We start from the raw sequence: 569025 nt of genomic DNA, 5'->3' as shown, positions 1-569025 counted from the left end.
TGACCTAACACATTTGTCACAATATGGTCCATCAGCTGCATCTCGCTGGTGTTATGGTTTTATTGTACGGCAAATGTTATATTGATCCTCCTTCTCACGCAGCAGCTGAACTTGAAGTGACCCGCTTTGCTGCTCGGATGTTTTGAGAGAAATGTCCCTGGCATACAGCTTGGCCTGTGCAAATTTCTTTTGTTAGTTACATCTCATTTCTGTGAGAGTTGATGTAGAGAACAATGCTTTACAAAGGAAAACTGCAAAGCAGATCATTCAGAGACGTACTTTCTGATTGCGATGTTGCAGGAAACACATGACAAGCAGTCTTATTGTATGATATTGATTTTTTTTAGACAGCCACAGTGACTTTTTCTCCTTATGATGCATGACTGTGGCCTTGTGAACATGACAGGCAGTCTCAGGTCAAATACCTCTGTCTCCCATCCTCCGCTGTGTCTCTATTACAGTCTGTTGGCTCTTCGGCTGACTTATTGACCAGCTCTCATGCTCGTTACTCAACAGAGGAGTAGTTTGCTGTGATTGATACCATGACTCCTTTAAGACCGCTTTTAGCCCCCCTTCCTCTCCTCTCCAAATCCTATCTGCTGTTTTAAAGCCATGAGTGGGTTTCATTAATGGTCTCTCCTGTTTATGACGCCATAATTAGAGTTGAGGAAAGGCACCTAACTACCACGGTTCCACCATACTGAGAAAGTCAATAACGCAAGCCCAACAACTTCTCACACAATTGAGCCCCGTGGAAAATCTATATGCTCTGCTGCTCTATGTCTTTATGGTGCTGTGTTAGAAAGAAGCCCTGTGATTTGTTAGTGTTTTGACTTCCACTTTTAACTAATCCCACAGAATTGATTATTAACACCAGCCATATCATTTAGCTCCCTGCAGCCTCCACAGAGCCGTGTGGGATGTATCCTCATGCAGCCGGTTGTGCGACATTGTGTTCAGTACGGCCGAGCCTCGTGGCCATTTAACTGCTTTGTAATTTGTTTTGTGCTTCACCTCATGTACATGCAGCGACTCCTGTAAAAACCCAAACAGGCTGACCGCTACGCCTGGGTTATTTGTGTGGAGCAGGTCATGGGGGATGTTACATTAGATTGCTTTCCCAGAAAATAATTCTGCCAGGTGGTCTATTGGGCTTTTCTCCGTGTATCTGTCAGGCAGGATCGCATGCAGTTACAGAGAAAGAGAACAGTTTGAATACACACAAATACAGCCTGTTTTTTTTTTTACTCACCCATCTGTCTTTTTAATTAAAACAACAAAAAACTGCTCAGGGAGCACTTGTGCTGGCTAAAGAATATGTAGTGTTGTAGGCTGCACCTTGGATGATGAAAGAAATATGTGGCTTTTATTTTACAAGCTCATTCAGCTGAACATTTTATCAGTGTTAACGTAAATTCAATCATTCAGGTACCACACTGATACTTAAAAATAATTTCCCAGTCTGGCACTTGTGTCAAGCTCTTGATGTATGTTCTTTGTTTCCTCTATCACAGGTTAGAGTGAGACAGCTTTTAGGGAAGTGGAGTTAAACAGAATAGTTTGCGTGGTCTTTAAATGCTCAGCAGATGGTGTTCACTTCCACTAAAGGCAAGTCAGGGTTTATTTATTTATAGCCCAATATTGCAAAGCATTGCTCAAAGGGCTCCACATAAAGTAGAGCAAAACGGTGGCTATGTAACCTAAAGTTTCTATTTAAAAGGGAAAATGTCAGAAGAGGTAAATTAAAGTAATATTTTGTTCTTGGCGCATTTGAGCGGGGACGTCAGTATTTGTAACATAGCTCCTTGTTTTCACCGGGGTCACTCCTGTCATCTGATGGCCGCTTTAGAAATCACCATGAATAGTTGATGTAAGAGCGTTCGCTGCAGCCCAGACTTCAATGTAAATAAGACGCAGGTGACTGGGACACCATTTCAAGGGTCAGGCTCACTACAGCTCCAGTTGACATTGTCTTGCTTTTTTGCACAATTCCTGTAGGCATTACAGAAACAAAACAGTAGCCCTGCATGAAGAAACTCTGACTAGGTACTGTGCAGCATTTATTTCCGTCTCAGGAGTGTTTAAACCGTTACTTAAACTGGACTTTTTGGATTTAATTTAAGGTCTGAGAGGAATGTCATTTGTTTTGAAGGTATTTGGTCATAAGCTCAAGGTATTATAGAACAAATTTAACGTTGACCCAAAAATGGGCTAGAGGAAAAGACAGGATGACTGAAATCAGAAGGGCCCTGTGGAGACTATGAATGTCTACACAAAATGTAATTCAAACCCATCCTGGGCAGGGCTTACTAAATCAAAAATAGCTTCTCATTAAAAATGCTAATAGAAAAAGTAACCACACAAGTTTTAGATTATAGGTAGCAGTCTTCACGTTGCAATATGAAAGCGGTGTTAATGAGGCCAGGAGAACATGTTGGGATGACAGCAGTCTAATGACTTCCGTGACAGTATACAGGCACTGCTGTAATCACAACCAAATGTCAGACAACATAAGGCACGGTGCATAATGGCTCCAGATTGATAACTCCTTCTTGCTTTAATTAAGAAATGCAATATTTGCTTAAAAGGTAAGCCTATTGATCGTAGTTTAAAGGAAGCCATCAAACTAAAAAGTGAAGAGAGGGCCCTGGAGTCATAAAAAACTGAACAGTTGTATGGGGAGGGTTGGCTTGGGGAAACAAAAGATCAATTGCTGTATCTTTCAGGAAAAGAAGGCAGGGTTATTTAAGCACTGTAGGCGTCAGGCTTTGGTTTATCAATTATGATAGTTACCATTCAGGTTCAGACACTTGCCATTAGTCAAAATACTCATTCAGGAAACTGTGAAGCATTTTTCGGAGCAACTGAATCCCCCAGAGAGAGGTGCGTCACTCACAGGAGATACCAGAAAGCGGTGCAGGTAGCAGGACAGTGGATAGTTATATATCATGAATAAACTAGGTCTCCGAGAGACCTCTGGCTGGCCTTCCAGGGAGATTAAATGTTATCTGCTTGAGGTCCAACATGTGCTTCTGTAAACATAAACCAAACTTAGCTCATATCAGTTCACCCTTGACTGGAAACCTAACCTCGGTGACTGAATGAACCAGTTTCATAATTAAATCATCAGTGCTTCGCTTTTACTGTGCCTGCAACCCTAACCACAGCAGGAGAGGGGTAAGAGGAGCGGGGCTCTGCCGGCCGATGATGACAGTCCAACCAGGAGCCGAGAGCCTCTGTGAATGGTTCGGCATGGCATGAGCTGGTGAGGCAACATCCACCCACCTAACACCCGCTTAGACCTTATCTGGATATCTGTGCTATCGCTCTCTTAGTTACTCCTATAATACCCTTACTTACCGCGCTCCTTTTAAACATTCTTCATTACCTTTGAGAATGAGGGTGCAAATATAGTTATTAACCAGCAGAAAACCTTTACATTATTAAACCTTTAAAGCCTTATATTGCCTTCAGATAAATCCCCAACCTCAAAAACACAGGGCTGTTCCTACAGCCATGTCTCCTCCATGCTGCTCTGAGGCCCAGTGCTTGTTGCACTGCATGTGTAATGACTGTGGAGCTATCAGAGCTTATCCTGTAGAACAGAGGGTATTAAGGGGGGTTGTTACAAAGGCCAGACTTTAATTTGACCTCTGCCTGCCCTCTTGTCGAGTGAGGTGGCTCGCAGGAGCGTGCCGGTGGTTTGGGCAGTTGGTGATGAATGACTGTATTTGGTGGGCAGATTGTTACAGTTCCACACTAATTGAGGGGTCAACACAAAGAGCAAATGTGGTAATTGAGTCACTTGACTGTGGATATAGAGCTTACTACTGCTCTTTTGACCCTGTAGCCTTCCCTGGACTCGACAGCAGAGTACTCTCTTTCCTCCTGTGTTTATCGTGCTATCCAAAAGACATAAGTATAGTTTTTTATTAGTTCTTCACAGGTCTTAAACCTAAAGCTTTAGATCTACAAGTGCTACATGATTTTTCATGAGAACCACTCTTTAAAATCAGTAATCGTTGTCCTTGAACCATTAACATTACTAGGACATAATGTTGGATATATAATGTATCCATTGCATAGACATACTGCAAGTTGGCCAGACTAGTTTCTGCAATATTTCTGGAAAGTTCTGTTTATACATCTTCTCTTATTTATGTTCTCTTTGGCACTGGGGACTGATCGCCCTGTTTAGTGTCTTGCTAAATAATTTATCAATCCAGTTTTCTTTTTGCTCTCTCACCTTATCTGTGTAAACAATAGATATATACTGTAAGTAGCACAGAAAAAGGGCTGCAACTTCATATTCATTTTATCATCAATGAATCTGACAATATTTTCCTCAAATAATTGATCATTGGTTTAATCTATAAAATGCTTTCAATGATTTCCGAAAACCAAAAGTAACATTTTCAAATCGGGAGAGACTTCCGAGTTCTGGTCCAGAATTTACTGGGGCAAATGGACTTCTGGATACAAACGTTTTTGAAGGACTACTTTTTGAACGCCAGGTGCATCAGAGCAAAAAATAATATAATTTCTTGATCGACAGTTGAAGTATGTTTAATCTATTCATTCTGTCACTTTTTGTGTCACCACAGAAGGGAGGTCTTGCACAAGTTCAGTCATTTTCAAGGTCCATAGAAAGGGAAAAAGTTTGAAGAGGTTGAAACTCTTAAAGTGTTAGATAAAGATGACCTTGAATAAGGTTCACAATATATTTTGAACATTATGTTCTTTGTAATACAAGTATTGCTGGTGGTTGAACTCTTTATGCTTTGTCCAACCAACAGTCTTAAAACCAAAGACATTCCATTTTTCACTAAAATTAAAGAAGACTATCCTTCAGTTTTTCCTGACAACGGTTTATCTAATTGACTTCACACTTTACGGATGTATTGCTGAGGACCGGAGAGAGTGCAGTGCTGAGTGTGACCTCTTGAGATCTGCAGGACTTATCTATGAGTAGTTTTAAATGTACAGACTGTAGTGTATTGAGAGCAGGTCACTATTAACTATTCCACTGCCATGCTGGGTAATGGTCGCTCTCCAGTGTTTCCTGCAACAGGGTTGGAAGTGATCACCTGCCATCTGCCAATATATTTTTTTAAATAGAGAAAATGTTTGTTGATTTAACTTCCTGTCAATCAAATGATATGTTTATTTCTACTCGACAGTGAAATAAATATTCAGTGCTGTAATTAAAGTCTACACACTGAGACTTCTTAAGCTGTCTTCCTCATGCCTTCCTCAGTCTATATGCCTCTTTCTGGTTGGTCAAATACTTCATGATAAAATAATAATAAAATAGTTCATTCAGAGGGTTACCAAACCATTTTACCTTCATCTGTTATATGGTATTTTGGCATAACCTGATGCACATGGTGTTATTCCTCCAAATCAGTTTCCTTTGTGTTGCAGACAGTTCCCTGTGTTATTGGATGGAGTTTAATGGATCTGGTGGCCTTTGCATTTTCTTTGCTCCGGCAACATGTGCTCTGCAGAGACTTGGGCAGAACACCATCCATTTGCACCTAATGGCCACAGCCTTTGAATGTGGTGAGTTGTGAACAACAGTGTATGTGTGAGAGTACTGTGTGTGTGTGAAAAGCTACAAGGACAAATGCATTCTGCATTTAATGAGTGTGGGCAAAAGGGAACCTGGGTAGTTAAAACTGAGAGTTGGCAAGACTATTTTGTCTCTTGTTACCTGACTCTTGTGTTGCACCTTTAAACCGCAACATGCCACTAAACTACTCTGATGGTCTCACAGGACAGATGCAGCCCTGTGTGAATGGGATTGATGGAGCACATTAAACTCTGAGCTTCATCCTGCTTAAATGCTTTTGCACTCTCAATCTTTCCTGCTATATCACTGTGAGAAGACCACACACTGTCGGAGATTTATCCGTGAGATTGTTGGATTGTCATTTCAACTGTATATTAGGTAGTGGGTTAACACTCATCGCCAGCGTGTGTGTGTGTGTTTATTTTTTATTGAATGCATGGGTGGAAACATAGATGAGATTTCTTTGTCTACCTCGGCACATCATCCCTCAGGTCTGTGTGAACGTCCACCATTTTCCTCCAACGATCCTTACCCTGACTAAGGTCTGATTGTTTTAATGCACAAAAATGTGGATGTTGTAATTAACATTTGCGAAAACAAGGCAGCCGCTTCATTGATATGCTGCTGCTGATAAGGCAAGAGCTTGGCCGCGAGACAATGGCTGAGGCCACCAGGGGCTCGCCAGCAACCAGGGACACGGGACCGTCCTGCCTCCTCCGTCAATGCAGGCGACCAACAAAAGCGGCCTGTCATTCACCGCACACTAGCGTTTTTAATTAATTTTCACTCAGCTCTCCTTGGAGTGCTTGTGTGGTGACGTTGACCCCCCAGATCTGCTTCATGAATGTAGCTTTCTCCTCAGCCTTGGCTGTCAGAAGGTCAGCGGTGCAGGAGACCCTTTTCTGTACGACTGGACTCAGGAGGCTGTGGCATTGTCCTGGACAGGAAGTGCATGTGTTTGAGAGAATGCATGTGATAGAGGTCGGTAGGGGAAATGGCAGTTCAGTCGGAGTTGTCTAAGAGCATACTAAACATAAGAATAGTATTGACTGAGAATATCGAAACCTGTTCAGTAGTATGTGACCCTTATTTTGTCAGCGGCCATTGTAATTGTCTTGTACTACTTATTGACCAAACTGTCAAAGCATATAACCTATTAAGCTTTATAAGGATCCTCAAGTTGCATTAAGGCAGTGAGGAGTTTAGTGTCGCTCTTGCCTGCATTACATGAGTCCAAATCCGTGCCTGTGGATAAGCCGGATCAGAGTTGATCAAATTGCTGTTGTCTTAACGCCCTTCTGATTTGGATTAATCCACAGGAGTGGTTACACCCGCTTGGTCTCTAAATCTATAGGTCCTTATGTTTCCACCTGGCACTCCCACCAGGCTTTGTGATCTGCCGGGGCATTTGGAGGATCAAAAGAAGTGGGACTTGTAATTTTTGCTAAATGTGCCTACTGTGTTCAAGGGAGCTTTTTAAATAAGTGCCCTTGACCTATTATTAGGTTTATCCCAGGGTTCTTGTGGCCCCCTCTCTCGTCTCCGTAGGGAGCTACATTTAGTCTGATTAACTAATGTCTACAATGTTTTTAGAAATGAGGATTTTTTTGGGGGGTGGTGACTGAAGAGCTGTTTTCAAAGCCTTGTCATCACCCAGGTTACTTTTCTTTTGGCTTTAAAGGAGGAGATTAGACTGCAGTCAACCTGATCTGCTCACTTAAATCTTGCGTATGACTTCACAAGATGGGGTTTGATCACATCCTTTTTACTTTTATTACTTGTATTGCATGGTATTTCCGCTTTAATAAGCCCTAACTAGATTAGAACAAAGTGTAAAGGAAATCTCCAGTGAAAATGTAATTGGTCTGCAGGTTTTATTCCGTTTTTGGAGAAAAGATGAAACATTGCAGGTCAAATCTAATTTATGGCTAATATAGGTTGGCATTATTTCAGCAAGCTTTTGAATCTGGCCCTTGTGGCTCGGTGTGATGTCCTTTGGTCTCTTAAAGCATTACATCTAATGGTGGACCATTTTGCTCACAATTAATAGAGCTCCCCACGAGACCAGGAGCCCATAGACTTGTGGAAATACTGAAGCAGCCTTCAGGCAGCTGGCTAGATGTGGCTTTCTTCCCCGTCACTCACATTTGTCGTAATGGCACGAGAGCCTCACTGGCTATTCCCTAACGCTGTGTGTATGCATGAGTGTGTGTGAGCCCACTGCCCCAAGCATGTCTCATTTCAAAGTGCTGTCACTCCCTGCTTCCTGGCATCTATTAACACCCACCATTATCATGCTAATCTACATTGTATGATTACATAAAGTAATTTATGCACACTTCTATTCCATGGCTGCACAGGGATGCGTGCTTCCATTGTTGAATGTTTTTAAAAAGAAGATTTTATGATCATCATTTTTCTTTTATTGTCTTTTCCTATTTGAATCTTATCTGTTTAGGCTTCTCGTACTTTTCACACTTCTCTCTTCTTCTTCTTCTTCTTACTTTATCAACAAAATCTGTGAAAGCTCTCAGAAAGATTTGAGGGCCTCTTCCTACTGAGAAAATAATAGCTGGAATCACCGACTGAGCCATGCTGCTTTGTTCATGAAGAGACTGTGAGTTGAGATCACTTTCCTCACAGTCCTCTTAAGCGGCATATCGAAATGGTAAGAATTAGTTTTGTGTTGAAAGCAGAGGGCAAGAGCTCTCTTCCTCATTTATTCACAGCTAGTGGAGTAATTAGGAATGCAGAGGGCTGTTAAATTAAAACTGAATTGCACTTATTAACATTTTAACTACCAACCCCACCCTCTTTAGACACTAAACAAGGACAGTTTCAGCTCTAATATGCCTGAAGAATCCCGCTGAGGGGACTCTTTATGTATCTCTAAAACAAAGACGTTCTTTAAAGTAAGATCTCCCTTTTGTTTAAACAACCAAGCATTTAACATTCAGTGTAATATGCCCAGGCTTCCTCCATGCTGTCAGGAGACTCACCACCAGAGCTTCTCAAACTCTTTGCTTAATGAAACACTATTTGTGGTCAGATTGGATAGCTAATGGTGGTCCCTTTGAGGGTAACTCTCCAAATTAAATAGCATGGATTCACATCTGTCAGACAAAACCAGGAGGCTCTTTGTAATCAATGACCCAAACCAAGAGAGGCTCCACGGGGGGGGGGGGCTCTGCTATGATGGCAGCGAGCGTAAGGAGCCACCAGGGATGCAGGCAGCTCACCTGCACTAACAGCCACTGCGCTGGGCTCGTTGTTCGGGCTAGAACCTGGGAGGGAGCACCAGCAGGGTTAATGTACATTTATAGAGCAGGTCAAACTACTTAAGCCAGGCATTGATTTATAATGCAGGAGAGCAATGTGACTAAACTGTAAAGGGAATTCTTGTTTTTCTGTGCAAACATTGCCGTCGGTGTTGTGTTAAAATGTTGAACCCCATTAATTTTATCACTCCCCCTCTCTTGTTTCTCTACGTCTTTAAATTTTGTTTGGAGGAGAGACTAGCAAGGCCTCCCGCTGTTCTGGAGAATTTCCTCTCGTTGTTAATTTTCCCTGCTCCATATGGCGCCACAGACACTTCACCTGCAGGCTGTAGCAGGCCGCGCGGCAGCCAGCAGACATCCTCGGGCTCAGGCTGTCATTTACACAGGCCTGTGCATCTGTCTGAGCAGAGCAGAACACACCAGAACAGAGACAGTTCTTCCCTTCACCTCACAGCCTGAGTCCGGCATCATCCACCTGACAAAAATCAGATGCCCTTAATGAAATACGGCAAAATGTAAAGGGAGGTTAGGACATTGCTATAATGAAAAAGCCTTACGTCCTCACTGCCAGTTTGGAAAAGTCAAGCTGGAAAATAGCCAGAGAGATCTTGCTGTGTGTGTGTGTGTGTGTGTGTGTGTGTGTGTGTGTGTGTGTGTGTGTGTGTGTGTGTGTGTGTGTGTGTGTGTGTGTGTGTGTGTGTGTGTGTGTGTGTGTGTGTGTGTGTGTGTGTGTGTGTGTGTGTGTGTGTGTGTGTGTTCAGGGGACTTGAAGTTTGCCTATGGCAGAGGCATGGAAGAGAGGGTTTCATCCTGGCTTGTCATTGATTAGAGAAGGGTCTTTAATTCCATCCCACCCCATGTTGTGATTCATTTGCATTCTGTATCAGGAGGTAATGAAGTTTTGCTCTACGGTTTGCTCTGAAAATCTTGAAGATGTGGTCTAATGTGCATGCAGCCGCTAGCAAAGAGCTTTCTGATTTATTATGTCTCTTGTGTTAGCTAATTTCTTTCCCCTCTTCCTTGTCTTGGTGTAGGACTTTGCGCTTTCAGATGGTTTGTAGGAAGGAGAGGTGCTCACACTGCTAAGACTCCAAAAATATTTTTAATGGTTATTATTCCATGGAGCAGATTTACATCCTAAACCACATTTTTCTTTGTGTCCCCTTACATTCCCTCTTTGGTTCAGCTCAACTTATTATTCAGTGTATAGTGTAACACCTGCAGTTTATTTTGAAGAGTATATTAATTTGAACCATATTTCTATTGCAAGATTTAAGATATAGGTATATTTTAGATTTCTAATTCTACCCCTTTTTAGAATGTAGTTATTATTTTATTTCTTTGTGCAACTACAATTAATTTGATGATAACAACCTGATAATTCCTTCTTTTTTTTTATTACTGCTCCACTTAAGGCTGTGAGCACTCGCTGTCCCTTTTCCACCAAGCTCGTGCCCTTGTTTTTCATGAATCTTTAAAGATTTTTGCTCACAGAGGTCTGATTTCCCATTATTTCTGAGATGAGACAGGAGGTTAGGGGATGCTTCTGATGGCTGTGGGTTGGTGCATCAGGGTTGGTTTTTCTGAGCAAAGTTGGGAAAATGTGGTGATAAAATTTGTCAACCTCTGGGGGAGGCCGTGTTCAGGGTCACGGCTAAATCTGTGTGCCGTGGGCAAAAGGCTAGCCCATAATTCCAGCACAGACGAGCAGAGAGCTGACCTCAGTACAGCTGAGGCCAAACCGCACTGATTCCTGCCCACCTGCAGGAGCGACTGTGGGATAACAATGAAGTGGAGACATCTGAATGTCCTTGCACGCTGACCGTCTTCCTGCTTTTCTTCCTTTCTCCCAAGAAAGAATATAGCTGTTCACATAACAGCATGCTGCTTTTGAGGGAGCAAATGGAATTTTCAAGGCGTCCTTTAAAAAACACTTAGCCCATCAAAGAAATAACTCAATAAATAACAAAAATGACAAGAATTGCACTCTTACAGTTGCTATCCATTATCTTCCACATATTGATTTTCCATTATATTAAAGTGTTGCATCAACATGCAATCATGTTAATACATCTTACCTATTGTGAGTCATGGCTCATTCAACTGATAAATATGTAAATTAAAATGTTTTATAGTTGATAGCCAACATTAATCTCATTTGGATGTCTTAAACCAAATTAAATGAGAAAGTGTAACAGTTTAGAAAGTGTGCCGTGAATTCATCTCTGAATTAAAAAGGAAATGAGCGGGGGACAGAACTTGCTCTTTTTTATTACAAATGTTAATGAAAAATGTTATTGACTTGAACAAATGGAGAATACACCTGGAAATGTATATTAAAAACCCCTTTCCAATTTCTCTCTCTGCGTAGTTTGCAATTATAGTTATTTCAGCAATAGAGGGGGAATTAATTTTGCGTGCAGACTGATAATGTTACCAGTGTAAGAAGAATGGATATTGTGTTGGATAGGGGGTCTCTAGGTATTTAAAAGGAGTGGAGAGAGCAAAGCTTTATTTAATTGAAAGAATGAATCAATAACAGCTGTAGCCCTTTGTCAGAGAAGGCCTTGCAAAATGAGCAAGTAATTTACTGTGGACAATCCGTGGCCTAGTGGAGAGCTGATTGAATGAGTGTATTCTGGGTGTTAGACCATCAGGTGTAGCTTAATGCAAGAGGGTGTCTTAAAAATGTGATAACCACTTCCAGGCATGGTAAGCAACAGAGGTAAGTCATTTCACAATAAAGTCCAGACTTTTTCTTTTTCTGTCATGCATCTATAAAATCAGATACCGTAATAAGAACTTTCAACATGTCCTTTTACTTTGCTTTTGGATAAAAGAACATAAAAGCTTTTGATTAATCTGAAGAAGCTTTCAAAAGTTTTTCAAGATAGATTTTTGTTTGTAACTTTGCAAAAACTATTTCCCTCTCCTTAGAGAAGCTCCTCATTTGTGCATCAGTAGAGACAGAATTGGCTTTTCCCTACTAGTTACATCTTACAATCCAGTTCTTCATTGCTGCTGGATGTTGGTAAATGTTTTCTCAGATCTCACTTATGCATCATTGCTCTCACGCCATCACTGAGATCCTTTTTTTTTTTTTTTTAGATCAATCTTTAAGGTAAATTACTCTCCGTGCAAACTGGCAGCCATCCCAGTATGTAAATTCGTGTGCTAATTCACAACATGATTTCATTTCAACTTCCAAGCAAATGAGATTTTAATTGAAAATGAGATCTTCCATAGAGTCTCTCACTGGAGATGTGCGGCAGGGGAATGATACTTTTCACCGATTGTTTTAAGAGACAAGGGGACTTTTTTTCTTCTTCCAAGCCATTTACAAAAAGATTGTATGTTTTCTCAGCCCACCGTTTCCCACCAACCTGCAGGTTAGTGAAAATGCTCTCTGAAATTAACATTATGCTTCAGCTCCTCGTCAGAATGTAGAGGCGGGCTATTAACATTTGTGTATTTTCATTATGTTAATGGTGTTAACACATGCCCACAGATTGCCACCAGCGGTGCAGTAATTTTGTCTTGCTGATCATAAAGTGTCCGAGTGGGTCATTTTGATTATGACACGCTAATTACATATTGCCTTCCCTCTTTGTGTATTCGCCCCCCCCCCCCCCCCCCCGCCCTCCCCCAAACTCAGAGACCTACAGTCTTTAATGGTAAGCTTTTATGAGTTAGAGGAAAGAAAATAAAAGATCTCTGTCTATGTTCCTGACGGCTATGTGGCACGCATGCTTCACTGCTTCCCTTTAAACTTCCTAAATTGTGTTTCACAATAAATAGATGCCCAAGCCTTTAACTGCCAGTATTAGATTAGATACCATTAGATGTAATAGAAAATTCTCTGCCTGTAATATTTTCATAAGAGTTTGAGGCGTTTGATTAATCTGACCACATTTTATTGCATTAATGATTTTTTTTTCCTTTCCACTCTGCTGTAAAGACATTGTATACGGGCTAATGCTGTTTTCTCTCTCCCCTCTCTGCTCGCTCTCATTCATCCTCAGCCGTTATTGCAATGCATTGTTGATGAGGTGAGTCGGCGTCTTATGTGCTTTCACTCCTAAAGTCATTCCTAATGGACTGGAAACCTTATATTTTGTTTCCTAATGAAGCACAGGAGTGGCAGACAGCTCCGCTTGGGCTGTCCTCTGGCTGCCTGCAGGTTGAAGCCACCGGCCCGAGCCGAGCTGCTCTGAGGAGCCAGCAGGGGACGTTGGGCCGGGGCAGCAGACGGCTCACACAGGAACCTATACACAGGCCGCAGCATATCTGTGGACATAGTCTCAATACATGCAGTGATATATTTACAGGAGGTATCTGCTCTGCCTATAGTGATTGTAGCAATGCAACACTTTACGAATACTCAATAACTTAAAAGTCCTGTATAAAAGATTTGACAATATAAGTGCAAATGTCTTATTAGATAAATGTTCATAAAGTATCAAAATGTACCATTTATGCAGACGATGGGCCTCTCATCAAATATTATATTTTGTTGTAGTTAGGTGAATGTTTTTTTTTTTAGCAACATAACTTTGATGTAGTTTGCTCTTAAATAGTAAAGTAAAAAATTGACATTCATGGGAATATGCTTTCTTGTTTGTATGGTACATTTAAAGCAACAGCTATGGGCCAGTATGATTAGCGTAGCTTACCTAACATAAAGTCTTGAAACAATTTGAAAGAGCTCGGCGGGCTATTTGAAAGTCACGGATTAGCATCTATTATCTTTTTCGTTAAATCTTTACAAAAAACTAAGTGAGTTAGTAAAAGTTGTGGTCTTACCTTGGGAGAGTCCTAGGCTGTTTTTAGTGTTAATGCTAAGCTTATGGTCCTGATACGAGTGATCACTCTTAGTGTATTTCTCAAAGATGTTGAATTATTACTTTTAACTGCAAAGTAATCAATAGTAATCCGAAAAATGTAGTGGAGTCAAAAATATAACACGTCAGTTTAGAAGGACACAAATAGGGTCTGTTTAAGCAGAAGATGAAGTAATAGGTCTGTGCATGAGAGTCCATAGAAAACTATCCGAGCTATTCTGAGCTGACGTTTCACAGCAAGGTCACTTTTAAAACAAAATGTCTCCTGCGCTATCTAGGTCAGAGCACATTCTGTTACTTTCTCCGAAACTTCCTGTCTTCCTTCCTTCCTGCTACGGCTTATAATTAAACACACACAATTATCCCAAATTTAATGGGATTTCAGAATCAGTCTTTTATTTAAGAGGTAATGAATAATATTTTAATTGCATATGTAACTGTGAGATCGAAATGTGCTTCTCTCATCACGTGTAATTACTACACCACATTTTTCTACTGTGATACTGTGAGAATGCAATCAATAGCTGATGAGGGCCTTTTTTCTGTGTTTTTTAAGGTCATTGTGTAACGGTTATTAATTGTGAAATCATCCAGCATGGAGGAGAGGAGGCATAAGCACACTTAAAACATATGGACAGTGTCTTATTGTTTATTGATGTCTGTAATTAATGATATAATGCATCCCACTGAAGTAGTTTGACCTCTGAACCGATCATTATTCAGAGTGTAGCAGCATCAATCAAACTGTGCTTTTCTCTGATCTATTTTTGTTCCCCCCCTCAGGGACAGGCGAGGCACCCACTGTATCCTCATTTGTATTCAGCTGACCAAGGCCTTCAAATAAATGATTTTAAAAGTCTTTATCAGAAAAAGACTACACAAGAGGGGGTAACATTAGGTTTTACAAGCTGCTGCTGAAGTTCATAAACACTCAAGGTTCTGCTTTGCTGCCTCAAACTCCGAAAAACAAGTAATTTTCTTTACAGGACTTTGGTGTATTTACTGGTTCTTTTTCTCTCAATCCCACCACAGGATCGACATGTATTTACTCGTCTTTGGGAGATGTAGTTTTCAGAGTCCAGTAATGACAGGCTTTGTGTTATTCTGCCTCTCCGCATCCTAATGACCACATGAATGTCTGCCTTTTGGATGGAGTGCCGGCCAGATTGTTTGGGCTATCTGAAAGACGACATGCCTCGCTGCCCAGCCTGAGGTTTAGAGGTGGTGTTGATGTCCCACTACACCAAGCATCCCAGGCTCTCCTCAGGACCGGCGTATTAGAATAAGTCATTTCATTGTTAATTTAAATGCCTTAATACATCACTCTAAGGTAACAGAGTGATGTGTGAGCAGCAGAGGGGGAGAGTATGAGAAAGAGAGGGAGAGAGATGCCAAGGGGTGTTTCTTAATATCAAATGAAATTGAATCCCGCGTTACCTCACTTGTGCCGTTTCTCAAGCAGCTCCCAGGCTATTAATGGAAAGCTGTAAAAGGATTGGTTCAGTCTTTCAGTTCTTTAATTTCACTGCAGCTCCCAGATGTTAGGTCTTTGTCTCATTGCTGATCCCCGGCTGATCTATGGTGTTGTCTTTATCCCGCCTCCAGTCCATTGTGGCTGTGTTGTGTTATTGGGTCAGGTGAATCTATCAAGGACGGAGAGTTGGGCAGTTCACACACCGGGGGGATAATTACAGGGTGATTGGTTTCCTCACGCTCTCTGCTCTCACTATCTTTGTCTCCTCTCTGTTAGCCTTGTCCTTACATAAACGCACACAGCATGCCCAGCACTGGAAGTCTACCAAAAAAGCTGCTCAGTGCCGGGATCTCGGCCCTCTTACCTGCTCGATCTCCGGGGCCCCGCTTTAAACAGCTGTGTTTGTTTAATAGAAAAACATGTGCACCATTGTTTACAGATGTTTGTGGATTTATTTACACCAGCGGATTGACTGGAGCTCAGGAGACACCAGACTTTCATTCTCCATCAGCACATCCACTGCTATTATTAACCTAACCCTAGATAGCATAGATAATTCATCACAGTTACCTCACACTTTTTCTGTCTCACTCAGCCCTGAATCCTCTCATCTACATGTCCTTTCTGGGTCATGCTGACACCACTTTAATTAATAACTTTGAAAAAACAGTTTCAGTTTTGACCTTTTTAAAGGAAATACTCTGAAATGTTGAGAAATATCCACATTTGATTTCTTGATTTAGCATGTATGTGCTTTAAATATGACATGTTTAGCTTAGCTTATGAAGACTGCAGGGAGACTTTCCCTTTGTTTGCTATGCTTATGGCTTTGCAAACAAGGTGCTGATAGTCTCTTTTCTTGGGTCTTGATAGAGCCATGCTAGCTGCTTTCCTCCACTTCCTGTCGGGATACTTCCATTGGACCTCTACACCTGCAAGGCAAAGCTCACATGACCATGAAGACAGCCAAAGGTAGACTTTTTACTGGGGGCATTGCTATCTTAATGTAGCTAAGTTAATTAATATATATCAACTGAAATGCAAATAAATAATACAAATGTACAGCAAAAAGAAGATGAAACCATTGCTTAATTAACCTGCCACGCTTTTTAGTCATTTGCTTTTATATATTATATATATAAAAATAGTTTTAAATGTAACAACATTTACAATTAATCCTATTGAACAACTTAAGCTTCATGTATCAATTTCTACAAAAGTATATCCTTTGTAACCCTAAAGAAGTATATATTTCCAAGCACAGTCAACACCGAAATGTTGATTTTTTGAAACAATTGGCTACAGCATTACTCCCATACATATTTGGTGTATATTTTTGGGAAGGGTGTGTTTTTTAAACTCTTAGACCTTGAAAGGGCTGATCTATTTTGGAGGGGGGCTTTTACTTGTTTGTGAGGCAAGATTTCCCCCAATCCCTGGTGCTGACAAGCATGTCGCACAGCCTCTCACCTGCATGTGATCTTGATGAAAATCTCTGGTCCACACACACACACACACACACACACACACACACACACACACACACACACACACACACACACACACACACACACACACACACACACACACACACACACACAAACACACACACACAGAAAGCCCTAGCTATTTGCACTTCCTGACTTTGAAAGCTGTCGGCGTTGCTTCAGCACTCTGGACAGTTCCTCCACAGAGACCCGCAGAGTGTTCAAACCGGAGGCTCTCACCTCGCCCCAAAGTCTGACTGGGGACACCAAGACAGAGTCCAACACTGAGATTTGTCACATGCAGACTATGGTGTGTGTGTGTGTGTGTGATGAGTCCACTGAGTTGCCCAGCCCTCCACCCCCCCCCCCCCCACACACACACACACACACATATCATCCACCCAGAGCCATTCTATCTGTATGGAAATTTAGGCTCCACAGCTGGAATCCCACAAAGCACTGTCATCTACTAATAGTTATTATCTCTTTGGCCTGTTCCCTCACAAAAACCCTGCAATACAAGCACATCGCATCTTTATGGTAATGCCCTGCAATATAGCCCCAAGCTATGGCGCATAGACCTTTGTTATCATTACGATAATTCCCATTCTCACTTGACTCCTCATTACACCATTGAAAACTGCTCGGGGTTGGATATAGACAAATTCCTGCATCTTTCTTTATTACACTGTAGCATACAGTGTTGAAACACAAAACTTAAACCCTCCAAATAAACACAGTGAGGCAGTCGGTTTAATGACAATTAAACTTAAGGGTTGTCATAATGAATTAGCAGTAGAGGGGCCTGTTTTTTATACTTCTGCTTATTTGTTGTAGACAGGACTAAATGATAGTTAATATAATTATGTCCTGTACATTTAACAAATCCAGTTTTTTATTTGTAACTATTCATTTCTAGAAATAAAAAACGAACAAAATGAGTTGACTATGGACTTTGTGGCGACATTTTTTGTCAACCACTTTCTCCAAGTTCAGGAATGAACCTAAAAGCTTTTCCACATATACAGTTTTGTCTCATTTAAAACAGTGTGAAACAAAAGTGAAATAATTCAATACAAATTAGATTATTTTCTTTGTCATTTGAAGACATTTGCCATTTTGTAAATGCAGGATATGTTGTCATCAGCAGAATATCATAACTGTAAAATAGATGTTGGCTTTATTGCCAAAACCTACTGTCAAATGGAAGATAATAAACCAGATCTCAGATTAAAACTATACTTTAACAACAGTTGTAATACAATTTTTTAACACAAATAGTTACAGACGAGGTGATCAGAAATATGTTAAAATCCACTTTTTATTTATATTTCAAAGAGAGTTGTCCTATTTTATGTTTTTATATTAACATTATTTTTTCACTTTTCACAAATCGTGCCTACATTTGAAAGATAAACCTTCTGGCTTAAAATGCTGAGTTCTTCTCTAATGGGTGCAGAGTCCACAGTGAAAAGAGGCTGAATGTGCCAGAGGTTTTGTTGTCAGGCTTTCCACAATTAAATCAACAGAAGAGCAGGTGATTTTCCACACAAGTATGCCAGGAGGCTTAGGGTCAGCTCTATGTAAACAGCAGAGCGCAGAGAGACGGACCTGGCCGTGGCTGCTCGTGTCCTTGCGTCTCCTCATGAATGCCCACACAAGGCCTCTGGATTGACACAAAAAAGTAATTGCGGAGTGATTGGCACAGCTTGTCCCGTGCAGCCTGCGTCCCACACTTGAAGGCTCTCCTCGGAGCACCCTCATTGTCACACAGCCTTTTAGCACCTTTGTTCCTGCCTTCCCTTAGGACCTCACAGCTTACTATTGGCAGATGAGTCCCTGCCTGTGACAAAAGGGTCCCTGCGCTCAGCTTCATTTGATGCAGTGATGAACCCCCCCTCCCACACACACACACACACACACATAGTGCACACACACAGTGCACACACATACAAACTGAAACCTCCTCCTGTGAGAAGAAATGTTCCGTTTAGCGGTGGAGGATGTGGGGGTCAGGACCCAGGGGTGGGCTTTTAGGAGACAAATAAACATTCGAGCAGGAGAGGAGTGATGTCTTCTTTACACATTAGCAACCATTTAGGAAGTCTCACTGTTTTCACTGTGTCTCTCTGGTGGCCTTTACAACAGCTGATGTGTGTCTTTTGTTGTCTTTGCAGCTCAGGAAACCTAACAGGATCAACACACTGAATGATGTGAACAGTCTGAGTTGATCCTGATTAGGATCTGTGTTGCTATAACTGACAACAAGCCAGTAAAAATAAGGTGTCTATCACTTCATCTTGCTTATAAAGGATTGTGACTCATCCAGTGTGTTAGAAAGATACGGAATAATAATTAGCCTGCAGCAATTTTGCCTGGGATTGTCATCAAACTGTCTCTCCATATTTTGCTCTTACCCTTCCACTGTTATTTTTTGCGATAGCCAATCAGACACACACACACACACACACACACACACACACACACACACACACACACACACACACACACACACACACACACACACACACACACACACACACCACACACAAGCTGCATCTTTCTAATACCATCTAATGAGGTGATGACCAACCACTTGTTATAATTGCTTCAGTCTCCTTTTAATTTTCAAGCTTATTAATCATATGTAGAGTTATTTAAGAATGCATAAATTAATCTTAGATTAAAAAGCCTATCAAAGCCTCAAAACAATTAAAGAGTAAGGTAAGATTTCCCCCGGGCTGGGACTTTTATTTTAATAGAGTGTTCAGGTGATTATCATACTTTGATGCAGCACTGTGATTAATGCAGACACACTTTTAAATGAGCTCTTCTCTCGTGCACAAAAAGGTAGCATGAGCCTGATTATGACCTTACTGACTTTTTGGGTTACTTTTCTCATTTTCTGCATAGGTAATCAACATCACTTTCTGCAGTGAACGAGTCTGTGAACATGACATTTAGTTCTGAAAATATGGATTTCCTGTTAATCTGTTGTCGTGAATTCTGGGGGTTTATTTGGTGTCCATTTAGTGTAACAGGGATTGTTGGCCATTTCATTCCAGTTGAGTTGTTCACACTGTCAATAAAGCCTTGGATTTATCTGATGGCAACAATGACTTTTACTTAAGATGTTTGTGTTGATGACAGTCGATGTTTAACAGGCCATGCCCATTCAATAATCAATAGATTAGCAGATGGAGGAGATGGCTGCTTAATTTGATTTTTTTTCTTTATGCCTCATGTTGGTTCACCGTCTGTTCACTTCTATGGACTTTAAGAAAATGCATTTTCAAAGAGCTAGGTTTGGATTAAAGATGCATATTTCTTTAAAATGATCCAGTTAAACATGTTTAATCCCAAACACAAATGGGTAGCGATTGTAAAATAATTATGATTTTACAATAGTATAATATATATTTTCGTTTTATTTATTTTTTCTTCTGCAGATATGACAAACAAATGAAAATGTGGGAATTAATTCAGTTGTATGTAAATGTTTCCCATTTCCCATAGGGCCTACAAAATAAATGGTTCATGTTTTACAATCAAATTATTGTTTTAATAGACTAGACCTATTTGTATTATTATTTCAAATACTCGTATTTCAAAACTGCCCGTGTTTTAAATTAAGAAAGCATCTTTCCTCTCTGGAAATTAGAGAATAATTATAGACAAATTGTCATTATTGCCATCCAGCTCTGTCGCACTGAAGTCAATAGGACCAACAGGAACGTGTCCTGTTTCTTCATCAATATTACATCATTGCTTGGCGCAGCGTGTGCCTGATGAAGATGATTCACCCAAAGCTTTATTGACTTTAAAAAGTTAAACGAACGTCGTTTATGGTGAGAGGCTGCGCGCATTGTTCCTCTGTCTGATCTTTTTTCCTTTCAGCTCAAAGGAAAAAAAGGAAAAACAAAGCGCCGATCTCAGAGAGTGACCTTTGGAGCAGCTGGTTATTGTCAAAACGCATGTAGGCGAAGTGTGCCTGGTAAACGATGAATCCGTGGGAACCAGCACATGTTGAGGGCCTGCACCCCGTATTCAGCAGCGGGCCCTCTCTCTTCACACTCAACACAATGTATCCCTGCTGTTTTTAAGCGGAATGCCAAATCCAACTGCAACCTCCTCCCTGCATATTGTGAATAACAAAGCGTTTTTAACATGCAATTGACAAACTATGAATTAAAATGCATTGTTTGACACGATAGCCTACAGTGTAATGAAAGATAATATGGATTTGTGTTATGCATTTACACAAAATAGGCTCTAACATGTTTAATTTGATCATAGTAGACAACATCCACACCATGGCGTAGACCTGTAGGCTGCTTTAAGACCAACACTCCAATCATCTCTATTGGTCATGAATCCATGGTTAATGCAAGCTGTCTGTGAGAGTGGGAGTGCCTCGCCTTAAGTTTTACCGTCACTTGTGTGTCGTAGAGGGGGCTGTACCACACTCTGCCTGCCATGTGCACACTGCTGCTGCTGCTGCTGCTGCAACACAGACTGTATGCACACACCGACCGCGTAGCAGAGAGAGGAGGACAACGAGCTGGAGGGAGGCGGTGCTGCACGGACAACTGCGTCCGAATCCTAAAGCAAGCATCTTTACATCCAACAGAGAGCATACTTCTCATCTCTCTGACCTCCACTTGATCACAGCTTTCTCACTAACGACAGAGGGGAGCTGCACGAACATTTGAGGTGAGTTTTAGAAACTGATTTGGACAGTATGCTTTTGATAGTGTTTGATAAAGTATTTGACTAGTGACTTCAATCCATCTATAAGAATATTTTAAGATTAGCCTGATGGAATTTTAACATGGAATTACTCACTAATTATTCCTAATTTCAGTTAAAAGTGAGAAAATGTTAGAGTTTCGGACCCGTGGGAACTATTTAAGTGGAGTGATACGTGCAATGAATGTATCTTCATGTAATGAATGTGTTTTGGATCGGTCTAAATATTTAATAAAATCCCTTAATGCAAACTTTATTAAATGGGAGGCCTGTAACAGCATGTCCTCTATGTTTCATCTTTAGCTAATTTAATATCTGGCTTTAAAAATAATGAACTAGAAAAAGGTGTTATTATAAAGCTTAACTTGAGACAAAAGCCCATCTTAATTTCAAACCTCGTCTGTGCAGCTGCCAGACCTTCAAGGATGGACTCCATACCTGCGGGACGAGACTCTAGCTCCTCGCCAACCTCAAAGCAAGAACTTTCTTACCCGAGCTCCAAGAACTTGAAGCCCAACCAGGTATCACAGACGGTGCTGTACGGAATACCGATCGTGTCTTTGGTGATAGATGGCCAGGAGAGACTTTGCCTCGCACAGATATCCAACACGCTGTTGAAGACGTACAGCTATAACGAGATACACAACCGGCGTGTAGCACTAGGCATCACCTGCGTGCAGTGCACGCCTGTACAGCTGGAGATCCTGCGCAGAGCCGGGGCCATGCCCATCTCCTCCAGACGCTGCGGGATGATCACAAAACGCGAGGCCGAGAGACTCTGTAAGTCATTCCTAGGAGCTCACGCACCTCCTAAACTTCCAGAAAATTTTGCTTTTGATGTTTCTCACGAGTGCGCGTGGGGGAGTCGAGGCAACTTCATCCCGGCGCGCTACAACAGCTCCAGGGCCAAGTGCATCAAGTGCTCCTACTGCAACATGTATTTCTCTCCAAATAAATTTATATTTCACTCGCATCGCACCCCAGAGTCCAAGTACACGCAGCCGGACGCGGCTAACTTTAATTCTTGGAGGCGACATCTTAAACTGTCAGATAAAGGCAGCCAGACAGATGTGCTGCACGCGTGGGAAGACGTGAAGGCCATGTTCAATGGGGGAAGTCGCAAGAGGACGCTGCCAGGCTGCGGGTCAGACTCCAGTTCTTCCTTAAAATCACACGCACACTCTCGTCCTCGAGAGTCACCCGAGATACCTGCAAAAATCATCAGCCGCGAGGACAACCTGGGCGGAATGTCAAGCACGCGCAGCTACCCGGTCATCCCCGTGCCCAGTAAAGGCTTCGGGATGCTGCCAAAGATCCCTCCGCCGCTCTTCCCTCACCCGTACGGGTTTCAAGCGTTCGGCCTGTGCCAGAAGAAAGACGACAGCCTGATGGGAGAGCAGAGCAAAGCGGGCCTCCCAGGTGTCCTGTGGCCGGGTACAAAGGACAGCTCCTACCCCTCCTTCCCCATGTTCTGGCCCACGGCCGGCGCGCTGCCCATGCCTCCGTATACCCAGACTCAGCACAAACCCCCACCAGAGCTGCTGTGTCCCCCCAGGCAGACTGACATGGATCTCTCCGAGCACAGTGATCGGAGCACCAACACCTCAAAAGACAGCATGGTGGAAAACGACCGGTGCTCCAGCACTCAGTCCACGCGTAATGATGACGATAAGTCAGGGGACGAGGCGAGGCCGCTGGAGGGGATGACCCTCGCATCCCGGAAAATCAGCTACGTGTCTGCCTTCAGGCCCGTAATTAAAGACGCGGACTGCATCGCCAAGCTGTACGGCAACAGGGGCGCTTACAACGGGGGTCGCACTGGCTATTTATCGCCCGATTTTTTAAGTGAGAGCTCAAGCTACCGGTCCATGTCGCCATGCGTGGACAGTGAAGGCGAGCCGGACGTGGATGTAGAGACTAATAAAACCCCAGAGGAAGAGGAGGAGGAGGAAGAGGAGGAGGAGGACTCCCGGCCTCTGTCCTCCGTGTGTCCTCGGACTCCTCCTGGCTTGGCTCACAGTGTCTCCCCATCCGACTCAGACTCCAGGAGCCTGCAGGAGGTGGTGAACTCCCAGAAAGTGAGCCTTCATGTGGCCCAGTCCTCTGACAGAGAACTGCAGAACAAGCAGCTATCAGAGACCCACATAGCTGCGTCTTTTAATGAAGTGAGTGACTTGAGAAACACTGGCAAAAAATACAGGCTGTAATATTTCTCTAAAGTGGGCTTCTTTCCTTTGCTTGTGTGTGTATTTTTAAACAGAAAAAATATTTGTGTTCTTGTATAAAACAATGTGTCTTCTATGATAAAACAGTGTAAAAGCAGCAGCATGTCCACAACATTTAAGAAAAAAAACTTTAAATAAAAAATATATACACTTCAACTTAGAGTATATTTTTAATTATAAGTTTAAGATTTTATTTTAAATGATTATTATTCGTTTGGAAAACCTCTTGTAATTTTAAGAGTCGAAAATAAGTGGTGATTGTGTCTTCTTTAGGTGTACACACCGGAGAGGGCTGAGCTGCAACAAAGGAGCAGTCCGTATCAGTTCAGACCTGCGAATTACAAGATTGGAGTACTTACGACAAATGGTTAGATTTTTTTCTGCTTTTTGTAAAAACATTTCGCTGTTTAAAAAAAAAGAAAGAATTGGCGGTTCATATCAATTTATTTTCTCTTAAGATGAGGGTGCAAGTAAAGAAGAGCCGTCTTCCACAGTGGAGGAGGTCGAAACGAAATCATTTAATGAACAAAGCAGCGAGGAGAACCATCGAGAGCCGGATGAAGGTAAGTTACACCGAGGTCAAAGAATAGGATTTTATTTATTATAAAATCTAAGTTTTAAGAGATACAGGTTAATTTAATTTTTTTGCAAATATCAGGAATTTAATTGATATTCTGTGTGCTCAGGCGAGGCTGCGCAAACCAGAGCTCCTCAAGCACAAAGAGCCGTAGAAAGTCTGGCAAAAGGTAAAACCATGTCTTACTGTTATAAACAGTGATTAACTGTTAACAAGACTATTCAAATTTATCATAATAGTCTTATAATAAAACTAATATAAAAGGCTGATAAAATATATTTGTTACAACACTCCAAGAAAATTGGACCATTTGTTAATTTCTTCTCATATTCATTAATGTCTTGCTTTGTTTTGACATGAGCCAAAATGTTTGGCATTTGACCCAAAACATTTTTTTTTTTTAATGCAGGCCCAGGAAGACATGCCCTGAATAGTCAATGTAAATGATGATGGTGTCCTCATCACTGTCATTAAAAATAGAAACTGTCCTAGAAGGAAGATGATACGAAAGCCTGCTGTACCTTTGCTCCTCCAACGTCCTCTATTTTTGTCTGCTTTTTAGAAGAACTACAGAAGCAGCTGTTAGAGCAAGTTGAGCTGAGGAAAAAGCTGGAACGTGAATTTCAAAACTTGAAAGGTAAGCTAAATTCTGCCACAGTGCTTTCCCCACTTCTGGGGCTTTTATTACCACAGAAGTCACAGATAAAGAGTCAAAGGTCTTTCTGGTGCATGTTGAGTGTTGCTCTCCTGTCATGTTTCTGATTCAGGCCAAAACATGAACCTTTGCCATGCCATGACCATGACCAAATCCACATCAACAGTGGCACACATGGGCTCTGGTTTGTGGAGCCAAAATCTGTTATAGGGCGCCACTTTTCCCAAAAACCTAAGTGGTTCAGGGCCACACTCCCCATGGGAAGAGATTCTTTCAAAGCCACATTTAATAAAGATTTCAGAGGCTTGGGATTTTAACCTTCTGTCCAAAAACATCCCTGCACCCGTAGAAAATACTTCTCTGAAGGGAAGAAGGTGCAGATAGTTAGGTCCTCAATAAAAATGATATAAACATGAATATTGTGAGTACAAATAGCTTGTTTTTAATAAAATTGGACCAATGAAGATATTAAACTAGGATTAACAAGAAAACAAGTTATGCAAATATCAAATTGATTATGAGCTGCTATAAATGACAACACAATAAGTCTTTGACTTATTGGCTTTACTTTAAACTCTATACAGGTAATGTAAATATCCTGATTCTTAATAAAAAATTGTATCTACTCCCAGAATAAGCAACTGGCTCTGATATGCTTCTTTTAAATCTTTGGAGAATTGCAGGACACAATATCACTCTCAACCTCACTGCTGCAGTGTTCAGCGTATCTCCTGAACACCTTCTCTCCAAAATGCTCGAAAACATCTCGTTTACTCTTTTTGTGCTCTGTTTTGATGTGCTAAGAATCCCACAAAACTGGAGATGTAATGCTCTGCAGGGCAAATATCAACATTAGCCTATCTCATAGATGTCCAGATGTAAAATGTATTTTAGCAACATTTCAGATGTGCAAAATGGGGGAATGTTGTACAAAGACATTAAAACGTCTTTATGAAAATGGTTTAATTTCAAGATCAGTGTATATAATCAATATCAGTGTCCATCAGTTGTGGGTGTAAATAACCACTAATCTGCAGTCTTTTATCAGCAAAAATATCTAACCTGTTGTTTATCATTGCTTTTGAATTTATATGTACTCTCACCTTTAGTCAGAGGGATGTCTATAAATCAATGTAAATTTGGGTTTCTGTAGCTTCACCTCATACTCTTTGGGGTATATTTTGGGTTTCTGGATTGTATTGTTCCATGACCTTCCAGCAGATATCACATGAGTTTCCAGTGATGTCATACTTAAAGTTGAACTCAAAACAGTGTGGTAGACTTTACTCAAATCCACAAATGCATTTTTTTGTTTTTTCCTTTATGAATTGTATTGCATTACTGGTTTATTGTAGACATTTGGTGCAAATACCTCTGTTATACATTTATACAACTTTCTTTTCATTTGCACTTAATTGCTTATAATGAGGGCTGTCATTTGATCAAGTCTAGTCTGCAAACCAGGCACAATTAAAATTAGCACTCAATGTTTAAACAGGTCCTTGCATTTCTCATTACATTTTTTTTCTTAGGTAGCAACCTGTTTTTCCATTTACACATAACAGTTTTTAGTTTTTACTATGAAAAGTGATTTAAGTATTTGTACCACAGCATGTGAAGTGTACATTTGGAGCCTTATTGTATATGAGGCCGGGTGTTTGCTTTTTCTTGATGTCAGCGCCCTCTAGAGGCTGTGAGTCTCCGGGCCGGACCACTTTAAGCATTATAATGCTCAGTTATATTTAATGCTAGTGAATATTATCCACTTCCTAAAAGAAAGAAAGTATCACAAAACCATTATCCAACTCATTTATTTTTTACATTTTGTGTTTAATTTTTAGGAATATGAATATATGACACATTTTATAAAAGGATCACACTAGCTAATTGAAGGCTGTTTGTATCTGTGAAATTTGGTTTTAATTGATGGTTTGGGATTCTAGGAAGCTTACTTACCACATCTATTATCTGTGTCTGCCATTTGTTCCTCAGATAATTTTCAGGATCAAATGAAAAGGGAACTCTCGTACAGGGAGGAGATGGTTCAGCAGCTGCACATCGTCAGAGGTGAGAGACATAAAGCAGAGGGAGCGGATACAGCAGCGTGGATTTGCAGATTTACTCTGGCATGTTGCCGAAGTGATTGATGACATATCATAAACTCAGATGCTCTATGTAAACAGGATATCAAGGATTTGCGTGTGTTGACTGCATGCTTTCGTTTACTGTTGTGATGCGCAAAGTGTAGACTGTTAAAATCACAAATTAAGCAAATTACTTTAAGGATAAGGTAGACACTTCTTTATTTTTATCACAATTTATATTGTTAATATTTTATTTTAACATATTAATAAACAAAAAAAGACATAAAGCTATAACCTGTTGTAGAAAAAAAAAATATTTCTTTCTGGGATTTAAAATGATGACTTGGACTTGGTGTGTATCTTAGTCTTGGTTATCTTAGACGTTTTGCGCAGCAAATTTGACCAAGACAAATAAACTACGCTTTTCAGATTAAATGTAATGCTAATTGTTGTAAATTCAGAGGGAATAAATTAAGAAGATATGCAGCCATGAGGCTTAAAGACAGTCAGTACCACTTCTCTGAATATACTGACACCCACACGCTTTTGAAGCATGCCCTTGAATCAACCAATCGTATTTTTGTTAGTTTTTCTCCAAAATACCTGATGCAAATACGTCTATTGTGTGTTATCCTCTACTATAATTCTCAATACATGCGATTTGCCCTCCCATTCTAGTACACTATTGATTTTTCATCTCCTTCTTCTTAGAAGCTCACGACGCTTTACACCATTTCTCCTGTAAGATGTTGACTCCTCGCCACTGCAGCGGATCCTGCTCCTTCAAATCTCCTCTGTTACCACCCTGAACCACTTGACATTTTATGAAGGAAAAAATAAAGGACACAGCTTCTGTCAAACCATGAAAAACCTCTGAGGAATCAAGTCTAGGAAGACTAACTTGTAATTACTTGTAATATTTTGAAATGTGTATCTACACCCTCAGCATTTATGTAACCATCTTAAAGTGTAATTTGTTTTTCTGAAATTATACCATTGATGATATTTATTATTTGTGGCAAAGTGCAATGATAATGTGTGTAAATTGTATTAGCTATAGGTTGTTATTTCCTATTTTCTTTGTCAATAATGGAAGCTTTTAATAGCCAATTCATTGCTCTTTATCCTCTCAGTATTGTGCATAAGCCTAATACAGTTTCTATGTTCTTTGCAGGCCAATAGCTTCATTTGGATGTTATGCACTTTAAAGAAATTATGGTAATTACTATACAAATATTGTGGATTGAGTTTTGGCCTGCAACATAATTATTTGAAGCGTCAAACCATGCCTAACTGTTTCTGTAGACTTTACAGAAGTTAGCAGGCTTAATTTGTACAATGCAACCTTGTAATTATTGCGAAATATTCTATTAAGAGTAGCCTATTTGTTCATGTAATATTTGTTTTCGTCGTTACTGAATAAATAATTTTATCAAAACAAATTTGGCCATTTTTGTTAACTTGAATGAAATTAATTTAAGCCATATAGCCTAACACTTAATTTTACCCATTTATCAGGAGAGGGTTGTTCTGTCTTTTAATTCATGTTCAACTTTCACTTTTGTGTGTTTCCGTTATTGATCTCTATGTTGTAGCCCCTTGTTTGATCAACAAAAGAGGAAAATGTCAATAAGAAACGAGGTAGGCCTACACTTACAATAAATGCAACTTTTATCCTATTTTTATTTGATCATTGTATTGATTTTTCACACTATAAAAAGATATACATTGCTGGAAATAGATCGCTAAATGCAATTTCCCAGAGCTAGAGGTGACATCCTCAAATTTAAACTTTTGGCGGAACAAAAGTCAAAATCAAAATATCCCGTATTAAATATGTATTCAGTGATAGCCTAAACCAGAGAAAAGCACCAGATTTCAACATTTATGGAACAATCAAGTATTTGCCATGTGTGCTTGGAACATGGCTTATCCAAAAATTGATTATCGATATAATGGTTATCGGTTGGCCATTTATTTTCTGTCAATGATAAATGTAATAATCGATTAATCCTTATAGATAAAAAATATGTAGGATAAAGGTTGAATAAAAGAGAAGAAATATACTTAACTACCTAACCGGACCTTATGTGTGTATATGCACTCCTTTACGACCAGAATTGTTCACATTAAAAGAGGTGGGAGAAGTAGCCTACTTGATTTCCATGGTATTGGCATCAAAATATACTTAAAGTCCGAACAGTAAACGCGCTTTAATGCAGATTTGCCCATTTAATATATTATATGTTTTTAATTTCAGCTTGTATGCTGCGGGGTAGCTTGTGAATGTTACTCCAGGTGTTACTAAAGTGTTATATTGGTAGCTATTGTTTTATATTTCAAATCTGCCAAATCGCCTAACTAAAATAATTAAATGTGGAGTAAAAGTACATGATTTACTAATTTAAATTACAGTACTACAAACAAGCAAACTGTACTAACTTACAGTCCTTGAGTAAATCTACTTAGTTACTCTACAACACTGGTTTTCTGTGCTGCAGTAGCGCCACCTGTTGTCCGCAGTCAGGAAGCGACACACAATTTTGAATTTTCGCTGTCCCTTGAGGATGGCCTGTTGCGCAGGCGCAGCTAATGTAACAAGATGGCGGAGAGTGCGGAACTGAAGGTAAAGCGAGCCCCTTCATTAGCTTGACAAAAAAGCGTTTCACACAGTAAGATTTGAATTTCAAATCATAGCACCATTGTTATCTGAAAGTAGAGACCCGATGAATGTTGCTATTAAAGCATTTAATACCAAAACAACAGAGCAGTGGAGACTGGACCAGCTGTTAGCTGTCTGGCTAGCTCGTTAGCATTAGCTTTGTTATTGTTGCCGACGTTCCGTTAGGCTGCCTCCGCTGAGCGGCTCACTTGCAGATGATGCCAGATATCGCTTATAGTAAAATAAAAACAACCACATTCATTTCTACGTGTTCTACCCAACGACATTGTTGTGTTAGCTAACTGACATTATCAGTAGATCGCCGAGTGAACTGCAATGTCTGTTTAAAATTGGGCTCTGTCTATTCCCTGGAAGACAAGCGCCATGTAGCTTCCATTGGCGTTATTTTTTCATTCGATGTGAAGGACCAGTCATCGAAATATGGTCCCTATCCGAAGTCTGGTTGGTTATAATGTAACTGATGTGGCGATTATTGTTCAAACACATGAGATAAACTAAATACTGTGACATTAGGTTTTGTTTCAGTCAGATTACACCGGTACCACACAGGCGCTTTGAGCTAGCCTATGCTAAACGTGTCCCTCAACCTTCTTCTAACCTCTTATTTTCGAAAGTAATTAATATTTGAATGAAAATACTCTTTGGGAAACGGCTTGTTTGCATCTCCTCACTCCTAAACGCATTTCTGCACTGTTGTCTGAATCATTATTCTGTTATTAGCCTTGTTATATGTCTTCTGTATACAAGTAATTTAACATTAATATGTGAATGTATGTAATGTTTCACCTACATCTGGTGTGCGACAACATATTGTGTTAAACAGCCAGATATGAAGCATTATCGATATGTCTACGGTTACTACAATATTCTGCTTTTCCAGTCCAGCATTGACTGCGAATTGGGAATGTCAATTAACATACAGATGACTTTGATTGATAAAGCGGGTTGAAAGTCACATTTGCGCATGCTTTTCATAATAACAGGTTGTCTTTTTAGTGCAAACATTAGATTTCTTAATGGTGTGTAGAGCAAAACACTGTATTTCATGTAAGTTATTAGACCTTACATATGTTGGACATGAAAACAGTACCTTTTACAATATAAAGTTACATCATTCAAAGAAAAACATTGCCTTTTGCTTTTATGGAAATATTTCGTTTTCATTACTTCTGTCTGACAGACTTCATTATTCAACTCATCACAGATTTGTGGTGTTGATTTTTTGGAGTAAATTAGACACTATCTCAGATTTATTTGTTGGGAATATAAATATCCTTAAGCTAAATAATGACCACTGCAAGGTACAGTATAATGCAGGCCAATACATCATTGCAAGCTACTTTTCAAAAATGAAATTGACAACTCACTGATACTGTCTAAAGAAACAGACTCTGTTGTATTATATTCCATTATTTTGTGCAGATACTCATACTGTTGTTTCCTCCCCTGTATATCGCTTCCAGCATGTGTAGTGAGGCTTTATGCATTATAGTGTTGAATAAGTAGTTGAGGTATAAATTACGTTAGTGGCTTGGTTTGTTAAATATACTGTGTCTGCTCTTAATGTGTGGTTTTATTGTACCCAGACAAAGGCCAAAGAAACTCTTTAAATCTTCCTACTCCAAATATGATTCAAAGTAACAAATCAGACATGATTTAATTGTAATGTTTGGCGTGGTAAAGTCTGAACGAGAAAATGAAACTTGTTTGTAATAATAAACCATTTTTCCCATTTGTTTTTCTCTAGCAAATGGTAATGAGCCTTCGAGTTTCGGAGCTCCAGGTGTTGTTGGGGTATGCAGGACGGAATAAGCACGGCCGCAAACACGAACTTTTGACCAAAGCTCTCCACCTACTCAAGGCTGGGTGCAGTCCAGCAGTGCAGATGAAGATCAAAGAGCTCTACAGACGGCGCTTCCCAACCAAAATGGTTGGGCCGGTGGACCTGGCCCTGCCTGGCGTTCATTCTGCCTCCAACCTGCCCGCTGGCCTTGCCCAGCTGGGATTTGACAGCCACGGTTCCCCATCGCCTCTGCTGCCAGTTTCTTTACTCGGGCCTAAGCATGAGCTGAGTCTGTCCCACCTCCCTTCCGCCCTGCACCCTGTACACCCCGATGTCAAGCTCCAGAGACTGCCGTTCTATGACGTTCTGGATGAGCTCATTAAGCCAACCAGTTTGGGTGAGTCCACCACTTCCTGCTCAGCTGTGAGTGAAAGAGCATTGTGACCACAGATACTGTATCTGTACCATGACTTTCCAAAAACCGTGCTCGGTTAAAGTTCAATATGAGTGTCCCTTAGTACCTAATACATTCTGAAGGTTTCCCCTCTGATTGTCATGCTGTGTTGTGGTTTCTTTTTTGTAGCCTCAGACAACAGTCAGCGGTTCCAGGAAGCATGTTATGCCTTTGCATTAACACCGCAGCAAGTTCAACAGATCAGCAGCTCCATGTAAGTGAGAAAGCTCTCTGGTAAGAGACGAGAAGGAAGCGAAAAATACTGAACACAATGGTACTGCCAAACTATTCTTCAATGTTCTGTTTACATGATTAAGGAAGCAGCTGTTGTATCTGACACAGCACTAAACCATAGTAAACTGAGTTGTTATTAAATGTTGTTTTACTTTGGGCCACCCTCGTTTGACTCCTGACCCTTTCTTCTTCTTTAGGGACATATCTGGGACCAAATGTGACTTTGCTGTTCAAGTCCAGCTAAGGTATGTTATACATACATTTCTCTTTTAACCAAGAAGTACATTAGCATTCAGTGAATATTAGGGCTCCTCTGTGTTAAGAGGTTTCCGGAAATAGTGGTCATTGGTACGGTTTTTGTCAATTAAGTCAATCTTCTTTGTCCGATTCAGATGAAAGAATTTAAAACCCTAGTCTGTATTCTCTAGCTCACAGTTTAAGAGATGATAATGGGAAGCTTGATTAGCCTTAGAAACAAATTGTTTTTGACATTTGTCCCTCCACATTAAAGCTTCTGACATTTATTTTCTTCCTTTTCAGATTTTGTTTATCAGAGACCAGCTGTCCCCAGGAGGATCATTTCCCCCCAAATCTGTGTGTGAAGGTGAACGGCAAACCCTGTAATCTCCCGGTGAGTCCAGGCAGTTTGTAGTTAGATTACCTTATCATCCTTTCTGCGTAATGGGACACCAACTTCTGAGAATCGAGGTCACTAAGGTTGGATGTTTTGTCTGCAGGGATATCTTCCTCCAACCAAAAATGGAGTTGAACCAAAAAGGCCGAGTCGCCCCATCAACATTACCTCTCTTGTCCGACTGTCCACCACAGTACCCAACACAATCGTGGTGTCATGGACTTCAGAAATTGGGAGGGTAAGGAGACCCATTCAATCTGCAAAGCCCATTAAAAATGACTTCAGATTCGTCAGTGTAACTCACTCATTACTTGTGTCTTTATTCTGTCAGAGTTTTTCCATGGCGGTGTATCTGGTAAGACAGCAGTCCTCTGCAGTGTTGTTGCAAAGACTACGGGCCAAAGGAATAAGAAACCCTGACCACTCTAGAGCTCTGAGTAAGTTTCCCCGACATCCGTAAGTAAAAGACAGTCATATAATTAGCTTTCATACAGCCACAACTGTTTTAGTGACTACGAAGTCACAATGGCGCAGAGATCTGGGAATTAAAGATGGGGGCCAAAAAAGGAACAACGTTTCTCAGTTCCTCAATGTTTCCTTGTTGTACCACTACAGTTTTTGCACATGTAAAATTTTCTTCCATCGTATTTTTGTATTGTTTATAATGTAGAATAGGAAGTTACTCCAGGTTCTCTTGTTTTATTATCTCTTGTGAATTGATCAAATTGACAAATCCACTTGGATTAAACTCTCATGTTCTGGCATTTAATCGTCGTGTTTGTCTGTTTCTTTCTCACAGTTAAGGAGAAGTTAACAGCTGATCCAGAGAGTGAGATCGCCACCACCAGTCTACGAGTCTCTCTCCTGTGTCCTGTAAATACTTCACTCTACTGCTCCTCTGAAAAAAAACATTTTTGTTTGTTGTGAGGAATATTTTTGTAGCCTGCATAATATACTTGCAGAACCAGTTTGTCAATCAGCCTATTCATAGATCAACGAAAATATAATTAAGAAATCAAAATACAGCGTGACAACTGTGTTGAGTTTGGCTGGGAGACAAAAAGTAAATTGCCACATACTCGATACTCAATGAACATTTTTGCTTTGCTCTATTAACTGTATATTATGTTATGAAGTGACTTTTCATTTCTGTTTTCTCTAATAGCTGGGGAAGATGAGGCTGACAATCCCTTGCAGAGCGCTCACGTGTTCTCACCTTCAGTGCTTCGATGCTACGCTTTACATCCAAATGAACGAGAAGAAGCCGACCTGGGTGTGTCCAGTCTGCGACAAGAAGGCCCCGTACGAGCACCTCATTATCGACGGGTGAGCACAACACGGTTCACGGTCCTGGTAGATTACTGTCTGAAATGATCATACTGCCAAAGAGGATAAAATCATTGCTGCCTTGAAATAATCCTTCTTCGTGGTATTAAAAACAATCCAAGGAGTTTTTTGGAGTCTGTTCAAAATAACGGATCTATTGCTTTACTTGACCATCCTGCTTTATATGTTATTATCTCAGTTGTACCTGAAGCCTGCACCAAAGCAGCCTTCTGTATTTACTTTATAAAGAACTGTGGGAAAACCCAGATTAAACTGTTATACTGTATTTCCAAATGGTACGGGTCAAAGGGGGATGATTTACTGAAGCTGATACTGGTTGCAATCATTCGGTTTTTCACAGGTTGTTCATGGAAATCTTGAATAGCTGTTCTGACTGCGATGAAATCCAGTTCAAAGAAGACGGAAACTGGCATCCCATGAGGTCGAAGAGAGAGGTGCAGGAGGTGTCCGCTTCGTACAACGGCGTAGACAGCGGTACGTAGCATGTGCATTTCAGATTCTTTGTGTGTCCTGGTGCATTGTGGACGGTGAGCACAGTTTGAGTTAACTGTTCCTTCTTTAGACTCGTCTCGGACAGACCCGCAGGAGCACAAACGGGGGTCGTCAAATGACAACAACAAGAAAGTGGATGTGATCGACCTGACGCTCGATAGCTCCTCAGAGGATGAGCTGGACGATGAGCTGCCTCTCAAAAGAGCCTGTCCTTCGCTGTCCCCCGTCTCTCCGCCTCCAAGCAAGGGGTGAGTCTCCAAAGCAAAAACAGGAAGTCAGATCGCTGTAAACTGATGTATTGTTAAGATCTCTGTGTGCAGCTCTGGTGTGTTACTTCCTTTGTGGAGTAATGTGATGTTGCTGTGTTTCCTCTCAGAGTGCTGAACCTACACACCCAGGCCTCACCAGTGAGCAGAGCTCCCAGCATGCCCCCTGTGGAGAACAGCTACATTCCTCCCCCTCCTCCCCTCATCCAGGACTATCGCCACTATTATCACACAACTAGTGACCTGCCAGGTACGCCTGTCGCTTAAATACAAAAATGATCTACATTTTGGTATGTCTGTTATCATACAATAAACACAAGTATGTTGGAACTATTTTTGATCACAGGATTCATTTCTTCAATCCATGCTGTCTTAGAAGGAATATGTCTTCTAAGGTTCATCCAAAGCTAATAAGCAGTTCAGCTGTCTGAGCAGTGTTTACTTGCTGAGATGTGGTGGAGCGATATGAGACGTTCCCTCGATTTGACGGTTAGATTGAGATTAGTTTTCGAATCACGCCAGTGGATAAAGTGCCTCATCTCCTTAAAGGGTGCTCAGACAAAACTGACCAAATTGTGCACCCCTTCCACACTGTAACTGCCATAACTATGATCATTGCTATTATTTTAACTACTAGTAGTCATTTTAATAATTGATTTACTGTAATTGAAGGGATAATCGTGCTGTTACATTTTCTAAAGACAGTTATATTTGTCTTGTGTTTTTATTGCAACTACTTGGTGAGTTAGGTATTGGCTTTTCCTGTTTGCAATTTGCTCAGATTTTGACAGACGACACAATCACTGAATTACTTTGATTATGAAAAAAAGGCCAATTCTGGGATTGTAGAGGCTAGATATATATATATATCCGTGTTTTTTTGCACAATTTCTGTCAATCTAGCGCAGTATCTGTAAAGAGTCTTACCTCAGGTGTTATGGTCGTTGCTGAAACTCCATCTGCTCAAAGTATAACTTCATAGCCACGAGAAAGGACTACAGCAGCCCATTGTTCGTTGTGTCAATGTGTTGAAGCAATGCACGTTACATACATTGAAACAGACTTAAAAAGGCATACTTAAATATAATCAAATGTTTGTTTCATGTTAAAGTAATGTGCCCCTGTAAACACTGGTACTGTATATGGACTGAGTCTTGTATCTTCTCTTACAGATTTAAATTTCTTCTCCTTCCTCCAAGGAGACAATCAGGTATAGTTACTGCGCCACCTGACCTTTAGCAGCATCATACTGCCCATGTTTATGTCTGGTAGTTTAATGTTAATGGTAACTTTTTTCATTAGCATTACAACATGGTGATGGCCGCCGCAGCAGCTGCCTCAGCGTCAGCCTCAGAAGACCACGACTTGCTCCTGAACCGGTTCCTGCCCTACGGCTCCTCTCAGATGTTACGGGAGCAGTCGGGCACCCCGGGGAGCAGCACGCTGGCCGCCACTAACGGAGGCAGCAACAGTGGCAGCACCAGCAGCTTGGTGTCTTCAAGCAGCCTGAGGGACCGCGACAAAGACAGAGAGCGAGACAGGGACAGGGACAGCCACAGCCTCTCAGGACTGTCAAGGTCCTCGGTGGAAGCTGCAGCGGCGGCGGCCATTTATGGCTCCATATCTGACGTTATCTCTCTTGACTAGCTCCACACAGAACTGAAAGACAAGCGAGACCGGGAAGACTTTGTAAATAAGGAAGAGGAAGAAGAAAGAATAGTGCTATGTACAGAGAGGAAAATCTATTTTCAATTTTACTTATCATATGTATATAAACTTAGGACGGTTCATGTCCGGTGAGTTACTTCAGTTGATATTTTTCTGTGAATACTGAAGACTTTTTCACACCTCTTCATGTGGTCCTTTGATTATATTGTACCTTTTGTACCTGGTTTTTACAGTTTTGTTCGATATTCCATGTTGATGGCATTATTTCAGTATAATGTTATGTGCACAGAACCCAATGAGGTCGTACCTTATGTAACATGATATTTAGAACATAAAGAAAATGGGCATTGTTATAGATGTAAAAAAAGGCAAGTCGGAGAAAAACAGGAAAATGTGTAAAACTTTTCTTTATTTTCTAAATGGTATCATTTCTGTCAAAAGTGTTTTGACAGCAGAAAGATCTGGCCATTTTAGCCATCACTGTAGATTTCTCTGTAAGACATTCATGCTGTGGTCATGTTATTTTAAAGAAATTATTTATGATGTAAGTTATGTCGGATGTATGCTGTTTTTAAAGAAGCATTCCTCATGCCTCTGAACTGTTGCCACTAGAATTGCAAAAGCAAATGCTAGATCCTTCTGTTGTCATAACTGCACTCTTCGCCTGTTTCAGTCAATCAAATATGAACAGTAGTGTATAGTTTAGACTGTACCTAAAATACATAGAAATAACAAGTTAGTCAGTATTGTAAAACCAGGCTTTTACAAGGTGTGAATGAATGGCACTAGTCCAGCCAGCAGCCTTTTTAATGTGTACATCTGTTTTATTTAGAAAATCTACACAGAAAACTACAGAAACATGGCAGGTCAACATTTTTCAAGACGGCGCTAGCTTCTGGTCCACTTCATTCTTTATTTAACATTTCATTGTGTTTTTATGTCTGATGATTTTAGCACTTGCTGCTTTACATAAAGCAGTAGTATGGAGCGGTGACACATTCACACCTCAAGAGTAGTGTTCCGCTTTGCATGTCTCTGCAAATTACCTGAAAGCTCGTCCTGAGTGCTGTGCTGTTCTGCAGTGAGGCTACAGGATGCAGAGCCTTCATTCTTTAAGTGTATTTACAGCTGCCTTTAAGAGAACCGTGATAGCCTAGTTTTTGAGTGTATCACAACATTCATTTTGGCCCAGAAGTTAAAACCGTTGAAGTTATTATGGACGCATCCCCTCCTTTCTTGACTTGTGCTTACAATTAGGATTATTTATTATCATTTGTTTGTTTGGTTCGTGGATATGCATTGCTGTCATTGTATGTGATATTTCTTTTGTAATTATATAATTAATGCTATTTAAAAAGGTCATAGTTGCTTGACATGCATTGTAACATTTTCTTTTTGTTTTACTATCAGATGATGTCAATAACTCAATAGAGGCTTTGATCATTTTGAACCGCTACAAGGTCTACTGTGCTGTTTGATATTTGTAAGAATTAAACAGAAGAAAGTGCACATTTGGAGTGGCTCTGATGATCGTCTTGGTTCAGCTGCATGTGTTTTGTTCACAGTATGCTGTGAGATGTCTTCTAGTCCAGTTAGTTGCTTGGCAAACATGCTAAACTTAATCAAACATTTGAAACAATTTAAAACAGCATATCCTTAAAGTAGAGGCCAATTTGGTAACTTTCGAATAACAAAGATTTACTGAAGAAAAATGTCACTATCTTTTCTTGCACTAAAAATAACATGCATTTGAGGCTGGAAGTAACATTCGTTTCTTGGTATTTGGTCAAAAAGAGAAATTGCTCTGTCTGTATGGTGGATATACATAAACTGCCTCAATCCTTAACACTGAATATGAAACTGATGCCTTTATGCTGAGTTCTCGGACATTGCTTTCCTGGTCAATAGATGTATGATTCAGATTTGAGATTGATATACTACTTCGAAGGGCCATGATGTGGTGAGTTGGCCTTTACATACAATTCATTTTTAAATGAAATTATTCATTTTTCACAATAGACCAAACAACGAAGCACAGTAGAAACATATATTTTCAAATGAAATAACCATTTAGTGAATCACTTCGCTTTGCGCTTTTGCGCTTTTGCGCTTCATTCAAATGCAACTTTAATGTATCAGTGGACTTTTATTGAATATATTTGTAATTATGCCAGTGGCCCACCTCTGGCTTCATAACAAAGAAGTGCCTTAGCTCATAATTTGAGCACACATTTTGGTTAGTTGAAAACAATAGCTTTGGTTATTATAATTATATATTAATAGTCTGGGATCAATAAAGTAATTCTTATTCTTCTTATAATAATATAAATAATAATTTTTTTTTAATTATTATTTCCCAAAAAATGAATCAAAATGTAGAGAGAAAAATATAGAAATAAGACATTCATAACCAACTTTTAAAAAAAATAAATCGTTTCACTTTGTATGCATTTGAATTTGGCATTTCATTGTGAGACACAGTTTTGGTCGCGGTATTATTGCGTCGTCGCGCTGATTATGACGTTTTTAGAAAGCGGCACCGTTTCAGAGTGGAATGGAAGCGAGCAATTTTCCCCATATTTTGTTAGTTTAATCCGTGAATGGCGCCGAAACAGGACCCGAAACCTAAATTTCAAGAAGGTAATAAACTGTCTTTTTTGATTTTCCGAGAGGTTTATGGTTTCGGTGAGGGCTGGGACCTTCGGAAATGTCCGATGTGTGTTAGCTAGCTTTAGCGCGAACCGCTATCTCTGTTAGCCTCTATTGTTGTTTCACTAAACAGGTTTGATTCTTTTTATCTTTCTCTTGAGTTATTTATCACTACCTGCTTTTCTTTTCAACATCGTGTAGCATTAGCAAGAGCATTCCTGCAAAGTTGATGGTTTTAATTTGAGCTTTATTGGGATTATTTAACTAAACGCGGTAGCTTCATTCATGCAGCGTTAGCTTCCCATTGATTTCACCGCCCACTTTTCTGTTCTCCCCATAGACTGTGTTATTTGTACATACCGTTTAATGTTACTCTCTCGGAGAACTGTTAGCTGAGGTCTAACTACTGTTGTCATATTGTGTCAGCTCTTGGAGAAATGCTTTGTGTATTGAAAGTAATTTAGGATTATTTGTTGTGTAGCTACTTGCTAATCAAAAACATCAATAATTGGTTAACTATTTCTGCAAATAATTGATTACGTTTTAAGCTTTCCACATCATAGATCAAACCAAGTCTGCTACCAAATCAAACACTTTTACACAGGAAATGTAAGCGTCCCAGTTGTGTAGCCTAAACCCATTTTTTTACGATTTGATGTAATGATTGTTCTCGGGCATCAGACATTTGTTCAAGAATTAAAATGTAAGGTGTAAAAATTGTCCGTGTGTGTCTGTCAGTAGTTTAGTCAGCCTTACATTTTCATCGTGATTCACTCGAACTGATCTCATGCTGATTTTAATTGACCGACACTCTGTTCAGGTGAAAGAGTGCTGTGTTTTCATGGGCCATTGCTCTACGAAGCTAAGGTAGGCTGTCTTAGTTAGCCTGTTTCTCTGATCATGTGGTCCTTCCCTGTGTCTGATTACTTTTTGACAATAACGTGTGTCTTTCTTTGCAGTGTGTTAAGATAAATATCAAGGACAAACACATCAAATACTTTATTCATTACAGTGGTTGGAATAAGAAGTAAGTTTGGTTCAAATAAATCAAGTCTTTCAGAGTTTTACTGTTTAGGGTTTCATTGTGATTCATTTATTTCTTGGGGTTTCATTTTCAGCTGGGACGAATGGGTTCCTGAAAGCAGAGTGCTAAAGTATGTGGACAGTAATCTGCAGAAACAGAAAGAGCTTCAGAGGGCCAATCAGTAAGTCTATCATGTTGTGTTTTTTTTATTTTGAGTTTTAAGATTTAATTATATGTTGAGTTCTTTATGGCCAAAATCCAGAAAAAGAGCCTAAAAAAGCCACTGCTGTCTGTGTCATCTAATCTCCTGAAAATGAATGATGTATTAAGTATTAAACAATATTGTTTTCTTAATTCAGAGACCATTATGTAGAAGGAAGAATGAGGGGTGCTGCGCCGAATAAGAAAATACCTGCTCCCCCGCAGAAAAATGATGTGTAAGTTGAAGTCACTCTTTATTCTATCTGACAGCTGCTTTGATGTTTCCTTCCAAGCTGTTTATAATGTCAAATAAAAATAAAAAAGATTTTTAAACCTTTGCTTTTTCATTTTTTCTGTAGGAAGACCAAAAAGAACAAACAAAAGAGTAAGTACATGATATTTGTGTAAGCGCATGCTCTTTAAAATGTTAATCATTAGGTTTTTGTAATTATGTTTCCATCATCCATTCTTTCTATGGATAAAATAACACATCGTATGTTTCTGAATGTGCAGCTCCTGGTGCCGGTGAAGGAACGAGTTCAGGAGGAGACCCAACCCACCCTCCACGAAAGAAGAGGGCACGTGTCGATCCAACTGTTGAAAGTGTGAGTTAATAAATCTATTGAGTTGCTTTTGAGACCTGTGTAAACATTGTCTTATAAGCTTCTTTTGGTGGCTTTTCTTAAATCGCTTCCTGTCTGCTCAGGAGGAGACCTTCATAAATCGAGTGGAGGTGAAAGTAAAAATCCCAGAGGAACTAAAACCATGGCTTGTTGATGATTGGGACCTGATTACACGACAAAAACAGGTTATTAACCGCACAGCATTTGTATGAATTAAAAACACATGTATTTGCATTAAATCATTTCCAAAGTTATTTATCAGCATTGTTCTTTTTGTCATTTTTGTTTCATGATTTCAGCTTTTCCACCTACCTGCCAAGAAGAATGTTGATGCAGTCCTGGAAGATTATGCAAACTACAAGAAATCAAGAGGAAACTCTGACAGCAAGTAAATACATACATTTTTCTTATCATTTTATTTGTTTATACACTTAATTAGCTGCTGTAGATCACCAGGCAGTGCAAAAACATGAGTTACTTGTTTGCTCTGTGTTTCCTCGATATTTAACTTGTTTTTCCTCCCCTGCTCAGGGAGTTTGCTGTGAACGAGGTGGTTGCTGGTATCAAGGAATATTTCAGTGTCATGCTGGGGACACAACTTCTCTACAAATTTGAACGGCCGCAGTATGCAGACATCCTAGCCAACCATCCGGATACATCTATGTCTCAAATCTATGGCGCCCCTCACTTACTTAGACTGTTCGGTAAAAACCCCTGCACAAACCTCTAGTATTTATTATAGATAAGCAAGTTAATGCAGTGGAATTAGTGCAGCAATCTGAATGTGGAAGTATCCCAGTCAAAGTTTTGTTTTTCACTATGCTTCATCTTATTATTATTATTACATTTTTTAATAGAATAAAAAAAGCTATATTGTTATAAGTCTCAAAGATAATTCTGGCTATAGTAAAAGAAATACAACTCCATCTCTTCAATTAAATACGTCTGTGTCTATGGTTTAAAACAATATTCTTGGCACAAATGGCTGAATGGCTTATCAATCAGATTTTTTGACTTCTTTTAAGGTTTTTTCTACCCATCATAACAGTCCTAACCTGCTAATATGTAATCCTCTTGTACATAAAAATATATATACTAATTTAATCCACATCAACAACAACTATACAAATATATTTTTTTGACACAGGAAATGTGGTTATAATACATCCTTTCTTTGTTTGGTTTTCCAAGTGAGAATTGGAGCTATGCTGGCGTACACTCCCCTGGATGAGAAGAGCCTTGCACTGCTGCTCAGTTATCTACAAGACTTCCTTAAGTAAGTATTCACAATATTGTTATTAACAAGGCTTATATTGATTAATTTGTAAATGAAATAAGTGTAATGTAAAATGTAACTCTATTCCAGGTATCTTGTAAAGAACTCTGCATCGCTCTTCAATGCAAGTGACTATGAAGTTGCCCCTCCAGAGTACCACCGCAAGGCAGTTTAGGATCTGAAGCCTTTGTGTTTTGAAGTTCGGTGACGACATTCTTACCTGTCGAAAAGGATGTGATTTCACAAAAAGCCTTTGGAGAATGGATTGTGCGAGATCTTTTGATTTATTAAGGAAGAATCAGAGCAAGATCACACTAATCCCTGGACAAATTCATTTTCTTTCATGTGGAAAGCTGCTGAGTACGCTCTTCCTGTATTGGTATGTTTTTGAGTACCACTTTTTAGTTTCTATGATACTTGTTTTGTCACCAAGCGCTTTTGAAAAGGAATTTCATCGTGATTATGTTTTTGTTATCTGTCTCGGTTCAGATGCTGGCTAAATTTGTCTTGTAGGCTGTCATCATTTTCTAATAAAAATCTCATTCTCAAATGTTTGGTTCAACTTGTTTTTTAAGCCTTTGTAATGCAGTTCGGTCAAGGTAGGATGTACCGTCCCTCTCTTTATCTACAGGGGGAAATGCGGTGCATGGTAATGTTGTGACTGTACTGATTGAATGTCTTTGTCTTTCTGAATTTGGGACTTTTCAAATCTTAATTGCTCGTAGCTTTTATTTTTTAAAGTACATTATTTTAATCGTCTGAAACTTCACAAACAATAATTATGTCTGTATATATTCAGTGGTCGTTTTATATCACTCAAAGATAAACTTACATCAATTTGAGCAATTGACTAAGTGTTTACTGGTTTTAGCAAGCTTGCTTTGAATAACTTTTCATTTAAAATATACAAGTATGAATGAAAACAGGCCATTAAAGTAAAATAAATGCAATATACATGCTCTTTACATATTTAATACATGATTAAATGGTTAATCTGAGGGAAATAAATAAACAATGATTTAGTCATTTAGTTTTAAACCTTTTGAATATTGGATAAAGGAAAAAAAGATTTAACAAATGCAAATTAAATGGTTTGAACATAATTATATTGGTCAAATGTACAACAAAAATATTTAAATGAATAAATCGTTTTTATAAATAAATTGTGGCCACATTTCAAAGATTTCACCGTTTTCCCACTGTCAGGTTAAAATGTCAAATTCAAAGAAAGTCACAATGAAGTCCGCACCTGGTAATGTTTTATAGTATGGCAACAGTCAATGATTGTTTAGCTTGGGTTTCACATATAAAGGTGTTTTTTAACAGAAGGGACTGGATCTCAGCTCGCCCGACCGACCTTTAATGGCGCTCATAGCTCGTGCTAGGTAAGAACTGGCAGCTCAGATGTGTTTCAGTTTCTGGTGTATATGGCTAATTTTCTTTTCTCAGAATAAACCAGACAGAGATTTCGCTATCTATGTTTGACTCTGAGATAATGAGGAGGGCTTTTTTAACCCAAAATTGGCAATTTGCAGACAAATCTGATCTGTGAGTCTAGTTAGCATATCTTTTTTGTGAATGTTTATGCTAGCTTGTTAGCTAGTAACTGACATCAACTGACAGAGTTAGCGGCTGTGAAACAAACACGATGTTGTCTTGAAGGTTGTTTGGTCAAAGGTTCAGTGTGCATCCAAAAACCTCTACAAATACAATCTATGATTGTACCATCTCTGCTCTGTAAAGTTTCACTATGTTAATGCCACCTGTGGCTCTCTGACAGACGGAAAGTTACCATAGCCTACATTACGCAGTTCAATTAAGCAATGTGAAAACAAAAAAGTTATTATTAGGTTTTAGGTATTTTCGTATTCCCTTTCAAAGCCAGAGAAAGGGTAGCTTAAATAATTACTATTCAAAACTTCCCTGCCCATATTGTAAAAAAAAAGCTGTGTTTTAATCATTTAATGGAATTTATTTTCAGTTTTTTTCAATAGCTTCCATGTCATGTGACCCAGTCACTCCAAATGTTTACCAGATATTATTAGGCTACTACACTGGTCGAATAAGTAGTTTATTTGAATTTTCTTTATGCAGATGCTGCTGTTTCTTTTTTAATAACTTCCAAGTCATTTCACACAGTAACTCCATATAAATGCCGCAGTGTTACTTTACTGGACAAGTTGGAAATGCCTCCTTTTATATGAACACCTTTATTTTATTAACTAGTGCACCTTTTCAATAGCTTTCATATGATGGCGGTGCAGCCATGTTATATTTAATTTCTACTAAAAGACTCCCCTAAATACTACACACTATCCCTTTTTAAAATACAATTTGAAATCACTGATTTAAAAGTTATTTTAGATGAAGCTCTTTCATTTGACTCTCCTGCTGTTGGCTTGTTTATCCAATCTATCTTGGCTCTGCTGGGATTTAAGGTACTTCATCCGTCTCTTGAATTGCTCCGTCTGCTTTGTTTAGTTAACATGGGATGTTTGAGTAACATTTCCACACACACTGCAGCCTGCTTCATCCAAGCTAAGTGAAGCTTTGTGACTGCAGCCAACATTCCATCCTTTTTTAATCCAGGACATAAAACTAATGTTTTACTTACTATGAATTGGAAATGTGGTCTTAATTTAATCACTTAAAAGAAATGTCCTTGTTCCAATGCTGTAGTTCTTACGCAATGGTTTTATTACTCCATTTAAAAGTTAATTTCAAGCAAAGTGTTGAATGTGATAAACATAGACACCTGTGAGCTTTTTCCTCACATATTGTCTGAGATGATTCTTCTGCTCTGACGGTTTGGATTCAGCAAGGGTCTCCTGCTGCTGGCGGTGGAATAACATCCTGGTGATGGAAAGCATGTGGTGCAGTCTGAGTATTTTGTTGAGGAAAAAAATGTAATAGGCTATTGAAACCAAGCCAAACCCCCTTCTCCACTTCACCTCATTCTCTGAAAATGTGTTCAGCAGAATCCCAGCACCCCCTACCCTTCACTCCCCCTTTCCTCCCTTGTGCCTTGCTGGAGAAGCATAATATTAGTTTCAGACTGATTTGTGGGTTTCTCTGTGTCAGCTCTTTGCAGATGTTATGGCAAGAACAATTCAGATTGTTTCAAGAAGAATTTCTTTAATCCAATTTCCCCCTAACTTTAACCAGGACCAGATGGGTTTTCACTGGAGTGTGCTCTCAGATCACAGCGCCCCGATGGCTTTTAACAGCACATCAGAAAGAGTGACACGCACCGGAATCCTCTGCAGATCCGATCAGGGGGACAGCTCAGTGCCTGCTCCTTTGTTGGCTCCATTCACTGCTGCGATTAACACTTGACACTCAGCGTTACAGGCTGGGTCACCAAGAGGCCTTTCTCTGGTGTGAGGGCTTTCATGTGACCCTGGTGACACAGAGCCTCAGTGCTGTCATTACTCCATAGATGAGAGAGACATATGCATGATACAGTTACAACTAATGAGGCTGCTTCAAGTCTGAGTGATGGATTCAGCAGGTTTCTGTCCCCATTTTACTGTAGTGGTTCGCCAACCAAAAGACAGGTCTGCAGGGACTACTTGGATCAGAAATGTCCTGAGTTCAATGCACTCCAGGGAGGATCATGGGATTTTATGGTTCTATTTGATATATGAGAGCAAATAAGCATTTAGTCTTTTATGTTTACAATTATCAAAAGGTAATTCACTCAAGTACTTTGCAAATTGAAGTGATAAATGACGTATGATGTTAACTGGCTGTCAGCTAGGTGCCGAATTAGTTACCTTTTGACTGGGACCAGTAGGCTATCTCTTCGGAGCCTCCGACCCAGACCCCTGAACAGGAAATCTGTTAAAATTAATAAATAAGCATATTTTCCATCCAACCTGCAATAATGTTTTTTTCTTCTTTTGTGGTGGTTTAGTTTTTGTTTTTGCCAGTTGGGGAAAGCGAAGAGAAGTTGTAAACACAGCGCTGACATCACCTTTAAAGCTTATTATGATCTTGTTGATGAACAAATGCTTATTAACACACACGTTACAGAGAAGTTTGAACACTATCCTACATTTGTTTTTATTGCCACATAGAAAATGTTTTTGTTCCCCTTTATCATAACAGTAATAATTATATGGTGGTGGGAATATACAGTATGGCTTCCTAGCTGCTAATCGCTACCTGCTCAATCGAGTAAAATGGGCTTTAAGAGTTGTTCACTGATCCCGCTGTCTGAAGTGGCTAAAAGCAAGACTAGCAGGGGCAGGCTAAACTATTCGTTGAAACTCACTTAAACGAATCATTCAGTTGATTTATTTCCTAGAGATTAATCACAACCTTTATTACAGTGTACTTCTTGGTGTAATATTGTGGAATGCCACCAGATGGCAGGATTGGACAGAACTATAGATCCACACAGCTGAGTCTCTCCAAAATATACAAATGTGAGTACAATGGTGATATTACTTTAAGATGCTGAGATCTGACACTGGTTCCTTTTTTAGATTTTTTACAGAGATTTGTTTCATCTACCAGGAACACATAAGAAATATATACCACAATAAAAAGATTGTCATTCAATCCCTCTTGGCCCAACAGAGTCTTTTAAATCCAAGACAAACTCCTCAAGGGGGTCCGCTGACATCCCCCCCCTCCCATATAGTATCAGTTTAACTGACAGATGAAAGACGTTTGTGCTCTATATGATTCTTCCAGAGCGTATCCATCTGCTTAAGACTCTCTGAGGTGAAAAACCGTCAGTGTTTAAGGTGGTTGTGAATGTTTCCCAAGACTAGGAGTTAGTGGTAGACTAATTACACAGTGGGCACGCAGCCCCGGGAGCACACTGCTGCCAGAGCTGTGTGTGACTGTATGTCATTAGTATTGGAAAAGTGCATTTGCCACAAAGGGCTGCGGTCACTCTTGAGCCATTAAAACATGAAAGAACATACCCCGCTCTTCTGGAGAAGGAATTTGCAAGACATAAACAGCCTGTAAAATGGAAAACTACATCTGTGTCCATTTGTTTTCCTGAAAGACGGCCAGATTTGGTAATTCTTACTGAAATTCTTTCCAATAACAGAGAGAAGTCCAAATAAAGGGGAAGGACTGCATGATCCATCTGTTTTCAATGCAGCGTAGTAGCGGTTTTGTGCACAGGATCTCAACTCAGTGGGAGACTAAGAAATTGTGAAGGCTTCCGAGCATGTAGGGGCTCAATTTACACTCAGACTTTATCATGTATGATCACTGAAACAGACACCACCATGGAACTGGAGTGGAAAGAACATTTGTAATTGCATTGTGCGGTACTTTGTACTTCTACTACACCACATTTAAGGGTTTTAAAGGGGAATTCAACAATCCAATCATACAAGAACATTAATATTTGTATATTTAATGGCAAATGAAGTTTTACTTAAAACCAAAAAGCTCAACCTCATCCTCACATAAGTCAGGATTCGACCTCCAAAGAACACGTATGTCCGAAAAAAAGTCATTGTGCTTCAGTCTGGATCAAAGTGGTCGAATGACTGACCAACATTGCTGCAAACATTTACTACTTTCCCCTTATGTCAATTATCACCAGACCCCTCAAGTTTATCTTATGACCCTTTGTGTGGGCCCCGACCCCATGTTTTGCAACCAGTGTCCTTGATTCACAATACACCCCACTTAATGCAAGTTGAGACCTCACCTCAGCTTGATAGCGCCCGAGAGCAATTGAGCCCTTCAGTGAAATAGTTAAATGGTAATTTAATCTACAGGGACCTCGCTATTATTAGACTTCACCTTGCCAGAAAATTGAGTTTTCTTTTGATGTCGAGAAGGGATGTAAAAGGCTGCAAACTGGCAGCTCTGAATATCTAATAAGATAACCCTCCGTCTCCCTCTCTCATTAGGCTGAATACTGGGCTAAAACACCTTTTCATGTCACCTTAGTAAACAGCGTAATGTGTTCCTCTTTCATCTGCTATTCCCTCGCCGCCCCACAGCTTTGATCCACGTCTGAGTGTCTGGGTATGATTGCACCTCTGAGCTGTAGATTTGTGTCTATGTTAATTTAGATTTCCTGATAAGACGTCTCTGAAAGCCCTCTTCACAAAAATAAAAGCAGGGTAGAGATGTCATTTAAGCTTTTGACACATGAGAGGGTTGGATTCCCAGGATATTGCAGCCTCATGGTCTGGAAAAAGGGCTTGGATCTCAGAAAGCATCGTGCACACACACATTAATCAGAGGGCTGTTTTTAAATATGCTTTTTCAAATCATAATTTAGAAACATGAAATAGAAATAAATGTTTACCTTATCCATTTAAGACATCATTTATAATGTAAACACCAATACTACAAATTGCAATAACTAGCAGGATAAATCATCTTACTGTGAATATATGTATTGTATTATGGTTGCGGTGGAGCAAAAGTTTTTAAAAAATAGCGTTCTGAAGGCAGTATGGATAATTAGGTATTTATTTCTTGGAGCTATACTGTATGTTTCTCCAAATTTGAAGGACCTGTCATTAGGTTAATTTGTAATATATGCCTAATTACATCTCCTTGGCTTTGCTTAGGAAAATTGAAAAGAAAAATGGCTGATGGGGACTTTGATATAAACATGTCTCCCAGCTCCAGTCCAAAGAATATTCAAGTGGAGAATTTCTGATGTTCTCGATCATAACCTTCAACCAGAATTCCTCGGCAATTCAACAAAGTCCTAGGGTGAAGAGCTGATCGTCTCTGTGAGCAGGTGTTGTTGTTCACACCTGTGGTTTACTGTTTCAGTCATATGGTTCGGAATAAGTGGCCTTTGACTGATGTTACAAAGCATTATTTTGGAGTCTGGTTGATTTATTTATTAATGATACAAATGAATCAGTTTCCATAATGAACTTAGGCACAGTTGTCATTGTTAAACCTGCAGAGGGCAGACTCAGCTGAGGAATAAGCAGCAGATCAGAGAGGAGCCAAGCTACACTCAGTTGGTATGTTAACCTAGTTTGAACTCGTATTGTCCAATGCTACCGCCCTGCTATAAATCTTACCCTCTGGAAAATAGAAACGTTCTTCCTTTTAATAACTGAGGATAAACAAAATATTAGAAAAAAATGTCAGTTTAAGATACCAAAAAAGCCCCCAAAACTGTCCTTAAATTTGAATTAGCACACCTCTAAAACAGTTTGAAACAAATGGACACTGTTCATTAGCCTGCGTTCATTTTGACAAGGTGCACTTGCATTGCCAATGTGGAAACAAAATAATGTTTCCACATATTCTGGATACCAAACAATAGAATAAAAATACTGTGGACATCTTTCTAAAAACACTCTGTGTGTTTGCAAATTAATTTGTCCATTGTACGGCAGCAGCATACCTAACATTGGTCGGATTGCAGTGGTGGTATCTCATTAGCAGACCCTGACATCTCCTCCAGCTGTGCTGCTGGTCAGTTCCTGGTTGAGTGATTCCTCCTGACCTCGCGAGCCACAGTGCTGCCCTCAGTGTTCAAACTATCCGTGTTGCTTGTTGACAGCGGCTCCCTTCTGGGGCTGCCGGGGATTGGCCTGCTGCTGACCTCCTGCCAGTATGAGGAGGAGAGGTTTGGACCGGGAGAGAGGGTGAGGACGAGGGGAGTAATGAGGGGAGGAGGGGAGTTTTCTGACATCTCTCTGCCTGCCTTATATATTTGGCAGAGTTAATCTGAGGTTTTGCTCTGCTTCCCTACCACGCATTTCCACTGTGCTGAACTGAGTCAAAGGGCAAAGTGTTCATTTATTAAATTACTACTTTCTTTTTAACTTCCAGGTACTTTTTACAAGTTGTAATTAGTTGTGAGGTGTACAGTGGCAAACATATTGTGACGCTTGTTATTTAATTTGAAAGCTGATATCATGGAGCTGGCTTCATGTGTAACTGTGTTGACTACAGCAACAGAGAGCAGTGTATTATTATGATTTTAGAGGAAAATTATAGGTTCCCTCTAGGCTCATAAATAGTCTAGCTATCATCACTGAGCAGCACATAGTGGAGCTAAATTAGCCCAGAAATGTGTGCTGTAGATCAAACAGAAATGGCAGAGAATCAATTAATGATTAATATGCCATCTGTCGGTGGTGGCGTTTTGAATATCAATACGACTCCCCTCGGATGTTTAATCGCCTGATTCCATTGTGTTGGAACACAACAACAGAGCTTTAGGAAGTGCCGTAGTGTCAGCGAGCTCAAATGTTTTGATCCACCTCTCTGATGCTCATAAGATATTCACCGCTACAGTGGAGAAACATGTCTACAGGGCCCCAACAGTGAGGCGTGCAGTCAGAGATCTGCTCTGTGTCTGGAGCTGCTGTTGGAGATCCCACCCAAGGCAAGGCTCCATTCATGCTGTAGCATGGAGGATGTTATGGATATGGCCTTGACAGCGCTCTAACCCCGAGGCCTGAAGAGGGACAGGAAACAGTTGGCTCTTGGTCGACTGAAGTGGTGCCTGGGACTTTCCCACACGCCTCAGGATCCTCCTCATTCAGCCGGTCTGTGGTTGGAGCGTGTGTCTGCACCACTTCACACCAGCAAGGGGGGGGGTGGGTGGGTTGTAGGCTTACCGTGGAAGTTGGAGAAAACTTTTCAGAGGGGATTCATTGCCTCTTAACTGGGAGAACAGCATAAATTATTTGCGCTGGCAGATGTTCACAGCCCCAAATATGCATGAATTTGTAGAGCTGGCAGGCTTCCCTCAGCCAAACGTACTGGTTTTCACGATGCGTGCAGGAGCAGTTGTTATTCTGGCTGTTTTACAGAGAGCATTAATCTGAGCTGTCAGCACCACCGACCACTTTGGTGGAAATTATTTCACTCCTTAATAAGGGAACTCTGGTGCTGTATTACATATGGCGGTAAGGGCAACATTCTTGGTGGGTCTGTCATCATGTAGCTGTTCTCCAACAGTGGGCCTTCTGTGTTTGGCCTGTAGCACACTCTGTAACCCAGAGATGAAAAGAATACACTAACTAGACATTACATGAAACCACTACCTCTCACATCCTCCCTGCTTGTGGAGATGAAGAGTACCTCCTGCCAGGAAGTGGGAGAAATCCAATATTTTATTGACTTTCTCTCTGAATTTCGGCTGGTTGTTAAACTGAAGCTGGAACTCGTGTCCTGACAACAGGCTGTTTTTCTTCGCTTGTATGTTGATGCAGCCAAGCTGAACTGCTACTGTGTGAGACTTTAAAAAGAGCTCAGGTTACAGCTGAACATCAAACATTAAATTACAAGAGGTGTGTGGACAAAATAACATGAACACCTGATGATATAACGCTTTCCATTCTAGCAAAAACAACCTCATAAATTATAACAGAGTTGGGACATCTCAGAAACTGACTGAACCTGAACTGGAATGCAAGGTTTTTCTATATTTCATTTTTTATTTCAGATTCAGTTCAATCAACAATTCTCTGTTTCAGTGTCAACAGATGAAACATTACAAGCCTGTTTACCGGTGTGCAGTCATGTTGTAGTGTGTTGCATTAAACTGCATATGTTTTTATGACTTAAAGTCTTTATGAGTGTATTGGAAAATGGATTAAGAAAATACCTGTCTTATTGTTCCCTGTGGTCAGTCAAACCAGCAGTGGTCATTATATGGGCTCTAGCGTGCGATTGGTAGCAATTTGCGTTACATTTATAGCCAATGTTTGTGAAACATCGTTTTACTATTTTTTGGTGTGTTGTCACAATTGTGTCACACCTGCATGTGAAGCACATAACATTAGGCATTGTACAATCGAGCTATCATCAGTGCTCCGAGATGCAAATAACAATAATAAAGGTAAAGTGAGACACGCTGTAACTGTCACGCTGTATCTAACTGCTGAGGGAGAAGTGACTTCAAGCCTTTCCTACAGGAGGGCTTTGGCAGACTGCCACTTACTGTGGTCCCCCTGAGGGCTCTTACTCATGAATCAGAGAAAATGGGAATTACACATATTAAAGAGGGTAAACGTCAGTAATCACAGCGCTGGGAGGATGCTTGAGGACTCATCAGGCACGCTGCTGCTTTTTTAGACACTTGTTTCAAGGAGCCACCTTGTTTAGCAGCTGACAGCAACACTGCAATGGGCAAAATGACACGTTACAGGAATGCCTTCACCTATGCGATTCACCGTTGGCACACCTGTATTTACTCTCCGTCTCTTATCCACACACTGAATGTTCTCCAAAGATAACACCATTTGACCTGACGATCTATGAGGAAGCCAGATCATGTTGCAGCCGTCATGTGCGTTATTGTCTTCCATTAATCGATCTGTCCAGCCAGTTTGTACATTGACTGCGTTTTGGTCCCTGACCAAAGGCTGGCTTGGTGGCGCAGACAGTTTGTTTGTGCGTCCGTCTGGTCAGCAGAGGTCACGCAGCAGTGTATTTGTTTTCCGGGTCAATTCAGTCCACTAACAGAGGCGGCCGGTGAGGAGGAGTGATGAAGTGAGCACTCATTAGTGGCCCTTCCTCCCTGTGTGTTCCTCTTCTGGTGGAGATGTCCAGACCACCAGGCCCTCTATGCTGACTCGCAGATAAGATGTCTGGAGTCGCTCCACATGACTTAGTGCTGTTGGTACTTTGACAGAAAACAACCCTCAAGGGAAACTCAGGCAACCATAAATATTTAGGCACCAAAGAGCTTTATGGAGTTTGTTGTAAAAGGATTTATAGCAGCCTCGGAGGCGATGCATCAGTGTCAGAGGGCTTGAAGCAGCCCGTGTTTACAGCATCGCATGTGAACCCTCCCACAACTCTCGGCCAAGCCTGGAGGACTCAACCAAATAAGCACTTCAGCTCAAGGAATGCAAACATCACAACTTTTCCAAACAGGTTTGAGAAAACAGGTGTTAACTCGACATCCTCTTGGTTCCGAAGTTGTAATGGCCTGCAGAGATGATTCACAAACAAGACAAGTCAGTGGCCTTATATGGACCGATTACAAAAAGATGGTTCTGGCCCCTCGTGAGGATTTGACACAATTACACGCTGTACTGAACTGAAACTAACAACCATAGCGACAGCCAATAGCTACATTTTGGTGTAACGAATAGATTCGTGTTAGATATTTCAGCAGTGTTCTTTAAATAAATAGTTTGACATCTGATAAAAGATGTGAGATAAGAAGATTGATACTCTGTTGTTACTCTAGAAACAGATAAAAAGCTAGCCTGGCAATTTGCAAAGGTAAACATCTTTTAGTTAAGTGCCAGTAGCTGCCATGCTAAGCTAAGCTAACCAAATCCATGCTTGAGCTGCATATTTAAAAGACGGACATGATGTGTTTTACTCTCTGCAAGGGAGAAAATGAGTGATATTAAGGGTTGAATATTTTCTTCAGCCTCCTTATGAGCAATGTTTTTGTTTGCTACCAACTTAGTGAAATATAAGACCTCTTTATCTGCTAAATGCTCGACTAAAATAACAAAGCTAGTGGCTAACGCTGTAGGCCTGCAGTCTGGTGCTGGGCAGGTAATGTGCAGAGGAGTGTGTAGAGATTTTCGCTGATCAAAGCAATGAGAGTGAGATGAAGCAGTTAAGTTGTCGGCTGTAAAACAAAAAGCATAAAGACGTTAAACAGTACAGCTGCTTAGAAAAAGGGGAACTGCATATCTCTCTAGGGGTTCATCATTATAAGACCTTAAAATGCAGGTAGAAATGTAATTCATCGTTAATATGCAAAAATGCTAACTAAAGCAGCATTAAACCTTGGAGAGCTGTTTAGTATAGATACTTCCTCAGTATATGCAAAATAAAGCAATTTATGGACATGTGGAACTATGATAGAATTTTTGGGTGCATACAAACAATCCTCCTGCGTAGTTAAGATTCCCATCTACACTCCCTGCTAAACAAAATCACTGGTAGCCCCGGCCGTCTCTGCAGCCTCCACTACTCTTCCTTTACCTTCGGCCTCCTCTTCAATGTTGCATGAGGTGTTATCTGCATCCCTCTCATCTCTGCCTTCCAGCCCAGGTCCTCTCTGTCTCTTTCATCGCTATCCTCCAGGGCAGCCGAACATCTCGGTCCACCATCCGCTGCCACCACTGCCTCTGTTGTCCTCCACGCTCATCTTCCCCTGCTGCCCTACTCCTCTCCCCCCCCCCCCCCCCAGTGGGGTCGCAGGCCTGCTTTGTCCCAGATTGTAGAAGGACCAGGATTCCTCATCATCCTGTTAACTGTACATTTATCTGACAAGACAGAGGAGAGAGAGCGACCCCCGGCATCATTAAGCTTTAATGGACAGCCTAGAAATGAGGGAGAAGCCATAAAAGCAGGAGCCTAACCAGAGTCTCTCTTTAATGTCTCTGATCGCCCTGACAGGATTATTAATCAGGAACTAAAGGAATTTAAAACCTTTGCTCTTGGCTTCCTCACTTAGAGTCTTTAGCTTGCACCATTACATAGCAACCCAGGGTCAGGAGGTCTGCAGCTAATTGGTTCTACAGGGTTTTGAATAACAATGAGCTGAGCCCAATTACTGAACTACAGAGAGGCGGAGATGAGAGGAGAGGGAGGGGGACCCAGTGGAACAGGCACATGGAGGATGGAGGAAGGAGGAGATGGGGGAGGCTGTTTCACGGCTGCTGTCTCTCTCCTCCTCAGAGCGGGGGTATTAATGAGATCAGTAAATGAGTGCTGGCAGAGACGGGGATGTGCTGCCATAGAAAAACAGCCGCCCTGCCCCTACAGGACAGCAGCAGCTCCTCATTCGCTATTCCATTTGACTCCCGGATTCACACGAAATATGTGCGCCTCATTCTTTTTGTCCCAGATTTTCCTTTTACTTTGTATCTCATGTTCATTTATTAGTGATGTCTTTCCTTTTCTTTGCTCCGACACAGGGGATGTGTTTCTGTGGTCCTTTGATAGCTACGCTGTATTCTATTCTGTCTTGTTGAGCCTTTAATGCTGTCTTCAGGGGTTCATATTCAGCTATGGCTAATATAGTTAGGCCCAGCAGTTTAGAGGCAGTTCGGCTGTAAATTAGTGCTAAATCTGAGCCATAACAGCTACTGATTGTTCCTTATTTTTGTGACCCCTGCTGCTTCGGTGGACATCAAGGCTTTTTTCTTCATCCTCTCACTCGTACATCATTAGTCGCTGCTGCCGCATACAGTTGGTAGATTAGTCTGCATAGGATCTCTCCACTCCAGTGTGTCATGTACTGCCCCCCCTTGCCCTGATATTTCTGATGAAACCGGTTTGGATGGAGGCATTATCAGATTTAGAGAGCTAATTTGTTCCAGCGGCAGAAGGGCTCAGCGCTCATGGTCGTGCTCAGTATTTCTTATTTTTTTGCCGCTCTTGAAGCATTGCATCAATGTTGAGCTGTAGGACTTTCAAATTGATCTCTGCTTAAATAATCTCTTTCAAATTCATGAATTCACATGGAGCAATCCCCTCTTTTGAGCATTCATCACTTTCAATAAACCCTGGAGAAGCTGTCATTACGCCTCAACCTCCTCATCCCGCTCTTAACTGCTGTTCAAGGGCTGCAAATTGGAAATGTGATTTAAATATTGCTTGAAATGGATAGCTCATATTCACCTAAGCCCCCTGTGTGAGGCTCTGTCATGCGATGAAAGCGGAGGATGTCGGCTGATGATCGCTGTACTTCCTGCACGATGAGTCAAAGACATTAATTGCCGCTAGCAGAAGGTTTAGCCCTGACCTTTCCAGAGCGCAAGGCAAACAGAATTCTCTGTAGGCCCGCTACTCCGCTCGCTTTTGTCACTTGTTCTTCATGGTTGAATTTCTCAAGAGATGAGAAGGATTCTCTTTGCTTACACTTTTAATCGGCTATAGAGCAGCGAAATACTCCAGCTGGAATAAGGAGGAGATAAATGCCTTGACTCTAGACTGCAAATGAACTACAAATCCTTGAGCTGGATTGCTGTTCATTCTTCAATTATGTAAGCCGCCATCTGTTTTTTACCCTACTCGACGGTGTCAGTGTGTATATACAAATACACTCTCCGCTGACATGGTTTATAATCTCTTCCAACTTTCACATACAAGCATTAATAAAGAGTATCAGTCCATTTAGCACAGGCTTTCAAAGCAATACAAACATTAAGTAGGCTTTGCATTCTACGTTGATGATCTCCTGGGAAAGGCGTTGAATATTCATCAGCATTGATTTGATTGACTTCCCATAGATATGTGTAAGGCTGTCTTGCAAATACACTTTTGAAATTCCTCCTCCATCCTGTTGGGATGTGGATTATGTGTTGAATCTCATCATTTTTAAAACTGGTTGCAAATGCCATTCATTTGAAACAATCCTCTGAGCCTGTAATGTATTCTGAACTCTTGAATCTGCATATTTGCATACTGTAACAGAGTTGCAGCTGTGGTCTCAGAAGAGTTTATCATTATTTCACATTTATTTTGTCTCCCTAATTACCTAATTAATTCTGTTGTTTTGATTGTGGTGTTTACCGTTTGCTTTGTGGAGGCGTAATCCTGTTCTATTTGTCTGTTTGAAGAAGGAGCAGTCTCACTGAATTATTCATGCTGCGCTCCAGCGACAGCACAGCCGTTTAAATGATGAAGGCATTCGTGAAATCCTCGCTCTCTTTCACACACACACACACACACACACACACACACACACACACACACACACACACACACACACACACTCTCTCTTTCTCTTTCGCACTCGCGCCTCTCTTTTCTCTGTGAGTGCCTGAGGCGGTGGAAGTGGGATGTAAGGAGGGGAGAGGATTTCACGAGGCTCACAAGCGCACCTCAAATGAGGCGATGGGAAAACATGTCCCTCTAATGTGCCTGCCCAAGACTCCGAGGGCCGGACTCAAAGCCATGTCTAATCTGACACCATAATGCGACCTTTCATCTCCACTTCTCACAGGAAACACCGCTTCACCCTGTGCATTGTATATGCCTGTGTGTGTGTGTGCGCGTGTGTGTGTGGTGTGTGTTCCTGGCCAGGCCGAGCGCCCACTGAGCAGGAATGTGGACACTTGAGTCGACACAGGCCCTCTGGAGGGCTGCTGATGTGTCAAAACGTTGTCCACTGATTGGATATCGCTGTGTCATGTGGTGGCTTGGTGTCCACTTCACACCTTCAGCTGTGACTTTTTCCAGTGTTGAGGATACTTGAGAGAGCACCCGTCAGCAGAAGAAGTGGATCTATTCAAGGGTTGGCATATGGTTTGACTTTTTTTTTTTAGGAATGGCTGTGTCTTTACTCTGTGTGGTGTTAATAGCGTTCCCTCATCTTCCTCAGGGAGGAGGAGGAGGGAAGTGATAGGCCTCTCTGGGGATTGTCTGTTTGTAGTGTTTACTGCCAAACCCTTTAGGGATTCAGGCACTTTCATCAGCACTAAGTAGTACATTCCCAGCCTGTGTTCCTTAGCTTTGTTTCACTTCACTCTCAAACTCACACTGCCTTGCGACTATATATCACACTTTTGAGGTATCACTTATTTGTGACTGTAAAGACTCATTATATGCTCATTTACATCAAGAGCATCCCTTCTTTCATTCCACTCTTCAGGAAGGCATTGTCCTTAAAATGCACAAATCCCAGCCAGTAGCGCCGGATTCGAGGATGCCTGTTTCTTTTGATGATCGCAGGCTTGATGGACGTTATCAGCCGCCTCGACTCCAGGCTCAGACAAAGCGTCTAGCATACAGTATGCACGGCTTTTTATTTTCAAATCATTTTTAATGTGCTGTTTTCTCTCTGTGGGCCTGTGGATTCTGCATTCTATTTGATCTGCCCTAAACATACATCTTTAATCTGTGCTGCGGGCTGTGTGAGAGGGAGTGTGTCACTGCCTCTCCAATGAGGCTGTAGGCCTGCCTTTTCTCAGCGGTGCAGCCCCTCTGGGGGGCCTGCAGAGGGCAGCATACGAAACACAGCAGCTCCTTTACACCTGCAACACAACCACCAGTTGTCTTTATTAACAGACATCTTCATTAACTCACTAGAGCAACACAGGGTAAAGAAGAAAAAACAGGCTGAGAATAAAACCATCATGGGCCCGCGGGGTGTTCTACTGTTTGTACTGACACAGAGGACGAGTTATGCTAATTGAGAGTTCTTTGCATAATTAGGGAGAAAAAACTTTATCATTATTATTAGTGGAGAATAGCCAGACAGAGGGTAATTTCAAGTTTCCCAGCAGGGTGCTGCCAGAGAATAGAAGAGAAAAGGACACACTCTCAATGTTATTCCTGCTGTCTTTTGATGCAGGGAGCATAATTCATCTAAGATACTTAGCCTGAGTATGCTTTAATGATGATGACTTTTCCCAAAGTGATTTTTCAAAGTGTTTTAATGTATTGTCTTCATAGCGGATGCGTTTGCCGTGGTAAATTCGAGGACTGCATATTAAGTTATCCACCTAAATGAGGTTTTTTTTGTCATCCTTAGTGAGCCTTCTCTTTTTTACCACAGCTCGAGCAGACGTATTCATGCTGCTCCAAGTGCATTGTGGTCATGGCTCTTGTACAGCCATTGTCCAGAGCAGGGAGTGTTGGTGTTGTGGGTGTAGTGAGATCATGTGTGATACCACTGAGAGATGGCTGAAGGGTGATGTGGCCGGCTTGCCGCTCAGCCTCACGGAGCTGTGAGTAAGTAGGCCGTGGTTATAACGGGCACACGGGGCAGTCACAACACAGTGCTGAATCCATTAGTCCCTCAGTGGGGTTTCAGCAGGTCATTAAGGTTCAATAAGATCCTGTTATACACTTTTCCTCTCCACCTAAATCGGATGATGCTACAGCCGGTGGATGCAGGATGTTGTCTTCCCCTCAGAGCACACAGCGTCACGCTCTTGCTTTGAGACTGTGAACGATAGTTTATGCCGCAGTAAGTATTCCTTTCAAAGGTTTTACAAGGCACTGGGGATTAAGATACTGTACCACACTCATTTCATTTGTGTCAGGGCTGGGGAAAGAGGAGCACTCTAAATACACACTGCACCAATAAGCCGTACGGTGCGGAGTGGAGGCGAGGGCTCTCGGATGTGAGGGGGAAACATTGCACCTGCCCCAGTTGTACTCCACCAACATGGCCGCTTCATGAATGCAGAGAACATTCCCTCGCTTCAAAGGTTCCCCTGCCTTTTTTCATCTCGGTGCTCCAGCCCACGGCCAGAACCACGGATTAATATTTCAAAACATGTTTCTTTCTTGCACCCCCCGCTCCTCTTGCCATACCTCCCCTCCCTCCTTTTTCCTCAATGATTCCCCCAACATCATCTCTCACACACACACAGCCCATTCCCTGTTCACCACTTATTCCCCTCCACACACACCCACCCCCCACCCCCGGCCCCAAACCTGCCTGCTTGCTCGCTGAAATGTGTGATATTTTTCCATATCTCATGTTTTGCTGCTCCACTGCTCCCTTCAATCCAATCACCAGCGCGGTATGTTTTATGGATTAATAAGAAATGATCCTGGAAGGTCCATTCAGGCAGTTGAGGAGCCAAAAGCAGAAGGATGAAGCAATGAAACAGAGGGGGAGAGGGGGAAAAGGGGCAGGGTGCCGTCTGCAGTTGAATTTTAATGAGTACCAAGGGGAATATCCTTTTTTTTTTTTCTTGGGGTATCCTTCTGGTGCATTGCTCTAAATCACTGTCACACAAACAAGGTATTTCCCATCATGCCTCTGGTTTGGCTTGGTAACTGTGTCATCCTGTGGCACTGGCGCACCTGCTCTGGTATCCTAATTGAACAGATGATCTGCCAATTTGTCATGTTTATCTTCAGAGGCGTTCTGGCGTCAATGCCCTGCTCTGCTCAGCCCCCTCAGAACACAGTGCAGATGTTAGCAGAGCTTTTTTATGACAGATCTTGTAGTCATTACTGAATAATTCATCGCTGCATTCATGTCTTTAGATAGCATCTCCAGCATCTTGCTCTGCTTTTGGCTCCCTCTCTTTTCTTCCTTCTCCGGCTCCTCACAAGGGAAAACTTTATTATTCTCTCCACTGACAAAAAAGTATACGGATAAAAGATAATTGCCTGGCCTGACTCAGCCATTGATATGAAAATAGGATTGAAATTATTCACCACGGTTTAAAGGTTAGTTGAAGGTTATTATTCCAGGAAAGGCGTTGAGGAGAGGAGTGTCTACGTACAGCCTGCTGGCAGGCCTGACAAGACGTTTCTGAAAGGCTAATATGCTGCGCGTGCTGCAAAGGCCATTCAATGAATAAACGGAAAGGCTCTCCTGAGATCTTAACACCGGAGAAGTCAATTATTTAGCTGCAAATTACGGCTTGCTCTGTGCATAAACATGACATGCTCCAAATAAGATTGTGAGCTTGATTTTCAACACACTCCAGTATCTTTTATTCAGATTATTGTTTGTCCTTTCATTCAGCCTTTCATGCATGGTGGAATGTAATATGAACACTATAATGAAGGGGGAGAGGGTTCTCTCCAGCAGCGTAATGTATTCGATCCGTTGAATGCTTATAGGCTTGTTATGGTTCGGATGGACTTTGAACACGGGCTTAATAAATCACCTCCGCCAGGAGTCGTGTGATGTTTCTGCCTAAGAGCCGCTCTGATATCTGTGGTTGGCCCGTCACTACTTATGCCATTCTCTATTACCATGGCAACTGGGGGGGATGTATGCAGGTAGCGTGCTGTAAGCTGGAAGGAGTCATGGTGTGTGTTTGATAGCAGCCATACAGCAGCAGACTGTGTGTCTGGCTCCAGGCGGAGAGTCTTCTGCATCTGTTCTACACAAGATGTTGAGGATGCAGAGAAAATACTCACTCAGATTCATTATTTAAATGTTTCTTTACTGAGATGTTGAAGCTTATTTTTGGCAACCCAATATGGTAGGACTTAAATTCTTACTCTTTGAAATGTACATATTTTTGACTTGGTGTAAAATCTTTGTGAACAGATTTCTTGTTTGAAATGCTGCAATTTATTTGACAGCATAAAAACAATAAAGTGCAAAAAATCCCAAACAGATTTCAGACATTTAAACCTTTATGAGATTCTGAGTCTGCGTTGGCGATACTTTCATGTGAATACATCAAAGAGAAGTGAGATTGGAGGCAGAAATGATCACACTTCTCCTGGGAGAATGTTATAAGTTCACACCTCCTCTTCACCTGTTTCCTCATTCTCTCACTCCTCGTTCCTTTTTCTGTCCGTTGAGGTTCAGTGTCTTCATCCAAAGATGCAGGTGTGATCATTCAACCATTCGTTGTTAGTCAAAACCGCCTCTTCTGCTCCTAAAATAGACAATTATTCAAATTTCCATCATCGTGTCTTTCGTTTACTTACAAATATTCACATTTCTTTCAAAGTCATTCAGCTACACTGATCATTTGTTAATAGAACTGCATGAGTGCACATTCAGAAAGCATGCTCTCTCTTTGAAAACAGGAGAGGGAGAATTTCAGGAATGTGGCATCTCATTCCTGACTTGGTTCTTGCTTATCAAAGATCTGCCGCCTCTCCGATGCTCCTTTTTGAAAATACTAATCGAACCAAGCTCATCTGTTGGCAGCTAAGTAAGGGTTGGTTATTGGATGCTGTCGATATCGTTCTCCTCTTTGGGGCGGCAGTGGCTCAGTAAGTAGGGACTTGGTCTTGGGACCGAAGGGTCGCCGGTTCACATCCCGATCGCACCAAAAAAAATATGGAGTGAGCTGGTAGCTGGAGAGGTGCCAGTTCTCCTCCTAGGCCACTGCCGAGGTGCCCTTGAGCAAGACACCTGACCTCTATCTGCTCCCTTGGTGCTGGGTACCTGGCTGCCTCTCTGCTCTGCCACCTCTCCTCTGCATGTGGTTGTGTGTGCATGTATTTCCTCTGTGTGTCAACACAACAGAGTAGGGAAAGCAATTTCCCTGTAAGGGATTAATAAAAGTATGTCTTCTTCTGTCTTCTTCTTCTTCTGTTTCTGGCCTGGAGTAAAGATCACTGACACTGTATCTCCCCCTCCTTCCTTCAGTCGCTCCTGCTCTGTGCAGGGACATTGGATCCTAAACACTTGAGGATGAAGTTTTTCTGAATCCCAACCTGCTGATGTGATTACAGACGGATCGATTCCTTGTGGTATCCCTGGCCAGCTCACCCTGCTGGCACAGGAAATGATGCGATCCATCCGGCTCTGACATTGACAGGCCCCAGAGAGGCGACAGCTTCACTTACTAGAAAAATACTCTCCATTAGCTTGTCCGGATGGCTGTGCCCTATCATTGTTATGCCAGCGAGGCTGTGACATTTATGTTACGTGGATGGCAAAGGCCTTTCTAATCATCTGCTTGCAGCCCAATTAGAATTTTCATCAACTTTGATGGACAGCTACTGAAGAATTATCATCAAGAAAATGAAATCTTCCCTGACCCTAAATGCCACGGTGGCTGCCACTCCCTGACGGTGTCCCACAGTGCTGGTGACAAAAGCTGTAGACGGTCCCCCTCGGGGCCGCTGCCCTTTAACTGCTGTGCTGCAGTTTAGAGGTTAAACCTCAGGTCTTTTCTCATGGCTGTCTAGAGGCATGGCTATAATCATCTCTCAGACCCTCTGCAGGATGTGCTGCTTGTATCCATGTCGGGGAACAGCAACACTTTACGGCACATGTTTTTTATACATTTTTTATGGCTGAGCCAGCCTCTCCTAAACCAAAGCACTTGTATTGACCCACCTCCCTTCTCCCTCCTCTCCCTCTCTGATCCCCCCTGTTTCCTTGTTTGAAACAATATAGCCTGCCTGTTGTTATTGATTCCAGAAAATTGGGCCCCGGTAAGTGCTCCTTTGAGTCTGGTGTTATATTAAGCAATTGTTCCAACATCAGATGACAGGGCTGGGAAGGTTTTGGCTGCCTCTAATAGGCCTGGTTTTACCCATGTGTTAATTGATTGGGCAGCAGAAGGAGGGAGGATGTGGCTGCACAAAGAACTCAAGGCTAAGCAGCTGATAAATAAACACTAACTCAGAACATTCACTTGCATAACATAAAATATAGAGGTGTCCCAAATAGCAAACTGTAGTCCTTTCATACTAGTAATATGCCTCATTGCTTTGTAATGAGGAAAAGACAAGATGACAACAAGCATGACTGTGGATAAGTAATGCCAATGTTAGCTAGTCCTGTTCATAAGATCCATCTGAACAGTGTTGCCATTAGTGAAGCCTTTCTTTCTCCGCTTGGCCCTGCAGAGTGTATTTGCCTGAGTGTCTGAGCTGCACAGTCAGTAGCCAGACATTGTCAGCAGTATCAGGGCAGTATTGATTGCAGGGCTGTTTTATAAAAACCACCCGAAGTAAATGCTCCATTCATCCTGTCTGTCTGCATTGGCCTCCATCTCCTCTTCTGTCACACGCATGATTAACAACAGCTTGAAGCATTTATCACAAGGCCAGAACATTGTGGGGGTTGGGTGGAGTTCAAGCAAAAGGAAACAGAGCCCACCTCACTTTTTGTTCATCTAACATCCAAACATATCTCACTTCTGTGTAGTCAGTAAAACGTCAGCAGTGAAACCCCTCAGTCCTGCTGTCAGAGCTGCACGCTGCTTCAGCTCCATGTCTGTGGAGGTGATGACAATATTCTGACAGTCATAATGCATTATGCATCTAATCCCATTAGCAGCGAGTGGTCATCAGCTGTTTTCAATGAGTTCATTGTGTGTGTGTGTGTGTGTGTGTGTGTGTGTGTGTGTGTGTGTGTGTGTGTGTGTGTGTGTTTATATTTTGGTCAAGTGAATCCCATTAGATTCCATTTTCAATAACAGCATGTTCTGCTGGAGTTGCATTTCAGTAGAGAGGTAATTTGCTAATGGCATAGCCCTTATTAGAAAGCAATTATTATTAATTACCAGTGGGTGATACAAGAGCTGATTTATTTCTTAAGGCCCACAGTTTTTCCGCCAGTGTGGCCAGTGTGTGTGCATATTTGTGTGTGTGTCTATGCTGTCTTTCTCAGAGATGATTGCCAGCCCCACACCATCGCCCTCACCTCCCACTGGCCTGCTGCCAAGCAGCGACATTGTCATTATCAGCGTGCCAGAGGGCTGGGTAAATGTCATTATTGTAGCTGTGGATTCCTCCGGGGAATCCGCAGCTACCCGATTAATTTCTCTAACAGCCTGGGAAATATTTGTTGCATCACCAGCCCGGTTCACGGCAAACATCTATCGCTGCTATGCAATTAACGACATAGATCATTTACATAGTCACAGAGCTAATTTTCATAATGTTCCCTTTATTATCAGAGGAAGAAATTAACCCAGGAATTTATTTACACACCCACTGCAAATGGTAACAGTGTGCTAATTGGCTGTTAGATGATTAATAAGCTTATAGCACATGCTAATGAATGGTGCACTCACTGTTTCAGAGGTGCTCCAGCACTGTGCTTGTGTTTTGGCAGCTTAATTAGACGGATAATTATGTACTTGTTGCTTTCGCTTCCAAGCAAATACCATCAAACATTAAAAAAGATTAAACTGGCTCGCATTGCTATGAGCTTTTGTTGGTTCTCTAAGTCCTGTTCGGTTTTAAATGGCCATGTAACATAAAGGTTCAGATTTTTAAGCACCCTATGGTCTCTAAAGTAAAAGCGATCCACAAACTGGGGCCTTTTTAATACATATTCAATAGTCAATAAGGAGGAAGTAACCGTTGAATGCAATTGTTGTTTTTTGCATCATTTTTTACATCAAAAAAGCTAATTCACGAAAAGACATTTGAGCCTAAATCAGCTTTAGTATTTTGCTAACAGCATTTGAAAGACCAGCAAGAGACATCTACCGCTCTAAAAGCTAACACTTTTTTTACTGTTTCACTTTGTTAAATCATTGATCATGCATTATTCATTGTGTGGTTGCGTTTAAAAGACCAGTCCTAAATAATGCCTCAGTTCTTCAGGGGGAATCATGCAGACCCAACACTAGTCTCAGGAGACTGCTCTCATCGACAGCAAAATCCTGTTGTGTAACCGTGGTGAACGTGTTGTAGGCACGCTGGTTTCAGGTAGAGGACGGTAAGAAAGCACAGGTTGTCTTTCTGTTTAAAGTTCTGTTTGCTAAAAGCAACACTTTGTAGATAATTACCACACTTTGCAACTTTCGTTACATAACACACAATTAGGAGCAGCTCGGTGCTCACAGAGAATTCACTTTGTGCTTTTTTTCCCTATCTGCTATGTAAAGAATGAAAGTCAGTGCTTGTCTGTGGTGGTGAGTCCTCTGGGAAAGCCGGCTATGAATATTTGATGTAAATCCTCCTTTTTTATCACTGACACGGCTCTGAGTAGCAATCCTCATTGATCTGGTGTTATAATCACAGATTAAAAGAACCCTCCCCAAACAATTCCCTGATTAAAGCCCTGTTTATACGCTCCGCTCATGTCCAAGTGAGATTCACACAGGGGCATTAAAGAAAGCCCCCGTAGGACAAGCAGAGCCGCGAACACACACTCTTTAATGTGGCTCCCATTGGCTATTGTGAACACCAAGTCTCTGGATCTGATTCAACTCATTAGCTCCAAAACTTGGCCTGACTCTCACATGTCATGCTTTTGAATGAATCCACAGACAGATGAAAAGATACAACAGAAATAAAAAAGTGTTTTCCAGGATATTCAACAGATTTGTTTAGTATGGATCTTTGTGTTCAACAGATGATTAGAGATGGAATCTGCAGATTAGCGCCTCATGCAGAAAGAGAAGCTTAAATGAATTTACATCGGCACAAAAGGGTTCATTTATGATATATTTTCCTCAAGCTCATTTCGAGTGTACATGTGTTCTGCTCTCTCTGATATTTTACCTTTAGTCAAAACTTCACTGGATGCTGATTGAAGAAACTTAAAGACTGGCTCCTTCAATCTGCAGGGATAGATAAATACTTAAACTGCAATTCAATGGGTTCTTGGCCTCCTGTCAAACCTCCATTTGTGAGCTTAAATGATTGGTGAATTTCATCTTAATTACAACCAAGACGAGCCAAGCCCAGAGTTCATTCTCATCTTGTTCGGTTTGCCAATTATGGATGTGTCTGACTACGCAGTGGCTTCCACCTCTCATTTCTCAAACCCATATTGTCCCCAGAGCAGAGGAGATTGGTGCGTGCCCGGCGTCCTACTGCTGTGCTCAAAATGAAGCAGATGGGATTACTCTGTGTGCATGGAGCCGGTCTCACCTAATATTAACTCCGGGCCTGCACCGTGCATACTAATCATATGGATATGTTCTCTCATACGAACCAGCTCTCACCTTCATTAGTGTCTAAAAGTAAACATCGTTTTTTTTCATGCCATTGATATTCAAGAGAAGTTTACCAAGAGGTTTCTGAGACTGATAACTGTAAAAAAGCTAGACTCACTAACTTTACAGGCCTGTCTGAAGCACAAGCACGCTTTAGAGCACATAATGCAAGAGAAATCTGGGGAGACTTTTACCTTGCTAGTGTTGCAGTAAGACTTCAAGTTAACTGGTGTTTCCCATAGCTGATTAAATGTGCTTTCTTCATGCATGTGCTAAAGAGTTATGATTATCCTGGTGGCAAGGACAGAAAGATAGAGAGGCTATAGCAGCCCCAAGTAATTAAATTAGCTCTGAATGGCTAATTGGATCAATTTGGAAGGCAGACACTGTCAAGGATAAGAGTAATCATCTATGCAGTAGCAATCTTTTATTGCCTAGACACGTCTTGTAAAAAGACAAGGTGTGATCCCGAAGGTTAATGTAATTAATGTCCAATCCTCTCACTCACTGTGCACAATAATGCTAATTAATCTAAGATCTCTCGACTATAATGAAGCGCGACAAGCCAGGTAATTCTGATTATAGCATTTAGGACACGACTGAATATTCTCTGTTATTTCCTCGTTCCAGGTTCAGCGATGCCGCTGCAATTAGCCCACTCATTTCTCACACTTTTTAAAAGACAATTGGCTTCAAAGTGTTCGATCTACTGCAAAGTGAGTATATTCTGTTCCCATCTGCATGGCATTTTAGTATGATAGTCATGCATTTTACCCCAATAAAGCAGTGATTTACATTTCATCCAAGGCGAGCTCTCTGAGCTCAGCGAGGTGTAAAGCAATGTAATGAGAGGGAGACTTGGCTTATGAACAGAGCATTCATATTCATTAGCAGCAGGCATTAACATATGATGCCCGTGACAGATCTGTGATGCATGTTTTATGAATGCAGTTAATGGCACGCTGACAGCACGGCAGGCCATAAAGGACCAGAGCAATCCACCAAATGAAAGCCATAGAGTAGTGGGACGATTATTGATTCTCCCCTGTGTCCTATTGATCTCTGACGTTTTCATCTGGCACAGAGCTGCTAATCTGCTGTGTATCAGAGAGACACCCACAGTGCACAGCCCATTGACTCTGCTATCAATAGCCACAAAGCTGGATATCATTAAATCCTCATCACTTTGTTTCCCCCGGCCAGCCGCCACAGACGCCTGAGCACTCTGCGTGACCTCCGAATAACCACTGTCCACCGGGTAGTTTATGGCCCCGGCTTCTGCTGTGTGACATTTACTGCCTCGTTTTTTAATAGGCCAGTGTAACAGCTCAGCTGTACACAGAGCTCATATTGACTACTGCCTCAAAATGTGTGACTGAACATGGTTTTATCCCATCAAGTAAGCACATATAGCAGGTCACCCGACATAAATCGAATGGAAAACACTCAGGCTTCGTCAGCAAACATGGGCTGCGTGTTTCTATCTGTTATAAGGACAATTTATAAAAACACATTACAAGCTTTTTGAAAATGCACCAGTGTGTTCTTCCCCTCAGTTTGAGAGTCATGATAAAATCTGTTTTCCACTAGCACTCTAACTTCCTGATAAGCACATACAACATTTCTTGAGTTGCCCCTTTCAAAGTGGAGCAACCTTTAAAAGGACAGTTGTGACTAAAATCTAAATTTCACATTTTTACTCTTAACTTTAGGGCCATCTTGGTTGTTTTGGAGTGATTTTGCATGTGGAGGGAAATCTTTTGTAGAGATGTCTGCCTTTTCTCTCTATTATAATAAAAGCAGATTGCACTCGACTTGTAGTGCTCGAAGTGCCAAGGAAATGCATTTGAAAGATTCAATGTCTCTTTTCAGAAATCATGAGCTGGTTTCTCACCATAACTCACAGAACTTGTTGTGAGCAGTTTTGTATAGAAACTATTTTTCATTTTGCCAACAAATCCCCCAACAAGTCACCGCGCAGTAAGAAGTGTGCGTCTACTCATGGAGGAGAGGCTGGTGACAACGCAAGGCGTAAACATCTGTCCTCTTCGGCTGATCTGTAACATGAGCTAGCACAGTGTTAGCTTCCCTCTGCCCAGTGATACAGTTGGAGGGTGTAGTTCTGTAGGAAGACAACAGTTCTTTCATGAAAATGCTCACAGCAAGGTCAGTGGATTGTCTTCAGCATCGGGGTTAGAATCTCTGAAAAAAGTACCATCTACTTTCATTATTTCTCGAAGAGAATGCAGAAATTTCTACAGCAGATATCTGAAACACTCGCACTGAAACAATGTAGATTGATTAAAAGAACTACCGGTGCTTTCTCTGTCCCTATTTACAAAGAAACATGATGACTCTTCCTTGCTGCATTACTTGAGTATGATGAGCATGAATATGTCAGAGGTCAGAGCATGATGATACGCTCATCATTGTTTCTGAACCGCAGGGACCGAGGTGAGGTTCCTTTGTAAGAGGACTGAGTCTCATCAGCAGGGTGAAACCAATGAGCAACATATTTCAGTGCTGACAGTGCAGGAGGAGCCACCCTCCCCCAGAGAGTGCGACACCGGGGGGCAAGGACGGGTGATGTGGGGATCGATGGTGCTTAAGGTGTGGGGGTGACAAGGACAGGTGCAGGGGAGTGCCGCTCCATGCTCCATTAGAGACGGAGACTCCCTACTGAGCGCAGACAGCATGATAAACAGCTTCAGCTCTGATAATAGTGCGTCTGATCAATAGCCTGTCCGTCCCTCTGTCCCTAAGGGAGGCAACCGAGCAGCAGCCATGACAGCTGACCCCCAAGTCGTGTGTGTGTGTGTGTGTGTGTGTGTGTGTGTGTGTGTGTGTGTGTGTGTGTGTGTGTGTGTGTGTGTGTGTGTGTGTGTGTGTGTGTGTGTGGGAGTAAGGGTGGGGGGAGGGTGCTTTGCTGGAAAACTATCACTGAGTCGGACGGAGCATCACTTTGCCCTTTTGACCTTTCTGCCTAACCTTATCTTCCTAGTGTAATAGAATCAGCCACGCATATCCAATTAGTATCTGCATGTCCTTCACTTAAGCTCTAATGGTTTATTCATAGTAGTACATAGCAGATATTTTCACATCCTCCCCTGTCATCCTCACTGTGAGCACTTTCTCCAAACCTGTCCTGCACTCCTCTTCCCTGTGGAGAGTCCACCCCTGGGCCCAGAGTTTACGAATGGCTGATTTTTACATTACAGCTGAAACTATAAGTCGATCAATGATTCTGCAATTATTCTAATATGTCATTAATTGTGTTTTAAGCAACAATGACCAAAACTAATTCTAGCAACTCAAATGTGTCGTTTTGTTACTATATTCTGAGGTAGGGAAGTATTGACATTTCTAGATGCCCATTGTGTTCTGGGAAATTCAAATGTGGAATTTCCTAGTCAATAAAGGAAATTGTATCTGAATAATTGACAATGGAAATGATTAGTAGCTGCAATTAGCCCTCACTAGAAGTGGTACTTGTTAGTATAAAACATGACGTGTAGAGAAACTGATATCTAAATGCTAATTTACTTACTTACTTCAATTCAAAGGGTCTTTATTGGCATGAAAGTTATGAAACAATGTTGCCAAAGAATCAACATGTGAAAATAATTACACAACATTAACAAACATTTCAAATTGTTACATATTAATTATATATATACAGTAATACAACATTTACATTTCTCACAGCATGTAAACTAATGTTGATTTCCATTACGTTATACTTTTGTATACGGGACATTGCACTACTCCATAAAGAGATTTAATAACCCAGTAGTTTATGAAAGTGGACTCTCTGCTCATGCTACTCCTATACTACAGTATAATTTAAATCAGTATTAGTTTTAATCCTCGATGTGACTGTGAGGGATCAGTACCAAAGTGCAACAATGGGGGATTACAGAAAAAATATCAGAGACTGAAGCAGTGGGTACACTGTCTGTCTGACCTGTAGTGGTTGAAATATAACTTAAATCACTGAAACAATGATTTTTAGGCATTATTTCATTTATGAAATCAAAGGAGCCTTGTGGCTTAGTGGCCTTTTAGTGGAATATTTGAATATGTATTTCTGTTGCCCAAACATCACTTCTTAATACATCTATTTTGCTAGTTTGTCACAATGAAACAGAGGATAACAACGTTTGCGTGTGAGAACCTGGCAAGTGAATAAACGTGTGAAATATTGCACGTCTTTGGATAAAAGTAGAAAGAAAAGGAAGCAATAGTGTGTCAGCAAGTGGTTGCAGCACTGTAACAGTAGGTGGATGTGGAAAAACAACATGAGCCCCACACACACACACACACACACACTGCAGTGTTGTCACTCACTGAGTCAAGACCACATGTGTGCTCTGAAGTCCTTTCCTCTCAACGTGCCTGCGTTATCTCACAGCTACAGTTGTGGCTTCAATGGCGGTGAGACATCCTGACTTGGAAAGTGAGACTCCATATCTTGAGCAACCCCACAAGCCATAAACCACAGGCAGCAGCTTCTGCAGCCCAGCTTGCTGTGACTTCAAACACTAACAAGCTGGAATAACATTTTGCTTGGGGTGGCTTCCCTTGACGGCTTCCAGCTGCTGGCAGGCTGATGGAAGGAAGACAAGATTTATTACAGGCCTTGTCGCATTTGGATAAAACCCAACCACATCGTACAGAAACTGTGGGATCACAGAATGTGTCATTACTGTTCCTTCTCTCTTTAGATCAGCGCAAGATCCGTGGTGGAATCAATCCCTCGGAAAATCAATTTCCATGTCTGAGCTTGCGACCTGCTGTCGGTGGTTCTTGAAAGCTGGGTGTGGAATTAAATTGACATTTGAGGTTGATGGTGAATTGCTTTAAAACCTGCTTCAATTGAAATAATACTATAAAGCCAGAATGAACTTCTTTACGACCAGCATAAAAGATTGAAGGAGAAAATTGAATCTCCACACTGTTAGATAAACTTCCATCCCACGTAGTTTCCACTCCATGATTTGTTAAGATCTGTTTTACACTGTGTCGGATGTCATGCTATTTCATAACAGGAAATATGAGGTGATGACGAACCGACCCCAGAAACACCCTTTCTGCGGGACTACAGGATTACAGATGGGAGGACAAAGTGCAGATATGTGGGAGTCTGGATTTGAAAAATGTATACACACTGGCTCAAGGACATCGGTGAATTGTCTCTGCTGAATCACCCTCTTAGGAATGAATGTTAAATACACAAAAAGGATACTTACCCTAACTGAACAGGTATGAACAGAGCGCGTTGTCACAGTTCACAGTGTTACTTCATACCTGTCAGACAAGGAAGTGAAGACACAAGTGAGCAATGCTGCTTCACCACAGAGCAACAAGTAGTGGGTTGAAAGTATATGAGGAGCTTTTCAGTTACAAGAGGAGCTCCTGAGCTGTCATCACTGCTATTGAAAGGTCAAGTAGTGTGTGTGTACTGTGTCTACTGTGTCTACTGTGTCTACTGTGTCTACTGTGTCTACTGTGTCTACTGTGTGCATGTGGTTGGACATCAGTTCTGTTCAGCTGCAAACACTCAAAGCAATCTATCACAGATACATCAACAGAAAGAGCTGTGAGATAATGACACCCTGCCTCCATACTGCCATATCTTTTTCTACACAATCTGGTTTACCTTCTTTCACCCTGACCTCAGAGTGTAACTCAATACCCTGGATCAAATTACATTAAAGGTCGTAGCTGCACATGTCTGGTTTAAACAGGCCTGTTTCGATTTTTAATGAAACTATAATTGGACGGTTTGTTTAAAACAAATAACAGGAGTTGATCGTTGCAGGACGCGGGCTGTTTATCCTCCTGAGAGATGAAGATGAGAAGACGCTAGGACCACCCAGCTCGACTCGAATATGAAGCAAGCAGACTGCGGCCGCAAAGCAACAAGCTCCTCTCTAACCAGATAAATCTCTGCTTTCATGAACCACATGAGAAGGGTTTACATCTGCAGAACATTTCTGAAGACGTTTGGACTCAGTGCAACTTACAATTTAAACATCAGAGAGCTGTGAAGTGGTGGAAATTAGGGATTTGGGTCTGTGTGATGGAAAGTTGTGCGGTTTCACAAAACAGGATGAGTGAAGGACGGTTATTCATCTGAGCAGGATGGAAAAAACAGGACACCTGTCTGTCTGGCTGTCTATCTGGCTGTCTGTCTGAAATTGTTGCTAACTATCTCAGACAGAGCTATGCAGTATGTGCTGTGGTGACTCGTCACCCGTTCTTCTGCCCTCAGCTATGTGTGGTGCTACACAGCCTAGACAGCGAGTTAAACAAACTGATCCAAGGAATCTGAAGAGGCTTTCAGAGCGTTTACTTGACACAGTATTCTTGTGAAACTGCAAAAAATACAAAAATACAAAATAAAGATCTGTTTTCAATCTACTTGCATTGTTAACCTACTCTAGCATTACGCTATCTAATTTATGCTACAACAAAGGACCAGTTCAATGCTAAGCTCCACCGAATTGCTAGCTAGCACAACATGTTGTTTCATAAATGCACAATTACTCTTTACACATTACAAACATGAATATATATGCTAAAATTAACCCAAGCACATATAGTTGACCTAGTTACAAAATGACTACTTACAGATTGTCCTGTATCGAGTGCATTGCGAGCAACAGAAACAGCACGTCTTTCTCCCTCGTTTACCGTTCGCACACTAACCACACTGAACGTAACTTACTGACTAAATTAAAACAGATATCTAACTTGGCCACTAGATGGCAGTATTTGACCACATAATAGGCGATTTTAGCAACAAACCTAGAGACAGAATACTCCCCGCTTGACATCTTAAGGATGTCACCCAAACAAACTTATGTAGAATATTTGAAAAGGATATAAAAGTAGTTCAAAGTCTCTTAAGCAGTGTCCTTAGAAACCAGAAGGACGACTTCACATATAGGCCGTAGGAAGAGTCTCTGTTCGCCCTTCCGCATGACTTTGACCACTATTTTCCTGACTCTGCCATCCTCACTGAAAAAGGTTTTGTTGACGAGTCCGATGGGCCAGTCATTCCTCTTCTCCTGACCATCCTTCAGCAGGACCACGTCTCCTTCTTGTAGGTTCGGTCTCGGTGTCCGCCATATCCGTCGGTCTTGGAGCCCGCTGATGTATTCTTTTCGCCATCGTGCCCAGAAGACCTCAGCCATGTACTGCACGCGCCGCCACTGCCCTCTGAAGAGGTCACGGCTTTCAAACTGGCCTGGTGGTGCTGGTGACGTGCCATACTTTTGTGTGAGTAGCATGGCAGGGGTGAGAATCACAGGGTGCTCTGGATCTGTGGAAACTGTTGTAAGGGGCCTTGCGTTCACTATTGCTGTTACTTCAGCCATGAATGTTACTAACACCTCATGAGTTAGCTTTGCATGCCCATGTTGCAGTAGCATCGCATCCAGGATTCGGCGAGCAACTCCAATCATGCGTTCCCAGGATCCGGCCATGTGTGACGCATGAGGAGGATTAAACAGCCACTGGCAACCGTTGTCTTCAAGGTAAGTTTCGATGTTTTTGTTGTGGCATCCGTTCTTGTCAATCTGCAGCTCTTTGCAGGCGCTCACAAAGTTGGTCCCACAATCAGATCTGAGCAGCTTCGCAACACCTCTGATCGCTAAGAACCGGCGCAGAGCATTTATGAATGATGATGTGTCCATTGATTCTATGATTTCAATATGTATGGCACGTATACTCATACATGCGAAGATGACCGCCCATCTTTTGGCCTTGGCTTTGTGGAATTCTCTGTTCATGATATCCAGAAATGTCTGGTCTTCTACAGAAAGTGCCAGCTTGTCATCATCGGCTGTTTGCTTGAATATGAGTTTGCCTACACCCTCCTTAGTCTGCGTCTTTTCACCCAGGGGGCAGGTGTCTGTGTACCTCTCCCTGACGTGAATTCTGCTCTCACAGGGGGTGAGGAAACTGGGTCGCCCATTTTCAAGTATGCTGGTCTTGAAAGAACTCACAGTGGGTTTGTGAGCTCCTCTGAGGCAAACGTCCCCTATGATCACCCACCCTAGATCAAGACATTGAGCGTAAGGTGCATCATGTGGGCCGTTCACCTGACTGCGTACCTTGTGTGCCCTGATGATATCCCTGCCTAGGAGGAGAAGGATCTCTGCAGAGGGATCCAGTGGAGGTATCAGAGACGCGATGGGCTTCAGATGAGGGTGATGAGCTGCAGCCTCAGGCGTAGGTATTTCTCTCCTATTATCCGGAATCTGGTTACATTCAGTGAGTGTCGGTAATGGCATAGGTGCTTTCCCATCCATCCCCTCAATGATGAAGCCGTTGACTCTTCTTCCGCTGGTGTTCGTTATGCCAGAGCATGTCTTCATTGTATATGGTAGAGCTTCACTTGTACGTCAAACATATCAAAAAAGGAAGACCTTGCCAGTGATACATTGCTCTGGTCATCTAACATTGCATACATTTTCTTCTTCTTTTCAGGGAACTTGGTTGGATAAACATAGACCAGGCAAATCTTCGAGCATGACTTTCCCTGTAGCCCCTTTCCACATACCTCTGTGCAACTGGAGGAGGTTTCAATGTAGTGTGGGTTGTCTGGCTCCCCGCCTTGACCCTCTGTAGGTGTCTTTGGATCTTTGACTGACCAGGGCAGTGGGCCAGCATGCAGTGCTGACACGTGACTGTTGCTGTTGCACTCTGAACAGTGAATCACTGCTTTGCAGTCTTTTGCCCTGTGCCTTGTAGATATGCAACATTTGTAGCAGATGGAATGCTCTTTGAGTAAACCTTTTCTCTCGTCCAATGTCTTCATTCTAAAGCCCCGACATTTAGCAAGAGAATGTGGCTTCTTGTGAATGGGACATTGTTTATCTGGATCAAGAGGTGGTGTATAAGCATTTGCATCAGGCGTGTCGATTTCTGTTTTGTTTGCTGTGATGGGTGTTCTAATCTTTGTCTGCTTCTCTTGTGCTTTTTCTGCGTTGGGATGTGGCGTGTTGTAGCCTTGAAGCATAAAGCTGGGGTCTGTTTTCATTTCAGCATGACTGTTCAGAAACTCGACAAAATAAGAAAAGGGTGGATATAAAGCATTATGTTCTTTCTTATATCTTGATCCTTGCTTGATCCAAGCCTCTTGGAGATTATTCGGTAGCTTTTCAACTATGGGGTTTATTCCTCTCGACGTATCAAGAAAACTGAGGCCTGGTAGATAGCCTTCGTTCTTCGCTGCTTGTAGCTCAAGAAGGAGGTCAGCGAGTTCTTGCAGCAGGTGGTTGTCTTTGTAGAAGATCCGGGGGAAACTTTCCAGACGCTTAAACAGGGACGCCTCAATGGCTTCTGATGAACCGTAATTCTTGTCCAGCCGCTGCCACAGACGCCAGAGGCCTGTCTCTGGATTGTTCACATGAACTGCTCTAATCCTCAGGGCATGTTGAAGCGACTCCCCGTCCAGCCATTTTGTGAGTAGATTGAGCTCCTCGCTGGCTTTGAGGTTTAGTCCTTCGATGCCATTGCAAAACATAGACTTCCAGGACAAATAAGTCTCTGGTTTGTTGTCAAAGACCTTGAACCCAGTGGTTAGAAGATCACGGCGTGCAAGGTAAGTGGCGAGATCTGAGAATTCTGTTGTTCTGGACATTGATCTGCTTTGTGAATTTGTGTTGTCTGTTCTGGTACCTATGTTAAAGACAGGTGGGGCTCGATGAGGATGCCATCCAGCTGGGGTCCCTGTAGCCCACCCAGGTGTGTACTGAGTGACTGGTGGTGGCACACTGTACCTAGGCTGAGATTCTTGCTGAGGCCTTTCTTCCATCTCAGGTTCAGGCTCATCTTTAAAGTGAGTTTTGATGTATTCTGCAACGCGTTTGACTGGATCATGCGTTGTTACTGGGATAGCTGGAGTGGTCAACTCACGGTCATCTGGGCCTTCAGCTGCCGCCTCAAGGACTCTTGCTGCAGCGAGGGCTGCTTCAGCCTCACCCTCCTGCTTTAGAGCATTCAGCCTTGCTTCAATCCGTGCCTTCTCGACCTCCATATCGATTTGGCGTTTGGCAAACTCGGCTTTGACGCGGGCAGCTTCAGCTACAGCCCGTGCTCGGACTGCAGCCATGCTAGCACTTGACTTGCTTGACCGGTGTGAAGCTGACGTTTTTGCTGATCCACACTTTGATCTAACTTCCATTTGGGAGACGGGAGGGGTGTTATGTGCATCTGACATCTTGACTGGTTAGAGATGTAGCTCTTGGTGAATAACTTGATGTGTTGACTAATCTTTTCACTCTTCTGCCCTCAGCTATGTGTGGTGCTACACAGCCTAGACAGCGAGTTAAACAAACTGATCCAAGGAATCTGAAGAGGCTTTCAGAGCGTTTACTTGACACAGTATTCTTGTGAAACTGCAAAAAATACAAAAATACAAAATAAAGATCTGTTTTCAATCTACTTGCATTGTTAACCTACTCTAGCATTACGCTATCTAATTTATGCTACAACAAAGGACCAGTTCAATGCTAAGCTCCACCGAATTGCTAGCTAGCACAACATGTTGTTTCATAAATGCACAATTACTCTTTACACATTACAAACATGAATATATATGCTAAAATTAACCCAAGCACATATAGTTGACCTAGTTACAAAATGACTACTTACAGATTGTCCTGTATCGAGTGCATTGCGAGCAACAGAAACAGCACGTCTTTCTCCCTCGTTTACCGTTCGCACACTAACCACACTGAACGTAACTTACTGACTAAATTAAAACAGATATCTAACTTGGCCACTAGATGGCAGTATTTGACCACATAATAGGCGATTTTAGCAACAAACCTAGAGACAGAATACCCGTTGTCACTCAGACAGGAAATGGCACCCCCAAAAATGTTTTCAAAGGTCTGGCCAGGCCAGATGAAGCCACTGGAAAACTTGAGGTTAGTGAAAACCAAACTAGCCATTACTGAATCTGGAAATCTAGTTTATTGAAAACCTTGTCAATATAAGGGGTTAAGTAATCGTGTGATATACTTTAAGGGAGGGGGTCAGTGATTGTGTCAGAGGGGCCACGACCCCCCTTCCCCGGCCACCTCTTGGCGGCGCCACTGCAGAAAGGCTAAATTAAGTTAAGAAATAGAAGTTGGTGATGGTGGGGTTTTTTTTTCTTCCCACATTATTTTGATTCATAACTGCAAGTCAGACTGCATTGCACTAAAAATAACAAAGGAGCAGGAGCAGCGCTCGCGGTTCTGTGATTGTATTGATTTTGATAGCCGGCCCCAGTGTTTGTGTGGCTTGGGGCGTATTTTATCGAGAGCAGTAAAAGGAGATGGGCTGGAAGTTCTCTATGTATACCAATCAGAATTTATAAATTGCTCCATTACCTTTATTTCCCTTGGTTACTCTGGGAACATTAGCAATTATTCTCTCATGGGCTTGGCTCATAAAACTAATAATCTGGTGATTTAGTGCCTTGTGGCATGGTGCACCCAGTCTAGCCCACTGTAATCCATTCATCTTGCCACCTATTAGTTTTATTTTGGAGGGACAAATTGCTTTCTAAGAGAAAATGGGTCAATAGGTGTCCTCTATTAGAAATAGCTAACAATGTAACAGTTTTTTTGCTTCTGTGTATATGTGTTTGGTAGAGGGGCGCAGGCTGATTATCATTCTATTTGCATACTGGGAGGTTGCCTCAATTATCTTTCTTGGGCTGCATGACAAATTGCAAATAGCCAAGGTTATATATGCACTAACTAATTTATTCTGTATTTTCCTCTCTGCATGTGTGTGTATTGGTCTGTGTGAGAACATCTGCATGTGCTGCACAATGAAGTCAACATTGTTCTATTTCTTCTTTTTTTATTCCGGTGTGTGATCATGGAGATGGATGTCAGGTCTGCTGAGGCGAGAGGACTTCTGCTTCATGGTGGCTCCATCCCACTGTTCCATTAGCGGCTCCTCTGGGAGAGAGAGACCTGGGATCTGGAGAGACAGACCCAGATTAGCTCATAAATCACCACCCTGGGGACCGAGGCAATACAGTGACATCATCACTGTGAGACTTTGTGTCCTGCGATCCAGCTGACGGTGCAGTCCAGCAACAGCCTCTGATATGAGCTGGCAGCAGACTGTGTTGCAACCCATTCCTCCGATAACTGCCAGCGTAAGTTAACATCTGGATCACTTTACCCAAGTTTGTCATTTCAGTGACTTAATCTGTTTTGTGTATGGAGCAGCAACGGTTTATTTTCATGTTTCCTTGTAGAAACGAGCCAGCTATACATTCAAGTTTGCTGTAAAAACATTAAATGCTGTTGGTGTTGTTTGATAGTATCAAACAAGCATGCATTCTGGTGCTGTCGCAGTACAAATCCTGCAGTGTTCCTGCTGCTGCTCGTGGATGCTGCTGGCTGTAAAGTAGCTGTTTGTGAGGCCCAGTGTGTAGTCGGGTCTGTAATAAGGCCTGTGGATCCCTCCCTCCCTCCCACATACACACACTCAGAGGTCTGTGGTCACACAGCTGGCCCCGTCTGGCCAACCACTCCAACCTCACCACTTCCCCTCTCTGGGTGGGATGACAGGCGGGGAGCAGGGAGAGAAGAAGGGAAGGGGTATGGCCTCCCATTGGTCGCTCCCCAGATGTGGCCTGCCTGTCTGTCTTTCTGGAATGTGCTGTACATACAGTAGACGGATAGAGAGGCATTTAGACAAACAGGGAGGGTGTGTTTATGTATCCTAAAATGAACCTCTCACGTCACATGGCACCTTTGTGGCCCCTGGACTACAGAGGTCCTCACACGTCAGCTGGTCGGTTCTCCTCCCATCATCTGTAATACAGATGTTTATCCAAAGTGAGGCATGCTGTCCACTAATATCACTATCCCTGCAAACAGTGTGCAGCCGACGGAAAACAAATGCTATGGGGTGAACGTTTTGGACTAAATGGAAGTTGACAGATTTAATTCCAGTTCCTTTGGGGACTCACTTTAACTGGCTGAGAGGAGCCGCCTCCCACAGTACACTCGGTCCTGCATTGTTAGGCCATGAAGGGTGGAGGGGATGCATTTGTCGCATGAGGGGAGTCATCACGGTCCCCCGGCGGCCGGCCTCTGTCCCCAACAGGCTCTGCTGATGTAATCTGCCAGACTAAAACTTACAGTTACACAGGATCCACAGATGAGATAAGAGGCCCCAAGGCCGGCTTATCTGCTGCTATCAGAGGAGAGGAGCCGAGCCAACTTTCCTTCTCCTTCTCCCCCTGCCTCCTACAGCCCTGTTGCTCTGTCAGACTGCAGCAGATTTGTGTAATGACATCAGAGGGAGACTGAGGCCTGGCGACAGTGGCCCAAAGGCGCCCGAATCGTAAACCTAATTGGTGGCTGTAGCAAGTTAACTACATAGCAAATTTCCACATTCTCCCTGCGCTGTTTTAGTATTTAAACGGCTCTAAACTGAGAATAGTGATTTTAAACAGCTTGTGTCATTTGTAAGCAGCTTCTGTATGTGTATTGGGGGTTGCCTGTCGTGCAGAGGTATTTGTACAAATTAAGTATTTTAGTACATGTTGCTAGACCTTAATTTGTTTTCAGTACAATCAGCGCTTTCTCAGCTTGCCTCGTAGTGAGGATTGGGCAACATGAGGCAAGATAGCTAGGACATAATGAGGGATATGATGTGCCCATTTATGAAAGATCTTTGGCTTATTTGCCTGAGGAGCCATTATAATGATGTGAAGGCTGCCTTGGTTACACAGCCATAGTCATTGCACGCAACCACAGTACCTCTCCCGGAGGCACCCACAACGCCACCACATTCAAAAATACTGTGTTTGGCCCAGCCAATCGGCTGGCTCCACAGCCCAGGGTTAAGCGGCTTCCCGACCTCAAAGCAAGGGGTCAGTGTGGAGGAAAAACATCACACAAGAGCCACAATTGCAGCCCTCAAACATGAAAAGTCTCTTTTTATTTTTGACAGGCTTCCCACTTTTAATGGCCGGGTCTATGTGCTGCATAAACAAACAGTGAGGCTTGGTCTGTGCAGGCAGCCAGCAGCGGTGGCTTTGGTGGTGAGCTGGATTACAGGCTACGATGGAGCTGTGGTTTCAATGGCACACACATAGCTCCACTCAGACTCTGTGACAGTCAATCGAGCTCTTTCCCACTTTCTAACAGCTCAGTGGTGACTGCAACATTTCCAGATGTCAGAGCTGTGGCTTCTACAGGAGCCAATCCACAGTTTATGCTCAGTTAGGTGTAAAATATTTCCTGCCTCCGCTGTTTAATAGTAACTCAGTTGACTTTATTTCTATAGGCACTTGATAGACTGTTTGTATATGTGTTTTGAATTCTTAACCTCATATCACAGCTTTTTCCCAGAGTAGGAGTAGATATATCATTAATGTTAAAAGAAAAAAAGCCTCGGTTTTTGAGTAGGTCAGCTTTTAAGAGGATTTGTATGTGTATAAAGTAATGCAAAGTCAGGCGTTCTTTGTATACAATAATGGTAAATCCAACCCCACTCTTCACATAAAGCTCCTGTGTGTGTTTATGTTAGTGTGCCGCTGCTCTGATAACTCTGCCTGTTTTCTCCTCCCTTACCTGCTCAAGCGCCTCCTCTCTCTAACACTGCTAATGACAGTAAGTTTAATTAGTGCCAGCAAACCCCCCCACTAGTTGTAACTTCATTAACCGCTGTCAACAGACCAAGCAACGTTACACATAAACAAAGCTCATTATGACTCTGCCCTATGTTTTGTCTCCTCCCTGTTCCAGAAGCCCACACCATTTATCTCTATCTCTCTACACATACATATATAAATCTCACACCATAATGAGGGTCCTCCAGTTGGGATGGATTAGAAACTGTAAGGTCATTTTTCACTCCCTGGAAAGGCTGTGAAGCAGTAAAAGCATGCAAAACCCAGGCTTTTGTTTTAGTATCCCATTAAGAGGTGGAAACAGCTGTGATCGGGGTGTATGTTTTGTATGGAAAAAACAGCATTTGGCACTTGTTATCCAAACAGTGAATGTGATGGTTCATATCAAATGAGTCTTAATCATGAGACAGTGAACTGGAGTCAATCAAGCTATTGAATACACAGACGAACCCATGTGAAATCAATCCCATATTGATTTATTCTCTGACCCATAAATCTAAAACATATCACTGTTAACTTTAAAGCTCACATCAAAATGTATTGATCGACCCTTGCGCAATCTTTAGCAACGAGATCAATTTTCCCTAATAAGCATGTGAGATGTTCAGTATGCATCCCTAATATTGGTTCTGGCAATGTGCTAGCAACAGTATGCCAGTAATTCTGATCCGATCCCTCAGAGGAGTGATTTATAGACTGCAGAGGGTAAGCTTTTCATGACTTCATTTTATTTCCTGGAGAGCCGTGTATGTGACATGTAAATGTGATCATTTGTCTGGTCAATTATGTTTCATCCTTCCTCTATTTGGCTGCCATTGTGCAGTGTATCACCGCTGTTTGGCTGCGGATTGAGAGATAACCCTAAGCCTTGTTAGATTCCTGACAGGCGCGGCTTGTCAGTCTGTGGTTCTGAAACCTCCCTAATCAAAAAATCTCTTGGAGCGAGCCGGTGGATTCTGCAGGGCGAGCGTCATCAAAGGCTTTCATGTTCCCCCGCTAAAGGGAGAGAGAGAGGGAAGGGGAGAAAGCTTTAACAGGTACACTGTGCTCTTTGTTTACCCTTTCTCTTACCAATCTGGTGCACAGATGGCCAACAATTATTTCTCTGTGTGCGCATTGCCGCTGGCGAGCCACCAGCTTTTGCGAGATTGGTGTAATCCTTTATTATTTATGATTGTCTGGGATTTTTGGATCAAGATTGAACACAATCTGTTGAATAACTGAGAGGAGCGGGAGGCAGCAGAGTGGAATGAAATGCAAACAAACAGAGTGGAAATGGAGAAGTCAGGGCATCCATAATGAAGATGTGATGCTCACTGTTAGTAGAACTGCTCCTGAATCCAGCACACTTTAATCCCATTAACACTGACTAAATATACCATTTGTTTTAAGCTTGCCAGTGGTGGTGTTTATGCTAATCGCCCGGTCGCTCAAGGCAGTTTCAGAAGACTTTTGGAGGGCACTGGCTAATAATTAGATTTAATAAGGAAGTCAATTTATATCCTCATTTGAAATGAAAATAAGAGGCTTAGCCTCACATAGGACAGACATTACTTTGTTGATGTGCTCTCACTTCCTCTCTCAGGGCTGCTGTCTTCATAAGTCTTTAACCCCTCTGGGTCCTTGTATAGGCAACAAGAACAGGCAGATGGACTATACTGCAGTTTTTAAGGAGGTTATGTTTTAGGTCCTGTTTGGTTTTCTGATTGTCAGCAGGATTGATTGACGAACGATTCGCTCAATTCTCATGAAACTGGGGGAAAGATGTAGCATGGGCCAAGGAAGCACACATTTTTATTTTCAAGTGGATTCTGGGGCGGATAAATGCTTTATTTTAAATGCTTAAAACGGCCTTGCCGGAGGTCTCCGCTCATAGTGTGCCTTCCTAGTTATATTATTATAATATGAATACTGAAGAATAAATATAATAGAAGTATTTCACTGTTGCTGGCCAAGGTGAAGTTGATTTAAACTACTTATTATAAACATTTTGGTTGTTTTCAGTGGTTTCCTTCTCAGGGTCAGGCACCTTCAAAGAACACAAATGTTGAAGGCCATTAGACAATTAATGGTAAAATGGTAAAATAAAAAAAGAAAATTGTATTGAATAGATGTTGTTATACCAACTGACACAACTTTTTGGGGCCTCAAACTTTTTAACCACTAATAGATTTTATACTCGTCCAATGTTTTTTCATATTAACTGATGTACAATATTTCGATCTGAAAGGGAGTGGAGTCCAAGTATAAATGCATATTGTAAAGTAGGTAACTGGAAACTGTGTTGTATGTGTACTAAGTTTCCCTTCCCCACTGCTTGTGTGAAAGATTTGAATTATTTCTCCAGCCCTGACGGTGATGTGTTGTGGAGCTGATGTACTCTTCAGTAGGTGCCTCTGACCTCTCCTGTACAGCAGAGCTCATCATCCCGGCCGACCGCGGCTCATGAGCCGGGGTTCCAGTTGGAGAGCTCTCTGATCTGCTGTCAGACTCTCCGCTGCCCTGATAACTTCCTCGGCTTTCTATTATTCTTCTCTACCCACTCAACCCTTTTTTCCCTCCCCATCCCCAACCCCTCGCTTTGTCTCTCCTTTTCAACTTAATAATGGAATCAAGTACTCCTCCAGAGCAGGCAGCAATGCTGGCTGCTGGTGGAGGAGTCATTTTGGGCGAGCATGTGTCAGTCAGCAGGTATAGGAGCACTTGTGGAGTCAATTTGGCATGGAGGAGTGGAGCTATATTACTGTGTGCCAGGGAATATGAAATGCTCCTCAGTGAGACAGGAGTGGTGAAATGCAGTCTGTAGGAGCATGTGGTCTCAGGAGGAGATTTCTCGAGATACTACACACGATGTCATTATGAAGCTTTAAAGAACTCTGCTTAATATTCATAGCACTCGGGATAAATTGATCCTAGCATTGACCTCTATAAAGTTGCTACTTCACACTCCTCACAGTGTTTCCCCCCCACGCGGTCACATCCCTGATTTAAGTGAATATAGTGTCCCCCCCCTCATCCCCATGAGACACCAGCCAAACAATTCACAGACTCTGACCTCAATAGCAAATTGCACTTTTCTTGCATGGGCTGTTACCTTGACAACACACTTTCTTTCGAGACAGTCATGTGAAGTCATTCCCATGCCATGTGAATGTAATCACGGACCATAACCGAATTTAGGCCTTAAGAATCTTTTTAATCACGTTAGCCATTTAGCAAACTGGATTATAGTAACACAATTTTTGTTCGGCAGCTCAAGGTCTTCTCAATCAACTGGTCGGCCTACTGCTTGATCCTGTGATCAGTTTACGGCTGAATCTTTTCATAGCCAGAGACTGTCGCCAGGGAATAATGAAATGCACATTCTATCTGTGAGCCTGTAACTAGCTGTAATCTGCAACTTGTTGTCAAAATAGAAAGGATGTGGCTAGGGCTGGGAATATATTGGTAGTATATTGATGGTGTGATGTGAGACTAGATTTAATTATAGTGTTTGGATATTGTATTATCAAAGTGTTGTCCTTTCCTAGTTTTAAAGGCTGCATTACCGTCAAGAGATTTTAGTTTTCTGTTAACAGTTATTTTATTTGCCTTTACCGGATTAGTCATTAAATTCGCACTACTGTTGATTATTTATCAAAATCCTCATTGGTTGAGTATAAATAGTCAACCCCTACAATATAGCCACACTATCAATGTCAAGCTAGTCCATTATATTGTTGATGTTTGCCTTGTTTCGTGGCTGCAAAACTATGATTTAAAAAGTACAAATTCCATTTTCTCCATAGAAATCCATGCAGCCTTTAACAGTTATAGCCCCACAGTAATTATGTGGAAGTAAAAGGTAATGGCTCACTACTTAAAGTATCAATAGTCAACCTTACAATATCGATATTGAGGTCATTTTGTCAAAAATATTATGATTTTCTTCTGATTTCCTGTTGAACCAGCTCTCTCACTGCAGGTATTCTGATGCTTCATTATGCAGGGTGAAGGTATGTGAGTAAAAAATGAATTTTGGGAGGGCTCCTGTTCGCCCTCTCTTACCTCTGAGTATACGCTGCTGAATTTAAGTGGATAAAAATAAAACTGGCCGGCCTCCAGTTCTGCTGTGTGTTGGAGACAGAACAGTGACAACATATAGACAATACTCTTTGTGAGGACGAGGCGATATGAGGAGGATGAGGCGTTTATATCAGCAGCTGCTTCAGGGCAGAGCTTCTGAGGCTTTCTGTGGATTTGTTTCACTGTTTACGCGTTTATTTTTACTAGTGTGGACTCAGTTTGCTGAATGAACCCACTTTGGTGTATATGATTAATAGCCATGAACATGTTGTAACATGGATAGTGTAACAAACACAATTTAAAGGCTCAAGAAAGTTTTATTGTCACCCTGAGCTTGTTTGTAATTGTCATGTCAACTTTCTGGAAGTTAGCATTTTACATCATCACTTTGGTATGTTTAGTATGTATGTTAGCATGTTAAAGCACTGACTGGTGTGCTTTTTCATATATAGCCACAAGGCAGAAGAGTCTTTGTAAATATTTACACATAATAATCTCAGACAAGGAACTTAGAATACATGACGTTCTGAGTAATAATTGTTGAGACTTTAAACAATGTTTTTCATTTGAGTGTATAATCTGATTGGCAGAATGCAATTTACTTTGAAATTGTAGCAGTAGCTTGCAATAGAAACATGGTATTTTTTTTGGAAAGAAAAAACGCTCCAAAATAGTTTTGGCACAGTTTGAGACACAGGTCTATTTTCCGTTTTGGCTAGAGTTTGGCGTAGAGCTGATTGTCCAGAAAAGAGGTAAAGGAAAATTTCAAAAAGGGTTATCATATACATAATATACAATGCTAAAAGGGTACTTTAACTCCTTTGTTAAGAGAAATAAAAACTAAAGTAGCCTATAATAAATTACGTTGGAAAGTAACTTTGGAAAACTGCCTGTTGCAAGCGTTTTACCTCTCAACCTACTCGACCTCAGTTGATAGCAGATAATATTTATTTCAGAGAACCGACTGGCTCTGTGTCCTCGTTAGCCGAGGGCTAAATACAGCTCTGAATTCCTGCCAAAGACCTCATCTTTTTGTTTTGAGACGCTCTTCTTGTCTGCATTTTTCTACTTTGATAAGGACTTTCATCCTGTTTTCATTGATTACAGTCAGATGAGTCATCGTGATAATACAGAAGCGGCAATTCATCACCACCACACACTGTAGGCCCTTTGTTCATGGAATGTGTGTGTGAGTGTGTGTTTGGGAAATTCTGCCTCCTGCCTGTGAATGACGTGTCTGCGATACACAGCATGTGTGTGTTTGTTTGTGAATGTGCAGTATGTCTGTGTGCATCTCCATGTAAACAGCATGCCAGTACCCTGAAGTGTAAGTCACTGCAATACAAACCCAGGCTCCTCAGTAACAGGGCCCTCATTTTCTGCTTCATGAGCAGGAAAGTGAGCCTGCATGAGAGAGAGAAATTGCCAAGTGGTTTATTAACTGCAACTCACATTAATGAGCCAACACTGTGTAATCTCCAAAACGATCCAATATAGGTTTATGATAAATAGTTCCATTATATCATTGATCTTTGCCATGTTTTGATGCTGCAAAAATGTGATTATATTTGTACCTATCCCATCTTCTCCACAGAAATCCATGCAGCCTTTTACCGTTATAGCACCACAGTAATTGTTGTGTGGAAGACGCAAGATATTTGCTCACTAGCTGAATTTGAGCTATCTGAAAAGTGAGTGGCTCCTCAGCTCAAAGTGGCAGAAGTGAGGACAATCCCTGGTCTGTCAAGAATTAGAGCCACCTCTGCAAATAGGCCAGTGTGTAATGCCTGAGGGTGGGAGTTTCACTGAGGCTGGGGTTTCCGTGTAAATAAACAGTGTGGGGGTCTCAGTGGGCGGAGGGCCCCCTCTCCCTGGGGTTTGGCCCAGGCTTTTGTTGCCTTTAATCCAAGCACTCTCTATTGAAAAGCATGAGGGGGTGCCTGACTGAGATTAGCCCACCAGCTCTTGTGTTTGCTTGAGTTTCTCACAGACTGCCTCCATACTTTTGGAAATAACACAGTTATCCCACATCCTCAAGGTGGCTGACAAGAATGACAAGTAAGACCACTGCTGGGCAATCTCAGGCCCTAACATGACAAAATGACCTTAGCATTCCCAAAAGATACTGCTCTGCTCAGTGTGAATCATTGCTAGTTGTTTTGAGATTTAGTCACTTTATACAGGCCTATAAGATGGCACTTATTTCAAAAAATCTCAATTTTCTTCATCACGATTACATTTAAATGTGGTTTTGTATGGGGTTTAAATGTGTAAAGACTCCACATATATTGCTTTGAATGTTTGTTAAGCATTAAAAGACTCTAGAAAATATAATTAGGCTGCTATTTTTAAGCATCTAGCTGATATATTTCATCATTTAAAATGGCTTGTTACTAGAATCGAGAAATGGCATAATACTGAATTAAGTAGATCCCTTAAAAAGACAAGTGTCCTATTTTCAGTATTTAATTGTGCAAGCACTTCATAGGCATACAGCAATTCATTATTAAAACACTGCAGGTTTAATGTTAAAACAGGTTGGATAGGTCTTTGTGATAAAAGGTAAACAAGAAACCTTTTGTCTGCGCCTTACATATAGTCTCATATGTAAAGGAAAACTACAGGTTGTAATGTTACAACTGTTTGCATGCTTCCTTTCTTCCTTTGTTTAATGTAGGCTCTCATTACTACGTGGTGGTAACAGATTGTTTGAACTGGAGAGAAAAGCCATTGGAAGCTAATTAAGCAGCCATTGCAGGCTCTATTCACAGGCAGAGCACCGAGGAGCACAGGCATTTGTCAGCGCTTGACCCCGCGTGGTATTGATTGACAACGCTGCTCCGTGAATGACAGGCTCGACGCTGCTCAGCCAATGGGAAGCCAGCGAGTAAGTGCACCGTGCTGCGATTGGTCGAGAGGCCTTAAAGCCGCAGAGGAGTCCCACGTGGGGGCAGGGTTGAACCTTCAAAACAAGGCGTACGGGCTGCGCTCAGACATGGCTGATGTTCATATCAGACAAAGGCAATCATCTCTGCTCTCCCCGCAGTGCAACTATTACACAAATGCTGATAGGTTGTGCAAGAGTTACGAGATATATTTAAGGCTAAATATGTATGTCGAGTGACTTTAATATGGTGGACAGCTCGATCGATTGGTCATTAGTGTGTCCTTCACGGTGTTTGTGTGTTAGGGGGGAGTTTAACCCGCACATTTCTGATTTTAGGTGCTACTTTGGCAGTTCCACAGTAACATCGCTTCATATTTTTAAAAACCATGTTTTACAAACAAGATCACATCTGCTCATTTTTCCTTGTATTGGGATAACAATTCAAGAAGGCTTGTTGCACCGCACACATCCCTCCCCCGTCCCGCTGGTGGTGGTCTCACCCAAATATTCATCAACTTTATTTGGGCGGTAAAAAAAAAACACTCTAATGAAGCGCGGATGTGGAATTTGTGCGCTCTCTGTCAAATGTGGATATCATCGTCGGCACATCAATGCCTGCTGTTGTTGTTGTACATGGTGGGACGGACGGATGATGCCTTGTGGATCCGCGGGATGATGTCATGTATCGCTGCACCCCACGTGGGGGCCGTCGCTCTCCGATAGGCAGATGTGGCCGTATTCCTTCCGAGTAATCCGATTGGACAGATAGGCGCTTTCACGGCAGTTCAGCCTTGCTGCCTGTGTGTGGCAACCGGGGTAAACTGGACAACTGGGGGAAATGCGAGATTGTGGAGAGTACCATGTTACGCTTTTAAAGAATCTCCAACCTCTTCGAGTCGGAAGACAGATTTTGGAAGCGTATATTTTTTCTTTCTTTTTGGGATTAACCAGCCACAAAAGGCGAACATTCCTCGGAGGTTTCGCGGCTGAGAATAAAGTAGTTTTAATCGAGCCCGACCGCACCACATTTTCTCCCAAACTGCTCCCCCAGTCCGGCTGGGTGCGCTCCGGAGAGAGGATGCTTGTCGAGATCCGCGTTCACCACGCGTACATTAGGAGGGATTAAGCGCATGAATTATAGCCTCTGGTTTTTCTTCGGGAACAAAAGTCGGACGGACGGTAAAGACGCACACACGGGTATGTATTTACCAGCGCTGTTGATTTATTTTTCAGTTTTTTGGGGCGTTTGCATCGCTTTCTGCGGAGTCACACAGTAGGTGGGAGCCGGCTGCTGCCGGTGGTGGCCGACCTGGAGACGTCCTACAGCGGGGTTTGTTCATTTGGCGAACATCACTCGAAATTAGAATCTGAAATAAACGAATTTGATGCAACTATTTAAATTCAACACGGGAAAAAGTAGCGTATTTTCTCACCTACGACGTGTTTGCACGAGTTTAAAATGTTAAATTGAGATTTTATTTTCTTAGTATATCGAGTGTATCGCTGACCACTGACCGAATAAGGTCACGAAGAACACCGAAGCGCAGGAATAGTGCTGCTTTTTTCACTTGCCTCTGCAATAACTGGAACTACTTTAGTGTTTTTGATTACTTATTAGCAAACAACATGCACTGTATTGTGTTTTGTCACCCGTCTAAAGATTAAACCGCGTCATTTTTCAACACAGGATTTTCTCGACCTCCCCTGCCCCCCACCCCTGCCTGCTGAGACCGGTGTGGCTGTGAGCACATTTCAACCATTTTGCCAAAGGACCTGCACACTGGAGAGATAAACAAAGGATACATTTCAAGATGTATCCACAAGGCCGACATCCGGTAAGAAGCGCTTCCTCTGTACTTACTACAGCTTACATATTTATCTGACAACACTGATGTTGACAAGGTTCCTGGCTGTGCCGCTGGTCCCCTTTTGAAATGTGCCCTGCAAAACGTTTTCCACCCTTAATGCAGCTCATCAATTCTATATGGTTGTATCACAAAGCATTTATGCTACATCAGAATATGCACTTAGTGGTAAATGGATGCAGATGGTTTGCCTGCCTGGAGATATTTACTCAGCCATACACTAACATATGACTGCTGATTATGGGGACAGGTGGTGGCTTTAATCCTTTCTTTTTACATCATTATTTTTTAGATCAGATTTCATTTTCAGTGTGACAACCACATATTCATGCTGTGTTATTAGCTTCTGAAGGTGTGAAGTAGTTTCTTACTAAAGAGGAGATATTATCATGAAAGTAGTCTAAAGGGAGAACTATTCTTCTCCTTTCACAATGAAAGAAAATGATGATTAAAACTTCCTCCTGTGACTCTACTGATTTTAACATCCTTTCTTTCAGGCTCCACATCAGCCCGGTCAGCCTGGCTTCAAATTCACAGTAGCAGAGTCTTGTGACAGGATTAAAGATGAATTTCAGTTTCTGCAAGCCCAGTATCACAGGTAACAAATACAAAGTATATCACCAAAGTATGACAGTGTAAACGTTTCCTTTTCCATTCATAATAAAGGTCAAGGCTAATATTTGGTTGTGAAATTAAATCTGAATGAATGAAAAAAATAGCAGATTTTTTCTTTTACTTTGCTGTCAAGTGGTTAAGTGTGTGTGTGAGTTATTGAAGTGTTACAGGTGCAAGAAATTGACACCTTGTCCTCTATTTTAGTCTTAAGGTGGAGTATGACAAGCTGGCCAATGAGAAGACAGAGATGCAGCGCCACTATGTCATGGTAAGATTATGTTACAAAAGGGAGCAATTATGGTTCCAAATTGCAAGGCTTGTTGAAGATCTAGTTGGGGTGGAGCGAGACAGGCTATTGTGATCACCGACGTGGTGGTTAGGGCGGGCTGAGTGTCAGGTACAGGCCTGTGAAAGGCCCCAGGGGGGTTTGATGTAGCTGGTTGTTACAGAGGAGCTCTTCCTGACAGGCAGTGGGCTGAGGCTCCATTATAGTGCTCCCCTGATCTCCAAGGGTCGGCTGCAGCGCTGCCCTCTGTGTGTACTGATCTGATTATTCTCCTAGGAGACTCCACGCTCAGACATATGCATGGCCATAAATTAGGTGTGAGCTGATGGTGTAGGACCAGAGCAGTGTGTGAGAAAATGCACCACAGCAAACAAAATGGAGGACGTGGAACCTGCTGCAATTTACTTTGCACTGACTGAGTCAACCTTAGTTTCTCTGTAAGCCTCAATTATAAGCTTTCATTTTAGCAGCCCTTTAGAAAAACACAGGCATGCCTATGACGCAGGAATTTAGCTCAGACATGACGCAGCCAGGAGTTCTTCCGTGGCGGTGTACTCTGTTGTTCCAGGTAAACAGACTGAGGATGACTTAAACCAATACATGCAGGCTTAAGTTAAACATTCTTTTCACAGGAAAACAACATGTCAGCCTGACAGGGAGGAGGTTAGGTAAACATGTAGGGAAGTATCCCACAGCCAGCACTGGGTGTCCGGTTACGCTACGGCTGTGGGGCTCTGATCTCAGACAGAATGGCTCTCTTGTTTGAGAGTAATTTTCGAAGAAGCTAATGGACTGAATAATGCATTGGCCTCATCAAATAGACGCTGACTGGAAAGCCATTTCTGCCCTGGCTGCCACTTGTGGGCTCCATGGATTACATTTCAGCCAGACAGACTGACCTGGCTTGAAATATCAAGAGTGTTGAGCAATCGCGTTACGCTAAGTAAATAGACATCCTGGAGATCTGAGGGCTTAGGATGGCGATCAATAAATCTAACCCTTTCTTCTCTTTGCCCGCAATATAAACAACAAAATATCGATTTATTGTCTATTCGCTGTTTGCTGCTCTAAGAACTCCCTTTTTGTCTGATCTTAGTTTATCACGCTGGCCAGCAGAAGTTGGATTGTATTTTGGTTTCAATCATGTTTAAAACCATTTGATGGTGTAGTTAGTGGTGTGATTAATGAAACTATTGATTTGTGGCTATACACACTATGTTAGTCACATTGAAATAAAACTAAAGCTACATCTAAGATTATAAAGTAATTGCATAAATAAATGAAATGTTGCCACAGCAGGATTCTAAATGTGAGTTGTTTGACTTGAATAATCACAACTCAATCTTTGCTTCCCTTCCAGTATTACGAGATGTCCTACGGGCTGAACATAGAAATGCACAAACAGGTATGTACCGTCATGTTCCTCATATATTTTTCTGCTGAGTGGTTTTCCACAATGTCAGGGGATGTGGGACCCAGGAGGAGCCGCTGTTAACAGAGCTGACTGAGCATCACTAATAGGCTGTAAACACACTGATCTACTGCACGCAAGCAAGGCAATGCAATTGGAAACTTGTACCTCCACTTTTAGAATTATTGTAGGCCTTTCAAACATTGTGCGACTGGTTTAAAGCCTTGATTTGTCTTGCATTTTGATAAGATTAAAGGTAGACTTTAGCAGGCTCGGCCTTTGACTTAATGATTAAAGAGAGAGAGAATTGCTGATGAGTCAATATATATCCTTTTTAAATGAACAGTAATTACAAGAGTGGGGCAAAAGTCCTTTAGCCTCTTATTGTGCCCTTATCTTCATCAAAAGATCCTATCTTGTATTGCTCCACAGATCAGTCACTCTGATGCTTGCAGAGATAAAGATTGTTTGAATGAGTAATCCTGAGATTCCCATGCATGCTGCTCTTGAACCACTGAGACTGTCCCCCTCTGCTGCGACAGCTCTGGTTAGTGATGGCGTTGGGGGGCATGGTGGATTGGTGAGGTAGGGTGATCTATCAGTGTCTCGGCCGTGTGTCACACTGCCACATGTCTGTCAGGGCTCGGGTCGCTCGGATAGCTTCTGTCAGGCACTTATCGCCAACCAGAGAGAAGAGGGGGGGGATGGGAGCCGGAGACGAGCTGGAGTATGGAGCTGGGGGAGGGGCACGAGCCCAGCTCTGTGTAAACAGGTTAATCGACTGATCCATTTTAGCGCCTGACTTTTATCAGGAACCTCAACAGAGCTGATGGAAGCGCTTGAATAATTCATCAGTGGGGCCCTAACCTGCTGAACGGCGTGTTTGTGAGCAAACAGTGTGGGCCCCGGCCATGCAGCTCCCCGGCTTACAGCCCAGGAGGGGAGGAGGAGAAGATGGGGAGTGGTTAACAGGCAGGGCTGAGATGGATTATTGGATGCACATAGGCATATTATTTTCCTGCCAGGAGATTTATTCCATAGTGAGGAAATCCATTCCTCTTACTGTGCCTTTTTTCATTACCGCACAGGGACATAATTCAGATTTTAAAATGCACACACCGGCGTGGCTCAGATGGACTGATGTGGCAGTGTTATCTGATCCCTCTCTATCAGCCCTGACGATGTAGAGGCAGAACAGCTAATTTCTGCTGGGTGATGTCAGCCAGTAAATACCATCATCTGGCGCTTTCTTATAAGCGTTGCACGGCGTTTGGGGCTTAGGTGTTTGTAAGGCTCAATCAGATTTGGTACCTGGAGTCGTTTTACAGACATGAGGACACATGGCAATGGGAATCATTTGCTAGGTAGCAAACTATCTGCCATACTTAAGGCCACAACATACTTTAGCCAATAGTGTCTGCAGTGTTCGTACAAAAGAGGCGTGCAGAGTGAAGTGGTGGGAGTAAATGTTCTCCAAGCCATCAATGCGCCCATATCCCCAATCTGTCATTTGGGACAGGACTGGAGTGTAATAATTACAGGGTGTGAACTGTTGGCTGTCAGGTCCACTTATGTCTACAGCAAGTTATCGTATTTCAAGATATGGCATATTAAATAAGGTTATGGTTTTATGCTGTTTTTGTTAGAATGAGTTTATTGTTTGTAGATCACAGCTGTCACCTGACTGCTGCGGCTGACAAGGTTAATCATAGTAATGACTCATGCATCTATTTGGCCTCGCTCAGATCAATACAAATAACTTCAAATGCCAATTGGAAATTTATTCTGGAATCGCTTCACATTAACAAAGGCTCCAAGGCTTTGTGTAACATCTCAGTTTAGTGGAAACATGTGTCATTTTCTGGCTTAGATCAGCCACCAGTGAAGTGCGGGTCTAATTTTCTCCCTACTAGAAAAATCAGGAAACGGGCAATGCTGTCATCTTGGACAAATTGGAGGCTCTCTAAATCTGACTTGTCAAGTATTGTTTATGGATGGATCATGTGACCAGAGCCACCAGTAGTTTTCCCTCTGTATTTAATACTCATCATTGCCTCGACTCCATTTTCCCATTGCTGATAGCAACAGGCGAATACCTTTCTGCACACCATTGACAAACCAGCCTGAGAGTGCTCTTAAAGTGGTGCTACACAGGTCCGAGTACCTGTAATTGTGTAGCAGCAGTGCAAAGCTGGCCTCTCAAGGGCCAAGCTGTCATCTACTTAAAGTGACAACAGCCCCATTTTTATCTGCTGGCAGACTAAAAAAAAGGCCTCCCGGCACTACACTGTATCTATTCTGACAGCAGTGGCGAGCAGAGTTGGTGCCTTTTCCTTGTATTTGCATGTTGTGTTGTGAGAGTGCAGAGGCTGCCAGTTGTTTAGGGCATGATGGATCAGCCACCTCCTGACCTCTCTCAGCCAGCTGTCACCATGACACTAAGCTACAAAGGAATGGACTGTGCGCTCAAGGCCTTTTCACAAATCCTGTCAAATGTTCGACTGCTATTGACATGGCTTATCTCAACAAACATGGATTATACAGGCTCTGTAGCTTTTCAACCATTTCTGAGGGCGTTCTTGAGCTCTTGCTCGAGCACTTACGACATAGCGTTAATACTAATGCAGATAAAGCCCTTATCTACCCCCTCTCATTGCTTTATTGGTTGTAGGTCACATTAATTGTGTTTCAGAGGAGGCGGGGGGGTTCAGTGTTTTTCTTGTATGCACACAGTAATCAAGTTCTAATCAGGGTTTCTCTCATGGACTATTGTACCTTCTGTAGCTCATGCTACCATACATTTGTTTCACATTATTGCCTGTGAGCCCAGGCTTGCCTCTGTCTCATCTGATATTTCATCTTCGGCTCGTTGTTTGTCCTGCTGGCTTGCCCGGCTAAGTGGCTATCCATGTTGCAGCTTGGGTCAGCAGGTCTCGTTCTGTTGGACATTACTCTCCAATCTCTCTGGCTCTGCTCAGAGGTAATACGTCTGGCTGCCAAAACTGCCTGGCATTTCTGCCATATGTAATAAATAAGCTGGCGGTCTGCAAAGTACATTGTGTGTGCCGCTCCAAATGAAAAATCAGGAGAAAATCCCTGTGATGTGTTTGTGTTCCGCAGTGGCCTTGGGTTGAACTGCAGCTCATAAATTCCATAGATGATGTAGCTTTGGCACTGTTATTTTTCTGCTCCCAGTGCAGAGCTCCGACCTGAGCATTTCATCTCCCATCTCTGGGAGAAGAAGGATGCAGAACAAACTGGCTGTGCAGTGTTTTTACAGGGGAGGGGGCTGTATCACACCCACTCTGCACACCTCCTCCCCGTTGCTCTTTTTTATCCACCATTCATTTGCTACGTTCATGTGATCGACAGGCTGAAAATTCAATTTAATGACCTGCCTCCAAGCACGTAATATGATTTTAAAGCCTGTTACGGTCAAGCAGAGTTGCCATTTGCATAATGATCCCAGCAAGATAGGTCTGCAGCCGTTGCCATGGCAGTTGGTAGACAAGCAGGAGAATGGAGGCAGGGCGGCGGGGGCAGACGGGAGGTGGGGAGGGTGGTGGGCTGGCCCGCTGATTGCACTGAGAAATGGCCCATGCTCCAGTCATAGAAAGGCAGCATTCTAGTACGTTGCTCTGTAGCTGTCTTCTAATGGTATTACTTATAGATTTGAGGTGTTTTACCCTCGAGGTCATATGGTTTGTAATCTTTGCTCAAGCTGCACATTATGACCCTTTAATGTTAATTGCCTACACTGTCACATTTAAGTAAACAGTGCAGTGTGCTTCCTGGGCCTCACATCCTGGGGTGTGGTTGTGTGGTTTAACTCTGAGGTTAACTGCAGGACAGCAGCGTTGCAGATGAGGGGAAGGAGGGCAGAGTGAGTGAGGATCCTCTCAACACAGCAGCACTCTGCCGGCTCATATCCGTTTAGCATGGAGTGCACTCTCAGCACAGCTGTGCTCCGTCCCCGTGGGCTCTCCTAATGTTTTAAATATTTCAAATGTCAATATCATGCTGTTTAGAGGATGTTGAGTCAAGCAGTTCTGATTGCCGCAGTAATTGACTTAATCGGTGTAAACATTAAAGGCGGGGTTATGTGAAGTTGCTGTCTGTTTCATACTTTACCGTCTCATTTTGCTCCTCTTTTGTTTTCCAGACGGAGATTGCCAAACGGCTCAATGCAATTTTAGCTCAAATTATGCCTTTCCTGTCACAAGAGGTGAGTTTTGAATGTCTCTCTCCAACTGTGTCTCAGTTAAGTACTAAAATAAAGTCACTTGTTGTTGCCTGCATTCTACAGATGCTACTTGAAAAGAAGATATAGGCAATTTGGTGTGTGGTGTTTGCCCTGACTTTTAGAATCGCAGCAGTACTAAGTGTGAAATTCTGTGATAAGTGAGTGTGGGTGTGTGATGGATGTTGGCATGCCCCCTAATCATCTTTTGTAAATGTCCTCCCACAGCACCAACAGCAGGTTGCTCAGGCAGTGGAGCGGGCTAAGCAGGTGACTATGACCGAGCTGAATGCTATCATCGGGGTACGTGGACTTCCCAATCTGCCTCTGACCGTGTGTATACCCCCTTTTTTATTCTTTTATTGATTCTGCACATTTGACTGACTCTTTTTAATGTCTTGTTAATGCACAAACCGTTCAAAACTGTTAAGAGAATAGAAGGAGAAACAGCCTGAATCAAATGTGTTCATGTATTTTGTCCTAATTAGTTCTATATTCTTCAACAATATATTCAAACAAGTTCAGCTCTCAAGAGAGCTGTTCTGTTGCTCCAGCCTGGGTCTCGGCGGCATCTTCGCTGCCTTGTTGTGTGTTTATAAATGCGAGCCTGAGAGCTCTTGAGATCCCCTTCGCAGCCTGTATTGCTTTAATTGGCTAAGGTTTTAACGAGGAGGCTCATCCCTCATGCTGACCTGGCTAGCTGAGGGAATTAAAAGGCTGAGGGTGAACAGGCAGAACACAGCCAGTGCTGCACACTAGCTGAGGCTGTGTAGACAGCAGTCAGCCATATAACAGCGCGGCGATGCAGGTCTGTTTGCACACCGCAGCACTGAGCTGTAATGTACAATGTTCATCACCAGCTTCAAAACACCATCTGCCCCTCATTGATCAGCCGCACTCACCCTGGCCTCCCAAAGCAGAGGTGATTGGTGTCACCCTCAATACAAAGCTCAAGCTATCAGTGGTCTTATTACTACGGTTGAATCTTGCAGAGTCTTTAGCATGCGCTAGGATCGCCCAAAAGGCTGACTTGATGACTGGAGGCACATATTGGAATTCAATTAATGCCCCCCTGGTGACCTTTTGTTCCACGATAATTGCTCCCTAGAATTTGTCCAACTAGGTGTCTTGAGGTGATGGATAGCTGCTTGTTTTTTATCTGCTGGGTTGAAGCAGATGCTTTATCACACTTTCACCAAAGCAGAGCAGCTGCAAGCTGCAGTTGTTCCTAAGAAAAGCTAATTTGATTTGTGGCTCCTCCCTGTGTATGTGATTTTCACATTTGGAACACTATAATGCTGGAATATTTATTTACTTTTAGATGTGTGCCTGAGTCTTTTACTTTGGACTTAACTTAAGATTAATATAATTAAAAGTCAACATTTTATAAGATATTGGCACATATGGTGGCTCCAGCCTGTTTTATGAAACTGTAAGACCTTGACCCAAGTCATTGCCGCTTGCTCCTGTCAGAGGAGGTAGAAATGTAGCTACTGTATGTTTTACGAATACCTTTCCATTAGTTATTCATTGAGGAGAAGCTCTGTAGGCATGCCAAAATCCTCATGCATATTGTAAAGCAAGGTGGGGTGAAGGAGCGTGCCAGGCAGACAGGCAGAATCCAGGAGCCAGCTGCATGCCTTATTGATGGAGCTGAGGGCCATTAATAGGATGCAACTAGGGCAGCAGCTTGTGTTGAGATGAACCTGACTGGTGGCGGCTCCTGTTTGATTAGAAAACTCTGAAAATATTGAAGTCAGCTAAGAAACAGCTCAGATAAACCCACCTGTCTCCCAGCGAGTGGTCACCTGGATAAACACACAGAATGGCTTTGTAATAAAAGGATGTTGAATTTATTTTGTCTGTAACACTATTTATTGCAGTATATAATTATGCAGAGAGGGCGTCTGGTGCAGCTGTTGCCCTGACCGTTTTCTGTCCTCCTTTTCAGCAGCAGCAAGCTGCCTACCCCGCTCTAATGGTCAGTGGCATTCACACATATCTGTATGTGCCATGATGTTGTTAATTGACTTAGGTGTATGCACACATCTGGGCTTGTGCATGTTGCATGGCACTTTTCTGTCCAAGTGCTATGCGTTTCACCATAGTGAGTGTAGTCTCTACACTAGAGACTTCTAAAATACATTTGCTCAATTTTGCCTGTGTTTTTTTTTCCTTTAGCTCTACTCTGAGAAAAAAGGGGCAAAGAGTAGCTCTTTATCTTGGAATATTAAATTAGAGGAAATAGGCCAGACTCCTTTCTTTATTTATTATTGTCTTCATTTATGGCCCTCTAATGAGGGCTCTTGCTGATCAACCATGCATATTACCCATCAGTGCCTCATTAAACACAATGAGCGAGGATGGCTCTCCCCTGCCAATGAACTGGCTCCTTAATTTCCCTCATGGATGCAATATTCTAACACACTCCCGCGCTCTCTCTCTCTAGCTCTTTGTGTCCTGGGTACATTTTGTAATTGGATTGACATCTGCCCTTTCAAGAAAAGGATGAGGTTGTAAGTTAAAAACCTCACTATTTTTTCCAATCCAATTGTCTATACCTTCAGGACAGATAATATTGAAGCAATTAAAAAGGCCCTCCAGATAGTATTTTAAAGACGTGCTTTAGGAGTAGGTGACCTACAGTTACATATCTGTTATAAAAAGTATATTTGAAAGCAAGTTCTTTCTGAGTGTATGTATTTTTAAATATGTGTTTGGCAGGTCTATCTCATTGTAGCATGTGTTGTACCAACTCTCATGCCATTACAAAGTGCATAATATTCCTGAAATGGCCATAAATGGCCACTGATTGAAGTCCGTCTTGTAAAACAGAGGAGGTGCGCGCTGTAACAGCAGCTAAATTATTCAGCTGGCTCGTAGACGGGTAATAAATTGCTGATGTTTTTATTGGTGTCTCAGCTAAGTATTATTTAACCTTGCTTTAAACTGCTTACTTCCATGCTGAGTGCCTTTTAACTCCCATCCATTTCCCCGTGCCTTTCAAATATTGATGGTGAATATTGGAGGGTTGACTGAGTGCCAGCATGGGACCCCTGGTCCTGGCTCCCACAGCAGCCTTCCAGACACACACAAACACACACTCAAATACTTAGAGTGAGAGGGAAGGAGTGCCAGCTTCTGGCACTCAGTGTTCCCTCAGTCTCTTAAAGCATGGGTGTGCAAATGATTCATGTTCTGTTAACCCAGGAACGTGAATATGAGAGGAGTAAATAGACGCTGCTTGTGTTTTTGAAGTGTTTAAAAAGCAGGTAGTTGTTTAGCCCCCAGGCTGACAGATTCCTACACAGCTTCCTGTTCCTTAAGAGGATTTCTCAACTCACCGATGGTATAGGAGTGCTGCAGTGTGAAATGCACCAGTTTACCTGATGTGAAATGATTCATCTGTGCTAGCAGTAGATAAATCGAACATTGCTTTGCAGTTTGTTTTAAATGTGGAATGAAATATATATATATTTTTTTTCTCCTCATCATGCACTACTAACCCAGTGTAATTGTATCTTGAGCCCTGCTCATGCAATGGACGTGTTGAGCAGTTGATTGTTAGTCATAACTTCTACTCTCCTCAGCACAGATCTAGGGCTTATGCCACCCTGGCCTGGTATGGAAATAGCACTGAGGGGGATTGCTTTTGGATCCTGACAGTAATAGATGTGTGAATGCGCTAATATCATCCAGGGTTTAGCTGATCAGCTTCATGTTTAGTTAGTGTGGTTTCTCCTTGGCTTTTCCCTCTGACCCACTCTTTCTTTCTATCTCCCTGTCTACTTACAGCAGCAGCAGCTCCAGGCACAGCACCTCTCCCATGCTGCCCACGGGCCTCCAGTACAGCTGCCTCCTCACCCCTCAGGCCTGCAGCCGCCTGGCATCCCCCCTGTGACAGGCGCAGGATCAGGCCTGCTGGCACTGGGCGCCCTGGGCAGCCAAGCCCACCTCCCAGTGAAGGATGAGAAAAACCACAATGATCTGGAACACAGAGGTGATGAGTTACACCAAACTGCTCATTATTGAGAAGAATTGAAAAGTGTATTAATCTCAATATTATTGCATAGATGTTAAACTTGGAAAAAATCATTTAAAAGTGTGGAGTGCTTCTCAGTCTCTAGAGCGGAATGGTAGGGCCCTTAGGTGAGCAGCACATCCTGTCTGTTCACATTCTGTCTGGGTAATGAGCTGGTACATTCCCAACCCATGACTGCATAAGCTATTCAACAGCTCCAACACACGTTGATAAGGGCCTTGTGCCCTGCAGCTGATTCTTACACGTTCAGCCAGAAGCATCTGTTATGATATGCTAACTGACGTGTTTTTCTCTCTTTGCTCCCCGGGGTTTCTTCATCTCCTCGCCCACCATTGCGATGTCTGCGAAACAGAGAATGCGGTGAGTGTCCAAACCTGCAACTATATCCTGTTGCAGGGCTTGTTTGTTTTATTATTATTATTATTCATAATCACACTTCCATCTCCACTGCAAATGTCAAGTTAAAAAATCCTGTCAACAGCATGATACTGCGGATTTCATGCACTGTTGTAATCTGCTTTCAATAAAATGATTAATTGGAAATGAGGCTTGGTGTATAAGTCCCGTGTGTTAATCCAGAAGGGAAATGACTGGTATCATGCTGGAGAGATTAGAAGCCTTGTAATTTCATCACAATTAAAGCAAGACTTTGACTTCCCCTTCTTAAAGGATTTATTTGATCCCTCCTACTGTCTCCCTTGTTTACCAGCTCACTCTCATCCTTGGCATGTGATGAATATTTATGAACACAAATGGAGAATTGTTTTGTTTAGTTTTTTCCCAACCGCGTCTGGCTGGACCTGCTAAAGCGTTTTATTTGAATGGCTGCGATCTCTGATGGCTGCTGATGTGCCTGTGAGATTGTGTTTCTGTAGGCTGGGCCCGCTGAATGAGTGCAGTCATGTCTGAAGAAATGGAACTCCTGGGGCGATTAGCCGGCCTGTTTTGTTTCTGTGCTCTTGTCCCAGGTCATCTGATAGCAGAGTGGTGACTTTGGTTAATGAGTCACGCTAAGCATCTCTTTAAAGGTCAGCCATTATGCAGACAGTGGCCCTCTGCCCAGACTGCCAGTCCATCGGCCATTGTTCACTTCTCTGGGCTGCCACTGACCTAGTCCATGTTGATGCTCAGGACTTCAAAAGAAGGGACAGAGGGAATCAGGAGACCTGGCAGTTTGCAGGCAAATGGCAAACTCCAGTGAAAGCTGCTGGACACCTGCCGAGTTCCTCCCATTATGTTGGCGTTTGGAGTGAGTTGTCCCAGCTTGTGTGGGCAGGCAGGCTCCATGAAAAAGCTCCAGTCAGTCCCACGCTGCCGTGCCCACTGGCAGGATATAGATTCTCTTTCTTTATCAGAGCTCAAAGCTTGAGCTGACATGGTGCCCAAGCTGCGGCAATCAATGCCCACAACATACAGTTTCTGTCTCTCCTTGTCTCTCCACCCCTCTCACTCTCACGCTTAGCCTGACTGACTCTGGAGAAAAGGCCCTCTGTTCGGCCACAACACACTGCTCATGTCCCTGTGAGGCTGTTTGTTGTCCAGTTATGAGGAGGAGGGAGCCCGGCTCAGAAAACAAGCCCTCATCCTTTCAGTCCAGATAACAGCCCATTCTGTCGTTTGGCCACGGACAGGCTTGTGTGAGAGATTGGGCCTGGCTGGTGTCAGGGCACTGCTTGGAGCGGGCCCACAGCTGCATTTTAAGAGTCTGCAGCATCCCTTGTTGTGTGAATGGGGCCATTTTTAGTGTTTGGATTGGCACAGTGTGTTCTTTGTGAATTTGTAACGGATGAATGACTCACAACTCTCTTTTACAATGAAAGACAAAATGGTAATAAAGTGTGTTTGGTTTTCTCTTTGCAGAATAATTCCGTATCCCCATCTGAAAGCTTACGCACAGCCAGTGAGAAGCACCGCAGCTCTTCTGACTACAGTCTGGACTCTAAGAAACGCAAAGTGGAGGAGAAGGACAGTATGAGCAGATATGTAAGTCAAAATAGTATCTGTTCTACGTTTTGGAAAATACGCCTACACGCTTTTCTTTTGTCAAGGTCAATCCAACTGTCTGTCTGTTACATGTGAAGCTACAACCAAGAGTCGTCTACAGCCTTAGCTTAGCAAGTACATTTATACTTTCTGGCGCGTTTCATAAAAAAGGCATTTTAAAGAGCATACATATAAAAAAAAAATACACATTAAAAACTCACAAATTAAACAACAAAGACATTTGGGAATATCAAATAAAAATAAGCTAAAATGGAACAAGACTGGTATAAAATACAACAATAAGTTGCCGTGTAGGAAATTAAAAGATTATATTTTAATTAATGAAAGGCAGCGGCAAATGGAAAGCCCTGATGCAAACAAATTAATAAAATAAGACTAGCTCTCTTTAGAACACTGTCAAAACAAAGTGATAAAACCTATTGTGGTTTTAGTGGGGGTTATGTTTGGGACAATTTTTGGCCGGCAACAGTGGCTTCCTGGAGTCTCCGCTGGTTGCCTGGCAACCTCACCATGACTCCAGGATTTTACTGCTCTAGGCTCATCCAACTGTTGGCGAGAAGGCAAAACAATGCATTTCCAAAAATGTCAGAGTACTCCGTCGACCTTCCTGTGGCCAGAGACGTATTTCAAAGGTTTCATTGAGAAAAAAAAGTGACTAATATGCTAATTGTCTTTACAGGACAGTGATGGAGAGAAGAGTGACGACCTGGTGGTAGATGTTTCTAACGAGGTGAGCGGAGCAGCATGTAATAGTAAATGGCATATTGACATGTACCAAGATATAGCTGTTGCATAAACGTCAACATCTATTGCTTTCTTTCAGGACCCTGCCACTCCACGTGCAAGTCCCGCCCACTCCCCACCTGAAAATGGCATTGATAAGCCCCGCCCTCAGAAGAAAGACACCCCCAACAGCCCGGCATCAGTGGCCTCTTCTGGAAGCACCCCGTCATCTAAGGCCAAGGAGCTCAGTCATGTAAGACACCAAGAGTTTCAACAAACTAGGACAGTAAGGGTTTAAAACAAATATTGCAGGGAGAGCAAAGGGATATGTGCAAATAAATCTGGGACGTTTTCTGTAGGGGATTAGGAATGGCTGTCGGTGCTTTAAGTGCATGACTAAACGTCAGGGATAATATTGTCCCGCATCAGGATCAGTCAGGTCTTCTCTGTTAATAGCTCAATGTATTTAACTCCTCCAGGATTTTTTCTTCCTCTCTGCCTCCCTAAAAGATTAAAGCCAAAGCAGTAAGGGGATAAAAACGGGCCCCATCTCCATTGTGGCCATAATAGGTTTTTAGAATAAATAGCAGTTTATGGCTCTGCAGGACTATGAGGGTTGTCAGAATTAGATTGGATTAAGTGCAGTTTGCTTTCAAATTGTCAGTCCGCACAGTGCCTGGTTTCGGGATTGTGAATGTGGTTGCTCTTTCGTTCCCTCGACAGAATGACAAATCCTCCACGCCTGGCCTCAAGTCCAACACCCCCACCCCCCGAAATGATGCCCCTACCCCTGGCACCAGCTCCACTCCCGGGCTCAGACCCATCCTGGGCAAACCACCAGGCATGGAGGCTCTTGGTTGGTACCACTCTTTTTTTCCTCACTAGCAATTGAGATAAAACATTTGTCCATCCCCTCCCAATGTACTGTTATGTCACATACCAATATCCTTCTCCTGTCTTTCTCTGTAGCAGCCCCAGCTTTGCGCACCCCTCTATCCATCGCAGGCTCTTACCCTACCCCCTTTGCGATGATGGGCCATCATGAAATGAATGGAGGCCTGACCAGTCCTGGTGTGTATGCTGGTCTGCACATTTCCCCTCAGATGAGCGTTGCAGCAGCTGCAGCCTATGGACGCTCGCAAATGGTAGCACCCCTTCCTGTCCTTTTATTTACCTGTATAACCTAAAAGCAAATAGTTAAAAGGCTAGTTTGACATTATTGTCTTTCTTGTTCGGAGCCAAAGATCAATATTTTTCTTTATCTGTCTCTTAAAGGGTCCCTGAGGAGTTTTAGACCTTATGTAGCACTATTGAGCTTTTTCTTTGAGGATGACCCTGACAAGAATTGTATTTCCTATTATTTTATTTTTTAAAGACAAACAAGCTAGCTGTTTCCCACTGCTTCCAGTTTTTCTTTTTATATAGTTTGCTTATTTATGCTAAGCTAAGCTTCCTGTAGGTTTAATTTAACAAAGTAACAAATCTGTTTTAAAAGGTTTCCATCTTGTTCTTTTTCAGGGGTTTGATCCTCACAGCCACATGAGACCCGGCCTTCCAGCCAGCCTCACATCCATTTCTGGTGGCAAACCGTAAGTGTCCCACCAATTGTGTTAAAGTCATACAGTGATATTTAGTGTACAATGTACATTCATGTTTATATAAGTCGCTTTGGCTGAAGGCATCAGCTAAATAACATGTAATGTATCATAATAAATGACTAACATTTGTCTTTTCTATCAGGGCTTACTCCTTCCACGTCAGTGCAGACGGTCAGATGCAACCCGTGCCCTTCCCGCCCGACGCCCTGATTGGTCCTGGTATTCCACGGCACGCCCGACAGATCAACACACTAAGTCATGGCGAAGTTGTGTGCGCTGTTACCATAAGCAACCCCACACGTCATGTCTATACCGGTGGCAAAGGCTGTGTCAAAATCTGGGACATCAGCCAACCTGGCAGCAAGAGCCCGGTGTCCCAACTGGACTGTCTGGTGAGCACCATCGCTGATTCACGTTTCACTCAACAGCTACTTTTTTACTCTATGGACCACAGTATGAATAGCACCCCCTGACAGTTTGACAGCAAATGCACTGGTACATAAATGCAGATTGAGCTTTCGCTTAATGTGAGAATTGCAAGTACGAGTGCTTTTGGAAACAACCAAAGGAGAAAACATCAGATGACATGTTCAGTTAAATTATAATTGGCTTGAAATGGTAACATCACCAAATAAATAACAAAACTAGCTGAAGACTCAAAATGTAGGAGCGTATGTTTGAAAATGCCCTTTGGCTGGTTATTATGACAGAAGGCTCTTCATCCTCTTTCTCACAGACTTGTTCCTAAACCTCTCTCTAGCTCCACTGACCTGAACACGTATTGATTTGCTTTGTCCTCTGTACAACAGAACAGGGATAACTACATCCGCTCCTGTAAGCTGCTGCCTGATGGCCGCACATTGATTGTTGGAGGCGAGGCCAGCACATTGACCATCTGGGATCTGGCCTCTCCGACACCCCGCATCAAGGCTGAGCTCACCTCCTCAGCTCCGGCATGCTACGCCCTGGCCATCAGCCCCGATGCCAAAGTCTGCTTCTCCTGCTGCAGTGACGGAAACATTGCCGTTTGGGACCTGCACAACCAGACTCTCGTTAGGTCAGAAGAAAACACTTTTTCACACTGTGTGGGCTTTGGTCCCACAACAGGATTGCTATTGCGTTAGCAATTTCAAGAGCGGATGTCAATAAATGTTTGTGTGCTGTTTGACTTTGATTGCAGGCAGTTCCAGGGTCACACGGATGGTGCTAGCTGTATTGACATATCCCATGATGGCACTAAGCTGTGGACAGGCGGTCTTGACAACACTGTTCGCTCCTGGGATCTGAGGGAGGGGCGACAGCTGCAGCAGCATGACTTCACTTCACAGGTACAGCCGTGCAACAGAGGAGAGATGGATAACACAAAGCCAAAGTCTTACTGTGAGGGAAAATTTCCTTTTGAGCCCAAGAACCATCAGTAATTACTGTTCTGTCTCGTTTCCAGATCTTCTCTTTGGGCTACTGTCCAACCGGAGAGTGGCTTGCTGTGGGCATGGAGAGCAGCAATGTGGAGGTGCTCCACCACTCAAAGCCTGACAAGTACCAGCTCCACCTGCACGAGAGCTGTGTCCTCTCCCTCAAGTTCGCCTACTGTGGTATGAACACACACAAACTGATGGAGACATAACGCAGACTGTCCCGAACTGTGAAGGGGCCTTAGACTGCCCTAGTTAATTCAGCACTAAAGCTGCAGTGCCCCTTTAACGGTCTTTATGCCTATTGTATTTTGAAGGCTACCTGACAACTCTTGAGTTTTATTTATTTTTATACCACTTCTTCCAAGTAACCTGATGTCCCTGTTGTTTTCTTTGCAGGTAAATGGTTCGTAAGCACTGGGAAGGACAATCTGTTGAATGCTTGGAGGACTCCTTATGGCGCCAGCATATTCCAGGTATGCAGATCAATACACTCTGTCTGCAGCCAGTCCAAAAGTATGCACAGTTGTCTCTGAGAGGAAGGGCACAGCGACCGCTGTCTGACAGGACTCTCCTATCAGTGAAAACTGAACCTGGATTATTGACCTGACAAAGAAGTCTTTTTGAGGGGCATCAGGCCAGAACTTAATATCATTGCAATCTAATCTTGCCCTGTAGTCAGCTAATCTTTTCCACTTAACTTCTAATGAAGATGAGAATGTTAACTGCCTCAAGACTAACTTGTTTTTATCTTCTTCAGTCCAAGGAATCCTCATCTGTGCTGAGCTGTGACATCTCGACAGATGACAAGTACATTGTGACAGGCTCTGGTGACAAGAAGGCCACTGTATATGAAGTGATCTACTAGGACAGACTGCTTTGGATGAACAGTAGACTCTTCCTCCATCTACCTTTCCTCACACAGACAGCATGGATGTTGCCTGCAGCCCCGGGGTGGATGGGCAGGAGGTTTGGCAGTGCCAGACTGAAGTGAACGTTGGTGGCCGTTGATGCTGTGACCTTCGGCTCTGCCCTTCCTTACCCATGCAACTAACACTTGTACAGCAAGTGCAGTTCCCCAAGGCACTAAGAAGAAAATAATGTCTTGCTGTTTTTCTGTTTGTTGGATATTTCTTTTTTTATTCGTCCTTTTTAATGTGGAGATAAAGTTCCATGACACAACTAGAAGCGGCGCTTCGCTCTGGAGCTTATCCTTGGAGGTCCTGTGAAAAGTGTACATAATGGAGTAATAAAAGGCCTTTTATAGATTTATATTTTGGTGTCCAGTTACGCTTGTGATGGTTCTTTCTTGTTCTCTCTGTGATTTTCTGTCCCCTCTGGGGATGGAAATTAGATTAGGACTTTGTAAGAGGATATTCTATTTCAGTTTTTTCCCTCCTCTGCTTTTTTCATGTTCGTTGTCCAGAATGACCTTTTCGGAAATCTAATTTGGATTTTTTTTCTCCCTGACAACGGCATTTTTCTTCGCTATTTGCTGTAACAAAGACGTTTGTCCCATGGATTTTAGCAGTGGAGAATTCTGGAAAGGACCTATTTTTCAGACTGGAAGGAGAAAATCATGGGTTTCCAGTTACGGCTACCCTTAGGCCCTGGTCAGCAGAAATTCAACTTTATAATAATGAAGACCTATCAATGAAAACACTGGCTGCTTTAAAGGACATCAAAACGGATAACTATCAACCGGAAGATTCGTGGGTTTAAGGAGAAGCAGCTGTGACTTGAGTTCAGTCTGTTGTCAAGACTTTCTCCTCAGAAAAGTTTATTCATCAGTCTAAGAGTGAATTATTGCCTCTCTCGTCGGACTCTGTGACTGATTTGCTAGACTTACATGGTTACTTATAAAAGGTGGCAGGCAAAGCCATTACCACATTTGACATTTTGGGTATGCTCTGTTTGCTTTCTAAAGTATTTCATAATGTTCGACTACAATCTTCATATAGACAGGAATGGTCTCTTCAAAACACACATTAGACTGTGTAGCATACACGTGTCATCATCCCTAAGGATTGTACAGTTGGCAGTTGTTGATAAATCAATAAACTGTTTTTATATAAAAGAAATATATCTTGGCTGTATTTCTATAGTGCTGATGCCTTGTTACTGATTCATGCTTGAAAGAAATAATTTGGTATTTTGTGGAAAAAAAACACACGCAGTTCTACATTTATCCCCATCTTGTGTCTGTAAATGTGAAGCTACAGACAGTTAGCTTAGCATAAATATTGCAAAAGGGGACAAAACAGCTAGCTTTGCCTTGACACAAAGAAACAACTTAACATAACACCTCAACATGTTGCTACACTTCAACATATTTTTTTTAATTAAAAAATGTATTATGTGCTAATTAATGACTTTTAAGGTAGCAGATGGGTGAGCCCGCAGATAGGTCTGTCACCTTAAGAAAGCACCTTGCTAGTTGTTTCCCTCCATTTCCACTCTTAATGCTAAGCTAACTGGCTAATAGCTGCAGCTTTATTTTTACCGTTAATGAGCCTCAGGATTAGTATCAATCTTCTCAACTCACTCTGGGCATGAAGATGACAAAGCTTGTCTCTCAAAATGTAAAACTATCCCTTTTAAAGTAAAGCCATTTTAGATTTATAGACGCATATTTGCTGCAGTGGGAAAGGGAGTGCAAACCAGGTAATGTAGCGACTGAACGCAGCAGGAACTGAGGAAAATACACTGCATACACTGAAGGTCTCCTTGCTTGACTGTAAACCACGTGTCCTTAAAAGAGTACATGGCCCGTTGCTTTGCTAGTGAGGGCTCTCCCTTGCTTTCTGCATCTTATATAGATACAGGCTCTCCTTGACAGTGAATGGAAGTGCATGAGTAAGTGGCTGTAAATGCATCCCAATAGGACTTGACAACAGTCTCAGGAGAACCGCAGACAACAGAGGAAGACATTCTTGGGGCTGTTAAGAGAGGCTGATGGGGACCTCTGGCAGGGCTTTAACTAGAAAAAGTATGGTCACTGTCAGCCATCATCTTTTTCTCGGGCTGTACGGTATTCATGTATGGTGACAGCACTGAAACCTGCAGCCGTCTCAGGGTGATACAATGAGGACTTTATGCAGTGCCACTTCAGAAATATGACGCAAACACTACTCTTGAGTTCTCTTGAGTGGTCTTTTGGTAGTTGAGTACTTTTGGACAGGATGAGGTGAATGGCCCAGTCCTTCCACTCCAGAACAAGGCTCTTCTAGGACTCTGTGCGTGAAGCTGTGAGCCCTTCATATGGCTGCCTCTTCAGAGATGTTGTTGTTAGATTATAAAAGCCGGGCCGGATGCTTTCAGCATGGAGCCAGCCGCCGCGCTCGGCTCTCACGGGCTCATTTGTTAAAAGCTATAGTCTTTCTTTTCCCACATTGCTGAAGTGTGTACTTCCTGTGTGCATTTGTAGCTTAAGCTCCCTGCTCAAGTAGAATTTTCTTCCTCACTTAATCAAACAGTCGAATATCTGCAGATGAAAAGTTGTACCTCTGAGTGGCTATTGCTGGACACTGAGGGGGTCATTGTCTCCCCTTCCGCTGATCCACCTCTCAATGGAGGGCTTTCATCAGGTTCTGTCCCATGCTGCCTTGTTTTATTTAGAACAGGGCTTCACTGCAGACTAAAGAAACTCGAGTGGCTTAAGTGTTTTACTGCAGCTCTAAACGTAAGAACATGTTCAAACTTCTGCTAGGATTGTTAGACTCAAAGACCCTACTGCAAATCAAAGGGGGTCTGTCATACCAATATGTGGGCTTGCACATGCAAACCACTGAGTGAATGCTATTTTTTTGTTGTTGCCAGGCATTGATCACAGTCCATCAGGATTCTGGCTGGTTCTTTTGGCTTGCTTTCTGTTTTATGCCCTCCCCCATCCATCACACAGAGTATCAGGCTTTTTTATTTTTTTCCCAGCAGCGAGTGACTGGCATTGTGCTGAAATGCAGAATAATAATCCCCTAATCACCTGAGCATTGCCAGTCCTAGGTTTTATCTGCAATGGATGTGAAAGCCCCCAGTGCCTAGTGATTACAGCATTTGATCTGGGTAATAATGTCTTCACTGTTGCCCTGCCTAGGGCCCGAAGGCAGTGCAACTCTAATCCACAGTGCATTCTAGTGGAATCGCATTACACAAAGACCACCAGGGCTCTCCTCTAGAGGGGAGGGGTGGGGGGTGGGGGGTTAAAGGAGGAGGTTGCCATGGAAACAAGCTCTTCTCTCTCTCTGTGCATCTCTCTCTCTTTCTCTCCCACACACACAAACTCGCTCTCTCTCTCTTGGGACAGATAAGCAAAGGGCAGGTTCTATGTTTACTTTTCATGGGCCCTCCAATCCCCGTGCAGGCTGAGCCCTGATAACACAGTACAGCCGCCGACCACTGACAGCAGATAAGCCCCCCAGCAGAGTGGAGCAGTCATCACCCTCCAACCAGGATGAACAAACCTGGGAGACCCGGATTCATTTGGATTAGGCTGGATTGCTGCTGCTTTTGCTGCGGCTGCTGTGTTCAGACTACTGATGTTCACTTTCTACATGAGAACTAGATGTTGCACTTCACCCCCGTGGAGTCTCAGAGCTTAGTCAGAGGACAAGGGCACAGTAATGGACTGGATGCTATTTTAGATATTGAGGTCAAGGGACTGTCTGCACTAGGCAGGTTTGTGTCACCGCAGCTGGAGGGCTTTAAAGCAGGAAAAACTAAATTCCTCCTGATGTGACCCGAGTAGCAGATGACCACACATTGTGATGTTGAGTCACCATCTTCTCATTCCTGTCTTTCTGTAATGGACATGATCCACTATAAGGCCAGTTAGGGTAATCCCTTTGTGTTGGTTCCAAGTATCCACTATAACCCAGTAATTTAATACCCAGTAATTACATTTGTATCAGACTAATGCCATCAGAAGGAACCAACATGCTCTTTGATGTTGAGATCAAGACAACTACAAGTACTTCTTTATTATGTGCATTATGCTAACATGGTAATTATATTTCCACACACATTCTTTGATTAAGGCACAGCTGGAGGTGTATAAGAAACTAGACTAATTATAGAAGAAAAAGTGATGTTGAGCTAAAGTGGTGGGAGCTAGATTTCCCTTTGGCCTGTTCTTCTGCCTGTGTTTACTTGCACAATTTTTTATTTATTTTTTATAAATCTGATTAACAGCCTGAGCACATACTGTGAATTAAAAATGGAGGATTGTCCACTTAATATCGCTTTAAATAGGTTTGTAGGCCTGTATTTCCTAAGTAGTTAATATGGATTTATCAAAGGGATTTTTCTGTGTGGCAATGATTGAGTTGACTCTACACCATAAAATAAATACACTATAGGAATGAATTATTTCGTACTGCACATTTCCCAAACAGCACAGGGCGTTCTTTCTGGGATTGATGAATAAGATTTGATATTTGATGTACACCATCAGTGAATTTGAAGCATTACAAGGAATACTATATTTATGTTAAGGCAGAACATATTTATGAAATATTTATAACATTTGAAAAGACAAATACACTTTTTCTTTTTACATTTCTCTAGATTATCAATTTTGAAATCGTCCTATATTTTAATGAAGATGTTGTGCAAAGGCTATGATGTTAATGTGACAGGAATACTGTTGGCCTCATACAGTATTGCAGCTACATGCACATCATCAGCATTACACATTATAAATCAATCTAGACACATTATTTTCTGATGACAATTTTAGAAGGTATAAGATATTAACGGTCATTTGGATGTTTTGTCCTATCCAGATGCAGTTAAATTAGTGCACCAGTATGACCTAAAATCTTCCTACCAGTTTACTTTGAGCAACTATTCTGCTAGTTTAACACAAAGAGCCTAATAGTTAATCTTAAATAACATTTTTAATAAAATAAATCTGCTTAAAAAAAGAGTCTGATGTTTGGAGGATATCTGACCTTTTTTGTTTTTTAGAGAAAATGTGAAAAAAATGTAAGCTTTTGAGAAAAATCTGAAAATATATTTTTTTTAAAATCCAAATCTGGGGAAAAAAATATGATGTTTCACTAAAATCTGAAATTTGGAGAAAAAATGTTTTAAAATATTTATAAGTTGGGAGAAAATGTGATCTATTCAACTTAATCACTGCTTAATTATAAACACTGGAATTTGAGTTAAAAATAATTCCGGTTAAATGTAAAGTTTGTTTTACCTGAGTTGCTGAAGTGTATTTTTATAATAAACAACAATTCAGTAAATTTAGTTGTTTTTGTTGGTCAACAATTTCAGTTTTAGCAACGTTAGTTTTGCCTACTCTTTTCAAATGTTATTAAACTGTCGCTGGTTGCTGAGATTTCATCATGCTACACAATTATGTAATTGACTCCTTCTTGTAAATAGGCCCTGGAAAGACACGCAAAGCTAACCGTTAAATAGGAACGGATCTCTCCGTCGTGACGTTATGAATCGAGGACGGAAGTGGTGAATTTAGCCTTATTCAGCTAAAAAACAATCATCTTTAGCAACACATGTATTGTATAGATGACCAGCAAGGAAGATGTGAAGGTGAGATTGAGTATTTTTAAGGACGTTTGGATGCCTTTTACGCCATGAAGAGGTGTTCCTTTTGGGATCCATTGCAGCCGATCAAGCTAATCTCAGGAAGCCTTCAATCGGTGAGTTTCTGATATTAGATGTGACATCAACTCCAGACCAGATTCATTTTATCCAACCTTAAAGAGTTGAAAACACTCAGGCTCATGACAAATCAACAATTAAATCAAGCTAACCATGTTAGCTAACTCAGCTAGGTTAGCCTAAGTCTGAAGAACAAGGCTCTCAAGGAAAAGGGAGTTTATTTTCTATTATATGAGCATAGCAGAGCAGATTGGCCTATTTCAGTAATATACAATTCATGTTTGATTATAATTATTGATATTAACAGTATCAGCCTTTCTTTATGAAATAGCTAAGTTAAATAAATCAGGTGATCACAAAGTTTAAAAGTGATCTTGTGTTGCAAAATCACGAGGTTGAACTTTCTTTTCATCTTTACTTTCTCAAAAAAAACAACGACCTGAATTAGTTTCAACTGACTTTCACTTCAATCCTTAGACTTATGGTAATCTCATTATTATGATTTGGTTTGTTTTTCTAAAGCCAAAGTGCACTGTTAACTCCTGTAAATGGGGTCCTTTCCCGATTTAAAGGACCCTTATCTATAGTATTGATTGTAAGGTCACATTCACCACACCGATAGAGCCTGCACTGTAACAGCAAAGAAGAATAACCAGTGTGGAGGAAAGGTCATATATTTACCCATTATGTGAGCAACGTAACTGTCTCATACTTAGCACCTCACACTGTGTTTGGTAACACTGGACCTTTGGCTTTCCTCACAGCAAAGGCTCTCATTTCAGTATTGCTTTAGTGCACTGTAGTCATCACTGGAGAGGTGGAGAGTGCAGCCTACACTCCAAAAGGCGTATACTTTCATCACAAGATTGTCCACCCTTGTCTCTTGGCTTTTTGGAAAGCTCTTTCACATATAAGTAGTGAAGTGGCTGCATGATCTCTGTGTTGGAGAGCTCAGTCCTGTCCAAATACTCTGTAGCCCATACTTGAAGCTCAAGTGTTATTCTCAGCCACGCAGTGATACACCTACTGGGCCTCAGGAACTAAACATTGTGTTAAACAAAGTTAAAATCTCTACTACCATTTTGGAAAATTCCCTTGGTCAGTTATATTTTTCCGGCTTCAACCATCAATCATTTTCATTGTCAATGAATCAACTAAATAATTTTGCATTAATGGATTACGTCATAATTTGCCAAAGACCAAGGAAATGCATTCAAATGTTGTATTTTAATCAACTAACAGTAAGGTAAAAAAAAAATGTTGTTAAATTGCCTGTCAATATATGAATCCATTTATAATATAAAACACTTATTCTAACTGCTCTGAAATGTACGTTTTCCTGAGTTATGCTGACAGTTTTGCGATATAAGTAAAACCATAGCAAGGAATTATGAACAAGACAGCTCTGCAGGGTATGTACGCTATAGAAATACATTAAAGTAAACCCAGGAAAATCCTGACACCAGACTAATGAGATTTATTTGATGAAATTGTTAGCGAAACTGGATTTCTTGCCCCTGCTTCCGGTCTCTGGTGATTTTTTTCCTCTTCCTGGTAAACACTTTATTTCTATTCCTGTTGGGTTCATTGAAGCATCTGTCATTCCCAGTGCTCCCACTGCGCCTGACAAAAGCAGAGCCATGTTAGATTGAAAAGACAGAGGGGCTATCTTTCAAATGGATCTCTTTTTGAAAATATATTATGACATAATCATGTTTTCTCCCTAAAAGCCCAGGGGAGGCCTGTCTGTCAGATTGCCGTCCTCTCTTGGCTGCCTGGCCTGAACAGAAACAGCAGTTGTGTGTTAATAGAACCCAGAGGCAGTCTGAAACCTTACCCATTCTGCTTTATGCTCTCAGCCAGGAGATTAAAGTCAGGGAAACATTACAGGAGGCTGGATAATTGCCCCTGTGTCTCCAGCAGACAAAAGGCAACGCTCTGGCAATTCCCTCGGTAAATTGTCAAGAGAGGCTCAAGGATCCTTCAAGGCTGCAGCAAATTGTACAGTGCTGTCTAACAAACTACCAATCTCTGGATATTATGAGGCTTCCATATATCCTTGGCCATAATGACAGCTTGCACTGCTATAATGGAGTGCAGGCACAAGATAGCTTTTGTGAACACACTTTCAATAGAAAAATTACTACCTTAGTTCTCACTCTGCGCTTTTCATTTTTTCTTTTGTTCCCATTTGTATTTTGATTTATTCTGCTATCATTTTTATTTTCCTTTTTTATACAGAGCTGAGTGTTGGCTGCTGCCACCAACAGATGATTGCAACCTTTACTCCTGAGGGCCACTTGATCCCCTGACAGGAAAAAAAAAAGCAGTTAATGAGTTGCCATCCATGCCTTGTGTTAAGGGCGTCTACAAATTAACAGAGGCCTTTGTCGGGGCTCTCTTTCGCTCCCTCGCTCTTTCCTGCTCTTGCCACCACTTTCTCTCTCACCTCCCCCCTCTCCTCCAGCATCTCGCCCTCCCTTGCTCTTCAATTTTCTCCCTCTACCTGCCTGCTTCACGCTTCAGTAGCTCCGTGGCGGGAGCAGCGCTGTCTGGCGTTTGGCTCTGAGCGCTACTCATTGTCAATGCGGTTCATGTTTAGAATTAGCCATTTAATGAGAACAAAAGAAATTAATTGGTGGTTTAAGCCTAATGAGACGTCTGTGAAATTAACGGGCCTCGTCAATAGAAACAAATAAAATCCTCCAGCTTGTTGTTGTGGAGCATTATTCTGACAAAGCTTTTGACACAATGATGAATAGCAGGTCAGGAGAGACCATCTGTGCTTTCTTAAACCCCTGCAGGAGGGGGATGGAATGTGGGCTGGCTCGAAGAGAGGGTGATAAAAGAGAGAGAGGGGGAAAGGGGGGAGGAATGGGAGAAAAGAGAGGAAAAAAAAAGCTGAGAAAAAAACAAATTCACCGGCTTTATTCATCGCCCTTTAGCATGATACCGCTGTCTAACCATGGTTACAAAGGAAATAAAAAACACCGGCATTAGCATGTGAAAGGCGCTGGGTCTCTGGCTATGCGTCCAGAAAGCCAAAGAGCTCTGATTTCGAGGGATATTTAACCTCCATTCAGACGGCAACAAAGGCTTGGCTGTCGCGCTGAGAGCAGTGGTTCAGCCTGATTGGGGCTCAGGAGGGAAGGAGGGGGAGACGAGGGGACAGGCAGGATCACAGACCTCATTTGTTCCCCCTCTTTACTTTAGCCTGTCTCTATTCCCACTGAAGAGCAGCATTTCCTCTCTATAACCCAACCCCCCCCCCACCCCCCCGCCTCTGCCGCCTCCTCTTCTCAAAGTTGTAAATGTATGACCTGAGGAATAAATTGGATGGGAAGGAGGCAGCGCCAGAGAGGAGTAATACATCTCTATCATGTTTCCGTGACCTTTATTTACTGCGCATTGAGCAACATCTTTGTCCATTATATGTGTCTGCCTCGCTTCCTTTGCCTTTTAATACCCCGGTATGGAAGTTGTGGACGTGATGGAGGTGGTTATCTGCCCGTCTTCGGCCCCGCCAAGCGACCCAGCCCTCCCCTCGCTCTGCGGCCACCCAGCAGGCCCGGCCCTGCCCTGCCTGTTTGTGTATCATGGAGAAACTGTTTGCTTTCCTGTGCTGATCAAATAAACAGGCCATGTCTTTGGGGGCGGGACGTTGGAGGAGTGGTGTCTGTGTGTTGTTTAGCTCTCTGGGTGTAGATAAGGAATTGTTTGATGGGGTAGAGAGAAACGAGAGCGATTTAGGTCAGCTAATCTGATTTACACAGAGATGGTCTGGCCATTGCAGGGAGCAGTAATTACATAGAGGGATTAGAAGCCCCCCCAAAGCTCGCAACCTGCAGAGAGGAGAGAGCGGTGGAGGCTTAAAGGCCGCAGAACTGCTGGAGTATGTTGCTGCAACAACAACAGCTTGAGCAATTCTTGGTGCAGATTAAAAATGGCGGATATGGCGCTCAAACAAAGGGGGAATTTGGCTAAAGTAGTATTACTTAGCTTGTTTACAGGCATTTACATCTGCTTTGTTCCCACAATTATCAGAATTTGTTTTCCGTGGCCAAATATCACAGTTGTGTCTGCCAGGGCTGTACCAGCTGATGTCATCCATTTAGTCGTCATCACATCGTTTTGTTTTCCTCTCCAGGAACTTGTTTACAAAGTACACAGCATAATATCATGTGTTATGTCTGACATACTCTAGATCAGCCTCTATCGCTGTAGCTGCTCAGTGTTCGAGTGCGCTTTGTGATACATCATTTGCAGATTGATCACTTTAAGCCTTGACTTTCTGTTCACGATTAGCAATTTTTCCATCTTTCTTTGAGGTACATCGAGCAAATATTCTTCACTCGTTGCCAGTTGTCTGTGTATTTAAAATGCACAGCTGAATAATTGCACTGCCAGAGCCATTACTTCATCCACAGGAATGACTTGCACGCTTGGCTGCTGTTTCTAGAGTGTGCTTGGCTAATCCACTCATTGCTTTGTGCATTCAGTGCTGTGAACCATAGGGCACCCGCTTGGATGCCCGTGCATAAATTACTGCCATGGAACATAAAGTGCTGGGAGGATTTTCCTTAACGATCGCCAACGCTTTAAACGCTTCTGCTTCAACAGTCGATACTGCTCAGCCCATTCAATTATTCAGCGGCCCGTCCCTCATTAACAAAATCCTGACCTTGACATGTCTGTCCTATTTCTCTCCCCTGACAGACTCGGCTCTCCAAACGACTCTGTTTGCTCTGATATTGGCTCGGAAATCCATGCATATTGATAAGTTGTTTGCAGTGTAATTGAAAATGTCAGTTATGAGGCCCCTGCACACAAAGGTCGGCCCCAAGAACAAAAGCTGACAGGCTGTTATATATGGAGCACATATAGTATAGGGGTGAAGGAGTGGGGGATCACAGTAGAATGAATTATGATTATTCTATTACTTTTATATCCACTATACCAAAAGGACTAGGTAAAACATAGAGAGATAAGGTGTTATCCTGAGGTAATTATATGACATTTCCATAAAGTTTTATAGATTGGTTTTGGTCACCTGATTGAAATTCTAATCTTCCTCCAAAGGTCAAATTGTTCATCATTCATATCTCATGTTCTGGGTAAACATCCATGGCTCAATTGTTCGATGACACTTATGAATATGCTCATCAAATTGGTAAACCGCCATCTCTGGAGGAGTCACAGGTGTCCTGTGGGTGCTGCGTTATCTCCGGGAAGTGTTGTACCTTGTGCATCAGTGATGTGATGTGTCAATCAAAAGCAGTCGCACTCTGCACCCCTGAGGCACAACCCCCGCTCACAATCTGTCTTAATCTGCTCCACAGGAGAGGGATCTGAGGGTTAAAGTGCTCGCCACTATTTCTACATAAACAATGATTTGAACCTCAATCCCCAGGAACCTCAGCTGGCCGACAAGCCCCCACCCCCGCCATACCCCGTCCTGCCTGCGGGCAGAGTGGTGACTGCCTGCTGGTTCTTTAATCGATTGCTAATGGGTTCAATTCCATCGTTGAGGAGCTGCTTGGAACCTGGCCCTGAGACTGAATGAAGTGGAAATACCATTTGCGGCTTTATGAGCCGTTATACTGCAGCGAGAGACCTCTATTCGGCATGCTTGGTAGCGCTGCCGAGAGTTTTGCACCACCGCCTGATGGTTTTTCTTATGCCGGCTCCGACTGCTTTCGTCTCAGTGCTCTCCATTTACACTGTGCCCTAAAGCATTTACATCCATTCAATCTACAACAAAATTGCTTTGCTTTGCTGCATTCTTCACAAGGGTTGATGTTTAGGGTGATTACCATAGTATATCTCCCTTGTACACATGATGCCCAACAGATTCCCCCCATCTTTAAAGCTGTGATATTATTCATCAGTTTTTTACCAGTATGTTCCTGTGTCCCTCAGGCTTCTGGGATCACTGTGTCTTATTACCCACAGCAACGAGCATGCAGTTCAGACAATATGAAATATGTAAATAGTGGATTAGTTATGAAAGTGCAGATGTCGGTTTTATATTGCAGTAGCATGTTTCCAGCTTCTGTAGATGTTGCAGAGGGAGAGGTTGTGCATCGTACTCTGCTCCCTGGTTTACAGATCTGCCCAGATTTCTGCAGTGCTCTTATGAGCTTGCTCTGGCTGAAATGCAAAGCTAAGCAGCCAACACTGCTCCACATTTCACATCCAGTCCCAGCAGACATGTGCTCTTTGAAGCATTTCTGGGCCAGGGATACAAGTCTTGTTTGTTCAGTACTTCTGGAAAGAGAAAAAAAAAGAGGGAGAAAAATGTAAGCTATTTTTTTCTTTCACTATTGCAGAGAGTAACATTCTTTGACGTCTCAACAGAAAGCCTTGTATTACAGCACTAGCTGCCAGATGCCTTGATAGAATCACCCATGTCAAACAGGAAGAGAAATAAATGCTTCATTGAACTAGAGCTTAGCTTAGTGATGGTGGGAGGGAGGAATGGTGAGAAAGAGAAAGGGAGGGGCGAGCAGGCTGCTATGTGGGTGTCAGTACACTAGCGAAGGGTTATTCTCAACCCTCAGTATAAGCACTTTCTTAGATGTGCTGTGAATAATTAGAGCTCCTGGCCTAGATAGTCTCATCAATGAACATCTCATCTTAAAAAAAATGGGTAAGAATAAAGCTGTAATCAAGGAAAAAGACGTTCTTGGTAGCCACCCCGGTGCCAGCAGTTGCAGCGGGGTACAAAGCACATGTTTGTGTTTGTTCTCTCAGGCTCATCTTCCAGAGCCAAGTAGAGTATGACAGGATTTACATGCAGGTTTCTAATCTCTGTAAGCGAACCTGTTTCGGGATGTAATTCACATGGTATGTCTTTTGATTCGGATTAGTCTGGGCAATCCTCTTACCCGTGGCTCAGTATAACTTATCACTGACAAGGCCGTCTCGTGGAGCAGTGCAAATCCTCATATCCACCCCTCCCAGACTTCCAACTCTTAATTCTAATCTGTCCAAATCTGATCAGAGACTTTAACTTCCAAATACCTCTTGAAAGCCAGGGCTCAAACTGAAGTTCATGCAAGGGCTTTGGATTACATAAATTGAGGTTAGGGATTTCCAATATGGCCTTATGTTTGAGAATAGAGCAGGATTTGGATGTAGGTTGTCGAGGCAAATCTCATGCAATTTATCATCTTTTCCCTTCAATGTTGAATCTTAAATAAAGGAATCCTTATTCATGTTCTGCCCCATATCCTCTGGTAATTGATATTGTACCTTTTTTTTGTATGAAAAACTACACAAGTAATTCAACACCCTTAAATACTCATTATTTTGTTAATGCATTTATTCTATATTTTGAAGTATTAAATTGTGGGACAGAAAAAGTGATCTTAACATCGCATACTTTAGTTGCCTTGACGTGAAAATACCATCAAATATTTATATGTATGAGTCACATTCCTGATCCTTTAAGGTTCTTTATAATTCAATAAACAGGATTTAAAGTAGAGCAGGCATGCTCCACTTTTTCTGCCTCAGCCAGAAGGCCACAAACGGGCTCTTATTAAACGTTGTAAGATTATGCCTTAATCTCACCGAACACATGTTGGGTGGAATAAAAGCAATTTTATTTCTGAAACAGTGCTCCACGCAGCTCTCCCTCTCTATAATCTTATCCCAGCTTCTGCTACAGAATGAAAAGTGTTGTTGGCGTGCCAAAGCTGCTGTGTGTTTTTAAGGAGGCTGGGAGATCAAGGTCCTAATAGAGAGTTATAACATTAATGTACCTCTGCCAGTTTCTGACTGTACCTACTGCCCCAAGAGTCAAACTTGGTTTCCCAGTCGGAAAGGATTTGGGTGCCATGTTCCCTGCTCTTGGTGAGACAGTGGTGTGAAGATGAGGATAAGCCAAAGCTCTAAATCCCGGACTCAGCTGTCTTATCTGGAGCTGCTGGGCCGTGTGGCATGCTTTAATGGAGGCGGCTCACTGTCTGAGCTTTAGCTACAATCGCATTAAGATTCCCCTTCACCTCAACTAGGCTTGTTTGTTGTCAGTTTTTGATTGAATCTTGTGAATTAAGGTTTCATCTCGGTTAAAGTCACCCTGCGCTTTAATTCTCCTGACTACTGGGTTCCCAGGAAGGAACAGTCTAATTTAATCTCTTATCATGTGAGAGAATACTAATAATACGCTGTGTAAAACGGATTTGCCTTTTTTGCACTCTTTGTTATCTGCACAGGAGAAAACCTTAAGTACAAAGAGTGAACACATATTTTATGCACATGAAATAAATTCCAATTTTGCTTCAAACAAAACAACACTTCTTTTAGCATGTAATGGCAAAAACACTTCTAGTTAACAAAGCCCTTTAAAAACACTGCTGTGCAGTCTTTTAATAAAACTCATTTGCTTCTTCCCTCACATTTTTTCTCGTCACCTGCAAATGAGACATTTTATGAGAAAGAAAAATAAGCTTTACACAAATTAAACAAATTGTTTACACAGTCAGCTATAACTCAAATGCTGTGACATACATCTTCTATTTGAAGTTATTGATAATGTGATCTGAATAAAGTTTTAAAGGATAAGATACAGGAATACATATGAGAAACATACCTGAAATGTACACATAGAAGATTGTTTTTAATAAGGAGCGCCCTTTATTGTCAGAAGTGTTTTTTTCTTTACAGACTATGAAACATGAAACAGATATTCCACACGTGTGTGTCATGAGTAACCGTCTGTTTATCAGCCGTTTCTCATAGTCATGATATTTGACTGTTGTTGGCGGTCCGTACCTAGAGGAATAGATTGTGCATGAACTTTCAGGGATAAGCTAGAAAAAGTCAAATATCCTCCACAGTAAAATCCTTCAATAGTAATCGTCAATGAAAAGAATGAGGGGAGTAGAGCTGAAATGACATGCTTAGTATGCTTACTCAATCAGCTAATTGATGATAGACCAAGGTTGACAAAAATGTTGATAATCTATTAGCTGGTTTAAAACTCCTGGGATTAGTAAAATCATTTGATTCTTAAAATGCAGGTAGAATATCTTAGTTTATTGTACGTGTTTTCAGAGAAAAGAAGACATACAAGATATGACATTAGGCTATGAAATGATGATGGACATTTATAGCTTCAGGATCTCGATGCTGTGTTTGGGGTCAGCTGTCTGGCCCTCACAGCCGAGGGGTCACGCTGAGGCAGGTTGGATTGACCTTGTTTCAAAGTGATAGCCAGGCCTGGCAGAACCGCTGGCATTGTTGTGCTTTTGCTATTATCCTCCCTCTGTTTACACCCCACCCCCCCCCACCCCACTACAAACCCACCCACCCACCAACCCACATGTGTACGCAGCACACCCATACCCCCAGTGAATCCCAGTCTGTTTACTCAGGTGCACTCGGTGCAGCGATGAACTCCTGTGCAGACTTTAACACTCCGCTGCCTCTCAGGCAAATGCCAAAACAAATCTTGTCATAATTAGCAGTAATCCTGCTCATTACCGTCTGCTTAATTATCCTATTAATAGCACTTCCTGGGAGAGCTTGTTTGCTACGCAGGCAAATGTTTGTTCCTAAATTAGCAGACAAGAAGACAGCTCCATTGTTCAAACAGTGGCTTTGACAAAGCAGAACAGGCAGGATTAACAGCAGACAGAACGGGCCACAAGCTCATCTCCGCTTGGCGCTGACAGGCAGGGAGGAGGCAGCCTGGGCCAACAACAGCACTCTTATCCTGCAAGCTGCTGTATAATCTACATAGTCAAGTACACACAATCAGCACAAGCAAGTTGTCATAACAGAGCTGCAGTGTACTATGAAATAAGCATGAGTGACAAGAATAGAACAAGCCACAGGTGCACTAGGATTAATGGTAGCTGTGCAGTTACTATATGCAGCCTTTTTAAACGTGTGTTTAATGCTTTTTATTGCTGTTATGGAGATAAAGCTGCTGTGTTTTTCTTAATAGGATCCAGGCAGATTCCTGAGACCTGAGAGCCAAGAGCATCACCGGAGCACCCTGCAGACACCCACCCGACTAACCTCATTACACTGCAGGTAACAAGACACTAATGTGGACTTACAAGGCTGTGTGACTTTCAAAGGGAGAGTTGTGCCCACTCCCAATCTTGTAAGGTGACAGGCTCATCATTGTAAAAACAGAGGTATTAGTGAATTACATCTGTCTCATCCATCCTGCCTCCCAGGTTCCCAAACAAGGCTCAGGAGGAAAGCTTTTAAAGTAAATAAGGCAAGTGCTCAGAGGGAGGTGAAGAGCAGCCACACAGAGCTATGCACACTAACCTAAGCAGACCCAACACCTCACGCTCCAGCAGGCCTATACATTATAAATGACCCTCTCTCTTTCCCCCATGCACCAACCCCCCTATACTGTACATACACAGCGTGCCTTAGCTGGAAAAAGCAGAGCCCGCTCTGTGGAGCCTGCAGCACTGTCAGCCCATTGATGTACAACACTCTGCCCTTTGTTCCTTGTACACAAACACACTTTCCACATTAATATTTCACAGGAAATGTACTCCGTGCTTGTGATTTAAAGCCTTTTCTTGTTAACAATGCTGTTTTCTCTATTCTGTTGCGCTGAATTATGAAGGCAACTTGTCAGAAAGAAGACATGCCCATTAGATTATAATACTACTGGAGATAAATGATTACTGGCAAGGCACATGTTACTTACTCCACTGTGCAGCACTGCGTTCTAGTTCAAACATTTTCCCTGAGGTAGCACTTGCAGCTATTAGTTAAGAGCATGGAGATGTGTTTAATGTGGTGTATGTACAGTGTGTGTGTGAGCGAGCATTTGTAATGTGTGTACACATTATGCACATATGCATATAATACATTGCTTTATTGCCCATGCATCTTTTTTTCTCAGATCTGTTTGTCGGAGTGTGAGAAAATGTACAGCCATGTGATGTCGCTTGTTTGTTCTTGTTGTCAGAGAAAAGGCAAGGATCAATGGATTTTTCTTGCTAGAGTGAAACATGACAGACATAACGAAAGCCTTTCATGAGAAATGAATGAATAATTCATGGAGCGCTCTCTTGCTGTGCTTTGTTGTGTCTCATACAGATGGGATTACAGAAGGCTAGATCTTGGAAACATATGAAAGATTAATTTGTGATCTGGGACACTGCTTGCTTACAAAAGGACTAAATAATGATTTTACTGAGAGTGGCAGGGATCTGGGGATGGGTGTGATGTGCACATGGGGCTGGACACAAAAGCCTGCAGAGGAACACAGCATGCAGAGTAATGTGACCTGACATACTCAAAAACTTTGTGTGGAAATTGAACTTCATCTTTCAAATATTCCTGTCATCACTGATGGATTTATGTTTTGATGCCTCTCAATAAAAAACAGAAAGACAAGTTAGTGTTGGACGGCGTTGTGAATCAGATTTTTACCTGATACCTTCAGAGCAGAGCCAATTTGCTTCACCTTACTTTCGACAGGCTGTCAGACACATCTACAAGGGATTTGCTGTCTTGCTCAAGGACACTTCTTCAGCCTGTTGAGGGACTGACTTCAAATTAGCAAATTTAACAACTACTAGTAAGATTATTAGTAGAACTAGTTTAGGTGTGTCTGTCTTATATTTTCTGGGTGTAGCATGTTGGGGTTGCCTGAAAAGAAGTCATATATTTTCAAAAGAGCCCTCCAATAATTCACCATGGGGCACGAGAAGCTGTTGTCTGCTCTCTCCCAGATGGCACAGACTCCAGGGTGGCACTGCTTGTTGTTTTTGATGAGCTGTGCATATACAAAAGCAAAACATCTGGAGCCGCCATGTGGCCTCTCCATTTGGCCAACCCCATACCTCCCCGAGCCAGATGCACCCAAACAACTGTGAGCTAAACAGCATGAATGATTCATAGAAGAGTGAGAGGCACGGCTCACACCAGAGACCTGCCAGCTACTTTGATTGGAAATCCAAAAAACGCTATGAATATGCACGAGACATTAAGACTGCTAGGCTGGGATGATTTGTCAAATGATCTGTGTTTGACCAATATGGGGAGAGCTCCTGTGGTTATTCTGATTAAAAAATAAAAAATGTAATGTCCAATTGCCGGAATCATTAAATTATTAAGAGGTGCTATGCAAATGTGACTGTAGCGTGGAGCTGGATGGCTTCCCGTGTCAATGATTAGCAAACAGTGTTGAAAGAGCGGGATTCACAACTGCCTCATGACTCCATCAAACTTAATTAGATTCTAAATTGGAAAGACTTTGCATCCGATATCAGACCATTTATGCATGAATCTTCCGTGGAAATGGAAAAAGGTTAGAATAAACAGACGGTTGGTGGGAAAATACATGCAGTCATAAGATTAGGAAGTGAATATTAAACATGCTGCAGGTTATCTTTTATACATCGCCTGAAAACACCGTTTTTTTCTTCATATGAAATGAAAAGTGACTTGTTTTTCGTAAAGTACCAAGAATTGTAACATCTGAATGATTGATTTCATCTTTGTTTTTTAGGGATTAAGGTATAAATATTGTCTTTGTAAGGGTGTGTTATTGTATTAAGATTTTGAATTAATTTTTGCTTCCCTTCAGTACACCTTCAAATATCCCATGAGATCAGACTAGTAAATGTATCTTGATGTGTTATAGTGTGAAAAGGCAGAATGCTATCTTGGAGGACCACCTATAAGTGTGTGACCATAACAAACATGAAGAGTGGCGAAGAAACGTCACGATTGCTTTAAAATGTGTTTTAAATGTGCAGCAAGATTTAGTTTTACACGTAATTAAATAGTGAGAGCCAAACATTATACTGAAGCTTTTCACAGGAGATTTCAGCGATGCCTTCCATTCACGGAAAACATATTAAAAGCGTCGACTATTTTGTCCTTGCATAGGTATGATGTGCCATGGATGTCTTTTTATGTCTTGCCACTGAGTCATTACTTGTAAATATTGTGCACTTTTCGTTACTGCTTTTCTTTTCTGGAAGCAAAATAATCAGTTCATTATTCTGTTTTCAACAATCCTACCTTCTGAGGGTAAGATTTACACATCTGAAAGAGTTTTGGGTAGTCCATAATTTGCCCATTATGTTTTTTCAATATATAGGGCTGTTAACTTACTAAGTTATTAAATGTTGTACTTTATTTGCAGGGAAATTTAATGACGTCAGTTATTTTTATTTTTATTTAACCTTTATTTAACGTGGTAAAAGACCCATTGAGATCGTGATCTCATTTTCAAGGGTGACCTGGCCAAGAAGGCAGCAGCACACGTCATCAACATACAAGATACAAATACATTACAATAAATAGGGCCACAAGTGAATAACATAACAACAAAGTGCAAGAGCAAAGGAATCGATCATAGGAAATAATTAGGAGCAGAGGCACCGTCCAAATATTTTTTGTTGTCGGTCCTTTAGGAACCGGCGGAAGACATTAAAAGATACAAGTTCAGACATTTTTAGTTCGGCCTGAAAATTGTTCTAAGTTGATGGGGCAGCAAAACTGAACGCTTTTTTCCCCAATTCCGTCCAAGCTCGAGGGATATGCAAACAGTAACTATCGCTGGACCGTAAGGCATACCGGGTTTCTGCTCCTCGTAGGAGGGAACCAAGCCAAGCAGAGCCTTATAGATCATAAGCAACCAGTGAGTTTCTCTGCGAGTGCTCAATGATGGCCAACCAGACTCGGCATAAAGCTTACAGTGATGAGTGAGGCGGCCACAGCCAGTAAAAAACCTCAGTGCACTGTGATAAACAGTGTCCAAAGCTGATAGGCTTTTAGACGAAGCATACATGTACAGCACATCTCCATAGTCAACTAAAGAAGGTTGACGACACAAGCAATTTCGCAAAGAAAAACACAGGCGATTTCTGTAATAGAATCCAAGCTTTAGCCTGAGTTTTTTTACCAGGTTTTCAATATGTGATTTAAAGGAGAGCTCCTGATCTAAAAGGAAACCCAAATATTTGTAATTGGTGACAACCTTGATTGGATTACCTTGAGCAGTTATTACAGACGTACTTTCATTTGAGTAAGGAGCTTTTGAGAAAACCATGATTTTCGATTTGTTGGCATTTAGAACCAGTTTGAGACTTTGCAGGCGGGCCTGTACAACATTAAAAGCAGACTGTAACATCTCAAATGCATGCACAACAGAAGACGCACAACAATAAATAACAGTGTCATCAGCATAAAAATGATAGGCAGCAGTTGACAAATTGACACAAAGATCATTTATATAAATAGAAAATAGTCAGGGTCCTAGGACCGAGCCCTGTGGCACACCTTTAGTGATCTCTAGTGAGGATGATGTGGCATTGGCCATCTGAACACACTGAGTCCTGTACCAGGTAGATGCCTGGTTAGAAGTGCCAATTTTCTTCAGGATACTGATCAATATCTCGTGGTCGACCGTGTCAAAAGCCTTAGAGAGATCAATAAAAAGGGCCACACATACTTTTTTTAAATCAAGCGCTTCAATTAGATCGTTTAAAACTTTCAGGGCAGCAGTAACTGTACTATGTTGCTTCCTAAAGCCAGATTGAAAGTTATTTTAAATACTATTTGATTCTAAGAAATCTTTTAATTGTTCACTGGACAATGGGTTATGGATTTGTTACTGCTTGCATCTCTTTTTTTTCCTTATTTTTTAACCTTTTTTACATGAGTTTTTGTTCTTTCTCTATACGAGTTATTCATACATCATTATTATCTGTGGAAAGTATGCGATATATCTGCAGTTTAGGCAGAGACATATTAGCTAGAATCCTGCTGAGGTAGTTACTCAGCATAATCAGTGTGGAAGTAAATTCATAAAAGGTTAAGAATATATGAATATTCATTATCACAAATTAAATATCCAGTTATTTTCTGAGTTAAGAATAGTATAGTGTAGTTGAGAGATTTGGGTCTTCTGTGTTAAAATATCCCAAAGATGTAATTGTGTGTGTGAAAATGTGTCCGTCATACACTCTGTTTCCCTGCTGTCTCTCTCCCTGCCGCTGAGCTGCAGCACTCACTCGCTCATTAGGGGAAGTCCTATAAATTAGCAAAAGAAAATGACAAAAATTAGGCGATATCCGATACATCAATTAGATCGCCCTACCCTATAGTCAGGGATGTGCTGATGTGTCTCTGCGATGAAGTGGTCACGTCTATAAACGCACACATGAACAGGCAGAGTGGCCGCAGCAGGTCTGTGGAGGAATGTGTCATCAGAGCTCTGACAGCGTGTCACACTCAGCCCCGATGCCATTCACTGTCTAATGAGATGAGCTCTTACTGCTAATTAACCCATCCATATCTCCCAGCGCTGCATTCATCACCACACAAAGCTGAGTGAAAACCGTCAGACGGATAAGAAAAACAAAATGTTCAGACCTACTTAACGTCCCTGCAGAGATTCAGCGCACATTTCGAATTAGTTACATTAAGATGAGGTAGTAGGAAGAAAGGTGGTTTTGCTGGTTTGTAAAAGATGCGTCATTACTTTGTTTTTAATGTTAGATCATACTGGGCACAACAGGTAGTTGAGGCTGTGGAGGTCGTTGTACAAAAAATAACCAGCAGAGTAGATTATATTACACAATTTTACAGCTAAGAAACATCATGTATAATATAACATTTGTGACGAGAGATGACTGTCAATGTATATAAGTTGGCGCAGCTGAAGCAGCTGTTTTGGGTCTGCAACAAAATTACAAACAAATAACGGAGCGATCCATAATATGGATATTTAACTTGTGCTGTAAAGTGAAATAACCACAGTGAAGGAAGGCAACGATGGCCACAGATTAAATATTATACTTTCAGAAAGTCATTTTATTCTCAAAGTTACTTTGGGTCATCTACATTTTTAAGGACTGTAAATCTTTTAAGGCGTGTCTCACTGTGGATGAGAAGCAATGACCGGTCAGACCTTGTGCTGACTCAGCCTAATCCATCTGATGGCTTTGACTTTCCCTCATAATCCAGTTAGTAAAAACCAACACCTCTGTTGAAAGACGTTTATATGTCCTCCTGTGTTTTGCCTCTCTGTGACTTTATGCAGTTTACTGAGCCAATTACCAAAATATTACCACAAAATACCAAACCTGCCTTTTCCTGATCCTGAGCAACTGATAATATACCGTCTGCAGGTCAGAAAAAATATTAGCAATAATAATAATTATATTGTATGTATGGCTTGTTAGCTTTAGAATAGCTAATGATTATGCAGGCAACACTCATGTTGATTGAAAGTACATGCACACAAATATTAGTCTTGTAAAAAAACTGTTAAAACTCTTTCAATAAACTTATTTAAAGGTCACCTTTTATGCAAAATCCAGTTTTTCATGTCTTTTATACATATATGTGTCCCCAGTGTCTTAAGAGATTCAGAAAGTTTCAGGAGAAAAGCATGTCTCCCTTTTACTCCTGATCCATCTATATAAAAACCTGTCTGAAAATAAGATGATCAGATTTTGGCCACTTTGTGAACTATTTTTTGGGTTGTGTAACCATTAGCCACTAACCAACCAAGCTAACACCCGCCAACCTTATCACATGAATCTCCTCCTAGAGCGCCGTTGTGTTTTTTTAAACCAAACATCTCACAGAGGGGCGTGGCCAGCAGCAGCTCATTAGCATTTAAAGCTACAGACACACAATCGGCACTTGGAACAGGGCTGAAACAAGGGGGTATATGATATGCTATAATGCACAATCTGTTTGGCATTTCGAGCCAAACACTTCAGAGACATGATGTGTGTGTATATCTGAGACCTATTCTTGAAAAAGAGTGTAATAAGGGACCTTTTAAAGTAACAATCTAAAGTACATGTTAACTAACTACGGGGTAATGTCTCTATGGGCCAAACTTAACAGCACAGTGAACTCAATGAAGTGAAGGGAGTCTGAGGAAAAGGCAAAGTAAGTGAAAGTGAGAACATAATGACCCCCCCTGGAAACGTTTTATGCTTTGTGTATGTTGGATTCGTACATTATTCACAACTCTTCCGAATCTTGTTTTCCAATGTAGAAGTTCCTACATTACAATAGGTTGCTTTGCAGTGAGGGACACAGATGAACAGCATTAGTGCCCTTGTATGAGAATTAGTTTGTGCCCTTCTGCTTGTATTTGATTCTGGTTTATTGCATTGATGGCAGCTTTCAATTTCCCCCGGTTCCCTTTGGTTTCAAAACTAAGCTGCGTAAAAAAGGATTAAGATTATGCTTTGAACGAGTCATCACTTTAAACTACAGATGGAGTTTACAGTTCAAAAGGGATTATAAATATTAAAGAGGGCATTTTTTTTCTTCTCAAATGATTGGGTTTTGCTCCAGTGCATTGCTGAATCACACAGCATACACAAATTCAAAGGATTAAGCAAACATAAATCTTCAAGGTCTCTCTTATGACTAGGTCTGCATTTGAATTACCTTTGAATAATATCCAATTAAATAATTCATTGTTTCGAAGACAAACAGGCCTGTCACAGAGGCTGAGTGAAAACACAGGAGTCGAAGTCTACAGATAATCGCTCTGCTTTGATTTGCAGGTGACTTCAAAAGGATCAGGAGCTTTTTGCTCTTTGAATTTTGAAGAACGTCACAATTGCTGAACAAAAGCCTTGTTTCCTCACAAAGTACACTTCCGTTTCTGATCACCCGTCACTGTTGGAAATCTTTTATTTCATTGATTACTCTAGATATCAACATGCTATTGCAATACTTGACAATACAGAAGATCATTAATATGCTAAGTTAGACGTTTTTCTGCAATGTCAACATCCTAAAAGATAAGACATTGGTCGTAGCTTGGTATTAACATTTAATTTGAAACTGTAAATGTGACTTGTAATTTCACAATTCTTCTATACACAATTTCCATGGCATACAATTTGCAGCTATGATCAATAACTGCTCTTAACAACCATTAGCTTTGAAGAAAACGTCATATGAAGGTAGTTAGTGAGTTTAAGAGGTGCTGCTAGATTTTCTTTAAAGCTTCAAACTGAGCCAGGCTAGCAGTTTCCCTGTTCCCAGTCTTTATGTTAAGCTAAGCTAGTCACCTACTGACTTTGGTCACATAAAATAAAAATGTGGCCTCCATTGCCTTCATGATTGGATGTGGGATCATGGCCTCAGATGTGTTTAAACTTGTCACAGATCACTGAGAGCTTCTAGGTGAGGAAGCCCGAGCTCTATGGTGAGTGTAACAGAGATGCAAGCCATCATGGAATAGAAACCTCATATCTCAAATCTGTTTGGGAGCAAATTACTGGCCGGGTCGATGACCAGTAAGCACATGGATGGATCAATATCTTCACTCTTAGGGAACAATCTTCACTTATAATGACAATGTATTGACTTTTTAATAACCGCTCATGTTTCAGCAGTGCTAATCATTTTGCTTCCCCTGAAAATGGATCCTTAACTGTGTTGGTGCGTGTGTGTGTGTGTAATGCATACATAACTGGCTACATCTAGTATTTGTGTGTCGCATCTGTCTGAGGCTGAATGGATAAGTATATGTGTGTCAACATGTGTATGGGTCCCATTTATAGCATTAAGTCTAACATGAGACGACTAATTGCCAAAGTCTTGCTGTCAAACATCTCACCGGCTGCTCAGATTAAAACAGTTATTTTTTGCTGTTGTAATACGAGATGCTAATGGTAATTGATAGCCACCTGACGGGTCACTTTGACCATCGAGGTATTATGATCCTTGAATCGCCTGCCAGACTGAGAGCTGGTGCTGAGCTGCAGGTTTGGAGGTAGAGTGGCCAACATAAGCCATCGTGTTCTGACAGACTGCCCCCTATGAATAAATGATGGACTGTGTGTGTGCAACGGTCATTGACTGAAATAGCAGCGCTGCTGACGTGCTACTGCTTTCAGCTCTCCCTTGATTCAACAGCTGGGAGGTACGGCCTGCTTACACTTAAATGAGTTTTTACTTAAAAAATCAATACACCAGAGGTTACTTTATGTGAGTAGGAAGATGTTAGCTGTTAGTTATGAAATCAAAGTGATTCTGCTTTGATGCACTAGTGAATTTTCCACATTTACAAGCAGGCGGAGAAAATACTTTATAATTGTGTTGAAGTACAGGTAATTAACTACCTAAAACTTCAACTGACATGTCACAATATTATTTCTAATACATTTCTAACATTGTATTTCTCATTTCTCATTGCCATTCTGGGCATTTTCAGAGAAGAGCTTGTGTCTTATGCAGTATTGGTGTTCTTGCATGAAAATCAATCGTTTAATTTTTGAAAGAGGTACATTGGTAAAGCTTCTCTGTTAGCTAGCTGTAAAAGCTGTCCATGTGTCTCTTACAATATTTGTTTCAGCCTCAAATATTGGCTCTATGAAATCAAAAGCAAAATTCACATTTAGCCAGCAGTGAGTCTTCAGATTTGAATGTGACAACAACGAAGCAGGCATTTGGCTGAGAAACTCTGGATCTTTCAGACATTTAAACAACATGTTGGCATCATTTCCTGCGTAGGATTGAAAATAACTGCCTAATCTTACTTGCAAATTTGCAGAGTGCACTGAAAACCTAAAATCATTCACTCCGTGTTATCATACAGAAAGCATACAACCTTGTTATAATATGGAAAACGTTATGCCACTCTGCATATTATCTCCCAAATGTAACCCAAGTGACAGATGGATTTGAACATATAGGTGAAAAGCAAATATAACCCAGAGTGCAATTTTCCTTCCCACTTGTATCTACCTCATTGCAGCATTGAGAGGAGAGGAGCGAGAGGCCCCGTGTTAAGTGTCTTATTAGTGGGAAATGACTGCAGTGTCAGACGAGCCCAAGCTGTCACAGTGCAGCCGTCATTAGAATAAGCACGAGAAGCTCTTGTCGTGGATGGAATCACATTTTAATCCACACCGCATTATTACTATGGTGAGGAAGGTCAGCACTCAGGCACATTTAAGCAGGAATAAACCCCCTCGAGAGCTTATGATAATGTCTTCCCTCAATGGGAAATATTGGTCATATTTTAGTTTCAAGCTTTTTGTAGAATACGGCACGACTAATGAAGAGCCTAATGTAATGCAGCTGTGCGGGCCGCCATGGTAACCATGAATAATTCAGCCTACTTGTTCTTTGGTTTCCTGGTCTCAGGAGGGTTCTGCCTATATTGTCCATTATGACAGGCCATTATCCAGCCTTCAGCCTGCTAGCTCTCAGATGGTGCGCAGAGCCCATTTGTTACCCCTCTTGCCCCTGGTAACCTTCAACCAGCTGGAGGGAATGATTGAGACTATACTGTTATATAAACATGAGAGCAAGAGGTGCAAGAGGCAAGAAAACCAAGAGACCCCTCAACACCAGGGAATTCAAGGAGGCCCTTCCATTTCATTACAAGTGCATATTACATCTGCATCCTACGCCATCAGCTCCTCTTTGAATACAGATTGTACTGTCACTGTCATATGTTAACCTGCATTGTGCATGTCCTGCTTTGAGCCGTGATGGACGATGTATTCAGATGCTTTACATGAGTAAAAGTAGCAGTAAAGGTCCTGTATTTAAAAACTAAGTATTTAGATATTGTCAGCAACATGATCTTAAAGTGTAAAAAAATAAGTGTTCATGTTAAGAATGGCTTCTGTCAGTGTCAAAATCAATATGTATTATTGATTTATTAAAAGCAGCTCTTGAAAGGTAATGATTTTACATATGACAGTCTGTTTACTGGAAGTACTCCTGCATATTATGTGAACAAAGTATTTTGTTCTCCATTGATCCATTTTGTTCTCTGGATGTGGAGTTACAAAAGAGAGTCTACCAGACCTCTGCTACATTGTGGGTAATATTGCCACTCGGTTTTGACAAGGAAAGAGAATGCATTGAATAAAAAATTCAAGATGTCTTAGGTTATATTGCATCAATTTTGACAATGAAAATTCTCAAATCTACAAGAGAACGATCCGTTAAGGTAAATACTACAAGAAAATAATGAAGTAGAAGAACTTTAGAATTGTTTTAAAGTACAGTATTTATCTAATGTTTTTTTGTTAGTGGTTCTGAGCTTTTTGTCTCCTGGCAGTCTCTCTGACATTCCTTTCTTGATGGATATCAATAATCACATCACTTCCTATGGATTAAAGTAAGGAAGGAGCCGAGAATAAATTCAGGACTCTAAAAGGGAATTAGTTGTGTGATTGTATTTGGTCTGGAATCTAGTCGGTATTGGAGCGGACGGTTGAGGAGGTGTGATGCATTTGATCTGATCATTAAGGCGGGCAGGGTGCTCTGCTCCCTGGTACCTCAGCCATTTCAAATCAATGCCTGTGGCGGGTCTTAAATCAATGAGCGTGTTGCATCTCAGACACTCATCAGTGGGCAGTCCCCAGAGAGCGTGGATAGCGAGGAGGAAGGAGAGGGAGATAGACATTGGGATCGAGGAGGAGGGAGGCAGCGGGTACACTCTTAGCTGCTGACCTCTGTAATTACCCTGTGCTACTGCCTGAATCCAAATGTGATCCGATTGAGATAATTGCCTATTGGAAATCCCATTGAACCTTACTCCACTCACACAATCCGGCTGGACAATCCTGAGCCTGTGTCACGCTGTGGCCGAGCTGCTGCTGTGCTACGTCTTGATATTTAGCAGAGGACTAAATTGAGACTGATGTTTGTGTTCTTGTGATTCCACCCCAGCCATTGTCCCAAGGGCAGGGCAGTGTAATCAGGGCCGTGATAGCATCTCTTGGGGGGGTGGGAGGCGGAGGAAGTAGGGCCTGTGGGCTGATCCAGAGGGCAGATATATTTATCTAGGTAATGAGAGCCCAAACACTGTGGCTCTGTGGGGAGGGCCAGGGACATGGCCTAGTGCGCTGAGAGACCCACCAATGCCATGGCGGCACAGTCCCCGTGCTGCTCATTAAACTTCCATCAGCGTGTGGTCACCATGTTCCTGCCAGGCCTCCAAAGTGCCCGTTATTAATTCATGAAAGCACACTGCACATGTGATTGAGTCTGGCGAGCAGTGAAGCATTGAGGCACGAGAGATGGGGGAAATATTGTCTGTGTCTGAACACCCAACCCTCCTCCAAACCCCTCCCACGCTTTCCCTCTGGCAGTGTGCCCTTGAAAAAAAAAAACAACCTCAGAGACACAGATACACTATGTTGTGAAACATTAATAGCCGCTGCTGCAGTTTGCCTACAGCTGGAAAGAGAGCAATGCAGGTCGTGTGTGTGTGTGTGTGTGTGTGTGTGTGTGTGTGTGTGTGAGCACATTTGTGAATGTATATGCATCGGGGTCTGCATGCATGTTTTGAGCCCTTTTGCTTTAGTGTTTTATAAATGTGGAGGAGGTGGCTGTGTATTGTCGAGACATTCTGTGTGAATATATTACCGACAAACGCAGTGTTGTTTTGGGATGGGATGCTTGTATATATGGTGAGCCAGCCGCTTTTATCTCCGCACCACAGACGTGCTCTCTAAAGCTTGTGTTGGGAGGGCCGCCTTTTAAAAAGGAGACAGTAAATTGGCCTGGATATGGATTGTTGCAATTGAATTTAAAACATTAGCTCCAGGATAATAAGGGTTGCTATAGAGAAAATCTAGGAAATGCATTTGGTCGTTAGAGCATGGAGGGATGGGACTAATGGCGCACGGGGGTGGGCCGGGGGTGGAGGCAAAAAAAACCGATGAAAACCATTTTTAGGATGAATAGGTTATTTCAGGGAGAGAGCGAGAAAGAGAGGAAGTGGAATAGAAAAGGGGAGACGAGGGAGACGGCGAGAGAGAGGGGTGCTACATGATTTCAAATTAACCATCATTGTAGGCTGTGACATGTATTATGTCTCCTGAGGCTCCGAATCTTGAGCTCATTTTCACGGAGAAGAGGGGAATAGGAGTCCACTGTCACAGTTTGAGCGTGTACAGCTGGCTTGAGCTCCTCATCTTACGGCCAATTATAACTTCTCTTTTTCCAAATCCTCACTCGGGCTCTCCAAGGCAAATCTCACCAAGCATAGCTCATTGTTAGTCTCACTCGATGTCCAATTAACAGAATGTTCCTCTCACTTCCTCCCCTCCCCTTGCAGTGAAAAATAAGACAGCGACCAGCAAAACTGTGTTAAGCAGCAGCACTCTTTATCAATATAATGATAACATAATAGCAGTGGGAATATTTAGCTGTTATTACCTCTATGCAAGGAAGAAAACACTAACTGTATAATCACTTCCTAAAATAGACATTTTTCTATAATAACAAGTCGGGGGTTATTAGCACTGTTCTTGTTTTTTTGCATCCTAATTAAAATATCAGCTCAGGGACTCTGTAATATATCTGTACCTTGGCAGTATGTGAATGAAAATAGTATCTTAATCACTTTTGTATGACTTCTCATAAATCATCAGTTCATATTTGCTTTATTCTGACAGTAATTGAGCTGTTCTCTGTGGTATAAGCCTCAAGTTGTATCTGCTCAAGCTCCTCTCATAATTAGTGTTGCGAGGGACCAAAGATTAGACAGAAAATGAAATTGACCTTGTTCTTGCCTCTGAGGAAGCGAAAAATACCTGTGTCAGCCCACGTTACATGGCTAGTCATGTCGAAAAAAGACAAAATGGCAACTGTCGAGAGAGAGAGGAAGTCTCACTGCGTTATATTACTCGTGTTTACCTGTGAAAAGCAATGTGCTGCCCAGGAGCATCTCTGTCAGATTCAATCAGAGTGCAACTAATGAGAGAAGCAGAAAAAGCTCTTCTTGTATAAACTGGTGCACTAAACTGCAGTGTTTATGATATCATTTAGCCAGTATGTGGTGTTATTATCAGATGGGTGGAAAATGTAACACAAAAATACAGAGAGGTTGAAGCCTAGTGAGAAACAAGCTGTAAATACTAGATGAATTTCATCACAGACCTAATCAGCTATTCTTGGTTATTTATCTGCAAAATATGAATTACTTTTGGATGTTGTTTCCTGGCTTATGCAAGTACAGCAGCGCCAAGGACCTTGCCCCGTTGTTGTGCACTCTGGTTAGCCAGTTATAGATACAAGACATGGATATATTGAAGCCTAAACAGTGTGAGTAAAGTGATAAGAAGTCCATATCTCCTAGTATATGGCTCTCGTGACCTTCAAATGTGGGACAAATGACAGTGCAGATCCTTTTAGAGGAATAAGGTTCATAGTTCTATGAATTAATACCTGGGTTTTTCTACTAGTAATTATACATTTTGCATTTAAAATCACCTTATAGGTTTCCCATTATATATCTAAAGGCTCAGGTCCACACAGAGCCATGATACCAGCAGGGTGTATTCACCTACAAATCCTGAGAAACAGAAGACTTTGTGACTCAGTACTGTGCAATAGACTTTCTGACACAAAATTGGCAAACTGATCTCCCCTACACTTTGGAGAGTTGGTAAATCATTGCCAACATTTCCCAAGGGAACATTAATAAGTGTTTAATGTCTTGGTTAATGTGGGTGTTAAAAGCTTGTTCCAGGATCCAAAGATCCCAATATCTCAGAGTCTTTCAACATATAAAGTATAAATAGAAAAAGGTCTTGCTACTGTGTCAGGCATTTTTCACTCTATTTACAGAGAAGTATACACATTAACTGTCTATCTGCAATTATTGACAATATACAGGACTGTTTGGAAGCTTAGTCAAATGTGACAGAACATCAGGATGTTGCTGTTGTGGCTACTTTACATCCCTTTAGCTTTAGACAATGAGCATATCGCTTTTCCACTTCACATAGACATAAAAAGTGAGGTTACACGCTTCTTTTTTTCATTTGCTTCATAAATCTGCACAATTCTTGAAATCACTGGTCTAGAAAAATAGTAGAAACTAAAAAAGATAAGGCTTTTATTAGACTGCTCACAACCAGAGGTGAATGGAAGAATATTAGTCAAGTACTGTTCTTAAGTAAACATTTGAGGGACTTGTACTTCACTTGGGTATTTCATTTTGATGTAACTTTGTATTTTTACTCCACTACATTTCAGAGGGATGTATATTGTGTTTTTTATTCACCAAATGCCCTTTCTCTCCAGTGAAAAATATATGCTGGATTTTATTGTTTGTGCTGAATGATTACCATTTCCTTTATGGGTTGAGAAAATCTTCCTACTTTTTCGGGAAATCTAAATATCTGAACAACTGCTTACAACTCATACACATGCAACCTAAGACAAAGGGTTAAAAGGTTTATTTGGAAGTCAACTAAAGATCAAGAGCCATGACTGCTGGGTGAAACAACAGGGGTCAGCTTACCAGGGCCAACTGACCAAAGGTCCAGCCTTCATACCAGGAGACTGTAAGCCGAGATCTCTGACCGTATCAGACCGGGTCTGAATCTTTGGCTATGGTTTCTGAAATGTGCATACAGTTAACAATAATACATTCACTTATATGTTCATACAGACACAAAGCAGATGTGAAGTCTCTTTGAAGGAAGCCCTCTCTGGAGTGATGTCTCGTCTCACCTTCAGAGTGAAAAGTGGGCAGCATTGGTTCAAATGAAAAGCAGCTTGGAGAGAAACATGATCTCTGTGCCTGTGCAGGAGATCAAGTGCTTTTCCTTTTTAGGTTAAAACTAATTCTAGTCAAAGGACAGAACAATTATTTGGGAGTATTTGATTAATGATGAAAGGTTTAAGTAATTTTTCATGCAAAAATGGCATAAATGGTTGCTTGCAGATTCTGAAATATGGAGATTTCCTAAAGCTCACCTGTGGTTTTGCACTAGCTACAAAATATTTTTAAAGACATGCCCTCGGACTTTGCGATTCTGGGATGGAGATGTTCACTATTTTCTGACATTTCATAGAATAAATGATTAAACTTTAAAATGATTTGCAGGTATTTAAAATCATGTTGATGATGTAAGAAAATAAAACTGCCATCAAGAGTTATTATGTAGTTATTTTTAACTCTTGTATTGCTCCTCCAAACAGTCTGCTAAGTCTCTAAGATGCTGGACTTCCTGCATCAGAAGGACATCTGTGTTATATGTGTCGGAAAAAAGTGTTTCGTAATGTAGTTGTCGCAAGGGTTGCTGTGGAGGAACAAGTCCCACTGGGAGACAGATGGCAGTGGCCGCAGAAGTACGAGGCGTGTGCTGGCTCTGCAGATTCACTTTAGGGCCAGATCTCAACACCTCACCTCTTTCGATTAATCAAGCCTGCCTTGGTTATTTAAGGCCCCCAATTAATCATGCAGGATAACTGAGGTGATAGATTAGGGTTAAAGGAAAATTTGAGGATAAAAGGGTTTGTTCAGGGTTACTGCAGCCAATGATCACCTGACCAAGAGACTGCGATCAGGAACTTTTAATGCAGTGCGTTTATGTATCCATCACTGAGACAAATTCTCCACAGTCATCGTTTGTAAGGGGATATTGGGACATAGTGATCTGTGTCAGCGATGTCTGTCCATAAACAGACTGATCACAGACCACAGCACGCACTTGAGTTACCGCTCTTTCTTAGTAAGACGGTAATGATACTGCAGGTGGTAATGCAGAGGTGTTAATACGAGGAGTGCCCTTACCGAATTCATTATGAAGAAATGACGCTAACTTTCCTTAAATGATCCCTTTTTAAATCAGAGGTGACGTGTGTGTTAATTCATTCAGATGGGGAAGTGCGGTAGCGAGAGCCTGAGAGCAGTGCTCTTCAGGCCTCTTCACTGGTAATTTAACTGCAGTATGTGAGAGGATATGCATACATCAACACTCAACACCTCAACACTTGCGATTGGCGGGGACTGGGGGAATGTGTGAGTGTGTGTGTATGTGTCTTTCTGCAGCTCAGCAGAACATTGGCAACTAAGGAGCCACCAAAATAACATTTCAGTACCTTACTATGTTAACGATAGCTGATGTAAATAGTTGAGAAATCCCGACTGCAACTACTTGTGTTTTTAGAGACGTGTTTTATGCCTTCTTTAAAGCAGCAGGCCTGTCAGTGTTATCACAGCATTAGGTTGTAATGAATAATGTCTTCACTAGCAGGCATTCCCTCCGCACTGCAATAACAAGTCCTTGCTTTGCTAATGAGCGTCTAAAGTGAGACAGTCTGGTGTGCTGTTAAATGGCAGGCAGAGCTGTGAGGATCTTATTCTAACACTTAAAGCTGACTTGATCTTCTGTCTTTACTCCTGCCAGCTGCTCTCAGCTCTGACAGACATGAGCACATTCCTTGGAAAGAAGATTCTGGTTAAGCCATTTACCTGCCAATCAAAACCAAAAGGGTCAACCCCCCCGGGGATGGAAGGGGGCCTGGGAGGGGGTGGGGGGTGTCTCGTCATGCACTGTGGGTCTCCAGATGAACCCTGCCGCATGTGTGTTGATGTAGGATCATTTGAGCATGTCAGCCACAGCGAGTGCGCTCCACGTCTATAGGGGCCCACAGTTAAGTTTACACTAATTAATAGGGCTGAACTTTTCAAGGCAATGCAACGCCTTTGAAAGCAGCAGGACCACATTTCTATATTTAAATCTTACATGCAGCAGGATTATTTACAGCTGGGAACATTATCCAACACCTCATTTTGCTGAATCCAAATGAAAACTGCCACCTGAGTGCATAGATTAGGAGACTGGAGGGACACTGGTTTCCTAACTGTATGTTATATATAAACCCAAATACAATGTTTTACCATCAGCAGAATATACTTAAAACAGTCCCTTTTAGTCATATCATCATAATGGTATTTTAACTGCTTGATTTACCAATGGATACTTTAATAATTAACAACGCTTTATGTTTTTATGTACATTTTTGAAGTTAATCACAAACCTGACCAACAAACTGTCCGGCTGCTATCATCAGCTGATATTACGTTATCAAAGATGTATTAATACTAGCACCTACTGTATGTTGGCTGATAAAGAACGAGTCAATTACTTTGGCCAGCTCATTGAGGTTGGATCTATATTTAGTTTGTATATTAGACACTTTATTTATGGATTTGTAATAACATTTCTGTTTAATTCTCCTTTGGCAGATCTTGTGTTGTCTGCAGCTTTAGCTCATTGTTATTGCTGCTATCTTGGCAAGGACACTCTTTAAAAAGATATTTTTCATCTTAGTGAGGCTTTCCTGGTTTATGAAAGAACAGTCCTTGTAAATGCACTTTAGTTTTTTTCCACCACTGTAAATAAACTGTGTGTAGATACCTATGAAAAGAAGGGACACAAATATGGAAGGATACTGTGAAATTTCACAATAGCAGTCTAATCTGAGCTAACGCTCTCAAACAATGTAGCACCTGATTGTGGGCTTATCCCGGGACCTGTGGTCAGTGGGGCCTGTCGTCCCGCCGGAGCCTGCTCTCCAGGGCTTTACTGAAGCATTACTGCTAGGAGGGGGAAAGGGGATTCGCCTGATGAGAGGGTTGGAGGGCACAGAAATGTGGGGGTGCCGAAATGCGTCCTCTAGTAAGACTTTCTCCCTCTCCTCTTCTCAGCAGGGCCCTGTTGCCACCTCCCTCTCAGCCTGTAACCCCCCTCTGCTTCTCCCACATGACAGAGGAGCCGCCGGAGCAGCTGGGGTTAGGGATACTTGTCAGCAGGGCGATCGTGTGTCCTCTGAGTCTGTCCCCTGTCTGTCCAATAGCCACGTCCACTGACAGCCAGCATCAGCTGATTATCGCCACTGTGGCAGTAAAAGGAACCCACTTTGGCAGTGACAGGCTTATGACCTGCAAGACATGCTCATATTGAGTAACCAGCACTTCATCCAGAGGCCTGGGCCATGTTACCCTAGCCTTGAAAACACACTACTGGGCAGATAGTCTGACACATTAGCAATATCTTTAAGGTTAAGGGATCAAATCATTGCCATGGTCATAAATTGGATCTGTTACACGTACAAGTTGTTTATATGTTTGTACACTGTAATTGCACTTTATTACTTCTTTGATAGACAGCGGGGAGATTGCACAAGGCCAAATGTGTTTATTATCATTTCCACAAAGTCATGACAAAGTTGGTTAACCCAAAAGGTTTTCATTTCAAGAATGTTCTTATTAAACTAGTGCTCTGCTATGTTTGAAGAACTTATATTGCTGATCAGAGACAAGTGTGGAAACGACAGTATATGAGCATGGCATTCAGAAAAGTTATTTTAATCCCTCCTGGCCAGTCGTGCTTGGTGTTTGTATATTTTGAGAATCTCTGAGAGGTTAACACCCCATGTGCTCAGAGGCTCAGACAGACTACTGGTGTCTGGTATCAAGCTGAATTAAAGCTATGTCAACACATTCAGTCAGCATGGCTTACATGACAGAGGCCCCCATTTGCCTCTTATCTGAGGCACAGACATACAGTCAGCTACATTACACACACGCACGCACGCACGCACACACACACACACACACACACACACACACACACACACACACACACAATAGATATACCTCTCTTCTCTTCCCTGTTTTTATTCTCTAAATATATTTCGGTGTTGATGTTCAAATGAGTTTGGAAGTCTGTCTATCATCTGCTGTGAGGACGTGGTTTCCTTGTTTACAATGCACAGAGATTAGTAAGCACCGGGAGATGTTATTTATTTATTTATGGAATCAAATGAAAGTCTCGTACTTGTACCCAAAAGCATCAGCGTTGGAATTTATTTATTGAGAAAATGTGTTAGGGGCTGGAGTATTGTTGTGCAGACATTGTAACCTTCCCTTCCTGAGTGTGTTATTGTGTCACTAGCCGCGGGCCCTCATGCTGCAGACTAACAGTAACTGACTAGCTCTGGCTTATGCTGTTATGTAAAGAAGCCCAGTCCAATAGGAGAGGCTGGCTGCTGCTAAAGTCAGCGTGAATGAGGCGACGGTGATGTTGTCCTCAGACTCCTGTTGTTCTGTTGATCGCCTGTGTGTGGCTTGTTAGGCTGAGAAAGCATTGTGTTTAGCCCCAGAGATGGTGGCTTGAAGGTGACATCTGTCTGGGAGGTAGAGGGGAGAGGGGAGTGCTGCGCCATGCTGCTATAAATACGTAGCAGCCGTGACAGCTCACAGAGGAAGCAGCTGAGAAGAGGAGCTTTGCTATGCTGCATACCTCCTAGTGACCCTGTCACTTCCACAGAGGTCTTAATTATTCTACACTGGCAGCTCCCCTCTGCTCACTGCTGAAGCTGTGACACACAGGGGCCTGTCAGAGGAAAGGGCCACACTGTTCTCTGTAAAATACTGCACCCACAGAACATGTAAACAGCAATTTGGCTCAGTGTGTCAACACCATAGTGCCAATACACAAATCTGTCATTTAGGTTTTAAATGAGTTTGCCCTTGTGCACTCCCACACACTTTTTTGCAGCCTGATGCCATTTATTCTGCTATTATTTTGTATTAACTCTCAATTCATGTTCACATTATACTCAGTGGCTTTGATACTTCAAATGTACTGATATTGCAATTTTTTATCTTCTGTTCACTTTCTATTTATGTGTTTATGTTCAATACTTATGACTACACCCGTTTATTTAAACTATTTCTTTTCACTTCGCTGTCACCACAGAAATGAATCAGTTTGATGTTCAGTTTCTAATCTTAAACTCAGGGTTGCAGTCCATAAAACAAGTCATATTTTTGCATAGTGTGAATGACCTCTGTTACCCTGCGAATGACGATGTTGGCCTCAGCGTCTGGTGCTGGTATGGAGGTACATCTTTATCACCTTTGCAGGCCTAATGGCTACTTATAAATGGGGCTAGTGTTTCCACACTCAGGTTTCAGTGTGGTCAAGGTCACAAAGTTCCTGTTACACTTCCAAGAATTCACACTGACAAACACATCCAGTATACACATTTCATACTGGGGTGTGAGTTTTATTTAGCTGAAATCTGAATAAAGGCCTCTCATTATCACACAATTCATATCACACCACACAGTATCTGTGCTGCGTTTTGCTTCACATGTTAGCCAGATAAATGCACACTACTCCATTTGTAACTTATTCTCATGCAGTTTGCAGAGCTATAACCAGCACTCTGCCCTGACAATGACTGATACTGTGTGTGTGTGTGTGTGTGTGTGTGTGTGTGTGTGTGTGTGTGTGTGTGTGTGTGTGTGTGTGTGTGTGTGTGTGTGTGTGTGTGTGTGTGTGTGTGTGTGTGTGTGTGTGTGTGTGTGTGTGTGTGTGTGTGTGTGTGTGTGTGTGTGTGTGTGTGTGTGTGTGTGTGAGATACTAACTGGCATCAGTGGATAGATTACCTAATACAGTCCAAGCACGTTATTAGACCCCAGGGCGCTGGCTAAGTCACTCTGAGTTCTGTTTCTGGCCTTTTAATTATTCATCAAGGTATTGCCTGGGATGTAACCTCAATTACTGTGGGCTGCGGGGCCAGGTCACGTGTTGTTAACACTGTGCTGTGATCAGAGCCACCACAGGGAAGGCTGCCAACGGGAAGAAGTGCTCTGTGGCTTGGCTCTCCACCCACCACCACTGATTGGCTCACATTTAGCAGGATGCTAGTTTCACTGGGGGCAGGAGAAGGGGAAGGGCATTTCTCAGATTCCCTGTTGCCACAATGGGGACAGGAGGATGGTGTAAATACTGTAAATCAAAGCTTGATTGGTGTGATCAGCATGGTGTGAGCAGCCGTATGAGGCTGAAGGAGGGAGGAGAGGGAGGGGGAGGGAGAGGGAGAGGAACAGCTGAAGGTTTTAATGAGCCAAGAGGAGGGTGAGATGTGAGCTCTCTCTCTCGGGCCCACCTGTAGTGGGCAGACAAGCTGTGCACCTGCAGTCCTGGAGCAGAGGAGGAGTGAGGAACTGGCAAACCCAGCAACACTTGACAGAAGGACTCTGAGATTAGAGGATGTTCTGATTTGAGTGGCTCGAGGTACCAAATCTAAGGACATTGTCCATCACATGCCCCTGTATTTAGTGTTGTCATGTTGAATTATCTCACCTAACTTCTACGTGTTTCAAAGAGAAACAGGGAAATAAACCCAAATTGAACGTTTCTGTCTCTCAATTTGCACCTTAATAAGGCATCTGCTTTTCCATTTTTTAAAATCCATAAAGTGGAGCAGCCAGAGCTAGATTTCTGTATTTGTATCAGATTTGGTGAAAGTGATCAGACATCCCATTTCTCGGCTGATTTGTGCCGATCATGTGTGGCAGTCCCCTGTGCCTGCGTCGCTCTGACAACCATGCCATGCATATCCAGGTAGTGATAATGAGAGGTACTGTCGATGGCGATCTATGACTAACAGCAGTTTCACGCCTTGTTAGACTCGACTCCCCCAGGCCACACCTACCTTTACCATCTGATAATGATGCCTCCAGATCCCATGATTTAGGATATAAAAAGATGGCTATCATAAAGTGACAAATGTACGGTTATTTTTACTCAGGGTGTTATCTGCACAAACCCTCACAATAGAACCAATAATCCTTTGTCCCCTGATGTTTCACTGCAGTGATCCTGCACGACACCTGCCAGTTCTGCGGTGGGTGAGTCCTGTGCACTGGTTAAATGTACCATCTATTCATTCATTCGTCGATTACGGATTGGACATTTTTAATGGTTGATACATCTTTGGTCATTGCAAAAATGCAAACCATTCTCTGCTCCTAGCTTTTAAGAAATGGCTGTTTGCTTATTTTTGAATAAAAAGTAGTTCAATTCTAAAAATTATTGTGGCAGTACAAGGACGCACAAAGATGGATGCTGGATTTCCAGTAACCAACAGGGGGTGATAATGTGACAAAATCCGAGAAGAGGGAAGAAGAAGAAGATTTCAGACTTGTAATTGAAAAGCCGAAACCTAGGAAGGTTTATTAATATTCAACCAACGAATCAGTTATCGAAATGGTTTTATATTATTTTTGGGTTTATCCTGTAATTTACTTATCGACCATTTATTGATCATATTCCAGCTCTAGATTAAATGATAATAATATAGGTCGCCTTGAATTTCATATTAACATGTCTGGGGACAAACTGTTTTGTCTGTCTCGCTTTTGTGAGTGGCTGTATTGCCTTACACCCAGAGGAGAGGAGCAGATGTCCCAGTGAAGTACTGGAGCTCCAGGCAGGGGGGGGCAGCAGACAGGAAGCAGCTCCAGATGGGACATCCTGTGTCATAAATATTGTGTGAATTGTACTTGCTATAGTGGCACATGCCTACTTCTGCTCTGCTTCCGAGTAACCTTGACCGCGGATTTACACGTACGGACATAAATTGCGGTGAATGATTTAGAGGCTGCGGGGGGGGGGTTCAGTGAAACACGTGGATCATGTTATGAGTTATGCCCTGTGACTTACATATTATTTTTAATTCCTTTTGTTCTATACAAGTTTTCCTTCATGACTAAATAATATATAGAAGTCGATGCAAGTTTTTCTCTTACAGAATAACTGTGTCTACAAGAAAGAGAAAATGCACATTAATTTACATCTGACACATTTAGGTTTTTATCCAGAGGTTTAATTATGTCTTCTCTGTAAAGGTCTTGTTTAGATAATGTAGTAGCTGCTAATTAACCAGCCTGCTCTCCCACTTGTTGCTAAGGTCACGATATTGCTTTGTTCATGTTGATCCAGCAGCTAAGCCTAGCTCTTGGCTTTCCATTATGCTTAAAACCAAAGAACGCTGAAGTAAACCTACAAAATGAATTCTGGGGCAAGAAATGCTAACGCTATGCGATCCGCGTGAGCTGAGTGGATTATCTATAGCCGCAGTCCTGCTGCTTCTCTGGGATAGTGCCTTTTATTATGGAGTGTTTTATTGCTGCCAGGAGTAAAGCTGACAAGGAAGAGGCAGCTATAAAATGAAGCCTCCCATTCTTGGTCGTCTGCCACCTCCTGTGAAAGCTTTGCAGTGTGTATGCATGCATGTTCCTGTGTACTGTATGAGCATGCAGGGATTGATATGCATTGTGAGCTTGTTTGTTTGCTCAGTTGGTATAAGATGAGTCTCTAGAATAAATAAGGCTTCAGAGATTACCCATGTGTCGCTGTAATCTATGTGGCTCTGATACCTAATCTGCCCTGTACTCCAAGTGCATACAGTAGTTTATGTGTAGAACAGCATCAGTAGGAAGTGATTCATTTTTAATGTGCAGCCACATCTGTTTTTGGGCTGACAGAGTTTTTTCAAAATGCTCCAAATATTTCTTTCCAGAACACACATGAGGTAATGGCCCTGTCCATAACAAATCATTTCTGTATCAGTGTTGTGTTTATCTCGATTTATCCACAACACCAGGATCAGTACAGCTTCCCGGGTGGACGGTTGGACACACCCAGGGACATTTTTAAAAGCTGTGTGCATGTGTGACAGCGTGCGGATGACCATGTCTGTTTGCAGCGGGGGGCAGAAGGGATCAGTGGAAGCACAGCGCTGACAGGTTGACCCGTACCAAAGCCCTCTGTCATTACAGGGATCAAACTGTTCAAGGCCAAAGACTCTCACTTTTATTCCTCCCACTCAAAAAATGCTGCCCTCCTCAACCAGTTACATGATCATGCAGTTCAAAGGCCCCATCGGTGTAATTTTGGCCTCTCCACATTATAACCATCCCTGTCTTTACCAAATTGTGTGTGCATAAGTGTACATGATGCATGCTTTAGTAGATCTCAGCCTGACTGCCATTCATGATGAAAACACTCTGTGAGGAAGTTGTCAGTTGCACAGCATCAATATTTTTACCCTTGTGGAAAATGATACTGAATTTGATTATACCGTGGGACCACCTTTTTAAAGTTTTGAACACAGATTAAATCTGTACTTCTTTTATGCTGCCAAGGAATGAAGTTTCAACATGCTTTTGGCCAAAACACCTCTGTCCTGCTTTCAATTGGTGTTCAAAGACTGCAAAGACTTTATATCAATTTCATACTCCATGTCAAATAAATGATATAATAGACTACATATTTGTTTTGGGAAATATGTTTAGAAGGAACATAATTGCTGGCTGGTTTACTGACATTGAGATGTGGTTTTTTTTTCCAGTAAATTAAGTGCTCAGTTCTTATACTGCACACAACATGTCATAGGGAGGTGGTCGCTTGACATGGGAGACCGAGGTTCACATCCTGTCCTGTGGGTTGTTTAGGACACCACAGGACAGGCCCTTTGGTTAAGGATAGTGAAAGATGGCGGTTTTTGTTGAAAACTGTAACATTTCAAGTCGTACATGTCAACTTTGATTATTTTCTATATTTAACCTCACACCACAAGCTTTTCCTAACCTTAACCAAGTGCTTTGAGTGCCTCAACGTAACCATAAACAAAAGTCTGCAGCCATGCTAGCAGCACTGTGAGGCTATAGTGAGGCACAGTGGCCCTTTCAGTTCAATGCTATCATCTGTGTGCTAACACGCTCACAATGATCTCACCACATCTACAATGATAATGCTTACATTCTGAACTTAGCAGATACTGTTCATCGGTTTTAGAGGTATTTGTCTGCGGTAGTGGTGAGGTCCGTTGAGGCTTGGTTTGGGAACCTGAAGGTCACCGGTTCAAGTCCTCATAAAACCAAGTACTACCGAGGTGTCCCTGAGCCAGGCACCGGTCCCTACACTGCTCCCTGGGGGCTGTACATAATGGCATAATGCATGCCGCTTAAGGGGTGCTTTTTCTTCTTATTCATAAACAAAAATATAGGACAAATTTAAATTTGGACAAATTGGACTTAGATAAAATATTAGAGATCACCAAGTCAGTAGGGTTCTTCCTATGAGGAACCTGAATGTGTGGACTAAAGTGTTTATGCATCCATCCAGTAGTAAACACTTTAATCATGCTGTAGAATCGCTAGGAGCAGATGTGGTAAGAATAGAATTAAAATGCTTGTTGGTCCCAGTTGTTTGGATAGTAGATTTAGCCTCAGCCTTTGTGACTTTGCAGAAACATCGAATACATTTTTTCCTAATGTTAAAAAAACTGTTAGTAGGGGAACAACACTTTCCTCATACCATTTTTGCTGTTGCTAACTAATAGGATACACAAATCATCTCGAAGACAAGATTGCCATTTCATATCTTTATAAGTATGGCTGAAAACTTCTACTGCACTCAATGGTATTTAGCTGACGGACAATTACCTATAAAAGGCAAGACGTCAAATTACACCAGTGTGCTCCTTTTTTGATAATGGCTTCTAGAAACAGATGAACAGATGTTGGGCAGCATATCTGGTGCCAGTTACATGTGTGCGTATGTGTTTGTGTGTTTATGTTTTCTAACTGTAGAGGGAAAAGGAAGGTGTCTGTTGCGAGAAAGCGTGTTATCTTTCCTCTCTCCTCTGATTACTGCTGTTTTGGCAGCTGACGCCCAGTAATGGAGACCTGGCTGTCCGGGAAATTTGTAGCTGTCTGCCGTAGCGCAGCTCTTCATTCCAATCAGCAGCTGTCAACCCAGCCGAGGCCGTTATTAATGACGGCCACTAACTGCCTCACAAATTCTCGGCACTATTTCAGAGCCAGCGTGAAATAGGGTTACACTCTCCCAGCGTGCTTCTGGGGGTTAATGGAGGGGTCTCAAATATCAAACAACAGTAGAAACTACTTCTGGGCCTTCTCTCATTTAGGGAGTGTGAGCAGGATATATATTTAAAAAAAGGATCTGTAATGGCTTTATGTAAACAATAATACAACTTTTGTCCGTGGGAACAGTTCAGCTGTCAGTTACCTTATGTTATTGTTATCACGCTGATGTGTGTCTCGACATGTCAGGGTGTGCATGCTGAAGTAGTCACAGTGCTTGATTGACTGAGATAACTGCCATCATAAAAAACTACTTTATATCCTTGTATGGTAGAGGTTGCACTAATAGAATTGTGTGTGAGGCCATAAATGCGACCGTGACAGAAAAAGCATGTGTTTGTCAGCTGTTGAACATGGGCCACGGGCTTTCACAACAGCACACTGGGGAACAGCTGCCATATAAATCACTCACCTTTTTTAAATGCTGCGATGAGCTCGCCCGCCCTCACGTCACTCTACGGGTGAACAGAGGAGCGATTCAGTGCAGAGGAGCGGCTGACACCGGGGACTAGACACTCCAATCTGCCTGGCAGGCAAGGCTGCACAGAACATCAGCAGACACCTTTCTTCAGATTCCTCTCTGCTTCAGCTTGCTGCTCCCCTGACACTTTTTGCGCTCGGGGCAAAGCGGTGCGGTGTGGCAACGCCTTGAAAAACACAAAGAATTTGACCACAAGCGACTTCTCTACGTGGTTGATTGACTCACATGGTTTCCCTCTTATCATTCATCTGCAAGGTTACTTATCCACCCTTTTAGGTTGATGAGTTACACCACAAAGAGGATTGACACTCTTGGCTATTATAGGCCTTGTAAAAGATGGAAGATTCCTATCCTTTGACAGGTGGCAATTAAGTCTTTAAGAGGTGTAACAAGGTCTCGGATTATCCTTGTCAGAGGTCATATCAAAGAACAGCATGTCTGCTATTTGTGAGTTGCTATGAAGTCGATAGAGTAGAGATTGTTTTGGTCTGACCTTTGCTTCACAGGTAATCCTTATCTCAGGCATCTTGAGCCTCAAAGGTGCGGCTGTTTCCTACCCTCATTCACGGGACAATCTTTCCATCCCACCACAGCCTGCCCAGGAATGCTCACACCTGTGGCACTTCACCCAAAGGTGAAGCCTGTTGTGAGAATCCAGCGGTGGTAAACCTTCCTTTGCTAGCACATGCTGATCACTCCTCAGATAACAAGCTGTTGTTTTGGCAACAGCCAGGCTATCTGAGAAATGATAGAGCAAAAGGAAGGAATGATAGTTATAATAATAATAATAATAATAGTCAGTGTTATATGAGGTTCTGGCGCCCCAGAGTCCTGCGGCTGTTTGTGGTTCATTAAGACCTGTTCTCCCTCTGCTTTAGTGTTGAGCCACATTCCTCAGTGTGTTAAGTTGTTTGTTAGTGGCTGTGTGGGTGCAGTGGAGGGCGGAGAAAGGGATATGTGTGTGAGTCACCAGCTCTACTGATCTGGGATTGAGGAAAGAGCTGTATGATTTACAGCTAACTGCTCAACCACCTGTCAATCTGCACACACTGTTACCACCCTGCCCTGTAGGCACATCATTGTAAAACCGCTGACAATTACAGGATGCCGTGGATACTGTTTCTCTAGGAGGAGGAGCAAACACCACTTCAAGTATTCTGTGGTATTTGACCCCGCAGTGGAGGGTTTATGACTTAAGTGCTGTTGCATCATGATGCTGTGGGTGTATCAGCTGCAGAATGACAGTACAATAAGAGGTTGAGGTGGAATCTTTCCAGAAAATGTTGCAAAAGTTTTGGGTTATTAACATCACTCATGGCAGGAACTGTCAAACAAAAGAATACAGGAATCTGAAAGCACACTCATTTTCAAGGATTACCTCTAGTTTCAACCTGTGCATTCATTGTCAATCAGTATGACTAATTGTTCATATGTAACAAATATAGGTTTGAGAAGTTTGCTGGTCTCTTTTTCCCTCTTGTTTGGGGTGTAATCACAGTCAAATGTGTAACACGATCAGACATCTGAAGAGATGAAAGCAGAGAGTGATGAGGACGTCCCACTGAATGAGGTCGCAGTTCACACCCGTACACCGCAGAACCAGTTCCATTAATGTTGTCTTTGTTTGTCTTCTTGACTTCAGTTTTCCTCTGGCCTGTGTGGGCACCAGATAGATTGATGGGGAAAATCACTGCCTTATTCCATTGGTAGTTTAAAATTGGCATGTTGAAGAGAACCTTATAAGATCAAGTCGAAAGATACATGCATTCCTCTACTGAAATTCCTATCAGTCAATAATTGTCAAGATGTTTCACGAAAGGCCAAAATGTCAATGTGGGAAAGAGGGAAAGTCAGGGAATTAAAGAAGCTATTAGCATTTATCCACAAGTGCAAAAAACATCACCCTACCAGACGGCAATATATCCACCAGATGTTGAAATATTTGAACTAAAATAACCAAAAAGCATTTCCATTTCTGTAAACACAATGACAGTGTGGCTGAAAAAAAAAATATATATACATCATGTTCTAAAGTGATTGCCAGGTTAAGAAGCTGTCTGTAATTGTAATACTTTAATTCAAAAACAATTTCATTTGTCTCCCTCAGAAAAGATTAAAGTAAAAATGTAAATTGTAAAACATCAACTAAACTGATTTGCTCTAAACATATGTGAAGCTGGCAGCAAAGCATTTATTTCCTATAAAAAAGCAGCAAAACAGTCATGGGATATTAATCAATCCCGACCCTACATACATTATGTAAATTCAATAAATTAAAACTGAATAATTTTTATGTTGCTCTGCAATTACATCTAGTTTCTCTTCTCCCCTGATAAGTTATTAAAGGATGACTCATAATTATAGTTAAACGATGAGTTGATTATAACATTGCTTGATCAACATACTGTATCTTGCCTCCTTTTTAAATAATCCATAACTCTTTTCAATCAAAGTTACAATTAAAGGCAAAACATTATAATTTGAAGACCCATTTAGGCTTTAAGAAATTCAGATAAATGTGTTGAATGAGTTTTCAAATGTTTGGGACATATTGTCATTAAAATGATCTATTTTTTCTAACTATGACTGAAATTAGCTTCTGTATTGTCCCATAAAATATACCATAAATATCTTTCATGCGTAATGTAGAAAGTGGATGTATTTAATTATTAATTGACTCAAAGCATGCTCTCCAGAGCCAATATAAGCGACGCTGGGGTCTGCTAAATCCATCAGCCTTTGTGAGTGTAACAGCAGACTGCCAGGGGAAATAGTAAACCTCACTTTTGTACATGTCAGACATAACATGATGAACAGCCATAAAGTCGCACGGTATTAGAAGTTCACTTTTCCCATGTCGCTCTGCCACAGAGCCGGGCACGTCTGCACAACCACAAGACCATAACTCATGCACGCTCTATAAACTAATCACTTCCTGGGTTTCTTCACACTGAGGCGAGACCGTTTCATCTCTGTGAAGATGAAAAATCTAGGGTTGTGAAATTTACACTCACTCATGTATCAGCTTATTCTTGAATACTCGGTGGACAAAAAAAATCTCCAAAAGTATTTCAGAAGGGAGCTATTACATTCGCAGAGTCACAGTTCGTCTGTGCACTTTTATGTATCTAGTTTCAGATCCATGAAATAAGATGCCTCTGTCTGGGTAAGACCTAGACATGGCTGTCTGTAGGTGTCGAAATTGAACATCTGTGTGGCTGGGAAGTTGTTTTAGCTCAGATCTCTGGAGGAAAAGCAGCAGATGAAGAGCGGCTTCGTAAAAACGACCGGTCTGACTAACAATTACTTCAGTGGATTTTACACTTCCATACACCCACATTTAAATCTACGTTTTTGGATCCCTTTGGATGAGTACCTCACAAATTGCCCCTAGGCCTCAAATGGTTGTTTCCACTTAGGACTTTATTGAAGTGGATGTTTCTGACCCAACAGACCAGTTCCTAGAAACAATACAAGGTGTCACTTTAGAATGAGCGTCACAGTTATTTTGAAAAGTGTCTCACTCTTCATCCACCAGAGCAAAATGTAGGTCATCGATTTATTCAATGACACACCCAATTGTTCACACTCTTCACATGATGGGAATAGTGGAGCATCATGTGGGTCACGACAAGTTTATCAGAAGACTCATGCTGAATAATAGGCGTGTAAATGAACCGTGTAAATAGTTTGAACAAATCTTTGGCCAAATCTTACCTCAAGTTCCATGGAGGAGCTTTTCTGGAGCTTTTAACTGAATGGAAATATAAATAATAACATCCAAAAAAACATGAAAACTTACCAAATCATGCCTGCTGATGAAAAATGTCTGATACGATTGAAATTTCCAGAGCATGTGAGATTGCCTTTTAAAATTAACTGAGCTTTTCAGAAATAATTAAGAAAAAGTAATTTAATGAGGCAGAAATTAGGTATGCAACATAACATTCTAAAACAAGATTATAGCGTTATATTTTACATTTACATATTTGTAATTAGATAATGCCAAACGAAAACTGAGTAAAGCAAAACAACAAATGAAAATAAAAATGATGTTATCATTGTAGAGCTGAATCTGGATGTCTGCATATTGTAAGGCTCACAAGGGGTTAAAAAGAGAAGTCACCTCCTCGCTTGACTGGGTTTCCGTTTTAAAACGGTAGTTACTACAAATATTAAACATTTGCAATGCTAACGCCGACACACACAAGACGGTGTTTTTTTCCTCCTCTCCAAATCAACTTTTACTCAACTCTCACTTCACATCCCCAGTGGCCTATGTAGCCTAAATTGGCCAATGGATGTCTGCCAGATCTTTAAAATAGTTGTAAAATTAACAGGTATCTGGAATAAGGATAATATGGCAGATTATATGTCTCCTAATCCTCATTAAAGTGTGGTTGTGATTAACTGTATTGTAGCGAGGTTGTTTCATGGATTAGATCACATTATTACAGCACACATTTCAGAATTGGGTTCCTACTAAAACACACTGCTGTATTAGTTTTAAGAGCCACAGACACATTTATCACGGAGGGAGCTATATGTGTATGGCCTGTAGGCTTAATGGCAGTGTCCATGACTGAGTGTCATGCTGAAACGGGTTTTGTACAGAGGCACCCACAAATATAGCAGCCTGTTTCCCTGACGGAGCGTTTTGGGGTGACAGGGTTGTAAAATGTGGGTAAGGAAATGGATCATGTGAAACAAACCAGGCTGACAGGGTGACACTGAATATCTGTCCATTTTACACACTGCCATAGAACACTCAAAACAAGGAAAGGAAACCATGGAAATTAACAATTTTGTGGCTAAGCTATTAGTGGCTTTTTGGCTGGCAATGCTAAAGATGGATAGCTTATCTGACTTTAATAGCTGGCACAGCAGCATTAGTGCTGAGCTGGAGCGAGGAGAGGAACAATACGGCACATTAGAGGAGCAGCCAGCACACGCTAGAAACTGCTCCAGACTTCTAATTAGCATTCATTAACAGTAGGGGAAAGAGCGATTATGGTCTTTAAGTAGTGCATTAGCTAATGTTGCTTTTTCTCATGTCAGCAGATTTAGATAGGGAGCCGGGTGCTGCCACTGCTTTGTGCTGACTGGAAGGTTTTGGGTGATGTTTGTGATGACCTTAAAATACACTGCTGCTGTTTGTTTACACTAGATATTACTGCTAACAAGGCCACAGGCTCAGTCAAACATGACGGACTGCCTGCCATCACAGCTGCTGCAGAGGCTTAGCTGTATAAGTAACAATGTAATGTAATATATGTGACAGCCATCACACTGTGTTTATGTTGCTACTTTAGTAAAAAGCTACTTAAGACTCAGGGAAAACGCAGCCATCTGTGTGATCTATTACCCTGATTCTACACCTGTAAATCACCGCTCACATCCACAGTGAATAATGAAGTGAATTGACAGGACAATTACGTTTAATTATCTGGCTTGTGTTCGACAGTTTAAAAGTCAGAAATAGATCTTCCTTGCTAAAAATCACTTTTTAGTAAGTCCATTTTTGCTGTGGATATCATATGTTATGTAACATCATCAATCTATCTTGAGAAGAGATGGAGGTCACTATTCAATTCTTAGTTTGCTTTTGTCTTTTTTATCTGAGTGCAATTTATATGGTATGTTTAAAAGAAGAAGAAGCCCGAAACATGATTTTTTGTTGCAGCAATATATTTATTTTTTAATTTTTCTTATCATGTTGATCTCATCGCCACCCCGTCAGATTTATTTTGCGTGCCTTGTGGGTCAATAGCTACAGGTTGGAAACTATTGACTTGGGTTTCAGCGCCTTAAGACCATCCTTATATCAGAGTATGAAGGTTATAATCAAAACACCAGCGTGATGATCAATAACTCCTCTATTCTTGTTTTTTTACAGAGATTGGCAGAGGCATAAGCTCAATAATGATATGTTTGTTTTCCAGCATCTCCTGTAGATTAAACTGTGCTGGTGGGTGATTCCTGAACAAACAGAGAGAGCTGCTATCTGATGGGGTTGTAATTTCCTCTTACTTTATAATTGCATGCGAGTCAGAACTCAAACATTATCCAGCTACCCTCTGTAATTAAAGCCTTATTCGGCCACAAATATGCTTTATGCCACTGCGTGTTTTATGTGGAAATCACAGTTAAGTACTGACTTTGCTTTGAGTTTATTCATCCACAGCATTTATTGAATGGAAGATTTCATCTAGTAGTTGAGCAATCTGGTAGGGACAATAAAATAATCAGGCTGTTGATACTGGCAGCGGTTTGACCTTGAATAAACTCAACAAATAAATCTCTCCTTCAAGAGTGAAACCATCTGAAGTGTTGAGCTGTTCATGTAGGACTGTCATCAAGTCCAAGCTCTGCGGCACAGAGCGCCCTCGGCCAGCAGAGTGAGGGACGCTGACGTCTAACAACAACAACACACACATAAAAAGACGGGCCATAAAAGAAATTTCTCTCCTGTCAAACACGGAAGTCACTGAGGCAAAAGCAAACAGGCGTGTATTCCTTTCTTCCTTTTTCTTATTATCTTTATTATTTTTACTGCACAGTGAGGTCAAGGTTCACTAACGGAGCACACTTAACCATGTATCCTGACACACACACACACACACACACACACACACACACACACACACACACACACACACACACACACACACACACAAACTCTCGTCTCCCTCCTAACACCAGTCCTGCTCTGTGTGCTCTGCTAATATTGACTCTCCTGACTAACACTGCCTCTATTGAGTCAAACACAGAACTGTTTGACTAGAATTAGATCATCATTGAGATAACAACCCTGGACCTGTCCATGCTGGAGCTGTGCTGCTAATGTAAAGCAGAGCAGCAGCAGATGATTGTCAGAGAGAGAGAGAGCTCTGAAGGTGCAGAGGTGGGGTTTGCAATCTGCTCTCTACACAAATGTTTTCTCACACCGCTACTTTTATCAGCGACACACAATAACAGCCACTTGTGAAATGTCTTCTTGTTAAATGACACACACAGTGTTCTTGTTACGTGTGGGAAAAGTTGTGTTTATGTGCGTCTGGTTATTCTGTCATTAAGCTCGTTTAACCCTCATGGTTGTAAAAGGGGTTTGTCACCGGGGCCATTGTGTCGTTCTGAAAATTCCGATAAAAACAAAGGGCCGTCAAACTTGATGGCAGCAGAAATAAAAGCTTGTGTTGTCTGCCAAAGCACGTTTCTATCTGAATGCAGGTATTAAATTCTTATCTTGGGTTACACATTGCAGCTATGATGATAACAGCTTTACCCAACCATAAAACACGCATACAGACGATACACAGATAATCAAACCTACTCGATTACTCACCAATCGCAGGCCTACTCACTTTATCGCTCTTTCATACGCATTTCTCAGACTCAGGCTGTGTCCGAAATCACTTTCTATTTACTATATCGTCCAATGTATTTATCCTGGCCATTTTATTCAAGTGAGTAATTAATGTGGGGCTCTGAAAAATGTCCAAAAATATTATGATAAAAATTAGCATCCATGTTTATGTCACTTCTTTCTGCAAACAATACCGTTAATACTTTCACCCAGCTGCTATCTCAAAACTGTACTAGTACTGGATGTGAATTTTGATATTTTTGATGCATGCGTCTTAATTAAATTAAGCTATCTTTGACTCTTTACTCGCTGTACCAATGTAAATTCCCCATCTGTGGGACGAGTAAAGGTATTTTGATTCTGATACCTCAATTCAAAATGTTGACCTTGATAGATGGAAAAATGTAAATATTTCTTGAACCAGCATCTATCGGTGATGACGCGACATAATTTACTGATAACTTACCGATGGATTCGCTGCTCACTAAAAGTAAACTACTGAGAGTCTATTTACGACGAAGCAATTCTAGAAAAGTGACAGTTCGCTAGTCTCAGTACCCCTTTAGTAACCTCTACGCATGTGAAGAAATTTGTTCTGATATGCAAAATAATCATGTTTTTATTTTTTGGAAACAAATGTCATTTAATTTAACACTGAAAGAGTATCTAGCTGCTGACCATACATTTAGCTTTTTTTATTTTCTCACTAGCTTATTAAGCCAATATTAAGCGAATGCCTCTTATGAGTTGGTCGTAACACTGTCTCAGATTGACAGTTCAATATAATCCCATTTTTACATGGTAAATACTTTACTATGCACTTGATGGCTTTCAAAACATCACATGTTCATAGATAGCACTCTGTCTATTTAATAGTCAATATTCAAATAGCATTTTTCTTGTTATGCAGTGAAGGGCTAGTTAGTCTGAGCATTATGTGTGTGTAAAATTCAGCTTTATTTAACCCTGTTTAACTCCTAAGCTTGCATCCATGTTACAGAGTTTATAAACTCTTGAGAGCTTCAATGACATTATGTCGTTGTTATCCTTTAAACTTTTTAAAAACCACGTATATATATATCTTTTTAATGCCCCATGCACACTGCTTGTGGAGAAATCCAAATCTGGCTGGTAAACTAATGCTGTGCGGGAGAGTGGATTCAGTAAATGAATGTTTCTGTACATGATCACTCAGTGTTTTTTAACTGATGCACCTTGTTAGCAAACACATCCGGTCGACGGCTGGCCACGTTTGTCATCTACATGAAAGGGAAGAGCTGAATGAAAGCTGCTGCAGAATCTGGCAGTGCAGCAATCTTTTCTGCTTATGTGGTTTCATTTTATCCCTCCAGGCCCTTGTGATATTTTGAATTGCCCTGGGTTATGTATTCACTCGGTCATGTAAGCTAAATGAACCATCCCTAATGTAAATGAGAGAGAAAGAGAGATTGAGAGGGAGACAGGGATGCTAATGCAGTGGTGCCCCTGGTGTTGGGAGGCAAGAGAAAGAGTCGTCAGCGCTTTCACATATTTCACTTTCAAATGAGCCACAGCGGACTGGGGAGTCAAACCTTTTGCACTGCATACACCAAATAGTGCAATTACATACCAAAAGACTCATCAGTATGTGAATTTTAAAAGTAAAAAGCATCAAATATGTGTTTTGTAGTGTTGTTTATAGGAAGGGCTTCTCATGCTTGTGTTGGATTTGCATGCAGAGAGCTGATTCAACAGCTCTGTCACTTCCAGAGTTGCTGACTCTCAAATGGCTTATAGGGGTTGTGTGGTTTTTTATTTATTGTGGTTAAACCTCCACCCCCATTTCTGCTTCACCTACTTAGCACATAAAGTCCCTCATGCCCTGTTTTCCCATTTAGGAGAAAGAAAAACTCATTTTTAAATAGTTAATAGCTTTCCAGGTTGTGATTAATCACTGTGGGATTTTGTTTCTGCCTGTTTGAGTCACAACACAAGGGAACCACATAACACCGCTGCTCTCTGCACTCCATCGTATTTCAATCAGTATTTTCCCCGCATTTTTGCAGTTGGCACGGCCAACTCTGATGCAAGTTATTTTGTGTCCTCGATGAGAAAGATTTTCTGGCATTTCACTGCATCCAAAGTGATACAGCCAATTTGATATTAGATAAATATTTGAGCTGGCATGAAATGAAGCGTATGTCATTTGAGCAAAAAGCACTGGCACTATGGATGCATTTAGCTGCTCAAAGGGAGGAAAAAGACAAGGGAGAGGCCTTGTCTGTTCTCCATTAGATTCCATTCAGTTCCTCTACAAACAGGGAGGATGCTAGCCAAACAAGCTTATTCAAGGGGGTTCTGTGTGGACCGTGTTAGCTCAGCAAATCCAGCTCCACAAACATGCTTCAAAGAATCCTGCTATCTGCCCAGAGCCTTTGATGTCGGTATTGATCATGCAGCGGTCTGTGAGAAAGAGGGATGCAGTGGAGGTGTAATATTGTGCTCTGGCTCAGATAGAATAGATAATAGCAAAAACATGCACTCGCATCACGCCATGCTGTGCCTCGGTTTTGACAGCTGCACAACCATTTTCTGGCTCTGAGATAGATGCGATTAGGAGTAAAAGACAAGGGAAGAGCAAATCAGATCATTTGCCCTGAGGACATTCTGCAGTGTATTATGTTTACCACAGCACAGGAATACACATAAAGTCAATACATGAGTTGACAGACACACCTCCGGGTGACAGTACAAACAGTCTTAGATTTGTCCACAGACGACTAAAAGCATGAATACATTTCCATTTCATAAGGTCACTTCGTCCTCAGGAGGGAAACATGGACAACACATTTCAATAGTTCCTGGTGTCGCACTACAGTGGCAGGAAAAGCAAACATAAACAAAGCTAACACTTCCAGAATCACACTGTCACGCTGTATGCTATAGAAAGACAAACAAAGTCTGTTCTTCTTAGCGTGGTAAAACAACCACCCACAGCCGTGCTCCTGTCTCACACTGAGACCATTAGTCACGATGATTCCTCTGCCAGCTGTCCTGGTGTTTGCTTTAGCTCGCCTCGCAGGCAGGTTGAGCCTCATTTGAATTCTCACTCCAGTTTATTAGGCATGTGCTGGATCATTAGTATAAGTATAAAACCCATTCAGATGTTTTCCTCAGGTAACGTTTGGATGCTAAACTTAGTGGCTGTTAATCATGCAGATAAACACACCATGTTTATATATATGTAAACTGTATTACACATTTCCAATTTTTACACACACATGTTTACATATTTATTGTTTGTAATTGTTGAATTTAATTTAATTTAATTCATTTATGGTATTTTATTTTATTATTATTATTCTTTTTGAAATAGAGCAAGCATAGAATAACATATTCTGATTTTGATGACCCTAGAATGCTCTGTAAATTCTTTGAACCTACAGTATGGAGTGAAATTTGCATTATACTCAATGTAGTGTACACAACCAACTGGTGCTTAAAGGGAATTTCATTCCTGAGTTTACAATGAAGGCAGGAGACATCAGTTTCAGTGGCAAAAGCAGCGTTTTTGATTTTTGGAACAAGTATCCCGTTCACCTTGTCAACAGCAATGCAGCCGGCGCTCTAATCTTATTTGTGCACATGCTGTAATCTCAGCCTTTAAACTCATACCTGGCCATACAGGATTAACTGTGCTGCTTTCTGAATGAACCTTGAAACGTCTCCATATCTAATGAATTAAGTAACAACCACTTCTTAATGCGCTATGTGTAATTGTGTAATTGTGTAATTGCCTACCATTTACAAAGTGCAATGTGCAAGGTACTGGATAAGAGACTATTTTAAGATAAACAGCTGATATGAGTGTTAAAAGAGGTTTTTGTGTTGCGTGGGATTGTGTGTGTGGAGACCTGACTGAGCTTTATGCAGATATGAAAATCATGCACAGCTATTTCACCCTCTACCAAATGCCACCTTTGATTGTTCACAGATAAGCCAGTTCCAGTGTGAGTAATTTGCATGAAAGCATTGGCAGGACAAAGGGTTTTGAAACACCATTCTCCCTCTCACTGTAGCAAACAGACTCACAGATATCATTCAGCGTGTCAATATGAGTTGTTTTTAACGCTCATTTCATTTTTTGTACAGTAATTGCAAAATTGAGGATTCATGTGATTTGAGAAAGTCAAGCCTCCACCACATCCCAAATACCATTTAGTCATACATCATCCCGCATTGTGCTATTGTCAGTCCAATCATTTTTGGCATATCCTCCCATCTCATTTCATCAGCACACTGCTTGGAGCGCTGCTTAAATAATCAGCCAACTGCACGCAAAGCCCGGTTACGCCGCAGCGTTAACTAGATGAGATCAACTACTTGTAAAAAAGCAGTCTGATTTTTCTGTGAGGGACACATTGCGGTTACAATGAAAGTGAGTCAACGGAAATCAGTCATGGCATACTGTCACCACAGCAGGGATTCAGCCAGATAAAAGTGCAGCCAAGCCACATATACTGGGCAAGCAGAATACACTCTACTGACAGCTGCAAGCACTTAGTCTGCTGCCAAGAACAAAGACAGGGAGGAAAAAACACTATTCAGCCCAATTTGGCTATAATGAGCCTACACAACACTGGCTTCCAATATTTTCAATAAGAAATCAGTCATGTCTTGAATTACATTTGTCAGAGGTCAACTCCCTCAGTGCTGATCTGTAACCACAACAATAAGCACGAGGACAAATGGATTCTTCATCAGCTGAATGACAACACCAGAAAATAATATGGACAGTGACATCTGTTTAAGTCATCTTTGGGGGGAACAAAGTCATCAAAAGCATAAAGTAAGAAATCAGATCAGTGAGGTAGACTGTCTCAAAGAGTCTGAGCGGAGCGGCTAAGTGACATATCTCACTGAAACGCATGGGGAGCAGGAGAAGGAGGAAGCAGATGGAATGAGGTGTTCTGAACCACTAACCACATGCGCTTAAGGGTCAGAGCACTTCTCGTCCAATGTGCTTTCTAAACAGCTGAAAAACCAAACTTTACCTCCGGGAGTCTCTGTGAGGTTTGTGACTCTTTGACCCATCTGCTCGTCACAGCCGCACCAGCAGAAAGAGAGCGTGGGAGCTTTTACTGCTTAACACGGCGCCTCATGCCTCCACTGTGAACTGATTTAGTATGCATTAGGCAGAGGAGCGTGAGGTGAGCAGGCAGTGAAGAGGAGCCCGGCGAGGAGGAAAAAAAACCCAGATGAGTCTCGAGAGGCTGGGAGATGGGCTGAATGACAATTGAATGGCTGTCAACACTCATCTGCATTCGCATATCTCCCTGGCCCGACACATTTATCTGGCAGGCAGCCGCGGCCTCGACATATGAAGACGTAGTGTTCAGGTCCCCCTCTGAGCTCTGGTTTGCAAAGCTCGGCTCTCATGCAGTATTTACTTGTGTTTCCCACTAATTGGCTTTCATTGTCAGGGAATTGTTATCCTGGCCACAGAGGGAAGGCAGGAAACCTCGTAATGGGTTTTGGTTTAAAGGACAGCTGTGGCTGTGATTTAGGTACTTGCTGCGACATGCCCTTCAAATCAGCAACCATTCAGTGTTATGATACAGCTTTGGAAGCAACTGAAGCCGCCATCATACCTCAGACGCTCCGTGCAGCCAAGTTTAGAGTGCTACTGGATAGAGTTACACTTTCATCACACCTATTTAAACTCATGCCTACTTTTCACTGAGGCATTCAGTACAGCGTGTTAATCATGTGAACGGAAAAAGGTCATGAACCTGCTGCTCAAGTCAAAATATCTAATTTAAGCTACTATAATAAATATTTTATATAAATAATAGATCAAATGACTGTGTAGCCTTATATGTGTCAGATTGAGTGACATACCTAAAGAGAAAGTGTTTTTGTTGTTGGGCTTACAACTTTACTATTTCCCTTCTTATTTCTGTAGCTGAAGCATGCAGTTGCTGTCAATAATAACTCTCTGTGCACTTCCTGTTCAACTCCAAACAGCAGCAATACAATGTTAGCAACTAACTGATGAACATAGTGGAGCATTAGATTGACAAAGTGTTGATTTTGGACACAAACTCGACTCTGAATGAATGTTAATAGGTTTTTCAGTGTCCGCTGAACGTTTGCCAAATTAATTTGAAAGGTGAAACTTTGTCATAATATGCTAAAAATAGTTATTACAGGTTAGAATGATTTTAAAAAGCTAGCTGTTAGTAAAATAACATATAACGTTTAAATCAATTTTTATGGCTGGAGGAATTGTTGAATGATTTTGAAACTCCGAATCATGAACGACCCTCATCAGCATCACAGATGTGAAAATGATTCCATCTAAAAGGCAGCTTAAGACCTCTTTATCAGAGTCATTCGAGCAGAGCGTCAATAAAAACATTGTAATTAGCTTGCTCTTCTTAAATCTGATGGTCTAATTGACTGTGTGTATTCAAGTAGAACATCAGAATTCCCTCTAGCAGTTTAATACCATTGATAATCACAATGCGTAATCCTAAATCTGAAGCTCTGGAATGCAGAAAGATGTATTCTCACCATGTGAACGGTGATGTCTCTAAGACTCGGGTTATGCTTATTGGAGGCCTTTGTGTGCAGTTTTCATTTATTTTCCTCAAGTGTCTCTTTGAAACTGGTGATGTTGATCAGGCTCTCCACAGGAGTTTCATAATAACATCTTTATAATGCTGGCGCCACTTGGTAGTGGAGGGCTTGCAGTGAGCAGCTGGGGATAATAGTGTGGCGCTGCACACCAAACAGAGCCCGGTCAAAAAGCAAAGCACTCGATATCTCATAGGAGTGAATTTAATGGCCACTGGTTGCTCCGGGCTCTTGACCCTCTCCAAGAGGCTCCATGTTAGTCACTCTCCAGTGCTTTCCAATTGAAACCCAGCCAGACTGGTGGTAGATGAGTTTTCAACTGTCTACTCAAAGCCTGGATGACTGTACCTCCAGCTTCAGATGGTCATTACACCACTGATGCTCAGCTGATAAGAGCTGGTGAAACTGGACATTTCATGTTGGACTCTTTCTGCCAAAATACCAGTGCTGGAAAGTAGAGTACATTTTGCTCCAGTACTGTTAATCACTTCGACTAATTTCATTCAATGCTACTTTACATTTTTACTTTACTTCATTGCAGAGATGCATTCTGCTTTACTTTGTTAGTTAATTTGATGATTGTAGTTATTGGCTAAAAGATCACTATTTTACATACAAAAACAAAAAAAGAAACTAGAAAATGAAAATGTGGGAGATGTAATATAACAGGTAGTTTAAAAATGTTTTTTTAAAAACACCATTTCCCCTTGTGTCTCTGTATCAATACAAACTAAGAACCGTTAGAAGCTTTTAATACCTGGGATCCAGCTGACTTTACCTTAAGGCATCCAACCAGACTAATTTAATGCAGATTTATATACATTGTCTTGTTTAACATAATGAATATGTAATCAAGCATGAGCACAGGAAAGCAATTTCTGCCAACTAATTGAAAGCAGACTTTGTTTATGACAGAATATTGCTACTCCTTGCACAGAGTCCCCCAGAGCTCTAACAGGACGTTAAATCTCTTTTCAAGCATCATTTTAGAATAAACTGGTAGTCTTTCGTTATTAAGTTCTGCTGACTGTTAATGAGTTGTAATGAAGCAGCGCCCTTACAACTGCGAATGTGCTATGTTTGCATTTCTTGTCATGAAGTTAATAAAGGACAGTGTTGTATAAAGGATGCCTCATCACAGCAGGCAGACCTCCTGTGCCTTGCAGTGTGTAGTGTACTGCTGACCTTTGCTGCCATCTAGTGTTCACATATGATCATAGCTCCACTTACATGGAACATCACACCCGTCACATTAGCTTTATGCTCAAGTTAGTGGACACAAACAACTGGTGCTTAAAAAGGAATTTTATTCCTGAGTTTACAGTGAAGGCAGGAGACATCAGTTTCAGTGGCAGATTAATGAAAGACATGCAAGAAGAACTGGATAACAAACTCTACTATAAGCTCTGTATAATTCACCACAGAAACAGTATGGGTAGCAGGAAAATCATCGTTGTCGCAGCATCACGACTCATGTGCCAAGTAACACCATGTTACACACAATGTGCAAACAGACTCTTTTCAGCAGCAGTTACTAAATACCTGCCACGACTGAATCACAGCACTTTTTTTGTTATTGGTTCCAACACAGCATATAAAATATTTATACAAAACAGCTTTGGTGACCCATATATACACTTTTGCATATAAAAAAAAGTGTGGAAAATGTTTAAATATCATCACTAGAGCTAAATACAAAAAGGTTCAGACTATTGCACAACAGCCAGGTGAGGGGAGTGATCGCTGGAGGAGCTGACGGCTGCTCTAGGGTTTTCTGCGCCTGTGGAAGAAGAAGAAGTTAATCAAAAACTACTAAAAATGAAATGCTTTAAAAAAAACAGTGATTTAGATGACAGCTTACTTGGTGATTCCGTGATGTGTATAGCCGGGACCCATGTTTGATCCAGCCCTCATCTCCACAGCCACAGAACACTGCAGACAAAAGACAAATTAGGACCCAGATCTCCTCTGTTGTGTTTTCATTCATCTAAAAGATGTATTCGCAACAACACAATGAATATAAATCGCGTTGTTCCTCGGTTAAACGTCAGCAGTGGTTGTGTAATGTTGATATTGCTAAATGAAGTTACCCACAAATACAACACTGTGACTAAAGCAAAGATAAATGCAAACCGAGTTACACATTTTTTTTATGGGCTAGGTAAAAGTTAATCAGCAACTTCTTTTGATAATTTGTTGGAAGATTTATTAGGATTGTATTAGTTTTTCTATTGGATTGTTGTTGAGCAGATACAAGTTATTTCAAAAACGATTTGACTTAATGTACAGTGTTCATTTAATAATGGAGAACAGGATCATGCATAAACCATAATGATAATTTGTAGCGCCTAAGTGGGTTGATTATGATAAAATTATCCTAACATCTTCTAACAGAGAACATCTGCCTCTTTGCAAAGTTAAGTTAATCCCATCATCCATCTGCTTCCTAAACCAAGACACACATGCGATGGAGGTTTATTTGATTTATTATTAAGATGAATAAATATAATCATCCTACCCTCTTCTCCACATCGGTCCACGTTCCATCCGTTCGCTCTCCGTTGGCGGGGGCCCCCTCTGAAGACTTTCTCTTGAGCCTTCAGACACAAACGTAAAGTGACATTAAGGAGACATCCTCTCTAACAGCTGGCTGACCTGCAGCTCCTAAGCGGCGCTCGGCTGATACCTGGGCACAGTTGTGAGCTCCTGTCTCAGCGTCTCGATGTCGGTGAATTGGACCGACTGTCCTCCTCCTCGGGTCTTAATAACCTCCCCCTGAAACATGAGAGAAAAGCATGAGGTAATAGCCCATTTTGAGACGTGGTTCATCTAACGTTGTGTGACTTAGCAAATCCAGCAGATGGTAGTATGTCTAAAAACTCTTAATTGAAAACTGCTTTGCTTCATTCAAACAACTCTGAGTTTCACGGGTGAAAAGGTGGCTTCTTTGGATATTTACAGATCAGAAACCTTTCCTTTTTGAGAAATTAAGTTAAAGCAAAGGGTAAAGGGTAACTATTAAAACATCTGAATGTAATTCTTGCCATGTAATAATGCCCACCACGTTACTGTACCAGTCCAATGCCTAATCAATGTCGTTTTGGTTTCCTGCCTGCTTTTGTATTGCAGTGTGCTTACCTTAATAAGTTTGGTCTGTATCTCGCCGTCAGAAGCGACCTCTTGGTGTGTTAACACGTATCTGTCACACTTAGACAGGGCCTTCTCACTCGGGGTCGACACCTGGATGGCGTTGGGGATGACGGGCTGCAGAACTGTTCCCAAGTCGAGGCTGGAGGAGGGCTTATGGTCCACCCACTTCTCCCCGCCAGCTGAACGGGAGCGGCGGTGCAGCGGCCGCACCGGGGTGGTCGTCTACAGCGAGAGCCAGTAGAAAAACATTAAAAACAAACAGCAAATGATCCATCATGACTTGGTTAATTGTTTGAGATGATGTAAGAACCCATATTTGGGGATTATGAGTAAGCTGTGCCGCTGCAGTCACCTCACTTTACTGGTGACTTTTTTTTGGGTCCCCTATTCTAATCTGTTCCAACTTGGATGCATTCATTTAATCTGGCACCTGATAGCTTTAACTTCAAATAGGTTGATGCAAAGAAACTGAAAAAAATTCTACATTTTGTGTAGACATTTTTTCAGATTTAACTGAAAAACCTGAAGCTGCTTCCTGTAGCTGACTCACTGACCCTGTAGCTTCTCTCAATAATGTCTAGATCATATGTAGGGGAGTGGGCCTCCTCCTCCTCCTCCTCTCTCCTCCTCTCTAAGAAGAAACAGAGCTCTCCTCCGGGCCCGGCTGGCTGAGGGGCCCATGGGGGACTGGGCTCTGGTGGGCGTACTAGGAGAATGATAACCCTGCCTGCTGAGCTGGGAGACCCGCTGCTCCCAGGTAGAGACGCAGTTAGCCACAGACAGCGAGGAGCTGCTGCTGCTGGGGACGGGGCAGGCGGGCCGGGGGTTCATCTCAACTTCCTCAACTGTAGTGGCACTGACTGGCTCTGGCTCTGTCCTGACATAGGGAGACTCTACAGGGCTCTGGGAGGCAAAAGACTGCAATTGCATACATGGTTAGACACAGTTAGAACGAATAAAGCACAGGAGGAATAAATGTTACAGTAGCGGGAAGATAAAGTAACAAAGAACAACAGCCTAGGAATACTTTCTAACCCTCTAGTAGAATTTATTTGGATTTGGTGGAGATTTTTACAACCGTGACAATAAGCTGATCAATTGAATCTACACCAGCAGTTTAATTATGATAATCCATTTATTAATTTGATTATTATTATTTGCGCAAAAATGACAAATACAACATATTTATTTTATATCTATTCAGGTTTCCTTTCTTTTTATATAAATCAATTTATTATCATTATTATTATTTTTGCTGTAAATTGAATTTTGATTTTGAAATCATTTAAAGATGGCAAGTTTCCATCATTTTCTGAGATGAAGGATTTGGTTGAAATACTTCATCGGTTGACAAACGAACACTGAAAATAATCTTTAGTTTTACCCCATCTCCAACTCAACATTGCTTTGTACTGCGCTCACATTGGGATCAGTTAGTGACGTTAATCTAGTACAGGATTAGTTTCAGGGGAAAGCTGAAATCAACAGCTATGCAGACGCTCTAGATGTGCATCGCCAACACGACCTACAGGGACAGGTGAGGGCGAGGCCGATCTCTTGGCGGGGAGGCAGTCCTCTCTCGACGGCCTCTGAGGGCGTTCCTCTCTGGAAGGTCTCTGAGGCTGCGTCTGACGCGGAGGAGGATCTGGGCGACCTGAAGTCTTGCTATCCGTCACGATGGCTTTGAGCTGCTTCAGCTTCTCGTCCTTCACCCAGAGCTTGTTCTGCATCTCCAGCTGCATCGCGTTGACGCGTCGGTCCTGCACAGCGAGAAGGATCAGGTAACAGTTAAACACTGAATGTATAAAAAGGAACATTGGGAAAGTTGAGAGAAACTAAACTGTATCTTCTACTTGTAGAACAATGTCTAATAGTCAATGTGATTGTATCTTATTTGAACTTTGTGATGCACATTTAAACATGTGCCCTTACTGAGACAATGCTAAGCTGAGCCTTTCTCTTGTCCACTACATGTGATTGCATCATTGACCCTGTGAGCCCTCATGACTCAGTGGGTAAACGATAAGAGGAGTAACTCACGCATTCTTTCTCCCACTTGTACTGGGTATCGGTCACAACGCCGTTGAGGCGCTGCTCCATGCGTCTCTTCTCCGACAGCTCCCTATGCAGCCTCTGCTCTCGGGTCTCCAGTTCACTCTGCAGAGAGCGCTTGTCGCCCTCATAGATTTTAGTGGTTTTCTGCAGGATGTCAATCTGGAAAGAAACCATATTGAACGTTCAAGACACTGAGCAAATATCGACCAGAAAAAACAGATATCTCCGGGAGGTTTCTGTGTGTTCTGTGACCTTGTGTTCTTGCATCTTGTTTTTCTTTTCCAAGCGCTCGATCTCCGCCTTGTTGTCCTGGATGATTCTGTCCTTCTCCACCAGTTTGCCGTTTTGTTCGTGAATGAAATTGTCTTTGGAAATTTGGCTGTTGTCCTGATCCTGAAGCATAGACTTCATCTTGTTGGCTAAAACAAAACAAAAGAAAAATGAGAGGCGAGACAAGAAATCAAACTTTTAAAACAGTTAAGGACATTAGGGGGGGGGGGGTTTAGCTAGTTTGTGAGCAGGCACCTGCGTCGTTGTACTCGTCAATCATCATCTGCCTGACCCGGTATCTGTTCTGCAGGGCTTCGATCAGCCGGGGCAGCGTGATGTCATCGTGAGGGTCGGTCAGCTCGCAGGAGGGAAGTGGGGGGAGGCTGTGCGCCAGGTGGTTTATAACAGAGGTCAAGTCTGAGGGAAAGACACACAATTAACTTCTGTTTCCTGTGTTCATAAAGTCACAAATAATAGGGTAAAAAAACCTAGCTAAGACCCGAGTTGACTTCTTTGAGCCATTTCTCTTTCAGGCATTGCAATAAAGGAAAAGTGGGAGAAAGTTTGCCAAGATTCATTTAAATAACTCAATGTACTATATATAGTCCGTTCTGTGTGGATTCCTGTTAATTAAAACATGATTTGGGAAAATATAGTGATTTCTCCTATGATGTGGCTTGTCTTACATCTGGTCAACATTATTCCCATAATGAACCGCAGTTTTAGTTTACAGATTCGCCTTAACCAGTGCATAACTCACCCCCTCCGACCGGACCGCCACGCTCGTCCAGCTTGCGAGACAGTTCCTCCTTGAAGGCCTGGTTTCTATGGCGACGTCCTGGGGTGAAGCCACAGATGGGACGGTCCACTGGCCGAGCCACCTCCACCTCCTGGGTCATCTCTGCAAAGCGCATCACCAGCTGGACAAACAGAGCGTGTCTTCTGAGTGCCGGCCTTCATTTAGAGTAATGTACGGGACATAGAAGCTGCAGGATGAACTCACCAAGGTTTCCTCGTAGTCGTCAGCTTTGGGGTTGACACAGACGACCATTCTGACTTTGCCCTCTCCGTCAAAGTAGTTCTTGAACAGGTGGGTCACTTTAGAGTCTCTGTAGGGGACCATCTGTAGAGAAACAGACATTACCTCTACGATTCCTCAGGAAATATGAGGACAGCATTCAGCTTTAATCCCATGGTTCTTACCCTGTTTGTGCCGTACAGCTGGTTCTCTCGCAGGACCTCCATGCACGTCCGCAGGTTCAGCAGAGACTGATTGATGTTTCCTGTGAGGTGATAATGTTGTTAAATCTCACAGGTAATCCACCTACCAGCAACAGATATAGTTTCTGTGTGCGTTAACAAACCTGCTTCACGTATACGAGTGCCTTCTGCCCCCGTCCTGCCGGTGCGCTCACTTCCTGCCAGATCCACCAGGCACAGCTGGCTAACAGTCACCTGGTTTTTATCCTGAAGAAATGCAAAATGGCTTAGAATCAGCTTTGGGGAGTGAGTTGTGTGTTAGAAATATATTGCATTACAAAATAAAATACAGGAAGTTATAGAATTCAAGTTGTAAGAGTAACCTCTAAATAAATAATTATTTTTGTAAAAACCGTACATGTAGGAAACAACATTCATTGATTTGCTCTCTACCAATCTTAATTTCAGAACTTTCTACAAGTTTTGACAGCAATAAGTTGAGTACAGTTAAAGTATCTGGTTCAAAATTTGTTTTAAGGACTTTTCAGCTTTCTTGTCCAGCACATTTGTTATACAGAGTATAAGGTTACAATTAAACATGTGTTTTCAGAATCAGCTGACCTGGAGAATGTTGTCGCCGTCTGCATCGAGAGGAGCCTGAGCCAGTTTAACGATGAGCACGCTGTGGGAGCGGCTGGACTCTCTGTTCAGGCGAGTGTTCGCCACTTTCCTCTTCTTCTGACCTGGAACAACAAAGTGTAGGCACATTTTCAACCAGTTTCAGCTACTGTTAACTTTTCTCAAGCACCAAATTCTTACATGGGCTGCTCAGAGAGAAGATTAATTATGATCACTTCCTGGCCAGAGCCGACCCGGAGGCCGGCAATGCCAGGTCAGTAAAATCCAAATCATCAGTGCAATGTTTTCCTAAGTTCTCCTTTTCTTTATCCCTTAACTGCAACTTTAATATCTGATGGCTTACCTCTCCAGAACACTTGAAACGCCTCCTCAGCAGACTTGACTTCCACCTCCATGCATCCAGCCACGTACATGTTGTGATTCTGATCCTCTCGGAGGATTTTAGACTGAGGTGGTCTACATTGAGAGCATAAAAAAGTTACTTACTGACAAAATGCAATTTCAGTTTCATGCAACAGATCATCGAACATGGAGGGGGGGGGGTATATGTTGCTTGATTTCAGCCAGGAGGAAACAATCAGTGACAATCACTAAGCGACATACAAAGCAGCAGACAGCAGGTTTAGGGACATTCAGGAGTTTTGCCATAACTGAGACTACAAGCAGCAGCCGGGGGGGGGGGGAGGGGACTAAATTAGTTCATAGGACTAAATAACACTCATCCACACTGGAGACGTTAGCTGGTGCAGCTGCAGCTCTGTCAGTGCACTTCCTGGGTAGGCCGAGTAACAAAGCTTCATTTAATGATCATTGACAAAAAGTGTCTGTGGCCGAATTTGACAATTCTCAGATTTAATCATTAACTTTATTTATACTTATTTAAAATCAGACAATTGTATTTAAATTCAAGTTGAATTATTGAATCGTAGCAAAGCACTTTGTTGGGCTGTTTGTGTTCTTTCTAAATCATTTCAGGACGTTTGCGTTGAATTTTTCATTGAATTCTCAATTAACATTTGATTAGTAAATGTTGAAAATCATTGAAAAAAATGGAATGAAAATGTATTGTTTGTAAATCTCAAATCCAGTGCTACTCCGGGTTAACTTTATAACACATTTAGAGATGTGTTAAGTATAAGAAGTTTCCATGACAAGGTTAAACAATGTCTCCGGTGTTGACGAGGTTCTAATAACAAACTAAACTACACAGATTTTTGTGTGAGAGTTCATCTTGATCAGGCTACTATCTGATGGTGTGCGAGTATTCACTGGTCACATACATGAACTCAGTGTTCTGGCGCACAGGTGTGCCTCCACCATTCCACCTAGTAAAAAGAAAATACAGTAATTGTCTTCCAGCTACTTTGAAGAAAGCTCTAACCTGTAACATTTGAATGTCTCAGACTCTGGTGAATGGTGAATTAGCATCAAGTTTAAACAGTTCCGGCTTTCAATGCATGTTTATATATCTGAATTATGTTGCTTTTAATTTAAATGTCCTTGACTCACTTTGGTTTGATAGCATCCTCCTGGTTTTCCTCCAGAAGGTCATAGATGTAGTTGTTGTAGATTTCTATGTAGGAGACGAACACGGTGTAGCTGCTGTCCTCATCCACGGCATCAGCTTTATAAGCCTCCTCTGACTTGATCATGTCAGCAATTTCAGGATCTTTTTGTCTGAAATCAGGGAAGTGACTCACATGTTAAACATCAGTTACTGTAGCAGAACGCTGGTGTTTAACGGGACTCAGACTTACCTGGAGGAGGAAGATGAAGATTTAGGAACAGGCAAGCTGTTATCCCGCCTCTGGCGCTCCAACAAAGCATCGACTTCATTCTGGACCTCCAAGCCATTTTTTTCATCTGTCTTGAAAACCTAGAGACGAAACACCGGAGAAATCACATTAGGTAAATACGGAGCTGAAATGACTAACAATTTACTGATTGTGAATTGTGAAAGGCAGCTTACTATAAATTAAAGCAATTGTTTATTTAAAATATATGATCAACACTGTTCTTTAATGTGTACTTACATATCTTTTGGCTTGGTAGGGTCCTATACTGTTGAAGATCATGTCAAGTGAGCGAGGGAGAAGTCCACCCTGGCCTGGAGAGCCAGTCATAGTGAACGTCTTCCCACTTCCTGTGACCCCGTACGTGAAGAGCAGACCTGCAACAACAAAGCAAAAATGCACTTATTTGGTATTCAGATGAGGCGGCTGGCAATAATTAAACTGTTGTGATTTAGGAAACAATTGTTTTCTTCTGAAGCTGGCAAGTATTCTTACCATTCCTTCCATGGATGAGGTCATCCACAAGAGGTTTGGCCACATGCTCAAACAGCTCAATCTGAGTGGTTGACAAGCCAAATACTTTTTTGAAGGAATACTGTGTCTGAGAAGCAAAAGACAAAGGAAAATATTAGGGGAAATGTATTACATTAAAGAATATGGCTGACTTTATCATATTGTTCTTAACATATTGCATTAGAAAACTTGTTTCTCAAAGGTTTCTGAATACCTCACATTTCACAAACCATTTATTTGTTTTTTTCTAATAGAGCTTGACCAACAATGGCTATGACATATCAGACTATGGCAACATACACCATACTCATCCATTATCAATAATTATTGTTTTTGCCATAACAAAAAGTAGGCTAGACCATGACCAACTGAATGCTTTAAAACTATTAGCCCTGTTTAAATGTACATTGTTGTGTAAAGGACAAGAAATTCCTCAGCTTAATAGCAGGAAAACCCCTAATGAAAACAATGGGTAGAAAAACAACTATTCTGGGTTCACAATGTCCGTTACCTCTTTGTATTCTCCATTGCGGTTTGTTTTGAAGCCTTCCGGGGCGTGCAGCTGGATGGTGCTGCTGCTTATAACCTCGATACAGCACTGCTCATCCTCCAAACCCAGGGGCCGTACACGACAGTACACCTGAGCAGAAGTACAGGAGGAGAATTACCGTGGCGAAGCAGCATTCGGATGTGATGCACCCAATTATTAGGCTTTATTGGCATCAGTGCAACAAAGCATCAAGTAATGATGAGATTGAAAGAAAAAACAGGAAATACCAACTTAGAATCGGAGGATGAAACCCTCTTTATTAGTCACATACATGCACACAGCAAAGCACTAGTCAGCAGGGCCTAGGAGGTGAACTGGGACTTCTCCAAGTAGCAGTCCACTTTCCATATTTCAAGTCTGTTTGGGGACTTGAACCGGCAACCCTACGATTCCCAGTCCAAGCCCCTACTGACTGAGCCACTGCTGGACCAAAAATCATGCAGGTCCTCTAAAACAGGCTGATGTGTTGATGCTTCTGATGTTTCATGTAAAGCACTATGATTGGCCTTGTTACTGAAATGTGCTCTGTAAATAAATGTGCCTTGCTTCATTTCTCTTAGTTCACGTTGTCTTTTGACAAAACAATTACCTAGTTAGTAGTCTTATGATATTGGACAAAGCAGGTCTGGAAATTGTATTTGTATGAAGGTACGTTTTTCAGTTGTAGATGTTATGAAGGAATAATAATAGAAAGACTATAACAACCATAATGCCCTAATTATTTCGTCTCAAAGTTGTGTCCCCCTTTGTGTAAACACCAGACATTATATAAAAGGTAATACAATCATGCAACATTGGTGGCTTATAACTGCCCAACATTCAGATGTCCCATCCCATAAGTAAAGAATGCAACATTGTGTGTTGTTTGCTAATCCTTGAACAAAAACACTCACCCCAACCGGGTCTTTCTGGTTGCTGGAAGGCTTTTTAGAGGGAGGCTTGCGGGGGGTTTTAGCCTTCCTGGAAAATAATCACATTTAATTAGCAGAGTGTATTGTTAGCATTAGCTTCCCATTAGAGTAAGCGATAACGTGAGAGCTAAGGCTCTGGCTAGACGGCTTATTAGCCCCCAGCTAACGTTACGGCTAAGCTAACTAGCTAAGTCATTATTTGATTATAAACCGTTGACAGGCCTGTAAACTGCAACACATTCGGCATGAGCATAAAATGCAACGGTTATGTGATCTGTAAGCAATTTTTTTTAATGAATAAACATGTAAAATACTAAAGTTAACTTACGCTAGTCGGTTCATTGTGGCTCGCTACTCCGTGATGTTTTTACCGTTGCCGTCGCTACAATTTTTTGAACTTTCCCTCCGCCTCAAATCAGATGACTTTTTCAAAACGAGCTAGCCACAGCCAATCAGATCTCGCAAAAAGCTGACACGTGTTTCCGCCTTCTGTTCCGAGCCTTTTAGGGAAACTACAGAAATGTGAAATATGCAGCCGTCATCTGATAAACCGATACTAGCGCACAACCCGCAACACGAAAAGGCTTATAAATCATGCAAAAAAAATAAACAGCAACAAGGAGAAATTGAATACTCACCATTTTTTTTAAATTTGTCTGTATTTGATCATTTTGAGCAAATAAAACATGGGTATGTTATTCGACAAAAAAAAGGCAAACTATACTGATATGAAATTATAACAAGAATATCCTTTACAGATTTCTATTATATTTTCATATTCTGCAGTCCATGTAATGGTTCAATATAGGGTCTGCTTTCTATTTGGAGTTGTTTTGCATATACCTTTTCATATTATCAGAAGGTTCAAATTAACAATCTTTTATAACTAATATAGGCCTTATAATTTTCAACAAATAAACATTTCAAATAAATAAATAGTCTATGTGTAACCTAAAATATACAATGACAGTATTTATTGTTTAAAATGATGAATGTAATAAATAATACATTATTTTGTACGTGTATTATGATTATAATTATTATAATTCTCATTATAAAACATTAGTTCAACATATGGAATATTGTAGAGGCCTTAGGTTTTAAGTAATATTGCCAGCACATAATAAAAGAAAAGTATACACTCTTTTTATATAGCTTGTTGCTGGTCGGTTGTTATATATATACTGTGTCGTAGTAGTAACAAATAATAAAGTATCAAGCTTTATTTTTTTGATTAACACTCCATTGTAATTATGTATCCTAACTTACCGTACTATATATATATAAAAGTAATTAGTTTTATGTTTCACCCTGACAAACATAATAAAGTATTTTTCATGGAAAAAAGCTCCTCATCTGAAGAAAACAGAATGAAAAGCTTGTGTTTTGTAAGTTTTGTAGTCCTACCTGAACACCAAACATGGCGTCCAATAGGTGTTGCTGGTAAAGAAAACAAGAACCCCTAGCGTCCAACAGCTGTAACATACACAGTTACAAAACAGAGGAGCAGCCATTAAAGCTCACGTGTGACATGCTGCAATGTTATGCAAACACTCGAGTTCCTGCCCTGCAACATTAAACACTGAATCTTACAGGTAAGCTATCTGTTTTTACCCTCATTGTGGTAGCTAGATGAGTAAATGTCCAACCAGTTCCTCTGTGTTGTGTTGTACAGGCGTGTTTTCTTTAGGAGGAAAACATGAAAACAAGAGAGACGAAGTCAGCAGATGAATCTGAATCAAAGAGTAGAGTGAAGAAAAGAGCCGGGGAGAACTCTGGAGCAACTCTCTCGAAAAAGCTACGAGAAAGAAAAGATGGAGAAACATCCAAACAAGGTGTGCAGCCCCTGACAGTGCCGATTAATACATTGCACACACAATCATGTTTTTGTCATGACATAGTTTTTTGTTGCAGTGCCTCCTGTCAAGTCTACAGGAGTCCAGAAGAGAGCAGGGTATGGGAGCATCCTGCACTACATTTACAAGAGTACTCTGGGACAAAGTCTTCACTCACAGATGAAACAGGTGAGACTTTTAATGCGGTGCAGATAGAGAAACTAACTTAGAAATGTAATGTTGAAATTTTCAACATGCATTAATTATCATTCTGTGTATAGTGCTTGGTATTTCTGCATCATTTCTGCCATGTAGACATATATTTATTGGCAGATAAGCTCGCAGGTACAGTTGATCATTAAACGTTGTTGTTTTTTGCAGTGTCTTCAGGAACCTTTTGTTCGCTCGCTGTCTTTATATCAATTCCACTGTGCAACAAGCCCCTTCGACCGCAGAATCACCTGTCTGGAGTGGCATCCCACTCACCTAACCACTATGGCTGTGGGCTCCAAAGGCGGAGACATTTATCTGTGGGACTTTGAGGTGCCTGAGAAGAAAGCTTTTGTCCAAGGGGTGAGTGAGTTCATTTTCCAGGGTTAATTCAAGTTGTTCAAAAAGTATTCCTTTCTTTCTTCTTTTTCTGCTATTGAAATATGCAGCAATTTATTGGACAATTACATTTTGAAGCAATGATTAATTAACAAACTGTGCAAATTAGATGAACTTGACTACACACCTGTATTGGTTCTTTGCCTAGATGGGGCCTGGAGACTCAGTCACTGACATGAAGTTTAACCAGTTAAATCCCAGTCAGCTGTTCACCTCGTCTATGCGGGGTATGACAGCACTTCGAGATTTGAATGGGACGATTCTATCAGTGTTTGCCAGCACAGACATAAGAAAGTAAGAGTTGTCCTTAAGCTGCAATCCAAAAAGTGGATTGCAGGCCTGAGCATCAGTCTTCTTATCAGGATCTCTTGGTTTATTGCTCTACATTTGTGTGGTGTAGATAACTCGAACTGACACTAACCATTATTTTCAGTATCTATAAATCTGACAACTTTTTTAAAATTAATCAATTATTATCACAAACTTTTGGCCCATTAAATGTCCATCCAAGTTTCTCAGAGTCCAAAAGGATGTTTTATATGTCTTGTTTTGTCAGTCCATAACCCAAAGACCTCCGTTTATTATTAGATAAAACAAAGAGTAAACAGGAAAACTCCCTATTTGAAAACAATTTAAGTAATTAGAACAGTTTTACTGATAACTGCCCTGCGTTTCTGTTTCTGTGCACAGAACGGAGCAGGAGACTTTATTGGTGGGATGAAATTTTGCCCGACAGACCCCTCCAGAGTATACGTGGCTTCTGGTGAGGGCACACTGACCATGCAGAGCTTTGAGGGTCGCACACCCACCGTACTGTCCCGAACTCAAGACTGTGGACACGATCACCACAGTGTTTGGTGAGGAAACTGAGAAGAAGACTAATGCTCAGAAAGATCAAGAGTGATCATATTAATGTTAGAATAAAAACATTATTATAGATTTTCTCTGTTATATCATAAATATGCACACTATGGATTCTTTAGCTCTGCAACTCGCTGTTCTGTTTTTGCAGTTACTGGTACTGCTGCGTGGATGTGTCTGTAAGTCGACAGATGCTTGTCACAGGAGACAATGTGGGACAGCTCGCACTCCTGGGTTTGGACGGCAAAAAGGTACGAGTCAGTTCCTGAAAAAGAAAGTTTAATTTAGTCATTCCACTTTATTTAAAATCTGTATTTCTTCCACAAGCATTATGTAATGAATGTATGTTTGTATTTTGATTGTCATGCCTTTTGTTCTGTTTTCTGTTTTAATTTAGATTTTCAGTGAGAAGTTGCACAAAGCCAAAGTGACCCATGCAGAGTTTAACTCCCGCTGTGATTGGTTGTTGGCGACGGCATCAGTCGACCACACGGTGAAACTTTGGGACCTGAGAAACATCAAAGACAAGAAAAGCTTCCTCCACGAGATGCCCCATGAAAAAGCTGTCAACTCAGGTGAAACCCTCACTCGGAAAACTCTTTCTTACTTAATGACGTTGAATAATAAATGTATTTGTGAAGTAGTAGATGAGGAGTCATTGTTGGGGTAAGATGCACGTTGTTTTGTCTTCTGTACTTTTGACATTTTAGTTCCGTTTCCCTAATTTATCTGATAAAAATGTAGACAATACCTTAAAGATATTTACATCCTTGATTGGAGCAGTTGTAACGAAAATCTTTTTGATTTTGTAAATCTGTTATTGTCATCTCTTACAGCATATTTCAACCCTCTGGACTGCTCCAAGTTGCTCACCACAGATCAGTACGACCAGATCCGGATCTACTCCTCTCCTGATTGGTCGAAGCCTCAACATATCATCCAACATCCACACAGACAGTTTCAGCATCTCACACCCATCAAGGTTTTTTTCTCCTCTAGATGTGTATTTTTCCTTTGCTAACTGATCCTGAGAGTTTATGACTTCATTAAAAGATTCATAAGTTATAAAAATAGTATGGTTGCACAAATGATCAGCACAAATAAACACAGACATCAAAACATTTGTAGATGATAAAGGCAAAGGTACTACATAAGGAGACCAATGGGAAGTTTATTCAAGTGTCTGAATATATATTATATATCTCTTCTATCAAATGCTAGAGTGCAACCCTGTCGTTAGGAGGGCTTTTATTGGGCTTTTACATGTTAAGAGATTAGAACAGTGAGGTAAAAAGAAGGTTAACAGGTACAGGAGCTACCATCAAACACATTAAAAAAAAATTCCATTTGCATGTGGTCAGGTAGCGAGCTTTATGACTTTGTACCTTTCACAGAAAAATCTGTCAGGGTGTTCTGCAGTATGAGTATGTTACAATTGCCGCTTGTAGCTGCTCTGGTGGATCTGCTAAAGTAATACTAGGCTAATATTTTATTTCTCTCAGGCCACATGGCACCCTGTCTATGACCTCATCATGGCAGGCCGCTACCCGGACAGCCGGGTTTGCCCCGGAGACCAGAGGACCATCGACATCTTTGACGCCAACACAGCAGAGCTTGTGTGTCAGCTGCAGGATCCCGCCGTCTCAGGGATCAAATCTGTGAGTATGACTTTCAAAAACACTGGATGGGGGGAAATGGAGACAAGAAAGCTGTGGTCTTTTACTCCGATAATTATTCATTTACAGGTAAACAAATTCAGTCCAATGGGTGATGTGATTGGATCTGGAATGGGTGAGTTATCCAAAGGCAACATAATTTAAAGTGATTTAATGTCTGATCATACCACTAAAGATGCTTAATGCTCACTGCAGGTGTGTCGGTGCTGATCTGGAATAGAAACAGTTCGTTGATGAGTGATGAGTCCGCAGCACAGGAGGAAACTTCTACCTCAGCGGAAAATTCAGGAAGCCAGCGGAGGAATCGGCAGCGCCCCAGCAGGGACAGAAGAGGGCCGGCTCTGGATTCAAAGCTCAAGAAGAAACTGGCTTCTCTGGAAGAAACGGAAACCAAGACCAAGACTAAGAGTGCTAAAGAAAAACTAGCAGAAATGAGGAAGAAGTAAACTGTAGATCTTATCCCCCTACTGCAGCTGTTCTCAACCATTGGGCAGCCTATTGGTGAACCTCCGAGCGGCATACGTAGTGTATGTGTCCTGACTCAAAACGACAATTCTTGGAGCTTTAACAATATAAAAATCTTTATATCTCTGTGTGAATAAATACATATTTTTATAAGAGTACTTGAATGCCACCATTTAAAAGGATTTTTTTCCGAGGAACCCAAATTATTGTTCAATATATAATAAAAGTGTTTTTTGTTTTAAAAAATGTTTTGCAAAATGGCAAATACTTCAGTAAGTGATCTGTGTGCCTTCAACCTATTGGACCTGAATTGACCAACACTGTAATGGGCTATTATAAGACCCTTCGATTACATTTAAAAGGGAAACAATATTTATTTCCATTTTGTACTTTCAGACATGTTGTCACCGTACAGTTTATCTGGAAAAAAAGAAAAAAGGCAAGAATTGATCTTTAAACATGTTGTGTTATTCATGCAATAGAGGGTTAAATATCCATGTCTATACATTCCTTTGTATTGCTACTGTTGTGTCTCAAGTTCAGAGATTGTTTAAATGCAAACATGTTCTTTTGTATTGTACAGTCTTTTTAATGCTTAACTACAATAAAAATTATAACATTTCATACATGATTTTTTCTTACAAATCCTTCATCACATGTGTTATGAATACACATTAAAGGAAGATGTAGGCCAAGACATTTATTACTGACACCTTTATCTTATACAGATTGGTGGTTTTTGTATCATGCATAACTGAAAAGATTACTTCCACGTAGTTCATTGACCGTAACGTTTGCCAGCTGAAGGAGCACATCACTCCAAGCCTTCCGTTGCTCTTCTCTCTCATGATGCCAGGCCTGTTGGGCAGAGTACACCATGCTCAGAACAAGACCATCAAACTGATCTGGAGTCAGTGGCCTGATCTGATTCTTATAAGCTGTCACCATCTGGTCCATGGAGCTGGGACTTCTGGGAATGTTGTCATTGATCTGAGACAGGAAGGCCCGCCCCATCCTCATCGATGCCATCTCCTTGTCGAGCAGAACAATGTTGTTGTCATGGTCAATCTCCACCCCACCCAGCAAAAACTGTACAAAGGATTGAAAAATCTAAATGCATCATGTTCTATGCAAGTTAAATATGGCACGGTGTGTGATTAAGATGCATGTACACAGCTCTGAAATGAATAAAGTACCTCAAACATCAGTTCTGCATCAAAAACAGATGAGCCAGTTTTTGGAGATGTTGAACTTCTGACTGCAGCCACATCTAATGCAGAAAATACTGCAGTTTAACTGTAACATAATGGAGATGCAGGAACACTATCGGTGCATTGACACATTATAATGCTGTAGAATGCACATTGATCTGGGCATGCTTAATCATTATATGACCTACAAATCTGTCACATGTCAGAATATTTTCTGTTTTCACTTACCTTGCAGCACTTGCTCCAAGGAAAGCCATAAAATGATCTGAAAGCAGAATTTGAGATGTTTTTTCATATTCTTTCTTTGATTTTTGCAGTCAGACTAAACGCTGCATCCTTCTCTGCTCTCCCTTACACACTTCTGTGACTCAGGGCAGAAGCAGATCAACCTGAATACCATTCATTTTTCCACCTTGGAAAAATAGTAGCAAAAGCCAGATGGCTGTGATGCAGAGCAGAGATACATTTTACAATCCCATTACCCACATGCAGGACTCTGAGCTACACTTACATGCCTTAAAGCTCACAAAGGCACATTTCTTAAACCCAAGAAAAACAAGTCATATGTTATATATGTTGAACAATTTTGGTTTATTCTTTGTTTGTTTATCCAAGGCTTAACCTCTCCTAAGTATTGCCGATATGAAGCATCATATTCACTATCAGTGTAAAACCATCTTTAAAAAATAGAACCAAAATTCCTGCACTAATGCTTATTGGAAGAAAATGTGATTTACAGATTTCATATGTATTATAATCCCAATAATAATAATCATAATAATAATAATAACAATATATTGCATGTATTAAATATAAAAATAATCAGAAACATGTGAACTTATGAACTGATGGTTAATTAATGATTTACCACATAAATATATTAGGTATATAATATATAGTTAAGTAAGATGTAGATAAGAAAAATACATCCACATGAAGCCACATATAGACAGACACCACTAGATATAGAGTTGTTCTCATAAAATGTAGATTGGTGAAGATTATGGTATACAGAATCAGAATCAGAATACCTTTAATCGTTCCAAAGGGGGGGACATTTTCATTATTACAGCAGAAAGAGCCAAAGACAGCTTAATATTACACCCAAGAAAATATGTATACAAGAATCCCACAATTTACAAAATACACAAAAATAAAAGTATAGCAGTCAGATATGTATTGCACAGGGGGTGTTATGGTCAGTGTTGTTATATGTGTGGGGGTCTACATTTATGCTGTGATAAAGGCTTAACTTTATCATGCCCTGGAGTCACTACATATGTAAATTATTAGGGGTCCCACTTCATAGCTCATTCCCTTCATATGATTTATTTTGTAAAATAAAGTATGTGTGAGCTGAGATTCTTCCCAGCATTATTGACATCAGGAAGTATTTCCAAAGTGTTTTTGTGAACACATTTTTATTAAGCAATTGCACATCAAAATACAAAAATACAATACAATATTGAGTGGGCATGAAAAGTGTAAGGTCGGCCATTTGTCACAAAAATATGCATCAAAGTTTCAATAAAATAGCATATTTCCAATGTGTTGTAGTAGCGCAGCTCTACCACTTGGCTGCAGCAGCACCGGTAGACACGAGCTGCTCTTTTTCTGACAGATGAGAAAGTGTATTTACTTCCGGTGAAGAGTTCAGTTGCTCCTGGATGATAAATTACTGATATAAAGGTAAATGCGACTGTTTACTAGTCATTCTTAAAATGCATTTTGACATTTTTGTTCCTCATTTTCAGTGCTGGTTATAACCCTACCTCCATGATATCACGGACCAATTGTGACTCGCCTGTGTAGCAAGCTACTCCTGACCGTAAACACAACACAGGGTTAGCTTGTGTTAGCTTCTCATGCTCTACCGTTACACCCACACCTGTGCATTACCGCTGACATTAACTTAAATAAACATCACTAATCTCATTATTTAACAAACATTATAACCAAGATGCTTCTGTGGTTTGATAGTATGAAGATATGCAGTATTTTATTAAATACGTATTGCTAAAAATAATGCAGTCTAATTAAACAGTCCTGCATCATAACTCAATGAAGGTTACAATGTGTTTTTTAAATCAGTATCAGTGAGTTTTTAAAATCAGTATCAGTGAGTTTTTTAAATCAGTATCAGTGAGTTTTTTAAGTTTTTTAAATGTTTGGCAATTTTGGAGTCTGTAGTTGTATACTGTTTTACTGATACGTGTATAATATTAGGCTATATGAAATATGCATGGGGTGGTCAAAAGGTTAGAAACGATTTTTACTAATTACTATTTAACACCACAAAATACATACATAAAGTTGAAGCAAAATCAAAACTAGAGGGATAAACCAAGAGAAACGATATCAGCCTACTCCAACATTGTTTTGTATACGAAAGATACGAAAGAGCTATCTGTGCAGAAAATGTGTCACCATTCAATAATTTGACGACTAAAAACTATAAACAAATGTTGTCATACTGTAGGTAAATTGTGATCAAAAGTATTCACAAAAGGGGAATCCTTATTTAAGAAATAGTGTGTTTTGTTAATATAATTGTTATTTATTAATTCTAGTTAATAAAAGTGTTATTATTGATCAATATATTGATATCTGCTGCTGGTGATTTTTATTTTTTAGGTGAGCAGTAAAGATGGAGTCCAGCGAGGAGGGGGGCCTCAGTGTCGGCGGCTGTGTGGGAGAGGAGAACTACTTCCTTGGATACACTTTCACCGACCGGTCCCACTCCAGCCGGGTGGTGAAGAGCATCATGGACCTGTGTGTGGAGGAAAGCTTGTTCGCTGATGTCACCATCAATGTGGACAGCAAAGAGTTTCACCTGCACCGGCTCGTGCTGTCGGCGCAGAGCAGTTTCTTCCGCTCTATGTTCACCTCCAACCTCAAAGAGTCCCACAACCGCTCCATTGAGCTGAAGGATGTCAGCGCCACTGTGTTTCAGCTGCTGATCGACTACATCTACCACGGCACGATTAAACTTAGGGTGGAGGAGCTCCAGGACACGTATGAGATGGCAGACATGTACCAGCTGACTGCACTGTTTGAGGAGTGCTCACGCTTCCTCTCACGGACAGTAGAGGTCAACAACTGCCTGCAGGTGAGTCACTGTTTTAACAGGTCTCTGCCACTTAGTCGTATTTGTGTCAGTTGTATCAGTTAAGTGATGACATATTTTTTCCCAGGTGATGTGGCTTGCAGACAGACACAGTGACCAGGAGTTGTACACCGCAGCTAAGCATTGTGCCAAAATCCACCTGGCCCAGCTGCACCAGACCGAAGAATTCCTCAACATGCCTCTCTGTTTGCTCTTGGACATCATCAAAGGTATCCCCCATTGCTGTCCTATCACTACGTGGCCTGATGTCCCAAACTGTGTTATCACATTAACTCAAAGTCATGTGTTGTATTAGTGACATCACGGCTAGCCAAATCATAATGGCAAGTCGTTATGATCCCTGTGTTTGTTTTTCCACTCAACTATTAACCATCGGGATTTGGCAAAAATAAAAACAAAATAAAAACCTCATGGATGTGACTCACTAGGCTTTGTGTTCGTTTTTTTCAGATGGAGTTCCGAGTTCCCAGAATCCAACAGTGGCCATTGAGTCATGGATAAACAACAACAAGGTGGAGAGAGAGGAGTTTCGATGTATCCTCCAAGAAAATCTCAAGGTAGCTCACTTTCAATTACAGCTCCAATACTTGTCTTTTTTTGTTTGTTTATATTCAAATGTTTTTATTGTTTAAAAAAAAAACATTTACACATTTTACTTTATACAGTATGCCAACATCTGCATCCCAGTGGGACATTGGCCAACACACCAAGAGTAAAAAAAAAAAGAACATCATCAACAATTTAAATAACAACTAACCGTAATAAAGATTCTTCAGTGATTATGAAGAATCTTAGTTATATACACAGATTGAGATCTAAATGAGCAAAACTGCCTTGGGACCCATGGCTTTGTGCCTGTGGCTTTATTACAAAGAACAAGACTGTTTGAAATGTAGGTACGATGTATGTTACTATTTGTATATTTAATGTCAGATGTGTTCGACTTTATCCACAGGAAATCGGGGAGAATGTCCACATTTACCTGATTGGTAAGGAGGAGGCGCGGACTCACTCGCTGGCTGTGTCGCTTCACTGTGATGAGGACGATGCGATCAGCGTGAGCGACCAGATCAGTTTATGCCATCAGATCACTGCCGCCTGTAAACACGGAGGTGACCTGTATGTGGTGGGGGGGTCCATCCCTCGCCGCATGTGGAAGTGCAACATGCACACCATGGACTGGGAGCGCTGTGCCCCGCTGCCCAGAGACCGCCTGCACCACACCATGGTGTCCGTCTCTACGGAGGACGCTATCTACTCACTGGGAGGAAAGACGCTGCAGGACACACTCTCTAATGCCGTCATCTACTACACAGTGAAGGACAACATGTGGACAGAGAGCAGCCAGCTGGACACTGCGGTGTCCGGTGCCGCTGGTGTTAACCTGGGAGGAACCATCTACCTGCTTGGGGGGGAGGAGAACGACATGGACTTTTTTACTAAGCCATCTCGACTGATTCAGTGCTTTGACACGGCCACACAGAAGTGCCAGATCAAACGTTACATGCTGCCATTCGCGGGCTGCATGCACGCTGCGGTGCACATGGACGTGATCTTCATCGTGGCAGAGGGAGACTCCCTGGTCTGCTACAACCCGTTGCTGGAGAGCTTCACCCGCCTGCGCTTCCCTGAGGTGTGGAGCTGCGTTCCTTCACTGTGGAAGGTGGCCAGCTGTAACGGCTGCATATACGTATTCAGGGACAAATGTAAGAAAGGTGATGCAAACACGTTAAAGTTTAACCCGGCAACATCCGTCGTCTCAGTTATCAGAAGTTTAAAAATCCTCCTCACAAACTGGCAGTTTGTTTTGGCCTAAACTCCCCTCTGGAAGTCATACTGCGGTCCACTCACTCACCACAGACAATCAGGGATAACTAACCATGACTTCACTCTTCAGACATCCACTGTTTATGTATTTACTCAGCTGGTTTTTTTGTCACTCGTTCCATCAGGACTTCACCACCAGACCAGTAGAAATGAACAGCGGTGTGTGTCACTCGCTTGTGTTATTCCATTTTGTCTCATTGTGAAGTCAAAAGAATGTGTAGTGATGCTGTAACAGTGAAATAATAGACATTGTGTCCTGCTCGTTTATTGACACGCATGAACAACTCCATTGTAAAAACGTGACTGAACATAAAACATTCTTCGGTATATTGTGTGTGGATAATGTGTCATGATGTAGGGTAAATATCCTCAGATGTCATATTTGAAGTGAAATGTGCATAAACATAAGGAGGTGTTTCCTAACTTTACATTTTTCACAGTTTCTTGTCTTGCGATTGTATTTTTTGATGTTAAACTGTTAACAGAAATGTCAAATATATGGATGTAATTGCAATCTGTCACTGTTTGTTCTGATATTTATGGCTCTTAACCCTTTATGCATTAACTATCTCTCACTATTAATACTTTGTTTATACCAGGGATTTAGTATCTTTCATTCTTGCAATTATACAGCGATGCATATAGAATGGATGTGCTTTGTTGCTGTGCTTTGGTGCTTTGCCTCAACAAAGACATAACTCCTTACTGTATTTATCTTTGGATTGGCAATGCATCTTGTGAATGGTGAGGCGGTTAAGGTGCCTGTTTTGTCCTTGGGGGAGGAAAAGAGGAGTTGAAGGAGAGAAAGCCACTACAGAGAGGCCACAACTCTCCCCATTGATGTGTTGCAGGAGGCTGTGCAGCTGAAACCCAAGCCCAGTAACATGTCAGACTTTGGGAACTATTCTAAGCATCAGTTGCTGACGCCAAGATGAAGGGTGGGGGTTTCTGGGGGGGACATATGCGCCTCCATAAGAACTCCCAATAGGAACTGACTGCCTCTACAAGCACCATCTGACATGCAGTCCCTTTAATATTGAGCAATAACGCTGTTTATAGCCCCTGTACCACAGCACACAGCCCCACAATTGAGTGTGGGTGTTTTTTTGATGCTCCGGAAGGTTGTGATGAAGAATTGTGAAGTCCAGTGCAGAGTGAGGTTAAGTGTGAAGGTAGATCGCTAGGAGCTGAAGTGACCTTGGGACCGCTTGCTGAGGGCAGGACAGAATTCCTGAACGGACACATGGTCTAGAGTGACAAGGCCATCTGCTCCAGCAGCAGGAGCAAGGTGGAGGGGGTCGGACACGGGGGGGTGCTGAGAATTCCTTTTGCTTGGGTGTGGAGGGAGCAGATATTCTGGGATATCACTGCTAGCACTCCGCCGGGGAAACGTGTTTCTTTGGCATTTTTCAAGCGGAAATCTGAGGGAGAATTTTTGAACACTTGATGGTGAGAGGGGATCATTGCAGGGTTAAATGGGGAAGGTATTTTTCTGGCCCTCTTGCTCTCCACGAAGCGACTGGCGATAATGGTCTTGGTGTGTTACTGTTTTACTTCGGTGGATCCAGTTTCCTCTCCATCTCGGCACAGCCGGAGCTGAGAGAGTGGGATCTGGTAGGCCTTCTGGCAGCGACCTCTCGGAGGATCATCTTCAAGGGATCTTCTTTGGAGTCGTACTTCGCATGGCAAGGATCTACTTTCTTGCTGCCTCACTGAAGTTGCATGGCCTAAACAAATTAATATTTTTATGAGGCGCCTTGACCAGAGATGGGCCAGGACCAAACCAAGCTGCAGATAGAGAAGGGCCTGAGGTTGTATCAGTCCAACCAGACGGACAAAGCCCTGCATGTCTGGACAAACGTGCTGTGGAAGACCTCCGATCCTGGTGGGAAGTTTCGGGTGTTGGGGTGCCTGATCACAGCCCACTCGGAAATGGGAAAATATAAAGATATGCTAAAGGTAAGACTCCCAAAGAACTTTATGCTGCAAACAAAAACATTTAAACCAAATCAGTGTCCTTTCAATATCTGTTTTGTCATTCATGAGTTGACATTTCTCACATTTTTACTTCTGTATGATCATACTTGTGTTATGCAACCAGCAGTGTGAGTGTTTGCCATTGAATAGCCCATTAACTTTATATGTGATCATGTCGGGGTTTAACAGTTCGTGCTGTAGTAGCATTTTAACATTTCTACTATGTCCAAGTGACTACTGAAGGAGAAGGGGTCACAGGTCGGCGTCTTGGTTCCATTTACAGTGATCTTGAGAAGCATGAGTTAATGTGTGGCTTCCACACGGTGCAGAGTAAATAAGTGCCCTGCAACCCGAGTATCAGTGTGGGGTGTCTTGTTGACACAACCATCTATACTCATGCAGCAGTCACTCTGTTAAATGAAGACTTAACAAAGAAGGGGCCTCATGTCTTTGAATAAATGTATAATTTATCTTTTAATTCAGTATCTTTTTGAATGTTATCACAAATATCCTGCTTGTTCTCATGGCTTCTCTCTTTGCAGTACGCTCTAACTCAGATCGACACCGCCAGGGAAATGGAGGACCCAGACTACCTGACAGAGGGCTACCTGAACTTGGCGCGTAGCAACGAGAAGCTGTGCGACTTTCAGAAAACGGTGTCCTACTGTAAGACCTGCTTAAACATGCAGGGTACCACCGTCAGCCTGCAGCTCAACGGCCAGGTTTGTCTCAGCATGGGCAACGCCTACCTCGGCCTCAGTGTCTTCCAGAAAGCTCTGGAGAGCTACGAGAAGGCCCTGCGCTACGCCCACAACAATGACGACAAGATGCTGGAGTGCAGAGTCTGCTGCAGTCTGGGAAACATCTACATCAACCTGAAGGTAACATTTTTGTGGGATTGTAATGTTCTGAACAGTTGACAAAGAACTGAGGTCTTTCACTTAAGTAAAGTAGAAATACTATTGTCTAAAAATACTCCTTTATAAGTCAAAGTCCTGCATTCAAAAATTGACGTGAGTAAAAGTTAGCAAAATGTACTTCAGTATCAAAAGTAAAAGAACCCAGTATGCAAAAGGATCTTTCAAATTATTATTATTAGAATATGAAATAGTTCTGTTTCACTAAGAAACATATAATCTGTATTTTAATGTTGTAGTTTGGGTACTTGATAGTATATTACTGCATGACATTTTATAAGTCCATGTGTTTTTGTTTCGTGAAAAGTAACTAAATGTCAAACAAATGCAGTGAAGTAAAAAGTGCAAAGTAGTAGCTGAAACTGTATTTAAGTCCTGTAACTGTAGTAAGTTCAATTCCATCACACTTTATGAGGTGTACTACCCTATTCTCTGCTTTGACTATACGTCTTTAAAAGTGGTTGTATGAAAGACAAGGTGTAAGGATCTATATAATATTCTAACCGTTCTCAGGTTTGTTATTAACATAAAACAATAGCTGGGTTGCACGTGTGACTTGATTATGCAACCAATATTGAAATTGCCAACATATTTGTGGAGTATGAAAACACCGCAGAGCATCCAAGCAAACATCATTAATGGTTAGCTCATGTGGTTCGAGGCATTGTGAAACAAGGGCGGAGTGAGCGGGCTGGCGGAGGCTTATGTAGTACCCTTGACATCCGAGATTTGTAAGCGTAATCCCTCGGCTTCCTAGGGAGGATTGGTTTCAATGGGATTGTTATGAAGTGGCGTTGGAGGAATGCACACATTTGTCACGTTATTTCATTATACTGGAGACACAGGAAAACTAGTTTTCTAAAAGGTTCTTTGTTTGTCAGAGGTAGAATTTTCATTAAGCAATTAGAAAGCAAAATGTCTTTGGTTTCTAAATAAGATGTTTTGCAGCCATTTGCAGGGGTGGAAACTAAGTACATTTACTCAAGTACTGGACTTAGGTACACATGTTAGTAACTTGTACGAGCTGGATATTTTCATTTCTTTCTACTTGTTCTTATTATGGACGCCACTGTTGCACTTTTACTTCACTACATTAATATGACAGGCTTCAGTTGCTTTACACATTGTGAATAGCTAATACAAAATGTAAATCAACTAACGAATAAACATTGACATGTAATTAGACATTAAGGTATCCTGCAGCCGTGTACAAAGGTATTTAAATTAGCTGCACATTTACCATCTGTACTGTGCCTTTATGCAAAATGAGGACTCTTAACTTTGGGTACTTTAAGTATATTTTTATACCAATACCTTTACTTAAGTAAGATTTTAAAGCAGGACTTTTTCATGCGACAAAGTCTTTTACAATTTAGTATTGCTGTCTTACTCATCGGTAACCTCCGCCCACAGGACTATGAGAAAGCACTGTTCTTTCCCTGCAAAGCAGCTGAGCTCGTCAATGACTACGGCAAGGGTTGGAGCCTCAAGTATCGAGCCATGAGCCAGTACCACATGTCTGTCGCCTACAGGAAACTGGAGCGCCTGCCGGACGCCATGGAGTGCTGTGAGGTATTGTTTTACTGTCCCAACACACAAAAACTGTTCTCAGCGGCAGGACTCACCCCCTCAAACACAAACCTACATACCTTGTGGAGAATGTCACAGTTTTGGTTTCCTCACAAAGTCCCCTGATGTCCCTGGTTGTTTTGATGTCGGAGAGGCAGATACAGTAGATGTTGCTGACAGGTGCGAGCGCCAGTTGTTCTGTTGTACCAGAAATATGCTCACAGAGGCGCTGGTTTGAAGTGTTAATGAAGAGGGTGGCTTTAGTCTTCACTCTGTTCTAATTATGTACGCAGGGTGAAAAATAACTTGATGTCATTGCCTTGGAGCGCACAAGTAAAGTAACAAGACAGCGGGATGCTTTTCAGATTTATTACATTTGCCGAACACTTTTAGACAAACAATTTACACATGTTGTCATATTTGGAATACCAGAGTACAAGAAGAATCCTTAAGGTGAAATAACAACAGCTCAGGTTTACATTTCAGTCTGATTTATTTGTGAAAACACACTGAGCTGATAAATGAAATAACTGCATACTATTTGTAGAAGTAATTTGATCAAATGCAGCTGCCAATTTCTGGATTCCCACTCATTCTCATCCGAAAAAAGATTATCTAGTAACATTTTCATCTATACTGAGGCTTAATGTTAGGGTGCCTGTTGGAAATTAGCGTACTGTAATGTGCTGCTGATATCAAACTAACTTGAAAGTCCTGTTTCCAAAAGATACAAAAGGACTTTCCACAAATTCCCATTATTAGATTTCAGCAGGGGCGTCGGTATGACGGCTGAGGGTATAAAATGAATGAATCTCTCCTCTAAAACCTCTGTTTTTCACTTCAACAGGAATCTATGAAGATTGCTCTGCAGCATGGCGACCGTCCTCTGCAGGCTCTGTGCTTACTAAACTTTGCAGACATACACCGCTGCAGGAGTGACGTTGATGTAAGGAACCGTTCGTAGATATTTGTTTGCCCTGATAGAGTTTATGTCGTGTTTCATACACTTTCGTCATTTTTATACAGAGTTGTGACACACAGGTTTTTTTGTTTAATTATGGTGTTGCTCTATTGTGTTTATGGTGATGCTTATCATAGAAATTCTCTTCATCGCTTTAGAAAGCATTCCCTCGCTACGAGTCTGCACTGGGTATCATGACTGAGATCGGAAACCGTCTCGGACAATCACACGTCTACCTGGGAGTTGCAAAGTGCTGGCTTCTGCAGAAAGAGTTAGAGAAGGTACCCATCATTTTTTATCAATCTCACTTCAAATATCACAGTCTAAGAGACACAAGTGTTTCTCATAATAAATACCTGCTTCAATGTTTATTTTCCAGGCTCTTGAATCTTTGCAGCGAGCCCAGGAATTGGCAGATGGGATGGGAAACAAGGTAACTGATGTGTTTATAGTACAAGTAAAGTAGAGCTCCAATTATTAATTGATAAATCGAAAAAGTTGTTGGAAATAGTGATGATTTATGCAAACATGGCAAACTTGGTCATATACAGTATGAATGTAAACTGATTATCTTTTTGTTTTTGACTACTGGTTGGACAAAACATGACTCAGTCACCTTTGAGGGAAATCATATGAGACAAAAAAGAGTACCTTAGGTTCCAGACTAACACACACATGACATTGACATGTGACATTGACAGTGTTTTTCTCATCGGCCTGTGTAGCTGTGCGCTTTGAAGGTGCACAGCCTGAGTGAAGGGATTTATCGCACCCGGGGGCAGCAGGAGGAGCTCAGGGAGCAGGTGGTGAAGTTCCTGCAGTGTGTGGAGGAGCTGGAGCTGTACTGCGGCATGTGTGGAGAGTCCATCGGGGACAGGGACCAAAAACTGCAGGCATTACCCTGTTCCCACATCTTCCATCTCAAGTAGGTGTTCTTACACAAGTTATTATTTTAAATATGCATTTCAAAGATAACAAAGGTGTAGTGTGAGTTTTATAATGATGTTCCTCAACGCTTTCACTCCAAACAAATATCTAAGGTCATACAGTATTTACTAAGTAATAAGTACAGACTTATTTGAATGTGTGTCTTCATCTTTATGTTTATAGGCCAACAGATAAACTAACAGCTGTTTTTTTCCCCTTCAGGTGTCTGCAGACGAACGGGACGAAGGGTTGTCCCAAGTGTTTCAAGTCCTCCATGAAACCTGGATTTGTGTGATTGTGAGACTGTGTTTGTGCGTTGGATCTGCAGACACAGCGTGGAGCCTCGCAGGCTCCTGACTGATCTGAGAGGAGCGGGGAGCCTCGGTCTATCCTGAAGATGTCCGAGGAGAAATAATTCACTGCTCTGTGAAGAGGATCCTGAACTGAACCCAGTGTCACAGAGTACCGCTCGAGGACACATTCAAGGCATCCATCTTATCATCGGTCTGTGAGTTACATCCGACTGAGAGGCACGACTGACATTTCGATGTAAGCTGAAGAAGAATGAACCTACTTTGTCTCTGACGAATGGCCTTTTAGGTACAGATTTTAAACTCTAGAGGGATATGGACCGTCAAAAGAGCATTTATAACTTGTATTTGCTATTTTATGCATAAGCATGGTTTAGTAACATCAAGATGAAATGATCTTCGGTCAAAGAGTTTGTTGTTCAAATTGTGATTCAACCTTTTACACTACATCCACTTTTCTTTCATCAACAGTTTTCTGATTTATTTTTTATGTTTTCCAGAAAACAGCCGTTTCTGAATTGAATTCATACATGGTATATTTATTATTGTATTCATGTACATACTATTTTCATGTTGATTTGTTTTACATTTTGTGAGGTGTTTGTTAAACCCCAAAATGATCGAAAACCTCTTAACCATTCAAAAACTAGTAAGTCTTTACAGAAAAGGCATGCTGCTGTTTTTTTTTTTCTTTATTCAGAGAAAGAGGAGCCGGATCAACACACATCATGTTCATGGAAATGACTTTCCTGTCCATATTTCACTTTTAAATCTGACATCAACATAAAACTGTTGCAATTTAAGGACAGATATCAGAAAACCTATTGGGAAAGGATCTTCTTTGACCAATCACATACCTGTCAGATTGCTATTCAGAAAAGATACACGCAGTATGTATTAATGTGGTGTTTTAATATTTGTAGTGTAAATATTACTTGATAAAATGTCAATAGTCGGATTGAGATTATTAACTTGGAGAGGCTTTGTCATTTTAAGGTGGTTTTGAGGGAGAAAGCCCAAAAGAAGCTGTGCTATCAATAAATTATTATTGCATGTTTGATTTACAGTGCCCAAAGAATTACATCAAATTATAAATCCATGTAACTGTATTTAACTATTTCGGACTTGTTTAATATAGTTTTTCTTAATATTCAGTGGCTTTTATCATTCATATTCCTTATATATTTGTTAAATATATTTTAGACATATTTACTTTAAAGCCATGTCAATCCAAACATTGTGGCTGAAACCATACATTAGGTTTCCTACCAAAACTGTAACTCATACTAACTACATATTTTTCTAGTAAGACTGTAGTTGTGGTTTTCAAAAGTACTAAAATGGCCTGTAAATAAATGTATGTGTGATCAAAACACAGGATAAATACTTATCACAAATACTGTTCACCCTTTTTGAAACATTCATAACTTAAACATATAGTAGTACTTTGATTTCTCTCTCATGTGAGCAGGTGAACAGCCTTAAGAGAGAGACTAAGGCATTTACTTGTACTGCACAAGCACTTAATTTTCTCACACCTAACCTCACTTCTGAGCAGCACCAGGAACTTGAGTTCCCTGCATCCAAAGTAATGTTTATTCACTGTCTGTTTACATTGAGCACAGTCATAAAACCTGTAAAGAGTCAATACGCTTTTTTGTTCTTGGTTATAAATACAATTTCACTGACCGCACAGCCACTTATCTTTAAGAGTTTAAACTACCTCTGTTTCTGCCTCCAAGCTTTGCCCTCCTTTGAGGATTGATGCAGTTAAATACATGTAGAATGTTTTTCTAGTCATTATGCTGATATAACCATGGTTTAAATGATTTAAAGTCGGACTGGAATGCATTGTTAATATATTTATGCCTTGAGTCAAACCATGTTACTGTCAAATATAGAAACATGTCATTATTGAAAATAAAGTGTACCAGAAGTTTATTGTTTAATCTTATTGTGTGTATTTATGTTGCCTTCTGTCAATGTCAGTCCGCTTCCAACGCTCATCAGCAGTTCTGTTATAGTATGTGAAATATTCAACGAGCATTTAACCAGTCATACTAGTTTGCCCACATTTACAGCGTTTTCCTCCAAGCGATCAGCATTGTACCACCTTCTGTCACGACACCTGAAACACAACAGGTTTGCTTTCCTGTAACCTCACTTTGCAGGAAATCTTCCTCTTGATGGCTGCGCTTTCGTTCTCTGAAGGGGACTTATTTTGTCCGCAATGCTCTGAGATTTACTACCTTCCCGTGCTTCTAAATTGTGGCCACAATATTTGCAGATTTTGTTTAAAGAAATTCTGGGAATGGAGAGGATGTCGAGAATGTCCTGTGTGTCAGGTTGTGTCTGTCCTTGGGAGGCCTCCTATCAACCTGGAACTAAAGATAGCTGCGGAGGAATTTCAGGTGTTAAAGACCAGAAACAGTCAGGACATTTGTCGTGTTCACAACGAGAAGCTGAATATTTTCTGCCACAATGACCTAGAGCCCATCTGCCTCGTGTGCCAAATGTCAAAACAGCATAAAGTTCACGAGTGCAGCCCAGTGGAGGAGGCCGCCACACAGAAAAAGGTAGAGTAAAAATAGAAACTGGGAAAATAACTAGGGGATTTACTGCACATACACTCCAACAACTGTAGTGAAGATGTGTTGCAACTCTGGTTGTCATTTTTCTTCTAGTGTAAAGGGGGATTTGGCTGCAATGAAAACTTACTTTCATAATGAACTCATTGTTTTCTGAAATCATTGATTCATGATTTAGTCCATAAAAAACCTCCATCACAATTTAAAAGAGAGAATAGTCTAATACTCAAAAGAAAATGTGTTTTGAATTATGGAAAACTGTGAAAAGCTGCAAGGTGATTATGAAAATGGTTGCAAATAAATGTTTTGTCTGCCATGTTATAGATTCATAATTTCAGCTCCTGATTTTAAATCTTAATTATTCATCTTTAAATTTGTTCAGAAAGAAATCTCAGACCTGTTGGAGTCCTTAAGGAAACATTTCAGATTATTGAAAATGACAAAGGTGCAATGGGAGGACACCAAAAGATATATACAGGTAAGGACAATAATGAGTGGGTTTTGATTTGGTTGTGACTCTTGTCAGTGTCACTCATTAAATTCAGATAGAAAGTTGCTTCCCGGACGACACACAAAGATTCTTTTATGTGACTGCCAAAATCCACATTGCAGAGCCAAGTGCATCAAAGTGAGGCAGCGATAAAGGAGGAGTTTGAGAAACTGCACCTGTTCCTCAGGGAGGAGGAGAACCGCAGACTGAAGGTGCTCAAACAGGAGGAGCAGATCAAGATGCAGGTGATGTGTGAGAAGCTGGGAAACATCCAGGAGCAAATTAAGACCCTCAACTCAACCATCAGTGATATCGAGGTGGCCCTCCGAGCCAAGGAATTAACATTTCTACAGGTACATCTACTGCCATTGTTGACATGGCAATGAGGCTTTGGCTCTTAAAGGGGGGACATATGAGGTATCATCTATAGTCAGTGTATAAACCCCCCATTAATGGTAGATGGCAAACCCCGAGCAACAGACAGCAATCAGGGAACAGCAGCAAAATCTATTATAGACAACTGAAAAGTTCACATCAATTTAAGTTTACAATATATTAAAAATAATACCTGAGCCGAATTGTGTGAGTCTGATACAACCGAAGTCACACAATAACGAAAGCAGTAGTAGAAGTACAATTTCTGGCTCTACCTTTGAGGCTATAACTGGTGGCTTTAAAGAGACTAACTGAAAGTGCCGTCTTAAAAGCGGTGGAAATATTCCTTTTATAATGTACACTTTAACTGATATAGATATTTGTAATGGTGTTTAAATTATGTTTTGCAGCTGCCACCATTCACAGCAGCAAACTGTGTACATTATGTGTGATATACTGATAATATGAAAGAGAACCTCATACAAATCCACTTCAAAAAATCCCAAAGGTGCCTTTAATCTACAAAATGCTAAGAATAAACACTGTGCACTGAATAAAGACCACCAATGTATTTAAATGGACATTTATATCCTTCTTTAGGACAACATATCAGACTGATCCTTTTAATATATTTAACAACAGGCTCTGATAAGGTATGATTTACTGTCAAACACGCCCAGGCTGTTCAACATTTCGAAGCTATGGCAAAATGACAACTTCATGGCCTTAGAAGCCTGATGTCTAACTTTTTGAGTGTAGATTTCCTTTTGTCATGTACTGTGTCAGTGTTTCCTTTCATGCATACAATACAAAGAGTTGGATGTATTGATATTTTTGAATAGTTTTGTTTTTTCATAGTCAGGTGTTTTTTCTTTATCAATGCTTACTGATGTGCATATCACTACATACCAAATATCTAATAATAAGATGCATTTATTCCCTTTCTTTCTGGATCTTAAGGACTACAAGCAGACAAAGAAAAGGTATGTGTTACCCACCATCTGCCAAACTTAGCCCTAACTGTCTCCAGAAGTCAATGCTGTAATTATTTCAACATGTTTCAGGGTCAAATGCACCATTCAAGAGCCACAGTGTATCAGAGATATCCTGATCAACTCCGCAAAGCATCTGGGATCACTTAGGTTTGAAGTTTGGAAGAAGATGGCCAGCGTCGTCACATGTGGTGGGTGAACAGAAAAGACTCAATGATCAATTTTACTTTAGTTTTTTTAAATGTACTGAATGTTTTTGATACTTTCAGTTCCCGTTACTCTGGATCCAAACACAGCCCAGTCCAACCTCAAGCTGACTGAAGAGTTGACCTGTGTGCAGTTCAGCAGTAAGCAGCTCCTACCTGATAACCCTGAACGCTTCACCAGCCGTGTGTGTGTGCTGGGGGCCACTGGCTTCACGTCTGGGAAGCACAGCTGGATCGTGGAGGTGGGCCAGGGTAAAGATTGGCACATCGGAGTGGCTAGGGAATCCATCAAGCGAAAGACTACGGTCTTTCTCAACCCCAGCGAGGGTTTCTGGGTGATCGGTGTGAGCAACGGAGACTCATTCTGGGCTGAGACCTCGCCTCGCACCAAGCTGGTGTTGAACCAGAAACCTGGGAAGATCACTGTACAGCTGGACTATGATAAAGGAAAGGTTGTTTTCATCAATGATGCAGATTCGACATCAATATACACATTCAAAGAAACATTCGCAGAGAAGATTTTTCCCTTCTTCTCCCCTGGATTGAATGTACAGGGGAAACTCTGCAGCCAGCTGATCATCTGTCCTCAGACAGTATCAGTGAATGTCAAGTAGACCCACATACACTAGACCCATGGTGCTAGAGTGGACACTTTGCAAGAAGTTGCACTGTTTCAATATGAAGTTCGGCAACAAATGACATGACACTGTCCTGTATCCAGTGGTCAGGAAGGCCTCATACTCTATAGGGGATGAGATAAGACATGGTGCTAGAGTTGAGGAAGATTTCGCAATAGTTAGCTTAGTTTCTCTCAGAAATTCCGCAGCAAATTGTATGACACTGTACTGTGTATTGATGAAATAACACATGACACTTTCAAACATTTGAATTGTTTAATGTTGTTCAGAAGAAAGTCTCAGGTCATATAAATATGTAGAGTTGAGTTGATGTTATTGACTTTCATTTTCTTTCTGTTTTGGCTTCCTCTGTGATGACATATCTTTCAGTTTAGAGTCCAGTTTCCTCTGCAGGTAGGCTTTCTTATTGGGGTCCATGGATTTATCTTTCTTCCCGCTCCCAGCGTAAAGAACGCCCTCTTTGCTTATTCTCATCCGAGCATGAGACTTGGCTTTATCTCCGCAGCCGTGAACCTAAAAAGGGTGCAGCACATGTCAATCAGATCAGAAAACAACACCTTTCTAATACTTAGGCTGTCACTTGGTGAATTATCAATACCCAGGCTGATAAAATACCTTCCTACCTCGATGGATTTTAACAACAATAAAGAGCCTAATAAAATCCAAACCATCGACTCTTTGTTTGGGGTCTGTTCCGGTCTTACCTCTGGTATATGATGACTGAGACAGTACTGCCTATTGCAGAACAGGCAAAGCTGTCCGAGCATCAGCACAGAAGCTTTACACTTCACAAAACTGCACACACGCTCAGCCTTTATGACGGCGTTGATGAGTGTGTCAAAGTCGTCATCTGGAGCGGCGGCAGCAGCGATGCCGCAGGCGCCGGCCTTCGTTTTACTCTTTGCTATAGGAGACAAATGGAAAGGTTCAGGTGAAAACATATCGAAGCAGACATTAAAATAACAGCTGTTGTTGGCTACGGGGTTTGTGCATGGGTCGTCATTGTCAGTATGTTGTCTGTGTATACAGAGGACAATGAAGTGTATCATATCGAATCAATTTAAAATAAAGCTGCAACAAATAATCAATGGATTGCAAAAATAGTTGCCAACTGTTTTAGGTTTTGGACGGACAAAATATGACTTTTACAGACAACAAATTGGACTATGACAAACTGAAATGAACATTTTTCACAATTTTCCGGTATGAAAATCAAAATCTTGAAAACTAAGTAATCAATAATACAAACTCTGGTTCCTGCTACCCACCTTTAGCAGACTTTGGTTTCTTGGATGGCTGGACCTGAGCTGGCAGGACGTTGTTCTGTTGCTTTTTTTGTTGGGCATTTTCTTCCCTCTTCTGCTGCTCCCTCTTCATTCGCTCCAAATGTAAACTTTTCAGGTCTAATGTAGTTTCAGACAGCTGCTCTTCCTGGGGATTCTGGGCTTTTTCTTCTTCCTTCTCTTCTTCTAGTGTTGGCACCTCGGCTGGTGTTGACCCCAGGGGTCTGGCGACAGTGATGCACCTGTCTTTCCCCTCGCCTTTACTCTCATGCACGAGGCCCAGCTCCTCAGCGATCTGGTGAACCAGCAGGCGGTCATGAGAGTTAAAGGATGATGGGAACTGTAGTTCACTCTGATTGGAGGCCTTTAGAAAGCTCTCCACCTGCGCTGTGATCTCAGCAGTTCTGTTCTTCTTCTGCTCTTCCTCGGTCAGTGCTGTTATGCTGGACTTCGCGTGCTTCTCTTTTCCTGCAGTGTTTTCATGACCGCTGCTCCCTGTTGACTTCTTTTGCTGAGGCTTCGTCCTGCTGGAAGGCTGATCTTTAACCTTGTGTTTGGTGGACGTGGAGTCGCTGGAAGACTTTGTGTTAGCCTTTGTGTCTTTGGGGTCACGGGTGTAGTTTTGTGGCACGATGTCTTGGATGTACTCAAAGGCTGTTCTGACCTCGCCGCATTTGGTCATGTGATTGATCAGGGACTTCAGGAAAGCGTGATTCTGGACAGTCTGCGTGTCGCACACAACAGCAACGTGACGTCTCGCACGCGTTATAGCGACGTTAATCCTTCGGTCCTCAGACAGAAATCCAACTTCCCCTGGAATTAAAAGAGTTAACACATACAGTGGGGCAAAAAAGTATTTAGTCAGCGACCAATTGTGCAAGTTCTCCCATTTAAAAAGATGAGAGAGGCCTGTAATGTTTATCATAGGTATACTTCAACTATGAGAGACAGAATGAGAAAAAAAAATCCAGGAAATCACATTGTAGGATTTTTAAAGAATTTATTTTCAAATTGTTGTGGAAAATAAGTATTTGGTCAATAACAAAAGTTCATCTCAATACTTTGTTATATCCCCTTTGTTGGCAATGACAGAGGTCAAATGTTTTCTGTAAGTCTTCACAAGGTTTTCACACACTGTTGCTGGTATTTTGGCCCATTCCTCCATGCAGATCTCCTCTAAAGCAGTGATGTTTTGGGGCTGTCGCTGGGCAACACGGACTTTCAACTCCCTCCAAAGATTTTCTATGGGGTTGAGATCTGGAGACTGGCTAGGCCACTCCAGGACCTTGAAATGCTTCTTACGAAGCCACTCCTTCGTTGCCCTGGCGGTGTGTTTGGGATCATTGTCATGCTGAAAGACCCAGCCACGCTTCATCTTCAGTGCCCTTGCTGATGGAAGGAGGTTTTCACTCAAAATCTCACGATACATGGCCCCATTCATTCTTTCCTTTACATGGATCAGTCGTCCTGGTCCCTTTGCAGAAAAACAGCCCCAAAGCTTGATGTTTCCACCCCCATGCTTCACAGTAGGTATGGTGTTCTTTGGATGCAACTCTGCATTCTTTCTCCTCCAAACACGACGAGTTGAGTTTTTACCAAAAAGTTCTATTTTGGTTTCATCTGACCATATGACATTCTCCCAATCCTCTTCTGGATCATCCAAATGCCCTCTAGCAAACTTCAGACGGGCCTGGACATGTACTGGCTTAAGCAGGGGGACGCGTCTGGAACTGCAGGATTTAAGTCCCTGGCGGCGTAGTGTGTTACTGATGGTAGCCTCTGTTACTTTGGTCCCAGCTCTCTGCAGGTCATTCACTAGGTCCCCCCGTGTGGTTCTGGATTTTTGCTCACCGTTCTTGTGATCATTTTGACCCCACAGGGTGAGATCTTGCGTGGAGCCCCAGATGGAGGGAGATTAGCAGTGGTCTTGTATGTCTTCCATTTTCTAATAATTGCTCCCACAGTTGATTTCTTCACACCAAGCTGCTTACCTATTGCAGATTCACTTTTCCCAGCCTGGTGCAGGTCTACAATTTTGTCTCTGGTCTCCTTTGACAGCTCTTTGGTCTTGGCCATAGTGGAGTTTGGAGTATGACTGTTTGAGGTTGTGGACAGGTGTCTTTTATACTGATAACGAGTTCAAAAAGGTGCCATTAATACAGGTAACGAGTGGAGGACAGAGGAGCCTCTTAAAGAAGAAGTTACAGGTCTGTGAGAGCCAGAAATCTTGCTTGTTTGTAGGTGACCAAATACTTATTTTACCGAGGAATTTACCAATTAATTCATTAAAAATCCTACAATGTGATTTCCTGGATTTTTTTTCTCATTCTGTCTCTCATAGTTGAGGTATACCTATGATAAAAATTACAGGCCTCTCTCATCTTTTTAAATGGGAGAACTTGCACAATTGGTGGCTGACTAAATACTTTTTTGCCCCACTGTACATAAATAAGTGCTGCTATCATTCACAGAATCAGACACGAACTTTTAGCAAAAATAAACAACCTTTTCTGTTGGACCGAACTAACGACAACACCACGGCCTCTTTCTCTCTGCCCTGAAACCCATCCACTGACTTTATCTCCAGCTCAGGGTACCTCGCAGAAAGCTTTTGACGCAGAAGATCCACCTTTACAGAGACAAGAAGATCAATGTGTTATTTGGATAAAAATAATTGATCAGTTGAATGAAAGAAGAACAATAATCAAAAATCAATAAGCCGCAAACTGCTGAAACATTTTTTCAAGGAAAAGAGGCAGAAAATTCACTTTGCAGCCTCTCAAATATGGAGATAGTTTTCTGTGATCATATCATTTTAAAAGGCAATATCTTTCAAGACATTGAAAGGCATGACCTTAGACTATGAGAAACTGGAAACAATTTGTTTGACCTTTTATACACAAACAATTAAATCGAGAAAAGAATCAGCAGATATATTGATAATGAAGTCAAATGTTGAATGCTTTTTTAATTTTGAGACATCACTTTTGAGTTTTGAGTTCTAGTTCAGCATTACATTTTCTATTGGGGGGATTTCCATGTAATTCCTGTGAAAGTGTACATATTTTATTCATAAAATCTGCACAAAAAGTTATGCAATTATAGCTTTGACACCGTACAGTAGTAGAGGTTAAGTTAACATGTATTTTACAGTACAGCTCCTCCAATCAGTGACTTACTTGTAGATTGTACGGAGCGATAACAGCGATGTCTTTAGCTTTAACCCCAGCGTCAGTCAAGGCTTTTATGTGAAGTTCAACAATGTCGACCTCACCTGAGGATAAAGTTCACCCACGGTTAGATCCCACAAAACACTATCTGTAGTAAAACGTTGTGTTTTTAACAATAAAATGACTAACCTTGATTGCCTTTGGACTGCTCATCGGTGACCTCCATCTCGCTCAGACCGCAGCCTGCAGTGTCGATAAGCAGTAGCGGCGTGCTGGTCTCCTCAACACAAGCAACTCCTGCTAGATCTCTTCAGCATCAAAGACAACATTTTATCATTTCCGATTCAAAGAAATACAAACGTTAGCCACTCTCCATCATCAAGCTGACTCTCACTTTAACAGGTGATTCTCTACAGAGCTGTGAGCGGTAAGTCGTCCCTGGTACATCTCTTTGGAGGCCCAGTCCATGATGGCACTGTTCATGCGGTACTGGACTGTTAGCATACGGACCACCGAGTTCCCGTACATCTGGATGAGTCTCTCCATGAGACTGAGGGACAAGCCCTTTGATGCAGCTCTATGGAAAAACACAAAACAAAGTGAAACAATGATCATATAAAACATCCCGATTGCATTTCTCAATCACCATCTTACTATGACTGATGGGGTGCTAAAGAGAAAACACATCTTTTAGTAAGAACAGTTTCCCTTATTTTATATATGACTTTTGTGTTTATATCTGTGATCTTCTTACTGGTTTGATGAGGGCAGGGCTCATTAAGAAAAAGAGGATTGTTGCATGTTTCCATGACCAAATGCAAATTTAGCATTTTAATTAAAATGATTTGATTTATTTTATTATAATTTTGCTTATGTTGCCAGCACTGTCAATAAACTCTGATCAAACCACACCATCAAAGTCCTGGTGAAGCATATTAGCTTCGTTTTAGAGTATTAGGCTCTTACAGCTTGGTGTTTTTTATAAAAGCTCCCTTGTTTTTTATTTATATGTGTGTTTGGCCCTTTTAAGGAAAATGTTTCAATGATAGTAGCAGGACGAATATAAAATTCATGAATGCTTTAAAACATATGAATGCACAAAAATAGGAAATCCTATTCCTGTGTCTTTACTTTTGTGATTTGATGGTTGGTGGTAACTGCTTGTAGTCTCCAGCCAGGATGCACTTGCGCGCTCGGAGCAGGGCGATCCAGCAGCTGCTCTCCAGCGCCTGAGCGCACTCGTCTATCACCACCCAATCAAAGTGCTCTGCTGGCAGGTACTTCAGCGGACCAGTGTCACAAGCACCTGCAGACACAAACAAGTGCTCTCTGATTGCCTTTCACCGTCACTGAAATACATTTTCTTCACTTGGAGCTGTGAATGACCTGTGTTGGTTGATAACACAACATCGGCACTTTTGAGGATCTGGGCGATGGCTGTTGCCTCTCTGGTCTTCAGCTCTTTTCTCAGCTCCCCTATTTCCCTTTTGAAGTTCACTCGGTCCCCTTTTTCACGCATCTTCTTCATTCCCACCTTGAAAAAAAAAATATTGGAAATCATTCTAAATGTCGGATTTTTGTAGGAGGACCACACACTGAAATACATACAAAGGCTTTGTCCATGTCTTTACGGATGTCTGCAATGATGTCTGCATTGTCACTCTGAGCGAGGATGGCATCCAGTGAGTGTTTCTGTATGGACTCCAGCAGTCTGGCAGGGTGACCCAGCCTGAGGACTTTAGCCTTGCATTGGGCTAACCTCTCCACTAAATTATCCACTGCCACGTTAGAGGGCGCACAGCACAAGACCTGCACGAATACATAATCAAATTACAAAAATGTCAACTTCAGATAAATGCTAATGAAATAATCAGAACGAGGAACATCATTAACAAATGCACTAACAAATGTAATCCTTCTGCACCTTTTGGCCTTGTTTCACTGCTTGCAGGATGATCTCAACCACAGTGGTGGTTTTCCCAGTGCCTGGTGGTCCATGAATCACAGCTAATTCTCTCTGAGACAGAGTAAAGGACACAGCTTCTCTCTGGGAATCATCCAGGTTGGAGTTAAAGAATTTAAACTCGTCTGATGAAAAATAATAGGACACCAAGAGTTAATCCTTTGTATTGTATTATTTTTCGCTGATTTGAAAAGTTTAAATGCAATACCAGTAAGCACAATATCCGTGTCACTTACTTGGCTGTGTTTGTGAAGAAGGTTTTGAGTTTCCAAAGAGAACGTCTATCAGATTGGCCGCTGGTCCATTTCTGTATCCATTTAATGTATTCAAGGCACTGCAAGCACAGAAAAAGTAAAAATATGTTTCATTGGCTAAATAACTCTCTTCTTTTTGTCTTAAATTATAGAGGTCACTCACTTTTTCATTCGTTTGTAGGTAACATCATTTGCCAATTTCAAGAGGTTGTGAAGACCATCTGTATCAAAGCTCAGGCCATCGTTAGAATCGTCAAAGGCCACACTTATCGCAGTCTGGCTGACCCTTGTCACTATCCCCGTGCCAATCTGTGAGGCGGCGGTGCATCCACCAGTGTCATACAAGCCAACTATGTCCCCTGTTACAAAAATATTCATGTTTATTTAAGCATAACTCATTAAACTACAGTCACACAGAAACACACAGATCTGAAGAATAAATATTCCCTCTCACCAGGTCCAAAGTTGTTGCTTGGCAGAGATGAAAAACCCAAATGTTTTCTTGGCTCGAAGATGACGACTGTGCGACCGTACAGGCCTGTGGACTGACTGCTTACCTGCAATTTCAGCAGGCATACTCCTTTACTTTGAAGATCCTTCAGAGAGATGTTCTCCTGCCATATCCTGTAGGCACAAAACAAGACACTATAATTTTATAGTCACAGCTTTAAGATAAGGCAGAGTGAGAGTTTACCAAGCGTAATTATTACGAGTGTAGGATCTGTTTCCAAATGCCCGAACTTCAGGGAAGTGCAGAGCAAAATTGCCAAATGATCCAGATATTAAGTAAAGTATTACAGTCTGGATGTTATTTTTACTAACCTGTTCTCCTCTATTTCAGCCTCCCTTTCCTCCTGTAGTAGCTCGAGGGTTTTTGACACAAACTGTTCCACCGCCATTGCCAACTAAAAAGACAAAAAAGATGATAAATGTTACAGCACAGATCAGAAACATCATGTTAGTTACACTTCCCTCATGCTACAGACAACAGAAAAACTGAAAAGGTCACACTAAAAACTGTTTATGCAAATGATCGTTCTCTCATTAACAAGGGTGATCCCCATCATCAGCGGGGGAATGTAGCTAACTGGATTTATTCAAGTACTTTACTTAAGAACAGTTACAGTGAGGTATTTGTACTGTAATATATATCCATATTATGCTACTTTAAACAGGCATATTCACTGCAGCTCAGTGACAAACACGTTCAACTCCACTTTTATACAAGGATTAACAATGTAAGGTAATACACGAGGGAAAACAAGCAGGGTACAGCTTAATCAATAGACATGTTAAAAGCTTATTGAATGCTAGCTTGCTAACCACAGAGCACTCAAACTGATTACTTTAGCTACAGCTAGCAGGATATAATGACACTCACCTGTTTACGTTACTTTTAGTTACCTGAATATATCTTAGACGAGCAGAGGGTACAAACACTAACGTTATTCATGCGGGACAACTTGGAAATATCTTGCTTATATCTTCACTACACCAGTGGGTTTGTTTAACTCATACCGTCTTCTTTTGTGGCGCTCGCTTGTCAACTTGCCAGCTACACTGCCACCTATCGGCTCAGATGACTTGGCACACTCACTGACATTTATTTTGAAAAGCAAGCAGCCGGAAGTCACCCAGCTTCGTTGACGCTCCAGAAAGAAACACGTTGAGCTAAGTTGTCAATCAACCCGTCATATAGTCAGATTGTTTGTCATTGTCATTAACTGTACATTTTAGCAGTGTGAACGGGGCCTTTTTTGGCTCGTTGCTCTGTAACACTTCAAACCGCTAGAGGATATGCTGGGTGTTTTTTTCTAACAGATCTCATTCAGGAAGGAAGCACTTGCACAGCAAACCTGCAGACTTTGAGCTGCTAACACATTTTATATTTAACAGCTTCACTGCTCCCTTTCACTGCGTTTGTTTGGAAATGAGAACGACATTATTCCTGCTGCACGCCATCTCATGCTTCTGTGTGGTCAATGCCACTCTTTCAAAAACTGACGCAAAGAAGTCGCACAAAGCAGCTGATGCTGAGGTGAGTATAACTTCAGTTATTTACCTTGAAAGTGAGCTGTGTGCTGTCCGGGCAAATAAGCACTCTGTCTGCCTGACATGTCACTGGACTTACCTGAAAGCCCAGAATCAGGAATAGGTCACTCATCCTCACCTGTCATGAATATGATTGCTATCTGTCACTGAAATGTTGTGTTCATTTTGATCTCACTGTTTAGACATCGCCAGCTGAGCTGTCTGTTTTGGAGAGAGGCCTGGTTGTCTCAGACCCGCTCTGGAAAGACATAGTGAAGGAGGAAAAGAGACACTGGGCTCAGATTAAACGAACATTTCAAGGACCAGTGCTCGGATATGTCACACCTGTAAGTCACCAACATGTCTACATCCTCCCTTGCTACTGTTCAACCACTGACTGCATTACAACATAGCAATGAAAGGATAATGAAGGTTTGATTAGAGAGGAGTAGGTATTGCAGGGTCAATTTTACCATTATAAATGTAGACATGTAGCTGTTGTACTAAGATAGCCTGTAACAGTCCTTTACTGTGAACTTATCCTTCCTGTGTAGGATGTTTTGACTAAAAATGTTTTAATTACATGTGCTTTTTTCCCCCATCCTCCAGTGGAACGCCCACGGCTACGACATTGCCAAGAGGTTTGGTGCTAAACTAACTTCATTGTGTCCAGTTTGGCTTCAGGTCCGCCGACGAGGACCTGAAACCTTTGACGTTACCGGACTGCATGATCATGACCCAGGTAGAGAACTCACATCATTGACAGTCAAATAGGAAGGTTTTTTTAAATAATTTATGTTAATAAAGGGTTCATTCTGTCTCTCCAGGCTGGGTCAAAGCTGTACGGAAGTCTAACAAAAAAGTCAGGATAGGTAAGGAGATGTCCTACCCACAATTCTGAGTCTGATCTATGTGTGCGAGTAGTGTCGTAGTGAGAATCTATTGTTGGTTTTATTTGCTTGAATTTGTTAACCCTCAGTGCCTCGGATGTTATTTGATGGCTGGTCTTACCAGGACTTCATGAATGTGCTGGGGAGTGAGGATGAAATTGAAGAGCTGGGAAGTGAGCTGGTGGATGTTGCAAAGGTAAACAATTGGTGTGTTTTGCTTTATCTCCCTTGCAAAAGTGTTTTCAGTCCTGTGTTTGTCTAATGAAACTGTGTTTCTGCAGACTGAAGGTTTCGATGGTTTCACCTTGGAGGTGTGGAGCCAGCTGGGCGGAAACAAAAGAAAGTGAGTTTTACTGATGACAGTTCTTTATTATTACTCTGATTTATTCTTCTGATGCTTCAAGAAGGAAATACAAATAATCAACAATGTTAAATAATCTTCATACAGGGAGCTTGTACATATGGTTAAGCACATATGTGAGACTCTGAGGACTAAACGGTTAGACTGCATTCTTGTCATCCCTCCTGCTGTGACTAGGTGAGTGAAATTGTTTCCTCTCAGTGACTATGAATGCTAATAAATAAATAAATTGGTGCTGACTCCGCTTTGCTTCTTTTCTTTTCAATCGTTATCAGTACGGGGCAGCCAGGTATGTTTGGCAGGGAGGAGTTTGAGCAGTTGGCCCCTGTCGTAGATGGATTCAGCCTCATGACGTACGACTACTCCAGCGGTGCCAGGTGAGATAGTTGGTAGATGCAGAAGGAGATGCACAGTATTAATGTAGACAATGTTTTTAGTTGCTATGGGTTGTTTTTTGTTCAATAGAACGGGCCCGAGCTCCCCCCTGCCCTGGGTGAGAGACTGTGTTCTCCAGCTTGCTCCCAACACTCAGTGGAGGCAAAAGATCCTGCTTGGACTAAATATGTATGGCCTTGATTTTGCAAGCCAGGAAACAGAGCCAATCCTGGGAGGAAGGTAAGATAATATACTGTGAATGCTACTGGAATACATGGTTATATTTTAGCAATAAAGTTGCATATGTTTCAAGAGGAGTTATTTGGCATTTTGTTGCAATGGCTGTTTGTAAAAAATATACAACTTGATGCAGCATAAACAAAGACATTGTCTATTTTCCTACATAATGCATTTCTTTTCCCAATCCTTGGTTTTAGAGTTTTGTGTCTCCCAAAATGTCTGTGAAAAAAAGTTAGGGCATTCAACAGTGTCCTAAACTTGTCTCTGGTTTCCTGCAGGTACATCGAGATTTTGCGAGAAAATAGGCCAAAACTTCTGTGGGACGAACAGTCAGCTGAGCACTACTTCAGTTATAAGAGGTACTGATTTAATTTCTCCTGAAGTAACCAATGAATGGCTTAAATCTCCAGACACAATCTTTTAACACAATCTGTGACATTAATTTCAGGAACAATGCAGTTAAGCATGTGGTGTACTATCCCTCATTGAAGGTAAGTCTTTTGCACATCTTAAGGTGATTTAAAAACGTTTACTCTTTACTTTATTTACCAACATTTTCTAATTAAAACCTAATTAGAAAATGTTGGTAAATAAAGTAAAGAGTAAACGTGCTATATCAGGAGATTAACATCATTAAACATCTTTTGCAGTCACTTTACCTGAGGATCTCTTTAGCTACTGAACTGGGAACAGGAGTTTCCTTATGGGAATTAGGACAAGGACTGGACTATTTCTATGATCTCCTTTGAGAGTTGGCTCTAGAGGTGAAGACTGTGGACTTTGGAGCATCAGCACGTGGAATTGTTTCTTTTTCCTTGGACAGGGAAGTATCAAAACATCAAGCTCTGTATGCAGGAATGATACTTCCTTGTGTTTTCATTCTGAGTTAGTAAACTGAAAGAATGTATTTAAATAATATTCAACTTATTGGTCATGTTGAAATGTTCTCTACATGAGAAAGTCAGTAATCTGTTAATTCCAGCAGACAATAGGTACTTCAGTATGTTTTATTCCTTTTCATTTGTGGAATTGTGGTACATTTGTTTAGACTTGTACAGTTCAGTCAGAGTGCAGTGACACATCTCCATCCAACAACAGACTGCATGATCATCAATAGGTATAACATTTAAATCAAAGGTTACAATCTTCTTTTGTTTGCGAGCAGCAGACATCTGGAGCCTCTCTTCAGTCCAGATCGAGAAATCTTCTGCTGTTATGCTCCGTTGCCTGCTCACATTTCTGCTTTCAGTTGCAGCTGTGCTTGCTGTGAAGAGTCTTCTTTTTCCTGCTTTAAATATCCTCAAAACTGCTTCTGCTTTCTCTCATTTAAAAAAAAAATTATGAATCAAGACATTTTTGTGTGGCTTTTATCAGTTTAGGATTACAGCGTTGGAAAGTCAGGAGGTTGTATTTACAGTGGTGCCAAACATCTGTTCTGAACCAGTATCTTCCAATATTTGTCTGAGATGAATGTTTGTTTATTTACATGAATACAAATGTGAAACAACTGAGTTTATGGATTTGAGTGCTCCTGATCTTTCTTTCATTTGGCGTTTGAGAGCAGGATTAGATTATTTACAGAAAGTGATGTTGACTGCATATTCTGACCAGTTATTAGGTGTCTGTCTATGACTACATGCAGAGCATCTTCTTGACTTGCTGTTAAATAAAGATACAAACAGGAGAGAGTTTTAGAAATGCTTATTATTTACCAAATGAGTGTCCATGCTCTGCAGGTCAGCTCACCTGTGTATGATCCACCACTGTCTTTCACAAAGTCTTCCACGACCAAGGGCAGGTTGGCAAAGTCAGGCCTCCGCACCAGTTCAAACACTGAGGGCTTTCAGCAGAAATAGATACTATTATTAAATACACTACCAATAAAACTAAAGCGCAAGACCATTTAGTTCAGTGGGAAAAACATTTAGCATCATCACAATATTCAACATTTTCTAAAATCATTGCATTATTTTTTATTTTGCAGCACAAAAACATGCAATCATTTTCAGGTGATGACGAGGCACCTGTTTTGAACAAGGTGCTAGGCTTTACTTTCATGATATGTTTACGTTAATTTACGATATGTGCATGTCTTTTTTGAATTTCGCACATTTGCATCTTGCAATGTCTATTCTGAAAGGATATGGTACAGCTCTAGCATACTGCCTTCATGTGTTATTGAGGAAGACTTACCCCTGTTAAGCTGTATCCACTGAAGATCCACCTCTGTCCCTCTGTGGCACAACACAGTGCTGACACTCCTTGTCCCACTGCACAAACAGGCTCTGCTTACAGAGAAAAAAACAAGTCTCTACACAAGATTTATACTTTAAATTCTGACTCTCTTTTAAGGTTAGCCTCGGACTCACTTTGTTGAGAGATGAAATGTGTGAGGATACGGTGCAGAGAGCCGCTGTGTGCCAGGTCATTCAGTGCCCCGGGGCAGTCCGGAATGAGCAGCGCCTGGTATCGAGCACCTGGAGAGGGTCATCGTGACATAACTGAGCAAAGTCCAAACACCAGAGCACATGAAAACCGCCAAATTATCATGAAATGATCATCCTCACCATCTATAGATTCAAGTTTGGCTGGTGTTGCGTAGGGTTTCACGTTGAAGTCCTGCACCCATCTAGCAGTGCTTTCATCCACTCCAACAAAGTCTATTGGCTTGCCCTGCAATAAAAAAGAAATGGCTGTTTTGTCTAATCAACCAGAAACATCTCTACAAACCTTTTCTTTTGGTTTAAAGCAGCATATCCACCTACAATTCTGAGATATGTTACTTGTTTACGTAAATACAGTTAGCCAATGATACTTTTGTACTTTTAAATAAGTATTTTGAATTCAGGTCTTTTAATCGTAATTAAGTACTTTTAGACAAGGATATTTGTACTTTAATATGGGTAAAGCAACATGTCAAAGTAACTTGTCAGGCTTTGACTGTTATTTGATATTTTGGGGTTAGTCTATCATTACTGACTCATTAACTTATAAGTTGCACTTTTACAGCTGTAGCTGTTTAAAGTTTTGCCAATGTTCACTACCCCTTCTTAGATAAACACTACCGTCCTTTATGAGAAACATACCAATGAAAACAAATATATACATTTGGAAATACATGGTTTACACTGCACAGGGAGGAGGTAAAACAAAAATTGCGGTCTGTAAACAAAAGCTCTGACAAATTCAGTCCAGTAAAAAGTAAAATATTTGACTCTGAAGATGTAACGGAATAAAATGAAGTAGCAGAAAATTAACATTTGGGTTTGAAATACAAAAACCTCAAGTGAATACTTAACATCACATCACGTACTTGAGTAAATGCACTGAGTTACTATCCACCACTGCGCGAGGGATGCTAAGATAACAGATAAGAGTAGAAATGTTAACTTTGATGGATATGTCAGGTATAAACAGTATTACCCCAGGTGTGGCTGTCTGGAGGTTGAACACGGAGGAACACAGGCTGAAGGACTGATGGAAAGAAGCTGCCGACACTCCTGAAGGATCAAAGCACAACATCAGAGCTCATAACAGAAAATATAGCTTTACTGCTATGCAAAAACATAGAGAGCAAAATGTGTTTTATCTGAGTAAACATTTTATCTGAATGAATGAATAACGCTAGCTGAGCTCTTATCGATACAAAACTGCAGTAAACTCACTGCTTTGTGTTATTATTATCAACCGGTCCCAGCTGACTGACTCACCTTGAGGAGACGCACTCGCCACAATCAGACAAGTTGGTTTTGCAGACATTTCATTTATTTTGTGTTAACTCGACATGAAATCTTATTTAGGGAAATTAATAACAATGTAATTGTGAACAAATTCAAGCAAGAAAAAATCCGCGAGGAGGAGGAAGTACTGTCAGCTGACAACAACATCCGCTGCAGGATTTCAGAATAAAAGTTCAGTCAAAAAAGGACAACGTTCAAATCATTTTTTGGATTATTAAATGGCAAGCATTTTATTAGCATTTTGACACACAGAAAATCAATTTTATTTATATATTATTTATTACAATTTTGGTAACCACTATGTGATAAAAAAAACAACATAACCAACAAGACTGATTGTTAAATGAAACCACACACTGCATATATTTGTCCGCTCTTTAAAATGTGTGTTTTTTTGTACATGTTTGTCCACACAATATATTTTCTGATAAAAAATAAAAGGTATTTAAAGCAAGCAATGGCATTTTGCATAAAAAGGGCATTGCTGCACAGCAGCATTACAGCATCTCTAGTGTTTGTGGCTATTTTGTAAATCACAATGTTATATTTCGAATTGGCCACTCAGTTGATAAAGGGGCAATAAAATACCTAACCAAATATTTTACAATTTATGATTTTACACAATCTGTGCCACTAAACAAAATCAAAAATCAGTACGGATCTTCTTTCAAATTTTGATATAGGCAGCAAGTAAACATCATCCCCACAAGCTGAAAGAGAAAAGACAAAAGGAAATATTTAATCCTTCACTGCACAAAGTACACCACTGTTCACTGTTCAACAGCTGGCATAACGCGCACCATTAAAAAAGATGTTCATGTTAATTTGTATTTTGCTCTTTACCTGTAGAAATGCAATCCCAATGCCCACTGCACCAAGAATATACAACTGACTCAGGATGAACTCCTCTAGCTTCATAATACAGCCTCCCTGGAAGCATGAGAGAGGAAATAAATTAGGATCTAGTTTTAACTTAACATTAATTCAAAGCCACACAGACAGCTCTCCGTACCTCCACCTTGTAGATATTAGAGGGATGGTCCCTGAGGCCGCAGAGGTCACCAGGACTCTTACAGCAGCTATCAGGAACGAGACGCTTGTTGTCTGGTTTCTTGATCCACGCACAGTCTCTCCAGTCTGAGGAGTTGTAACTTCCACAACACTTAAACTGAGAGGGAGCCGGTGCAAAGAGGGACAGAAAAAAAGGAAAAAAGGTGACAATATAACCTCACAAACCAAATAAACATAAGCCATCTTCATGGTCATGTCTTCAAATGCTCTTATAGCATATACATAGTTTTGCATAAAATAAAATAATTAGGAGACAGTGTTGAAAAACATTGAAGCATATTCACATGCATGCCATGTCGTTTCAAATTGAAATTGTTCATGTGGTCTTACTTTTTCTGGCACTTAAATTATCAGCTAATTAAACAACAATTGTAATTTCCACACCTCCTGCTGAAGTTTATCCACAGCCAGCGTGACGCTCTCCTCCCCCGGCTGCTGGTATTTCTGCTGCATGGTCACCTTCAGGTTCTGTCTGAGCTCATCATCCAGCTGAGAGTAAAAAATCACAACTTTAGTGGTGACACTAATATATATATATATGTATATATAAAATATCTGCTATCTGAAAATCTCGTCCCATTAATTAAAATAACCCCAGTTTCTTTCCTCCCCTGAAACATTACTCTCAATGTGTACAATGGACTCACATTACCAAAAATATGTGAGCATATCTCCTCTGACACCGCTCTTCAGGAACATTTAACAAATGAATTTGCAAAATAATGCACATTTGCAAATAAGTTGTGTGTTGATAGACTGAATAAGTGAAAACAATCCATTTTATATCAACTTGTCAGAGAAGCAGTTTGATGTAAAATAGAAACCGGATGGGAGCAGATTACCTGGTAGCAGAAAGGGAAACACTGGAGCAAGAAAAGGGAGGAAGAAAGAGATGTGAGAAGGATGGAGAAACAGTGCAAATGAAAAGCATGCACAAAGAGGCATGCAGAGAAGATTTCTCAACAGAGTGCAGACATGCAGGTGTTTTTCCAGTACTAAAACTATTTGAATAGAAATGATAGAGAAAAAGGAATATCATTAAGGGATTATGGAACGACCACAAAATAACACAGTACACATAGAAAGAAAAAGGAAATGGAAATGTTGTTTGAAATTGCTGCAGTGAATTATAAAATAAATGGTGTCTAGTAAACAACAATACAATCATCTGTACACACTGTACAAGACCTTATGAAGCAATGTTTAGGTTGAAAAGGATTTTATGTTGGACTATTGGTCATTATACTATGTAAAACACTTTACCTCTTGGTAGGTAATGTAAGCCAGCACGCCAGCAATGATTTCAAGCAGGAAAATACAGATCAACAACACCAAATACTGTATGGGATGGACGAGAAATAAACAACAACAACACAGCTATTAATAAACTGAAGTTTAAACATATCAATTCAAGCATTACAAAACTGTTTCAGTGCATTTATGTTCTAACATATGGCATTTCATATTATTTTAGACATGGCAATTGGTTTTAAAGTACCTGTTCATGACTAAGAAACAAGATAACAGTTTTACTCCAGTGAATTATTGAATCAATTTGGGGAAGGAAGTTACTCATTATTAAGTTGTGTTAAATATGGAACTAGTCATAGTGTCACAGAGCTTGTGCAGTTTCACTTCTGTATAATATCCTCTCACTAGTGTCTGTCTGCCTGTCTGTCTGTCTGTCTCTCTCACACACTCTTGAGTCCTGCGATGCCGTTCATTCCTCTGGCATGAGCCGCACTCTAAATCTAAACTCTTAAAGACACACTCTGCGTGACTTGTCTGTTATATCTGACAGCCCTGCCTGTCTGAGACAGAAGGTCACCAGGGATTCATTTTCAACACACGTCGACTCGGACAGGTTGTGTGTATAAACAAGAAGTTTAAAGGGGCTATCCTTGCTTTTTCATTCAACATAATTAAAGGAACACTACACCCCAAAAATGATCATGTGCAAATCAATTCCTCACCCTGTACTTCCTCAGATTCTTATATAAATCTTTATATTTGTCGCATGCATCCACTGTGAACGATGAAACAAAAACAGAGGAATTTCAGATGAGTTTAAGTAAATGCTGCATTTTACGAAAAGGAAAACTATATCAAAACATCTGTTTACAACTTGTGCAAAATAATCCAAGTCTCATTTATCCAGTTGTATGCTCAATACTTCCCACCACATGTATTTTGGCTAAAACTCTGTTCTAATGCCTCAACAGACAGTGTTTTAAATAATAGAGTTTCAGCAAACATGCATGTGTTTGGAAATGATTGAGAACACCTGGAGTAATAGAGTGATATTCTACCGCACAACTTGAAAGAGTGCTTATAAAAGGATTTGCTTTTGATATGGTTTTTCAGTTTTCAAGCATGGCCTCATATTTACATTCATCAATCATTTTCTACAATTTTTTAATATTCCTCATTGACCATGGAGGGATTGATATACAAACACTTATTTTGGGGGTGACATATTCTTTTAAAAAGAGGTTATTCCTTCATGGGACTGAAGATAAAAATAAAATAAAAATCTAATTATTAAGTATAATTAATTTCTTGGTCCTTGGGCACTGCTTTGTGTCTAATTCATCTTACCACAATCAAAAGAGCCCTCATCTCATTCAGAGTGGCACAGCATCCGATGATCCCGGTCGCTATCACAATAACCCCGGAAACTATCAGGATGTAAGCTGAGGCCGAGTAGAAGCTGGAGTTCAGTAGACTGATGTAGTCGCTCTTTTCCATCAGAGTCCACACTCCCACTCCCAGCACAGCCCCTCCTGCCAGCTGAAGGAACGTACCGTTATCAGAACAACTCAAACCAGATGCTCTTATGAAGAATGCTCCACATAACGCTTTTTAAGAGCTCCTAAAATGTGACAGTGATGCAAAAGGACAACGCCTTCTTCTTGCCCTGCCAGCTTGAAGAGACTTTCACTCAATTTCAGAGACGTTCATTCAATTCATCTGATGCATAAAAAGCAGTGTTTCATATCTGAGCACATACTTTGTTAAAAAAAAAGAGAGGTTTGAACAAAAATTGGTTCAATCTGGCCTCACTACCTAAAGATAAGGGAGTTCAAACTGAATTTAAAAGTTATATTTTATAGAGGAACTAAAGTGTTTGCTCGAAAAGTATTTATTGTAACTTTTAAGTGCATTGTCTTTTAATGAAACTACTGTATGTGGGGCATGATATCACACATTTTCATGAAATATACATCAGGAGGAAGTTGTTTTTCCAACAATAGAAATTTAAGCAAGCTGTCAACTACAGTGTTGGAAAATGAACCTACTTTTTAATTTCTGATGCATATGGCATTTGTTGTATGCTATTAATAAAAGTAATACTGTTTATCTCAGTATCCAATGGAGCTCGAAATATAGAGTTTTGTTGTCTTGAAACACTTGCTTGTTGACTTACCCAAAACAGACTGTTAAAGAGAAAAAGTAAATACTTCAGACAAATTGTCCCACAGCTGGGTCTGTTTCCACCTTGAGCTTCCATTCTGAAATAAAAAACGTACAAGTTAGTACACTTGAGGTTGATGTGCACACACGGAAACCACCAAATCATCACCAAATGAGAAACTTTCTGGAGAAGATTAAAACGCATAAACAGAATTAACACAAGATGCTCAGAGAGCCAGTGGACGCTGCTTTAATACTATAGCAAAGATCATTATCACACAATTCATTATCTTTGTACTTGTGTGACAGCAAGCTAAATCCTATTAGTGCCATATCTGATTGAGACTAGTCAGCGTAAACATTTAAGAATTTCTCTTTCAGTCTGATTTACATGCTTCACTACAACACACGTCAAATTCTGACTAATAATTAACGTTTTATATGTGTTAGTTTTGAGTATAATTGTTGACCAAAAATGTAATGTGGTGCATTTTGAAAGTTGGTCAAACAGAGTCATGGTAGGAAGATGAAATCAAATGTGTTGTTGGGAAAACATACTTAACTTGTGTCACATGTCATCAAGCACACAGATATATACATTATGTGCCCATCCCAGCAATTAAACTTGATATATATTGTAGGTCGCTTTGAATATAAGCGTCAGCCAAGTGAAATGTAATATTCTCACACTTCAGTGATACAGTGTTGACTTTTAACTCTTTATGAGTCAGTCTGTCTCTATCCTAACCTCTATCCTGAAATGAACTTTTCTCTACTTCTATTTTAAGTTGTGACTTTGAGCATCATGCTAGAGTGTGAGCATAAACACACTCTTTATAAAAAAACTAAATAAGAGAATCTCCAGAGAGAGTAAAGGAACAATAACTATTAAACATTACCAATGTGTAACAGCTGAAAAATGCTGTCATTCTGTGCACAAGACAAAGTATTCCATGTGAAAATGTGACTATCTGGCAGCTCCTAATGGTCATAACATAAAAAGTTATTTTTAACTCATTGTGTCATGGAAAAACTGCTCTCCCTTTCCGTTGGGACTAAAATACTCCTACCTGATTTTAGATGGAGGGCCCTGAGAGTGTAGATTATCGAGGCAACGTCTTCCCAGATCCCACCAGCCCCAGTGTCGATGTGCTGTTGTCTTTGAAGGTTAACGGCAACAGCGTCAGTTCTCCGTTGACACTCAGACCAGAGCCTCCTACTCATGCGTCCGAGTCCTCTTTTGGCTCAACAGGCAGCTCACCCCTCCACTAGCTTTATGGAGAACATGGCTGCCCCCAGCTGGATTCTCACGCATATGAGCTCTAATACAATTGTGTAGTTTGAAAGATGTTCTTAAAAAACGACTGACACAACAAAGGAGTTATCAAAAATGTGTTTTATTGGATGGATTATAAATACGGATACTGTAATGTAAACTTGTTCACAGATAATGTCGCTGTTTGTGTCTTAAAAGGATTCAAGTGACCACAGAATCTTTTTAAATCACCTTTTGTCATCCGTTTATGAACAGCAGCCTTTTGTAGTCGTTTCTTGAGTCAGTAAAACCGCATCTTCACATTTTCGATCAAGCTGGGAGACCAACGTCCTAAAATGAAGAAAGTTAGGGGGTCATTGTGCAGCAGAAACCGCAACATTTGAGAATAAAAATGGGTTTATAGTTCACACTGATCCTGTTGCATTGCTCCATGTCAGGTCTATGATTATAATAAGGAGTTATACTACACTCAGATCCCAGTTTTATCAGCTACATCCCCTTTATATCCATTATAGTCAAATATATTTTTTAAAAAGTGCTAAAACAGTAACTGAAAAGATTAATCAGCAACAAATATATTTCTCATTCCAGTTGATCAATTATAAGGATTTGTTACGCTTAAGTGTACCAACAAAATGCAAACACAGCAGCAAGGAACATTTTGCAGGCTCTAGATGTGGATGTCCCACAGCAAAGAAACAAGATGCCATACCTAGCCAGATGAGTCATCAGCTCCTCCATGTTACATCCACTTTTAGCACTGCACTCGTAAAACAGAGCCTGGTGCTGCTGTATAATCCAGGAAGTAAAAAAAACAAAAAACAAGTCAGGTTTATTTCCAGGATAATGTTCAGGGATTAGCGGTGTCATTGTGAATAAATCACTGCAGAAAGTAGTTTGAATATTCAAATGTGCCTTACCTCAGCTAGTCTCTGCCCCTCGGCTGTCGTCACTCTTCTGCTCTGACTGTCCGCCAGGTCCAGCTTGTTCCCCAGCAGCATCAGAACAGCGCCTTCACACATCTTCTCCTGAGAGAGACACACAACAAACTTTAAACTTAAGCATAAATACATCAATGGTTAATATCTACACAAACATAACATTTAAATAACCCAGAATACTCCAATAAAATGGAGACACATGTTTCTCTGGAGATGTTTGTATTGCCTATCACCTGCATGTGTATGCAAATGTATCCAAAACTGTTTTTGCATGTTTTTCTCCACCTGCTCACCTTCACAGAGTCCATCCACCCTCTCACAGCGGTGAAGGAGGCGGGTTGAGACACATCATACATTGCAAGGATACCGTCAGCTTTACGGTAGTACTGCTCAGTGATGCTGCTAAACCTGAACACACATTGTTGAAAGGAAAAAGGAAATAAAACACAAGGCAAGACAAGGCCACAAAAAAGCAGATGAAAACACACTCTGACCTCTCCTGTCCTGCAGTGTCCCACAGCTGCAGGGTGACGGTGGTGGAGCCCAGAGACAAAGTCTTCATCTGGAAATCTATACCTGGAAGCAACAATGACCCAGGGTGTCATAAGCTTCACAGATACAGTATATACTCTGGAGCACATTAGCCATTGTGAAAGAGAGAAAATAAAATAAAAGCTTACCTACAGTAGCGCTCATTTGACTATAGAAGTGTCCTGTGCAGTAGTGCTGGATGAGGGAGCTTTTACCCACCCCTGAGTTACCAAGGAATACCACCTTGAACGCTCGCTGAGGACTGACAATTGTGCTCTAAAATTCAGGTAAAAAAGGCCAGACTATCTTTTTTTCTTTGCATTTAAGAGAATGCATATTTTTTTATATAGCGCAATACCACATTGACCCAGGGGGCTTTAGGACACCCTTTGTCCAGCAGCCAAAGAAAAATATCCCAAAGAAACCCCACAATTAACTGGGAAAAAAATGGAAGAAACCTCGGCGAGAGGAACAGAGGAGGGATCCCTCTCCCAGGCCGGACAGACATGCAATAGAAATAAAAAAAGATTTAATATTTAATGTAAGCTCCATCAATGCTGTGCAGATTATAAAAAGCCTCTGGCTATCATTTTTTATCAATAAAAGGCTCTCTCCGAGCTATAAATGTGTTATAAATTGATGCATTATTGATGAATGTATGTGTATTTTTAATGTTCCCTACCTGAGTTTGCACCTGCTCAACATTTTCACACCTGACTCTACATGACGGTTGGTGTCTCTTGGATGAATTTGTCACTTCCGTCTCTTTTTCCTGCTCCAGCTCATCGGATGAGCTCAGCTGTCTTCAGAATCAATGAATACACATACAATTAGTTGCTGCCTAGCATTAATGCAAATATGATAAATGTGATGTCGGTGCGGTTGGTCATACAAACCTTTTCAATGGCTTGTCTTGCAGTAAGTAGTTACCTATGACTGACCCTCGCTTCTGCAAAGGCTTTGTGACATTTGGACTCTAAAGGTATTTCGTGAAAAGTAAGGCAGAAGAAATGAGAAGCATTAAGGTTTGTGTAATTTTAAAGATTTGTTTCCATGAATATTAAGTAACGCTGTTTTCTGTGAAGGAATACTTATTGTTTCACAAAGGCAGTTGTTTAGAAAGCAAGAGTTCAGTCCAACAGTGACGTTTATTCTGCTGCACAGAAGTTTAACATCATCATCATCAACCACGAATACACTTGTTGGATTATAAACTATTTGACAAGACAAAAATACAAGATATAAACAGCAGGTGTTTGTTGTGTAATGGTTATATGGTTTCTTGAGTTAATATTTTGTATTATCTGTAAATGATCTCGCTGTCATCCATCCCAATCATTTAGAGATGGACATTGCAAGTTAGCTTAGGCTATAAATGGCATTGGTTTATGATACAGTACATACCGGTCTATACACAGTCAAACAACATATGAATAATTTGTTCAGAAACTTTGATCAAAATAGATTATTTGAAGTTAAAATCTACCCCCCCCAAAAAAATAGTTTACAAATAACAGGTTTGGCAACAATGTAATTTGTAAAGGGAACCTTTATAATGATCACTCTTTGAATGTGATAAGGCTTGGTAGTTTGGTAAATACTGACCCATATTTGTTCACCTCATAAATAGTACTACGTAAGGCGTCAATAATAAACATTCAAAGGACTTTTTCTTTAAATTGGCACAGATAGCATAAATGTCTTTTCAAAATAACCCTGCACTCCATTGACTACCTTCGCAAAAAAAAAGTGCTGACATCCCAAAATCCCAAACAGGCTCACTGAACAAACGTTCAATGAATAACCAACAATAACAGCTGCCCATAAAAATATTCATTGTCCAGAGGATGAAATAAAGCATGAAGCCATTCACAGACTTAGCTTATGTTGGATAAATCTGCTGTGTCCACGGGGTACAAAGGTCTTCATTGAGGTAATACGTTAGAGGCAGAGGAGGAAGGACAGAGCGCCTGTGACTAACCCTCTTCTGAGTCTGCTGGGCGTCTTTCTCATCTCGCAGCCTTTTGTTCATGTCCCTGACACAAAGAGAGTAAATCAATTCAAACAAAGATCAAACCTGTTACTGTTTAAAAGTGGGTTAACTAATCACAAGCTGCTTTACAGACTAAATTCACTGAGACACTGAGTGGAGAAATGTAATTTACCTTCACCACATAGTAACTTGATTCAAGCAGTGGTTATTTAGACTTACCTCAGCAGCTCCAGCTGTTTGAAAAGACTATCCTTCTCTGTCTGCATGTTCCTCGACACTTTCAATACGTTTCTACGTTGGAGAAATCGAGAGATTGTTAAAAATGTATTGTCGACAAATCCCGTTAAACACTAAACTGTTCCTTTTCAGTAATGCCTATTTTGACCAAACCTGATATACTTGAACATTTTAATGTAGTTTAATCCATGTTGATCCCATAAACACGTCTTACTACCAGTAAATACCAATGTCTGTTAATATACAACATAACATAGTCCCCAACTAAAAGACTTCTTTCTAAAGAACAATGAGCAACATTTTTCTACCAATGACTATGTTCAGCAGCTACGTTTATTTCTTTTTCAACCAAAACAAAAGAAGAAACTACTTTATTAGATGAAAAAAATAGGAACAGTTTTTGTTTTATTTTGACATCCCTCACCTCTGTTTGGCCACTTGTTCCTGTGCAGTGCTGAGCTGCAGCACGTTGAGCTGACCCAGGGCCAGCTGCAGCTGCTCCTTGCTGCTCTCCACCTGCTCCTGCAGCTGCACGTTGAGGCTCCGCAGCTGCTGGTTCTGCTCCTTGATGTTTACCTGTTCACAGTTCAGCTGCCGGATTCTGGTCTCCAGCTTAGGACAAACACAGGTCCTGGTGATTAACTCATTAAAATAAAACTCTTTAGGAAAACTTTAGTACTGTTTTGACACTTACCTCTTTCTGTTTGGTCAGTGTATTCTCCAACTCCTGCTCCCGCATCTTCAGCTCCTCCTTAAGTTCTTGCCCTCTCTGCTTCTTTCCAATACTGTCCTTTATTTCACAAGAAATTCCTTTAATGCCTTTATGGTGAACACATATGTAATTGGCACAAAGGGTGAACTATATAGCACATGTACCTGAGCCAGGTGTTTCTCTCTCTCCTCCTTGATCTGGTTTTCCATTTCTTCATATATGGACTGAACAACCTGGTCATGTTCAATCTCCCGTCTTACACAGAAACAGATGAATGATTTTTACCCACAGTTGGATGGGGCATAATGAGTTGTTTATTCAGAGGGAGGAAGTGTGTACCTGCGTAGAGCTTGTTCAAGACTGTCTCTCTCTCTGATGGAGTCCTGCAGGTAGGACACTGCGTAGATCAGGACGCCCTCCAGGACGCTCAGCAGCTCCGGTCGTTCTCTCTGAAGTTCACACCACACAAACGAGAGCTCCTGCTGACTGACACACAAGACACAACTGCTAGAGCGGCTAAGGACTTAACAGCACAACACCAATCACTAACAGCGTAAAAGGAGCAGGGTCTGAATAGTACGGTTCAGTATTTAAATGAACTCTGTGGTTATTTTGAAGGCTATAGTTTACATTATTCATCTAAATTGAGTTTAAATGGTGCTCCTCTGTAGGTAGTTTACAACTCATGCAAGTGTAAAGTCTAAAAGAAACTAAACAGAATTGACTTTATGACAATGATCTTACTCTTTAAAGACTTTGTCAGCGCCCAACTCCGTCAGTATGTTAACCAGTCTGACTGCAGAGGGGTCCTGGGACCAGTCCACCTGCTCTGTGTCTGCTTCTGTTTCGTCTTGACTCAGCTCAGTCGTATCATCCAGCCCCACAAACTCACCTGCAGCAGACAGAGAAGGGCAAAGAGGATTTGTGAATAAATATTGGCTTATCCCATGGACGTCATGGAGTACAAAGTTCTCAAATCCCTCACTCATCTATGAAAGTGACTCTTTTTCTGCTGATTGACTAAGTTAGAAAGTAAACTTATGGTTGCAGATCTACTCACCAAATCCTGTGTTAAACTCAACAGGAGTAAGGAATCCATTGCTCTCTCTGTCCAGACTCTCAAAAACGGTCTCCAGCTGTTCGGGGGACAGAGGCAACTCCCCTTGTAGCCTCTGAATACAGACAAAGAAAGTTCAGGACTCTCCAATCAACCTACATTTTGATCTTCCACCACATCAGCTGCTCACCTGCATATCCCGCTGTGTGATGAACCCTTTCCCCTCCTTGTCACACAGCACAAACAGCTCCTTGGCCTTGCACCTGGTCTCTGCCAGCGGGCTTAATGGCACCGCCTCTCTGGATCTTGGGGAAGTCAGCGGACTGCGTGCACCCCGGCCCGGTCTGGTGCTCCCAGGTGGTAGGCCTCGGGGTCTGGGGCTAACGGCTACTGCCTCCCCACTGCCTTGACCCACCAGTACCTCCCCATCATTCAGCCATTTAGACATTCTGCACCGAGGCCGACAAGTGAAGGTGGGGAGTTGGAGTGCGTTGGAGTGTTATGTTGACTTTTTAGTGTATCATTTGGGGAATTCCTCTGTTGGTTTTCCTTGGAGTCATGAGGAGTAGAGCTTTATTGTGAAACATGACAAACAATCAATTAAAACAACAATTTGTCCTCAGAAATACTGAAGAAATACGATCCATTATCTGGTGAAATGAGAGGATTGCATACTTTTCTTGGATAGTGAAATATAAACTTTGGTTTAACAAAAAGAACATAAGCCCTAATGAGATTAATTAAATCTATTTATTTATAAATATTAACAGTCTGAGGCCTAATCAGAGACCTTCACTTATTAACCAGAGGGAACAAAAAGACACTCTGTATCTTCTCTCTCTGTGCTGCAAGATATTGTGGGAAGCTTACCTACAGGTCCTCCCTTGTCAAACACAAGGTGCAAAACAACGCTGTGACTGTACACATATTTTACAGCTGCTGTGATGAGGTGTCAGGCATGTCTACACTTTAGACAACCTTTCAACTGTTTGAAGGACATGAAGGAAAGTTAGTTTACAATTCTATACAAATTGTTAATATTCTAGGCAAGGTAAAACTTAAATCCCTAGCTTTACGCAGCACAAGCAGTGTCCCAGACTTTTTATTAAGAGGAGGCATGTTTAAAAAAATGTTTGATGGTGATGCCACTGCTAAAAGTGCCGATGTGTACCAGGATGTGTGATGGTAAAAAAAACAGGATGGTGTCATGTGAGGAGGGTTTCTGTGTACTCGAAGGGGAGGGATGATTACCAGGGGAGAGGAGATGCAAATAAAACATTTGCAGTTTGTTTGCATTGTCTGAAATACCACAATTGTATACAAATGTTACTCTTGAGAACTACACTGAAAATGTGCCTAAGTATCTCCACTAACACTCAAAACACAGTAATTTATGATGGACACAAGATTGCACATAATCTGTCTTCCGTTTAGATGACATTGCTACAACACAGGAAGCATAAATCATACATGGTTTATTTAGAAGAGAGTTGAAAACAATTAGTGTTAAGTTAATGTTAAATGGTCAGTTCCTCTCCTTCCAATATCTAAGAATATGCACGGGCTACTCTTAAAGCATTTTGCTGATGATCTAGACAGATCAAAACTTCTTTCTGACATAAAGATATGCTAGGATCCCAGATAAGACACTTGTGCAAACATTATGCTGTGGATGTTGTATGTCAGTAAACCAACAGCCACGCCAAAGGTCAGATAAATGCACAAACTTAACACACTACGTTGGTAAATCAAGCACCGTGTAGCTTTCACCACTTCTGGGGGAAAGTGAATTTACAAAGTTTACAACATGTCATCGGCTACAAAACTGTCAGTCAAAGGTGTACCATTTTCTGTGATAGATGTCAACACAAGACGACACTCGGTTTAACTTTTTAGAACATATGTTTGAAAATACTGACAGCTCTGATAGAACACAACGTCCATATTCACTAGCCAATATTTGGTAAATGCTTAGATTAGCGACTGTACCAAAAAGTTTGTGTAAAATTCAGCTTGGCAACTTACAGTAAAATAAACCGCTTACACGCGCCTTTTAGCTAGCTAAGGTAACTAAACCCAAGATAGTGTAGTAATGCACATTTATAATTAAAGAAGAAAAGAACCCCACACAACTGTTAGTCGGTTGTTAACACACCATAGGGAAAAGTGACCACAGACGCATTAATATTTCTAAATAACATTATCATTATTATACATTTAGGAGAAGTTCTAGAAACTTAGTGGTTACTCACCTGTAGTGAACTAGACGCTGATGGCCACTACCTTTGATCAGTTTAGTGTTGCAGTCACTTTACGTACTGACGTTAGCCGCTGGGTGGCAGTGAGCACCGTTTGTGATGAGAGTTTACCGTACTGTGTGGAGTAGCACGCGGATTGAATGCCCACACTTTTCTGGTGAATGTTAATTCATTGTTTAATCTTTCAGACAGCAGCTTCTTTTAAAATCTTTAGGAAAAACAAGTAAGTAAAAGTAACTCAAAACATACTGTAATCTCTATTACTGTACCGTCGTCTGAAAAAGTCTTGAACCTATATCTTTGTTATTACGGTAAGAAGGAGCGTTACCATGGAAGTTACGGAAATACATACGTTGCCGCTGAAAAGCAGCAGTTGAGGCTCAGAGTGGGTACCATTGTCTGCAAACAAGTAGAATATGAGCGTTTTAATGTTTCTTCTTAGCTTCATGTGACTTCCTTTATTCTTCATACGTTATTCCGGTAAGTGGGCGTCTTGTTGTACACAGAAGCTGGTCTATAAAACAATGAGCAGACCTAGTGTTGTGATGGTAACGAAGCAAAACGTGTCTGGAGGGAGTTACTCGAAGTTAAAACCCGAGGTGTGCTAAAATACAGTGATTTGTTTTGGTTGTGAAACAGTTAAGTATCTATATTATGCGTCTCCAGGATTATCTACAGCTGGCACTATAAGTAACCTTAGGCTACCGTCGTTGGTAGAGTAGATGAAGAGAAAGGGAGGGTGTCAACAACTAAAAAAGAGTGGTGTCCGCGTAGGAAACATTGATCTGTAATCCTATGGCTGGCCTTTCCATGCTTGTTTGTGTAACAGTCTGTGTGTGTTTACCATTCACGGTCAGATTTACTGCTAATTTAGCTGTCTGGACTGCACTGGAGATGGCCACGGCACAATGCTTCTTCTTCCATACCATACAAAGAAATCTCTTTTGTCTCTAAATTTCAATGTTCTTCTCTTCAGGAAATGCATCAGTTGAGGACACTTTCCAGATCAAGGATGTCAACATGCATCATATGAAAATATCTAATCTGGTATCGTGGACTGCATTCAATCATCACCAAGACAGTTTCCCCCTGAGGACAACAAACAGCATGTTTAGGAATGGAAGGAAAAACTGGAGTGGAGATTATCTAAAACAATAGAAAATATAAGTATTTTGACTATGTGAATGGACGTGTTGTCCTGTGAGTACTTTCTGCCTGCTGTAGTCTAGACCTCTGCAGTTTTTCTGAACTCAAGTATGTAGAGGATGGATCTGAATAGACTTGTGTCACCATCAAGAACCTCAGTTTTGCAAGCCTAAAGAAATCAAGGAGGTGAATAGACTGTGAGGCTTGGTGCTTTGCAAGACCAGTCCCTGAGGATGCTGCAGACTGGTAACTTCTCACTGGTGCTGCTGATCCAGTTGACACTGTTGGCCTATGACCTCTTCGTCAACTCCTTCAGCGAACTCCTGAGGGGGGCACCAGTCATCCAACTTGTGCTTTTCATGTAAGTCACTGAACTAATTTTTGATTTATCCGTCTTTAAGTCACAAACATGAATTCCAGCTAATTGATTTTCTTTTTAGTAACAGTATGTCTAAGTCATATAACTATCAATCATTAAGTATCTTTTAAGTCTAATATTTTAAATTGGAATGTTTCCATAAAGTTGGTTGTGGTTTTTATTTGGGGTAGATGGACTAAAACATAATATGTTTAAGGCTGAAAATAGAATATATTTGAGATGTATCCCCCAAAGTGAGTAAAATATCAGTTAGCCAGAGATTTATATTATTGAGATGCTCACACGTTTTGTTGCTTTACTTATAGAAAATCTTGTCACTTTTTGTGGTTCATCATTGAGGTTGTAAAAAGAAAAGACTCATCTTTTATTCTTGCAGTAACTTCTAGACTAACCATTACTGTGTCGTAACAAAACATCCTGGCCAGTGATTGAAGCTTTGTCAAGACCTTTGTTTAGAAACCTGATAACATAAGTCTAGCATATTATACTTCTCTGGGATACAACTGTAGTTTGTTTACACATGGCTCACTATCAGAAACCATGAATACAAATTAAGCAGTAACATCTGTGTCTACAGCATGCAGGACATCGCCATCTTGTTCAACGTGATCATCATTCTGCTGATGCTGTTCAACACCTACGTGTTCCAGGTGGGCCTGGTTTCCCTGCTGCTGGAAAGGTTCAGAGGGCTGCTGATACTCTCTGCTCTTTACCTGACGCTCAGCATCTGCTTCCACTGCTGGGTGCTGGTAAGCTTTGTTACACCAACCCAAAACCTACATTTCAACTTACTCAAGCAAACTCAAAATCATAACAAAAAATTTAAGTAACCAATCTTTTATCAGAGTAACGTTGGATACTTTTGAAACGGCTCCTTATAATATTTTCTTGTTTTAGAACCTCAGATGGTTTCAGTCAAACCGATTTATTTGGACTGATGGTCTTCAGGCTCTTTTTGTGTTCCAGAGAACAGGTAAGGGATGTCTTCATTCAAAGGATAATTTTCCATTGCAACTAATCGTTTTTTTGCATTAGTTGAGTAACTGTACCTTTTTTCTGTCAACAGCGGCAGTGTTGTATTACTACTTATACAAACGCACAGCAGAGTATATGGGTGACCCGAGGTTGTATGAGGACTCTCTGTGGCTGCGAAACATCTTCGCTAGAACTCGTCAGTGAAGAAGAGACAGTTTTGAGAAAGACTTTAAGGAAAACTTTTTAAGGAAAATCTTTTTGTGTTATTTGTATATCTATGAATCAATCCATATTACTTGGATTTAACATTTCTGAAAGTTGAACTGATACACAAGAAAATAGGGCCAAATTTAACAGCTGTTGACAAATCTACATGCTGGGTTGTCCATCTTTAGACTTTTTTCAGAATTTGGTTAAAGGACTCCCCATTTATTTCCCCTTAGAGGCCCCAGAGAAAAGTTTTCTTCGATAATTTAAGGTTATCATATTGGGGGTGAGGTATTCCTTTAAAAGGACCTCAGATGGACGGCCCTTATGACATTATAACACCAAGCATCATCATCAGCCATTCCAAATTTTGGACTATTTTTACAGCGAAGTCTCAAGCCGTTTGTTTACTGGCACTTCAAAGCCTGGTAAGCAGTTGGTCAAAAAGCTTACAGTGGCAGGTAAGCCAACTGTAGTGGTATTGTATTAACCAGGATTGTGTCTGTTAATCTATGTGGCCTTTGTAAATCAATACAGTTGTAGACAGCATGAAACGCATTGAAAGAACATTGTTCAGATTTCAGTGTTTGCAAATGGCAAGTTTGTTTTGATTTGTACTAATGTAACAATAAAACATTAACATCATAGTTTTGTTATTCCCTCTGCAAAGAAAGAAAATTGTTGTTTTTTTTGGCCTTATCTAAGGTTAATATGTGCCGTTTACATGGTTAATGTCATTTGAATAAGCCAATGTTAAAGTGAACTCATTCTTCTGTGGGTGGGAATGTTTGAACCGTGCCCCGCTGTTTTTAATAAATAATCCTTCTCTAATCCTGGTGTAATCCTTTCTTCACTAGAGTCAGTGTTGACCTGTAGACAAGGTGAAGACTGACCTATTTTTAACACAAAGATTAATCAGGGATTGAGGGTTTTATACACCATAGTGAAACACCATAAATAGTCTTCAAGGTGTCAAAATAACCGTCTAATCGCTTGAAAACAACAGTTCCATTGAACTTCAGGTCTCATCTAAATAAGAATTGATAACATGCATTATACATTTGTTAAAATCTATATGATCCATTTTAGCAATTCATGCTGAACAAAGAAGGACACCAAAGTTGTACAAATCCCCTTTACTAGTGACAAGAAAACCAGAGTCCATATGATCCTATTATGTTGTCAGTGCAGTCCAATTTAATCCAGCTTGTGTGATGAGTGATGTCCTTCGTTCCAATGGAATGTGTCATTTTCTTTCAGGTCGTTCACACAAAACTGGAGGAAATGAGAGGAAAAAAAGTTAACTTGTACAAATCTGTTTCAGTGATTTATAGAAATAATAAAACTACTAGACTTTAATAAGATTTGAAATGTACCTTTATACATAGATGCCAACCCAGAGTAGTAAGAACAGCACTCCAAAGCCCATAAAAAGTGAAGCCACTAGGGAGATCAGCAGCTCTTTGTAGACGTCCCTGGTGTATTTTGTTGACGTTACCTCGTAACTGATGAGAAGTTAAGGGCCAGCTCATAAAAAAAGAACAACCAACAGCAAAGTTCTGATTTCTTTGCCAAGGCTAACACCTCCTGCGGCTTAGCTTAATATGCAATGTCTTATGTTGCATTATTGTTTACTATGGTTACTGTTCTCAATGCTTTAGTGACCTTTACATAAAATCACTGTTAAAAAAAATTAAAGCAATGAAAAATGTGCAAAAGCTGAATACAATTCAGACAAGGTCCTGTTTTAACATTAAAGATGTAAACAAACTATAATAACACCAGTTGACTTTCAATTTCCTTAGTTCCAATTGTGGATTTTTTTTGGTCTCTTAGGTTTGAAAATTACTTTACTGCATCATGATGTAAAAGCTAAGTCTCAATCTCCTATCAAGAAATTGGACTCTGAATGCAATGACATTTTTGTGTTAATTAAGACAACAATTTCTTTATAAACTGGAGGACAGTGAAGGTATTTTCTCTACCAAATAATTACAGCTACATTGGGAGTTTTTGTTTAAAGTATATGTGAGCATCTGACTGCTTGGGTTTGTTGTTTTATCATAGTCTATTATTATTATTTGATTGAATCAAATGTATGCTGAAAGAGTTTAAAGAAAAAAATACATGTATGATGAGCTTTTTGTGCTCCATAGGAATGGCAAACCAGAGCCAGTGATTCAGCTTGAAGTAATATGGTCTACAACAGGCACTGATATGTTCCTAAACTTGTACAGTGTTACTGCAGGTAGATTCTCCAGTAGCCCATTCACAGTGTTTTGTAGAATTAGTAGTGGAAGGATACACGAAGAACCAGGCGGTGAAGAACATCCCGATGGCCAGCAGGACCACGGTGAGGTGGGGAAACACAGCCGGGTTCACCGGGCTGGTGTATCTGGTCATAGCCTCGAGTTCCTGCAGCCACAGAGAAAAGGTTAGATACAAGCAGGTTACACAAACAACATATCCCGCAAACACAAACCTTTAATGCCTATCATAATGCACCACGTCAATAGTGTTTAAACAGTTTTGAAAAACGTATTCATGCATGATTTGACATGAGAAGCTAATGTTGCTACTTTGCCTATGTGTGACGTTAGCTACGCAAAGCATACAATCACACAGAACACGAATTATTTACCGGTAAATTATGAAAGTCGTATAAAGACAAACCGCTTACCATTGCATAATACATACAGTAAGTCAATAAACTGGATATTTTAAAGTTATTTTACCATTTTGCTTTGCAGAGGAGCTCCTGTTTCTATGGTCCAAGATGATAAGGCCACGTACTGACTATCACTTCCTGGTTTTTGCGTGACGTATAGTTGACGTTAGCTTAAAGGGGTTTCTTTTACCCCTCAGTTGAGCTTCTCAGGCTGGCTGGAGCCTGCAGATGCATTTCCCCCATATGTAGTGATTAAGCTTTATTTGAGACACTGCATAGAAGTTATACAAATTAAATCATTAATTTATGAAAAACATTTGGATCAAAAAGAAAAACCCCCGCTATGTAATCAATTGTGTTCTACGTAGTTACACATTTTGGTATTACATATCATTGGGAAACATAATCCTATATGACACTATCAAGAAAACAGGCGTAAATATAGCTATCAAATGTAAGAAACTACTTTGAGACAACTCGGCCACATATAGGTGGCTTATCAGCAGTCCGTCGTCTGAAAGGCAAATGTAGTTGTAATGTAATTAAAATGTCATTCGTTGTCATAAATAATCTACTGCCACCTAAAGGACAAAATGAACATTTTATTTTGAACTCATGAAGCAGTTTAGTAATCAAACAAAGCAGACAATTCAATCACAAATGTATTTACTACATGCATTTACATAGTATTACAGCATTTTTAAACAAAAGGCTTTGAAAATGTAATGATAAAATGGGCAACAAAGATAAAGTAGTGAGTATAAAGTAGTACTCTAACTAGTAAGAGTCTCAGTGTTATGGTATTTTTCTTAAAGAATAGAGCTACAATTGGAAATGTATTGGTTTGAATGTGTGTGTGTTTGAGTGTTTACTTGCTTGTCAATCATTTATGGGCTCCATTAGCTAAATGTTAATATATTATTGATAATACAACAACCAACAAAAACACATCAACTATAAAAACAAAATGATAAAACACATCTGATAAAAACAAGCATTGGTAGTAACACAATGAAGCTATACAGTTACATGTAATGCAGTTCTACCAGAGTATATAGAAACAGTCTGGTGCACTGGATAGAGCAAAAGCAGTTCATATATATACAGTGCAAAAAGTGCTACAGTGGTTTCAATATGCTAGCTGGTGCATTATAAATAAGCTAAAATAGTACACTATACCCACTGAAATCATAGTAATTATACTGGAAGCATTGTATAGAAATGTCATGATAAATTCCATAAACTTTTGTGTGATGGCTGTCTTTCCTATTGAGCATTGATTTTACATTTGACATACATTATTCAGTTTCTTTTTCTTTCTGAATACAGACACATACTATTTGGGATATGAATTCTATGACATAATAAAACATAAGTAGGGTGGTAAAAGTACACGGAGAATGGATTTAAAACAAGAAAGCATAATAGAAAAGAAAACATCATACAATTCAGTTATACTCAAAGTGTTATCACTGCATACTCTTAATTGCATAGGCACAGAAAGGTACTCAAAATATGAATAAGGAAATACACAAAATACTCCAGTGTATATTATCCAATTCTTATCTCTGCAGTGTACAAAAAGATATGCAACTCCTTCTCAGCTTCATGATCGAGTCATTAAAATGGAGTTTCTTTAGCTGAAGCAGGATTTGAGTTGCCTCTGAGCTGAGATGTATCATTTTAGAGAAATGATTGGACATGCACCTGAAATGATATTTGCCGTTTATTGCCCTGCCAGCATTTTATCCAGTTAGCAAAATACAGTGTAAGCTATTCCAGTGTCTCTTGAAATATATTGTCAGTGTTTGACTTGTTTCGTTTCCGTTATCAGATGCCAGGAGCAGGAGTGTTTCTACATTTCCATTTCCAGTGACATTTTTTTACAAATCCAGTTTTATAACATGTCTTCCAGTGAATCTGCTAATAAAGTATGACTTATAAACCGTGATTTCAGGAACGATACTAAGTACTTGTGTGATAGAGTATCCATATAGACATTTAAAGGGCACATATCATGCTTGTTTTCAGGTTCAAACTTCTTTTGTGTTTTTTTACATGATTTAAGGCTCAAAAACCAGATTATTCTCATCGTACTGTCGGTATGAATATACCTGAAATAAACCTCTTCTGAAATGGTTCTTTTTGGTGTCTGTCTCTTTAAGCAACCCAACCAAAAAAGCCCAATCTGCTATGATTGGATTGCAAGAGAAATATGGCACACCTTTTCATATGCAGTGCCCCAGCTGTTTGTGTAACCAGTCAGATGGGGGGTGATATTTTGTAATGAGCCTGCATGTCACATAGGAAGGGGAGTGGATTTTTTCCTGATCCAGGCGGCCCGCATAAAACTGATTGGGTTGTCTTATTTCACAGTTTATGAATTGCTAGGAACTTATATACCCAAATGTCTGTATACAAGCACTGAAACTGTGTGTTTCTTTATAATATGTACCCTTAGATGTAAGAATTCATGTTTCATGTAATGTCAGAGTTTAGATAGACATACGGCACAGAATTTCCTTTTCTGTGCAGTGTTTAGTCAGATGCTGCATGAGCAGACAGCAGACAGTGTAGTCGACTGCAGCAGCCTCAAACACAATGCTCCACTGTACTATCCCAGGATTTGCCAGTGTGCCCTACTGAGGTATATTTTCAGTGTGAGCTGCAACCATTCACTGAGGCATTCAGCAGAAGCCAATGATCTCCTCTCCAGTGTATCAAACTATTGAAACATGTTTTTGTTTTCAGTTGACACTGGTTTCAGTGTACATTCTATACAAAAAGAATCATAAATGTGTGCAGTGTCATCTACAGTTCCTTCAGTCTGGTCTTCATTTAAAAACTTCTGCTAAAAAGTCATTATGGGTTCTATAAAGTATGGACTGGGTGATAATTAATAAAATGAGCAATAAACGTATGGACTCAGTTAACAGTGACACAACACAGTCGTCCATTACAGTGATCTAAACCATTTTCAGTGACCTGTTTCACACTTGAGTGATCACAGCAGAAAGAGATGTACATATGGGGGCAATTACAGTGGGGACAGTGGTATATAGTTTCTGTATGAAGATCTTTAAAAAAGAATGTACAATAATAAGACAGAAACCTATCCTATCATATCAACAGTGTGCAAATGGAACCACAAAGGGAAACTGTGGTGTATTGTAAAGACACTGGGACACATCGTCTTCCTTCTCATACACAGCTGCTCTGGATGAGGAAATGGTAGTCAGAGTATGGTGATGTTTCTCCTTCAGAGGCACAGCTCACTTCACTCTGTCAATGAAAAGCATGTGGAGACAAAAAGCAATAATCAGTCATTGACTTCATTCAAACTAACTACTACAGGAAATGGCTCACAAGTACTACTGGGCAAAATTGTGAAAATGTTACATGTATTATTATATTACCAAATACCTCAATCTCAATACTGTCGTGACATTGTAGATCACTTGTGCTTTCTCAAAAACAACTAACCCAATGAAATAATACAAAATAATCAATCATCAGCGGATATAATAATTAAGTGCCTTAAGGTAAAACATAGAACAGCTAGAACAGTGTGGTAGGATCAGAAAAGGACATTACCTACCGTAAAACAGCCTTTAAAACCCATTAAAGGCATTGATATATTGCTCAGCCCTTTGATCAAACAACACATGTTAAAAATGCAGTGCCTGAAAGCTTTTAAGTTTACTCACAGACAGGGAGACACGGAAGTGATAGGTGATGTCCTGGAAGGACAGCACGGGCACTGACCACATGTGATGAGTCCCCTTAGAGGAAAGTATAAAGAATATAAAGAGTCAGCAAGATAGTCATTTGCAATATGTTGCCTGCTTTGCGATCTTTACATACATTAAAACTCCCTTATTGATCTGAGTATAACACTTAACACACCAAAAGATGGAGCAAAAAAACTTCAAAACAAGACAGCAAGTCCATACAATAAAATCAACATTTGAAAAGCAGGCAGCAGGGTTACTGTTGCATTTGTTTCATGGTACTTTGAAACCTTTTCTTTAGGGCTGCTTTACAAATACTCAGTTTCAGATATGTGGCCATTTTGTTCCACTGCACTACTTCACTGTAGATAAATACGTATGGCCAAGTAGGCTATTGATTTGAAGAGGCATGACCTCTGTAAAGCTATCTCTTGTTTTACTTATTAAGACTCTTATATAAAAATGACAAATTAGAAAATACGTTTTTATTATATGATGGATAATGTTCATCACTGTGTACCTTTATAGATGTACTCTTTCCACCATAGAGCTCTGTTTCTGTGTGGTTGGGGCACAAACGGCCCTTGGTGGCTCCACATTGTTTTACCCACACACTGTTCGTAGACCTGCAATGAAATAATTATGCTTAATGTCTCTGTGGCCTACAGTTGACATGTTTTAAATGTGGCATTTGTTTTAAGGAAAAGGTCAAATGTATTCATCTAGTATAAAATGTGTGAAATGTAGATTAGCTAGTGTAGCCACTAATTGATTAGTGAAGCAAAAGCCTTGTCTCAATCAGAATAATATGTGCCCAATAACATAGGTCTTACAGCAAACCTCCTAGGAAATTATTAGAAATGTAGAGACCCATAAAATAAAGCACTACCAGTGCATGCGTGCAGTTATGTGCATAGAGTGATGTTTGTATACTCACGTCATGTGCAAAGTGATTTGTGAGATGGAGGAATTTCTGTTTCCGAGGAGTGATACTGTGTAACTGGAGTCAACATAGAGAAACATAACATACAATCAGCATTAAGCATCAAGACCTGTATTCAAACTGTAATTGTGGAAAAGGCAAACTAACAGAGAATGGACAAATCAAAGGAAAATGTTAATAAATAATTGCAAAACATAACGTGATATGTCCTTAAAAATGACCAGATCTTAACTCTACTTAACCTGTTTTGAGACACTTTCAAAGTTTCGAGACACTTTCAAGGAGCTATTATTAAAACAATCATTTAGTGAATGTCTTTTGGAAAAATTGTGTTCAACTCTCTATTAGAGTTCAGAGACTTGGCTATCTATGGCAAAGAGCATTGAAACTGTTTGGGCTGTTTGTAGGGATCACCAGGTCGGATTTGTCACCCATCTGTACAATGTCAACTCAAAACTTTTAGATAAATGTACCTGCAGCTTTCAGGAGTTGCACAACTTCGTGCTTTGATCTCTTGGTTTGTCTCCAAGATATGTAGAGTAGTCAGCGAAGGAGCTGACCTTCCCCCTGCAAAAGTAAGAAAAGCCATCAGCACCGTACCCATACTGTAGCATTCTTCTTTGCTGTATGCAGATAAGCTTTGTTTGCGCTTGTCAAACACATGGCTTAACTGTGTTTGCATACTACATATTATATGTGTGAAGAAAGTGGCTTGTCTGCACTGAGTTTGTGGGTTCACCCTTTGTGTGTAGGCTGCGTTGTCTGCGTTGCAGAGGCGGCTGACCCGGGGGAAGACGGTTGGCTGTACCCGTCCCGCCCAGGTCTGTAGGTGCCGGCCTTTTGGACTTGGCAAAGTACAAAGGTGCCGAGGTGTGACTCAGGCGGTTTCTATTGCGGCCGTCCTTGTCCAATTGTCTGGATTTTGCCTTCTTAATGATGGTGCCTGGCGTTGAAACGAGGCTCCCTAAATCTAGAGAAGAAGGATAATTAAGTTGCATCAAAGACAATGTAAACTACAGGAAAACATCTCAAATGTGACATTTGAACGCGCCTGACTAAAAAAAAAGCAACTTCCTTTTACTTTTTTTACGTTTTGCAAGTCTTGTTTTACTCTTTATTTTATTTACCAAATTCTCCATCCACATTACAAAAATTCTAGGGATTTTCACATAGGCACTTTATTTTACATCTTCAATATCCAAATGTATCCATCAAATAATTTTCCCAAATCAATCTTTTTTTAATGGCTTTTAGTATTTTTATAATTGTATTTCCTCCTCTGTAAATCACCTTGTTGTTGTTTTGTTTTCCCAATTCATTGTAAATGACTGTCATGCTTCAATAATCTCATATGTTTGAATGTGTTGAATATATATTACTAGCTTACTTACCAGGCACGGATTGGTTGTTACTCAACGTCGGACCTGCAGCTGATTGGTTGCCTATGGATGAAGAGGATTAGAGGATGAGAGAATCAGATCTGAGTAGAATTAGCTTATATTTATTTACTATGCCCGGAAAGAGCTGGTTGACTGCTTTACTCTTCAAACTACCAAACTCATTGCGATGGTCAGTTACTTCACTTACGTGGTGCAGTGGTGGTGGACAGTGGAGTATATGGACTTTTGCGTGAGGATCCCAGTGCCGCTCTGGACCTGGACCAATCAGATGGCAGTACAGGAGTTCAAGAGCCAGTTAAACATTGATATACTTGAAACCAAATTAATTTGTTTAATGTTTGGATACGTGACTCATGATCTCCTTTCAGACAGGAAAAAAGAAACACCCAACTACGCAAGACTAAAGGAGCAGATCAGAAAATGAAACAATGAAGGAACAACAAAAGCAGGTGTTGAAAGCGTACCAGGGGCAGACAGGTGGACAGAAAGTAACAGTGGCAGTGAAGAGAGGCATCCAAGAGACGTAGAGTACACAGGAAGGAACAAAGCTACAGAAGCAGGAACAGATATGATAGAAAATATGTTAATGGAGAGGTGGAAAATGTATTTATTTTACTACAAAGCATAACGGTGTTTCTCTCACAAACACACTTACCCATCTTTCTCTGTGGCATCTCCTCTATGGTGAAGAGTCAGCACATAAAGGACCGACATGGAAATGACACTGTTGGGGAACAAATAAAGATCATATCACTGCACACAGATTAAGTGGATTTTTATGTTAACCCGCCAAACTCTCCCTAAACACATTTAGCTCAGTCTAACCTGAAGGCCATGACGATGACCAGAGCCAGGATGGTCCCCTGCATGAACCTCTGGCTGATGCAGCCTTGATCCTGAGTCGGAGTCTGCAATAAAAACACACAGATTACATGTTGTAAATCCTGCTGTTTAACATAACATCATTTAAACACATCACTATCATGACAGACCTTGCTGCCAGGTTTGACCGTCTTCTTTCTGAGCGGGCCACTTCCTGTTCTGCTGAAATAACTGCTTGATTGGCTAGATGGACAAAAAGACCAAAAGATATCCAATATTATTTTGTTATCATACAAGATTTTCAATGTGTCACACCCACCCTGACAACTTTATTGGAAGGGATTTCAGCTCATTGCTCTCACCTGATAGTGCCTCCACTCACGGTGCTCTTCATGCTGTCGAGGCGGCGCAGCTTGGCCAGTTTGCGGCTCCAGCGCTCCAGTTCGTCTATACGAGTCTCCAGGTTATCTGTCAGCTTACACAGCTCCTTCACCGCTCCCACGTTCTCCATGAAGATACGATCCTTTGAAATAAGATGCAGAGCTGTTAGTATGGAAGTGTTGTCCGATGGCTGTCAGCTCTATGCATGTTTTATGTTTTCCTTACCTTGTTGACCACTAACAGTTTTGGGATAGTTTCTCCGTTGGTACACACCACATCACCACCCTCCTTCACTGCTTCAGGCAAGATTTGCTGAACTTCTTGAGCGATCACTCCTGCAGGAGGAAATAAATGCAAAAGTGAAAAAAAGGGTGATGTCATTCATTCATGGAGAATCAGACATCAAATATTAAAACATAGTGTCCTGCATGACAGAGTCCGAAACCTGTTTGCAGTTTTGCACTCCTTGTTCTCTCAGCTCTACAGTAAATTTTGTGGTTAACACAAGATTTAAAGATCTTCATATTTTGTTTTACGACATAAAATATGGCAATAATACCCCACTGTTGAATATGAACAATTTTGCCCGTCTGAAAAGGCTGGCTATATGAGACTAAAGAGGTTGTTTGGTACATTTAACATAATCACACGGCTCAAAGGTTAACCCATCTGCTCAGTGGTGGTGTGGTTGAAGTCATACAACCTTAGTGTAGTTTTCTGTTTATAGCAGAATAAAACGTTAGCTTTTATTTCTGGCAATTGCGTTTATCTTTGCGTTATCTTTCTGAACGAAGTTTTCAAGTGAGATAAACATTTGGTTCAAATCATTTTTTCTACAATAACCCAAAATCAAGGAAAAAATACCTTTGGCCATTGATAAAGGGAACCAGTGCAACGATAACTCCAGGCTGGCATACAAAATGCCTTAGTGCTTTATTAATGATGACACGAGGAACAGTGTGTAAAGAAATAAGGTGATGGAGACAAACATTTGAATCTGTTATTTATGAGGTTGTTACCAGTATCTGAAGTGTTCTCTATGCCCACGGAGGCAGCAAACTCAGGCTTGAACTGATAATGGACGAGCCTCATCTGAGAAATCCGTTTCAAATTGTCTGTGGTGTCCACCTACACACAGACAGAATGACAATGATGTCCATGCAGATGGTATGAAAACACAATGTTCATGTTGCAGATGAAAGTGCTTGCATCAAGAACAATGACTAGACAAAAATAACTTAAACTGCACAGTCAGCGGTGCTGAGCAATGGGCACTTGGATGACATGAATCATGATGACAAGCACACGAGGCAAACAATGACACACTGAATGTTTGGAAAACACACACACGCGCATACACATGCAAATACACACACCCATATACATACACACTGAATTTCATCCTGACCTCCTGGACATTTTCTTTTGCCCTGATGTCAGAAGGGTGCACCAGGGAGCCCATGACCTTCAGGTTGCCGTGGATAACAAGGGCCTCATCTGGCCGGTCGGTGTTGATGCCAACTCTCCCGTGATGGTAGACTGAATCTGGCAGCTGGCCGCGCTGCCACAGCACCTCGTTGTCACTCTCAAACTGACCAGGGTTGGATGCCTGTAGCAGAGACATAAAGAAGAAGGTGCACATTGACAATAGGTCAGAGGTTTCTAAAAATGATGCCAAAGAAAATATCAAGATAATTAAAACAGAGGCGTGATTCTCGTCTGAATCTGTTCTGAGCCCCCCTGGGAGGCCGGACTTTGAAATCTAACACATAAGCCTCTGTACAAATACTACAACTTGTTGTTTTTTACAATTTTACTTGTGAGTTTTAGAGGTGCTGGTAAGCAGATTTTGTTAAGTCTCGCTGTTTCCTGCTGTTCCGAGCTAAGCTAACAACCTGCTAGTTCCATCCACATATCTAATGAAGCTACAGATATGAGGCAAGAAATCAAATAGGCATTTTACCAGAACTGAGGAACTATATCCTTTACACAAACCAAGATGTAAGGGGTTGACTTTACATTAGACCTCATGCAACCCATTGAATAAAAGTAAATTATTGTTTCAAAAAGCCTTAATGCTTTTTTAGCTCATGCAATACATTTCCCTGTTTCACAAATCTGGAATTAAAACAATGCCATTTGTTTTCCAGTGAAAATCATGTATCTCTGTTTTTATTTTACATTTTTAAATCAACTAGAGTCAAATGCTCCTTTATGGGTTAAGACAATTATCTTAATTTGACATGGATATTTTTTAAGCTCTGGAAAGGTTAACGTTTTAAGGATACATGGTTTTCACAGCAGACAGTACTGCATACATTTGAATGTACAATAAGTGTGCTGGGGATCACAGCCACGCAGATTAAAGATATGGAAAGACAGAAGATGGAGATGGTGTAGTAATTTTGAAGAGCAGAAAGATATGTAAAGGAGACCAAGGTGTCACATTCGCAAGGGATATGATTGTTGTAGGAGGCAGACAGACATGGCCAGACGTTACCCTGACGATGATCCTCTCCGATGCTTGGGCAGCCACAGTGTAGCTTTGACTGTGGGACTGAGCATGCAGCGCCACCACCAGCATAAAATACCTGCATGACAAATACATCAGGAGTGTTACTACTGGAGCCCTGATGTGAAAATAGAGAATCATATGTTCACATGTGATGCATGTCTTTCACCTCTGGTCAGGGTTTGGTTTGCCCTTCTTCCTCATGTTATTTGCTGTGGTCTCGCTGAAGTGAAGCCGCCCCACTGTGACCTTTGTGACCTGCTCTGAGGGCAGGGTGACCCTGGGATAAACAAGATTACTAACAAATAGTAAAAACATTCATCTTCTACAATTGTTTACAAGTTTTTAAACACATCCTTTAAGGGGTTCACACTCACATCACTGGCTTAAACGGTCTCTTGCTGCGGTCAGACTGAGACTGCTCCACACTGATGGATTGATTCACAGCCTCCACCTGGCAATAAAAAGAAGAAAATAAATAAATCAAATACTTTATTATCTCTCATCTAAATGTAATGATCACTATTTCGCCTCTGTGCACCTTTACTCCGTTAAGTTTGAGATAGAAGCAGTCAATCGGCTGCAGGCCGTCACTTGTCTTGATGTACTTGGGATCTCCAAGCATGCCTACATATACCGTGACCTGGAAATGATTCTTCTTCTGGCAAACAAAAGCATCATCAGACAAGGAGAAATTGAAGCCCTTATCAGCGTCAACGCGGTAGGTTGGCATCGGACTAAAGAAAGGAAGAGAAATTGTGAAATATGAAGTGTGATAAAGAAAACCACATTTGTTGTAAGAACACTGCAGAGTCAACCGTTTTCACCAGGGGGAGACTCGACTCTATTACAGGGGGCTTTATTTTATTTGTTTTAAGGTCGATGCCTCAGTGACGTACACACATGGACTTTGTGGATTCAGTTTTCTTATTTTAGCTCTGCTAGGATCACCAAATAAATACTGGCTCATTCAATTCATTGAAATTGGTGAAGGGTGGGAAATGGGCCAAAAATAACCCATTACGTATTAAAAAAACAGTACGGATTTGGGCAAAATAAAAGAGCAAAAACACAACGAGCACTACAGTCTCGTGACATATGAGTTAAAGTCATTGAATACATCTGTTGAGAAAATCAAAAATGTTTTTTTTGGAAAATGATCAACAATGATAACATGTAAGAAACAAGAAAGAGATTTGGCTAATATAGCAGTAGAGCCTGTTGTCAATTCATTGGCTGCGTAAAATAAATAAAAGATAAAGTTATCTAAAGCCAACTGGTGGAAAACTAAAATTACAGACAGCTTAACGGTGATTCTTAAGTAAGAAGAGAGTTACGATTCTTCTGTAAAACACTTCACCTTTTTTAAGTTAGGATTAGGCTGAGAAACTGCTTATCTTTTTTCTGGATCCGATACTAATCCTAATTACCATGGCTTCCTATTAAGGACAGGATCTGCAAGCTAATAAGTGTCTGCATTACTGTCTACATTTTTTCCATTTGTTTGACCATTACTGTGATCATCTGAAATGTAATTTAGAACCAGTGAAAACCTTCTGTGCTTCTACGTATGTGGAGTGTACTAAAAATTCAGATGTGCAACCAGGTGGTTTTGATAACGCATTTGAAAGGTCTTGTGAGTTCATTTTAACCTTACTCCCTATCTATATATATTTTTTTCTATTTTGGCATTCAAGAGCACAAGAAGGTGTACACTAATTTCTCCCTTAACCCCCTCCTCACGGTGTCTTTCTAAGCCGAAACCCTGCACACACTCACTCCCCCGCACAGCTCACCTCTGAGGAATTTGTAGAACTCTGCAACACAGCTATTCCTTTGCCACTCCCGCTTTATGCTTTGCTGAATTATTTATTTTACCAATTATAGCTTCTTTCATTTTTTGCTCTCTGAAGTGGGCTTTCAGCTCTTCTCCCCCCGCAAAAAAAATAAAGACTTCAAGATGTAGCCTACAGATATGCCAAAATAAAATCCACTCACAGCTCTTTGCAGTTGACGTCATACAGCGGTGTCCACTTGTTCTGCTGGTGCGGCTGCCATTTAATGCACTGATAGTTTGGGTCCAGGTAGGAGTTGTCTGAATCTTGCATTAAACCTGTGAGAAACAGAACAGCAGTTAAAGAAAGATAGAAATAGCCAACGAATGTCTGCAACTGTTCTAAAGTCTGAGCAAAAGTCAAAGGGTAGGTAAGAGCAGGTGACGTCAGGTAAAGAAGATGAAAGATACCTGGTTCTTGTTTGATGATACCTGTGAGGATTTGGGAATTGAGGGTGCTGTTGGGAGAGTCGGAGTGCTTCCTCTTCTTGGCCGGGTGAACAGGGACGCTTCTGTGGGACAAAATTGATACACATTTAAAAGCTGTACATTTTCTACTCTTCGCCATTATTTACCCTTCAAAACTGCATAACACAACGCCGTATCTTCAGGACTCACTCCTGCCCCTGAGGATGCTGCAGCAGCTGATGGAGCATCTGAGTCTGCTGAATGTCTCCACTTCCGCTTGTGGCTGGACCAATGGGATACTGTGATATCATGGACTCAGGCTTCAGGTACATGTCCCGATGCATGCTGGGATAGTGCCCGTGCGGTGGAAGGGGTGGCGTTGGGGTCATGTGACACATGTTTTCTGGCGTCATGGTCCTGATCATGTGAGGATCTAAAAGACACAATGGGGATGGAGCTTCAGTTGTACATAATTACACACGCTGAAACGCTTCAACACACAGAATGCAGCTCTTTCCCCTAAGATCTGTCCGTTCTTGATTTTGAACTGCAGGTTATTCTACTTCCCTCTTACCTTAGCTAAAGGTATTTTCCATTGTTTCAGACTGGAGGGATGCCCATCAGATAACACTCTTACACACCTTATTACTAATGGGCAAGACCAACACAGGGGGGGAACGCGGCAAGAAGAACATCATGACTTTGAGTGACATTTTTGTTCCACTTGTATATTGAAACAAACCGAAAATACACTTAAAGTGAAAGCTTATAAAGTTCAGTCCAGGAAATTGAAATAAGTTGAAAAATCAATTTTTTATAGACTTTTGATTAATAAATGACAGAAACGCTGCATTCAATAAATTGATTGGTTTGCACATTCTCTTTGTCTTTATGCTCTGCTTAAATACAATAGTGATGATAAGCAGCAGATATTGATTTGACTGTGACCCACACACATCTTGAGCACGCCAGTGTCTTTCTCTCGGTGTCTGAATGCAGTTTGCAGATCCTAGCACCATGTCTGCTTGTTGTATTCTTACATTTGAGTGTGCCCCATGTCACATTGTTTCTGCATGTTTTTACAGGGAGAGGGCAAAGGTGTGTTACTTACCATTCACCTGCTGAGGAGAGTAGGGCTCTGAGCTGGAGTCAGGGGGGGACTCAGGTAGTGTCCTAAAGAAACAGAAGGCAGTTGATGTAATGGTCACAAGAAAAATCAATATTCAATCTTTACAAATGATAAAAATCCCATACCATGCTTGAAATTTGGACTCCTTCCTCATATATACTTCTTGTTTTCTAAAGTGCCATTACATTTAGGGGAGAAACTGTGTGTGTGTGTGTGTGTGTGATCTTTACACAAGATTGTATGCGTCAGGATTTATTTTTTTGCAGGATGTAATTTGACACTCTCTCTGTCTGTTATCAGTCTCCCTCCCCCTCTTGACCAGCTAAAGTTTTATTTGTACAAATAAAGCTTAATCAAGTATTGATTGCATAATATACCTGTAGTAGGGTGTGTGTGTGTGTGTGTGTCTGGTTCATTGTATGCTTTAAAATAATATACTGCGTCATCTACTGCCCTCGTGTTCAAAAGTGAGTTTTGGGAACATCTAGAACATATCTTGAACATTCCTAAGTATAAGCTCATTCTATACTTTCTCCTCATTGTACCTCTAGCTATCTAAATCTGTGGTATTTTGCTCACCCGGAGCGTAGTGGCCCCTGTGCTCAGGCTTGATGTGAGCCTGCTGCTGCTGTTGTTGCTGCTGCTGCTGCTGGTGGTGGTGCTGCTGCTGCGGCTGCTGCTGCTGCTGCTGCTGCTGTCCCAGGCAGTGGTAGTTGTGTCGGAGTCCCAGAGATGGACCTGGTGGATAGGCGTTCTGACAGTTAGGAGGCCCAGGCGGAGGGGCTCCTTGGCGCAGAGGAATAGGGGGGCTCAAACCACACACCAATCCCCCAGAGGAGGACACTCCTGCCTGGGGGGATGAGTAATTTGGTCCTGGGGTGCTATGGACCTCTGAGAAACAGCTGGGAAGAAAGAGGGGGAAAAAATAGAGATTAGCCTTCACAGAAAAAACAAATTCCTCTGTAACGACATGATCTGATTCGGTTGGTGCGTGTTGTTTTGACGTTGCTGGGTAGGTTTGGAGTCCCTACTGACATGTCAGTGCTATCGTCCTCCTTGCTGATGTACTCTTCCAGGATACTGGTGTCGATGTTGGCTGGCTCCAGAGAGCTGATAATATCATGACCTGTTGTGAAGGGAGGGTCGGGAACACAGAGGGGAGATGGAGAGCATCTGGGAATTAGCAATGGGAAACTTTCAGCAGTTCAACACACTGCCACAAATTCTCTAGTTTCAACACACGCTTATGTTGTAACAATCCCTTTAAAACTATATCGAATCACATTTTGCTTACGCAGTTTGTGTATCATTTTCAAGCTTTTCCTGCAAACTCCTGATTACTTTGTATGAATGCATTTATATCAGAAAAACCCACAAAATCACAATCATGAGAAAAAGAAGAGCTGAGAATTTAAAGATTAATGTAACAAGAGTGACCAACAGTTTAGATATGTGTTAGTAGTCAACATTACAGATCACAAACTGAGGATTCATTGTCATAATTGCTTACATAGACAGGAATTCTGTACCTAAGCTTTTTTTCCAAATAAATAATGACATATATCATTGATAATAATTACTTTCAAAATGACTAACCAACTAACTTCACTGCATTGTGTTGTCTCGCTTTCTTTGTTCATTAAAATGATCTTCTATCATAAAGATGAACTAAATCTAAAATGTAGCTTCTTGTTGTTGTGTGTAGCGTGATTTGTAATACTTTCTATATAATGACATAGTATATAAATTAGTAATTTCATAATTCCCTAATTATCCCCTCACCTCAGGGTCATTTTCACTCTTTGATAGCCAAATCCTCACCAATCCCAAACACATGACCCCACTTAATCTCTAAAACACCAACATGCAGAACAAGCACTCGCTGTGCATATATTGAGAAAAGAGTAAATCACTTTATATAAAGTGCCCTTCCTAAAAGCATTCAACTCAAATGTTACAAGAGACCAAATGTATTTTTAAAGCAGGCACTCATCACAGACTGCAGATTTGTAGAAACCCAGTGAGTGTGAGAGAGGTGGGGGGAGGGGGGGGGGGTGGAGCAGAGGATAAGAACCTGGTATATAGTGGGTGGGCAGGCTACCCCAGTCTCTCTCTCTTTCTACACACACACACACACACACACACACACACACACACACACACACACACACACACACACACACACACACACACACACACACACACACACACACACACACTCTGATAGATTAAGCAGCTACTCAGTTGGGAATTCAAGGAATTTTGTGTTAGCATTTGAAAAAGTCTCCTTTCCCCCTTTTTTTGTCTTCCTTAACGCTTCACTTTAAATCAGAAACGCAACTGAAATTAAACTATTATTTTTCATAGTACCTTTTCCTATCTCCACACATTGCTACTGTTCACCACAAATGATTGAGTAGACCATTGTATCTATGTCACATCCAACAGAGAGTTGACAGCATAAACATTAACATCTTACAACCTTCAATCAATAAAACCGCCAAACCAAATCTCTTCGTTTCCAACCCGATCAAACCAATTCAACACTCGAAATGATATTCTTCAACATTATAAGTTGTCACGCTTCCATGTTTGTGGAGAAAACTAGCAGGTTTACACTGACTTGCTTTTCCCGATGCAAAGTAACAGATGGTTAATGTCTCCTAATACGTGCCAGTACAAGGGTAGGAAAGCAGGATGGTTCCCCTTAAATAAGATCCAGATGTGCACCCCACCCAAATAGGCAGTAAATTTACGCTGGCAGGCCTGATAACGAAAAATAGAGAGATGGAGAGAGAAGGGAGGGTAGATAGATGGAGGTTGAGGAGAGTGGGGGCAAGAATGACAGTATACAAGTTTGAGGTCCAAGGATGGAGTTAAAAACCTACAATATTGACTCTAGAAAGAATATGAAACAGAGCTGTAGAGAAAAGTCCAAAACAAGTCCAGGACCAAGAGTTCAAAAGCGGCAGAAGACCTTGATTGAAATCAAGTACACTTTGACTTTTAAATGAACCGCTTTATACCCTTTTCACAAAAACTAAGACATATATATACTTTGAAAATAAGTTGAGCAGCTCCAAATACAGATGAAATATCATGCGTATGATATGTAACCAGTTAACAAATAGTTTCTTAAAGTATTTGATTTTGAAGTAGTTTTAAAGATAAAGTGTTTTTTAAGTAGTAAAGTCAGTGGTATATTATATTTTATCACCTGATGAAAGAAACATTTTGGCTGTCTTTTGTCTCTATCAACCCCTGATTGAAATATCGAGTTCTTTAGCTGCTTCATGCATTAATAACGAATAAACAATATAATCACAGGTGTGCTGGAAAGAGGTGTTCATTAAACATCTAAGACCTAACAAACTCACAAAGCCAAAGCATATTCCCAATTCTGAAGCCAATGAACATGACCAATCAGAACTGATTCAGTGTGTTTGTCTTTCGAATAATGTTTTAAACAAAAAAAAACGTTTTGCCTTTAAAGTGTGACATATCATATTTGTGATGGTTAAAGGAAAGCTATTTATAATGCTCTTATTTAATGCTATTCTTGTGCATGTAAAGAATAATAAGGACATAAATGATATTACTGTAACCTCCATATCAGTGAATCAGTTTAGTTAAACTAGCTGTGAACTGGATGTGTAATTTCCCCGCCCTCTATATTTGTCTCTGTCCAGCTGTGTTCAACAACGAACAGTGAAATGATTGTCAGTCCAACCTCAATACAGACTGGCCTTTTAAAAGATTAGGGGCTGAGAGGGGAGTGTGTGAGTGCGTGTTTATATGTGTGTATGTAAGTGTACGCGTGCATGTGTGTGTTTGTTTGTTTGTGTGTGTGTGTGTATGTGTTATGCCACCATTTCAATGCCTTGGTTGTCAGCAGAGTTATAATCTAAAATGAACACAAACAAAGGACCAAGTGTGAGTACCCCTTAAACATGATTTGACTTATATCAGTCAATGAAATGCACATTACCAACTTTCTTCAGTAAAAGAGTAGAGTTTGGGAAACTACACTCAAGGCTGCCGACAGGCTTGAAAACTAATTTGAAGGAACATAAAAGTATAAATAAATCTACATTTTACACTAATGTTTTTACTCCAAATGAGATTTGTATGCACTCACATGTGTGTGTTAATAATTAAACACTTTCAAAGGAGGACAAAGTCCATCTGATAATCAAATAGTTAGACCAGAATGAACTTGGCTTCACACCCACAACACATATACACAAATATTGTACAGAGAGTGAATATGCTTATACAGATTAAGCATCAAATTACATCCTGAACCAATAAATAAAGCATTGCAGCAAAGATTCCACTCCAAATTTGAATTCACAAAAATCAACAAAGTATAATCTGATGGATTTTAGTAATGTCAAATTAATCAATGTACAGAAACTAACAATCTTTCAGTTATACAATTTGCATAGTCAAGAAATGATTGTGCCTTCAATGTACATGTTACCACACACAAACAAATAGAAACTGATACAAAAAAGATTCATTGTAAAATCTACACAAGAAAGTGTTAGACAGCTTTGACGTAGAGCCTGAGAGATTTAGACCTTCTCAATTTGTTTAAAAGACAGGGTTATGGTTAAAAGATTGAAGACCATCACTATGACACAACTATTAATTTAGAAGTGACTACAAACAGAAAGTCCCTCACTAGGTAGGGACTGATAAATCACATTTAAAGAAAAGCAGAGTGGACAGACCGGCAGAGTACCTGCGCGTAGCCAAAGCATGTTGATGTCCTTGAGATGAAAGCACCTGAAAGAGAAGATGAGAAGAACAATTCCTCTCTAATTTTTCACATGTTTCCCCACTCGGGCTGAGAGACTTTCTTCTGTAAACCTGAGAGTCGCAGATCAGGGTAACAAATGTGTGTGTGTGTGTGTGTGTGTGTGTGTGTGTGTGTGTGTGTGTGTGTGTGTGTCTGTCTACGCGTGCATGCCTATACGTAAAAGTATGTGCGTGAGTGTGTGTGAGAACGGCTCGGAGAGTGTTATAATAAGGATTATTCCCCAGTCATGAGAAAGGGCTGTACCAGGCTACCACACACAGCCCTTGTCGCACACAAGCACTGGTCGCACCGGTGGACCTGGCTCAGGAGATTACAGCAGTGACAAGGCTGGGACTGAGACATGGAGCAAGGCTTGAAAAAACCCTGAAAATGTAAGGTTGAGTTTGAGGGCCAGCACAAGAACATGAAGAAGACATGGAGAAGGAAAATTAAGATGAGGGTATGAAGACCCAAGTGGCCAGATGAAAGAATTGGAAAAAATATGTAGAAGAAGAGGTGGAAAAATTGATAACACTCAGAATTCTGAATGGAGATAAAGAGGCTCATTTAAATTAATAAACACTGCGTGTTTTAGTTTTTAACTATTTAATTTTAGACGGAGCAACTCTGATAAACACCTGCAGTCACCATCTCTGAGCCTGCGTTAGACAATGACTAACAATCTCTTTATAAAACATTTTATATTAAGTCCAATTCCACCGCAAAAAACATGCAGCAGCTGAAGATTACTGAGTTGGCAGTCAGCACCAACAGGAGTGAGGCACAGCACTAAAAAAATCAAAACCTACTTGTAAGCAGTGGAGGCCTGGCTGCTCAAAAACAATACATTCCTCAAACAGTAATTCACTGTTAAACCTATAAATCAGGGAAGTTCAAACTTCATCTCACACAGGTTTTCCAAGATGGACGACGGCCTCCCTGTCCATGATTCACAACTACTGTGGGAGTACAGCGGGACTTAATTGGAACTTTGATATATTATCATGTGTGATGACGAGTTGTTTAACTTTGAGGGCAATATAGAGTACGAAACAGATTAAGTCCCTTTTGACTCAGAGGGCCTGAACTACTTCTTTTGTTAATTGAAGGGTTTTAGACCACACTTTTCACCATCAGTCCAGGCTGAGATATCTTAATTAATAAATAGTTGAAACAGTTCTCTGATCCATTTGCTAAAAAGGTTAAGATCCCCCTCATCTAATAATCCGATGACATTTGTACTCCTTTGTTGAACTTGTATGCGTTTGTCTGTGTCCATTTGAACTCTGATAAAGTCACAGTATAGTTCAAACATCTGTAAGCATTATTAAAGGCTTCAAATCATTCAGTGTGCTCCAGCCCGTTGTTAACCTCTACAAGATCGACATTAATGGATTCATGAAATGTGGTACAAACTTTCAGGATCACCTGTGGATGAATCCTACTGACTTTGGCACTTCCTTGAAGATTTCGTCTAGCGAAACATGAGCTTAAAAATGTTTTGGAGGCTACAGAATGGATTGTCATAAAATGTGTCACATTGATGCCAACCTCAGGACAAATGCTAACAGCTTAGTTGTGACTCCGACATCTAGAGCTATTATCAGGCCCAAAAAGCTGTATGTAAATTAAATGACTTTTCTTTTATGCTAAATTAGCAAATGTTATTAGGTTTCTTTAGTGAAACATGATGGTGAATATGGATGGATTGCAGCATTGTCATTGTGAGCATGTTGGCGTTCTGATAACACAACTAATTTATCAATCAATAGTGTTGTTTGCATATGTTAGCTCCTACACAAGTTCATTAATGTTCTTATTCCAATGCGTTGTGCCTTCAGGACAATCTGAAAATGTAGCGCAGGCAGAGTGGGTCGCGGTTTAATCGAGTTCTTGGTTGACTTAAGATGGGGCATTACTTGGAGTAACACAACAGCAATAAATGTCATGATCCTTTAATGTGCAAACACTTCACTGAGAGTGTGTGAGCGACTGTTTGTTGGCTGAGTGAGTCAGAGAGTAGAAGGTCAAGTTTTGGGGGAGGATGGTGGTTTAACTGGGTTTCTCTCAACAGGCCAGTCCCTCTCCACCCTGAGTCTGCACTATCTCACCTCCTCACCCTGTCTGCTCACTGTCACTCTAATGGAGTCAGAAAGAGCAAGCGCCAAAAACCCGAGGAGAAACACCAGTCTCACCTCATTGTGTTTTAACAGCCACCAGGGTTATGCCAGGAATGTACCCTGTGCATTAGAGTGAATGTATACATATTTCTCTAATCCCATTAAAACAGTTTACCAGTGCCGAAATCCATTATAGTGCTGTGTGTGTGCTTCTGTATGAGCGTGTGTCTCCTACAGATAAAAGGCAAGAAGAACATAGACACTAGTTATCCAATACATCAAAATGATGGCTCTCTGATGTTACTTTTTTGGAACCAATTTAAATTAAAAGTTAAAAGCCCTGAATCCATTCCACTTCAATTACACTAGTAGTAAAGTAAATAGAAAAATAAGCAAGGCAGCACCTACTGTATACTTCCACTGGACAAGTTGACATTTTAGTCCAAGCAAAAGTGGCTGAAATAAAGCCAAAGTAAGAACATCTCTCTTACTCCCAAAGCAAGAATGTAAACACACTAAATTCCTGTCAGAGTGGCAAGGAACATCTGACAGTCATGAATGGCTGTGTATATTTAAGTCAACACTTTGTGTATACTATAATCAAGTGTTAAGTCTCTCCACAGATAAGTTATTATACATAAAGCACGGTATGTGTTTTATGTGCACTTGACTTCTGAAACATTTGACATTAAGTGTCTTTAAAAAAAGCGAATTAATAAGATGTGAATTTTGTGTAGTTGTAAATCACAGAGCACATAACTATGTAAAGTAATGAGACAAAATCGAATTGTCTTGCCTGCGATGTCTGAAAATACTGAACAATAATCAGTATACAAGGTTATTTTTTAAACACAAGTCAGCCAATATATTTAAGTCTGCAAGTAAACAAACCCAACTAAGATGTAAACAAGATGGTTGGTAAAGTAGGGATGAAATACAGGAGAAACCAACAAACTAGTGTTGTAAATGTTGAAAAAAGATCCCTTACTCAACTTTCTATGATTTAAAGTCATAGAATACACAACATTATATATTTATAAAGGCTGTTATTATTGGGATAAATATAAATTGGTACCACTTTTTTCCGGGTGTTTGCCTTATGATGAGCAACACATCATCACTGGTTAAACTCCCATTGCTCAACACACACATTGTGCCACAGCACCCCTTGGAAAACACACCATTTATCTTGACTTGAATTCCTCCACCCTTCACCCTCCTCCACCTTGTTTTTTCTTAGGATTCCCCGTTTAACTTGATCTGTTACCCATCACCAGCACTTTAGCTTCCAGCACGAGTTAAACCTCCTGCCTTCTTGTATTTATGTTTTTAAGATGAAGATTTGAGATGAGACTTTAAGTGAACAACACAGGGTAGTGTAAATTATGTTTGGAAACTTTCCCATATGTCCCATAAGATCACTTACATCAAACATTATAGTTATTTTTATTATGATGTTTACCACCTGCCATGTGTTCTGTGAATTAGAATAGTATAAAGCAGGCTTTTTGACTGTGTAGTTAATCTACAGTATAATAAAAGTACAACACACCAGGTAAAACTGGATTTGACAAGAGCTGACACATTTATCATTTTTCGTTCTCTAAAACAAATAATGGTAACACAAATCACACATTTTATGTTTGACTATCACTGTTCTGTTTTTTACGTTTTAAAGCTGAACTGTATTGTTAAATATCAAGGTCTAAAATAAATCAAACATTTCTTACCTTCAAAAAATCTCTGTAACGCTTCTGATTCATCTACCACGTCCATCCTAGCGGGTCCCACATAAAAAATCCATCCATTAAAGTATCCCCTTGTCCGAACGAAATCAATTCGGATCGGGGAAACTTTCACATACACATAACGGAATCCAAATTATACTCTTAGCGTCTTCGTCTTGTTTTAGTTCACATAAATCCAGCGGTTCATGCGGAGGACTTCTCCTGTTCAGAAACTTGGCTCTGGATTGACGTCCCTTGGCCAAATGCCTCCGGTGACGCTGCGCAACAGGCTATAACTTTAAAACTAAAGTATTAGCTGTTTATTAAAAATTAAGGTGCCAGCAAAAAAACATATAAGAAGAACGTTAGAAAAGTCGCCTTCAGGCGCACCTTGATTTCAGCTCCTATAAGCTTCATAATAAACTTTGGCAAAGAAATATCATCATTCCTTGGAGAAATTGAGAAATCGTCAAGAAATAATTTGTTCGAAAAAACGTTAGCGTAGAAAGTTGGCTAACTTGAGTCAGAAGTCCCTTGTGTTGCTTCTCTTTCTCTTTCGCCTCTCCCTCTCTGATGGGATGTGTGCAGCAGGAGGAGAGGAGGCAGGTGAGGGATGTCCGCCAGGCTGCTGAAAACAAAAGTAAAAGTTTGTTAGGAGCGTGTGTCCATGTCTGTACCTCAAAGTTGGTTTACAGTTAAAGTTTACTTTTTTTTTTAAATCAACGTTTTTTTTTCTTTTTTTCCCCTCATATGAAGACTTAACACCATTAACCGTGAAAAGGGATGTGATTGACTGGTCATGAAAAGAAAATGAATCAACTATTTACTATTTTAATAATCAAAGTGGAATTGCAGTCTTTTCCTTGTCATACATTTTAGAAAATGGAATTGAAAACATCACTTTGGGCTCTGCAATCTATAATATTATTTGTATTTAAATTATTGTTTGAATAATTGTTTTTGATTTGATGATTTTGGAAATAAACATGTTGTGTAAATATTTAACGAATATAACATTTAAATATTTATTTTAAGGGAAAATGTTCTTAAACAAAATGACATTATTTCCCAAATAAACTTTTGGGGCACAAAACGTAACTCCATTGCCTTTTGTAATTTTATGACAGTTATATTCTATGTGACACTTTCTGCATTTTTTAGGTACTCCTCCTGTTTTTTCTTCATTCTTTCTTAGGTTTTGTATAGTGAGTTTATGTTTGTATTCTAGAGGATATAGACAGTGTTTAAACGCATTGTACACTCTTCAGAAATACATTTAGGGCTTTATATTTAAATGGATCCGACTTCAAACTTTCAAAAACACTCAAACTTAATTAAAAGAGCATAAACTTATAGGTCAGATGTGAGGATACCTTGAGAAAACACTTCCAACACTTTATGTGATAGCTGTCAATTTCAGTTTTAACAGTTCCCGATTCATGTTGCTAAAGCTACATATTTTTGCTCTACCTGAACTAGCGGTGTAAAGTCATTTGGTATTTAACGTGTTGTAAAGAACACAGCCTTTAATTTCTCCAGTTTAAACATCCATACAGTAACAGGCATGTTTTATGTCAAGGCTTCCCAAGGGCTGGATTTAAGGGAATGATCCATTTCTCTCAACCTTATCAGCTGCATCCCACCCCCCTTATAACAATGCCACTGTGTGCAGCCCCCACGGCCTTGACGCCCACCCCCCCCTTCGCCCACATGTGAGATGCTGTTGTGTTGTCTTGTTCCCCCACAGCTGGAGCATCTCCCTCTACACCCCCTCCACCCCTCTGCTTTTCCTCCATTCAACCCAAACAACGCCACCGTTCTTTCAGCCACACTATGCAGATTGTTTTCAGAGGACAAGCAAGAAAGAGAAACAGAGAGGCTGCAGGGGACAATGAAACAGCTGGCTATGCTAAAGCAGTTCATTTCAGTATTCTATATTTCTTATCTCATATACATGTAGCTCTCTCACTGCATGTGTTGGTGTGCTTGTGTAGCACATATCTATTAATCTTGTGTGTTGTGTCAATATAACCCTTTTTAACAAAGTCACATTAAGGGTCTCACCTGTTACCTCTGACAAAAGCAGCTGCCTACAAAATGACATATCATGATCAAGGTTAGGGTAAGGTTTAATTTAAGGTAAAGTTAGAGAGTCTTGGGGGAATTGTATGTATTAAATCAAGCAATTTGCAATAAGGGGCAACAACAAGTTGTGTCCAGATATGAAAATGATGAACTCAGAAGAGGGGTTTTAGCCTACAATGCTTCTTTTTTTTTTTTCCTGTACAGTGTATTGCTTCCATTTCTTCATCTACACATGGGCATCGCTTTATTGATTTTCGGTAACTTGGGGGTAGCTGAACAAGCTGAAAAGAAAAACATCTCAACTTTTCAACACATTTTTATAGGCCTAATAAATATCTTAGCCAGATTTTTTAAATCCAGAAGACATAATTAGCAATAATTTAAATTCTCCTGTCCAAAGAAATAAAGTAACTTACTTTTTGTTTTGGTCTCAAATTTTGAAAACATGCTGCTTCTTTAGCTGCGATGAGGGATTTGTGTTCCCAAGCTCATTATCATTTTAAAATGTTTTATTTTTTCCGCAAAGTTTCTCCCCTGAATGTCTTATGTTATGCTATGTTCCCTGTTGCTATGTTTGTTTACCTTGGTCAATATGTTGAGCACTTAAAAGGGTATGCTTTCACATTATTTGACACACTCTCATGTTGTAGTTCATCTTTCAGCCAGTAGGTAGAGATGTTTATCTTTTTGATTGGAAGAGAACAACCTGAGGAAAGAAATCAAAATGAGGATGCATGAACCAGGTAAGTGGTATGCATTGGTTGCTATAGATGCTTTGAACCAAACATCACATAGTCGTTCATGCTCTTTACAGCCACTTAAAAGATAATGGGTTACAATTCTCCTGTTCTACGGTGTTGAATAAATAAAAAAGAAAGTGAGCTTACTGTTAACTGCTTTTTTGTCCATTTTACCTCAGCCAGTGGAAGACCAGAAAGGGTCTCCTCCTCTGAAAGACAGGCGCCTTTCTGTCACAGCCCAACTGATGATGAATGATAACACATATTACCTCTGCAACCAGCTGTCATTTTTCACTTTTCAAGGGATGGCTGAAGCAAACTGTTCACTTACAGTTTGATGATTAGACCAAGTGAGTATTATACATAGTAGCACTATGTATCACACGTTGCCTCCCCCCCCCCCACTAAGTGTTTTGATTTACTTGTAGAGTACAGAGAACGTGTCTGTTGTGGTCAGGCTCGGATCAGTGTTGTCCTGTTGATGCCATGGTTCATTGTCTGTCTGCTGATCTCGATTTCAATTCCTAACATGGGATTTAACATGGGAATCTCCACACACATGGGATCTGTTTTTACCTTTCCCTTCACACAACTAATGGCATTAATATCATTTAACCGACTCTGTGTATTTAATGCCAATGTCTATCACATACTTGACCCCAGACATATATGTTATTACTGTAACGGAAGTGATCGGAGTCTCCAATACTTTTGTGCAAAGCTTCATTATTGACAGAGCATTTTTGCTATATATCAAGTTGTGCACATTTAGTCATTGTGACACGTTTTACACAGGAACATAAGGGATAATCACTAAAGTAATGACACAAGCAAGTGTTGTGTTTCAAAAAATGTATTGAATGCCGTTATGTCGGTAATCGGAACGCATGTTGTTTATGCTTGGTACAACATAGGTCTAATTACACTGTGTGATTAGCAGAGCGATCTTTCCGTTGTTCAATCAATCAATCAATCAATCAATCAATCAATCAATCAATCAATCAATCAATCAATCAATCAATCAATCGTGGCTTCAATGCAGTTTTGTTGACTTAAAAAAAAAAAGATAGCCTATATATATATATATATTGCACGTCTCTCATGTAGCCTACTTAACTCTTACCTTTTCTCTTCAGTCTCTAATCTCAGAGTGCACGATTAAAAAATTCCCCAGGGATTCAACACCTGTTCATGGTTCCGGGAGGGCTACACCAAGTAGGAGTGAGTAGGGGGGTGGTAAATACATGTCAAATTTATGTTTGGTAGCTTTGTTTTGTTTTGCATGTATCAATTTTCAGGTTAATACATTGATGTTTTTACTTTATGTTGAATCTTTGAAATGTGTTTCAGTATTTCAGGTAAAACAGCTCTGACTATATCACCCCTGTCTTTGGTTGCACCTAATGCTGGGGAATATGAAAGACTGCTTTTTATTTTTTTACTTTATAAAGTGCTAATGCAGGGTGGTAGTGTGGGCATGGGAACAGTTCATGCTCCAGAGTGTGTGATGCAATGTTCAAAGTGTAAATAATTGAAAATTGATGCCCACATTTTGGGTTTGCTGTATCTCCTGGCTCTGCATCTTTTTTCTTCCGATGTGTTCAAAGGTCAACCTAACAATGACACAGGCAGGCATAATCTCCAGCATTATTTAACTTGTTGTCTTTGTCATAAATGGAGACTTGGCTTTTATAATTTTAGCCCGCCTGGCAAGGTTGGATCCCCTATCTTTACTTTCCATCAAACATTTTATATTAAACTTCACCAGCCCTGGTCAATGGCTTTTTCCTATTATGTGACATCTGAGATCACAAACTCATTTCTTCGACAGTTGCATGTCAACATAAATGACAGACAGGTCGGTAAATTACAATATCTAGTGTCATACATAGATAACAACATTATCACAAGAAGAGACTGGCCTACATTTAAGTCTCCATTTATTTTGATTGAAAAGATATGCTTTCGTAATTAGCATCTCATATGTACGTTTTGAAATGGCTGACGGCACTAAGCTTTCCTTTTGTTCACGCTTTTGTCCATGAATGAAATAAGCCCTGGTTCTATTTAGGACTTGTTTGAATTATTGATATGGATGGTATTCATTCAACTGAAACTGTATACCTTGTACGATATGGTCTCATTAAAATGTTCCTCCCAAGTTAGTTTCACAAACAATAATGCCTTGTTTTGAAAAGTTGGACATTGTTTATTAAGGTGGCTGATTGTCGGAATACATCCATAAATCAATGAGGATGAAGAGTTGTGAAAAACTGTATTTACAAGATTGATTATGGACTTATAAACATTGTTTTACAAAGTTTGTTTTACAGTAGCAGTACATGTACATTAATTAGTAAGTAAAACAGAGTGGTATACAGATGCTTTTCATGGTGTCTTTAAGTTTCTTTTAATGAAGTCACCTTCCTTCCATATGAGTGTAATATTGAATGTAGGCCAAATCTGAGATGACAGCAGTCTATATAACAACACATATGTTTTAGCCTACTATGTAAATGTGTGTTTCTACTGATAACTTTTATTAAACATAAAACATTTAATAAGTTTAATATTTTTTCCTCTTTTCTCCAGTAGAGGGCAGAATTGTTTTGATTAATGCTTAAGGAGGGACTACACTGATTTAAATACAAAAGAAGTAACATTTTCTTATGTCTTTCATTTTTAGGAATACATTCAGTCAATAACTCGGTCAACTGCGTTGCATGTATATAACATATAGTACATACACATACAAAAAAGCATCCAGTGTTCCTATTGATCAATAAAGTGCTTTTAGTTCTCTTAGACATTGACATTAAGTAAAAACATTCTATGTTAAAAAAAAAATGTTTTAAGTTTAATTAGGATTCTTAATAGCATGTAAGGTCAGACCACCATTGGTCCTCTGCTCTTTCAGGTGAACCTCTCAGATTTTTATTGTTTAGCTTTTAGTAATTTCCTAGTCCCACATTCTTTCAATAGATGATTTCTCAGCACGGACAGCTAAAGTTAATATTCAAACCTAATGGCAAGTTCTCCAAAGTAACGAGTTTCAAAACAATTCACTTTTCAGAGTGCCTGCGCTTGAATGAAGGCCGAGCACACAGACAAACACTTGTGCATGTCACGGATTGTAGGTAAGGCCAGTGTGTGTGCAATTGCAAGCATTTATATATTTTCCTTTTAATCGTCGCTTTACTCACTGTTTGTTTCATGAGGAGTTGCATTTTTGTGTTAACACTCAGGGGATGATCACATAAAGTAATAAGAGGACAACTCCATTATCTTAATGTTTTTTTTGCAGGGTCAGCTGGCTACGACTGGACAAAGAGTGGTCAGTCAGTGACATTGAAACCTGGGCAGTGTTCCCCTCTGTTGCTCTTCTTTCATTCACCCTGTTGAGTCCAAGTTGTTTAAACCAGCCACTGCTTTCAGCAAAAAGTAAAATCTGTCAAACCATCCCACAACTGAAAAGATTCAAATATACCATCTGTAGGCCTATGTAATTGTTATTTCATATGTAAAGCTGAACTGATTTAAAACTGATTTCCATTGCTACAGTATTTACATGTTGGTATGTCACTTAGGGCACCTACAAAGGTCTTCTTGGGTCAAGCTTTAGAGCAAAAGTCCACAAGATGAATCAGACATTCACAAATGAATAGAGAATTAACAAAAGTAATTTCTGTTTCATGGAATAAGGTGTATTTATTTTCACTCTTATGTTGCGTTTTCTTATTTTTCTTCTTGTAATTACAAGTTGTTAGACGTAACATACAACTTAAAAATTGTGGCAAAATCTGGCCAAAGTTGCTAAGATAAAGCACGTATGAAGCTGCTCAGTTTGTTTTGTTGCTTCTTTATATAATGTGGGTTTATAAAACATGTGCATCACCAGCATGCATCCAAACCAAAGCGTTCAGATTTAAGACACTGGAAATTGAGAGAGAAAGGCTCACACCGACCCGCCCACCCCTCAGTCAAGTGTCTGTGTAGCTCCTCCCCGACAGGGTAGAGTTACCTGCAAAGTGTCCTGTCACTCTTCAGCGACTGTGTCCCTGCTTACCGGCAACAAACACCTGCGCTTTGACTCACAAACACCGGACGACATTTAGTTTACAGTACAAGAATTCATTGGTTTTACTTCTAAACAAGCGGCTGCAAATATCTACAGTTTCCTGCGGAGTTTCCTGTCCGGTCGGCATGTGATGGCAGGCTGATGCTTCCGGCGCTGTCTCAACCACTGCTGTCATCCTGAGCATCCCGTCCCGAAAACACCACTGTGAGTTTATACGAGGGGTAAAATATATACTTTCTCTTCCTTTCTATTTTCTTTCCTTCGTTTTTTTCTTTGTTGTTATGTACATAAACACGATTCCATCTTGACAAATCTGAAAACAAGTTCCACTCACTGACAGAAGTTTCATCATCCAGGAGCAGGAGTTGCCTAAAAGCTGTTAACGTTTCAGATTATGTTTTTGAGAGCTTTAATGACTTTATTGTTGTTTACAATTGGTTGCATTGGTTGTTTGTATTGCTTATCTTTTAATAATGATTTGTTTGTGTTGTGATCTCTCCTAATATATATTAAATATCAGCAATAAAACGTAATGTTTTGTGATCAATGCTGCAGATTTGAAGTGATTTGCTGCAGGAGAGCAGAAAACTACATGTGGCTGTACCATACATTTAATTCTGATGTCCCCCGCCTTAATGACATAATTTTGCTCTGTAATGAGAGCTGTGCTTTCATTTCATCTCAAAACAGTGTACTTTGATTTGACACCTCGTAAAATAAAATACAATCTGATAACTATCATAATCTTACAAAGTGCTTACTCAAAAGCATAAAGCAAAGTTCTGATTGCTCATATCAAAGCAATGTCATGTTATTTAGGCACTTAATAAGCTATCAGAGTCAATATTTCTTTGTAGTATAACAATGCAAGAGACCTTTCTGACCTCATATTCTCCTGTTTGGATAACATTTTATTGACACAATAATGTAAACACTGTTTATTTCAACATGTATGTGCATGTCAGCAACAATTCTTGTTAGTCTTTCTTAATGTTCTCTGCAATCCTCAGTTTAAGCTTTAAGTCTGTAGATGTATCAGAGCACTGGTTGTTGGGGGACTAAATGTTTAGTGCTCCTTTGCTCTTACAGAGTTATTATGTTGCGGCATTACACTTATTTTAGACTTGCTGCTCAGAGTGTTTATCATGTTGACACTTGAAGCCAGATTGTTGTCATGCAAAACAGCGATCATGAGATCCTGTGACCATAAACTCTGACTGCACCATGCCATGTCCGGTAAGAATGATGTTGTCATTTATTGGTCAGGGTTGCCAAACTAGAAGGTTAAAGGTTGCAGTTCATCACCAGCGATGATATGCCATTTATATGCCAGGTGTGTCACATTGATTTATGATATTGTTGTTGATTTATGTTCAAAGACTGATATTTTGCTCTTGTTTTGATTATGATGTGTGTAATTCAAAATTAGACTCAACTTTTAAAAAAGAAACTCAGGTAGGGCTGAACCATGACTCAGAATTAATCACTTTGACTGTCCACACTCTCAAATGATTTGTTGTCACAGGAGGCAGCATAAATATGTCAACCTGTCTCACCTCATTCTATTCAAATATGGAGATCAAATTAAATATAGTAATTTACGAGTATACATCTAAAATAAGCCTTTTGCACACTCTCCTTCAATCTTATGTAATTATTGTTCCTCTACCGTGTGATTATATCGGAATAAAAGGTTGACAGTATTGAACAACAAGCACCTTAAGCTGATTGGAGAAGAGGTGTGTGCAGGGCCTCTCGCCATGAGGGTGACAACATATGACACCCAGCCTGTTCTGCTTCGGCTTTACCTCCCTCCTAAAACCTGGCTGCGGGCCAGAGCTGGGAACAATAGCACGGAGGGATGATGGCTAGAGAGATAAGGACAGAAAGAGGAAGTCTATCTTTTGTGCAGGCAAACATGCATGGTAAAAGGATTGGTTTTATTTGCCTTATTTGCATATATCAGTAAGCTACATTTGTGGATCTGAAAACAGAATCGTGCTTTGTTTGCATTTACTTTGGTTACTATCTGAGAAAGCTGTTGTTGTGATTTGGCCTCTCTTTGCTGCAGGAGATATGAGCAGGTTATCTTTAAAGGGCGATTATGTTTATGATCTGCTGGGAGATAAGCTTGAGTGACCGCACCTCACCTGTAACCTATATCTTTTCATGCATCATATACGCAACCTCATTTACTTACCTGCTGCTTTTTATGCAAAAACACTTTGCGGGAAAGTGGCTGTCTCATAACGCTGTGATGTGCAAGTAGTAAGAATCTGGTTGGAAGACAGTATTGTGTGAGGCATTCCCAGTGTCATAAGGTCACTTTCCTGCTGGTTGTTTTAGCAGGACACTTAAATCCTTACAGGTGACATAGGATCCAAACTTCTCACCTCCAATTAATAATACAAACCAAACAGGTTGTCTAAAGGGATACATGGCCCTTTGGAGTCCAAAACTCACCCAAGGTAAAAGGTGATTATTATCTCCAGTGTAAGCACAATTCACTTTAAAGTAGGAACACTTATTATGTGTTGTATAATATAAATAATCGTGAATGAAACCAAGCAGAGCCCAACCTGTTGTGTAACTGCTCCTTAGGGTCCACTGTGGGTTTTAAGCCACGGTGTGCTGTAGACCTGATATATATTACATAACCTTGTCACTACATGTCTTGACAGACAAGACTGAAGCTCCAGGCCCAGAGGGAAGGTGTGGGAGCTTTTAGTTCTTTCATTTCCTGCTCCCGTTAGCAGATTTAAATGTAGCACGCAATGCTAATTATCAAATAGTGAGCGTTGCTGAGTCTAAAACCGACCAAATTATTAATTGCAGCTATGCAGATATAGTCATCAACAGAGTGGATCTAATTACACAGTGTATATCAACCTGCTGTCTGCCTTTGTCCCAGAGGAGTCCCCCGACTACCAGCAGTCCAGGCCCAACACCTGGCTCCACACAGTGGAAGAGCAAGCTGTTTAGTAGGCTACGCCTCAACATTGCATATCTACAACCTTGATGAGGTCCATTTAGCTTTATAAACTTCAATCAACAAACTGCAATGAGAGAGAGATGGAGAAAAGATAAGATAGCTGATTCAACAGGCTTTTAAAGGTCTTAAAGGATAAATAATAAATGTTTGTTTTGGTGGAAATTAGCCACCTCCCTCTCTCCGTCACTCATTTACACCCACTCTCTTTCTTTATCTGATTTTAATCCTCTCTGTTTCTGTCCTCAGGTGGATGTCTTAAATCATGAGTGCCCAGGGACCTCTGCCGAGGCAGGCCAAGTGAGTGTTGCACACATTTTTGCTTCCCAGACATGTTTACCTTTCTGTGTTACTGTCACACAGGCGAGGAAAAATCACTAACCTAGTATGTAGAAGGTGGTGTGGGTCAGGGACCTCGGGCACAGAGCGGCTCTGTTGAGAATTGTTTGCTTTGCCTGGGCTCATGGCTCTCCCTCCATGCCCCGCACACATCCTCTCTCCCTCCCTCCTCTCTCCCTTTTCCACTCTCCCTCTCTGGCTCCCTGGCTGGTCCATATGCTCATAATCTCAGGCTAATCTCACCCAGTGCTGGACAGTCTGCTCTCTCCGTATATCACTCTTATTTTGTGGGCTAAGGTTCATGAGAGTGTGGGAGTTTCGGAGGGTTTGATGAAGAGCATGCGACGTAACCCTGTCTCCTCTTCTTGTCATTGCAGTGGAGTGGCCAGATCGGACAGCAAGATCAGTGCCAAGGCCCTCTACGGTAAGTGACTGCATGGAGCTGTGAAGTTGTTTCTTTGTCAGAGGGAGTATTTTATGTTGGCTTGTTTTCAAGACTTTGCCTCTACATGCCCTTCACCTGCAGTTACACCTGTCCTTCTTTTTGTGGCATGAGTCAACACAGACTGTTTACGGTTGATGGAGGAGTTTGTAAACTCTTATTGTCAAGCAATAGTTTTAGGAACACTTGCACTCTGTTGTTTGGTTTGTTGTTATTCTGTCCTTTATTAAGGACAAACAATGCTCTTAAATGTTGTTATTATCAAAAATCCTGTGAAATATATTTAACAATTATTTTAATCTACTAATGAATGGCAGAGACAGAACTACAGTGTCCAAACACTAAAAAAGTTTAGTTAATTATTTATTTTGACTCAATCCCATCCTCCTGCTTCCGTCAATACTCTATTGGGCCCCAATTGTGTACTGATCCCTATTTGAAAATATTCTCCAACAAATACCCTGTTTGAGTTTTCACATCTTTTTCAATTAGGCATATCTAAGACTCATTTAAAAATATATATATATATATATATATACATCTTTGTCAAATATAAAGCCAGCTCTATCTGGTGACGTCTTATCAAACTGTCAACAGTCAAGCTGTGTGGATCAGCACTTATTGATTTACATCACAGCTACAGTATATTTCACTTATGAGGATAACTTATCAGGAAATCCAGCACGGTCACCCTGCAGCTTGTTGCTGCAGCCCTACGACCTCGCAGGACTATCAAAGTCCCTTCCCCAGAACACACACACTGATAACAGGGGGCCAAGGTCCCACTGAGGGGCTGCGTCCTGCTGACACCTCTGTCAGACAGCGACGTGGGAGGGGGGGCCGGGCTCCTGAAGGGAAAATCAGTTTCCAGCTTTCCTCCTGTGCTAAACCTCCAGAGCATGCTGGGATTTGTAGCATCAGACTTTTGGTTGTGTGTTCGCATTTCACAGTCACATTAGCTGTAGATGTATATTATGCTGTCGGGCTTTCAGTCTTTTGTGGATATTTTGTGTCAAAAAAGGATTGTTTGTGTTATTATAGGGCTTTGCCAGGCTGCCCCACTGATCTGCCATCCATGTGAGGCATACTTTTGCTAGGGTGTGTGCGTGTGTTTTAGACTAAAATGTGCTATGTTGTATTAAGAGGGAGTGCAGGGTGTGCCTATATTTAATGTGTGGTTGGAACAGGGTGGGGATGCCCATGCTTTGCAGGTGAATAAAAGACGCATTGAAAAGTGAACAGGAAGAGGTGGACTCCCTTCTGGTCCTCCCTGCGCTGCCTCAGACATTAGCTCACTGGTTCCTGCCAGCACCTCCTTCCACTCTGCCGACATAGAGGAACATTGTACGGCATATGATAGGTCCAGATAGAAACCTGAAGTATGAAGGGACAATCTGCTCCCGTGCATGGCTGCACTGTTCCAAATATAGACTGGCTTCAAAGGACACGTTATGGTATTGTAGGAATGCAAGATGTTCCCAAAGTATCTGACTGTGCATCTTGTTGTCTATAAAATATGTTTGTGCCACAACTCATCCAAATAGCCACAGGACACACCCACTCAAATAACCTGCTGTATGTGTGACCAGACTCCGCTGTTTTTCATTGGCTGGCCTAATCTGGTGTGGCAGATGGTCCCCACCACCTTCTCACTGCATAGTGAGAGCAGCAGGCCTGTCCCAAACCAGAGAGGAAGGAGTGGGGACATTATTGGGCACCACCCATAACAGTGGGAGATATTTGGATAGATAAAGGTGTGCAGCTGAATAAACAGGTAGAGGAACAACAGCTAAAGTACCAGTCCAATCTCCCTTATGCAAAACCCTTCATCCTTCCCTCAGTGCAGCCTAGCACACAACTGATGCAAACGATGCACTGGTCCTCCCACCTGACCTGTTATCAGCAGGTTCAGAGTAGAGCAGATATGTGCCACATCAGATTCATCATCCCTGGACTTCAGACCCTCCATCAGCTTTATTTATTACGTAAGCATGTCTCTGTCAGGTAAAATGTGTTTGGGCTGAATGACTGAATCATCAGGTGGAAAATCTCACTTTGACCTAATCCTACCTTTTGAAGTCTGTGTATGTATGTCCGTGTATATATCCATTACCTAGTGTCATGTTTTTTTTTTTTAACAACATAATAGTACGTGCATCGGATTTTACTTTCCTTGATGAACCTCTTTGGATTTGCTTTACATATATTTGAGAGGACATCTCTATTGGCTGCGAGGTGTGTTGAGGTCATACTTTCTGGCGATATGTGGCCAAATCTTTGTGTACACAGCAGCACATTGTTTGAGTTGTCGGGGTTGCTCATTCAGCCTTTTGATGATGCGGTACAATATTTTATTATTTTTATTAATCAAACATAATTTGCAAACACTTCAGTTTCGGGACATTGTATCTACTGTCTTTGATTTGGGTGTAGTCAAGTTAGATACCAGATCTCAGTTTGTTTAAAGGGCAGTTAAAGCTGAGGTTATATGGATGGATTGAATTTGGCGATGTATTGGTTTGATAGTCCGCCAAGCAGCCATGTTTATCTCTGGTCAATGAGCTCTGAGGATCTGACTATCTGCAGCTAAGTGGCTTTTCTTGCAAGCTGTGAATTGATTGGCATTAATGACAGGCCATCAATAAGTGATAGGGCGAGCTCGACTTTCAGTACGACACATGACGCCTGTGTTTCACCTGTGGAAATCCAAGCAGGAAGGAATCAGCCGAGAGGAAATGACAGGAACGTACTGGCGTCATTTAGACGCCGCATGGATGAAGGTGCTGAGAACATAAAAGATTCTGAGCCCTGTACAGGATACTTGAACCTCGCTGAATCATCAATAAATGGAAAATATCAACAAAGGATTAACACATATTTTTTCAAATGCCAAACAAACAGCAGAGCTTTTGTGTCACCATAAAGCACATTAAGTGAAATGTGGCTGAACGTCTGTATGGAGAAATAAACCTGTGTGGTACATGTTGACTTTATTGGGTGGGGGACAGAAAGAGATCTGATATTAGATCTGGCAGATAGGAACATGCTCTCATTAAACAGTAAGTGTTACCTGCGGACTATTCATCTGGTAAATAGGTCAATGAGCATATTGGCACACTCATTAGCATTGGCCTGTTGAAAGACAATAGTTCTAGCCAACAGTTCCTTCAGTGCAGTGAACATCTTAAAGGTGATAAATTATTTGAACTTTGCATGGGTCACCAGGTAGTTCAAAATCTATAGACATTTTTAAAGCAGCTATAATTGATTTATTTATAATAATAGTGGCAATTTGTATTGATTATCCTACTAAGAATTATCGCAAAGCTTTAAACACCCATGTACACAAAAAAAGCCGACAAAATCAGCAACTCACTTGTGAACATAGTGAAACATTAAGCTGCCTTTAATGGATATTTCCCAAGGGAGTTGGTTAAAAACAAAACGTGCCCCACGTAAATGTTGCCCCAACATTCATAAGGTGGACAGAGACGTGACTGATGATAATGTTGCTCCGAAACTGCTGGTTGTGTAAATAAGCAATTGTTTGCTAACAGCTCAACTATATCAACTAGCTTCGTACTGTAGGTGATTATATCAATGTTTTTGATTATTGAAATGGACCAGATGTGCTTTTTATGATGTGCAGGCACTTTATTGTTGTTTGTTACCAGACACCATATATTAGGATATACAGTATATATATATATATATATATATATTCCTTTTTAAAACCAGTTAGTAATGGATCTTCATTTTGTGGATTTGTAGTGGCCTTTTAGTAATCTCTATTAAAAACACTGGTTTACAACATCATTTACAACATGCTGCTTTCCATGATAATCTCACCTGCAATGAACAGGGTTGTTCTATAAATGCTTTTCAGGCTAACTTATCTATTATGTATTTTTGTAACAGCTTGAAGGTTATGAATGTCAATTTATATTACTGTGCCCCAGACAAGGAAGTGCCCTGAGGAAGCATGGTGCTTTCGAGAAGTTGCATCACTGGTCTTTGACCCTGCAGTAAATCACTGCCTCTAATTGGTGCCCAGATAAAGCATGTTTTTATACCAGCCTGGCCAATACATTATCTTGTTAGTGGGGCAAATCAAGTCATATAACCTTTTTGATATGAGATCTATTAAAACCTTGGAAAGGCGTTTTTCTTTTTACTTTGGACATAAAATGTATCACAGGGAGTTTTCATATTTTTAGTATATAGGTATCAATTTATGAAGAGAAAAGATGCTGTTGTTATCACTGCACTTTTGTAAAATACGCTATAAAATCACCTTATTATACATACCGTACTTGCGTGAATATCAGTGTCGTTCAATGGGAGTCTCAAGTTGAACCATGAAAACAAATGCATTACGTGTTCTTATCACTTCCTTATTGCCCTGCTGGTTCTCTGCAGTGTGTTTGACACTATTGCTTCGTTTCATTTGTTGAGTCTGCTGAAACGTTCAACATGTGGAGTTTTGGTCAGTGTCACTGCTGCCTGTTTACATAGTTATATTTACAGTAAGATTGCTGGTGGACTTGTTGGATTTTCACTTTTCCTGTCTTTTTTTCTTATCAACAGAACAGAGGAAAAAATACTCCAACTCCAATTATATCATGCAAGAGACGTCGCAGTATCATGTCGAGGTAAGATCAGCTCCCTTTGTGTTATATTTTTGAATGAGTCTTTATTTTTTTTTAAGTTTTTGAAAAAGCACAACATAAGATTTCAAACTAATGCACATGTTTTCCATGGGACTATAACTGAGGCTGGAAGTAAATGGCACTTTATCTTTATTAGCTTTGTTTCTATAGGAAATCTCACAATGGGTGATCCAACCTTTCAGTGCGTACTATCATTCTGTATAGTTTACATTTTGTATGTGCTATTTCAAATAATCGACTGTATTATTGTGAATTTTAACGTATGTATTTAAAAGAGCAACTTAGATAGAAAACATAATTCTCTTTCAGATATTCCAGTAGTCTTAAAGGTCCCCTATTTTGCAAAATGCACTTTTTGCTGTCTTTTATGCATAAATATGTTTCCCGGTGCGTAAGTAGACTCACAAAGTGTCCGAAAATACAACCCTCTCTCTTTTCCTCCTTACCCACATCTCTAAAAATGGGGGTACAAACCAGTTGATCCAGATTTGCTACCGATATGACGTCATAACCGAAATCTGGGCTGACTTTACATTGAACTCCTGGCAACGTCCCCCCCCCACGTGACAGGTCCCAACATATCGTCCCCCACATACAGTCTTGAGCTGAATCCCCTCCGCAGTACCTCTGTTTGTGTGTGTATTCAGCAGGATGTCAGCAGGAGGGACTTAGAGTTGTTGTGTCTATAATACATATAATGTCACTGTTCTAGTGGTAAACACTGAGAAGTGTTTCAGAAATAATGCTTGGTGTGGTTTGGAACCTAATATGGGGTTTAATCACGGCAGCGTTTAGTTGAGTATTTTCTCCTGGTAGAAAACTTTCACAGAGGAGAGAGAGCTGCATGACGCTCCAAAGGGGCGTGGCCAGCTTCAGGTCAGCTCAAATTTAAAGCGACAGAAACAGAATCAGCACTTCAGGAACAGGGCTGAAATAGAGGGGTATGAGGCATGGCTACAGTGGGTGATCTATTTGGTATTTTGAGCAAAACACTTTTGTATAGATAATGCTCTACAATATATTGTTCAAATATTGCGTAATAGGAGACCTTTAAACCCATACGCATTATGTCTCTAAACTAACTTCCAGCCAAAGATGTTAGTTTCATTCGTCTCTTGACATTTCGTTTCATACTGTACACTGCCCAAAAATGACAACAAACAAAAACAGGACAGAAGATCTTTTACCTTGGGTCTAAAACTGTACAGATTTATGATTTAAAAAAGATAATCGAATTTCAAGTAAAAAAAAAAGTAAGACATAAAGCACTTAACTCTAAGTGTTGGTTTATTGTTCTTTTGGCAAGAGACAAAAGCTGACGCAGTTGTTCATGTCCTGATTGCATCTCATGATATAAATGCTACTATTGCCGTTTTAATATAAGATGAAACAACAAATTCACCCAGCTAAGTAAGCTGAAGGCATCGTGAGATGAATCAAATAATTTTAAAAGTAGCTGGTCTCAATGAGATTTTTATGAAATAGTTTGGCCTTTTGGGAATATATTATCCTTATTTGCTTTCTTGCTGAGATTTAGTAGGGAAGATAATATGTGTTGCTTAAAAAAAACCAGCTAATTTTTCAGCTATCTGTGTCCCATAGTTTTCAGTCTTTATGGTACGCTAAGCTAGCAAGTTGTGCTCATTTATTCAATCTTACTCTATGCCAGAAAGGCAATATGTATCCCAAAATATCAAGCTATAACTTACCCTAGCGTTATTTAAATGTGCATTTGTCTATAACATTTTCTAAAGCACACATTTCCTACTTTCCATAGAGCCATTGTTTTTTAATTCATTTCACAACCAATCGTCTTCATTTACAAACTCTCTGTTTCCTCATCAGCATCTTTCCACATTCATTATGGACACGACAGAGTCCATCGTCACAGTGGACGATGCCATCAAGAAACTGGTCTTTCTGGACTCAAAAGACAAAATCTGGACCCAGGAGATGCTCCTGCAGGTCACTGACAAGGCGGTCAGGCTGCTGGACTGTGACACACAGGTACTGCTACACATCTGTCCACACACAAAGTACATCATCGCAATGTGCTAACATGGAATCAGTTTCACATTTACAGGCAATGGCTTGTGCTTGTGATTGTTATAGCATCACACACTGAAAAGCTCTATTCGAGAGTGTGGGCATGAAGTTTGAAAGATTGATTTTATTCGGCTTCCGATTAGCTCATGCAGACCAACATATACTCTTCCTTGGGTCCACACAAAAACTAAAAACCTGAAATGACACAAACAAAACAACCAATAATATTGATCATAAAAGCAACTAAACTAATGTTATCTTGCTTTCTCTCTGCCTCCACCTCTTCCTCTCTAAACCATTCCTCTGTTGTGATGCAGGAAGAGTTGGAGAACTTCCCCCTCTCCACCATCCACATGAGTCAAGCGGTCCTGAATCAAACACGTTACCCCTCTGTGCTGCTGCTGGTGTGTCAGGACAAGGAGCAGCACAAACCCGACATCCACTTCTTCCACTGTGACGAGGTGGAGGTGAGTCTGAGTTTATGCTGCAGCCTCAGCTCAGTTTGCCTCCTTTATCGTTTCTGCATGATCAACTGGCTTTGTGTTTGATGTCGCGGTAAATCCAAGCTGCTGTTGTTGGAGCGCCAGGTCAGATTTCAGTGCACTGTGTGGCAGTGTGCTAGTGTGTATCCTTTTACATTTCTACAAGACTTGTTTAACTATATTTGCTGAAGGAAAGATCCATCCAAGGATTTAATACTATAACTTCCTGCATTGCCTTTTTATGCCAAACACTACTGGCAAGTTGAAACAAATGGTTTACAAGAAACTGTTGATCATTATATCAGGCTCATAAACGCTGACTACACTGAAAAAAAGCAACATTGACTTTAATTAAATGTATTTTGTCCACACATTTCACATAACTGTATTAGGTTAGTTGAAAGCATTAATATTAAGTTGAACCTAATATTTGTGGACAAAATACGTTTAATTAAAAGTCAAGGTTACACTTTTTTCAGTGTAGAGTTAATATAGCAACCTTTGGTTTATTATATTCAGTGAATTATATCAAAATGTTTCTTATCTATATTATCCTTTACCAGGTGAAAGTCACATCAGCATTCATACCTCTTTTGTAAGAGTGACCAGGCCAAACCATAGACCATACACATTGTTACAACGATAAATTCAAACAATAAATACAAACAAATACAAAAGTCATACAAAAGAGTGAGTAAAAAACCCATCATATATGCAATAAAACATTGTATTTATTTTGGTTTTGGCTGTATGTGAATACATTACAGGAAGTTACATTTTATTATTTATTATTACCTAACACTTTTTATGAGCAAGCAATATTGATTGCATCACAAGTCATATCAACAAACAAATGGACTAATTAAGCTCATAAATATATTAATGCAAGTGCTGGTCTGTATGTTTTTAACTACAACAAAAAAACAATTCACACGGCTGACCTCTGAATGTCTGTAGGCAGGGCGTCACACAAAGTTTGTACAGCTTAGTATCTAAATGATGATTGTGTCATGTTTTGAATAATGTTGAATTAATCATAAGGCAGATTTCATTGATAGTTTGCATTGAGATATTAAACTGTAAAAGTTTAGCATTTAATGTGATATGGCAATATTGATTATGGCCTAGATGTGTTAGATGCGTCAGTGAATTTGCTTTGGCCTTAAGGCTACAAACGTTCGTAAAATTTGACTATGTCTCTCCTCACTTCCTTCAGGCTGAGATGGTTCATGCTGATATAGACAGTGCCATTGGAGACAACAAGCATGGAAAGAAAATGAGGCTTCAGACTCTCAAGTGAGAACCATGCTACACACACACACACACACACACACACACACACACACACACACACACACACACACACACACACACACACACACACACACACACACACACACACACACACTGACCTCTAATTAGTAGTTAGCTAACTTAATCTCGCGATGCCTCCTCCTCTCCCTCTAGGGTGAACCAGGAGAAAATGAAGCGTCACAGAGAAACCATCCTCCCCCCCTCTGCCCCTAAGGGCTCCTCACCCGCTGCAAAGGGGCGTGTGGCAGCCTCAAACACACGGGGTAAGAATAGACATAGTGCACAGGTTCTTAAAAGAAATATCCTTTCACATGAAATGCCTGCCCTTTATTCAATGGTTGAATTCACAAAAGCTTTTTTGTGTTTGAATGTAGTTCAACGAGCACCCGGACAAAATGACATGGAGTCACATGAAAAGCTGGCTCAGCGGATTGAGAAGGATGTGGTGAGTGTTTTTATCCACACTGACACCTGTCAGTACATTGCACAGCCTCATAATGCTATGTTACTCATACTTAATCCCAGGGTTTGTCTCCCTCAGCAAATCCTCAACTGTTCCCTGGATGACATAGAGATCTTTGTGGCGCGGTTGCAAAAGGCAAAAGATGCCTTTTCTCAGCTCAACCAGCGCAACAAGAGTAAGAAGAATAAGAAGAAAGGACCAGCAGGTCTGTCGCCCTTTCTTCTTTCATGCTGTGGCAGGAATGCAGTGACAATATGTTCATATTGCTCACGTCACCATGGTTGTGCCCTCCTGTGTCCTGCGGCCTAGGACCAACATCTAGTGATGTGTGTGTTTGGTAGCAGCGACCAGTTTGGAGTTATTTTCTGGAGAACAATACTCATCATAACTGAGGTTAAAATATCGCCAATTCCAAAAGATTTAAACCCCATGTGTCATCTTATTTATGAAGTGAAATTGTATCATCAACTGTTCTCCAAATTATAACTGTGCAAAGTATTAATACAACATATTGCTGAGTAATGTTTGACCACTGGCAGTGCTGTGATGCTGTGTCTTTATTTCAACTCACCTAAATACATACATGTGATGCTGAAAATGGATGTATTGTTCTGTATCTGTATGGTCAGGTGCTCACCCAAATACAGAATGCGTTGTGTTTCTACGCATCATTTGGTAATTGGCAGCACAGGTTTTAGTTGTCCATGCCCACAGAGACATATGTGCATTAAATACATTTTTTAGAGAATCATTATTTACGTAAAACTTAACTTGCATGCCCCTAAAATTACCATTTAAAATAACTATTTATATTTGAGGTATATGTCTCTGGTTCGTGTGAGTCAATGTGAATTTTGGGTCCTTTTGGGTCATACGTCATGAGAAACCCTGATGTAGCACATTTTCTCTTTGACTCTCTGGTCAAGGTCAACCTTTCATGGGTAAAGCTGTTTATATCTAACCATAAGTGTAGCACTAACATTAAGAAAAAAGTTGCAAGCTTCAAAAGAGATGAAACAATAGCATTTCTTTCAACCTTGTCCAGAAAGTGAAACCTGCATCCGGTCTGTAATAAGTCTGCATCGAGGTCTGGTAACTCTGGAGTCTGTGTGTGGTCATTGTTGCTCTTCTTGTTTACAGAGGGCATGTTGACCCTGCGAGCCAAGCCCCCCTCTGAAGCTGAGGTTATTGATAGCCTGCAGAAACTGAAGCTGGCCCTCAACCTCTTGGTGAGATATCACAGCTCTTAACCTCTCCACGTTTGTTCATCAGTTTTTCTCTGTTTTCGACACTTTCTCACTGTGTATCTGTCATTGTGCCCCCTGCAGGCCAAACTGAAGAAGCACATACAGAATCCAAGTGCGTCTGAGCTAGTTCATTTCCTCTTCGGCCCTCTGGAGCTGGTAAGAGCTGAAAATCTGTACGGAAAGTTTCTAATGTCAATTGGGTTTAAACACAGGCTCTTTCTACTGAATGTCAACGATTTTAGTACTCTCTAAATAAGTTAGTCATTTCATTAGACGACCTCTTTGTAAACTGGGCCCAAAAGCACATCTGACGAAGCTTTATTAAATACACAGAATGAAAGCCGTCTAGTGTTTCATCAGACATTCCTCCTATTGTTTTCATTTTTTCTGGAACCACACCCACTGTCGCTCTGCTAAACTCACACCAGACCTAGCAACCTAGATTTCAGCTCTGATTTAGGTGCAGCCACACTTACATAAAGCCGGTTTCCCAAGCCTCAGTGTACGGCCACACCTTCGATACTGCTGGATAGAAACACAGAGCTGTCATAAGGCTCTGCCAGCTGATATGATGCAGTAACCTCTGGACAGGATGGGTTGCTTGATAAGACCAAGATAAAGTTGTAGCCGTATAATTCAAAGTCGATCTCTACCAGTCCTCAACAATAGATCCCAACAAGCAGAAGATATGTGTGTATTCTGTTCTAAATTGTTTTGCAATGCAAATAAGATGCAGATATTTGTGATGCAGTTAACACTCACTATGTAATGTGCTGCTGATGTTTACACCAAACCGCTGAAAAACACTTAGTGTAATCGTTCTATAATCTTCTGAATGCATCCACAGGTGCTGCAGAGCTATGGAAGTCCTGAAATGGCGCGTTCAGTAATCTCCCCGCACCTTTCCAAAGACACTGTCAACTTCCTACGGGGACACCTCACGCCCAAAGAGATGACGATTTTTGAGCTAATGGGAGATGGATGGACCAAACCAAGGTACACATACTGTATGACTATATTTAAATAACAATTTTATTCAAAGTGCTTCACAATTTGCCTCTCGTGCACACATAAAGTCACACACTGACATCTGGGAGCAAGGATCCCCTACCAGTGACTCTGTGGTATTGATATCTAGCTTAAAGTTCACCTCACGACCCTCCTGTCCTTCTCCCTGCAGAGCGGAGTGGCCCAGGGATCAGTGCGCTCCTCATTATCACCCAAAGTTTCGTAACGGCTGGGAGCCACCAGCGGACTACTTCAGGATGGCCCCGTGGGAGACAGAAGTACTTGGTGGGCCACTGGGGTCTCCATCCACCCCCGATTACAAAAAACACTCAGCTGAGGATGTAAGGGTTTTGTTTGTTAGCCATATCTGTGGCTTTGGCTACAATTGCTGGTCCTAACCCATGAAAAATGTGACACATTTCTCTGCTTTCACAGTATTATGGAACTCATTCCTCAAACTCGTCAAATGGGTAAGTTATTATGTCCTTCACACATTTAGCTGTCTCTTTCTCACATTAAAAAATCAGTTCAAACTTTTAATAAGAGGATACAATTTGTCTTATCAGATCATACAACGGGAAGCCCCCCACCCGCAAACATGCCAAAATTCACTACCACTTTGTAGCAAGGAATGCAAACGAGCTGTCGGTGCTGCAGGACGAAATCCTCGAGGTAAAAACCAAGTTATATCTTAAATGTAAACAACTGTGAACAAATTGTTATGTCTGTTCCTGAAGCATGAAAATGTCTCAATACTTGCCTTCGAGTTTTTAATGCAGTGGATTGAGATGTGAAATGTGTCTTGCAGGTTATAGAGGATGACAAACAATGGTGGAAACTACGAAATCGCAGCGGTCAGGCAGGATATGTCCCGGCAAACATCCTGGAAGTTGTGAAGTTTGAGGAGTTAGAAGCTTCGTATAACCAGGTGACCTGCTGTATGATAACTTTGTTAAAATTCACACTTGGCATTTCTAAGTGGATTTTGTAGCTGTGTGGTACTTTTTTAAGCATTGCAAGAGGCAATGTTTCCTGCAGCTACACATAAACAGATTTATATAACAGAATGAGATGCAGCAACAGGACATGATCCCTGTCACTCACTTTGCCTACAGTAATCATCCTTATCTCAGCTGCACAACTTCAGGCTGTGTTGTCAAGATTAGATAAAATGAGCTAAGATTAGATCAGATTAGATCATCCTTTACTGTGTCTGAGAGTGGGGACATTTTCAGTGCAACAGCAGGATATAGGATGGTGCAATAACAGTAAGCATCAGTAAAAAGTGAATAAATAATCAAAACTAAATACAGACAAAATAAGTAGATGGACCGAACAGTTGAGTTCACATTAATATACTTTATGTATTGATATTGCACACAAGTGAATTATCAGTTTTCATCTGAGCAGGAGAGGTCATGGTTTCTTATCACCGCTTGTAATTCATTTGTTACGCAGCTAGGAAGCATTACATCTGGGATAAAAGTACAGAGGATGATAAGGAAACAAACAGCAAACAAAATAACAGAGATTTTAAAAAAAGAATCAGTTAGTAAAAATAGCACAAGCAATGGGTGGTGATTTCAGGAGAACAATCACGCTGCATGCGGGTTTAGCAACGCCCTTCAAATACTGCATATAGCTACTTTTCCTGGTGTCAAATACTTTCACACACATATTTTCTGGTTTGGCCTCAGGGCAAAAATGTATGAAACACCAGTGAGTGAGAGAAGAACCTGTTTTTTTCAGCTTTGGTGGCTTTCTCATGAACTGTGTATTTCCATGTGTGTGTTCATTAGGGCTACGGGCCGTCATCTCCTGGTTCTCTGAGCCCTGGAAGCAGCTTTAAACATGGTAAACCCTTTGATCAAAGTGAGTGAATACAAAAATATCACAAGATCCAAGAATTACAGATGAGTGTAATGGTTGCTTGATTCTAACATCTGCTACCATGTTTTTTCTGTGGTGCAGAAGAGATGCAAAAGGTCCAAAGTGAGTTACTGGAGAAGATTCATAACAAAACCCAGCCGGCCGTCAAAAAGTACCGTGGGGTCGGATCAACCGGCAGCCATGTACCGCTCAACTTTGATTCCACTCAGGAGCAGGTGACCGCATGGCTCAGGGCAAAAGGTTTCTCGAAACCGTAAGTCACCCTCGATGCTCAACTATCCAGGAAATCTAAAAACCTTTCCACTAAAATGCCGTCATGTTTTGGGGAAAATGAATCCTGCTGACTTTGCTCTAACACCACCATCACGTTATTTTGACTAAAATGTCTGAACAAACATTGGATAGATTGTCATAAAATGCGATATGGCGTACTCACTATTGGAAACTATGTATACATTTAGAAATACAACACATTCATATATAATGAGTTTCCTGACTGTCCACAGGACCGTTGAATGTTTGGGGATCCTGACCGGAGCACAACTGTTTTCCCTCAACAAAGAGGAGCTCAAGGCGGTGTGTGGAGACGAAGGAAATCGTGTCAACTCTCAGATCACAGTGCAGAAAGAAATGCTGGAGGTTTGTCACACACATGCCCAACTGCTAACACTCCTGTTACAATAAAGCTGTTTCTTTTTTGTTTAGACCAAAAGTAAATATCAACTGACTTAAACATTATTTTTTTTTTAAGTGTTTGTTAGATCTGAGTAATACCCTCCTGTCCCAGCTTTCATTGTCTTTCAGGCCATGTTGAGACGAGTTAGTTTCTTAAAAGCGTGTCAGCTGAGAGTCGCCCTTGTATTATAATTAACACTACAGTCAGGACCTTCCCACATGGAGGATAACATAACAACCATCAGTGATGCAGATTCATAAATTCATGCAATTACAACAAATTGGCATATTCATTATACAGTTAATAGTTCTCACAAGTATTAAATATACACTTTGTGACACATGAATGGGACAACTTCAGATCGTAAACTGTAAAAAAAAAAAAAAGAATACTTACCTGTGATTTTATTTATCAAATATACTTTGACTTTTTCTTGGTTTTATGTGAAGAGGATGAGAAGCAAACAAGAACAGAATAAATACAGAGAAAAAGAGCAACCCAGGGTGAAGCAATAAGTCCTGACTCAGTCAAAACAGACTGGTTTAGAGTTACATCGAGTGGACAAAAAAAAGGCTGCAAAGAAAAACATTTGGTATTTTTAAGTCAAACATTATTAAAAGTGTTGGATAAGAAGTTAGAGCCTGTCTCGTATGTATACAAATATTAGTTTAGGATTATGCTGATTTTCTTTCTAACCTTTACCGTTTCAATTAACTTACCTACTTTTGTTTTTTTATTTTGTATATATTATTTTTAAATCAATCTCTTATCCATGTAATGACTTGTTGTCCAAGTATATTTCTGTTAATTATCCAGTGTGATCTGTCAATTTCCTCAAAAGAAGATGGGATCCTTCACTGTGTGTATTTCCTAGTTTTAAAATGTTCTAATAAAGACTAGGACATTTTAGATTCATGTCTAAACAGCGCATTTATTTGAAGGCAAAATACTAAAGAAGACATTTTCCCAAACGATCATTAAAAATAAGTTTTGTTGTGCTTCCTTCACAGAAGAGCAAAGGAGACACGGAGCTGCAGGAGGTCATGAAGCGGCAGAAGGAGAGAATCAACTCTAGCAGCAAAGACTGAACAGATGCTTTCCCCTCCTAAGAAGCTTCTGTAAATTATCACCTACAGTGGAACATACTGACGTGTTGTATACATTTTTAATTGTATATTTATTTTGTATCACCAATATGTATGTATTCCAGTGTTGTCTAATCTAATTATGTTGCTTCTGTTTCCATTGTCTTTGTTGTTGTATGAAGAGGGTGAATGTGAATCCATGTACAGTTGTGAGAGGGTGGTGTGGGAGCATGCGTAATCACAACATGTATTGTACATACTGTATTCGTACAAGCAGTGTGGTCAATGTTTATGCTCATTGTCATTATTGCAGCTGCTTACTGAATTACTTCAATAAGTAGATCTTATCTATAACATAACTAAACCTGTGCCAGAATGTTTGACACCTTTTCTGATCTATAGCCATTTATTTTCATATTACTGTTTACAACTATAAGAAATAATACATCGCAAAATATATGTCAGAAGTATTCTCATCAATTCTGCTTAGTAACTGCAGTTCACCTGTAGGTATTAATAGAAATAACGTTTAAATCAGAATTCAGATATTCTGGCAAGAGAAACTAATTTGTGACGTTATTGTCAATACCAGTGAGATGCTGTCATTAAAGTTGTGTTTATGCAGCATGATAATTGCAGTGTATACTAAACACACACAGGAAAAATAAGGACAAAAAGCTCTGATAATAACACTCAAATGAAGATTCAGGCCATGCGTTCAAAGGGTTGTAAATATAAAGGGACACCGTTTCAAAAAACAATACAATAAAAAAAACACTTGTTAAATATTCAATGTCTCATCTTTTTTGGAAGTACTGTATTGATTGTGTTTGTCACTGGATTAATAATACCAGAAGTGGAGAAACAGTCAATAGTTATTTTATTGTATAATTTAAGATTGGAACAAAAGTTGCAAGTCAAGAAGGAAGTTCAATTAAGTACAATGATAACCTATCCTCAATTACACAGGATTTGTCATTTTTTTATTGTGAAAACATGATTGTTCGCATGATAGATAATGAAAAAAACATCACTTTAAATACCTCACAATCAATTTTCACAACTGTATCTATAACACCATATCACTGTTGCTCAAGACACTGTAAGGCAATTCAGAGAAATCTTGTGAGCACAAAAATTGCACACAGAATCTGAAGAGACTAAAACGACACTAAAAGGATCATTCCTGTACTATCTACTGGAGTAAAAAACCAAACAGATACAATCAATTTATGATGCAGTAGAAGAGAAAGACTTCTGTTGGTACAGTGTAGAGAAAAAAGATCTCATTTATGGAGATACGCGTCAAGCCAGAGGTCACCTGAGTTCTTCAGTGACCTGAAAAAAAAACCACACACAACATCTTGAACCGTTCTCTTTAGTTTGTTGACAACCTCAACATGTCTTAACCCAGCAGTAGATGATAAACTACTTTTAGTATTGGACTTACTTGAAAACATCAGCAAGGCCTTGCCACATTGTTTTGACATTGTAAGGAATCCCATGTTTCTCACACAGAGCACGGACCAGCGGTGCCACCCGGTGGTAGTTATGGCGCGGCATCGTGGGAAACAAACTTGAGAGGCACAAAAGGAACAAAACAGCGTCCATCAGAAATGTCAAAAATGGTGTTATAATTTTTAATTTGAAACCAAGGTTTCACAATTTCATATATTAGAATATAAATAAATATACAATAGTATATTCTTCAGCTTGTTCCAACTCTTCAATGAAGCCATACTGTTTAATGTTTATGCTGAATATAATATCCAAATATTTTCATACTAATTCCTTCAGAAATATGACAGATAGCATTTTCTCTGGAATTTAAAAAGGTATGGCTTCATAACTCCCAATGATGATTATGCTGTAGTAGGAGCTTTCAGATATGATGTTTTGATGGACTTGATTTTGTTGGAATGATTTTGTATACATAAAATGATTATTTCTCCTATATTTCAAGATCTCTGTGATTGTTTTCCTACAAGCGTTTGAGCTGCTGAACACATGCTCTCCTCAGACTAGATCATTGACTCACTGATGTTCGATTTGAAAGTTGAGGTGCCCGCTGAACCAGTCGTTGAAGAGGGACTGCTTGATATTACAGGTGGCCTTTAACTAAAGCAGAGAGCGAGAAAAAAGACAAGTTAATATATCAGTAGCACATACAGATGACTGTGTATTGTCCCCTAAAAACCTGCAGGTACCTGCATTGAGAGCCAGTCCCTGTGCTTATCGTGGTCGATGTCCATCGGCAGATGATTCATCTGAGTCACCCACACGAACCAGTGACTCTCCAAAAACCTGCCATTCATAACAACACCAGTCAGAAATAACCATGTGATCCAGGCAGATAATTAGGTGTGGGTTTCTATTTCATAATAAAGGGTTTGTTAGTTGAAAATACTGTTATTTTTTCTGTTTAAGTAAAGGAAGAACTTTATAAATAATTTATAGATTATTAATAAACATTTGCAAAGATCAATTTTTGGGTATCATTGGAATCCTATTCTAGCATAAACATTTTTCAGCTTGCTATTATAAGTTTAAGTGTCAATAAATGTGTATTTTTGTTTTTTAAATTGTTTATTGATTTGTTTAGAGTATTCGTTGCCGCATAGGTACAAACAAGAGGCATGTATGAGAGGTTAGATGTTAGAATATGATTGTGGTAGGTGTTTGTGTTTGGGTTGAGTTGGTTACCTGACAAAGATGATGAGCACCACTGAGCCGAACAGGCCGAACATGGGTATAGAACAGCACAGGTAGCGAAAGTAGTACGACAAAGACCAAGCCAGATCCTTCACAATAGAGGAAGTTCAATTAGATCAATATAATAGCTACTATCTATATCTACTTTTCTTAAATCATAAACACATAAGAGAAAATAATAAGATCTGACTTAGGAAATGGATCATCAGAATGTTTTTCTCACATTTACCTCTCAGGGTTTCCTTGCATACATATTTAGTTAACAGTCAGCATATGCAGCTTACGTAAATTGCACTGTAACACAATAAGACAGCATCTTACCACCCAGTCGTGGCGTGAAATCATGGCATGTATGATCTGCAGGTGGAAGTAAACTGGAATGAGTAGCGGGGGTCCAACTATAGGGGAGGAAAAAAAAAAAACTTATACCGGTGAAGTTTTACAGTCTTTCAAAGGACTCCGGGAAACATACCAAGAAAGAAGTACTGGTGTTGGTAGTGATAGGGCATATACTTGATCTTTTTTATGCCGTACTGTAACAGGAAGGAAAACAGAGTTAGAATGAGGGGCTGGTAAAATATAAAATACTAATCAGAAGACTTTATTTTTTTACTGTACTTGCCTCCACAGGTTGAGTGGCTCCAACCACGAAGACGTGCAACATGTTGACATCAGGATCCTTACTGAAGATGTTGGGTTTAGCATGATGCTGGAAATGTCGGTGATTCCACCAGTTCGCAGACGCACCCTAAGAAAGAACAATCTCTTAACCCCTGTGTAAACATTGTAAGTAAACATATGTAGTTAAGAATACCAATTACCTTCAAATGGCCAATGGAAAACTTGTGCAACACGTGATTCCAGCTGGACTTCTTAAAGACAGACAGGTGGCCAAAGTCGTGCTGCAGCCAGCCAGCCTGCAACTGCAGAAGAAGAAAACAAGCATTGATTTATACTTGGGCAGCAACATGCGAAAGGCCCAACCACCAATCCTATAGTAGGAGCAGGACACCAAACTTATAGTTGATGTTTAACCTCTTTGCGTTCTTTACCTCTCTCTGTGGGCTTTGTCTGTGCGCTAATTTTGTGTCTCTTTGTAGTTTTTATGAGTCAACTTGTACTGTATGTGTGTCTTTTTGTACTAATTTTGAGTGTCTTTGTGGTCAATTCTGTGTCTATTTGGAGCCATTTTCCGTGTCTTTGAAGCTGCTTTGTCTCCCTTTTCATAGTAATTATACGTTTAATTTGGAATTTATTTAGCATATTTTCTATTTTTTGTTGTTGGTTTATGTGTCTTTGTTATCAGTTTGAGTCTTTTCCATTTTGTGAGAAAATGTATGATGTTTGACTCACCTGAGCGGTTGCCAGTATGAAGGAGCTCAGAAATGTCAGGGTCCAGCTTGTTCCCCAGACCCAGATGATGAGCCATGCGAGGGCCTCCAGCAGCAGGATGTGACCCAGGTGGAGGCAGAAGAACAAAGGCCGGGCTTGAAACAGACCCTCACTCTCTGCCTTTGCACGTAAAGTGTGGAAATCTTTTATGATTGTCGCCTGTAAGTAGAGAAGAAGAAAGAGACACCTCAAGCAAAGTTTAAAAGATGATGCAAGCACCATCTATTCACCATGTTGTACAAATAAGACATGACTATTGAGATGTTGCTTTATTTGAAGAATCTGAAACACATCTCACGTTTTTGTCGTGGTCCTGGCTGGGCTCTGTTGCAGCCAGCTCTCCAATCAGCAGGGGCTTCAGAAACTTTTGTACATATTTTACGTTGGGATGAAAAGCAGTGAATGCCTCCTGGAAAACCAAAATCAGCAATCTTGTCAGAGAAGAACTTAATAACAGGTGTACATTTTTTGGTGGGGGAACAATCACTTAGACAATTTACTTGAGTGGAAGTAGAAGTATTAATACAAGTAAAAGTACTGGTTCTGCATAAATATGAACCCTGTGTTATATTATAAATATATTTTTAGATTGTTAATACTGATGCAAAAATGTGTAATCCGCATATTGCTGATGTAGCTCAATTTAAGGGGCAGGTACACTTCAAAGGGACACACGATAAATCAGAGAGGTCGTAAGATAAAGGCTGGAAACCACTAGTTACATTTTCAAAGATCGTTGGATTTTAAGAGCAAAGCATGTGAATTTCGCCAGGACAAAGTCACTATAACTGTCGGATGAATGTACTAAAGTAGAAATAACTATAGAACATGTCCCTCTGAAATGCAATTTATAATCTCAGGTAATATATTATAACCATATCATATATAATAAGTAATTAAAGCAACATATTACAGAGGCATCCTCTCCTGCGTAGTGGCTGATGACCCGGCTGCCTCCTGGGTGCCTTTTTGCCCACTGTGTGATGTTGTAAACCTTTCGATCGATCACGAGCCACTGGTCATTCCTGTTGCAGTGGCTCTGCACTTCCTCCCAGGTGTAGACTCCACCAGCTCGCCCGCTGCCTGACTCTCCTGCCTCCGTCAGATGGCCTCCACCGCCCATCCTCACTGCTTTTTCTCTGACCTGGGTCCACCTGCACACTAAAGGACCAGTCACCCACCGACTTTGACAGCTGGATGTAAAAAGAGAGGTGTGTTAATCGTCCCTTGGACAGTATGCAGTGCGCAGAGGGAGCAGCTTTAGGAAGAAGATGATTTTAACCTGTTGCTCTCCTTAGTTTAACCTCCCAGCCTGTGTTACACAAGTGAAGTCAGACAAAGAGCACAGCAACATCTTCACTAATAATTGATGATGAAACTCGACAACAAGCAGGCTGCCTGTGAAAAAGGGCGGATTCAAATTTTGGAGTTGGCATCGTTCGTCTGTATCGACTTTTACCTCAAATGTGCATGCCAAGTGCACATTCTCACATTATAAAATGCGCAAATGATCTATAATTAGCCTGAAATGCGTTTGTGTGCGACTATTCATCTTCAAAGCAACGCATGAAAGCAATAAGTCGCAGTTCATTATAAAACGCGGCTGTAAAACATAGACCAATCAAACCACTAACAGTCAATTCCTTACCGCTAATCGGCTGTGCATTGATTGGGTTTACATCAATCACAGACAGCGTGCGGCAGGCTGTACAGGCCCGCTACATGTACATGAAAAAGACAAATATGTCACACTTACAGGATCCAGATTTTGGCTACTGTCCCCGGGATTCAGTCACATTCGCACACCGGCTCACTTTATATGATCCCGTTCGTTCAGACCCATTTTGATGATTACCAACATCCTACCATACATCCTCGTGTCTTGCCTAATATTTTCATGGACTCATTCACCCACTCATTTAGAACAACTTCCGAGCCGATCATTCGAGGGTTTTTGGGCCAATGAGCGTACAGTATATCGTGAACCACTGGCTTATGTGAAATGGGCTCAACAAGCAGCTCGTCTGAATATCACACAAACTCGTCGTCTGTGCCCTCACACGGAAAGAGTGACTGTTACAGCATCCATCATTATGTCAGATTTATTTTATAGTGTACAATGTTAATGCACATTATCACTGCATAGAATAGGCTACGAAACATGTTCGTGGTGAAGTCTTTATTTTCTGATATTAACTCCATTGTAGTTGGTGGTTATTCAGAACGTATTGTTAAATAAAATAAAGCTTACTTGGGAATAAAAAAGGGGTTCTGTCTTTGAAACAGAGTATGTCATGTGTACCAATACTGATTTAACTATCCTGGGTCATAGAGATAACATATTGATTTTGTGATCTTGTTTTGTTTTGTTTTTTTCACATCTATATTGATTTAATCTTCTAAGAAAATACAACATGAAATAGTTGTTGCTGAATGAAGTAATATTACATAATATAGTCTGTTGTCCTGAGATAATGTATTACAAATGGAACTGCTAAATATTTTCATAAACTTTTCATAAAAAGAGCAAATTTTGGCACATTTTAGCATATTTGTGAGGACAGCCTACCTTCAAATATTAGTACACGAAACTTTAATGTATTTTCTGTGTGTCAAAGTAATAATCCTCTTCTTAAGATGTTGTTTGAATCAGACAGGTCTATACATGTAGCCACACCTATATTTTAGGCTCTCTTGCAATCAAACACATGCTAACAGTCGAAACAAGTCTGGTTTGACATTATTATTTTTTATGATTTTGTAGCAACATTTGAGATATTTATTGTGTGTTATGAAATATGTGTGTTGCAGATCCCTCCTCCACCACCAGATAGTGCAGATGTGCTCCTTTCATCAGACACCTCTTTGTCCTAATTTAACCCCTATGATGCAACAGCAGGTATGATTACAGTCTTGTGTTGCATGTGTGATCACCAATCATGTAATTGAACCCAATGTGATGTTTGATTATTAATGATTTGTTCTTGAATGATAGAAAGTAACATTTAAAGTGTACATTTGTTTGTGTGTTTTTATCGTTTTAATTGTTTTTCCATATGTTTTTCATGCCAGCTGGGTCATGCAGTTCTTAATCTGCATTCAACACATTCACCTCAGCAGTCACAGCCATTCACCGCCCGCAGTCTCTGTCTGTCTGCTGCTTACAGTCCTTTGTGTCATTTCAGGGTCGTTTGAATGCGAAGCAGAAATTTGCAAATCAGCTCTTTTGCTCTTCAGCATATCAGACAGGATTATCCTCAAGCAGCGTGCGGACTGTCTCCCTGTTTGTCCGCTTCTTCTGCCACAGCTCATTAGGCTGACAGTAGCGCAGCACATCTGACCCCAGCAGCTTTTCCAGGCTTTTCTTTGGTTTCACAACCAACAAAACAGGCTGTCAATCTGAAAACATGCCTACTATTGTCAGGAATTCAATAAAGTTAGTGTTAAAGTTAAAGTTTGAGTTTTTAGTTGTCTGTTCAAAACATGTACTAAATATGAAGCATTGACCTACAATAAAGCATATAAAGTTATTTCAGTCTATGCGCAATCTGCACCTGAAGAAATAATACTATAACTTTGCTTTCATAACTTTCAAATGCATGCTTATTTAAGATGAGTAGTTTGCAAGAATTATATACAGCAGTGTCAGAAATTGCATTGTAAAAATATTGCATTCAGAAGCAATATGGAAGAAGATTTACTACAGTTTTAGTTAATACTACATGTAGTTTAATTTACTGTTGCTTGATGCAAACATACACAAAGCTGAATGGACTCTCTCAGTGTTACAGTATCATTGAAGTATTCATTTATTAGAATTACTGCTTTATTGTATACTGATGCATTACTTTTAAGTACTGTTTGTACCATACTCTAATACTCTACTATTTCACACAGTTTGAACCAGTAGAGGATGTAAATATTCATCCATGATAAAGCTAACTTGTGCTGTAACTGCTGTCGCCCTTTTATTTAAAACTTGCTTTAGGCTCATGAAAATGTTGGATCTATTTTGAGCCACTGTGTATGAATATTAGTCTTGTCACTTTCATGATAATCTGAACTGCATTTGAATAGATTTTGTTATGTACATTTCATTTGTGTGGTCCTATAATGAAAACCTTTACTTTATCATTGGTATTTGGTGACACTTTTACTCTTTCATACTGCCAAATGAATTAATAATACTTGCAAAGTTCTGAGGTTGAACACTGTGAGGGTTAGCAGCAGTTTACAGGTAATTTTCGTGTCTGCTCTGTGTCAAAGCAGAAGGTCACATGACGGCTGTGTAACAGCTTTTTAATTGGTCTGTAAAAACCAGCTGAAGCTAATGTCTGTAGTGTTTGATAGAAACCAGTCCTAAAGTTACCATCTTTAGAGGTCCGGGAGACTTTGTGAAGATTACTGGTCTTGTACTCATGTGTTAGGTATCATTAAGTTCTGGCAGAAGAGGTTAAGAAGTTCAATAAAAGTAAAGCACATGAGGAAAAAACTCTAAATTCCTGCATTCAAAAAGTTTCTTCAGTACTAGTATACAGTGTCACTACTCCTGTCAGTGTTATTTAACAGAATATTGTATTGATACGTTTAAGCAGTATTGTCTTGATGTGGCTGGTTGAGGTGAACATTTCTGTACTGTTTTTAGATTCAGATACATACTTTAGTCTTTCATTTTTTTTTTTATATAAGTTCCATTGATCAAAGGTTGACTGGGACAGAGAATAACAATAGAACAAAAGGTCTACCCATTACATGAACAGAACAAAAACAACACAAAATGTATCTACATGTAAAAATATTTTTTGAGATTATATTATATCAATAATATAATAATAACAATAATGTTAGGTTTGGTAAAATAATCATGTTTTTAGCATAAAAGTTGTTGCAGTTTTCTTATAAAATCCTTTTAATACATGTGCAATAAAATGAGAATGATAGGAGTGAACGTATTTTCACACACGAACACAGCCACACACACGAAGAAAATGAAGCTTCAGACTTTCAAGTGAGAACCGTGCTACACACACACACACACACACACACACACACACACACACACACACACACACACACACACACACACACACACACACACACACTGACCATGTGATGTGAATGCCCCCTGCTCCGGTTACAGTGGGTGGGAGGAGGGAGGCAGCAATTCAATGTAAACCTTCACACTGATGGAGAGACGCGGCCAGCATCGGGAGGGCAGAGGCAGGCAGTCTGCGCTGCAATTTCCCGAAATGTGCAATTTCTTTCTACGGCACGGATTAAAACTCCGGGAGTCACCGTGGCCTCTAATGGGGAGCAGCTGCATTAACTAGTGGGCCGACTTCCATTAACTCCTTTTCTTTGCCGCTGGCCAGGTCACAGAGCTGCGCACGCACTGTGGTTTTATCCACCAACACCCGGCAGGACGAGGGACATTAAACTGACTATTAAAGTGGCACTTTTTTTTTTCTGTTCTGATAGAGTGACCGGATCACGTGGACAGGTGCGCGCTATCTCTCTTAAAACCCTGGAGGAAATTAAAGAGGAGAGGAAAGGGTAAGGACTGCAAGAATTCAATTCAAACTCCAAATGCTGCTGTTCTTTTTTGAGCTCAACTACCAGAAGCACTATTATAATAGCCATTAAAACTATGACGTTTGATAAATGCTACTGGTGTTTTCTGATCAAACCGTACTAGTTGAAGGGATGAATATTCTCCTGAAAAACTGCACTAATATGGCTGCAAGAATGTTAAATGTCTCAGGGGTGGATGGTGTTTGCAGCCATTGGGCTCATCAACAAGTCAACAGCAGCTCCCAGGCGGAGGGTTAACTTGTCACAGACACTACCTCATCAAATGACTCTGTCCTGAGTCACATAGGAGTCAGGGGCTGCAGGCCGCGCCATGGGCAACTCCTCCACAAAGGAAGAGGGGGCAGTAGAAGAAGAGGAGGGGGCAAAGGATGGCGAAGAAGCCGAAATCATAGAGAAGAAGAAAGAAGAGGTGGAGGAAGAGCTTCCACTGGGGGTAGAGGAGTTGTTCGAGAGTGGAGATCCCGTGCTGGACTTGAGCTACCGTAAATTCAAACGCTTGCCATCACGAGTTATTGAATTGTTGCATCTGGAGAAGCTGTATGTTTGTGGGAACAGCCTGCGCACTCTGCCCGACAGCATCTCCAAGCTGCAGGGTCTTCGAGTCCTCGCCCTCGACTTCAACAAGATGGAGGATGTTCCCCCTGCTGTGTGTGAGCTTACTAAACTGACTCGCCTATACCTGGGCAGTAACCGACTAATGTGCCTCCCGCCCGAGCTGAAGAATCTCCAGAGTCTGCGCTGCCTGTGGGTCGAGAGCAACTACTTTCAAACATTTCCCCGAGAGCTCTACGACCTCCCCAACCTCAAGTCTCTTCAGATTGGGGACAACCGTATGAAGACACTGCCTTCTGACCTCATTCGTATGGAAGCTTTGAGGGGATTATGGTTGTACGGGAACCGCTTTGAGACCTTCCCCAGAGTCCTGCTGCGCATGGAGCATTTGGAGATTTTAGATATTGACCGCAACAAGATATCAGAATTCCCCAGCCTGAAGCGCCTCCACAACCTGCACCACTTCTCCTATGACCACAACCCAGTGGACAGCCCTCCTAGAGTTGGCGGGGAGGTGATCGTCGTTGGGGAAGGCGCTGCAGAGTTCTTGGAGGCTCGAGAAGCCAGGAAAGAGAGACTACGAAAGGCCGCAGAGGAAGAGGCCGAAGAGTTGGCTCTGGCAGAAGAGGAGCCAGTGATTCATGGCATCCTGAAGAATAGCAGCTCCAACTCAAAACAAATCACTTTAGGGGACGCAGACTTTAATGAGGAAGAGCCCGTGACAATTGATGAGGAGGAAGGGGAGATTCCTGTCACTGAGTATGATGCAGGGGATCTTGAATACAACGAGGAAGGGGTTGAGTATGAGACGGAGGAGCTGATATGTGAAGGGGAGGGATTTGAATATGAGGGAGACCAGCTGGAGTATGAGAGGGCTCAGATGGACTATGAGTACGAGGAGCTGGAGGACACAGGGAGGCAAGATGAAGGGGCATGAAAAATCCCTCAACCATCCAGACTATGACGATCTGCAGGCAGGCGGAGGTGGATGAAAGAAGCTGACACAAATGAGCCGTGCTGCTTATTTCTAATCTACTGTTAACTGTGAAAATGAATGAGGCATTATTTAACTGTAAACTGACAGCACCGTGACATTTCAATCAGCTGCTAACGACCAAATCAGAGCAGGACTCAGGTGGTGTGTGTGTGTGTGTCTGTTTTGCATTATGATGTTTTCTGAGTGTGCACAGGAGACCAAGTCTTCCCTTATTAAATATTAATTTCGCTAATGAAGTCAGTGTCAGTTATTCTTGGGAAAATTTCTTAATTGGAGCCAGTGAAGGCACCAGCAAACGTTTACTTCAATGACACTCTGTAGTATTTCCACCCATCATGGTCAGTGTCTGTTTAATGTGCCGGTACACCTCTCCCCGACTCACTGCTATTTTTATAAACTCAGACTGTGTGTGCAAATGTAGTTGTGTGTATTGAATTTAGATTTACAAAATATTTATGACATGCTTAACAAAACCCCCCAACCCTTGTCAGTGTTGTGTAAGCAGTCCTGAGAGCGTCAGTGCCAAGAAAGAGAGGGAGACAAGCAGGATTATTAGAGGGATGAATAGCTGGGGTGCCTCACCATAAAAGGTAAGTCCATAGGGAGGCTCCAAACATGAAATTGACTTACAAAATATCAAGTAAGAGATTTGTTTTTCAAATAAAACAACCTGATGCCCTTTGCAGGTCAGAGACTCAGGTCCGCCATGACCTTTGTATACTCCCTTTTTGTCTGCGACTGCACCTTTTCTACCTCTGTCTCTCTCATGAAGCAGGCCTGGCCCTTGTTCTCCTCTCATCTCTGCACTCATTATTCATGTGGGGCTGGTATGTAATCCAATCCTCTTTCCCTCCACGTATCTTTTTTCTCACATCTCATTTAGTAAAATATTTATCCTAATGCTAAAATATTTAAGCTCATTCTCGTGTGGCAGCTTGTCTCGACAGTGCTCAGGGAAACATTTGGAAAACTGACTCAAACTGATGATTGCATGTCTTCAATTTCATAATATTAAGTGTAGGACTGCTCTCTTTTAGACCCAAGATTTTGCATTTCGACAGTGAGAACCAGAGGGGCTTAAGTGACATCTGACATTTAAAGGAGAGCAAAAAAATGACATTTCTGTCCTGACTTTGTTTAAGGGTATTTGCGTTTTAAGCCTAGGCCTTCAACTGATCATTTAAATAACCTATCAGTGTTGTAATCATTCTTAATTAATTAAGTGATTGTTCAATTTAATATCCGAAAACTGTAAAAAATGTACCCTTCACAGTTTCATTTAGAGCAAATGTGTTACTTTAAAGTCACACAGGCACAGCAGAGCAACGCCTGCATAGTGACACTGCTGCCATGCTGATATTTAGCCAGTGTATTGCTAACCATGCTAAATGAGCTTATAGCACCAAACAGTAATACTGAGGTGGATGGGACTGTAATTAGTTTAGAAGTTATTTGGTCATAAAGAGTTGGACAAAATGAAATGTGGACCTAATAATGGCACTATATAGCAGGCAAAAACCTACTACAATTCATCCATAGGCTGTGCCAAAAGTCATTGAAATCCATCCAGTAGTTGTTGAGATATTTCACTCTTGACCAAGTTTCTAGCTGACCAACATTTCTATCCATAGAGCTGCCAGCATTGTTTACATTTCCATAAAGCATATTATTTCCCTGTTCACCTCAAACATGATCTTCTGTCTACACTTTGCTGATAACACAACTCTTGTTTTGACACTGTAATCCTGTGTTTATTTGACTTGCATCGACAATGTTAAACCGCTAATGTTTCCCACAGTAGGTGTATAGTATGGAGCTACAGTATACAACCCATAATGTGACACTTTTAGAAACTCGATCCTCCTCCTCGGCCTGTGCTCTGCTGCTCGCTCCGCAGCAGTGGGTGGCAAAACAGTTTGACACACAGCAGACGTGGATGGGAGACTGTGCCATATACTCCGAGTCTGAGTATAATTATTTTGCTCATTAGTTTACACTTTCATTCTCTGTAGGTCAGTGACAGCCAGGCAGTCAAAGACAATGCATCATCGCCTTCACTCCCTCTTTGACGTTCACACTACTCACTACTTCACACATTTGTCTGATTGGCAGCTCACACAAAAAGGACTTCACAAAGAGATGAGAATTTGTCGCTTCTTGACAGGACTATTATAAAACAAAACAGAGAAGGGATAAAGGATTTCAGGACTCAATCATAAGGATATGTAATACTGCCACGGTTCTTCCTCACACTTAAAACAGCACAAATCACCAGGAGTTATGTGTTAACGAGAGAGTCCACATTTTATTGAAAGTGTTGCAGGTACCATCTAAGTTGTTTGAAGATCTAACCCCTTAAGATGAACCTGTCAAATAAAAGTAGGTCATTTGAGTAAAAGGGAACATGTGCATTATGGGACGTCATGTGTTCAGCTTGTTTATGTACCTGTCCATGTCCCGCCGATTGTAGCCGTTGTCCATTTTGGCAGTGATGATTCCTGCACTAGTGTGGCCATGTTTTAGCTTTTCAAGACAGAACCTGGAATATAATGTGGAAATGTCAACAAATCAAATCTGAATCTTTAACATTGGAATTATCTGAACATTTTAAACACACTTACATGCTTTTATAATGCGTGTTATAGTGTGAACCATCAAAAGGTGTCTTAGGGAAAGACTGTTGTTTGAAGCATTGAGAAGACCCCCTGTTGGCTCCTAGAAAACACAACAACATGGTAAAACAACAGATAACAGCTCCAAACACGGAGGTTATATCGAGTAAAGGTAAACAATATAATATATACAAATATTTAACCTTTTTTCCAATGGTCTTAGCAGTTGGTGCATTGCTTTTAGTCTGTGGCGAGGGCAAGTGGGAGGCCTAGAAGAGCAGATTGAGGGAGGTTAAAGATAAAGTGATACATTTAAAATCTACAGCTGACTGGAAGCAGATCAAAACTGACTGGGCAGGCCAAAGGAGCCATGGCAACTCGATTGAATCCTGTTTCTCGAGAGAAACGGCTGTTGCACACGCTCGGTCTCGCCTCATTGCCCTCAAACACAAGCACAGAAAGACACTGTTAAACATCACGGCTTCTGGAAAATGATACTACAAACGGCATTCTTGCTAAAGATTGCATCAGAGGGGATACGTTCTGTGGGTCAACCTGCAGAAATGACGGCCGGACGAAGTCCTTTTTCATCACCGAGGTGTGAGTCTGGAGAGGTTCAACCTGAACAAGAAAAATGTTCACATTCAGTAAAGATGGACCACACATTGGAACAAAATTGTGAACCCCTAGTAGGATTACATTTAAAGAAAAGTAATAATTTATAATAATAATTAACACTTTTGAAAATGTACCAAACTTACCATGCAGCTTTTTTCCTGAAATGTGTTGAGTTGAAGTTTTGTTCCCTCTGTGAAACCACTTTCTCCTCTTGGACTCAGCGTCATATGGTTCTGGGAAACTAGAGGAAGTGCTTCTTTGTAAATGCCCCATTTACAAACAAACTCCAACTGTACTCAAGTAAAAGCTTTTCAATGTTATTGGCACAGAAATTACATTAAAGAAGACCTTGGTAAATACATTCCCTCTAAAAATACAACAAATATGTAAAATAAAGGTTATGCAAGTAAAAATCTGGACTAGAGTAGTCCAGAGGTTCATGATAAAATTCCTCTTCTTTCCCCCATCATCTTGTCCTATTTGTCATGTCTCTAAATATGTAATTAAATGATATTATCATTTTACCTTTTGGTGTTTGACAGTGTGGCACAAACAATCTTTGGTATTCTGTCTTAGGGAAAATATTCAAAGCAGCAATTAAAAATAACATTCTCAATATTTTTAAATGTTTGACAATTCTCAACATCTCAGGTGTTGTTATCTTTCTGTGTTTCACCTTTTCCTCCACAGTCTCTGCCTTTGGGTGAATCCTCAACTGATAGTAGCCGCTGTCTCTGGGTTTGTTAATGAGGTTTGGTAAGGACCCCCAACAGTCAGACCGGATGTGAGGCTGATAGTGCTGCTTAGTTTGAGACGTGAAACTGTCAGATAACAGGAGTCTGCGGACAAAAACAACACACCTGTGTTTGAGGAGACAAGCTTTTTGTAGCTGGACAGGAACAGTTGTTTTATACATCACAGCAGGGATATCACAGTCAATTGAATCACTTCAGGAAGTTGGTTTACAAGAATGCAAACACAGAACAACTAGTGCTATTGAAATGTTTTGTGGATTTTTAATTGTCATGACTACAAGATGCTCACATTACAAAAATATACATGTTTTCTTGTCTACAACTGTTTCTATGCGGAGAGCTTCAAAGATATCTCTTTCAGAGTTTTTCTGCCTTAATGAAAATTACCTTTAAAGAAGAAGTACGAACACTCTACTGTATATAAAAATGGACTATTCATTTGTTGAAAAGTATTCACAGTAAAATCTAATATCATAAGATAAGATGTTTTGTGCCTCCACTGTACATTCAGACATTTTAATAACTCTGATTGATTAAACCTCTTCCTAAGATTGTTAGGGTGTACGGACATTGCTTGATTAACAATAATTGACATTATTTTAAACTCTGCTGATAGCTTTGTCAGACCTTATAAAGCTATTAAACATAACCTTTAGCAATTTAAAGATATGTGTACTTTAGTGTTTTAATATGATCTTCTACTCCATGTAATTTAAGAGGTAAATATTGGAATTTTTACGGCTCAAGTTACTTGTTATGTTGCAGATTGAATAATTTAAAAAAGCTATAAGTACATGTACTGTATATAGAACTCATGGTAACGATTAAACTAAATCACCCACAGTAAACACAACGCTACAGCATTAGGTCCTCACACAGACATAGTTTACAGACACAGGTGTTATCACTTATAATCATATTGCTTTCTATACAGAGACTTTTTGAATGCATGTAGCTATAACCAGCTTCCACCTGACTAGATATCTAATCAGGCAGGATGATTGAAAACAATTTTAAGGGGCTTTTAACAATGTCTGAAAGTGAGTTAGTTTTAATTGTCTTCACCTGCCCTGGCACTTACCCATATCGAGGGTTATCAATGAGGTCCAAACTGGGCCTGTAGAATATGGCTGGTCTCTGGTTTGATGTGAAGCCCGTCCCACTGGGATGTCCGATGTAAGAAGTGAAGTTTGCTCGGCCTGGCTCTGAAACAGTGGTGCAAATATTGGCCTTGAGATCAGTTGAATACAGGTTCCTTACAGTGGTGAAAAGTAGCCTATTTTCACTCAAGTACTGTACAATTTAGAGGTAGTTGCACTTTACTTGAGTATTTCCACTTTCTGCGCCTTTATACTTGTAGTACATTACAGTTTGTAGGTAAATATTGAAGAAAAAACTACATTTAATTGACAACAAAAGTTACTGGTTACTTTGCAGGTTCATATCACTACAAAATATATAAAGCGAACATTAGTACTTTAAGATTTGGTACTTTAGGTATATTTTGAGTATACAAATACTTTAATACTTTAAGGACTTGTAACAGGGTATTTCTACTACTTTTATTTAGGTATAAGATCTGAGTACAGTAATTCTTCCACCACTGGTTATTTATGTTTGTGACTAAGTCATTTAATGTATAATAAAAGCATCCCTCATCATCATTGACTCTCTCACCAAAAGAAGTATTTTGTAGTTTGTTGCCGGTCGGTCGTCCCCTGCTGACTGTTGCTCCAACAGTCGGCATGACCATCCTCCCCTGCGCAGCCATCTGTGACTGCTGTAATGGAAACCCTCACTGACAAAAAATTGATGGATGACAAAATTCCTCTGGGCATGTGCTCAGCACTGTAACCATAAACACAAGCAGCAAACAACGTGTAACTCCTTTGTCTTTGGGTTTGATAGAAACACAAGCTCTCTCAAGAAGTGATTATTGAGTTTGTAGCAAATAATGCAATAAGTGCTCCCTCTATCACAACCTGTTGGACAGAGGAGAAAAAATCAGCAGCACAGCAGTACAGCTACAGATATACACCAAATATAAATTACGCTAGATGAAAAAGAAAGCTCCTGAGACATACCTGCATCTCCAGGTTGTTGTACACCTCTCTGTCTTCTGGTAGTTTGAACGTAAACATGTTTCTGTTACTAGGAGATCCAGCACAAGGGGCAGCAACATTACGGCTCAACAGTGACTCCAGAGCGAGAGGTCTGCTGATTATAGGTATATACATCCCGGGTAATAATAACATAAGATAATAATGTTTCAGGTCCATGCTTTATTGCGTTAACACCCATCCTATACAAGGTAAAGCTGCATTACAGTGTGTTAAATGTTTATATAATATATATGCTAAAAAGGGGTTAAAGTCAAGTTGTTCGACCAATGTAATGTTGTGTATTAGGAACTTTATCGCAGATACATAAAAACAATATACCTTAAAATACGTACAAGGTCTTTCTTATTCAAATTCATACTTTTTAAAAATGATTTACAGTTCAGATACTATAAATGTCTTACTGGTTTTAATCTGACAAGTGTCTGTAGTTTATAACAATAAGAATTATTGCACTGCATTATTATTTAATTCAGAATAAATAGTTCCTTGACTGTTTTAAAGAGAACTATTATTGTATGATTTAAAGGTTAAAAAGCCTTTAAGTGGCACATATTGATGTATAAATAATACAGATTTGCATTTAATTTGAGCCCTACAGCTCTCCTATCAGACATCCTTAGTAGACTGCACAGATTCGCCATGCGTCCATTGGATGGCAGTGTGATGCCACAGTGGCTCTGACTTCAGGCTAGCCCAGAAAAGATGTGAGGTTATGTAAAAACTGATGGATGGATAAATTTGCATGACATCTTGATAAAAATGTCCATCCGAGAAAGGAAGTTATCCTCTACCGCTGTTAGCAGGAGAATGTTTCTGTACCCCACACATCTGTACAAGCATCTCAATTTGGTCTGGAGGATATGAACTTGTGGTGTATATAGGACACCAGGAAAAACTGTCACTTTTCCAGAAGCTATATACATATTCTAACTAACTATCCCACCAACAGGAGGGTTTTTATATTAAATTGAAGGGGCAAAAGAGGGATACTTGTACGTAATTTCATCAGAGATCCCACATGATCTTCAAACACACAGAGTGAACACTTGAAACAGGGCGATTTTCTTCAGTGATTCATTATTACAGGGATTTAAAGTATAACATCTATCTGGGGTTTTGCCATGACATGCTCACCCTATGGATCATTAAATCTGACAAAGCATCGTTGCCACATCATCTCCACATAAATTCTCACTTCCTGTTCCTTCTCTTTCCATCTCATTTACTTAGACTCGCTCTGCATCTTCACCTCTGTCACATCATTTCTTGCTCTCTCCATCTGCCCAATGCTGGCAGTCGCAGGAGCCTATCTTTACCAAGCTGTTGCCTGTGTTGCCGTTCCACAGTCTTTCTTTCTTGACGTGCTGTCGTGCCAAGTCTGGGACTGTTCATTATCTTTCTCAAAAAATAACTGCAGGGAGACGCCTGCATCATTGAAACTGACAGTCTCATTTCCTGCTTCTTTTCTTTAAACACAATGTGCACATTATTGGCATTTCTAATTATAAACTCACAGGGATCCATACACCAGCCGCCTATTTTCATTCCAGTTAAAGATTACAGCAGATGATTTCACTTATTGGACCAACTTCAGATAGGAAGAGCCGATCAGTGCAAGCACCTGCTGTACTGTTTGAAATGAGAACCTGCAGGCTCTGCATGTGATCTCTTCAGTACAGAAATCTATGTTTGTTCTGCATTTGCATAATTCACATACAATATGAATGTGCTATTGCCAGGCCCAGGTATATAATAGGTTTACGATCAAATGGAGAATAAAAGTGAAGGAGGGAGGGTGTTCACACTTGAGATACCACTTAGAATCCAGAGGGAGCTTAAAAGACAAAAAAAGGTGGGTGCAGTGTTTCTAAAAATAGATGGAGGTGATGCAAGCATGGGTCTCCCGTCGAGTTGATGCGCTTGGCTCGCCTGCAGCCGTCTGTTGTAATTCAGGGAGGGACCAAACCTCGGCCCCTGTCTGCAGGAGCTCGGTTGTGTTTCCTGCCCAAATCTGAGGCTGTGCTGAACCAGCCAGGATGAGAGTCTCGACAGCTTCTCTGTCGGTTCAATAACCTGTTTCTATGTCTGCCATAGAATAGCATGGAATTAATATTTAGAGAGACATAAAGAGACAGCTCAGGCGCTAAGACCCCCTCTTTGTGTGTCAGGTCTCGGAGGTGCTTTCTCTGCTTCACTGCCTCTCTGTTCTGGGTCTTATCTCCTTCTTGCTTCCTTTTTGACTTCTCTACTTAATAGGCAAATCTGGCAGGGACGGTTTGGAGTAAATTGTATTGTCATCTTTTTCCATTTCGAGTTTCAGTCATCTTTGGTGCGTGCAATGCTAAAGAGGCAGGCTGTGATGAGCAGAGGGAGATTCAGGCATGAAATAAGATATTTTAAGTCAAAACATGTACATTACCTAACATGTACAAGATTGAGTATTCTTTAACTCGATGAGAGGAAGATTCAATTCAAACAAAACTTTTTCATCATGTTGATGTTACAATATTGAATGTTAATAATGTCTAATGGATTGAAGAGGAAACACCCACAGCTGCCGGACTGAAATGTCAGAACGGAAACAAACTGCAATGCAAGAGCTAAGTAATGAGAGTCTGTCATCATCCTTGAAAATGGGATGAAAGATTTCCTGAGTGTAGCATGTAGCTCTGCAATTCATTTACCTTCATGATGACTAATGTTATGCTCAGAAGCTTTCCACTGTACATTTTGAATTGCACTCAAAGGCAAAAACAACCGTAGCCGTAACTGTCATCTTTAGCAGCAAATGTTAGAACAATTTGAATGGTGTCATTGCAGTCAAATTATTTACATTGCACTTTAATAGCACTGTACATTATGTGATACAAAAAAGGGCCAAAAGTATTTAGAGACCCCTGTTCACATATTTTGGGCAGTTTTTTTCATTTCTGGTCTTGAAACCTTACTTCGAAATTAAGGTAAAAGTTAATTAAACAAAATAAGTATGTTTCCAGGTTGACCTAGTTAACCCTTTAATTGTCATCAATATCAAATTGGTAAAAAAAAAAGAGATATTTTCTCATCAAAGAAAAAAGTGTTTTATGACAAAGGGGCATATGGTCACAAAAAGAAGCTTGAAAGTCTACAGTCAGGCTAGAAGCTCGGTTTTCTATAGTTAGTATACTTATGATATCACAATGAATGTATCTCTGCTTCAGTTTAGCATGTAAGCCTGCTAACACATGCTAGTTTGTACTTAAGTGCAGCCTACTGTAACCTTGTCATTAGTTCGCAGGTAAAAATGGTTGGAGTTAACAAAGTTTGACCTGATGTTGGCACTAAATAGATTTAGAGGATCACCCAAGTTGTATGACTCTATCCCCTATAGACCTTGGATATCTTGAATCACAGTTTTTGGGGCAATTCATCCGGTTGTTGTCAAGACGTATTACTATGAAAACAAAAATGCCAACCTCATGGTGGTACTGAAGAAAAATTCAGGGTATCATTTAAGTCAGGAAGATTTCTGATGAGCATGAAAGGCAGTCTACTCTGTCAAATGTAGAGAACCTACAGATGGGCGTTTATGTGCATTCCCGCCCCTAAATTCACTCTGCCACTTTAACATGAAAAAGGCTTGAGTCCCTCTCTAGAACTATAGTTTGGGTTTTGACTTCTGTAGAAACATACAACGATGGAGCAGGAAAAGGACTTGCTCCTTTGTAGATGCAAAGCTTTCATTCTAAGTCAAAGAAAACAAAACAATTGATAGTCCTATGTGAGTATACACAAATAAAAATATAATAATTATATTCCTTATCTGCCAGTAAATCCCCCTCAATACCGAACTTTTAAAAATACTATTTTTTTTTTCAAAGAAAGACCATTGAATCGCTGTACAGTTTTTTGTAAAAATGATTCTTTAATATGGAACAAAATCAGAGCTCAGCTCCATGGCTCCGTCCACCCAACACACTCTGTAACACTGATGGGTGGAGGAGAACGAGAAAATCAACCAGTAAGATCACAGTCCGCTCGGCCCAAAAACAGGAGAGGCTAAAAAAACATGGAACGCAAAACCAAAGTGCTACTGGGTTTGACCTCGAGACGCCCTTGCTCCCTTCCCTCCTGACCCAGGATGTGACCACAGGGACAGGCCTCTCTGCCACCTCCCAGGGCTCTGCCACCTCCTCACCCCACTCTTCCCCCCTGAGGTTGGTGTGAAGGCGGGTTACGGAGGAGCAGAGAGGCGAGTGTGATGGTCTTTATGCTGAGCGTGCCATCAGCTCTCAGAGGGACGTGAACACAGACAAGACGTCTTGGTTATTATCATGGCTCCAGCGGAAATGTCTGCAGCTCAGTCCCTCTGCTGTTTTTATTCCCTCAGCTTACGTGGTAATCTAATCGTCTTTAAAATGTTGCTCACTTGAGATTTAGATGGAATGTTTGAAGTTTTTGAGGAAATGAGACGAGGTAGGAGGGAGAGGACGTCTGCAGAGGCCGCCCAGTAAGAACCCGTTACTATCCTAACACAGGGACATCAACAGAAGTACTACACAGATATGTACAGAGCAACCAAGCAACACATCGGAATACTTAGTAATAAATCTGGTGTGGGAAAGGGAAGGTAATAATAATCCACTACAAATGCACATATCCCACTACTTTTTTTGTGTGTACTTGGTCCAATCTTTAAGGCTATTCACTTTCTCTTGCTACAAACGGGGCGGCAGTGAAGCCACCACAACATAGATTTGAGCATCAGGGCTGTGCTTGACATCTGATTATGGCTGCTTTGTGTTTCTGCGTGCTGAGCTGGCAGCTGCCCTTCTCCTCAGGGATTGTAAAGAGAGGTGGCTGAAAGTGCAACTCCGTAAAGAGAAGCAGAAACATTAACAGGGATGAGGATGCTCTTTTTTTGTGCTAAATCATTCTCTGGTCCACACAGCGCTGTAGGAAAAACTACATAATGTTCAGGGTGACGGATGAAAGATGCTAATGGACAAAGAATCACAAATAGATGAGGAAGCATGGATTACTGGGAAATTAGACTCTGGTGCTGTTTGCATTACAAGCTGAATGGGAGAGTAAATGAGAAATTGAGCAGAGGAAGTGGAAATCTATAAGTGTTGGAGGCAGAAGCGTAATGAAGAAGATGACTGGAAATGAAGAAACATGGAGAGAGGAGAGAGGGCATCTGCCAGCTTCAGCCTACAGTCATCCTGCACCTTAACACACACTGCGTCACATGACAAACTACATCAGAGAGAGGGGTGGGGAGGCACTGCACAGAGAGCACTAGTACTACCATGGACGGACACACACCCGCACACACACACATACACACACACTACTGCACAGGGTCCCAGTCTGCGTTCCACTGCACTCTCCTGGCTGCCAGAACCTTGCTGTGTCTTGTTAAGAAAAAACAACAAACAAACCGATTAACAAACAAACGGACGAAAAGAAGAAACAACACACACTTTGGATCCCACTGGTAATAATAAAAAAATAAACCAGAAACGAAACCTAGGATATAAAAAGAGCCAGTGGCACCGGGTTTTACAGAAAGCATTTTCTCAATGACTGGCTTTTGAACAGCTCTACGCTTTTTCTTTTAGTCTACCAAGTATATACTATTAACCTTACCAGGCAGCTAAAATCTATACAGTACTGTCATTTTTCATATATTTATAGATATTTATACACTATACAAAGTTGGCAAAAATACATAAATAAATACATTAAATTAGATTGTACACATCATAATTGTGTGTTTTAAGTCAGAGCACTCTTTGTTGAAGAGGTGGGCCATGGCAAGTGGAGAAAGAAGTTGAAGAAACAGGAGTGTTACCCTTGACATCCCTCAAAATTCAAAAGAGTGACCATCAGACTCGGTAAGTAATATTTCAGTGTATGGCATTAGGACTCGTTAAGTGTATTGCTTATTACCTACCTGATTAAAATGTCCACATTATGGCAGGAGTTAGAGTATGCTCTAACTGAATAACAATTATATTTACAATCAGCGAGGAAAGAAAAAAACAAACGGCTTCAGAAGGATCTGGATTCAGGGAAAATATTCAGAATTCATTATCAGTGGATCGATAAGTGACAGATTGTGTGTGTGTGTGTGTGTGTGTGTGTGTGTGTGTGTGTGTGTGTGTGTGTGTGTGTGTGTGTGTGTGTGTGTGTGTGTTTTCTGACTCCTTGTGGGACTCCCTCTAAAGGATGGTATTACAAATGGAGGCAGGACTGTATTCAATGTCCTTCCTGCTGGCAGCTGCTGGGAGTATCTGCTGTATCATATCATGTCTGTGGCGGAGACAGTCCTAAAAGTAACACCAAACTGATAAGCTCTGTCCCTGCACTGTACATAAACCCAGCCAGATACATAAGGCTGTGGCATATGGAAAATAGGGGAGTAGGCGTACAGACACCTGCAGGGACTGTTATTAAAAATAACTGGACTACAGCCCTGTGCATTTTCATTTTTGGATGCAGCAGCGGGCCGGACATATGTCTGTTGAGAAGGCACAGGGCAAATTTTTTGAGAAATCAATCTTACTCTCCCTCACAAAACCCCTTATTTTAATACGTCTGCTATATGGGGTTCATAGCACTAGTCCTGGATTTCTCTTGCAGGAGTTTGAACGTTCATACAAATATCTGACAAAGGAGGAGATGAGGATATAATGTGGCAAGTTCATGGCAGTGCTTAATCATGAGTCTATCCCCAGAATAGGAGGCTGAATCACAAGCAAATAGTCTTTGCAGGGTCGGAGTATGATGAACAACCTCCCACCTCCATACATGCCCATCCCTATGTACGGCCTCTAGCAGAGCAATAATGACTGCAAATTCAATGAGGAAGGCATCATCAGTGTCAGTGCAGGGCCAATCCTCTCCAACACAATGGCATTACAGTAAATCCCCAAGCCTATAAGCAGACGGGGTGAGATGTGATGCCAAGCGACCGGGCAGACTGTCTCCACAGGGAGGTGTCTTCTTACACAGCCAACGACCGTTTGAATCCTGGAGTAGAAGTACAACATGCTTTGTTTCATGCCGCGAGTAAGACAGGCTACAATTTGCGCCACATATCTCTCAGTCCGCTTCCTGATAATGTGTCGGGATGTTAAAGGTATGTGGCAGTGTTGCTACAGCGGGATGTTTTGGGTATCACTCCTTCCCTTTGTTTCTCTTGCCTCAACCTCACGACACCTCCAACAAAAATACAGCGGACATCAAAAGCCCTTATTCAAGAAGGGCAGGTATAATCAGCTTCAGCATCATCAACATCACCACCACTGTTATTCATCAACATCATTGTTTTCTTCATCATTTGAAGTGACAAATGAAAACTCGGCGTACAATAAATGTTAATTTTCACCAACGATATTTACATAAAGGTTCCAAAAACAGAAGGATTTTCTTATCACATTTTTATAAAGAAATAAACCCAACACAAGAACACCAAGCACACACATACATACACACTGACCGACAGTCAAATGTGAACAGAAAGAAAAAAGATATTATTACTCGTTACTGTTTTTAATATTCATTTTGTTACCATTCAAATAATGCTTACTTGAACCCTGATTGGGAGAAGTCACATTGGTTTTCACCAGATGCTTAAAACAATTGAAAGGGTGAGTTAGGGGAGGCGAGGTCCGTCTGCGCAGGGTGAGACTTGAACACGGACTGACCGGACAATGACAAATGTGACCCAGAAGACTTTTGGGATGACTCAGCTGTCATAATATGATTCAGCAGAATAAAACATCAGCTGCAGTCCCTCCAATATGAGATAAGTACAGCCTGATTTTAATGCAGACACACACACAAAGTTCTCTAAGACATAAAGCAAAGTATCCTTTAAATTAATATTGCACAAACTGCAGCAAAGCAGGCACCTCTCCAATTGAATGAGTCATTGACACTCATCTTATGAAAGCCATATCCGTCAAAGGAAAAATGTTGCGGCAGAATCTAGAGGCTGAGAGTATTACAAGGACAAACAGTATCAGGAACTGAAAATATCTTTCAAATCCTTTGGCAAACAGGTGTGACCCCTTCAGCCAATAAAGATTTCAGTTGTTCAGAAAGTAAATGAAAAGGCAAAACTGCATGTGACAATGATGCAGTTGGGGTGGACAAACCCTTCTCCAACATTAAGACCAGTTCGAAGATCTTATATTTTGAGCGAAATGCTAGTTAGCACAAATACAAAAATACTTTAAGAAAGTACAGCATCAAAATATATTTAAAGTACACAAAGTGGTCATTATGCAGAAAAAATATATTTTGTATTATATCTATATTATAACTGTTAATACATGTATCCATGTAATGTTGCAACTGAGATGAAGCTAATTCTAGCTACTTTATATACTGATGGTTATCTTAATCTATAATAATATGTCAATAAGTATAAATCCTACTTTGTATTTATTGTCTTTATCTGCGAGGTAGCTAACTTAAGTTAATCAAATATATGTAGTAAAGTACAAGTCTTTGACTGCTTTCACAGTAATGGGTAAATGTACTTAGTTACTACCCACGACTGCACAATGGCAACGCTAACATGCTAATTATAACTAATATAATGTTGACTATGGCTGTGACAAATTTATTTTTCCTAAAGCAAAAACAACCGAGCTGATTGACCACATAATAAAGAGAAATCAAAGCACCTGTGATAAAATGTAATTGAACTCAGGAGTCAGTTTCATGAGCCTTAATTCTGTGGCAGAGTGGTGGACAGTGTCAGTCTTCTTGAATGAAACCTCAGTAATCACACGGTAATTATCCACACCTACACTGACCTCGCCAGAGGATGAATCACTGATGAAAGACAGAGCGGAGGCCGAACACAAGGAGAGCAGGTACACAAAGTGGAGCTAGCCTGAAAAAAGACACCAGCATATGCAGCACTGCCATGCTGTATTCATGAGCCCAAGATTGTTGAAGGTCGTTGCTGGCAGTGCTGGTGCCAAAAAAATGCAGCTTCTTTAGAGTTGTTGAGACAGGTGGCAGTATAATAAAACTGGGATCTTGAAATTACTTTCCTTCCTGTACTGTTTGGCTCTGAGCTTACCATCCATTTTAATGGTGCTGCTTTTTGACTGCTGGCGCTGAGAGAATAAAAGGTTTGGGACTCCTGGTTATTTTAAGGAAAAGTGCAACTTTCTGGATACCCTGTGATGAATCATATGCCACTGTGTTCCTCTTCTTATAAAAGTAGAGGCGAGTAAAGCACACACACATATTTGAGAGTTTTTTCTGTCAGTTTCAGATTCAAAAGTTAACTTTATGACCACAAGCATTAATTGTCAGTTGAAATCTCTTTTTATATTTAAATTAGATTAAATGCTGGGTTAGTATTACCATAGGTGGAGCTTAGTTTATTCTACAACAGCTCAAAAAACATACTTAACAATGTTTTACCAGCCCAATACTTCCTGACTTTTCCCGACATGTTTTAGAGGTCAGCTGCGTAAACGGGAATTCAATTGTTATGTTTTGTTACCTTCAAAAAATATGCAGTTAATGTAGAAGTGAGGGGGTTAATCCTCAGCTAAATAATGGATTTCATTATGGCTAGAAGAAATCATAAATTGAAATAGCTAAACAATAATTACTATATTGCCATAAAATCGATCTTTCCATTAATATTACTGTCACATTTACTTACAGCAGCGGGTTCTTTGGAACCCTAAGAAATGATTTAGGTCAATGACTTTCTGCCTTTGACAAACTGTCACTGCTACTTACTTAATGGCCGTCCGATTAACATTTTAAAATGAAAAATGACCATGGATTGAATTTGCATTAAAGAAGTCTGTAATGCAAAAGCACTCAGTACTTATTTAAAAGCTTCCAGTCCACCTTTGAGGATCAGTAACAGCAAACTATGCCTCATGTTACTAAAAATAAAAGCCATATCCCCCAGTTTACAGGGTCACTGATGACTAAGCATTGCAAACCCTCGTAGCATAGCAATTTATCTCTCCTTGAGCTACATGTAGTCATGGTGAAAGGAAATGGCAGCAGTATTGTGTTGACTCATCACCTGCACACCTGCGCATTCAAACCACGTTCGGTTCTCACAGCTTTACACAGCGATTGCTTCCTGATTATTTTCTTCATTTAGAGTGACACATCTTCATCCCCATCCATCATCTTTGTGCCTACTAATGGGAGTGCTCCATAGTTTGTTTTTATTCTTAGTGAGTATAACCTCAGCAAATAGTGAGTCCCTAATGTCCAAGAAAGCAGATATTACTTCTTTCAGACCAACTAATAGGAAGGTAATGTGCTGTGACACTGCAGGCAGAGGCTGTCAAAACACTGGGCCCTGCTCCACGGCTAGCCAATTGTTCTGAAGGGTGCTGGACTGGATCAGTGCATCACAGCAGCAGCGAGGCTCACACGAAACACACTGCCCAGAACACACTCGCAGCAAACTGTGCGCTGCCCAGACCGGCCTATAGACACACAGGACAAGGACTAACCTGGTACAGATTAGACTACGATAAACATCTCTGTGGTTGTGATCAGGTTATCAGAATCATAAATCAAAACAAGCAAAAAAGCTTTACATGCTATCAAATGATTGCATGAAAGGAGAGAATAAAACGTACTGCAGGGCCCAAAGTATCTTAGGCATAGTTGTAATGGGGCCAGTTGAAAGTAACTTCAAACGCTGCACTAACAGAAGCACTGATGCTTCATCTAAAAACAAACAACTGATTTATTTGCTCGGTAAGTCAGTCAAACATGACAGATGTTTGAAAGGTGGATGCTCATTTAGACATAAAAAACAAGGCTGTGACAGAAAAACAAAAATCCTGACAGGATTATGCTTCCCAAGTCTTTATGAATGTAAACACTGTCACAGTACAGAGAGTACACTAAGAAAGAGTAGACGTCTGTGGGAGCAGCTCTTAATGGCTGACGGTATTCATGTTGCTGCTCTGACTGTTTTATTTACGTTACAGAAATATATCGAGCAGAGCTGAATGTTCGTGACAAACAGAGCAGCTACCAATACACTCTGTGGTGCTTTCAAGCACTCAGGGAAAAGATCATGTCTAATCTGCTTCTACAGTATCTTGCGGCAGCAGATCAGACCATCATCTAATATCACACAAACTGTCTGGGTCATTCGTAGTGTCTGTGAATGGCAACAAAACATTTGATAAAGGCATGGCATCTTTTTTATCTTTGCGCAATAAAGCATGAAACCACATCTGTCTTGCTGTTTCCAGACATGCACCAGTTGTTCAGCATCATGGACTCACGTAGGAGCATCCAGACTCTTCACTAGAGCTCTGACAGCGCTCGCTGTTGATCAACACTTTGTGTAATAGCACTGTTGTGGTCGCCAGCCTGCATGTGACAAGCAGACAGGCGTGATCTCTCTATCCTCGCCTGACAATCAGACACGAGCAGCCCGAGACCAGGAGTCTGGCAGCTGACGTACACAAACACACACTTGCACATATATTTGGGGGTTGAGGAAAACAGGGAACAAAAGAGGAGAATGAGAGCCCTACATCCCTCCTCTGTGTCCTTCACTCCATCTCCAAACCCTGAAATTACACAGAAGACGTCTCCTCTCCCCAACTGCTGCTCACCCTTTCAGATACTCCTCCCTTAATTTTCACCAGAACTATAGTCATCATCAAAACTGTCGTTATCATTATTATTGTTATTACATTTTCAAAAAGTGCAGATAGAACTTCCCTGTGCCCTCGTTCTGAAGGCTGGGCAGTAAAGTAGGATGGGGGAAACAATGGCAGTAAGAAGATCAAGAAGAGCGCAAGATGAGAAAGAGAAAAGAGAAGAAGATTTCTGCCAAGTCTGAATTGTGTTGTTCCTGTGAACACACACACACGTACATAAACATAGCAAGAGGCACACATTAACCCAGCACACCATCAGTCATGGAGATAGACCTCCATCAACACATGACCACAGCACAGCGCAGGACAAAGATCATAGCATCAATAAACAGACGGAAGTGTGCACAAAACCAAATGAATGTGCACAAACAGCGCAAACTTTTTGCTTCTGTTTTCATCTTAAAATTGGAAGAAGATTTTAAATTGGTTTCCTCGGTTGGTGATGCTCTGAAAAATGACATCATGGTATCATGTGGGATTAGTTTTGGTTGGGTCTTTTTCATCTTCTTTTTTCTCTCTCCGTCTCAGGGCTTTTTGTCTGGAAAAATCAGGAGCGATCCATTTCACAAGTTTATTGTGTTCCCGCTTTCCCAGTTTTGGAAAGTTCAGTTATTTTTTTTTTCTTTTTAATCTCTATTTTTGTTGGAGCTACAGCACAGCACCCACAGCACACAGACGACAAGGAGGGGTGGGGGTCCAGAAAGCCTGGATACACTAATATTGTGCCGGAGGAAGAGAAAGAGGGAACCATAAGGGTAAAAAGAGATAAAGATGAGCATAGGGAGGAAAAAAGAGGGAGAGAAAAGAAAGCAGTATCAACCATTTCATCTCGAGTTTAGCAGGTTTCATCACAAACCGAGTATTGATTGCTTTCCACGACTTCAGCTGAACATTAAACCACTTTTGAGTAAAAGGAGAGAGGCTGAAATGGGGAGAGGATATAGTACACTTGAGACAGATGACAAAGCGACAAATGGTGAGAAAGGAGGGATGGGAAACAGCAGACAGGCTATGGATAGAATACCGTACATTAATCATTGGTATAGTGGGAGTTCTGCCAATCTATTCCTAATATATTAATATGTACATGTACATAATGTACATACTGTATAGTATTGTTTACCTGGAATAGTCATACAATAGGATTATATGAGATTAGATCGTTACTTAAGATTCTCTGTGATCCCACGGGACTGGCACCTTAATGGGTCGAGGGTAGCAGTGCAGTTCAGAACCAAGGGGTCGACAAAGAAACTGAATATCATATCAGACCTCCACAGGCAAAGTGCATAAGGACAGACAGACATACAGACAGTCAGAAACAGGGGGACCATTGGCAAAGTCGTGAGACACAGAAACTAAGACACAGCTGTATGGAGAGGAGGGAATAGAAGAAGTTAGAAGAGGCGGAGAGGAATAGAGATTTTGAAAGAAAAAGAGTTTAAAGGTTTAAGAGAGCAGATGGCTAATTGTACCCGTGTTTCGCAGCCTGGCAGCAAGTCAGTCTTGTGCATAAGGACAGGTGGGAGGAGGGGAGGGAGGAGGGGGAGTGGGAGACGGAGAGGGGCCATGGAGGAAGCTGGGCGGTGCGATCAGGCCTTGAGAGCGTGCCACTGGGCGACGTTAGTACGCGGCCGAGCGAGCATGTCTTTCCAGTGCTTCACCTCCCCGGGTCCACTCTTCCACGATAGGTAAATCTGAGAGAGGGGGAGAAGAGAAGGGTGATGAAGCAAACTGGTGAATATAACCAATTTCAGATATGAAGTGGGTATTAAATATGGGCATATTAACATTGGAGTGCACATGACTCCTGAAACAAAATACCGGACCTCCTTAAACCAAATTCACTGGATATCTTATTTGATCTTAAACCTCTAATTGTAACAGTTTTGCATAACTTTATTTTACATTATTAATCTGCAAATATTCTTGCCCAATCAGAACGTTTTAGTTGTTATAATTATTTTTATAATTGTTTTGCCCCATTTTAATTATGTATAGGTTTTTGCTTTGTTTTTCCCTTTTCTTTGTTTTTGTAATTGACAATTGTCAATTTGAACATTGCCCCTCTAAGAACTTGATGATAAAAATAGGTTAAATTAATAAACATCTCTTCTTTTTAGGGAATGTCATTTTGTCATTTAGACATTTACATCATTCGGCCCTCAGTCAGACATGACAGCACCTTAACGGAAAGAGCCACAATGATTGTGGAATACTTGGCATCAGGTATTAGAGAGGGAGTTGTGCTGTGAGCAGTGATGAGGTGAGATGAAAGAAGAAGGAGCGTGGACTTAGTTTTCTCAAGCTGCCTTACATTATGGATTTTGAAACATATTTTCGACGTTGAAACCTTAATCAATGAATCCTTTCTCTTGGCTGTGAGTCCCTGGAGTCTCCACTGGTTGCCTGGCAACTGCTAGAGCGAGACCAGAGCCATGCTAGCCGTTTCCATCTGCTTTCAGCCTTTATGCTAAGCTAACCTGAGTCTCCTGACTGTAGCTTTAAAACATAATTGCAAGACTTTGAGTGTCTTCTCATGTTACTCTTTGCTAGAAAGCAAACAGTGTGTTTCCTAACATAAAATAATGACTGTGTGAAGCACAATGACAACTTTAAAAAGAAAAATGTTGTTGTGTAGTCCTTTTGGTTGGCATCAGGAATTTTAAACTTAGCTCCAGGAACATTTCTATTCATTGATCACTTCGGTCAACGCTGGTGAAAAATGTATGTGTGTAAATAATTATGTTATTAATTAGTGGACTGTTAATCTCATCACAAATCGACTGACGTCAGTGCTTACTTTTATTGACATGAGACCAACATTTGGCATCCCATTTATGTAATAGGAGGGGCACTCTGCCAAGGCCATGCCCTGTCATACTGAGATTGAAAAATAATGTGAGTATCCCTCGTGATTGGGATCCTCTCCAAAATGTAATGGGTTCTTCCTTGGCTCATGCTACAGCCTTTCATGAAACACACAGTCTTTCCTTAATTCCTGCAGAACAACAGACAAACACACAAACAAAACAGAAACTCCTTGGCAAAGTTTAAGAGGAGCTGAAGGAGCATACAGTATAAGTTGTAACCAAAGGCCACAACACAAAGTGTAATGTGAAGCGTTACCTTTCCGATAACGTCGTTGCGGCTGAGTCTGTCCTTGTCCATGACGGTGATAATGATGGTGGTCTCCCTCAGTACGTGGGCGGGCACTTCGAAGGGAAAGGACTCGTTGAAGATGGGATTCAGACAGCGCTTCATGGTCACCGTCTTCTTCTTCTCTACACGCTTGTCCTTGTGCATCAGCCACACCTTGACGTATGGATCTGCAATGTAGACGCAACGGACCGCAGTTTACATGACAGCGGGGGCGAAAATGGCCGTAAAAGTTGCATTTTAGTGTCAGGTTTGCAATTAACCTCTTAATTGTTAAAGTCATGGAAGACAGCAGGGAAACAGAGAGCTAGTTTGAGCTCAAGGTCAACTTATCCCCTGAGCTAGGAAACATACAATCAGGAAGTATTTATGGAAATAGGGCCTGGGATTTGTACTAGGATTCTGGAGCATTATGATATTCTGTAATACTAACAGACATTACTGCAGGAAGCAGTCATTTTACAAAGAAATATGCCACAGAAAGCACGGGGTAAGACTTGATACTTTAAGAACTACAAGCAGACTGAGCTGACACAGATTTGGCTTGGAGGCTGAAGATCCTCTTAGATATACAGAAAGAGAGCGAGAGCAGGAAAGATAGAGAGCAAGGGAGAGATGCTTGATTTAATGTCACCTTGCTGCCACAGCTATCTACGGTGCAACCCGGTTTAGGAGCCAGACGGCAACAGTCTTTTGCACGGACGGGTCAGCAAATGTTTGAACACAGAGATGGAGCTTCCAATGTCATGACAAGGGCTTCAGACGGGTGAGCAAGTGTGAGAAAGAGACAAGATAAAACAAACATACCTGAGGTGCCCCCGATATCCATGGCTTTGAGATTGCGCGCTTTGATGATGTTCACAGTGATGGTGTTGGCAGAGGGATTATAGCAGAGAGACAAAAGCAGGTCTCCCCGTCTTCCCTGAGGAACACACACACATTGGAGTATGAATCACCCAGTCTAATATCAGATTTCATCAGGGAAAATCAAACTCCAGATTACTCACGAGCTTGTTATGTAATCTTACGTCACTGCTCTAACCACTCATGCCAAACACAGATGGTCCAGTGACCAGGCTTGCTTGGCTGAGCCTGTTGCTCACCCTGACATAACGTCAACTGAGCCCACAGGCTGAGAGCAGTCGACAAATGATATCAAACTTTTAATAAAAACGGCAATTAATGAAAACACTGGATTCGTCATCAATTGAGGCTGGTGGCCATCCCTCCCTCTCTTACGCTGCCATCACTGCAGGGCTTGAGCTCCTTCCAGAAGGTTTTTATCTGGCCCAGCTCCACCTTGTTGAGGGGGATCGACACCTCTCCAATGGGGTCATTCCTGCTGAAGCGGTCATAGTCCAGCACCTGAAGGTACAGAGTGCGCTCTCTCACTTTCTCGTAAGGGAAGCCTAAAACAGAGAGAGAAACAGGGTGAGAGCTGAGTTGCAGAGAGTGAAATAAATATTCTTGACAGTACAGAGAGGGTAATCTGCACTGTGCTAACGGGGAGGAATTTGGCAAAGGCCAAAGTGGATTTTGAAAACTGCAAGACCAGCCAGCACGCTCTCAAAAGACTGAGCGGGATCATTATACTCGAGTAACAAGAACTATTTCATTCATGTTTTAAGAGCACAGGCTTCTGTTCTCATCTTGGAGCCTTTTGAACATCATGTTGGCTTCTTTCCCCTTCGGCATTGTCATCCAAGCAGGATAGTCGTAATGAAACAACTTCAGATTATGCAGAGTTGAGATACTTCACTGGGTGTCTATTTTACATCTGCAGTTGCTTGCTCAACGTAATAAAATAAATCACACATTGTTTGTGAATTCTCACACCTCTCCCACAATGCTCTTTGTGGGTTCGGAAATGACTCGTTGTCATTGCGATTGCAATTTAATGAAAACTGTGAAACAAACGTTTGTGAGTGAGTTCAGAATGGAGTTGCGCAACACTTGGCTGTCATAGAAACAATATAATACGTTTTATTCATGTGACTATTGCTAAAGGAGAGGATCGATGACACACATATTTTTTCATTAATGAAAGATATTATAGAGCCAGAGGTTAGCTAAGTCAACATCAACTGTAAGCAGGGGGAAACACACATTTTTACACCTTTTTCTTTTAACAGATTAAAGAACCTTAATCAGTGAGTTTTGGTTGATGTTTTGCAAGTAGTTTTCGAAGGGTTGTTCCTAAGAGTAATAAATGTGAATAGCATATTTGGAAATGGAAAACATTTTAATAACAATTACAGAATTTCTGGTACAAGTAGCTGAATGGAAACAACACAGACCCTCAAACAAGAAGGTCTCGTTCCAGTGTGGGTTGAGGTTCTTCCTCTTGACCTTGGTCTCCAGCTTGTGCTTTTTGTCGGGCAACAGGTAGATTTTGACGAAGGGATCGGAGGTGCCAGAGAAGTCCTTGGCGGGGAGCTCTTGGCCCCGGAGAACTTTGACGGTGAGGGTAGTGTTCTGGAAACTGTAGCCTATGCTGAACTGGATCCGGCCCAGCTTCTCACTGATGGGTCCTTCACCGTCATCATCCTCTGAACCTGGAGACAGCTGCGGGGCAACAAATGTAGAAAATAAATTTCAAACCCATGTAGCAGCAACAGCAGCAGCTCACAAGAGAAGTTCAGACCAAGGGCACACACACTTTCTCCCACACAGAACGTGACAGAGAGACGCTGTGAGGGGAGGAGATGTTAGAGCTGCATTTCTATCAAAGCATACTCAAGCAGCTGCTCTAAGGCAGAGATTGGTCTGACATAAAGACTGAGAGAGTTTAATTTCCTTTCTAATGTTCTTAAGAGGCAGGAGGTGCTCAGATTGTAGATAGGCGAGCTTTAGATCACCCATTCTCCCTTACAGCCACTCTGACTGCTTTATCACTGCTGTGCACTAAAAGGCCACTATCTGATAGACAGCAGCGGACAGAGAGGGGAAAAGAGAGAGCGAGAGACAAACAGAAAGAGTGGGAAAGAGAGAGAGAGACTTTCATGAGTGGCTCAGAGACAACGAGAGCACAGCTCAAGGTTGGTGGTGTGCACTCGCAGCTGTAGGCTTTGTGGGCAACTCTTTGCTATCCATGCCTCCTCCTTCTGTCTCTCCTTTCATTTCTTTGCAACAATAGCATTGATTAGAAAGAAGCGTTAGAGGTCTTTGGGGAATATAATACAATCAGTAGCTCACTTTGTGCAAGTTCCTCCATTGATACTTTGAAAAATACCAGCTTGGTTGTCTGGTTTGCATTTCACCTCTCAATCAGAGCATCTACTGAGATTGTTGTTTTCAGTGTTTTAGGTCAGAGCTTTAATTTCAAAGAGGAAAAGACTCAGTCACTCAGCTTTTGACAATATAGGTGACAGGCATGATAAAACTGACAGGCAGCGCAAGTGTGAAATATTCCAGGTCTAATTTATCAAACAGTGTGAGTCACCTTGGATGGCTTGTCTCACTTGATTGCTGCTGTAGGAACTGCCTGTGTTTTCTCTATTATGCCTCTCTTATTACCACATGCAGCTTTAAAATCAACCTGCATGGCTCTAGCAGGGAGGATGACTCTGCAACATTAGTCGTTCCTGCTGCAGACTTAGAGTCACCACTTGTAGTAGGCTACCAAAAATATGTGAATAGTTGCAAATCACACACATATGTGATTACTGAAGATTTAATTTGAGGATTTTAGCCTTTTCCCGGCCATTAAAATGCACAAAAAACTATATAACCCACTACAGGAAAGGGAAAACCCACAAAAGTCTAAAAGGGCCTCTTTAAAGCTGTTGTTTGAATTGATTGGCAAATACAAGCATTTAGAATAGGATGTACAATAGTTTTTTTGAGAATTGAAACATCAAAAACTGGCTTTTTCACTTGTGTTCGTATTTACCCATTTTTTTTAAGTGCCCTTTTAAAGGTCTCCTATTATGCTCTTTTGTGGCATATATTATAGATCTCAAATATATATAAAAAAAACATGTCTCTGAGGTGTTTTGCTAAAAATACCAAACAGATCATTGATTTTAGCATGTGCGCTATCCCTCTGTTTCATCCCAGTTTTCGAAAGTGCTGATTCTGTTTCTGTGGCTTTAAATTTGAGCTGAGCTGAAGCTGGCCACGCCGCTTTGGAGCGTTGTGTTCTCTCTCTGAAGAGAGATGTTTCTAACGGAGAAACTCAGCTAAACGCTGCTGTGATTAAACGCCATATTATGTTCCGAACCACATCAAGCATTATTTCTGAAACACTCCTCAGTGTTTACCACTATAACAGTGACATTATATGTATTGTTTATACACAACAACTCTAAGTCCCTCCTACTGACACCCTGCTCAACACACAGGTGCTGCGGAGGGGATTCAGCTCGCGACTGTATATTGCAGACGATAGGTTGGGACGTGTCACGTGAGTGGGACGTTGCCAGGAGTTCAATGAAAAGCCAGCCCACATTTCCGATATGATGTCATATCCTATTTATCCAGCCCCAACCCTTCATTCCCCAATAGAGAGTGTGCAGGGGCAGAAGGGATGTTTATTTAAATGTGTCCAGACTGCCTGAATCATTGATCATTTATCTGAATAATGTGAGTTCAGCTCAGAATCTATTGCCCTGATCACGTCTCTGAAATATCAGCAGCATAACTGTATTGGTACATCCATGGCGCAGCTTGTGGTGCTTAAGTAGCAGTAGACAGATTTGTAATTACAATTGGGGAATTACAAAACGCCTACTGCTCATATTGCTTATTCCCCTGTACTATAGGCCTACTGTAATCTAAAATCTATTAAATCATGGAGGCACAATGTTGCACTGGGTGGCATGTTCAGTAGATCATTGCGCAGCTGTTTTGGAAAAAACATTTTTCAAAGGGAACGTATTATAGTCATTTTCAGTTTCATACTTATTTTCTGGGTTTCTACGAGTTTGTAGTATGTCTGCTAAATGTTTACATGCTTATTAATTAAAAAAAAACACTATTTAATTTGTGCTATCTGTCTGAATATACCTATTATTTAAAAGCACTGCATTACGTCTCTTTAACCCCACTCTTCTAAAAATCCTTGTAGTGTTCTCCAGCTGTTGGTGGATATACCCAGATGGGGGGAAATACATTATAATACGCCTGAATGTGACATGGTAAGGGGTGCAAAATCTGAACTGTTGAATTCCATCTTTTCTTATCTATGAATAAAAAAGGGTTTTCATAATAGGTCCACTTTAAAGGCTCACATGTTCAGTACATGTAGGTACCAATGTGTATGGCTTGGTGTCACAGAAGTAGAAAAAGGTGTCATGTATATGTGTGGTGGGAAGGTCTTACCATCACCATGTCTCCAGTGAGTGAGTTGGCCAGGTCGGTGACGGAGGAGTGGCCGTCAGCATCGGGGGGTCGGCCCTTGGGACTGTTAACTGGCTTATTGCCCCTGAAAGCACAAACATTGGTTGATCCAGAGGAAACAAAGCGAGGACATGTGCTGAGAAGCTAACTCATCTCGGGAAAGAGAGAATGTCTGAGCACACAGGGAGTCCCACCTCCACCTGTTTGGCACTTGAAAACCGCCTATCTGAAACGACCAATTGAGTCCAAGTTTGCTTTGGATAGATGTAACTTCAAAGTAGATTGTGCTTTCTCTAGCTATCATGAGCGGAGCCAAATAAATCTGCCAAAGATTTCACAGATTAATGGCGGGCGCTGCAACTGAGGACATTTGATGCAGTGAATTGTGTTTGATGAAACTTGGAATCTGAGATGACTGTACATATGTCCAGTGTGGCAAACATCCATATCTCTAACAAGAAAGTTACCTCTGACAAGTAAACAAACACAGTTTCACACAGAAAACAAAACAGAACCACTAAATATAATAATTATGATCTCCAATTCCCAAAGAGTTTATGATCAACCCTTACTCCCTCGACAGATGTTAAGGAGACAAACATGTATAAGGACATTTATAGCAACATGACATCACTTTATGTACAAAAGACAGACATGTATAGCAACGTGTGGAGGATCAGACGTTTCACGGGACAGATGAAGTAGTGTTGATGTGTTTATATCTCTCAGTTATTAAGAATATGCATCAAAAACACAAAATATTAAAAACTCAAAAAGAGAAAACAGAGATCTCCCATGGCAAAGCTGGTACTTAGGAGAAAAACCTCTCGGTGCATACATCATGAACACAATCACAAAGTGTACAGAAAATAAAAGAGAAGAAATATTATGAGATTAAAGAAAGAATGAAAGAAAGATAGAACAAGAAAGAGCCAAATGCAAAAGTCTTGGCCAATGTAATGTGACACATTGGACACACAGCACTCCATAGATGACTGGTCAAGGCACATGGAGAGGCTGAACATTGAAACACTGTAAGGCAATAAAGGAACAGTAAATAGAGAAGAAATACAAGAACAGACACAGAAAAATAGAAATGAGAAGACTCAAAGAGGTTGCAGACACACAACAGCAGACAGAAATCATAAAGACTTTAGATAAGATAAAATGCTCAATAAGAAATAGAACAAAGCAAGCGGAAAATTATTAATCTGTATCAGAAGAGATAGAAAGCATTAATAGCATGAACAGTGAGGTCACGGAAACCAAAACCAAACAGAGTGAGATTGTTACAAACACCAGCACATTAGAGAGAAACAGAGCTGCAAGAAAAGATAGGAAATGAAGGAAGGAAAGCCTGGAAACACAAGAGAGGCTTAGTTTGGTCAGTCTGATAAGTAGTCTGACAGAGGCAAAGGAGTGAACATGCTAGAGGGAGAAAAGAGCACAGAGAAGAAATGAAAAAGACAATAAATACAAATGATCACCAGGTAAAAGATAGCAAGAAACATCTGTTTTTAATGTGGAGAACTCAAAATAAACACAAGATGAGATATCGTATGATATAAAAATAAGACCGTACAAAAATATCATTGAAAACACAGGAACGGACAAATAGTAAAAACATAGGAGATGCACATTTAGAGTGTCACAAAAGAGGGCGTTGATAGAAATAAAGTAACATAGCTACTAATTATTGAAGTTAACTTTACATCTAACCTGATTTTACAACCATTAAGCAACACTCTAAAAGTTTGGACTGGGAACACAGGGGCCAAAGCACAAACTGGCATTGGCTACATGTGCATATATAATATATGCAAGTAGTTGTCACTCCGAGAGTGAAGGCAATGCCTCGGACAGGCCGAAAAACAAGGAGCCCATAGAAAGTCTGTCCGTCTGGCCAGCAATCTCTGACGAGCGTTTCACTGAGAGAATGTACTTTTTTTGTTGGGTGCTCTGAGCTGCGAATTTGGATGACAATTGATGTTGAATGTAATAATGTGTACATTTTTGCTGAAGACAAGGACAGAACTGGGGGGTAATATACAGACAAATAGACAGACAGAAAAGCAAGCAAGCAAACAAGACAAGCAAACAGACAATCACTGCAACCAGCAAAGGAACCAGAGCGAGACGGGGGGAAGGAGGGATGTTAACCGTTTCAGGAAGGGAAGGGAATATTCATCAATTGGTGTTAGTTGTATTAGTTGCCAAGGGAGGTAATTACATTTTCAGGGGGCCTGTTAATCTCTTGCACAGACTCTAAACTGCAGGCGAGTTTGAGAGGCGAGGAAAAGGCTGGGTATAACACTAAACCAAGATCTGAGGATCAGCTCAAAAGAGCTCTAAAGCACGGAGAGAGACTTTGGGATTGAAGTAAAGCAAGGCACCTCCCTCCTCCTCCACCTCCCAACTATCGATGGGGTAGTGAACGTCTTCAATTATTCATTCTCCTTCATGCTTCATTCAAGGGTTCAGTGCATTCTCAGGTAAGATCTAGTGCAGAAAAGGGATGGCCTTCCTACCAGCCCTGCTCCACAGCACCTGAGCATCCTCCGGCGCTGCCTCCAGGCTGTTTAAACAAAGCGGCTGGGGTTGCAGATTTGTTGCAGGAAATAAAATACTACCTCCAGATAATACAAAATATCATGAATTAGAAAAAGGAGGATTGGTTTCAGAAAAAGCTGAATTAATTGTGGCAGATGGAAATACTACAACTGCTATATTTCAGTGCCAATGCTTTTTCTGTCCGACCCTTTGGGGGTTGTTATGGAAATTGACGCTCTAAAGCTTGCAGTTGTCTACAGTATCCAGTGGGAGGCAGAGTGGACTCAAGTTCAGATTCTCAATCAGCTAAGGCACAGAAAGTGGGCTGTTGGCATAGCAACGGCTCTAGAAACACAGACCATACATTTGGGGGTTTGGGGTGTGTGTGACGAGAGGTTGTTGGGTGTCGGGGAAGGGTGTGTTTGGAGGGGGTGCAGCAAACAGGCGAACACACAGAGAACATTAAGGTTTAGGATATATGACAGGTACGGGTGAGAACCTCGCAGACACACACATGAACAGACACATGGAGGCAGGCGGGGCCACTTTGGGTTTCACCGTCCTGTGATACTATCCTGTTTTTGTTACCTGACCGAGGGCCAGCAGCTCGTAGAGAGAGGGAGGGGGGAAAGACACTCCACTTCTAGGCTGGAGAGAGACGCGAGAAAGAAAGCCCAACCCAGACCCTCTTTTTTTTTCCCACCCCTCTGCAAACATGTCACACCCAAACAAACACGCTCGCCTGAAACCCTGAAGTAATGTATTTTCAATGTCTATGCTCGATTTCAAAGATGCCCACTAGATCTATCATTCTTCAGGGGCCACAGCATACTTCCCAGGATCATACACAGTCAAAGCCACAGTGAAGCGTAGCGCTGCTTACATAATCCACATGAAACGCATGTACATTCACACTGGAGTCATTCCTGCTGCTTCACTTCTCAGCCTACGACCAAAAATTCTGCTGCAACATATAAATATGGATGCTTTCACTGTTAACTAATTACTTCCTGCATGTTGGAACTGGAAATGAGTCTAAAATAGCATCGCTTACTGAAATCCCACTTCACCCAGAAGCAACAAGGGAGGTGCTAAATGCTGCCTTCTGTGTTTCGGCTCTTTCAAATGGAAATAGAAAAAACACAAGACAATTCAGTGGGTGCCAAACGTTGATCTTTATAAGCGCCATTATAAGTCTGTTTTCATTTTATTAGAGGCGGTATTTCAGATGCAATGCTTTCTACTTCGGTAGCCGGCAATTGCCCTTTTCACTTTGAAACAGTCCAGCATTGCAAACATGATTACTTTATAATCCAAAAATGAGCTTAGTGTCTACCCTATCTATACTGTGACAGTTGAGCCCTGACTCTCTTTATGGTCCCCCTATAAGCTCTGCAGTTAAGCATTAAAGATGTTTCAGAGCTCAATTAAAACAAATAACCCAATTGCTCCAGGGATTTTCACAACATGAAACCATCAAAACAGTTTTTTAAAGTCCATTAAAATAAACAAATCCTGAGTCTAACAAATGTTTTGAATACTGATTAGATCCTCAGATTGCCTGTCATGTGGAGGCTGCTGCCTGCTACCTGTTCTGAGGCAACACACGAGGGGCCTGGGTTAATGCTCCAAACAGCTCCCCAACCACAATCCATCTATCTGTATGTATGAGAGGAGCATGTGTACCAGCATATACCTTCTGCTGGCTAGAGTGCTACATTCAGCCCCGCATAACACATGGATGTGCAGAGTACAATAAGTATTCCCTCGTCTTGCTACTCTCTTGGATGGTGGATGGATCTGAACCCTGAATATTCCCTCTTCGGCCCCGACATATGAACCGATGGATGTTCGAATGCACTGACCTCCCCCCTTATCTTTGAGACTCCTTTTTTTCCGCCTTAGTGCCATCTACTTTCCACTTCTGTAAGCACATAAGCAAATGCATCAACATTCCCAGTGTGATGCTAGGATGAGCGTGGTGGCCGCGGGGAGCCAGAGCCTCGGGGGCCGTCTTAAGCACATCCCCTGAAGACTCTGCTGATTAGCTGGGCCGTAAAGCCCCTTTCAAAGGAGGGGCAGACTAGCAGAGCATAGCATAATCAATTTACATGTTTATGTACAAACAGATTATATCATCTGCAAGCATTGTAACAGTAGTCTTTTTTGAGAAAACAAAGCTTGAAATTAGCACTTTAAACTGTTACACTGCACATGTGTGACCTCAGAATGACTTCACTAGCATACACACACATCTGCAACATGAAGATTAAACTCCTCCTACTTAGACTAATGCGGTGAGAGCACAAACACATTCATGACGTTAAATAAACACATTTATATTGATTAATTCAGGTTAAAGGTCACAACCGCTATACGTTATGTTCATCTTTGCCTTTCATGTCAAGTTAAGCAACATAATAAGCTCATAAATTATGAAGCGATATTGTATAGCTCACTTGGCAATTAACAGACACTCAGAAAACCTCTCTGAGTGCATCATGTCTTTGAAGCCGTGATCTATATTTATCGATATCAGAAAGATGCATTCTGGAGCAGGAAGAAAACTCCATTGGCTTACACAAAATGATGTAACATGCATGGATGAATAATTGAAAGACCACAGGCAAGTGGATTGAATGTTAATGTAGCACGAAGAAATGTCCCGCCTCCCTTGTCCTGAACCTCCATCCTCATTGGCCTGTTGGCTGTCTGCTCAGAGAGAGATCTAGATTCAAAGCTCTCGGGGATTGTGGCTTCTCTTTATAGCAACACTGGAGGAGAACCTACAGTATAGGTTCACTGAATCGCAACAGAATTGTATGAGTGAAGACCAATGAGGCATCACAGAGGCACTCGAACATCCTGATACGCTTACTAAGACGCACAACCTATGGATGATGCCTGGGAAATAAAATTCTCAGCATGTGTGGCCCCAGGATCTAAGCAACAATCTTTTGTAATCTAACCTCTACTTTTTTTATCATGCGACATTCACTTCCTCAATCTCCCTTGTAAATGTGAACCATGGTTTGAAAGTCTCAATTACTACCCCTGACTGAGGTTGAAACTGTAAGTCAGCTCCTGCCTCACTTCATAAACAAAAGACCACGCAGAACACTTTCATCCAGCCAGCGCACACACAAGGTCAGAGAAGGAGCGTCATGAATATCACGCACTGTAGCACCTTCTCATGGCCAGTGGGGAGAACGGTGTGTTTGAATGGCTTGCCTTCAACTATGACCATGAAACAGTGAAGCATTAACATGTGGCTGAAGGGCAAAAGAAAGGCCCCCCTGTTGTTATTGTGCCTGAAGGACTAATACATGATCCTATTAACAAGATTGTTTGGCTGGCTGTCGTTAAAGGCCAAGAGTATGACTAAGATGGAGGAAGCACTCAGATCTTTTACGTGGATTTGATGTTAAAAAACTACATTAAAAGTCCTTCATTCAAACTCCTAAGTTAAAATATAAAGGTATTCAGCAAAATATACATCAAGTATCAAATATCAGTAATCAGTCTGCAGGGAAATATTATATTATACTTCACAATTTTAGATTTAATGAAGCATCGATTTACTGTTACTGAAGTCTGGTGTTTACAATCTATACTAATAGGCCTTTCTGTTCATTATTTCCCAACCTACTGTAGTGGTCACACAATAAATTGAGGGGTTGTCAGATTATAAAGAATAAAATACACAATGTTCTGATTTGTGTCAAACAATCTAAAATGCAACTACTTTAGCCACAAGACAAAAAGGTTGGAAGTTACTGGTTTATTTTTTTTACTATGCATTATATTTTAAAGGTGAACCATGTTTTATTATGGGACATCTAAATCTGTTCTGTGACTATTAACTTTATCTGTTAAATAATGTAGTTGTAGTTGTAACTTTCACTAATGTAGGGCATCACAGAGCAGCTCTTTGATATTCACAAGCAGTGGAGAGATTTCCCTTTTATGTCAGAGTGGTGATGCTAACGTTTGAGAGTCACATCAACTTTCAACATTAACTTCAGAGGCTTTTTGTTTGCCTGAAATAATTAGCAAGGCACAAGCTGTGCAGATGATGCATTTGGTTGAATAAATTCACAAAGTATTACATGTGTGATGCAGGTATGCAGATGACTGGCAGGCACATAAAGGACATGTTTGATGTGAATTCACGGACTGCGATGATATGGCTGTACACAGGGTGAGAGAGTGGGAGACGAATGAAGGCACAGCTTTGTCTCCAGCTCGAGAGCCCTGTTTGGAATGAGCAATATGCCAAGACCATGATTGATTAAATCATGGTCAGACATCTGTGAAGTCAGCACTAACACCAAGGGGAATGATATACTCCCAGCAAGCTTACACCTTGCATTTTTAATATACTGTGCACTTATTATAATTATTTGAGCCTCTGTATTTGGTATCCAATTAAAGTGTGCCTAAATCATTTATAATACATTTGAATTTGTAATCAATCATGAAACAAACACAATAATGAGTGGCTCCGGTGGAATTAGTTTACACCTCAGGAGAATTTGCTAAAGGGACGAGACATTTGAAGCTTTCATTATATGCAAATCTTTTTTTTTAGACCCTAGTTCTTCTTTGTTCACATAGTGTAAGCTGCCAGTCATTCTGTTTTTACTGAAAGAAATTAAATGAACCTCAGGTTAATCTACAAAATGCCACAATGCACTCAATCACCGTTAAATCGAGGTGAGTCCTGTGGGCCACGAGCTGGACCGAGCGGTTCCTTCGTGCTGTTTAGTCTATTAGTGGATTTCACAACCCATTGAAGGAGGTTTCCAGCTAAACACAAGACAGATGTAATGTGCACAGCAAATTACACAGAAAATTGCATACCTTTGTGGCTCGGAAGGTTTCACACTAATCCTTAACAATAGAGATAGTTTTGATGTTTTACAAAGGCGACATTGTTGCTGAAAGAATATTTGAATGCTTGTTTGCAACTCAGTGCAGTGTTGACTCCCAGGAAAGGCCACAGAAAGCTTCAGGGCAGGAGACAACAATGAGGCAGGCAAACCAAGAGCCAAATATCTTTCACAAGTTGTCGTCATAGCCTTACTCTAAAGGCTAACATTTTATCATAAATAAAACGTGCTTGTTAGTTCAGGGCAGACAGTTACTGTTATGTGGAGTTTCATACTGCAGCTGTGCAGTCCAGATAAGAAAACAGTTACCATCTGTTTTATAATAGAGCCCTAGTTTCAAATCATGTGTCAAATTGATGAAACACTTGTGAATGAGGAATAATTGGTGTGACGAGTAAATCAGAATTTGTTCGCTCTCCCCTGCCATTTTGTTTTAAGGTGTGTGTCATATTATGTATCTCCAAATTGTCTCCAATTTGTCACAGAATCAAAGTGGGGGTTAAAACGGCCTAATTGGACTGCAGAGGAAATCAAGTGTGTCGCATTTGCCTAAGGCTGGACCAAACAGCGGATTTCACTCTGGCTCTTTGGTGTTACATGCTGAGGCAAATAATCAAAAACCACCATCCATTGCTGAAAAATGAACAACACTAGCAAAGTGCAGTAAAATCTGTTTGTCTCACCGGACACGCCCACTGTACTTTTATTCTTAAACTGTTCCACAAAAACGTTGTTCCTATTCCTAAAAAGAATGCAAAACTAATTATTTTAGGAGATGTGAGTGACAGTGGTGCATCCTTATAGATGAGTGGAAATATGTTGGCTTCTAGTGTGTAAGGTGGCTGGCAAGGAAAAGGTTTATTTCTAGCGGCGTGTTTATGTAAGTGACTAACATGTTGTGGAATAATGAGGAGGCTCTCTGGGCCCCTCGATGGAGCTACAGAGACGGGACTCTCGGCGCAGCAGAGGGTGATTGAAGGAAGCTAATGAGCAGGAGGGAAAAAACGAACACAGGAGTAGAAAGGACTTGGATAAAAAAAGCATGAAATACAAAGGAAATACGACAATTACCAATGGGAGGTCTCTGTAAGGCAGGAGTGAAAAGACACACAAATAGAGATGAAATGGTGACGGAAAATGTCATTGCGATGGGGGAGATAATTATCATGGTCAGTGAAAAAAGACTGCTGGCATGAGCAAACATTGTTTTATTTGATTCGAAGACTTTTTTTATCCCTAAAAGCAGAGAAAAGTATTGGAGTCGCATTAAGCATCTCACTGCTGTGATTTATGAGCTCATTACTGCTTTACAGCTTGCATCCCAATTGCTTCATCTCTTTTCTCATCCCAGCATTACAGGATTTTTCGTACATTTGGATTCATAGTCAGCTTTTATTTTTATTTCTGTAACAGAGTGTCGATCTCTGGTGCTATTTTAGTAGCAGTTCCGTGGCACAGAGCACTTAAGTGCTGTGACTCACCGAAAACACTACAAAACAAATCTACTCTCCTCTACTTAGATTCTGATATCATCTACCGTTTTTCCTCGATATCATATCCTTCACGTGCTTTCATTTGTACACCATCATTCCCTCACACATACACAACAGGCACTCTCATACTTTATCTGGTACCTCTTCTCAGGAGGGGGCTCCTGATTGGTTGGTTGTTGTGCCTGCGCTGTGTCCTGCAGGTCAGGGATATTGGCAAAGTCATCTTGCTCAGCCACACCAATTGCCAAAGCCAGGACCACCAGCTTCCCTTCACTGGCTCCCCATAAAAAAAATACGATAAAGAGATAGAACGAGAGGCCGGAAAAGATACAAAGGAGAGGGAAATCGGACATAAAGAAGGTTTGGTGCAGGGGGGAGAGAAGAAAGGAGATGTTATTTCAGGTTACAGCAAGAACAAAAAGCAGAGGGGCGGCGGGTAAGTAGTCCATATGAGAGTCAACAGAAGGAAAAGTTACAGAAAAACAGTCACAAAGGTAAATCTGCAACACCAGCGGTAAGCATTTTGTCCAGGGAAGGATATTAGTAAGAAACCATAAACTTAAAGGCCAGATTAATAATAACGTAATGGTTTTAATGAAGTGGTGCTGACAACAGGTGCAGGCTGTGTTCACATCATACACACAACAAATAATTAAAGGGAACTGTTGGTGATTAGTTAATGATTGTTAATGGCTGTGATATTCAGCAGCGTGCACAGATATAAAAAGGTATGTATTTACAGGCCCACACACACACCACTCTCAAAGTAATGATTCCAGTTATTTAACCTGCCTTCTGCTTTCACTACGCACTCACCTTTCACATCGAACATGCCTGTCGCCTTTCTCCAGAATTAATATTTAATTAAGCCTCATTAAGAAGATCTGGACTAATTGTTTCTATTTGAGTGACATAGTATCTTGAGGTGCCCTGTGTGTCACCGTTTTCTGGGTCAGTGCACTCTCACTCTCCGTGTTGCACTCTTCTCATTTCATCTTTTCTATTACGTTACACTTGCTCTCCAAATCCCCTTTCCCCCCTCATCGCTATCCTCTCCTAGTCTTAATTCTCTGCCTCCTTCCCTTCTTCCCGTCACCCACACCCACCGTTCTATAGCTTAAGCCTCTCACTGCGTTACAATACCTCGGCTAAGAGCATACAGGGCTGCCAAGCTGTGGAAAGATATCAGCCCAAACTTCACAATTTCATCTTTCTTACGCGACGTCAAAAGCTTTTCCGGCTGCACCATGAAGCCTTGTTTAATAATCTCCCTGTTATACGGCTATACGGAAACTTTTATGTCTTAACGACAGCTGCTTTCAGATTCATTTAAAAACCCTTCACGACATCCCTTAACACCACCCAGCACAAATTGTTCATTTAGAGATTTTATTAGTTATCTATTTTTTTTAAGCTTAATTTATGAACTGTTTATCCATAACCTCAAACTAATTATTTAAACGGTTCGTTCGTTTTATTTCATTTTTTTATTTGGTTGGTATATCTATTATAAGTACTTTTTATTGAGCCAAAGGAAATCATTTTTATTCATGGAAATAATTATTAAAATGATATTTTTTACGCATAGAAAAGATTATCTAAAAGATATAGGGTTCATTTTTGAAAGGTATCAAAATAAGCCAATTATTTAGAAAAAGGAATATACAAAAACAACAAAAAAACTGACAGATTAAATAAACGTGTATTTACTTAACAAAAGAGACAAAATAAATCAAAATGAAAGAATAGGAAGATAACTCAGATAAGGAAGTCTAGGAGCATTAATTAAAACCTTATCTTCCTCCTTAGTCTACCTTATCTTCAAAAACTTCTGTAGCTAATTTTCTGAAATCGAATCCGTTCATTTTAACTTTTTTTGTTATACTATTTTTTTTTCCTGTTTAACTTCTCTGCTTTATTGCTGACTAGTTTATGAAGTCAGCAACAGCGACATGTGTTACAGCTGACTCATAAATAAGGTATGGGTTTATTGATTAATGGCTATTGGATTGCTCTTCTCCAATCACATTTTTCTAAGTATGAGCATTTGCACTAATGAAAATTCGTAAAACACTTACACAAATGTGTCAAAAGGTAACGGTGCAGGGGAGAGAGAAGGAATAGACATTAGTGACACTAGGTAATTGATTTTAAGCGTCAAAGCTTGAAGACCGATCACCCATGAGATCCATGTGGTCAAATATCTCGAAAGGTTGGATATCTGTGTCAATCACATCAACACACCCACTGAGCAGTGATACACCCAGATAGGGAATCAGGCCAACATTGAAATTAACTGGCTTGAACAATGGGTCATGTCTATTACTGGACCGCTATGTCATCAATCATAGGAGGTGTTGCACAGAAGCAAATAATCATAAAGTATGACCTCAACCTCACATTTACGATGATGAGAGACTAGTTTAGTCGCGTGTGATGGGCAATATTCTCAATGACCTTGGTGGTGGCATGTGCTACGTTACTAATGCTCAGTTAGCCAGTGACATTAGCCCAGCTGCGTCATACTGAAATGCCCGGAGAAGCCTTAACCTCAATAGAAATTTTAAAAAAGAGAATGGTAAAAAGCTACTGTAAATGTATTCTGCGCAAAGGGACATGAAACACATGTTGTACCTTGGCAGTGTCCTTCCTCACCCGCCTCCCTCCCTCATGTGCCCTCCCTCTACTGCTTGCCTGGAGTAACAATATGTTGTAGGAGTAATGGTGCTGGTGACATAAGATCAATGCTCCAGGGTTAACACAAACCTACACACAGCTGCTTAACCATTGTTTTTCCGCTGATGCACTGTGACACGTGGACGGTGTAATACACACACACTGACACACATGTCATCAGGCTTACAGCAGACGCAGCATTACCATAAGCGTAAACGTTTCGGTGTCACAGGAGAAAAAAGATGTCATTTTAGGAGAAATTACTCATGAAATATGGATTAGGCGTCCCTCCTTTATGCAGGATATTCAACAGTCATTCCAAAGGATGGCCATGAAATGGGACGTTTTATGACACCCTCTCATGAATATAGTGAGATGGCACCACCAGCTCTGTCCTGCAAGGCAACTGCAGCAGACAGGCCGATGCCATCCAAACAGATGTTGCTGTTTAACAGAGCATGCAGTGTAAACATTTAACAACTTTTCACAGGATAGAAACCGCCCTCTATATGTCACAACTTCCTTGTCATTTTTGAATGCACCTGAAAAATGTGTTTTAGATTGCTCTAGAAGAAGCTTTGTAATTCATCTCAGCTGATCATTACTACAGCACTGTAGATTGTTATGAACAAATGATGAAAACTATTACCGCTCACAATTTATTTATTCATTCATTGAACGCTTTCAGTTTCAGTCGAGATTTGAAAGGATCATAAAGCATATCAAGTAACCATATATACCCCCCCATGACAATAACATCTAATAAATAGGATTTATAATGGTTAATATCTCTGTGTGATCTATGACATCGTTATAAATTAGATGTTGATCCATCTCTAATACAACTGAAGGCTTAGAGCTAAAAGACAACAGCTTATTTAGATTCATAATTCCATCGTTATTAAGATTTATAATAGATTTTTCAAATAAGCAACCCATGGCCTTCTCATTTGCGTAACGTCATCATTCTGCATTAAAATGATTAGCTACATGGACTACTAACTGTATTCGGAATATCTCCTTGCCAGTCTGACAGTGAAAGCAATGACTTTATTTTGAGGCACACACACACACACACACACACACACACACACACACACACACACACACACACAATCTCAAACAGCCATACCATATATAGAGTTTATATTTTGAGATAGCGAAGTAATATCCTTCCCTGGTTATCAGATACAAATAAAAAATGGGAATAAAATACGGAAAAGATAAGAAACAGAACACACAGGTAAAAGGTAAATGCAGATTGGTTAGTTAGGACTTATCAAAGACACATATTTAACTACTTGATTCTCAGATATTAAGCTTTACAATAACCTTAAACAAACACATATAATATCTCCACGAAGCAAAGAATAGCATAGCAAGTACTTAAGACACAGAGGCCTAAGCAGGGGACACCACAAAGACTCCATGAAGACACGAAGGAAGAGCTGAAGAGACTCACAGGAAGGATTTGACGTCCAGGCCACGATTTTTCATCTGGTCCATCGTGTAATCCCAGCTGCCAGGATTTGCATGTGAGCGCCCTCCTGCTCCACCTCCCCTACAGCGAGAGGCCCCTGCTCCTGCTGGGCTGCCCCGTGCACCTCTGGGGCCGCCTCTTGTACCTGCACCCCCACCCTCACCACCGCCGCCACCTCCATCTCCTCGCCCAGCACCCCCGCCTCCCCCAGGCTGTCCAGGTGCTGTGTGTAACTGTCCCAAACTCTGGGATGTTGTGGGGGGGTTGCCGAGGAGAGGACCCGGCGGGTGGATGAGAGGCTGCTGTAGACTCTGCTGGCGGAGCAGTGTCCGAGGCCGGGTGGGGATGTGCTCCAAAGTGGACGCGTACGACAAGACCGGATCCCCAAAGCTGGGAGGGCAGAGGAGCAGGGAGGAAAGAGAGCGCGAAGAAGGCCACGGCCGGCAGAGGATGGGATGATGAAGAGGGAGAGAGGAGTCAGAGGGCACGGAAGAGGAAGAAGAGGATGTAGTAGAGGAGCCGTGGCAACACGAGGTGAGGTGGTCAGGAGATGAGACGAAGAAGAGAGGGAGAGAATCATCAGATATAAGACATGGTGGCACAGGGCAGAAGGGAGACATGGGAGAAGAGGTCAGGTTGATGTCAGGATAGAAACAGGAAAGTTCATCAAAACAGGAAGTTGAGGGGGAGGAGGAAGCAGGAAGAGTGATGTTGGATGACAAAGTAGGAGGAGCGTGGGGAGATGGAGACAGGAGGAGGAGGAGAGACAAAGAGAGCACCGTGAGGCAGCAGCAGTAACAGCAGTAGCAGAAATAGCAGTAGAAGGTGCAGCCTGAGTGGTCGCTGTGTGCCGAGTGCTGCTCATGGGGCCGAGCTGGGCAGCAGTGCGCAGAGTGTGAGCTTGCCCTGTGCGTCTGTGCCAGGTGTGTGTGCGCCCTGCGTGTCTGAGCGTGCTGTTTGCGTGAGGGTGTGTTTCGCGTGGGGAGAGGGCGGATGTGCACTGTCCGCACAGGGCCGCGTCGAGGTGTGTGTGTCGTGGGTTTGCAGGTTCCCAGCCTTCTCGTCAAGGGTTTTTTGGTCTGATGAGCGATCCCCATGTCCTCTACTCGTCACTCACTTTTTCATCTCTGATAGCCTCTCTTCCTGTCTCTAAGTCTTTTTCGTCTTTTAAATACATGCTGCATCTCTAGAGACATCCCAACAGCCAACCAAGTCCTACAGTACGACTCCCTCCCTCTGTCTGCCTCTCCTTTTCCACTCCTCCCTTCTACAGATGCTGTTTAATTGCCTTTATTACAAATGTTATTGCTTACATGTTGTTTGGATGTCATCACACTGTACTTACAAAAACATAATTCCTGCTTTGTTGGCTCTACAGTATCATGTATCATCTTTGATATATTTATTTCCTACTACCCTAATATATCCTCCTCTCTCACATCGCTGTGTAACCCAGACTACCAGAATTAGGTCATGAGAGAACCACTCACATCAGTTAGGTGCAGTTTACTCCGCTCTGCATTGCTTCACCTCAGATAATTTAGCATTAGGCTTTTAGTGTCCATCATACTTAACCGTCACAACTGAAAGGATAAAAAGGGTAATGGAAGGTTTTGCAAAAAGAAAAACAGTTTGTTAGAGAAAACGGAACAAAAACAGAACAAGAGAGTGGCTTTTTACACAGCGACAGAAAGATGGAGGGAGCGATAAGAGCAGAGGGTGACGATGGAGGAGAGACAGAAAAATGGGGTGCGAGACACAAACACAAGAGACACAGACACTTATAGCAGCCTGAAAATAGAATCCAATTATAGACGGGGGGCAAAAAGAAAGATGAGAAGAGGAGAGAAGGAGGAATGAGGAGTGAGGTAGTGATGAGCGTAAATGTGTTGAGGAGGAAGGAATCACAAGCACGAGGTGCTAAAGGAAGGTGCAAAAGCATCACGAAGAACTGAAAATTAACTGGCTCATTCACAACACACTGTTTATAGACCCTAACTCGTGTCATATGTCACGGCAGTGGAAAAGATGCAGTCAGTGACTGAAATGCGGTTCACATTTCAGTCTAAATCTTAATTAAAAGAGCGAGTTCGCACGAGATGAGGCATAACTTCAGTCAGTGTGAGAATAAGACTATTTCTGTATCTCGTTTCTGAGGGTACACTTGCAGGCATTGCAGTTCCTCACATAAATAAATCATATTCTCCTGCAGATTCATACATGAGGCTTTATTGTGCAGCAGCTCGCCCACTGTGTCTGCTGAAGGGTTTGAGCCTGTGTGATACGGCTCGAGCAACTATTGTTATCGTCTCATGATGACGAGGGTTCACATTTCCCCAGTGCTCACACTCTGATCTGTAGCCAAAATCTAACCTTGACACCTGAGCTGCTCTTTCCTCCCTGCTGAACGTGACCTGACCCTCCCACTCAGAACTAATCATAGCTGTGGCACAAACCTGTAAGCATATGTATAATGTAATAATTGAATGGATAAATCTAACACTTTTATCTTCCTGATACTAATTCCGTTACCTGAACTTGCGTACTGGGTGATACCAGCACGTTAAAAACATATTTTCAGACTTATTATCTGGTGTGAAATATTGCAAAATTACTGACATTTTTCTAGCCAACATGTCAGCTGTTTCAGTTCCATCCCTTATCTGTCGATGGTTGCACATTCACAGTTCCAGATCAGATATGTGGTATAGATTAGGTAGCGAGTATGTATTGTCAGTTTTTGTGTAGAATAATTGAGCAGAAAAATTATATGATAATGAGATATTGGTTCAGTGCAAACGCTCACAGACTTGCTGACACATGATCTTGCATTTTAGACTATATTGGAGGCATTTCAAACAGTGGTGTTGGAGAAACTCTAATAGGAATGTGTTTTTATTCTGCTGCACAGTCACTGACATGTTTTTCTTTTCTACCCGGGTTTGAACTCACTCGCTGGGTCTCAATCCTCCAGACTGCATGTGGCCCTGGACGGTCTGCCACCTCCCGGCCTTCACTCCCTCTGACACCATGCTCTTCACGCTGTCACTGCGATAAGGACCCCCCCCATCATCCCCATGCCCAGTTGCTGCCCCCTTCTGACCCCCTGACACTGCCCCACTAAGAGAGAGACAAGGTGCGGAGGTCCCACAGCAGACAGAAGGTATAGAAGAGGGACAATAACGACAGGCAGAGGAGAGAAAGACCAAAGAGCGTGAGAATAACAGACAGAAATACTCACACAACCACACATAGGAAAATAGATTGAGCAACCACATGGCTAAGGAGGTGAGACAGATCAGTAGAGTGTGTGAATGGGCAGGTCTAGTTTTCCGCGCCAAGAGAGAGGCAGGAGGATGAAAAGGTCTGTGTGGAGTCCAGTGGGGAGAAAGAGAGGGATCGGGGAAAGGAGAGCAGGGAGGAAAAGGAGGAGGAGATTTACAGGCAGCCTGTGGAGGATGGAAACCAACAAGAAGTCACTCCTTTGGGCCTGGAAGACCAATACTACAGCTGCCAGCATTCACTAGTGGCAACAGTGTGTGGATGCCAGTGATTTAAGTATCATTCTCTCATTCATTTAGGCATTTGGGCCTTGAGATGTGCTAGTATACAAGGAAATTGAATAGGAGCAACTTAGAGCAACTGGAGGACGGCTTGTGCTGAAGTGCCTCACAAGAAAATAATCAACTCATTTTGGAAGTCATCCAAAGGGCCATTTGGTTAAATACAAGTGCATTTGCCCGAAAACCATCAATTACATTCTATTTTTAGATCCTAATGTCCAATATTTCATTGTTAAAGATCTGCTTGTCATCTGATCCCCACTTAGCATCAACAACAGTAAACAGGAAGTAGTGAAATACCTACACCACACAGTAGAAAGGATCATAAGGGCAATCTAATGTTATCGACCTTGCACGAAGGTTCAGAAATTAATCAGTGTTTGTACTTAGAGTAAGAGCACTTGTCAACTCAAATTTCTTCTAAAAACTGGTTTTAGGTTTAAAATGTCAAATCTAGTCTGAAAGCAGTGATGATCAAAAATAAAGCACAGTAGTGCCCTCTGGTGACATGACTATATTTCAATAAAATGCATGGTGCTCCTGCTCGGGGAGACATAAAATATGAGGCACGGAGGACACTGTCGTCTGGTGTGTAAGCGAGGGGGTCGGGGGGGAGGGAGGGGACTACACTTGCATCATGTTGCTCAGAAGGTCACCTTTCACATTTAATTCTGACCAACTGACCTGACATGGATAAGTCATCAATCACAACAGCATGAATGACACTGCTGAAGCCACGGTCAACACAAGACACACAGGCCTCATTTATCGAGCACAAGGTGAACGTCTTTCCCCTTAAAAAGATGGGAAGACATAAATAAATGGGACCATGAATCACTAAGAGTATTTACAGGAATATAGCTTTCAGATATCAATCCTGCTCCTGACTGAACTTCTGACAGTAGAAGTGATTTGTAAAAGAAATATAGCCACAGAGTCTTGACATTTTTTCATCACGAAGCTGTCGGATTGATCAACTCAAGTATAATATACTTGATGCGTAAATTTGAAAAGTGGTTTATGTCAATTTGACATTTTTAAGATTATGTGTCTTGCTGATATAAGGTTTTTAAAGAGCTCAATATTGAAAAATTATAGTATTGAACGTCCAATCCAATAAATCCTTAAATATGCAGATTGATAGTTTCCTGTTTGATAAATGAGGCCCAATGTCATTAGAGAGATTGAAAGCTGCTGATCTCGAGAGAATTTTAAGCAGGAAATAATTCCAAGCTGTGTGTTTGCTGTATCGGTATGTTATTGGTTGGAGTAGAGAGGTCGTCCCATGTCTCTCCTACTTATGAAATATCTTCATAATGTTTCCATTTTTAATTGAATTTCAGAAAGTTTGCTGGCTCAAACACTACCGATAGAAACAGCTTCTTTTAACATTACTGCAGTGCAGAGTTCATTTTTTTTACCGCTGCAAAGACAGGACCGGCTGAAAAACAGCTCTATGGACAATAAATGACATCCTTGAGGGTTTTAAAAAAAAATGGAACTTCTCAAACACAAGCACCAGGGTATACAGCAGGTTTCCTGAGATCAGCAGCCATCATCTGCAGGCAGAGATTCCAGACAGCAATCCATATATCCACCGCCTTCATAAGCACTGCTGCCTTCCTTCTTCAGGCAATTTAACACACAGTCCTCCACAGCTAGGTCTATTAAAGATGACCAGTTATTAGACAGTGAATCAGACACATGCCTGGTAGCAGGATGTCTGGGCTTAAAGCCTTCTTGCGCCCGGGGGGAGATAGGTATGACCTTGCTACTGCTTTATTGGATTCAATGGCCTAGTGAGTGAAAAAATGACTTTTATTGCATCAAGTAAAAAACACTGTTACCTTATCTTCGGATAGACAGTAGACACAGTTCAAGTGCTCCAGCGTAAGTGCAGTACACATTATATTTTTAGGTTGGGATGGATGTAAACCACAGGTGAACACTGGCAACACACTGCAACCTGGTTTAACGGTCAACCCTCCACAACAACAACATCAGATCACACACGCAAAAGACGGGGAGATACACAGATTACAAAGAAGGTGGGTTAAAGTATACACCTGTCTTTTCAAAAGGAAAGCTACGAGGGTTGTCCGTCTCCATGGTTACAGCCCCATGGGAGAGAGGTGAGGTTAGAGGTCGGGAGTTAGTGGGACCGGCAGGGCTGTAGGGAGTGGGGGGGCATCTGAACATGCGCCTCTGTTTATGAGGAGGTGACGGGGATGTGAGGAGTAGCGACAGAAATTAGCCCGGGGAGGTTACAGGGCTGTGCTGTTTGACGCTGCAGTAATGGCCGAATGGCTGTTGTGGGGATGCTGTAATGTGCGTGTATGACATTTCCTACACTCACATTTCCCAAGCAGACTATGAGTAATCATTAGTAACCATTTGTGCCCTCCAGTGTTCTGACATTGGGTGGGTTGTTATTGTTGCCGTTATTACTATTGTTGATGGAAATCGCATTAAACAACAATTTCAAGTCTAGAAATGTGTGGTTTGTGTATATTGCAACACTGACATTTATAGCAAGGGCTTTTTCTTCCAAAACGCCCTTGGCCTAACATCCCCGGTTACTCATGAGAAAATGTTAACCCCAGGAAAATAGAAATAATCGAGATTATCAAACTTGGCTGATTTAATTAGCTGTCAGACATTATAACATCCAAATCTAATAGTTCAATTTGATGCGTGGTTTGTGGTGGTGCACAACTGGAAAACATGGTGTTGGGGGTGGAGAGGAACAGTAAGGACGCGACTAAAGGAAAGGAATTAAGGATGGACACTTGCCCCTGCCTCGTTACAGCCCTGCTCAGGGGAAAACTCTTACCAACCTTGGACCAAGACTCACTTGAGTGTGAGGCGTGGATCTCCATATGGGGCATAGGGAGAAATGTTTAGTACGAACTCCTTGGGCGGATAGGAGCTCCACCTCTGCTGCACTGTGCTGCTGTCATTGTTATTCCAAAAGTCTCTGTCTAGATCACTGCGGCCAAAGAGAGAGACAGGTCAGAGCAACACAACTGTGGACGGCCTCGGCTCCAACCAGCCCATCGCAGCAGGCGCTCCTGCTTTGATGCCATGGCTTGGTTTGAGGCAGATGGTTACAGCTACAGATACAGCTGCACTGAATGGGAGTTTGAAACAGGCCCAGATTAATGTCTATTTTTCCACCCGCACTTGACAAATGTGTGGTTAGATTTAAAAATAAAAAAAGGGGCAGCCTGGGGGAAAAAGGCATTCACAACAGCTTTTTCGTAAAGCAATGTGCTGTAGCAAAGACACAGAGATAGAGGAGGAGAAGCAAGAAAAGAGGAAGTTATAATCTGATGGATACACACAGCATGTGATTACATTCTGTTTATCTAGCACGGCACCACTGATGAAACACATTAGAGTTAACATTAAGAAGTCAGGCCCCCATCCTCGGCGTGAGCAGTGAGAACACAAACGCATGAGACACAAGGCAGAGATATAAATCGCAGACAGTTAAGTAGAGGAGGAAAAGGTGAGCAGAATCACTGATGTCATAGAAGTCACACAGCAGAGGTCAGAGCTGCAGCACAGGGACAGAGCCGGAGAGAAAGCCAGTGCACACACAGAAGAAGTTTCAAGCTGAAATGACAAACTGAACACACCAATGCTGCTGGAGCCAGTGAGAAAGAAAATGCTAAATTAAGATTCAGACCAAGGGAGCTCAAGTCAGAATACATTCACACAGTTCATCTTTAATGCTTTAAACCGTCCGTACAGAAAATGAAAAGTAAACAAAAGACATTCAGAAATAGCTGAGACAGCGGCAGGCTACAGAAGAGAAGGAGTGATGAGCAGGTTAATAGGAGGCATTTTGTAGAATAAAGTTTTGTACTTCGCATTACAAAGCTGACATTTTCTGGTGCTGACCTATAGCCTTCCTCTCCCAAGGACAGAAAATACCTTGTTCTTAGTTTGAGTCCTGAAAGAAATGTTTAATCAAAAATATTCCCCGACATTTATTCTCTGACGATGGCACAAACCTGCATTTTAAGCAATACAGAGGCGCGGCTAAAGGCCTGCACTTAAGGGAGACCTATCTCACAGCCCATAAGATAAGTGGGGCCGGCTCATTCAGCCAAAAGCTTCACAGGTAAGATAATGCAAATTTAATCTATACTGATTAAATCACTAACCTTACGGTTAATGTCTACCCGAACATGCTCTTGTAGAGGTTGTGCTCTTCAAGATAAAACTAAAGGCCTCCTTTTCCGCCTTGCTTGTGGGTGATGTACATCATGGTAGTCGAAGTCGAACCAAAAAGGAGTTCATTATCACCAAATTATTCTACCCCAACCCGTTACCAGGCACTTACTTGATGGCTTTCTTCTCCCCTCGCCCACGTGCCGAGTCTGGAGTGTCTGCTGTCTCCACTCCTGGCTTATTCCTCTTGCCCTGGAGCCGAGTGGAGGGAGGAGATGAGAGAGAAAGCAGAGAAAGAAAAGGTTAACTTAGATTTGTCCTTTGAAGCTGTGTTTTTGCTTTACTAATTTCAAGTGGAAATGCCTGTCCCATTATCTCAGGAACACTGTGCCATCAGTCCTTTGCCCGACGGTCTCCTGATTACACTCATCAAAGTCAAATCAAATCTGTTTTTGAGAGCCATTTCTGACTACGATTATCATTCGCACCACCCTGAAATTTACATGGCAATTGCCTCTTTAAGGTAATCCGCCAGGTACTGAAGAGAAGCATCTAGAAAGTCCTGCAGCAACCTGATTTCAAACAGCTAGAGAATGACCTGCTGTAACCATGGAAATAATGGCAATTTAAAGGCTTCGAAAAGTGAGGTCTGTTGGACTCATTCTGGTGGAAAAGCTCATTACAGTGAAAGGTGTTTCACATGTGTCACAATGCAAGTAATCTGTATTGGCACTTGAAGTGGGACAGGGAGGGGATCAGTCTAAAGCGGCCCAGCTCCACCCCAAATTCCACGCATGATTCCCTGAAAATAATGCTCTGATACACATCAAAAATGGGCAAAGATTCTCCGGCCCAGGAAATGACTGGGAGGAGAACACACCGAGCTGCCACGTTGGCTGGGCGTGGACAATTGGATCTTAAGTTGGATGGCAATTTGCTGTGGTAGGCTTGGTGTTGGGTGAAAGCTTAAAACCAGTCATCCTGGATAGGCAACCTCCCCGCTTCCACTTTGCTTTTGTAATGTGCCTTCGTAATAAGCCTCAGCAGACCTGGGTAGAGTTCTGCTACATGTCCTTAATCCTAAAGACAGCGTTATCAGGTTAGTGTGTGTTGTTATAGAAGAAATATGTTCAATCAAAAGTTGTTTTCGCTGTGCTACACTTTGCTTTTCCATACCCTTGTGCTGTTTATGAGCATTGCTTGCATCCTACATAGATGAGTCAATTCACTCTCTGCTACATAACCTCGAGCTGATTACCTCAGAGTTTTTTTCCCCCGCCTTTACTACTTGGTTCAACCGGTTTGTGTTTCTGAAGATAGGTTGAATACGGGCAGTTGTAAATGCTGTGCATGTGCCGCAGTAAACAAGTGGTCAGAAAAATATTTGCTGACCACTCTTTGTCTCTGTGCCACTTGAGGGGAAGACTTCTTCTACCGACCGCCTGTTGTTCGTTGAGCCTATTGGTGGCTGTTCCAGGAAAGGAAAACAAAAGGACAATCAGAGTTAAGTCTGCAGAATTGAGAATGGTAAAATCCTCTTCCTATATAGCCACCAAGCTACGTTTATAATTAAAAGACTATAACAAAAAATTGGCGAAATATGTTGAACCGATCGTTGTTTCTTGTTATTTTTGTTTAAAATAATTACTTTGGGGCGCTGTTATACACAGATGACAGCATAGAGGCAGACTGGAAACTAGGCGAGAGAAAGGGGTCTGACATGCAACACATGTCCCAGAGTCTGACCCGGGGTGTTGCAGTTTAATGGCATGCGCTGGAACAATTTTGCTATTGGCGCTCCACGATTTTACATTTCATTTAATAGACTTGTACTGCTGCATCAGTCTCATCCTCTCTTGTTGCCATGTTATGTCACCATTCATTAAGAATGTAGCTAGATGGTTATGTTGGAAGAGGATGTCCCCATTCTTAACTCTGTGGACACAGCTCTGGTTGCTCAACATTGGTTTTTCCTTGTCTGGAACAGCAACCAATGGGCAACAAAAACAACAGGCAGTCTGTGGAGGATTTCTCCCCCTTAGGAGTGGCTTGCAAACATCTTTCTGCCACATATCCACTGCAACATTTGCACAGCATTTACAACTGCCCGTATTCAACCTGTCTTCATAAACACAAACCCATCGAGCCAAGCAGTAAACATGAAGAGAACCTCAGAGAGGCAATCAGCTAGAGGTTATGTACCAGGGACTGAATTTACTTAGATTTATGTAGGATGCTTACAATGCTCATAAATATCACAGGAGTATAACAAAGCAAACAGTGCTACGGCTTTGATTTCTTTCTAATATTTGCAGTTCTTCATTTCTTTTCGAAAACGTATCATACTGGTAATCTGAGTTGAATGTAGTGGTAAATTATAACCATTTTGACATAGCTCTATAAATTACAGTTATCTTCAAAGCTTACATTCTGAGCAGGCCGAGTTGACTTCATTAGGTCCAGATAACACGGATATCATTTCCGACTACTGTCCACACATTGTGGCTTTTGATATTGTTGAACCTGATACAAAGCCAGAGTTGACAATAGCCCTGCTGAACAAAAACGATAAAGCCCAAAATGGCACTACTGAGCTAAAAATGATATCCATCATACACAAGAAAACAAAACCACTCACATGTTGTATAATCACCACCAACCTCAAATAGAAAAGTCAACAAATGAATAAACATAGCTCTGATAGGAGCGACTAGTCAAACAGCTGCACAAAAGAGATGTGCGTGGTAATCAAACGCATAGTTGTAATGAACAGTGTCTTTATTAACCATCACTGAACAATTTCAACACAATTTAGGATCTTTTTAGTCCTTTTTTTGGCTATAATAGCTGTATCATTTGACTGAAATAATGGATGAATTCATTAAATTGTTTATGCCATTTTGAGTACACAAAGATGCATACAATGCACCACTAAAGCCTCAAAGCATCCACAGGAGGTAGACGTTTCCTCCTACAAAAAACATTTTACATAAGCACAGCACAATAAATACTGCACTCTTGTACCTAAATTTCAGGGGATTAAAAAACGGTCTGAATCTCTGTCATTCGAGGACAAGCTATCAAAGGAAACTCATGTATCATTCAATGCTATCGTAAAAATTTCACGATGGTGGGAAGACACAGTGGATGAGCGAGCGTCCAGAAGAGTGAGAGCTGAAAATAGAAATCAAATTTAATGGAAAAAAGAAAAAACTGACGGTCAGAAGGAGTGAAAAACAAGGACAGTGCAGGATGGTGTGAGAGACAAAGAGATGATGGGGAGAGGCAGGTGTGAAAAGTGAACTGAGGGAAACAATGAGTGACAGGAAGTCCCTGGTGCATTGGATGTGGAAACAAGAAATGGATGGGCATTGAGTCCCATGATCCTCATTTCCATGCACACACCAAGAATTACACAGCTTCAAACCATCTTCTTCACCTTTCCATCAGCTCATTCACAAGAGTAGATAAACACTCTGTTTTGTATCCTCAAGGGAGGTGGAGGCTGCACGGATCCATAGTGACGAACATAACAAAGCTCTTCATCTCTAAAGACAAGAACATGCAATAGAGAAGCTCAATACCCCAAATGAGGGTTAAAGCACACCAATGGAGAAGTGAGCAATTTCCCCCTCATCCTCTACTCAAATACACTTGAAAATACTTACGTTTAATTTATACCAGACGTCTTTTTGTTAGGCGTCCAATGGCTTCACATGATTACAGTATTCAGTGCTGTCTGGCTCTGATCCACGAGTTCAAAATAGCTCCAACTGATACAGTGAACTAATTATGAGACAAAGTGCTGCAACTTAGAAGGAAAAAACAACAACCAACTAACACTTTTTCTCAATCAAACCCCAACAGACAGAGTAATAAATGGCATTAAGTCTGAGCAGCAGATGAGCAGGTGTGTCGAAGCGAGGGCTTCGACATAGGGAGGGGGCTCAAAAACGCTGGAATTGAGATTGTTTTATCTTCAATTTAGAAATAAGGCTTTATAAAGCTTTTAGCATCAAAAGTAGACTATTGCTGCTGGACAAATAAATATGGATAAAGCCTCTATTAAAGCCGTTCAGCCTTCAGTTGTACTTTTGTGTTTACTAACCTTACTGATGGAAGGGAATCTTTAGCAGCATCAGAGATGTTTGATCGTTTACGCTCAGTAGTTATTTAAAAAACACTTCCTGTATTAGCAGTCCAAGTTTGAATCGTGTTGTAAGTTGAACACTGAGGCATTTTTTCTTTTTCAAAGTTGCTACTGTTTGCAGACTTTATTGTGTTTATTGACAATTTTAAAAATCGGTCAAATAGCCATTTTTGCCCATTAATCTAGACTCAATAACCCATAACGACAAAGTAAAGACAAGTTTTGGAATGTTATGCAAATGTATTAAAAATCTAAAACTTTAATCTATTAATAACATTTAAGTATTCAGGTCCTTTGCTGTGGCACTCAACATTTTGGTCAGGTGCATCCTGTTTTAATTATCCTTAAGATCTATTCAACTTGATTAGAGTCCAGATGTAGCAATTAATTAAACTGATCAGGATAAAAACCAAGCCATGAAGTCCAAGGACCTCCTTGTGGACCTCTGCGATACAAGTGTGACGAAGCCTTGATCAAAGCAAGGGTATAAAACCAAAAGCTTTGAGTGTTTCCAGGAGCAGGGGGAAAGATGAAATATGGTGTTGACAATATCATGCTTTGGGTTAGCTTATCAGAGGCAGGGAGACTGGTCAGAATTCAGGGAAGGCTGAATGCAGCCAAATAGAGAGGTCTTTGAAGAAAACCTGCCTTAGAGCTCACGTGACCTAAGACTGGGGCAACAGTTCACCTTTTATCACGACAATGACTGAAAGCAACTAGCCACAAAGTCACACGGGTCGTTGCGGGAGTCTGACTGTCCTTAAATAGCCCGGCCCAGAATTGAACATTAAAAAACATCTGTGGAGAGACCCAAAGATTGCATTTCAGAGGCTTCCCATCCAATCTGACCAAACTTGAGAGGATCTGCCAGGAAGAATGGGATAAACTTCCCAAATCCAGGTATGCAAAGCTCGTAGAGACTTAGCCGAGAACCTGAAGCTGTCATTGCTGCCAAAGGGGCTTGGAACTAAGTACTGAAAGAGTCTGAATACTTATGTAAATTAGATATTTTAGTTTTTGATTTTAATAAATTAGCAGAAATGTCTAAAAATAAATGTTCACTTAGTTTTAATGGGTTATTTAAGTGTAAATTAATTGGGAAATTACAATAATTACATCTACTGCAAGAGAATCAAGAGTGCAAAAGTAAATGGATCCGAATATTTCCTTAATCAATTACATTTAGATGTTTTTTTCTGAAGTTTTAATTGGCTACGTCTATGTTGCAAGAAACTGGGCTAGCACTTGAAAATGAAATTGCCTTAATTATGCAAATAAATACAGGACTCTAGTGAAAACAGTAATTCAGTTATCCTTTTTAAGTAGGCTCCAGATTATTATTTGTATCATTATTACAGGCGCAAAGACAAAGTCAAATGACAATGTTTTATTGCAACAGAGTCGGTTTTTGTGCCTATACCAAATGAAACACCAGTTATCAGAAAATGCCATGGTGTAATTCAAGAGAGCATGGACAAAAAAAAAACATGCTTTTGTCGTGAACACCTTTTTCTTATGAACAAGGCTTGATGATTTTGATTATCATATAGTTGTTGTTTTTTTGCTAAATGAAAGCTCCACAGGGTAATTACAGTATGTTGACAAACAGGGCTGAAATATGCTGAGACTTCAGATTGAGCAGACTATCTTTAATGAGTTATAAATACATACGGATTGCCCTAATAACCACCACAGATTGATGTGTGTAGTTGCTGATTCAGTGATTTGTAAAGAAATCCCAGTGGATGTATTATGAGGGGAAGGGGGGCCTGCTGAGGCTCCATTTGAACGGGGCCCAGATTCTTTGCTAAGGGACTGCAGATAAGAGAGAAAAGACTTGGACTGCCCAGGGTGATGCTGAGGGTTTTTCTTGAAGAATCCAGACATGAGAGGAGACAGAGTGAAACTACCACTCTCTCTGTCTCAGTTGGCAGTGCGCTGCCTTCCAACACCCAGCTGTGTTTGTTTGCTGTGAATTAGCAGGCAGCGAGAGTCTACATGCTCGCTCAATATTACCCACATCACACCATAATTAGAGAGGAGTGCACTATTAAAATGGTCGTCCGCTGCTAAATCATCAGGCGATCATTCGCTTTCAGCATCTGTCACAACAGCTTTTTTTTATACCTGTGTTCACGTGCATTATTTGCTGACATTGAGAAGCATGTAATCCCAGAGACATAAAATTAACATATCACCAGGAAGACATCACTTAATGTGACAGGTCGAGGTTTAAGACCCACATTATGTGCTATTACTATAATATTCCCATGGTTGTGACAATTCTGTAATTATTGATTTGCACATCTTCTCTCCCCTCTGATAACCATGATCCTCTGAACATCTGTGAACTATTAACTCCCAGTAAACACAACCAAATACTGAAGGTTGTTGATACAAGCCCAACAGGGAATCAAATCAGGCTGGGAATCTGGTCAGGTCCAATATCAACTCTGCTCACAACTATGTCACGGATCAAACGGCACTGGGCTCACAGGAGCAGGCAGAAGGTTTCTGAATGCCAAACAGCCACTGCTGCTCAAACAGATGTTAGCTGCACCACCTCTGATATCTGAAAATCCTACTCGCCACACAACTTGAGCCCCTGCTGACAATCATCAGCTCCACGACACAGCAGCTTACCACGACGTCACCATTTGTTTTTTTTCGCTGTCGCTGCTGTTACATCCTTTGTTTTGAAAAACCATAATAAGGAGGACATGAGACCAAACTAAATAAATCAATACAGAAGAATACTAGCTGTGAAACCTGAGTAAGAATGATATTGTCTCAGTGCATAATTTCTAAAAATCTCCCGCTGATGCATCAATAAGCAAAGTTAGCAGGCAGAAGAAGGGGACAATAGAATTGAATGCATTGTTTTTCCAAAGGGCTTGGATAACAGAAAGGCAAACAGGAGGGAGGCTTCAGGATGACTGCACATGACGACTTTTAAAATAAAATCCATCGCACTGGTTTCCAAAGTTAAAACACCGAAAGCAACACTCACCCAAAATGTCTTGTCTATTAACCTATGAATCATAACCAAAACTGGCATGGGCCCACTAGCAACTGACACGTGAAGCTTGAGGCAAACATTTGTTCTTATGAAAGCTGACACTGTCAAAGAGTACACTCTGAAACATAAAAAAAAAGGTACGCTTTAGACATGGCCTTGCTTATGTGAAATGAGCATTAGCCACTGTGCATGTTGTTACCTTTTAGAAGATTTCTGTGCATAAAAAGAACGGCCTGCATACATTTAACGCATGCTACATAAAGTATGCATCTATAGGCATCCTATTTGAACATTACCGTGTTTATGCAAATGATTCCGTATACATTCTAATTAAGTGTTCGGGGAATATAGAGCTACCATGGAAAATAACATAAAGAGATCAAGGGAAGTGAGAGAGCGGAGACAGTTTCTGCAACACGAACAGATTGTATAGCTGCCGCGCCTTCATGGTTGTTAGTTATATATAGAATACATCACACAAATTGTTTTAAACAAGATTAACAATATTTATGCATTGTCTAATTGACGTGCATCATTAATAACACGTTTATCATCTTATAAATGACTCCCGTTTATCTCTGTCACACTTTATTATTTTGTACATTAGGCAGCTGTGTTTAATGTGGTTTCACATCAGTGGGCGGCTGACATTTCCCCCCAAAGTAAGTCGTCCAAAGAGACTACAAAGAGGCTTAATTAACATCTTAATGCAACTCTGTGTTAACCCCCCCCCCCCACCCCACCACCACCACACACCATGAAGTAACCAGGGTAAGATGCACTGATAAGAAATAAGACATGCACAAACAGCCTCTCCACTGCAACAGAAGTAGTCCAGTCAAAAACATATAGATTTTTCGCGACATATCCAATCTGAATATCTGAAAAGTTTTCAATACTAATTTTCCGCACTATTGTCTCGCTGACAGCGAGCTAACACTCTCGCTGCAGTGCCCCGCCTCCTCTCACTCAAACAGTCTGGCTGCTGTCATTCGTCTAATTCACCCGGGTGGATATTATATATTTATAACAGTATTTATTTTTACCAGCACTTTATTACCTAACCAATATGTGACAATCTAAGAGGCTTTTGGAGATCTTAACTACATCAAGAAGAATATTGTTGTGATAAATGCATACAAGTTTTAGAAATTGATAATGTTGATTAAATTCTGCTGTTCTGTTTCACCAGCACGGCACTCTGTCGTGTTATTAAATATCTCTTTTAATTAATGCCCTTAATTTTGTGTTTATCGTTTTGTGTGCTATTGAAAGAAATGTTGAATATATAATTTGTATTAAAATGGAGGATTCAAATAAAGGCAGCGTTTAATTGCCACACAGTAGCACACAGTGAAATGAAGCCTCTGGATTTAACCCACCCTAGTATTTGGTTCAAGGACACCTGCACATTGCCCAGGAGGTGAACTGGCACAGTGTGTCAACTCCCAAAGTACCACTCCACACTTCATACGTGGTCTGATCCAATCTTGCTCAGGCAACCCTCCTGTTCCCAAGCAAAGTCCCTGCAGACTGAGCTAAGACAACATGATATTGTATACAATCAAGGAGTCCACTATTGGGACAACATCAGTGCAAGGAAGTGGTTCACAGAGGCCTTCACAGGCTCATAAGGCCGATATATTGTCATCCTATCCCAGGCCGCTCCTGCTCTGAGTCTAAAGCGCGACACTGTCACAGGATGGAAATAAGATCCATTTACAGAAGTGCTCCAGAGAAGACGCGGGGCACTTTCCAAAGTGCTGGCTGCAGAACTACCTTCATCCACAGCTGGAACCCAGGAGTCATTCACTGGTCCATTTACTTCAAAGTGGAATATCAAAAATAACAAAAAGACGGTGCTGTAACACCATCCCATTTCAGCACAGATCATTTCCAGCCCTGGTTCGTATATGTTATAACAACATCCAAGAGTAACCCAGGTACAGTCACCTTCTGGGGATTCAAGCAATGCATATTACATAAAGTAAACAGGCATGTGGTGTGAGGAGCCCGCTGCAATGCCAAGTCCTGCCATCTGTGGACCAATAAGTTTCACAGCAGTGTAATGGTGAGCTGAAACAAGTTTCGAGCCAACGTCCCACTTAAAATAGGTGACCTGTGTTCTTGGGTTATACAAGCACAGGATGATTCAGAAATCAATTAAGTTTAAAAGCATGCAAATCTAAAAGAAATCAGTCAAGTGAAGTGGCACTGGGCCGTACAGCTCTGTCAGACTAATGAGTGGTTGCCTCTCTTTAATCAATCACATTTCATACCATATAATCACAATGACATGCCCTCTATTAGAGGTCAGTGTGCTTCATTTGTGTTCTGTTTCTGCTCAATGAATGGACTGGTACTGGCCTCGCATCAGTTTACTAATGTTGAAGCTGTGTCTCTCTGAGCTATGCATTACTTTGAGACTGAACTGTAGTGCTCATTCATGACATTCAGACATTCATGCAACTGTTGATTGTTAGTTGTGAAAATGTAATAGGTACCGCACTTGAGTAGAACGTTGAATTATCTGTACTTAACAGAGGGTAAAACCAGAGTTTAAAATACTACGTTAGTAAAGTCCACATTCAAAATCTTAGTTAAGTGAGAAACAGATACAGAATGTACTCTTTTACAACAATGTGTGTTATGTTACTTAATCAGAATTCCTTTATTTGTCCCGCAACTGGGAAATGTACGGCATTACAGCCAAAAGTTAAGTACCGATTAAAGTTAAAAAAATTGACTTACATATTGAATAAAAAGGAAGGCACTTGTTATTATTAATAAAAACACAAAAAGTAAAAACTAATAAGAGATAAGTACACCATGGTAGAAAAACAAAGTCGTAGTATGTTTAAGGGCCAATATGAAAATAAAGAGGTAGCGGGTATTGTTTTCAGGTTGTAAATACATTGAAAGAGAGACAAATAAAGCGTATAATATTTATAATATTTACAGGCAGCGTTATTGCACATCAGAGATATTAAAGTCATTGTCTGTGAGGTGGTCTACCAGGGGCCATGGTGGTTTTACAGTCTGACTGCTGCAGGGCTAATAATAATAATAATAATAATAATAATAATAAGTGATGCATTATTGTGCAACTATCACTATTGTTGGTTGGCCTAAATTCAACTACTACATTTTCTGCCCAGTAGCTTAAAAAAGCACATCATAATGTCTAAGCTGATTTATCTGTGTGTAAATCATCTGAACAACAGACACTGTACTACATTTTGCTGCTTTATACTATAATAACTTTTACTTGAAGAGCATATTGAATGCAGGATTTTTAATTCCTACAGTGGTTTTATGTCTGCATGAATAAATGGATTTTAAGGGGAAATTCTCAGTTTAATAATACCGCACATAATATTTGCACAGCTATTCATAATATTTGAACACATTGTTGATTCTCCAATGCACAAAAGTGTCTTTCTAAAGGGTAGTCACAGCAGACAATGTTTATTAAGGTTCTCTGATTATTAAAGCATGCTCAGATGACAGCTTATGTGTGTTAATGTGTGTTCGAGTGTGTGTGTAAACTCACCAGCTTGCGTTGACACCAACCACAGACGCCACAAAGAGCCACCAGCCAAACAGCACACACTGTCACTGCGAGGGAGACCAGGAACACACTGAGGGACAATGAGCCTGCACACACAAGCACATGAGTAAAAAGTGTTATGTTTTTTTTTTGCTACAGAGTTATTTTTCTTCATCGTGTGTGAAATAAGAAACATGGGATTTTTTGCTACTGAGCTGATTGCACGGCATAGTAAATCATGTTGTCAGAGGAACAACCTAAAACAAGGTGCTCCCTCCTCAACATCTAATTGAATAGCAAAGCTGAGCTTCCATTTTTACATTTGGGATAAGAAGCTGCAAAATACAATCTCATCACAGGTCCCTGCAAGTCGCAGCATTTCAATACCTTTCCAATAAGGGTTGCAGCGAGCCATCACTCAGTTGCACACACATCACTGTCATGGTGTCACAGCTTGTTAACTGACAGGCTGGAAGAGAAGGGAGGGGGAGGGAGGAGAGGGAGAGGAGAGGAGGCTGGGCTGACAATACCATAGAGCTCATGATTAATGGCTATCAGTAGATGCCGATTGAGAGAGGTGGCTCTGGAAGACAGTCATAAAAAAACATCATCTAGCGCTGAGAAAGTGTGTGTGAGACAATTCACACCTGTGCGCCTGTGTTTGTTTACATGCTGGTTAGGATGCTGATACAATAAGTGGGTCCATACTTTGCGATTCACGTTGCACACGTAACAATTCAATGGCCTTCACTTTAGACGACAAGGATTTAAAGCCTCATTGAGCTTTGATATTTGAGAAGCGGGGATGATGCAAATGTATTCAAATTTGTGATTTCCTTCTAACAATTCAGATTCCTTAACATACAGTGATAAACGGGTGTCAGGATGCATTCACAAACACCGACAAACACCCATGCCTTCCTTTCAATAACTGGGTTCATCTTCTCCCCAATTGCTGTCTCCTTCCCTTCCTTTGCTTGTCACAAATGGCCTTTTCATCTCACTCCTCCATCAGATCTTTGCTTTATTCTCCAACTCGGCATGCCCTCTGGGAACAGAGGAGCTCAAAAAAAGGGAGGAACAGTGGTGGGTAAAGTTGTTTTGATATGGAAAATAAGAATATGATCAGCACTGTATTGCAGTGTTCGAAAGTCCACACACGAGGCCACTTGCAGTCCGGAAGGAGGAATACACACAGAAAAATGAATGAGTTGAAGATAATGATCAGCCTTCTACTGTTAGATAGTCCTTAAAATCCCATGAGAACACATATCTGGAGTGTGACTGTCAAAAATGAACCATTAGTTCGGGAATTTGCAGAGAAATGTGTATGAAGTGGCAAGTGTGGCTACTGTAAAACCAAGATACATTTGCCTTGGTATTTTACTGTAATGCACAATATAAACTGAACACTTGTTTATGGTCCCATTTTATAAAATGTACTTTAGTTTAAATAAAATATTCAAGACCTTTTCTGTGGACAAAAAGGTTGTATTAATAGGCGTACAAACAAATAAAGAGTGGCTCTTTAAAAGTCACAAGCCCAGGATGCACCTGTGAAATTATCATAAATGAAAGTATAGAATATTATTTTGTGGGTGTTAATGGTCCCTTTAAAACCCGCCTTTATGTCACTTACACTGTTTTCTAAAACCTGCTTTACATGCATGTTTAATTGCACGCATCCTCTTCCCTAACTCTCTTACATTGTTGTGGGTGAGTGGGTATTGCACCACCTGCATGCAGACAAAACAGGGACCTGCTCATAAAATCATGGCTCCATAGCACTACTAGTGCTCAAAAACCCCACAGGGTACCTTTAACTGCACTTAAGGGTATATTGTTGAGGATGTACGTAATTGCATATGATAAGAAACAAAAGTCATCTACATTTTCACTCTTAGGTGCTTCAAACCACTAGCAGAAGTCTCTGTTCTGCCTTAGCGATAACAATCCTTAACGTCCTAACCATCACCGCCTACATGAGTTTATCTGCTGACAACAGCCACTGCTCCAGTCTGGGAAACACTCGAGCCGACACGACTGATCGTGAAGGTTTAGATATAATCGGCGTAATGCTCATTACAAGTGACCCCCCCAGTTATTTATCTAAAGACAAAGAGACTGCTAATGGTTAAAAGGAAATGCCCTCCTGGACATGAGGGTTAGGGAAAAACAGCGATCTCCTGAATGATGAATATAACTATTCATAGATGTTCAGAAATAGATAGAGGCTATATGGCCTGGTACTGTATATTCATAAAGAGGTCAATAGAGTTGAGTCCATTAGATACCAGGACATCAGCTGCAGTAGCAATGGGTCTTAAGTAAGGAAGGCTGACTGTGCTACAGCTAACGGGCATCTATAGAAGCATCAGTGTTAAGTGTCCCAGTGATGGATGTTGAGTTCTCTGAGGGGCTTGAGAGGCAGGTGGAGCCGCCAGCAGCTGACGTAAAGACTCACGACCTGTTTCTGAAGGTCATGGGGGTGGGTTGAAGGGTGGTATGGTTTATGATGTGTGTCAGTCATGACACGGAGTAAAATGCCTCCAAATAAAACCCCAGCAACCGTGTTACCGCACTCAGTAAATGGACAGCTGGATTCCCACTTCATGGAAATATAACTTCCTTTTTAGAAGCTATACAAAAAAGGCAGTGTGTGCAGGCAGTGCCGAGGAATAAAAGGAAGGAAATCAATGCGTTGAGGTATTAGAAAGATATGCAAATCTTCAGCACTGAGGCTGTGGAGAAAAAGAGGCATCATTAAAGTAAGAGACGCTGGCAATACACGTAGCTATCACAGCACTCAGGAAATTCAATTTATCTTTCCCCTTGAACATAACAAAACTTTCTGCTTGAAATACTCAAGCAGGTGATGTTTTGGTAAGGTGATATATGAAACAGTGTTTGGATGCCGGAAATGGAATAAGGTTAAAAAAATCACTTGATGTTAAATAAGAACTGCTGTCTATCTATGTGGTCATATTTACCATACTTTTCTAGGTAAGGGATGAAAATACTTCCAATGGAGTTTGATAAACATAGTCTTGTTGTAAAGAAATTGGACATAGGCAACATGAAGTCACCAAATTGTAGTTTTTTAATGAGTTTGGCATTAAATGCTCTCAACCTTTTTTAAACTAGAATTGAAACAAGATGGTGGAGCCTCGCACAACTTTATACTGAAAAATACTGTTTTATGCAACCAAAATGTTACAGTTGACTTTCATGAGCTGAAAACACACTGTGAAAGGGTTTAAGTAGTAAGAAAATATAAAAACACTTGTATAACATTAACATAACATATGTAAACATGAAGAATTAGTTGTAGGTCAGTCTGCTGGCTCCCACAATTTGTGTTGCTAAAACAGCTGAATCATCTTTTAGGAGGATCTGGGAGGATCTCATGTATAGACTTAAAGAAGGGTACATCAGCCCTTCATAATGGACCATGATAGTTCCAGTTTGAAAAAATTAACAAGCTCTCTTATCCAAAGGGTATTCAAAGGTGGTATTGGAGATTTCCACTTGAGCAATGGGCCGGTGAATCACATCTAAAATGGCACCATCCAGTAAAACTGACATGTGAAACCCACTGAACCCTTTGATCAGCCGCCTTTAGAAGTCACACCACTCTTGAACTTGAAAGTCACTTGTTTAAATTTCAGTGGCTCTCTTTTATATGCACATAAAAGAGAAATAAAAGGCACCATGATCTGGGGTGAGTGGCAATGATGACGGTCTAAATGAACTTGCAATAAACCCTCTTACTGAAAAGGACAACAGCACATGTATGCACTGTTTAAAGACGGACGTTTAGGGGTAAAAGAGGGGCAGGATTGCAGAAAAGTAGTCTTTAGCATGGTGTGCTTTTTGTGCATTTAGTCTAACAGGCAGTGCTGTGGTGACACAGAGTGGGACTGCACATGTAGGTGATATGGCCCACATGCAGCGAGCTAAGCCAAGCAGAAAGGGACCAGTCCTCAGGGGTAAGAAGAAATTGCTAATTGGACAGGCGGAACTGGAGCAGTGTCCAGTCAGCAAAGCTGCCACAGCACATCTTTATGCTCCGACTGAGGTGGAGAGGGCAGAGCCTCAGAAGCTCTGGGTGCAAAGCTCACAGCCTTATCGCCACTTCAAAGTGCCCCCTCCATGTACTGGGGCTCAGGCTCGGCCCTCTTTGTAACCACTGAGCTGCTGTTGGGGTAATCCTCAGATGTCACTTAGATGTCTTTACAGTCTGTCCCCCTCTGAGGCCAAATCTGTGTGCAACAACTAAATGTTTTCTTACTTCCAGTTATATTAGTGTTTTCAATCTACCTTCTGGCTCCGCACTGTGCTGGAGTTTATTCATTTAGTTTTGGAGTCATTTCTCCAGACAAAAGGTTGTGTGTCTGTAAACAACACATACATTTGAAGGTATCCAATTTAAATATTTCCCCCGTGCTCAGTCGCACAAAAATAATTTCAGTGGAAACAGTGTTAAATTGATTCAAGACGGGGAAGTGGATAAAATGAATAATCACAGAGGTTCCAGGTAGTCAAATAAACTGATGAGGTGACATTTCACACAGTGAGCTCAAAGGAGGAGCTTTGGTTTAACATGTTTTAACTCTCACTTTTTGTTGCAAAGCCAGACAGGGCATTTGCTTAAGACTGCACGTCATTCTTAGTAAGACGCATGATTGACAGTCCTCGCCGTTATGCAGACATCATTGTGAAATCTCACAGCTATTTAAACAAATGTGCCATTGGGCTTTGGTATTTGTTTATGATTTACAGCTCCCTAAAAACATTGCAGCTCTCTGAAGATGTCAAAAATACTCCTAACTATTCTACAGTTGTTACAGTTACAGAATTGTGCTTCATTTTCTGTTATATATACAGTTTTATTGGTTTGGGATGTGGGAAAATGTAGATACTGTATTTCTCATCGACTTGTATAGTTTGCTGGTTGGTCAGCATGTTGTTAGGCTCAATAGATTCTTAGTGGAAAGCTACAAACATGACCCTTTTTAAAGCATAATACACAATACAATTAAGTGTAGTATAACAATTAACCACATCTGGGTACGTTCAGTCGTCTTTAATCCATGTTAAACTCACTGAAAATATATATTTATACATATGTATTTTTTGCAATAAAAGCTGTTTCAGGTTGGTGCGCTTGGAGTTTGGCAAGAAACGCTCCATACTGCTTGGTTTTCAGTGCTCGTCACCCTCCTTTAATGCTACATTACTATGAAACAACAAAGACAGCTTAATGTTCTATGTGATGCATTAACTTTCTCAAGCTAGATGGCAGTCAAGGTCAAAAGCAAATGTATCGAGAAGATGGCAAACCAACCAATTTATCGAAAAAGCTCCAGCATGCTTTGAGAAACTGATGGTATTAATGTCGAGTTTATGTAATCTGCAAAATTGGAAGTACATTGGAAAATGACAGACTCAATTTCAGTATGGTTCTTTAACCACTTTAACAAACCCAGGCCACAATGGACAGTAGAGCCCCGTGTGCTGCAAATAACAGAGATGTGTGGAGCAACTTGTGAAATGCCGACAGGTGGAGAGCACCTGTGGTGAGTGCATCCCCGGTAGGCTGCAGGCAGTTTTGCCGGGGCTCTGTCCCTGCATGCTCCCCGCGGCTCAGCTGCAGCACTGCTGTGCCGTCACAGAGGCAGTTTCACAGCGAGTGTAAGAGCACCGCCACCCACGTTCTGTCTGCTCTCAGAAGAGGGATAAGGTCCATCTCAGCACAGTGACAGGCCGGGCTGGAGTGGGACCAGCAAGACATCATGTGACACATGCCTGGTGTCACCTATAATGGCACCATCATCTTATTAACACAACTGAAAGTGTGAATCACCCATAAAAGCCAACAAGATTTGAACTCTGGGGTGCAAGTGAACTGAAGCTGTGAAAATGTTTTAATATAATACAAAATCAAGGGTGGTATTTTTCCAACTGCCATACAACAGATAAATAAATGTACTTTGTTAAAAGTAACCTGAATACAACAGATGCTATTTTTTCCAGCACACACATTCCTATGTGACTTGGGCATACACTACATTTCATGATGTATATTTATGAGCCTTAATATAGCTTAGATATCCTTTGGTGTCAACACATATAATGCCCACATAAATAAAACATACTGAAATACTATTATCAACTGTAAGCAAATGGTAAATACTGAGGAGTGTCTGCGAAAAACAAACAGCCTACTGCTCGCTGTGAGACACTCAATGAAAAGTCTGGATAGCTTAACTTCTGTGTTGTAATTCCTGCTGTATAATACTGTCAAAATGACTGCAATGGAAATAATAAGAGTGTTATAACTGAATATCTTTCTCTTTAACACATTAAAGAGGGGAATACAGAATCAGCTCAGTTTGCTGACATGTGCACTTCTTTAAAACACCTATTGTTATTCAGATTATCTTTTTCTAACAGCAACTTATTTCTTCCTTCCTCCTCAAAAAGTGTGATAGTATTTTTCTGTAAAAAAAAAGGTGGAAAACAAATCGGCATATTGATTTTCAACTGATTTTCTTTACTGTGGTGATTTCAGTGGAAGATATATCAATATCATCTCCTTTTATTCAATTATCGATGATAAAGATAACATTTTGGTTAAACCTTATTCTCCTGATCTATGAGATCAGGACTTCATACAGTATGCACGTTCCTGATCTATCACATAATCCGTCAGTGTTTCTGCTATAGTTTTCTCCCCGAGCTATGCCTCAGAAAGACTGAATTAAGTAGCCAGATTGAAATGGATGACTTTCATATGTAAGCCACAAGGACCCAACACATTACCAAGGATACTCGCCCTCTCCCTCCTCACAGACAGTTGTTTCCGAATATTTATTTAAGTGCTCCTGCCTCGAATCAAACACACATTAATAATGGATTACAGTCATATATCACTACATGAGTATATATTCTCCAACCAGGTCTTAAACAATAATTCAAAACTCTGCATTCTTGGATATTATTTTTAGTATACAAGTGCCGCTTACCAGCTTCTAGGTAACTTGTGCCAGATCTCCCATGATTAATAAAGAGATTCAGAAATATAGTCACTGATTATTGTGTCTTGGAGTTGTAGCTCCTGGCTTCACCTTTCTCTTCCTTAACTCAAGTATTTGTCTTCTCACTTTAACCTGCGATCCTCTTGGGTGTCACACTGGACAAATGACTGTTATATATTTCAGAAACCTGGTCAAGCTAAATGAGCTCCTCCTGTTTAGTGGCCCCAGAGCTTCAAGACGTTATGGCTTCCTCTCACAGTTAAAAACAACCCATTACTCACCGGTCCCACCGATGCCCTTGACTTTATTGACTTAAGTCCACATGGTGGCTGTTGATACTCCTGAGGTAGACTAGTGTTTATCTCAGTAATGAGCTCCAGCGCTGTAAACCAAGTCAACCATGACTAACATTATTCCAGGTTCAGGGGCATTAAATTGCCCATGTAGTCTTTTTTCATTTGTTGTGGGCAAGGTTAGGGTATGAAATAAAACAGCTCCTCACTCAGTTGAGTAAACACACTGTTTCCCTGGAGTCTATTTTCCCACCTTTTCAGTACATTATTGGTCGTCAACTGAGCCCTGTCCCCCTTAACTACTGTTGTTGTGTCAAGATTGTAAGATAAAATTGTGGACATTTTCAAATTCCTTTTATTTTTTAACATAAGAAGAAATATAATTTAAATAGTGTTCATTTATTTAAAACCAGCGTAACTTAGTGTAATATTTCATCAGGATTATATCCGACGGCCAGTAAAGGTGAAGTGTCTTTGCGGGTCTCTAAAGAATGACGAGAGAATGATGCAAAAACGAGATGAAGTCTTAGCCAATCGGAGCATTTTAAACTGGAAGAAATGCTAACAGTCTCGTAGCCTAAATTCTAGCACAAAAACACACCATCAAATCCATTCTTTATACTGTTTTAACTTTTCAAATTTAATTTTCAGACCTTCAAAGTTCCCAATTCTTTCACTTTGTTTGTCAGCCAGACCCCCGCAACCCTCAAGCGGATGAAAAGCTACAGCTAAAAGATGGTTATCTCTATCGAAGTCCGAAATTATGATGTGAGCTGTGCCAAAAATATATTGCCTGGCTCCTCTGACATCCTTACACCCCCTCGACGCTCACTTTCCATCACTTTTTTCTCCTCTGTGCACCAACGTACGGATTCATTGTTGCATCACGTTTACCATCTGCATTGTAAGTTATCTTTTAGCCTTTCCAAAAAGGAAAATGGTACAATCCCATATGCTCAAAATGACCAACTCTAATACACACATACTCTTCCACTTGACACAGCTTAAGTGCAGTGACATGAGTGGGAACACATGTGCTTTTAGGATGTTAAGAAACCAAGAATGTGGAGAGAGAGCGGTGCAGAAAAAAAGGCAGAGTGGGAGTGAGGGAAGAGGGACTCAACTGTAATGCTATTGAGGAGCAATTTGTGAAGCTTGTGCATATGCATGCAGGCCTACAGTTCCCGTCTGCCCACCACATCAGCTCACTGCTGGTGACATCAACTAAGACAAAGAGGTCTCCGATGCTCCAGATGTATTATGTGGGTGGCATTATAAAATCTAATCCAAGCCAAAGTCAATTGTATTTGCCTAAGGATACAGGGCTGTGTCGCATGCATTCATGGTATGGGTGTTTGTGTATGTGTGTGGAGACTGGTGCACTTTGTATCCATGTCCAATTTCCAGTGCCCGTCATCACATAAAGATATCAGCCTCAATATTCTCGCTCCACCAAAAATGGGAAAACAATTATTAAGGGTGTAATTAAAGTATTGGTAGGACAAGTGCAACTTTAATTGAATGACAGCTAAATGACAGTGAAGCAACCTACTCCCATCTCTGTTATGGCTTAATACAGTCTCATTAAACACCATGCAACTACACAATGGGTTTAGCTTAAGGGGGGTAATGCGATTATTCACAACCAAAATACATGCACATCTGTCGAGCAAAGTTCATGTGCCAGACCAAATCATTTTGTCATGAATGAATAATTCAGATTTATGGCTATACCTGGAGGCCTTTTCATTCAATTAAAGACTGCTTGTAAAAAGCAGTTTATTACCTGTCAGACCAGCAGGCAGTAAAAACCCAGGACATGGCAATCCCTCCCCTCCAGCTAGAGGTTACGGTATGGACTTGGCCATGAACCCAGTCAAAGTCGTGTCCCTTAAGACTCCATGAAACTAAAAGCCACTAAAAGACCAACCCTACATGACCTGATGCTAACTGTCTCTGCGTCTGTACGTCTATTCCTTTGTCTTTCTGCAAGTGGCACTCACTCTCCCTGGAGTCAAAACCTCACACTGACTAATTTGTACCCTCGGCTGGAGTGATGACTGATCACTCCTCCGACCTCAACCTTCTCACAACTGGTGTCAGGAGTGTTGACGACGGGAGGATGTACAAGTGCGTGACGGCTAAGTGAGGGACGGCGAAAGGTTGTTTTGGAAGAAAATAATGGGTCCGCTGACGTTTGTGTACGTGCAACAGGCTGCCAGACTGTTATTTAAACTGTCATGGGAGTACCTCCTCGACAGTGTGCGTTATATTTGTTCAGTGGCTGCGGCTCTCATCAGATGGAGGAGAGAATCCCATCACTCCAGCGACCACCTTCCTCCCCAGGTGACCTTTCTCATCAGCTTCCGTGCATTAACAGAAAAGCTCCACTGTAGTCGGTGAGATCCTGTCCTCTTCACTTGTGTAGATAGAGCAGAGGCCTCAGGGGAGACACTACATTGGCTCAGTGTCAGGAAGAGATTTAAATACCCCTCTGCTTTTAGACTCCAGCTGGACAGACACCACAGAAAATAACTCTTATTAGCACCAGCCAATGTCAATGGAAGGACAAATTAAAGTAATGAAACACTAACATCTACTGTAGGTTTTAATGCATCTTCTTCCTCTGACTCATAAGTGGGTTTCTTCCAAAAACCCATTTAATAATTGATAAGAAAATTTGATCTGCGTGGAGTTTGCCAGAATGAAGTTTACTTTTAGCAGACAGCCAGCTCTGTACCAACATAATTTCTCTCTTATTAAGAACAGGATCCTTAAGCTGCTGTCTGCTGCCTCACTACCCATTGATGTGTTTGCTTGTATAACTGTCAACAATTTACAGCTGTGTAGCACCCAGCATCCTGAGACATATTGACAATGCCATGCAGCTGCTTGCTCACGGCATGATACAGCCTCCGAGGCTCATGGGAAATACAGTTTTCCACAACTACCGGTCCTTTTGGCCTTCACTTCTGCTGGGAGTAGCCTGTAATTTTCCTTCCACATTAACTCAATTACACAGCACCTGAGGACATTTTAGCCTCGCTCCATACTGTAATAGCTTGTCTTAATTTTTACTCACGAGCATATTAATGGTAGCTGTTGGGGAGATATGAGCTGCAGTCGATATCACCTCAGTGTTCAGGAGTGGCGTATCACCTGCAGCACCGTACAGGATGTCACGGTTTGTCACGTCCACCAAAACGGCGATGCATTCATCTGGCTGGCAGGGCAACAGAGAATAAATGGCAGACTTGGCTGCTGCCATTAAGCAGAGTGACACACACACACAGCTCTCAACACCTACTTGACATTATCACCCTTACATCATGAGAAGAATGTCATTTGGCTAACTATGGCAGGCGTAGCTGAGGGGGGAAATAATAGAGGCAGAGTGAGTTCAGGCTGGAGAGCGAGACAGAAGACTTTTGAGTTATTACGGGAAATCACCGTAAGTGTCTCTTTGGCAGGGTAATAATAAGCACAAGAGTATTTCTACTACAAATATATGACTAATTGTGGAAAGCGTGTTGCGGCGTTGTTTTCCATCACTATCTCAATTTACTCGGTGGCCTCTTGAGAGTTTAGATTGCTGTTTTCACCGAGCCCCGTCTGACCCGGGCACTTGGAAACTAAGTTGTCACAAACAATCTAAATGGCATTACGAGCATTATTTATTATGATTAGGACGAAAAACAAAGAGGCAGAGCTAACCTGATCCATGGCTGATTTATTAACATTCTTCAAGAGAGCTATAACTCTCTTCATGTGTAATGGGGTTGGCGGAGATCACGGACGCTGCTGAGGCAGCCTCTCCGCCCGTGTCTCTACGAGGTTTGTTAAAGGACTCAAAGGACAAACGGGGTGGTTGTGTGATTTGTATGCAGCCTGACCTTTAAGCCGATTGAGGGGCTCTTGAGAACACAAAGCTGTCCAGGAACAAACAACAGCTCCTTTTTAGATTGTGGCAAGAGATGTGGTTGTTTTGAACAGATCATCTTTCCTTGCTCTTTTTTCATCCCTTCATAGGTTTGGTTAGGTTTAGTTCAGTTTGGTTAAAGTTCCAACACTTTATTTTTAACACTATTTCAGTCAATTCAGATCAAACTGATAAATCAATTTCATTGCCATGACATTTGGTAAATGAATGTTCCTCAGGATACATTTTAGGTGGTTTCACCATTCAAACGTTACCTTGTTTCATGGTTCTGCAAAAATAATTGAACTCTTCATCCACCTAAACTAAGTGCCCGTGGTGAGACATGGTAAATATATCCATGATGTCCCCCATTGGTTTGTGGACTGCCGTTTTAAAGCCTCAAGTTTTGAATTTTGGTCATCATCATCTTAGTTTAGGAGCCTAGAATAGAATCGTCAAGTTACTTTTATGGTCTGGAAACACGCTGTGAAAGGGTTAAAACTATAAGACAAAAACAAGGACAACACCGTGGTAACAATCTGTCAATCAGATGGTAGCAGAGCCCTAAAGCCCACCCTGCTTTATCATTTGTTTTACTTGAAATGGCTCCATTTACAAAACATACTGTATATAATTTTCTATTGAAAAAGACTTTAAACTAGAAATTGAGACCATAAACATGTCAGGAAAATAATAACTGGGGTAATAATTCAACTGGCAAGTATGGACATTTTCTTATAAACTTCAAAAGTAATCTTACTACTTTTTACAACCAGTGGAGTCCCCACATAGCGGCCACTGGAAAGAATGCAAGTTCTGCATCTGCTTCACTGTTCAGACCCAAAGATTGCTGCTTGGTACTGAAATATAAAGGCACCTTTGCTTACATGGCTGTGGAGTCAGATTCACAGAAAAAAAAACATTGCATTATTTCACATTATATCACAAATATTGCATCAAGTGCTATGTGGACATTAGGTGACTAAACACACCATTTCTATTTGAAAATCAGTGGCTATTCACCCGTTAATGGAAAGGTTTTAAACAAATCACTGACAGTTATCTGATAGGTATGTGTAAAGTGGCTCGCACTATACCATTTCAAGACGCTAATTGATGCATAGATGTAATGTTCAAGGGGGAGAATGTGTGTGTGGGCATGTGTCCATGCCTATTTGTGTAATTGTCAGAACGTGTGCTGCGCTTAGCCTGCGGATGCAGGGTGATTCACCAGGCTGTTCTGGAGGATTCCTGCGTGGGCTAACAGACCTGGAGAACAGGTCCTGAGACGAGGGAGAGTAAGGGGAAGAGGAACAGGAGGAGAATGGCACAAAGTGCAAAGATTTGTGCAATGACTCTTCGACCCCTCATCTCAAGTGCCACTCACAGCATCGATGCATGATGTATGGCTCAGTGGTCATAAATGGATGATATAATAATATGCAGGGGGGGAGGGGACTGAAGTTTCACTCCATCCTGCATCTGGCCTGGAGAGATTGTGCAAATCTTTGCTCAAAAAGTACCCAAAATAGGATCAGTCCAGAGCATTTTAGGACTGCCAGCATGCCCTACCTCCAGGCTGTGCTAGTTGGGGGCTGGCAGGCTCAGGAGGGGGGGGGGGAGACCAACCGTAAGGCTGGCTGTGACCGTGCAGCCTAGCCAGAAGAAGACAGTGAGCAAGCATGGGCACGCAGGCTTACCGATGCTTTTCATTAGCCTGCTTTCCACTGCAAAGCCAAAAATAAAACGAGGGCTTACTCATTACTCAAATAAGCAATTTCCCCTCTAAAACAACTATAAATCTTCTCTCACTGTGTTGCTGACAGCAATGTTTGCCAAGTGGGTTATGAATTGATAATAACTAATCATGTTTTTAAAATTATATATTATTTCTACCTTTTCCAGCTGGCCATGATGCTGACAGATTCTCTATGGCCTTATTGTTGTGGGTAGTGGCTCATAATCCCGTCAGAGAACAGCCTTCATTCCCTCTTCAGAACAACTGTATCCACAAAGTGTCTCGATTGAGCTGCAAATCACACTTGGCATCTGAATGTGTCATAAAGTGACTACTTTGCTTTCTGGCTCACATTTGATTTTGTCTGTGGTAAACTGCAACCGCTGCTGAACAGAAAAAGACATTTGTGCTGCTCAGCCACAGAGAAAAGACGTGCAGTTTGATACTTTCTCTCATGAAACCACTTCAAAACACTGTCCATGCTCTTTGCGACAAACAAACCGCTCGTCGTGCTGTATGCATGTCATACATAGTTGGAAATGAAGCCCTGACCCTTGCTTTTACGTTACATTGAATATGCAGTCACATGCATCACTGATCCCCTCTGAATACTGTTTGAGCGATTAAATCCCACGAGAGCCATAAAGCTGTTTGGATGCAATTACACCTGTGTTTAGAGCTGCTCACTGGTGATCAGATAAGAGGTATTTTGGTTCTAAATGCAAACAGAGCCTCAGTGAGGAAGGTCAGTCACACACATAGCCCTGAGGTGTCAGCATTCCCCCGAGCCAAAACCTATTCGCTTTTACCAGAATCAGTGCCTCCAGAAATCTGTGATTTTTGAAAGATGATTCACACTATCATGCAACGAGGGATAACACTATAGATGATGTAATTGCAGATTGTGAATGAAGTTACTTTATCTGGAAATCGCGAACATCCTCACAAGTTGGAAAAACTACAACTACTTGACCGTGAAACTGCCTATCATGGTAAAGAAATAAAAACAGAGCCCCATTTAAACCAATACAGAAATATTTGTTCAATTTTTATTTATTCCTGCTTATTCATGCAAGGTTGCGCTATTTATGATAACCTTGTTTAGGATGGTTTGATTGATTTTTACTAAGAAATTATGTTCACTAAAAATAGTTGCGTCCTATCTGCACTTCATTAAATGCAACACAAATATTTGTTTTTACAGTAATTACAGAATGTTTTAGTGCAATTTTAAGAGTTTTGAGCCTACTTTGACCATTATCAATCATGATTAGACAGTTCAGCCAGATTCATTATGACATGAAATGTTCCCATTTCCCATGCCTACATGAAACTGTTACAGGCAAACAGTGTACAACTTTAAAATGAACCTTATTGCAGTAGCTTACAGTCTAGTTGCCAGGCTTAATATGTTGTGGATTAAAATAACAAAGCATAATGCAACATCTGTAAATGAAAACTAGCCAGTTGGCTCAACATGTGGCTCAATCCGATAAGCAGGTCACGGCGTTCAACAGGTGGAGCATCAAGTGCACAAACAGGCCAAATATTACAACTTAACGTCCAGCAGCACCGCCTCAACCAATAAAACAGCACGACAATGGCTGCATGCAGCGGATGTTCCTTCCCCATCAGCGCACACAGTAATAACCTCAGGTCAGCACTATAGAGATGATCATACGCTCCAATATAACCACCACACAAGACACATTAACGCTCATAAGAGGCTATTCTGAAAACCCAAGCATCAAACGAGCAACAAACATGTTTGACAAGCATGTTTGGATTTGTGTTCTTCATACCTTTCAGGATAAATTGTTTCTCTACTGGAATATTACCAATTTAAGTTCAAATGAAAACCATGTAATTAAATATGAATCTTGATTATATACCTGTCATGATAACGGATTTTCAACACACAATCGTCGTGAACATGTTATCTGATTACTTTTGAAAAATAAATATAATATCAGTCAAATACTTATTTAAAGTTGTTTGTTGCGTGTTTTATTTATTGTTGGGATAATTACTACACTAGACACACAACTTTGTGTCTGGGACCCTTCAGAGAGAGCGACAAAGCAAAAAAAGAACAAAATTGAAACCATTTAGGAGTTGCTAGATTATTTACACAATATTAACGAATGTGTATTATTTACATGATATTGACAGAAGATTCTTCACGTCACAGTTACCATCAATGTCGGTATGTTGCCACAACCCTACTTTGTAATTGCAAATACATGTGGTGTCATGAACCAGGCTCTTCCTTGCACTCTCTAAATTTCTATTGTTTCCTCATCTTCCTAAAAATAGTACCTGGACGTGTGATCTCTGAGATACAGTTTTACTCTAAAGGAGGTATTTTATCATCCACATCCAGCCTGTCAAATCTGTCTGATGCACATTACATAAAGTGCCGCAAACAGTGGGTAGTAAACAGAGGGAGAACAAGCTCAAAGCACTGCGTTTAGTTCAAGAAGAAGAGAAAATTGGAGCAGCTAATAGGAGAAAAGATGCTTTTTACAGTGAACTTCCCAAAGCGATTCTACTGCACACCCCCCTCCTCTCCCAACCACCCTCGTTCTCACACAGTCCTGCAAATATTTTTAAATGTCAAAGGTAATTGTGAGTGCTACAGACTGGCCATTTATGAGATGCAGATATGACAGACGCAGAATTATATATTTAACATAAATAGCCTATTACGTTTTATTAATATTTCAGACGAGCGCAGGAGAGGGTGTGAACGTGGCTCTGGGAGATCGACTGAAACAGAAGCGAGAGAAAAATCTGTCTGCACTGAATGATAATATTCCCACTGTTATTAAAAAAAAGGGCACATCATTTTTTACCCGTCACACACATATATGTTACACAACACGAGGGACTGGCAGTATACAACACACATGATCACGTGTTTGCAGTTTAGGTTAAAGCTTATAAAGCACACAGCGCTATGGATCCATGTATAGGCTGGACTATATAACCTTGGGCGACTCATGCTTTATACATGATGGTATGTCTCATGTCAATAGAGCCTGCGTGAACCTTACTTAATGAGGTTTGTCAGGCGCTTTAAGATGGAGGAAGACTGTCGGAAGAAGCTGTGAGCCACATGCCTGTCAATCCTCAGCCATGTCTGATGTGCAGTCATTCTGAGTTTGCGTCAGAGACAGAAGCTGTTCAGTGGGGCAGCTCAGTGCAGCCATCATCAAATATTACTGGTAAGCAATGCTAAAACAATCCTAATTATGAACATTCTCTCTAATCAGCATCAGTTTCTCACAGCTGTTCTCGTGCAAACATTTTACCTCATCTAGCTACGAGCTCAACGCCTCCTCCTGCGTATTTGTGGCTTTTGCTCATTTCTCCCACTTTGCCCTCACCTCCTCCCTCTGTTGCTCTGTAATTAAGCAGTGTGTTTTAGAGGGCAATGGACTCACAGACAAGGGAGGAACTGAGGTTCCCGAGGGAAAGATGGTGTGAAAGCAGATACTATGACGTCCTATGCAAGCATTAGCCCTCTCTATGATAGCTCAATTAACAAGTGAAGACCTCCATCATCTCGTTAAGAGAGTGCTGACCGTCACCGGTGGGCAAACAATACATTGTCATCATCAAGTGGATAATCGCATATAAGAAAACATCATTTAGCACAATCAGTCTCATATAGCGGCTCACAAACATTACCATCCAGAATGAGCATCGCCACAGGCAGGATGCGGTGTAGAGTCAGCACTCTGCATGATAGCATGACAATTATTTGATAGTGTGTGTGGCATTCAGGCTTCTTGTTTCGATTATGTAATCAACATGCTTATTTTAGTGGTGAGTGAGCTGAGCTGAATCAGTGCATTCTGGGAGCTCTGTGTTTGAGCCGCATGTTTGTTTTCCCGGGCTTTGCAGCAGGACGCTCCCTATACCCAAATATCCTGGAACACCATGGGACTGGAAAGTCAAGATTTGTGTGTTTACTTGTGCAAAAGCGTGTCTGTGAGCATTTGAGCGTGTACCAACTCAGCAGGCAAATAGACTCGAAAAGTGTGTGACAAATATTGAAATTATCACCCAATGTCAAGACTATTGGAGTGCATAATTTTGCCCCTTTTATGATTCATTAAGGCTATCAATGGCCCCACCCAAGCATGAGAGCCATAATGACGGAGAAAAGGTCTCAGGGCGCAAAGAATTAATCAATGAATGTTGCCTACATGAAAAATGATCTGTGAATGTTGAAAAGCCCTGCTGTGGGAAAAACAGGGAGCAATATTTCTACATCATATCAGATTGCGGACCAGTGGCACAATAGGCACATTTCAGCTTTGAGGCCCAGACCAATCAGAAATGTACTGCTTGGCCGAGCCAGCCCAATCTGGTGTGTCTCAGCTCTCTGGGTCTGGGGCTGATCTCTCGGCTCACTCCCATGCATGCACAATTGCTTGCATCCAATTCATTGTGCTCTCCAGCTGCATCAATTCACACCGCTGCCAAGGCAAACATGGGATGATAAGCCTGCATCCGCAAAAAGTTAGATGACTGGTAGGGAATCCAGAGGAGCGACCAAAACAGTAATCCAGATCATTTTGGGAGATGGAGTAGTTGGAGAGAGAACAATAACAACAATCTCCCAGCTGCTGGTATCACTAAATTCATCTTTTTCTGTTCAAAACAGGTACCAAGTTACACTTTTATTGGGGTAGGTAATTGCTTTTCTTACCTAAACTAAAGCTGATGAATCCCCACTAAAAAAAACTCCTCCCTCCTATAGTTTCCCATTTCTCCAATCAGTCACATGAACTCATATTCGAGTTGGGACTGTATATTTGTTTTGTCATTGTCAGTTTTTCCCACATCATCTGTCCCTCCTGCCAGGGCTCATTACTCCCAGTACTCCCTGTTCTGCCTGCTCCTCCTCCTGCTCCTCCTCCTCCCTCTCATACTATCTCCATCCGGTTCTCTACTAAACGCTCTAGAGGGACACCAAAAGCACAAAAGACACTTAAAAGGCCTTATCTTCCCAAATTATTAGAAACAATTAAAGCAGATGTGAAGCAAACAAATGTGTAATTTTGTCAATTTCAATATTAAGAGTACCAAATTTAAAAAAGATCAAAATTAAGACTTACTGAGTGCTACAAATCTTTCCATATTAATCACTGCAGGTTTAAGTAGAGGCATGGCTTCAAAAAGAGTTTCTGTGGACTCTCACCACACACACAAACACATTAAGCCCTGTGTTGAAATCTTTTCATGAACCAGCCCTTACGGAACAACCGCTCCCTTTTTCTTCATCTACTGGCTGGTATCTGTAAGTTTTTACCAACCATTCCTGATGCAGCCACAAAGTGAGAACAGCTCTAATGAAGGGGAGTGATGCAGGGACACGGCAAGTGCTCGCTGGCACTTTAACCTCACCCCGTAACAAGCTCTCTCCCTGGCTCAAGCGCAGGGAGACAGACGGCTGATCCATCAGGTACTGTAGCCACAGTTATGGAACAGTGAGTGGGCTTAATCCAGGGAGAGGGCCTACCTACAGCTAGCTAGATAAGTCAAATGAAGGAAAAATATGCCTTGCCCTGCTGGTCACCACTGAAGCAGGGCAATAGGGAGATGAGGAAGGAAGGAGGAACGAGGAACGAGGGAGAAACGCTCAGGCAGCCAAGCTGAGGAGATGGCACTCATACAGCCCAATCTGTCAGTCTGACTACCTTGCCAGATACAGGGTGGCTCATACAAAATCACACACTTTTTTGCTAAATACCAAGAGACAGTGCTGCTGAACACACATACACAAACTCAAGGAACATGATGTACTCAAGCAAACAGTGTGGTGCATCTCCTTAAAAAACATGAAGTAAAAATAATCACTTGTTTAGCTTTTCACCTAACTACGCATACTCCTATCTAAATCTACTTCTGCAACACCTTGCTTAAAGCCCTCCCTTATCTTCTGAGACCTTGTGACACATTCTCATAAGGTTTCCCTTTATTTCTACAAGATTTAATGTCAGTCACTACTTGAGTTTGGATATCGTGCTAGCTATTTATAATGCCTGTTTTGAGTCACTGATCTCCTTTAATAGTACTAGCTGGACAACTCCAAAATATATCGTTCAGAATACAGAAGATCTTTGGTGACCAAATTATTGGTGTTATTTCTAAAAACCTCCATTTAAAACTGAAAACAAAGATATTTTGATAGTATTCAAATAATAACTTTTTTGCTAAAGGTTTCTAAATTGGGTTGTCTTTATGACTTCAATGAGAGGATTATTTATCTTTTACTGTTTGGAGTGGCATGTATTTCCATCAGTATAATGTTTGCATCATGGATAGGTCAACAGCCCTATACTTAAAAAAAAGAATATCTATATTTATAGATATATACTGTATATAAATAACATAAAAGGGAACATTGTAAGGGAGTGGGGTGATCAGAAGCTATACGTCAGTTCTGATAGAGCATTCTGGCACCTAAAGCGCATCACGTTAATGACTTGGGGCAGTTTTGTTTCAATACAAGCAAAGGGTCGTGATGCCCTTGTGGATGGATGATGGATATCAAGATACTGTACAATATATCAGTAACGCCCCTGGTATGCTTCCAGCTGGGGACTTTTGCTGCACATCATACCCCTGCACGTCTTTCTCCCCTGGTTTTCTATCCGTCTCTATTCAATCAGCTGTCCGATATAATAAAACATTTGCACAGACGCATACACTTCAGGTCCGCAGGGTCTGTTTGAGATGAGTATAATTTCATTCTATAGCTGTCAAAATGCTTTGAACCAATTATTACAGAAGCTATTACTCTTCATCTATGTAAACTCATGGTGTGAAAATTGTAATTACTTCTTGGAAAATAGTAATGATGCCCGTAAACAAGATAATTCTCCAAGAATTTGCTGGGAGTCTTCAACTGAATGTGATTAGGTGACCACTGGGGGTTTAATGTGAGGATTAGTGGTGGTGAATGCATTTTTCAGAGGAAAATTTACATTTAAAAAGAACGTTAAATGAAATAAAGTTAAATATATATGTTAGTTAAATTAAATATGGAGCACGAACACAACAAAGGGAAAGTTCGGGTTCCTTTTTTGCTGGGGTTGTACAAGGTACTTATCCATAGTCAGAGTATTACCTACAGTTTGAAGACAGGAGACAGACAGGAGTTACCACCCAGTATCACACACAGTGTTTTCATTGCTTTACCTTCATGTCAGACAGCTCCTTCCAATGAGCAACTGCAGCAGTTATCTATGCTCTCTTCAAAGCCACTAGACTCCATTCTAAAAATAACAGAAATATTACCCTGGTCCAGAAGTTGCTGGCCGACCACTGCTTCAAAAGGTATGTTAGAGTTTTGAATGGTTATTTTGGTAGGTCAAAATCCCACAATAAAACAAGCTATCAAAATATTCTTAATATAAATTACACTTTAACATTATGCAATCTACAGCTTTACCCCTGTGCCAGTACTTCTGTCTGTTTCTCAAAATGTTTGGGGTACCCAACAGTATTTACAAGGTACTCATGCAACCCACTTCAAACTATCCACACGATCCCTCTAAGACAGAGACTATGAGAAACAATGACCGTAAGAGCTGAGTGTGACCTCAAGAGACCACCCGCAGGGTGAACTCTTGACCTGCAAGAAAAGCCCTCATGTGTTATCATGACTCCACACATTGCTCCGGAGAGATTATGTCACAGAGCCCCCATGCCAGATGAGATCTTTCACATCAGCACCTTGGTGCTCCAAAACACTATGGCAACTGCTCACACACATAATCTCTCCTGGGTGTGAGATGCAAACAGGGCTAATATGTTTGAAGAGACAGCAGTGATCATGTTTCCAAGTGACTCCATGCATCCTGCTAGGATAACCGAATAAAGAATGTTCTCAGCAAACCACAATCCCGTTTTAAAACACTTGATCCTAAGATGACAAGCACCGGGCTATCCATTATGCAATAGCCTCCCTTTCTCCAACACTACCCAAAACTAGAGCAAGTTCTCTGGAAAGGATTAACGGTTTACTCCTCTTGCTGTTGCTTTCAGAGGACAGGAAGGTGGTAAGGTGTACCTGCAGAGCTATTGCACTCAACAAAATGCATTGTGGCGTCTTTTAAAAGTGGTAACTGCAACAAGACAGCAAGGGTCATCAAGTGGTGAGTGGGGGAGGGGGGCAACAGAGAGGATAAGAGAAAAAAACAACATTGACCAACAAAACAGAATGCATACATAGAAATGTTCAGGCACATATTCATACATTTGACACTACAACTGCCTCTGGTTCAACTATGTTAAAATGTATTAAGCCATTCCTGACATAAATAGAGGGTTGAAGAGACTTTTAAGTATTAAAAGAGTGTTATGACGACTTATTACAAGCATTTTTCATGTTTCTCTTTCCCTCCTCTGCTTCCTCTCTTCTTCTCTCCCCCATAAATCCCGATCCCAGACTAAACCAATCCGCTGTCATCAACCCTTCATTCTTTACTATGTAGGCCTCCCATCCCCACTGTTTTCCCCTCAACACACACACACACATGCAGGCCCTCCTCTCCTCTGTGTGACCTTGACTGGCTAGCACTCCGGGGCCTGTTCTCTGCTTCTCTCTCCCTCTGTCTCCCTTTCTCTCTCCCATCTTTTCACACTCGCCTCCACTCTATTGTCTGCCTCTCTACCTCTTGCTTTCCATCACTCTTCCCTCGAACGGCTGATGTTAACCAGTGCTGTCCTTTTCAGAGGAGAAAGGGACAGAACATGGCAGAGAAAGGAGAAGTAAAAGAACTCCCCCTCCTCCTCCGCAATCCGGTCAGCTGAGCGAGAGTCCAGCATAACAATAACTATCAACAAGTCACTCATATGCATCCTGTCTTTTTTCTGATACTGTATTTTTCAAAAGTGTTCCATCATTCATTTATTTATGAGGTCAAATAAGTGTTATCGAATAAAAACTGGTATCCAGCATTACATAACACTAACTTCCAGCTATCCACGCTGCATTTAAGCTATTCTGCAGGGTAATCAATAAAACAAAAACTAAATTTCCCTCTTCTATGCTTTACAACTGTCATTTCTCTGCAGCGCATATTGCATGATCATTCAAAGTGTGATTAGGCTTTGCTCTAATCAACGGATATATCTTCCTGTTTCATCAGGAGGATGATGAGCTCTCAGTGGAACAACAGGTCCAAATCCGTGTTTCATTGCAGGTGCTCCTACAAAAGCATCTAATTGCCTCCATCGCTGCATTGTAGCCTGTTCCTCTGACTCCAGTGATCCTTGAGATTTTCCCAAAGGCTTAGCTCACAACATACATCTGTATAATAAATTGGAGCTATTAACTATTTGACTATCCATTCAGAAGCTAAATAACTTAAGTTCAAGTGACGGAGTCATCTATTAAATGTCAAACAGGCTGTTTAAGCAAGCGCTACAATTACGCTGTAATGTAGCCTACCTTACATATCTAAAGGTCTCGCTGTGATTTTGTTCACCATTCTGATGCTAACAGATTGAATCCAACGCATTTGATTAAGATTTGCTGTAAAATATGACATTAAAAATAACTCTACATTGATATAAATATAGCAGCTATGAGGATCAGAGAATAGCTTGCAGCATTATGCTTTACAAAAAATAAAGGGCATTATAAAAAATCTCCGTAAAATCTTCCCTTTTAGTTTGATCATAGAAATATTGATTTGCTGTATGCAGCACAAAGCAACACCCTTTCCCCCCCAGTATCAGCCACTTCTTTGTTATTTTCTTTATTCATTTTTACTCAAAGAGGCATTGACATTACAAGACGGCCCCAGCATTACCCACAAATAATTTCCAATCCTGCATTAGTAAAACAGCCATGAGAGTAGACGGACATCATCAATTTCTACAGGGCAATAATAACAAAGAGACTGCGAACTCCCAGTCTACTGCTGACACTTATACTTCACACTATGTTAGAGACTCACTTCCACATTTCATTTCCTTGGCAGTTAAAATGCTTTGATGCTTACAGGGAATTGTCATTCACCCCCAAACTAGTATCCAAAGAACTGCCAAACCACGGGCATAATGTAGGCATTTTCATTAAGCTGTAAGTGGTAAATCAAACCTATACAAAGGCACCAACCACACCTTTAAAAATTGTATGCAAGAGGTTACTGCTGCCTGCCATTTAAGGAGGACTAATAAAATCCAAATTGTATGGTGTATTTTCAACTAGAGTCAATAGCCATGCTAGAAACTCTGTGAGGCTGCACAGTGGAGCCTCATCAGCATGCTGACATGCTCCCACTGCCAATGCTAACATGCTAATGTTGAGCATGTACAATGTTTTCCATGTTCACAACTTCAGTTCAGCATATAAGCATGCTAACATGTGCCAATATGCAGTAAACAAATCCATAAATGTAATTAGTTTTGAGTGTATTTTGTCATAAATATAAGTATTACATACTACATTACCTGTGAAGGCTGTAAACTACAGGCCATATAATCAACCAGGTGCTTTAAAGTTATGTTTAACATTTAAACCCATACACTTTTTAATACACCTAATTTTTACAACGCAGAATTCACCCACCCTATTTCATTTTGTAAATTGCTAAATGTAAAGTGCTAACCTGCTCAGTGTCTCGAAGCTCACCTCCTCCTGGCAAAAGGCTGAACTGCTAAATTACACCTGTTAAAAGGAGATAGGCCTAGGTGATTGGACTGTGCCATTCTACTAAAACCAGAGGGGTGTTCGCAGGAGCCACTTCATCCATACCACCTATTTTTAAGAAGAGCAATGTCTTCTCTTGCCTGAATTTAACTATAGGCTGACCAGCATGGTTATATAATCCTGCAGTTGGGAGGAGAAGGCAGAGTCTCTTCGACAGAGTTGCACTCACCATGTTTCTGAAAGTTTTATGTTAAATGCTCTGAGGCAGTTCTATTAAGGTCTATTGTTTTTTTGCTACCCATCCTAGAATCTGTAAAACAATTCAACCTATAGGGACTATGACTTTCTGTACAAAATGTCATGGCATTGCCTCCAATAGTTACGGAGATAATTAATTCTGGACCAAAGTAGTGGAGTGACCAATATTGCCATCTCTAGAGCCACTAGCATGCCTTTAAAAAAGAGCAATTAGGTCAGTCAGTCCTGGAACAAAGGAAAATGTCCATAACATCTTTTTTAATTAATTAGGGTTGCATAGCTAAAGAAAATGCCAAAACAAAGTCCACCTAAGGATGCTTCTTTTTGAAGTTGCATGCCAAAATTGTGTCAGTAAGATTGTTTACCCCTGGCAGGAAATTTAGACTCAGGACCAAATGCAAGGCCAGCAGCTAGCCAATCAATAGGGAACCTGGCGTATGACAATAAATCATATTCAAGTGGTAGGTAGTGTGGGGTGCCAGACAGAGTACAGGACCACACATCAAATAAATTGAGGGCAATTTGTCCCTGATGCACTAACTCTGTCTCATGACTTAGCACTACAAAAAGGAGGGGGAAACAAAATGTCCACACAGAGAAAGAAAATACTTTTTGCTTCAAGGCAAACAAGTGAAGCTCTACACAGATCTCTTAATTTCTATTTTGACTGGACTATTCAGCACTGTACTGGACAGATCTGGACTTTGCATACACAGCAGGGTAAAATGTTCTTAGGTGATATTGCTCCACCATGAGAGGTCATAAAGCTGAACTACTGATCCAGCTCTTGTTGTCAGTTATAAAGATCAGGGTGATTACATGCATAATACATGAAGACAGTCCACCACACATCTACCCACCCTAACCTGTACCTGCACCATTCGTCCTAGAATCTAATCGATCGGCATCAGCTCCTGTCCAACAAATCTACTACAGTCAGTTCATCAAAACAGTCATCAATAGATGGAGTTGGAAAGCTCTTCATTTACTTGTCCCCTGCCGTTTGACAAGATCAAACTGCACTGCATTTCAGTTTGAGATAAACCCTTCAGGTTCTGGCTTAAATACATTTATACAGTCTTTGGGACCCATCAAAGCCTGGCATTCACCAATTAACACACATAGAGGCAGAGTCCACCATACATTGGTTCAATCAGTTTTCAAGCGAAAACTGCCAACTATTTGCTGTTTATCAAATATGAGGATTTGCTGCGTTTCATTGTCCAATATGACTGTGGATTTGGGCTTTTGAAGGTTGGTCAGAAGAAAAAAATATTCACCTTGGACTCAAGGAATTTAAATGGGAATGTTTAACAGTTTTCTAGCATTTTAGATAAATAACTATTCTATATTTTACTCAAAGGTTATAGTAGTTTGTTGGATTAATTAATAATAAAAATAACCATTACTGTACCTTCAGCCAACAAAGATGTTTACCAAACCTAAGCTCATTTACTGTACACACATCAATAAATATCTGTAAACTGTTGAATGGGCTTTTAATTTCTTTGTCTTTAAATAGTCATTGGTTCTACAGAATATCTTTAGCAGTTTCATACTACTGTTGATTTGCCTTTTTCCTGAAACGATTAGTTCCAAAAGGAAATTCCACTTTTTCTCAAAAGCAACAGTAAAGTGATGACTGCTTCGCCAATCTCATTCAGAAATTTGCTCTCTGTCATTTTTGTTTCTGTACTGTTATAATACGTGACCCTCCTTTAAAACAATCAAATACGTTTTTTAAATATTATTCTCACGGTGTTAAAAAAAAAGTTGCCTCTATGTGGGCTGTTAGGTTTGCACATCCCCAGGTTGTCTGTTAATGACCTACAATCAAACCCTTAAGGAGCCCACATGCTGCATTTTGAACATCAGCAAGTAGTCTAAATAACCAATGAATGTTTTCCAGTGGGTATAAATAAAGAGCCATTTAACTGTCAGCCTAAGAGAGAATAGTAAGCCCAGCATTCACTATGTATTTTCCACAATTTACTTTATTTTTAAGTTAAGTATTGATTGGAGCACATATCCAGTCGTGGTTCCGATGTTCAGTTGACAGTAGCCGGCAGTTGTGTGATTGTCAGGCTCACACATGATCAACCTGTTTGTCCTCAACCCCCTTTAATCCTCTGAGACCATAATCGATATATCCCTCATAGACCTTTTCTCCCTCTCCCTGCCACTCCACCTTGAGATGCGGTCTGAATTTAAAGGCCACATCCGTGTGGTGAGGGAAACACCCGGCGGAAAGGAACACCCACTCACATAAATCAATTAAAAGCGTGCCAATGAGGTATTGAGCTCCCTTCTAAAAAGAAAACCCCCAACACATTAATAGTCAGTCAACTCATAACTTTACTGCTCTATTTGCAGTCCATTAATCCATGGAAACAGCCGTTTGTCCCAGCTTGGGCCAAATAACCAAGTCTAACAACAGGTTTAAAGGTGCCATAGAATGGAAAACTGTATTTACCTTGACATATTTGAATAAGGAGAGTTGGGTACATTCAACTGACATACCCTGAACCTCAAACACCATTGTTTCCTCCTTCACGTGCAAATCATGAATATGCATATCACAGCGGTAAAACGGGCGAATTACAACAATCCCTGTGTGTTACGTCACACATGGTAGTCCAGCCCCAACATTTGCATACATCAGCTACTGGAAACACTAATGCTAACACTTACCACTCCGTAATGTTGCTCTCCAATCTCCGACCAACAAGCTGTTCTTCAAATTCCTCGGTTTCCTCCTCCGATAAAGGCTCAAACATGTAAGGATGGATGCCAATAGCCTCCATGGTTCTCAGTCAGCCATGGATTGCTCCTTGTAAACCAGCTAATCAGAGCAGAGCTTGTCATAATTATTTAAATGAGCCCCCAAATAAGGCAATTCAGCTTTTTTCATTCTAGGACCAAATCATAGGGTTTTAAATGGGCCAGTAAAACCGCATCTAGACATTTTTTGGATCAACCAAAGTTATACCTTCTTTGTAGACATCAGAGAACAATTTAAAATACCAGCTAGATGCATTCTATGGCCACTTTAAGCTACATTAACTCTCAACATCTCAATGCTTACTCGTACCTCACCTAACACCTACTTCTACCCAACATGACCTTCTGGATTGTGAAGTCCCGTACATCATACAGTCTGTTACGCTCCAAACATTTTCCTTTGCAATCCCTCTTTGACCTTCAACAAGAAAAAAAAGCTAGCCACGCTAGCAGCTCTATAAAGATTCTGTTCTCAAAGGCTCAATGGTGCTTTGAGCAAAACGTTATGTTGGCATGCACACAATGAAAATGCTAGCCTGCTTGTGTTCAGAATGTAAGGTTTTAGTGTGTTGTAAACATAATGGACATCTAAGACTGATGGTTATGTCATTAGTTTTGTAAAGCATTGCAGTTTAAATGTTGACCAGATGACACAAAATAAAGAGTCAGAGGCTAATGAAATGTTAAGGTCCAAAATGTCAACCTGTTCTACCATGTCAGGAGATCAACAGATATTAGGACTCGTTGTCTGGGATCATATATTTGTCTTGATTGGGGTTGCAGCTGTCAGGGATTGTATCCGAAGTGTTCGACCAGATTTTTGAAAAGATGAAAGTAGATATCTGGAATATGTTGGTAGTGCATTGGTGAGGAGCACAGCTCAAGTTTTTAAAGAGTTCACAAATTACACTTGAGCGTGGATTTGCAAGCACCTAGCTGACACTGATTTGGCTCTGGCCTCAAGATTTTTTCTTTATCCGGAAAATCAGGGGTGAAGTAGTGTAGTGTGAACTATGCATAAGATTAAGCCCCTCAATAGGGAATGGATCTTCTTTCATGTTGCATACTCAGAACAGACAAACTAAATTCTGCTGTGTTTTACCTGAAGGCCAACGTAGGTTAAACTTAAACACGCTTGGAAAGGGAGTGGTGAGTGGAGGGGTATTCGGTAGGTTGCAATCTACAACCTTTTTGCCCCTAAATCATAAGTGCTGGAGCTTTATTTCTTTCGTGAAGGGACTTATGTGGAGGTCAGTTTAAAGTGACCTTCCTTAGCTTTTTTTTACTGAATAAGACAAAAATCTATTTAAATAACTTTTTCTGGACGTTAGTGCCACAACGTATTGTATCCTTTAAATTAAATATTGATTGGAGCCTCTTTTTCTAAAGGACTAGGTACATTTGTATTTCTGGTAACACACACAGGAGCTGCTCTCATTGAAAGCCACTATCCTCTCCCTACCTACGGATGCTGCTGCTCACACACATCACCCCGTACAGTATCATGATGTTGTCCGTGTGTGGTGAGATCACATTATCTCACATCACAGGGAAATGACAAAAATGGCTCCTCCCACTCCGCCTTTTGCTCCTTACACTCCCCTCCTCCCCTTCCTCTCCCCCGGTCCTCCGTAGCAGCAGGTGTTATTCCTTCATAACCTGAAGATTTAGCTGGTAATTAGCATTACCTCTGAGCCCCAGAGAGTTATTCATGCTTCATGGTAACAGCATGAGACACGACTCGAATGTGTTTCTGGGCACCCGATGAGAGAAGAAATCACGCCTCAAAAACACGTGGGAGAGATTACTCAAATATGCCTCCTTTGTACCCTCTTTACCCCTCTCGCTGCTGCACGGTTATCGCTCCCCGTTAAGCAATAACATCCATTACGGTACACATTTTTGGGGAGGATGTCGGAGGCTGTACAGCACCACAAATAACCTTTATACTCTTGGGTTTCATTGTAGCTAGAAGCTTTGACCTTGTGTTATGTTGCCCTTAAGTAGGTATTGTAATTGTCTGAAACAATGACAACACAAGGCAATGCAAACCAGGAGAAATGTGCATATGATAAAGTGGCTCTTTCCACAACAGGTTCACAATGAATCGTTCACGGTGCATTGTTATAAATGCAGGATTTGGGCTAAATGATAAGCATCCTCCTAGGAGGCAATTAACTGCACTGATGTTACATAATGACAGCCCACACTTTACACTAACACAACCGGTGCATGTCAAAGGAAAAGGCTGTTTTTTTAGTAATACATGGTGTAACTGTACATCCCCACCTTTTCATGCCAGGCAGCTCAAAGAGAAACAGCGGGTCAGAAATTAAACACCTTGAAACTGTCAGGGTGCTCTCCGCAAAGAGTGGCATTTCTTGACAGGATCTTACCTTTGCTGTTGTGCTCTTCCCTGTTCAGATACATGGCTGTCACTTCACTCCGAGGCGTTGTCTGAATTATTTGTTGGTACTCCTCTGTATCGTGAACTCCGCTGATGTGGTTTGTAGTAGTAGCTGTTTATTGTTTTGTTGCTCCTCAACAGCCTCTCCTCTCCTCCTAGCGGATAGGTGGGCTCGTATGAGACTCTCTCTCCCTCTATCTCTCCCTCTCTCTCGCACTCTCCCTTTTTCTCTCTTGCAACCACCGGTTCACTGTGGCACAGAGGACAAAATGGAAAAAGTGACTTTTTGCGGCTGCTGTTAAGAAGTAGCCTATCTTTGCTCTGCTTCCACGTGTGATTATTGATTTTGGTACGTTCATGTGTCAGTTTTTATAGCTTTGCGTGTAATAAGGAGCTCAGTTGGAGCTACCCATGGGATTTATACAAAGCTTGCACCCGAGTTGCATGGCTTAATTGGGAATCTCATTAGCGCTGGAAGAAGTAATCTGATTTTTTAATGAAGCAAAAGTGGAAAAGTACTCAATTACTAGCAAAAGTCCTGCACTCAATGCCAGACTTTACTTACATCCAACATTAGTATTCATCATGCAGAAATGTTATATATTATATATTCAATATGCATGATAGTAACAAAGACTATGTAGCCAAAGGGTCAAATAATGATGAGATAAATAACAATAAAACTAAAGTGAGATTTTTTTTTGTTAATAAGGAAAAAAAAGTAACAATTCATTAAATCAAACAATTTTTTTTTTATTCTTATGTCTTTGTTTATTTATTCTTAATATTTCCCAAACAATCCCAGTTAAAATGCAATGTAGTCCTTGTTCATTATCACTGATTAGCATTTCATTGTTGTACCTGCCCTATACTGTAATTGCAAATAAGTGCCAGATATTTTAATAATTGATTGGTGATTTATCAGGCAAAATTGACAAAAGCTAACTAGTTCCAGCTTCTCCAATGGGAGTATTTGTTGTGTTGCTTTGATATATTTAATTATAAAACATGTGTGCTGGATAAAACATATTAGAAAATATTATTCTTATGATTGTATGCTATTTGTGCTTGTCAATTTGTTTCAAAATGCAAGTACCTCACACTTGTGCAAAGTATTAAAGTAAATGTATTGAGATATTATGCACTTTACCTCATAAACTACAATGACAAATTAGACAAATAAGCAACAACATCCTGTGACAGTAAACGCTGATATAGGGAGAGACAAACCCACCTGGCCCTGTCACTTCAACCCTGCTCCACCTGCTGTATGTCCATATCCTGATCCCTTCACAAATGGTGGTCAGATGTTCCTGCATTCATGAAGCTGTGTGTGAGTTTGCTGACCACATTATTAGGCCACAGCCAGAGATTAAGAGCTCTTGAGGAGTAATTGTATGCGTCCTCTGCCAGTTTTTGATGCAAGGTGATGTGGCTGCTATGCAAATGCTGCCTAAATGAGATACAGAAATGAGATGTAGATTATTCTAACACTCAGTATTCAGGCTGTCTTACATCACACATAGGCAGTAAGTGGTGAGGGAACAATTTGTCTGTGACCTTGACTTAGTCCTGGAAGAAATCCTGCAAGGAGGCAATTTAAAACAATTTCTTCAATTATTTTTCCTTCTTGTTCTTGTAGCAAATTTCCAATTTGCAATGGAACTTCTTATTACATGAAGCTGGCAGATGAAAGCATGGGACATTATAAAATAAATGGGATAAGTCATGCCAGTTATTAAAGCTACTGCATTACTACTGCCATTTGGTTGAAATGTTTTAAACAGAAGTTGTGTAATCATTCTGTTAAAAAAAATGGAAAAACGTACAGTGCATGCACATCAACCAATAACCTCTGACCCGAAATCTCTGCAACGGGGTCTGTGATGTTTTTATCGTACTTCACAGCCTTTCAGTGTCACTCACTGCGCCTGAATAATGAGTATGCAGGTTCTCCATACAAGCCTGCAAAATAGAAAGCTAATATTCTATTCAATCTTGTGGCTCTCTGATATCACAGATTACAATTCAAAAGGATATGAATTGAGCCCTACTGTGGATGCAAATGCTGTGTGAGCAATATCGCAAATAACAGTTTGCCTGCATTTTGTCAATAAAGCCGGGAAGGTCATTTGCTCAAAGCATCACGCAGTGATTTCCATTTGATTATATTTTGTTTTGAGCTGCACTCAGTGCTATTTGTTCACTGTGGAGAATCTTTTGCCATTTGTGAGGAGAATTGTCTGCAGGCTAATTTGACCACAGTCTTTTCCCAGATATCCCCCTCCTGTGCTCCCAGCAGCATTGTGCCTGTCACTGATGCATCTGTCTCCACTGGTATCTATAAATACCGCCTTCTCTACCCTTCAAAAACCTGATTCCCATTGATTTAGTGACCTATATACACATCAACACCATCCCCTCCCTTCCTCCGGCTCTCTGCTCCTTCTATCGATGGCCCTTCACTGTCTCCACTTCAGATTTTCCCTCCATCATTCTCACCCTTTAAGCTCAATTTAAGACTACCTTTTCCTCCACCTTCTCTCCTCCTCTGGCTAAAAAGCATGGAAGACTAATAATAGTTCATGGTGGAAGCTCAAGTCATGACACATGAAAGGGATGAGCAAAAGAACAGTGGCTGGTGCTCATTTCTATACTTCAAAGTCTTGTCATTGTGGTAAACTCAGCCTTTTGCTAATCTCTCGAGTGTGTAAACACTGGCGTACATAGTATGATGAAAGGAGTCTCAGAGCCACACAATTCAATATGAAATCTGACTATGTCTGAAATAGGACATGGATACAAAGAAAGAGAGAGATAAAATGACAGCAGTGTGTGTGTGTGTGTGTGTGTGTGTGTGTGTGTGTGTGTGTGTGTGTGTGTGTGTGTGTGTGTGTGTGTGTTTGCAGGGTTATATCTGAAGTCACTGAGATTTAATTATGCTTTAAAACAGCATTCTGGGTAACTAACGTGATAAACACTCATTTTAAATACATGCAAACAGCGAGGGATTAACAATGAGTAACCCCTGTCATAGCATCACTTCTGCTGTAATGCGCAGTAAATATGGGGGGTTTATAAATTTCATCCACCAGTGAAATCCACAAGAAATCACATTTCCATATCCTTATCGCCCCCTTTTGAACACTGTTAATCGAGTGAAACCCTACAGACTACAAATGCACATCTGTGAACATCTAAGCTGCAAGAGATAGAAAGTAGCATGACTGAGTGACATTGGTGCACGTGATTTACTGCCACACCACCCAAGTTTAGCATACACCTGTAGTGCACGCAGCACTGCTTACACTCCCACCACAGCAGGTCTAACAGCTCTCCCGCGACCCCACACTGACACCTGGTGGCTCTACAAGGCAGATAATCAGAAAACAGTTTCAGCTGCTCCTAAACCCCGAGGAACCATAGCGTCATTCTCACTCTCTTCACAACTTTCACACTGCTGTTTGGTTTTCACACTATTGCAGATTAAAACGGCAGACTGTTGTATTCTGGTACGTGCTGCACCCTGAAAGCAGATGTGATAAGAGGAACAAATAAAAACGGTAAACCATAGCAGAGACTACATCAGGCAATTTTAGGACAGTCAGTTTATTGAACAGCAAATTGTGACAGGGAACACAATATTTATTTATTTTCAATTGCATTGTCAACAATGCCTTGGACAAATGTGTCATTCACCAAACATTTCATAAACACCCTCTTTGCCACAGAGAGAGACATAGTAGATGGAGAATACGGTGAAGGTCCTTCATATTTTAAAGTGCAATAATGCACAATTCCTCTTGGAGGAAGACAACAGAGGCTGAGAGGAGACCCCAGAAGGCCTTCTGGGTCGCCACTTGCATCATACATTGTGTTTTACTTTGTGTATATATATTTTTTTCAAGTGTGTGTTTGTGTGTTGACTCTACTTATTGCATATCAGTGAGCTGGTTCGTGATTTTTTTATCAGTGAATATGTAAAGCACAAGTCTTTCAATTAAAATGTAATAAACTCTTCACTATAATTATAATACATCTCATAATATCTAAGATACATTCTTATATCTGATTCATTTAGAATATGTAGGCGATATACATTTTGTGAGTAACTGCTGATGGCTGACATAGTGGACACCATCACATGGGTCTAATATAATGACCGTTGTCTCAGCCCTATAGATCAAGTTTTACAGACATAGATAAACTTTCTTACAAGACTACAAAGTTAATCTCAATCGACATCGCCACTGAAATAAATCAGACTTTAATCCAGGTCTGCAAAGGCAGCACATTGTTTTCCAAGGACTTTGTCTGATTATCTCTAAAGAGGGCCATGTGGTTTCTTGTGCCTAATATTTCTGTGTGCTTTCCTTTGATTGTTTACACTCTTAGTCATACATTTGGTGTATTAGAGCTCCTCTGCCTATACCTGCAGCTGTGGATACTGCTGAGAGTAGATGGCAGAGGAGTGTGAAAGATAGAAGGAAAGAGGAGCGAAAGCATGGGACTTACAATCAAAGAGAAAAATACCGCGGTGTCACACTAACAACTACACATCGACTACAGCACTACACAGTCAGACACACACACGCACATACAAAACCAAATGCACAAGGTCAGTGAAAACTCACATCTGAGTAAAAGAAAATAACTTGTACATTAACATTTTCAAGATTTAACCAAAAAACAAACAAACAGGGCAGTTAGAAAGGATTGAGGGAGGTTCAAAAACCATAACAATAATCTCAAAAACACAAAAAATAGGCATTCTGATCACAATATCAGCATTTATGAGATGAACTGGCAATAGGAATGTTGAAAATCTACAACAGTAATTTATAAAGACGAGCTCACATGAGCTGCAGATCTTTTTGCCGTTTTCCTGTGGCTCAGCTGTCATCTGTAAACACGGCTGGAGGCACCAGTCCATGTCTAGCAGTTCTGATGTCCCTCCCTGACCTATGGCTTTCAGTAAAGACATTGGTAACGCTAGCTAGCATGTGACAGCCTTGGTCGTTGGTGCCATCAATGTCCTATTGCAGCTACCACGTGAAAAAAGCACCATTCACAGATGTTAAATTTACAGTCCTATGTCAGCAGGTCCCTATTTCCCTTTCAGAACTGTTTGAGTAGTGCTAGAGGTCATTCACTTCAAACTAAATAAATTCCTATCATCCTTAAATGATGCTCCGTTTGGTCCTAGTTGATAAAACTGTAGGAAACAAGACAATAGGCTGACCCTCCTAAAAACCATCCTTGATCTACCCAGTGTTCCCCTTTTCTTCCAGTAAAAAACATTTATCAATGTGCTGCATTAAAGTTGAAATTACGCTTGTTGCATTAAAACATTTTTCTTCATTTGATATGTCCACACCATCGTAAAATAAAATCACCACAATATGGATTTAGGGGGGATTTGGAGAGGTAGGTGTGCAAATAAGCCATCATGTACAAAACAAACAATAAATCCTAAAACATAGAGTTCATATCATCTGGATATGTACAATAAAGTTAAGGTGGACACTTTGACACAGAAAAAACAACACATACAAATATATAGTGCTATACTGCCTATCGAAAGGGATATTGATAAACAGATCTCACTCCCACAAATGATAATACATTAGAGTTGCATCCCGTTTCTACAGTGCAACAGCACAGTTGACGAGCTGCTTAAACAGTGGGAGTGAGGAAGGAATGTGATTGGATAATTCACATCAAAGTCACCTTGATCTCCGGAGGGATAAACCAATGGCAGGGCTTCAGTGTTGTGATGCATAAACAAGATAGGACATGGCTGCTTCCCATGGCAGCTTAAAGCAAACAAAACCTCTAAAGCAAACAAGTTGAAATGTTTGGTCAAAATCATAAAACACTGAAAACACATTGGTTTAATTTTCTGATAAATGAAAGTTCATCATTAGCTCTTTGGGTCCTGCCACTGAATTCAAAGAATGTAAATGTAATGTAATGATTTGTAAACAATATTAATTATGTCTGGCTCTAGGGGTTTGAACTGCTCTTACTGTAGTAACTGGCTCCACAATGGATGACTGTACTCGGCATGTGATGTCTGACCGTTTGTCAGCATAATTACTAAATGGCCACTAATAATCTGGATATTATTCTACTGAAATTACTCTCAACCCATTTAGTGTTCACTGCTTTCATTCATGCCCACCAAGAATCACACAGGCATAAAACAGCGGTCGTTCAGCTCTCTGTGGACTGAAATTTTAAAAGCGCACAGCATTTTGGCCACAATCCAATCAGTGATGTCACAGCAGGTGATTTTTCATCACCCCTCGAAGGCATAGACCCCGCTGTGTCATCACTGGTTGAGGTGTGGCAACAAATACAACACACAATAGAAATAACCTTATAGGCAGTTTTTTTAACAATGTGTACGTGCAGGTTAGTAGTGCATAAGGTCCAAACGCTGTACACTGAGACTTCAGTCTAGGGTTGGACTACAAAACAGGAGATATCTTTTTCACAGAGGCAAAACAGTCAAACCATTGTGGTAGCACTAAATATCAGATGGAACCTGATCTACTTAAAAAGCCAAGGCTATCAAAGCCTGCTCGGAGCTGAAAGGCTGAGTTCATTATAACCACTTACAGGAAGGGATGTGGTTCTTCAGGAAAGATCATAGGGGGTGTGCTGGCATCACATCAACACATTCCCTAGGTCTTTGCCTGAAACAGAGGCCTATATTTTCTAATTCTATATATATATACTATTTTTTGGGGGAATTTTTGTTAAATTTTCTATTATTCTGATGTTTTCAAATATATTTCTAAGTAAAGTACGTGCACTTAAATTACCGTAGCTAGTTATGTTGTATCATTTTCAATGTTTCCCTATTGTTTTCTCTACAGACTAATGCTGTTTTAAATGAGTTAGTGTTGGGCTTGCAGAGCTGCAGCAACCTAGGGCAGTACATTTACTTTGAAAATTCGACAATCATATTCAAAAATGCAATAAAATGCAGTAATTAAAGCAATATTCCATTAAAACCTTAACTGATATGTGGCTTCATTTCCAGAGTGCTAGCTTAGCATGCCTACTGGATTTGTGTGTGCCACCACAGGCAGCTTGGCAAACAAAGGCTCCCTCCTTAAACTACTTAGACATTCAACACAACAAATTCAAAACAACATGTATTGATTGGTCATACTGAGACCAATTGAAGATTTCTTTCAGAATGAGATGAACCCACACAAAGTGGTGTGATGCATTGTGGGAGGGAAAGGCAGAAAGGAGGTGCTTCTTATTTGTCTCTTTTAGGCAAATAGCTGAGGATCATTTCACCCACACCCAGGAAGTAGATCACCTGGGCGATGCCAAACAGCGGTGCGATGACCAAGGCTCGACAATAGGCCCCCTTCAGGAAGGCAGACGGACCCTCATTTTTCAGTATTTTCCTAGAGATCAAATAAAAGCTCATTAATGTGGAACTAGAATTGGGCCATGCATCAAATGTAATGTGGAATTAAACCCCAAACAATATTGTTGATCAAATAGCTCAGTATCGATATTGCAACAATCATTTATTACAGTAATGAATAACTTTGGTTTCCTCTACAAAATATTTACACAATAAGGGTTTGGATAAACAAGTGGGTAAGAAGAAATAAAACAAAAGCTACAAAAGTCTGGTAAAATCACTTTAATGAATCTAAGCTAATTTTATGATTTCTAAATTGTATTGACCGATTGCCCAACACCACGCAAAACATAAATCCAGCACATGTATGATGCTGATGGTGTTTTATTTCTGTTTTAATTTGTGTTTCCTAATAACCAGAATACTGTTTGTTTGTTCTGCTGTTGTTTTTAAAGATTCTCTGTAAAGTGTGTTGAGAGTGAGACACCCTTACAAATACACACAGCACCGCAACAGAAGAGACATAATGAGGTCACCTGATACAGTCAGTCACTCCACTGTACGTGTCTTCTGTGCTCCCTCGGTTCAGCGACTGCAGTCTAGTCTTTATCACTGCAACACACAGAGCGCAGGTGAATATATAACATCAGCTGACAGAGCACACACTGCTTAGCATCGTTCACAGTCCCACGGCTCACCATCGACAGGGTTGACAGCAACAGCCGCTGTGCTTCCTGCAAGGCAGCCTGATATAAAGGAAACGTAGAAAGGAGCAGGTCCTTCTGCGCCTCGTTTTCCCAGGTTGTTCAGGTTTGCGAAAAGCGGGAAATAGATGATGGAGAAGGGAACATCCCTAGAAAACGAGAGAAAAAGACAGATGATCAGAGAGCAAGTCATGTGAAGTTCATTGCAGTCAGTTGGTAAAGCTAGAAGACACATTTTACCTGAGCAGTGTGGCACCAAGGCCCTTATACAGACCAGCGATGCCCTTTTCCCTAAATAGTTCTCTGGTGAGCTGAATGGCTGTTGGGGACTTGGTCGCCACAGTACCTGCTGCCACCGTCTCAGGCATCAGCTTCCTCTGAGCCTCTGTGGAGCATGAAAACATTAATAACAGCAAAAGCTACTAGAATCATTCAATGCTAAGAATAGGTTTATGGGCAGACATTTTGAATTCATAGCAGCAAGAAGAAATCAGAATTGGGCTATTGTAATATATGACATGACCACAAGAGGCCCCTATGTTCCAGTTTATTCCCTACACGTCATTGATGCTTAAATCTCCATCTGGATTTAATTTATTTTTACCAATTCGTCCAGCATCTTGGAGTTGGATTTTCAGCATCTCCATAGGAGTTGTGACAATAACCTGCAACAAAATAAAGGTACAGTGTCAAAATATGTACACTCACACTAACCGATGAACAAGGATTGGTTAGCATTGGTGTGTCAGGCAAAATATGTGTCCATTGTCAATCTAATGGCATCCTATCACTATGTGTCCACTCTTGTTTTCCTCTGTAATCCTCACAGTAGTAACTATTTAACTGGATTAAGGGTGAGATGGCCGTGCTCTCAGTGCAATCTTAATCCAAGGTCTGCTGCACTTAATCTAATCACGTTCCTATGGCTTGAAGCCTTTGCCCTCATTGACAAGAGGCATTTCCCTCTGACTCACTCACTCCAAGCACTCTCACAACGCCTTATCTGATCACTCAAATCCAGCAGCAAGTGAATCGCCTGCTAACAGGACAGCATTTCAGTGATTAAAAATCATTCATGAAAAACCAAACGTTCAGATCACAGACAACCATCATATCTACAGAGACAAACTGCGAGCTAGTTCCAGCGACTAACTCCTCTCATCCAAATGTGGTCTGGGTTAATTGGAGCTGCAGCCAGTGATAAATGAGGCGATGATTAAGGCCCAGTGATGTATTTATGGTGGACATTGGCAGCGGTTCCAGACGGAGAACAGGAGGATGCAATTAAAGCAGCACCTCACTCACTCACTCACCTGGCATGTACCCGCCCCGCACCCAGCCAGCATCTCCTTGACCAGAGTGAGTTTTCTGAAAGAAAGACGATAAATAGAAAGATCAGATTAAAGCAAGACTGAACGTGTGAGAGCCAGACAACTTTATTTCCCTGAAAAAGAAGTTGTCCCCACCTGCGCCAGTGATGCTAATCTTAGTCTTCTATATCAACATGTCAGGCACAAGGGCCGATTAATAATTCACAAGGAGAGCCGCTGGGTCAGACAAGTCAATCATTCATCAGCTTGCATGTTAGTCGCCATAGAGATGGAGATATAGGCCCGGGAAACCTTCAGCTTTATCTTTGCAGACAGGGCTCACGGGGAACAATGGGTGGGTGATGGATTTCAGCAACACCTGAAGATGGTGGCTAATGTTTGACATGTGATACCATTATATGCTACTTGTACTTAGTAACATGATTTCAAACAGGGCTTCTGCTGACACACGCACAAATGATTCTATCATTTGAAACCAGACAGTTAACTAACCATTGTAAAACGCTGGGTGTTCGGAGGAGACTGACAGAACATTAGAGGATTAACCAGAGCCTCGGTGAGAAAATTGACAGCTAATGTGTCAGATTACATGTTGGTAAACAAGCCAGTTAATCACAGTGTGAATGAGGGGAGTGGGTGAGTGTCAGTCCGCCTGTCAGAACTTTCATGCCTCACCCATCCTTGGAGAGGTGTTGCCTGAAGAAGTCGTTGGCAGCCAATTTGATGGCTTTCTCTGGCGTGACTAGTGTTAAATTCACCGCCGCTCCTGGGAAAGACAAAAAAGGGCCAGAGGGCAAGAAAGAGAGAAGCACGTAGAAGAAAAAGAGAAGTGAGAGAGAGAATGTGAGAGAATTGCTAGTAGCTTATGTGAGACAGAGATCCATGTGTTTGATTTCTGTGGCCTCACGGTGAAGCTGAGAACAATTGAAACCATATTCTACCTCACATGCTAGCCTTTTACACTCCAGTCTACACATAAATCACAAGAATCTAAAAATACCTACAAAAGTGCACTCAGTAAAGTGCAGACCTCCGCCCAATGTGTCTCCCTCATCCCTCCTCGCTCCCTCATAGTGAAGGTGATTCATCTCACATATGGCCTAAATTTAGTGGATCATTTAATATTGGGTATGGAATTAATCTGCAGATGCTTCAGTTTAATGTTGTCAGTTTTTGAGCAATGACTAAGGCCTAACCAACTATCTTCAATATAGAGGTATAAAACCTCCAAAATATAGGTTTTTCTAAAATGTTGAATCACTTTTAACACAAGAAGTCTGTGAGCATCTCACATATTCGGCTGTTGGATCTAGTAGTATTCCAGGTTAACGTCGGACAGATATTTTGCCTTTTAAGATCTGGTTTGCCTTTTAAGATCTGGCTAGGGACAACAGGTGGAAATTAGCATAGCAGCTAACTCTGGCTTATTTACAGCAATTCGTCTGTTAATCAATGAGCACGGTCCCTACCAACTAAATAAATAAATACATATACAGACAGACAGCTACACAAACAAATGAAGATCATCCAGACACCGAAAACATACCTCGGTACATCCCAAAATACCCATCTGATCGGATGGTCTTAATAAGGCAATCTGACCTGAAATACAAACACATGTGGTGTGTTAGTTACCAAGAAATCTGATGACAGGTTTGGTGATACTGCTAATTAAAAATCTGACTCTAGATTAACAACTCTTTTTTAAGAAAGAGTCATATACAAAAATCTCATACATGCTGGTGTAAAGGCGAGATCCATTTTGCTGGTTTTGCAAGCGAGTCTTGGCCAGGTCAATGGGAAACACACAGGTCACTCCAATTAGGCCAGCGATCCCCCCATTGATCAATTTGGCAGGCAAACTGGACAGGAGACAAAGATATGAGATCTGAAAGGTTAATAGATGAAAACAAGGCAACAGGGCTGCTGTATTTCTATTAGCCCCACATTTCACCTCACCTGATCTGCTTGTCAGCCATTTATCTGAAGCCCTGGCTGGTCAAAGTGTCAATCTGTCTGTTGGCTGGTCCCACGGTGGTCCGATTGTCACAGTAGTGTGTTGCCGTCCAAGTGGGATTAGGTAGTCTGTTTGTGCTTGGTCCACTTGTCTTGCTTGTAGTTGGAGATAGTTCAAGTTAGGGGATACCTGTAAAGTAAATAGCAGTTATATCAAACATCCTTGAATAGAAGCTGTTGCAACCAAAAAGAGGATCAATACATTACAAAAGCTATAATCACGTAATGCTTCACAAACATTGCAACATAAATTTGCCTTAGTAACAGGCTTTTTCACCACCTGAAATACTCTGCAAAAACTGGTTTTACTGCAAATTACTCAAAACCCATTGGTTATAGCTGCCACTGGTGATTGTTTTCATTATCAGTCCTTTTTTCAAAGGAATTAAACCCCAATTTCTTGGTGTCTAGAGGTCTGATATTGTCTGAGGTTTAAGTGTATTCAAAGCAATGAGAGCTAGAGGTCATCAATAGTTGGACGTTTTTCAGAGAGCGACATCAAGTGTTTATTTTGCTTTAAGAGGTTAGACGTTAGATGGAAGGTGAAGGGTGGAGTGTCTTGAGACATGGGTTCTAAAATGTTAGAAGTCGCTCAGTAACCCACTGTTAAACACACAAATAGGAAGAAAATGTCTGAAGAAAATCTGAGCGTGTCGACAGATCAACCTGGTTAGATGTTTACTCTCCATTTCAGCCCTTTGTACACATAGAAAAGCCTGGCTTGGTATTTATTGTGTACGTGTAAAACAGGGATTGGAAAACATTAAAATAGAGTAAGCCTCCCCAGTGTGGTTCTGGGGCTGTACAGCATTAAGTAAAATGTTCTGACTCTACTTCCAGATGTGCTGTATAACAAATCGAAAACAGTACTCAGTACTGGGTGAAAAGCCAACAACATCAAACCCAAGCAGCAAGCATCAAACAGTTACAACTAAGAAGATTGATTAGATGCTATTGATATCTTGTCATTTGGCTAATTAAATCATCCATACAAGTGATGATCAAATACCCTGTTCGCCACTTTTTAATCGTTGAACGGCGAGTATAGCACAAAATATATTTCTACAGTTAAGCACTGTGCGGCATAGTGAGGCACCGTTGTTGACTACTTCAAAATGAAGCTTTAGACATCAGTGCAGAGGGATTACTTTCTGTTCAAACAGATCTCTCATCACTGTAGCATCTGTGCGTCATGTGTGTCCTTGAACACTTGTGTTTTATGCATGAATTCTGACATTGTGGTGCTGGAGTTCTACTGTATAGTGATCGCTCTGTGCTCTGTATGCTCAAACATTCATTTCTGAGCAAACAGATGAAATATGTGTGATGTGGCCAGGATGCTCCATATTTTAGGTACAGAATGCCCTCAATGTGAAAAGATGTTTCCTATTTCCCCTTTCATTCTCTCCACCCCCTTCATCCACCAATCACAACCGGCCTCTGCGTGTACAACCCGCCTCCTCCTCTCTCCTCCTCACCAGCCCTCCCCCATCATTTCCCAGTCACGAGTCACGACTCACAGAGCTTTTCCGTCTCAGATTTTTGCTGACTTGTGTTTTTTTTTTGTGAAGTGCATGTGCACTATTATGACTCTAATATCACTAGTTCCTCAGACTGAGTTTCAGAAGGATTGCACAGCAGCATGCATAGTTGTTAAGGTTTCAGATAACTGTGGCTGTGCATGAATGCAGATGTGCTCTGGTGGTGTGTTTGGTTTGGATGGGAACTTGATGCCCCCACTGGCTTCTCCAGAGGTGTAGGAGGGAGGGAGGAGGAGAGGGGGTTTTAGAGCAGGCCAGCGCTGCCTCTCCACTCCCTGCAGCTCCACACAGCCACTTCACAACCCTCCTTTCTAGCTCATCCACACCATTTTCTCATCCAGCTGTGATACAGTGACCACCTTTTAATTGGAAGCTCACTTCCATTGTTTCTCTGTTTTCGCTGTCACTCTCCTGACCTTTACTCTACAGTCAGCACACTGCTTTCTTTAAGCAATAATTCACAGGGGACTATATGTTCTGTTAATATATAGGATGGATAAACTACAAAGAGCACTGCAGTCTAACATGAGTCACCCATCAAACCGACATTTCCCTCCTTCCCTATCATGCTTGCGGCTTTACTCGCCAACTTTAGTTCGTCTTCACCACACAACTGTCTGCACCAGGACATTTAATTGACCCACAGCCACAGCCTGGCGTTTCTGCCTTGTCATGACAATTGGGGTCTGTATGGAAGCAGCTAGCCTCAGTGTGCACAGACAACAGCACAGTGTCATCACTCACCAACAAAATCTCCAAGGAATTCATTTAATGCTCACAGCAGGGGGAAGAAATAACAAACAGACAGGAAACTGCAGTAGAACTGGTATGTCTTCTCTCCAGACCGAACATCACTGCATCACTTTAAAGACTGCGCAGGTTTGCAAGGTCATGTTTCAATTCACAGACAAAAAGATTTAGAGTGACTGAAAACTTCTCCATCGACCACAAGAGCCTGAATCTTCTCACAGATTCACACAGCGGTCATATGAGTTGTTTTCACCTCTAAAGGCAGATAAGCACTGATGAGTAAACAATACACAAGGTGATTGTGAAACGTACCTGCCATGCGAAACTTTGAACTTAATAACTTAACTCAGCCAGCCTTTGGATGCTCTTCATTAAAGATCAAACGGAGAGTCCAGGCCAAGACTGAGATAACAGATCCGTTTTTGACCCTTGTTCATCATTACAGCTTGAACAATGAGGCGATAAATACAGTTTTACTGACAAGGACACTGAGAACTTATGTTAAACCTTGTCACTAAAGCTGTAAACTTAGGCTTTCAAATTAAACTTTTACAGACTTTTAAGTTCACAAACCAATGCTTTTAACTGGTTAAATACTCATAGGTTGTGTAGAGTATGTAATGATTCAAGAAATGTTAACCCACAATTGAGGAGCAGAGGTTTTGTCAGCACACATCTTTACATACTATTTGTGAATGCCAGCAAAGTGGAATAACGCAACATAATAATTACACACAAGGACAAAGATCGTAAGTCAGATGCTTGAATGATTAAGTATTTTGATTAATCTGCGTAACACATGCTTAAACGTCTCTGGAATAATTGTCGATACAACTTAAAAAGATCAAGCACTTACGGAGTATTTTGGGATGCCAAAGACATAAGACGTATACTGAGATGATAGCTGGTAACAATAACATTTCATGTAAGCTTTCTCCACTTTTTTAAATAAGGCTAATACCTTTTTAACAATCATAAGCATGGTTCAATAGAAGTGACAGATAAATGTATCTACTCTGTTAATTATAAAAGATAAGAAGCTTATCTTTCTAAAAATACAATCAGTATTTGTATTGAAAGTATACAAACACTAAGTATACTGAATCAGTGCCAGTATAAGAAATGATGTGGGTGCTAACTATGCATGTAGCTAAAGCTGCTAAGACTAATCTGCTCTAAGGCATGTCTCAATCACAGAAAATTGACAAAAATATAAATAGCTATAACAACTGCAGATACTGAAAATCTGGAGACAAACTTGCACCAGTTAATTTCCAATGCAAAACTCAAAGCAAATTATTTTTTCCCCATTCAAATCAACCAGAAAGCAAATTACTTTATCCATCAACTCCCTGGCCTCCTCCCTGTCTTTGAGTGCCAAACAGCCTAAAGGTCCTGCTGACTTAATGACAATCAGGAGGAAGTGACACAGCACAGTGGTCATCAGCACTCCTGTCATGTGACTGTGGCTGGTCCAAAAGACAGTAAAAGAAAGAGACATCACATGGACCCTTGATCATCCTCATGTTAGAACAGGCTGCTACCAGTCCATCTGTGTCACATGTAGTGGTTTGATTAACACTCTGTGAGCTTTAAGCCATACACAGAGGAGCTGCTGCACTAAAGATATGTTTCACACATAAATGTGTTGCTGCCATCCACTATCAGATGACAAGAACTTCTCTGAGCTGAGTGCACAAAGGCCGGATATAATACATAACCCAATCTGTCCACTTAAACAACCCTCATGGCAACATTTTCTTCTAATTGCGCATTAAATAGAGGTTATTATACAAGTCTACTGCAAAGCTCACATGTGCTGGTGTAATATGATTTACATCCAGCTTTATATTGTCCTTAAATGTTAAATGGGTCTATTCTTTCTAAAGGGATTGGGTTTTAGACAGTTTTCGGCAGATATCTGCTGTCATGCTCTAACTATGCTTTTTTTGCATAACTGTTTATGAGATGTGCTCTATTTTTGGACATCTAGCACTGCGGAAATAAGGGATGAAATGTGTAGTGTCACAGATAAACCTGATTACTATTGCCTCCTCCCCACAGCATCAGGATTATAAACGTAATTCCTATTTATGAAAGCTTTCTCGAAATGTCCCTTTACGACCAGCGGGGTGACGGTTGTGATGCATTTACACCACAGGTGCTCTACATATTGCAGCCGTTAAACCTGCACATTTATGCATTGTTGTTATCACCTGCTTTAGATCAGATATGACAAGCTGGGTTTACATTTCAAGCTGAACAAATGCCCCTTCTCTGGCACCACAGGTATCTCTGATGTCCCACTTATTGAAGTCACATGGGGCATCTCAAATGTTGTGCGTGCCTCTCAGATTTCCTACAGTTTGGATAGGAAAATAATGACACCACTGTGAGTGAACTTTCCCGAGAAAAAGAGCTCAATGCAGCACTGAATCATCTGATTACAGTTTGCAGATTACAGGAAGGCATTGAATAGCCTGAAGGATTGTAACTTTCACCAAAGACCTCAGCATCTTCCCACACACAGCTGAATGTCATTTCTATTCAATGCACAAAAATCAGTGACATTTAGTCTTCCTTGCAACTGGATTTTTTCTTTGCATTATTTCCAGAAATGCTATGAGTTTAGTCCGGCATGCAGATGTATCAAGGTTTCCACACAATGTTGATGAATGAAAGAACATCTATTATTTCAGCACAAACAGGTACAGTTCCATTGGAAAACACAGGATGTCACACTACACCAAAGCATGCCTTCATTAATTATTTCAAAGCTGCAGGAGTGCTTTATTACACTGCTCGGCCTCATCATAACCTAACAAATAACGTTATACTTGCTTATTTTTTAAAGCATGCCCAAATTATTGAAATTTGGCACAGCAGTTAAATATTCCCTTATGTGAATTTCAGCAAAAATAGGGGAGGGGGGGGGATTGAAAATCGATCGTCTGTGGGCGAGATATTCAGCATTAATTAAAAACGTTATGTATGTATTCCTTTAATCATGTCTTCCACTCTTCAATAAGTCACAGTATGTTAATGTGTAGCTACAGTCTCAGAGGTGAGTAGCTTCACTTTTCTCTACCAATGAGAAAGAAGGTGGGTACAGTGTAAGTGGGTTTACCCTCCACTACCACAGCCCAGCACACACACACACACGATACTGACACTGTCAATAGTGAGCGGAAGCCGGCAGAAAGCAATCGCCGCGGCCCCCTTAGGATCCGGGTGATATTCTGTAATCGGTTCGGTTTCTCAAGACGTCTTTAACCAATGAATCCATGCAAACTGATAACGATAATACAACACCGTTACACCTGTCATTAACGCTTCGGCGCGTTTATGCGTAAGATATATAACCGGCATATCAGAGACCCGAGTAACCATAGGCAATAACCGTAATTCATGATAACCGTTGTAGCTTGTGATTTAACGGCATATAACAGGCCTGCCGTTACAGTTGCATATTTAAACCCACCATATGTAACGTCAGAAAATATGCTAGGCTTGCCACATAACGGGAAATTGAGCTGTCTCTCACAATAGAGCATGTATCGCGAAAATCACATTGCAAGCTGGCTTTCCTTTCACATTTAAACATAATAGGACTTTTAAATGAATATATCGCCAACACATTATTCACAGGTGAGATTTTACCAAGGTTTCTGAACACGCCACGATTCACAACATCTGCATTCCGTTATCTACATACCACATATAGAGCCGTTTCCGTTATCTCTCCCGGTGTGTTGAGTGTGAAATCAAAGCCTTTACTGTGTGTGTCTTTGGCTGGCAGACCGACAATAGCTAACCTTACCGGTGTTACTAGCGTTTGACTTCGGAGGAGGGAGGTAGAGGAGGTGGGAGTGATAGCAGGGAGGGCTGGCGATGGAGTAGGATAAAAAAAAGGGAAAAGGGATTTATAAACGGGGTCCTCTAGTGGTATGTAGTAGAACTACAGACACAATTTGTATTTGCAGCAAAGGTGTAGAGAGGATGGGGGATGGTGGCCAGCGTCATCGTGATGAATCATCTCACCCCAATGACCTTGAATACTAAAAATAGAGAAAAAGGCTACAGCTGAAATATTGGGGATGAAGTGCAGCATGCAGCTATAATAAGAGGGTCTGAATCAGCCAAACACTCCCTGCAGAGCACTGCATGAAGTTTTAAAAACAGCTGACACATTTATTTACATAACATTTTACTATAGATGAAAATTCAAAGATACATCAAAACTTGTTTTATTATAAATTCCTGATAATTCACTGATATGTACCACAGCTATCTGGTTTCTAGATGACAAAAAGCACACAAGGAAGAGATGTAATGACCGTAAGAATTGCCACCTCTTGCATTTTCACTAAGTGATTCAGGCCTCCATAGTAAAACCGGTTTCCAGTGTCTGCTCTGCCTCTTAACTCTGTCCTGGACAGGTAATGTTGACTTTCCTGCCAATAAATAACAATAACATGTTCCAAAATCAGACTTACTTTTTAAACTCATGAGGCAGCATTTTGAGATACTAAGTCACAATTATGAGATACTGAGTCAAAATGATGATGATGATGATGATGATGATGATCACAATTATGATGCAAGTCAGTTCAAGAATTGTCACTTAGTATCTCTTAACTTTGACTTACCATGAATATACTTTTTTCTTTTCATATTAGTTTTATATTCGCTTTGCAGAAATCATAAATAGCGTTGTCTTGTATACCAAGACAGTTTTATAAAAGTGGTAAAACCAGCCTCGGGTCATCATCTCAATGCAGTCCATCCATTTCCTCTGTCTTCTGCAGGTCTTTTAAAGGTGCCGCCAGCTCTTAACTGGCTATCGTGATTGTGTTAAGATAGATTTTTTAACTCCAGGACAGTTGTTTAGACAGCAGGATGAGATGAAGGGGGCACGTTGTAAACAAACAGGTTACTCAAGTGTAAGTCAGCCATCTGCACCCAGCGAGGGGGCATCTACTGCTGTGCTTCAGCGAGGGAGGAGCTCTCTCCCTCTAGGCCCACTCTCCTCAGTGACTCTGAGTACTTTCTCCTTCCTATACTGACAATGTCCTCAATCTCTCGGCCAGGTCTGTCCTGCCGCTCTCCATCATGGCGGCCACCAGCCTGGACGCTGCTCCCGGTCCTGCTTTGCTCTGTCCGCGGGCCCAGTGGAACAGCATCTCCAGCACCATGGCTCCCAGGTTGTCCCTGGTGAGGAGATCAAACACACACAAACCATTTAGCATCAGATACAGTCGCCTAGCAACCATTGAAAGATAACTGATGTAAAACTATTTTTCTATTAAAATATGAGTGGTTCTGCAAAATTATTAAGGGTTGTTTTAAATGTATGAATGGATATGCAAGAGCTGTCAAAGGAGACCAGAGACAAAATTGTAGACCTGCACCAGGCTGGGAAAACTGAATCTGCAATAGGTAAGCAGCTTGGTGTGAAGAAATCAACTGTGGGAGCAATTATTAGAAAATGGAAGACATACAAGACCACTGCTAATCTCCCTCGATCTGGGGCTCCACGCAAGATCTCACCCCGTGGGATTCAAAATGATCACAAGAACGGTGAGCAAAAATCCCAGAACCACACGGGGGGACCTAGTGAATGACCTGCAGAGAGCTGGGACCAAAGTAACAGAGGCTACCATCAGTAACACACTACGCCGCCAGGGACTTAAATCCTGCAGTTCCAGACGTGTCCCCCTGCTTAAGCCAGTACATGTCCAGGCCCGTCTGAAGTTTGCTAGAGGGCATTTGGATGATCCAGAAGAGGATTGGGAGAATGTCATATGGTCAGGTGAAACCAAAATAGAACTTTTTGGTAAAAACTCAACTCGTCGTGTTTGGAGGAGAAAGAATGCAGAGTTGCATCCAAAGAACACCATACCTACTGTGAAGCATGGGGGTGGAAACATCATGCTTTGGGGCTGTTTTTCTGCAAAGGGACCAGGACGACTGATCCGTGTAAAGGAAAGAATGAATGGGGCCATGTATCGTGAGATTTTGAGTGAAAACCTCCTTCCATCAGCAAGGGCACTGAAGATGAAGCGTGGCTGGGTCTTTCAGCATGACAATGATCCCAAACACACCGCCAGGGCAACGAAGGAGTGGCTTCGTAAGAAGCATTTCAAGGTCCTGGAGTGGCCTAGCCAGTCTCCAGATCTCAACCCCATAGAAAATCTTTGGAGGGAGTTGAAAGTCCGTGTTGCCCAGCAACAGCCCCAAAACATCACTGCTTTAGAGGAGATCTGCACGGAGGAATGGGCCAAAATACCAGCAACAGTGTGTGAAAACCTTGTGAAGATTGAGATGAACTTTTGTTATTGACCAAATACTTATTTTCCACAATAATTTGAAAATAAATTCTTTAAAAATCAGACAATGTGATTTTCTGGATTTTCTTTTCTCATTTTGTCTCTCATAGTTGAGGTATACCTATGATAAAAATTACAGGCCTCTCTCATCTTTTTAAATGGGAGAACTTGCACAATTGGTGGCTGACTCAATTCTTTTTTGCCCCACTGTATTGTATAGCAGTTATGGCCAGGAGCCGTACAGTTTAAGATATTGTAACTTGATAAACATACTACAGAAAATGTACTTAGATGGGAAATTTATATTAATATGCACTAACACAGCCCGTTCACATGTGGTATTAAATGCTTCATGTAGTTTAAAGATAAACCATAAACTACAGGCTTTTTAGCAACTTCCATCAAAAACAAATTCATTCCAATGACATGTTAATACATTTCGATAAAATAACTGCAGATAGAAAACCGTATACACAACATGAATGTATGATTTTACATAATGCATTTTTCCTTCATCTCCATGATGCGTCACAAGAGGTTTTCTGAGTATGAGGAGTCGTGGGCGGGACAGATGAGCGCCAGTCTGTGTGTAATCTCCTGCAGCGTCCCAGATGGCTTAGTGATGGCTGACAGTGCAGATTAAAACAATCAAAATTCTCTATCATTTCTCTTCCACTGCAGTTTTCCTTCACTCACATTACATCTCTCCAATCCCGTCCTGTTCCCTCAGTGGCTTTGGCTGTGCTAACACGACTGTGCACGCACTGCTTATGTCATTCACTCATGTGGAGATGGTTTAAAGAGAAAATGTACAATTTTATCTCAATCTCTCTTGTGGGTTCTTCTAGACAAAAATCTAGATGAAACGGCACAAGGTGAAATAATGTTGGGATTCAATCATTGAGTGCTGCTTTCATTTAACCTTTAAAAGTTCAAAAGAATTGTTGAAACATCATCTTTATTTACAGCTCTCCTAGTTCCCTAAGAAACCAAATGTGTCTGAATGCATAGTGTGACATGTAAACAGTGTTGTGTATGAGAGGCTTTGCACTAAAATGAACACACAACTGAACTGAATTTGGAAACACAGATTTCAGTATTTAATATATTGTAAAACAAGATGCTGATGCGGTTTGTAATTCCTACCTGTACTTGAACTGGATGCGGTCCAATTCCTGGTAGCTTAAGCCAAGATTGATACCGATACCACGCCAGTCCTGTCCTATCTGAAGAGAGATGGACAGCAGGTTGGCCTCCGTCAAGTAGCCGCTCTCAGGGTCACCCAGGTTCAGAGGAGGATACTGGTGCTCTTCCATGATGAAATTATTTTCTGAGTTTAGAGCCTACAACAAAAACAGAGAAGAAATAATACTTGCAGTGAAGAAAAAATAGCTAATGTGCCTTTAGGACAGGGTAAGCAATGGAGTAGCAATACAACAATGACAGTTCAGCTTACTTTTAAGGGGTTCCATAAAATTGGTTTATAATCTTATAAGCATCCGAGTGCCTTTATGATTAATAATTGCATTTATGGGTTTTTTTCTACATAGAGTTTCATAAGGAACACTGTGATGTTGTTGTGATGTTTCTTGAGGATGTTTAATTTGAACACCGGCCCTCATTGCACAAGAGGAAGAGTTGTTGGGTCCAAATACGTATTTTAGCCATGATAAAGGATTTTTTACTTATTTGTGCAACATTTCCTTCAGGTTTTGACAATAGCGTCCATATTTAGTTGCTTTATTTAAAATAAATAGATCTAGTTAAGATTCTAAATAATAGTGTGTATTGATGCAACATTTCAAATATTATGTACATCTAACCAATATGTGCATTTTAATTATCACTCATTTAAAATCCAATATTTTAAGACAAAAGGCAGTAGAAAAATGTTGTTAATAAACCATATACGTTCCAGAAATATTGAAATATCTACATTATGATATAAAATACGTAAAAAATACTGTCTGTCAACTAACAGGAAGTCTTAGTGGTAAAGTCGAAAGCCACTGGCTGTCTGGTCCTTTCCTCTTCCTCGCCACTTCTTCTGGTAGATTACTGGGAATCTCCCCTCTATAAAAAGACACCTGTAGGGAAATACAAAACATCTTTTAAACATAGTGGGTTTTGATCGTATTACGGCGTACAGAGGTTTCTACTGTCTGGTGACGTTCCATTCAGACTGGATTTATTTCCCTAGGGGTAACACTACAGCAATAATTACAGCTGCAATTCCCTACTGTAATTGATATCTCGTACAGAGCAAATCCTTGTAAGTGTAGCTCTGAGTTTTTTCTGCAGGAGGAGCTGCTGCCTTTTTATCATCTTTTAAATCAGCTCTGACTGCTTTGACTTTTGTAGAAAAGTGAAAAAAAAGTGAAAAGATTGTGACAAATACACAAGATATCGGTCTACTTGGGTAAAGTGCCATTATAACAATAGAATTTAAAGCCATCAGGAGGTCCAGGGCTTGTAGATGGATAGTGGTCATGTCAGCTACAGGAATTATTATATTTTCTTATGAGTTTTTGGGCCTTTATTTGTTTAAAGTATGGAAATTTGTATCGCCAAAATAAGCTGGGAAAGCTGACAGCTGTTTCTTTATAGAAATCTATAGCTGGGTCAATTTGAAGCTAAAGAAAACCAACATGTTTCTATTGCTCTCAGGCAAGTTATGAAGCATCTTTTTCCTAATTTCTTATCTGACTATTATCTGACTGATGACAACTTTGTAATGCAATGTCCATATATATTACAGGTCATATGATATAATTTCCCTGTGAGTAAAATGCCACCTTTAACAATGAGGATCACAATGACCTTTTGAATCCCTTACTCCCATGTAATATTAATCCTATTCAAAGAGTGCTTAAGTGTATCATGTACTTTATTGAACATGAGAGATGTGTACAATCTGTTAATGTTATTATTGTTTCTTATAAACAAACACAAAAGAGCTTTCTTGTCTGTTGAACATGATGTCTGTCTTACTTGTCCCCTCACTGGCCCCTTCTGACCCTGAGCCGGACAGATGTACACTTCCTTCAGATTCTTCATGCTGGAGTAAAACTCAAAACGCAGTCTACCCGCCACACAGTCTGGACTCTCTGGTGAAAACAACAGGAAAACATTGTATCAAGACGACTTTATCACAATCATTACACAACAACACATCATAAGACCTTGGACGGAAAGGGAGAAAAAATGTTTATTTAAGATAGATCATCAAAGAGGACTTCAGACCTGTGCTGATATCCAAGCCCTTCTCAAAGCCGGCGAAGAACTGCTCTCCTTCCAGCAGGTCACACAGGTCCGAAGGCTGAGGTCCGTCATATTGCTCCGACAGAGACTGAACTCTGCTGTCCACCTGGGCAGGAAGCATCAAAATGAGTGCTTAACATTTACACATTAATGTTATGCATATTTAGAGGGGTGTAAATCAAGTTTCATAACAATACAATACCATATCAGTCCTTTGGACAATAATGTGATATTTGCTTAAAGTCAAACACCCATAACATGATTTCTATTTAATTCAGGGGCCCGTGATCAATATTGTGGTGGAAACTTCTGAAGCAATGGAGAGGAAGCAGAGAGACGCTGGAGAGCAGGAACTTGATGGCAAAACACTGTTGGGTTTATTCGGTGTTACGGCCGGAGAATTGACAAGACATTTACTGTAGACACGAGTTGCCAAAGCGGTTGCTTAACCAATTCTGAAGATCTCGACAATAGGAAGAGGTTTTAACTAGTTCGAAATGGATAATCAACATTCTTCAAACGCCAGACTAAACAAGCTCGGACAATACGTATAACCTAAACTGTCATCTAGGTCACAAATAAGGTGTTTACCGGAGCATAGTGGGCCAGATAAACTGGAGCTAGCTGTCGCTAAACAATAAAGCCAATCTTAGGTCAGCATGAGCTTGTACCCACAGTGGGAACAACAAGGCTTCGAAAGCCCACGCTGCCCCTCCTTAATGAAGATAACAGCACCTGCAAGGCTGTAGAGCCAGTTCAAAGGAGGACAGAGAGAAGAGATGCAAATGAGCTAAAGATTTACAAGCTTACACAAAATATTCCCTAACAAATATGACAACATCATATGCTCGTCTTACACAATAAATTACATTTATCTACTCAAAGAAACCAACTAAAAGGACGTAGATTGAACATGATGTTATGTATCAATGTTTTTAATTTGCAATGATTTATTGAATAGTTGATCACTTTAGATTTTGTTTCACATCGATTGATCATCACACACCTAATTCACACCCATGATAAAAGATGTTTGACTCACACAGTGCCGAAGGCTTGGTGCGAGTTGGTCTATCAAACCACAGTGAAAGCACAGAGAGAAGAAAGACAAACCTTGTTGGAAGGTAAACACTGCAGCATAACTTGAGAAGGATCAGTCTTCCTCTGCAAGACGAGGAACTGGACTTTAAACTGTTTCAGCTTCTGATAGACCTTCCTGACCACGCCACCAACACAGCGCTGAGTGGTGTACCAAAGCCAGTACCTGTGGTGGCGCACACAAAGCTGTGTTAACACATAGTAAATATTTCTAATCAAGCATAAATGATGAAAATACACAAGAAAAACTTACCAGGAGAAATGTGTGATGTAGAAAATTGCATACATATGTGTGACGTCAAGAGACACTTCAGATGTAATGTCAGTCCAGGTTTGGGCAGTGGGGTCTCCGTGTAGCAGATGCAAACAAGAGGTATCGACTGTATGACCTGCAGAAGCTCCAGACATGTTAAAGGAATACTCAGCCCATGTTACCTATAGTTCCTAAAGAATACTTAGTTTTTCTCACATGCCTCAATTGTGAAAGTAGAATAAAATTTAGAAATTAATAGATTAGAGCAAACTAATGTATATCAAACATCCCTTTAAAACACATTCATATTCACTAAAAACGTACTGTTTAAAACCCTTCTGCAGTAACAGCCTTGCACAAGCGCTACTTAGGTGTAAGAGTCTGTGGTGTTTGAAATGCTAGGGTTTTAGTGAAAATGCATGCGTTTGGGAAAGATGTTTTATTTTATTGTTTAAAAACAGGTGGAGGTATGCAGGTATTCTTTAAGATGTATATTTAATAGGGGTAGCACAGTAATTGATATAACATTATCATTGGTATGTTCCCTTAAGTTTAAAGTGCATGCTGTTCAACATGCTAAACAGAATGAAGGCGTATTGTACCTGTGACTCCAGGTGGCAGAGGGATCTGAACTTTGATAGGCTGCAGGAACAGTATGCTGGGAGTCTGTGAGAGGCAGAGGAGAGGGCTTACTGTGGCCTGAGGGTCTCCACACAGTGCCTGCACCTCTGACACAGACACCTGCAACACCTGCAGAAAGTGAGACAAACTAAAGCCTTGCCAACTGTATGTGTATTGATTCTGTTGAGTACTGTTTGCACACCAAATTGCCCCTGTGGGACATTAATAAACAGACTTCCATATAATGCAGTGTTACCTGTAGGGTTATATCGCGCGTCTGCACGGTGGAGTCGGGAGGGAACTGGAGCTTAACTCCAGGGTCAGCGCTGGATACCAGCAGGGCTCCAGCTGGTGTAACAGAGCAACTGTCCTTAACTGGACGGGACACTGCCATAAACCAGGAGAACTGGCTCACTGAGCAGCAGGCCAGCTACAGGTACACCAGCACTAATGTTACTATTTGTACAACAAAGGAAACTGTAATAAAATCATTTTGTAAAAGCTAAGTTTTATACATTACCCTGGCCGGTCGCCCACCAGGGTGGCTGCTATGTCCTTCGCTTCCTCTTCGCAGGACTGTGGGAAGAATGCTCCATGACTCTCCGTCAAACTTCTGCACCACCACTTCCCTTCTTTTTGCCCGATGATATGGCACACACACCTCTACAGGCTGTAAGAGTTGAACTGAAGTTGAATTTATGAAATGCAAGTTCAGGAAGGAACACAGACTGACAAGTTAGAACAATAAACAGAAAAGAAAAACATGTTTTGATAATACAGATTCAAATAAGTAACCAAGCGATTATGTAATATGCTATCATAAAACTGAATACACTCTGAGAGACTTCTAGATTAATTGAGTGGTTTTAGGTGGTCATCATTTTTAACCTCAACAGCTTCAGTATTCAATGCAGACTTTGTGTTATAGCTGTGTCTACAAGCCCAAAATGGGATAGCCCTAATGACTTCGCAATGTATTCCTCAATCTTGTTTTCAGGGCTGTAAACTGTTACCATTTCATCTGTATAAACGTTCCTGTGTCAGAGTAATACCAAAAATGACCATAAACTGATCTTCATGTTTAAAGTCAGTGGAGTGTCCCTTTAACAGATTAAGTTGTATACCTTTAGAAACGTAATTCCATGAGGACTCAGTTCCAGTGGACGACTCAGCAAGATGTCATGCTCCTCCAGCCTCACCATCTTCCTTTCTGGCCTTTTCTCAACCCACTTCAGCTTTGTGGTTGTCACCAGGCACCCCGGGGGGAACAGGAGCTCAGCCCCCCCTGGGAGAAACACATGAGACCCAGCAGACGAAACACAGAAACTAAGAAGCAAAAAGAGCATGACATAATTACTATTGATGTAAGAAGAAACGCCCTAATTGACACATTTACATAAAACACATTGAGAAAAAATATTCAGTGGCCCTGTACCTGTGCTCATTAAATCCGAGGTGCAACTCTTGGATTTTTGGTTCTGCTTGATCTGGAGAGAAGAGAAGACTGATGTATGCTGACAGGAAATGGAAGTGCTGTATCTAATTAATCAAAAGACTTGAAACACAAATCAATTAGAAGCCACTTTTCTGTGCTTACCAGGTGCAGGAGGGAGAGGGGGAGGTGTTAGGGGTCGTCCCAAAGGATTGTCACGCACATCGATTTTCAGCAGAGGCAGTTTGTTAAGACAATGTGGGATCAGACGGATTGCATTGCTGTAGATGACAAGCTCCCTGAGAGCATGAAGGGAGCCTGGGCGACAAGGAAAGACAATGTTTACACATTTTTTTATTGCTGCATTCATGAATTCAACTTACATCAAATAAAATCAGAATTCCATTTTATTACCCATGCTATCTGGCAGCTGCTTCAGCTTGTTGTGAGACAATTCCAGCTTAACAAGCCCCTCCAGAGAACCAATTTCATCAGGTAACTGCTGAAGGAGGTTATGTGAAATATCTAGTGTCTCTAGTGCTTGCAGCTGACCCAGACTCGGGGGAAGAGAGACCAGCTCGTTTCCCAGGAGGGAGAGGTAGATGAGGGAGGATAGCTGGCCTATATCAGGAGGCAAAGCTGAGAGGTGGTTGTTACAGAGGAGCAAAGAGGACAACACAGGCAGGATCAGAAGGCAGGATGGCAGACAGGAGAGCTGGTTGAAGGAGAGATCCAGGTGCACCAGAAGAGAGAGGGATGAAACAGATGCTGGCAAGATGGTGAGGAGGCCAGGCAGCGGGTCACCATGCGAGTCAAAAAAACAGTGTCCTTGAAATAAGAGAATAGTGTAATTAGAAGAGAAGGATTGGTGAAGAGGAAATAAAAAACACAGAATAACACCCACATTATAAGAGTACAGAAAGGGTAGTTTTGATAACTTGAAGTGATGTAGTATAAGGTACTTATTAACAGTCAATGTATGACCTACAGTAGATGGTGGTCAGCAGGCCTTTAGTTTAGAGAAACAGAGAGGAGTACCACTCAGGAAGCATGGCAATGGACAGACACACAAGAGTATGTTATTCCTAGGCCTGTCTAAAATCAAGGTAAAGAGTTGAAGCTTTTCTAAATAAAAGGGTACAAATGAACTGATATTCAACATTTTTGTGGCCCTTTCCTTCAGGTGTCTTTAATGTGTTTTGCTGCCATCTACATCTGTATATGGGTTTGTTACAATGCTGTTATTTCACCCGGCTTCTCAAGACTGAGGGGGGGATGAGAGCCATCTTCTTATATACTGGATATGTACAGTATTAGTACCTCCTATCAGCCAAATTCAAAATGTCTAAAATATCCTGTAACACTGTATCAGTGTATCTAACAAGCAAAAACACAACAAAACAAGCTGAATTATGCAATTTAACCATCAATGCTGAAAAGCAGCTGATACCACATGAACTGAATCAGAAAAGTACCCCGAACAGCCAATGATCGCAGCTCTGTCAGATGGGGAAGGACATCCAGTGCAGTATCCAGAGCTGGTTTGTCCTCAGAGCCCAGTCTCAGGTACTGGAGGCCCCTCAGCTGCTCCGGGATAGACCCCCAGAGCAAAGGAAGCATAGCCGCTCCTCCCTTGTACACATCTAGGGTCAGCCTTGTGTCAGTCAACAGCGCTTGGAAGGGAGGCAGGGGTGGAGTCAGAGACACCACAGAGGAAGAGGAAGATGAGGATGAAGAGAGATCTAGAGGGGGATGTTTTGAGGAGAAGTAAGAGGAAGAGAGGCTTGATAAAAAGGGACCACAGGTCTCCAGCAGGCTTGAGGGAGACACAGAAGGAGCATCCCTCTCGTGCTCAACTACTTCTGTCTGACTCTCAGACATCACACCACTTGTGGGTCCAGTCTCTGATTTCTCTGGATCCTGGTGCAAGAGTTCTTTACAGAGCCTTAAAGACAACATGTCCATAGAAGGGTCTGGTACTCCACCTGTGAATGGCTTACAGGCTGGTGTCACTTCAACCTCTCCATCCTCTGACCTGCCTGGTTTCCTAATCCAACAGGCAGTCTGGTCTCCATCCTCTTCATCAGTAGGGGCCTCTTCCTCGCTGCTTCTCTCCATTAAAGGCACAGTTAAAAAAAACTATCTAGCTAACAGTTTCCTGCTAAGTTAGTCCAATACTGATCCGAGGATTGTCCTGCATGATGTCTCTGTAACGTTACTCATTACATTGTTGCTTCCTTTCTTTAAAGTCAGATAAAGCTAAATGACTGCCATGAAAAAAGACGAGGAACATTTTATATGACATGTTTGCTAAGTTGAGTTACACCAACAGCAACGTTAGCAACTAGCTAGCCACTATTTTAGGTAAAAAGTACATATATGATGCCCTCGACTTAAGTGATCTTAATGTTTCTTTTCTAATGTTACCCATAAACGAATCCGAAGCTATTAACTAAATGCTGTGTTATACCTGCCTCAACGTTAATCTGTTTCTCCCTCGATCCCTCATTGTTTTCTTATGCCTACTTTCTCTGACTACTTCCTTATATCCGACAATGTTTTTGAAGTAAAAGCTGTGAGTCACTGTGGTTTGTTTGTTTTACTGTACACCGTTTCCCGACGGGCGACGAGTGGAGTCTAACCATTTGTATCGTTCTTAACGTTGAGGAGCCCCGCCTCTCCGGCTGTTGTTGTGTATGTAATCGAGCGCCTTGATGCTAGCACCGCCAAAGTTTCAATTCTGGGCGGGACGCTTGTTTCATTCACGGTGTCAACGTGTGTGCTGGCGACCTGCTCTGCCAGCAGGCGGCGCTGTTTAGTCTGCTCTGCTGCAGTACTTAGATACAGTCTATCCATGGTTTGGTAGTGTGGTGGGCTTTGCTCATAAATTGTATTTAAAACATACACTAATTTCTCAAAAATCACGCTGAAAACTATTCTAATTATATTTAATTTAAATGTTTAAAGCATCAGCGCTGGTAATATTGTTGGCATATAAGATCAAATAAGGTACCTTTATTAATCCCCGTGGGGAAATTCAGGAGTTAAAGCAGCAACACATTGAGAACGAAAAACAGGACAGTATGATTTCACACAGGATAATTAAATTAAACAAAAATGATGTACAGGTAAGAAACTGTTCAAACAAAAACGGAATTTAAGGAATTCAATGAACATACATTTTGTGTCTGGATTTTAAAATATATTTACGTAATGTATACAGATACTGATACATCAATGTAACTATATTTAACAATCCGGACACAAAATATGCGTTATTTGCTAATGATGATTAAATGTTACATTGTATAACAGAGAAATATGTCTCTTTGAAATTATTTTTTAGATTTGGTAGCAGAAACATTAGTGAATGTCTTATCAATAATATAATAATAATAATAATAATAATAATAATAGTATGAAATCTTTTTTCAAATTCTTTTGCAATTCCTTTTGAACAATGAATAAATAAATCATAATTAAAGGAGTTATACTTATTTTGGTTTCAGTATTTATAATGCCAATTAAATCATGTTAGACTGAAATGTATAGGCTACATGTATCTATTATAGATTTAATATATTTGTACAAATGATCAACCTTCTTCAAAAAAGGTTCAATCTTGTTTTGATGATCTCATTACCTACATGTGGCCCATTGTTACTAACTGCATTGCATATTGACAAAGAAATAAGGTCGAAGGTTTGGAACTGTTGTGGAAACCATTTACTTATGAAAGAATGTGTTTAATCCAGAGACACTGTGCCAAAGGGACTCATTTGGGTAAAATAACAAGGAAACCACCCAGTGCAGCTGTCATCATCTGGTAAACAAATAAATCATTTTTTGAATCACTTTTCTTGGAGATTAGCCAGAATTCATTTATTTGGTACATCAAAGGGAATGTTTATATGTTTTTATTATAATACAAACGTGTTAACTTTTACATTAACTTTCAAACTGGTCAACATGTTGATTGTTGGCTGTAGGCCTTTATTGATCTCACTGCCCACCCTACCTCCCCTGTGAACCTGAGAATGTTGGGTCCATTGGAAACTAGGCAATGCAGCTTTGACTGTCATTCACCACACTTGAGATCATACTTTTTTTAAACAGTGACCTCTACAGTGGTTTCAAAACACCATATTTTCTCTCAGGAATTGTGTACGAAACCGAACCTGGATCAGTGCCACCAGAAGTGAACTATTTGCAGCTTGACTATGCCAATAGTTTATTCTAGGAAGTGTTCCAGAAAAACATTTCATTGTTATTGTTTGTTGTACTTTAAATGCAAGAGATATGATATTTCATTACTACTTCTTGTGAAACCCTATTACATTTTACTATTTTGTAAAGATTTGTGTTACCACTACCACAACAAAAACAGGAAACCATTTGTTCACACTGTTGAATGGCTGCTTTTTTAGATTACTTGATAACAATAGGTTTGTTTAGCCAATATTGCACAGTGGGAAATCAATTAACATTCACCTGACCAAGACTCACCAAAGAAGGTTTCAATAAAACTTAATCAGTCTATTTCGACCGATACAAAAAAAACAAGGACAAACATTTAGAAAAAAAAACCCAAAACGTGTTGTTCTGCCACGACACATGTGACAGCTGTCAAGATTGCCCGCTCATTGACTTCACTGTCACAGCGGTGTGGATTGTGATTGGTTGTCTGATCAACTATTTTAATTGCGATTGGTCACTTGGCTTTGCTGTATCGATTGTGATTGGACAAACTGGCTTTGTCCGCGCCCTGCTCCCTAAACACCAACAATGTGAGACACAAACAACTCCCCTTTTCACCTCTCGATGTAGTATCTATTTAACTAGCATAGGGTTGTTAATGACATTAACTTACGGGGTTTGGCTGTATCATAAGGGAGTGTTTCTTTTGTTAAGTTAATTCAATTTAGCAACGTTCCCTGCAACGACAAGTGTATACTGTTGTTAGCTTGAAAGCTAAAAACATTTAGCAGACAAAGTCCATTAGCCTAAAGTCAGCATGTAAAGAGGCACCACTATTAATGACTTAAGAACTCCGGTCGGCCCGAACAGCAGACTTTTACATATTTTGTAGTTGTTCGTATTTGAGTTATTACCCATATAACAGCAACGACATTTGCCCTACTCCGACCCAGCTGCTGACGGTCACCGGCGGCATGTTTCCTCTAGACTCGCCGTGGAACCTCTCGTTTGCAGGCTGCGGCTTCCTCGGTATCTACCACGTCGGTGTGGCCAGCTGTCTGCTGGAGCAGGCTCCTTTTCTGGTTCAAAACGCCAGGCACATATATGGGGCATCAGCCGGAGCTCTCACTGCCACCACGCTGGTCACTGGAGTGTGTCTTGGTGAGTATTTTGTTGTTTAACATTGAAGGAGGGGGAAAGGTACTGTTAAAAAAAACTAACAAACAACCAAGATGCTACTCTATGTGTAAGTTTGAAATGCTAGTGCTGTCAACGGCAAAGAACAAATAGCTTTTTGAACATATGTAAAATACTAATGTTTGTATATACTTACTATTTATTTCATACTGTATACTATAGTTGTGTTGTTATTACTTTTATTATACATTATATTAAATTGTATTTAATTATCATTTATAATGTATTTATTATAACATACATGCTATACTACACTGTACCATATATTAAATTACATTTGATATTCTGCTGCTGTACTACGCTCAATGATGTTATTACATTTAAAGGTAGAGCAAGAAGAGGAAAAACATTTCAAAGTAATAATCAATAACGTTTTTTCTTAACCTAAAAATATATGATACAATATTTGTTGATCACATTTTGTATTCTGTATTGTATTTGAGTCTTAAAGAAACTATATTAGTATTACTTATATTTCTACTATATGGTACCTTTTACTATTAAGTTCAACATACTGTATCGTACCTTTAAACTTGCTGCAGCTGTCAGGAAAAAGTAGTAAAAGATTAAGATGTTCTTCAGATTTTTTGGCAGGATGAAATATTAAGTGGTACAAAATAGAAGTATTCAAGTAAGAACCTCAAAACATAATTTTTGCCTTTCTAAATAATGTTGGGTACAATATCTAACCAAACATCTACTTGATTGAAGCTGGATTTCCTGATGTATAATGTAGACAAAGTACAGTTGCATAAAGAACTTCATCCATCCCCAAACAGGAGAGGCTGGAGCAGGTATCATCGATGTTGCCAAAGAGGCGAGGAAGCGTTTCCTCGGACCTTTGCATCCTTCCTTTAACCTGGTGAAGATCATGCGCCAGATGATGCAGCGCAACCTGCCTGCTGGTTGCCACCATGTGGCAAACGGGCGGTTAGGAATCTCTCTGACCCGAGTGACCGATGGAGAAAATGTCCTGGTGTCGCATTTCAACAACAAGGAGGAGTTGGTCCAGGTGGGACTTCAGTCTGACTTTATTTCGATCCATAGTTTATATTATTTTGTTTATTTTTCATGATAATACCGGTAAACAATAGAAGATTTTTAAAGTAATTTACATAGAAAAATGATTTGAGATCTGAACTGAACATCTTTGTGTGTTGGTTGGACAAAGAAATAATGATATGATATTCAGTGACTGTTTATTTGATTCTACTACAGTATTGTAATAAAATAATAACTTTAAATCATTGTTGAAGAAACAAAAAGGACAGCATTTAAGTTACATTGTGATAGTGTGATAACTAGTAATATATTTAACTGTGATACCAGTATAATCGCTTCCAACAAACAAATGATGTCTTATATTGTCTCTTTTGTTCACTAGGCATGTGTCTGCAGTGCTTACATCCCAGTGTATTCTGGCCTCATTCCTCCCACACTGCAAGGAGTGGTGAGTGGACTCAATATTTTTCAGCATGTATGCACCATCTTTATATTGTCAATATTTGGTCTAATGAAAAGAAATGACCTTAATAACATTCATTGATTTTACATTAAGGACTTCACTTAAGGTATTGCTGTGGGAAAGGTGTAATGGCCAGTCTACCTTGCTGCGTGTGTTTCCTCTCATTGTGTTTTGTCGTTGTTACTGTTGGCACTTATCCTTATCTATAACTGCTCCCATCAGAGGCTTCCCTTCCCCAGGATTGTGTTTGTGTTGAATGACATTTGTATGGAAACAATGATTATAAAATTCCTTCCGGACATGTTTTTAGTGCAAAGGTTTTCTGAGCAATATCATTGAGCAACAGCAGCGCGCCCAGCCTCCCTCTGTAGCCTTTGTGACGGGTTTTAAGTGCGTGTATATCAGAGCCAGATGAGACAATGTTGGCTCAGGCTTTAAGATTGTTTTGTCCTCTCTAACTCTCAAACTTTAGAAATGTATGTCACACTGGCCTTATCTATTGACAGACACGTCATACCTCTCATACTGTAGTTTAAAAGTTCTATAATCTATAATCTATTTATGTTCTGTGAAAACAGGAACGTTATGTTTTAAAGTGTTGTTTTTGTAATGAAGTACACCATTATTCTTAAATCATTTTGAAGAACAGGGAGTATTGGTGGACTGTAGTCTCTCAATAATAACAACAACCAACACTTATCCTTAGAAATAAATGAAAACAAAGTTAAGTTTTCATCTCGTAAAACTTTTTTCGTACCTGTTAAACAAATGTCAAAAAGTAGTACTTGGAAAACCTTTTTTATGTACTTTTTCTTCAGTCAGAAACACAGGATAAAGGTTTTGTTCAGATCATATTTAGATCATTGAATACCAGAATATTTTCCTCCCTTGCATCTCAAGGTATTATATATTTCTGTTGGTTCTCAGTATTTCTCTTTTATCATCCAGCGATACGTAGACGGAGGAATCTCAGACAACCTGCCTCTGTATGAGCTGAAAAATACCATCACTGTGTCTCCATTCTCTGGAGAGAGCGACATCTGCCCCCGAGACACTTCCACCAACATACACGAGCTGAGATTCACCAACACAAGCATCCAGTTCACTCTCACAAACCTCTACAGAGTCTCCAGAGCACTCTTCCCTCCAGACCCAATGGTATGTCACCTTCCTGATCCACAAACACACAGATCAATGGGTTGAACCGGAGTAAACTCAGTGGACTTCTTGTTTGTGTTTGTTTTGCTTGCAGGTTATGAAGGCCATGTGTAAGCAGGGATATAAAGATGGAATGCACTTTTTAAAGAGAAATGGTAAGAAACCGTGTTACTTAATTTTGTTTTCTAACCATCTCAAAATCCTGTTATGATCTGTTAAAAGAAATTAAGTCACTGTTGCTCAGAGAGCGTATAAGAAGAATATAACTAACTTGAATTAAGACATCGAAGTAGTGTTAGATCACTTGCAAACACATACTATATTTAATGTTGGTTAATTGAAGGCTTTAGTCAGATTTATAACATGGGGTAGTGGTGCACTTCAGCCTGTTGTGGCCAAAATGTTTATTACAACAATGAAACATAAAAGTAACAGAGAAAGATTAGCTTGATGAAAAATGTGTTTTTTAAACCATTGTTGGGTCAAAAACATATAAAGTAATACATTTAAATTCAGACTAAATACATTTCACTTTTTTTTTTCTCACTCACTTCTCAGTAATAACATGCCTGATGATGTTTTTGTGCTCTGGCTAGAAGATACTTGTATGTAGATAAAGTGTTATCCTGACATGCTATCAGAATGTGTGCTTACTGTGATCACATGTCACAAAATCAATACACTTGCTTCTGATTGGATTATCTGTTTAGCGTTATTCCATTTTTTTGTTAATTTGTTTATGTTTGACTTAATCAAATTATATGACAAAAATCAATGTTTATAAACAGGTAGATTACTATGAACCAGTTTAATAGTTGAACTAATTACCTGACCATTGATCACAGATAAGAGAAAATCATGTAATCCTTTTTTTGCAGGATTGCTTAATTTCAACGGGCCTCTCAGAGACAGACCCCTGCTGGCTAATGGTGAAGAAAATGAGGAGTATAATGATGATGAGGGGGAAGAGCAAGAGGAAAATAAAAGTGATAAAGAGGAGGAAAAGCCTGATGTGGAACAGGGAGCCGTTATTGTTTATTGCGGGACCACAGAAGAAGAGCAGTTTGTCGAACACCTTCCGCACACCCTGCACAAAGGTAAAATAAGAAGAACAAATGAAGTGCAAAAAATATTTTTCAGCTATTTTTGTATGAACCAAACTTCGACAACTGATTGATTATCAAAATATGCCATTTATTACCAATGATATTGTTGTAGCTTTGATTTCCATGAGGAAAACATATATCTTTCAATCATAGATAGAACAAGAGCACTCTGAAATGTTAAAAGAAAAACTGTTTGGTTCACTGTTTGTATTTTTCTCCTGTTTAGCTCTTAAGTGTCAGGGTGTAATTCCATGAGTAGTTTGAGTTGACCGTTGTGGTCCTCTTTGCCTCCCTCTGCAGCTCTCATCAAGGCCTGCATGGAGAGAAGGGGCCTGACTCAGTCGCTAAGCAACCTACTTCCTGTCAGGATGGCCTCCACCATGATGCTGCCCTACACACTGCCTCTGGAGTCTGCTGTCTCCATGAGTCTCAGGTACTGTAGGACTTAAATATGTCTGGTCCTATTCCCTCCTTATTGCATGTGCACTGAGAGTAGTAGTACAGTACAGTACAGTATATTACCAGTGCTCTATATCTACCTGGGTCTCTTATCAGAATCAGAAATACTGTGTTGGCTCCCGAGGGGAAAAAAGATGATATACAGTTGCTTGAATTCTGCAATAGAAATATATAGAAAGTGAAATTCTAAGAAGAAAATAAACAAGAAATGAGTATGTAAAAATAGATTCATTACACTACAATATATAAACAAGACACTGTTGACCATTGTGACGTCAAAATACTGGACTGGGCTTCTGTGCCATTGGACTAACTTCAACGTATCCTGTGTGTAGACTTCTGGAGTGGCTGCCAGATATACAAGACGATGTGGGATGGATGCAAGAGCAGATATTGAAAATCCTACAGCATGTTCTTGGCCAGGCCTCTAAAAGCATTTCCGAGCATGTTTCGGCCAGGTAGGTGACTGAAAAGACATCTATGTAGATTCATCATAACAAGCTCACCTTTCACATTGATTCATTTACATTGACTTTAGGTTCTCCTGGCAGCTGGAGCTCAACCACTACGAGTCCCTCCCATCCCAGTTCAGCTCCACCAGCCTGTTTCCCAGCTGGGTGAATGGGAGCAGTTCTTCAGTCCAGGATGTGTTCATGCGTCTCAACCAGTACAAGAAGCAGCTGATGTCTGGAGTGCTGTGTATCAACATGGACCTGCAAGGCACAATAAAAGCTGGAGCAATGTCACCAGATAACAGTCCTTCCTCCACCCTCTCTGATGAAGGCCTCACAATGGACAGATTTTGAAATCTTGAAATTTTACCTGCTGCTGACTGGAGAAACCATCAGCAGCTCCTAAGATCTTCTGCTGTAGCACTGAGCTTTACACTTACTTATTCTTGATCAGGAAACATTTCAAAATAATTTATACCCAACTTCAGATATTTTACTGTGAAGAAATGTGTGATCTCGTCTGCCACTTTGTATAGTGGTTGAAAATGGCAAGCACTCACCATATATAAACCATTAAATATTTTTTTTAATTATGCATGACAATGAAATAAGTCTTTAACTACAGTGTCTGTAACTCAGCAGCCTTTATTTAACCTTAGCACATGTGCTTAAACATGTACAGACTTAAATTACAGGGCGTTACAAACTAAAATGCACACTTGAAGTAGCATTGTTAAAATAAGCAAGTGTTTATGTTTAGTGGAATGTACTCAGACCAACAGTGTTCCTCACATGGATGTAAAAACCACTGTGTTCTATCTATGGTTCCTCCTGCATCTGCATCAGGCTCTGAAAAACTACTGACCAAGAATGGAAGCAAAAATCTGTTGTTACAAATACTAATTCTAAATATTGATGCATTAGTGTCAATGCAGTTTAAAAAAAAAAAGACATTGTCTTTAGTTTTTTACTTTTGTTCTTTAAATGTATTTATAAAAAACTGTTCTGCTCTGTTTTCCAAATCATAGAAATGTGATTTATTATCTTTTCTACTTGCATGTAAGTAATAACTCTTTTAGATTTGATTTGTAGATCTATATTGTGTTGACTTTTAGATTAAGAATCACACATTTTGCACTTTAATGCAAACAGTAAATAACAAATTGATTATATTTTCATAACCAAAGAATCAGTTTAATCTGAAATGCACTTTCTGAGGTAATAACCTACCTGTTGAACACTTTGTTCTTGTTCTGTGTACTATAAGAAATTATAACTGCTGTGCCTTATACTGCATTGAAATAATTGCCAAGTAAATTTGCCATATTGCCTTAATGTTGCAGGGAGTAATATTTATGTGATCATTAAATAAACTGGAATTATTTAACACTGAAGGCAGCTTATGAGTGTTTTGTGGTGGCTGTGAACTGAGTTAAACAATGATCCTCATGTTACCTAGAAAAGGCTGTGATTTACGGTGAAAAGTGTGCACAGAGCAGGGAACATCTGCAACAGTGAACAAACAGTGAATCAGGGACCTGAAAGAGTTTTGGGAGGTTTCCAGATGATGCCAGCAAAATAATAAATAATCAAATGTGATACTACTTGTGACTGTAAAGCACAGGAATACTGTAGAAATGTAATCCACTGCAGGACACAGTTTAACAATAACTACAGTATAGGGTCATCGTAAGGACAATGACAACAGAAAATTGTTTAGAAAAAAAGATTACATTAGTTTCAAATAATTACATTTATATTGTGTTATTTGAATCATAAAATAAAATAGAAGCTGTGATGAAAAAATAAGCCAATAGTCCCAGACATTATTTTTGGATTTGTGAATACAGAAATTCATATTGAAAATATGTATAAAATGAGATAAGCCTTTATGGAAATGCACATGCACACAATTAGGTACAGATAAATAGAGAGAAAACAAATAAAATAAAAAGCAAAAAACTAACATAAGAATACAAATAAAACTAGAAAAGTATACAAGAGCAAATAAGGACAAGGTAAAAGTGGTAGTGGTTTGGTCAAAATCAACAGAGCTAAAAGTATAATGTAATGTGACTACTTATTTCTGTTTTCAAACACATGTTTTTTATTTTATTTGTAATCAGCATTATGTGCCATTATAAAGAAGGATTTACAAGACAGACAAAGTACCGCAGTGTAAAACTAGAGGCGCATATCGGGAATCCCCTAGTGTAGTCACTCTGCTCATAAACCATAACAACTCTCATCACACTGGTTTGTTGCAAGGCTTTTTGTCCTTGATAAAGACAAAATATTTGTTTAAGTGGATTTTCAGGAACATTGACTTTTTATGTTCGTCATGATCCATCGTTGTTACGTAGATACGTCACAGTGCCTTCAAGTGATGTCGGGAAAAGGGACTCTCCAACCTGTTTCCTAGTTGTACTGTATGTGAGACAGCTTCTGACGTTTTAAGGTGGAGGACATATCGTAAAATCTGTGTTAAATTGGCCTCACTGATATAAAATGTTCCCATTTTATGTTTGACTAATATAATGACTCAAAAAGTAACAGAGACTATATTGCTATCCATCTTTAATACTGTAGGCTACAGTACATAGAAACAAGTGTAAATAAATGTCTCCTTGAGGACTTTTAGAGAGAACTACTAGTATAGAAAAGTGTGTGTAATCAATTACTTGAACAAACACGATCTGTCTAACTGTTATGCAGCACTATTAGAAACAAAATATAATCATGCATAACACAAAACACGCTGAATCAAATAGCATACACACCTTACATTCGTATTATGTTGTTCCATTATGAGTAAAATCTTACAGCTTAAAATATCTAGAATACGGTTCCTGCAATTGTATAATAATACAACAAACCCCACCAATGTAAACATTTTTTAAAAATCTATCAGGGTTATTTGTCTGCATTATATTTTGTTCCAAAGCTTTATTATGTTTTGTAAAAATCTATCTTTATTATGGTTATATATCTTTATTGAACAAGGACCATGTCTCAAAAGGAGAAGGAGAAGAAATGCTATGTGCCAGATTATAGGCAAATCTTATTTCCATTTGCAGTCCCTGGGCTAATACACAATTAACAATCAATACATGTTGAAACATTTCACATAACACTTATAAACCCAGATCAAAATCCAGATGTATAAAATATAAATACAAAATATTTGTGTCAATATAAATACAATTGTACAATTCTCCTAAAAAAGTCATTAATAAAAAATGAGAATTTCTCGACATTGTATTATATAATCGTTTGTAATCCTTACTACATAAATAAAATCATAACGTAGTCCATGAGAAAAACAAATGTTGAAAATAAATAAAAAGGCACTGCAGTTTATTCAGCACAGTCAGAGCACAGTCTTTAAGAGATAAAACACTGTCCCTCCCATTGAATTAGGACTTCCCGAGTTGCCCTTGAAGGCAGCATAAGACTGCCACTCTGTCAGAAGTTCGCAGTGAAGTTCCCGGTTCCCCTATGTGTCCACCAGGGGGCACAGCCCGGGGCAGGCAAGCTCTCTCTCCAAACACTCCGCTCCTTCTCCTCGTACCATGAGCTGAATCTGTCCGGGACAGACCAGGGAAGATGGCGGCCACTGACCATTCCCGGTCCGAAGCTGCCAAACAACGACGGCAGGATCAGCTGCAGCGATGGCTGGGCTCGGAGACGGATCGGACGGGATCGGAGAACCGGGAAACTTCGAGCGGTTCCGGGACGCGGCGGCCGAAAGTCCGGTTCGCCCAGGGAGCCGTGTTTATGGCCGCCTGCTCCGCCGGAGACCGGGAGGAGGTTGCGGCGCTACTCCGGCAGGGAGCTGACATCAACCACGCCAACATAGACGGGCTGACAGCGCTTCATCAGGTAGGAGCTTTAACGTTACTATATAAAAGTTAAAAACCGTTTAGATGTAGCTTCTTGTCTTAGAGTTATCCGTTGACGATCGTTTAGATTCATCTGTTTAAGAGTTTACCGTTGAGTTTGAGCTAACTGTTGCTCGCAGAGCAACAACGTTTATCCGTTAATGATCCTCACAGCGAAGAAGCATTAACTTATCTTTAACTGAACTTATCGTGGAGTTAAGTTAGTATGAGGTCAGGACGAACAGTTAATCTCAGATATATCTGTTCATTTTAACAGCTGTTATAGTGGCTTGAACTGAGCCCATCACTTTACCATCTCTAGACTTGCTTTTAAAGTCCCAGCAGCAGCAGCAGCAGCAGCACTTCTGGCCTGTGTGTTAGTGTATGAGCCCGTTGGTAGGCTGGGCCATACACACTGTTGTATGTAGTTAGTTATTGGCTTCTTTTTCAAGCATACATGGTATGGTAGAGAGATGTAAGGATATATGTGAGCAGCAGTAAACTGAAGAAGAGCCTGTATGATCTTTCTTAGAAATTAAGGGAACTGGTGGAGTCTCATTTAAAATAGTAGGTCATATCCATCATCTGATCAACAGCTTTTTAGTGTTTTTCTAAAGGAAAAGGGCAAAATGGAAGACTCCCAATATGAAAGGAGAATCTAAGGCAGGATCAAAGAGGGAATGTAAACTCTCAATTTTTTAATCTTGAGTGTGAGGATTGTTGCATGTCCCAAATTGGCTGCACTTCTCCTGAGCGTGTTCTAGTCTTAAAGCAGCTCAGCCTTTATTGTCCCTCCCTCCCCTTCACTTCTGTAATAACACAGAGGAGCAGTCTGGACAACATCACTGTCACACAAGCCTTCGTTGATGCAGTATTTCCTCTGCTTTTATGATGCCGCGTGTCATAAACTCGATGGTTGTCTCTTCACATTGATTTCACAGTCACATGGGTTTTACGATTGATATCCAAGCAACATGAAAGATGTTGTGCTTTTAATTTTCCTGCCCACTGGAGCTGAATTGTGATTCAGCTGTGTGCTCGCGTTACATCATTCTTACAGATGATTGGTGTTTTCCCCCTGTTTTAAGCCAACTATGTGTGTTAGATGAAGTAACCTTCCCATGACCGGTTCAGATGAGTAAGTGAGCATGTTTCTGACTGAATGTTGGGTGAACATGCCCACTTTTGGTCGATCCACGTGTCTCCCAGTGTGGTCCCTCCATCCCTTTCTCCCCTGTTGCTCATCGGTTGCCTGGCAATCAGAATTAAATATAGTCCCTCACTCTCCAAACTTTCCATCCTCTCCATCCAAAGCCTTTCTGTCTTCTCCACTATGCTTTCACTCTCCTTTGCCCCCACTCCTCCTCCTCTTTCTCCTCTCTCTCTGTTTGTCCTTCCCCTTGCCAATTCCCCTTGGTGGGGACTTTAGGGATTTCGGATGAAGAAATGGAAAACATTCCTCAAACTGCTGTTGTCAAAGGCGATTTTCACAATGAGTCACTTGATGACCCAGTGAAGGAGTCTGCTGGGAGGCAGTGTGTGCACCCTCCGAGGGCGCGAGAAGTGCCCTCTGTTCATTCATTCAGCCTGGAGCACCCACTTGTTCAGAGGGACCCCCCCCTGCTGCCACTGAACACTGCTTTTTGGCTCGTGAGCTTCTGGCTTTGCTTTGTACTATGAGCCCCATCTGGAGCTCTTAAAATTACCACTTTGTTTTTTTTAACAATCCAACCCATCTACCTGAGTAATTATCTTATATTATGAAGGAGGCTGGAGACTTGTAGCAGCTTTGTGATAAGTTGATTTAGCCAAAAAGCAAAGGCTCTTAGGTGGCTTAAGACGGCCTGATGGACACGGTCCTGTGTGACCACAGACACTTGCTGCTGTGAGGTCCTGCAGAGTAAAAATTTCTTCAAACGCTGTCAGGTTAGCGAGTGCAGTCTTGTTCTAAGCAGATATCATCTCATCAGCTGTTAATGATATCTGACACAAAAGCACAGTACTTCTTTAGGTAGTATCACAAAAAGTTTGGTTTGATTAATAAAATAACAGTATGTTTTTACACAAGTCCAGATTAATCGTAGCATCTCTTTTTTCTATTGTAAGACACTCAATTCATGCTGATTTATATCTGTTTTAGAGTGAGTGGTTTTCACTGTAAAATCTTCTTAGGTATTTTTAGCCTTGTTGGCAGCATGACTCTAGGGAGGGTTATGTTGGTGTTTCGGTGCACAAGTTTGGTCAAGACTGAAATATCTCAACCAACATTTATTGGACTGTCATGAAATGTTGTACGGACGTTTATGGTTCTTAGATGACCCTATTGGTCTTGGTGAACCCAGGATGTTTCCACTAGTGCCAACGTGTGGTTGAAATGTGTGGTACTGAGTGAAATATCTGTTGTTATATAACAACTATTGGATGAATTGCAATGAAATTTGGAGCAGATATTCAAGGTTCCCCTCTGGGTTATTGAAATGAATGCTGATCCAAACTTTTCATTTTGTTTGTCCAATACTTTGGTTTATGAACAAATACCTGCACAAATAAAAACATTCCATTAATCTTAGCTGCACTTTGTGTTAAGTGATAATTAGTAAATGTTAGCATGATAAACTAAAATGGCGGACATTGTTAACATCATAGCTGCTTAACATCAGCATTGTCTCTGGAAACATGTTGGCATGTAAGCATTTAGCTCAGAGGGAAAATATTTACCACTGCTGGAAGGTTTGTTGCAATGATTTTTGCTTTCGATTCTGAGGCAGAGATGTACCTTGCTTCTTGTTTCAAGGTTCTCTCTTAGTTTTGGGAAATCTGTTTGCATTTAAAAAGTGAATTAATCTTACCCTGCTGGCAAGTTTTATGACTTTTTGTAAAGAATGAGTTTAATAACCAGAGCTTTGCAGTATAAAACCGGTTAACTGGAAAAAGAGGCATACACAGATTCTACCCTCAGATTGTTTCTTATTTTCTTTAAAAAAATATATATATCATATCATAATACCATGAGGTCCTCATGAGATTCATCTTGGGACCTTTGTCACATTGGGATCTGAGCTCAACTTTGCTTCAGGAGAAGCAGCTAAATAGATTCGCTGTTTCACTCAGGCCACAACATGACTGTTTTGGCAGGTACTTCAGGGCTTTTAGCAGCCCACTTAACAATAAGTCAATACAAGTAGACACAGTAGGCATTGTTTCAGCCCCAGTGCTTAAGATGAATTTAAAATATTTTTAGAAGTGTCTGAAGTTTTGACTTTCTCAACTAACCAAAGTTAAGAGTGCTGAACCTGAACTCTGACTGAGGTTCTGTTTAACATGTGTGTAGCGGGGATTGTCATAATAAACAACCAACAATAAACACTATGTTAGCAATTCATCATGTGGTTTTGTGTCTTCTGGCAGGCCTGCATTGATGAAAATGCTGAGATGGTGCAGTTTCTGGTGGAGAGCGGGAGTGATGTCAACAGAGGGGACAATGAGGGCTGGACTCCTCTGCACGCTGCCGCCTCCTGCGGATTCATCCAGATCACCAAGTGAGTGTTGATGCATCACCATTCATCTTAAATCAGGGGGTTAAATTGTTATAGTTTTCATGATTATTTAAAATATTGGAGGACATTGTATAAACAATCCTGATGAATGAATTGGAATGTAAAAGTAAAATAATATGAAACATGTGTTTAATTTATAGTGCATAGTTAAACCTATTTCATCCTCATCTTGAAAATGACTTTCTTTCTGTTTTCAAGATACCTAATAGAGCACGGTGCTCAAGTCGGGGCGGTTAACAGTGAAGGAGAGCTTCCTCTGGACGTGGCCACGGAAGACGCCATGGAGAGACTTCTCAAAGGGGAAATCAAAAAACAAGGTAAAGCATTGCTCACATGTTAACACTTCCACTACAGCTTTGCCGAGCTCTGCCTTTTTATATATTCTGGCATTTTATACTAACATTTACATGACTTCAGAAACATTTCCTATTAAACATGTCTGGATGTTTTCATTATGCCAATACATAGAGCCGTTTAATTTTGGAACCAAGAATTCAGTATCTTGAGTAATTATACCAATGAAACTGATACGTTTCTGTAAAGTTAGTAGTACTGATGGGTAGATGCTTTCTTTACTGTACTGTAAGTCTGTACACGAATTATCAGATCATAATTTACAAATGTCAGCTTGAGGGAAGCCGCCTTGCGGATGATACGGTGCTTATTTGGCATTTTAGTATTGCTGTGACAGAGGACAGTGTAGAAATAGAGGAGAGAAAGAGCAACATGCAAAAATGAAATGCAAAAAAGCTCCCGAGGCCAGAATTGAACTTGTGGGTTTATGGCATGTGCTGTAATCACTCAGCTACCAAGGCACTACAATGCCGATGAGGTGCGTGTAGGTACTTAACCGTTTAGTCCATGTGTCTTGGGTGGTTCTCAATAGCTTTGGCATTTGGCGGAATAAATTAGGAACTCGAAAGAGGCTCAGTCTACTTGAAGTGAAAACTCTACACATAAATGGCCAAACCAAGCCCTGCTTTATATTTTTGTCCTGTTATCCTAGCTGTCCCGGTCAAAAAATAGACATATAAATGAGGACAGAGTCAGTGTGTACTGAGTAAATGTTCTGTGACCTTCATAGTACAGAAGTTAACTGAGGCTCCAGGCTTATACCTTCATTACTGTAAAAAACACACATAGCTGAGATCAATTGTGCAGCTGAAGTTTGGATCTAAAATTGAATATTTTATTGTTTTTCTGTAGCTTTGAGTATAGGCTATGATTTTTCAGTTTTAAAAGGTCTAAATATGATTTCTGTTTGTGTAAGGGCTGTACCAAATCTTCATGAATCTTTTCTTAGATTAGTATAATCTTATTGAGGTTTGAGTGTCGATTGTTATTTTATTACCTAATCAGCCTAAAAAATAAAAATAATAACATGGCTTATTGGATTAAAGTGTCTTCTTTAAATTAAATAAACTTTGGTTCATCAATAACACTCATCAGTGGAACCTTATTTTACTTGAGACAAACAGAGCAAACCAACTTTTGTTTATTTCCAACTACATTTCCTCGTTCTGGAGTAATGGGAAATGTTTGGATCACATGAGGCAGAATCAATTATACGCAGCTCCCACTGATTTCTAATTCTACAAATAGTACAATTTACTACTAATATGAGTGTAGCCTAATCTTTATCTGCAAATAAGCAGAAATACTGAGTTCTAACAGAATGAAAATGCATGCAAATGAATGTTGATTCAGACTCTGAACGTAATGAATGAAGCTTTTGAGCTATTTGGTGGAGTAATAGTCTGTGTTTTCAAGTGCCACTGTTTTTGATGTGCTTATCACAGCAATAGACGTGGACAAAGCAAGAAAGGAGGAGGAGAGGGTCATGCTTCAGGATGCCATGGCCGTGCTGGCAAAAAGCGGGACCCTCACACCTCACCCCAACACCAAAGCGACAGCTCTGCACGTTGCTGCTGCCAAAGGCTACATCGAAGTCCTGAAGTAAGAATAAGTCTACTTAGTGCAATGCTCTATCCTCCTAGATATACCTCATCTCCTCCCCTCTTGTCTGTTTCCTACCTTCCTCAGGGTGCTGTTACAGTGTGATGTGGACGTGGACAGCAGGGACATCGACGGGTGGACGCCCCTGCATGCAGGATCTCACTGGGGGCAAGAGGAGGTGTGCTCCTTGCTAGCTGACAACATGTGCGATATGGGTGCTGTCAACAATGTGGTAAGACAAACAACTTTTCTTCTGTTCTTTGAAATGAAGCTTTTATTAGCACCATGACTGATGATGCTCTGGGAATGTCCTTGTAGGGCCAGACACCTCTAGATGTTGCGCATGAGAAGCTCGTGGACACTCTGGAGGAGCTGCAGAAGAAGCAGAATGCCGTGAGTCTGCCTTCACAACTATCTCACTCAGTTAGATAAACCTGATATGATTGATAGTCTTACAGCGGTGGATGTTCTCTGTGTTTATGTGTGTTTATATTCCTCTTCAGTTACGCAGCGAGAAAGAGAAACAGACTCCTGTTATTGAGACCAGCCAGCCAATCTCCATGGTACCACTCCGCACACGCAGGTCAGTGCCTGTTGGTGTGTGGGCATGTGTGTGTGTGTGTGTGTGTGGTGTGTGTGGTGTGTGTGTGTGTGTGGTGTGTGTGTGTGTGTGTGTGTGTGTGTGTTGTGTGTGTGTTGTGTGTGTGTGTGTGTGTGTGTGTGTGTGTGTGTGGGCACACGCTACGCTGTTCCTCAGCTGAATCCCAGTCATCCCAGTCCCAGTAGTTTGCATGCAAGTTTTGATGTTAACAGTCCCGGCATTCCTCTGATACGTGTTACTTCTATCCACTGACATTAACACTGGATAAAAGTAGCAGGCAGCGACTTTCTGTGTCCCACTTCCATACTGACTACTAAATGTTACTGTTCTTCAGATAGTGTGTTCTCTTTCACAAGAGTGGTTTTAATGGGTACTTTAGTCCCTACAATGCAACACAGAGGGAGAGCAGGAATCAACTCTATGTGATTAAAACAAACAATTAAATTAAAGAATACAAATAAAATACTGCATAGTTGTAAAAAAAGATTGAAAATCAGAGGATAAAACATGTGTCATTTAAAGAAGCATTTATAACTAGGTTTATCATAATATATAATCGATCATTATATAGTTATATCTGTCAAATATAGAAAGCTGAATGTTAAAATTATAAGACAATCTCTTTTCTGGCTAATTATGCTAATTGAATCACGCACAAATGAAGATGCATATTAACATTGCTCAGTAACATTGTAGTTTTGGAAATTGTATACCGGCAGCAGTTTAGAACTTAAGTCTTAATATGACGGATTTTCTCATGTACTGAAAGCCAAAATCCCACACTTCTACGCAAGTATAAAACAAGTACTTTAGTATAAAGTATGTGGTTGGGACACACATTTGTGTAGATGCTGTAGCTTGCCGTCTTACATATTATAAAAAGTGATTAAGTAAAACGGTGTAGTTTGAAGTAACGTCCTGCTAAATTGTGATCAAGCAATAACACGGCATAGCTACTCATAGCCTCACAGAAAGTGACCCACTATTCCACCCACCGATGTGTTGATCGGCGCATGCTCGCTCTAATTGGCTGCACGTGGAATGACTGCCCTCACTGATCAGCTCCCTGCATGCCACCTGTTGTTCCACCCCACCTTGGCCCCGCCCCTGCAGGACTTCTATCTCTCGTATGAGCAGTAAGGAGAAGATCTATCTCCACGAGCGGGAGAAGCACCCACCTCCGGCCCTGCAGAGCAGCCCAGCTGAGGACGAGGAGGAGGAAGGGCAGACGGGACAGAGCCAGCCTCAGAGCCAGGGGAAGGCCTCGAGCAGCTCCAGCTCGGAGGAGGAGAGCGAGTCGGAGAGCGACGCGGAGTCGGGTAGGAGAAGCTGCCGGTGTTCGTTTTGCTATTACTCATTATATTTAAGTTGTCTTTCAGACCTGTGTCTTTTAACCGGTTGGGTTTTTTGGTTCTATTAGTGAGTTAATTATTTCCAACCTTTGCACGGTTGCAGAGAAAGCGAAGAACCGAGAAATCATAAACAACTTGAACAACAAACGCAATGCCACCAGCCTGCTTCCTACCTCCGTACCAACAAGTACTGCTCCAAGCCAAGTGAAAAAGGTAATATGCAGAGTCATTACATGGTGAACATCAAAGGATATGTTTTAGCTCCATGGCAACAATACAGATGATGGCTTCTGCTGGCTCTTTAGCAGGACCCAGGCAAGCCCCCAGCCCCCGAGGCCCCGGGCTCCTGGAGAACGTCTCTGAGGAAAGCAGGCAGCTCGGTGACTCTGGGCTCAGCTGGACTGTCTGACACCAGCCAGGACCCCATCAGACCTGCAGAGACCGTGCTGGGCATGACCCGCTCTGCCTCCAGCCCCCGACTCAGCTCTGAGGCCGACACCAAGGTACGCACCACAGCCGGCACTCACATGATTCAGAGATTTATACCCTAATGAAACCAGTTATTGTTCTACAAATCTTACGTGACTCCAAATAAAGGCTTCTTTTACAGCTTCCATTTTCTGAGTCCCATTATATAAAACTGATGAACCAATATCTCCCCCTCGTTCTCAGGAGCCGAGGCTCGCTCGGGTGCCGCCCATCCCGACACGGAGACTGTTCAGTATCCCAGACACCAGCCCTGACAACTCCAACAGGTGAGCCACAGCTCTCAAATGCCCCTCCTGCTCTTGTGAAACCAGATTCTGTTTTTCTGAGTCACTGCATATGTGCCCCTGTCACCCCATCTCTCTCTCAGCTGGCTAAGTCGTAGCTCCTCTTACACCCGACGCCTTCATAGTCAATCAGGGAATGACCTCACTAGTTCCACCCCCTCTTTGCTTCACAGGTCAGTCATGCTGCTCACTGCTCTGTATTTTTTTTGTCCTGTGTGTGTGTGTGTGTGTGTGTGTGTGGGACTTTGTTAATGCTATGTCACCGCTTATATCATTCCCCCAGCAGTGACTGCACATGCACTGTGTGTGTGGCTGAGAAAGACGGCTTTCTGTTTTTAAGCGGCCTTGTTTTGCTTCTAGCTCATCTTATGGAAAGAGACTGGATGACCCCACCATGACCTCAGCTAGCACAGGAACGAGCTCTGCTGGACTCTGCCGCCTCAATAGTGTCTTGACCCAGAGGTATTTCTTTTGCTTTTTCTATTTTCCTATTCAGTTTTCTTACTCTTGTTAGAGATCTAATAGTCAACATCTTTCTCCGGAAGACTTCCTCAGGAACAGACAGAAAAGAAGGATCAGTCTGCCATCACCACCTTCAATTCTCGGAGCACGACCACGGGTGAACAGGAGGCCAAGCAGAGGCGCAAGTGAGTCAAGGGGATGCGTGTGTATGTGTGTGTGTATGGTAAAGCACAGATTATATCTTTTTTGCCTCCACCCTTAATTTAGCAGTGGACAGATATTTCGTGTTTTCGGGTTGTCCGTCCCTCAGTGGTATTCTCGGAATTATGATATCTAAGGAACACATTTTAGCAGATTTCGTCACATTTGGCACTCATGTCCACATGGACTCAAGAATTCGAATTTGGTGGTAAAAGGTTGAGGTCAGTGAGACATTTGCCCATAACTCAATAACTAATAAGCTGACTATGAGAATTTTACATACTTGTCTAATACAGAGCTGCAGAAATTAGCCCTAAAACCAGGGTATGAGTTAGCCCTTTTGTTAGCATTTTAGCTATTCTGATTCTCTTGACACAAAGTCAATGGGTCTTTTGAATGCATTTTTGTTTAGAAACCTGAAGGTAAACATAAACTAAAGAGATCATAGTTGTCACCTATAACCCCACTTGTATATTTTTGGAAAGATGTCATTGGGATTAGTGTGATTGTAACTTCCGGGGTCTGCCTACAAAGATTTCTAATCCCTGCAGCACCATTTGGGATAAAATAATTAGGTGATTTTGGATAGACGGGATGTTAAATGTCAATTCAGTGTTTGGCGGAAACCACAACCACCAGGCCATATTTGCAGTTAAAAACTCTGTGTCTGATGGTGCTGGGTTTAATCTAAAAGTGCTATACCTGTGTAGATCATATCTGACGCCAGTGCGGGATGAGGAGGCTGAGGCCCAGAGGAAGGCTCGCTCCAGACACGCCCGGCAGTCCCGTCGCTCCACTCAGGTACAAACAGTGTTCTCTTCTTCACTGCATGTTCACAAAGTACTGTATGTCAGTCTGGTATGTAAGACAGTGATTCCTCTTTTTTGACATCTAGGGGGTGACGCTAACAGACCTGCAGGAGGCAGAGAAGACGATGAAGACAGACAACAAAGGGAGAGAAAAGAAGGAGGAGGAAGAGAAGGAGAAAGAGAAGGACGCGAAGGCAAAGAAGGCGGAGGAGGGGGTGAGAGCCATATATCAGAGTTATGGGTCTGTGTTGGTTGCTCTTATATAATGTAATGTGACATCATATAGCGGGGGATGCTGTGTTTACAGGAAGTGAGCTGGAGGTCTCGTATTGCCAGTCTGCAGAAGTCTGACCTGCTGGGCCTCACACAGCCTGCCGGCGCTCCACGGCCTCAGGCGTCCGACAGGAGAGGTACACATCACCACTTGGCTCTACTCACAAATCAAAGAGCTTGAAAATGTGGATTGTTTGTTAGAACATTTAATTTGCTCTTCAACAACTGCTGTTTGGCTCTGTTCCAGATGTTGAGGCCAGCACAGGGGAGAGCGAGACAGAGCGATGGGCCAGGGAGCGCAGGGAGAGGAGGCAAGCTCGGGCCAGGAGGAAGGCGCAGAGGACCGGGGAGGTAAACACCGCTGGAAGCTTTTTATCTGGAATATTCATGCAGGAATGAAAAAACAACACTAGCAATGTTGTTACTAGATGTAAGTGTTTATGAAAACACAATGCGTTATCTGTTTCATCTGCAGAGTGATGACAATGATCCCAGTGGGGAGGAAGAGTTCTCAGGCAGTGGGCTGGATCCACAGGTGTGTGTGTGTCTGTGTTTGTTTTTTGGTTTCAGTGTAATGTAAACCTATTACACCGGCCACAGCCTGTTTGTTTTTCTTCCAGTGATATTTCACTAACGCATGACTGAATATGTTCGTCAATTACTTTTTTTTTCCATGACTAAGACGAGACAAACAGGACGGCAAGTGATATACAACGTTAAGACAACGTAGCGATTGGTCGATTGACATAAAAACAAGGCCAAATATTTTGATACACAAATACCTGTTAAGTCAATTTTCATGCAAACATGGCAAAACCTGCTCTCAAATATGGAGTTTTATTGATACTGAAATGATTTGTAATTTGCAGCCCTAGATTAAATGTTGTTTAAAGAATCTTTTCTTAAATCTCTCTTTATTTTACTTGTCTAAAGACGGGATTACACATTATAGACTGTTTACCAGTGAGAGCCCAAAATAAGCACATTCAGAAGGATTCAGAGAAGATGTCTTAATACAACAGCAACAGTGGCTGAGAGAAAATAACAATGGGATATTTTGACTAGAAATGGTTGACTAAAATGTTCAATTAAATTTGACATATAATTAAACTTAAATAGGTAAAGATTTTTGGACCAATTTCAGAGTGAGGTTGATTCAACATGAAAAAAAGAACTAGTGTAATGAGGACCTTTCACAAGACTACTAAAAATGATGAAACTAACACTGTCTTCTCTGTTTACAGACAGATCAACACTTGAGTTCCAGGTATGAATGTAGCCTTTGACCTGTTTGATTTTTCCTCTATCTTCATTCTGTCAGCACAGTCTCAGTGACAGCAGTGTCTCTGTCCTCTGACCTCTGCCCGTCTCCCCAGGTTTAATGACTGCATCCATGGAGGAAGCTCTGACGCCAAGGATTTCAAGAAGGTCAGCAGACAGAACTGATATCGAGGTCAGGAAAGTTAGTTTTTCACCTTTTGAAACTGTTATTTACTTAGTGTGTGTGTGTGTGTGTGTGTGTGTGTGTGTGTGTGTGTGTGTGTGTGTGTGTGTGTGTGTGTGTGTGTGTGTGTGTGTGTGTGTGTGTGTGTGTGTGTGTGTGTGTGTGTGTGTGTGTGTGTGTGTGTGTGTGTGTGTGTGTGTGTGTGTGTGTGTGTGTGTGTGTGTGTGTGTGTGTGTGTGTGTCAGCTGTTTGAGGAGGTCTCCAGAGAAAACAGTCAGCTCCAGTCTCAGCTGCAGGACACCCAGAGGACCATCAGTCAGACCCGGTTGGACCTGGATAAAGCCACACAGGTGACCAACCCCCCCAACAAGCACATACATAAACACACACATTCAGTTCAGGTGGCTGTCACTTACAATGCTGTCTTTTAGTCCCAAATACAGCTTGGAGGATGGAAAAAGAACAAAACATCTATTTTTTGGATCTTGGTTTATTCTGAATTGTGTGACTTTGAAAAGGAACTGCGGAACCTTTAAGAAACAATACATAAAATAAAGATTTTTAAAAGTTTCCCATCTCCAAGTCAGATTTTTGCTGGCTTCATTAAGTGAAAGTCATGCTATAACATCCTTTGAATGCGCATAGTGCTATGTGAAGTAATGCTATGTATAAAGATAAATGTGTTTATGAAAGCTTTCCAAAATATACAGAAAAGGCAATAAGAATAATCAAGAGATTGTTGCAGGCTTTTAGGTGATCTTGTTCTGTTGTGGTGGTGGTGTTAACGTGATTGATTTGTTGTATCCCACAGAGACAGGAGCGTCTCAGCGACTGTTCAGCCATGCTGGACCTGGAGAGAAAGGTAACGCATCCCTGCTGATGGTGTTCCTGTTGTTTTAGCTTCATCTGCCTCACTATAGCCACCACTGCTGTCTGTTGACGCTCTCTCCTCTCTCCTCTTCACTTCTTCACCTCTTTTCACCCACCTTCTTCCTCTCTAAATCACTTCCTCTCTGGGCTCCACCACTCTCCGTCTCGTTTCCCTGGCATCAGGATCGGAGGATTTTGGAGCGGCGAATGGCAGAGCTGGAGGAGGAGCTAAAGGTGAGCAGACGGGTGTTATCATGGCCGAAACCACTTTGCATGCTTCTGCTTGTTGAGCCTGGCTGTAGTCTGTTCAGGCAGCAGTGATGTGGAGCCACACTGCACAGTTGTTGTATACACTCCTCCCTGTCTCCACCGGTGTTCAGGCAGGAGGGGAACTGTTTTCTGTTACATGTGATACATTTGGTTGATTTTCACATTAATGGTTGTTTCTGTTTGTCTACCAAACTACCTCAAACCCATCTGATCTCTGCGCTCTCATAATTTCATCTCATAATTGTCTGATGTCTTCAGTAATAAAGAATGAATAGGTAAAGTCCTTCTATTTGAGGAACATTTGGGGAAATATGCTTATTTGTTGTCTTGACGAGAGTTAGATAAGAAGACATGAGATTGATGTTGATCTTCTCATCTAACTCCCAGCAATGAACCAAATAATAGTATTTCACAAAATGTTAAACTGTTTCTCTATCTGTTATTTCACTTCCTCTCATTCTAGGAGGAGAAAAAATGCATAAATACAGATTTGTTTTTAAATGTGACTGAAATGATTACTGTGATGTTATTTCTAGTTCTCCAGGCTTCACACATGACTTGTTTGCATTACAGCAAACAGAAAAAGATCACTGCCTTTAGACCCCAGTCACACCGAGATGCGTCACTGGAAAAGTGTCAACAGCGAAACCAGTGTTTTTCTAATGGTACCCCGCGGGCCCTGTTTTTTTGGGAGTTTTGGCAAATTAGAGTTTAAATATTCTCTTTTTTAGCGTGAAGCTGCCTTCACATGATATGAAATGTTCTCTTCACTCATCACCATGTATGGCAAAGAGCATTAGATGCTAGGCAATTGTGTTTCTATGGCTACGTACCTTGCTTTCCTATGTCGCAGCCAATCAAATTAAGCAAGAAATAAGCTTTAAGGTAAGCTAAATGAACAGGAAGGAACAGTGGGACAAAAGGTTGATATTAGACATTTTTGACACGTTATTTTTCCTCATCTGATTTCACAGTAACGACAACAAGTCTTCTTTCGTCCATTTTTTCCCTCATAAATCACTCCCGGTTGCGTACACAGTCCTGCTCCACATGTGCAACACGCTGGTTTTTGCCAAGGCGCTTTTAAAGCCGACGCGCTCGTAGCAACGCATCTCGTGTCATTGGAGCCTTATTGTTTAGCGTTTCATGTCCTGTTATCTTTTAAGTGCTGTAACAACAGCTCAGTTAGAAACGTGTACTGCTTCGATATGAATAAACAGTTTGCTGTAAGAACGCCCTATGATATTTCATCTTGAAATCCAATGTCTCAAAAATAGTGTATTAACAAGCAGAGCATTTCTCAAACTGTTTTATTGTTTTACCACCAGGTTCTGGTCGACTTGAGAGCAGACAACCAGCGTCTTAAAGATGAAAACGGAGCACTGATCCGTGTCATCAGCAAACTCTCCAAATAGACGAAGAGAGATACACGAAGAACAGGGAACACCCCCCCCTCCCCTCCTCTCCATCCATCCATCCCTCCCTCCCTCCCTCCCTGCTTCCACACATTCCTCCCAGTGCCAAAGAGTGAGAGAAAGAGAGAGGGGGAGAGAAGCAGCAGAATGTCCTACGTACACGAACACCACAGCTTGACTTGGATTGCGAACAGCTGGAGTGGCTTTTGTGTGCCTTACTGCCCGTTTGTCACAGGAAGACCCTTTGGCATGAAGGCCTGTGGCTGAGCTCCCACAGCAGCAACATGAGCCCCACGGCTGGTGCAACACACAGAACATCTACCACGACTGTGCATCAGGGGAACATTAACGTGCACACACATTCCTATGCGTGCATCACATACTTCCTCCATGCACATTCCACGAGCGCGAAAGGCGGCTTGGTCCTTAAAGCTCCCACTGAGTATTTATTTTTTTGTGAACACACTCACGTCACACATTCACAAATTTACCCCAATCACAGTTCAAATCTAACGTGTTGTCAAGCAATGAAGGTTTCAAAGTTCTTTAAAAAAAAAAATTTAAAAAAAACTTGGCTCTGTCTTTGCATTCGGCACCGTCCTGACGACAAGGGGAAGTCCACAAAGCTCTGTTGGGTTGTTTTGTTTCCACATGCAAGTGTTTGAACCCACCTACCTCTCCACCTATGCACTTCCCCACATAGTTTTTTTTATTTTTGTGACCACCGACACACTCCATGCTCTTAAAAAATGACCAGGTCAGTTGACCACGGCACTTTACACCCTGCGAAGCAATACAAGATATGCCATGCTTTGCCCGTCCTCCAGACAGACAAACGTATGTCAGAGTAGCACCCTCCCAATCAGTAAGTGGAGGGAGAAGTTACTGATAGCTGAAGGTCAAAGGTCATTGCACAATTATAAAGAATTGCTGTTCTGTCAAAGCCTATTATGCTATGAATGGTTTTAATTATTACCATTGATAAAGATATTATTTTCATAGTTTTTCATTGTCAATTCCTCTCTTGCCAGGGAGCATGATTATGTATATTGTATGTGTATAAATATTAGTCTTGAATAATACCCCCCTTTGAAGTAAAATTCCATGTAGCCTTTCTTCACATGTTGGTTTTCTAATATATTGAATGGATGTCCGCACCCCAATAAAAAACAAGTGTTTGTAGCTATTGTCTGGTTATTATGCACATCATGAGAATATATATCCACAAAAGTATGAAGCGTGAATGCTAGTTGGATTCCACACTGTGACATGTTGTGAATGATGGAGACGTCAAATGTCTCTTTGAGATTTGATTTCACCTGTTTTTTGTTTTGTTTTGCTTCTACCGCTTTGTATCACAGTTCTGTTTTCTAGTAGGCAGATGTTTTTCGTCATTGGATACAAAAAAAGGAACAGTACAGCTGCAACACAGTGAGCATAACAGAGGAAACAGGGCAGCACAATGTATATACAGCATGTTTGGACTTCCATTAATCTTTTGCTGCTCCCAGGTGGATACTACATCAGGAGTTGCTTGACCGACATGATAGATATGAAAGTGATTAGATGTGCTGCAATAGGCGTCTGGGTAGGAGCTATGAGAGACCAGTTGTCGAATTTGGACTGCAGTGTAGTTAAGATCCATCTGTTTGTCTCATCTGAGAGCCGGGAGATGGACCACTGTCCTGCAGGGTGGAAGAAATACTGACAACAGGCTGCGCTCCTAATAAGGAAGGGCAGGCTGGCCGAGGCTCTCTCTGTAAATATCCCTCAGGTCTGAGAAAGACAGAGGAAGGGAGCTGGGGAGGAAGAGGGAAGCGGATGGATTGCAGCCTTATATGGACAAAGCTCTGCTTTTCCCAGGGTTTGTGGCTCTGACTCCCGGCATGATGCCAGATGCCACACAAACGGCTCCTCAGCGCCACCAAGTGGTGCATCTCATGCAGTACTGAGGGCGAGCTAAGGCTGACATTTGTTTTTATATCGTTTCTTAGTTTCTCTAAAACTTTGATACAAAAACAGGATTAAAAAATGCAGGAATACAGGTTAAGTATTTCTTTTTACTACACTTTATACAACAAACTTTAAACAATATTTGGTTTGCATTCAATTTCAGAAAACTTCAAAACAAAAAAGTCTTAATTTAAGTAATAATTGTGATGCGTATGAGTCAGTTTTAATCTTTTTACCTTATTCACTCCCAATTTTACAAAACACAGGCTATGAAGGACAATTTCACACATTTACCTCTGACTAATCTTCTCTCTGCAAACCTGTAGAAGTAGCTTTTTCAGCTAGAAATACCGGTTGCTTTTGAGGCTCTCTTAAAAATGGATGTGTCTGTTAGGGGTCTTGGCAGGTTAATCTGGGCCCCACATACCATATTAAAGTGTTACCTTGGCTGTTATCCTGTTTTTTAAAGTATTGCTTTGACATGTTTTGCCTTTATTTGATATTTTAAGCAGAGAAATGACAGGAAATGAGGGGAAAGAGAGAAATAACATGCAGAAAAGGCCCCCAGCTGGATGAAAACAGAGGATGTTGCATTCTGTGGTCGGCAATTTGACCTCTAAATGAACTATGTTTGAAAAAAAACACTGTTGTTATGGTGGTCGTGGGGCTGTACACATAACTCACCAAATGCCCCCATATGGACAGGCAGCCCTTCCTGCTACCCCAATTATAGCGATAAAAATAAATCATTAATAATATTTATTTTTACAGCATTTAAGAAAAACCAAGTTAAAGGCAAAAGCAGATTTAAGTCATTTAAACTCAGAACAAGGTTCACATTGTCACAGATTATCATGTAAAGTTATAGGGACTGGATTAAAATAAGAGATAACAGCATAAAGGTAAAAAGGGAGTTTATAGTGCCGGGTAAGCAGAGTGGATGTGACATGATTTAGTTTGGAGAGAGTGACGTGTTCTTCTTGGAAGAGATAGGATAGAAATGTAAACACACTCACTGTGACCTGCAGAGTATTTTTACAGCCTCAGCCAAGCGGCCCTGCATGGTGTTTTAATTGTGAATATGTACGAATAAGGTGGCAGCCATTACAGCCTTCTTCAAGACTAACAGTACACCTGTAACTAAAGTGTATTATTTACATTGTTTAGACCTTTTTCGTAAAATACACAGGGTAATCTGCACTTGAGGTTTCGCTTAAATACTATGAGGATTTTATTAAATGGAGATTACCAGTGGTGAAAAGTAACTACATTTACTCAAATATTGTACTTAAGTACTATTTTGACATATTTGTACTTTACTTGAGTATTTCGATTGAATGCTACTTTATACTCATATCATACTTTTTACTTCATCAGATTAATTTTAACACTCACAGCTACTAGTTATTTTGTACATAAAAAGCACATAGTGTATGCTGTTATTGTATAATGCAATACTTTAATAGTTATCTACAGTCTTCAAGTAAACTTCTCCACATTGAGTCACTACAATAGTCAAATAAAATATTACAAACCTTACACGATAATACTGTCAGTATTGATTCTGCAACATGTACTTTTACTTTAGTTAATTGAAGTGGGAAATTGTGCAGACTGAGTACTATTTCTCTTTGTGCTTTAAGTATATTTTAATGCTTATATTACTGTTATTTTTCATGTTTCATGTTATCATTTTGAAAACAGGACTTTTACTATTATAAGAGTATTTAACTATTTAAGACCATAGTATTTGTACTTTTATTTAAGTAAAGGATCTGAGTACTTCCTCCACCACTGGTGATTTCTTCAAATTTTCCAGTGTAAACTGCACAACTGGATTAACACACAGCTGGATTAACACACACTCTGCCTCATCCTCCACATTAGACACATGCCGTGTTTTCCAGCAGATCCAGAATACAGTCCAGGTTTTCTTTGCAGCACAGAGAGCTTCTTGGCCTCTTCATGATACCCGACACTACAAACTTGGACCATCTTTCTCAAAATCATTTGAGTGTTTCGGTTTTTATAAGGCGTGAGTCCTAGTTTGAATTACAGCACATACGCTGTTTTCTGTAGGTTTAACTGCACAGAACAATCGCTTTGGATCTCCGGCAGGTTTTTTCTTCAATTTGCCTTTTTCAAAGCATTCCGTTTTTGTTGCAGAAACAGACGTCTGCTGTTCATGTGAGAATAACACACTGTTGAAGCCAGGTAGAAGTGCGCAGGATTTTATGCAGGCTGTTAACTCCAACTTTGCTAACTTTTAAAGATTGGCTAAGCTTGATTTCTGAGAATGGATGTTTAATTATTAATACTTTTAGATATGTTCAATAACTTGAGACGTTTTGTGTCTTTTTATCATTTTTCAACTTTCTGATCTCCTAATAGTTTTATGATGTTGATGGATGACACATGCCTTGTGACACAAAAGTGCCAAAGTACACAATCTACAAATAGTTTTTACTGGCAGGAACCTGAAAACTGTGTGTTTGGTTCCACTAAAAGTTTCCAGCAATGGTTTAATGTCTCATCATCATTCAACTGGAGATATTTTAGTGTAGTCCAGAAATATTGCGTAAAGAAATAAAGCATTTAACCATTATAATCACATTTAGTGAGTATAATTTTTCAAACAGAGAACTGATGTAAACATATTAATGTTTTCTACTCATGCCAACATGTAATAGGTGAAATAACAGTTCATTGTTGAAGAGCTGTGACCCCCTCAACTAACCCTGACCGGAAACCACACTACAAAGTAAGGACTATCTCGTCACCATGTCCTTTGAGGAAGACCCCTACATCTTCTCCACCGACACTCTACCCAGCGACCGCCGCTTTCTCCCTCCTCTGGCCAATGGGCTTCTGGGATGGAGGGTGTATAACAACATTATGCACATGGGTGGCGTGTATAACGGGGAGGGGGGACGTTGTCACAGAGCAGACGTCCCCTGTCCCCTCGCCGTGAAGGTTGAGACAGAAGAACCAGGCCAGAACGCATACAGCATGAACACACACACAGGTAGAGTCTGCAGAGGGTGGGCTCACAGGGACAAATGATTTCGTGTCACAATACTTGAAATTTAGTCACATGACTTGGACTCAATTACCCAACTTCAAATGAAGTCAAAAGACTTGGACTCTAGTCAAATGATTCAGACTCAAATCACATTTGATTACTTTAGACTCAACTCGACAAAATAAAATAAAAAAGCAGCTCCACTTGGACTTCAGCACCAATCACATGGCTTGAGCCGTTTAATTTGAACCTTTTTTAGCTTCTCCCAAGCTAACAGATCAAAACAGTATGTCATTAAAAAGAAGTGTGTCACAAACCAATTTGTTTTCTGAATTAACCAACGGTAACGCTATTATCAGATTAAGCGGAAACATAATTCCCCAGATCCACTTTATTTAAACCAAATCATGGAATGAAGTTACAGGAGAGAAACATGAAGAGCTGAAGTTACATTAATGAGAGTCATTGGGGGAATACAATACCAAATGTTATTTTGTTTGCATACAAAGACTATGAAGAAAACACTGTTAGAGTATTATGACTGCTAAGACTTAAAACTCAGCATTTAGAACTTGATCTGGGATTTAATTGCCAAGACTTGTTACTTGTAAGACAATGACTTTGTCCCAACTGTGTGTCTACAGTGTTTGACTGTCTGTTTGCAGGAATTTGTAAAAAACGATCGTTGATCATTTTCTCGTCTTCTCCTGCAGGCGTTTTTACCCACACTCTGAGCTTGGCAAGTGTATCGGTGACCCAGTCTCTGTATTCCCACCGATATTACCCCAACATGATGGTGATGGAGGTCCTGCTGGTGCGCCAGGTGACTTCCGAGGAGCCGATCAGTGTCAATCTGGTCGGTTCATTCACACCTCAGAGCAAAGACATTGTTTTCGAGTCTGGTCCTGATTACAAAGGAGGAAGGTTGGTTTAAAGACGTGTACAATGTTGGCTAATAGTTAGTGTGATATCTTGCAATTTACAAGGTCTACACCCCTTTGTCCCTCAGTCACATCCATGGAAAGGTGACCACAGCTGAGTACCCAGGAGGTTCCTGTCCAGCAGTGCACCTTATCTGGACACCAATCCCCCCCACCCTGACGCTGAATGCAGACCAGAGCCAGGGCCGCTGGGGCTTTGTCCTGGTTGTGGCCAACAGTTTAGAGTCCGCTGAGAACACATTTGACGAGAGCCTGGATCTGATGGCGACTGGTAAACTGCGTCCGTCTCACGAGAAGGCCTGGAAAGAACTGTGGCTGCAGAGCACGGTGGAGGTGAAGGGGTCAGACAGCCTCTGCAAGGCTCTGATTGGCTGCATGTTTTACCTCCTCAGTGCTTTCCCCTCCATCAACAACACCTCCAGCTCTTTTGGGGGAGTCAGTCCCGGCGGGCTGTCTAATGGCGGGGATGGTCAGGACTACTGGGGACACATTTTCTGGGACCAGGTAAGGCTAGTGGCAGTTTATGACTAGTTTTGTTATTTTGCATGTTGTTTGTAATACACATAAACCCTTACTTTCTGTGACAGGACATTTGGATGTATCCTGGCATAGCCCTCTTCTACCCCAAGCTAGCTCGATCTGTGCTGGAGTACAGGGTGGGGACTGTAGAAGGTGCAAAAGACAACGCACAAAAGCAGGGCTTCAAGGTACAAGAGCAATTTTTGGCTCCCTTATTGTTTTCGAATGCATCTGGGTCAGCGCTCGAAAATCTCTGAACCCACGGATATCTTTTGTCATTTTGAGATTACATTGTGCTATGTTTTTTTTACACAAACACATTTTTCTATTAACAAGGGTTGATATTAAAGAAGAAAATATAAGACTTAAAAAAACAACTAAATGTGATGTCAGTCATTGTTCGTAAAAATAAAAATATATATTTAAAAATATTTAGGCATATAAAAAAATCCTCAAAATATATAGGCTAGCTTATTCCATGTCAAACCAAAAAGTGACAAAAATAATGCTTATGTAATTAATAAAGTTATAGTCTAAGTTCAATGCGTCATAGGCAGCAGCAGGAAACCAAAACCAAATGCTGGTGGCAGAATAACAGCGTGTTAGGTTTATTTTAAGGTATATATTAGTTTGATGACTTTGTGTTTGTAGTCCCTGTTTTAACAATAACCATGAAACCATATCTGAGTCTTCTGAGTGAAAGATTTTATCTCTGCAGGGACTGAAGTTCCCATGGGAGAGTGCAGTGTCAGGCCGGGAGGTGTGTCCCGAGGACATTTATGGACAACAAGAGATTCACATAAATGGAGACGTCACCCTGGCCTTCCAACACTATCTCTACCTCACTGAGGTTCGCTCTTTTATCCCTACTCATTGTCATAGTGTCTCTCCCTCTTTCTTTGCATAAACACCCTGTGTGATGATCTCTTTGTGGCAGGATGTGTCCATGTTCAAAGAGGGCCAGGGCAAGGAGGTGATATACGGTGTGGCCGATTACTGGGTTTCTAGAGTATCATGGAACCCCGAGGACAAGAAGTATCATCTCTTAGGTACAAATCATTTTAAGAAATATGTTCCATTTAACCTCACATAATTATTAGGCTTATCATTTCATAAAAGCTCCATTTCGAATGTCTGACTTATCTATCTACAGAAAAACTCATTATTATAGGATTTGTAATAATTTGTCCCTCAGTGTCATAATATTTTATATAGGTTTTCTTAGCCATTACAAGACACAGAACATTTATTATACCAGCTAAAAGCCACTTTTCATTTTTAGTCCCCTATTTACTTGTTTAATGTATTGCTTTTGTAATGTCAGATTTGACGACGGCCACAGAAAAAATAATATAAATATTAAATGTTTATATTTATCCATGTTAGATACCTAAAAATATGATATTAATGAAAGCACATTGTTTGTTTTTCAAGTATTAGTCATTGAATAACAGCCTAGATATTTCTGTTAAAATGTCAATCTAGCTCCACATTATTATCAGGATATATATTTTTTTATATATATAAACTAAATTAAAAACATGTGACTTATCTACACTGGAAAAAATTCACTACGTTTTCTATTGTTAAGACTTTTTAAATGTATTTTCAATATTTTACATTTAACTTAAAGACTAAGCTGCGAGTGAATTGGAGAAATTGCTGCATGTAATTGTTATTTCCATTACATGCATGTTTTTAATTGAAATATTATGAAGCATTTCCCCTTTGTGCTATTCAGGTGTCATGCCACCTGATGAGTATTATTACAATGTCAACAACTCAGTGTACACAAACACAGTGGCCAAATTCAGGTACGAGTATTAAAATATTTCCCTGCAGTGCACATTGACTCATCATTACAAATAATAGAAAAAGTGTATCCTTTTTCAGTCTCCAGTTCGCTGTAGAGTTGGCTGAACTCCTCCAAGATCCTGCACCGAAGGAATGGCAAGAAGTGGCCGATCAACTCAAAATACCTTTTGATGAAGAATCCCAGTACCACCCCGAGTTCGATGGCTACATCAAAGGTTTATTTTTTGTCCATTTTGACACAAATGAGAAAGAAGGAATTTCCATAACATGATGAGAATGTCTTGTGTTTGTCTTACAGGTCATCCAGGTGAAACAGGCAGACACAGTGATGCTGGGATACCCTCTTGGTTTGCAAATGTCCCCAGAGATCAGGAGAAATGACCTGGAGGCGTACGAGCCAGTGACAGACCCTGATGGTCCGGCCATGACATGGGTGAGACCTAGCATGCTGTACCGGAGTGTGTATGAGATTTGAGTGCCCTTTTCTAAGTCACTTTAAAGACTTATAAAGTAAGTGGCAAAGGGACTATTCAAACATAAATCAAATCATCAATTGAGGTTTCAAGGTTTCAAGGTTTTATTGGTCATATGCACAGCATATACAACGTATATGTTGGCAATGAAAATCTGATGTCCCATGCTCCTCCAACAACTCAACATACGTGGTGCAAATAAGATAAATAAAATAGTGCAAAAAGAGAGAAGAATATTTACAATAACAACAATAAAGATTTAAGGCTGTAAAATATATACATATGTGGAATACATTGAAATTATTTAAATACTTTACACTGTGGAATGAGGAGGTATGGACAGATGCATATATTACGTATAAACAGATGTATATGGCAGATATGTATAATATATAGATATGTGTACTATAAACAGATGTGAGTAGACATTCACAGAGCTCAGGAGTTCAGCAGTCTTATAGCCTGTGGTATAAAACTGTCCCTGAGTCTGGTGGTCTTGGTCCGGATGCTGCGGTACCGTCTGCCAGACGGCAGCAGATAGAAAAGATTGTTGCTGGGGTCATGGGGGTCCTTTAATATCCTACTGGCCTTCTTCCTACACCGCTGGGTGTAGAGGTCCTCCATGGAAGCAGAAGTAGCATTTCCAACATTTAAGAAATACTTAAATGAGTAAAAAGTAAAAAAAGTGGAAAGTCTTCAAAATGTTTCTTAAAGCTGCTGTAATCAACACAGAAAAACACCAAGGATTGACAGATTTTAACCCAACAGTTTAACGCTTATTTATTTGCATATTTATTGTTTTGGTTAACATAAGTTCTTTATCGAGTGTGTGTTTGTACCAATGGTTTTGCTTTCCATTCCAAGGGTATGTTTGCGATCGGCTGGCTGGAGCTGGGGGAGGCTGAGAAAGCTCAACATTTACTGGAGAAGTGCTTCAAAAACATCCAGCCACCGTTCCAGGTGTCTTTCTGAGTCAAACAGCCACACAATGCTCATAAATGCCTCTGCTGGATATATAGTGAATGTGTGGTTACCTCTACTCTCAGGTATGGAGTGAATCATCCGATGGCTCTGGTGCGGTTAACTTCCTCACAGGGATGGGGGGATTCCTGCAAGCTGTGCTGTTTGGTTATACTGGCTTCAGGTCAGTTAATGAAAACAACTTCAGTATGTAGACAGCAGGACATCAGTGATACAAAGATTCAAATGCTGTTTTCCCCCTAGAGTTCAGAAGGAATGCCTGGCCTTTTCCCCGCATCTTCCCAATGACATTTCTGAGCTCTGTGTACGCGGTGTGAACTACCTGGGCAGTCAGATGGACTGGCTGCTGAGGAAAGACGAAGTCTGTATCATACTGAGGGAACAGGAAAAAACAGCTGGCAGCACTAAGCCCTGTGATCTGCAGGTGGTCCTGAAGACATCAGGAACTAAAATCCCTCTCACACCAGGTAACATTTTTTGTCTTAAGAACAAGGCTTTTTTACACTTAAAGTGGAAATGGACAACTTTTTAACCCCTGCCCCACCTCACTCGTGATTCCTGTTGGTTTTGTTGATGCCATTGTCACAAAGAAAACAGGATCCCTTCAATAACACATGAGACATTGTATGGTCATGGTAGCCATACAACTAAATGACAACCAAGACAATAAGATTTAAAAAAGCAGATTGGATAGTAAAAATGATAAAAATAGAAAAAAGCTTGTTGTCTGTCTGCCAGTGTTAGTAACTCAAAATTACATATATAATTCGTACACATATAGAGGCAGACAGAAATGCATAATGAAAATTGTTCTTAGGGCAACACGACAATGGTGTATTTATACTATAGCCATAACATCTCACAATACACATTTACTTACAGTGATAAGTGAGGCAAAAAACGGCTCCGGATGTTTTTAGGGACCTATAGGAGTAGCCTCTTGTCAGAATATTAGGGGTGATATACCATTTTTCAAAATACATAGGAGTAAATCTGAGCAATACAAAGTTGCAATCATTTGAATAAAGGATACCAAGATGCTACTAATAAGACGAAACTAATAAACAAAGAATCATGTGTATCTATTTTTCTGTAAATTGTCCTGATGCACCAAGTTTGATATGATTTAATTCAGTACTCAGTATCGTACTATTCTTACTTTGCAACTGAATTTCACTTTTCATATTTATTTGTTTGCACTGACATAGTAAGAGATTATTTATTGTATGCCTCTATATTTTCAGGGAAGCCAGTAACCTTTCCTCTGGAGCCCGGGTGTGTTTGTAAACTGGTTTCGATGTCTTTGTGTTGGCCTCTCTGAAACATCAACCATGACCCATCATCATCATTTCATCTACACATAATAAAACATATCTTTAGATCTTTAGATCAATGCTAGTGATAAGCAGTAGTATCATAATAGTATGCCATGTTACAAAGTCATGTACTATCAATAATATTGTATTGTAAATTAAATACATTCAAATAAAACTCCTTACATTCGGTGCAAAGCTTATTCTTCACATTTGATTTCTTTGTGGATTTGTTATTACTTAAAGCATATTAAGCAATGCAGTCAAGCCTTGGTTGTGTGACTTTAAATATCCTCCAGCTCTGTCTCCTGGAGGGTGGCCGCAAACAACTGCTGGAGAGGAAGTGACAAAGGATGAAGGGCAATGACGTTTATTCCCTGATATTATTAAAAACAGTGCCTCGGAAATTGTCCCTTATTTATCGTGATGATTTCTTAAAAACATGTATAGGTTTTATGACGATATAACATAATTACCAGAGCCGTATCTCTATACGACTCTGATAATTACAAGTACAGCAGACATTAAAGCCACTGTCCAACTTGTGTATGATTGCAGTGGGCGGGGCGGAGAATATCCTGTCAAGGATCTATTGGTTGATTCAAATCTGCACTGCGCTGTAAACAACGCCCTAAATTTACTTCGGTTTGCTCGATGTGTTCACCCGTAGAATTCCTCGCTATTGTTCTGAAGGCACGGTCCGCCCTCCCGAACAAATTGAGACAAATCAAACAACCCTTATTGTACGTCACTGAGCTTCGCCTTGGGATTGGCTGATGGAGTTTTGAACATGTTAAACGGTTCCAGCGGGTTTGCGCAGAGAAGCACAGTTACCGTCCTGCTGAGAGTTCACACATGATGCTTAAAAGAATGGGACGATTTTATCAATTTTAAGTTCACGTCAATATGCGATTGATTTAGCTTTTAAAGCGGAATAACGAGTATCTGATTTACATTTTTAAGAGACTTGGAAATCTAAGGTAAGGCTCTGTATATTTGACATCAAAGAAAATACCTTTAGCACGTTAGCTCAACCGCCTTACATCGTAAGGTTAGCATTTTAAACTATTAAAGAGCAATTATATGAACAATAAGGGGATCAACTTAATTAAATAATGTCGCACTGTAAGTGTTGCCACAGTTAGCTTTTAACATCATTTAACTTTAGTGTTATATCCTCGATGGTCGCTCAACAGTGTTTCGTGCTAGCTAAGCTAACGTGTTACCTGGGAAACGTTACCTTTGTTCACAACTTCAAACGTTTGCGTTTATATCATGCGTATGTTACAGACTTGCTAATTTCCCTAACCTGCAAGCCTTATGCTGTCGTCGACCACCTTCTTAACTAATAACAGTTTGCTACAACCTGTGCTAATGAGTCCGCTAAAAAAGGAAGACATTGCGCATGCTCTGATTACATACAACGACAAAATGGATCTAAAAAATGACAACTACAAATACGTAGATGAAGCGAACAATTTTATGAAATTAGTAGTCAATTCGTTTGTGATTATAAACGTTATTACTTTATGATATTAAACTTTGTAAAGTCAACGTATCATTAGACTTTTCATGTGACATTCCCCGTACAACGGGCTGTAAAAAAACCAACTCTTTAACTCTGAAACTTTGAAATTGAGCTTTATTTTTGTATTCGAGGATAATTGACCAAACAGATAATGTTGTTTTACATGTTTTTATAATGGAGGATACACTATTTAATTCATATAAAGCATCATCAGTAACTATTATGTTTTGGTCAATTCACATTCAAAGAAAATGGAAGGGGTTTATTACAAGTGCCTTCAAATAGTCACACTAAAAGGAAACAATAAACCACATAAACAACCAGTGTCGTCGCTCTCATGTTGTTTCTTGTATCCGTTTATACTTGCCTTCTAAGGTGTGTTCCAAAGGTGTGTTCCAACTTGTGCTTAGTTAACGGTGCAATCTTTCCCTCAGGCCGTCAACATGAGCTCCGTACTACAATCAGTACGATCCGTCTTGGAAATGTTTGATGGCAAAGCAAAACAATTCACCAGTGATATAGAAAATATCCATATGGTTTGGCTTGAGGAGATCCAACAAGAAGCCAACCGCATGTTCCTCAGGTGAACTAAATATACATTTTCAGAACCTTATTTATCCCTAGAATTGCTTTTTATGGGTTTACAAGTAAATTATTCTTTTTATTTCAGGGATTTTAATTTAGAACCAGAATTGATGCCAAAAACACCATCACAGAAAAAGAATCGCAGCAGGAAGCGTCTATCATCGCGGCATCTGGAAGAGAATCCTGCGAGGCGACGGTTTGTTGCTTTCAATTCTGTCTGAGCAGTAGGTAAAACATTCACATTTAAAGGTGACTTAGTTTTTTAAACATGCACATCTACTTTCCTTTTCAGATTTTCAAAGGGACGGCGCAGTAACCTTCGTGGCTCCTCTGTCAAATCACTGAACTTCATTGCTGAAGAGAGCATTCCCGAGGCTTCCACCTCTCAGGCCGACACCACCAGGCAGCCTAAACGCACCACTCGCAAGAACAAACAAACAAAGTCTGAGGTGGAAGAGGATGTGAGCTCTAAACCTGAGGATGTTCAGAACAAGAAGCCAGAGCTGATTGTGGTGGAAGAAAATAACAAAGTTGACAATGCAGAAGACAAACCTGACTACATTTGTGGTACCGCCAAGTCTCCGACTACAGTACCCTCACCTGAAGTTGTTGTCAGCATCGCTGCCTCGGAGCGATTGTCTGCCGAAAATAATCTCAGGCCCTCTCCTGGTCGTTCAGCTGCCAAGATTCCAATAGCTAGCACAGTTCGAAGCTCCGGGCGCTGCACCCTCAAACTACGTCACTCTCTGGCCGGTCTGCGACACAGTATGACACAAGAGTCTCTTCGCCGCACCTCACGCCGTTCCATGCTGAAGAGGAAGGTGTCTCGTATGGGCAATTCCACATGCAGCAGCAACGTTGAAGGTGAGAAATGAGTTTAATTTGCTTTATAGTTACGTAAAACACAACCAAAATATAAACTCTGTGGACTGTGATTAATTTGTTTACTATGTTTCTGTGATTTTAGAGGACTCTTCTGTGGAGTCTGCTGAGGAAATAGAGGCGTAAGTAATGACAGCCGTTTTTCTTTGTATGGGTGAATTAATAGGCTTCTTAATAGAAATAAGAGTCTGTTTTTTAAAGCGTTTCTGACCCGTAGCTTTGTTTTCACTGCTATAGAATCTCCGAAGCAGTAAGTGCAAACTCGGACGAAAATGCTGCTGCTGAAGAATGTGTGGAAACTCTGGAGGTGTGAATATGTGCTGCTCTTTTAAAATGTCAAATTGAAATGTAATTTTTGCTTTGGTTATTGATCAGCTAATTTCTTTTGTCAAACAATTGAAGACCCAGATCCCGGAACTGTTTGTCAGACGCATGACTCGATCTGTGGCTGCAAACTCTGACACTCGGGCGACCTCATCACTGTTTACCTCTGAACTCTCAGTGAGTACTCCAAACAAGAAAACAGGTATGATAAATCCCCACTTTTTAAAATTTATGATACGATCAGTTCGATTTCAGTTACATTTTTGATCTGGTTGGGTGTAAACCTACATTTTTATATTATGGTTTTCTAACAAAATGCAACTTGTACGTGGTAAAGCTGTGTATGTGTTTGTGTTTCAGCTGCAGAGAAACAACAGACGCCAGTTCTTGAGTGAGTGTGTGTGTGGCACAAAATGACTGCACTGTTAGTTGTGTATAATAACATTAAAGGTAATATGTTGTTGGTACTGTTAAATAGATTTTCGTGTTTTATGTAAAGAATCTATTTGTGTCTCCAGGTCGCGTCTAACTAACAAACGCAAAGCACCAGATTTTGTAGAGGAAAGTCCCACAAAGAAGAACCCTCCTCAAAAGAGAAGCCAAAGTGTAAGAAAGTGTTATGCTTGAGAAATGAAAATGATTAGGTCATGTGCATCAAATGGTAATATTTTTAAAACGTCTTCTCTTTTGTTATTAATCATAGGCAATGAAACCCAACATGAGGTCTTTTCTCCACACTGTGCAGAAGAATCAGTTTCTCATGATGACTCCAAATTCCCTTGGCCGCACTGCTGTTATCAAATCCTTCATTAAAAAAAACACTCCTCTGCAAAATGATTCAAGGGTAAGTTGAATGCACTCAAGTCCTCACACTTTGGAGCACATCTGTAAAACCATTGACAAAACACGGTAGAGTTCATTACAGTGAGGACCAGATTTTTCTGTACTTATTTCCCGATGACGGTCAAGACGGCTTAACTCACTAGGTCCATCTAACGTCCCTCCTCTCTCCGCGATGACTTGACCCTGAAATTGAGAATATCCGAGTGCAGGATGCAAGATTGTTGATCTAACTTAATTTACATTTTATACCTGGAAAAACAAATACAGGATGCATTGAAAACTGTCATGAAAAGTTTACTATAATATAATACATCACAGGTTTCCATGGATTTATTTGGAGTGAGTCCAGTGACAGGGGATAGACTGTGCACATGCCAGCAATAAAGGGGGTCGTTTAGAAGTGACCCTGGAGGGAACAAAGATATCCCAATTCATACCCGAGGACTCCTCTGTCCTCGCTCGCCTCTTATAGGGGCTGTGCTAAGACGTGAGTGAGGGACATGATAGGCCAAATAAGCATTTTTGATGAACCTACTGACTTTCTTTCAACAGATGTGGTATTGCAGTGAATTGAAAATGTACCGTTACTGCAAAAAGACATCTTTATTAGAAATGAATGCTTGTTCTCAATATATAGTGGACTAGCACTAATTTAGCCATTACATTTAGTGTTTATCTTATTTGGATTTTTTTTCTTTTTCTTCTCCCTTTCCCAGTCTAGTTCTGGTATAGTGGTAAGTGTGCAGTCACTCTATGTTGTTTGTGAGCAATTTATGGTGGAAGCTGCAAAATTCACAGATTAACCACTCAAAAAGTTGAATTTTGTGAAGTACTAGACCTGCTGCAAACATGCATGGAAAAAGGCCAATAATCACAATAATGGAGTCCGGCTATGTTGCAGGCTTCATTCGTGAAAGATGCTATTGTACTAAACCCTTAAACTACACGTGTTAGTTGATGGTGTCTCTGATTTCACGAGCCACTAATGCTCATTCTTTGCTGTCTTTGCACTCTAACAATCATTAAAACAGCTTTGATAACATCACTGTTGGTAGACATGAGTTTATCTGAAGTAGAAATTGAATTAAAAATCCATTTGAATTAGAAGCTCTGTCATGTTTGGGGGTTCATAAAATGTGTGAGGAGATCACACATCATTTGGGGGGTCTAAGTTGTGTTTTATAGGTGGTGTATTTATATAATCAACTTCGGTTGTTGATGGATACTTGTCATGATGTATTTTATGTTGTTAGCTTATATATGGCACACATGACCCACACATACCCACGTTTTTCTGGGCAATGTTTTTGTTAAGTCGCAGGTTCTATCTTTTATTGAAGGATTTAAAGTTAGCAGTATTCTTTCTATAAGAGATTCTCCCATCAATCTCTTCCCTTTTTTTTTTTTTTTACACAGTCTATTGAAATGTTCCAATAGTGTGAGTCCAATGATCACAGGAAAGAAAGATCCCTCTGCGATTAAGCAGTGAGCACATTTATCTCCATGAACTATTCAAATAACACCAAATCGGCCAGGGATTTTTGGTGAATTCATCCCCTCCACTGATGGTGATCTGTTTCAGCACCTGCTACTTTGGGATCTCCTGTCTGTTATTTTACTGTATTTCAATGTTTACAGTTTTAGAATAAGTGCGTTCCCTAAATCCTTGTTTTCTGTTTTCACAGACAAAAGAGCGTTACAAACTGGAGGCACTTAAGAAGAAGCAGGAGCAAGAGGAGGAAAGAATGAAGAAGATGGAGGAAGAGAAGAAAAAGAAACACGAGGAACTTAAAAGGTTAACACTCTACCTCTCAATGCCCCGTGAACAATTTAGTAATTTCTTCACTTTGTTTATTTTAACATTGACATTTTGTGTTCTAGGAAGAGGGAGGAGAGACTGAAAAGAGTGTTTGAGGCTAAAGTCAAAGAAGAGCAGAGAGAAGTGGAAAAGAAGAAGAAAATCGAGCAAAAAATGATTCAGATTGATGAGAAAAATGATAAGGTATGAAACACTTTTTTGAACTCTGAATCTGTATTTTCACCTCAAACATTAAACCGATTTGTTTAATCTTTATTTATTTTTTTGGTATTGTGCCTCGTGCAGCGCCAGGCCGAGGAGAATAAAAAGAAGAAGTTGGCTGTTAAACGTCAAGAGGACCTGGAGCAGCAGAAGAAGAAGCAGGAAGAGGAGGCTAAAAAGAAGATTCTGCAAGCCGTAAGACAACACAATTCTATTCAAATGTATAGTCCCTTCTGTTGCTGTGCATAATTTGGTGCCAGATGTCACTCGATCCACAAGCCTATTAGCATTTAAGTGTATTAAACTTTAAAAAGGAAGTCAAACACTGTCAAGAAATCCAAAACTCTCACTCAAACAACATCTTTCCTTTGTTGAATCCATGTTTTTGTTGTTTTTTTGCAATCACGCTTATCTTATGTTTTGTTTTTTAGGAGGAAGAGAAGAGGCAGCAGGAAATACTGGCCAAAAAGGCAGAGGAGGAGGAGCAGAGAGCTCTCAAACTGGCTGAAGCTCGCAGAGCACTGGAGCTTAAGAGAGAGCACGAGCGAGAGAGGCTAGCGGCCGCTGAAAGGTTATCTATCGTCTTTAAACCTAACAATTGTGCCACAACAGATACTTTATAATATACATACATACATGCATACAAGTAACCTGATCCCTTTTGAATATGGTAAAGGTGTGTTGAACTCAAACTTGCTTTAGTGAAGACGATGAAAGAAATGCATTAGATCTTACTCACCAGTTTGTCTCTTTGACTTGTATTGTTTTTCAGGGAGCGGGAGGAAAAAGAAAAAGCTCTCGCTCTTCAACGGGAACTGGAGAGAGCTGCGAGAGAGAAGGAGAGGAAAGAACTAGAGGAGAAAAGAAAGGTGCTGGAGGAAAAGAAAAGACTGGTAAGAAATGATATTTTGGATGTTTAAAACATGTTTCTGAGTGATGTTTTAGGAGTCAATAAGAAATTGGGTTTATAATGCAAAGACATCACAACAAAAACAACTCTCTGGGAAAGTTGGTGATATATTTTCACTTTCATCTTATATAGTCCAAAGAAAGGTCTTAAAAATGTAACTTCATGAATCCTGCAAACCCTGTATTACTGTATCCTTGGCTTTCATGAGGACCTTAATGTTACCATGCCATGATTACTTCACTGAAATAACTCTGTTGAAAAGTAGTCCACTCTTACTTTCAAAAGTTAATTCTATACTCTGGGTTTATCATTCTGGCTGCTCAGCCTGTCTGGTTGTTAATGAGCTTTTTGTTCCACTAGGAGGAGCAGCTGAGATTGGCTGCAGAAGAGAAAGCTGCCAAAGAGAGAGAGGCTGCTGCTAAAAAGGCTGCTGAAGCACAGGTAAACCTGCGAGAGGAAAAGCCGTAGATTGGATAAACCTTCACAGTTGGAATGCAATTCTGACATAAATCATCAATGAAATCTTCAGTTAACCATTTCAACATTTCTTTATTAGAACCCAAGGGTAGATTTGTTGTGCATACAGGACATTCAGCATTCAAGAGTTTACATCATGGCAATACAGATTTTTATCATCAAAACAAATGCATGTAGACAAGCATCCTATAATGTCCATTTCAAAGACTAATGAGCAGCTAAATTTACCTTTTTTCTCCTTACTCTCCTTTCTGTATAGAAGGCTGCTGCTTGCTTGAATGTGACTGTGGATATTGAGGTAAGAATGTTGACATCAAATAAAAAAAATCAGTTTTAAAATCAGATAAACATGGAAAGCGTAGAACCTCATGAAAGCTGTAAGCTGTGTAAAATATATTTACCGCTTTCGTCTTGATTCCTGCAGCGTAGTGTAATGACCACGCCTGTAGGAAAAGGTGGTGCCCACAATGTGACCGTGGATTTGGAGGTACATATAAATAATTATCATTTTGGTTCTACATAATGGAAATCATTTCTAATCAGAGCAAAGTCTTATAGTGTGTTTTTAACTCTCTGCAGAAATCCCCACAGTCATACTCCATCACTCCAAAAGGGGGAAACAAACCTACTACATCCAAAACTGCAGAGGATTATGGGATGGACCAAAACAGTGACGACTCAACTGATGATGAGTCTGCGCCCAGGAAACCTATCCCGTCTTGGGCAGAAGGTAGGCATGATGTAAAACTGATCATAAGCCAATAGTCAATTGTAATTTTGTGACCTATTACTAATTTGGTTTATCATTTTTTAACAAAACTGTGAACGTTTACCAGACCTATTTTAGGTATTTCCAGTGTCATAGTGTGATTGGGGTCTCAAGTTGTATTGTCTTAAACGTTGTATTTAAATGTTTCCCCTCCCAGGTCACAATCTGCAGCAGAGAATTATGAAGCAGTACTTCAACCCTCCTGATTTTGAATCTTTATTCGGAACAATTGAACCACCAAATCTGGAAAAAATCTTTTACAAGAGCAAGCCTCGCTATTTTAAACGCACCAGCTCTGCTGTGTGGCACTCTCCTCCGATTGGAAGCAAGTAATGTCTGTTCCAAATAAAGTCACTTTTTTTTAATGAGGTTTTTTCTGTTTCAAAGTTTTAGCCGTCAAGCTTTTAGCAATAATTGTATTAGTATGTAAAATATAATGGAAATTGTCTCACTGACTTGGACTGGAACATAGCTGTGTTCTATAAGTGGGATATGAACGTTGGAAGGTTTGTCAATTTCTCAGTACAAACTTTCATTTGTATAATCTGTACTGACTGTATATGATAGTGGATTTTTACGTTTGGAATGTATTAAGGTGAATTAAAATTGTTAAAATAAAACAAATCAAGGTTTCAGCTTTTGATTGTGTTTGATATGTTTTCTGTATTTAAACTCAGTGCTAAAATACGTGTTCCGGTAACTGGTCTCCATCTTGTAGGTGCCAAAAATAAATGTATTTGTCAGGAGTTTGGATGCATCACAGTCCTTTAAATAAAAAAGTAATTTATTTTAACACCGATTGCAAAATGGCCCTATGTCTAATTTCACCGTTAAAAATAAAAGGACATTGTTAAAAGCCAGCCGTTGGTCATTGTATAACATGGCATGACCAGAAAGTCCTTGCGTGCTCAGAAAAAGGGCATTAGAACCTCTTCAATATTTTATTGTAATGTAGCACTTTCAATGGGCACATCAATGTGCTATTAAATAACATTAACCATCCCTTTAACCCAGGGGTGTCCAAACTACGGCCAGGGGGCCCATGGGCCATTTTGAATCGGCCCTCAGCTAATTCAAAGCTTATAAGGAAATATGGCCCACACATGAAACTTGTGCTTGTCTTATATTGTACTTCTTAAATATGCATGTACAAATATATGACAGGGTAGTATTAATATGTTAATAAGCACAATTTACAAATTAATTCAGTCAATTAAAGTTGCAAAAAAAGTAAATCTAAGTTGATTAGAAAAAATCCCAATAACTGATTAACGTAACGAGCTTAAAATATAAATATATACAGTGGGGAGAACAAATATTTGATACACTGCCGATCTTGCAGGTTTTCCCACTTACAAAGCATGTAGAGGTCTATCATTTTTATCATAGGTACTCTTCAACTGTGAGAGACGCAATCTAAAACAAAAATCCAGAAAATCACATTGTATGATTTTTAAATACTTAATTTGCCTTTTATTGCATGTGATAAGTATTTGATCACCTACCAACCAGTAAGAATTCTGGCTCTCACAGACCTGCTAGTTTTTCTTTAAGAAGCCCTGTTCTCCACTCATTACTTGTATTAACTGCACCTATTTGAACTTGTTACCTGTATAAAAGAGACCTGTCCACACACTCAATCAAACAGACCAAACCTCTCCACAATGGCCAAGACCAGAGAGCTGTGTAAGGACATCAGGGATAAAATTGTAGACCTGCATAAGGCTGGGATGGGCTACAGGACAATAGGCAAGCAGCTTGGTGAGAAGGCAACAACTGTTGGAGCAATTATTAGAAAATGGAAGAAGTTCAAGATGACGGTCAATCTCCCTGGGTCTGGGGCTCCATGCAAGATCTCACCTCGTGGGGCATCAATGATCATGAAGAAGGTGAGGGATCAGCCCAGAACTACACGGCAGGACCTGGTCAATGACCTGAAGAGAGCTGGGACCACAGTCTCAAAGAAAACCATTAGTTACACACTACGCCGTCATGGATTAAAATCCTGCAGCACACGCATGTCCTGGCCCATCTGTAGTTTGCCAATGACCATTTGGATGATCCAGAGGATGAATGGGAGAAGGTCATGCGGTCTGATGAGACAAAAATAGAGCTTTTTGGTCTACACTCCACTCGCCGTGTTTGGAGGAAGAAGAAGGATGAGTACAACCCCAAGAACACCATCCCAACCGTGAAGCATGGAGGTGGACACATTCTTTGGGGATGCTTTTCTGCAAAGGGGACAGGACGACTGCAGCGTATTGAGGGGAGGATTGATGGGGCCATGTATCGCAAGATCTTCGCCAACAACCTCCTTCCCTCAGTAAGAGCATTGAAGATGGCTCGTGGCTGGGTCTTCCAGCATGACAACGACCCGAAACACACAGCCAGGGCAACTAAGGAGTGGCTCCGTAAGAAGCATCTCAAGGTCCTGGAGTGGCCTAGCCAGTCTCCAGACCTGAACACAATAGAAAATCTTTGGAGGGAGCTGAAAGTCCATATTGCCCAGTGACAGCCCCGAAACCTGAAGGATCTGGAGAAGATCTGTATGGAGGAGTGGGCCAAAATCCCTGCTGCAGTGTGTGCAAACCTGGTCAAGAACTACAGGAAACGTCTGATCTCTGTAATTGCAAACAAAGGTTTCTGTACCAAATATTAAGTTCTGTTTTTCTGATGTATCAAATACTTATGTCATGCAATAAAATGCAAATTAATTATTTAAAAATCATACAATGTGATTTTCTGTCTCTCACAGTTGAAGAGTAGGCTACCTATGATAACAATTACAGACTTCTACATGCTTTGTAAGTGGGAACACCTGCAAGATCGGCAGTGTATCAAATACCTGTTCTCCCCACTGTATATTTATACAGTATATATATACAGTATATATATGTAATTTCTCCTTTATATAAGCAATCAGAAGTTTCTGTTTAAGAAATGAGTTGCCAACCAAATATTAAACCCTACGGAGAGCTGTGATGTAGGTTGTTTTTTCTTAAGCATCAAGAATAATGTACCTACATTTGAGTCATTTTGCCAAATTGTAACTTAACTTATGAGGCAATATACCTCACCTCTAGAGAGGGGCCCAGCCCTTCGTATATATTTCTAAATGTGGCCCTCGGAGAAAAAAGTTTGGACACCCTTGCTTTAACCGCTATCATATCGGAGGAACGACGTCCTCACGTTATGACGGCAGTGCGGAGGTAACGTAACGTCAGCCTGTCTTAAAACTTCTGTCGTTCCAAATTGAGCTGCTCTAAAACCTGCTACTTTTGTGAAACGTCCGAGATCTACAAACCAGGTACGTTTTTAGCAGGCATGTCAATTGACAGCAGCCTGTTGGAGACATTAGTGTCTGATATGGAGATGATGGAGATCTACTAGCTAGCAGTGCCTAGCAACGGTAACCATGGATCTTTGGTACCGTAATTTGTATTTAGCATAGCTCGTTAGCCACCTTGTGTAATAGAGTAACTAGTGCTGCTTAAATCTATCAATAATTTACATTTGAATTGTTTTTTGAGCTTTGTTACCAATGGTGTCACACTTAAAAGTATATTATATCAGTTTCCCAGCATGCCATTAAGTTATTGTGAGATGAAGGTCAGTGGGGTGTGGATCAATATCAATGCAGGGGTTGATGCACTCAAATCAGCACGATCCACAGACCTGGAAAGGGCACTTTAATCCTTTAGTCACACTAGTTTCAATAAACTGTAGACAGTGAGGTGCATTAACCTGGTAAGGTGTGGCATTAACAATCGTTAATAGTAAAATGTTAATTATTTTGAAATGATATGCATCTGCAATGTTTACCATCAGTCAAATGCTGTTAAAATGTGTAAGTAGCTACTAGAGTTGCACCATTCACCAGCCAAAAGACTAATGGTAATCCATCCAGGATGTCAAATGTGAACAAAAAAGATAATTCTGCACCCTGCCTCTATTGTGTTTGTCAAGGCAGACGTTTCGATTTCATCTTGACACAAGAACAGAGTAATCCAACATGTACTGCACTGATAGTCATATAGGGTAAAAGTGTTTTTTTGGGACCGGGACAAACCTGATGAGTAGGAGTTAGGAGAATATTGTATCGGGATGTCTGTGTTAGATGGCTGAAAGGAATGATATGTATATAATATCGGTTTTTTCTTGTATAATGTGTATCTAATAACATAAATGACATTTCTTATTGTGATTTATGCAGAAATGAGTTCACAAATCCGACAAAACTTCCACCAGGACTGTGAGGCTGCTATTAACAGGCAAATAAACCTGGAGCTATATGCCTCCTATGTTTATCTCTCTATGGTAAGAAATGCGTTCAAACCAACACAATGTGCATCTTTTTTGTCCCTTTAAGCTCAAAAAGATAAAAGAGGTTTTTGTCTTCTTTATTTTTGTTGTCTTGTAGGCATACTATTTTGATAGGGATGATAAATCCCTACCAAATTTTGTAAAGTTTTTCCACACACAGTCTAAAGAGGAGCGGGGGCATGCTGAAAAGCTGATGAGTCTGCAGAACCAGCGAGGAGGCACAATTTTTCTGCAGGACATCAGGGTGTGTACCGATACAAAGACAGTTTTTTCTTAAATGTAGATTTCCAAGTAAATGTTTTTCCATTAAGGCATTTTGATGATAATTCTTAGTTTGTCAGTTGGGGTCCATGTACCACAGGATATAATTAGTAATGTATCTGTTGGGTATTTTTTAATAAAATCAGTATTATACCAGTGTTGAATTGCTGAATTATTTATGTCCATCTCAGAAACCTGATAGAGATGAGTGGGGAAGTGGCCTGGAGGCTTTGGATTGTTGCTTGCAGCTGGAGAAAAGTGTAAACCAATCCCTGCTGGACCTGCAGAAAATGGCGACTGACCACAATGATCCTCATGTAAGCAGCAGAATAATGAACCACTTTTGTAGCCGGTGCTTGAATGTCTGACTTTACAGGCAACCTAAAAATTCCTTTAAATTATGTATTTCAATTTGTCTATACACATGCACAGCAAAACTATGATGTATACACCCGGTTTAAGAAAAACGTGTAACTTCATATGCTCTCAAAGATTGTCAGTATGACTTCAGACAATTTTGCACAGTAAAATGAGCTAATTTATAGAATAAATTTGAGAAAGAAATGAAAAAGTGTTATTCCTTTATTCATTTTTATTTGACGATGTCACTAACAAAGGCAAATCTCAGGGTTTTTAATATACTTTTCACATTTGGAGGGTCATTTTAATAAGCTAAAACCATATTTCCTTTTTTTCCACAGTTGTGTGACTTTATAGAAACACATTTTCTGGATGAGCAAGTGAAATCCATCAAGCAGCTGGGCGACTGGATATCCAACTTGCGCCATATGGGAGCGCCTCAGAGCGGCATGGCTGAGTACCTCTTTGACAAACATACAATGGCTACAGAAGAAAGCTAGACTACACTGTGATTACTCTGGTCAGCTCTGCATGCCAGTCCACCCTGTCCTTTGTCTCTCAACTTTCTTTATAAAATATAATTTTTGTAGTAGTGAATTTAAGTTGACATCCTTGTATAACAACATAAAAATGTAAAAGGTAATCCCAGTTTCATTTTTTTATTGAAAAAAACAAAGGAAACATAACATGACATGTAATATTTATTAAAGAGTACACTGATGGACACAATTCTAATAAGACTACTTTATGTACGGATATACAGGATTGACTTTTTGTCCTTGAGCTGCAGAAGAAAATAGAAATTGTTTCTTAATTTTCCTTCAAATGTTGGCGGTTAAATCTCAAAATGTGCTTTTTGCCTTATAAGTATTTATTGTTCGATAAGAGCTTAACAGAAGTTACAGATTAACTCAGTGTGTCAAACAAATACTTCTCATTTTTGTGTCGGCCTCCAGAGGACTGTATTGCAGTTCAGATGTAACATAGAACATGTTTGTGTGAAATATTTTGAATGCCAAATGTGACACAAAGCAGTCTGGCACACCTTGTTTTCTCAGTCCTCTCTCTCTCCTGCCGCTTTGTTCATGCCACTGTCCACCAGAACGCCCAGCAGATCCCCTTCAGCCAATGATATTCCTGAATCATTGGGTGAGTGTTGCTCATTGGTTTCCTGCTGCGCTGACGCTGAAGTGGAAACTGCGTTCATGTTGTTGCTCAGCCCGCCGTTGGTACCCCCGTTGCTGGCCCTCATGCTGGTGCTGAAGTTCCCTTGGTTGCTAAAATTAGTTTGACTTGTACCGTTGCAAAGACTTCCTGTTGTGCCAGCGCTATTGGTGCTTGTTGCGTTAATGCTGCCAGAGCTGCTGGTGGGATTATTGGGATTTGCTGCCGCTGTGCGAGAGGGAGGAGTGAATGAGAACACCCTTTCTGCTCCGTTCCCGGCCGCCCGAGCACTTTGAGGTCCAGGATGGTTGTCAGCTGAGTGGATGGTATCCAGAGTCAAGCGGGGAGGTGGAGGTCGGCGAGACAGCAGGCCTTGTCCGGGTCTGATTTTGGATATGGGGCAGAGTTGAGGTGGAGGGTCAGGGAAAGAGAAGGTAGGGGCAGTGGGCATCTCGCCATCACCACTGAGCCAGGGGAAAGCAGAGGATGGCGGTTGGGGGATGTGGTTGGGAGTGTCTGGAGGCAGCAGCTGTGAGCCCGCCATTGGAGGAGCGAGGGAGCTGCAGCTGCGGTCCCACTCGTTCTGATTTCGCCGGGCAGGTCGAGGGCGCTGCAGTGTTGGGGGTACGCAGTGAATGGGAGTTTGTGGGCAGCTGTAGAAACCCGGTCGCTCATACAAGGGCATGGTGGAGAAGGCATAGTCTGGATCTCCCTCACGATTGAAAGGATGACGACTCTGACTAGGATTCTCTGGGTGCAGGTACAGAGGGAAGCGGCTCAGAGGAGCTCCAGGACGGCGGCGAAGCAGAGAGACCCGGGAGGAGCGAGGGAAGTTAGGAGACTGGACACCGAGGAGACGACCCAGCCCTCCAAGCAGCGGGGTTGAGTAGTTGGCTTCCTCGTGTTCTTTAATTTGCTCCAGATTGGACTGAAACTCCATCTCTTCCTTAGGAACACTAGTTTAGATTAAATAGGGGGTTGTATGAAGGTTAGAAGGAATTTCAATAATTGTTTAAGACTTGTCCCCCCAAAAATAAAAGCATTACTCAACCTGATGTCTAGTGCTGAGCCCATGAAGGACGGTTTGCGATGTTCAGCACTGGCAGCAGTGTAGGGAGGCTGAGGTTCAGACTCATTCCAGTACATATCCCTCTCAACAAGCGGCAAGCTGTCGTACATCTCATCCACAGACAGCAAGGACACCTGAGAGAATACAGAAACCACAGCTTGTGCAAAAACAGCCATAATCTGAAGCTCATGAAAGAGTGGAGATTATTTGAATCCAAACCTGTAAATTACGATCAACGAGCCAGTTAGTTTCAAAGTCATCATCATCTTCACCAAAAGGATTTATGAGTTGCTCAGCCACCTGACACAATGAAAAGAAGAGACGATAACTCATCTCAGAAGGATAAAGAATAAATAACATTTCTTGTGTGGCATCAGTTTGACTTAATCATTACCTTCAGCCAACCAACATAGAAGAAAAACTGCAGCAGGGTGAAGACAGGCAGATAGAAGTCCAGATCGTGACCTGAGTAACCCTGAGCTGGATCCAAGAACTGACGGCCAATCAGACAAGCCAGGAAGAAACTGTAGACCGCCACTGTCGCCACCTAGTCAGGGGTTATATGGGTTTTGCATAGAATTTTTTTTAATTTTAGATTTTGTCAGATTGCTAATTTTGATCAAACCAAGTCAATCAAAGGATTATTAGTTGTTTTTGAAACTTGATTCATAACACTATAAAACCTATTAAATCTGTTTGTTCTACCAAAATGTATCTACTCTATTTCAGTGACAGCACAACAAAACCTGAGTATAGACAAGAGGCAGGCTGATCCAGTCGTAGCCGTACAGCTTCATACACTTTGCCCGTAAACTATTCAACTCCTGAGCAGAGAAGAAAAAGAAAAGTTATAAAATGTTTCAGAGCAACAACGTGAAGATGTTCTGGTTCTTTTTGCCTGCAGACCGAGGAAGACCTACAGTGAGAATGGCTGTGAGTGCAACGTCGTTGTTGATGCGACCCTCAGTCCGAGCCCTCAGAGCCAGGCTGACAAACCACATGCAGGGAACCCAGAACTTGTTGTGAGGAGAGCGCAGTTCCTCCAGATGCCTGAGCTCCTCCGACGTCATCAACCCTGAGAGGCCCAAAAACACCCGGGAAGTGAAGGAATGAAGCAGATAGAGAAAGCACTTAAGATGTTTGTTTCTGGGTGAGAACACTGCCTATAATCTCAGCGCCGAGCAGCAGTGTTAGAAAAAGTATTCAGAATATTTACTTATGTGAAAGTAGCAATGCCACAGCATTAAAATAATCTGATGCAAGTACAAGTGCTCTTACTTAGTACAAATTGACATACCTAAGGTAAAAGTACTTGTTATGCAGAATGATCCATTACAGAATATTGTGTGATATATTATTGGAATAAAGTAATTGATAGATTAATGTACGCATCGCATAAATATTGCAGCTAATACATTTAATTAGTTTACTGGAGTAAAAAGTATATTTTCCTGTGAAAATGAGTGAAGTAGAAGTATAAAGTACCAAACAAACAAAATACTCGGGTACCTTGAGTACTTAGCTACTTTCCTACACTGTTAAGTAGTAAATATGCATTAAACAGAACAATGCCATGTGCGATGCGGACCATCAACATTGAGTTTTGTCAACTTCACCACCCCGTACCTGCCTGCACCACGTGCTCCATGGTGGGGAACCTCTTGTAGACGGCTGTGCTGACAGAGCGGTAGATCAGCACACCAGAGAGGTTGGCGTATCGCATCAGAGTTCGTCGGGTCAGCCTTGAGGCCTCGTCGTCTCCACGCACATGGCCGCCCACTAATGCTGCCAGGCGGTCTGGCCAGGGGACGTTCTCAAACTGGCCCCACCAACGGGACACGACCAGGGTGACATAGAAACCTGACAGAAAAATGTAAGAAAGGTATTACGAGCCCACCTTCAGTAACGGTTTCCAGGAACACTGTCTTTGTTGAAATTCAGATTTATGCAGAGAGAGCCTCAACTGACCGAGCACGAAGGACACAGGGATGAGCTCTGCATAGCGGTCACAGTATATTGAGAACTTCTCAAACAGCCTCCTCTGGTCATCAGTTAACACAAACCTGGTGAAAGAAACACTTTTTGAGTTCATTACAACTTTTAACGTTTTATCAGGGATAAGCCAATCTTTATGAAGACAGGAGGACATGCATGTTTACTACTGATATCTCCTATGAGAGTACCTATAAACAATACTGAAGAAGTAGTAGAGAAGAGTGAAGATGATGAGCTCTCTGTAGAGCAGTTTGTAGATGCTGCCTTTCCATCGCAGGAGCAGATGAAAGAAGGTCCCCAGACCTGCATCAGCAACCCTGCGCGAATACGTTACGGTCATCGCTGCTGCTTGCTGCCCAACTTTCCGGCTGACTGTGTCGTGACATGAAGGAAACCAGAGTGGTGTTGTTCTCGTTGCTTCGCCTGAGCTCAATGTCAGCGTTCAACCTATATCTCATAAGGCCTATTTAGTCACAGATCTAAAATAATAAAATAAAACGGCATTAGATATTTTATGTTCTGAGCTTACTCACAATCCACATGTTTGCATTCAACACATCAACTGAAACTGGTTTTCCATTTTCTACAACCATAACCATTTGACTTAATACTTCCCTTCATTTTAGAGATCTTAGTTAAGCCACTTCTTCTGAAGAGATGTTGTTAGTGCTACAACAGGCATAGTACAATATCTAAGTTCAAACCCAAAGCTGTGATGTTTTTGCTCACCGAACAAGTTGAATTTGTCCATCCATCGTTCTCACTGCGGCCCGAGATGTGTTGTGTCCGTTGGAATGATGTTGAGGAAAGGTAAGCAGGAAAGAAAAACAGAGAAAGGGACTCCTGCACCTCCGGTCACTTGATGTGTTAATCTGTTTCAGCAACAAAGCTGCATTGTGAGGCCGGGTCTTGTTAATCTGACCAAATCTGAGGACAGCAGAACACCCACACTGCCACAAATAGGGTGGTTAAAACATGAGCGCTGAAAGGTTGTGATCAGATTTAGGAAATATATCTCTATAAAAAACATCGTTCTCAAAGCGTTTCTGCTATTTATCTCTGTCTTTTGCTGAACACATTCGTAATTTCAGTAAACACCAAGAGGTTTTGTTTGAAGCATCAGCTAGTATGCACTCATGGAAAACTCCTGATCAGGTGGGGCTGTGTGTCCTCCCCCCCCTCTGCTGGAAGAAATGTGCACCACTTGGCTCTAACTGAGCTGAAGGTGTTAGTGATTAACCCTTCCTGTCTAACCAGGAGACCCACAGCAGACCGAAGTACGGACTCAATTGTATCCTTTGGTTCTTAAAGTTTTTTGTCTTTTCAGTTTGGACAGATTTTTGATGCTCTATAACACTTTGAGGCGAGTTTTAAACACTTTGGTGAGTATACTGTGTATTGTTCTGTCCTTAAATCATCTTGGATTGAGTCTCCTTCACTCCACATGCGTGTGATACTTGCACGCTTCTGTTCTTAACAAAGGCTGGTATGTTTACACTGGGTTTTTAAGAATGAAATAAAGCCCTTATGAGAACCTGCAAATAGAAGAGCTCTTCTGGCTCTGTAGTACTCAGTGAGAGAGGTGTGTAAGTTATTCAAACACTGTAGAGGTCATGACTTGTCCAATGATTACTGCAGGACTTTGAGTGAACGTTTGTTTAGTGAAACTTATATTGTTTTTAGGAGAATTTAAGCTGCTTTCTTTAACTCTTTCTTTTCTTCATTGAAGCAGCTTGACACCCAAAGGCTCATTGAAAAAAGAATAACAGACTTGATGTTGATTCAGAGCTGACATCTTGAAGTTCCTGATGAGTTTCTGCACTGCCTGAGAGAGAGAGGGAGAGAGAGAGAGAGAGAGAGAGAGAGAGAGAGAGAGAGAGAGAGAGAGAGAGAGAGAGAGAGAGAGAGAGAGACATGGATGCTTTTGAGGGAATTCACAGCGTCCAGATTTCCTCTTCTCCACCACCTTCAACAACAGCCAGCCCAGGATATGAAATCCTCAAAGGGAGATCTGGAATATCAGTATATTCCTCTACCGTGTTTTTTGGGAAACCTGATGTCCTGGGAAAGCCAACCGCCAGACACAAGTGCAGCAGGGACGATGAGGATGGAGGATGTGTTGTTGGACGGTGAGTGCCAAAGATGACGAGTTTGATCTCACCTATATACCTATAAGTTCCTTTCATATTTTTTTCCATCTGTTAAACAGGTTGGAAAGCAGTGATGCCAGGTTAGAACAAAACTATTTTATATTCTCAGGATAATTTGTCTGTCGTTGTTATAGTAATTTTGTAGAACACCAATGCTTTCAGGTTTATTTATAACATGCCATAGGGGGGCTTCTTGTGGTCAAAGTGAATATCAGAACAAACACTTTGATCCTGACCAAAAAAACAGCTTAAACTTCATCATTCATTTTAACTCGTAATCACAGGAGACAAGATTTGAAAAAATAGATAACCAGAATTGTTGTTCCTAATTTGCCTCTCATGGCTTCCATAAAACATTATTTTATGAATGTTAGATTAGCGCCGTACAGGTTAGCACAATGGAAGAACGTCTTTACATAGAATATAAATGGTTCACTGTCTACCATATTGGTACCACCTTTGCCTGCAGAAGAGAAAGATATCAGATCATTTTACAAAATTATCCAACAACCAAAATCTTTCTGTGGTTCCAATAACATAATGTAAAGCCAACTTCAACTTACAGTGAATTGATCCCTCTAGGAGAGTCGATTTGTGTGAACGTCCCATTGAGGTTGTCAAGGGAAATACATATAAAGAAAAGTTCAGATTCAAATAAAGCTATTTGTTATCTAAGGCTTTGCTTGTAAAAGCCTTATTCTGCATTAAAGGCGTTATGCAAATGTAGTAAAAGGAAAGAAAGAAAGTCTATGCACCATATTCAGAGTGAGCGCATTCATGCAGGTTTTAAGTCAGTGGCTCTGTGCGAGGTTAGATCAGGACTACTTTGATTTAGTGGGGATAGCTGACAGGAAATTAGGGAAGAGAAGATAAAGGATGATATGCACACAAAGGCACATACAGAGAAGGTGCTTGTTTTAAAGGCAGCATCTCTGTAAAATACAGAGCACTTTCTTTGACAATCAATGTTATGGGAACACTGTATCGGAAGAACTTTCAAGAACCTCCAACCTTCCCAATGTCATTCAAATAATGGCAAACTCTCTCAAGAAAATGGATTGCCAATCTCGAAATAAGTTCTTTAAATAATGAAAACCTTCTTGAAATAATGAGTTAGAATCTCACAATCATGAGAAATGGTTTTAACATATTGACTTTTGAAAGTCAAGTGATCTTTTAAAAAAAAAATATATATATATATATATATATAAGAGCCTCACATATTTCCACCTAGAGACAACTTTATGATGAGGTTTTAGTATAACTAATGGAAGTATGTAACTCAGTTTATGGTATAACTGCTGATGTTAGCTTGGATCTACAGCTCCGAGCAGGGAGTGGATGCTCTGTCATGTGATCGGTGGGAAAGAGGCAGAAACTGGGAGCAGGGACACTCGTTTTTTTTGACTGGAAATAAGGACACGGAAATGAGACAACAGTGAAGGACAAAGGTGGAAAAGTGATAACAAAGTCGGTGTTTCACTTTTAGATATTTATTGTTGTGCTGCTGCTGCTGCTGCTGCTGTTGTTGTCTACGTCAGCGTCCGCATTCCTGCGCTGATTTAAAGCGGCTGAGTTTACTTTCACTGAAACCAGCTATCGTCAGCTTCGTTAACGTACACTATTTGTTAATTAACAACACTTAAAGGACCCTGGAAGGGACACACTTCCGAGAGGACGGGTGGGTTATATCTGCTTCCCGGACACTGACAGGGTAAGGGCGGGTACTGAGGGGAAACCTCTCCCTGGTAAAAGTTGTAACCGGGAGCTAACGAGCAGCTAGCTGCAAGCTCTGGCTAATGTGTATGTGGCTTGTGAGCTTTGAGCATGAGTTTAAAGGAAAAACTAGACAATCTTAAATTCAAATGTTGGGATTTCTAATGCAGATTTCACCACTAGAGTACAGAAGAACTTATTGTTCTTAAGTACAAGTAGAAGTGCCAGAGTGTAGGAATACTGTTTCAAGTAAAAGTCCTGCAATCAAAATGTTACTCAAGTATTTGCATCAACATACTGAAAGTAAATCTACTCATTATGCACATCGGCCCATTTCAGAATATCTATATTATATGTTGTGATTATAATTACTGATGCGTTCATGTGTTTATCAAAGCTGGTTAAAGGTGCAGCTAATTGTGAGTAAAACGTCTCTATTTGTTTTTACTTAAACACAGTACTTGAGTGAATGTACCTAGTTACTTTACACCACTGCTTAGAGGTCTTTAACACGTTTAATGACATCACATCCAGCTATAACTCATATAAGAGAGAAAGATATGTTGATGTGTCAATTCTTCTCTCTAAAATGATGAGAAGCAAATCTACATGTTTTGAACATTGAATGTGTGCATTGAGCAGATATTGCAACCTGTATAGAAAAACTAATGCAAATATAAACTGGTTGCAAATATATTTTTTGTTGAAACAGTGCTTTAAATGGATAAATACAAATGTTATAACACAAAACAACAGCCTCTTAAAAGCTCCAAAATATAGCCTTAATGTTGGTATGATGAAAAATATTATCTTTGTTTTTAAGTACCAACTGAATATATATATATTGGTAGTATTTATCAATATTTTTATGATTATCTCGCTATTTGATCCATACTACCTACTCCTATATGAAAATGATGCCTAAATGCTACTAATGTTTATTCATTTGTAGAAAAAAACCCTCCAAAACTGAAAAAGGTTTTTATTTGTAAACGACAATAACCAATATTTCACATTGATGCTGCAGTTAAATGTTTTGCACCAGAGTTATCTTAGAAGTTGATTTACAATAAATATTATTGTTTTCTCAATGATTATATATTTCTTTGTGTGAAGGTTGGTAGATCTGGATCCCGATCCGAAGTCCAGAGTGGAGGGAGGAGGCTCGGCTGGGCCCCCCTTATCCAGAGCCCATGGCGTCCTCTCCCGGCATCGTAGCTCGTCGCTGGAGATCAAAGAAAAAGAAATCAGAGAAAAGGGCTCTGAGATCCTCAGGGAACAGCTAGATGCTGCAAAGAAGGTGTAGTAACCTACTTTATGCTAGCGGACACAGGCACAAAGCATTGTGTAAACTCAAAAAGAGTTGACGTTGCAAATGTCCTTCCTCGTTAAATGTGGTTGTGACATTTTTTCCTTCACATTCAGGAACTGAAACTAAAGGACAAGGAGTGTGAGCGTCTGTCGCAGGTCAGGATTCAGCTGGAGCAGGAGCTGGAGGAGCTGACTGCCAGTCTGTTCGAGGTAACGGCAACAGTTCTCATATAGACACTGATGATGAGGAGAGTAATATGATGCTTTGCAGCACTGCAGGTCTTCAGATTCACAATTTGCATTGCAGTGGCTTATGACTAAGCAACAACCTCCAAAAACTGCAGTTAATCTAAAGGCATTAGAAGCTGGCCCGAAAACATCTCAGTGATAAAATGCCCAACTTCACATCAGAAGTAAACTGCTGCTTCAACCTTTAATACAAATATTTGCTGTCCACCATCTATAAGTGATAAAAAAACACCTGATTGGAGATTTAAGTCTTCCTTCTTAAAACCACAGCATAGATGGACACCTCTTGTGTCAATTTCCATCCCAACAGGAAGCTCACAAGATGGTGAATGAAGCTAACGTCAAACAAGCAGGAGCAGAGAAACAACTGAAGGAGGCTCAGGGAAAGGTGTGTGGTGTTTCTGTGACCATAGCAACTTTTATTGATTTTCTTCCCATCATCAGACTTTTGCCACCAACTTTTTTTCTGTCTCCCAGATTGATGTTCTTCAAGCAGAGGTGACAGCGCTCAAGACCCTTGTGTTGACATCAACACCTTCTTCTCCAAACCGCCAGCTGCATCCTCAGCTGCAGACGTCAGGAACCAGGGGAGGGTACAGACACGTCGGGGGCCACGTTCGCAACAAAAGCGCAAGCGGGGCCTTTCCATCTGTAGCTGGAAAACCAGAAAACACCTTACTTTCCATTCAGCCTGCGGCCAAAGAGGACAGAGAGGTAACCTCATTGAGGTTGTAAATGTCCCTCTTGTCTCCTTTGTGCCTTTCTCTGTTTCTACCTTCCTGTTTCCAGTCACTTGAATCTTAAGTTCTCTGTTTTTTCTTTCTCTCAGTACTAACCTCTCCCTGACTGGCTCTTCCTCTCTGTCACTGGTGTCTCTTCCTCTCCCAGCCTGCTGTTCCTGCTCTCCTTTCTCTGATACTCTGCCTGGTTCCTGGCCAGTCTGTCAATGTGACCTTTGACCGTTACTGGCAGGAGCAGGGGGAGGGGCTGTGCACTGACAGCAGACAGGTAACTGCGCTACCTCAACCAGCCGCATGACGTCTTTACTATAACTGTGCCTTTATGCTTTTATGGGACAATGAGCGTGTTATTTCTTCCTTCTTGTTAAAGGGACAAAAGTACGCTGTATCTCTATGCTGAAATCTTTATCAGTCTAAAAGTTGTCCAGAAACATATACAAACTAAATGTGTTGCTTCTATATTCAATTTGTGTGGAGGATATGGACTTAATATTTTAAAGCACAGTTCTCTAGCTAACATTCAATGTTATTGTTTGGACTTGTTAGTCCTTTCTTTTCAAAGTACAACACACTTCTGATTCACAAAACAAGTCAAAGCTCAACAATGTCTGTCTGGTTATTGAAAAGCTGGTGGTAGCAATGTTAGGACATATTCTCTTTTTGAAATGATGTTCACATAAATCATTGGATGACACATTCAACTGTGAAAAATAGGTTGTGGTGCTGAAAGTACGCAGCAAGAACAAAAGCGTCACAAGATTAATGGAGCTGCAGCCAGAAAAATTTATCCTTGGCCCTCCGTATGCCTCTTTCACTTCCTAAAATGTTTACCCAGCTTTGTGTTTTCTAATGATTCTTATCCATGGTTTCCACTAGTGATTCCAAATTTAATTGCAGCTGCACCTGGCTAACATTATGAATGGTTAACATCAGCACGACGTCATTGTGAGCAGGTTAGCATGCAGATGTTAGCATTTAGCTTAGGGCATCTATAGCATGAGTACATCCTCACAGAGCTTGTCTTGTCTTGTTGCTTTTGTTTATTCTAAAGTTGTGTTTATTGACATTCCTTGATCCTGTTGTTTTTGTTGAATGTATGCATTGAGTGGTGAAGCCAAATATATTTCTGGACACTTGATTTTCTAAACGTTTTAATGTTCGTCGATCAATAATAGTTATTTAATGCCTATTTGGAAATGTGCTGGGATGTCTTGCTCTCTTCTTCTTTCTAGACTCTTCATCTGTTAAAAGTAGTTGAAATCCATAACTCTCAAGCTATAAAGCAAACCATATCTTGAGAGGGTTTTTTTTTTGTAATAGCAAGCCAGTTCTACTCTCTTTCTAATTAAACTGGGTTATGTGGGGTTGAGAGAAAGGGGGCTTCCTATCTTTGACACATAGACAGTTTAATAAGTGATGGATTGTTTTGTTTTTGCAGATGGACTCCGTTCTGTATGCAGAGTTTTTGATGTGGAAGGAGAACCCGAGTGTGGAGCGCTCCTCTGCCTTCTTGAGTCGCATCTACAGAGAAGACATCGGACCCTGCCTCTCTTCACAAAGTCTGAGGTCAGAATCTCCCTCCCTCTTTACATAAACACTTCAGTGTGTGTGTGTTGCATTTGAGTGTCTGAAGTTAATGATAATGATAACTGTTGTCCACAGCTGTCGCAGCTGGTGCAGAGCGCAGTGGAAAACAACTCTCTGACCATCGAGCCGGTGGCCATGTCAGCGTTACCGATGGTAAAAGCCTCTGCTGTCGAGTGTGGCGGCCCAAAGTGAGTTCAGGCTGTTCATATCATCTACCATCCCATCCTCTCTTTCACCGTTCACTGCTAAACATAAGTCAACACTGATAATCCATCCTTCTTTGGTTTTATATTCTCCTCTGATGATTAGCGGTCATAGCTGAAGGGATATGAGAGGGGTTTAACCAACGGGCACATTTCTAATCACTTTCTGATTAAAACATCTTTTTTCTTCCAGTGGCTTTAGGGCAGCAATAGAGACGTAAGTCCTCTCAGGAACAATCAGCTGTTCAGCTTTTCACTAACACAAAGTATTAAAGCATGAAATTAATTCTGCCTTTCCAGACGTCGGTAAAGTTGTAAACAAATCTGTAAATTAACGACTTCTGCATGCCTCATCTCAATGTTTCTCTTCCAGTGACTAACTCTCTCTGATTGTGCACTTATATTTCTTGCCATCCTCTACTAAATGTTGTTGCACCTGGAATGTGTTTTCACATTGAATTGTTGATTGTTGATTGCTGTGATAAAACCGCGACCGTGTGTATCCACGTCTCGGGGCTTTCATTTTCTGACAGCCTGTGTTTCTGTGTGTAGAAAATGTGCATTGAGCGGCATGTTGCGCCTCTGCAGACACCGCATTAAGCTCGGTGACAAAGGGAGCTACTATTACATCTCTCCCTCCAGCCGAGCACGGGTAACTATCCTTTAATCTCTTTGACCTTCCTCAGACACAAGTGTTGGTCTACATGTGACCTCGTCCTTGTTTCCGCTTTCTAGATCACGGCTGTTTGCAATTTTTTTACTTATATCCGCTACATCCAGCAGGGCCTGGTGAGACATGATGGTAAGTTAAGACTACAGTGAATTTGATAATGGTGTTTGTATCAATCTGTTTTCCTACTTTGTTTCTTAATAGGCCAACAGTGGAGGGTAGTAACGTGTTATATTTGATATTTTACATGTTCTCTGTGTCATATACTATTTGCCTCAATATATTGTGCTTTTTAAGAGTAGCTGTTATGCACACTACTCTTTAATTCTTACCAAAGTAGATTTGCAATAGCATATATGTACTTGTACTCTATTACATTGGGCTACACACATCTGAGGGCACATGTATTTCATTTGATCGTTTAATTGTATTGTCCTTGTGTGAATTGGTACTGTCCTGTTTTTCAGTCTCACTTGCTGCTTAAACTCCTGAATTTCCCCACAGGGATTAATCTAGGTTCATCTTATGTAACAGCGATTCTCTGACAGCAAGAATTAATATCAAATATTCACCTTAGGCCCCGGCCGTGGCGCAACTGGCTGGGGCTCCTGCACCGTATGCTGGCGACCCGGGTTCGATTCCCGACCCGTGGTCCTTTCCGGATCCCACCCCGACTCTCTCTCCCACTTTCCTGTCACTCTCCACTGTCCTATCCGATTAAAGGCAAAAAAGCCCCCCCCCCCCCAAAAAAAAACCAAAACAATATTCACACTTAACATGCACTTGGCATTTATCGCCTAAAATACATCCTTGTTATAAATTGCATTTCATGAAGTTACTCACTACTTGTGAGATACATTTTTACTCTTACTCAAGTAGTTAACTTGTACTTGAGTCATCGTGATAAAGTAAGAATAATCTTTCTTGGTTATTATTGTTTTGACATGTTGTATCTGTTGTCTCTTTGCCTCGGTCCAGCGGAGCAGATGTTCTGGGAGGTGATGCGTCTCCGCAGAGAGATGACTGTGGCTAAGTTAGGTTTCTACCTCACTGACCAGGGCTAGAGACCCCCACATCATCCCAGGACCTGGAGCATTTGAGATCAGGGTTAAACTGTGGTAACAATCAGGGGTTTAGCTTTTGTAGCAGAGGGTTGGACAGCATCAGTGCTGCAGCAGGCGTCGACCAACAAGGGAAGCAGAAAAATGGGCCACTTTTATTCGATATGGAAAAGCCAGCACAGCGAGAAGGAAACATGACATTACAAAATGCGTTATTCCGAGATATGTAAAATATATTTCTGTTATTCTGCAGGCCTACAGTAACTCTCCAGAGCTGTTGCTGTTTCTCCCCGGTGGAGTAAACTTCTTATTTTGATCCTAATAGACTCTATGTATCATGAAAAGATAAGCACAACGCATGATAGCAGTGTAGAGAGTTTAGTTGGTCTCTTACCTCAAGTATTACATATTTATATGTAACTATGTTATAGTTCTACTGTGAGATAAGCAATATCTATGTGGATTCTTCACAACAAGTATTTTTACAGAAATATAATGCACACTAGCATCTCTAGTAAATTTGAGTCATCGGTTAAAACACAACAGACCTTCTCTCAGCATGGCCTTAAATGTGTTGATGCCCTCATGCACTACCTGTCCTAGATGCCTTTCAAATTCACACAATAGAAAACAGCTTCATGTCAGCCTGACCTTCATTACCAGAAATATTGTTAATGATTTAGTCATGACACCCCCACGCTCAAAATGGTGACAGTTTCACAATATAGTCCGAAAATGAACAAGCTTTAATACCAGAGATTGCAATATGACCAGTTTTGTCTGCAATGAGGAGGATGTAAAGACAATTTAAAGCCATAAATAACGTTGCATGAATGCAGTAAATAGCCATATTATACAATGTATATTGGTTGTGCTTTACAGTATAGATTAGTTATTATCAATGGCCAACTTTCCTTTACAGAAAACAGCCTGTTGAATGTTAAAATGATGAATGTTGTGCAATAATTACTGCTTTTAAGGCACCTAACTTCAGTGTACTGATAATCAAAACACTCCATTAAATACAACACATTGAAGCCTCACTACATCACCTTTGTACTGTGTGTGATTTATATGTCTTGCTTGAATAAAATCTGATAGCAGATAAATTAAGCAGCTGGTTTGTCTTTGATGTCGGCTGTTTGTGAGGTTTGGTGTGGGAACGTCACAGGGATTCATTTGATCACAACCACATGACACAGTAACATGGTGATAATTTGTATTAGGTCTATTGTAGGTAAAAAACAAATGAAAACCATTATTCTACAGTTTTGGGGCAGGTGGGTGATATTCAGAGAAAAAAGTTCCCATTCTTGTTTACTGTTGGCATTTGTGATGAAACTGAACCAGCCATTGTTGTTCCTTGAAACTAAAAACTAAAATTCTTTATACTTTAATCTCTGTAATTTTGTGACATAATCTCTGAGTGTTCAAGTTCTTTTTGTCAAATGTTCCACTTTTATTTCTAATATTATCTGAGTTTCTCTCATGGATGGAGGTATTTACGTTTTCTTTACTGTTGTTCCAAGACTCATTTTGAAAGCGCTATATAAATATAATTCATTATTTTTATTATTTCAGGAATGCCTTGAGGAAATTTCTTCAAATTTTGAGGGCAAAGACCAATGTTACTGTGACTTCGCACAACATATTCTTGGCGATTTCTTAAGAAATTATATCATAACGGTAATTCTATACTTTCATAAATGTAGTTTTAGAGGTTTTTCTCTCAATAGTACCCCCTGCCTCAGCTCAGAATGGCCCTAAACTGCCATCTGTTCTTCTATAAGGGTGCTGATCTGTCTTTAGATTAAGGTCGTGGGCAGGAACAGCCGGGTAACCCCGATAATAACGCTTTGAAACAGTTACTTAAAAGATTTGTAAGCAAGGTTCAGGCACAGGGAACCGCTCAGAGGGGCTTTGTGGTATGAAAATCTGTTTTTGGAGCTGACATTCCAGTGCGATTTCAGCATCCGGATTTAAACGGTCTTTGGTAAGCTTGTTATTCTGTTTTCATGACCTAATCACACAGATCAATCTTAATTAATAAGTAGTTTGACTTGTAGTAAACGAATGAGCACAATCTGAGTTTAGTCAGAGGAAATGCAGCTCCCGTTTATAGATACAAACTGTAGTAAAACATTTATCACACCTTAGTGTTATATAGTTATTATAAATTAAAGAGAGAAAACATTCTACCTCTACACAGACCAATATACAGTGTTTGCAACTTGAAATAATTAATACTGCCAGATAGTTTTTATATAACATAATGCAAAAGAACGAACATACATTTACCAAACTCTTCTTTAACCTTTCCCCTGGCAACATCCAGCATTGACCAACTCTTCTTTCTTGGGGAAATATCTGTAAGAAAGAGATTTATTTGAACTTTTTAGTATTAGTTTGTTTCAGGGACAAATAAACAATTTATAAAACATGTCTATTTAACAAATAATGTTTGTCTTTCTTTTTGCACTTAGTACAATTTAATTTAATGCTACTTTATACTTCTACATTTTTCCAATAGCTTTGGAATCACTTGTTTTTTTACACATCAAGGAAATACTTGTGTTCAACGTTGTGATTGTGATTTACTGTATTCAATAGAAACATGTCCTTTAATTGTCATGACCCTGAAAACAAGGCTGTTTGTCTGAGCTCATGAAAAGTTGACTACAAGTGGTTCACAGGACAAAATAAATGTTTCATATTTTCACATTGTGGTTTTAGTTTTCTTCTACTCTAAGGTCTGATTTTCTTTTTCACAGGAATTAAGTAACTGTTCAGTGTTTCTACATTTGGATTTGGGAATATATAAGCTGTCCTATTTGTATTAAATAGCTAAATCTGGAGCCATAAAATTGATTTGTATCTTTAGTGACTTACCGTCGATAAAAGAACATGATCACTATCAGTGCAGCCACACTACCAATCACCACTATCACTGCAGCGACGACAGAGATGACTGACAGCGAGGAGGGATCTGGATCAGTGCATACAGACATGAAGGGACATTAACAACATGTTAAATAAAATATGCTTTTATGTTGTGTATGTCAATGTCTCAACATTGTAAGTACGGAGGGATTTGTCACCTCATTCGAACAGGCAGACAATGAGCTTGAAAGAGGAGCATAATGAAGTGGTCTGAACCAACCTGAGCAGATAAAGGAGCCTGGGGTGTTGAGACACTCCAGGCTTTGTGGGCAGACAGAAGTTTGGTCTTCACATTCATTTATATCTGCAACAATCAGGGAAAAACACTTTAATCAGTATTGCATGCGTTTTGTCTCGAATGGCCCGTTATTCACAATTATTGCTAATCTTTAAGTAAAAAATAGAAATTTGAAAATCTACAATCCATTGACATTTGCTGAGGAAGATCATGTGAATCTCTAGAACAGCAAATGAATGGACCCTAATTGTAGGTTGTTTTACCGATTTTGCTGCTTTCAAGATAGAATTAAGTGAAAAGTTGTGGTTCACGTCTGAATGTTGACCACAACCTCAAACAATTTTGTTAGATGTGATTCCCTCTCCCAATCTTTCGCCTAACATCTTTATAGGTCACCAGGCCGAGTTCAGTCTCAGTACCTTGACATGTTGGGGGTGCTGGTCTCCACTGCTGGCTGTTCGGATCACAGCTGACAGACGAAGATCCCAGCAGCTTGAAGCCAGAGTGACACTGAAACAGAATCACAGAGCCACAGAGAAGAGAGTAGCCAGACTGAATCCTGGGTATGGGACCACAGCTGGGATCTGGAATAGAGAGGGAAAGTCAATGTTAAAACAACAACAACACAAACCTGACACAACACTGTATTCTTTTCCTGTCCCTCACCTGCGTCTGGTTCTTTCCACGGGCTGAGGTCGAGGTGGGAGATGAGTGGGTGTGAACAGGGTAGCATGTCCTCCGGCCTCTCGGTCCGTGAGAACGGGTCAGCGGGGACGTGAGTGATGTGGCTGTTGTCACATATGATGCGGGACAGAGAGACAGCGTTGAGGTGTCTCCTCTGGGAGCTGCTGAACACTCCCTCTGCCTCCCACCAAAACCTCGAGAGACAAAACAAGTCGAAATATGTCAAAAGAAATGCAAAGAAGACAAACCTGAAATGGGTCAATCAACATCTAAATCATTTTGATATTCGATGGATGGTTAAAGTAATTTGTCATGCAAAATTGGCACAAATGCTGTTTTCAGCCTCTAAGATTTTTCTATATTTATCTGTTATATATTTAAGTGCATATCTTTGGGTTTTGGACTAACAAAAACCGACATCTGTAGACATCAACTTGGACTTTGGGAACCTGGGATGGATATCTTTCTCTATTTTCCAACATTTTCTTGACCAAAGGATGCAGCCCTAATTGGAATGGTAAGACTTTTAAACCGTAGCATTTAATTTCACCTGTCCCCGTCTCTCAGCGCTCTGAACTGTCTCGCCAGGAGACAGGACAGCAGCGGTCCGACTCTTCCTCCAGGGAGAGCGGGCTCAGAGATTGCCCCCACCCACACATCGATGTTGTGCGGCGTCCCGTACAGGAGCTGCAGTTTGTGAGCCAACGTGGAGTTTCCCAGAAGTTCTGCCAGGTCTGATGTAGTGTTGGGAATGGAGAGGTTGCAAGACTTCCTCCATGAGCCGTATCCTGATGGGACAGGAAGTGAGGGGAGAGCTTTTCATACGCAGGTTCAGTTACCTGTACTAAAACTCAGAATAACTTAATTAACTTCAGATATTAACTTTTGGGGCAGAAGACTCAACATTGTTCCATAGCAAATATCATATATTTAAAGAGATAAACCCAAATATTTCAAAAATACAGAATATTTCCTCTTCCTGTTGTTTTATTTATCAATCTAGATTGTTTTGGTTGCCCAACGCAAATGTCTGCTTTTTCTCCATTATAATTTGACCACATAATAATCTAATTAAAGGGCCGGTGCCCAAAGCCTTTGTTGAAATAACTCTTAACCAGTCAGCAGCTGACTTTCGGTATGCTACAATAACACTGTACTGTGGCAGACGTTATAAAGCTGGTACCAGGCAGGCCATGATCCCGGCCTCTCTGCAGGTTAAGGGCACCGAGGTCCAGAGGCATCCCCCCCTGAGCCTGAAACAGCCTCTCGGTCAGCTCCTCCACCATCATCTGCCCGGGAGTTTGCAGCTTGGCTGGAGACAGCAACAGACCACGCAGCACAGGATCTATACCACCTGACACACCAGGAGAGAAACATATTTAGAAACAGATATAGTTAGTAAATTGTTATTCAATTTGAATGTATGACAGCTTTGTGTTTGTACCTTCCTGCACGACCCTCCAGGAGGCAAACAGTGAATGATGCAGTGCCAGCGGGGGATGCTCGGAGTTAGCGGTGTATCCCGGACCCAGCCTGATCACCACTGGCTGAACGGTGACGTGGGCAAAACGGAAAGCGGCAGCAGCGAAGGCGTTAGCGATGCTGGGATCCACCTCAGGGTCGTAACCCTCATAGGGAGGCATCAGATGAGACATGGTGCTCTCACCGAGGACCCGCGGCAGGTAGTGCTCCCATGTGAGGATCTGTCAGAAAAAGGTAGGTCAGAGTACTGGAAAATCCAGAAGTCTAAGGCGAACAGGATGAAGAGGCTACCTGGTGAATGGCTCCCATGATCTTGCGGGCCTCCTGGTAGAGTGTGTCAGGGCTCCAGTGAGGGTTGAGCAGGTGCAGCTCTCTGACCAGCCGGTTGTGCTCCCTCAGAAACAGTGTGTGCAGAGCGATCATACCCAGGTGCTCATTCGCTCTGGAATCACCTGTGAAACACAAATCACAAACAACAGCTCCAGTGAAGCCGCAGAGGTCAGACAGCTCACTACATTCACTCATTGATGGTCAATAATTGAAACCCATTGGTTAAGAGTGAGGGCTCGGATGTGAGCTAATCGTCCGCTCACTGTGGAGAGTTTGGGAAACGGAATGAAGACTATATTGAATTTCTTTTCAATATCTAATCCAGAACTAACTTCATCCCGGTTAAAAATACTTGCTAACCAGCTTGAAAGCAGGATGTAGTGTTTTCCTGGCCCCTGGATCTGTCTGATACCCGAGAGCTGGAGGAGTTTCTTGGGCCGCAGGGGTCCAGGTGAGCCTGCAGGCGCGGCAGGAAAGGCATGTAGGCCAGATCCTGGTCTGAGTGCTGGGAGTTGAGAGTCATCGAGCCAAGACGGCAGGAGCTGTTTCTCAGAGCCGAGGCCAGGCTTGAGGAGCTGCCGTACACCATGCTGGCATCCACGAAGGAGGTGATGGCGTTGAGCTGCTCTCGGTGGCGGTAAGACGGGACACAGCTGGGAGAAGAGCGGAAGAAAGGCATGCAACTCTGGACCCCGTTGCGTGGATCTGACAGAGGGATCTGAGGAGAGAGGTTAAAAACTACTATGAACAAAATGTTCCATTCATACTAATATAGATATCTTGTCACTTCCGCTAAAAAGCATGTGTTTTTGACCTAAAGGCCCGATCTTCATTAGAATAGGTGAAAGGGTCATGGGGCATGGGCCTATGAAGAGCCAAGTCATTCTTTTAAGCACTTTATTATTGCAGAGCTTATATTATTTAATTTATTTTCAATTATTTTTTCATTTCTTATACTTTCATTCTTTTCTTATATACATTAGAAATGTATATAATATATAATAAAGGAATTTTCACAGAAATATGAAGTCTTATTTTAGTATGTCTATCGAGAATATTCGGAACAAACATTTCTGTCAAGATCAATGAAACTGATATCTTGAAATGAAAGATGCATGAGGAATATTTAGTTATACAGTTATTTCATAATGTGTATCAAGAATATTAGGCAGAAACATTTCTAGAAGAGTTCTATATGGTATGAAATTGAAAGATGTGTGACCGTCAAACCAAAGGACAAGAACGCTTAGCAGCAGCTGGTAGGAGGTGCACCTGTATGGGGAAGCAGGGCGTGTCCCGGCTGCAGGTGCGTGTGCAGTCAGCTCCGGTCCTGAAGGCGGCTGTGCTGGGGCTCTGAGGCGTCAGCACCACGTCGTGGTCGATCCACTGACCCCACTCCACCAGCAGGTGGGACAGAGCGGAGTCCAGAGAGATGTTGTCATTGTGAGTGAACAGCACCTCCTGAGATACCAGCCGCACCTGAAACAGAGACAGGAGTTACAGCGGCTGACGGACAGAGGGCGGCTGAGAGCAGCTGCAGGAATCTCACCGGAGGCAGAGTGGCGTTATTGTAGGTGTGCTGAGAGTCCCAGCCTCTAGGCATCCCCCACACATCCTCATACTCTGCAGGCAGCCAGCGAGAATATGGGATGTTTGCAGCCCCCCATCTGGGATTCTGTCTAAACAAGACCACAACAAACACAAAGTCAGTGGTAAGAGAAGTATTCATCACCTTTAACTGTGAGAATACTCCACTACAGAACAATTCGTGCACACAAAAATCACACTTCAATCCACAGCGATTTGTGTGTAGTGTTGATGCCGTGTTCCAAACAACATGAGCATCTGCTTGTATGGTTTATTTATTTTTTGGAAACCTGAATAAAAAACTCTTAAATCACAACTTAAAACCTCTAAGGGGTACGTTTAACTTTCCTTGAGTATTTAAACATCATGCTACCTTTTACTTCTACTCCACAAAATGTTGAGAAAGTTAAACATCAGGTTGATAGTTACTTTGCAGATTTGCAAACTTAGTTACCTATTTGAGACAGCACTGCTATGTGACCATATGTATTTCGTAAACACTGACCTGTTGTTGCACTCTCCTGTGATGGACCTGTAGCGCTCGGACAGACAGTCGGAGTCACAGCCGGGTCTCTGCAGCTCAGTGGAGCAGCCGGTCACCTGCAGCAGCTCCTCCATGTCTCCGTCACTCAGCAGCTCTTTGGGAACATACAGTAACCACAACAACCACGTCATAGAAATGATAACTTCAATATTTGAAAGGAATATAAAAATGTGATAATTTGCCCTTGCCTTATTGACCCGAGTGTGAAATACAGTAAGTAGTAGTAGATCCTCGATACAAACTAATACATTTACACAAACTGGGGGCACTAAGGAACAAAAATGACCTCAACATCTAGTAAAAAAGGCAGAGATATTTCTACTTGTTGTGTTAAGCTGCTGCTCGATACCCTTTGGGTCGGGCTGCACCATGGTGTGGGTGTAGACCATCTCTCTGATCAGCTCCACCGTGTTGTCCAGCAGCTCCGCAGCTCGGATCTGAGTCCTGGTCCTGGCTTCAATCTGTTTGAACTGGGCCAGCAGGTCACTGGGCCTCAGAGCGCCTTCAGACAGAGACTTCTTCACCCTGGAAACATTTTATATGTATATGCTTGATAATGGTGCCAACACAATGACTTAAATATGTGATTTATCCAAGGAAGTATTCAGATCCTTTAATGAGTTAAAAGTAATGATAACACACTGGGAAATTACTAAACTATAACCAAGCACTCAAACTTTACCTACGCAAAAGTATGTAAGTATTATCAGCTAAGGTATTAATAGTAAAAGGACACATGTTGCAGAAGTATTTTCCTTGTCAGTTTTTACTATTATATATGTTGTTTCTGGATTAATATTACTGCTTTATCAATCCGTATTCTTTTTTGTATTGCTGTAGATGTTTCAGTTTGTGCTTTAACTAACTTTAACTCCTTGAATTGAACTCCTTCCCAATAAATTGTTGGGAGGTTTTATCTAGAGCTATGCATCATGTTTTATAAGATCATCCTATGTTTGCAGCGTCGCTATGACATTCACAATTTTAAAAAGTCTACTTTTCATTAGCTACTTAAAAAACAGCCCTTATTTTCTGCTCTGTGACGATGCATTTTGCGGGATTTGCCCCTTAGATGTAGTGGAATTCAAATATTAAGTAGCATTATAAATAAATACTAAAGTAAAGTAAATTTGATTGTGTCCATCGAGTCATTTTTACCTTTCACTTGTGCGGGCGTAAGCAGCATCAGTCAGCTCGATGGCCCTCTGAAGAGCCTCCTTGACAAAGACAGATCCTGGATACACAGTTCCTGACATCAGCACAGAGGAAGACAAAGATTCAGTTACAAAAAGCTCCTTAATATGTGGACGCATCAGAAACAATTTAGCAAAAATGCCCACCTGAGGTGTTGTCAAATACTCTGTTCAGAGAAACACGCTCAGGGAAGGAGAGCAGGACAAGAGCCAGTCCAAGCAGGGAGAAGGACACCTAAAACCAAAACACATCCCTCTGAATAACTCCAGAAGCATCCTTTTTTGTTTATTAAATCAGGATGGAAATAAAAAGAAACTCACCATGAATGCTGCGTCCATCTAAAACATTTAAACTGTTCAAACAGTGCAGAAAGGATTCAGGAAATTAACCACTGCTGCTGATTGTGACTCATATTGAGAGCCAACATTTGTGTGTGTGTGTGTGTGTGTTTGGGAGCTTCGAGGATGCCCTTTATACACTGGCAGCAGGGCCAACAGGTATGTGCAGAATCCCCTTATCTGTCCTCCTGGTGACAGGAAGGCAACATCAAACGCTCGACTCACTGCCTCTACCTAATAACATTCAAATCAAATGTACTCTCTGTCCGCCTGATGAAAACCTCTCATCATTGTTTGGATCTTTCCAATTAAATTACACAGTTCTACCCATCCCTCAAGAGAATACATCTTTGTAGCGGGGGACACAAACAGAAACCGGCAGTGGAAATATTGAATGAAGAACATTTAGAAGCTCATTGCAAAGACAGACTTGATTATTATCATGAAGCAGCAGCAGCACATTTACATTTCACAATGACAAACAGTACATTTCTTAATGGATTATTTTGCTTATAATCTGATCGTCCGTGTGCCAGTGACACAGGATAGGTGGGTGAGCTTCAGTGGTGGAATTTAACCGAGTACAGTTACTCAAGTAATGTACTTACTCTTCTTCATTTAAGGGCTAATGCTGTACTTTGTATTGCATTACACTTATTTCATTGTATTAGTTATAGCTAATATTGTGACATATACAACATATGAAAGGTTTCTTTATTATTATATAAAAAACTGCACCTGACAATAAATCAAATACAAGCCGAGTTGATTAATTGATTAGTTTATTGATATAAATTGATTGCCAGCTTTTATTCTCAAAAGTGAGGATTTACCGCTTTTCCTTATATAGATTTTTATTTATACTTTTCAAGTTTGGAATATTGAATGGAGACATTTTTTAAAACCAAAACAAGTAACTGAATTGATGACTTGAGTAAACAATGAGGATGTTGATCGATACTGACAGTAAAATCCTACTTATACATTAATACATGAGTAAAAGTGTAATGATATAAAGTAGTCACAGACGTCATTGTTCTGCATTGATTCATTCTATTACTTTAAGTAAACGCTCCTAAATATACAAACATACTTTTCAATACAACACATAACTTGTAACACGGTATTTCAGAGTGGTAATAGCACTTTTATCAAAGTTCAGGATCTGAATACTTCCTCCATCACTGGTGAGACGGGGAAATAAATAAAGAACAAGTGATAAGGATGAACATAAGAATGTTTTTTGTCAGAAATAAAGGTCGGTTAACTCGGTGTAGGGGATGTGACTAGCGGTTATGTCCTGTGAAAGCCTTTAAAGCTCAAATGTGACGCACCGGGCCGCCCCGTCCTCCCTTTGATGCTCCAGGTGTGTGATACCATCAACCGAGTCATCGGTCCCATTTCATTACCAAGTTATTAAAATGATCTCCGCATTACCCATAATCCACTGTATGTGACGTTCTGAAATGTAGAAAATATGTTGTGTCCCGCTGAAGAAAAGGTAGATAAGTCAGATCACATGACCTTTATACCTGTTTCATAACTTAAATGGTGCACTAATACTAGAGTAAGGAGCAGAAACATGCATTTTATATGACTTTAAAAAACTTTAAAAAGTCCCAGTTTGGGATAAAGTATTTCTGAAATACCAATAAAAAAAAAACCCATAAACAATAAAACATTTAAATAAATTATTATTGCTTTTTATTTGTATTGCTGTTTGCAGAAAATAAACAAAAGCACACATTTATTAAGACTTCTGCTGTTATATTGTGTTTGTGTTCTGCTCTTTATGGGGAAACAGCTTTGACTTTCATTATAATGACACATATTTTATTCTTAAAACACAAAAAAATATCTTTTTATTCACAAGGCATTACCTGGTTAGTTCATTTTTATATATGAAGAGTTTTGATAACCTGAACATGCAAAAATAATTATATAAATCATAAAATAACCGTAAAGATCAGTGCAAAGCTAAAGTAATAATACCTCTCTCACTGGGATGATACGTACCTTCATTACACTTGAAAGTTTTGCCATTAATTACAGCGCATACATTGAGTTCACAGCAGGTATTGGGTACATTTCAGTGTTCAGTGTTAGTCATGTTGCTTAGCGTAGAGAAGCTGCAGCTGGTCTTCAGTTAGGCGTGCTGAGACCACAGGAACCGATCACAGCGCTCGAGCATCGTCTGGATCATCGCTCTGAAACAGAAACTAAACATTTAGAAATGCAATACCTGATGAATGAAACGGATTGTGTTTGATTACAGAAGAAGCAGTTATCAAATGATAAAGGTGTCATTACAGTACAATACATTTAGCTAACGCCTTTATATCCAAAGCAGCTTACAATAAGTGTATTCAACCTTAAAAGATAGCAGGTATCCTTCAGGGATTAACTTTTAAATAAGCCAATCCTCTCTGAGTGCTTCCTACAGAACAGAACTTTTTAATGTATTTATTTATATTGGGCAAGGAAACTTCAAAACAGGAGCCAGGATAGCCAACTGGGTCCCACTCATAGTGAGGAAGTATTGAGCTGATTGGTCAATGCAGAGAGATGAGCAAATCAACGAAGTTCCCCCTCCCACACACGCCGAACCTCTGAATGTTTTACTCTGATCTCTTCAAGAGGTGCATTTAATAATATTGCTAATGGATCAAAATAAACATAGTCATTCCTGACTGACCTCTGCCTCTTCTCAGTGACTCTCAGCAGCTCACAGACCAGTTTGGAATGCGGTGAAAGGTCGAGCTGCACCCCACACTCCTCCAGGACGGCCATGGCGCGATCAGGCCCGGCGCTGCGAGCCAGCATCAGGGTCAAGTTCTCCGGGCTCATCTTTCCACCACAATCGTCCGTGCCGTTGGACAAGCTGCTCCCATTCACACCCGTCACCTGCTCTGAGTCTGAGTCCCCGCTGCAGCGCTGAGACAACTGGATCAAGAGCTTCCACTCCTCCAAGGTCCGAGGCTCAACTCCTGGACAATAACCGTGGGACAGAACAGGCATTAGACTAGGATGGTGTTTATTTACTTATGTGTCATTTGGGTTGTTCCTAGGGAGGACGAGTGCCGATAGTGTCATAAAAGTAAATCATTCATAAAACATATTTTTACTGACGTATGACGAGACCCTGAGCGAAAATAAAGTAATGGGAAATGGACTGTACTTAGCGCCTTAGCAGGTCTTTTCAACCTCTCACAGCGCTTTACATGCTAGGAGTTATTCACCCGTTCACACTGTTGGCAATGCCATCGGGAGCAACTGAGGGTTAAGTATATTGCTCAAGGAATTGCCCTTTTTAAATAAAGGATGACCTTTGTTTGGACCAAGCTACAACAGGGTCAGGAGAAAGAAAAGTTATATCTAGGCTTGACAAAATTATCTGAAGAATTCAATATAATCAAATACCTAATAAGATTAAATAGTTTACTTTTATAGTTGACTACATATGATGAAAAACATGCCATTTTTCACATGACCACATAAAATAAAAGCTGAAAATGTATACTACTGCTCATGTGAGATTATAATTGTGGTTCTGTGTTGAGGTCTACCATCAGCTTCCTGCAGCAGACTGATGTCATCCAGTTGACAGATGGTGGAGAACGCCTCTGTGCGGCGCTGCAGCTCACAGCAGAGGGAGATGTAGCCCGTCCAGTAACTGCACACACACATTATACATGATGTTAAAAATGAAACTCACAAACAACCAGCAAAAAATTATGTTGAATATTAGAAGTACCCGTGACTGCGGCACGTCTCCGCCATCTTCTGCTTGGAGGACAGGTCAGCAGGAAGACGGATCAGGAGAGACAGGAGGCGTCCGTAACCCCAGCTGAAACAGTGAGAGTGCCACCTGCAGCAGGAGTCCCATTAAATATGTATTAATATAATTCACTCTCACTTTATTTGTTTACCTTCGTTTGGCATAGACAGAATGCAGAAGTGGTATGTTCCCATCATAGTAACTAAACTTGCTCTTTAAGTGTTATATTTTATGTTAAAAATGAATAATCTTCAATCTATTTTTTTTGCATTTTCCACACACAAACAGGACCAACCTGGGCTGTCCATCGGGGGTCAGCGTGTCACAGCGTTGAGGTGCATCGTGGGTAAGTGCCAGCTCTAGCCAATCCTGTCTCAGTGATTCTGGTTCAAGAAGGGACTGCAGAAATGACAACCTAAGGAAGACATAAATGTTAACTACAGCAACAAGGGGATTTCAAGGTGTTGAACAAATAGATGAAACTACATTTGTACCTGTCCTCTTCAGTTCGAGATTGGACCAGATTATCCAGGTATGCCAGGAAGTGGCTTTGCTGAGCCATGGTCATCACATCCGCAGGAGTTATCGTGGGATAAAATTGCGTAAAGGAGCGTACAGCCGCCTCCCCGTGCTTCTCATACAGTCTGGATGACAACAGAGATAAATAACACGTCCATCACTGTGATACAAGTACGAGTTGATCAATAATAAATGTGTGTGCTGACCTGTGTAAGTGAGCGAGGAGAGGGGGTGCACTCCAGGGCTGCAGCTCTCTCAGACTGCGCAGGGATCTCAGCAGATCTCCTCTCTGAATCACCTCCACCACCTTACTGTGCCGAGTGAGATCTACAGAGACAAACGTTTCTAACATCATTTAAGATTATACTAATGGGTGTCAGAGATGCATGGGGCTCAGATTTGAATGTAGAGATGCTACATAAAGTGGATTATAGATTGCAGATACACGTTAATACAGTTTTCTCTCACCTACTCAGAACCAAACAGAGATTAATTACCCAGCCATGTCTGTGATAAGCAGCACCTGGCTATTCTGACGATCAAAAGAGTGTTAATGTCGGAGATAGTAACCTAAAAATAAATGCACAATCATAGACCGGATGCTCTATTTTCAAAATGTTTTTTATTGCTTAGAAGCAACAGCTGAACTGATTTGACTCTGAAAGTGTTTCTGACATTTAAGGACTTTCTTTGAATAATGCTGACTTTTTTTTTACCTCTACAGTGTGTGAAATCAACTTTTTATCCACAGACTGTTCAGGGATAAACATTGTTTTTATTTGGCTGGTCGGTGGTGCAAAGCCGCGAGCCACCTGCATGTGATATTAGGATTAGGTGACCTCACTAAAAACTAATTATTTCAAATAGCAGAAGACCGCTATGTTGTTGCTCCTTTAAGTGTGTTCTCTGTATATTATCCACATATGAAGTTTTCTTTCTGTATTTGTGACATTTTAATTCTTAAAGGAAATACAGAAGTTAGAAATCAGGGATTTAAGGAGAAGCTTCTGACCTAGAATGGCCTGAGTGAAGGAGCTCTGTGCCTCGGGCTGCTGCTGATGACACAGCAGACACATCCTCCTCACACGCTCCTGGTCCAGCAGAAAGAAGTAGCGGCGCAGGAAAGCTACGCATCCCAATGCTTGTTCATTCTCCTGCTTCCTGAAGCAGCTCAGCTCTGTGTAGAGCGTTGCCAGCTGGCTGAGATCAGCCAGGAGATCCGTCGGTACAGGTTTGGGAGACGCCACTCGAACTGGATCTGGACGAGTCTCATTTGACACCTCATGCTCTTTCTCAGAGAAGTCACACTGGTCCTCTTTTTCTCCGAGCTCAGGAGACTCCGCTGTCTTCTCCTCTATGATGCTCTCTCCTGGTTCACATGACGACAACGAAGACTCCTCTGGTTGCTCGGAGCAGGTGTTCAGATAATCCCAACGCTCTTCTCCTAGACCGTCTGTGATTGAATCACTGGCAGCAGCTGACCCGTCCTCTGCAGGTCCGAGGATTCGTTCCAGCACCACCAGCCACTCCAGCAGAGTTTCTCCCAGGCAGACTGGGTCCAGCAGCACCAAAGGATCTTGAATCTGGGAGCTTATTTTAAACAATTGTAATTTAAGTACCAAAAGGCTGTGGAATCTTGCAAGTGGAGTCTATCAAAAAGGTGTGCTGCACTTACATAGCTCGCTCCGTCGCTGATCGGAGGTCCTGCATGTCGGCCTCCATGTTCGGCATTTCATCATCAACTCTGTGATGACAGATATAAATCTCTTTACTTGAAACAGTGTATTCAAAACAAGTTAATAGTCCACAATTCAACCTAATGACAAATAAAATAGAAACACTTGTGAGGAATACTCAGTAATAAGTGGTTAAGGTCCACTCGTTCAGGTCTTTACTCACTCATTGTCCATTTCTTCTAAGTACGAAGCGGTGGCTGAGATTTCTGCCTGTCCACCCTCTTTGAATTCAGTCCGCTGCCAGAGCTCCGAGTTCATCTGGAGGGTGTTGATCTTCTCCGTTGTTTTCTTAACAAAACTAGAAACACTGAAAACAACAACGACTTAATATTACAACAACCCCTTCATCATATTACATTAGATGTGTTAACAATCCGAAAGGAAAACAGAACTAAAAAGGTTTTCACATGACTAATGACCAATGGGTGAGATGCTTGGAAATGAAACCTGCCACATGCTTCTCCACAGATAATCGATGTTAATTTAAAAAACTACATGTGCTTTTTCACTGGAAAGGGGAAGTGAGACACCTACAAACACAGCTGCACTTACAAATATAGTAATTGTGGGAGTTTCAATACTCAATAAGAAAAGGGAAATATTTGATCATTTGTGTTGAATAAAACTCAAAGCTATCTAATGTCTTGCAGCTCCACTTTTGTGTATGTGACACAAGAAAAGCTAACCCTAACTTAATTAAACAATAGAGTAATCCAAATAAAGTGCATAAAAAACAGTAATACCTCAAAGAATGAGCAACATAAAATAACAAAACCCTGAAGAAGGCTGTTTGCGTCGACTGTAATCCAGCTTTATCTAAACAACACTTGTCTATGTTTTGATGTTAGCATTAAAAATCAATCTGAATAAAGGCTTAATGACTTCCAAGCGCTCTGGACCTTTCCTTCGTTAATAGGAAATATTGCGCATGATATTAAAGTAAATATAATCATGACAAAGTAATAAAAAGTAACAATGAACACGATCTGATGTGTATGTCTGTCCTCTATCTCTCTGCACGTTCACCTGTCTTTGACAGCCTGCAGTGCGATGCGGGGGGGTTTGGGGCGAAATGAGAGGGGGAGGTGGAACTGCAGGCCTGAATCTGATCGCTCGGCCTCCACTCGCTCACCGCTCTGTGGATCTGAAGGTAGATGGGGGCAAGAGCCAGAGGACAAACACAGATGGATGGATACTGCAGGGGAACGATGAAAGGCAGAGGACATAATGCAAGCAGATGGAGCAGAGGTGCCAGACACCACTCGAGAGGAAACGTAAATTAAATGCTGCACAATGTAAAAAAATAACGAAAATAGTGATTTATGTGTGACACAATGGAACAGACAGGAAACTCGATGTTAACAGCGTGCCAAAGTAAAGGGTGTATTCATAAAGCACATCAGACGGCGGAGTGATCGTTTAGCTCCCACAGCAGATTCAGGAACAGTTTCAAATCAAAAAGCGTATTCATTTTAGTGGCAAACATACAAGGCTGATTTTGAATTACTATTACAGCAATAGAGATAAAAACAAAGAGTAAAATTAATTTCAAATGTTTATACTAATACATGTTTTAGCAGCTACAGATGCTCAAAATGACAAATATCTAAATTTTTCTGCATGTTTTTTTTTGTTTTTAAAGCAGCAGATATAATTCTGAAAGTAACTTCACTCTTTTTTTAAATTAAAGTCAGAAGAGGCAGAAAAGAAGTTTGTTCCTGTGTAGATTAAAGAAAAAGTAGAGGTAAACAAGAAAGTGTTTTTAAGAAGAAGATAGTCAAAAACTGGTCTCCATGGTCTCTCATTTTAACTAGAGTTGTTGCATTTCCAAACAAACCAGCTGGTAATTATTATTATTATAACTAGTATGTATAATCAGTTATAGTATAATACATTTGTAAATGACCTTTTCATTCATAAAATGTGTCAGCTCTTAAGGTGTCAGTATTGAAAAACAACCCTGAATTGAAATAAAGCCTTTCTACAGCCAGCTTATGTTTATCAGGCAGCTGCCGGTCTCTTACCATGATCAACCTGATCCTCTTCCTGCACAAAACTGAACTCTTTGAGTCGCTCCTCCTCGGACATGGACTGGTTGATGAGGGAGCTCGTCTCCTCGTCTGACTGGCTTCCTCTGCGGCTGATCACACGATAGATCCCACAGTCCAGGACGTTGAAGCTCTCCTGGATAATGCTGAGATCAGCAAACCCATTTCTTACATACGACTAAGCAGAGGCTGCATGCTTCACTTAAAATAAGCTCAAAGAATAGAAATGTATTGAATGACTGTGGAATTATTCCTGCTTGCAAAGATTGGAAGCCTGTCCTGACAGAAAAGTGAATAAAATAAAAGTTGAATGCTAATCTATAATTTCCAGGTTCAGGTAACTCCACGGGTCATTTAACTTACGTGTGAGGAGATGCTGCTCCTGCGGCTGCTGGAGGCCGAGTCCAGAGGCTCCAGTTTAGAGATGACTTCCTCCAGCTGTACACACAGCTCCGGGTGTGTGCCGGGGCTGAGCTGAGACCTGAGGTGTTCAAGACGGTCGATGGGAATTGATTTCCTGGCCTGAATTAAACAGGAATGATGATGAGCAAGGCTTGCTGATGCTTTATCATCACATGGGGAGACCTTACTCAGAATATGAGAAATCTAGGTAAGATAGATTTAAGTTTTCATTTACTTCAAACTTAAATGATGGTGCCTCACACAAAAGTGTTCTGATTTGCTCAGACGACAAACATCCAGTGTCAGAAAACTGCTATAATAATGAATAATACTATTTACACTCATACTGAATTAAATATTTAAAATAACATCAGTCCAAAAATGTTGTTTAACCTTTTAAATTACCATTTTTTATTACACTATGCCACACAATAACTGAATTATTTAATGTATATATTATATTATATATTAATGTTTATATTTTCACAGTCTGGAAACAATTAGCACACGTTATTTACATTTTAAAAAGTACCACGATAATCCCTTGTTACGGATGTATTAAAAGTGTAATACTGCTAGCAGGAGCCATATCTAGCACATGGTCAGGCCTTGTTAGGTGACAGCTCTACAGGTATACTGTGCTTTATCCTAGTAAACACAGGAAGTCATAAGAACATCAGCCAGATAACACCAGGGATCACAGCACACAGAGAGCAGCCGTCTTACCCTGCTGGTGGAGATTGTGTGCTGGAACATACAGCAGACCACAGCCGCCAGAGGCCAGGACTCCCTGCGCAGCAGACGCTCCACACAGCGCTCTGCAGACAGCAGCGAGAGGTGGGACAGACGCCCGCTGCCATGGAGACAGAAGAGCTCGTTGCGGTAGACTGCAACGTCAACCAGGTCTGCAAAATCAAAAAAACAGGTTGGATAATTTTTACACTACATATCAATGTTGAACTTCTAAACATTTGAAACCTTTCCACGTTCTTTTTTAAAGTTTTAAATATACAGCTCCGGAAAAAATTAAGAAACCACTCCAAATTGTTCTTAAATCTTTATCTCTACATGTATGGCAGCCATTCCAGTGTTTGTTGAATTCCAACACCGAAAAAAATTGTCAGTAGTTTATAGAATACAATAAAAAGAATAGAAATGTCGTTTAATTCAAAGACATACCTGTAAATAATAAAACAAGAGAAAATGATAACGCTGAAGTGGTCTCTTAATTTTTTCCACGGCTGTATACATCTTTATTAAACAAGCACATTTAAAATACATTAATATCAAAAGAAGAGAAGCTCTATGCCAGATTATACTTAATGACACACATAACAATCAACACACTTTTCATAATGCCTATCACACCAACAAATAAAACAGATCTAATTAACGGCTATTGGTCTTTATGAATTAAACATTTGCTTCACTACACCAAAGGATTGTTGGCGGTGTTTGAGGAGAAAGCAGGATAAACACACCTTTGACTTCAGTCCACAGAAGCACTTGTCCGTTCTGAGGTGTGAAGATATAAATTGCAGATTCAGTCCAGGTCAGCAGGTTCTGGTCTCTATAAATGAAAGTAAAGTGTACAGGTTGTCGAGTGAGTTAATAAACGATGATGGGAGGGTTTTCATATTGATGTAGTCTAGTGTTTTCAATGTACTTCAATCAATAATGTGCATATGATAAAATAAGTGATCAACAAGCCTCAAAACTAAGATATAACATACATAAATGATATCTAACATTACCCAAAGTAAAGCAGCTTAGGGAAGGCGATTGACTGCGGGCTCTTCTGTGCTGGGTTGTAATGTGGCTCATCTCTGCATGAATGTAGGACGATTAAAAAAAAGAAAAGACAAATTAGTAGTTTGGCAATTCAAAGAAGACATTTTAAAAGCAGGAACAATCATTACCTGTAAGTGACGAGAGGAAGAGGAGGACAGGCCAGGGGCTGTTTGAACTGATGGGTGCTCAGAACCTCCCCGTTGAAGCTGGCCTCCCATATTCGAGACCCCGGCCGGGCGGAGTACAGCAGGGGAGGCTGACCGACCAATAACCCCCTGTTCTGAGGGTAAAAGCACGCTCCATACTCTCCGTCACGCTCCTTATATCCAACACGCCAAAACTTCTCCCTGAGAGCAAGAGAACCAATCTTAAGCCTGGAACTAATATTTGATATAAAATATGAATATTTTCACTTTCAACTATGTGCCGGTGCTTATACTGATTAATCGTTTCGGTCTATACATTTTAGAATATAGTACTAATGCCTATCCCAATTTCTTACTTATATTTTAATATCTTTTGTTTTCCCCGAAACCCAAAGATGTTTACTTTAATATTATATAAAACTGAGAAAAGCAGGACATATCCATATTTGAGAGCCTAAAATTGCAGTTTTCTGCTATTTTTGCATGCAAGGAAAACCTTAGCTGAGGGTCTTTCCCACTAGAGAGACGCAGCTGTGGTGGTCCTCACCTCTCTGTGTCGCAGAGGTAGCAGCGGCTCAAGGAAGACACCAGCAGGCGGCCGTCTTGGTAGCCGAGCTGAACCACTCTGGAGTCTACAGTGGTGACGGTCTGAACAGGGAACATAACGAATGCCGACCCCTAGAAACAGAAAATATTATCAAACATTTATGGCATCTATACAAATAAGAAGATGTTAAAACACAGACTTAATAAAAATTCATTTTGACTAAACAACGCAATAATACAGAAGAGTAGAATAGTATTATACTAATAAGAACCTAAACTGAAGAAGTGTTCAATGTTTTAAAATGTTGATTTAGAATTTGCATGTCAACATTAAGAATGAAGATTTGATGTAGTCGGTAGAGCCTTAAACTAATCACATACCGTATATAGTATATCTACATTATATACAGTATTGAGGAAACAAACAAGTGTTGTGGATCAGCAGCCACTACCTTGCCCAGCTTGGAGGATCCCGCACGTAGAAAGGACACCTTGCCTCCCATGTCCCCGGCGAAAACTCTGAGTGTGCTTGAGTCCCAGCAGAGTGCCGTGATGGTCTGGCCTCTGTGCTCCCAGGAGACACTCACTCTCTCCGGACGACCCCGCCGCTCCAGCTGCAGCTCCCACACCACCACCAGACCCTGACTGTAGCAGAGACAAACACTGAGGACAGTACAGGCCACACAACCAGACACGGAGATACTGTACTAAAGAGATGTATCTATTTCATGGAAAGACTCTAACCTTGTTGCAACCGCGATAAAGTCTTCGTCATGAGGGCAACACGCCACCTGGGTAATAGATCCCTCCTGAAGCAGAGTGCACAAGGATTAGGAGTTAAAAGAAACAAAGAGAAACCAACACTGTATTTCCTATTTTCTGCAGCTTTGAGAAAAGAATCAACTCTGTATTTTTTGCACAAAGCCCCTCGGTCACATATTACCTTGTGGGTGAGGATGAGCCTCTGCTTCCAGCCCTCCTTCTGGATCAGGTGCAACCCTCCTGCTGATGTTCCTAAGCGAGCCACTTCCTTGACACTGCCAAACAGGTACACTGAAACAAAGCGTGCACAGAGTTTACTCTTCTACATCAACAAATGTGCAATTTATTGGGGATATTGTCGTGATTTGCATGTGTAGTGCAGTCACTTGTCGAAAGACAATCTGACGTTCTTAATCGTCTAAATATTCTTCTGCCCTTAAAAGGTCTATTCAGGGATGTTGGGTTTTTAATGTATATGAATAATAAATGACTACACATCAATTATAAAGTAAACCCTGACAAATTGCATCCAAACAAACATATTCAGAACTCCATACTTGTTTAAACAGACTGTTTCAGATGCCATTCAATATTGGCAGACACTCAAGGTTGTGGTATCAGAGCCACTCATTTCTCATGTGTGATTTACCGTAAACCTACCTTTAGTCTGCCGGAGTCCAGACGGAGAGCAGACAGAAGCGGATCGAGGCAGTCAAACTCTGCCAGGACATGACTGTGGTTCTCTGGCACAACCGGTATCAGAGGCATCTTCACTGGTGATCCTTAACAACTGAGAGACAATAAGACAAGTATGGGAAAATGTGAGCTGCTTCAGGAGTAACTGCGTCTGCTTCCTTGCATACCTCGGCCCTCAGCTGCATCATATGACTTTCAGCAGCATACCTACTTTCTCAAATTGACCATTCATGACTTCATTTTACACCGTAAAGTGAAAACCCTGGTGAAAACATGTTCTCATCACTAGTGCAGCAAAATAGTTGTTCAAATTTCTGCTATCCTGGAGGTCTCAGTTAATTTTTCCAGAAAGAACATTAAACAGGGCACCATTCAGCTGAAAATGCAGCACAACACTGTGTAGTTTGGCTTTGATTTACTGTCAAAACCAAATTATGAGGAAGCAGAACTGAAGCTGTAGATCATTTGAATAACTGTCAAAAACAGTAGTGTGTTTTCTACATTTAAAAAAACACTTAGAAATTAACTGACAGAATATAATTGCTCCAAAGCATTTAAGTTGAGAAATATTTAAAAAGAACGTGAGAAGAAACGGTCACCTTTGAAATCTGTGTCTGTATTTGTTAACACTCTAATGTCAGCTTCAGGAAGGTATTTATTTAGGGTTAGAGATGTGCACAGATCTAATCAGACCTAAGGGAAAAAATGTTCCCTTATACTGGCTCAGGCTTTGCAAATGACTGCTTGAATTTTTCAAAATGAATGTATGTTACAAAAGAGTTTTCAAGTCAATTAGCGACAGAAATTAAATCAAATGTATTGCTACTTTTGCCCAAATTAAATATCTGGGTACTTAATCGAAGTAGCCTTCATACAATTTTATAGTAAAAACCCAATGAAAGTACCTTTAATGTGTGAACTATAATGGTTAACAAACCTTTACTTTTCAAACGTCCGTACTGTGTCGTTAAATAAGCAGATGTGGAAGAAGTACTCAGATCTTGTACTTAGAAATAACTATAATGTCAAATGTTAAAGTAGAAAAGTATTGGTGTCAAAATGTACATAAAGTACCAAAAGTAAAAGTATTCACTGAGTCAATTGGCCCATTTCGGAATAATATACATTGTATGTTTTGATTTTAAATATTGATGCATTAAAGTTATCAAAGCTGGTAAATGTGCAGCTAGTTTTAATACCTTTGTAGACTGCAGGGTAGCTTGTGAATTTACTCCAGGTGCAACTAAAAGTCTGATTTAAGTGTTGATTACACATCACATAATTAATCAAAATCTGCAGAGTAACTAAAGGTAGTTGTGTAAAAGTGCACGATTTACTTCTGAATTGTAGTCAAGTAGAAGCAGAAAGTAGCAAAAAAGTTGTACTTAAGTACAGTACTTGAGTACATCTACTTAGTTACTTTAATCCAGTATACCTTAGTGTTAGTGAGTGGAACAAACTAAGTGATTCACTTAGGGCCTCCTTATGGATAGTTGTCTCAAAAAGGAGTTAAATTACTACCATTGATTCAGTTGCTTTCAGAACCTAAAAGGGGCGTCTGTCTGCTATGCATCACGAGACCTGTCTGCTGACACTGATGCTAACTTTAACATCAAACTAATGGACCCAGAAAACACAACACAATAATATACGAACGAAATGGCTATGTGAGGTATAAATAAAGGTTTATTCAAAGTAAGATAAATCTGAAGACTGTTCAGTGCGCTTACTCGCCTCTGCATTCACAATAACATGATAGCAAACATGCTAGCTCGCTAAGATAGTGATGTAGGCAACACGTATGGTTTTGTCAGCAAAAACTCACCAAATGTCAGATGAAACTGCACTGTTTTCGTCTACAAATCCACACCAAACCACTGTCACAGGGTTGATTTTCTTCACTGTTTGTGTGTAGAAAGACAGCGGTGAGTCTCACGCCTGTGTGTCAGCATTCAGGCGAACTGTCACGGCTCAGCTGATGAGGACACTTCCTGCTGGAGGCTATCACAACCAGTGCTGAAAGTAGTACTCCTTTACTGGAGTAAAAGTGCAAATACTATGGTCCAATTAAAGTGATACATATATTTTACTACCATAAGCAGTATTTTATCCTTGTAAAGTATTTTTACAGGGATATCTAAATGTCATGTAATCATTTCTCCATATCTAATGTTACAATAGTTTTCTTTAAATAGTTGTATCATTTTATTTTGTTGGTCCTTTACTTAGATGTATCTTCTTTGACTGTGTTTATGAATGCACCATGTACACCAAGGCAAAATCCTCATGTGTCAACCTACATGGCATATCTTTTTCAGATTTCTGATTCTGATTTAATTTAACATTCGGTTGTTAGCTCTTATATTATTGTATTTTACACATGTATATACAAATCTATCTGCAGTCTGTTGGCAAATACACACGTAACAATCAACAAACATTAAACATGTCCTAGTGCCTGGCACACTAACAATTAAAACAGATGAAAATGCAGATGTAAAATGTAAATAGTTGACTTCTTATGCATTTACCTGCACATTGGTCACTACTTTATTTCCGGTTCTGTTCTTCTCGCACTCTTTTTTTCATTGTTTTATGTCTTATAAATACATCTATCTTGCATTGTTGTAGTAGGACTTAAGATTTTCATTGCCATAACTGCACTGTAGCTACTGTGCATATGACAATACGACCCCTGAATCTTGAATCTTTGAAGTCCTGATTTAAAAATGCTTCTTAGGAAATAGTACAGAAGTTTTAGCATCAAAATATACTAAAAGTAAAAATACTCATTATGCACAATGTCTCATTGCATTATACCATATCAGCATAGATGTGTTTTTAATGTACAACGTAACTAGTAACTGGAAGCTTTAAAATAAATCTAGTGGAGTAAACAATTAAATGGAAATAATCAAGTAAAGTACAAATATGTCAAAGTATTACTTTAGTGCAATATTTGAGTAAATGTACTTAGTTATTTTCCACCACAAACAAAACAATCTCCATACTTTCCAAAGCAGCTAAAGCTACGCATTTAGAAAAAAACCCTCTACCAGTTATTTAAATGACAAAATAAGGAGGCAAATAAAATCATAAATAAAACCCTGATAAATGAAATGCGGTAGTTTCAAAAGACAGTCGAATGATCACATTCTCACTTTAATTCAGTGACATTTTCGTCCTCAGTGCAGACAGAAGGTGCAGACATTACAAATCAGTGACTGTGATTTGAGCCACAAACACACATACACTAATTCACTCAGTATGAAATGTCATTACATTATTGCTATACTCGCTTCAGATTTTCTGGAACTTCCACAAGTTATACCAGTGCTCAGATTTGCTCCTTGTTTGTTTCTTTCTCTGCTCTGTGCAAAGATGAAACACATTTTGGCAGTCGTCTGCTTGCATTTCACACATCAGCCTGCCGTCCTGAGTGGATTTATGAATCTCCATTTGAAATTTGGTCACATTACACCACTACTAAAGTCCCATTTAACCGATAATGGCACCAATCTCTCAACCATTGAGAAAACAAAAAAAGAGAAAGAAACGTATTACAGTTATTTGTGACTGAGAGGCAGTTAGTCTCTGAAGAAAGGTCTGGGATGTAGCAGCATCCATCTATATCCTCGTCTAGCCCCTGTGGATCTCTTCCCATCAGGCTGTGATCTGGGGTCTTCGCAGCAGTCGGGAGAACCTTCTCTGTCATTTGTCCATATTCTGTAATGTCTTTAATGTCCTCTCTTTGACAAACCAACAGACCTCAGGTTTTCCTCAACATGCGACGCGTTTGCCAGACGTGGAACTTGCTATAGGCTGTCTGCAACATCTGCTCCAAATGTCCTGTGAGCTGAGGGGACGTCAAAGTCATTTAATAAAAGCGTCACCCGGCATGTAAGACCTTGTGTTATCATTAATAGTTTAGGGACTTACATTTGCACTTAAGTACTGACGCTGAATCTTCTCCTGGAAAGGGCAAAGCTTGGACACCTGAAATCTCTCCAGGTTTGACTTCATTTTCGTCACCTATATCAAAAAGTATGACATGATGACAATCAATCTGAAGCGCAAAACCAACAGATTTTCTGTATGCTCGCTGACAGACAAATTGACGGAGCGGAAAAAGTGAAACCTTCATGTAGCACTGCGATGTAAAATATCCAAGTAAAAACAAATGTCTATAAATGCCATTATAAAAAGTATATACAAAAAAAACACATATTGGGATATTGTCAGAAAGCTCTGCAAACATTTACTGTCATTAAGTTTTGTAAGACAATAAAACATGAATAAGTCCAAGGTGCTTGAATACATCTATCACTTATGGGCAAATGTATGACTCTGATAACAGATGTCATTTTTTTTATCCCCCACCATTTTTACATATTTCCTTAAAGTTTTTATTATTAGTTACCTTTTCCTCTAGAAACGGTGTGTTAACAGGAAAACAGGACCAGAAGTGTCTCAGCAACTCTCCAGCAGCTGCATAAAGATGCTTCAGCTCTCCTTGAACATCAGAGGGTACCATCTCTGAAAGATAAATTCTAAGATTCAAATAAGAAGACAAAACGTACTGCCTAAAATAAACATTTGTCAGGATGGATTCAAGTTTCAGCAGTAGTGACGAATCACAATCTACAAATCCCGGAACTCAGAGAATTAAATCCCCACCTTTATCTCTGCATAAGAGCTGACTTCAGTCTTATGGATGCAGCCTGACAGATGTGCTACAGACCACCAACTTTCAAAATAAATACTTAAATTGTTATCAACAAATCGTACTACACACTTACGATTTATGGCCTGCTGTGTTGCTGCCTGCATCAGCACGCCACCTGGAGAAAGTGCAGCAATGGCAGAACTAGCCGTCGTGCTGCACAACACCTGCAGAAAGTATCACTGTGTTAAACACTTAAAGTTACACATCCCTGACTTTTCAGGAAAACAAACTGGTATATTTCTGAAAACACTTGGATATATTTGAACACAATCAGGAGATCCTAGGTTGAGAATCAGTAGATCCTTACACGTCACAATTGAAATATTCTAACTTGAGTAAGAAGAAAATAAAATAAATATTGAATTGTTTATTTTACATATTGTGCACGTTGCATATTAGGATTAGAATTGTAGATTAATCTCATTTAGAAACGTTTAATAGTTGTTGAATCACAACAGCGCTGCGAGCTGGTATGTATGTGAATGTAGAGTTCACCCTCTAACCTGAGTGAGGTTGGGTTTATAATTGACCATCTCATGCCGGATGTAGTTGAGAGAGTTGATGATATCCTGGCTTGTCGAATAGTGTTGGGACTGAAGAGGCACAGGACCATGAGCATACCTTATGAATACAGAGAGCGAGAGAGAAACATTATAAACCATACAGTTCAACATTAAATCAACCAATAATATAACCCGTTATTTCATTGCTGAAGTAACATTATGGTGTTATGGTGAGCAGCAAGAACTTTAACACAGTGAAGGCAATAAAACTGAGCTGTAATCTGAACTACCAATTCTATTTTGAGATCAATTGTGCACTCTTCCTCCAAACTGTGCAGAGTTGATTTCTGGCTTTGGAAACATTCAAATGTGTTACAAATAATCCTCTTATATCCATTTGTAAGAAAATGAATGACTGGAAAACACAACTTACTTTTCTCAACATAGTTTTACAAGTGGAATAATTAGTACTGATTGGTAAAAGCTTGTTAAACTAAATGTTTTAAACTACCCCCATCTGACAGTGTTTAATTAAACACTATTCACTTACTGAGTACGAGAACAAGAAGAATACAAAATAAAATGTGGACAGACTGTACCTGTCAGACTTTTTGAGGTTTAATGCAATTGTTTTTGGCTTCTTTTCCCTTTGAAGATCTTCATACTCTATGGCTTCCTGTATTTTCACCTAAGAAAGTTTGCAAACAGAAAAAGTGACAGGCTGTTATAGAGCAATATTCAAATTTAGAAAATAAAACTCAGCTGCAGAGGCATCACACCTTCTTTACAGGAGGCTGAAAGAAGTCAGAGTCCCTTGAGTTTCCGTCTGTGCTGCTCGTCTCACTAGCTTGGTCACCTGTTGTCTCCCTTTAAAAATATGACACAGTTAGCAAAGAATTGATGAGAATAATCAAGGTTTTAAAAAAAGTTATTTCTTCACCCCTTGCGTGAGCCTGCTGCCAGCACCATGGCACTGTGATGGTTGAACCGCTTTATAATGGCCGAGTTGCTGCTGTCCTTCACAGTCCTGTTGGAAGTTGAGGGCATTGTCGAGCAAACTCCGTAACCCTGTGTCACAGAAAATACCAAATCTTCAGGTCAAGGGAGGAAGGAGGAAAAGAAAACTATAAAAGAAAATAATTTTTCAGTAGTATGATGTGGCTGTGATTGGCAAATCATTATACGTCACCTCGTCTAATGTTTTATCTTCTAACCACAGGAGGTCCACTAAAGGATTCTTCACTCCTTGAACCACCATGGACTTTAACCCTGTGTTAGACAGGTTTTAAAACAGATTTGTAGCTCAGCCGTTTCATTTGCGGGTGTTTAGGTAGAACATGTACTGACATCTGTAGAAAATACTTGCATTTATGTGAGATTTGCACCTGAAAACACTTTAAATCTCCTACCTATTTCATCCTGCTTGCCACACTCTGAGAAGATGTCTGTGTTCCTGTGTTGAGGCGGTCTCTGTGAAAATAATGGGACTGGAAAAAGCGGGTCCAGAATTCCTTCTCCGACAGCTCATGAGGCACATTTTCACTATACTTCTGCTTCACTGCAAGTACAGCGCAAATTAAGATATTTAGTCCAATCCAGTTGCAGTGCCTAGGCACACAAGCTGCACATTTACAGGAACACTTCACAGCCGAAACGATCATTTGTTTATCGGCTCCAGAATTCATTTTCTGGCATGCCTCAATGATGACACAAGAAGAAGAAAAAACATACACTGGGGCTGTGTCAGGTCAAAACTATTTTTCACGGAACTCATGCAGTATTTTCCCAAACACATGCATTTGTGCTAAAACCCTACATTTTAATACACTTCCCCACACTATATACTAGCACACCTGTGCAGGCGTGAGATTTTAACATGGGTGAGTAATTGAATTACAAATGTTCATTTTTGGGGTGAAATATTCCTTTAATTCTCAGTCTTATCTGAGCTCGTAGCAGCCATGGATGAAAGCAGCAGACTAACTTTAAAGTTGAGATTATTTACCTGCAGGGTACGTTCTGAAGATAGATTCAATAATGTCAGCAGTCAAATTATATCTCAAGCCATTGCAGCCATCAGTCTGAGGTCTAATGTCTGCCTGTAATGTACAAAAAATAGTTTACAACTTTGGTGATGATACTGAAGTTCACCATGTTGATTCAAATTTTGCAATTTAAGATTCTTGATGTACTCACCAGAAAGGCTCCAGATATACCAACGTCCTGTTTGTTGTTGGATAAAGCGGAGTCCGAGTTGTTTATGTCTCCTACCCGGTTGGCCCAGAATTCATCTGCACTGATCACCTGGCTCACCACCAGATCTTTATACAACTGGAACAGCACAGGATCTTCCTGAAGCATCCTACAGGGAAAAACATTTCATGAATAGTATTGAAAAGATGGCATTAAAATCTCAATAGTAGACTGATTATTTGGTCACACAGGCTGTTCCCAAAGTAAAAAGTGAACTTCCATACTCAAAGAAGGACTTCCCTAACCTGTTCACGATCCTCAAACCCAAGTTCATTTGTTCATACAGAGCATGTTAATCTTTAAGAGAGTTCCAAAAGAGTTAGTTAAATAAAAAAAGATTGCAAGACAGTTCTTCAGTTAATTCTACATTATGCAAACAGGAGAACATTGGGTTTTTCCTTTTATACAGGTGTTGTACTCTATTGAATTAAACAACATCAGTACAGTGTATGTGGGCCCAAAATAAAGTACAATGCTGAAAAATGTCACCCAGTGCAAGACTGTGGCTCATTGGTGTGTTTATAATTCTTTTTTTAAGGATGGGAACTCTGTGGTCACACAGACAACACTTGTTAAAAGCATACTTTTATTGTTGCTTTTCATCTTATAATGCAATTTCATCAGATGTATCCTTTAAGTGAATCTTGTGAAAACAACTGGGTCTCACCTGTTTTTCTCCTCCAGTTCCTTGTTGGCTTTTTTCTTGAACTTGGGCAGCAACTGCTGTAGCAGCTCCTTAGCAGCATCTCTGTCTTTGAGAGCAGTGCTGTCATTGGAAAAGTGGAATGTGGTACTCTCGCCGGTGTGAAGCACGAGCTGCAGCTGAATTTTGGCTTTACCGTCAGGGCTGATTTTCTGACCTGTGCAGAGAACAAAAAGTGCATCTTTAGAACACCACCAACACAATATTTTAGCACTTCTTTCTAGTTGGATGGTACTCACAGCGAATATCTGCATATAAGTGGCTGACTGAGAAGCGGTCCTTGCCCTCTGGACCCCAGGCTATACGTTCAGCCATCAGATAAAGTGTGCCATCCTGCTTCCTCTGGCGAACCTTTTTCAACACCAGCAGCACCTCCTCTGATAGGGATGCCATAGCTCAAACTGAAAAAGTCAATGATTATTATATAAGCATGGCAAGGAAGGTATATTAATATAGCACACAGAAATATTGCAACAGAAACACAAAACAAAAAGTCATTAAAATACAATTAAGATGAACAGAATTACAAAACAAGCTCATACAGAAAGATCTTTAAGATATGTGTAAAATACAACAATAAATTAACTACATTAACAATGACTTCCTGCATGATGTCGAATTAATCTCACAGATTTAAAGATAAACAGGGCATTGTAAGGACAGTGCACTGGTCGATGTTTGACCTGCAGTCACAGATTTGAAATTAACAACATTAACGGTATCGAGAGTAAAGAGATCATAACGTTATAGATGAACCTCTTTAAGCACCAATTTCTTATCGTATTTCACCACATCCCAAATACATCTCTTGCTTCCTGTAATACTTTAATTCTCTGCTCAGCAACACAAGAAAGAAATGGTTGGGTTTTATTATATATTTATAATATCATAGCTAACCGGTGATACGTTAGCTAACCTTAACAATCTAGAAGAGAAAAAGCCTGAGGGAGAAGTCGGTTTTAAACTTATTTTACCTCAAAATAAGTCGATACTGCGATGGATACCTCGCTTTTCCTCAACACATAATCTAAACTAATGTATTACTGGGTATAAAAATAACGCATTTAGTTATTTTTAACAGTATTTGACTGCTCTAACAGTTGGTGTCCTGACTTCAGCTTCGACATGACTGCCAGACGGCGTGTTACACTGAAAAGGGTCCGGCTGGATAACGCTACAAGGAATCAGTTCCAGTCAGAGCCCGCTGAACTCTTTTTTTTTTGTATTCAAAAACATATACTATTTTGTATACAGAAACATTCCCATCAGTGATATATATATATATAAATTAATACAAAATGACGTTCAATAAATAAATATAATAAAAGACGGGGATTTTTTTTTCATATTAAATATTTCTTAAATACACAATTAGTTTTTCGGTTTCCGTTTCCTGTTTAAAAAAAAAAAAAGTATTCTACATCATACCAAAACCTTCTACAGTATGACATACATTCATAGAATAAATGGCAAATACTTTCTGCTTAACACGTTTATTATTTTATCGATCTGTTTAAGCATATCATCTGACTACGAGTAAAGCATATGAATATGAGTATATTTTCGAATGGCACATTTGTTTGAATGTTTTGCGTAACGATTTGGTTGATTTAGAGACACATTGATCAATGTAGGCTATATCATGTTTATTGATATTAAATCATGATATAAATAAAAAAAGGGACTTTGTATTTCTTAATTGTATATATTAATACATTATACACACAAATTATTTTTATACATAGGCCTACTTTTTATTTCTAATGAAAATAAAATTATAGTTTACAAATGTCTTTGATTATTTACTTTGTTGAATAGACACAAAAAGAAAGATATTAATTAAGTAAGTTACGCTATTATTTATAATTATGGACACGTAGTACTCTAGTAGTAGTTGATCAAGTATTCACTAGGTAGGAGGACAAAAGATTTCATTAAAATTATACTTAAAGTGCCAAAAGCAAAAAGACTTATTTTGCAGCTATGGTAAATGCTTTTTATATTATAATCTGTATGCTGGCTTAGTTGAACTGCTTTATAAATACATCGGAATCTGCAAAGTAACTGAAGGTATCAAGTACCCTTTAGTGGAGTATAAGAGTAAAGCAACAGAAAATGTAAAATACTCAGCAGAAGTACACACAGTTCAACACTGTACTTAAATACAGTACATTGAGTACCTTAATGTGTGTTTTTATAGGTCACAAACTGTACATGTCTAAATATCAAATAATAAAGATAATATGTATTCAATAACATACAAAATAATACAACTAACATGATAGATTATGGTTCACTGCTTAAACTAAAGGCAACATATTTGTATTGAAATGGAAAGACTGTTCCCAGTACCAACAATTCACTATTCAAACACATGGTATTCATATTGATTCTGTCTATAGTGTCGGTATTAAATACTATCTATATTTATACCTGATATATAATGTATTCAATTGCTTTACTGCTGTTTATAATGTGTATTCCTCCTTGTACTGTTCAAAGTGTAAATACTTAGGTTTGTCTATATCTGACCGATGCACTGTATATACTTTAATATAATAGACATGCATTTCGTTGTCTTAACAACGAAATGTACTCTGTGCAATGACAATAAAGTTGAATCTAATCTAATTGTATGTAATCTAATTAAACACAAATCTACGTAAAAAATAACTAAAAATCAAAACCATATAATGATGAATTTTAATGACATTGATGACATTCAGTTTGCAGAAGTTTGGCAAGTTTTATTGGATAAAGCACTTGGACATTCTTCACACTCTTTTAATTATACAATATATTTAATGGATGATAACATAATTTAAAGGTTATAAGACCATTGATGGTGCTGTTAGAAATTATGACCGACTACTGTTATGTCTGAGGACATTTACAGTAAAAGAAAGAGAAATACCCTCTGAAGAAAATACCAAATGGTACAATTTGTATAATGCAACAACCTCTTCAAAAGCTAAAAGAGACACCAGGACTCAAATATGTGCCGTCATGACAAGGCACTATATGGACCTGCCTGATGACAAGCATTGTCAGAGTGCTAAATATAAAGACATGTGTCTTTACCTATTGAGTCTTGACTATGGTGGTTTTTGGAGAGGAATTGTTTAAAGTTCATAAAAGTATATAAGTCAGATTTTCCTTTCTATTAAACGTTGTCTAGCAAATTGTGTACTTTAACCTTTCGTGTCTTTACATTCAGCGATATTGCAACCACACTTTTCAACTGCAATGTAGGTGTGCAATTCTTTGTGCCCATCAGCGCAGACCATCTTCACATTCTTCTTGCTGGTGGACATTTCTTGACAGCACGAGCATGAATGCATCAAGCGGTTGCTTTCTGCAGAGTACCTGAAAATGAAGATGTTTCAGACAGAATCAGTGTCAGTCAACTGCATTTCAATGTACACAAACAATTCACATGAAGGTCAATTACTTGTCTATACATGTAATACTACCCTCCATATACGGTTGCCACTTTTTCTGCACTGTTAACTTCCCTCTTATTATTTTACCATCTTTACCATTGTGTATAAGTTTATATATTAAGGATATATTTTATGTGGTATTTTGTTTAATTAGCTTATTTATATTCTAGTACTTATTGTGCACTCCTGGGAGTTGAGCGCAACATTTCACATTACATACTTGTATTTATTTGACAAATAAAACATCTTGATTCTTTAAAAAGTGTGTTTATAGTGATTGAGTAGGTACGTATGTTATACTGAATTACTCTCAGGACATTTGTTTTAAATCTCACATTGACTTGGACTCTCCACAGGATCCGGCACAGGCTGTGATTTCCACTGGTACCACTGACTTGCAGTCCTTCTTCTGCAGATAGGTGGTGTTCCTGATCATTGCACAGTTGGTACGAGTCGTCACTGAAAATGACAGGTAAACATGTTTTTCACCAACTGAACCGGACTGTGAGTTTGTTTTCTCTGGCTAAAGAAAGCTTTTATACCGAAGAGAAAAGAAAATATGACATATGAATATTGAGACAACTGATATGAGTTTGTTAAATCAGTGGAGTACCCACTTAATCATTTAAAGACCAAACACAAAACAACAGTAGACATTATTTTATGAATCACTCACCACAGGTCTGCTCGGTACAGCAGCCAACCGTGCGGTTCACCAACTCTTCGCCTTCCTTGCAGACTCTTGTATTTTGAATGGTACATGTGCGCGGCTTGCACTGAACACTCATTGTGTCATTATCACAAGTACATTGTAGACAGTCACTCAGCCAAGTGTCACCAGCCTGTTTGATGGATGGAGTTAGTGTTGTAAAAGTTATAAATACTCAGTGTAAATAATGATAAACTGTCACTAATTGTATCATTCACCTGTTTAGGTTGGCCATCTGGTCCAGTGCAACCTTAAACAATAAAGATAATCAGTTTACCTGAACATTCATTCAAACAGAAAGAAATTGAATTTTCTTGACCAAAGACAGTGCTCTTACAGGCGGAGACACAGACGTCAGAGTTTGAACGGAACAGAGTCAACCCCTCCGGGCAGACACATCCCTCCGACATGTCAGTACAACCAGGGTTCCGTTTGTCATTTTTCCCATTGCATTGTTGAGTATACTTCTTATTGTATCTAAAGTATGAAGACATTGAAGGTGAACAACAAAAATACATGATCTTTTCAGAAATTAATTAAGAAATGATGTGTATAATGTTGTGAAAACTGTATAGATAGCAGTGTCGCTTTGCTACGTTGGTCCAGAGTGAAATATTTCAACAATTATGTGATTGATTGCCAGGAGATTTTGTATAGACATTCATGTACTCCTTAGAAAGAATCGTAATGACTTTGGTGATCCCATGAATGTTTCTCTAGCACCCTCGTCTGTAGTTTAAAAACTATTACTGTGAATGCAGTGACATTTAGTGCATCAGGATGAAATGTACTATCCTCTAACGCCATCATCAAATCAATTTCATTTGTCTAATACTCATGTTTATAACAAATTACAGTGTCATCAGAATGATCTTTACTTTGTGTTTGATGCAAATTAGCACGTAGTGTGCAAACACATTACTGCTTTGCATCAGCATATTTGCATTGTTATTGTGATCATGTTAGCATACCGATAATTGTTACATCACAAGCTGATGACATTATTTGATTCATGATGTTGATAAAAGAACTGAGCAATTACCTTGCATTGCAGGTAGGTTCAAAGGTTTGCGCACAAGGCTGGTAGACCTTATTCCCTGGACACTTATATTCTAAAACCAGAGAAAATATAAATCATTTCTTTTTAAACATTTGGAAGTCTTAATATAACAATGCTAGTCAAATGAAACCCTACCACACTGTCCATTTGTAGCCTCCCTCCAGGATGTGCATACAGATTCTCTAGCACACATCATAGCGTACGTCTCCAAACTGGAACAAACAACTGTGTTGTTCGTCATGCAAGCATCATATTTACAACCCTTATAAAATGGTTGTGGTGGGATTACTTTGTGGCATTTCTCAAACACCCTTAATGCAGAAAACACAAGAAAGTAGATTATTCAGAGTGATACTAAAGAATGAATTGTACTAATCTGTTTTGTTGTTCTGAATTCTTACTTGCTCATCAAAATTTCACAAATATCAGCTTTGCACTCTGTTGGTGTTGGTGTTGTAAGAGGAGGAAGTAGTGTCTCACAATATGGCTTATTCTTATCTGGTACTTTCCACTTTCCCATCTGAGAGCATCCAGGATTAATCTTGCCATTTGGTAATCTGCAGTCATTGCTAGTGATATTGTCACAGGTACCTTGTGAAAGTAAATCATTAACATGACAGATAGTACAAACGATGTCACATTTGCACTATCCAATGGCATCTTTATATTATATCTAACACTGTTTTCACATCAGTAACATTACAGTAACAGTAATTTTGTTTGATCAGCAATTGGATAATCATCTTACCACACTGTCCCTCTGTGTTGTTGTGGAAAAGGGAAAAGGGCAATTCAACACTGAATAAAAGCCCTTGATACATCACAACTGCATCAATTTTTGGGATTTTCATAAGCAGCTTAATTGCTGTAGTTGTTATGACAAAGTCTTCATTCGAGTAGGTTGGGATTACCCGCTTGCCATTGATGTACACCTAAACAATCGTAAGTGAAATCATTTTCATCGTCATAATCACTGCAGATCATTTAAATCAATTCAAAAGTAAAATATGTTTAGGCAGTCAAGACAAACATGGCAAACCTTACCATGTTCACAGTCTTTGGAACTCTCTCCTGTGTGAGAATAACTTCATAGTTTTTGTAATACACAATCAATGATTTAGGACAGGTCACAGATCCAGAGGGATCACAGTTTTCGTTGCTGATACGAATTGTTAAATTGTGTTGAGGAATGATCTCTTTGACAAGGACATATGTGCAGTTTTTCTGGAAGCTGTAATACTGGCCATCAAATGTCTGATAATGAGGATCTCCCCAGCCGACACAAACACCTGCAAAAATGTGATTGAAATAACATTGTGTTGTATAAATACCAACATAAATATATGTGTTTCACTGTGTTGCAGTTTTTTGTTATAAGGCATTCTTTTGAACCTACATTGGCACTCATAGTGGAAACAGCAGCCTTTTTCATCATAAATCTCCACTGGTGGTTTACCATTTTCACATTTGGGCTTGGGCACATGGTTACATATCACATGGTTTGTTGTAACTTTTCCATTGACACAACTGGCTGTGTTGCAGTTGTCAACACGCCAAACTTCACCATCCTGTAAAGAACAACATAGTACTGTTAGTGAACTACGGCCAGTAAAACATGTGACAAAGCACAACATATACCCCTTTAAACTTTGTCATCCATACAACAAGGAAATACTTTTAAGAAGATCAATGTAAATAAAATGAAACAGAAGGCACACAGATGTCATTATCAATCCCACTAATGGATTGATACTCTTCAATTACTGTTACTTAAATGAATTAAAAAAAACATTATTTTAAATATTTTTTTATTTTACACATGTTCATTATCTATTTGTACATATAACTAAATTAAAGTTATTAATTACCTTTCTAGGTGGATTAGAATACCAACAGTTTGGACCATCGACTGTTGTGGTCCCAGGGCTTGTTACGGTGGTGGTAGGAGTTGGTGGAGTAGTGTGGTGACATGGTCTAGCAAGCTTCTCAACATTGCATGTCGAATTACAATATGCAGTGAAACACCAGCCTTCTCCATCGGTCTTATTATACATGAAGCTTCCTACATAAAATTAAAACCATGGCAGTTAGATAAACAGGGTTGTCTTTATAATGCAACATTTGTTAAGTTTAGACCAACCAAATAAACGTTTTCTTGTCGATATTTATAAAGTCGATGTCAGGATCTGTGACCAGCTGCAAGCTTATTCTACAATTTCATTAATAGTTCCTGGATAAAAAGTTCCAATTGCTACACTTCGACAAAAGAGGCCAGCAGAAACGTGTTTGCAACCAACCTTTCCATTTGGGGTAATTTAGTGTGAATGTACCACGACCAACAAATAGTATTAACTACTGCATGAACGAAGATGAAAAGCATCTTTCACAAATAGAATAAAGCCTGTTGTTTGGTAAACTGTACGCACATCTATTTTACCATTTAAAGTTTTGTCGAATATCCAAAAGAATGCAATCCAACTCAGACACTGGTTTACGATATTCAATCTTAAAGAGGATAAATTGTCTTCCAATACCAAGTTGCAATGTAAGGACATGTGTATCAACTACAAAACATTTAATAATAATATGAAATACTTTAATGGCAAAAGCCAAGTACTTACCAGGAGAAAATAAACGATCCACGTACTTGCAAAAACATAACGTTGTTCTGCCATGTGTTGAAGACTGAAGGGTTGAAGGTGTTGGGGTTATAGTTATTGTTGGAGTGGGCTTTTCTGTGGTTTTTGCCAGGGTGGTGGATTCTTTAGTGGTTGTAGTTTTGGTCTGTCTTTCTGTGACAGTGGTTGTTGTGGGTGGTTCTTCTGTTATTGTGGTGGTAGATGTCTCTGTGGCTGTTGTGGTGGGATTTTCAGTGACTGTAGTGGTTGTGGTGGGTTTATCAGTGACTGTAGTGGTTGTGGTGGGTTTATCAGTGACTGTAGTGGTTGTGGTGGGTTTCTCAGTGATTACCGATGTTGCGGTCAGTATTGCTGTTATTGTGCTGGGTGTTTTTGTGATGATTGTTGTGGTGGTTGGTTTCTCTGTGAATGTAACAGCGGTAGTGCTGGGCTTTCCTGTGATTGTTGTAGTAGGTTTTCCTGTTAGAGTGGTTGTGACAATGGTTGTGGGTGTTGTTGAGGGTTCAATTGTGGTTGAAATGTTACACTTGTAAACACAACACCTCACTCGTATTTCATAGTCATAACATTTGGGAACTACACCTTGATCTTTGTTATGACACTTTAGTCCATCTGTTGGGGTGCATGTTACTTTTTGATCTACTTCGTCCAAAGTTAAATCTGGATGATCTTTTGCTCTACATTCTATTTCTAAAGGTTTCCTGCAAACACTCAAATCTAGATCCTTAATTTTTTCAATTTTTTCATAATCTCCAGAATCTTGGGAAAAGTCAGGGTAATTATTGTTGTTCCAATCCGACCACTTACAATCATAGCAGTCATTGATTGTTGTGGTAGACTCCATTAATGTTGTGGACAATGTAGTGCTTGACTTTTCTGTGGCAATGATTGTTGTGGTCAGTTCTGTTATCGGGGTGGGGGATTTTGTGATGATGGTTGGTGTCTCTGAAAATGTGACAGCAGTAGTGCTGGGATTTTCAGCGACTGTAGTGGTTGTGCTGGGTTTTTCAGTGACTGTACTGGTTGTGGTGGGTTTATCAGTGACTGTAGTGGTTGTGGTGGGTTTTTCAGTGATTACCGATGTTGCGGTCAGTATTGCTGTTATTGTGCTGGGTGTTTTTGTGATGATTGTTGTGGTGGTTGGTTTCTCTGTGAATGTAACAGCAGTAGTGCTGGGCTTTCCTGTGATTGTTGTAGTAGGTTTTCCTGTTAGAGTGGTTGTGACAATGGTTGTTGGTGTTGTTGAGGGTTCAATTGTGGTTGAAATGTTACACTTGTAAACACAACACCTCACTCGTATTTCATAGTCATAACATTTGGGAACTACACCTTGATCTTTGTTATGACACTTTAGTCCATCTGTTGGGGTGCATGTTACTTTTTGATCTACTTCGTCCAAAGTTAAATCTGGATGATCTTTTGCTCTACATTCTATTTCTAAAGGTTTCCTGCAAACACTCAAATCTAGATCCTTAATTTTTTCAATTTTTTCATAATCTCCAGAATCTTGGGAAAAGTCAGGGTAATTATTGTTGTTCCAATCCGACCACTTACAATCATAGCAGTCATTGATTGTTGTGGTAGACTCCATTAATGTTGTGGACAATGTAGTGCTTGACTTTTCTGTGGCAATGATTGTTGTGGTCAGTTCTGTTATCGGGGTGGGGGATTTTGTGATGATGGTTGGTGTCTCTGAAAATGTGACAACAGTAGTGCTGGGCTTTTCAGTGACTGTAGTGGTTGTGGTGGGTTTTTCAGTGACTGTAGTGGTTGTGGTGGGTTTTTCAGTGATTACCGGTGTTGCAGTCAGTATTGCTGTTATTGTGGTGCTGGGTGTTTTTGTGATGATTGTTGTGGTGGTTGGTTTCTCTGTGAATGTAACAGCAGTAGTGCTGGGCTTTCCTGTGATTGTTGTAGTAGGTTTTCCTGTTAGAGTGGTTGTGACAATGGTTGTTGGTGTTGTTGAGGGTTCAATTGTGGTTGAAATGTTACACTTGTAAACACAACACCTCACTCGTATTTCATAGTCATAACATTTGGGAACTACACCTTGATCTTTGTTATGACACTTTAGTCCATCTGTTGGGGTGCATGTTACTTTTTGATCTACTTCGTCCAAAGTTAAATCTGGATGATCTTTTGCTCTACATTCTATTTCTAAAGGTTTCCTGCAAACACTCAAATCTAGATCCTTAATTTTTTCAATTTTTTCATAATCTCCAGAATCTTGGGAAAAGTCAGGGTAATTATTGTTGTTCCAATCCGACCACTTACAATCATAGCAGTCATTGATTGTTGTGGTAGACTCCATTAATGTTGTGGACAATGTAGTGCTTGACTTTTCTGTGGCAATGATTGTTGTGGTCAGTTCTGTTATCGGGGTGGGGGATTTTGTGATGATGGTTGGTGTCTCTGAAAATGTGACAACAGTAGTGCTGGGCTTTTCAGTGACTGTAGTGGTTGTGGTGGGTTTTTCAGTGACTGTACTGGTTGTGGTGGGTTTATCAGTGACTGTAGTGGTTGTGGTGGGTTTTTCAGTGATTACCGATGTTGCGGTCAGTATTGCTGTTATTGTGCTGGGTGTTTTTGTGATGATTGTTGTGGTGGTTGGTTTCTCTGTGAATGTAACAGTGGTAGTGCTGGGCTTTCCTGTGATTGTTGTAGTAGGTTCTCCTGTTAGAGTGGTTGTGACAATGGTTGTGGGTGTTGTTGAGGGTTCAATTGTGGTTGAAATGTTACACTTGTAAACACAACACCTCACTCGTATTTCATAGTCATAACATTTGGGAACTACACCTTGATCTTTGTTATGACACTTTAGTCCATCTGTTGGGGTGCATGTTACTTTTTGATCTACTTCGTCCAAAGTTAAATCTGGATGATCTTTTGCTCTACATTCTATTTCTAAAGGTTTCCTGCAAACACTCAAATCTAGATCCTTAATTTTTTCAATTTTTTCATAATCTCCAGAATCTTGGGAAAAGTCAGGGTAATTATTGTTGTTCCAATCCGACCACTTACAATCATAGCAGTCATTGATTGTTGTGGTAGACTCCATTAATGTTGTGGACAATGTAGTGCTTGACTTTTCTGTGGCAATGATTGTTGTGGTCAGTTCTGTTATCGGGGTGGGGGATTTTGTGATGATGGTTGGTGTCTCTGAAAATGTGACAACAGTAGTGCTGGGCTTTTCAGTGACTGTAGTGGTTGTGGTGGGTTTTTCAGTGACTGTACTGGTTGTGGTGGGTTTATCAGTGACTGTAGTGGTTGTGGTGGGTTTTTCAGTGATTACAGATGTTGCGGTCAGTATTGCTGTTATTGTGCTGGGTGTTTTTGTGATGATTGTTGTGGTGGTTGGTTTCTCTGTGAATGTAACAGTGGTAGTGCTGGGCTTTCCTGTGATTGTTGTAGTAGGTTTTCCTGTTAGAGTGGTTGTGACAATGGTTGTTGGTGTTGTTGAGGGTTCAATTGTGGTTGAAATGTTACACTTGTAAACACAACACCTCACTCGTATTTCATAGTCATAACATTTGGGAACTACACCTTGATCTTTGTTATGACACTTTAGTCCATCTGTTGGGGTGCATGTTACTTTTTGATCTACTTCGTCCAAAGTTAAATCTGGATGATCTTTTGCTCTACATTCTATTTCTAAAGGTTTCCTGCAAACACTCAAATCTAGATCCTTAATTTTTTCAATTTTTTCATAATCTCCAGAATCTTGGGAAAAGTCAGGGTAATTATTGTTGTTCCAATCCGACCACTTACAATCATAGCAGTCATTGATTGTTGTGGTAGACTCCATTAATGTTGTGGACAATGTAGTGCTTGACTTTTCTGTGGCAATGATTGTTGTGGTCAGTTCTGTTATCGGGGTGGGGGATTTTGTGATGATGGTTGGTGTCTCTGAAAATGTGACAACAGTAGTGCTGGGCTTTTCAGTGACTGTAGTGGTTGTGGTGGGTTTTTCAGTGACTGTACTGGTTGTGGTGGGTTTATCAGTGACTGTAGTGGTTGTGGTGGGTTTTTCAGTGATTACCGATGTTGCGGTCAGTATTGCTGTTATTGTGCTGGGTGTTTTTGTGATGATTGTTGTGGTGGTTGGTTTCTCTGTGAATGTAACAGCAGTAGTGCTGGGCTTTCCTGTGATTGTTGTAGTAGGTTTTCCTGTTAGAGTGGTTGTGACAATGGTTGTTGGTGTTGTTGAGGGTTCAATTGTGGTTGAAATGTTACACTTGTAAACACAACACCTCACTCGTATTTCATAGTCATAACATTTGGGAACTACACCTTGATCTTTGTTATGACACTTTAGTCCATCTGTTGGGGTGCATGTTACTTTTTGATCTACTTCGTCCAAAGTTAAATCTGGATGATCTTTTGCTCTACATTCTATTTCTAAAGGTTTCCTGCAAACACTCAAATCTAGATCCTTAATTTTTTCAATTTTTTCATAATCTCCAGAATCTTGGGAAAAGTCAGGGTAATTATTGTTGTTCCAATCCGACCACTTACAATCATAGCAGTCATTGATTGTTGTGGTAGACTCCATTAATGTTGTGGACAATGTAGTGCTTGACTTTTCTGTGGCAATGATTGTTGTGGTCAGTTCTGTTATCGGGGTGGGGGATTTTGTGATGATGGTTGGTGTCTCTGAAAATGTGACAGCAGTAGTGCTGGGATTTTCAGCGACTGTAGTGGTTGTGGTCGGTATTTCTGTCGCTGTTGTACTTGTGAACTTTACAATAGGTGCTGTTGCTGAAGAGGTTGTATTGTGTTCTTCAGTGACTATAATAATTGTGGTGGGAATTTCGGTGACAGTACTAGCTTTTGTGCTGGGCTTTTCTGTGGCTGTTGTGGTGGGGTTTTCAGTGACTGTAGTGGTTGTGGTGGGTTTTTCAGTGATTGTACTGGTTGTGGTGGGTTTTTCAGTGACTGTACTGGTTGTGGTGGGTTTATCAGTGACTGTAGTGGTTGTGGTGGGTTTTTCAGTGATTACCGATGTTGCGGTCAGTATTGCTGTTATTGTGCTGGGTGTTTTTGTGATGATTGTTGTGGTGGTTGGTTTCTCTGTGAATGTAACAGCAGTAGTGCTGGGCTTTCCTGTGATTGTTGTAGTAGGTTTTCCTGTTAGAGTGGTTGTGACAATGGTTGTTGGTGTTGTTGAGGGTTCAATTGTGGTTGAAATGTTACACTTGTAAACACAACACCTCACTCGTATTTCATAGTCATAACATTTGGGAACTACACCTTGATCTTTGTTATGACACTTTAGTCCATCTGTTGGGGTGCATGTTACTTTTTGATCTACTTCGTCCAAAGTTAAATCTGGATGATCTTTTGCTCTACATTCTATTTCTAAAGGTTTCCTGCAAACACTCAAATCTAGATCCTTAATTTTTTCAATTTTTTCATAATCTCCAGAATCTTGGGAAAAGTCAGGGTAATTATTGTTGTTCCAATCCGACCACTTACAATCATAGCAGTCATTGATTGTTGTGGTAGACTCCATTAATGTTGTGGACAATGTAGTGCTTGACTTTTCTGTGGCAATGATTGTTGTGGTCAGTTCTGTTATCGGGGTGGGGGATTTTGTGATGATGGTTGGTGTCTCTGAAAATGTGACAACAGTAGTGCTGGGCTTTTCAGTGACTGTAGTGGTTGTGGTGGGTTTTTCAGTGACTGTACTGGTTGTGGTGGGTTTATCAGTGACTGTAGTGGTTGTGGTGGGTTTTTCAGTGATTACCGATGTTGCGGTCAGTATTGCTGTTATTGTGCTGGGTGTTTTTGTGATGATTGTTGTGGTGGTTGGTTTCTCTGTGAATGTAACAGTGGTAGTGCTGGGCTTTCCTGTGATTGTTGTAGTAGGTTCTCCTGTTAGAGTGGTTGTGACAATGGTTGTGGGTGTTGTTGAGGGTTCAATTGTGGTTGAAATGTTACACTTGTAAACACAACACCTCACTCGTATTTCATAGTCATAACATTTGGGAACTACACCTTGATCTTTGTTATGACACTTTAGTCCATCTGTTGGGGTGCATGTTACTTTTTGATCTACTTCGTCCAAAGTTAAATCTGGATGATCTTTTGCTCTACATTCTATTTCTAAAGGTTTCCTGCAAACACTCAAATCTAGATCCTTAATTTTTTCAATTTTTTCATAATCTCCAGAATCTTGGGAAAAGTCAGGGTAATTATTGTTGTTCCAATCCGACCACTTACAATCATAGCAGTCATTGATTGTTGTGGTAGACTCCATTAATGTTGTGGACAATGTAGTGCTTGACTTTTCTGTGGCAATGATTGTTGTGGTCAGTTCTGTTATCGGGGTGGGGGATTTTGTGATGATGGTTGGTGTCTCTGAAAATGTGACAGCAGTAGTGCTGGGCTTTTCAGTGACTGTACTGGTTGTGGTGGGTTTTTCAGTGACTGTACTGGTTGTGGTGGGTTTATCAGTGACTGTAGTGGTTGTGGTGGGTTTTTCAGTGATTACCGATGTTGCGGTCAGTATTGCTGTTATTGTGCTGGGTGTTTTTGTGATGATTGTTGTGGTGGTTGGTTTCTCTGTGAATGTAACAGCAGTAGTGCTGGGCTTTCCTGTGATTGTTGTAGTAGGTTTTCCTGTTAGAGTGGTTGTGACAATGGTTGTTGGTGTTGTTGAGGGTTCAATTGTGGTTGAAATGTTACACTTGTAAACACAACACCTCACTCGTATTTCATAGTCATAACATTTGGGAACTACACCTTGATCTTTGTTATGACACTTTAGTCCATCTGTTGGGGTGCATGTTACTTTTTGATCTACTTCGTCCAAAGTTAAATCTGGATGATCTTTTGCTCTACATTCTATTTCTAAAGGTTTCCTGCAAACACTCAAATCTAGATCCTTAATTTTTTCAATTTTTTCATAATCTCCAGAATCTTGGGAAAAGTCAGGGTAATTATTGTTGTTCCAATCCGACCACTTACAATCATAGCAGTCATTGATTGTTGTGGTAGACTCCATTAATGTTGTGGACAATGTAGTGCTTGACTTTTCTGTGGCAATGATTGTTGTGGTCAGTTCTGTTATCGGGGTGGGGGATTTTGTGATGATGGTTGGTGTCTCTGAAAATGTGACAACAGTAGTGCTGGGCTTTTCAGTGACTGTAGTGGTTGTGGTGGGTTTTTCAGTGACTGTACTGGTTGTGGTGGGTTTATCAGTGACTGTAGTGGTTGTGGTGGGTTTTTCAGTGATTACCGATGTTGCGGTCAGTATTGCTGTTATTGTGCTGGGTGTTTTTGTGATGATTGTTGTGGTGGTTGGTTTCTCTGTGAATGTAACAGTGGTAGTGCTGGGCTTTCCTGTGATTGTTGTAGTAGGTTCTCCTGTTAGAGTGGTTGTGACAATGGTTGTGGGTGTTGTTGAGGGTTCAATTGTGGTTGAAATGTTACACTTGTAAACACAACACCTCACTCGTATTTCATAGTCATAACATTTGGGAACTACACCTTGATCTTTGTTATGACACTTTAGTCCATCTGTTGGGGTGCATGTTACTTTTTGATCTACTTCGTCCAAAGTTAAATCTGGATGATCTTTTGCTCTACATTCTATTTCTAAAGGTTTCCTGCAAACACTCAAATCTAGATCCTTAATTTTTTCAATTTTTTCATAATCTCCAGAATCTTGGGAAAAGTCAGGGTAATTATTGTTGTTCCAATCCGACCACTTACAATCATAGCAGTCATTGATTGTTGTGGTAGACTCCATTAATGTTGTGGACAATGTAGTGCTTGACTTTCTGTGGCAATGATTGTTGTGGTCAGTTCTGTTATCGGGGTGGGGGATTTTGTGATGATGGTTGGTGTCTCTGAAAATGTGACAGCAGTAGTGCTGGGCTTTTCAGTGACTGTACTGGTTGTGGTGGGTTTTTCAGTGACTGTACTGGTTGTGGTGGGTTTATCAGTGACTGTAGTGGTTGTGGTGGTTTTTTCAGTGATTACAGATGTTGCGGTCAGTATTGCTGTTATTGTGCTGGGTGTTTTTGTGATGATTGTTGTGGTGGTTGGTTTCTCTGTGAATGTAACAGTGGTAGTGCTGGGCTTTCCTGTGATTGTTGTAGTAGGTTCTCCTGTTAGAGTGGTTGTGACAATGGTTGTTGGTGTTGTTGAGGGTTCAATTGTGGTTGAAATGTTACACTTGTAAACACAACACCTCACTCGTATTTCATAGTCATAACATTTGGGAACTACACCTTGATCTTTGTTATGACACTTTAGTCCATCTGTTGGGGTGCATGTTACTTTTTGATCTACTTCGTCCAAAGTTAAATCTGGATGATCTTTTGCTCTACATTCTATTTCTAAAGGTTTCCTGCAAACACTCAAATCTAGATCCTTAATTTTTTCAATTTTTTCATAATCTCCAGAATCTTGGGAAAAGTCAGGGTAATTATTGTTGTTCCAATCCGACCACTTACAATCATAGCAGTCATTGATTGTTGTGGTAGACTCCATTAATGTTGTGGACAATGTAGTGCTTGACTTTTCTGTGGCAATGATTGTTGTGGTCAGTTCTGTTATCGGGGTGGGGGATTTTGTGATGATGGTTGGTGTCTCTGAAAATGTGACAACAGTAGTGCTGGGCTTTTCAGTGACTGTAGTGGTTGTGGTGGGTTTTTCAGTGACTGTACTGGTTGTGGTGGGTTTATCAGTGACTGTAGTGGTTGTGGTGGGTTTTTCAGTGATTACCGATGTTGCGGTCAGTATTGCTGTTATTGTGCTGGGTGTTTTTGTGATGATTGTTGTGGTGGTTGGTTTCTCTGTGAATGTAACAGTGGTAGTGCTGGGCTTTCCTGTGATTGTTGTAGTAGGTTCTCCTGTTAGAGTGGTTGTGACAATGGTTGTTGGTGTTGTTGAGGGTTCAATTGTGGTTGAAATGTTACACTTGTAAACACAACACCTCACTCGTATTTCATAGTCATAACATTTGGGAACTACACCTTGATCTTTGTTATGACACTTTAGTCCATCTGTTGGGGTGCATGTTACTTTTTGATCTACTTCGTCCAAAGTTAAATCTGGATGATCTTTTGCTCTACATTCTATTTCTAAAGGTTTCCTGCAAACACTCAAATCTAGATCCTTAATTTTTTCAATTTTTTCATAATCTCCAGAATCTTGGGAAAAACCAGGGTAATTATTGTTGTTCCAATCCGACCACTTACAATCATAGCAGTCATTGGGTGTTGTGGGTGGTTCTTCTGTTATTGTGGTGGTATATGTTTTGGGCAATGTGACAGCAGTAGTGCTGGGCTTTTCTGTGGCTGTTGTGGTGGGATTTTTAGTTACTGTGGATGTCGTGGTTGGTTCTTCTGTTTCTGTGGTGGTTGTGGAGCTGGGCCCTGTGGAGGATAGCACAGTTGTTTGAGACCTTGTTAAAGCCCTTGGTGTAGAGAAGGTCTGAATCGTTGTCACTGCCTCTGTTGCTGTGGTAGCACGTTGCGTGGTTGTTGGTCTTTCAGTGATAGCCAAAAACATAATGATTCATGATTGGATTTTTATCACAAAGTTAACTTTCAACGTGTCAAAATACTTTATTCAACACTTATTTCTCTCAAAAGTGTCTTACCAAAACTGAATGTTGTGGATGGTGTTGTAATGCAAATAGTTATGGTTCTTGTCAAATTTCCTTTCTCTCCACAAACAGCCTTGAGACAGGTTCCATCTCCATCTTGTGTTTCATAGACAGTGTCTCCATACTTGTAAATATGCCCTTCATAGCTACAATTGCAAGCTGCCAAAAACATTTATTAAAGGATTATCATAATCTTTTTTTATTTAATAGATTCATACAATTACATTTTTCATGTTTATTCTGTGATCAATTACAGAAATGGTCATAGCCATACTTACCAAACTTATCATAGTAGCACTTCACCTTTGTTGAAGAACATTTACTGAAAGTTAATAAAAAAAAGATTACAGTTAAAAAAAATAATGCATGAACATATAAGCAACAATTATGATATTGGTGCACAGGTTTTTTTGTGTTTCCCTTCACTACCCTGAGGTTTGGTATCTTGTTAACCTTTGCCCAGCTGGAGGGAATTGTGCTATATGGCATTCATTTAGGGATTGCCAATTGTGTTCCATAAACTTTGGTCAGTTTATTTTAGAGAAGTTACAGTCAAAAATGCCATTTATTTATGCTTTTCTCTTTTAGTCTACATTTTATTGACCAGCCAAAGGAAGATAATGTCGGCAAGAGAGAATAACAATTAAGCCTATATAATGTTTTTTCTTAACTTTACAATAGTGATTCTATTAACAGCCATTTGAAGGAGACTGATGCTATTGTTTAAAGGGTCTGACCAAGGTACTGATTAGATCGCTTCCTTTTAAATCAAAATAAAGGCACATGTGAAGCTGTTTTAACCAACATGAGATTGTTAATGATTTTATGGCAACTTTTAGTGGTGTTTCCTGAAAACAAGAGAGCTATTTGACAGTAATTACCAGGATAATGGTTATTTTGTTATACAAAGGTTAAAGAACTCTTAAGTAACACAATTAACAGATAACACGTGACAGTAGGATCTTGAAGTTATTCAGAAACATGATTGCAACTTCAAATGCATAAATAGGAAAGAACTGCCATTACTGAAATAAAGTAATTTTCATAGTCAATATAGCTAAACAGCATGAATATATAATAACAACTGAAGGGATATCATTAAGTTTTTCATCAATCATTAATCAAATGGAAAGTGACTTACCAGTAATGACAGTTATCTTTTGAAGTCCAAAGCTTCCCTTCTTCATAATGATTCCCTTCGTCATCGTAACAGCCACAGTCCTTCTTTGACACACACTTCATGTCATTTTCTTCAAAATAAGGTCGTTCGGGCGGGCAATTTGGATAGCAGCCTTAAAAAGTTCAATGTTACAGTAAAACATCCTGTACTACCACAGAAAAGGTACATATTTGAACTAGCCTGAACCATGTTTATTATCCGAGTGGTGAAACTGTATGAAAAAGCTAATGGCACAACAGTAAACATAGTTGTGCCTATAATGGGCTCTCCAAGAAACTCTGTATTTATAAACTTAGAGATAAATCCATTTTTACTTTCATTTCTACCTACCTTCTAATGCTGGAATGTGGTTGAAGCATTCTCCGGAGGGATTTCTGCATGTCTTCATACATGGTTTTCCACAAGGCTTATAGTGCCATGCACACTCTCCATCAGGGTTATAATAATCACAGAATATTGCTAATGAAACAAAAGAAAATAGAAAGAAACAAAGTACAAGGAAAGATTACTATATAGTGAATAACATCTTCACATTTTTATGAGAATCTGGCTATATTTGTAAATTCAACAATTTAAATGACAAAGGGGATGCTGACAAAAGGTGAATATGATCATGCAGTATATTTGTCTGCTTATCGTCTCACAGCAATTCAAATAAAACACTTACGGCAGATTGTGGGAGTTCTCCATCTCACACAAGCTCCGGCCTCATTACAGGCTGCTGCGTAGGCTGCGACAGCCGAGCAGAAACACTCACAATCTCCTCCTGTGTTGCAGGAACACGTGTCTTTCACACAGGCTTCATAATGGTTTTTTGGATCCACCTTTTAAACAAAGCAATTGTAAATGTAAGTACACGCTACCTACCTATCTATCTATCTATCTATCTATCTATCTATCTATCTATCTATCTATCTATCTATCTATCTATCTATCTATCTATCTATCTATCTATCTATCTAAACAGTTACTTGACAGTTCTCTTACCTTCGAATGGCAACTAGCAAATACGTTAGTGTTGATAATGTCACAGTGTTTTGATGCCCATGCCTTCCTGTATGAGTAAAGACTGCAGGGATCTTTTGCTGCGTCTGCATTAGGACAGTTAAGTGACACTTTCCAGCTGTTTCCGAACTCAAGGGCGTCAACCACAACTTCTTTGTTTCTGGTGGTAAAATCGTTCTTGATATTTCCATCGTAATTCCCGCACAAACCACAGACTTTTCCCTGGAATGAAGTGAGATATAGTTAATTTATATTGTTACAGGGGGCATTCTTATTATCATTTAGCCAAACACCCTTATCACCCACCTTGAAATTTGACTTGAGTTTGATCATGAGTGTTGTCCTCTTATTCCACATAAGAACAAGTCCATTCTTTGCCTCTATGACAAGATATATTCCCATAGTGTGGACCTTATAGGGTATGTCCTCCCCCTTGCTTTGTTTGATAACTCTGACACGTTCCTCTGAAAGAACAATTTCGTTGTTCTAAAAAGCAAAAGAACAAACTCATTTGAAATACTTCAATGTCATTTGCAGCCTTTAAAAAATACATTACAAATGTAATAATAATGAAATATAGTACCCCTAAGTAAAGCTTGATAGCAGTGGAGCAGGTGGTTCCACTCCCACCGCATGGGATGCTCTCTGTTAGGACCTTAAAGGTGCCATTCATGTCTTCTCCACAGTAATCCTGCAAGATATTGATGATTATATTACAAGACTGACTTTCGAGAAACTAACAAGACTGAATATAGGTCAGAACCATACCTGACTGAAGACGTAGCTACAGTCCCCATTAAAGGAGAATTTCTTCTCATCAAAAGTGATGTAATTGCTTTCTCCATATATGGTGCAGAATCCACCACACTCATGATCTGTACATTTCCATTTTCTGCTTTTGCAAGTGCTATAGGTAGATGAAGTTATTTTAAGTTATATATCCGCAAACACATTTTAAGACATGGCCATGCCAGATATATATCGTACACCACTAAGAAAACAATAACAGTGAATTGACACTACGCTATTTTAGTATGAAAAGAATGAAAGGACTCACCAGGTATTGCAGTTTACAGTGACACTCTCTCCAGATTTAAAGGATTCTCCATTATATGTGCAGGGACAGTCATTCTCCTTTATGCAGCCTCCCTTACCATCCAACACCAGGCCAGCTGGGCATACACAGCCTGACATACAATGTGCACTGGCCTATACAGTGTAACAGCAAAGTGTTTAACATGTCATCCTGCTGCTTTAGGACATACTTATAGAACATTTGGTAACACTTTCAAAGACACGCATGTCTATACGGCATTTGATATCATACTGAGTGCAGTACAATCTGACTTTGGCATTGAATACTTATTTAAGTAAGCGAAAATATTGGAAATATGCATCATGATATGTTACAATAGCCATCGCATATTAAAAAGCATTTTATAAAGTCAAATTCTGTGAAAATTACTTCATAATTGCTGGTCACTCACTGGATTTACTTGATGTTGATATCATAAACTATCATATTGTATTCTAATTCAGATAGTTTGAATCCAGCATCACATGCAGCGAATGATCATATCATAATCGTGTACAACCTTATACAGATGAAGATAAAAGCATGTTTTTGATGTTTGTTAGAAAGTATTCCTTTTTAGAAAATGCGGTATCATACATGAGAGCAGTTCTCTATCAGTCTTTATTACTGGCTAAGGATAAGGTAGTTATAATGTCCTGAGGAACCCAGGACTCTGTAAAAGGATTTTTCTCTCTAACATTGATTGACCAGAAATGATGAAGTATTATGATACTTGACACTGTTATCCATTAAAAAATGCTTAATAATGTGTTACGATTACTAATCATGTTTATACATATTTATAAGTGCTTATGAGACTATGAATATACAGTGCAAAAAACCCTGACCCATTAAAAGTATTTATAAAAATGTGTTATAGAGATGGTAGTCATAGAATATTCAACACCAGTTATGAACCAGTATCTTAATCTTACACATATCTCTGTATCCAGTGTCTGGCAGCTCTTTTGACAGTCGGATCCCTTCTCTCCTGGCTGTGAGCTGGAGCAGTTGAAGTAAACCATTGGCTTTTTGCATGCTGATGACAATGACAGTGTGTTAGAAATGACAATACTGAAGGCTTGGTGTAGCTCATACTGTGCTTTGCAACAGAAGGAATACCAAGACGAGTGATGGTACCTACATTCTTCTATGTGTCTTCCTTTACAATTCAGTATTCCACTGTGGCACGAGCTGAAATTTAGAGAACACACAAAGTTAATACTTATTCGTTTTTGGTCAATTTCTTGTTAATGGAGGAACAGGGGTTTAGGACAGTGGTCCCAAACATGTCTGGCCTTTAGTTTTCTTTTGTCCAAATCAAGGTCTACACACTTTGGCTAACTTGGTTGTTTGCAGAGCTAATGACTATTTAGCACATACTGAGCTGAGGTCAAGGGTTTGGACTTAGTGGTAAAACTAAAGCCTTGAGAAAAGAAAACACATAGCCAAGAGGTCGAACCAGATGTCTACTGAACCAATACAATTAAGGAAAACAATTACAAATACAACTTAAACACTGATTAAATATAAAGGACTGCAATAAGTGCAATTATGACTTAAAAACCAACAACATTAGATCCAATATATCAGCAATTAGAACCGATGTAGGATCAAATAAACTGTCTTTACAGCAAAACATGTGAATATTCATAATATTTAGAAGAATAAAGCATTAGCTTCATTAAAAAACGTTGCTATAATCTAGATATCCAGCTAGGGCTGTTACAAGCAGTACTTTACTGCATACAAGACACTGATGATTATTGTTCACTTTCAGTCAAATCAAGTGTTATACATGCCTTGTAGCAACTGTTTTTATCTTTGCAATAAGCACTGGAGATCCTACAGGGACTCATATGATGTTCAAGCAATCTACTTGTGGGAAACTGCACTTCAAGCTTGGTATCCCCTCCTTAAGGGTGCCATAGAATGCATCTATCTGGTATTTTAAATTGTTTTAAATCGCCTACAAAGAAGGTATAAAACTTTGATAGATCCAAAAAATGTCCAGACGCAGTTTAACAGGCCCATTTACAAACCTATGATTTGGTCCTAGAATGAAACAAGCTGAATTGCCTTATTTGGGGGCTCATTTAAATAATTATGACAAGCTCTGCTCTGATTGGCTGGTTTACAAGGAGCAACCCATGGCTGCCTCAGTGTTGGCTGTGCTGTGCAGGTTCATGTTCTTATTGGCTGGGCTTGAACGTGGGCGGGTGTATGCAAATGTTGGGGCTGGACTACCGTGTGTTACCGTGTGACGTAACATACGGAAGTCCAGCCCGTTTTACCCCTGTGATATGCATATTCATGATTTGCACATGAAGGAGGAAAAAAATGGTCTTTGAGGTTCACTGTATGTCAGTTCAATGCACTGAACTCTCATTATTCAATTATGCCAAGGTAAACACAGTTTTCCATTCTATGGCAGCTTTAAGAGGAGCCCTAATGGCTAATGGTGGTGAGACCTTTGTTGCAGTACATTACTCGATCCCTCTCACTTCTTAAACTCTTTCTTTTCACTACCATCAGCATTCTTAAAACAATAAAATAACCCTAACCCAATCACACAAAAAGACTGTTCTGCTGGAATGTTAATGGATGTATTGAAATCCTCACCAGGTTTGTCCATTGACTGTTATGGATTGCTTTGGGTGCACCAGCATGTCTCCCACCTGGCAGTAGCATTGTGAGGCTGGCACACACTGATCTTTGTCATTCAGGAAAGTTCCTTCGGCACAGCCACAGCCATCCATTGGGGTAAACTCAATGTCACATGTTAAGTCTGGCTGACTAAGTGAGCGGCAGGTGCGACCACAGCTTGTCATTTGGTAGTCATACACAAAAGTAGCAGGGCAGACAGTTGTGTAGTTCTCTTTCAAAAGGAAACAGGTTCACTTGTTTAAATATTGTAAATGATTAAGGACTTTATTTATTTTACATTTGACAGTTACGGTTTAACTTACTGCACATGGTGTTCCTCCATCCATGCAACAGGATGCCTTCAGCAGCACATGCATGGACATAAGAGGATATAGCTGCACACATGAACTCCTCACTTTTTTGACCGGCACAGGTGTCATAAATGCAAGACTGCAGGGAGAAATGTTATGTATGTATAAAAACACAATTACATACACACATAGATTAGACTGCAAACTAAAACAAACTCTACTTACATCCTGATAGTCTTCTGGGTTTATTTCAGAATGACACTTTGCAAAAATCCCTCTTGGGTCTGACAGCATCCCACACCAGTGCTTGGCATAATTCTCTATGAACACAAATAAACATAGTTCTTTGTGTATGTTGTGAAAATTATATTTAAATATAAAGAACTATGTCTTTGACCTACCTTTGTATATACCCGAAGTGCAGGGGTCCTTAATTTTGTTTGCAACATCATGGCAGCTTATTTTAGTCTTCAATGTGTTGACAAATGTCACTGCTGTTCCCTCAATCAATCCATTTGTGGTTCTGAAGTCATCAGCTTCAACATCATTAAAATCTCCACAAAGACCTGCAAAAGATCATGATTCCTTAATACTTAAGAAAAAAACTCACAGCAAAATGTGGGTGTTTTACACTATAACGTAAAGAAGTATAACAAACCCATGAGTTGTCCCTTCTTTTGAACACTGGCTTTGATGTAGACCTGCATTATGGGTGTCAACTGAATCTCAATATCAAACCCGTAATTGGTGTGGATTACAATGTAGAATGTCGATGGGCTGAAGACTGTTATGTCATCTGCGGGAGGAAAACACGTTTTTCATAATTAATGACTGTTTTGTTTATTTGAGCAAACTCAATAATATGTAATTATAAAAAAACTGAAACGTTGACTTTAATTAAATGTATTATGTCAACACATTTCACTAAACTACATCAGGTTAGGTGAAAGCAATATTGAAATTGAACCTATTAAAGTATTAAAGTGATTGGTTTCAACTCACCTAATACAGTTATGTGAAATCTATTGACGTAATACACTTAATTAAAGTCAATGTTTCAGGTTTTTCGGTGTATGATTTTATTGGAAGATAACTTAAACAAAAAACCAACAACTCACCCATGAAAATAGGCAGCGGAGTCCTCAGTTTGTTATACATAACATGCCCGTTAGCTTGCACTACAAACTTCTGCAGTGGGAAAAAAATACAATCTTTCAAAAACTACAGGGTTAATATAAGATTTATTAACAGATAAGAAATGGAAAAGGTCCTACAAATAGTGTTTTATTTATTAAGAGAAAACCATAACACATTGTACCATGTTATGAGGCAGGGTCAGGGTAACTGCACCCAAGCAAGTAGATTCTTCTGATATTTCACATTTGACCAGGTCACCAATCACACTGAAATTCCCATTAGTTTCCTGAAGTCAAGAAGATAAAAATACACATTGTTTCAATTGGTTTGCTTGTTTACAATGATTGCAATTGTTTACATTTTAATATGAATGCCTCACCTTGGAGAGAACATAAGAGCAGTCTCCATGGAAAGTATACATTTTATCATCATAGGTGGAGATGTGGGAGCCCCCCAGCACGGAGCAGATACCCGGGCAGTCCATATCCATACATTTCCACTGAGCCTGGTTACAGGTGCTGCAAACAGAGTTACACTCAATTCAAGAAATCAGCTTAAATACAAATGTTTTGAAAGTTATAAATAGTTGAAAAGTGAAATATTACCATTTGTGACATGCCCTTGAGTATGATTCTCCTGGTTTGTATGACTTGCCATCATGTGTGCAGGAGCATTTGTCAAAAGCAACACACCCACTTTGATTTATGTCGTCAAATACAGTCCCTAAAGAAAAACATAAGGACATTATTAGTCAGTTCTGTGATGTACACTGCAAACCCCATTTAGAATTTGTATGCAATATTTCAATCCAGAATTTAAACGTGTTAGTTATTTCATTGTTTTTTACAATGGATATTTTCTTTCCTACCCTCAATACACTCTCTGATTTATGCAGTCAACTCTAGCACCGATGATACATTTACACGTGACACACCTCGTCCCTCTTACAACCAACCAAGCACAGTCACCTAAACTGCCTGACCTGCCTGCCTCTGCCTCTCTAATGCTGCTGCTTCTGCTGCTGCTCAATTGCCCCACCACCACCCCAGCTTCCACCTGTAGGCTCTGGTATAGTTATCTAATCATCACTCAAGGTTCTATCTAAATCTGTGGAGTGATGAGGCCGAGCTTGGAAGCCAAATGCAAACTACATGCTGCTTCCAATAAACATATCAAAGAAACACGTGAGTTGTCTGACTGAACTGTGTAAACAAAGGCAAAACCCAATAAAGGCAGTTTTCATGGTAAAAAACAACAAAAACAGTAAATCAACATGAACTGCGTTGAATCCACCATGAAGCATTGTTTGTGGCCTGACAAGTTTCAGCATTTATTTTAATGGCAATTTAAGGCCTACCTAGGGACAAGAGTGTATGAAAAATGTATGTATACTGCACAGTTTTATACGACATGTAATTGAAGCTATGTCCAGTGAAGTTTCTCAACTAAAATTTTTTTAAAACAGTCACACAGCAGGGACGAGAAAATAGGAAGATAAAAAACTGAAATAAACAAAGGCTGTTAACAAAAATGTAGAGGAGAGAGTTAACTGAGGCTGAAAGCTACAGACTGGACTACAAACACCAACTGTGCTGTTTTTAAAACCAGGAACTCACCAGATGGACAGAAGCATCCGTCTATGCAGTGATCCTCACACACTTGGCTTCTCTGGGGGTTGCTGCAGGTGTCAGTACAAGGACTACCACATTCTTGATACTCCATGTTGAAAGGGCATGATTTTGCTATAAAAAATATATAAATTAGAAACAGTGATTTTGAAACAAATACAGAAAATCATCTCAATGCTTTGATTGTTCTTACCACACAGTTCTGCAGTCTTCCATTTGTGTGGTTTCCCGCCTGCATGAGCGCACTGACGGGAGTACTCTGATATGGTCGAACACAAGCATGTAGTAGTGCTGTTACATCTACACAGGTCCTTCACACAGGCTCCGATGAAAGAGTCCATATCAATCAGGTTACGACAGCTGAGGAATGCAGGGCCTGACAGCAAGTTCGAACAGAGGTCTGTCTGGGGGTCAAAGTATATGTTGTTTTTAAATTGTTCCTACATTTCATTTAATAGTAATAGTAAGAAGAAGAAGAAGAAGATGAAGAAGAAGAAGAAGAAGAAGAAGAAGAAGAAGAAGAAGAAGAAGAAGAAGAAGAAGAAGAAGAAGAAGAAGAAGAAGAAGAAGAAGAAGAAGAAGAAGAAGAATTGCAACATCTTTAAACAAAGGTAAATACACAATAAAAAGACGTTAGATGATATTAGTGAAAGGTAAAAAGAGAGCAAACAAAATAATGAGTTGACATACTTGATTTTCACAGGTCCGTTTGTCTTGAGGGGAGCTTCTTTCACATTCTTCGGTAGGACCATTGTTTTTCCAGGTCTCCTCATAATAATCAAGGCTTACAGATTGCCCTGTTTCAAGGGGAAAATGTTTTTTTATTAACAAATCTAAAGATTTGGTGCGGATTGGTTTCATTTTACTATTTAGTATTTACCTTCTTTAAAAAACTCATCATAGACCTGGACTCCGTTGTAGTCACCACACAGGCCACAAGTCTGGTTCTTGAATTTTTTATCAAGCTCAACCTAAAAAACAGTTGAAATTAAAAATGAATAATAATTATTTTGAGAACAGTTTTTATTGTTCAATTTTTCTGAAATAACTTCCTGTGACTTACTTTGGATTCATTATTTATGTCTATTTAATCAATTCAGTAATCCCTCAAATAGCATTTAAACTAACTATAGTGTGAATGCTTTCAGTTAAATATCCCAGTTCCAGTTATCAAAATATATTTCAAAATCTATATGATGTATAATTTATGCATGATAAATGCACTTACCCAGAGTGCGTCTTCTTCATTCCACATGATGACCACGCCCAACTTTGACTCGATTTTGACATAGGAGACAATTCTTTCAACTGTAATGCCAAACTTGCTGAAGGGTACAGTGACACTAGGGGGGTGAAAAATAAGGCATCACGGTTAGATGATCACTGCAGTTAGTACATCAGCTGGTATTGAAAAACAGTTTTGACAACAGACTCACTGTTCCTTATTGACTTTTATGGAGGTTTTGTCTAATTCCACATCAACCCCGTCCAGTCTCAGGGTGACCCTCTTTATGGTGGGGACCCCATTTGTCTCCTGCCGTTGGAACTGAATGTTAAATCTTTCGAAGCTTGCCTTACACTCGGACGCAAGGAGGTAGTTGCAAGGTGAGGGAAGCTGGAAGAAATCTCCATCGAACGTCTTGAAATGATAGTTTCCCCATGTACTGCAGATCTGATCATTGTGAGCTGGTCTCAATTCTAGTTTATGGAGAGGGACAAATAACATACAATTTAGTAGAAACTGAAAATGATGCTTGTTTTGTTATCTTTCATCTTCAAACAAAAAAGACAAATTACCTGTAATTACTGGCATTTGGTGCATGGTCTGAACTATGACTGAGAAAAATGACAGATGATCAATATTTTCAGAAAGAAACGCTGTTGATATTTGTATTATACAGTCTGCATTTTCAGACAAACATAAAGAAAACATCCCAAAAACACATTTAGGGGTTCATTTTACCACACTTTGCCCATTCGCATCTCACTTTTTTTAAAGTCAGTATAAAAAAATCCCTCATTTACATATTTAACACAATATAGCAACAATTCAATAAACAAAAAATAAAGGATAAAGAATAACACAAAATATATAAAGATAGACATATTAATGCAGGTAGTCAGCTTGTGATGTTTAAAGCTGATTTATATGAATGGAATGTTATTAAATAATACAATATGCTCTATACAGCTGTTACCCCAATCCCTTTAATCACATCTTTTCCCAGGATAGGCTTTTTTCTTGAAAATAAAGTACAAGGCAATAAGGTTAGATTTAATATATGCTGCTCTATTTGTTTGAGTTGAGAGTACATACCGGTGCTGGAGGCTGGTGGCAAAAGGCAGAGAGTGAGCCATGGTATCACCCATTCAAGATGAATCCTGGCTGCTCTCATGATCTTCATCCTTGTCCTGACGGGGATGGTGGAACCAAATGATCCCACTCGAAAAAGAAATCATGTAATATAGTTCATAGGTGTTTGCAGTTAAGGAGGGGTATAATAGGCATTTTGGGTGTCAGCCAAAAGTGTGGTTATTGTCTCCGGTAAGGATCACACCCATGAAGAGCTTATCACAACATGTCATCCTCATTTGTCTCTGTCATAAAGTAGCAAATCAGTCACTCTAAGTTTGGATAGTTTTTTGTTGAATTTTGATCTTTGGTAAATGTTAACATAGATCCTATAAATAAGAACTATATTGTATTGTATCAACTGACATATAGTTAGCCGGTGATATACTGCAATGTACACTTTTTATTCATGTCCTGTTTCCTTTTAGAATTAGGTGTACTTTTCTCACTGATCCATGGCATTTGAGCAGTGGGTTGTGCCTCCCTATCTGTTAAGTACATTTTAACAATTCACTTCACATTCACCTTATTCTATGATCAAACATTGTGCAAAGACTGAAAGACCTTTTAAATGGGTACTGACAGTATAGCATGTCCCTTTTCTAAAAGCTGATGTAGCCCCTCTCTCTTTTGTAGAATAAATAACTGAAACCACGCACATTTACGGAGGTGTGGGTAGGTAAAGTAATGACACTTAAGAAAATAAGGTAGTGGTTTATTTTTAAACTCCTGTTCCTATTAATTTACTATGGATGTTGAAATGTTTAATACAGACAACCTTTTTTTCAATGAAAATGTATAAACGTTTAGTCCCACAAAGAAGAAAAATAGCTCTGCTGACGGAGCTTCAAAAGCTGAAGGTACAAACCTGCGAAAAATGATTAATAGCGTGTTCTTACAATTAACAGTAAATATCATGCACAAAGAGGAGAGTGAGCACTTAAGATATAAACAGAGTTGCATTTTCGATCTAAAATAATTGATAGACGAACTCTATATTGACATTTTTTTGTTCTAGCTGCATTAATGTACATAGCATACATTTGTCTTTTGTGTTTTACAAATTGTGTAAATGACAAAGATACAGAAGTAGAAAGATTTTTCAGGCAAATACCTGTTATTTTCCAGTTGATTGACATCCCAGACAATGGAAAGAAAATCCCCCAGCATTTAATGTACATAAAAGAATTACATGTTTGTTTTTTTCACCTATAAACATTATTTAAAAATAAATGTATTTAAAAGGTTTAAATTGTTGAGATTAAATTCCTTTTATTATTTCAATATCATTTTGTAGCAGTGAAATGTTAGGTTTTATTTACCCCCTTGGCTGGGGCCACCCCTTGTTATGGTCAGTCCTTCCTTCTTCCTTCAATATAAACTTTGATTATTTAAGTGGTTCAAACTAATAAAAGACTAAAATAATGAAACATTAGAATGTCCATGTAAAATGAAATGTTCCAAATAATGTATTACTTGTTCGTTACATCATTATCAGCTAGAGGCGGTAGAACAAGTACGATCGAAACAAAGATAGTTTTGTAAACAAAACATTCCCTCAAAGTAAATTTGCATGTTGTAACAGTGCTTTAATAATTTTCCATTTATATTAAACTGTCATGCAAACAGAAACCCTTACTCTGACACATAGCAAACAGAAAGGCTGGCCCTGATGCACAACAAACAGAAAGGCTGGCCCTGATGCACAACAAACAGAAAGGCTCGCTTCGGACGTATTACGACACAAAACCTTAGCTAACCTTATAGCTAACCCTAATTCTGTGTGTAAAGAAAAACGGTCTCTATATCTTCAAATATTTTACAGGGGTTATCTGTTCATAAAGGCTCCTTCACATTCTCTGTATTTGCTATTAACCATGACTAAATACAGTCAGTATTCTAAGGTCAATGCTAATTATTGAATTAGGACATTTGAACACAGATAAACTTCAAAGGTAATTGCAGTTAATAGTACCTATGGAAGATCGTGTGTCCCAATGACTTATACACTGATTTTACAGAGGGTAATATAAAAGACATCTCCAACTGTTTCAAATAGGTAAGGACCGGAGCATTGACAGAGCAGAAAATGAATCATTTACTCATTTCAAAAAGAAAATGTTTAGCAGCATACTGTGTTTTGCCACCACTTTTCCCATTACAATCCCCAGCAGGGAGATACAAGATAAAACATCGTTTCCACATTTTGATTGAGTGTGCACAAGCAACATTTTCAATAATATTGGCAGTTCATAAGGCTAAGCCACCTGCAACAATGCTAATGGATGTATTTGATTAAACATGATGGTATACTCTCCTCTCATTATAAAGGTACATATAATATTTATGTATTGGGTCTGTTTGAAATCAATTAAATCTTGACGCAAACAAGACAACAGAGTAAATGAGACATAAATAGAGTTGCAAACTTTTATTACATTAATTGACAAATATTTTCTCTACAAAGGCAATTGCTTTGAAAGAAATACAATGATTGTTAAGACAGTATCGGGAAAAAAATCATTTACATTCCACATCCATTAATATGATGACTGATGGCTTTTTCACACCAGTGTGGAGCTTCGCCTCCTGCGAGCAGGTTGTGCAGCCGCTGTGGTGCAATCTGTGTGGCCGCAGCCACACTCTTCCACATGGATGTACGTGTAGGGAACCACATCTCCATTCAAGCAGTGCAGGTCAACGGTGCGATTGCTGGAGCGGGTCTCCTTACAGCAGGAGCAAGAATGCTGCATAGCTGCTGCTTCTTTAGAGTACCTAAAGATAGCAAAGATAGGTTGATTAATGAACTTAAAACCTGCACAAACCATGTCTAAACATTTTAAAAGTGTCCAAAACCTAATGGATTTGTCACTGTTTAGAGGAAAGAGAAATATTAGTAATATCATCCTTACTTGGTGTAAGTGTTGCAGGTTCCTTCACAATATGGCATCTCTACCTCATTGTATGACTGACAGCCCTTGTGCATAACAACTGTCTTCATGGAAACTGTCTTGCAGGCCTTCTCCCTCTCCACACCTTTTTAACAGAAACACAATTATAACCATGTTCCTTAGAAGACCATCATGTCTGCATTATAAAACCTACCATTGTCATTATTATTTTCAAGATGATTGAACAATTGCTAAGTCAAACATTTCCTTTTTAAGGCAACAGTGTGAACTACTTTCTGTCTAAGAATAAAGAAAATGTCACACTCACAAATTTTACAACAGCCATCTGCTGCAGTCTGAATGGTGCCCTGCAGAGAAAAAAAGGACATTATTTGTTTTAACATATGGTCTTAAAAACACAGACAATTCAGTGTCATCAGTTGAAATTGATAAAGGATATTTACAGGCTGGCAGTTGCTCTGTTGAAATGGTGGGCAAACAATGTGGGACTTGAACATCGTTAAAGTATCACCAAGCTCAACACAGGTGTAATGCTGACACTTATTCTCAGGTGCTGACCAGCTGTCTCCTGCCTGAAGAGCAGGGAGAAAGATGTACACACAAACACAAACACAAACACATACACACAAAAACACACGACGAAGCCGGATTATGGACAGAAATAAAAAACAAGGTACTTCTTAATCATTATGATGTGAGGTAGTAGTCAGAAGAGATTGTCCAATTTACCTTCAAGAGCTTCTTAGTTTCGTTAAGACTGACGATACAGTGTGTCTGTACACATTTTCCACAGCATTCATCTGAATCAGTTTCCAGATATTCATATCCCTAAGGGAAATGGTGAATTTAAGTTGCCAAGTCCAGTTCACTCTTACAAAAAACATAATGAGAAAAATAACTTTTGTATTAAATGTATTGTGTGTATGTGTAAAATAAGTGTCATTTCACCTACCAAGTGACAGTCTGTTTTACATTTCTGATATTCACATGTTATCTTGAATAGATCAGAATTGGGGTCCAGCTCATTGGTACAGCGACAATTCTGGCATGGTGCTGCAGGAACTGCAGAGCCAGGCTAGCAAACAAAGAAGAAATGTGCAGTATATAAATGTGCGGTATACTAACAAATCTTTATATATATACAGTATATATAGCCTGTATATACAATCATTAGATATTTGCATTTCTTATTTACCTGGTATTCAGTGTCTTTGTGTACACATACTCTTTTTGGTTCTAAAAAAAGCAAGACAAATTACATGGCATTGTTACAATCATCTTTAGCTTTTATATAACATTAAAATTATTAAGAAATAATGAGCTCACCACATATACGTTCTGGACAGCATTTTCCCTCAGGAACACTGACAACTGGAATATATCCTATAGGGCAGTTCAGGTTTGTAGTTGGGCAAGTGTTGCTGTTACATTCTGTGGAGAAGATAAACGGTAAAAGAAAACAGTTAATAGCCATGAATCAATATCAATAGGTCAAATTTCCAAATGGAGTAGAAACATGCATTGATGCAACGTGACTTACGACAAACAAAGGCAGAACAGCAGTGGTCTGATGGATTAGTGGTATCGACCATGACAAACCCGGGACCAGTGCAGTTTGTTACCGGTGCAGTTGGGCACTCTTTAGGCTTGCAAGCGATACTCTTGGTGTACTCGTTACAGATGCAAGTTTGGCATTTGTAATCAAACCGCTCATTGAACTTGAAGAATGAAACAAAGTTGTGATTTAATTGTCTTTTGCAGGTAAATAACTTTGTTTGGGATTTCAAATGAAAATGAATACAAGACACACCTCACGAGGATTTCCCTCAGGATCAAGACATCCTGTTGGAAAATGTTCACTTTATGATTAATACAATAGATTCTGCTCAACAGTAAGATTTCAGAATATGCAACAAACTTACCACACTTTTCAACACATATGCCAGAGTCCTTGTTAAAGAGTTTCATTCCATCAGGACAAAAGCAACCCTCAGTAGTGAAGTTCATTCTTGATTCATTAGGACTGTAATATTAAATCAAGATAGAACATTTAGTTTGCTCCATTTGTTTTGGATCTCTAAAACGTAAACAATTTAAAACACTGTATATTGCCATTATGTCGTTCACAACAAATAGATATTGCTACCATCCATTATTATGTTCATCTCAAACTAATGTGCAGAGTACTTTAAAATGAACTTTTGGATTCGACTTACTTGTCTTCACAGGTTGACTGTTCTGCAGGACCACATGGCTTGTAAACCTTGTTTGAAGGGCAGCCACTTGCTATGAGTCAAAACAGAATCTTTTAATAGTTGTTTTTAAATACTTAATAAATACATTTGAAAAAAAGCATCAATACCAGTTTATCGCAACACCCCTAACTATATAATCAAATGTACAACAGGCTGTTCAAGTTGTGCTAGATGCAACAAATATAATAAGAAGGTGCTGCCTTCTTTGATTCTTCTGATCCCAGAATTTACAATAAAAATGATGAGGAGTTGCTTACCACACAAAGTGGTGTGGTTTCTCCAGTGCAGGCAAACCCCAGCCTGAGCACAGGCAGCAGCATAAGTTTGCAGACTTGTGCACTCCACTACTGGGTTGGAAACATGGCAGCTGTCAAAAATACAACCTTGGTAGAAGTTGTCAGGAGAGACAAATGGATGGCACGCTTCAAAGAGTCTGTGAAAGTAAAACACACGCAGAAACCTCAAAATGGTGTTTTAAATACAATGTGTGAAATGAATGAGGATGAATGTGAACTTTACAATTGATATTGGAAAACGGCTACCTGCTCTTAAGCAGGTGACATATGGAGTCTGGCTTGCAGGGAGTTAAAGTTGGTGGAGGTTCAGGTTTATTGGTGGGTGGTACAGATGGTATGAGGCAATCAGGCTGTTCAATGTGTTTTGCAGGCCAAAAGTCGGCCATCACGGCACAATTTTCCAGCAGCTGACCTCCAGGCAACTTGCAGTCATCAGCCTGGTTATTATTGCATGTGCCTGATGGTAGAGTGGCAAAAAACTTAATATTACAGTTTACAAACAAATAAATTATTATTATGTGCACTGAAGAGAAGTATGTTCTTACCACAATGCCCCTGTGTGTTGCTGCCAAAGTCAGTATATGGAAGGCTGACACTAAAGCCAGTTATTCCAAATGTAATGACAACTTTAAGGTGAGGGATTTCCAGAACCAAGTTGATGCCAGAATCCAGGATCTTAACACCATATTGTGAATAAGGTAGTTTCAGACGTTTCCCATTTTTCCGAGCCTACAAGGAGAAAATGGAGTCAACTATACAGTACCAAAATAAATATTCTCTATCAACTGTGACTAAGGATTCATCATTGCAATTGCATCTATTTTACAGTAATCTACTATTCTGGTTGGTGTTTAAGAACCAAAATCATAATATGCATATATATCTATATATTGTTTTACCTCCAGCTGCGCTGCTCCAAGAAGGTTATGATTAATAAGTGTGACAACTTCGGATCGGAATGATATAATTATTGATCGCGGACAAGAAACATCTTCAGAGGGATCACAATAGACATTGTCAATGTAAATGTTCAAATGATGTTTTGGGAGAATCTCTTCCATCAAAACGTAAGTACAGTTTCCTTGATAACTGTAGTATAATCCATCAAATGTGATGTAATGAGGATCTCCCCAGCCTTCACATACACCTGAAAAGAAAAAAAAAAATACCGTTCAAAAGTTGAATTAATTTAAAACAGAAAAGAAACCTGTTAGTATATTAATCCTTGAACTAAAGAATGGCTTACAGTCACAAACGTAACGCTTGCAGCATTTGTATTCATCATCCACAAGAACTGGTTTCTTTCCATTGGCACAAGTGATCATCTCAATAGGTGGACATTCATATGGAACAATTTCAATGGTGTTGTTCTCAATGCATTTAGCCATAGTGCAGTTGCATAATAAGAAAGTCACATTTTGCTGATGGAAGGAGGAAAAAGTATTTAAATCAGTATTGTGCAATAAATGCAAGTATAGATTTTAATGTGCAAGATATTTTAAGTTTCTTACTGTTACATTCCATTCAGGGCAGGTAGGCACAGAAGGTGTGGGTGTGGTGGTAGGCATGGTTGTGGTTGGACAAATGACAGGCTCTTTGCGAATCTCACAAACATCGGAACATATCATTTTGAGACATACATTCAATCCAATGTGTTCCATGCCTGGTATGACATCCCCTAAATTTGGGAAAAAAGATAAAGAATTGACTAAACTGTGGAAACCCGTACAATAACCATTTGAAAACTCAAAGAAAGTATAGTTGTACTTTTTCTTTACCTGGCCTATAATGCGTTCCATTAACTATACAGAAACATTCTGTAGTTGCAGTGATTAGGTGGTCAGTTGATGGGACTAATGTTGATGAAGTTGGTTCAGTGACAGGACTCCACGATGTTGTAGAAACAGTAGACTCTTCAGTAGTTGTAGTAGTGGGTTCAGTTGGTGGAGTTGTAGACTCTGTGGTTGTGGTTGGTGTTTCAGCTGTAGTAGTAGGTTTTGTTGGTGGGGTTGTAGATGCTGTGGTTGCGGTTGGCGTTTCAATTGTTGTAGTTGTAGGTTTAGGTGGTGGGGTTGTAGATTCTGTGGTTGGTGTTGGTGTTTCAGTTGTTGTAGTGGTAGGTTTAGTTGGTGGGATTGTAGACTCTGTGGTTGTGGTTGGTGTTTCAGCTGTAGTAGTAGGTTCAATTGGTGGGGTTGTAGATGCTGTGGTTGCTGTTGGCGTTTCAATTGTTGTAGTGGTAGGTTTAGGTGGTGGGGTTGTAGATTCTGTGGTTGGTGTTGGTGTTTCAATTGTTGTAGTTGTAGGTTCAGTTGGTGGGGTTGTAGATGCTGTGATTGTTGTTGGTGTTTCAGTTGTGGTCGTAAGTTTCGTAGTTGGCGTTTTAGATTCTGTGGTTGGAGTTTCAGCTGTCGGTGGGGTTGTAGATTCTGTGGTTGTAGATTGTGTTTCAGCTGTAGTAGTGGGTTCAGTTGGCGGAGTTATAGATGCTGTGGTTGCTGTTGGCGTTTCAATTGTTGTAGTGGTAGGTTTAGGTGGTGGGGTTGTAGATTCTGTGGTTGGTGTTGGTGTTTCAGTTGTTGTAGTTGTAGGTTTAGTTGGTGGGATTGTAGATTCTGTGGTTGTGGTTGGTGTTTCAGCTGTAGTAGTAGGTTTTGTTGGTGGGGTTGTAGATGCTGTGGTTGCTGTAGGTGTTTCAGCTGTAGTAGTAGGTTTAGGTGGTGGGGTTATAGATTCTGTGGTTGGTGTTGGTGTTTCAATTGTTGTAGTTGTAGGTTCAGTTGGTGGGGTTGTAGATGCTGTGATTGTTGTTGGTGTTTCAGTTGTGGTGGTGGGTTTAGTAGTTGGCGTGTTAGATTCTGTGGTTGGAGTTTCAGCTGTCGGTGGGGTTGTAGATTCTGTGGTTGTAGATTGTGTTTCAGCTGTAGTAGTGGGTTCAGTTGGCAGAGTTATAGATGCTGTGGTTGCTGTTGGCGTTTCAATTGTTGTAGTGGTAGGTTTAGGTGGTGGGGTTGTAGATTCTGTGGTTGGTGTTGGTGTTTCAATTGTTGTAGTTGTAGGTTCAGTTGGTGGGGTTGTAGACTGCTGTGGTTGTGGTTGGTGTTTCAGCTGTAGTAGTAGGTTTTGTTGGTGGGGTTGTAGATGCTGTGGTTGGTGTTGGCGTTTCAATTGTTGTAGTGGTAGGTTTAGGTGGTAGGGTTGTAGATTCTGTGGTTGGTGTTTCAATTGTGGCAGTGGTAGGTTTAGGTGGTGGGGTTGTAGACTCTGTGGTTGTGGTTGGTGTTTCAGCTGTAGTAGTAGGTTTTGTTGGTGGGGTTGTAGATGCTGTGGTTGCTGTTGGCGTTTCAATTGTTGTAGTGGTAAGTTTAGGTGGTGGGGTTGTAGATGATGTGGTTGTGGTTGGTGATTCAGCTGTAGTAGTAGGTTTTGTTGGTGGGGCTGTAGATGCTGTGGTTGCTGTTGGCGTTTCAATTGTTGTAGTGGTAGGTTTAATTGGTGGGGTTGTAGACTCTGTGGTTGTGGTTGGTGTTTCAGCTGTAGTAGTAGGTTTAGGTGGTGGGGTTGTAGATTCTGTGGTTGGTGTTGGTGTTTCAATTGTTGTAGTTGTAGGTTCAGTTGGTGGGGTTGTAGATGCTGTGATTGTTGTCGGTGTTTCAGTTGTGGTGGTAGGTTTAGTAGTTGGCGTGTTAGATTCTGTGGTTGGAGTTTCAGCTGTTGGTGGGGTTGTAGATTCTGTGGTTGTAGATTGTGTTTCAGCTGTAGTAGTGGGTTCAGTTGGCGGAGTTATAGATTCTGTGGTTGCTGTTGGCGTTTCAATTGTTGTAGTGGTAGGTTTAGGTGGTGGGGTTGTAGATTCTGTGGTTGGTGTTGGTGTTTCAGTTGTTGTAGTGGTAGGTTTAGTTGGTGGGATTGTAGATTCTGTGGTTGTGGTTGGTGATTCAGCTGTAGTAGTAGGTTTTGTTGGTGGGGTTGTAGATGCTGTGGTTGCTGTTGGTGTTTCAGCTGTAGTAGTAGGTTTTGTTGGTGGGGTTGTAGATGCTGTGGTTGCTGTTGGCGTTTCAATTGTTGTAGTGGTAGGTTTAGGTGGTGGGGTTGTAGATTCTGTGGTTGGTGTTGGTGTTTCAGTTGTTGTAGTGGTAGGTTTAGTTGGTGGGATTGTAGATTCTGTGGTTGTGGTTGGTGATTCAGCTGTAGTAGTAGGTTTTGTTGGTGGGGTTGTAGATGCTGTGGTTGCTGTTGGTGTTTCAGCTGTAGTAGTAGGTTTTGTTGGTGGGGTTGTAGATGCTGTGGTTGCTGTTGGCGTTTCAATTGTTGTAGTGGTAGGTTTAGGTGGTGGGGTTGTAGATTCTGTGGTTGGTGTTGGTGTTTCAATTGTTGTAGTTGTAGGTTCAGTTGGTGGGGTTGTAGATGCTGTGATTGTTGTTGGTGTTTCAGTTGTGGTGGTGGGTTTAGTAGTTGGCGTGTTAGATTCTGTGGTTGGAGTTTCAGCCATCGGTGGGGTTGTAGATTCTGTGGTTGTAGATTGTGTTTCAGCTGTAGTAGTGGGTTCAGTTGGCAGAATTATAGATGCTGTGGTTGCGGTTGGCGTTTCAATTGTTGTAGTGGTAGGTGTAGGTGGTGGGGTTGTAGATTCTGTGGTTGGTGTTGGTGTTTCAATTGTTGTAGTGGTAGGTTTAGTTGGTGGGGTTGTAGACTCTGTGGTTGTGGTTGGTGTTTCAGCTGTAGTAGTGGTAGGTTTAGGTGGTAGGGTTGTAGATTCTGTGGTTGGTTTTTCAATTGTGGTAGTGGTAGGTTTAGGTGGTGGGGTTGTAGACTCTGTGGTTGTGGTTGGTGTTTCAGCTGTAGTAGTAGGTTTTGTTGGCGGGGTTGTAGATGCTGTGGTTGCTGTTGGCGTTTCAATTGTTGTAGTGGTAGGTTTAGGTGGTGGGGTTGTAGATTCTGTGGTTGGTGTTGGTGTTTCAATTGTTGTAGTTGTAGGTTCAGTTGGTGGGGTTGTAGATGCTGTGATTGTTGTTGGTGTTTTAGTTGTGGTGGTAGGTTGAGTAGTTGGCATGTTAGATTCTGTGGTTGGAGTTTCAGCTGTCGTTGGGGTTGTAGATTCTGTGGTTGTAGATTGTGTTTCAGCTGTAGTAGTGGGTTCAGTTGGCGGAGTTATAGATGATGTGGTTGCTGTTGGCGTTTCAATTGTTGTAGTGGTAGGTTTAGGTGGTGGGGTTGTAGATTCTGTGGTTGGTGTTGGTGTTTCAATTGTTGTAGTGGTAGGTTTAGTTGGTGGGGTTGTAGACTCTGTGGTTGTGGTTGGTGTTTCAGCTGTAGTAGTAGGTTTTGTTGATGGGGTTGTAGATGCTGTGGTTGGTGTTGGCGTTTCAATTGTTGTAGTGGTAGGTTTAGGTGGTAGGGTTGTAGATTCTGTGGTTGGTGTTTCAATTGTGGTAGTGGTAGGTTTAGGTGGTGGGTTTGTAGATTCTGTGGTTGTGGTTGGTGTTTCAGCTGTAGTAGTAGGTTTTGTTGGTGGGGTTGTAGATGCTGTGGTTGCTGTTGGCGTTTCAATTGTTGTAGTGGTAGGTTTAGTTGGTGGGGTTGTAGACTCTGTGGTTGTGGTTGGTGTTTCAGCTGTAGTAGTAGGTTTTGTTGGTGGGGTTGTAGATGCTGAGGTTGGTGTTGGCGTTTCAATTGTTGTAGTGGTAGGTTTAGGTGGTAGGGTTGTAGATTCTGTGGTTGGTGTTTCAATTGTGGTAGTGGTAGATTTAGGTGGTGGGGTTGTAGATTCTGTGGTTGTGGTTGGTGTTTCAGTTGTTGTAGTAGGTTTTGTTGGTGGGGTTGTAGATGCTGTGGTTGCTGTTGGCGTTTCAACTGTTGTGGTGGTAGGTTTAGGTGGTGGGGTTGTAGATTCTGTGGTTGGTGCTTCAATTGTTGTAGTTGTAGGTTCAGTCGGTGGGGTTGTAGATTCTGTGGTTGTGGTTGGTGTTTCAGCTGTAGTAGTGGTAGGTTTAGGTGGTAGGGTTGTAGATTCTGTGGTTGTGGTTGGTGTTTCAGCTGTAGTAGTAGGTTTTGTTGGTGGGGCTGTAGATGCTGTGGTTGGTGTTGGCGTTTCAATTGTTGTAGTGGTAGGTTTAGGTGGTAGGGTTGTAGATTCTGTGGTTGGTGTTTCAATTGTGGTAGTGGTAGGTTTAGGTGGTGGGGTTGTAGACTCTGTGGTTGCTGTTGGTGTTTCAATTGTTGTCGTGGTAGGTTTAGGTGGTAGGGTTGTAGATTCTGTGGTTGGTGTTTCAATTGTTGTAGTGGTAGGTTTAGGTGGTGGGGTTGTAGATTCAGTGGTTGTGGTTGGTGTTTCAGCTGTAGTAGTAGGTTTTGTTGGTGGGGTTGTAGACTCTGTGGTTGTAGTTGGTGTTTCAGCTGTAGTAGTAGGTTTTGTTGGTGGGGTTGTAGATGCTGTGGTTGGTGTTTCAATTGTGGTAGTGGTAGGTTTAGGTGGTGGGGTTGTAGATGCTGTGGTTGGTGTTGGCGTTTCAATTGTTGTAGTGGTAGGTTTAGGTGGTAGGGTTGTAGATTCTGTGGTTGGTGTTTCAATTGTGGTAGTGGTAGGTTTAGGTGGTGGGGTTGTAGATGCTGTGGTTGCTGTTGGTGTTTCAATTGTTGTCGTGGTAGGTTTAGGTGGTGGGGTTGTAGATTCAGTGGTTGTGGTTGGTGTTTCAGCTGTAGTGGTAGGTTTAGGTGGTAAGGTTGTAGATTCTGTGGTTGGTGTTTCAATTGTGGTAGTGGTAGGTTTAGGTGGTGGGGTTGTAGATTCAGTGGTTGTGGTTGGTGTTTCAGCTGTAGTGGTAGGTTTAGGTGGTAAGGTTGTAGATTCTGTGGTTGGTGTTTCAATTGTGGTAGTGGTAGGTTTAGGTGGTGGGGTTGTAGATTCAGTGGTTGTGGTTGGTGTTTCAGCTGTAGTAGTAGGTTTTGTTGGTGGGGTTGTAGACTCTGTGGTTGTAGTTGGTGTTTCAGCTGTAGTAGTAGGTTTTGTTGGTGGGGTTGTAGATGCTGTGGTTGCTGTTGGCTTTTCAATTGTTGTAGTGGTAGGTTTAGGGGGTGGGGTTGTAGATTCTGTGGTTGGTGTTGGTGTTTCAATTGTTGTAGTTGTAGGTTTAGTTGGTGGGGTTGTAGACTCTGTGGTTGTGGTTGGTGTTTCAGCTGTAGTAGTAGGTTTTGTTGGTGGGGTTGTAGACTCTGTGGTTGTAGTTGGTGTTTCAGCTGTAGTAGTAGGTTTTGTTGGTGGGGTTGCAGATGCTGTGGTTGCTGTTGGCTTTTCAATTGTTGTAGTGGTAGGTTTAGGGGGTGGGGTTGTAGATTCTGTGGTTGGTGTTGGTGTTTCAATTGTTGTAGTTGTAGGTTTTGTTGGTGGGGTTGTAGATGCTGTGGTTGGTGTTTCAATTGTGGTAGTGGTAGGTTTAGGTGGTAGGGTTGTAGATTCTGTGGTTGTGGTTGGTGTTTCAGCTGTAGTAGTAGGTTTTGTTGGTGGGGTTGTAGATGCTGTGGTTGCTGTTGGCTTTTCAATTGTTGTAGTGGTAGGTTTAGGGGGTGGGGTTGTAGACTCTGTGGTTGTTGTTGGTGTTTCAGTTGTGGTGGGAGTTTGTGTTGGTAGGGTTGTAGATTCTGTGGTTGGTGTTTCAATTGTGGTTGTAGGTTTAGTTGGTGGGGTTGTAGATTCTGTGGTTGTTGTTGGTGTTTCAGTTGTGGTGGTAGGTCTTGTTGGTGGGGTTGTAGATTCTGTTGTTAGGGTTTCAGCTGTTGGTGGGCTTGTAGATTCTGTTGTTGGTGTTGATGTTTCAATTGTTGTAGTGGTAGGTTTAGGTGGTGGGGTTGTAGATTCTGTGGTTGTGGTTGGTGTTTCAGCTGTAGTACTAGGTTTTGATGTCGGGGTTGTATTTTCAGTGGTTGGGGTTTCAGCTGTCGGTGGGGTTGTAGATTTTGTTGTTGGTGTTTCAGCTGAAGTAGTGGGTTTAGTTGGCAGAGTAGTAGATGCTGTGGTTGCTGTTGGCGTTTCAATTGTTGTAGTTGTAGGTTCATTTGGTGGGGTTGTAGATTCGGTGCTTGTCGTTGGTGGTTCAGTTGTGGTGGTAGGTTTAGCGGTTGGGGTTGAAGTTACACATGTCTCTACTTCACAACATACTCTGATCTTATAGTTGAAACATTTCCACGGGCGTTCAATCTGGTCTTCTTTCCTACATATTAAACCGACATCTTTATCACAAGAAACCTTTTGGCCAGTTTCATCAACAAAGTCATTGAAGTTCTTGTCAGGATTATCTGCTGCTCTACAATCAATTTCTGTGTGTTTTTCACACATTTGTATACCACTATTTGTTATGTTTTCATACGTTTCCCAGTCACTTTTGTCCTTTACTGGGTTATGCACATCATACCACTCTGACCACTCACATGTGTTAATACAAGGTGTAGTGGGTTCATTTGATGGGGTTATAGATGTTGAGGTAGTGCTTGTTGTTTCATTTGTTGTAGTAGTTTGAGTTTGTGGGGTTGTAGATTCTGTGGTTGTTGTTGGCGTTTCAATTGTTGTAGTGGTAGGTTTAGGTGGTGGGGTTGTAGATTCTGTGGTTGTGGTTGGTGTTTCAGCTGTAGTAGTAGGTTTTGTTGGTGGGGCTGTAGATGCTGTGGTTGCTGTTGGCGTTTCAATTGTTGTAGTGGTAGGTTTAGGTGGTGGGGTTGTAGATTCTGTGGTTGGTGTTGGTGTTTCAATTGTTGTAGTTGTAGGTTCAGTTGGTGGGGTTGTAGATGCTGTGATTGTTGTTGGTGTTTCAGTTGTGGTGGTAGGTTTAGTAGTTGGCGTGTTAGATTCTGTGGTTGGAGTTTCAGCTGTCGGTGGGGTTGTAGATTGTGTGGTTGTAGATTGTGTTTCAGCTGTAGTAGTGGGTTCAGTTGGCGGAGTTATAGATGCTGTGGTTGCTGTTGGCGTTTCAATTGTTGTAGTGGTAGGTTTAGGTGGTGGGGTTGTAGATTCTGTGGTTGGTGTTGGTGTTTCAGTTGTTGTAGTGGTAGGTTTAGTTGGTGGGGTTGTAGACTCTGTGGTTGTGGTTGGTGTTTCAGCTGTAGTAGTAGGTTTTGTTGGTGGGGTTGTAGATGCTGTGGTTGCTGTTGGTGTTTCAGCGGTGGTAGTAGTAGGTTTTGTTGGTGGGGTTGTAGATGCTGTGGTTGCTGTTGGCGTTTCAATTGTTGTAGTGGTAGGTTTAGGTGGTGGGGTTGTAGATTCTGTGGTTGGTGTTGGTGTTTCAATTGTTGTGGTTGTAGGTTCAGTTGGTAGGGTTGTAGATGCTGTGATTGTTGTTGGTGTTTCAGTTGTGGTGGTAGGTTTAGTAGTTGGCGTTTTAGATTCTGTGGTTGGAGTTTCAGCTGTCGGTGGGGTTGTAGATTCTGTGGTTGTAGATTGTGTTTCAGCTGTAGTAGTGGGTTCAGTTGGCGGAGTTATAGATGCTGTGGTTGCTGTTGGCATTTCAATTGTTGTAGTGGTAGGTTTAGGTGGTGGGGTTGTAGATTCTGTGGTTGGTGTTGGTGTTTCAGTTGTTGTAGTGGTAGGTTTAGTTGGTGGGATTGTAGACTCTGTGGTTGTGGTTGGTGTTTCAGCTGTAGTAGTAGGTTTTGTTGGTGGGGTTGTAGATGCTGTGGTTGCTGTTGGTGTTTCAGCTGTAGTAGTAGGTTTTGTTGGTGGGGTTGTAGATGCTGTGGTTGCTGTTGGCGTTTCAATTGTTGTAGTGGTAGGTTTAGGTGGTGGGGTTGTAGATTCTGTGGTTGGTGTTGGTGTTTCAATTGTTGTAGTTGTAGGTTCAGTTGGTGGGGTTGTAGATGCTGTGATTGTTGTTGGTGTTTCAGTTGTGGTGGTGGGTTTAGTAGTTGGCGTGTTAGATTCTGTGGTTGGAGTCTCAGCTGTCGGTGGGGTTGTAGATTCTGTGGTTGTAGATTGTGTTTCAGCTGTAGTAGTGGGTTCAGTTGGCGGAGTTATAGATGCTGTGGTTGCTGTTGGCGTTTCAATTGTTGTAGCTGTAGGTTTAGGTGGTGTGGTTGTAGATTCTGTGGTTGGTGTTGGTGTTTCAGTTGTTGTAGTGGTAGGTTTAGTTGGTGGGATTGTAGACTCTGTGGTTGTGGTTGGTTTTTCAGCTGTAGTAGTAGGTTTAGTTGGTGGGGTTGTAGATGCTGTGGTTGCTGTTGGTGTTTCAGCTGTAGTAGTAGGTTTTGTTGGTGGGGTTGTAGATGCTGTGGTTGCTGTTGGCGTTTCAATTGTTGTAGTGGTAGGTTTAGGTGGTGGGGTTGTAGATTCTGTGGTTGGTGTTGGTGTTTCAATTGTTGTAGTTGTAGGTTCAGTTGGTGGGGTTGTAGATGCTGTGATTGTTGTTGGTGTTTCAGTTGTGGTGGTGGGTTTAGTAGTTGGCGTGTTAGATTCTGTGGTTGGAGTTTCAGCTGTCGGTGGGGTTGTAGATTCTGTGGTTGTAGATTGTGTTTCAGCTGTAGTAGTGGGTTCAGTTGGCGGAGTTATAGATTCTGTGGTTGCTGTTGGCGTTTCAATTGTTGTAGCTGTAGGTTTAGGTGGTGGGGTTGTAGATTCTGTGGTTGGTGTTGGTGTTTCAGTTGTTGTAGTGGTAGGTTTAGTTGGTGGGATTGTAGACTCTGTGGTTGTGGTTGGTGTTTCAGCTGTAGTAGTAGGTTTAGTTGGTGGGGTTGTAGATGCTGTGGTTGCTGTTGGTGTTTCAGCTGTAGTAGTAGGTTTTGTTGGTGGGGTTGTAGATGCTGTGGTTGCTGTTGGCGTTTCAATTGTTGTAGTGGTAGGTTTAGGTGGTGGGGTTGTAGATTCTGTGGTTGGTGTTGGTGTTTCAATTGTAGTAGTTGTAGGTTCAGTTGGTGGGGTTGTAGATGCTGTGATTGTTGTTGGTGTTTCAGTTGTGGTGGTGGGTTTAGTAGTTGGCGTGTTAGATTCTGTGGTTGGAGTTTCAGCTATCGGTGGGGTTGTAGATTCTGTGGTTGTAGATTGTGTTTCAGCTGTAGTAGTGGGTTCAGTTGGCAGAGTTATAGATGCTGTGGTTGCTGTTGGCGTTTCAATTGTTGTAGTGGTAGGTTTAGGTGGTGGGGTTGTAGATTCTGTGGTTGGTGTTGGTGTTTCAATTGTTGTACTGGTAGGTTTAGTTGGTGGGGTTGTAGACTCTGTGGTTGTGGTTGGTGTTTCAGCTGTAGTAGTAGGTTTTGTTGGTGGGGTTGTAGATGCTGTGGTTGGTGTTGGCGTTTCAATTGTTGTAGTGGTAGGTTTAGGTGGTAGGGTTGTAGATTCTGTGGTTGGTGTTTCAATTGTGGTAGTGGTAGGTTTAGGTGGTGGGGTTGTAGACTCTGTGGTTGTGGTTGGTGTTTCAGCTGTAGTAGTAGGTTTTGTTGGTGGGGTTGTAGATGATGTGGTTGGTGTTGGCGTTTCAATTGTTGTAGTGGTAGGTTTAGGTGGTAGGGTTGTAGATTCTGTGGTTGGTGTTTCAATTGTGGTAGTGGTAGGTTTAGGTGGTGGGGTTGTAGACTCTGTGGTTGTGGTTGGTGTTTCAGCTGTAGTAGTAGGTTTTGTTGGTGGGGCTGTAGATGCTGTGGTTGCTGTTGGCGTTTCAATTGTTGTAGTGGTAGGTTTAGGTGGTGGGGTTGTAGATTCTGTGGTTGGTGTTGGTGTTTCAATTGTTGTAGTTGTAGGTTCAGTTGGTGGGGTTGTAGATGCTGTGGTTGTTGTTGGTGTTTCAGTTGTGGTGGTAGGTTTAGTAGTTGGCGTGTTAGATTCTGTGGTTGGAGTTTCAGCTGTCGGTGGGGTTGTAGATTCTGTGGTTGTAGATTGTGTTTCAGCTGTAGTAGTGGGTTCAGTGGGTGGGGTTGTAGATTCTGTGGTTGTTGTTGGTGTTTCAGTTGTGGTGGTAGGTTCAGTAATTGGGGTTGTAGATTCTGTTGTTGGTGTTGGTGTTTCAATTGTTGTAGTGGTAGGTTTAGTGGTTGGGGTTTCAGCTGTCGGTGGTGTTGTAGATACTGTGGTTGTAGATTGTGTTTCAGCTGTAGTAGTGGGTTCAGTTGGCTGAGTTGTGGATTCGGTGATTGGTGTTGGTGTTTCAATTGTTGTAGTTGTAGGATGAGTTTTTGGGGTTGTAGATTCGGTGGTTGTGGTTGGTGTTTCAGCTGTAGTAGTAGGTTCAGTTGGTCGGTTAGTAGTGGGCGTTGAAGTTGATGGGGTTGAAGTTACACATGTCTCTACTTCACAACATACTCTGATCTTATAGTTGAAGCATTTCCACGGGCGTTCAATCTGGTCTTCTTTCCTACATATTAAACCAACATCTTTATCACAAGAAACCTTTTGGCCAGTTTGATCAACAAAGTCATCGAAGTTCATCTCAGGATTATCTGCTGCTCTACAATCAATTTCTGTGTGTTTTTCACACATTTGTATACCACTATTTGTTATGTTTTCATACGTTTCCCAGTCACTTTTGTCCTTCACTGGGGTATGCACATCATACCACTCTGACCACTCACATGTTTTAATACAAGGTGTAGTGGGTTCATTTGATGGGGTTATAGATGTTGAGGTAGTGCTTGTTGTTTCATTTGTTGTAGTAGTTTGAGTTTGTGGGGTTGTATATTCTGTGGTTGTTGTAGGAGGTTCGTTTGGTGTCGTAACAGGTGTTGTGATGGCAATTGTTGTTGTTGGGACAGTTGTAGTTGTGTCAATGCAAGTTTTATTTTCAAATATCACTGTTGCATTCCTGCATATTGCATAATAGCACATTCCCATATTGTCAGTGGCATTGAAAATAACTTCTTCTTCCTCGTATCTAGTGTTGTTGAAAAAGCAACCTGCACATTCCTCCACACACAACCCGGTTTCCTCATCATATATCGGCTTATCTTCTGGGCATAAAGGGTAGCAGCCTGTACAAATTACAACATTAAATGTAATACATTGGTTTTGTAAATGATAATTATTGTTATTGAAATAGTTCTTTATTCTAATTGAAACTGAAGAGGACTTTGTCTACATTTCAGATTTTAACCATCACATTAAGGTGAGAAAGTTTGAGTTAACCTCTCACCTTCCAGGTTGGGTAAAAGTTTGCTGCAACTTTCTTCTGGATTCAAACAGGTCTTGTAGCAAGGTGTGTGGCAAGGATGGTAGTGCCACTTGCATTCACCTGGGTTGTTGTAGTAATCACAATAGACAGCTAGGAAGAAACGATACAAAAAAGGTTATGTTTTAAACAAAGTAAAAGCTTATTTATCTCGTGCTATATTTTAACAATATGTTGTACGGCAACATCTATACAAAACATGTCTGTGAAGTGTTTTGCTCAAAATACCAAACAGATCACGCATTGTAGCAATGCCTCCTACCCCACTGTTTCAGCCCTGTTCCTGAAGTGCTGATTCTGTGACTGTCGCTTTAAATTTGAGCGGACCTGAAACTGGCCACGCAACTTTGGAGCACCTGCATGATCTCTCTCTGAAGAGAGATGTTTCTAACGGTGAAACTCAGCTAAACGCTGCTGTGAATAAACCCCATATTATGTTCAAAACCACATCAAGGATTATTTCTGAATCACTTCTCAGTGTTTACCACTAGAACAGAGACATTATATGTATTATATATGTGACAAAGTCCCTCCTGCAGACATCCTGCTGAATACACACACAAACAGAGATGCTGCGGAGGGGATTCAGTTTGCTGACTGTATATTGTGGACAATACGTTGTCACGTGGGCGGTATGTTGCCAGGAGTTCAATGTAAAGCCAGCCCACATTTCCAATATGACATCATAACCGAAGCAAATCTGGATGCATTTTGCATAATAGGGGACTTTTGATGAAAAATACCTCAGACATAAAGTCAATGTGATATGATCTCACATTATATTTCTTTTAGGCCTAAAGATTGAATTTAGTTTTAGGTAACTCGGAAAGTTATTAGGCATCATGTACATAAATCATTGAATCAGGTCTCAGCTTCGAAGCACCAGAAAAGCTGTGAAACCTGAGTTATTCTCAGGGTTTGAAGATATGCATATTTCACATTGCTGTTTACTTACGACAGATTTCTGGAGTTCTCCATGCAACACATACAGAAGCCTCATTACACGCTTGAGCATAAGCTGCGACTGCTGAGCAGAAACATTCACAGTCTCCTCCAGAGTCGCAGGCACATGAGTCTTTCACGCAGTTGTCATAAAATGGACGGGGAGCAACCTGTTAAGTCATAAAACGAATGAGTTAAATGTTTTTGATCATCACACTTTAAAAAATATATATAAATGATTAACAAATATGTCAACACCTTATTGTGGCAATTTTTGAAAGTATTCCCAGTTATAATGCTGCACATCATTTTTGCCCAGTGATGTCGATTGGGTTTTGCACCACAGGGGTTAGCATTCATATCCACATCTGGGCAATGGCTTGACACTTTCCAGCTGTTGGCAAATTCAGGATTGCTTACTACCAGATGACCCTGGGTGGTGAAGTCGTTCTGTCCATCACCATCAAAATCTCCACACAGACCACACACCTTTCCCTGTAGAGCCATACAAAAGAAGTGAGTGATTTCTTTCCCATAAAAATGTTATTCCATATAAAACAATTTGGCATGGACCAAATATTTTCCAGTCTTTAAGATACTTGCATTATTTCCACAAACTATTTATTTTATATTTTTATAATTGTTAAAAATACATTTTCAGATAGTTAAAAATGTGAAAACCACTTCTAGTGATCGAGGTTGCAGTGATCAACTGCTTTTATAGAACAAGAAGTTTGGGACAGAATTTGTTTATAGTAATCAAGTGATCCACCAACAGTTCATTTTGAGTTGAACAATTTCTGTGACTTACACTGTGCTGTGGTTCCAGGATAATGCGAACAGTTGTTTTTCCATCCCACATCACTGACAGACCAATGGCTGATTCTATCACCACGTACAAGCCAACCCTTCTTATTCTGTAATGAATCTCATCACCAAGGCCCAGGTTGAACTCTTCATATTTACCCTTCGATAGTTTAATTTCCGTTCGCTGTAATGTTAAGGAGATTCTTGTTAGTTTGACAAAATAAATGTGTTGTTGGATTGTGTCCAATATTTCAGGCACAGAGGGAACATCAGCTGTTGGTGTGATGTCTTACCCCAAGATAGATTCTGATAGTTTTTGAGCATGTGGTGCCTGTAGTTCCACAAGGTACATTTTCTGTGATGACCCCAAAGCTGTCCTGCACTGTTTTATTGCCACATTTGTTCTTAAAAGAGAAAAATAAAATGATTCATCCACATTCTTTCAATTTTGTTATACCTAAACTTGGACTAATAATTCATTCTCAGTAGAGTGGGATTATACGATTCATATTTGACTCGTGTTTTAGTCATCTTAACGTAAATGAAGATTATCATAAAGTATATCAACTTTACTCTTAAAGATTAGAAAAAAAGTTAGACATTTATACATGTGTGACTTTAAACATGTTCACATGTGTTTACCTTCACAGCAACATAGGCACATTCTCCATGAAATCCATATGTTTGCTGATCAAATGTTTTGTAGTGGCCACTCCCATAAATAGTGCAAGTTTGTGGGCATTTTTTCTCGCTGCACACCCAGCTTCCACTTTTGCAGGTACTAGATTAGAAATGGTAAGATATAATACAATGTTTAAAATGTAAAATATAATCATGTTAATGCTATAGTGTATTTCTGATCTAAAAAAGGGGTCATACCAGGTGTTGCACTGCTCAGGGATTTGTGTTCCAGCGGTATAAATATGGCCATCGTGCTTACACGGACATTGATTTTTTTGCACACAGGAACCTTTGCCATCATCAAGAAGGCCAGCTGGACACCGGCAGCCAGATTCACACTCTGTGGAGTCCTGGGAAGAAAGAAAGACGACATAGATAGAAAAGGATAAAAAATAATAATACTGTTCAAGACTCTCTAAAAACTCTGTGGAAACTAGTGAAACATCTTAAATGTAACAACGTGTCCATCATTCAATTATAGATATTTTAGACTGAGAGCTTACACAATCATCGCTTTCCATATTTAAACAAGTTTGAGCACAGTGCAGTCCCAGCTGTCCTGAGCCAGCAGCAGAGCAATTGAAGAACTGTTTTGGAGATTGGCATGCTGTAACAGAAAACAATTGAATATACATAGTATCAACTATACAAGAAACAGAATCACCAAAATACCTGTCTTGTGTTAAAAAAGAAATAATTAAATATATAACGTACTTGCTGAGCGGGCTCTCCAAGAATGGCAATGAAGCATTCCATTGTTACACACACTAGAAAAGACACCAAGGATATGAAATGAAATGAAATGCAACACAAAGGAACCTGAAAACGAACAATGTGTGTTTTTCAATCCAGTGTTGGTAGGTAACCAAGTACATTTATGTTAGGACTGTACCTAAGTACAATTTTGATGTACTTTATTTCCATTTTCCGCTATACTTCTATTCACTTCACATGTGAATATCGTAATTTCCTCAACTACATAAATTGTTTACCTTTAGTTACAAATTACTTTGCTAATTTGAATAAATATATATATTACAAGAATTATAATCTATACATAAATCAGATGTTAATTATACCTGGACAAGCTACCCAACATTATACACAGAGCACCACTGCTATCAGCTGCAACAAAAACATTTACACACCAGCAATTATTATACAAACATATCAAATATATTATTCTAAATGTAATAGTTACTTCACTCAGTTCTTGCTCAACCTCTGGTGGGTTTATACTGTAGGTATTATAAGTGTTTATCTGGGATAGTTCAAATCCAATGTCACCAAATGGCAGCTGACTCACCAGTGCTCATCTTTGATGCTGATCGACTTTCCTGACTTGATGTAGACTTCGTTATGGTAGCAGGGACATTTTGCCATGGGGATGCAGATGCCATTTTCATTTAGGTAGAGGCCGTCAGGGCAGGAGCAGCCATCCACAGGCATGAAGTTGGAAGTGCAACTCTGCTGCATTGAGCCAAGTGATCTGCAGGTCAGCTGGCATCTCTGATGCTGGTAAGAGAAGATCTGAGTCGCTGGGCAGTTCCTGGTGTATTTGTCTGTTTTACGCACAGGATGAGAGGATTACTGTTTCTGATTGGTAAGACTTTATTACCATCATTATAATAGTCAGTAGTAATGATACTGTTAACAAATAATTTACGAGTATCTGGTTTATTAATCATTAGAGATGAATCAACTGATTTGTAAAAAATGTACCAGCATATTATATTCATTAATGAGTTATTAAAGTTTTACAAAATATTTCAAAACATTTGGTCATCATTAAGAATCACAGTTTAATTAACAATCAAATTAATATTAATTATTGATTGTGATGTTAGGGGGGGCTAACTACTTACTTTATAGTTATATGACTGACTAATGAAAAGGAAGGTGTTAAATGAAATAATGAAGGAAATCCTTACCGCACACTTTATCTCTCCAGTCTTTCAGGAACACTCCCTTAGAGGCACAAGCCCGAGCGTAGGAGGAGAAGACGGCACACAGACAGTCCTCACTCTTCTCACAGTTGCAGCTAGCATAAGTACATCTCTGCAGAAGACAGAAAGCACTTTTAGAGGACAACATCCCCATCAAAGTGTAATTTAATGAAAGACAAACAGAAAGTGTTGGCAGTACCTTGTAATACAACTCAGGATCCACCACTGAACGGCACTGAGCAAAGCTGCTGTCTGGACTCAGCAGCAAGGCGCACCAGTGTTTGGCATACCACTCTGCAGAAACAATAGCCTTTTATATTAAAAATTCAGTTTTCCTTAAAGTGACTTCTGGAGAAAGACACTTGTTTTTAAATGTATGTTGAATTGTAATTTTAGAGGTATTCAATAATCATCTTTTTTTTATTATCGGAAAATTTTATGTTTACTGAGAAAGTAGGGGTTAGAAATGCCATGCATTACATATGTTAACATCTCACATCATTTACACTCTTCCCAATACAAACCCCCTAATTATTTTGTTTTCAAAAAATGAAATATCATGCAGTGCTTTTTACCATTTTCCACACTGAGGGAGCAAGGGTCCTCAAGTCTTTCCTCTCTGTCTGGACACATGTAGTTAGCCTTCCACGAGTTAGTAAAAGTGGTTGCTGTTCCCTCCACGATCCCCTGAGGAGTCTTCATGTCATCAGACAGGACCATGTTGTAGTTCCCGCATAAACCTGAAGAAAATGAATATTTTATTAGAAACAAACAATTGGCTGTAACAAAAAATAGTTACATGTAAGGTGTAAATTGCTGTAATGAGATTATAATGTACATGATTACGAATTTGTGTAGTGTATTTGAATTACAACTCATTTAGATAAGAAAAAAACAATTGTATACACTAAGAATTGAGGGTTATTAGTGTGGTAATACATTTGAGATTTTGAGTTTGTTTTTTGTAAAAAGAGGGAATTTAAAGACAAATCCAAATCACCACAAAGTACATGAACTCATGTTTTTACCTATTTTGTGCATATTGTTTAGTTTAGGAGGGATTCAGGGGTGGTGGAAAGACAATGAGCCATTAATATATACATATTTTTGTGTAAATATTAATAAATATTGAATGAGGTGTATTACCAAACATCGTCATGTTTATATTTCCATGTCAGGTACTACCTGTCCAACAAGTATTGCGGGAATTTCATTTATTCATTTATGATGTTAAGGTGAATGTACAACTTACCACGAGTCTTTGCTCTGTAGCTTTGGTCAAGGCTGACATAGACTTGCATCACGGGCACATGTTGGATCTGAATTTGCAACCCGAAACTTGTCTGGAGCATGATGTGAAAGGATGAGGCGTGGAATATGTTGATGTCACCTTTGGATAAAGATAAATACAACAGAGTTGGATTGTTTTTGCTGATGTCTTTGCACAAATGTTAAATTACAATAACATTTATTTTAAGGGTTTCGGACCCACCTGAGTTGTATGGCAAATTGACTGTCTGCATGTTCTGCTTCACTGTGCCATCGGAGGTGAACATTAATACCTGAATATAAACAGAGTTGATAATTGAGTGTTGCAGGTATAGGTTTGAATCCATACATGAGTATGGTCTTCTTCCTGACAGACTTTAACTCACATTGTTTCTGTCATTGTTCAGCAGGATTTTGATACCCTTAAGGCAAGTGTCAAACTCTTGATTTGCACATGGCACCAAGTGAACCAGGATGGTAAACTTTGGACTTGCTTTATCCTGAAATATAAATACAACAAGATAATAGTTTACAAATGGAACTATTGAAATCAGCTCATTATGCATTGTATTTCTTAATGTACAAAGCTATGGCTAGCTCACCTTGCTTTCCACTTTGGCTAGGGTGTAGTAGCAGTCCCCATGGAAGGTGTATGTTTTCCCATCAAAGGTAGTTACATGTGAGCCCTCCTCCACTGCACAAGTAGTAGGAGTCTGAAGGCTCTTACAGGCCCATCTACCCTCAACACATGTACTGAAAAACAAAAATCATTTTACTTCACAATAAAAAACAAGATTAGGGTAAACAAGATGAAATATCCTGTTGATTAAATATTTACACTTACCATTCCTCTCTGTCCTGTCGGTAAACCTCACCAGAGTTGTAGATTTTGTTGTGTTTGCACTGACATTCAGATTGAGCAACACACCCTCTCAAGGAAATATCATCAAACACAGTTCCTGAAGAAGACACATGTAACATGAACATTTTATAGACTAGGACTAGAATCTTTAAGGATAATAAAAACATGTTAATGGCACTAACCAGGAGGACAGAAGCAGCCGTCGATCTTGTGATCCTCACACAGAGAGCTTGTGTCTAGAAGTGTGCATGTATCCATGCAAGGGGAGCCACTCTCTTCATACACCATGTTGAATGGGCACTGTTTGGCTGTGAAGAAATGAAATGATTGAAATTAACTGATGTAAGTGAGAGTGTGTGGGAATCATTTCAAAGGGAATCAAGACTGATGTATTTAATCCTTTCATGCTATAAATGCATTAGATAAAAATCACCTACAGACCGAAACAAACACCTTTTTTAAAAAATAACCAGTTAGCTGTCATTAGTGGAGTCACAATTACAATAACGCCTCCAAAATTCAGTTGGGTATGGCACAAAAATAATCAGGTAGTATCTCATATTTGTTTCCTAAGTTTAGAATTTTAGTAAATGTACTTAGTTACATTCCATCCTATTAAAAGTTAAGATAGTATAAAAAGCGATTGTAAAACGTTACCGCAGAACTGAGGTGTCCTCCAGTTGGGAGGTGTTCCCCCTGCATGGGAACACTGTCTGGAGAATTCAGAGAGTGTGCTGCAGACGCAGAAGTCATTTGTATTGTTGGTGCAGCCACACATGTCCTGCACACAGGCCAGGATGTAAGGCTCAGGGTCAATACGTGTGGTGCAGGAGCTCCAAGGCTCTGAATGCAGCATCTGGGCACAGGTGGTTTGCTAAATGGGAGGAAGAGACAACGTTAGCAAATATGACCTATGTACAGTCGTAGAAAAAACTAACTCCATTTAGCAAGTACTGTACATAGTAAACATTTGAGACTGTTGTACTTTACTTGAGTTTTCAAGTTATATTCTGCTACATTGTACTTCCACTACAACACGTAGAGAGAAATATTGTACTTTTTACCTAACTTTATTCATTAGACTAGTTTAGTCACATTGCAGATTATTCACAGACAAGATATTACCAAAATGATATATCATAGTACAAGATGTGATTGCTTCTTCCACCGCTTATATAATCAGATATCACTATTGCTACTGTAACACTCACAAACTCCCTGCATGAATCCAGCACAGTCTCCAGAGATTCATCCTCCTCTTCATCCGGATCCTCACACACCTCGTTTGGAAGGTGGACTTTCTGTTTGTTGCCGAACTCAATGGGGCTGATTTTGCGACCTGCACATGATTGTTGTTATAATATCAAATGTAAAATATGCAGTTGATGATTGTGGAAATGTGTTAATGCATAAAGTAAATAAGCATAGAATACCATGATGAATGAACTCATTGTGGAGAGGAACTCCATTGAAGTCTCCACAAAGACCACAAGTACGGTTTGCATAATCAGTATCCAGTTCCACCTGAAACATAGCAAGAGCTTACGACACGTTTGGGTTTTTCCCAATTTAAAAAAAGGCAACAAAACACCAGTTAATTGTATTGCCTCAGAAAATCATAAAGGATTCTTTGGCAGGCATGGATTGTAAAACAGTCAAACATTTTTCCTAAGTTTTTACCATGACTGCATCATCCCTGTTCCACATGACAGTGAGGCCGACTTTCGATTGGAGCTTGATGTAGGCGGCATTTTTTTCCACTTGTACCCCTGAATTGTAGTGTGGCAGTTTAACACTGGAAGATAAAGATGTTTTTCTTATTATAATGAACTTGTATTATAGAAAAGAGTGGTCCAGTTTCTTTCAAAGGCTATTTGATGTTCTACTCACGGGATGTCATTCACCATGACCATGTCCTTGCTGAGGTAGAACATAAGGTCATTGATGGTGACCACCACATGACTGACTGTAGGGTTTCCATCTTTGACCTTCCGACTCATGTGCACGGAAAACTCCTGGTAGGACTCATGGCAGTCGGAGGCCAGGTTGTACTCACACATGCCAGGGAATTGAAACACATCTCCGTCAAACGTCTTGAAGTGCTCCCGGCCCCATGTGCTGCAGATGCTGCTCACATGGTTGGGAACTGGGGAAAATGTTTGAGTGTAGAAAACAGTTAAAGTTACTAAAGGCTGAAAAACTGATTTTACAGACGATATACGCTTTACAATATACATGTCATGAATAAAAAAGTAGAATGGTCCCTCCAAACAGCATCCAAAACAATCTTACCCAGTCTGGCTTGCACGTTGATGACACTTGCCACAGACAAAAAAAGGAAACACGACCCCACACTTCTCCACCTCATCATCGTCACAGTCGGATTTCTGTCACCACAGCAGGTAATGGTTAGACTGCACTTGACTCGCCCTTATATATTGAGATTGCCGTTTTTTGTAGACGCCTTTTGACCAAAGTTTTATTGCGGAGACATGGGGAACATGTGCTGAATGGACGTCTGACGCATTACACAAGTCCAATATAATCATTCCTACATCCTCCTGATTGCTTGATTGAACAAATACGCACATTGATTACGAATTCCTAGAGGAATGGGCTGCAATAGAAGAGTTTTGTTGACTATGTATGGTAGTTAAATTATATCAAACTAAATCTCTTGTAAATACACTCTCTTAATGTTGGCTTGAATCGGCAATACATCAGTTACACAGAGTTGGGACACATTTCAGTAGAAATCAGCTTTTTAATCAAGTGATGAAAACTTATCAGGTTTCATATCTTGGCATGAGAATGGTGTTATGACATGATTGTTATTTTATTATTGGATTAAGATCAAACTTCGTCATAGCCAGTGTCATGCCGGTATATGATTGAACAAACAACACAGTTCATAATAAGCAGGTATGGATTACTGATCTTAAAACAGATCAAATGTCAACAGCGCAACACAACATAATACATTTTTTTAGTAAGCACAAAATGTGATGGAAACTTCTGAAGCACCATTGACACCATTCTGAGTGTCTGGTGTGTATGTGTGTGTGTGTGTGTGTGTGTGTGTGTGTGTGTGTGTGTGTGTGTGTGTGTGTGTGTGTGTGTGTGTGTGTGTGTGTGTGTGTGTGTGTGAAAGGCATGTATGCCCCCGCCGCACACCCGGAGAAAATCGACCAGCAGAGAGTCCCTAGAGACCGACCTCCTAGGCGATATAAAGCCTCAAATGTTTATCAGCCAAAATCAAACCAAGCAATTCCACACAGGTCATTTTTAGGATACCGTCAATCCCAGTTGACAATTTGTGATGGAAACTTCTGAAGCAATAGAGACGAAACTCAGAAAGACAATGTAGAGCTGGAACTTTGATGGCAAACACTGAAGGCTTATTAAGAAGTTTACGGCGGGAGAATTGGCAAGACATTTGCTGCAGTCGCGAGTTGACAGAGCGGTTGCCAAACCAATTCTGAAGAGCTCTACTACAATACGAGGTTTTAACCAGTTCAGAGTGTATAATCAACATTCCTCATCAGCGAGACCAGACAAATATGGACCCTGAATCTAACTAGAGCTGTCGTACATAGAAAAGAACGACCGCCAGGGAACCTACGTTCCAGATAAGAAGGGCTTCTAGATGTCACTGAACCATAACTATCTCATGTCAGCTTCTGCTCGGTCATAGACTGGCATCAACAATGCGCCCAAGCTGCTCCTCCTTAAGGGAGATTACAGCACCCCAAGGCCGAAAAAACCTATGCCTTGGGAACGCAGAGAGAGGAAGGAGAAAATTATGAGCTGTCTCAAAGTTTAACTTCCTAAGCCAAAAATTCCCTAACACAAAATGCTATCCATGTCGAAGTGTCATTGGATTAGACCTTATACCAAAAGAATATGAGCAGTTTGTATGTCCTGCTATTATTGTATTGATTGAAAACTGGAAAGGTGCTATTTAAAAACGACTGCCTTTAAAATGGTTTTCTTTCTGTCCATCTTTAAGCTAGGCTGCTAAGGAACTTCTGCTCAAAGAGTGTGGTTCCAATGCTTGAGTCAAGTCCTCACACTGAATTTTGTTTCTCAGTCTGTAAAATCAGTTCTGGATATAAGTAGGTCTCAGTGTACCTGGGATTAATGCTTAAAGTAAAAGTAAACTATTAAATAATCTGCATTTAAGATTCCACTCTTCATAGTGTTGTGATGTTTGTTTGTTGTAATGGTTTTCTATTTTGGTTAAATGTTGTATTTGTATTTTTGACGGAGCACATGACCCTAGTGGGACATTAGCATTAGGACTCTGAGTTTACATCAATGATGATCCGTGCTCAAAAGTAAAAGTTGATGGACAATGTTTCCCTGACGTCTATTTTTTTATTTAGAAGACGGACGGATTATCAGCTTGGAAATGTCATAGTTTTTGCTGCTGTCTATATGCTGAAACCTTTATTTATCTTTGCAAAGAGGTACATTTCTCCATTTGCTTAGTTTAGTTGTCAGCAGGATTATTGAGAAGACTACTTGGACTGATGTTCATAGAACTTGGTGGTAGTGTGTTGTATGGGCTAGGAAAGACGGAGAGGAGCAAAATCATACTTTCAATTTTCTATAACATTTTGAGATATAGCCCTTAAATACAGTAAGAAGTTCCCACCAAGTCCCTACTAGTTAAATGTTTGTTTAAATGTGGTGAGACAGTATGCTTCATTATCTATATTGCACCTGGTGCATGAGTAGACAGGATCTGCACAATGCATCCACCAACATCCTTGATTACTGTCATCCTCTACTTGCACTTGTCACATTAAGGACATGTGACAATGAGTTTGTGTGGTGGCTAAAGCAATTATGTGTTCAAACACCATAAAATAAGTGAATGTTTCTTCAGAGACAACCTTATTAAGTTAAGAAAACAATGAATTAAACACCAAAAAAACACTTATATAAAAGTCATTAACAAATATATGAAAAGACACTTCTCAATTATTCAATAATAGATCTGACGAAGGTTCGGTCTCATTATACTTGCTTTACATTTCTTTTATCTGTGTGGTTTGATCTTGGAAACCAACACATCATTGTTTAGTATTAACTCACTAAGCCATAGAAGCTCCTCCATGTGCAAACAGGGCTTTGGGCTCCTCCCACAGGGGGACAGCTGCATGATGAGGAAGGTGCATAGATATTCCATCCTGTCTGACAATTTATACAGATAGACCGATATAGGATGTTGATTTAGGGAGGACTGTACTGTTTGCCAAATTTCCTCACTACAGTTTGGTTTCATAGCTGGCCTATTACAAATGTTTTCATCCGTGTTGACACATACTATCATACAGTAGGCTACTTACATGCAAAACTTCTCACAAATTGCTATTTGCCATTAAAAACATATTTATGCAGACATTGAAATTCAAGCAAGGTTAATATTTTTTGTATAAGACACACCCCTGATCTATACTGTCTCTAATCCAATCATCAATTTGTATCCTGTAAAAACACACAATGGAAACAATTTCTACTTTGTCTAATTGAAAACCTACCACTGTTGAATTACAAAATGCAATCAAGAGAAGCCAGTGCTAAATAAATGAGTACATCTGCAACTATGAATACTTTTTACAAATTATTTCCTCATCCATCATTTGGTCTGCTTTAAAAGTCACTGTAAATGTTTGTCATATACAGTATGCAAACTTCTGGCTCGATGTTAATTTGCATAATGCTAAAGAAGTGTTGAAATAGATTTGAAGAAATGTGTCTTATTGTGAGCAAAAGTGCACAGATCCACTTAAAATATTCACATCGCACAACTACGGTTTCAAAATTGATGCGAGCAAAATATTTTTATTGTCTGGAAGTGTCTATATTCAACTTATACATCTATATCCTGTTGTGTGAAGGTATGTAGATGTTTTCACTGCTCATGTCCATTTTTTTCAATGTTCAGCTACAGTACCTTACTGTCCTACAACCATTGGCATAAAGTAACGAAGTAGGATTACTCAAATACTGTAAGTACAATTTTGAGAGATTTGTACTTCATTTGAGTTTTTCCGTTTTTTGTTACTTTGTACTTCTAGCCCCACTACAATTCAGAGGTAAATTATGTAATATCACTCCACTACATTTATTTAATACCTTTAGTTACCGTGCATAATTGGATTAATGAAGTGAAATATACTCAACACTTTCAAGACTTTAGTTACACGCTTTTACCCAGAGATTTACATACATTAAATACTGTGGGCAAAAACCCCACAGGAGAAAATTGGGGTGAAGTGTCTTGCCCAAAGACACAGCGACATGCTATCTGCAGTGGGAATTGAACCAGTGCAGCCCGGATCCAAATATCAGCACACACATTCACTGAGCCACAGCCTCCTTACTGACTGTAAGTAACATTTTGAAAACAGGACTTTTACTTGTGAATGAGTATTCCTACACTCAGCTAGTTCTACTTTTACATAAGTACAAGATCTGAGTACCTCTTCCAACTCTACCTACCACCCTCTCCACAGTTTGACCTCGTTGCTGGCTCTTTCGTTGCGAATGCGCGCTGCAGGGGGCAGCATTGCTTGTATCTGTCCACCACAGAAGAAGACTGCGCAGTGGGAAAAACATTTGCACATGCGCATCCAGTCGCTTGTATTAAATGGAGGCTGTTTGAAAAGTCTGTAACGTTACTATGACAAATGATTGAAAACATGCCATAATATTGCATTAACCTGGTAGGTACGACAGATAAGAGCGGACACTATGGGTGAGTTTACAAGTGAGAAGTGTTTGTATGAAAGCTATCGTTGGATTAAAAGCGAAATGTGAATCTACTAGCCAAATAGTAAATGTTGAATCCAAGTTTGCATCCATTGATACTTATAACGCTAGCAAAACAAAGGTTGTTTAATAACGTCGACTGAAATCAAACAAGCTTGATAAAATATAGTTGAAGACAAAAGGAATGGTAAAATTACCCATTATTTCATCTCCCAGAGAGTCAAATTCGGTGTTGGAAGTAGTACTAAGATCCTTTACTTATGTAAAATCAGAAGTGGGAAAAGTACTCAGATGATCTTTGAGTAAAAGTAGAAGTACCAAAGTGTAGGAACACTCCGTTAGAATTAGAAGTCCTGCAATCAAAATGTTACTGAAGTAAAAGTAGAAAAGTATTAACTTAATAATATTCTTAAAGTACCAAAAGTAAAAGTACTCATTATGCAGATTGGCCCATTTCAGAATAATATCATATGTTTTGATTATAATTGTTGGTGCATTAAAGTGTTATCAAAGCTGGTAAAGGTGTAGCTTCTTCTAATGACCTTGTATGCTGCAGGGTAGAGGGTGAATTTTAATCCAGGTGTAACCAAAGTCTTATTTAAGTGTCGATCATGTTTCACAAACCAAATCTGTAACGTAAATAAAGGTACACAATAAATCTAGTAGAGTAAAAGTGCACTATTGACCTCTGAATTGCAGTGGAATAGAAGTACAAACCAAGTATTAACATTTAAAGATACTACTACTTTCTACTACTAAGTACTAGAAGGACGAAAAGTTCTCATTCTGCACTATGTGTATTTCATAGAATAATATGAAGTACAGAAGTATTATCCGCTACAGTAAGTACTTCAAGTATCACATGTAAAAGTACATGTTGCAGAATGGATGGATATTTGTCTCTGAAATGTAGCGCAGTAAAGTATAAATTAGCATTCATTGGAAATACTCAGGTAAAGAAGAGATATATCAAAATAGTACTTGAGTAAATATACTAAGTTACATTGACATTTTACACCTGGATTAAACTGTTATGGTTTTTCTTCTGTTTCGTTGACTTTTTATTGGTATTCTCTATTAACACATAATGTAACACATGACAATAAACCCGAATCAAAACCTCAAAACTATATAATCTTTATGAATGTAGGATTTAATTGCCGGGATGTTGTATCCTGCTGCAGAGGTTTTTAATTCTTAGCTAGGTGTAAATTATAATCTGGCATCTGAGTGTAAACTGTGACCCTAAACCATTAGCTATTAGTGTAAAATAAGAGGACAACCTCTTTTCTTGACTAATCTTTTATCACTTCATTTCCACCAGCTCTAATCCCAGTTTCTCTCTGTTTCTCCACAGACTGTAGTGCCGATGGTGCTGAGGAAGTGGAGCCAGAGAGGTCCTCATCTCCAACTGAAACACAGTCTCCTGTAATGGACCGCAATCCATCACCCCCTCCAAAAGCAGGCGATGGAGAGGAGGACGGAGATTTGGATGCCATTGGAGACACTGTTTACAGCAAACACTGGCTTTTCAGCACCCTGACTCGTCTCATCCATGTAGGTTTGATACAGGCATGGTATGACATTTGTACTGTTTTACTCCCGGGTTAACTGGAGATCAGAAAGACTTGTATTTATTTAGTTGACCTATTTAACAAAGGATTCTTCTAATCAGCCAATTAAGTCAGTGAGAATTCCAAGTTATTTTCCATTCAAGTGATAGGAGCATCTTATTGGATAACACACGTCCCTCTTCGCTGTCGCTCTCTGCTGTCCTATAAAACTAACTTTTCTTGTGTCTTGCAGATGGTCACAGAGCATTCGGAGGTTGACTCCGAAGGTCAGATGCAACTCCCTGATGATGATGAGGAAGATCTATGTAGAGTCTGGGATATGGCAATGGATAAGGTAGAGGTTTTCACGGTCTTCAACTGTTGAAATCTAAAATGATGTGCATCCTGTGGATAATTTCCTATTTTGTAGTTATCTAGCTGCAAACCTCTACTAAACATACATCTGAAAATGATTAAAAAATAGATCTACATTCTGTGAGTTCATGATATGTTACCATAAATTATTGGGATGTTAGATTTCAATTGAATAATCATTTAAGAATGTATATACTGACAGGTGTCTCTGTGATTCAGCATCCTCTTGTTTATGAATAGGGTGGACACAAGATTTAAAACATTGCTCAGTCGAATGCAATACAATTAAGCTCAAACATCCTCCAGAATTACCTTGTAAAGGTATGAGTCATTGCAGCAGGAGTTTGGCTAGGTGTATGAAATACTCTGGAAACCCACAGTGTATGTTGTTTGAGTTTAAAGCAAATACCTGTTTGTCATGTTTAAATATGTACTAATGATGCTTTGATAACAAACTGTCTGCAGGATGTGGCTGGTTTTCTGCAGGAATTCAAAGCTACAGAAATCCTTCTTGGGGTGATAGCCAAATCTCGTTGTCCACGTCTCACGGTGAGTGAAACATGTTCTGTGCTTGAATTGAATCCTATGTAATGTATTCATTTGTGCTTTATTTCTGGACATTCATATTTTCTACGATATATTTTATTTTGCTTCTCTAGGAAATTTGTGTGGGAATCCTCGGGAACATTGCTTGTTTTCCTGACACTTGTGTGACTCTAAGCCAAAATGAAGACCTAGGGTGGGTAAAAGTCATTCTCTGTAATGTTGTAATATAATTTGCACCCCTTTGTGATTCATTCTAATTAATGCAACTCCCTTTGTGTCCATAGGGTAGTGCTGTTGCTCTTCTTGGAGATACAGATCCTCCAACCATTCTGGAAACGAGCAGGTGACATTTGTGTTTTTTGCAGACATGAGAACAGAAATCCTAAGACAGAAGTATTCATTTTTTCTGATGTTTGCAGATTGTTGCTGACCTGCATCTCTCAGAAAGATGTCTGTTCACTGTGGCTTCAGCGAATACGACAGCGGACGTCTGTGCGCTCCAACCTCCTTTTCGTTATGTGCAGTTCCACAAACAGTAAACATGCTTTCAAAGTCTCTGCAAGCTGTTTATCTTAAAGATTCTCTGTTGAAGCTCAAGCATACACATAGTGCTACTTAGGTGATTAACACCGTATGTAAATTTAACCTTCACTTCTCTAGAAGTGAATACGACAGCGGACGTCTGTGCGCTCCAACCTCCTTTTCGTTATGTGCAGTTCCACAAACAGTAAACATGCTTTCAAAGTCTCTGCAAGCTGTTTATCTTAAAGATTCTCTGTTGAAGCTCAAGCATACACATAGTGCTACTTAGGTGATTAACACCGTATGTAAATTTAACCTTCACTTCTCTATTTGCACGAAACTCCACAGGGCAGTAAGTCAGTTAACAATAGAACCAATCAATCAATGTTTATTATATAGAACAATATTACAAATTTGACAAATTTCTCAGAAAATTTTACAGTTTCTACAGAACATGAATACGACACCCTCTGTCCTTAAACCTTCACATCAGACAAGGAAAAACTTCCAAAGAAACCCCACAGTTAATGGGGGAGAAACGGAAGAGGCCTAGGGGAGAGCAACAGATGAGCGATCCATCTCCCAGGACGGACAGACGTTCAATAGATGTAGTGTTTATATTAAAAAAAAATACATTTACAACATAGATAGTCCAAATGATGATAAATGCACGCGTCTATATATAAGAAGACGGGATCCAGGTAGTAGATCCAGATGTAGAAGCATACACACAATGCTTTTATGTTATTAACGCTGCATGTAAACTTAACCTTTACACAAATGCTACGAGGTAAGGAAACCATAGGCCCCTTTGTGTTTTTCAGCGGACCTGCTTGAGAAAGTTGGGGAGCTGGTTGATAAACTGTTTGACCTTGATGAAGAGCTGATGACGAGTTGGATAACAGCTCAACAAAATGAGGAAGAGAAGGAGGGGGATGCTGAGAGACATCTGGAGGTGGCATTTTGTCTTCTGGAGGCAGCCAAGCAGCTAAGGTAAGAATATGAAAAATTAAAAATGTGTTTGCATGATTAGGTTAACTTATAATGTGAGTACAAATGTTTTCCATGACAAGCATCTTGAGTTGAGGTTAAAAAAACCTGTGACCTTAGTTTCCACATATTCATATACATATATAGTATATATATAGTATATATATATATATACTGTATACATATTGTTTTATATATATATATACAGCTCCGGAGACCACTCCAAATTATACTCAAATCTTTATCTCTACATGTATGGCAGCCATTCCAGTATTTGCTGATTTTCAACACACAGAAAAATTGTCAGTAGTTTATAGAATACAATAAAAAATAAAATAAATCATTTAACTCAAAGACATAGCTATAAATAATGCTAAAGTGGTCTCTTAATTTTTACACAGTATATAGAGATTATTAACTGCAGATTTAAATACAAAAAATAAATATCTTGAAAGTTAATTCACTTGTTTATTGATTGATATTTGTATAATTGCTTTCGCCTTTTTGTTTTGTTTTTTACCATTTTGTTCATGCTCATGTAGGCAAATTGGACATGGTCATAATTACAAAAGCAACAACCGATGTCATTCATTTCCAAAGCATAAAAACGGCACAGATAAGTTAACATCTGAAAATAAAATTATGTATAAAAGGGAAGTAATAACAATAAATCAAGAAGAAGAGAAGTAAATCAAGAGAGGGAGAAGAAATAATAAATACAACAGGCTTTTCCCCGACAACCTATTATTTATTGTTGGTCTGCTACAATCAAACTAAGAACTTGATGATGTTAATATTTGTTTGGCGCTCAGTATTGTATCACATCTCATAGACCATTTTTTTTCACAGATCAGAGTGTCCGAATGGCTTAGAGGTCTACCTTCACGCCCTCCAACTCCTCACCACCATAGATGAGGGCATTCAGACTTTTGGTAAGAGCGATCAACACAGTTGGTATCTCAGCTCAGCTGTCGGCTCGTCATTACAGAAGCATTCACAATAGTTGTTACCATACTTAAAACGGGAGCCTGAAGTGACCTTTCAACAGGCAAGGCGTTGTTTCATGTGTCTTCTAGCTGCACCTGATGGACCCGGCAATGCAGTGTGGGAATTTGTCAGTGACGTTGTGTGTGAGGATCTCTGCCAGCCAACGGATCTTCCTGTTGTCCTGCAGGAGCAAAAGAGCATCCTAATTCAGGCATTTGCTGTGCTCCAGGCTCTGTATAGATGCCAGGAGCAGTGGCGCGACAGAAGTGACATAAGTAAGTTTTGAACCAGAGTGATATCAACCCTGAGATCTACCGTTTTAAATGCCTGTAGTGGCAGGTTCTGATGTAGGTTCAGTGTATCATTTTAAGACTTTTTTAAAAATAAATGTAAGAATATGACCATATTCTGGATTTTTAAAATGTTATATTGCCCTGATATTCATTTCTGGTGGGTGGCCCATTGTACCGATTCTGAGTCCTTATATCAGCAGCCTGCGTTTGAATGACATCAGTTTCTCTTTTTGCTGCATCCTCGCAATCTCTACCCTTTTCAGTATATCTGTCCTGTTCATCGATAAAAGGCAAACATATATACAGTATATATATATATATATATATATATATATATATATAGTTGCTTGCATTTTAGTTACAGTTGTCTTTTGCCTCCAGGTATTACCCTAATCGGAACTATTTTGCGGGTGCTTCAGTACCAAAGTGAGGGCAATGACCCTACCAGCAAAGACACTCCAAAAGACGAACAGCTCCAGACTCTAGCAGAGATCACAGCTGAGTTTCTAGCTGACATCTGCATTCAGATTCCCCAGGTAATAAAACAATTTTGTTTCGTTTGTTCATGTTTAAAATTAAGATTCATAAATGCAAAACAGGTCATTTTAGGTTTTTGTCCTTTGTAGGATACCGTGGAAGATTTGGTGAAGGAAGGTCATCTTACAGAGAAGACTGCTCTCTCAGCTGCAGGCAGTTTGGGTCCCAACTTTATGACTTCAGTAAGTGTAACATAAATGTGGATATGTATTAGTTTGGAGCAACTTCAATCATCCTGTATGCCTTCTATTTTAAATTAAGAGTTCCCACATAACATTTTAAACTTGTAATATCAAATGATGCATTGTCTTTTAATGTTATTACTGTTGAACATTTAGAGAAAGTCAATAGCTAGGGAATGGTATCTTTTTTGCAATGGTTTAGACGTGTGATGGACTGCTGCTATACGCCACCAGCTCCAGTGGAAAATAAACATTTTGTTTCCACCCCACTCTTCTTCCTCTTGTGCAGTTTCAGCACCTGCAGGCCATGCTGTCTCACGTTGATCCCCAAATGGCAGACGTGGTGAGGCAACAGTTTCCTGTCTAAGGCAGATCAGTGTTCAGCACTCGTCCAGACTCATCGCTGCTTTTTATAGATGCCTCTATTTCCAACAAAAGATCCTGTTTCAGCTCGTACTATTTGGATTTCCACTGGAAAGACTAAACCAGGATGTCCCACAGGGTCAGAGACATCATGAGAGGCGGACAGTGTTACAAAAACTGTATCTCTTTTTCTTTTGTGCAAAATTCAATTGTGTTTCTGTTGAAAGTGTTTTACTGTTCTTTGAATGCTATTTTTGTATGAAATAAATGACAGTCTTTTAATCAAATATCTTTCTTTTTCCGTAGACATTTTTACTGAGTTATTATCATGATCTTGGCATTCAGAAGGAGAAATAAAAATAAAGTTAAATAAATGACAATTAGAACCCGTAATGTGGTGAGAGCATAAACCCAGATAAATCTCCACCATTGCATCGACCCAGTCTTTCCATTCGAGAGCTCAATCTGTTTTCTAAATAATAAATACAAATAAATCAGTAGGATGTTATCATACAGACTAAAAATACACATTTTTTAATTAAATTCAAGATTCAAAAGGTTTAAAGGTATATCATCATATACACAACTACTTATTGCAAAACGTGTCACAGGTTCCTCAACAATGCAATAGAAATATATAGAAGACATAAAACATTAACTCAAACTTGAAATGGTCTCCTCTAACAATGTAGCCTCAATATCTACAAATAATAAAACGTTATCCTTTTTTTCCGGCACTCAACAGAACACCGGTACAGTTAACAGTTTGTATATTTTACAATTAAAGTACAGACATACGCTATGTATTCATCTTGTTGATAGCATCGTTTTGACTGTATATTTTTCTGTTCTCTTTAGTGTGTGTTTGTGTGACATTTTTAACCGAAAATAGTCCAAGCATTAAACACATCAATCACAGGCTGGTTTTTTTTTTCTTAATGAGGAAAATATACGTATGTATTGACCTTGTATTGAGTCACCTTTCCAAGCATATGAGTAATGGTACTAATGCTGATGTCACATCAAGTGTTTACCAGAGGGTCACTCGGTAACGACAATAAAATTAGATGAAAGGCTCGAGCATGGCAACAACGATCTCATTTGGTTTACAAATGTACCATTTCGCCCACTCATGGAGAAGAGCAGGGCTACCTGCGCATTTCCAGCAAGCTTATGAGGGCTTGGTGAATATAGCAGCTTTTTAATTAAAGCTTGGATTGATATGTAGAACACTCTTTATAATTGAAATCCCGATATGGTCATAGGGTATGAGAGAGATCACCCTATGGGAAAAAAACTGTCTCATTTAATCCTGCTTTCTCCAGACACGATCTGAACCTTGACTAGACGTGTGGTGCATTTAGGTGGCTGGTGCCTTGATCTGCGAGTCATGTCCTGTTTGTTCTCTAAATGGCTAGAGCGATGTAGATGTAATCATGCTTGGCCTTTCAAGATGGCTTGGAGCCAGTGACTTGCACTTTGTGGGGTAGTTCCGTCTTCAGGTCCGGCTCCTGGGCATGTCATGTCACAGAGATCAAGATGAAGACCGGATGTTTCCTGCTTCCCTGCCAAACTTCATTGTCAGTCTGCCATTCTTCACAGCAACTTGATATGACCTGACTCCATGCACAAAACTCAGTGCTTTGATCACATCAAAGGCATTGAGGCGTGTCAGGCCTGTCTGACGCTGATGTTGGATGTCAGTTACTTATTTCTCTATTCACCTCTGCCCACACATCTCGCTGTTCGCTGACATTTTGCCCTACAGTGAAACGTGTTCTATTTTTGTCTCACGATTTTACAAGAAAATTCACATCCGGTACAAGTTCTTATGTAACCTGGAAAGAATGTATCACTTATTATTACATGATATAGCCATGAAGCTCAAACATATTTTGTTCCTGAAC

The 569025-nt window shown here is 40.6% G+C and overlaps 38 protein-coding genes, 1 long non-coding RNA gene and 1 other non-coding gene across 68 annotated transcripts; 20 read left to right on the top strand and 20 right to left on the bottom strand.

Annotated features, from left to right (window-relative positions):
* The first annotated feature begins 21119 nt into the window (after positions 1-21119).
* skor1b (SKI family transcriptional corepressor 1b) lies at positions 21120-28297 on the top strand. 3 transcript variants are annotated; one of them, XM_063898734.1, is made up of 8 exons: positions 21120-21365; positions 21810-23566; positions 23900-23993; positions 24085-24189; positions 24313-24372; positions 24766-24840; positions 26851-26925; positions 27657-28297. In XM_063898734.1, the coding sequence occupies exons 2-8, from the start codon at positions 21827-21829 to the stop codon at positions 27749-27751; spliced, it is 2244 nt and encodes a 747-aa protein (XP_063754804.1). In that variant the 5' UTR covers positions 21120-21365; positions 21810-21826; the 3' UTR covers positions 27752-28297. The 3 variants fall into 3 exon arrangements, with proteins under 3 accessions (XP_063754804.1, XP_063754794.1, XP_063754813.1); XM_063898724.1 differs by having other exon boundaries at positions 27654-28297; XM_063898743.1 differs by lacking the exon at positions 24313-24372 and having other exon boundaries at positions 27654-28297.
* A 1235-nt stretch (positions 28298-29532) lies between these two features.
* On the top strand, positions 29533-38012 carry pias1b (protein inhibitor of activated STAT, 1b). Its single transcript, XM_063911749.1, has 14 exons — positions 29533-29568; positions 31373-31805; positions 31992-32076; positions 32294-32341; positions 32637-32727; positions 32834-32968; positions 33062-33167; positions 33530-33603; positions 33896-34056; positions 34418-34551; positions 34640-34817; positions 34946-35085; positions 36008-36045; positions 36138-38012. Exons 1-14 carry the CDS (start codon positions 29545-29547, stop codon positions 36480-36482), a joined length of 1992 nt encoding a protein of 663 aa, XP_063767819.1. The 5' UTR covers positions 29533-29544; the 3' UTR covers positions 36483-38012.
* Positions 38013-39007: 995 nt separating this feature from the next.
* On the top strand, positions 39008-42826 carry morf4l1 (mortality factor 4 like 1). 2 transcript variants are annotated; one of them, XM_063898148.1, is made up of 12 exons: positions 39008-39143; positions 39973-40019; positions 40112-40179; positions 40271-40357; positions 40536-40613; positions 40737-40762; positions 40891-40982; positions 41084-41185; positions 41300-41388; positions 41532-41704; positions 42192-42276; positions 42367-42826. In XM_063898148.1, exons 1-12 carry the CDS (start codon positions 39104-39106, stop codon positions 42449-42451), a joined length of 972 nt encoding a protein of 323 aa, XP_063754218.1. In that variant the 5' UTR covers positions 39008-39103; the 3' UTR covers positions 42452-42826. The 2 variants fall into 2 exon arrangements, with proteins under 2 accessions (XP_063754218.1, XP_063754226.1); XM_063898156.1 differs by lacking the exon at positions 39973-40019 and having other exon boundaries at positions 39028-39143.
* Positions 42827-78540: 35714 nt separating this feature from the next.
* Positions 78541-108414, top strand: tle3a (TLE family member 3, transcriptional corepressor a). Of its 2 annotated transcripts, none has more exons than XM_063908353.1 (22): positions 78541-78687; positions 89820-89967; positions 90495-90595; positions 90817-90880; positions 92259-92303; positions 96472-96534; positions 96778-96882; positions 98501-98530; positions 100345-100549; positions 100944-100951; positions 102452-102574; positions 103275-103325; positions 103419-103571; positions 104042-104174; positions 104288-104463; positions 104837-104907; positions 105059-105308; positions 105726-105973; positions 106097-106244; positions 106361-106511; positions 106731-106807; positions 107092-108414. In XM_063908353.1, the coding sequence occupies exons 2-22, from the start codon at positions 89944-89946 to the stop codon at positions 107197-107199; spliced, it is 2334 nt and encodes a 777-aa protein (XP_063764423.1). In that variant the 5' UTR covers positions 78541-78687; positions 89820-89943; the 3' UTR covers positions 107200-108414. The 2 variants fall into 2 exon arrangements, with proteins under 2 accessions (XP_063764423.1, XP_063764417.1); XM_063908347.1 differs by lacking the exon at positions 78541-78687 and adding an exon at positions 88798-89329.
* Positions 108415-112767: 4353 nt separating this feature from the next.
* On the top strand, positions 112768-167302 carry LOC134859370 (uncharacterized). 2 transcript variants are annotated; one of them, XR_010165090.1, is made up of 3 exons: positions 112768-112996; positions 122914-123002; positions 167132-167302. It is a non-coding gene; the product is annotated as an uncharacterized LOC134859370 (long non-coding RNA). The 2 variants fall into 2 exon arrangements; XR_010165091.1 differs by lacking the exon at positions 167132-167302 and adding an exon at positions 123841-124190.
* kif23 (kinesin family member 23) lies at positions 165210-175418 on the bottom strand. 2 transcript variants are annotated; one of them, XM_063875816.1, is made up of 23 exons: positions 175329-175418; positions 174983-175049; positions 174051-174179; positions 173522-173627; positions 173267-173403; positions 172991-173109; positions 172743-172910; positions 172514-172558; positions 171577-171689; positions 171216-171337; positions 170759-170861; positions 170598-170677; positions 170398-170517; positions 170155-170314; positions 169650-169811; positions 169377-169543; positions 169110-169283; positions 168599-168829; positions 167058-167291; positions 166606-166694; positions 166438-166516; positions 165781-165851; positions 165210-165699 (listed from the first exon to the last, which is right to left on the bottom strand). In XM_063875816.1, exons 1-23 carry the CDS (start codon positions 175340-175342, stop codon positions 165684-165686), a joined length of 2706 nt encoding a protein of 901 aa, XP_063731886.1. In that variant the 5' UTR covers positions 175343-175418; the 3' UTR covers positions 165210-165683. The 2 variants fall into 2 exon arrangements, with proteins under 2 accessions (XP_063731886.1, XP_063731896.1); XM_063875826.1 differs by lacking the exon at positions 172514-172558 and having other exon boundaries at positions 175329-175416.
* Positions 171419-171514, bottom strand: LOC134860746 (Z30 small nucleolar RNA). The gene has a single exon (XR_010165306.1). It is a non-coding gene; the product is annotated as a Z30 small nucleolar RNA (small nucleolar RNA).
* A 1048-nt stretch (positions 175419-176466) lies between the features above and the next one.
* ddb2 (damage-specific DNA binding protein 2) lies at positions 176467-181070 on the top strand. 4 transcript variants are annotated; one of them, XM_063896534.1, is made up of 11 exons: positions 176468-176595; positions 176676-176835; positions 176915-177024; positions 177217-177408; positions 178135-178301; positions 178457-178556; positions 178703-178880; positions 179142-179287; positions 179808-179963; positions 180051-180096; positions 180177-181070. In XM_063896534.1, exons 2-11 carry the CDS (start codon positions 176700-176702, stop codon positions 180425-180427), a joined length of 1482 nt encoding a protein of 493 aa, XP_063752604.1. In that variant the 5' UTR covers positions 176468-176595; positions 176676-176699; the 3' UTR covers positions 180428-181070. The 4 variants fall into 4 exon arrangements, with proteins under 4 accessions (XP_063752586.1, XP_063752595.1, XP_063752604.1 ...); XM_063896543.1 differs by lacking the exon at positions 178135-178301 and adding an exon at positions 177593-177738; XM_063896516.1 differs by having other exon boundaries at positions 176467-176595; positions 179808-180096.
* Positions 181071-183280: 2210 nt separating this feature from the next.
* kbtbd4 (kelch repeat and BTB (POZ) domain containing 4) lies at positions 183281-187480 on the top strand. Its single transcript, XM_063877006.1, has 5 exons — positions 183281-183346; positions 184292-184766; positions 184852-184993; positions 185235-185341; positions 185740-187480. The coding sequence occupies exons 2-5, from the start codon at positions 184305-184307 to the stop codon at positions 186598-186600; spliced, it is 1572 nt and encodes a 523-aa protein (XP_063733076.1). The 5' UTR covers positions 183281-183346; positions 184292-184304; the 3' UTR covers positions 186601-187480.
* A 9-nt stretch (positions 187481-187489) lies between these two features.
* Positions 187490-195214, top strand: rapsn (receptor-associated protein of the synapse, 43kD). Its single transcript, XM_063877016.1, has 8 exons — positions 187490-188570; positions 189131-189469; positions 190919-191077; positions 191922-192020; positions 192194-192316; positions 192415-192468; positions 192761-192960; positions 193185-195214. Exons 1-8 carry the CDS (start codon positions 188379-188381, stop codon positions 193255-193257), a joined length of 1239 nt encoding a protein of 412 aa, XP_063733086.1. The 5' UTR covers positions 187490-188378; the 3' UTR covers positions 193258-195214.
* A 184-nt stretch (positions 195215-195398) lies between these two features.
* On the top strand, positions 195399-199249 carry LOC134858730 (zinc-binding protein A33-like). Of its 2 annotated transcripts, none has more exons than XM_063874810.1 (6): positions 195399-195849; positions 196244-196339; positions 196474-196704; positions 197687-197709; positions 197791-197909; positions 198015-199249. In XM_063874810.1, exons 1-6 carry the CDS (start codon positions 195460-195462, stop codon positions 198536-198538), a joined length of 1383 nt encoding a protein of 460 aa, XP_063730880.1. In that variant the 5' UTR covers positions 195399-195459; the 3' UTR covers positions 198539-199249. The 2 variants fall into 2 exon arrangements, with proteins under 2 accessions (XP_063730880.1, XP_063730872.1); XM_063874802.1 differs by having other exon boundaries at positions 197988-199248.
* Positions 198804-206787, bottom strand: ighmbp2 (immunoglobulin mu DNA binding protein 2). 2 transcript variants are annotated; one of them, XM_063874754.1, is made up of 16 exons: positions 206637-206787; positions 206055-206137; positions 205687-205856; positions 205396-205591; positions 205215-205312; positions 204940-205103; positions 204624-204824; positions 204402-204549; positions 204147-204321; positions 203410-203592; positions 203205-203323; positions 203025-203119; positions 202351-202474; positions 199831-200658; positions 199267-199466; positions 198804-199075 (listed from the first exon to the last, which is right to left on the bottom strand). In XM_063874754.1, the coding sequence occupies exons 2-16, from the start codon at positions 206129-206131 to the stop codon at positions 198875-198877; spliced, it is 2979 nt and encodes a 992-aa protein (XP_063730824.1). In that variant the 5' UTR covers positions 206132-206137; positions 206637-206787; the 3' UTR covers positions 198804-198874. The 2 variants fall into 2 exon arrangements, with proteins under 2 accessions (XP_063730824.1, XP_063730814.1); XM_063874744.1 differs by having other exon boundaries at positions 206614-206786.
* A 62-nt stretch (positions 206788-206849) lies between these two features.
* Positions 206850-210813, top strand: chid1 (chitinase domain containing 1). Its single transcript, XM_063874824.1, has 12 exons — positions 206850-207270; positions 207467-207610; positions 207873-208005; positions 208091-208135; positions 208243-208349; positions 208435-208496; positions 208602-208691; positions 208790-208891; positions 208980-209129; positions 209408-209488; positions 209578-209620; positions 209780-210813. The coding sequence occupies exons 1-12, from the start codon at positions 207163-207165 to the stop codon at positions 209876-209878; spliced, it is 1164 nt and encodes a 387-aa protein (XP_063730894.1). The 5' UTR covers positions 206850-207162; the 3' UTR covers positions 209879-210813.
* gatd1 (glutamine amidotransferase class 1 domain containing 1) lies at positions 210121-213034 on the bottom strand. The gene is made up of 7 exons (XM_063874856.1): positions 212840-213034; positions 212553-212629; positions 211697-211802; positions 211499-211606; positions 211323-211414; positions 210876-210969; positions 210121-210788 (listed from the first exon to the last, which is right to left on the bottom strand). The coding sequence occupies exons 1-7, from the start codon at positions 212886-212888 to the stop codon at positions 210673-210675; spliced, it is 642 nt and encodes a 213-aa protein (XP_063730926.1). The 5' UTR covers positions 212889-213034; the 3' UTR covers positions 210121-210672.
* A 34-nt stretch (positions 213035-213068) lies between these two features.
* On the bottom strand, positions 213069-218645 carry cd151 (CD151 molecule). 2 transcript variants are annotated; one of them, XM_063874836.1, is made up of 9 exons: positions 218425-218645; positions 217368-217452; positions 216539-216730; positions 215204-215278; positions 214783-214803; positions 214325-214429; positions 213882-214037; positions 213713-213799; positions 213069-213579 (listed from the first exon to the last, which is right to left on the bottom strand). In XM_063874836.1, exons 2-9 carry the CDS (start codon positions 217449-217451, stop codon positions 213520-213522), a joined length of 780 nt encoding a protein of 259 aa, XP_063730906.1. In that variant the 5' UTR covers position 217452; positions 218425-218645; the 3' UTR covers positions 213069-213519. The 2 variants fall into 2 exon arrangements, with proteins under 2 accessions (XP_063730906.1, XP_063730915.1); XM_063874845.1 differs by lacking the exon at positions 214783-214803.
* Positions 218646-218735: 90 nt separating this feature from the next.
* Positions 218736-226422, bottom strand: cracr2b (calcium release activated channel regulator 2B). 3 transcript variants are annotated; one of them, XM_063874768.1, is made up of 18 exons: positions 226354-226422; positions 224292-224672; positions 224105-224216; positions 223789-223936; positions 223384-223530; positions 223209-223299; positions 223027-223122; positions 222757-222944; positions 222315-222386; positions 222084-222138; positions 220999-221078; positions 220785-220905; positions 220252-220378; positions 220066-220147; positions 219865-219979; positions 219551-219658; positions 219343-219419; positions 218736-218960 (listed from the first exon to the last, which is right to left on the bottom strand). In XM_063874768.1, exons 2-18 carry the CDS (start codon positions 224547-224549, stop codon positions 218876-218878), a joined length of 1962 nt encoding a protein of 653 aa, XP_063730838.1. In that variant the 5' UTR covers positions 224550-224672; positions 226354-226422; the 3' UTR covers positions 218736-218875. The 3 variants fall into 3 exon arrangements, with proteins under 3 accessions (XP_063730838.1, XP_063730848.1, XP_063730859.1); XM_063874778.1 differs by lacking the exon at positions 226354-226422 and adding an exon at positions 224972-226328; XM_063874789.1 differs by lacking the exon at positions 226354-226422 and adding an exon at positions 224972-226328 and having other exon boundaries at positions 224292-224650.
* A 37-nt stretch (positions 226423-226459) lies between these two features.
* tmem138 (transmembrane protein 138) lies at positions 226460-229891 on the top strand. 4 transcript variants are annotated; one of them, XM_063875552.1, is made up of 5 exons: positions 226460-226582; positions 227336-227866; positions 228462-228633; positions 228782-228857; positions 228951-229891. In XM_063875552.1, the coding sequence occupies exons 2-5, from the start codon at positions 227739-227741 to the stop codon at positions 229061-229063; spliced, it is 489 nt and encodes a 162-aa protein (XP_063731622.1). In that variant the 5' UTR covers positions 226460-226582; positions 227336-227738; the 3' UTR covers positions 229064-229891. The 4 variants fall into 4 exon arrangements, with proteins under 4 accessions (XP_063731622.1, XP_063731613.1, XP_063731639.1 ...); XM_063875543.1 differs by lacking the exon at positions 226460-226582 and adding an exon at positions 226690-226839; XM_063875569.1 differs by lacking the exon at positions 226460-226582 and adding an exon at positions 226693-226744.
* Positions 229892-230187: 296 nt separating this feature from the next.
* tmem258 (transmembrane protein 258) lies at positions 230188-231937 on the bottom strand. Its single transcript, XM_063875580.1, has 4 exons — positions 231802-231937; positions 231372-231481; positions 230443-230571; positions 230188-230341 (listed from the first exon to the last, which is right to left on the bottom strand). The coding sequence occupies exons 1-3, from the start codon at positions 231802-231804 to the stop codon at positions 230445-230447; spliced, it is 240 nt and encodes a 79-aa protein (XP_063731650.1). The 5' UTR covers positions 231805-231937; the 3' UTR covers positions 230188-230341; positions 230443-230444.
* A 379-nt stretch (positions 231938-232316) lies between these two features.
* myrf (myelin regulatory factor) lies at positions 232317-256318 on the bottom strand. The gene is made up of 28 exons (XM_063874333.1): positions 256213-256318; positions 253549-254170; positions 245930-246020; positions 245470-245796; positions 244877-244938; positions 243976-244198; positions 243769-243869; positions 243522-243636; positions 242065-242260; positions 241901-241977; positions 241693-241803; positions 241512-241602; positions 240420-240620; positions 240031-240139; positions 239237-239346; positions 238993-239153; positions 238801-238873; positions 238634-238716; positions 238464-238532; positions 238273-238356; positions 237996-238063; positions 237800-237850; positions 237148-237378; positions 236882-236975; positions 236403-236465; positions 235986-236091; positions 235442-235516; positions 232317-235016 (listed from the first exon to the last, which is right to left on the bottom strand). Exons 2-28 carry the CDS (start codon positions 253592-253594, stop codon positions 234936-234938), a joined length of 3099 nt encoding a protein of 1032 aa, XP_063730403.1. The 5' UTR covers positions 253595-254170; positions 256213-256318; the 3' UTR covers positions 232317-234935.
* A 4074-nt stretch (positions 256319-260392) lies between these two features.
* eps8l2 (EPS8 signaling adaptor L2) lies at positions 260393-279892 on the top strand. Of its 4 annotated transcripts, none has more exons than XM_063904182.1 (21): positions 260393-260652; positions 263687-263737; positions 264154-264200; positions 268806-268870; positions 270734-270895; positions 271252-271401; positions 272633-272712; positions 272884-272993; positions 273105-273175; positions 273272-273398; positions 274334-274422; positions 274522-274596; positions 275288-275436; positions 275621-275789; positions 275884-275918; positions 276015-276120; positions 276257-276376; positions 277248-277320; positions 277420-277591; positions 277845-277977; positions 279025-279892. In XM_063904182.1, exons 2-21 carry the CDS (start codon positions 263703-263705, stop codon positions 279100-279102), a joined length of 2046 nt encoding a protein of 681 aa, XP_063760252.1. In that variant the 5' UTR covers positions 260393-260652; positions 263687-263702; the 3' UTR covers positions 279103-279892. The 4 variants fall into 4 exon arrangements, with proteins under 4 accessions (XP_063760252.1, XP_063760261.1, XP_063760242.1 ...); XM_063904191.1 differs by having other exon boundaries at positions 260393-260669; XM_063904172.1 differs by lacking the exons at positions 260393-260652; positions 263687-263737 and having other exon boundaries at positions 264092-264200.
* Positions 279893-279956: 64 nt separating this feature from the next.
* On the bottom strand, positions 279957-285213 carry fads2 (fatty acid desaturase 2). Its single transcript, XM_063904211.1, has 13 exons — positions 284960-285213; positions 284117-284396; positions 283502-283612; positions 283165-283362; positions 282633-282734; positions 282434-282559; positions 282284-282344; positions 282133-282209; positions 281803-281900; positions 281307-281403; positions 281138-281217; positions 280550-280675; positions 279957-280437 (listed from the first exon to the last, which is right to left on the bottom strand). Exons 2-13 carry the CDS (start codon positions 284324-284326, stop codon positions 280386-280388), a joined length of 1338 nt encoding a protein of 445 aa, XP_063760281.1. The 5' UTR covers positions 284327-284396; positions 284960-285213; the 3' UTR covers positions 279957-280385.
* A 3892-nt stretch (positions 285214-289105) lies between these two features.
* On the top strand, positions 289106-290284 carry LOC134859108 (leucine-rich repeat-containing protein 10B). The gene has a single exon (XM_063875432.1). The coding sequence runs from the start codon at positions 289106-289108 to the stop codon at positions 290282-290284; it is 1179 nt and encodes a 392-aa protein (XP_063731502.1).
* Positions 290285-292640: 2356 nt separating this feature from the next.
* On the bottom strand, positions 292641-296437 carry saxo4 (stabilizer of axonemal microtubules 4). Its single transcript, XM_063896441.1, is given in 13 exon segments — positions 292641-292710; positions 292791-292883; positions 292966-293026; positions 293029-293059; positions 293160-293225; positions 293308-293397; positions 293512-293577; positions 293718-293815; positions 294100-294145; positions 294251-294413; positions 295411-295534; positions 296007-296177; positions 296414-296437. Coding segments are annotated over 12 exon segments (951 nt in total). The 5' UTR covers positions 296101-296177; positions 296414-296437; the 3' UTR covers positions 292641-292691.
* Positions 296438-300389: 3952 nt separating this feature from the next.
* syt7a (synaptotagmin VIIa) lies at positions 300390-377458 on the bottom strand. Its single transcript, XM_063875592.1, has 12 exons — positions 377282-377458; positions 348182-348285; positions 337632-337711; positions 336135-336269; positions 329700-330107; positions 325703-325834; positions 316609-316711; positions 313584-313851; positions 312526-312695; positions 312094-312208; positions 311257-311456; positions 300390-309824 (listed from the first exon to the last, which is right to left on the bottom strand). The coding sequence occupies exons 1-12, from the start codon at positions 377313-377315 to the stop codon at positions 309720-309722; spliced, it is 1854 nt and encodes a 617-aa protein (XP_063731662.1). The 5' UTR covers positions 377316-377458; the 3' UTR covers positions 300390-309719.
* Positions 377459-380877: 3419 nt separating this feature from the next.
* Positions 380878-394916, bottom strand: slc25a22a (solute carrier family 25 member 22a). Its single transcript, XM_063910799.1, has 11 exons — positions 394743-394916; positions 388680-388866; positions 388457-388582; positions 388267-388322; positions 387396-387486; positions 386703-386757; positions 385994-386054; positions 385630-385774; positions 385384-385538; positions 385222-385297; positions 380878-384722 (listed from the first exon to the last, which is right to left on the bottom strand). The coding sequence occupies exons 2-11, from the start codon at positions 388697-388699 to the stop codon at positions 384569-384571; spliced, it is 939 nt and encodes a 312-aa protein (XP_063766869.1). The 5' UTR covers positions 388700-388866; positions 394743-394916; the 3' UTR covers positions 380878-384568.
* A 342-nt stretch (positions 394917-395258) lies between these two features.
* pidd1 (p53-induced death domain protein 1) lies at positions 395259-406562 on the bottom strand. The gene is given in 17 exon segments (XM_063896504.1): positions 395259-396111; positions 396114-396238; positions 398503-398699; positions 399336-399443; positions 400348-400463; positions 400600-400723; positions 401731-401881; positions 401969-402104; positions 402571-402718; positions 402846-403019; positions 403110-403259; positions 403714-403915; positions 404025-404076; positions 404187-404339; positions 404436-404849; positions 405497-405763; positions 406007-406562. Coding segments are annotated over 17 exon segments (2757 nt in total). The 5' UTR covers positions 406140-406562; the 3' UTR covers positions 395259-396004.
* Positions 406563-408814: 2252 nt separating this feature from the next.
* On the top strand, positions 408815-415449 carry pnpla2 (patatin-like phospholipase domain containing 2). The gene is made up of 9 exons (XM_063900888.1): positions 408815-409379; positions 410195-410427; positions 410800-410865; positions 411829-412038; positions 412133-412193; positions 412917-413135; positions 413445-413577; positions 413939-414061; positions 414142-415449. Exons 1-9 carry the CDS (start codon positions 409193-409195, stop codon positions 414407-414409), a joined length of 1500 nt encoding a protein of 499 aa, XP_063756958.1. The 5' UTR covers positions 408815-409192; the 3' UTR covers positions 414410-415449.
* A 2041-nt stretch (positions 415450-417490) lies between these two features.
* On the top strand, positions 417491-433101 carry zmp:0000001167 (protein phosphatase 1 regulatory subunit 12A). 7 transcript variants are annotated; one of them, XM_063900863.1, is made up of 26 exons: positions 417492-417937; positions 421345-421475; positions 421692-421810; positions 423293-423449; positions 423537-423681; positions 423768-423842; positions 423953-424032; positions 425164-425369; positions 425506-425615; positions 425708-425905; positions 426075-426157; positions 426259-426348; positions 426536-426637; positions 426721-426822; positions 427549-427639; positions 427734-427862; positions 427955-428057; positions 428168-428271; positions 428396-428455; positions 429165-429187; positions 429297-429348; positions 429610-429714; positions 430176-430226; positions 430418-430468; positions 430763-430779; positions 431833-433101. In XM_063900863.1, exons 1-25 carry the CDS (start codon positions 417662-417664, stop codon positions 430763-430765), a joined length of 2646 nt encoding a protein of 881 aa, XP_063756933.1. In that variant the 5' UTR covers positions 417492-417661; the 3' UTR covers positions 430766-430779; positions 431833-433101. The 7 variants fall into 7 exon arrangements, with proteins under 7 accessions (XP_063756908.1, XP_063756925.1, XP_063756933.1 ...); XM_063900838.1 differs by lacking the exon at positions 430763-430779 and having other exon boundaries at positions 417491-417937; positions 425711-425905; XM_063900846.1 differs by lacking the exon at positions 430763-430779 and having other exon boundaries at positions 425188-425369.
* A 2701-nt stretch (positions 433102-435802) lies between these two features.
* pgghg (protein-glucosylgalactosylhydroxylysine glucosidase) lies at positions 435803-443128 on the top strand. Its single transcript, XM_063897914.1, has 14 exons — positions 435803-436059; positions 436563-436897; positions 437608-437818; positions 437904-438339; positions 438423-438542; positions 439073-439204; positions 439292-439403; positions 440096-440168; positions 440248-440395; positions 440468-440602; positions 441507-441602; positions 441689-441786; positions 441867-442090; positions 442868-443128. Exons 2-14 carry the CDS (start codon positions 436654-436656, stop codon positions 442942-442944), a joined length of 2106 nt encoding a protein of 701 aa, XP_063753984.1. The 5' UTR covers positions 435803-436059; positions 436563-436653; the 3' UTR covers positions 442945-443128.
* Positions 443129-443722: 594 nt separating this feature from the next.
* On the top strand, positions 443723-451909 carry incenp (inner centromere protein). Of its 2 annotated transcripts, XM_063912598.1 has the most exons (21): positions 443723-443916; positions 444899-445047; positions 445135-445245; positions 445342-445913; positions 446017-446053; positions 446169-446238; positions 446334-446457; positions 446616-446646; positions 446774-446861; positions 446959-447099; positions 447815-447832; positions 448784-448893; positions 448980-449100; positions 449203-449313; positions 449550-449689; positions 449891-450011; positions 450389-450469; positions 450765-450803; positions 450930-450992; positions 451085-451235; positions 451432-451909. In XM_063912598.1, the coding sequence occupies exons 2-21, from the start codon at positions 444908-444910 to the stop codon at positions 451605-451607; spliced, it is 2445 nt and encodes an 814-aa protein (XP_063768668.1). In that variant the 5' UTR covers positions 443723-443916; positions 444899-444907; the 3' UTR covers positions 451608-451909. The 2 variants fall into 2 exon arrangements, with proteins under 2 accessions (XP_063768668.1, XP_063768676.1); XM_063912606.1 differs by lacking the exon at positions 447815-447832.
* Positions 451910-454460: 2551 nt separating this feature from the next.
* fth1b (ferritin, heavy polypeptide 1b) lies at positions 454461-457123 on the top strand. Of its 2 annotated transcripts, none has more exons than XM_063874516.1 (5): positions 454461-454581; positions 455488-455591; positions 455695-455841; positions 456050-456175; positions 456560-457108. In XM_063874516.1, the coding sequence occupies exons 2-5, from the start codon at positions 455490-455492 to the stop codon at positions 456716-456718; spliced, it is 534 nt and encodes a 177-aa protein (XP_063730586.1). In that variant the 5' UTR covers positions 454461-454581; positions 455488-455489; the 3' UTR covers positions 456719-457108. The 2 variants fall into 2 exon arrangements, with proteins under 2 accessions (XP_063730586.1, XP_063730594.1); XM_063874524.1 differs by having other exon boundaries at positions 454484-454581; positions 455758-455841; positions 456560-457123.
* best1 (bestrophin 1) lies at positions 456821-461246 on the bottom strand. The gene is made up of 10 exons (XM_063874504.1): positions 461176-461246; positions 460635-460925; positions 460420-460514; positions 460078-460311; positions 459372-459526; positions 459198-459275; positions 458846-458998; positions 458671-458751; positions 458434-458585; positions 456821-458338 (listed from the first exon to the last, which is right to left on the bottom strand). The coding sequence occupies exons 2-10, from the start codon at positions 460784-460786 to the stop codon at positions 457273-457275; spliced, it is 2166 nt and encodes a 721-aa protein (XP_063730574.1). The 5' UTR covers positions 460787-460925; positions 461176-461246; the 3' UTR covers positions 456821-457272.
* A 1114-nt stretch (positions 461247-462360) lies between these two features.
* On the top strand, positions 462361-471246 carry rab3il1 (RAB3A interacting protein (rabin3)-like 1). Its single transcript, XM_063902669.1, is given in 12 exon segments — positions 462361-462575; positions 465429-465612; positions 465738-465833; positions 466183-466260; positions 466350-466586; positions 468051-468159; positions 468162-468178; positions 468275-468387; positions 468596-468619; positions 468955-469054; positions 469138-469204; positions 470051-471246. Coding segments are annotated over 12 exon segments (1326 nt in total). The 3' UTR covers positions 470137-471246.
* epx (eosinophil peroxidase) lies at positions 471097-479470 on the bottom strand. The gene is made up of 17 exons (XM_063906403.1): positions 479453-479470; positions 479279-479366; positions 479097-479187; positions 478288-478463; positions 477900-478032; positions 477357-477486; positions 477080-477286; positions 476168-476525; positions 475769-475929; positions 475440-475698; positions 475179-475349; positions 474546-474783; positions 473978-474189; positions 473731-473895; positions 473294-473377; positions 473023-473119; positions 471097-472500 (listed from the first exon to the last, which is right to left on the bottom strand). Exons 1-17 carry the CDS (start codon positions 479468-479470, stop codon positions 472443-472445), a joined length of 2646 nt encoding a protein of 881 aa, XP_063762473.1. The 3' UTR covers positions 471097-472442.
* A 1681-nt stretch (positions 479471-481151) lies between these two features.
* Positions 481152-493880, bottom strand: hps5 (HPS5 biogenesis of lysosomal organelles complex 2 subunit 2). Its single transcript, XM_063902436.1, is given in 24 exon segments — positions 481152-481677; positions 482166-482457; positions 483037-483143; positions 483225-483338; positions 483544-483663; positions 483743-483892; positions 483974-484094; positions 484780-485357; positions 485443-485511; positions 485667-485810; positions 486530-486647; positions 487528-487687; positions 487915-488073; positions 488680-488858; positions 489435-489523; positions 489708-489779; positions 489873-490091; positions 490438-490568; positions 490889-491081; positions 491181-491245; positions 491380-491456; positions 491459-491489; positions 491859-491988; positions 493720-493880. Coding segments are annotated over 23 exon segments (3357 nt in total). The 5' UTR covers positions 491967-491988; positions 493720-493880; the 3' UTR covers positions 481152-481616.
* A 1139-nt stretch (positions 493881-495019) lies between these two features.
* gtf2h1 (general transcription factor IIH, polypeptide 1) lies at positions 495020-501245 on the bottom strand. Its single transcript, XM_063902603.1, is given in 16 exon segments — positions 495020-495750; positions 495834-495926; positions 496315-496430; positions 496694-496784; positions 497124-497241; positions 497723-497811; positions 497903-497990; positions 498064-498191; positions 498313-498392; positions 498533-498574; positions 498577-498681; positions 499129-499222; positions 499320-499485; positions 500044-500236; positions 500319-500480; positions 501054-501245. Coding segments are annotated over 15 exon segments (1644 nt in total). The 5' UTR covers positions 500473-500480; positions 501054-501245; the 3' UTR covers positions 495020-495663.
* A 1523-nt stretch (positions 501246-502768) lies between these two features.
* On the bottom strand, positions 502769-515683 carry LOC134877019 (mucin-2-like). The gene is made up of 13 exons (XM_063902361.1): positions 507913-515683; positions 507160-507353; positions 506688-506859; positions 506336-506580; positions 506040-506223; positions 505693-505882; positions 505427-505602; positions 505274-505343; positions 504569-504708; positions 504450-504481; positions 504199-504364; positions 503858-503981; positions 502769-503445 (listed from the first exon to the last, which is right to left on the bottom strand). Exons 1-13 carry the CDS (start codon positions 515681-515683, stop codon positions 503271-503273), a joined length of 9639 nt encoding a protein of 3212 aa, XP_063758431.1. The 3' UTR covers positions 502769-503270.
* Positions 515683-528966, bottom strand: LOC134877025 (mucin-5AC-like). Its single transcript, XM_063902371.1, has 30 exons — positions 528849-528966; positions 528329-528367; positions 527968-528229; positions 527760-527874; positions 527412-527502; positions 527222-527328; positions 526725-526935; positions 526520-526645; positions 525509-525626; positions 525283-525421; positions 525085-525189; positions 524885-524954; positions 524425-524562; positions 524168-524332; positions 523992-524086; positions 523779-523905; positions 523432-523687; positions 521954-522003; positions 521745-521848; positions 520792-520943; positions 520503-520641; positions 520318-520425; positions 520041-520220; positions 519717-519956; positions 519397-519553; positions 519060-519188; positions 518691-518841; positions 517828-517871; positions 517544-517708; positions 515683-517316 (listed from the first exon to the last, which is right to left on the bottom strand). The coding sequence occupies exons 1-30, from the start codon at positions 528934-528936 to the stop codon at positions 515683-515685; spliced, it is 5505 nt and encodes a 1834-aa protein (XP_063758441.1). The 5' UTR covers positions 528937-528966.
* Positions 528967-531300: 2334 nt separating this feature from the next.
* On the bottom strand, positions 531301-556374 carry LOC134879848 (mucin-2-like). Its single transcript, XM_063906390.1, has 45 exons — positions 556283-556374; positions 555881-556136; positions 555671-555785; positions 555424-555514; positions 555202-555329; positions 554648-554864; positions 554173-554298; positions 553973-554087; positions 553731-553881; positions 553515-553628; positions 553352-553421; positions 553112-553249; positions 552435-552599; positions 552059-552153; positions 551845-551971; positions 551220-551475; positions 550628-550680; positions 550417-550520; positions 550112-550263; positions 549875-550013; positions 549526-549636; positions 549237-549416; positions 548684-548920; positions 548439-548595; positions 547448-547576; positions 543413-547286; positions 536126-538131; positions 535859-536025; positions 535594-535768; positions 535247-535494; positions 534893-535076; positions 534594-534804; positions 534309-534484; positions 534013-534082; positions 533719-533819; positions 533607-533638; positions 533337-533514; positions 533123-533227; positions 532992-533032; positions 532749-532871; positions 532526-532624; positions 532240-532368; positions 532104-532143; positions 531797-531920; positions 531301-531659 (listed from the first exon to the last, which is right to left on the bottom strand). The coding sequence occupies exons 1-45, from the start codon at positions 556359-556361 to the stop codon at positions 531449-531451; spliced, it is 11799 nt and encodes a 3932-aa protein (XP_063762460.1). The 5' UTR covers positions 556362-556374; the 3' UTR covers positions 531301-531448.
* Positions 556375-560592: 4218 nt separating this feature from the next.
* saal1 (serum amyloid A-like 1) lies at positions 560593-567405 on the top strand. The gene is made up of 13 exons (XM_063902894.1): positions 560593-560756; positions 562128-562327; positions 562577-562678; positions 563164-563247; positions 563358-563437; positions 563534-563587; positions 563664-563779; positions 564591-564759; positions 565606-565688; positions 565833-566018; positions 566418-566572; positions 566663-566755; positions 567045-567405. Exons 1-13 carry the CDS (start codon positions 560753-560755, stop codon positions 567120-567122), a joined length of 1404 nt encoding a protein of 467 aa, XP_063758964.1. The 5' UTR covers positions 560593-560752; the 3' UTR covers positions 567123-567405.
* The last annotated feature ends 1620 nt before the right edge of the window (positions 567406-569025 follow it).

This window comes from Eleginops maclovinus, chromosome 2 (genome assembly GCF_036324505.1).
Source record: "Eleginops maclovinus isolate JMC-PN-2008 ecotype Puerto Natales chromosome 2, JC_Emac_rtc_rv5, whole genome shotgun sequence".
NCBI lineage: Eukaryota > Metazoa > Chordata > Actinopteri > Perciformes > Eleginopidae > Eleginops > Eleginops maclovinus.
The sequence above is the reverse complement of the archived record's forward strand: the minus strand, read 5'-3'. Positions and strand labels throughout refer to the sequence as shown.

Excerpts from the sequence above, each read along its gene's own strand:
- skor1b (XM_063898724.1), top strand. The coding sequence starts at position 21,827 with ATGGACTCCATACCTGCGGGACGAGACTCTAGCTCCTCGCCAACCTCA. Across the intron at positions 24,190-24,312 it reads CCATCGAGAGCCGGATGAAG|GCGAGGCTGCGCAAACCAGA; the intron begins GTAAGTTACACC and ends CTGTGTGCTCAG. Across the intron at positions 26,926-27,653 it reads GCAGCTGCACATCGTCAGAG|AAGCTCACGACGCTTTACAC; the intron begins GTGAGAGACATA and ends CCTTCTTCTTAG.
- pias1b (XM_063911749.1), top strand. The coding sequence starts at position 29,545 with ATGGCGGAGAGTGCGGAACTGAAG. Across the intron at positions 32,342-32,636 it reads GCTGTTCAAGTCCAGCTAAG|ATTTTGTTTATCAGAGACCA; the intron begins GTATGTTATACA and ends CTTCCTTTTCAG. Across the intron at positions 35,086-36,007 it reads CACAACTAGTGACCTGCCAG|ATTTAAATTTCTTCTCCTTC; the intron begins GTACGCCTGTCG and ends CTTCTCTTACAG.
- morf4l1 (XM_063898148.1), top strand. The coding sequence starts at position 39,104 with ATGGCGCCGAAACAGGACCCGAAACCTAAATTTCAAGAAG. Across the intron at positions 39,144-39,972 it reads GAAACCTAAATTTCAAGAAG|GTGAAAGAGTGCTGTGTTTT; the intron begins GTAATAAACTGT and ends CACTCTGTTCAG. Across the intron at positions 40,358-40,535 it reads GAGCTTCAGAGGGCCAATCA|AGACCATTATGTAGAAGGAA; the intron begins GTAAGTCTATCA and ends TTCTTAATTCAG.
- tle3a (XM_063908353.1), top strand. The coding sequence starts at position 89,944 with ATGTATCCACAAGGCCGACATCCG. Across the intron at positions 98,531-100,344 it reads CTGCCTACCCCGCTCTAATG|CAGCAGCAGCTCCAGGCACA; the intron begins GTCAGTGGCATT and ends GTCTACTTACAG. Across the intron at positions 104,175-104,287 it reads ACCAGGCATGGAGGCTCTTG|CAGCCCCAGCTTTGCGCACC; the intron begins GTTGGTACCACT and ends CTTTCTCTGTAG.
- kif23 (XM_063875816.1), bottom strand. Across the intron at positions 172,559-172,742 it reads GAGGATGCTATCAAACCAAA|GTGGAATGGTGGAGGCACAC; the intron begins GTGAGTCAAGGA and ends TCTTTTTACTAG. Across the intron at positions 169,544-169,649 it reads TGACGAGTACAACGACGCAG|CCAACAAGATGAAGTCTATG; the intron begins GTGCCTGCTCAC and ends GTTTTGTTTTAG.
- ddb2 (XM_063896516.1), top strand. The coding sequence starts at position 176,700 with ATGAAAACAAGAGAGACGAAGTCAGCAGATGAATCTGAATCAAAGAGT. Across the intron at positions 178,302-178,456 it reads CACGATCACCACAGTGTTTG|TTACTGGTACTGCTGCGTGG; the intron begins GTGAGGAAACTG and ends CTGTTTTTGCAG. Across the intron at positions 178,881-179,141 it reads TGAAAAAGCTGTCAACTCAG|CATATTTCAACCCTCTGGAC; the intron begins GTGAAACCCTCA and ends CATCTCTTACAG.
- kbtbd4 (XM_063877006.1), top strand. The coding sequence starts at position 184,305 with ATGGAGTCCAGCGAGGAGGGGGGCCTCAGTGTCGGCGGCTGTGTGGGA. Across the intron at positions 184,767-184,851 it reads AGGTCAACAACTGCCTGCAG|GTGATGTGGCTTGCAGACAG; the intron begins GTGAGTCACTGT and ends ATTTTTTCCCAG. Across the intron at positions 185,342-185,739 it reads TCCTCCAAGAAAATCTCAAG|GAAATCGGGGAGAATGTCCA; the intron begins GTAGCTCACTTT and ends CTTTATCCACAG.
- rapsn (XM_063877016.1), top strand. The coding sequence starts at position 188,379 with ATGGGCCAGGACCAAACCAAGCTGCAGATAGAGAAGGGCCTGAGGTTG. Across the intron at positions 192,021-192,193 it reads GCTGCAGGAGTGACGTTGAT|AAAGCATTCCCTCGCTACGA; the intron begins GTAAGGAACCGT and ends TCATCGCTTTAG. Across the intron at positions 192,317-192,414 it reads TGCAGAAAGAGTTAGAGAAG|GCTCTTGAATCTTTGCAGCG; the intron begins GTACCCATCATT and ends TTTATTTTCCAG.
- LOC134858730 (XM_063874802.1), top strand. The coding sequence starts at position 195,460 with ATGGCTGCGCTTTCGTTCTCTGAAGGGGACTTATTTTGTCCGCAATGC. Across the intron at positions 197,710-197,790 it reads TACAAGCAGACAAAGAAAAG|GGTCAAATGCACCATTCAAG; the intron begins GTATGTGTTACC and ends AACATGTTTCAG. Across the intron at positions 197,910-197,987 it reads GGCCAGCGTCGTCACATGTG|TTCCCGTTACTCTGGATCCA; the intron begins GTGGGTGAACAG and ends TGATACTTTCAG.
- ighmbp2 (XM_063874754.1), bottom strand. The coding sequence starts at position 206,131 with ATGGCGGTGGAACAGTTTGTGTCAAAAACCCTCGAGCTACTACAGGAG. Across the intron at positions 204,322-204,401 it reads TGTGTTATCAACCAACACAG|GTGCTTGTGACACTGGTCCG; the intron begins GTCATTCACAGC and ends TTGTGTCTGCAG. Across the intron at positions 203,324-203,409 it reads GTAGAGAATCACCTGTTAAA|AGATCTAGCAGGAGTTGCTT; the intron begins GTGAGAGTCAGC and ends TTGATGCTGAAG.
- chid1 (XM_063874824.1), top strand. The coding sequence starts at position 207,163 with ATGAGAACGACATTATTCCTGCTGCACGCCATCTCATGCTTCTGTGTG. Across the intron at positions 207,271-207,466 it reads ACAAAGCAGCTGATGCTGAG|ACATCGCCAGCTGAGCTGTC; the intron begins GTGAGTATAACT and ends CTCACTGTTTAG. Across the intron at positions 207,611-207,872 it reads TGCTCGGATATGTCACACCT|TGGAACGCCCACGGCTACGA; the intron begins GTAAGTCACCAA and ends CCCATCCTCCAG.
- gatd1 (XM_063874856.1), bottom strand. The coding sequence starts at position 212,888 with ATGTCTGCAAAACCAACTTGTCTGATTGTGGCGAGTGCGTCTCCTCAA. Across the intron at positions 212,630-212,839 it reads GGCGAGTGCGTCTCCTCAAG|GAGTGTCGGCAGCTTCTTTC; the intron begins GTGAGTCAGTCA and ends TTGATCCTTCAG. Across the intron at positions 211,803-212,552 it reads TCCAGACAGCCACACCTGGG|GGCAAGCCAATAGACTTTGT; the intron begins GTAATACTGTTT and ends TTTTTATTGCAG.
- cd151 (XM_063874836.1), bottom strand. The coding sequence starts at position 217,451 with ATGGAAGCTCAAGGTGGAAACAGACCCAGCTGTGGGACAATTTGTCTG. Across the intron at positions 214,038-214,324 it reads TGGATAAACTTCAGCAGGAG|TTTAAGTGTTGTGGAAGTTA; the intron begins GTGTGGAAATTA and ends GCTCCCTCTCAG. Across the intron at positions 213,800-213,881 it reads CTAATATCTACAAGGTGGAG|GGAGGCTGTATTATGAAGCT; the intron begins GTACGGAGAGCT and ends TCATGCTTCCAG.
- cracr2b (XM_063874768.1), bottom strand. The coding sequence starts at position 224,549 with ATGTCTAAATGGCTGAATGATGGGGAGGTACTGGTGGGTCAAGGCAGT. Across the intron at positions 222,387-222,756 it reads GAACAAGTGGCCAAACAGAG|AAACGTATTGAAAGTGTCGA; the intron begins GTGAGGGATGTC and ends TCTCCAACGTAG. Across the intron at positions 219,659-219,864 it reads GGTGGATGGACTCTGTGAAG|GAGAAGATGTGTGAAGGCGC; the intron begins GTGAGCAGGTGG and ends TGTCTCTCTCAG.
- tmem138 (XM_063875552.1), top strand. The coding sequence starts at position 227,739 with ATGCTGCAGACTGGTAACTTCTCACTGGTGCTGCTGATCCAGTTGACA. Across the intron at positions 227,867-228,461 it reads ATCCAACTTGTGCTTTTCAT|CATGCAGGACATCGCCATCT; the intron begins GTAAGTCACTGA and ends CTGTGTCTACAG. Across the intron at positions 228,858-228,950 it reads TTTTGTGTTCCAGAGAACAG|CGGCAGTGTTGTATTACTAC; the intron begins GTAAGGGATGTC and ends TTCTGTCAACAG.
- tmem258 (XM_063875580.1), bottom strand. Across the intron at positions 230,572-231,371 it reads TTCACCGCCTGGTTCTTCGT|TTACGAGGTAACGTCAACAA; the intron begins GTATCCTTCCAC and ends ACTTCTCATCAG.
- myrf (XM_063874333.1), bottom strand. The coding sequence starts at position 253,594 with ATGGACGTGGTAGATGAATCAGAAGCGTTACAGAGATTTTTTGAAG. Across the intron at positions 240,140-240,419 it reads CAAAAGAAAATGTCCAGGAG|GTGGACACCACAGACAATTT; the intron begins GTCAGGATGAAA and ends GTCTGTGTGTAG. Across the intron at positions 238,717-238,800 it reads CGGTCAAACCTGGCAGCAAG|ACTCCGACTCAGGATCAAGG; the intron begins GTCTGTCATGAT and ends TTTTTATTGCAG.
- eps8l2 (XM_063904172.1), top strand. The coding sequence starts at position 264,107 with ATGAAGAGCATGCGACGTAACCCTGTCTCCTCTTCTTGTCATTGCAGT. Across the intron at positions 272,713-272,883 it reads ATGAGGCTTCAGACTCTCAA|GGTGAACCAGGAGAAAATGA; the intron begins GTGAGAACCATG and ends CTCTCCCTCTAG. Across the intron at positions 277,978-279,024 it reads TGCAGAAAGAAATGCTGGAG|AAGAGCAAAGGAGACACGGA; the intron begins GTTTGTCACACA and ends CTTCCTTCACAG.
- fads2 (XM_063904211.1), bottom strand. The coding sequence starts at position 284,326 with ATGGGCGGTGGAGGCCATCTGACGGAGGCAGGAGAGTCAGGCAGCGGG. Across the intron at positions 282,735-283,164 it reads TCATACTGGCAACCGCTCAG|TTGCAGGCTGGCTGGCTGCA; the intron begins GTGAGTCAAACA and ends CTTCTTCTGCAG. Across the intron at positions 282,210-282,283 it reads ACACCAGTACTTCTTTCTTG|TTGGACCCCCGCTACTCATT; the intron begins GTATGTTTCCCG and ends CCTCCCCTATAG.
- LOC134859108 (XM_063875432.1), top strand. The coding sequence starts at position 289,106 with ATGGGCAACTCCTCCACAAAGGAAGAGGGGGCAGTAGAAGAAGAGGAG.
- syt7a (XM_063875592.1), bottom strand. The coding sequence starts at position 377,315 with ATGTATCTGAACAGGGAAGAGCACAACAGCAAAG. Across the intron at positions 312,696-313,583 it reads CGAGACCTTCTTGTTTGAGG|GCTTCCCTTACGAGAAAGTG; the intron begins GTCTGTGTTGTT and ends TCTCTGTTTTAG. Across the intron at positions 311,457-312,093 it reads GGATATCGGGGGCACCTCAG|ATCCATACGTCAAGGTGTGG; the intron begins GTATGTTTGTTT and ends TCTACATTGCAG.
- slc25a22a (XM_063910799.1), bottom strand. The coding sequence starts at position 388,699 with ATGGCTGACAAGCAGATCAG. Across the intron at positions 388,323-388,456 it reads TCTCGCCTTTACACCAGCAT|GTCAGATTGCCTTATTAAGA; the intron begins GTATGAGATTTT and ends TTTGTATTTCAG. Across the intron at positions 384,723-385,221 it reads GGAGTGACTGACTGTATCAG|GAAAATACTGAAAAATGAGG; the intron begins GTGACCTCATTA and ends TTTGATCTCTAG.
- pnpla2 (XM_063900888.1), top strand. The coding sequence starts at position 409,193 with ATGTTTCCTCTAGACTCGCCGTGGAACCTCTCGTTTGCAGGCTGCGGC. Across the intron at positions 410,866-411,828 it reads CTCCCACACTGCAAGGAGTG|CGATACGTAGACGGAGGAAT; the intron begins GTGAGTGGACTC and ends TTTATCATCCAG. Across the intron at positions 413,578-413,938 it reads GCTGTCTCCATGAGTCTCAG|ACTTCTGGAGTGGCTGCCAG; the intron begins GTACTGTAGGAC and ends TCCTGTGTGTAG.
- zmp:0000001167 (XM_063900831.1), top strand. The coding sequence starts at position 417,662 with ATGGCGGCCACTGACCATTCCCGGTCCGAAGCTGCCAAACAACGACGG. Across the intron at positions 426,638-426,720 it reads AATAGTGTCTTGACCCAGAG|ACTTCCTCAGGAACAGACAG; the intron begins GTATTTCTTTTG and ends TTTCTCCGGAAG. Across the intron at positions 428,272-428,395 it reads AGGCGCAGAGGACCGGGGAG|AGTGATGACAATGATCCCAG; the intron begins GTAAACACCGCT and ends TTTCATCTGCAG.
- pgghg (XM_063897914.1), top strand. The coding sequence starts at position 436,654 with ATGTCCTTTGAGGAAGACCCCTACATCTTCTCCACCGACACTCTACCC. Across the intron at positions 438,340-438,422 it reads GACACATTTTCTGGGACCAG|GACATTTGGATGTATCCTGG; the intron begins GTAAGGCTAGTG and ends TTTCTGTGACAG. Across the intron at positions 439,205-439,291 it reads ACTATCTCTACCTCACTGAG|GATGTGTCCATGTTCAAAGA; the intron begins GTTCGCTCTTTT and ends TCTTTGTGGCAG.
- incenp (XM_063912598.1), top strand. The coding sequence starts at position 444,908 with ATGAGCTCCGTACTACAATCAGTACGATCCGTCTTGGAAATGTTTGAT. Across the intron at positions 446,647-446,773 it reads CAACAGACGCCAGTTCTTGA|GTCGCGTCTAACTAACAAAC; the intron begins GTGAGTGTGTGT and ends TTGTGTCTCCAG. Across the intron at positions 449,690-449,890 it reads AGGCTAGCGGCCGCTGAAAG|GGAGCGGGAGGAAAAAGAAA; the intron begins GTTATCTATCGT and ends ATTGTTTTTCAG.
- fth1b (XM_063874516.1), top strand. The coding sequence starts at position 455,490 with ATGAGTTCACAAATCCGACAAAACTTCCACCAGGACTGTGAGGCTGCT. Across the intron at positions 455,592-455,694 it reads CCTATGTTTATCTCTCTATG|GCATACTATTTTGATAGGGA; the intron begins GTAAGAAATGCG and ends GTTGTCTTGTAG. Across the intron at positions 456,176-456,559 it reads CTGACCACAATGATCCTCAT|TTGTGTGACTTTATAGAAAC; the intron begins GTAAGCAGCAGA and ends TTTTTTCCACAG.
- best1 (XM_063874504.1), bottom strand. The coding sequence starts at position 460,786 with ATGACCGTAACGTATTCGCGCAGGGTTGCTGATGCAGGTCTGGGGACC. Across the intron at positions 460,515-460,634 it reads TTCTTCAGTATTGTTTATAG|GTTTGTGTTAACTGATGACC; the intron begins GTACTCTCATAG and ends TTCTTTCACCAG. Across the intron at positions 460,312-460,419 it reads CCCTGTGTCCTTCGTGCTCG|GTTTCTATGTCACCCTGGTC; the intron begins GTCAGTTGAGGC and ends TTTTTCTGTCAG.
- epx (XM_063906403.1), bottom strand. Across the intron at positions 474,190-474,545 it reads GCGCTGAGAGACGGGGACAG|GTTTTGGTGGGAGGCAGAGG; the intron begins GTGAAATTAAAT and ends TTGTCTCTCGAG. Across the intron at positions 473,896-473,977 it reads GTGGAAAGAACCAGACGCAG|ATCCCAGCTGTGGTCCCATA; the intron begins GTGAGGGACAGG and ends TCTCTATTCCAG.
- LOC134877019 (XM_063902361.1), bottom strand. The coding sequence starts at position 515,683 with ATGGAGTCTACCACAACAATCAATGACTGCTATGATTGTAAGTGGTCG. Across the intron at positions 506,860-507,159 it reads ATTCTAATCCACCTAGAAAG|GATGGTGAAGTTTGGCGTGT; the intron begins GTAATTAATAAC and ends TGTTCTTTACAG. Across the intron at positions 503,982-504,198 it reads CTGTACCGAGCAGACCTGTG|TGACGACTCGTACCAACTGT; the intron begins GTGAGTGATTCA and ends TGTCATTTTCAG.
- LOC134877025 (XM_063902371.1), bottom strand. The coding sequence starts at position 528,936 with ATGAAGATCATGAGAGCAGCCAGGATTCATCTTGAATGGGTGATACCA. Across the intron at positions 522,004-523,431 it reads ACAGTCAATGGACAAACCTG|CTCGTGCCACAGTGGAATAC; the intron begins GTGAGGATTTCA and ends TCTAAATTTCAG. Across the intron at positions 517,317-517,543 it reads ATCCACAACATTCAGTTTTG|GGCCCAGCTCCACAACCACC; the intron begins GTAAGACACTTT and ends TATCCTCCACAG.
- LOC134879848 (XM_063906390.1), bottom strand. The coding sequence starts at position 556,361 with ATGATGAGGTGGAGAAGTGTGGGGTCGTGTTTCCTTTTTTTGTCTGTG. Across the intron at positions 535,495-535,593 it reads CAAGCGTTACGTTTGTGACT|GTGTATGTGAAGGCTGGGGA; the intron begins GTAAGCCATTCT and ends TTTTCTTTTCAG. Across the intron at positions 533,639-533,718 it reads CATATGTGTTGAAAAGTGTG|GATGTCTTGATCCTGAGGGA; the intron begins GTAAGTTTGTTG and ends ATTTTCCAACAG.
- saal1 (XM_063902894.1), top strand. Across the intron at positions 562,679-563,163 it reads GGGATATGGCAATGGATAAG|GATGTGGCTGGTTTTCTGCA; the intron begins GTAGAGGTTTTC and ends AACTGTCTGCAG. Across the intron at positions 563,588-563,663 it reads ACCATTCTGGAAACGAGCAG|ATTGTTGCTGACCTGCATCT; the intron begins GTGACATTTGTG and ends TGATGTTTGCAG.